The sequence below is a fragment of the Arvicola amphibius genome, chromosome 12, assembly GCF_903992535.2.
Source record: "Arvicola amphibius chromosome 12, mArvAmp1.2, whole genome shotgun sequence".
NCBI classification, from domain to species: domain Eukaryota; kingdom Metazoa; phylum Chordata; class Mammalia; order Rodentia; family Cricetidae; genus Arvicola; species Arvicola amphibius.
In genome coordinates this window covers 149221517-149798232 of record NC_052058.2, presented here as the reverse complement: position 1 = coordinate 149798232, position 576716 = coordinate 149221517, and the positions used below count along the sequence as shown (strand labels likewise).

The 576716-nt window shown below is 45.3% G+C and overlaps 1 protein-coding gene and 1 pseudogene across 1 annotated transcript; both read left to right on the top strand.

Moving 5' to 3' along the window:
* The first annotated feature begins 94392 nt into the window (after positions 1–94392).
* On the top strand, positions 94393–456673 carry Ntrk3 (neurotrophic receptor tyrosine kinase 3). Its single transcript, XM_038313662.1, is given in 20 exon segments — positions 94393–94640; positions 152325–152341; positions 152344–152384; positions 152386–152399; positions 153034–153105; positions 190879–190947; positions 206100–206257; positions 207290–207432; positions 207832–207973; positions 208516–208812; positions 215335–215358; positions 216721–216785; positions 217694–217796; positions 306353–306541; positions 391621–391751; positions 401359–401531; positions 405111–405354; positions 447072–447113; positions 452251–452409; positions 456488–456673. Coding segments are annotated over 20 exon segments (2517 nt in total).
* On the top strand, positions 413995–414143 carry LOC119803203 (annotated as a pseudogene).
* Positions 456674–576716: the final 120043 nt, after the last annotated feature.

Genomic DNA, 576716 nt, shown 5'->3' with positions numbered 1-576716 from the left:
TACTTAATTCATTGCTCTCAGCTGCATATTATCAACGGAGCCACACAAAACTTTCGTGAGGAAAGTAGGAGAGATACGGGCACTCCTGTTGTACAAATGAGAAACCCAAGGAAGAGCGGTCTTCCCTAAACAGTTTGGAAGCAGTGGTGTTCCCTCTGGACCTCAAGTGTTCTTTGATAGCACCCGATTCTACAGATCAGATTATCTGCCAGGATGGATTAACAAGGGAGAAAATGATAGTTGGATGTTTTTACAGAAGGGAGTAAGAAAGTGGCAAATTACACACACACACACACACACACACACACACACACACACACACACAGAGAGAGAGAGAGAGAGAGAGAGAGAGAGAGACACACAGACACAGACACACAGACACACACAGAGAGAGAGAGACACACACACACAGACACAGACACACAGACACACACACACACACACACACAGAGAGAGAGAGAGAGAGAGAGAGAGAGACAGACAGACACACAGACACAGACACACACACACAGAGAGAGAGAGACACACACACACAGACACAGACACACACACACACACACACACACACACACACACACACACGGGTACCTACACGTGAACGGTTTTACTTCTCTGGCTGATAACTTGACCTCTCAACTCTTTGGCCATGCCTGGTGATAACCAAATGGTTGTGATGAGTACATGGAGAATGAGGACTCAGAATGATCTGGAGTGTGAGTGCCAATAACAGCACCATCCCCGAACCTGATGGCCTAATCTAGAAAGAGCAAATGACACATATTAAGATAATTCACAGTCCTTTCTGGGAAGACACACCAAAAACTCAGAACTCCAGCTTCCTGTGATGGAAACACTTCTATGGAACCAATGCTTTGGGCATGAGAGGGGCATTAGGAGCATCTGTTCCCATGGATCCCACCACTGTCCATAGCCCAGGGAGCCAAACTCTTAGCACACCTTGCCCGTTTCCTCTCCCTCTCCAGGTCTCCTTGTTCCCAGGGACTGGGTCTCTTTCTTGCTCTCATTTTAGGGTGCAGTGGCAAATGCTTTAGAGAGTTTAATAGTTTGCAGACTGAGCCAGACTAGGACTTATCACCCTCGAGTTTCACACTTGAAGAGCCAGACTGGCAAAGGGTAAAGTTCAAGAATTCACACTAATAATCAGCAAGATTGAGTATTTTTTTTAAAAAATATTTTTAACCTTTAATGTGCTTTTTTATTTCTTATGTGTATTGGGTATTTTGCCTACATGCAAGTCTATGTGCCATGTGCATACTGTACTCTTGGAGACCAGAAAACCAATGCCCTGGGACTTGAATGACAGATGACTGTTCACTGGCATGGTGGTGTTGGGTCCTTAAAAGAACAGACAATGCTCTTAACCAGCTCCCCAGCTGTCAACAGCTGGACTATAAAACCCAGACATTTAGTATTGCTTTTAACTTTGAGTCATTTCTTGTAAATTGTTCTTAGCCTTGCCTGGGTCCTGCTCTTGAGGTTCGATAGAATTGGTTTGAGGTGTGGCTGAGGTTGCTGAACCAATGGTTGATTGCTATATGGTTGACAAAGCACCAAGCTGTAGACCACTGTTAAGCTGTGGGGTAATACGCAAAACCGTTATCTGTTTCAGGGGTTATAGGAAAGATCTAAGGATTATGGGTTGTACTCATCGCTTTCTTGTTGTTCTAACCAAATGCCTGAATAGAAGCTGGGCAGGGAAGGGTTTATTTGGCTTACAGTCTTATGGATAACAGTCCCTCATGGTTGTGGGAGTATGAGGTGGCTGATCACGCTGCATTCTCCATTGGGATTTACCCCAGATAGGGCACAAACTGAGGGAGCGCTTTTGCCCAAGTCTAACTTTGTGGGCAGATGATTTTGCTGGTATCACTGAGAAGAATATGGGTAAATCGACAACAGCATCACCAAAAAGCCTGCCCTGGCACGGGAAATGATTTGGGAAGGCTGCATCCCTGTAGTTCCCACTCTGATGTGGAGATGTCCCAGTCAGCTAGAGTCTCCTCTCTGGAGCAATCGATCGCTACTCTTAGAACTTTGATGGATAGGCATGTCAATCTTCTGTCTTCCTGGGGTTCAGAAGTTTTGTGCACTTCCTGGATGTCCTGAGCTCCTTTCTTCTCTCCAGGAGGGAACTTTCCTCCGCAGAGGAGAGAGCTGCAGGACAGCTGGCTTCTTTTTTCTTACCTCTTCCTTCAGCACTGGATTCTAACCAATGGCTGACCACACCCACTTTTGGGCTTATCTCCTGGAGTTACCTCCCTGTGAACAGACACCCAGGGGCGTGTCTCCTAGGTGATCCTAAATCCAGGCAAGTTGACAGAGCAGATTAATCACCGCAAGGGCTGCCTTCAATATCTTTATAGGAGCCACCTGGGTGGATGGACGGGGAAATCAATATTGGCTTCTTAATGCAAGCTGCGGTGGGTACAGGGGCACTGCTCTCTCTCTTTTAGCTTTTGGGCAAATTAGAAAAATGTCTTCTGTAAGACCGCTCAAGGTTGTAAGCGTCTGGGCTAGCAAGAAGATGGCCACCTAGTTGTGAATTTAAAAAGAGTCTCTCCTGCCTTGAAGAAGAGAGAGCCCCACACCGGAAGCACAGTTTAGTGAACAAAACAAAGAGTTTGTGTCTCCATTTCCCACCTGAGATGGTTTCTTATAAGCAAATAATCTGCATTAGAACAACATTGTTAGACAGGGAAGCTGGAACACCTAGCCATTCCAGGAGCTGAGCGTCTGACACTGGGCTGTCCTGCCTTACTTCCTGCTCAGTACATCTCCAGTGTGTGTGGATTATGCAGACATGGCCCCAGCACTCCACTCCCTGTCCTAATAAGGGGGCACTGGTCTGTGGAGCCTGTGGGACACTCTTGCTGAAGGAAAAGCTGACCACCATGAAGCGTGTTTCCTCAGGCATGAGAAGTTGGACTTCAGCAGGAAAGGGAAGGCAGCCCATCTACACCGTGGAACTTAGAAATAACATGATTCAAGAGAACTGGAAGTTTGTCAAAGGAGATGCTTAAAATGGTTTTTCTTTTTTTTTTTTTTTTTAAAAAAAGTTTTTTTCCCCTGTTATGAAAGCAATCTGAACTAATTGCAGGAAAGTGTAGAAAATAGAAATGAGCCCAAAGAAGAAAGAAGTCACTTGAAATTTGACAACTCAGGAATAACTACCCAGAGTTCTCTGTCCTGTCCCAAGCTTGCTACACATTTGGGCACATTTAGAACACCTGTGACTATTTGTAACCTACATTCTAGTGTAACAGTAGTCTGTTAACGTTTTCTGTGTAATTGATTACTCCTCCACGTTGGTATTTTGACAGTTGTATGGTAATTTGTTAATTTATCTAATAATACAATTATAACTTAATCTTTATTTTGGAATTTTTATATTATTTCCACTAAAATGTTATGCATGATGTTTGAAGAAGTGTGTGTGTGTGTGTGTGTGTTACAGGGAATAAAACCTAGGGCCTCATACATGTGAGGCAAGTACTCCACCATTGAGCTATATCCCTAGTGACTTTGTTTATTTTTGTGTATGTATGAAGATGGGCGCATGTAGATGCATAGCATATGAGCACACATGTGCATATGCACATACAGGTCAGAGGTTAATGTCAAGTGTCTTCTTCAGTGACTCTCTACTTTATGCTTTGAGACAGGATCTCTCAGCCGCCCCTGGAGTTTGCCAGTTCTGTTATTCTGGCTAGCCAGTTTGCTGGGGTGGTGGGATCTCCTGTCTCAGCTTCTCAAGTACTGGGATTACAAGTGGACCATCATTCCTGCCCAACAGTTATGTAGATACTGGGGACCCAAACTCCGATTCTCATGCTTGGGTGGCAAGCATTCACCCAGCACTCTCTTTGTCTTAGTCCATTTTCTATTGCTGTGAAGAGACACCATGACCAAGGCAACTCTCATAAAGGAATATATTTAATTGGGGCTGACATTTTTTCAAAGGTTTAGTCTATTATCATCATGGTGGGAAGCATGGCACCATGCAGGCAGACATGGTGCTGGAGAGCTGCTACATCCTGATCAGCAGGCAATGAGAAGAGCCTAACACTGGGTTTGGCTTGAGTGTTTGAAACCCAAAACCCACCCCTGGTGGTATGCTTCCTCCAACAAGGCCATACCTCCTAATCATGCCACTCCTCAAAGTGACCAAGCATTCAAATCTATGAGCCTATGGGGGTCATTCCTATTCAAACCATCACACTCCTTTGGTTTTTTTATATTGTGACAGAGTCTTGCTGAATTACTCAGGCTAACTTTTATCTTGTGGTCCTCCTGCTTCAAACTCCCTAGTAGCTGAGATTACAGGCGGGGGACCAACAACCGATGTACTTTTTTTTTTTTTTTCTGAATGTTGATTTGCCACATGTATTAAGATTCTCCAGAGAGACCCCGAGAGTGATGAGTGGATCACCCTGGAAAGAGGAGACAGATGAAATGTCCTGGTAAACTGGTGGCAGGGGGCAGAGTGACAGGAGTGGGGCATGGGAACATGAGGAATCAGGATGATCGAGGTTGGAGGCGGGGCCAAGGGGAGAGTAATGAAAGGGACAACGACAAAAGATTCTCCAGAGAAACAGAACCTACACGATATATGTTGCCAGAAGGCCACTTAACCCTGAAATAATCACACAGAAACTGTATTAATTAAATCACGGCTTGGCCCATTAGCTCTAGTTTCTTATTGGCTAACTCTTACATATTAATTTAACCCATTCTAGTAATCTGCGTATTGTCATGTGCTGTGGATTACCGACTAAAGTTCTGGCATCCATCTCCAATGGGGGCTCCATGGCTTCTCTCTGACTCCGCCCTTCTTTCTCCCAGCATACAGCCTAGCTTTTCCCTGCCTAGTTCTGCTCTTCCCTGCCACAAACTCAAAGCAGTTCTTTATTCATTAACTAGTAAAAACAACACGTAGGCAGAAGGACATCCCACACCAGATATAGATAATTACAGAAGAAGAGATTTATTACAGGAATTGGCACATGTGGTTATAGAGGCTGAGGATTCCTTTTGCAAGCTGAAGAACCAGGAAAGTTATTGTTACAGTTTTTTATTGTTGTTATTGTTGTTTGTTTTTCAAGCCAGGGCTTCTTCGTGTATTAGCCTTAGCTATTGTGGAACTAGCTCTGTAAACCAGTCTGGCCTTGAACTCAAAGAGATCCACCTGCCTCTGCCTTCCCAGGGCTGAGATTAAACGCGAGTGCTACTGCCCAATTGTTGGTATAGCTTGTTTCGAGTCTGAGATCTTGGGAATAGGAAAAGTGGGGGCTTCTGTTATATATTCTGGAACCTGTAAGGGCTAAGACTCAGGAGGCAGGAGCTCTAGTTTTGAAGGACCAAAGAAGTTGGATGCTCAAGTTCAAGAAGAGGTAGAGAGTCCACTCTTCCTCCGCCTCTGTTCCTTCAGGCCTTCAGTGGGTCTGATGAAGCCTGTTCAAACTACTAAGTGTGGCTCTGCTTTATTCCTTCTGGTTCAAGCCTGTAGCTTTTCTGGAAATGGCCATCTCAGAAACTGTTTCACCAGCTTTTTGAGCATTCCTTGGCTTGGTTAAGTTGACCCAGAATTAACTAGCGTATGCCTTCCTAATTAAAATCTTAGATGTGACCTTGAAGTCGAATATATTTTAAAACAGAAAGATTGTACCACTTTCAGCTTCCACCAGCAACAGATGAGAATTCAAGTTCCTGGAAGCCCCAGCACCATGGGAATGAAATGGCTCAGATATAGCAATTCTTTAGCTCTTAGTGAGACTTGAAATTTGAGACCTCGGGCAGATTGAACCTTGAAAATGGGAACCCCCGCATAAGCTGGATCTGTAAGTCTGCTACCACTTAGCAAGGGCACAATTTTTTTAATCTCCCCAGGGACTAAAGTCACCGTGGGAGTATAGCCTTCCTCTTCTCGTCACAAGAGCAGAGATGAAGATGTTCCAGGCTTGCGCACATTTCTCCGTGCATCCCTGGCTGCCTAGCAGTGCAGCGAGCTCAGTGGGAGGGAGCGATGGAGTGGGGTGGACCTGCCTTTGGAGAAGAACAAAAAGAGCTGGAGGGACAAAGCAACCCATTCCCTCCCTAGGATTGCTGGGTGGCATCCAATGCATTGCCAAACGAGGAGGATGCGGGGTTCTTTTCTTAGAAGCCTCTTTCTTCTTCTTTTTTGGTAATAAAGTTTAGTCTTTTATCGTGAAGTATTTTGCATGCTCACTAACGAAAACATGGCAAGCACAGGGGTAATGACGTCACCACCGTCCCACCTCTCGAGGATAAATGTTGGCCCTCCCTGTCTTTGCAGGGATGGTGAGGGAGCGTTTGTCCATAGCTGTCCGTTGTAGCTGTCTAAATTGTTCTCTACCCCCTTCACATTTTCCTTGCAATTGCACAGTTTCAATAATTAATTATTTTTTGATCATTTAGTTTTCAGTTGTGTGGATGACCAACACTTACTAATACTCCTTGTACTATTAATCATTATGATTTCCATCTTGCAGACGAGGAAACTGAGGTTCGTAAGAGTTACCAGATTTGCCCAACATCACAAGATAGGTAACGAATGCAACCAGCACTTCACCCAATCCATCCATTATTTAGTCATCAAACATTTATAGAACCCAGGCCTTTGGGAGGCCAGCATCTGCCTCCTGCTCATGTAATGTCTATAACTCACTGGCTAGTGTCATCTCATGGAAGCCTTTCCAGTGCTTTGGCACCACCGGAGTCCGAACAGGTCTACAGCACGGCGGAGGTAATGACGAAGCTCAGCCTTTACAGAGGAGTGGAGTTGCGTAGGGAAGTGAGGTGGTTAGAGCGGGCCTCTCAGGGAAAGGTCCAGTGGTAAGGAGACAGAAAGTGTTTTAGGAATTGGACGTGCGCATAGTTCTAGTTTGTGAGTGGTGCTGATCTCCCCAATTAGCCTCTGTTTTGGCCTTACCATAAAAGCAGTGGGTGGGCAAGATATTTACAAAACTCTTGAGGAATTTGGAAGGTGTTGGCCGAGGTTTCTGTCCCACCTGGTCCTGCAGCCATTCAATCCCAAAGAAACACACAGAGGTCTACATGAATTATAAAGTGGTTGGCCAAGCAGCTCAGGCTTCTTATTAACTCTTATATCTTACCTTAACCCTTAATTCATGTCTGTGTTAGCCATGTGGCTCGATACCTTTTATCAGTAAGGCATTCTCATCTTGCTTCTTTTGTGTCTGGGTGACAACTACAGACTGAGCCTTTCCTCTTCCCAGCATTCTTCTGTTCTGGTCACCCCACCTATACTTCCTGCCTGGCTACTGGTCAATCAGTAATTTATTAAAACAGTACAAGTGACAGATCTTTACAGGGTATAAGTCCATTGTCCCACAGAAGGAGGGAACTCTGATGGTCATGTGGAATGGACTAGAGGACTGGATCTATAGAAAGTATTTGGGTCAGAATTCTGATGAGCAAGGCTGGGGCCCTGCACTGATGACGCAGAGTAGGTGGGGTGGAACAGAAGGCATGGATCTAAGTTGTCAAGAGGTTAGACAGAAAGCAGACATGAGTCTGTGGAGTCCATACAGGTCGGGGCCTTATGATGACCACTGGGGTTGGGCATCCATGAAGATGGGAGCCATGAGTTCTGTCTTGATGGGCCCATGAGACTGAGAGGGTACTGCTCAGAAAGAGGTAAAGAGTCTAAACAGAGGCAGGGTAGGAGCCATGGGGTGGGGGTGGGGTACTGGAAGGGGTGCTCAAAGCCGGCAGGAAGATGGGTCCTAACCAGGGAGGGTGTAGAGTGGTGCTGTCCACTGTGGACAGCCGTGAACTGTTTTCATGAATCCTGAGAGACCCATAAGCAGCAATCCGGACTTGAACAAACAGAGAGACGTTTATTCAGTTTAAATAATTTAAACTTTTACGTTAAAATTTTTCTTGGGGTTTAAAAGGTGCCCTGAAGGGTCACCCCTCAGGATATGAAGGAGAAAATGAAGTTGAAAACACAGCTCTGAAGTACGTCATAGTTTTGGCGAATGTGGGGAGAGGAAATGGAAAAGGAATACTTGGAGGGGAGAAGAAGACAGAGCTGGCAAGGAAATTCTGTAATTGCATCACATGGAAGGTGGCAGACAGAGGGTTAAGAGTTCAAGGCTAGCCTGGGCTACATGACGCCCCTCTGCTTTCTCTCTAGGAAACGGAAACGGAAATGGGACGGGGAGGCCAAAAAGGCCTGGGGAAGAAACATCTGTGGTCAGTGGTGGCTGCGGAAATACGCTTAAGTTCAGGAGAGAGGTTTCCAGGGAAGGTAGCGCCCCATAGACTGAGATCAAGAACCGGGCAGTTATGGTTTCAGTTAATGAGCATGCGTTTCTTCTCCTACTCCGCTCAGAATCTCAGAGGATGGGGGAGAGCATGTATCCTTCACAAGGAACCACTCCTTGTGTCCCACATGGCCCATTTTCAGCACATTGGGTACAGACTAGGAACTTGCCAGCAGCTGCCAGGCTAAAGGTGCAGGTCAGACCCTGCTCTCAGCGGGGGATGCCACATGTGCGCATGCCCTTTGCTGGACAGCTTTCTCACCACTTCCACAGAAGGGCGAGCAGAGTCTGCCCCAGCCTCTTGACTCGGCACGAAGGCACGTGGCTGCTTTGGCTGGTGATGCAAGCTAGGCCGGCCATGCCTCATGCACTTGGTCTTGCCCTTTGGAGATTATGTCACCGCCTTGAGAAAATCCTCCTGGCTGGCTCACTGGTCCCATGAGGGATGTGTGAAGCACAGCCAGCTCAAGCTGACCTTCAGACTCACAGTGAAATAAAGCAAAGCTTGGTACTGTTTGCCGCTGAGACGTATCAGACTTTTGTTTCAGAGTGATTGGGTTGTAAAATGGTCTTTCAGTAAAGAGTCCATGGTTTCACAAACACTTTCCTCTGCCCCATTGCTCAGGGACATAGCTCAGTGTCCCACTTCCTGACTGCCAGCTCAACCATTCTTCCCTACCAGAGACTCAACTTCCAGGTCCTAACGTGGTCCTGCAAGGGGGGGGGGGCAGCTCCAGCTGCACTTTGTAGTCCAAAGTTCAAGTCCATTTGGAGGCCCACTCTGTGCAGCCCTGCACCCAGGTGTGTATCTGGTTGCTCGTATCTGTACCCAGGCCTAATCAGTGCTCCCGTCCTGTCCTAACTGCATGGATTAGATCATCCACTGCACACTCTCCCTCCGCAGCCAGGCTCTCTTTCAGAACAGCATCTGATGTATCCAAGGCTGACCTCAAACTCACTATGTAGCCATGACTCTTTGAAGATCAGATTCCCCTTTGCGCAGCCTGCACGTGCCGGGAGTACAGGTATGCACCATCACATCCACTCTACCTGGTACTGGGAGACTGCAGCCAGGACTTCAGCTCTCGTCTGCGCATCTCGTTTGTTAAACAGTATCTACCTATGGCTTGTGTAGCTGTCACCACCCCCTGGCCCCAAGGGTCATGTGTTGAAGCTTGTTCTCCAGTGTAGTGACGTTAACAGGTAGTGGGACCTGATGAGATGGGACCTAGTTCAGGGAGGTCATTAGACTATTGGAGGCCTGTCTTCAGAGGGGGCTAGAGCAGCTCCTGTGTGTGGCCCATATCTATCTCTGGAATCTTATCTTTTCTTTAATATGGGGTCTCACCATGTAGGCCTGGTTGGCCTGAAACTCACTCTGTAGACCAGACTAAACTGGCCTTGAACTTGTTGAAATGTGCCAACCTCTGAGGCTCCTGAGTCCTGGGATTAAAGGTCTGTATCACCACACACAGCACATTTTTTTTTCTTTATAAAGTTTTCAGCCTCAGGTATTCCATTATAGTAATAGAAAAAAGACTAATAGAGTTATTATATTCTAGTTCTTCAAGATCAAACTTCTCTCTTGGAAAGAAGATCATTATTTTCATACAGAAACACCCATTGCAGGGCCTGGAGTTGTTGATCTGATAATAAACAGTTGGTTATTCTAGATACTGCAGCAATGGGATCTTTGTGCATAAATCTTGGTTTCCACTTTTTTTTAAAAAAGAAATTCTTATATTTTGATTACAAAAGCAATGCATGCTTGTTTTAACAAATTAAAATACCAAATTGCATTTAAAATTTAAATTATTTGACAAGCACTCGGTTTGCCTGTCCCCTATGGAGCAGGGGTTCTGTCTTGTATCCTGTGCTTAGCCCCTGAGCATGGCTCAGGGGACACTGCAGGTGGAGTGTGGCTGGTACTCTCCAGTTCGGGGTGGCTAAGGCTCCTGCTGGGAACACTGAAATGGCCTCCTAGTGGGGCTCCCTTCCCCCAGTCTATGCACCAATGCTTGATTAATTAATTAAAGCCTGATTAATTAAAGCATCTCTGATCCCATTTCTTGGTGTTCCAAGCCCTTCAGTGGCTCCCTATTGCCTTCCCGAATCATTCTAAATTGATGTCAGGGTAGGAAGCCGTACTGCGGAAGAACTTTTCCAATGCTTTCATTTTCTCCCTTTCCATGAACCCCTGCACACAGCCAAACTGTCAGGGCCCAGCACTCCTTGCCTGGCTCCCTTCCAGGCCCAGTCCTCATTCTCCGGCCTTTCTCGTGCTTGTGTTTCTTTCCCTCTACCCCACAAGTCCTCACCAGTCTCTGTGAGCCTCACAGAGTCCCCTTCTCTGTGAACCCTACCCCAGTTTCTTCATCTAGAGCCAATTTCCTTTTCCCCCATTGCTCCTGTGCACTGTGGTGTCTCCCCCTCAGTTTTGTTGAGATTTGGGGGGAAGGGGAGTAATTCCTTACTGGGTTTAACAGTATCTCTGACTTCTATATACACTAGGGGCCCGCAGCGCCTTTCCTCTTCCCTGGAACAACAGTAAAGGTTTGCAGACGGTGTCCAAAGTCAGCTGGGAGGCAAACTCGCCCCTGGTTAAAGGACACTGGCCTAGAGTGACATTTATGCATGTGAAGCTCTGACACAGTTGAAGCTGGCATGGACCGTTGCCCTGGGCCAGGAACCCTGTAAGCATTTTGCATGCACTGGGCTACATCCTAGCACACAGTTCCTTCATTCATGCAGTCCTTCGTTTACACCCTACGCCTTCTGCTCTGTGACCATCCCTCCCACTCAGCTTGCTTCTCTCAGTTTCAGTCTTCAGGAGCTGGGTAGTACAGGTTCTTTCTGGAGCCAGCTCCAACCTGCCTCCCCTTTCCCTGAGGCAAACAGACCACTCTGCTCCTTCATTTCCTGTAGCTCTGTACCACCCTTGACTGCGGCCCTCCGCAGCCTGTGTGCCCTGAGAGAAGAAGACGGAAGCCCTTGTCACCTTTCCAGGGGTGCCCGAGCCCTGTTCCAGGATCTGGGATGGTGGTGGCTATTCTTACTTCTCACCTGACTACATCTGGAATTGACTAAAATCCCAAATTGGAGGGCACACCTGTGAGGGACTCTTCCTTAATTTGACGTAGGATGTATTGGCTGCCGGCGGTCGGAGGGGTTAGGAAATAACCAAGATAGTCCTTTTATAATAAATCAGTTTTAATAAAAGGGGAAATAAGGGAACTTACAGAACCTAGGGTCCAGCGGAGCAGCAGGTACGCAGGGGAGAGCTAAAAACGGGGCTCCTTCCGGCGCCCCGATCCTATTTAAGGGGTATGCTACTCCGCTGGGGCAGCCACGCCCCTGAACGCAGGGATTGGGCCAGCTGCCCCAACAGTAGGAAGATCCACTTCTGTCCTGGATCTTTGATGGAGGAAGACAGACCTTTAATCCAGATCTTGAACTGGAAAGGCACACCTTTAACGTGGACCACACCAACTGGACAAGGAAGAAGGAAGCTTTCGCTCCTCGCTTGCTTGCCCTCACTCGGTTAGCGAGTCCAATTTTTCACTAGCAGTAGAGCCTACTTCTTTGGGATTCAGGACATAACAAAAACCAGCTGAGACATCCAGCCTCGTAGACTGAACCACTACTGGGTTCTTGAACCTGCCAATCACAGGTAGCCATTGTAGGACTAGCTGGACCACAGTCTGTATGCTGTATGTCATTTTAATAAATCCCCTTTGTGTGTGTGTGTGTGTGTGTGTCTGTCTGTCTGTCTCTGTCTCTGTCTCTGTCTCTCTTTCTCTCTCTCTCTCTCTATATATATATATATATATATATATATATATAAAGTTTTATTCTGTGAGTCCTGTTAGTCTAGAGAACTCCAGCTAATACAGGGACCAAGTCCAGGCAGAGTGTTAGAATTGTCTAGAAATTCTGAAGCAGTGACATCCCAACGGAAACATGGGCCAGATGGGTGACTTTGTGTGCTATGTTAAGCTTCTCAGGAGCCTTTATTTTCCTTATTGTAAAATGACAAGATAACAGCATCTTTCTTACTAGACCACATCTAAGGTTTTGCGTGTTAATATATGCAAAACGCTTACAGGGTTCCTGGCACAGGGCGGCGGTCCAGGCATCTTCAAACTAAGGGAGGCGGAGTCAATGTTGAACTGGGCTTCGAGGGAGCTTAGGGCTCACAGGCTGGGGTCCTCTCTGTGGCCAGGTGCTGACCCCGGGGATGGAGGCTTTCCTGTTCCTTCTTGCTTTCTTTACCCACACTGTGTCTCCCAGCTTGACCTGCATGCTGATTGGCAAAGGGCTGGGGCTATTCGTGGAGCGGACACCGCTGGTTTGCTTCGCTGGGAGGTAGCCAGGCTGAACAGAGCAAGGACAGACATTAAAAACCTATTTTCTCACTGGGCATAAGTAATTGGCAAAAAAAGTTCTAAATCCATAGCTGTCAGATGAAGTCATTTCCAAGAGAAAAGAATGGAAGGAGATGGAGGGAGAGAGCTGGGAGTAGGGGGCCAGGTGGGAGCCAGAGGGAGGAAAAGGAATGCTAACTAAAGCCGGGGCCGACATATTCCTGCTCCTGGACCAGGTTCCAGGCTGCCCTCTTCACTTTTAACCCTCTCATTTAAAAAAAAAAATACATTTAAAAGAAAAAAAAAAAAAAGGAGGAAAGAGGTTTCTAAGGTGATGATGGCAAAGAAAACCATCCACGGAATTATTTAATGAGCCAGAATGAATTGCATTCGAAATCATTTAAATGGGATCTGGGAGCATTTAACGGCAGCCTGGGATCTTAACTAGAGTGGGGAGGATCTTCACGCTAATTGCTGGCAATGATATTCCTATGGAGAGGAAGAGGTAGCGATGAGCAATTAGCAGAGTCTGCGCTGCTTGGCCAGGAGAATAAGAACCTTGGTGAAGCTCTGGGAGATCCCAAGACCCCGCCCTGGATTGCAGAGAGAGGCAGAGGAATAGGACGGCTGGGTGCAGGGGGCCAACAGGACTGGGCTTTCAAAGGTAGAGGTGGACTCAGGCAGCAGGTCTCCGAAAGGGCAGCAGGCAGGCTATAAGGTCCCAGCCCCCAGCAGCAAGGCTGGGGATGCGGATGGTGAATGAGGCAGCGGAAGGCCCACTTTAGGCGAGACACTACCAGGGGGCAGCTGCGGGCGGCGAGTGAAGCCCAGGCGCTCCAAAGAACAGACACAGTTTCCTATCACATGCCAAACTTTATCCGCTGAGCCTTCTCGCTGGCCTGCCCAGCGTTGTTGAAGCAGGGTCTCTCACATGGCCCGGTGCTCACCTTAGGCTAGGCTGGTTAGCCGGTGAGCCCCAGGGAGCTGCCTACCTCCATCTCCGGGTGCTGGGATTACAGATGTGCACATGGGTTCTGATGATCATTCTCAGGTCCTTAGACCTGCCAAGCAGGAGCTTCCCTGACTGAGCTGTCTCTCCTGCTCTTGGTTCCATCACCACTTCAAGCCTGAAGGTGAACTTTTTTTTTTTTTTAAAAAAATCTATATTTAATTTTTATTTCCTCCACAATAAACACTAGAAAAACTTGGAGCCGAAAATAAATGCTGACTTTCTACAAACAGAAAAAAGGTTTTTCGTTTGTTCATTTGTTTTTTTTTTCCTTTTATATCCTGTATTGACCTCTTTATTTCTCAAGCAGTTTGCGTGTGTATTCTCTTTTTAAAAAACTTTTTATTATCCTTGTGACTTACATATCATGCATCTCGATCCCATTCATTTCTCCATCCAATGGTATCTGTCCTCTTCCCTTGTAACCCCCCCCCCCAATAAAATAAGATTTAAGAGAAAAGAAAAAGAAAGGGTGTGAGAGGGAGAGAAAAAAAGAAAAATATCATTGTGGAAGCTATAGTTTGACACAGTGAATCACATAGTGTTCCCTTTATCCGTACATCTTTACTTGCGATTGTTGCCTCTGGTTTTTGCTACTCCATCTGTACTGGGCTCTCGCTGGGACTCCTCTTAGAAATCCTGTTGTTGCCCTGTGTCATGGAAATCCTGCAGCTTTGGATCTGCAGGACTGGTCCCTTCACTTCCTCCATCAGATCACAAATGGAGTGGGTTTTGGGGTGGATCCATTCCTAGCCCTGGTTCTGGGCCTGGGTGGTTGCAGGATTGGTCAGCCTGCCTGCTGTCCCCCGTCCTTACCACCAGGGTGAGCTCTCGGGCATTGCCCCAGTTAATTCACCCTATGCAGCAAGGAGCAAGGGGAGGGGCTGGTTCTCCTACTTTCACACTTTTTGATGCCCACACAACCCTGGGAAGCTATTAGCCCATTTTATGGATGAGAAAACTGAAGCTTTCAATCAGGTACATAGTGGATGAGTAGTAGGAGAACCTAGAATCTCCTCCCTAAGAGTCATCGTGCAGACAACCGTGCATGACAGCATCCCTGTCTCTAGGAAGATTTCAACAATCGTAACCATAAGAGACTTAAAATGCTAACTTCCATGCAGAAGATTCAAGAGAAACCCAGACGAGAGGGATCACCTTTGAATGGATGATAGCAGAGATGTCACTTTGAAGATGGGTCAAACTGGAGCACCTAGAGAGAGGACAGAGAGGGCTGTTACTTGAGCAAAGGGAGGGAGGGAGGAAAGCAAGGGCCATGTACCTATCAGGGGCACCGGCTGGTTCTGTGTCTGGAGAAGAGGCAGAGCTGGGGAAGGGTTAGGGTTAGAGAAATGAAGGACTTTACACGCTGGATTGGTGGAGTCTAATCTTAGGTAGGTGATAGGAAGCCATGCATAGATTCCTAGCTAGGGAGACACATTGTAGATAATTCATGCTGCAGTGGGGGTCGAGGAGGGCATGCAGTAGAAAGGGGATGACTATAGAAGCCAGAAAGAAATAGCTGTCATAAGAGAGGCCAGAAGAGTTTGCTATAGGGCACAAGCCATGAGATGGAGAGAAAGGAGGACCCCTCTCTGTCCATTGCTCTGTCCTGAGCACCATCTGGCTCTCACCAGTAAGCTGTAAATCTTGTGATGGAGTCGACCTCAGGCTGGGGTTGGAATAGCAGACCACGTACCACGAGCGTATAAACATAAACATCCTGGTGTTGGAAGAGGGCTCAGTTGATGAAGGGCATGCCGTACAAATATGAAGACCTCACTTTGATCTTCAGGACCCATGTACAAAAGACGGGTGCAGCAGTGTGCTCTCGCAATGCCGGAGTGGTAGAGGATTCCAAGGGCTTGTTAATCAGCCAGTCTCCCTGCATCTGTGAACTCTGGGCTCTGTGCTAAACAACTTTCCATTGTAGAAGCTGCCCAGAAGCTTCCAGCTCCCTCCCTCTGGCTACTGGCAGAAAAGAAGTTGACGTCTAGAAATGACTATGCTTGCCCAGGAGTGGGGCAGACAGACCGGACCTCTGCAGTGAGGACAGGGATCCAGTTTTGACTTTGGAGTGGAGACAGCTGTAGAGTCTCCTGGGTGACTGGTCGGTTCCTTTTCCTCCACTGTCCCACACACCCCTGTCATTCTACCCTCAGTGCCACTTTCTCCAGGAAGTCCTCCCCCACCTCCTCAGCCCCCTGCTCCTTCTCCAAGGACCGACTTCCTGGGATAGTTGTCTCTGCACAGATCGGCCCCTGCTTTAAATCTACTCCATAGAAGACCAACAGAAGGCATGTTAGAGAGCAATGTGTTATTAATTATTTACATCTCCCTCATGTTCGGTGTGCTGTTGTTGGCTTGCTAACAGCCATTCTTTTAAAGCTACCACTCACTATGTGCTGAGTAGCTCAATATATTCTGTCTAGTAGTTCTCTCTCTCTCTCTCTCTCTCTCTCTCTCTCTCTCTCTCTCTCCTCTCTTTCTGATGGAATAGAGCTATTGAGCTGTCATGATTGTCGTCTCAAATGGTCATCTTGCAGTTGGAAGAGTAATGAGAGTGAACCGCACGGAGTGTGTTAAGTTTGGAGACTCTTCCATCTGAAGGGCCCTGAGCATGTAAGCTTGCAAGCTATGAGGAAAACTTTAATTTATTATTGTTGTTGTTGTTGTTGTTATTATTATTGTTATTATTGAGACAGAGTTTCTTTGTGTAGCCCTGGCTGGCCTGGAACTCACAAAGATCTGCCTGCCTCTGCCTCTGCCTCCCAAGGGCATATTAAAGGGATTAAAGGCGTGTGCATTAAAGGCATGTTTAAATCACCACCAGTCTGGAAAGGTTTGATAAATACTCTAGACTGCAGGTTTTGTACAGCTCACGGCATTTGGCAGAGCGCTGGGGGCTGGAGAATCTATGCTTAAGGTTTCTTTTCTTCTTTCTTTCTTTCTTTCTTTCTTTCTCTCTCTCTCTCTCTCTCTCTCTTTCTTTTTATTTTTAATTCATTTATTTATTTTTACACCACAACCATAGTACCCCCATCCTCTCCTCTCCTCCTTTTCTCCATTTCCTACTCCCCTGCTCCCCACTCCTCAGTCCCCTGCCTTCTTTCCCTCCTCTTCTGTGATCTCCATCCAGGAAAGGGCAGGAAATGAGTATCAATAAAACATAGCATATCAAGTTACAGTAAGACTAAGCACCTCCCCGTGTACTGAGGTTGGGCTAGGTGACCCAGTATGAGGAATAGGGTCCCGAAAGCCAGTGAAAGCATCAGAGCAGCCCCTGTTCCCACAGTTCAGAGACTGCTGAGCAAATGCTATTCTTCTGTGGTCTTCCAGCCCATAGGTGGAGCTGTTGGACCCCAGTAAGTCTCAGGGCTCAATTGCTAATGATGGAGGTAGTCTGGCAGGCAGGTCCCAAGTTCAGACCTGTGAATGGGAAGGCTCATGAGTATTCATACAAAGGGACCCTGGAAACAACCTAAATGACCACTAAGATGGGTCTAATTAGATAAATTATGATACACCCATATAATAGAATGTCATGCAGCCGTTAAACATTATGGCATAGATTTATGTTGCCTGATAGAGAAAGATACCTCCCCATATATTTTGTTAAAGGTATATATATATATATATATATATATATATATATATATATATGAAATTGTGAAAGAGAGTGACAGAGGTGGATAGGAATCAGATTATCACCAAAACTATTAACACTGACTCTTTAGATAGTGTGAATGTTGCTTTAACCTTAACTGTAATGTGTGAGGTTTTAAAATAACAAGTCTGTATTATCTTTACCATTGGGAAAACTCAGGTTGGCTTCCGTTGGATGATGTATAAACCAAACCATGCTGAAGGTCTCGCTGAGGTTCCGTAAAGACAGACCCTTCAGAATGTGGCTTTCTCTGAGGTCTCACATATGTGTCAGTGACCAAAGGAGTAAGGACATTTGTCAACTATGTCAGAGACATCAAAGAATCCCGAGGCCTTCGCTGTGAGAGTCCCACCCTGCACTTCTCAGCTCTGGGTGCATCCTAGGAGGTCCAGCTGAGCCTTGGCTACAGCCATCACATTCCCTCCCCCACTGCTCTCCCTCCCCATCCTCCCCCTCCTTGTGTCCCAGCTTTCATCTCCACAAATTCCATTCAGCCGCGAGTCCCTGAACTTTCTAATTGAGATCAGAGATAAATATAGTGGGGAAGGCAGGCGAGAGAGGGAGGAGGCTTCGTTTTAATTTGCCACATTTCCCATTAATAACAACTTCTAATTAAAAAGTCTCCATCTCCCAGCCCAAGTCCAAGAGAAAAGTCTCCTCAGGTCTGTCTGACTGGGACCTTTGTGCTAGGGAGTTCACAGTGTAGTTTTCTATACCAGCTGAGCCCTCATTGTCAAAAGCCATAATTAATCTGATGGGGGGGGGGTATATCACTAAAGACCGTAGTCCATTGCTATCGTCCTCCAAAAGGGACCACACACCTTTACCAGGCAGTGGTGCCTGCTGATATTTTTGCTAGAACATGTCTGGCAAGAATGAGCCACAAGGCAGATGTTCAGGGGAGTAGGGAATATTTCAATGTGGTTGAAGCTTCACGTTTAGAGGGCACAGGGTAGCAGAAGCAGATTATGGAAGAGGCATCTTGTTCTGTATTATTCTAAGATGTGGCAGTTTCATGTTCTCTTTTTCTCTTTTCTGTGTGTGTGTGTGTGTGTGTGTGTGTGCGTGTGTGTGTGTGTGTGTGTGTGTGTGTGTAAGACTGGCTGTGCTGCTGATGGAGGAGCGAAGGCTGTTAATAGTCTAAGACAGTGAGATATGCCACTTAGTATTGATCTAAACGCACGTTATTTTTTTCTTTACTCCAGAAATATTTTAATGCCTTGGTTAGTTGCTGAAGTGAAGGGAGCCCTCTAAACAAACCGCTGTGAAGGCTGAATGAACAGAAAGGTCCTTTGTCAACTTTCAGTCACTTGCACTCACCTGGCTCCTCAGCACCGCCACCTGATGGGGGGAGGGGTAGCATGGGGTCATATCTAACACCCCCAAACACAACTTACGACCCTGTCCCTCACACAACCTCTTCCATCTCCGTTTAGAAGTCTTCTTAACATGCTTCATCTTGTACGCTGGTCTTCATCTTGTACGCTGCCCGCCCCCCAGCCACAAGACATCGGGTTGGTACCACATTCAAGATCTGTCCAGAATCCAGCAGGAGTCTCCTTTCCTGCACTGCTGGGACCTTAATGAGCACGGCGCGGCCATCATCTTTCTGCCCTGGCACAGCCGGGCATGGCTGAGTGACAAGGACACAATCTGAGAGATGCATCACTGGGAGATTTTGTCATGGGTCTTCACTTAGACAATCCTAGACGGTGGGTATCAATCACTCAGGGCGGCATGTTGATGCAGTCGAGAGATGGATGAGTTTGTGGTGCAGGCCAGGACTCTTCCACAGAGTTTACTCTGTATACGTACGCATCCACGTGTATACAAAAGGACCACACTAAATGAATGATATGAAGAGTGTGAGGTAGTAAAAACAAAGCCAGTAACCATGATGTATGCTCATTGCTGTTGTGCTTTATGGACTGTGCATCACTGTATATCCATGAATGACAGTGTAGTGGGTGTGTTTCTACCAGCGTCACCACATACATGTTTCACTTTGGGCTGTGACATTAATCAGCTGCAACATCATTAGGTGGCAGAAACAATTCAGAGCCATTCTAATGCTCTAGGACACCCACAGAATATATGCGTGTTCTTGATCAGCACGATACACGGTGAACGCTGCATTTCATAGATTCATTTGCTTCCGCGTTTGTTCCTGAAAGTCCAATTTTAACCCAGCAGTGGGAGGGAGCCACGTGAAGCATAATCAGGTGGTGTTCTTCTTATGCTCAGACCCCTTCAGCAGCATCCCTTCTCAAGGGGTGAAGCCCAAGGGTTCAAGGGGTGAACCGTTCCCAGGCCCGAGGGCGAACCCTGAGGCCCAATGGGACTTCACTGCCTGCTACTCATCCTCTAGCCTGTTTCCAGCCAACTGCTCTACCTGTTATTGCTTCACTTGAGCCAGATGCATCCCTGTCTCAGGGTCCTGGTCCTTTCTCTACCTCTGTTTGGTAGACTCTTCCTCCAGTGTTTATTTCCTACAAATGACCTCCCAGTCAAGGTCACTCTGGCCACTGCACTTAACATTACAGTTCTTTTCTACCCCCACAAGCAATCCCTTCCCTGCTTTATTTTTTTCTTTTTTCTTGCCTATGGCTCTCTAACACTACTAGAGGCATGCAGCATGCAGTCAGAGATTTTTTTTTTCTTTTTCCATCTACTTTGTTTGGCACTGTGAACAAGGCCTGGGCACACGGAGATGCCACAGAAGCCCTTTGTTGAGTGGAAGAAAAGAAGTTAAGCTGAGCTGTCAAGTTGCCTCATTTCCTGGGAAGCCCAGCAAGTGAATCCTGGTACCCCGGAAGGGAACAGCTCTCCTTACAAGAACAGGGGTGGAATCAGTGGGAACAGACTCCCACTGAAATCTAGCTTTGTTGTTGATGAACCACATGACCCTGGGTATTTACGGCTCATCTAAGCTTCCACTTGCTTCATTTAGAAAATGGGGATAATGATAGTGTCTCCCTTAGAGGGCAGCAGGATGGAGACAATCGAAGCAATGGCACACAGTACTTATCAGCAGCCCGACTTAGAGAAAGCGAGCAGGGAATGTTAGCTAGAAGTCGAGGTATATGATTTTGTTGTCAACAAGAAATAGCCAGTAGGTCAGCAGAGCCTGCTGATGTTGAGGAGAGGAGTGGAATCCATCTCTGTAGATGGTGGGATCAATATTAAGAAAAGGCGAGGAGGAGATTCTGGTCCAGGTCTTTCAGTAGTGTCATGTTGGAGCTACTCTTAATAAAGGAGTGTAAGAGAGCCCCTGCATTCATCTGTCTCTGCTTCTGGACTACAGAAGCAATTTGACCAACCACCCCACACTCCCGTCGTGATGGACTATATTCCATCAAACTATGAATCGAAATTAATCTCCCCAGACCACACACACACCAGAAAAAAAGCAATGAGAACTAAGGTGATGGCACCGTGCTATTCCTCATGGTGATCATTGGTGAGAGCTGGTCAGTTAGGCATAGCTCTGAAGACGTTTGGCACAGCATGGGTTGGCAAACTTCTTGGTGCATAGTCAGATACGTAAACATTTTGGACTTTGCAGGTCTCTGCTGTAACTACTTACCTATTGTAGCATGAGTGCATCCAAGAACAAATAGGTGTGTTTGTGTTTTGATAAAAAAATTATTTATAAAACAGGTTGGAGGGCCAGATTTGTCCCCAGGGCTGTGGGTTACTGACCGCTGGTTGGAGGGATCCTTTCTAGAGATGGTTAGAGGAATAAGTAAAATATATGAAAGAGGAGAAGTGGGATAAAGGATGCAGCATCTGTATCTACATATGTTATCCTCTTTAAAGGAGATGTTTAACCAGCCAGGGCTTCTGGGTGAGCCTAGTGGAAATGAGTGCATTGGGTAGAAAGCTATGAGTCTTCACCCACAGATTTGTTTAAACAATTCGAGGGCAACTTGGCAGAAACATCAGAGGGTGTGTTCATATTCATTAAATGAGTGGTGGATTCAGTTTGAAAAGACATTTCAAATCCCTGTTTATTGGAATATTCTAAGGTATTGAGCCTATTGACATTCCGGAAAACAAAGTCATGGATTTGGCATGTTTCCAGTACTGGGTCATTGAAATTTGTACACCCGAGGACAATTTTACTTTCTAATTTCATCACTAAGCCTATAGTGTATATACAGCCACAGGTGAAAGGCAACAAGAATGCATTGTCAACTTTACTTAGGATGCAATCCATCTCTGTACTCACCTGGGTCTCTCATAGAGACCAGACACTCACTGTCGGCTGTAGCCACTGTCCCACTAATCAAATAGCACAGAGAATGTATAATTCATTTTCCATTTAGACAATAATGGCAAACATCTGGCACAGCAGCCTCTACTCCTCTCACCTGTGTGTATCTGAGACCATTGCTAATTGATCTTGACTGTCGTTCTTTCTGAACCTTGGCCTCTAATAGGTGAGGCTGCTGGTTATTTATAGTAGTTGGCGCTGGGTCAGCTGCTTAGTTAGAACAAGATTGAATGTGATATCAAAGTATGGAAGGAAGTAATTAAGAATGCCAAGACCTGAACCCTACCTCGCTTCCCAGTATCTCAATAACCTAGCATTCTTCTCAACACACATTGCTCCAGGAAACAATCAGTTTGTTGGAGTTAGTTTACTAGATGATTTAGAAAGTTCAAGGGCAATAGTGTACATTTTTATAACCTTCTAGAAGTTTACTGAAGAACCAGTAGGCAGGCTGTTGGTAGCCAGGGAATCTCTACTCTGTACCCTGCTCAGAAAGACCGAATGGAATGGGATTTCTTACCATCTTTGACATCACAACTAATGGTGTAGTTCAGTGCTAGAGCTCAGATGGTAGAGCCGAGTATCTGTGAGGCCTTGGCTTCCATCCTAGCTACCCCAAACCCACTCTGACATTGTAACAAGAAAGATACTGGAGGCAACTCAGATCATCTGGGTGTAAGCACACCCTAATCCAGGTGCTATAAAATGTGCAGTGATACGTTGATGACAGTGATTCACCACACCTTCTCCTGTTTACCTGGACCACCTGTGTTTATGGTCAAGAAAGACGGTGTGTGTGTGGGGGAGGGTCGGAATTCCAGTGAGAATGGGATAATGGCAGTATTAGCCATATGACTGCAGAACAAAGATAGGCTCTGTGGTGGGTATGTTTGTAGAGCTCAGTCGAGTGCATTGGAACATCCTTCAGAAGAGCGGGCCCCAGATATGAAGACTTGTGCAATATCATGGGAATGAATCATCAAGGTCCTTCCACAGAGAGTGCTGTATAACGCCAAATCCCAAAGGCCAAGATAACAATATGAATGGCAGAGCAGGCAGGTAGACCAGATATCTGTAGGTGTTGTTTGTATGGTGGAATTCAGGAACGGTGTGCTGATTACGGAGTATAGTTGAGGAGGAAGGCAAGAAAAAGGGAAGGTCTATGCCTGCATCTCGGTCCTTTCAAATGTGAAGACATGACTGTAGCCCGGAGTTTCTCAGCTTGCCTCATGGATGTACTAGAGCAGATAATTCTGTGTGGGGCTGCCCTGTTTGTGAGTGTTCCTGGCCGCTCTCCACTGGATGGCATGTGAACTTGCCCCCTTACCCCTTAGGTGTGATGGCTAAGAACCCCAGACATTTCCAATATCTCTGAGGGGTGAATCACCCCAAATTGGAAACCACAATATAGTCTGTTGGACCATGGTGCACAGTGCATGTCATGGGTCCAGACTGTAATAAGGGAACCTGGGACAAGCAGAAGAGGCCTGTGGCTCTAAATGGCTCAGGTCCAGATGTTATTCTCTGGTCTTTGTGCTCAGGACTCAGAGTGCTGCTGGCATGCACAAGCTGCTTGGGATGCACACATGCATGGATGAAGCAGTGGTTTCTGGACCAGTTCTTGACCTCTGGTCTAACAGATGGGTGAAAGGTATGGACCATGAATCCTTAATAAGGAAGAAGAAACTGAAAAATGATGATCTTTCTTCCAGAAAGAAACAAACCAGTCGGGGAGTAAGGTCCCTGAGTCATGGAGGCAAAAGACATTCAGGCTTGGGTCAAGGGGGCTGGGCTTGAGATAGATGCTGGAGGCCAAGTTGCCTGGACCTCCTCATCTGGAGTGTGCCCAGCCTCCCATCCTGCTCTCTTCAGCACAGACCACTTTTGCAGCTCCAGTTGTCCGAGGCCAACAGCTGGGCATACACCCACCAGTTAATGGAGCCTTTCAAGTAGGGACCCAGCACAGCTCCCTACCGAGCGAGTAGGTGATTTCAATTAAAGGGCCATTACCCTGAAACTCTATCCAACCCCCAGCTCCCATCTGCCAGCAGGGAGGCCTTCCTTTTCAGGTCGCAGGCCCTTCTCTGTGGTTACAGAACAGGCCTTTCACTGGGACCCATCGCCTCCACTAAAACACGGCAGATGCTGCTAATAAACAAACATATTGATCATACAGATATGGGATGTCAGGGACTTAATTCATGAATGAAGTGAGCTTTAAGAGTGCCCAGTGGGAGCGGGCTCCATTTAAAGGGCCAGCAGCTGCTTGAGTCTTCTTGAAGTATGTCCAGAGAATGGCCAGCGTAGGATCATTTGCTCTGCCTTTTGTCTGTCCTGGGGCAGTGAAGAGGAACCTTCTGCCCCTGGATGCCACCTAACCTGGCATGCTGCCTTTCTCCCTGGGGATTGTCTCTGCATCATGGAACCTGTTAGATGAAAGGCTGGAGTGGACAGGTCTCCATCCACTCCAGTTCGAATAAGAGCTGACTTACTGTAGTAGAAGAGAAAGGGAAAGGGGGCTTTCTCAGGCTTCCTAACTAGGCTCCTTATCCAACTGATGCTATAACAGCCCTCTATCCTAGCAACCAGTCTCCATCAGAAGTAACTAGCCACATGTGGTATTTAAATTCTAGTGAAAGAAAATGAAAGGGAATTAAAAATGTATACCCTTGGTTGCTTAGCTGCAACCACCCTGTGACTCTAGAACATTTCCAGGTCTGCAGAGTCTTGTTAGTTCCATCCCAGGGGTTGTATGAAAAGAAGGAAAGAAACCCACTTCCAGGTCTTGAGGTCCTTGCCATTCAATGAGTGACCATCAATATCACCAGGAGCATCTTAGGCACAAAGACCCTATGGCTCTAATCTAGACCGACTGAGTCTGAGTTTGCCATTGAACAAGATCCCTGAGTGATGTGTGCACTCTATAGTTTGGAAAAAGCACTACTCCAGACCTGTGTTAGGGAAGATGGAAATAATGCCGGAGAAGTAAATGACGCAGCCCATGAAAAGCGCTTGAGAGGAAAAGAGTGCCTGATAAGGTTGACTCCTTAGTCAATGTGTCTGTAGAAAGGCGGAAGGACAGAATGTGCTTTTGATGTGGGCCCAGTGTTTTCTGGGTACCCAAGGGTGGAACTTGCTGTTGGTGCTGTGGAGACAATATATGAGGTCAAGAAGGGGACCTGCCTCAGCTCTGGGCCCATGCACATCTTCAGATTTTCCTCAAAGTATGAGCATGAACCCTTAAAGCCAACGGCTCAGATGCTCGTCAACTGTTTTAAGCTCCACATGCGAACAAGGAGCTGGGAATCTGCGTTAAAACCTTGTATAGGGTCCATGGTAAAGGTATACATAAATAGATTCGTGAGAAGATAGCTTAGTTTAAGCCACTGCGGTGAGGAGAATGGAAAAATGGTGGCTAATGGTGGGAACCAAGGGGCCTCTGCCCAGGGTTGGGAGGGTGCCAGGACAAGAGCCTTTCTGGGCAAAGGTCAGGAGGCAAGATTCTGTTGTGCACAGTGGGCAGGAGCGACTTATGTAGCAAAAAAGGGGTGAAGTTATAGGATGAATTGGGCATGCAGAGAGCCATTCATTGTTTGGTTCTGCTGGGGTACAAAGGATGAGGGAGGGTTGAGTGGGAAGTGAGGATGGTTGAGGTTAGGAGTGGACAGGAGTTCAGACTCAGGATTGGGTCTGTCATGGTAAAAGAGATTCTGTTCTGAGAAAGTTACCTAAGGGTTTCAGGCAGAGGAACTGTGAGACTGTATTTGTAAACCAGAGAGAATGCAGGAGTCACTTATGGTAGAGGAGCTGGGGAAAGAGTTATGTACTAGTCCGAGAGAGAGGGTGCAAGCCTGAACCCTCCAGGGGAGCTAATGGGAGAAGCTACAGCCTTAGGAAAGGTAGCCCTGTATCAGCATGTCCCCTATGGGACCTCTTAGTTTTCAGTCTGTGGTTAGGTTTTAAGGGCCGGAGTTCAAGTTTGCTTGTGCTTAATTCTTCCTTCACGCGGTATGAAAGTCCCCCAATCCATGAGATACGATGAGAACCATGACACCTGCTTTTGAGGACATTTTGCTGACGGATGTGCCTTAAGTCAGAGCTCCCTACTTCTCAAAAGGCTCATCTGAAGGAATTGGAACAGGAACAACTGAATAAACCAACCTAAAGAAAAGTAGGAGAGTATTAATAGAGATAAAAGAAGTAGTGAATGAGATTAAAAACCAATGTACACCAGGGAGTAGAAATGAGCCCTGAAGACTGTTCTCTGGAAAGACTGGGAAGGCATACAAACCTGCTCTGAGTGTCTGATTAAGGGAAAGGAGAGATATTAATGAGAGAAACCAGAGATGGTGTGAATTAATTTCCTCGGCAAGATCATGGGGAATAAATTATAAACATAGTACTTGAGACTCGAGAGCCTCTAGTCTCCTTCCTGCCCTGGTAACAGATCTGGAGGCTCCAATCCACACTTAATCCTCCCTTCCCTCAAGCGAGAGGGGATCTTTCATTATTCTCGCTCTTCTTCCCAGACTAAAAATTAATTTTTATTTTTTATCATTATTATTGATTCATATTTAATGTTTTTCTTCTATATGCCAGACACTGCTAACTACTTTGTACAGATTTTATTTTAATCCTTCACTGAGTCAAACCAGGTGAATCTGGACCTGTTACTGTTTCACAGGTGAGAAACTTTGTCCCTGGTGTTGCCATGGCATTGTAGGGACAGCCTTGCCCCTAGATGCCAACTCAGAGAGTTACAGAAGTTCCCACCATTTGACATTTGTCTTTCAGTTACTTGCAGTTGACTGTGATCCAAAACTATGGAATGGAAAATTCCAGAAATAAATTAATCAGTTTTAACTTGTACACTATTTTAAGTAGCATAGCAAAATCTTGTTCTGTCATGTTAAACATCACATTCAGAACACGAATCATCCAGCTGACCAGTGTGTTCACACTGTATATGCTACCGGCCCGTGGGTGCCTTGGTCACTCTCTTGGTTGGGCTATTGTGGTATCTTAGCTCACGCACAAGTGACGATTAGCACAGTCACCTAATGTTATAGCCTGGTCTCCGTGTCACTCCCCTTATTCTATCTTATCACAGAGACACCGTCACAGGCAGCATGAACACAGCACAGTGTATAAGGGAGAGTACGTTCATGTGCTTTTTATTGCAATGAATCGATCTCCTTTATTATTTCTGCCATTTGTCTTTTACTTGGCTTATGTGTTAAACTTTATCATAGGATGTCTCCTGAGGAATGACACCCAAGGTTGGCCTTTAGCCTCCACACCCATATACCTGCAGACACACCTGCACATCCCCACCCGAAGACACGTGCACACACCCCTGCACATCCCCCCTGAAGACACGCGCATGCACACACACACACACACACAGAGGGAGAGAGAGACAGAGAGACAGACATAGAAACACACATACAAAAAGAGGGGAACAGACACACAGACAGAGAGGTTTAGAATCTTATGAGAGACTTCTAAACTACTTTCCAAAGTGTCCGCACCAATCTGTTTCCACTGGTAACAGAGAGGCGTATCAGCGGACCCCAGACTCTACTGGCACTGGGGTTGTCTGATTGAACCTAGAATCTTTCGCATTTGAGGCAGTACTCTTTCACGGAGCTACTTGCCCAGCTCAGTCATTTTAATTTTAGCCCTTTCAACAGGGGTGAGGCGGCATCTCCTTGTGGTTGGCTTTGTGTTTTCCTGATGACTAATGGTGGCGGGGATCTTTTCGCCTCTTTCATTGCCATCTGTCTATCTGCTTAGGTAAAGTGTGAGGGTAAATATTTTGCCAAACACAAGTCGTGTTTGGCTTCTTACTATTGAGTGTTGGCAGTCTGAAATAATATATATATATATTCTAGGTCTATTCTGGTCTATTCTGGTCTGTATCAGGTGTGTGTTTTCTAGAGACAGCCAGGCCCTCCACAGATCTGTGGATTCAACTCATCTAAGACTGAAAATGTTGGGGAAATTATATCTGTGCTAAACACATGCTGATGTTTTCACTTGTCATTCCCCCTGACAATCAGGTAGCAGATACTCCTGTAGCGTTGATGTTCTGTAGGGTGTTGTAAATAACCTAGAGATGGCTCGCAGTACACGGGAAGATATGTGTGGGTTCCACACAGACTTTACACCACTGGCATGATACACAGCCTCTCACATACTTTTGGGACATTAGAGTGGCTAAAGACAAAAGGAGAACGTTCTAGGCAGCTGTTGGATTCACTGGCACATGAATTAAAATGGAAGACATGGACACTATGTACAAGTAGGAAAGAAGAATGAATACAGTAAAACCGTGGTTCTCAGCCAGTGGATCATGACCCCTATTGGTGACAAATGACCCTTTCACGGGGGTCACATTATCAGGTATTTACATTACAATTCATAATGGTAGCAAAATCACAGTTAGGAAGTAGCACCAATAATGATTTTATGATTGGGGGTCACAACAACATGAGGAGCTGCACTAAAGGGTTACAGAATCAGGAAGACTGAAAACCACTTGCATAAAAGGAGATGGCTTAAGATTGGGCATATGGGAAACACAAGCCAGGCAGAGCAGGGTGTCCTAAGTGTTTAAGAGACAGTGGGCAAAATTGTAGGAGGAAAAAACTCCAGAAAAGCATGAAGACAGGAAAGTAAAGGAAAAATAAATGGTGGCGATGGCGGGGGAGGTGACATTTCAGGAAGGGAATGGGTAAGAGAGTCAGACGGGCTTGGGAGCTCAGGGAGATGAGGACAAGAATTTCCTTTGCAGACTTAGCAGTGCAGAAGTCACCACTGACCTTAGCAAGAGCTGGGCACACTGGAGCAGAGAGGCTAGAATCCCCACCATAAGGATGAATATAGTCACATGGGCACTACAAGATTGAAATTTGGAAGCCCTGGTTAGTAAGTAGCTGCCACAGCGAGCTCCGTGGGAGAACTCTCATTTCCTGTCCATTGCCCTCCCTCCTTAGTTTTCACACAAGGGCCTCCCAATGATCCGTTAGCCAACGACAACCTTCAGTCAGCAAAGGACTCTAGTGATCTCTCAGAACTCAGCAGTTGGTTCCCTAGTCTGTAGGCCATATTGACAACTGAGTGTCATTGCTAGAGAGGAATCCATCTTGGAGTGAGTTAAGAAAGGATTGATAAGACAATGATAAACAACAGTCCAGTATAGAGCCTGACTTCCAAGAGCAGGAAGAGAGAGCTAGGACAGAACCTGGGCACTACATCTGGGTACTTAGCCGTGTTTGTTCCTTTTGTAGCTGCGGGAGATTCTTGAGTTTGTTTAAATGCAAGCGGAAGAATCCCCATCAAGCAAGCTTGCTCTAGGTAGGAAGATCCAGGCATCTAGTTTCTGCAGGCATTGTGTTTACAAGGTCTTCAGCCAAATCAGTGAGTCCAGTTTGCACATCCATTTGAAGAACTCGATTGATGCACATTGTCTCTAAGTGGAAGATTGACTCTGAGTGTCTTAGCATCTAAGTCTCTCAGTCTGAGGACCAGATTCTAGACTCTGATGAAGCCATTGATCTATCTGCTCCTTGAGATACCCACTGACCTTCAGTTAACCCTCGCAGGCCACATTTCAACCTTCCATCCATTGGATCATCTAAGCATCCCAATTTAGGTCAAGCAAGATTACTGCACAATATCCACACCATGATAGCAAGTATGTTAATTTGGCAAGGTCTCCTCCAGGCGTGTGTCTGTGAGGTCATTCCTTGTTTAACCAAGGTTCCGGGAAGACGCGTCTTAAATGGGGGTGGCACCATCTCATGGACTGGAGTCCTGGACTGAACAAAAAAATGAGAGAGTCAACTAAGCACTAGCATTCATCTGTCTTTGCTTGCTGGTAACAGCTGTCATGTGACCAGCCAGCTCACACTCCCTATGACATGCCTTCCATACCATGCACCACGGACTGTGTTCTTAAACCGTGAGCTAAAAGAAAACTGTTTTTCTTTATGCCAATTTCATCAGGTATCTTGACATATCAATGAGAAGTTATAAGTAAGGAGCACACAGAGCAAATGACATTGGCTCCCTGCTGACCTTGGAGACGGCTGCTTCTAGGTCAGTAAGCGCCGACAGGTACAGACTCTACCGTCAAGGACTCATCCTGTAAGACAGAGACAAGACAGGGCTAAGCCAACGTGAGCAGAGAGAAAGGCAAAGTGCAGCACACACCTTCCTGAGTATGGGCAAGGCAATGGCAGCCCAGAGAAGAGGAGACAGGTTCTTCGGGGGGGGGGGGGGCGGTGACAATCACTGCTTGCAATGCAATCCGACATCCACCTCCCTCTCAGTCCATGCCCTTCTCTCACAGCATCCTGGGAAGGCACCTCTCGGCATGTCTTTTCAGCTGTCCTGCTGCTTTGGGCTGGGGTTGGGTCAGGAAAGTACGGCTCCTAGGACTTTAGAACCCAACTGTATCCTCGTTCCTTTAGACCAGGATTTCTCAGACTCTTAACACGAGACCTCTTTATGCCTGCAAAGTTCTTGTGTGACCTCAGATGTGTAGGCATGTAAAACGGGCACACAAATAGGACATTTACTGATCGTAAATCACAAATAAATTTATTTAAGGAACTCTTTGATAAACATGTATTTTTACCATTTTAAGAAATCAGGAACAAGTTGGCACATGAACGAGATGATATATTTGTTAATTTGTGCGTAAAGAATTAAGTCGTGGTTGAATCTTTTCATGGTGCTCGCTGTAGTGTTCTTTCAGCTGTTTTGGAAATGATCAATAGTTTGATTTTATAGTCACCCTATGCTGAGAACACTATGTAAATACATGTACAAAATGGTATATTTAGATCCATTTTGGAGATGGTTGAAAGTTCTATCCTATTTCCAAGCCAAAATCCATTGGATGATTTTTTTTTTTTAAAAAAATGAAACTCCAGTCAGCAGCGGTTCTTATAATTAAACATTCTAATACAATACAACCCAAAGATATACTAATTTGATACTTACATACTAAGAGATGGCGGTAGGAAAATATATAAAAGACATTGCTTTCCACAATTAAATCATTATGCTTCTCTAAGATCAGAAAATTTCTCTGTACAGTAAAAACACTGTGATTCATAGTATACAATATCTCAAAGCTGAGCCTGGGTGCTTCAGGCAGTTTTGATTGGTGCTGAGTGCCTCAGCGGCTTGTATTGTACAAAGAATGCATGTGTGTGTTCAAAACCAAGACTGCAGTGAAGTCCCAAGATGCAAAACAGGTAATGGCTACTAGAAACATCTCAGATTCATTATGTGTTCGATTTTGAATTATTATTTTCGGTTGTTGATGCTCAGAAACCTTGTACTGTTGCCAAATTCTTCACAACCCCTAAATTCAGTAATATAAATGAGGTCCTGGCCCACCCTTAAGAAGCAGGGCTTCGGTCTCTCAAGACAGAATAGGCCCATCTGTGGCCAGATTCTCCAAGGAAATTTTTTTTTTGTATTATGAGGCTCTGCATTATTGACTATGGGCTTATTTGTTATTACGGTTGTATCTGGAATGTTCCTCAAAGGCCTGTGTGCTAAAGGCTTGGTCCTCAGTGTGGCACTATCAAAAAGTGGTGGCGCCTCTAAGAGGCAGGGCTTGGCGGGAGGTTTGGGGTCATTGGAACTGTGTACTCCGAGGAGATTGCGAGAGACTGGTATCTTTTTCTTCCATTCATGTCTCAGCCACGAGGTGAGGTGGTGTTCCGCCGTCGGCTCCCAACCTTGATGCACGGCCTCACCACAAGGTTGAAAGCAATGGGGGCCAATTCCTACCATACTATGAGCCCAAATAAACTTCCTGGCCTTTTAAAGTTGACTGTCTCAAGGACTGGGTAACAGTAACAGGAAGCTGATTGACACATCTTCTATCCCAGGATTCATTTTCTAGGTTCTCTCAGGAAGTTGTTCCACTACTTTCCTCACTAGAAATGGAAACGTGTGAGCTTAATTCCCAGCAGGGCATTTTGATCCAGAAAATAAAGTTGTTCTTTGTCCCAAAGGGAGCCACAGGCACTTTTTAACTGAATTTTCCCTGGACTTCTTTGTAGCTTTCTGTTTATGTTGACTCACAAATTCTAGAGGTTTCCTTCATTTTTAGGATTTTTATCATCATGTTCCTCAGAGAGCAAAGAATTGCCGCTGTGCATCATAGACACAAAGGCATCTTCTAGCTCTGTGGACGTATGGGACTGTCCTTTGTGGTTTGTGTACAGCACGAATCATGGGCACTCAGGAACTGCCACATACATCACCCCTCCCCTGAAATAGCTGCCCATACATGATGCTGTTGGGGGGCTACCATGGTCTTAGAGTGCTCTAGATACAAGGTTACAAAACGAGTGTACTGAGGACTAATGCTTCCTCGCCATCTTTAACCTTTCTAGATAACGCTTCTGTATACAAGCCAGGGACCTTCATTTTATAATTTGCTATTCTTATTGTGCTCTTTGTGAAAAAACAAAGCAAAATGAAACAAAACAAAAATGAGATGCCAGGGAGAAAGAAGTTTTATTAATACAAAGAGTTTGGGGTAGGGTGTGGGAACAGCCCTGCCTTGCCTAAACTGCTATTGTCCTGGAGGGTAGGGTTAGCAATTGAAAACCCCAAGTGGTTGCTATGGAAGAGGAGCGCTTCTCATGCTGCAAAAATGTACCAGATACATGTGGGCAAAGCAGCTGTCTTCCATTACCCTTGTGTGCCCTGAGAGCCTCCATCCCAAGGCCAAGGAAAATGGGGAACCTCTTCCCACACAAGAGTCTTAAGTCAGAGAAGTCAGATGTTAAATCCAAGTTCAGTCGGTTACCTGGTGTCTCATATGTAGAAAAGAAGGCACAGCACCTATTGCTCAGAGGTCGGAGGACCCACGGGGACTCTACACATCAAGGTGACGTAGTTCATGGTTGTGTGGGTGCTTGTGATTGTGAAAGTTCCACATAGGCTCCACCCAGTGCATCTGGTGGAAATGTGGGGTTCTAAGGTTGCAGGGCTGGTACCCCGAGAGGACTCAATCAAATCAGGTGTGACATCTCAGTTCAGATTCCCAAGTGCTTCTTCAGGTGCCGTGGGTGACACTCTGTGGCCCTCTGTGACAGCACTTGGATTCATGAGATGTCCAGGCTTGGCTTTGAGGATTCTATGATGGGTTCTACTAAGTCACAACGGGCACACACACTACAACACATACCCCCAAACACTAGTGCTCAGCCCCCACCTCACACGGCTTTTCAAAACTCATTTCCAGAGCGGGAACTTGAGCCATCTACAGGGGAAAAGCATGAAGGTCAGGGGTCTGGGCTCACCACGCGCTACTGGCTGGTTCCTTTCCCCCAGGGATACCACTCTTCACCACATCCCCTGGTGTGAGAGACAGAGCGGCCTAAGAGACCCTCGCTGACTAAATTCTTGGTGCAGCGGTTTCTCTTTTGGCTCCTGCGGACTTCCACAGGAGTAGAGAGAGTAACTTGTTTACCTGGTCCTTGGTGATGGTCAGGAACCTCAGTTTTTTCTTACTGACCTGTGTCTCCTGCCACTTTTTATGGTCATCTTATTTGTGAGCCTTGTCTTCAGAAAACCAAAAACAGAAGAGAGGAGCAAAGGGGGAAAGCTGTGAAAATAGTGGCTGCCTCTTGTTGTCAAGAGATTACTCATGACTCAGGGCAATTTTCATTCCTATCTTCTTACAAGCTTTGCCCGTGAGCACTGGAGTGCAGCCTCTACCGGTGCTATCATTGGGTCTTACGAGGATGGTGTCCTCTGACCTGGGAGCTATGCTTGTGGATGATGTCCTCTGACCCGGGCCGTGACACTCATTACTGTTCAGGCTCCAGTCATGGTCTGCGTCACTCTGTGCCTCTGCCACGCCTGCCTGCTGCGGGGCTAAATTTTGTGCCTGGGCTAGCCTTCCATCCTCCATATGAGAATTTGCTTTTATCTTTATATAATCCTAAAACTTTAAACTCATTCGAGGAGCGTTTCATGTGTCTAAAAATGGCCCTTGTGCCCAATTTTACTTGGGTAAATATCCATGGTACCAGGTATGATAGACATTGATGGCTGCCCATAGAACAGCCATTTTTGTTTCTCAAATATTTCCTTGTTGGCCTTTTACTCTAAGTATTAAAGATGATACTTAATCATCTTCTCAGGGTCTTTTGCAGACAATAGGATCTAGCTTTTGCTGATAAGGGAATATGTGTGTGTGTGTGTGGGGGGGTGAGCAAGGTTTGCTTCTTCAATTAAAAAAGTCACACTTAAGGAGAGAATGCCTTAGGCTTAGAATGAATACAGTTTCGTGAGGATATGATACCTCAGTCATCTTGGGACCATGAAGAGATAGGCTCTAAGGAAAGGATGGTGAGGGAGGAGTAGGAGGGAGGAGGAGCCTGGTTGCTTGGTAACACTGTTGGACCACTGTGTGGGGACACGGGAACCTAATACGGTCATCCTCTTGGACTATCTTGCTGTTGCCTTGACTGAGTGTTACAAACTAGCTAATTATGAAGAGAAGGAGTTATTTGCTACGGTTATGGAGGTTCCAAAGTAGAGCGTCTACATCTTAGAGAGCCTTCTGGATGCTGGGGACTTTTAAGAATTGCAAGGTGGTGCTGGGTGTCATGTGCTGGGGCAGGTGCCCTTGTTCAGTTCAGCTCTCCTCTCTTTATATAAAGCCACGATCCCATTGGATTAGGGCTCTACCTTAATCACTGGCCAAAGGGCCCACCTTCCAGTATCATGGTTGGATTAAGCTCCCACCCTTTTAATGCCTGCTGTGATGATTACATTTCACCTTAAGTTCTGAGGAAAACATTCAAATCACACCTGTTAACGCTGTTCTTGGTCAACTTTCCTCAGCTGCTCTACTCCATGCAGATGAGAAACATCTTCGCTGCCTTGCTTAGCCTTCTATCTACCATCAAAAGCGCAGGCCCAAGTGCTGATGGGAAAGGCAAGCTACTGAGCATTCCTTTGGACTCTTGTGTCACGCTCTAGCAGTGAACTGGGGCCTGCAAAGAAAAGGCCTGGAGGATTAGCTCAGTTCTTGAAGAGAGAAGTGGAATGGGTTCAAACACCCGGGTATTAGGACCTAAAGTTATTCCGGTGTGCTGGGCATCGTGGGTGGTGGTGGTGGTGGTGGTGGTGGTGGTGGTGGTGGTGGTAGTGGGAGTGTTACAGGAGCATTTTCTTAAAAAGTGACCAGAGAATACCCCATGTTCATCTAGAAGGTAACCTTAGAGCTTTAGAACTCCTATAAAATTCCCTTGGTCTGAATCAGCTGGGTGGCTGACTGTCTTTGGCTCAGGTTCCAGCCAGGATGAAGCTGCAATTGGCAGGGTTCAGAACCCACAGCGGACCCAGCGGAAGTCTGCAGAGGCGTAGCTGAGGTGTGGCCTGACACCATTGGCTAAATTTTGATCTCTGCTTTCTGAATATTTTATGCTGTCCATGACTTCCTTCCACAACAGGCTAAGAAAAGTTGCCTGCCCTGTGCTTCCTCTACCTGGGCTCAAATCGTGGAAATATGCTTGGCCAGGACAGGTTCCCGCACTGTACCTGTGTGGAGTGGAGAGAACATCTCTTGGAATCACAGCCTGAGAACTGAAGACGTTGAGGCCAGTAGGGGTAGATGACTTCCCAAGGTCACTGCTTATCCCAAGTGTCTACTTAGAATCAATACCCGATTCAGTACAGCCTATAGGACACATAATAATCCATGGATTGATTTCACAGAGGCACTCAAATCTGTGCAAGTGTGCTCACGAAAGTAGGGGCTGAAGGTAGATACAGCTAACTTTAGCTCTTTTTTTTTTTTTTTAACCTTCCAAAATCTGGACTGACGTCATTAGGACAAAGCTTTAAAAGCTTGATGGTTTTCAGGTAGAGCTGGGAGAGATCTCCACACTTTGATGAGTTTACCTTTCTTAGGACCAGTTTTTATAAGATGCTGTTGGGCCCAGTTTGGGATATGGAAGAGTAATTAACCTCTCGTGGTTAGGAAAATTGGACCTGGAGGATGGTGTCCATCTAAAGCTGTGCCAACCGTGTGATTAATTCTGGGGTGATTTTCTTTTTCAAGAGCCAGACCACAGGGGGCGTGTGGAATCTTTACAGGCTAAAATAATTCAAGACCCACTGTTCTGTAGGTCATTCACATGAAAATGTAAGGGCCACTGAAGCAATCTGTTTGTCAGGGAAAAAGTGGGCTCCATACCATGGACCCTCTCCTTAAAGAGCCCTCAGGGGACAGGCTGAATGCCGCGTCACTGTGATAGCTTCCTCCAGTGTACTTTGCACACAGATGATCCCCACCTCCCTGGACAATGTGTGCACCTCTGCACAGTGTGTTCTACGATGGCGTGGGATTAGCCACAAACTCCTCTGGCATCAGCGTGATGGAGGGTGCATGGGCCGTGCATTTAGGCCAACTCGGACTCTGCTTGTAACTCTCAGCTGATGGTCTAGAACTAATCGCTTTCCCATCCTGGGGTTCAGTTTCCAAATCTGAGAGATGAAGATGAATATCTCAGGCCATCTAACTTTCATGAAATATTAAATGAGGTCACCGGGAGAAATAGGCAGCCTATCACAGCCCCTTCACAGACTCCCACTCCCTTTCCTTGCTTCTTTCTCCGTGTCTCCTACTAACCACTGGGGGAGATTAGGTTCCGGCTTCAAGCAGTCAGCACGTTAGAACTTCCTTAGTCAGCCTCCGGGGAAGACTCAGCACAGAAAATATGGGTAAGCTGGTGAGATAACTCAGGGGTAGAGGCTTGCCGCCAAGCCTGACGACCCAAGTTCAATTCCTGGGACCCACACTGTAGCATGAGAGAACTGCTCCTGCAAATTATTGTCTGACCCTCTCCCCTCCACACACAAATAAAATGTAATTTAAAAAATAAAAAAGATGCAGGGAGCCGGGAGCTTCCTCACCACCCTGCTTAACCCTTAAGCAGACACATCTGCTTCTCAGCAAACCACAATCATGTTGGTCTTTTCCCCCAAAGGGACCCTGCCTTCCGAGACCTTTCTAGGTACTGGGTAATGATAGTAATAGCTTCCAGGTTTACTACGTGCCAACTTGAGTTAAGCATTTTACGATCATTCTTACCACAATCCTATCTAGGAGGTGGGAGAGAGAATCCTCTTAAGACTAAGGGTCGGTCCGAGGAAGCTGGTTTAGTCCTCCACAGTTACACATTAGGAAAGCGGGAGACAGAATGGACCCTGGAAACAAAGCTCACTCTTAATCAAGGGTTTTAGTCTCGGTCCCCTTCTCCAGGGATCAAACACGTAGGCATAGATTGCAATTACTGTTAATACTGCCTTGGTGTATTGATAAGGTATGTTTTAAAATTTTATAACCCAGCACAGATTCACCCAGGAGCCTGCTAGGAATGTAAATCCTCAGGCCTTACCCTAGGCCTGAAGAATCCGACTGGTGGGCAGGCTGAAGGGAGCTCTGCTTCAAGGGGACTCAGGGCAATGGCCACAGGAGGGAAGCACTGGGGTGGCTGTTTCTTTGAGATGCTCAGCAGGCAGCCTTGTGGGGCGTTCCCCCGATTTGCTCAGCCCCTGGCAGTGGCAGGAGGTTCTGCAGCACCGAGGTCCTTACAAGGCCCCTGCTTTTGAGAACTCTTGGCAGACCTGCTATTTTGATAAAAGCTGCTGGTTGTAGAAAGAACCAGGACCTTCACATTAGCCTGGAATACTCTCCTACCCGCTTTGTGCAGCGGCAATGACAGCCAGCATAGCCACGCAGTTCTGAAAGATTTAAATACTCAATTAATCAATGGAATATTCCATTAGAGGGGTAATCAGTTGCCATTGCCCTGATCTATAGTTACATCTCAGCTGGGTCTCACAAATTGATTCCTGATGAAGTTCTAATTGACTGGACCATCTGATAAAAGGCCAGTTGGAGTTTATTGAAATGGCCAGTGAGCAGTCCCTAGGGCTGGGGCCTGCCTTAAGGAAAGGCAGGGGTGGGAAGTGGGGTAGAAGGGCATGATTTGCTCGGGGGTCTCTCTCCATCTTCTCTCTAACACCGTGTTTATGGGTCCCAGGTGAGGGACGAGCGCTCACAGCTGGAGTGTGGGGAGCAGACAGCTGCTTTGAGCCCATCCCCGCTTGGTAGCAGGTGGCCAGAACAGGATTTACCCAGAAACCTTTAAGGTTAAGAGAGTTGAATATGCCTAAGAATGAATGGCCAAAAGAACTTCTGAGAAATAAATCCAAATCTCAGATGCTGACTCCCTGAATCTAACTAAGGTAGGACCCAGAAATCTGCATTTTAATACACACCCCCGGAAGTTCTTACAGGGGCCTCCAGGCTTCACTTTAGGGAATATAACAATAGGAACTGGAGTCTTAGGCATTTCCTGAGGATGCTGGAGTGTTTAAGGCTTTGTACAGAGACAGATGTGACTGTGCCCTGTCAAGAAATCTTAGTTGCCTACAGTAGGTTTTATGTAATGTTTTCCTTCTAAACGATCGGCACTCACACACAACTAAGGATTTTGTACTCTGTAGAGTACAGCCGGCAATTAAGACGGTAGAGTAGCCCATTTCATGTTCCATGCGTTCGGTTGCTCACTCTTGTATCAGATATCTTTTTAAGACGTGCCAGGATTTGAGGATAATAACAAAAAAAGTGAGGAATAGCAGGCAAACCCATGGATCCCAGTTTTAGGGAGCTTGTGTTCCTGGGAGGAGAGAGACAGAGAAACAACGGAGGATTAGAGGTAGGTGGGGTCCAGCGGCAGGTCAGTCAGTACATCCGTTGCAGGAAATTATATGATACTCATTAGTTTTTTAAAAGAATGTTTTAGTTGAATATAGTACCTGGAATCCTTGATTTCCCTTTGTGTGTGAGTGTGTGTGTGTGTGTGTGTGTGTGTGTGTATGTGTGTATGTGTGTGTCCATAAGAAGTGTGTGTTTAACATGTTCACGAAGGGACCAGAGGTCCCTCTCAAATGATGTCATTGCTTAGGCTCTATTCTTTTTCTTAAAAATAAAAGGGGGTCTTTCACTGCCCATAGGACTCTGCAAGCAGCCTAGGCAGGCTGAGCATCAGCTTTGGCATTCTCCTGTCTCAGCATCTTCAGTGCTGGGATTACAAGTGTGTACCTCTGTGCCCTGCTCTTTTCTAGGTGGGTTATGACAGCACGCCACTGGCTGAGCTATCTCCCTATCTCTGTAGTCTGGTGCACTCTTTGGCAAACTTCCTTCTCCAGCCTACAGAATCATGTGTCGTTTGGGACTCCCAGCTAAGGATAGCCCTGGATAATCCCTGTGTAAGGAAATGGCTCTCATTAGCTTTTCTTGCAGGGCCCATAGACAGTGAGCATTCTTACAGAGACTAGATTTAGATATAAATAACCCAAAATTTAATGTGTCTGAAAAAGAGGTTGAGCGTGTTCCTATTATGAGGATAAATTCACTGTGAATGTCCCACAAGGGAGGGCCATGATCCAGTTCTAGACAGGCCATTTTCTTTCTTCTCTCTTCTCTCTCTTCATCACTTCCCACCTCTCTTCTGTCTTCTTCCTCCCCTCCTCTCTCCCCCTTTTCTTCCCTTTTACTTTAATGCACCCTGTTTTGTTTACAGTCAGCTTTAATTTCTGTTTAGACACAAATGCCCAATGTTCTGTCTTTGAAAATACATTCTGGGGTTGTGGATGACGTGGAAAATAGTTTGGAGCCTCAGAATGTCCTGCTCTGGCCCTGGAGCTATTGAATGTTTTAATTCCTTTAGACATAGTCCTGCCCTTCAGTGCCACAGCAGCATTTGGGCAGATGGAACTCTTAGTGTGGTTTAGCATCTCGGATCCACGTCCTTTGTCATGATGCTTTGCTCCTGACCAAAACCCAACTGGGTCAGAGCAGGGCTCCAGCCACGCTTTCCCCTCATTGGCCATTTATTAAGAGGCTCCTGGGTATGATATGATTCACACTAGACACTGGGTCAGCCTTCAGAGACTCTCCCATCGTCTAGAATAGTGACACCCTCCTCCACCAAGTGGCCATGGATTTCACTTGTGACGCCCAGAATAGCGAGAGGTAGGGTCTGGAACACAGTAGGAAGGATTTCCTTTGGATTCTCTTCTGGTTTTTTTTTTTTTTTATTTCCACTCTCTTTCTACGTACTACAAGCTGGCCTTAAGCTCCCTGTTGTCTCAGCCTCCCCTGTGCTAGAACCACAGGTTTGTACACCATGCCCGGTTCTCTTCTGAGTATCTTAAAGTGGGTGTGTCCACGCGGAAGTGACTCACTTTTAACACCCTCCCTCCATGGCTCATCACCCTCCCAAGCACAGGAATAATAGCAGACCCCAAGCTCAGAACCAGGCATGGGCTACTGAGTTTAGACTTACTAATATATCAAGGTTTTCACTGTATTTATCTTCTATTTATGGCAAGTGTGATGGTTAGTTTTATAATTTAGCCTGGCTAGCCATGAGGTGCCTGGACTTGTGGTCAAATAACAATCTGAGTGGGTTTTCTTTTTGTGTGTGTGTGATATTTCTGTAGAAGACTAATTTTACTTTTTTGTTGTTTATTTACTTACTCATTTGAAACAGGATCTTGCTAAGTTGCCTAGGCTAACTTTGAACTCTCTTTGTGGCCGAGGTTAGTCCCAAACTCATAATCTCCCTTCCTTGGTCTTCCAAATGCTGGAATTACAGGCACACACTATTTTGCCCGGCACTAAAACCATTGAGTGGACCCAGTAGAGCAGATGGCCCTCTCACATGTGTGGGCCTTAGTCATCTGGAGGCATGAGGAGAATGGCAGACTCCCCTCTCAGGAGCACAGGATGTCCCTCTGCAGCTGCACCCAGCTCGGGTGTGTGTCCTGCCCTCTGCTTTTAACTGAGTCTCCAGCCTTCTGGCCTTTACATCATTGGCTCTTATGGATCCCAGGCATTTATTTGAACTTGGATGAGTACTATCCTATCAGATTTCCTGCAGCTTGCTGGCACTTGTCACTCTCCACAACTGTGGAAACTGATTCCTTAGAAGAAACATTTTAAGCATTGTACGTTATTGGTTCTGTTTCGCAGAAGAACCCTGATGTTTAAAATAATATAGCATTCCATCTATTCATCACATTGAGTCACAAAAAGAGGAGCCTCCTTAAGGAAAGACAGTCAGTACATGATCATAGAGGTAGTATATGATTTGGGCAAGGTGGGCTTCGGAAATATACAGGTTCCAGGAAGTAGGTTCAGTGAGGACATCAAGAAGAAAGGCAGGGGGTCAGAGGTTCAGTTCAGCAGTAGAGTGCTTGCCTAATAGGCACAGCGCCCTAGCTTTATCTCCAGGGGAAAAAAAAGACAAACAGACCTATGACCCTTAATTCTACTATATCAAGAACTGGGGGCACAGTGGGAAAGATACAGTGGCCAGCACTATATCTCAAGCGAGACAGTTGAGTGGTCAGTGTCAGGATGTCCTAACCACTGCCATCAATGACCTCAAAAATCTCAGCAGTTTAGCACAATTAAGGGTCATTTCTTGTTCGTTCACATTTTGTTCTCTGAGGTCTGGGAGGGGCTGCCCTGCTCTACATCTGGGCTGTGGTCATTAAGCTCTGAAAACGTGGCTGGGACAACTAGCGCTGGAGTTTGTTTTCTTCTATCCTAAGTAACTTAGACTTAAGTAACTGTGGTGGCCAGTAGCTACCCGGTTATCCAGAGCTGCCCCGCAGTAGCTACCTGGTTAGACAGAGCTGCCTAGAGCCCCATTAATTCCTCATTAGTGATGAGGAAGAGGAAAGGGAAACAGAGGGATGGGCATGGGAGGGAGGAGAAGAGGGGAGGGAGGAGAAGAGGGGAGGGAGGAGAAGAGGGGAGGGAGGAGAAGAGGGGAGGGAGGAGAAGAGGGGAGGGAGGAGAAGAGGGGAGGGAAGAGGGAAGGGGGAGGAGAGTGGGAGAGTGAAGAGGAGTGAGAGGGTAGAAAAAAGAAGAGAAGAGAGGGGAGGGGAGGAAAGGGAGATGAGAGGAGGGGAGGGGAGGAGAGGGAGAAGAGAGGAGAAGACGGGGAAGGGACGGGAGTGAAGGGGAAGGGGAGGAGAGGAAAGGGGAGAGGGGAGAGGGGAGAGGAGAGGAGAAGGGGGAAGGGAGTGAAGGGGAGGGGAGGAGAGGAGAGGGGGAGAGTGGAGAGGAGGGGAGGGGAGAGGAAGGGAGGAGAGGAGAGGAGAGGGGAGGGGAGGGGAGGGGAGGGGAGAGAAGAGAAGAGGAGAGGAGAGGGGAGGGGAGGAGGGGGGGGAGGAGAAGAGGGGAAGGGAGTGAAGGGGAGAGGAAGGAGAGGAGAGGGGAGGGGAGGGAAGGGGAGGGGAGGGGTGGGGAGGGGAGGGGAGGGGAGAGTTCTTCCCAGGAGGACACAGCTTAGATGTGAAGTACAGACATTCTCCCACACTCCTTTTTTTTTTCCTGCTATCTCAGAATTCAGCCAATGGCTCTGCCATATTCCCCAGAATAAGTCTAGGTGAGTGCTAAGAGGACAGAGGTTTGGGGTTTGATGAGAGTCTGGCAGAAGAGATTGACAGCAGTCTCTAGTCATGAACCACCTAGAGGGACACAGGCCGGTGGCCTAAGACAGGTCTGGACTACCAGCAGTGGAGGCCTCCTCCTGTTGCTGAGAGAGGACTCTTTGTTCTGGGTAAAGGAAGTTGAAGTATGGAGGAGCTGAACTGGGAATCCAGAGTCCTCGGAAGCTTGGAGAAAGGCCAGGCCTGGGTTTCAGGATCAGCCAGCAGAAAGAGCCCTCAGGGAGTGGCTGCATATGGGCAGTGGCCACCACAGACAGGGCTCCTTATACTTCCCTTCCCTTTGCAGGGATCCAAGATGGAGAGGTACTTAGAGGGCAGAGGGCAGCCCAAAAGGAGATTATGGTAGGACATCACATGCATTTCCAACCCCACCACCAGCACAGTGAGCCCAGCAGCAAGGAAACCACCATGAACTGTGGAAGGGCTGGCCATTCGTTTGTCTGACCCCTGACTCAGCGAGCATTCCCAGCATTCCCAGCACCTGCAGCCACTGGGCAGGTAGAAAACAGGAGATCTGGTTGCAGTCAGTTCCCTGGTGAGACAATCCGACACCCCGAAAAGCCACGCCACTTCACTCTGGGCTATTTTTAAGCTAACAGGTGTATAAACCAAGATCACGTCATCCCATCTGCCCAGCCATCCCAGGGACAAGTCTCACCCCTCAGTGAGAATCGGGGATGGGATGGGAGTTGAAATCAGGTAGGATGTGAGATTTTTTTTTTCTGAGTTGAGGGGGACGAGTCTAATCAGTCTTGCCACCGAGGCTGTATCAACGTGGCTGCCTGAAATGTCCGCTTGTGTCCGTCATTGTGTGGGCAGTTTGTGGAGGACAGGTGGTGGCACCTAAGCTGGGCTTTGAAGGCAAGGTGAGATTTGACAGGTAGAGACAGGAGGGGAGGACAACCGGAGCAAAGGAGGCAGGATGAGTAAACTTGAAAGGAGGAGATATGTGGGGGTGTGCTCAGGGTGGTCACAGGAGACCGACTGGCATGGGGACATGTGGGCACTGCAGAAGCTTCAGCTAGACGGGCTGGTTGGGGCCCGATTAGGGAAGGTCTTGGTTGCTGAGAGGAATTTCTCTGAGACAAGATGCCCACTGAGGTGTTTCAAGCAAGGGCACTGACTACCACAGCTTGGAAGAGTGAAGGGCTGGGATATGGAGAGCTGAGGGGAAGTGAGGCATGATGGGTTGTTAATGAGTAACCTGTCAAGAGCCTGGCCAATCTGGATCAATATACTGGTCAAGGGACTAGAGAGGGCTAGTTGTGTGTATGTGCACACACACACACATATATGTGTGGTATATCTGCATGTGCTTTTGTACACTTAAGTGTATGCACGTATCTGTGTGCACCTATGTGTATGCATGTACCGACACACGTTCCTCTGTGTGTAGATGTGTGAGCAATGTCAGTTATGGGCATGTGTGCACTTGTTTGTATGCAAGGGTCTTAGTGTGTGCCTGTGTGTGCGTATGTGTGTGAACACACAGGGCATGGTGGGAAAGGCACTAGGCATAAAAAACCATAGTGCAGGATTTGATTTAATAACTCAGCAGATGTATCTTTATGCCTGCTTTGGGCCTGCTCAGACACGCCTGACTCTCAGTTTTGGATGGGTCAGGAAGGGGCAGTCTTACCACCATCTTCTTCTATCAGAAAACTCAAGGTGCCTGCTGCTGCCTTGGGGGCAGAAGGGGGATGTTATTGATTTCCTCTAAAACAGCAGCCTCCTTCCGAGAGACTGGCTGCAGCTGGATGAAGTGTATCATTCTTGGGCCAGGACGAAGGTGCGTCTTAGGTTGGTCTCCTTGGAAGCCACCTTCAGGACTGCAGAGTTGAGGAGAAGCTGGGGAGAACCCAAAGGCAGCCTCAGTGCCAGCCTGCTGAACACAGTGGGGAGCAGGGCAGGCTCCCTGCCAAGGCCTGCCTGGATGCCCCGAGCTGCAACCAGCCCCACCTGGGGTAGTTGTGCTTTTAAAGGGGTACATGGTAGTTCAACTTGAGTCCATGACTGCACCCTACTTCTTTTCCCTCTTACAAGCTGGGGCTTGGGAGGGAGATTTCTTTTCTCAGCCAAGACTTTCCATCTGGAAACAGCATAATTTCAGCACAGAGTAATAGATTCCCCACGTAGGCCTGAGGAGCTGACATTTCTCATTGTGTGTGTTTCTTTCTGTAATGGTTACAAAAATCTCTCATTCTCACCCCAGCTATGAGCCCCCAATTAGAAAGGGAGAGGAGAGAGAGAAGAGAGAGAGAGGAGAGGAGAGAGAGAGAGAGAGAGAGAGAGAGGAGATAGATGAGAGAGAGAGAGAGAGAGAGAGAGAGAGAGAGAGATATCGCCCAATTAGAGAAATTTCAATGCGGGGGGGGGTCTTCAAAGAATTTGGTTTTCAGAATCTTGATTCTTTGTGTGCGTGTGTGAGCACGCGCATGTGTGTGTGTGTGTGTGTGTGTGTGTGTGTGTGTAGGATGGCAGGAAAAGGCTGTGCTATCTCCGAAGAGTTCTTCTCCTTGCTCATTATATCATTACACACAGGGAGATGCTAACAGAGCCTCACGTGTTCCCTGTTGCATTGCATGAGGGGTTTACAAATGTAGTATTGGGCTAAAGCATCTTTCTCAGCTTGTGGGTTGTGACTCCTTTGAGGGTCTGTTATTGACCCGTTCACAGGGGTCACATGTCAATTATTCTGCATATCAGATACTTACGTTACAGTTCATAACAGCAGCAAATTTACTTGGTCGAGGGTCACTGCAACATGAAGAGCTGTATTAAAGGGTCATAGCATTAAGAAGGTTGAGACCCACTGGGCTAGAGCCACCCAGGTACCTATCCCTGGACTTTGGATGATATAGACTACTCCATGATCAGCAGGGAACACTTGGCCTCCTGCCTCAGCAGCAACCCCTCTGCCTCCAGTCATGACAATAAACCTTGATCTTCAGGCTGGTTGTCACCCAGGACTTCCAGTAGCTTGTTTTCTGCGCCTGTTTCTCACCAGGCAAATTGGGTTTTGACAGTTTACTCAAACCCCAGCTCTGCCCTGTCTCTTGGACAATCTTTCCCGGCTCCTCTCAGCTTCAGTAACTCGCCTGTTAAATGGGAGCCTATTGGCTATTCAGTTCCAAGAGTTGCTCCAAAGGGTCTCTCTCCTCTGATGTAGGTGTGTCTTCTATCTATCTGATGATTTCATTGGATAATTAATAAAGAAACTGCCTGGCCCATCTGATAGACCGGCCCTTAGGTGGGTGGAGTAGACAGAACAGGAAGAAGGAAGTGAGGTAGATGGCTCAGTCAGATGCCACGCCTCTCCTAAGTTAGTCAGACCACCGTGCCTCTCCTCAGGGAGACAGACGCAATGAAGCTCCAGCACAAGATGGACGTAAGCTAGAAACTTCCCGGTAAGACACCACTTCGTGGTGCTACACAGATTATTAGATATGGGTTAATCAAGATGTGAGTAAGAGGCTGAAAATAATGGGCCAGGCAGTATTTAAAAGAATACAGTTTGTGTGTTGTTATTTTGGGGCATAGGCTAGCCGGCAGCCGGGAGGGAGCCTGGCGGGATGAAAAGCAGACCTGCCCGCCGAGCTCAACACTACAGAATGGCGCCCAACGTGGATAACTGAATCCACAGAAAGCCTGAGAAAGCTTGGGAAAGAATAGAGTAAAGCATGTTTTCTCGGTTAGCAGCAATTTCTCGGGTTTGGCTTGCTTGCTAGAGCAAGAGCTCTCATCTAAGAGAGGCTTCCTGACTCAGCTTTAGCTGCAAAAACCTGCAGCTCTTTTAAGAGGTCCTACCTTGAAACACTTAAACAGCGTTGATGAAAAGCTGAACCTATGCTTTTCGGTTTTCAGCTGTTATCAAGTAAAAAGTTGTGTTGTTTAAAATGCCGGTTTTCTGGGCCGTCCTGCCAGGGCAAACTCTGACTTTTTCAAGCAGGCAGTCCTGACTACAGAGCTTTTGAGTGTTGTTTAACACTGTTGCAGCTTGCTCGCTGGCAGGGACCTTGAAACACCACAGAGTTGTGGTGATAAACATGGCTACAGCCGGTACCTCTGCCATGAGGCTGGAAAGCTAGGAATGGGCTGGATCTAGCCGCCAAAGTCACGGCTTTAGTCCTACTGATATTGTTTGGTAAAGTAATGACTCATGTAGTCAGAAAGAGAGATATACAGTAAAAGAAAAATTCAAAGTCTAAGAAAATGTCTAAGTGGTTTACACTGTGTTAAAATATATGCAGACTAAAGGTTAAAGTTCTTAAAAGTAAAAAAAAAAAAAGAAAAAGGAAAAGAAAAAAGGAAGTAGTTTGTTGTGGTGGTATACACCTTTAATCCCAACACTTGGGAGGGCAGAGGGTAGATTGACCTCTGCGACTTCAAGGTGTGGCAGCACACACCTTTAATCCCAATGCCTGGGAGGCAGAGACAGACAGATCTCTGGAAGTTCTAGGTGTGGTAGCATACGCCTTTAATCCCAGCACTTGGGTTTGCAAAGGCGAGTGGATCTCTGAGAGTTCAAGGACAGCCTGGTCTGGAGAGTTATTCCAGGACAAAGATATACAGAGAACTTGTCAAAAAATAAAAAAATAAAAGTAAAAATAAGCGAAATAGAGGTTAAAATAAAGCCGTACAAAGATGGAAAATACACAAAGAATCTTGATGCTGTATACTATTATGCTCTCTTTGAATTGTTTGAATGCTGAGGAAGGAGCAACAGCTGCTAAAAGATATTTGTTTACAAATGCTGCCTAAACTATTCCAGAATAGATATTTTGGAAAATACCTTGACTTTACAATTTGGATCTAAGGACATGATGCTTTGGAAAGGAGTTTCTTTTGTTTTTACAGAAAATGAGACCGTGTGGATTGCTTATATCCCAATATGGTATGATAGACCACGCCCTCCTGAAAGGTTGCAGTGAACACCTTCAGAAAATTACTTTACCCCAACTAATGACTGAGATGAACCTGACACACGTTACACCATGAAAGATCTGATTAACAGTGCCCCCATTCAGCAGGAAGCAGTTTGGAGAGAAATAACTGCGCCCATGTTCCCAAATATTGTTTATAAATGTTCTTTTACATTTAAAGGGGGGATGATATAGATATGAATAATTTGCATTGGTATAGATTTTAAGGTCAATTTTGTTATATGTATATGTATTTCTGATACTGATTAATGTATTGTGATTGTGTAGTTCATTTAAAAATGTAATGTATATAGGTTGTTAATGGATAGTTATAAATAATAGTAAACTTGTAGTTATGTTAGTTAGATTTTCTAGCTATATAGAGATATATTTAAGTTACATAGACATTCTTCATATCTTTCAAAGACTACAGAATATCGCATTTTAGATGTTTTAATAACTTAGGACTTTTCATGACAATGAGACATGTCTGCTCCTGGCAGCACCAATCTACTTCAAGAGGAAGATGGGCATCGAAGAGGCTTCTTATTGAGTTTGATAGCCATTTGGGCAAGAAACTGCTCTTGCCTGGACTGTTGCAGAAACTGGACACAAAGAACCCACAGAGAGAGGACTGCTGAACTTGCCTAAATGTGAGATGATTCTTTGGGGTTCCTGACTCATGAAAGAGTCTGTGAGACATTCTGCAGGACACAACAGATACTGACTGAACTGCCTTCGAAATTTCCTGCTTCATGGAAATGTCTGCTGGATACTTATGGGCCTGTAGGCCGAAGATGGATGCCCCAACGGTACAAAAGAACTTTGGGTGACTGTCCAGGTAGCAAGATGTCTCTGTGATTTCTAGAGTTTGGAAGTTGATTATTTCTTGTTTACTTAGATAGCATTATATCTTTCTGGAGTCTTTGATGGAGTTGAAGAGTGGATAGATAGTTATAGTTTTCCATTGTTATGATAAAAGATAAAATAGATATAAATATTGTAACTGTAATTCTTGCTTTATAACTTTTTTATATGTAGTTTTATATATATATGTAGTTTTACTATGTTAAAGTGAAAGCCTTTCTTTTTTGTTTAAACAGAAAAAGGGGAAATGATGTAGGTGTGTCTTCTATCTATCTGATGATTTCATTGGATAATTAATAAAGAAACTGCCTGGCCCATCTGATAGACCGGCCCTTAGGTGGGTGGAGTAGACAGAACAGGAAGAAGGAAGTGAGGTAGATGGCTCAGTCAGATGCCACGCCTCTCCTAAGTTAGTCAGACCACCGTGCCTCTCCTCAGGGAGACAGACGCAATGAAGCTCAGCACAAGATGGACGTAAGCTAGAAACTTCCCGGTAAGACACCACTTCGTGGTGCTACACAGATTATTAGATATGGGTTAATCAAGATGTGAGTAAGAGGCTGAAAATAATGGGCCAGGCAGTATTTAAAAGAATACAGTTTGTGTGTTGTTATTTTGGGGCATAGGCTAGCCGGCAGCCGGGAGGGAGCCTGGCGGGATGAAAAGCAGACCTGCCCGCCGAGCTCAACACTACAGAATGGCGCCCAACGTGGATAACTGAATCCACAGAAAGCCTGAGAAAGCTTGGGAAAGAATAGAGTAAAGCATGTTTTCTCGGTAGCAGCAATTTCTCGGGTTTGGCTTTGCTTGCTAGAGCAAGAGCTCTCATCTAAGAGAGGCTTCCTGACTCAGCTTTAGCTGCAAAAACCTGCAGCTCTTTTAAGAGGTCCTACCTTGAAACACTTAAACAGCGTTGATGAAAAGCTGAACCTATGCTTTTCGGTTTTCAGCTGTATCAAGTAAAAAGTTGTGTTGTTTTAAAATGCCGGTTTTCTGGGCCGTCCTGCCAGGGCAAACTCTGACTTTTTCAAGCAGGCAGTCCTGACTACAGAGCTTTTGAGTGTTGTTTAACACTGTTGCAGCTTGCTCGCTGGCAGGGACCTTGAAACACCACAGAGTTGTGGTGATAAACATGGCTACAGCCGGTACCTCTGCCATGAGGCTGGAAAGCTAGGGAATGGGCTGGATCTAGCCGCCAAAGTCACGGCTTTAGTCCTACTGATATTGTTTGGTAAAGTAATGACTCATGTAGTCAGAAAGAGAGATATACAGTAAAAGAAAAATTCAAAGTCTAAGAAAATGTCTAAGTGGTTTACACTGTGTTAAAAATATATGCAGACTAAAGGTTAAAGTTCTTAAAAGTAAAAAAAAAAAAAAGAAAAAGGAAAAGAAAAAAAGGAAGTAGTTTGTTGTGGTGGTATACACCTTTAATCCCAACACTTGGGAGGCAGAGGTAGATTGACCTCTGCGACTTCAAGGTGTGGCAGCACACACCTTTAATCCCAATGCCTGGGAGGCAGAGACAGACAGATCTCTGGAAGTTCTAGGTGTGGTAGCATACGCCTTTAATCCCAGCACTTGGGTTGCAAAGGCGAGTGGATCTCTGAGAGTTCAAGGACAGCCTGGTCTGGAGAGTTATTCCAGGACAAAGATATACAGAGAACTTGTCAAAAAATAAAAAAATAAAAGTAAAAATAAGCGAAATAGAGGTTAAAATAAAGCCGTACAAAGATGGAAAATACACAAAGAATCTTGATGCTGTATACTATTATGCTCTCTTTGAATTGTTTGAATGCTGAGGAAGGAGCAACAGCTGCTAAAAGATATTTGTTTACAAATGCTGCTAAACTATTCCAGAATAGATATTTTGAAAATACCTTGACTTTACAATTTGGATCTAAGGACATGATGCTTTGGAAAGGAGTTTCTTTTGTTTTTACAGAAAATGAGACCGTGTGGATTGCTTATATCCCAATATGGTATGATAGACCACGCCCTCCTGAAAGGTTGCAGTGAACACCTTCAGAAAATTACTTTACCCAACTAATGACTGAGATGAACCTGACACACGTTACACCATGAAAGATCTGATTAACAGTGCCCCCATTCAGCAGGAAGCAGTTTGGAGAGAAATAACTGCGCCCATGTTCCCAAATATTGTTTATAAATGTTCTTTTACATTTAAAGGGGGGATGATATAGATATGAATAATTTGCATTGGTATAGATTTTAAGGTCAATTTTGTTATATGTATATGTATTTCTGATACTGATTAATGTATTGTGATTGTGTAGTTCATTTAAAAATGTAATGTATATAGGTTGTTAATGGATAGTTATAAATAATAGTAAAACTTGTAGTTATGTTAGTTAGATTTTCTAGCTATATAGAGATATATTTAAGTTACATAGACATTCTTCATATCTTTCAAAGACTACAGAATATCGCATTTTAGATGTTTTAATAACTTAGGACTTTTCATGACAATGAGACATGTCTGCTCCTGGCAGCACCAATCTACTTCAAGAGGAAGATGGGCATCGAAGAGGCTTCTTATTGAGTTTGATAGCCATTTGGGCAAGAAACTGCTCTTGCCTGGACTGTTGCAGAAACTGGACACAAAGAACCCACAGAGAGAGGACTGCTGAACTTGCCTAAATGTGAGATGATTCTTTGGGGTTTCCTGACTCATGAAAGAGTCTGTGAGACATTCTGCAGGACACAACAGATACTGACTGAACTGCCTTCGAAATTTCCTGCTTCATGGAAATGTCTGCTGGATACTTATGGGCCTGTAGGCCGAAGATGGATGCCCCAACGGTACAAAAGAACTTTGGGTGACTGTCCAGGTAGCAAGATGTCTCTGTGATTTCTAGAGTTTGGAAGTTGATTATTTCTTGTTTACTTAGATAGCATTATATCTTTCTGGAGTCTTTGATGGAGTTGAAGAGTGGATAGATAGTTATAGTTTTCCATTGTTATGATAAAAGATAAAATAGATATAAATATTGTAACTGTAATTCTTGCTTTATAACTTTTTTATATGTAGTTTTATATATATATGTAGTTTTACTATGTTAAAGTGAAAGCCTTTCTTTTTTGTTTAAACAGAAAAAGGGGAAATGATGTAGGTGTGTCTTCTATCTATCTGATGATTTCATTGGATAATTAATAAAGAAACTGCCTGGCCCATCTGATAGACCGGCCCTTAGGTGGGTGGAGTAGACAGAACAGGAAGAAGGAAGTGAGGTAGATGGCTCAGTCAGATGCCACGCCTCTCCTAAGTTAGTCAGACCACCGTGCCTCTCCTCAGGGAGACAGACGCAATGAAGCTCCAGCACAAGATGGACGTAAGCTAGAAACTTCCCGGTAAGACACCACTTCGTGGTGCTACACAGATTATTAGATATGGGTTAATCAAGATGTGAGTAAGAGGCTGAAAATAATGGGCCAGGCAGTATTTAAAAGAATACAGTTTGTGTGTTGTTATTTTGGGGCATAGGCTAGCCGGCAGCCGGGAGGGAGCCTGGCGGGATGAAAAGCAGACCTGCCCGCCGAGCTCAACACTACACTCCTCTGGGCAAATGGCTTTGGAAGCTGTGCCTCTGTGAGGCAAGGATCCTTCTCTGGTCTGAGAGAACGCGATGGATACAGCCGGGCCGATGCCAACTGGGCTTAACACCTAGGAGTTGTGGGCCACAGAGAGGGTTATTTCGGCTGGAGGTGCTTCACTTTCTGCCTCTAAATAATGGGGGTAAGAATAGCACCTAAGGCGCAGGGTGGTGGGAGGACGGAACGAGACAGTCGATGTGCAAGAACTAACACTCTCAGGGCACTTCGTACGTGGGAGGCGGGGTTCTCCCACTTTCCATGTGGGCCAGTTGGCTAGGCAGGCGGCCAACATTTAGGGTGCACCTGTGACCAGGCAGTTGGAACCCAATGGGGAAGAGGGTGGACTTGGTCTCAGTCTGCCCAAGTACTAATGTGGAGGAGGAGGAGGTGGGATGACCAGACACCCTGTGAAGTGGGCTACACACTTGAAGGATGAGGCACACACCGGGGGAGGGCTCATTGTCTCTGGGAAGCTTCTAGGCCAGAAGGGATAAGTGGGGTGTCTTCTTTGCGGAGGCTAGAAGTAACTGTCAATCACCTGTGGGACTTAAGGCCCTGAGCAGGGAGGCTGGACAACGGGGGATGAGATGAGGCTGTCTTTGGTGTGGAATCTGAACTGAGAGGCAGGAGCATCCATTTGAGAACTGTTTCCTTGGCTACAGCTTCCAGCACAGAGGCTCTTGTAAGGAGCTGCTGACTGCCTGTGGCTTGCAGGTCCCAGGGAAGAGCAGGTGGGAGAGCTCCTCTGTCAGGGTTAATGGACTGGGCCTCTCCAGCCACCCTCAGACAGACCTTTTGCTGTGGGTATCTCCTTCCCTTAATTTTCCCCCACCCCTGAGATCTGCATTCTGGAGCAGATTGGCATATGGATAGAGTCTGCAGGAGGTGGGGGGAGAGTGAGGGGGGTGTCCAGCATGTCACAGATGCCCACGGAGAGCTGGGGAGGATTAGAACAAATCATTAATTGTCATTAATATGCCGGGGCTTGACAGCCTTGGGTTTATTTTTACTCTGAAGCCCAGACGTGCTTTGCACGTTGTCCCTAGGTTCTGGACTTGAGGGGAGAAAGATAAAACTGGGTGCAGTTAGCATCTGCCAGGCTCTCTAGGGGCTTCCAGGACTGGTGAAAACCATGACTTCTGGGGCCCCTTGGTCTCTTTGGCTTTCTGCCCCACTAGATCTTCACAGAGCTGAATCTCTATGCTGATTAACTTGTCTGCCAAGAGCCTTGGAGACGTGTGTGTGTGTGTGTGTGTGTGTGTGTGTGTATGTGTGTGCCCACACGCTCATGTGTGTGTGGTGGTGATGTAAGGGTGGGGTGGGGGTGCAGTCTGGAGAGCAAATAAATAGTGTGAGGGGGCAGGTCATTATCAGAAGGGTTAAAATGCTATCAAGAAAAGCATTGTGTCCGAAAGAACATGTTTCCGGCAGGCCTTTCATACGTGCTACTTTTTAAAGGGCCTCATGGGTCCTGATGGAGTTCTGGGTCAGCTTTTCTTCCAGAAAGGTGTTGAAAACCTGGATTGTTTTCTTGTTGCTGCGGCTTTCAGTGGATTGTTTATTTGGTGGCTCAGTCTCAAGTAGCTCAGGCTGTCCTCAAATACTCTGTATCATTGAGGATGAACTTGAACCCCCATCCTCTTGCTTCCACCTTCCCAAGGGCTGGGATGGTTGTGCACTACCAAGCCTGATTGCAGGCTTGCCGGTGAGACCCATTTTATAATTTTATAATTTTATAAAGAGGCTGACATCTCTGGCTAGAAGAGCTGTCTTCGTGTTGCCGAGCACCCATATTAGCCAAGGTTGTCCTGTAGGGTGACAGGTCCCACAAGGTTAGTGAAGTCCATGCTGCCATGAGAGCTGGGGCCCAGCTTTATTCTGTGTTGGTACCCATGAATGAACGATGGTCCCACATGGTGGGAGCCTCTAGAAGCTGCTCTATGAGTGGAGGCAGGAGGGACAGTTCTCCCAAGGGACATAGACCTTGGAGTCCCTCATTTTCAATACTCCTTTTGCCTTTAAAGCCAGCAGTATAGCATCGCAGAATACCTCTATACTCTCTTCACCACAGTGGGCTGAAAGCCACCATTTGGATGTATTCTTATTCTTCCTCCACACGCTTGGATTTGTTGGGATGCAGAGATTCCATTGGGGCAGAATTGGAAGGACATGGGCATGTCCAAGATGGGAAACCCTGTACTGGGCAGGAGGTGGGAGCTGCTGCCCTCTGATATCCCTCTAGGCTTTAAGACTCTCAGCGGATGGTGTTGTGTTATGGACCAAAGTGTCAGCCCCACTCCAAGTCTCTACCCCAGACTATTTACACTGAAGACTTAGTCTCTGGTGTGACTATATTTGGAGATAAGGTGTTGAAGGAGATAACTAACATTAAAGGGAATCCTTAAGGTAGGCTGTGATTCATTTATGGCCCTTACAAGAAGAGATTAGGATAAAATAACACACCCAAGGGGTGGAGACATGTTTCCACATTGGTTGAGAGGCCTTAGGGAAAACCAACCCTGTTGAAGTCTTGGTCTTGGACCAGGGCCACTAAAACTGTGAGAAAAATAAATTTTCATTGTTTAAGCCACTCAGTGACTGGTATTTTGTTATGGGAGTCCTGGCTGTGAAGACACAGTGACCGAGACATTGGAATAGCTTTGACGTTAATGGCCATTGCCATCTCCCCTGGCTCAGGAGCGCGCCCTCTGAGGGGAAAGCTGGTTAGTACTGTGAGACGTGGTCGCATAGATCTTCCTCCCCCTCTGATCTATATGCTTAGCTTTTCCTCCTGTCGAGGGTGATGCTGACACTCAAATGCCTCTCTCTTTGCCTGCAATCCTGGGGCGTGTCTCTTCCATACCCTGGGATGAGTTTACGGTGCCTCCTCTGAAGAATGAGCACAGACGAAGCTAAGCCCGGCAGATAGCTGGAAGTCCTGGGATGTGGTTTGTGGCAGAGAGTCACGAGACCTCTTCGAGGGTCACTGAAAGAGCTAAAGTGAAAAGACTTTATCTTGGGCCTCACTTTCCTTATCTTGAAACCAAAAGGCAGCACTGGACCCAGGGATGTCGAGGAGGTTTGTCAGTTGTAACTAATTTTTTGTGGTTGCCTGGGATCTGTCAGAGAAAATGCTACTTTGAAGGGTTCTGGAAAAGGGAGGGAGGGTATGGGTTAAGTGCTCATCCTCTTAGAATGAGATGGGTTTTTAATGCCTCCTCTGCCTTTGAGTTCCCCAGATCCCTTGCTGATCACAAGTTCCCATACACCTCGGATCCAAAGGTGCCCTGGTGCTGGATCTGGCTCCTGTTTCTCTGCTGCTGTCTTGGACCTCCCACACTCTACTCCTGAGTCTTTTATTGGCTCTTCTTCCTTGCATCTTCACCAAGGCCTGTGCACATTCCAAGCTTCCCTGATTACTGATAATCAGGTGTTTCTTCTGAGCTCTACTATTTAGCAACCCACATATCCCTGCATTCGGCAACCCCCGCTGGGATCTAGCTCTCGACATTGGCTTGCTCTGTGGCCAGTGGTCAGCAGCCAACATCAGATCGTGAATTAGAAGCTGTTTAAACCCCTTTGAAGTTCATCCTCCCTGCAGTCCAATAGAGAGGAGGAGCCTGGAGGTCGGAGTTTTTGTTTCAAAGAAAAGAATGGTGTGTTTGTGTGTGCGCGCGCATGTGTGTGTGTGTTTTCCTCTAAAGAAAGCATTTCAGACGCTCGTGAGGCAAGCGTATCTATTTTGCATGCACTATAATTGTTCTACCTAAGATGAAATATGTTATTTTTCTTAAATAAAGCTACAGGCAGTTTATTAGTAGGGCTAATTAACCCACAATCAGGCTCTGGCTCACCTCTAATCACAACCTGCCTGCATTCTTCACAGGCGATGTGCTGGTGCTACAGCACTTATATTTATAAATATGTGCAATGCAATATGAACTATATTTGTGGGGATGGCATCAATTTTTTTAGCCACAAAATCTGACCTACCTAAAACAGATGGCGAGAGGACTGGACTGCTGGGCTGGGGAATGGCGGTGGAGGCCCCTCATCTCTATCACGAGTCTTTTTTCTGCCTTCACCTATTGTTTTTAAGTTCCCAGCCTGTTAGGCAGTGTTTTCTCCTCAGAAGTATTCCTGGGTGAAAGGTTGCTTTGGACATTGTTGGGGTCTGACTGATGGGTGGCTTCTTCCAGGGCTCCCTCAGTTCCCCCCTGCAGGGGGGAAAGGAAGTAGTGGAGTTGAGGGGTGTCTTGTCCAGGGGAGATTGTTTGTGGAAAGTGGATAGCTCTTCTGGGGCTCGGGCAAGGTCAGAGCTGAGGAAGTATATGTATTCTGCCAGTACTGGCAGAAGTGGTCTCATTGGCATAGGTGGCACAGAGATGATTACGGGGCGACGGTCAGAGATCCGGGGATGCACATTGTCTTGATCTGACAGTGGTGCACCTTCGGGCTTCAACAAACTCAATGGGAATAAAGAGCCAAATGGAACGGAGAACTGCTTTGTTACTAATGGCGGCGCTTATGCTAGAGTCCGTGGTAAAGACTGACGCACGATCTGAGAGAAAATCTTCCGCGTTTACTAACTGTGGCCAGCTGAATCGAAGAGGGAGTTGACAGAGGGCAGCCAGGTCCCAGCAGGGTCCTCTGCCTAGACTGGAGGGAAGGGCGCTGAGCATACCCATCCAGGAACCCGGTGTGCCTGGCTCGGTTGTTACTCTATGTCTGGACCAGTCAGATTTGCAGTGGTGAGGGAGCAGGAAGGAAAAGGCTGGAGGAGCAGAATCCCCCATCAAACAGCTGCTTGTCTGAGGAAATGTGGGGAGGAAAGAGGAGGAGGCAGGCCAGAATCAAGGAATGCTGGGAGGAGAGATGGAGAGGAGGAAAAACAAAAAGAAGGAGGAGAAGAATGGGGCATGGGAGGAGGGAAGAGAGAAAGGAAGAAAGAGATCCAATATATGTCAGCCAATAGGTCAAACACTTTTTTCTTTTTTTTTCTTTTTGGTTTTTCGAGACAGGGTTTCTCTGTAGCTTTGGAGCCTGTCCTGGAACTAGCTCTTGTAGACCAGGCTGGCCTCGAACTCACAGAGATCCGCCTGCCTCTGCCTCCCGAGTGCTGGGATTAAAGGCGTGCGCCACTGCCGCCCGGCTAGGCCAAACACTTTTACACAGACTATTTCACTCAATTCTTCGGTTCTTTATCACAAAAAATATATATTTATTTTATGGAATTGGAACCAAAAAATCTTTTAAAAATCAGTATATGAGCTTGGTGTGGTGGGACATACCTGAAATGGTAGTCCTCAGGATGCTGAGGCAGGAGGATGATGAGGTCAAGACCACTCTGGGCTCTGTAGAAAGTTTCAAGCAAGCTGGGCACGTAACAGGAAATCGAATGTTAGGTCCAAGTCAAATCAAAACAAAACACAGCTCGGCATGCGGACCCAGGTCCATCTGACTCTCTTTCCACCTGACATTTTTTTCAGGTGTCCATTTGGGTAGGCCATGCCTGCTTGTTGAATAGTGAGGCAACTGGTTCATTTTTGGGGGACAGTGGGGCGGGGGGTGGCGGGGTTCGAGACAAGTTTTCTCTGTATAACAGCCTAGCTGTCTCGGAACTCACTCTGTAGACCAGGCTGGCCTCGAACTCACAGAGATCCACCTGCCTCTGCCTCCTGAGTGCTGGGATTAAAGGCATGCGCCACCCCTGCCTGGCAAAGTGACTGGTTCTTGATGCAGTTCTAACCCATATATTCTTGTTTTTCACACCAGTGGGGGAAAGTTGACCCATCCGTTCGTGCATGCAAGCCTGCAAGATCATGGAATTTTGCTCTCCAAGCTGAGTCCTTTATGTGAGACCCAGGGAACATGACCTAAATTAAAGAGGAATGCCAGATGTCATTGTTTATCACTTTATCACTTACTAAGCATCAACACACTCTGTTCATGACTTTAGCTTCCAGGCTAAGCCGAGCAGTGTTACTGTGGGGACAGGTGACAGGGTGTGGTGATCTCCAGCCTGTGCTAGGAAGGGCGGCATAGTCTTGGTCCATTTATATGAGATGTTTGTGTCAGGTTTTCCCTTTGTCTTTCGATAAGCTTGGATTGATCATGGTGAGAAGCAGGCATAAATACCTGTTTCCTTCCTATGATTTATTTGTTTTCAAGGTCAGGGTTGGAAACTTGGGTTAAAGCTAGACTAGGAGGGTAAGCCTGGAGAGCTAGAGGGTGAGCCTCGGATGTTGGAGAAGCTTCTGCGAAGTTCTCACTCCTGAGACAAAGGCTAGGCAGTTACACAGTCACACAGGTAAGTCGCATAGAACCTATGGACAGCTATAGCAAGAAGTACCTTGTGCGACTAGGTGATCTGGCAGTGTCTGAAATGGGAACTGGTCCCTCAGGAAGAGGCTGTGACTGTGCCCCTTGCTATACCTGCTTCGCTTTTTATTTTTATCTTTTTTGGTATGAGAGTCAGAAAAATAAGCTCATTTTAAAGGCTAATTGAATGCCAGTAAGATTCTCTTTCCAGAGCCAAAGACGAGGCAGCATAAACACAAAGGATGAAACGGTCCAAATGACCATACTCCGAACTCAGAATTTAAGAGGCAAGTGTGAACTAAGGAAAGTGAATGGCAACCATATTAACTTTGGGGTTCTTTTGGACATGTAGTGGTTTGAATGGCTTCCGTCTCATTTGGTGATGCTGTTTGGAGGGGTTTCAAAGGTGCAGCCTTGCTGGAGAAAGCACATCACTGGGGTGGGCTTTGAGTTTATAATCTCACTCTACTTCCTGCTCTCTCTTTCTCTCTCTCTCTCTCTCTCTCTCTCTCTCTCTCTCATCTCTCTCTCTCTCTCTCCTCCCTCCCTCCCTCCCTCCCTCCCTCCCTCCCTCCCCTTCCTCCCTCCGTCTCTCCCTCTCCCTCTTCCCCCCTCTCTCCCCTCTTATTTACTATCGAGGATCTGGTCTCTTAGCTTTCTACTCTTGCTGTCATGCTTACCCTTCTTGACCATGATGGACTCTTAACCCCCTGGAACTGTTAGTGCAAATAAACACTTCCTTTCCTAATTTACCTTGGTCATAGTGTTTGTCATAGCAGCAAAGAAGTAACTAATACAGACCATATATGTCTGCTTGTGGTTCTTTTTTGCTGGATAGAATTAGCATCTGATAGCTGGGTGGTGGTGGTACACACCTTTAATCCCAGCACTCGAGAGGTTCGCGGATCTCTGTGAGTTCGAGGCCAGCCTGGTCTACAGAGTTCTAGTTCTAGGACAGGCTCCAACTCCAAAGCTACAGAGAAACCCATCTCAGGGGGAGGGGGGGAAGGATTAGCATCTGATTTCTTGTTACCAGTCAGAGGATTTTTAAAGAGGAATCCTTACCAGGTGTATGAGGAATGAGTATCCCAGAAAGGTTTTTTTTTTTGTCGGTTTATTTTTTTGCAGTTTGGAGTAACTCAGGATGGCTTTTAACTCACTATGGAGCAGAGGATAACCCTGAACTTCTGATTCTCCTGCCTCTACTTCCAGAGTGCTGAGATTACAGGTGCATACCAATCAACTATGACTGACCTATGAAGTATTGAGGATTGAATTCAGGGTTCCCTGCTTGCTAGGCAAGCCCTCTATCAACTGAGCTGCCACACCCAGGCCCAGACCAGGAGAATTAATTAATTCAGGGCCGTTAGTAGGGTGCTGGGCTTATCCTGAAAAGCACAGATCTCGTCTGTCATCTTCACCCACATGCGAAATAAAGCAGACAAGCTGGCCGTCTCGGGAACAAATGAAGCACTTGAGTGAGTAGGCGCGCCCACAAAACTGCCCCGAAGGCTGGGGTGAGGAGATGAAGTTTGAAGCTGTGATGGGGGTAAAAATCCCCAATCACAAAGATACAGCTGCTCTGGCTTTGCTCAGGCTCACAGACAGCGAGACAGTGGCTGCTGGGGCTGGACAGGAGGACGGCAGTGGAATCAGTGCATGGATTGGAGTTCTAGTCTCACAAGGGAAGAACGTTCTTAGCATGGGGAGTAGAGACGGTGGACAGCAATGTGAGCACATTTAATGCCACAGAGTGCACACTTAAACACCATTAAAATCGGAACTTAAAAAAAAAAGAAGCTGTGTTGGCTAGAGTAGAGCCATGGGTCAAGAAATCCTCCTGTTGGATAGACCCTCTTCTGTGAGTGGGCACACAGAGGAATCTGTCCCAGATAAGCCTCACCATCGCTAATCGTGACTTTTAGGAAGCTGACTGAAATTCGGAAAGCGCTGGTAGAATATTTTTTTTTCTAAACCAAAAAGGAAACCCCAAACGTTCTTCCAGTTCCCCGATGCAACATAGAAAACAGAGAGATCACCACTTAAAGGGGAAATAAACTATGCAGAGTCACCGGTGGGCAAAACATGACCTCCCGTGTCTCCGCTACAGTTACAGATGTGTGTACCAAAGGGGCAGTCAACGTCAGGTGAGCCGAATACTGATGTGGGATTTCCCTCTGTATGCTGTGATTACCATTAATGAATAAACAAACTGCTTTGGACCTATAGCAGGGCAGAACTTAGCTAGGCGGGAAAAACTAAACTGAATGCTGGGAAAAAGAAGGGTGAGGTCAGAGAGAAGCCATGTAGCCAGCCAGAGACAGACGCTGGGAACTTTACCTGGTAGGCCACAGCTGCATGGAGATACACAGAGTAATGGAGATGGGTTAAATTATATGTAAGAATTAACCAATAAGAAGCTAGAGCAAATGGGCCAAGCAGTGATTTAATTAATACAGTTTCTATGTGATTATTTTGGGGCTAAGCAGCTGGGAACCAACAAGCGGCCCCTCCCTCCAACAGAACACCCAAATGCTCACAAGAGCATCCTGGGGAGAGACATCATGAGATACGTGTCTCTGTCCCTCTTGCAGAATGGGTTTCATAAGTCTATTTCTCTGGCCACCAGGAGGCAAGACTATGATGCCTGGTCTATAGGCCTCCTTGGATTCCTGAAAGAGGCTCTTGGCTCAACCCTGACCTAAGTCATTTGGGAACTTTCTGTCTGGCCACTGTCTTCTCTGCTTCCTATATAAAGAATGGGGTTGGAATGTGCCAGAAATGAGTCCCCATTTGTTGGGTAGATCTGGAGCACCTAGGTGATCAAGGTTCCAATTGGCTTTACATGACCGGAATCAAACTTGAAATGCTTCACACCCAAATAACACATACCAGCTTATATAGACTGCAACGTGAGTTTCGCTTGCTCCAGTGGCTCAAAACATGCACCTGCCCCCTTTTCTCCTCCATTCTCTTCCTTCATAATTGACTTCCCAGTCACTTGCTCTTCGTGGAAGGCCGTTTTCATATGGTGGTCCTTGGCCCCATCAGGCCACACCCTCCTTCTGCCTAGAAATCAACCCCAAGTTTCTTTTTTCTCAACAGGCTTTGTTCTCAAGCCCATTCATACGTTACCAACATGCCAGGGGTCGGGATACCATGGAAGAGCTGTCTACTTCTGAGGATGAGGGATCTACCATGGGCAGAGCATGCTGGAGGAGTTGGTACTGGGAGAGAAAGCGGGTACAGACAGGAAGTGCAGATTAGTTGCCCAATACAATGTATGAGCAGCTTATAGACAGAGGGTCCATTTTTACTCACTGTGGGAGAGTATAGTTCATCATGGCAGTAAAAGAATGAGGTACCTGGTCGCAGTGAATATGGAGTCAGGAAGCAGAGCTGAGCGCTGCTGCTTAGCTTGCTCCCTTTGTATTCAGCCTGGGACAGAGACCTTGGGATCCTGCTGCCAATATTTGAGATAGATCATCCCTCCTCAGTCAGACTTCTTTGGAAATGCCCTCACAGGCATGCTTAAAGATGTGTCTTTGAGATGGGAGAAAGGCATGAGAAACTACCCTGGCTTAGGACCCTGCTGGGGTACCTTCTCCTACGCTCAGTACCCATGGAGTCCGTGAGACCATTTCAGATTATTTAGTGTGACCTGCAACTGGCTGTCTCTGCAGACAGGACCCCCAACCTCTTTCCCTTGGAATCCACTGGTGTGCCCCAGCCCACCAGTCCCTTGGACAGAGAGGAGGGCCAACCACAGGACTGCAACAGGGATGGGTGCCCTAATTTGGAAAGCTCACCCTTTGGAGATTTCCAAATACCTCCATTTTGGAGATTTCCACTTCCTCCCCCTGCTGCCCAGACTTAAAGTCTTATAACCTTTTTATTTCCTTCCAAGTTCTTTCCTTCATTTGTCAGGTCCCTGTGGTGATGTGCGGTGCTTGTTGTTGGATGGTGTTGGTTTGTTATTTTCACCCTGTTCTGTGCCCTGACACTTCCCAGAGGTGCGGGCACATTCTAAAATAATGATCTCCCCATAGCCTAAGGAGCCTGACCCTCTGCTGTGGTGTGAGCTGCTTCGGGCTGGGGGAGGGGTTGGAACCCCCACCCCCACCCCGCTAGGGCCTAATGAAGGTGAGAAAGGTCTGAGGGAGCAAGTCAAGTAGTGGTGTCTGGACCTCAGAGGTCCTGACCTGAGGGGTAGCATCAGGTTCCACCCAGATGAGCTCGAGGTCACCGTAAGTCACTGAAGATTCCTTCTGACCCAGCACAGTGAAGAAGGGCCTGCCCCCCCTTCTCCTTGGGGCCACTATAGTAGAAGGTCATGCCCATTTCAGCCCCGTGTTTCCTCTTCACCTGTGTTATTCAGTGATTCCTACATCCAGGATTGCACTCCGGGGGTTAAAGTCTCTAAATTCCCTTCTTTAAGGAGAATAATTGAGATACTAAGGGGTGAAGGAGAAGTAGATGTCTCCAGACAATGACGATAGGCAGGAGCATGGTTCTCCTGAGATAAATTTTTTCCTGTGTGTCCCTGGAGGGGACCCGTTTGACCCTGGATCAGTAACCTCTTCCATGGTCAGGCCTCTCCCACCGACAGCCTTGGCTTTTCTCCACCAGAGCCAGAAACTTAATTTGCAATGATTTCCCCTGGCCTGAGCTCTCTCGCCTTGCATTTCTGGCTGCTGCCAAAGTGCCCCCCCTTCCCATCTCCTTTCCGATTCCTTGGATACAATTGGTTCTCTGTGAGTCTCTCTCACTGTGATACAGCTCAGAGGAACGGGGCCAGCAAACCGGCTCCCTCATCTGATGAGCTGTGTACATTAAGCCCGAAGATCTATGTGTGCATGTGTGTATGTGTGGGTGTGGTTTACATGGCCAGTGAAGGCATGAAGACAGCTCTCCTAACAGAGAAGAACTGTGATTGCCTTTAAAGACAGACAACTGCTTTCCTCCAGGATCGGCTAGTGCAGGTGACCGTGGCAGGCTGGGGACTTCTGCGCTAGCTGATCCTAGAGGAATGCATCTGTCTGTGTCTTAGCTTCTTTTCTGTTGTGTCTTGCCACCTTGTCTGCAGTTTTCTGCATTGGGCTCCCAATGGGATCCATTCCTACCTCCCTCCCATCCACCTAGCTCCTTTCCAGAACCTGGCACAGCTTGTACCTTCCTGGCTCCCCCTATCCTTCCTGCTTGGCTGGTTACTTTTCCTTCAAGGCTAAGTGCTAGTTTCTCCAGGAACTCTGTGCACTATCCTCTCCAGCAAAGTCCTTACAACTAATTTGAGTCTACCATCTCAAGTCATCGAGCTGGGTGGTAAGGACTTGGTGTATTAGCTGTTACTCATGGTGTGATCTAGAGTCGGGCCTTATTTTGTTGTTACTTTGCTTGTTAGCCTGGTTCCAATAAAAAAAAAAATCAGATGGTCAACTGCACTTTGTTAAGGTTCATGCAAACCACTAAAGATTAGCAAACGTATTTTTAGCCTCAGTATTCTCTCTCTGGAAAAAAAACCACATAAAGTAACATGCCTGAGGTCCCAGGACAGTGACAGGCATATAGCACCATCTTTGTTCCCAGATGTTTCTTTTTTGTTCCGCTCACTGAAGTCCATCATCTCCCAAATGGGACTGCAAAACTCTGGAGAGTATTGACTGCATCCAGTTATCATCTGGTCTCTGGGTCCCAGCCTAGAACTTCCTTCAGGTTAATGTTCAGAAGTGGGCTTTGCAATCTTTGATCTAGCTCCTGCTCACTTCCCCGGGGGCTTTTCTTTCTCTCACTGTTTCCCCTTCTGTTAGTAGCATCTACCCCAAATATCTGATATCCCTCTAGGGCAGTGTCTCTGTTTCTCACACTCACCACTGCTGGCATTTTGGGCTGAGTAATTCGTTCCCTTGGGGCATAGGCAGTGCTGTGTGCTGTTAGACATTTAGCGACATCTCTAGGCTCTGCCCTCTGGTTGCTAGTGGTACTTGTCTCCCCTCCCCCAGTTGAGACACTAAAGAGTCTTTAGATATTGCCAAGTGCATCCTGAGGGATGTACTCACACCTGACTGAGAGCTATTCCCCCTTTTCACCTTACTACACCCTCACCACCCATTGAAACCCAGGTCAGCCATTAGCTTCTTGGAGAAGCCTTCTCCAGCATCCATAGCCTGATCTCCACGGGCTCTCCCGATCAATCCCATCTCTTTCTGCCCATCCCGTTCTCCCATTCCTCATCAGATAGCATTGCTGTTGCCTGTTTCTGTGTTACTCTTATACAATATGACCTCTTCGAAGTCAGAACTAGAGAGTATTCTCCTCTTTATCTTCAGGACACAGTACAGAGCATGGAACATAGTAGGTGGTCCCAATGTGATGGAGAAGGAATGGCAAACTGCATGGGTAAAAGACCAGGTAGGCAAGCTGACAGGTGCATTTCTCCGTAGGCAGATGGAGAGCAGTTGCAAGGAAAGGTGAATATCAGGATGGATGAAATTTATGAATAAATTAGCACATAGAGGAATGAATAGCTGCATATTTTGACAGATGGGTGGGAGGGTAGATAGGTAAATGAGTGAATGTAGAAATGAATGGGTGGATAAATAAATGAGCAGATAGGTACACGGATGAATAACCGGATGGGTAGATGGATGGATGAATAGGTAGAAGATGTATACATGTTCTTTTGACTATATGGATATAGAGATGGGCAGGTAGAAGGATTAAATTTATGACGGAGTCAACGAATGACTAAACGGATGAACTTGTGGTCTGATGAATGGACGGGAGGATAGAAAGTGAATGAAGTGAATGGATAGATGGATGATCAGTTATATTAATAAATTAGTGGGCAGATGGATGGGTGTGTAGGCCAGTGGAGGTCTAGGTGGGTAGATTTTTGGATGAATTAATGGCCTCAAAGGGTAAAAAGAGTTTGTGCCCAGATAAATGAGCAGACAGACTAGAAATGAATAAAAGAATGTGCCAACAGCCAGTAGAGAAAAGTGTGCCTCTTTCTGAGTTTGTGTCCTCACTTGGACAACCTAGAGGGAGAAACCGAGTCAGCGTGTATGGGCATTCTGAGGGTCTGGAATTACGAGAAGTCCAAAATTCCACCCTCACCCTTATAAATGATCCGTCTGTGGGGATTGTTTATTCCTTGATATCTCTGCTATGATCTGATTGAAATGTCCCTCACAGGCCACGTGTTTGAGTGCTTGGTTCCTGGTTGGACGTGCTGTTGTGGGAAGTTGGCTGATGAGGGGTTCTTGAGGGTTTATCGTCCAGCCCTGTTTCTTGGCTGAGTGATTTGTTTCCTGGTTGGTTTCACATAACAAGCAACTGCCACATGCTTCCTCCTCCAAAGACAAGCCTTCGGCTATGCCTTCCCCACCTCGATGAACTGTAGACCTTGAATCATGCGTTCGAATTAACCTCCCTTTCCTGAAGTTACTTCCATAGGGTATTGGTGATAGCCACAAAATATAGCTAACACGATTTTTCTTACATTGAGTTAAGAGAGACTCTTGTAGATTTTTAAAATTTGGTTTCTGGTTCCATTTTAGGGATAGAAATTGAGCCATGGAGCAGATCAAAATAAATGACTATTAATATTGTACTGTACACGTTTCCCTGGGCAAAACATGTACCAATCGTTTGAAGCTAGGTTTCAAGACATCTGGCCAGGGTCTGGCCATGTCTTATGTGTAGCATCATAGACAAAGGTTTCTTACAGTAGCTATGAGCTCAGTCCTCAGGGTCAGGAGGTTTTTCTAGAATTTCTGATTCTGCAATATCTAGCTGGTGGTTCTGAGAAAAATACAGAAGCATCTGGACTTCAGTTTCCTCATCTGTGAAATGGGAATAAAACTAGTTCTTGTGGGGTTGATGCAGCAGTGAAGCAGGAGAGCACACAATACATGGACAGCGTAATGTCTGTAAGTGCCATTCACTTCCTGTCTTTCTTCTCATGGCTACTGCCATTAATGTGTTGGTCATTTGTGGTTGTGTTCATAATAACCTTTTTATATAGAGGAACTGTGTCTCCATATAGAACAATGAAATTTAAGGGACACATGAAGGAACACTTGGTTCGATCCTTCCCACAGTGGAGATAAAGGTTAGAGGATAAAACCACTCCCCAAGACTTTTCAGGTAAGGAATGAGGATCTCACTCATGTCCTGAGGACCCATATGTCCCTGTCCATGGTTCTACCCTTTCTCTGCTGAGAGTCTGTGTTGTGGTACTTTGCCTGGAAGCTGTTTCTCCCCAGGGTGAGTGTTTATTCTGGAGCTGAAGACCCTGATGTAACCTTTGCGGGTCTCTATGGCCATGCTAGGTGCGATCTTACCTTGTTTACTTCTAGATCATGCTTCTAGCCTTCTGAGTTCTCAGCACCCGGTGCTCACTATCCCCGAACTGAATGAGGTAGCAGCAAAATCTACAGGAGCCCAGGTGACCTACTGAAGCTGTCACAGTCACAATTGCCTGACCTCTAGAATGATGTCAATAGCCTGACTTGAGAGCTAAAGTCCTGGGCTCAGTTCTTGGTTCCGTCATGGAAGGGATTCAACACATGTTCGCTTCCCTTTGCTTTCTCGTGAGACAGGGCCTTGGAGCCACGGGTATTAGGCCCAGGATGGTCTCATCTTTTATCGAGAGGGGACAAAAGCACCAGTGCTCAGTGCTGATCATGAAGAGGAAGAAGAGTGACTAGGTGGATTTTTGAAAGCCTGGCAGCTCAGAATGCTGCCCAGAGCGGTATCCGGAGTTTCACTGCCAGTTCCTGGATGCTGTTGCTGCTGGAGACAGTGTACCTGAGCAGCCAGGCTCAGGGCTAGGGCTGTGCTATTAATGTGTTGGAACTAGCAATGCAAGACCCATATCCTTATGCCGTGTAAGGCTCCCAGGATCTAGGCGAGGAGGTGTTCCTAAATTAGATTCAGAATGCAAAGCTTGGGTCACACCTTGGGGAATGAAGTTAAGCAAGGGAACTGCTTTAGTTGGTGTGCAGGGTGGCTCTTAGGGTTGCCAGGAAGCTGTCACCTCTGCCTCTGTTTACAGAAAGCAGACAGGAGACCCGTGACCTGGAGGGGACCCATGATTCAGCCAGGGACCTCATGTCCCTGGGTCTTTGGAGCTTGGAGCAAAGGCCCGTTTATCTTTTGGGGGAGGGGCAGGGTGAATAAATGAGTCTGGGGAGGGAGTGACTAGGCTGGGGACAGGCAATTAAAACCTCCTGAGCTGCTGGGCTCGCTGGTGCACATCATGTCCTTGCTGCAGAGAGGTCCCTTCCTTCATTAGCTACCGAGCTACGGCAGCTCCAGCACCTCCGAGTGGCCTGGAGAGGCAGAATGCACAGGAAGCCTCACGTAGTATAGGAGCAGCTTAATAAACACATGGAGGACTGTGTCTGCTCCGACTCAGTGGCTGTTTCAGACAGCCAGGACCCCTTGGGGCCTTCTCCTGAGCATCCTGTCTCGGCCTAGGGCTCCTCTCACTGTCAAAACTGTTCCTTTATGTGCTCGTATAGCCAGAGCATGACAACCCGAGGAGGAGCTTGACATTTACAGGTTTAATTCAATCCCTAAAAATGTCTGATCAATGAGGTCCATTTGAGAGTGTGAAGGTAATTTCGACTTCTGGCTTCTAACCTTGAAGGTTATTTAGAATCCTTGCTCTTGTACCTATGCACATGCTGTGTTGTAAGTAATTGAATCCAAGCTATAGAGGCCCCTGGTTAGTGCCCTGGTGTCGTAGAAGGCTGGACCATGGAAGACAGGCAAAACACAGAGAGCTCTTGTGAGCCTGATCTCCAACCACAGGAACTATAGTTGACCAGGCGCTGGTCACTTGGAGAGGGTCAAACAAAACTTGCCCAGAATCCTACAGAGTATGGGATGTTGCAGATCTAGGATGGTTGGTCTGATATAGGGGGACACTGTGGCTGCAGCTGAGGAGAGGACTGGTGGCACTCCATGTGAACAGATCCTAAAGATGGACATGTGACCTTTCAGCTATTAAAGGAAGGCTGTGAGAGGCTGAGCAGCTTGTTCCCTCATTGGAGGTAGCGGTCTATCCACCTAAGGCTCTCCACTCTCTGGGCTATGCTGACACATAGAGAACTGGGCCTCAGAGGCCTCTGCTCAACTTTAGAGACTCGCAAGACTCACAGAGTGGGCAGAGAGCTTGAAGATGCCTGGCTTTCCTCCTCTAGTCTCTAAGTGAGGAATATGGATGCCTAGTGTGGAAACACAGGGCCATGAGCTAGTCAAACTGAATGCAGACATCTTAAGTACGATGAAGGTTTAAGGGGGTCTGGGAACCCGTGAAAACAGAGTGTGGGTTTCAATAATGGTGCATTTTCTTGGGAAGTGGTGTTGGGGCTGGGTGCACACCAGCAAGGGACTAGCTGGAGGATTCTTCATCTCACGGTGGCCCACTGGTCCGAGGTACAGCTATCCCCAGCATGAGGATGGGAATGTGAGTTCAGGATCACCATCTGCCAGAGTGGGAGAGGCAGCGCTGCAGCTGATGTGAACCCCATTTACATAGCTCTCCAACCTCCGCCCCCCCATGCAAGGCCCCAGATGAGGAGACATGTTTGCTGGTAGACCAAAGCTCTTTGGTTAAGCAAACCCAGCAGCCCTCCATTTAGCAGAAATAGCTCTGGAGCAAAGAGACGCAGGGAGTGTGTCCACAAAGCCATTTGCCGTTTAGGTGTCAGAAATAAATTTTACCACTGGAGTCTGTAGCATCTGATTAGTGAATTATTCAGTTGGGCTATTGCGTTCCCTCTGACCTCATTAGTAACCCTGAGGTGAGAGGGGTGCATTAGAGTAACCGCCAGGCTGTCACGGAGGAGCAGAGTAGAGGCATTAAAGTAGATTAAAGTGCTTTACCAAGAACTACGACACAACTCATAAAAACGGGGCATTGTTAAACCAGGGCTCAGCAAATAAACAGGCAGACGCCACTGCTGTGGGGGAGGGGGGCCATCAGGACGGCGGAGAGAGGAGCCAGAGAAGCTCAGCTTCCTAGCAAGGCGGGCAGTTCTCCCTGCCAGGTTCATGGCATCCAGAGGGTACCTGGTGTGTAGGCAGAGGTATCTTTTGTCTCCCTCCCATCACCTGATTCCCTGTCCCTTTTGTCCTCTTGTACTGGGGAGTCAAGATCTTGATGAACATCTACAATGTCTTAGTTTCCAACTAAAAAAAATTCTTAATCAGACTGCTTGCCTCTGCAGATGAGGAATAGAAACAGCTAAAGGAATGGGGGCATTGATGCTTGGTACCCACAAAGCTGCAGTTTTCCTAACAACCTCCCAAACGGTGTGACTCTCCCACCTTACTGCAACCCCTACATCTGGAAGGTGAGCCAGAAGTGTCAAGTGAAACATGGGCTTAAAGCAGGCATGGGATGATAGGTGGCTCACCCATTTCCGTTGTCGTTCCTGTTCCTTCCAATAAGTCGATGTCTCTTCTACATGACATGGAACTTTGCCTGCTCCAGTCGCTGCTCTCAGACCAAAAGGAGGCTAGCTAAATTACTCTCAGGGTAGGTGAGTGAATGAGAGAGAGAGAGAGAGAGAGAGGAGAGAGAGAGAGAGAGAGAGAGAGAGAGAGAGAGAGAGAGAGAGAGAGAGAACATTAGAGGAAAGATGGTTTTACTGCTTCTGCAAGGGAAGGGCTCTCTGCAAGCAGCCTGTCCCTTGCTGTCCTTTAGGGGAGCAGAACCTGTCGCATGGTTTGGAGGAGCAGAACCTGACGCAGAAGAACCATGTCTTCCCCCAACAAGGGCGGTTGGGCTTGATAATCAGGGTCTGATGCTGCAAGCTGCTATCTAAACAGTTGCTATCAAGATAGGAGAACTCAGAAACTCATACTCCATCACAAAGCCACCCTGGCTGGACCACAGCTCACTGAGCTGAAGATGTTAGGATCTGCTCCTTGCTGACACAAATGGAAAAAAAAAGCCTGGGGAGATGGGTAGCTGCCATGTTCCATGTCTGGAATTAGCTACAGAGACTAAGGTGGGGCTGAGGGTACCTCATCTTTCCTTTGTTTGGGGATGGGGCTCCTGGCTGGAGTTCAAGGCTGTCCCCGGAGACACAGCCCCCAGTTAGTGACTGGTGTGTTTGCAATTGTTTGTTCAGCAGCAATTGCAAATGGATGCTAAAAGGCTTTGTGGTTCATTGATGGTCATGCTCCTTTCCAGACCATCCTTCATCCACTTCTTAGTCCAGCCACAAACTCTCAGCTGGCAGCTCCCACTGCTGCTCTCACTTGCTGCTGGGTCCTAAACCCTGTCTGTTCATAGCCCTCCAACCCCAGCAAGGCTGAGAATTAGAGTCCTTGCCCTAGACACTGTTTTGGAGATCCTCTTAAGGTTCGGTGCTTACTTCAACGTAGTTCATGGTAACTGGGTAGAACATGTCTACACGGGAGCTTGTAGGGGATCAAAGAAAAATTATATTTCACACACACACACACACACTCGAGGTTAATCACAGAGGAAAAGTAGACACATACATGGAAACATGGGGAGGGTGTCACTGGGACACTGGGAGCTCCATTGTCATTTAACTCTGAATTTGTGACTCACTTATTTGGTGTCCAGTGTCTGTTCTCATCGCAAAGGTGAAACACGGGATGACTGTGTCCTTTCATAAATGAGGCCATACTTTCTGCAATTTGGGATTAAGGTGGAGGGAACCGAAAGGATTTCTTGGCTTAAGATACTCATCTGCACATACTCATTTGACACAGCATGGATAAATGTATTGGTCACCTTTGCTGTTGTTGTGACACAGTACCTGATAAAGGTGACTTGGGGCCTTTATCCAGGCCTCCAGTGTATAGATGATGTTACCTACATTCAGGGCAGGTCTTCCCTTTCTCAGTCAAAACCTCTCTGGAAACCCCCTCCCAGACATCCCCAGGGGTGTGTCTCCTAGGTGATTCCAAAGCCAGTCAAGTTGACAATGAAGATTAATCATATAATGAACCTGGGTATTTTGTTCAGTGAAAGAAGCCTGTCACCAAGGACCATGTGTTACACAATTCCATCTGTGAGAAATATCCAGATGACACAAATTCAGAGACAGAGGTAGCTGTCAGATATGGGGGCAGGGACTTAGGGATGTTCTCAAAGGCAATGACTAAGGAATGTGAAATTTCTTTTTGGAGTGATGAACATGTTCTAAATTGACCATTGACGGTGGCCCTTCTCTGTGATTATACTAAAATTCACCAAATTATACACTTTAAATCGCTGCCTTGGGTGGTGTGTGAATTATATCTCAATAAAGCTGTCAAAAATCGTCTACACATCTTTTTCTTCCCTTGCCAATTGGTAGTTTTTGCTTTTCCCATCTTTCACTGAAATGGGTACCTTTTCAATGACACGTGGTGCTCCCCAAAGAAAGAGCATCTTAATTCTGCTTTGTGTCTGTCCTATAACACCCAAGAGCAGTCAGAGGCTGAAGGAGGCAAGCTGACCAGTGACAGACTGCACTTACTTACCCCCAGAGTCTTTTGTTTCTGTGTTCTGTCACTCAGATCTCAGCTGGGGCACCTATACCTGTACTCCTTGTGTTATTTATTGGGCTTCCATAGAATATGGGACTTAGGATCAGAAAACAAGCATACCAAGACACAGGCTGGTCTCTGTGCCATTGTAGAGCCACATAATGTCCCTTCTGCCAAGGGCACAAGACTTCATCTTTTGAAGGGAGGGATTCCAAAGGCTTGTTATGAAGGATATGGAGGATGAAAGAGATTGCTGAGGCCCTCTTTGGAAAATGCAGAATACTATTGGGGCTATAGGTGGCTTTGTCTTAAGCACTGAGCAGAAGTAGTAAGCCATCAGACCTAAATGGTCCAGACAGAGTAACACTGAATGCGTTGGTAGCAATCCAAGTGGCCAGATGGCTGACAGCACCCCGCACTGTCTGTCCCTGCATCATGTCTTGACTTAACTTAAGACCCAGGATCTATGGAGAATGGCGGTCAGGAAAGCCCCCGGAAGGACTAAGTTTATATTTCTGCCAACTGGGCAGAGGGGAACTCAAGATTGGAAACGATGTAGAGCTTTATGTCTGCAAGTGTCTTGCACACTAGGACTCCGGGGCCTTTGTGCTCGTTCTGCATTCATTCATGTCTGAAAAGGGGAAGCCAGGAGATAAATACCTAAATGTGGGGGTAGGATGAAGGGCAGTCACTTTCTTCCTCTGGCATGGTGAACAGTGTGCATAGGGGGTGCACACTATGGCTCTGTGCCTGGAAAATGCTGAAGCCCGATGCACACAAGCCATCATCCTTGTTGTTGAGACCAAGTGACAAAATCCTGGGTCCAGAGCTGGAAAATGGCCCAGGCAAGTCCAAGAGAGTGGTCCTCCATGCCCAGAGTTTTCAAGGTTGTCTCGAGTTGCCGGTCTGTTCCTCGGTGCATAAAGACAATCTGTGTTCGCTTCAGTGAAATGTCATTTGGAGGAGGCATGTGGCAGAATCTGGTGACATTTTTCACGGTCACTTCAGGTAGAGGAGGAGCTAGTAGCATTTGGCAGGTAAGATCCATGGATGCTGTTGAAGTTCTTCTGATGTACAGGGCAGCTGACCACGGAGATTCATCCTGCTCCAAATGTCAATAGTGCCAAGGCTGCCATGCTCCGGGCCAGATGTTACTAACAACAGCAGACATACAGAGGTGATTCTGGAAATAAGTGTCCACTTTTACTTTCTCTGACAGAATGGTATCTGTCCCCTCCCATTGGGACAGTGGCAGTTTTTCATTATGTTCTGGCCAGATAAAGGAGTAAAGTGGGTGACAGTTTTTGCTTCCTGCAATCCTGAATGATATAATGATCTATATCATATATACATATATATGTACGTATATGGCACCATAAAAAAATCTGTGATTTATAGACTGAAAGCGTCTCTAAAAGAAAAGTGAGCCTCATGTATTGGAAGGCTATGGCTTCTTGACAGACAGAGGGATGGTGGGACTCAGCCAGGTTGCTTACCTGTCCTGATAATGACTTTGGAGAACCTGAAAAGGCAAGTTCTAGAAATGAGCCATGAATGCTGACTCAAGAACGGAGTTTTGGAAGAGGTTAAAAAGGTGAAGATTGGGCAGAAGCTGCAGTCAAGGAAACAAGATACTGGTGTGAACGGCGGGTAGCTGGTAGCCAGGGCTGTTCTCGGATTATACCCACAATGGGAGCTGGAAGAGAGGACCGGTTCCCATTAGAGCTGGAGGCCAAGAGGTGGGGAGTGAATGGCGGGTAGCTTTGTGCAGGTCAGCTTAGACCCACAGCTTGGGAGTGGACCTGGTTTTCCTGTGGATCCTGGGACCTGTGAAGAAAGACAAAAAAGTCTCAGGAAGGATGTGAGGAGAGAGGCAGAGGTAAGGCAGGTAAGAGAGAGCCATTGCAGACAGACAGGAGGAAAAATGAATTACTGATGGCTTAGGAGAACTTGCTCGTACAGAAGATTCTGGGCTTTCATTTGTTTGGGTGCAGTCTTTCACACTTATCTAGTCAAGTAGCTTTGGACCCCAGACTGGCTGGCGTTAGGGAGGTAGGTGTGCCTGTTAGGTCCCCTTAAAGACAGAACATGGAAGGAAGTACAGGCTAAGAGCAAAGTCATGAGGTCAAGACTTAGAGGCAACACGGAGAAGGGCTCCTTGCCCCCAGCAACCTGAGTCCATTAGGCAGAGTGCAAGAGCACCCCACCAAATAACCTTTCTGTGTTCAAGGTTATCGCTGCTTCCGTGTGTAACAGACACACACGACAGAGGCCCAAAGGCTACCCTTGCCTCCCTTGGAAAGAGGCCCAGAGGCCCTGTTGGTCCCCTAGCAGGACTGAGAGCCTGTGCATGGATCAGGAGGGGGCTGGAGAAAACGGGAAGGTGGCTCTCGCTCCTGCACAACGCTTGCTATTTCGGACCTACTAAAAGTCTGTTTCTCATGGATCTCGGCTCTGACGAGAGTGACAGGACTTCTCGCAGCGATCTCTTTACTTAACCCCTTTTGCTGGGCCATCTGTTCACTACTCTGATGTATGCTTCTCCTCGGAGGAGCCATCAAATTATTCAGGCTCCTTCCCTGGCGCAGACACTGCTCTCCTCCCAGCTGCCCCCGCCCCACACAACCGAAGCCAAACCACTTGCCCACATCCTGAGTGACACGGATACTTGTGGAGGGGTGGGAGGGGTGTCCGTGGGCGAGCAGATCATGGCCGAGAAAAAAAAAAAAAACACTGGAGGTTCGGTTTGGTGCTCATGCTCACTATGGATTCCAGCTTATGCTTCAACTCCAACGCCTCCCCCAAGACTGGCTTTCAAAAATACCCTCTTCTGAGAGCCATGGTGCCTCCTGTTCTGTCTCATTACCAGGGAGGACCTGAGACAACTTGCTACCTCATAGCACACCCTGGGCCTTCTGGAGCCTGGCGTGGGGTGTGGTTGTACAGAAATCTTTCCCCTCATACATTCTCAAGTTCTTATAAATTCTAAAGCTTTCTAAAGCTTTGGCTTTGACCCTCTTACCTGTCCCATCCCCTTCCTCCCCACCTGTGTCTCTCTTGATAAGGCCGGCACTCTGGGCAGACCTAGAACAGGGTTGTTGATGAAGAAGGCACTTCCATCTGAACGGTACAACGCGGTAGTCACCAAACATGGTGCCTACCGAGCTCTCCAGACCTGGTTTGTATTTCAGTTGTACTTGAAGTTTCAATTGTGGTAGACTGAAATGTAGACTGAAATGTAGACTCCAAGCATCACCACCACCATCACCACCACCACCATCACCATCACCATCACCACCACCACCACCACCACCACCACCACCACCACCACCACCACCACCATCATCATTACCATCACCACTACCACCATCACCATCATCATCACCATCATCATCACCACCAGCAGCAGCAGCCCCAATAGTAGTCACTGCTGGGAACAAGCTAGAGGGGTCAGGTCTGAGGATCCACACTAGAACGAGCCCTTGGCTGGTTTAGAGGCAGAATGAGAGCTGAGAAGTACTGATCCTGGCCCAGGTCTTGGGAAAGCCCCAGCCCCTCCTCTATGACCTGGACTTCTTCACGAGAACCAGAGTTCTTCATGGCCCAGCCTTCCCTTCAGGTCTGTACCCGTACTTGCGTCTCAGGAAGGGAACCTGCTTGATGCTTGAGTGGAATTCCTCACCCCCCCCCACCGCCCCAGTGCAGGCTCCTCACCCACCCTCCCCCAAGTGCAGGCACCAGGCTGTGGGAAGTTTTGAATAATGAATGCAGCCAAGAGGGGTGCTGGCTTTTTCCATTCACTCCGTGCTGAGCGCCTTCCCCAGTGGGTGAGGCACACAGTCATCACCCACTCCAAGAGCAATCTTCCCTGGGTGAGAACAGCCCCCCCACCCCCGCCTTTCTTCCCTCACCTACAGGAGGCTGAGAACTGGATGGGGGAGGCTGCAGAGCCATGCCTTGGAATTCCAAACAAGGAGTCACAGTGACAGCGGCTGAGGTCTTTCTTTTCGTGGTTTCTAGCCAATATTTATTGAACTCCTCTTCCAGGTGCTGTGCTGAGGGGCATATGTGCTTATTCTCCATTAATCCTAGGAGGTGATAGCGGCCCTGGGTTTTAAAGGAGAAACCCACGGCTCAGAAAATCTAAGCGACGTCTTCCAAGCCAACAGCTGATCTGTTTGATGTCAAAACCTGGACTTTTCTCAGAAACTCCATCCTCTCCCTGGTTAGCAGGAGGGATGGGTACCTTTAGGATGGTTTCAGAGGAAATAAAGAAGAATGGACCAGCAGAGCTGTCAACTTCTGCTAGTGCCCGGGAACCTGTCATTGAGTAGACATCCGTGGGCCAGTGACTCAAAACTGAAGGATGTTTAATCAAAGTTTAGTCTGCCATATGGGGAACTGGCGGGAGGCTCATTTAATACCACCTCCTGTTGAAGCCCTCACCCCCGTTCCTTCTTTCCTGGTCTCTTTCCAATCTGTCTTCATTGCCATCTTCAACAAGAAGGAGACAGCACCAAGCTAAGCACAAGGAAAGGCATTTCCTGATTCCAGCTGTGATCTCTGGGCAAATTCAAGCTCCCTGGGACCAGAGGAATGCTGGCCACTGCCCAGAAGCACCTGAACTGGAATGAAGGCAGTCTCAGCCCTTGCTCTGCATGTGACTGCTTCCTGGGACCTTGAATGCTTCTCTAGTAAGACTCGGTGCAGCCCCAGCATCCTCTCCACTGCGGTTGGTTGTGACCGGTTGTGACCTTCGTCCACTGACCTGTGCTCATTGCCTGCTCTCTCCGTCTCCCTCTCTGCTCTCTTGCTTTCTCCTGCACATAGGTTCTGGCCTGGATCTTAACGTTCTTGTTAGTTATATGTCTCTTGTTCCTACGGGGACATTCTTGTCACTTTTGGAGTTTTCCTTCTGTCTTTAGATCAGACAGAGATGAAGGTCCTGTAGCCGAAGAGTAAGTAACATCCATGCCTGACAAAAGGACCTAAGGAGTCCTAGGGAAAAGGCAGTAGCTTGGCCTCTGCTCTTCCTTCTGTGGCCGGTAGGTGGTGCTAGATGCTAGCCCAGGCCCAGCTGGGGCCTTGGAGACGCTAACTGCTATTCTGGTTTACCGGAAAATGCACTGCCAGGCATGAAGAATCTCTGACTGTATGGACTCTGTAACTGATTCGGGACACTGGAGATGCTACCAGTATGCAGTGACTTCTTGTCACCAAGCCTTGCAGCCTTTAGAGGCTGATGTCCCTTTAGGGACTGGAAACGAGGTGGAGAGTGGAACAATTGGGTAACAGACATTTGCCCCTATCCTTGCTTAGACGTTAGCCCTTCCAAGGAGAAACAAAGATCGCTTCCCTTGGGAGCTCAAAGCAAGATTTGCTTCAAACCATTTGGGCAGTTAGGAAGGATAGAAATGCAAACAGATGATTGTTTTGGGGGCTGCCCTTATTAATGTAGTGAGCAGTCATTCTACAGTGTGCTTGTGACCCCTGCGTGCCTATTGAAGGTCTGGCACATAGTGTGTGCTCGCTAAATGAAGGAATGATGGAGCAAATGAGTCCGTGTGTGGACGAATTCAGATTTTCCTCCTGGATTTACCCTCTGGATATTTAGGAAGGCAACCCGTCTCTCTGCCTAGGGATTCTAGGAGAGGCCTAATGAGAAGATGAGCCTCAGAGACCACTCGTAGCTGGATCCCTGACCTTCACTCCTGTGTGTTGAAGGTGCTTCTTTTCCCTTCACTTCCTGAGCATCTATCGAATGCCCACCATGTACTCAGAACATCTCTCTAGACCCCAAATCTCCTGTCTACAAATATACCTCCTTGGGCCACACAAAAGAGGTGTGGTGTCTGACCGTGGAGCTCTGGGATGTTGGCTTAGCTCCGCATGACTGCCGGACTTGGGGAAAAAAACGGGTGGACTTTTGGGTTTGGCCAGTGAGAAAATGGAAAAACGGTGCTGTCTGGCAGGAACAATCTGGGCTGGTGGGTCTCAGTGCATATAACCACTGTAGAATGAAGGGAATATGATCTAAGCAGGCACACGAACAAGGGTTAAAATGGCTTTGCTGGTGTTTTCGTTGGGTCAAGACTCAAACTCTGCCGAGTGTGTCATTTTACTGTGGGCTTGGAGGAGGTAGGGCAAGAATAACTGTGGCTGACCGAAGCGGGAAAGAGCCAGGTAATGCGTGTGATCCCCAAACATCTGGGGTCCAATAGAGTGGAGAGATGAATCAGCGAAGCACGGTGTAGCTGGTACTAGCGCAAAGTTCTGCGAAAAGCCAGCTGCGTGTGTGTGTGTGTGTGTGTGTGTGTGTGTGTGTGTGTGTGTGTGTAGGGGGGAGGTGACCTTCAGAGCTCGCCACGCAAAGACCCCAGGGCTTCGACGGTGAGAGCAGAGCACCACAAATACAAATGAGTGATGGGGAGCTCAGGGTAGGAGCCACGCTCTGGGCTGCTCTGCTCCCCCACTCTTGGAATGTTCTAGAGAACTTCTTTGGGATTTAGGAGTAGTAGCAACACACTGAAACCTTCACCTGCCTCCTTCTGCCTCTGTTTATCTCCAATCTCTACTGCTATCTCCCAGCTTCTGAGCTGTCCTTCAAACTACACGACGTGCTGAAATCAACACCAAGGGGGAGCAAACGGGACCAGGAGATTCATGACCAGCTCGCATGAGAAGCCGTTGAAGAGAGCGAGCTCATTATCCTGGAGAAAACCAGACCTGGAGCAACTCCACTTATGACAAGATGAGCACCGAGCAGACGCCATGTGTCTGGAGAGGCTAAGCTCCCCAGAGATCTCCAAGTCCAGGGTGGGGGCAGAGGATGGATTTGAAGTTCCCACATTTCCTTCCCAACCTCACAGACCAAGAGCAAGGGCCTCTCCATCTTCTGTGCACTGGAGCTTCCTTGGGGCCACTTAGCTGCAAACTCAAACAGCTGTTAGGGTCAGCGGCCTGATAGCCCTGCATCTCCCACTGGCCCTGTGGGGCTGTACCTAAGCTCTTCGCTGAGCTCCAACTGCTAATGAAGCTGGATTCCCTTAGGCCTCTGATTAAGAGCAAGGCCGGTGCAGAACTCCAGTGTTCAATTCACCCACAGAAGGATCCGGCTATGTTCCCTCCTAATCCTTTCCCAGGAAGGATGCAGGCTTCCTGTGTAGCTAGATTACCTTGAGCAGTCAAACAACCTCTCCAAGACTCAGTCAGCATGGATACCTGCAGACAGGTGACAGGGCGCTTCATAGGTCATTGGTGGAAATCATCCTCTCCTATTGTGGTCTGAGGCCCCAACAACCAGAGGGTACAGAGATTTGGGCTATCATTGGTCCACAACCTTCCTCTGGGTAGAGAAGCTTCCTGGATGTGGGACTTTCAATACTGAAATATGGAAAGTAATGCACAAACCAGAACAAGTTGGTTACTTTATCTAGGGTCCTATCTTTCTCTCCCCTTGCTCCTTGCAGTCCACCCTAAGATAAAGGCATCTGGAGACAGATGTTGAGGACTGACGCGCTGTGCACTATCTCAGCACTGGGTGAAATGCCCTCCCAGAGACCAATGCTAAGGGACTTCGTCATCTCTTTGGGATGAGTTTGCTCTCCCTTTCTCATCTGGCAACTGTTCATTTCCTCTGGAATTTCTTACCAATCTCTAAATTAATCTGGCATTTCCTGTCTGTTTATTCTACAGTGAAATCTATGACCCTGGACCATCCATGGCAGGACAGAGGAGGAGGAGGAAGGGGGGAGTCATCATGTGGCTGAGCCTACAGTCCCTATAAACACCCTTGTGGTCTCTAGGTACCTAGGCCATGTTCTCACAAATGATCTTTCCTCCAGGATAGATAAAGTTAACATTGAGTTTAGTACATTCCCATTGTCAATGACATCCCAAGACAAGGAGCGCTCTGCTACACAGGCCTTCACCTAAAGATTGGGTTCAAAGACCACCCTGCTTGTTTTGCAAGTTCTATCTATCTAGAAAGACTTTTCTGGGAAGGAAGTTGGGGGTGGGAAGGGAAAGAATAGGAAATGGTCTTTTCTGGTTTAATTTCCTGGTTTTATGCAATGTCTATGAGTTAGACACACTTGTCTCATGGAGACAGTGCTGGGTTCTGGGCTCTGTGGAAATGCAGTGTCAAGAACCTAGCATTTCTTGAAGGGTAAGAGGCAGAAACATACACTACAGACCCTAAGTTCTGGAAGGTCTAGACTGTAGAAAGTAGAGAGGCTGGCAAGAGAACCCGGGATGAGCAAGTACTTGCCAAGGACATGAGAGAGCCTGGGCTCTGTCAGAGGTGAGACCCTGGGAAGTGGCTGCTGTGGGACCCTAGTGCAAAGACATACGAAGGTGAGGACAGAGGGGACGTGAGAGGCTAGGCCCCAGGTGTTTTGCACAAGGCTTAGTCTATTGGCAGCGAAGGCTGTTAAAGGGAATAAATTTGGATCCTGGAAAGTTATGGCATGGGCACTAGGGCTCAGGATGGAAGTCCGAGTGGTTTAAAAGCAGGCGAGACTCAGGGATTCCAGCCACGTTTTGACAAAATGTCAGCCCCCCAGGACTTCTACCTCTTGCTGTCCATTTCTTTTCTTCTTCCCCCTCCAGAACAGCCTTGTCCTTTCCACACCTGGAGGAGGTAGTCCTGGCTTGGCCCAACAGAGGCTCTAGCCCTTGGCTCCCATCCACTTCCAGGCTGGAAGCATCTGAGCCCCAGGCCAGGGCCAAGGCTGGAGTTGGCTGTTCTGTTCTCTGTTTGGGAAAGAGTCTGCTTCTCCATAGCCATAGAGCAGAAAGTTCACTCTGGCATCTTGGCCTGGGAGGAGCATCTCCCAGATCCTCCTGAATCCTCCTCTCTGCTTGACTGGGTCTTTCTTCCTCATGCTCCTCCCTGCCTGTCTCTCCTCTCTATTCCTCGGCATCACCCATCATTCTTTCTGTTTCTCATCTCTCTTTCTCATCCTCATTGTTCCCCCCCACCCCCGACAGAATCATCCATTAGCTTGGTGCTAGGTTGACTGCCTGGACAATAAGCCCCAGCTTGTTTTTATCATGTCTAGCTTTTTTATATGGGTTCTGGGGATCAAACTTAGGACTCCATCGCACATGGCAAACACTCTGCCTTCTGGACCATCTCCCCATCCCTCTTACTTGCTCTTTAAACTTGACACCAGAGGTTCTTCTCTCCTCCCGTTGCTCCAAGGACATTTTTGAGGCGGAACTTTGAGATCAACAGACCCTTCTTGCTGTGTAACCTCAAACAAGCAGCTAAACCTCTCCAAGTATCTTGTTCTCCATCTAGGAAAGATGGGTGACAATAGAGGCCTCGCCACACAGGAACTGGAGTCTCTTAGCACTCTGCCCCCATCAGCAAGGACTGAGTTGTCCTTGTTCTGAGCTGTTCGTGCTTTTGCTCCCTCTCAGTTGTGGGTAAAAGCAGGGTCTCTGGGACTTCTGAGGAGGCCGAGAGCTTAGACTAGGAAGGGGTGGGTGGCTTAGTGGTGTGATGCTCCTCGTTGCGCCTCTTTGAATGCCGCTAGCTTTTCATATTGCTCCTGTGTCTTCCTTCCAGAACAAGACGGGCATAAATCAGGAACTGTCAGCCCTCATTTCCATCCTCTCTGGGCAGCCGTCCTGCCCCAGCCAGGCTTCACGCCTGTCTACAGAAGACAGGCTCTGTAAAGCCAAGGTGGTTGATGGATTGGACTGATGGGAGCTGCACAGCTGTGGTAGAAAGGGCCAGCATTTGCTATGGTGCCTATGTGTGGCCATCTTTGTCCTCCCTGGTCAACTTGGCCATGGGTTTGAAACAGAGACTAGCAGATAGATGGGTGGGTCTAGGGTTTCTTCCTACGAAGGTAGCCTTCCAGGTTGGACTACACACAATGGGGGCTGCTCCTTGTCTTCTTTCTGTGGGCTTACAGGAAACAAAGCTGGCAGTAAGAGAGTCAGCAGGGAAAGCAAGTCAGGAGGAAGGCAATGTAGTCCTTCATTATAGCCATGTCAAACTTGAGTATCTCAGAAGGGAGTAACCTTCAAAGTCCCCCAGCTTAATCCTGAATATTTAATTAGTTATAGACAGGTTCTTACACTTTAGCTTAGGCCAGTCCAGAGCTCACTATGTAGCCCAAGTTAGCCTCAGCTCCTTTAGTGCTCCAAGTGGTTTACTGGAATGGGCTAACACTTCCAGCTAAAGCTGGTTATGTCATAGTTAAGAAAAATGCCATCCATATGTGAGCAGGCTTAGTTACCAGGGCCTTAACCTGAGGAGGCTGGCACAGAATGGGGAGCCTAGCAGATGAAAGAATTAATGAAACAAATGAATAAATGAATGAAGAAGGCTACAACCCTCTTGGCTGTTCCCAGTGACAAAAAGTCTCTCTCTTCCACGTCAAAGGCGCTAGCCTTCTAGTCTCCCATGCTGAGTCATTAGACCCAACCAGATTTTTGAACAGGAACTCACTATGTGGTCAAGGAAGATCTTGAGGTTGACCCTCCAGCCTCTGTCACCCAAGTGCAGGGATCGCAGGGATCACAGGAAGTGCCACCACTCCTGATTTGTACAGTGCAGGTTTGAACCTAGGGTCTCGTGCATGCCTGGCAGGTACTGTACCAACCGAGGCGTATTCCTAGCCCTTTGGTCTCAATTTTGCTTGGCCCCTGTAGTTGCCTGGGCTGTTACAGGAAAGGATGCTCCCTTTCCACCCTCACTGGATCCTTCTGAGAGGGGAGGATGCTGAAACTGAAAGAACCGCCCCATCCTGCCTCAGTGCAACTCCAGAGTCAGCTGGAGGGAAACGGAAGGTTTTCCTGCCCATTGGGCCTCAGCACGCAGTCAGCAAATTGGCCATCCTTAGGAAAGGTCAGCTGAATCAGCCCCTCCCCTCCCCCCAAAAAACCGTGCTTGGTATTTTTAGAAGCCTTTCAAACTCCTGAGCTCAGCAGGGCACACTCCGAACCTTTGCCCATCCAGCCCTGCCCCACCTCAACCCAGATCAGCCTGACCCAAGCCTGGCCAGGCCCTGCCCAGTTCAGCCCAGACACACTTTCTCACAGTTCAAGCAAGCTGGTGGAGCCAGCTGTGTCAGAGGAGAAGCACAGTCAGTCCAGAGAGGCCAGGTGGGCAAAACCTGGCCTCCTTTAGACAGTACCATATGACCCAAGTTCTCATCAAGCTCACGGCTCGGCTTATCACCTGGCCCTGAGAAATCCCCACCCTCCCCCATACCATTCCCAGCTGTGCAGTGGATCAGTCATACCTGCAGGTCCATTTAGAAGAGAAGCAGGCTAAATAGAAATTCAATCAACAGTCAAAAGTGCTGTACCCTGCTGACTTCTGGGCAAATTCTTGTAAGGCTTGGGTGAGGTCGTGGTGGAGAATTTTGTGTTCCTTGGAAAGAGATACTTGGAGAGATGATGTCATAGAAATCTGTCGTGTAATGAGGCTTTTTTTCAAAAAAAAATATAAAAGATGGCTTTCCATTTGAGGAGGGAGGTTATGTGGTCTGGGAGGAGCTGGGAGGGCTGGGAACAAGAGGTTCTAAAACTCTAGCTAGGCTCTGTCACTTCTCTCTTTTATTAGGTAGGAGGCTCTTCCCTAGCTGGCCTTCAGGACATCACTTAGTCATCTTGGGCCTAATTTCTTGCCTATAAACATGACCGGGATGGAGAAGGAGAAGTTTGAACTGAACACACTCTGAAATCCGTCGGTTTCCACAGAGGAATTTGTGACGGTTCCCCAGAGTTCTTCAAAGGTGTCAGAATCCTTAACGTGGCTTACAACTTTTGGGGATCCCGCTTTGTCCTATGAAGAGGTTTCAGAGCATTACGTTAGGTCAAAACATAGGTGGTCATATTGTGCAGTGGAAGGAAACACTTCTATACACCTAAAAAAACCAAAACATGAAGCTTTAAAGATGTTCCATGCCTTCTGCAGCCCCTCCCTAACCCCTATGTCCTTTCCAACCCATGGAGGCTTCTGGTTGGAAGAGTCTGAGAACCATAGGGTTTGAATAATCTCTAAAGCCTCTGAATTGTTACTGTTGTGTAATTATGAGATCTGTAATATTATTATTCCCATTATTTTTGATATGTGTGTGGGCAGGTAGGGCTTGTAATAAACTGACCTTTTAGAAAGGTTTAATACTTTCTTGGCTCTTCTTGGGGTCTCGGGACTAGGAATACCAGCGCTATGAAGTTGAAAGTGGAGGGTGGGGATGGGGACAGGAAAAGTGGGTTCCAAGGAAGTAGGGTTGGTATTTAAATGTTCTGTTTGGTAATCCTTGTACCAGTTAATGGGTTAAAATCACGGCTTCAAATCACGGCTTCTAATTCAGTCTGGCTCAGGGAAATGATTTTTCCCTGACCCTGACAGCCTTTCCTAAGCACGTTTTTGCCCCCTTGTATTGGTTAATCTTTTTTTCTGCTGTGATAAAATGCTTGAAAAAAAGCAATCTAGAAAGGAACGGATGGTTTATTTTGGTTCATGGATTGGGCTGATATTGTCCACAATGGCGGGAAGACATGGCAGTGGGCATGAGGTGGCTGCTCACGCTGGGTCCACAATGGTGGGGAAGACATGGCCGTGGGCATGAGGTGGCTGCTCACGCTGGGTCCACAACCAAGAAGTGGAATATGATGAGCGTTCTGCTGACTTCCTCCTGTTCTGATTCTTGTTAATTCCGGACTTCCGGCCCATGGGATGGCGCTGCCCCAGTTCAGGGTGGCTCTTTCCTCCTCAGTTAATCTCTCCAGAAAAACTTCTGCAGACACGCCCAGAGGCGTGTTGTCTGGAAGATTCCCAACCCAGAGAAGCTGACAATGAAGACGATCGCACCTAGATGGTCACTGTCTTTACCCTTCACGCCTCTTGCACAACCCTCTGCCTGCATCTTCCCCCTCCCCCAAACCTGCACCTACCAATGTACACCCAGCCCCCTGTGGGCACCCCTGCCCTTGTCCACAGCCTCCTCCATACCTGTTCTCCTAAGTTCACCTGTCCTGCCCCGCTCTTCAGACCTTCCTATGACTGGAGGCTCCCAGCACCCCCAGGACATGCCCCACGGGGCCACAGGTGTTGCAGTGGCTCCCTCCCATCCCTATATTCGCCATCTCTCTGTCACTGCCCATAGCCTTCCCCCACCCCTCGCCGGGCTTCAAGCACACACTTGTTCACCTCGAGTAAGATCAAAAATAAGCTCTCTCTGGAACCTGTTCAAAGGCTAATGTGCCTCCTCTCTTCATTATTGATTTGTTTATTACAGAGGCTCGGGTAGGATATTCGATGTGGCTGCCGTGCCAGGGCCACTTCAACAATCCTTGCCCTTCGCTGAGAGCAAGCTGGACCGCTGGAATCTTGGGAAGGACTTGCTGAGGCACTAAGGAAGACCCACCCATGGAAAATCTTTGGACTGGCTAGCTTGTGTTCCTAGCTGACACCTACACTGGCTCTGGGTTCATCGAGAGATCACAGCCCCATCTCCCCATCTCCCCATCTCCCCATCTCCCCATCTCCCCTCCTGCCTTTTCTTCCCTCTAGTAAGATACTCGCTGTGGGGGTACAGGGACAGCACCCCTGAAAAGCAAGATCGTGTCCCTTTTCCTTCCTACCTCACTAGGGGGCAGTTTAATATAGGAAGTGATTCTACTGTCTAGAAAGACCAAGGCTACAGACTTCTCTGATGGCACACCAGCTGTGTGACTGTGGACCAGTGACTGGGCCTTTCTGAATCTGCTTTATTATCCATAAAGCCAAGCATCTGTGTGGATTCAGTGATGTCGTGCACATAAAGAGTGAAAGGAAACGTTGTGCACAGAAGTCTGACACTTCCTTGTGGTGACAATTGTCATCAAGTTCTTTGTCACCGTCTTCTTCATATCTGAAGCCTCAGGATCACAGGAATGACTTGCTATGGTCCAGGTCATCCCTGGATGATCCCGCTCTATACAACACAGCAGAGCAGTGAGCCCCAGGGAAACTATGAAGTCTGCATGCACGTCAGTATCTCTCTGCGGGCAGGGCTGTTTGCACACGCACCTCCCTGTTCCTCCAGCAGAGACTGGACAGGGGGAAGGTAGCTTTTGTCAAGGGAAACAGTAAAGTGTCTGTCAGAAGACACCGGAACACTGAGGAAATACTCCTGGCCCGTCTTTCTTGAGTCCTGACACTGATTCTTGTTCTTGAGTCCTGGGAGAGGGTACCCAAGAGGAGCATGCAGTATCCCCAGCTCTGGAGTGTCACCTGGCTTCCACCTGTTCGATGAACCCATGGTGCCTGTAGAGTATGTTTCTAGGCTGGGTATCTATGACCTCCTCCTCAAAGTACGCATCCACCAATGACCCTGGGAACTGACCTCAGCAGGGCCGGTTCACACCTTCTCCAATGGCCACCTTCTCTCTCTTCCCCACCCCCATCCCGGAACTCCCTGGGCTGAGCTTTTTGTTCCCTGGTTCCCAGGCAGTGCAGCTGGCACTGTAGGCTGGGGAGGGGGTGGAGGACGCAGCAGAAAGTCTGTGGGCGGGAGCTGTCTCTTAGTTCCAAAGGCAAGCATGGCTATAGAGCTGCCCCCTCCTCCCAATATGAAGCTTCCCCTAATTCCCACACTGGTGTCTCAGCAAATAAGGGTAATCACCCCCCCCCATTTGCTCATGATAACTACTTAAATGTGTGTACGCGGCTCCTAGTAATTGTCAGAGCTGAGAAAATTAGAGCAGATTCGGTATGTTCATATTTTTGAGTTCCAGATCTGTTGGCAAATATCTGGTCTCTTTCTCTCTGAGCTGGAAGAACTTGGGTGTCATCTCTACAGTCCTCAGAGTGTGTGAATTCCTTTTCTGAGGTAGAGACAGAAGCCAGGATGGTTTACAGTAGGAGAAAGGGCCTTTTGTGAATACCCTGGTTTAGAAGTCACAAAAAGTAGGAGAAAGAAGGGGCAAGAGGGCTTTGATGTATGGGATTATTGAGTCGGGCTGATTACATGCCCTTTGTCCTGCAGCTTCGACACTACATTGCAAGAAAGTATCTGTGAATGGCAGCCAGGGCCTACTCCTCAGGTGGGAAGGGGGCCAGGTCATCAGCCAGCAGGTTCAAGAGCTGGAGTCTGAACTGGATTTGCCTATGGCTGCACATAGGCTCCTCGGAAGAAAGAGGGGTGATGCTTGGTGTGAATGAAAGCCTTTTCCTTGGCTTTCCATGCTAGAGCAAGCATCTGGCAAACAAATAGATGGGAAGTGGTTAAGGAGCAACATGCTAACGGAATGGGCAGAGGTCTTAGTTGTCCATGGGCTGTAAGCTGGGATTAATGATTGTAATATGGGTAGTGCTGATTGTTCCCAGGTTATTTTCCTGTGTTAGCATATTGATCGTTCTGATCATTGGTTTCCCCCATGTTATAGAGAGGGAAGTGTCAGATCAGAGAAGCAAAGTTGCCTGCTCAGGGTGACAAGGCCCAATATGTTCTCAATGCTAAATGAGCGGATTAGTATAGAGCCGGGCCTGAAAGCTGGTGATCTATAGTCTGAGCCAAAGGCTCGGGGCCAGGTCAGGAGGAAGGTGTGATCCAGACTTCTCAGCGGGGAGCAGGTGCAGAGAAGGTCAGTTGTGGGAGGTGGTGATGGCAGAGCAGGAGCCCGGGAGCTAGGCAGCAGTGGGTAGGGTTGGCAGAGAAGCATAGCAGGGTACAGTGAGGGCCCCAGGAGCTGGGGAGGGTTCAGTTGGGTGGCATGGCTCAGAAGAAAGCTTTGGCTGCTTGCAGGGATGAGGTCACTGTGGTAGGGATGCTGCACCTGGGTTGTGACCCAGGATCAGCCAGGAAGTGACCAAGGGTACTGTTCTGGAAGCTTCTCTTGTCAGCTGCTGAGCTGTCTGATTCCCGAAATCCCTTCATTTAGCCATGGTGAAGTCCATCGTTCTAGGATGGGAAAGAGGTGAGGTCAAGGCATTCTGGTTTTTTTTTTTTTTTTTTTCAGTTCTTAACTTCTCCCGTAGACCTATCCGAGGCTCAGGAAATTAAAGTTTTCATTCCACCACCCCCTTCCCAAATGTCCTTTCTGGGGATAACATCAATGTAAGGCCCCCAGAAGACATAGGGAGCCACAGGTCTGGTCACTCCTGATACTTAATGTCTAGATGACTTAGACACAAAACCCTCACAGGTGTGTGGAGGGACGGAGAGGTGTAGAGGTGCCGAGCAATTGCCCACTTATACACACCTGCAGAATTCCCTAGCTGTCCTCGGCACTGCTTTGAGGCAGTTGGCCAATTGGTACAGAGACTTTGGCAAGATTGTGAACCCCAGCAAACTTACGTTTTCAAGTCTGGAATAGAAGGATTATTCCTTCAGGGACCAGGAGGGTATCCAGACTTTTATTTCCCCCCCCTTGCCAGTCTCGGCTCCTTCTTCTGAAGAATGAAGGTTTTATACCACTGGATGCCCTTGAATCGGATCAATGAGGGGGTCAATTGCTGGCTGCTCCTAGGAAAGCAGCCAGTCTATGGTAGAGAATGGGTGTGGGTGCACCCTGGAGGCTGGGCGTAGTCCCCTGAGCCTCTTTATCCCCACCATTTCTTTTCAGGGACTTGCCATTGCCTTTTCTGTGAATCTCACTCTTTTGGCTTTTGATTTTACTTCTTGAGAAGCAGAACACTAAGTGGGAGTGGCTTCTTTCCTGCCCCACCCACCAGCTCTGTCCACCTGTTGCTGTCTGTGTAAGCATTTCCTTTTCTGCTGGGGCGGGATCTAGCTCTACCATGATGACACCCCGGCTGGTGGCAGCTATTCTCATGGGCAGCCCCTCATCACTCTGCCGCATTGAATTCTCAGTCTCACCCAGCTGTTCCCAGCTTCTAGTGACTCAGCAAGCCATGCCATCTACAGTAGAGACCAACGCCCCCTCCCCTACTCAGATAGAGGAACGAAGAGGTGACAGCTGGCATGGGACAGGATGAAGGCATTGTTGTTCAGGGGGAGATGTGACCCTGTGGACTGTGCCTACTTCCCTAGGGACCCAGGACTTGCCAGATGCCCTCTGGTGGCATATAATTTTATGGTTTAGGAGGAGAGTTGCAGGCCATCATGGGTGTTGCCGGCATCCTACAGGATTGGCAGTGGGGGTTCACAGGCCTGTCAGGAACTTCTGTGCCCACTATAAATGAGATGAGCTTTGGGGAGGCGGTGGGTGCCACCATCAATGGGTCACAGCTACCAAAGCTTCTGGACTGGTGGAGTAAAGTCTGTAGGAACTCTCAAAGGGCCATGCCAAAGCCAGCACAGGGTGCTGTAGGGCAGGCGCTGTTCAAGGATCCTTACTGTATTATCTCATGACCACCTTGTGAGTTAAAGACTGTTACAGAAGTGGAAACTGAGGCATAGAGCCTATGGCCCAGGCACTCCTGGGAGGTAAGTTCTATTCTCACTCAGTGACATGATGCTATATTCACCCTCTATAGATTTTCACTAATTAGGTCCCCAGAGTTGGATCTCTTGAAACCTGTGGGATTTAAAGTTATGGAAGGACTTGGTTTCCTTGCCACATTCAGAGATCCAGAAAGCTGTGGGGAAGATCTAAAAAATGTGATTCTGAAGTATAGGGAAAACTGAGGCGCTCTGCTCAGATAAGAGGTAGCAGGGAGGCAGTCAGCCCTGTGTCTTGTAGAAAAGATGGTGGGTTCAGCATCAGTACCTGAACGGAAGCTATAGAGAGGCTGGCTTCATCATTTTAAAATGAAGACCATCCAAGGAACACGGTTGCTTGAAACCAAGTGGGATGTGAGATATTAGGTGATACTGAACTTCCTATCCCTGAGGATGTCCAGAGCCAAGCAGGGCTGGTCTGGGATCGGGAGGATGCTGCTGAGGAAATTCCTGTACCGAGTGGAACGGCTTAGGGTGATGTGGGAAGTCTGTTTCAGCCAAGATAGGCTGTTGGTCTGATCTTCAGGGTGGGTAGATCAGTAGTATGGGCTCACCCAGACTTCAGTAGGAGAATCATGAAATCTATTGAGGCATCTTCTGTAATGGAGAGGAACAAGAGACAAGGGCACTTCCCACCTGATTGGCAGGTAGCTCCAATCTCACAGTAGATGTCTGTCCAAGATCTTGGAACTTGAAGCAGTGTCCTGTGCTTAAATTTTCCTGCTCTGTAGGGTGACTCTGATGCTCAGTTTATCCACTTTCACGGGTTTGTCTTTAGCATCTTGGTACAATAAAATTCTTCCCTCTGCCTTTAACCTTATGGATAGCATGGCGTGTTCTTAACCTCCACCTAGGCCTCTTGCGCTGGCATCTCGAGCTGCCCTCTTCTTCTAACACAAGATGAGCTCAGTTACTTCCACACAGCTCGTTGGAACAGCAAGTTCTTCAGAGCCCCGCCTCCCACTGTCTTCTCAGGTGCTCCTCGTTTAAGGATTCTACCCAGCTAACTGCTGCCACTCAGGACCACAGCTCCTTTCCCAGCTCCCACTTAGAAACGAGGTCCTAAATCCACTCAAGCTAGAAAGTTATGCAGCAAGGCTCCTCGATGCAGACCGATGTCGTAGGAGTGAGATGTGGTGGGTGGGTCCACAGTACTTAGGGTCTGAGCTGCATCCCAGAAACACGGCTGCTGACCCAGAATTGTGGGCTCACTGGAAAGGGTGAAAGGGGTGACCAGGAGGGCATAGGTGTCTGCAGTGGGTGGAAGTCCTGGAGAGCACTGGTTGCTGGGGTCAGCATGCCATCTCTTTTGCTTCCCTGATTTCTATTCCTTTCCCAGGTTGCAGAGATTTTGAGACACTGTGCATCCCTCCTTAGCCGTCAAGCAGAAGTTTCAGGCATTCACACGTCTGAGGTAGTTTCCTCCAAGACAGAGCCATGTGTTTGATTTCTGCAGCCACACGGAAAGCAGAACCGCTGTGCCCCACTAGGTAGTCCTGTCTGGCCTGTGTGTTTGAAGGCTTCCTCGGAGCTGTTGGGAGCCCTTGGCATCTTCTTTAAGCCTTTGCATCTGTCTCAATGTAAAACTTTTCTAGAGCTTTGAATTCTGCACAGGGAAACAAACAAACAAACTTTGTTCCTTCTTGTCTCTTCTTGGTCAGCGTGGGGTGGGGGTGCACTGGTGAGCTTCCTCATTTAGGAAACTCCATCTGGCAGCAGAGAAGATGGGGACAGATTAGCCTGATTGTCTGGATGCTGAGATGAGTCATATCTCCAAGACACAGAGGCCACACACTGGGAATTCAGTCTGATATGACAAGTCATCCTTCCTTGTCAACAGGGACATTTTTAGCAAGATGATAAGATACTCCGAATGCTCTGGATACCTGTTGGCTGAGAGGCAGGGTCTATGCCAGACCTCCTATTCCCTCCCCGAACTCTGGCTTTCTTTGCCTGGTTTTCTGTGGGCTGTCGGGGCTGCAATGGCAGTGAAAGTTCAAAGGTCTCTGTGTGTACATGTTTTGGTGCATGTACAAGTGTGTACGTGCATGCGGAGTCCAGAAGTTTATGTCTCATCCTTTCCTCGATTGCTCCCTACCTTATTTTTTGAGACAGGGTCTCTCTGAACTTGCTGGCTATCATTTGCCAGTGATCCTCTTGTCTCTACCTTCCCCAGCGGTGCTAAATCCATTTTTTTTTAGAAAAAAAAAACACAGATGCTGAGTCTTCATGCTTGTGTGGTCGGCACTTTATTGATGAGAGCCATCTCGCCAGCCCCAAAGTTCTGTTTTTGCAAGCAACTGAGATACTCAGCTCATTTTATTCTGATTGGATGCTACTGTGAGCTCGCATGCAATCCCTCTTCCTTTCCAGTGCTCCTTTACCCAAGGTGCATGTAGAAGCAGAGATGATTCAAGCTGGAGGGGCTCTGAAGCTACCCCTCCCATGCCTGTCAATCACCCGGGATACTTCTTAAAATGTTTCCTTTATAGAGGGCCCAAGGAGCCGTATTGACACAAGCTTTCAGGGACCGTGGATGCCACCAGTCAGAGGAGAGCAAAGATTCGGTTCAATGTGGTTATTTCATGGATGTGAAAGCTGAGGCCCAGGGTGTAAGAACGTTTCTCCAGGGTCATAAGTAGAACCCTATTCTTCACACTTGCAGTCTATCTACATGGAAAGGATCCTTCTTCATTTTAAGCATTACTTCCTGAGCAGGCTCAAAGCTCTTGCAAGACTTAACACCCTACCTCAATCTCACCCACTGTCAAGAAGGAGAGCCCTCTTGTCCCATCCGGGTCCCTTACTTCACAGCCTGAATCTTCCATTTCTGATGAGGTTTCTAAAGCGACTTATTCTTTTCAGGAAGTGTTAAAATATCATCTCTGTCTTAAGAAAAAAAAAAGCACATCAAAAAAAACGGGCAGGGCGCACTTTAAGATACAACCATGTTTTGCTCCACACTAGAACTGTTAAACCCACTTGGCAGTTGTTACTCTTTCTCGCCTTGGGTGTTCTGAGAAATGCTCCCCGGTCTTCCTCTTCTGATATGTTCCGATAGAGGCCACGCTCCAGTGTGTTGGCTACCCCTTAGTCTCTGTGCTTCCCAGAGAACCCCAAAGTCACTCAGAATGACACTTGAAGTGTCAGGGAGATTCCCAGTGGACAAGGACACCAGGGACTGGCCTGGGGCCAGTAGGAATTGGTTTGAGAGTCTAAGGCTGTCTCCACTCTGTCCCCTCCTGCTGGCGGGAGGGCAAAATGCCATTCTGGGGACAAGGCCATCATGGCGACAGGGTGTAAAAGTCTCTTTGAGGCCAAAGGAAGGCAGAATGTAATGGGAAGTCGGGAAACTGCCTTTTATAGGCATGTTCTTTTCTTCCCCCCCTTTCATCCAAGTTTACTCCCTGCAAAAAGTGCCACGGCAAGACATCGGGTCTGTCGGCCGGGGGCACCATGGGCAGGCTGGTGGCACCGCAATACCCCTTCCCCCATCTTGCCTGCAAGTTGCATGACCCGCATCGGAATCCACAGGGGGGCGGGGGAGAATCCTTTCAGATCCTGGATGCGGTTGAATTCAATGCATTTTGCTTCCTCGCCTGCCCTCACCCAAGCTTGGGGAGGAGAGCGCCGCTTTCTTCTGAGTGTGAATGCTGTAGTGTGTCTGCCTGCTCGGACTCCCCTAACCCTTTCTTCTCCTTTCCCACAGCCAAATCTCAGACTTTCTCAGGAAACAGTTCCCGTTTGACATATTTATATTTTATTTTTATTTTTTAAAAAACCTATCAAGACTAAAAGCGGGGAATATACTTCTCTCCCGACCGGGTCTAAACTTGCCTCGAAGGCTGCACCTGTTTTGCGCCCCTACCAGGAAGGGGTGTGTGGGGGGAGGGAAAGAGGGAGGTTCTGCGCCCCCCAAATCCGGAGAAAGCAGCCCTCCCGCCCCCTCACCCGGCTGCCAGCTCAGCGCACCCGAGGGCTGAGCCTAAGAAGCCGACCTCTGACGGCGCTGGCGTGGCGCTTGCCAAAAAATGCCCTTTGCATCTCAATTTCCTGACCGTTTCTTTGGCTTGCATCGATCGCCCAGGGCCACCTCGGTTCTCCAGCGCAGTCTTGCAGGCACTCCTTTCTCCCATTCCTTCCTTCTCTGCTCCCTGCTTGCCCAAGGCGGAACCCAAAAGGCACCGCCAAGAAGGAGCAGTGGGCATGGGGGCACCCAGCGTGCCAGGTCCCGCAGTCCCCTCCCAAGCCAAGCCCAGCTCCCGGGACTCTCTCGATTACCCAAATGAGTGTCATTCAGGTCTAGGCACATCTGTGGCCGGCGTCCCTGGCTGCCTCTCTCGGGTTCCTTGCGCTCCTGTTCCCCGTCACTGTCCGCGAGCCTGCGCCCCTCACCCAGGCTGGGGAGCACCCCGGGTCACCTCGGCCGCGCTCATTTCACTTCCTCCCGCGGAGGAGATTGCAGCAAAACCGGGCAGCACAAGGGCCAAAAAGTGGAAGGGAGAACGCCTTTCGTGTCGCGCATCCAGCTTGCCAACTCTCCCTCCCCAGCGCCGACCCTCGGAATCCCAACTGCAACTTTTTCCCTTCCGTCTTGGTTTCCCCTCTGCTGCGGCGAGCGGTCGCGGGGCCGCTAGGCGTGGGGCGGGCGGGCAGCGGCGCGGCTACGGGTGGCGGTACCGGCGAGAGCCGAGAGCCGGCGAGTGGGTGGGTGGGTGGGGAAGCAGGAGGGAGAGGACGGGCGGGGAGAGAAAGGGGTGTGGGGAGGGGAGGGAGGGGGAGATTCCGCTCTCCTGCCTCTCCCAGCCCGGGCGGGGGGCGGGGGGAGGAGGCCGCGACGAGGGAGAGGAGGAGGGAGGGGAAGAGGGAGGGAGGGAGCCGAGGAAGACGCTCCGATAACCCGTGCGTTTCGTAAGGCTCGGAGCACTTGTACATTTCTGCAGGCGCGTAGCGAGCCATTCGCGGCGGCTGCTGCAGCTCTGACTGCATCTTCCTCCTCCTCCTTCCTCCAGCTCCACGCGTGTGTATGTGAGTGTGTGCGAGTGTGTTTTGCAGGTGTGCCCGTTTTAATTCTACCCAGGAGGTGGGACTTGGTGACTTTAGCACCATTTTTTCCCTTTTATTATTATTATTTTTTGCCTTCCCACCGACTGTTGTTGCAATCCTGCAAAGTCTCGGAGTCGGAGAGTGCGCCTCGTTTCCAGAGCTCCTGGACCCTGCAAGCCGGCGAGCGCCGAGCCGGCCACCATGCCCGGCAGACCGCACCACTAGGCGCTCCCCGCGGCTCCCACCCGGCGGCGGCGGCGGCCGCGATGGTTTCCGACGCTGAAGGATTTTGCATCTGATCGCTCGGCGTTTCAAAGGCAGAGGCCCCCCTCCCCCTTCCCCCTCCCTTGCCGTCTTTGTTTCCTTCCCCCCCCCTGCTCTCCCCACTCCCCCCCACCCCACCCCCCTCTCCTCTCCTCCTCCTCCTCTTTTTTAGAAGCAGCGATCGGAGATGGATGTCTCTCTTTGCCCAGCCAAGTGTAGTTTCTGGCGGATTTTCTTGCTGGGAAGCGTCTGGCTGGACTATGTGGGCTCCGTGCTGGCTTGCCCTGCAAATTGTGTCTGCAGCAAGACTGAGATCAATTGCCGGCGGCCGGACGATGGGAACCTCTTTCCCCTCCTGGAAGGGCAGGATTCAGGGAACAGCAATGGGAACGCCAGCATCAACATCACGGACATCTCAAGGAATATCACTTCCATGTAAGTCAGGCGGCCGCTGCCCAACCCGCCCCCCCCCCACTCCACGCCCCAGCTCCGCGTCTCCCTCTTGCCCGCCCGCGGCCCGGGAACCGGCCCTGCGCTCCCCAGCTCGCCTCTGCTCGCAGCCTGCCGGGCGCGCGTCAGGCTCGCCCTGGCTCGGGAGATGCTATAGGGCTGTGTGTTCCAGGTGACTCCTGCCCTAGCCAGGCGTGATCGGATGATGCTGGTGGGTACCTCTCCCTGGAGAGGACCCTTCCGGGCGGAGAGCACCCGGGGCCCAGCTCCTGCCCCTGTCTCCACCCTTTTGCCGGCTCGTTTCGAGGGTGCGAATTGTGTTCTTTGCCCCCCACTAAATAGCAACAGTTTGGCCACGCTCAAGTGGTATAAAGTAGAAGGCGGCTCGGTTTCCTGACAGGCGGTGGCGGATAGAGGCGGCAGAGGCAATGCTTAGCTGAGAAGGGAAGGTGACAGATAGGGACTGCTTGGGAACCAGTTGAGATTTTTTATTTTAACTCTTTCCTTTTGGAGACAGCAAAACGTGCCAATAAGTAAACAAGTTGGGAGCTTGCTGCTCCCGAGGAGACTTCGGACGTGTTCAGGCCGTCATGGACGCCTACCTCTTTGCTTTTCCTTTCCCTTGCCGCCCTCTCCAACCCCATTTTGGGCATTTCCGAGATATCCCCCCCTTTCCCACCCTAATCTGCATCTGAGCGCCTACAGACCCTTTCCTGGCTTGGGCTTCTTTAACTGCCCAGGATAATTCTGAGTCAGGCTGCTTGAGGGAGAAGAGAGGAGGAACCGTGTTTTGGGAAAGAGATTCCTTCTACAATTCTGCGATTCTGTTTATTTCAAAAATTGAACTCTGCTTGGCGTTTGCCTGGTTTGCCCCGTCTGAGTGGGACCTGCGGTGGCAGTGGTGGCCTGCTCTTTTCTTGTTGTTGTGTTTCTTTGGTAGGGATAGGGACCAGAGGCCTGGGAGGGAGAGAAAGGAAGAGCTCAGGCACCCTGAGCCGGCATAGCCTTTCTTTCATCCCTCAGCCAGGTGACCACCACCCATCCTACCCTGCTGCCGCCCCCCAAACCCCAAAGGGTGTGAATGCCCCTGGGATGTTCAGAGGACACCTCGTTGCTTTTTGTCCCAGGGCTTCTAAAGGATGGGTAGAAAGGTGGCCAGGCTCTGGGGGAGGCATTTAGGGTAGATCTTTTCCTTGGGGATGGACTGGAGCAAGAAGGGACTCAGTGTGCTACGGACACTACCAGCTCGGTGTCCACCTTCTCTTTGCTCCAGCCATTGCCTCAGGGCTACAAAGCCGGAAGGAATTGCAGTCCTTGCTCTCTCCAGAGCCCACCAGCCTTCTTGGTTCTTGCAGCTTACACTTTGAGGGAAATGGACAGCCCTAGGACATGTCTCTGACTCCTGGTCCAGGGGACAAGCCTGACCCATATCTTATTAGCTCTACTATTCACTCCTTACCACCTCCAGCCTGGTCGAGGGTGACCAGATAGACAACCAAGGGGAAGGGGAAAGGAGAGGAGGAAAAGGAAAAAGCCTCTTCCCCCTTATAGGCCACAGCGCCCATCCAGTAAATCTGAGGATGCCTGGGGGCAAGGTCTGGAGGGAACTTGTCAGGGAAGCTGGTACCTGGAAGTGCACCCTCTGGGGGCCCTGGGTGGAGGGATGGACTGAGCAAGCTTAGTGGCTTCTGCTGTGGAGCTGGGCTTGGAGAATTTCAGGTGATTGGCTGTGCCAAGGGTTGGAGAGTTTGGGAGTCGGTGAGCTGTGTCTGCTTGTTCTCTGCTCCAAGGCTGTGCAAATCCCTGGGAACCCTCAGGGAGGCAGGGTTGATCACAATCACATAGGCTCTTTTTGGTCACACAGAGATGTCACACCTCTAAAAAGGAGGCTGGGGGAAGCAGTTCCCGCAGGGGAGAGTAGGATTGGTCTTTCCTGGAGACATTGTTGGGAGAAGGGGACACAGGTGGCCTCTTGCTCCCCTTGGGCATTAGAGGACCCCAGGAAAGTGCCAGTGGCCATATGAGCAGGGAGTGGATCCGGAGCCCTTTGGCGTGTGCTTGACTCTCCTAAATCCGCCTGACACCACAGAGTAAGTGGTGGGGGAGGTCAGAGGTCGGGGTTAGATGACCCCTTCTCACCCCATCTTTCCCCCAGTGTCCTATTATGTGTGTGTCTGGTATTGACTAAAACTCAAGGGCCCAGACTCCCAGTCCGGAGGAAGAGAATCTCAAGATAGGAGGGGAGTCCTTCTCATCCAGGGAAGAATGTGCCCTTATTCCCAGCATACCCCTTTAGAAATGGAAGATTAAAGGAAAAGGGAGCCTTTCCCAGGCCTACAATCTGATTCTAGCATTGAACACTGGTCTGCCCAACATCCCAGGCTCCCACCCAAGGCCTACTTGAAGGGGTGGGTGCTCGAAGATGGAGAGGAACATAGGGCAAGGGAGGGCCCAACCTTTGTGTGGCCTGGGGAGGTGTCCTTCAGCTGTGTTTCTAGAGGTATAGGGTCAGGAGGGGCATGGCCTGTTAGCCTGGAGCTCTGGGTGATGGCCTGCAGCCAGACAGATTCTGCGCACGGACAGACAGTTTCTCAGGCTGTTCTAAGGTATCCTGCCTCAGATAGAGAACTCTGTGTGAAGTTTTTAGATGGACAAGGTTTGTTTCCTCCTAGTCCCAATTCTCTTGAGGACGTAGTTGTGGTGACTGTATCCATCCAGAGCTTTGAGTGGAAGAAACCCTACCCTCTTGACCACCCTGTTAATATGAGGGGGGAAATGAGCCGCGAGACTTCGGGGAAGAAGTGTGGGTCTTGCTTCCGTTCATAGTCCAGCTGTTCCAAAGGATCCCCCTCCCCACCAGATCCCTTCCTCCCTTCGGTTCCATTTCTGGCCCAAAGGGCAGCCTTTGTGCTACTGTAGCTCTTAATACACCATAGATTCATCCAGAAGGATCCATGGACAGCCACACCCTACCAAGCTCTGACGACACAAAGGCCGGAGGGTAGTGGCCAAGATGGTGGCTGGCTGAGACTGCCTCCTTAGGCCAGGCTTACGGGGTTGTGTTGGTCTGGGATAGTGTGTCCTCTGAGTGGTAGGATGAAGATGGAGGTACATACAGAGTGTGCCATCGCTGGGGCAGATGTTCTTGAGATGAGTTGCCTGGACTTCAAAGACCATGTGATGGTGGCTGGGCCCTGAGCCGCCATTTGTATATTCACCTGAACTGCCACAGGGTTCCAGGTGTTTGGCAGGTTCTTAAGTTCCGTATTTCTCTTTTCCTTGGAAAACTCTCTGTTGACTGAAGGGTCATCTGGGGCCTCTGTTCTCTAGGTTTCTCTGTTCTAAGGACTGAGGTGGGTGACAAAAGCCGGTCAGAACTGGAATCCTAGTTAAAGTATGAACTAGGCCCTAAAGGCTCCAAGTCCCCGGTAGTTAGACAAAGGGTTAAGCCTGAGAGAGATAGATGGAGTTGAAGCGGGCCTTGGAGGTGCGAGTTGAAAGGGATGAGGCTATACCCTGGATAGAGTGATCACTAGGAAGGTAGAGGGAGCCCTGGACTTCTTTGGTGGCAGAATTCCATACTGTGGTCAGGTTGTTGGTGGGCGTCAGCATCTCCCATGACCTAGAATCAAGTTCAAGTATGTCCAGGATACTAAACTCTCATAGTACCCCTGGGGCCAAGGACATCAGCTCTGAGGCTACCTGGAAGCTGAGAACATGATCGTTTGGACACACCTCGTGGAACCCTGGCTGCAGCTTTGAGAGTGAGGACTTGGATGTTGGGACCAGGAGGGCTGAGCTGAAGTCTGGGAGATTCTTTAGGGTCCTGCAGGGTTCCAGCTGCTCTCTTTGCCTTGAAACCCCAATCCTTGCCCTGGCAGACTTGCCAGCTGACCCTTCGTGTTTGGAAGGGATGATGGCTCTGCTCCAGATGTGTCTTGGGTATGTGGTATGTATCTGTGGCCCCTCCTGTGGATGGCTCTTACCAGTGTCATGACATTGCGTCTGTGATCTGGGGTTCCCCCCTCAGTGCCCCATTGAGTGGCTCTTGCAGCGATCGCGTACGTTTGGGGGGACAATGGCAGTCTAGGAATAAGGAAAGAACAGGACACAGTGAATTATAACAGCTTTTCCCTATCTGCCTTGGGATGTCCTAGAGGGCTCCAGGCACCCACAGCCTGCACATCTAACTATGAATCCAGGCCTTGGGCCAGAGTGTCCCTTCCAACTCGGACATCTGCCATCTCAGTGCCAGGAAACATCCCCCAGGAGGCTCAGCCAGGCCTCCTTTAAGGGTCCCTCTTGGGCGATTGTAGTGACTTTGCGATACCACCAGGAGGAGGGCATAGGCCAGTCCACCCTGGCTGTGAGCCACTGCCTTTTCCCCATCTGCTTTCCCACTTCTGGAAAAGTCGGGTCACCCAGAACCTTCCAGGATTTGTGACACAGGACCCTGTTTGTCATGGACTACCGAGACCAGACGCCACACTTCAGACTGTTTGAGGGTCCCTGGCCTTTCCTTAGCGGTTGAGCAACTGACTCCATGACTCGCCTTCCCATCCCTGGGCTCAGGCCTACAAAGATGTCCTTGTGAAGATGTTATCCTTGTGCTGGAGAGAGGTCTCCACTGTGTGTAGGAAAATATTAGAACATCCATCTCAAATTGTTCTTGCCGATAACGGGAGATATTTAATATTTAATGTACAGATTGGCGATATCTAAGCATATAATAACTTAATAAATATGAGGGTTTGGGGGTTGTAAGATAAATATTTTATTGCTAAATCATGCATAATCAGAACAACGTGGTGCCCTTGGTGTCAGTGGAGGACTCTGAGTTTGAGAGGGGATGGGACAGGAGAGGTGATTTGCGGGTCTTTGGCTGTTGCACGCAGTGCTTTGATGAAGTGGTTTGTTAACTGGTACAGAGAGAGGGGAAGTAAGATGGGACCTGGCTCAGTGGGCACAGGTGTATTCAGCTCTCTATCTCTGTTCCCAATGCTGGAAATACCCTTCCCAGGGCCAGGCCACTGTGCAAATGACACTCTGCAGCGGAGTCATGTCTATACAGAGTTCCGCTAGTCATTTTTATCTGAAGCCTCGGTTTGCTGTGGCTCAGCTTGTTTTGGTAAGAGCCATTTAAATTATATAACCAGGGCAGATTATTCCCATTTTACAGATTCATCAAACAACAACAAGAGCAGAACCAGAGTTTTAGGTGATTAAGCTACCATGGAGGTTCCAAGGGAAAGAACCAGAGGAGTTGGAAGTGCCCACAGCTGCTCCTCAGTGCACCCCATTGCTGGTCTAGTTCCCATGGCTCCGTTGCCCTTGGGCTGAACCGTTAGCTGGGTATCCTATGGCCTATTTCTCTAAAGGGAAATGAGGAGGATTTTCCTCCAGAAAGCTCTTTTGACCAAAGAGCAGCATTACAGAACCACGGCGCTCTGAGGGACTTGGAGAGGGTGGCTGAGGGCCATGCCTCTGGCTGATGAAGATTGTGTCACCAAGATCTGTTGGGGATCCGCTGGGATGGCCCAATCAGAGTCCAAGGTCATTCTCTGAGTCATGCCTGGCCTCTGCTTTAAAAAAAAAAAAAAACCATAACCACTTTCTGGTGGCTAGGCGTGGGCAGGTTTCTTTCTGATGGTTGTCAAGAGGAAGAACTCAAGTGATCCCCTTCAGGGAGAGTTCTCTGGAGTTCCCTCTGGGGGAGTCCCAGAGTTTCTGCTTCTCTTGAGTGTAAGGTAAGGTTCTGTCGAAGTCAGAACTGAACGGCCTAGAAGGTTGTAAACAGGCCTTCCTCATGTTCCCTGGGCCTCAGGGGCTTGAGAAGAAGGGACTCAGCTGAGTTGCCCAGAATGTTAGGGGACATCTTTTCCCAGTGGCACCCCCAGGTGCTGGTATGGTCTCTTGTACTATCTTGTGTCCTATTTGGGGAGACTCTGTCAAAGCCAGAGCCTCCTCCATGCCCGTGTCTCCCTTGGGGGCAATGTTTCCAAATTCAGGGTCCCCAGAGGCAGCAACTATGTGAAGCTGGCAGCCCCAGGGCTCCTTGCAGCCGGCAGCCCCTGCCAATTAGAAATAAACTCAACGAAGACTCTGCTGAGCTATACACACAGATGACTGGGGAAAAAGGAACTCAGAAGTTTTGGGGGGCTTTTCCCCTGGCCTCAACTTCTGTCTCTGGTGCCCTTGTCTGGCTTGTTCCACCACAAAGGGTCCAGTTTAGGGTAGTAGAAAATTCAGGATTCTAACTCCAAGCAGGCATCATCAGACACGAAGACTCGGGCAACTTCTCTATTCCATTGCTCTTCCCAGCCTGGCTTCTCTCGAGCTGTACCCAAATGCCTTTGCTCCCCTGGGCCTCAATTTCCTTATCTGCAAGATGAAGATAATAAAAACTAATATAGGATAGCACTGTTAAAGCTCAAGTATCCTGTGTCACAGCCTGATGACGAGAAAGCTGTCAATATATGGTCACTAACAAAAGCCAGTTCTTACCGAGGGCTCAGTAACCGACCACAGTGTAGAGTACCTGATAACTAGCTATAGTCACCATTTATTCAACACCTACGGTATCTCGGACACTGTTCCAATCCTGTCAATTAAATGTACATCAGTCCTGTTTATAGATGGGGAAGCCAAGTCTAAAGAAGGAATTCGGTTTCATACAGCCAGTAAATGTTGAAGTGGTCTGGCATTTAAATATTAAGTTTATTGTCTATATTATTTTGTATGCTATATATATATATATATGTATGTATGTGAGTGTATATGATTGCATCATAGACATGCAGATACACATGTGAGTGTAGTAATATATTACTATTAATAGTAAATTAATAAATATAATTGTAAAATATTACTATTGTGACAAATTAATAATAAAATAAGAGAATTGATGTGGAGGCCAAGGGGGGCCTTGAGGCTTTATTTCCTATCTTTCCAGTTCCCTGGGTGAGAAGTGCCCTGGCTGGTACTGTAGGGAAGACCAGTGGGATATTGCGAGGGATGGTGTTTGAGCAACAAAGCCCCAGACTTCGAATGGAAACTGAGGCTTTGTTTCCTCCTGGTCTGTTCCCAAAGTACTGCCCATCACCCTTCTTCCAGGCATCTTCGGCTCCCCCACATTGTCCTGACCTCTGAGGTCTCCCAAACGCCACAGTAGCCCAGGCACAAGCTGTGGCTGGCAGGGATGCAGGAAGCTGCTTGCTGGGTAGTAGTCTTCCCCTCTCTGGGTTGAAGCCTGGTCATCAGGACAATGTTCATGATGCTTGTGGCCAGAGAGAGCCTGGCTAGGGGAGGAGAGGGCTGGCTATCTTCTCTTAGTCAGAGCTTTGGGGTTACCAAAGCTGTTGGAGGCAAAGCAGAAGGTGTGTGGTGGGGAATCTGAAAGGCTGGTCAGCTAGCGTTGGAAGCTGATGTTGGGAGTGTTATTCCTGAAGGGGGAATTCAGGGTGCTTCTGGGCCTTCATCTTGCTGCTTCTCTGAGTTAGTAGTCTTCGTTCCCTCCAGCTCCCTCCTCTTGCTGGACTCTCCACCATTCTTGTTCATAGATGAGGCTTCTGTCTCCCCATAGGGATAAGCCATAATGGTGAGAGGTGAGACTACTGATGTCCCCATGGAGACAGCTGGAGAGAGGGTCCCGCAGAAACACTGCTGGGCAAACCCTGTTGCTGCCGCCTCTTGATGGCAAGGGTTTGCCATGTCCCAGAACCTCTGTGGCCTCAGTTTCTACCCTTACAGTGGGGTCATCTAACGCTCTTTCCCACAAGGTCACTGGGCACCAGTAAATGGATGGTTTGTCTGACCTCCTTCGCAGGATCTGTGGTCAGACGAGTGCCCTGTTGTTTCCATTTCTGGGTGACTGGGAGGATTTGAATTAGGGAGACGATCAAGACTTTGAACCATAAATCAGGAAAAGGAGGTGGGGAATAATTTGGGCTAAATCCAATTTTTCAGAGGAAGAACTTGGCAGACAGATGAATTGATATGCCGCAGCCCAGTGAGCTAGGAGCACCAAGCAGACGAGGATGCTGGGCCTTGCAGCCCTAGGGTTCCTACCCCCACCCGCGTTGATGTCTGCACCAGAGGCTCAGGGATTGCAGAGGCAGGAAAGATTCCCGAGTTTCCCTGGAGAGGGAGAAACGAAGGGAGCAGTTTGAGACTCAAAGTCCTAATACCTGGGCTGCCTGTAGCAGTACATTGTGCCGTGCGTGCGCATCTGGGGGCGTCTTTGTACACGCACAAGTGCCTCTTCTCTGCGTTCCCGGCGCATCACGTCTGAGGTTTCTGTAAACAAACGTTAAAGCCGCCGGCTTCCAGCTTTGCGGAGACTGTCTCTGTGTAGACTTCTGATGGCCACCAGAGGGCAGTATGATGCGCGCGTCGATCCTTGCCTCGTGGTTTCACCAGGAGAGAGCTGGAGCTGGGATAGCGGCAAGTGTATTGCCAGCTTGGATTTTTGGAGCTTGCCAGGAATCAGGGCTGAGTTTCTGGCTGGGAGGACGTCACTGTATAGCCGGCCCTATTTTCGCTGTATCTGTGTAGTCCAAAGATGTGATACCAAAATACCAGTCTGGCTATTTTGTCTTAGAAGTCACTAGCTCCGTGGGAGGAGACTGTAGGGAGCCTAGGCTAGAAGGAACAGCCTCTCCTCACCTTATTTAGTGTCAGAAGCAGCAGGAGGGAGCAGAGCTCTGGCTTGGGCAATGGAACTAGAGGGACATATGTTCCTGCTCAGGAAAATCTCAGGCTTGATAGGGACACCGAAAGCTGGCAGTGACCCTGGAGTCAGTGTCTTGGAAGAAGTGAGCCTCATACACCCCTTCCCTCAGGCTGCTTGATATGCTTGCCTGAGAGTGAGTGTAGCTTTCACCCTTCCCTGCCCTCTACCGAATTGGGCAATTACTGAAGGCCAAGTCAGTGCTCAGTAAACACGATACCCCAGCATTTTCCAGGGTGGGAGCTCAGAGTTGTCTGTTAACCCCTGGGGACCTCAAGTGTGCTTTTTCCTGGATACAGGAATGGGTATGAAAACACCCCCTTTGTTAGTGGTTGCCTGCTGTGAGTGATACCCACTGGTCCCCCTCTCTTCCAGGCAGTTCTGGATCTGAGTGGGATGCTTGATTTCCTGTGCTCAGTGGTCCATCAGTGGACCTTGCCCCCACCTCTAGCAGCTGCCTTGTCTGCTCTGTGCTGAGCTTGCATGCCCAGGGCCTGTCTCTGTCCCAAAGATCATCCCCCACTAGCTGACTGGCCCAGGCATACAGACGAGGCACTCTTTCTTGTGAGCCATCCCTGCCCACCAACATCTTCTTGACTCTTTTCAAGGCAGAGCCACTGGGAAGCAGGGATGGGGTGAACATCTATAGTGCTCTCTCCTAGCTGGGGTCCTTTGCATGAAGAGCCATGTGTGGATGGCGGTCACAAATAGAGGTTCCTGATTATGACCCTGACACTTATCAGTGGTGACCCGGACTGGCTATTCATGTTTTTTAAAATTTGACTCTTGGCTTCCTAATATGAGAATGGTGATAATAAAAGGGCCCAGAGTTGCCGTAAGATCGCTACGAGGATGTGTACGGTGCGGGTGTGGGGCGGCTCCCGATGCTGCTTTCCTCCCTCTCATTCCTCCTGCTCCCCAGCACAGCATCCCAGACCGGCATCTTCACAAGCAAGGGTATTTTCAAGCCCTTCATCTGTTCTTCCTACTTCTGGTATTTCTCGCATCCTGTTCATTTTGCGTTCCCTAACAGATTCATCTTCTCAGGGGTTCAGTTAGAAGGGTTCCCATGCCCCCAGGTTTTCAGTTGTTCTTCCCCCCCCCAACCCCCCAGAGGCAGCTTAGTGCAGCTCCAGGAGATTAGGAACTTTGGCTCATGGACCTTTCCTCCTTTGGACCCAGGCAAGTCACTCGGCAGTCTGTTTCCTTAGCTGAAAATTGGGCCTGTTGGGTTGTGAGGTGCCTTTCATAGTCTAGGGGTACAGAGGCTGACTGGTAAATGGAGAGTCGGAGGAGGTGGGGAGCAGGGACATTTTGGGGGCTCTGGGAGATATGAATGAAGGGATGTTGAGGGTAGTCAGCATCTATACATAGCTGCAGGAGGCAGCAGGAGCGCCACCACAGTGTGCAGTTCAGGAAGGGGACAAGCAGCGAAGTATGTGTTTGTCACCAGGACGGGGAGAATATGGTTCCTACTGATATGACACCTGTCTGACCTATCAAGGGTCAGAGGGCTCCAGGCAAAGTCTTTTCCCTGCCTATCTCCCCCATCTCTAGCCCCAGGGGTTTGGATGATAGAAATCTTTGACCAGGTTAAGTTAGGAGTACCTCGCCTCCCCGCAGATATAGCCCCAAGTGGCTCTGTTGCTATACTTGTTCTATATTATTTGCCATTCACTTACGGATTTCCTTTTGGTTCCTGTAATTGAACCAGCCGCAGAGGGGGCTCCAGGACTTGCCCTGGAAGGAAGAGCTTAGGTATTCAATGTGGCAGGAGCAACCCTAAATCCCTTCTGTCCAATCCTAGCCATCAAGTATATCGCTCCAGTTCCATGTTAAGCCACAAGAGGGCACTAGACCATGATTTCTGCTGTGTAGGTGCTATGTAGCCTATTGTGATTGCTCCTTTGAGAAAAGTCGGCTCTGCACCTGGTCCCTTCCCAGATGCCGGTAACTCTGAGGTCATGGCCAACCAGCTTGATTTAACCACAGGTCACTGCACTGACTGAGGTCTCAAGGGAGGTCTATTTGTGCACCACAAGAAAGGTCATTGAATTTGGTGTCAGACTAAGGGTTCCAGTTGGTGCTCTTCTTGCTTGTTTAAATGATGAGTCAGTTACTTAGTTTCTCTGTGTACCATTTTTTTAAAAAAATCCACGTGAAAGGTGAGATTTTACAGGGGGTGTGGTTGGGAGAAATTGCTGCAGGAATTAAATTGCATGATGTGTGGAAAGTCTGGAACACCGTGGATTCTCAGTGACTGGCCTTTTTCTGGAAGAAGGATGAAGCTGGGTCGTAGCCCTGTGGGACTGACAGGGTCATTTTTCCCTTTCACAAATAATCTGTGGTTCCAATTCACTAGGGGAAGCAGCACTACCAAGTGGCTGAAATGAAGAACTGCAAGTCTTGGGTAGGTGTTGGATATTGTGGTGATCCCGGGTTCAGAGACTCCGTGGTTGGTATTTGCACTGCTTTAATTTCTGGGTGCTGTGGGTGATTTGCTGAGGATGTTAGCATGGTGAGAGCTGTTAGTGGTGTTTCTTGCCTGGACCTGTAGGAGGAAGTCACAAATGGACTAACTTTATTGTCCCCGATCAATCCTGGCATCTAATGTTCAGACCTTTGTTGGTGCTTCCTAGGGCATCTTTCCCTCTTCCTCCCTCTTCCCCACCCTTGATGGTGGGTGTTTGTATTTTTGAGGAGCTTTAATATGTCTGCTTGGTCTTGGATAAGAGATTGGAGGTCCTGTGGTCTGTGTATCTATCTGGAAAACAGGGCTGGACTGGTTGGCTAGCAGGTGCTTCCGGGTTGGCTATATATCCTTTGCTTGGTGTGTGTATGGGGTGATGTGGAGGGGGGGGTTCAAGTAAAACCTGTGTACTGATAACAGCTAAACCTCAGGTTCTGCAGGTGATGCATACAGCCTGGAGAAAGCAGAAGTCCTCTCTTAGTGAAGGAATGGCCGCAGGCTAGAACCGGGGTATCTCTGTATTCTTACCCCACTTTACCTCTTCATGTATGCACCTGAGACCCAGGAGGGAACATTGGCAGGCGTGCAGGCTCAGGAAGTTATTTAATATCAGCTTTGCTCCGGATTGTGTTTCTGACTCCCTGCCACCTCTTAAGTGGCAGTCATTTTAACAAATGGGGCGAGAAGACACTGAGTGGGAAATAACATGAGGGGAGGGGGAGGGGCAAGGATATGGGGGAGAGGGAGTTACAGTCCCTTGGCAGACACATTGTCTCAAATGCACCCAGAGGGGAGTAGCGTGGAAGAGAAGTGAGGGCCCCTCATAGTCCCTAGCAGTAAACGGAGGACTACCCGGAAGAGTCTGGGTATCTTAGTTTTAGGATCTAGGGTCATCAGTTCTAGCTCTCCCTCTTTCACGGAAGATCCCTGTGCTCTATGGAAGCTTCTGGATTCTGTCTTTGGGGTAGATGTTAATGGGCAGGGATCATTTCCCCAAGGATAGCTTTCAAAGTACACAGCAGACAAAGAGCTGGTTGAGCCTGATGCTGACATTTCGGCCCACTGTGAACCCTGAGCTGGGGCTGGGTGTACACTGTGTGGTACCCAGGTGTCTGGCACTGACCTCGTTGTCTAGCGTCTCCTAGCAACTAGGCTATGGAGGAAGAAGGGACAGCTGTGCTAGCAGGGCCAGCTCTGCCCTTCCAGTGGTAGGAAACAGACAAAAGGGAGACCCCTGTGTGTCACCTCGGTCCCTGGCAGCGGTCACAGGCTTGATAGGATGCAAAGCCTTGGGGCCTAACTTTGAGAAAATAAGCATTGTTTTTCCCTCTCGCATCTTAAAATTAGACAGGTGATCTGTGGCTCTTCAGGAAGAGGATCTCATCTAATGAAAAGTTCAAAGGAAAGGTGTGTGTGTGTGTGTGTGTGTGTGTGTGTGTGTGTGTGTGTGTGTAAATATGGATTCTCTGAGATAGAGAGGGCATAATGTTCCTAAATGGAGATTTAGACATTCTCGACTTACTTGCCCCAGGTCCTTTGAATGTTGGTTATCAGTGTTGTGAGATGCCAGGCTGGGGCCTCTTGGCTGTGAAGTTGGCCTCCTGGCCCTGTTGTTACCCACAGAAGCCTCATGGCATTTTAGGAAGACAAGGAAGGGGAGTTCCATTTCTACTGTGCCACTCTGTGTATGTAAAACAAAGTTCTAGAGACAAGTGGCTTGCTTAGAAGGCAAATCCAGGATTCTAGAATGAGAGGGGGGACACGAGGACGTTGGAGACCTGTGTGTCCTGTGTGCTCTCCGGTAGACGGATGTCCCTGGTTCCTCTTTCTTCACTTGTCTGTCTGGATATTTACTCAGTGTGGCGCTATTTGAGGGCCTGTGATTGGCCAGCTGCTTCTGTGGAAGCCATGAAAAAGCGATGCAAGGGATGAACAGACATAGTCTGAGCTGTCTTTGTCATTTTAGGATGCCCAAGGTTGGGCATCAACTCGCTGGGTCTCTTGCCTTTAGCCCTGGCCCTTGTTCCTTGGGATCTACCTTAGAGGATAGGAGAGGGCCAGAGGTGGCACAGCAGATCCTCTCAGACCCCAGGGCCAAGTTCCTAAAGGAAATTCTATCCAGGGGTTGTGGAGTCAGAAAACCGGATAGGTAGAGGTGAGCCTGGGTGAGAGGGGCTTAGGGAGGAAGGGGTACAAGGATGGAGGAAGAGATGGGTCTTGTGTGCTGTTGAAGAAGAGGATTCCATCTTTCTGCCCCAGCACCCAGTCATACTCTACAGCCTGAGTGAACCCCAACAGTCCTCACCCTCCTCCAAATCTCAGCCACAGAGGAACAGATCTCCCGACCTCTGTCTAAGATGATTTGTGGACTTATCTCCCATCCTCATAGAAGTAACTGCCTAGTCTTTCCTGTTCCTTGAGCCCCATGCCAACTCCTGACCTCTGCGCAGTCTAGGCCACTCTCTCAGGCTCCCCTCTAGCATCCTGGCCTACCCAGGGGCGATCATGGGACAGATGACTCTGGTATGGCTCCTTCTGCTCTGTCCCTGTAGTGGACTTTGTGGAGTAAAGACTGATAGACTAGAGCAGGCTCACGTTGTGTCTCCAAGCTCTCCAGAAGACTTCTTGGGTTGCTGATGGTGCACGCGCGTCTCGTCGGATGTTGGGTGTGATTTCTGTCCACCCTTCCATACTTTCCACCCTTCCATGGGTCTTGAGCTCTGCTCTCCTCTTACTGGAAAGATCTTCTCTGGAAACTTGAATTCATGGATAGCGAGAGTGACCGTGTTCCATGAGCAATTTGAAGGCTAAGGGTTCTCTTAGTTCAAGTCCTTTGCATGACCCACAGAACCTCCGGAGACAGGTATTACGACAGCCATACACCCCTCCTCTGAATAGCTTAGGATCACAAATGCTTTGGATTTCAGACTGCTTTCCAATTTCGGAATATTTGCATTTATATAACAAGATACCCTGGGGCTGAGACTCAAGTCTGAACATGAAATACATTTATGTTTCATATATGCCTACTACACATAGCCCTAAGGTTATTTATATAACATTTTTTTTTAAAATAATTTTGTTCATGACCCAAAGTTTCATCTTGCAGAATTTTCCACAGCTTGTGTTGGGTTAGTGCTCAAAGAGTTTAAGATTTTATACTTTACATTTTTAGATTAGGTTTGAGTTTGTGTGTACATGCGTGTGCGGGTGCGCGTGCACACATATATCCATGCACATTCTTGTACATACACATGAAGGCTTTCTGATTCCAAACATTAGCTGCTGGCCTGAGACGTCGCAGTGTGGGAGAGAGCACAGGCTGCTGGGCCATGACCGCACCTGGAGTGTGACTGTTCACGCCTGCGGCTCTCATGCTGTATAGTCTGGAGAGGCTCAGTGGTGCCTTCCCATTTCACAGAAGACGTCTGTGAATAATTTCTCCAACCATTACCAGTCTTACTGCTTCTCTCCTCAAAGAACACCAGCCTGCTTCCCAACATGTCCTGACAGAGCTTGACATGATGCCAGGTTCCTTCTGCTTCCTTCTCTCCTTTGCACCCTAAACATTGCACCTGGCTCCGCTCCCTCTTGACCTTGGCCCACATTTGCTCATCTTTCCCCACCGGGCTGCGCTTCACCTGAACCCATTTAGACTTACAGTGTATAGCTGAGGGGTAAAAGAATAACTATTTTACACAAGGAGAAGCAAGGGATGTCACTGTGTAACTACATTTCAAAAGGCTTCATTGGCTCCAAATTGTCCCCAAGGTAAAGGCTAGAGTTTTGTCTGCATTTGGAGCTTTCTGGGTTTAAGCACATCTCTCTGGTGTTCACCTCCCATGATCCTCCCACAGGAATCCTGGAGCACTTAGCCAACCTGAACTTTCCTTCTCCATTCCCAAACAACATTTCCCACCCAGAGTCTTTAGGCCCAGATGCTTCTCTTGACTAATTGGGCCTCTGGTCTTCCTTTGGCTCATCTGGGACCTTCCAGTTACTGTCGCATTGCCTTCAAGAATCTCATTGTTCTCCAGACCCTGTTTGTGGATTATTCTTTTGCTCTGGTCCCTGTGTATAGAGTCAGCAGCCGCTGTGTGCCGCCTGCTTCCTGTGCACCCGGCGCGGGCCATATAGTAGCTCACTTAATCAACGCCGTGGTCACATGTGTGACGATTGCTCTCATTTTGCAGCTGAGGAAGTAGGGGCCAGGAGAGACACGTGCTGCTCGACGGGTACAGATGTGGGTGGTTGTGGAGGTTCAGACCCAGGCTTCACTGTAGGACCTGGGTTCCCACGTGTACTGTAGCAGCATATGTCAAAGCAAAGTGGCAGGAAATAAGCTGAGATGTCACCGTGTGACATTTCAGTCCAGAAGTGAAGTCATGTCACAGGGAAATGATGGACTTATGTGGTACAGAGAAAACTTGGCTGTCCATAGAGTAACACGGCACTGTTTCGCAAGCTGATTAAAAACCACTGCCTGCCATGTATGTGTGCCGGCTAGTTTTATGTCAGCTTGAACCAAGGTAGAGTCATTGGAGAGGAGGGGACCTCCATTGAGAAACTAGACAAGCCTGTAGGGCATTTTCTTAATTAGTGATTGAGGGGCGGGTCTAGCGCATTTGTGGGTGGGGACACCCCTGGGCTAGTGGTCCTGAATTCTTCAAGAGAGTAGTCTGAGCAAACCATGAGGAGCAAGCCAGTAAGCAGCACCCATCCGTGGCCTCTGCAGCAACTCCCGCCTCCAGGTTCCTGCTCTGTTTCAGTTCCTATCCTGACTTTCTCCAGTGATGAGCCTTGATGTGGAAGTGTCAGCCAAAGAAACACTTTTCTCCTCAACTTGCTTGTGGTCATGGTGTTTCATCCGAGCAATAGTAACCGTAACAAAGGCAATGCGTAAAATATCACGACTAATAGCTACAACGTTCTAGTGCTTATGATCACAGTTACATGGTAAGAGGACACACTAACTCGGCATAAACCAGCTTCCGAACTGCCTTGGACTCCAGGGAAAGAGAGGAAACAGGTTATATGCAGGCTTTTAGTTTCCTTTAATTTTGTAGTGCTACACAAGCACCCTACACCCTCAAGCTCACCTTTTACCTTTTATTTTGATACCAGTTGTCCCTGCTGGGCTGTAGCTCACACTGTATCCCAGGCTGGCCTTGAACCTGGAATCTTCTTGCTTAGCCTTCTAAGTAATAGAGATTATTTTTTATGTTAGAAAACCCGACTTTTCATTCTGTTTATTTTATCTTATTTTTTCCTAGCCCCGAACAAAGGTCAATATTCTAGATGATAGGTAGATAATGCTTTTGATGTATAATCCTTCCTTTTGCATATCTATTAAAATAAAACTCTAGAATCTCTAAGCAACAAAAATATTGCATCTATTATATTTGAAATTTAAAGCACAAGTAATAAAATGGAAATCAGTTAATGCTGATGTCACAAAATTCCACCGCCTGAGTAGGTTAAATGATAAAACTGTGTTTTCCCATGGTGCTGGGGGCCAGACATCCAAGACCGAGATATCAGCAGGGCCATTTCCTACCCAGGTCTCTCTCTGTCCTTGGCTTGGCTTGTAGACAGTCACTTTCATATGGTCAACCCCCCCCCCCCTCTCTCCTAGTTTCTTTGAAACAGACAAGGTTTCTTTGTATAGCCTTGGCTGTCCTGGAACTTGCTCTGCAGACCAGGCTGGCCTTGAATCATAGATCCTCCTGCTTCTGTCTCCCAAGTGCTGGGATTAAAGGTGTGTGCCTTCATGTTGGCCCAGTACATGGTTTTCTCTTGATGTATGTTTGTGGCCAGAGAAGTGGGGAATAGGCATATCATGTAAAAACCCAGTGAACTTGGGCTACTTGTAGAGTTGATGATCCAGTTGCCAACTTTGGTGGAATATACCTATAATCCAGCACTTAGGCGATAGAAGCAGGATGATTAGGCATTTAAGGCTAGCTTTGGCTACATAAGGAGTTTGGGGCTGGCCTAGGCTATATGATAGAATTTTGTTCGGGATCTGAATAATCATCTTGCCTCAGCCTCCCATATCTGGCTTCATCCTGCTGCCCTGATGTATTTCAGAGAATGGTAGATGTTAGTGAATGCTGCCTAACTATTTGAGTCTATATGTCATTTAATAGTAGTGTTGGTGGATCCCACATCCATCCAGATCAAGAACATTCCTAACCCCTCCCAAAATTCCTTCATGTCCCTTCCAAGTCTGTCTCTGCCATCAGCTCCTCATAGGTGACTACTGTTTTGAGCTTTTGAGCTCGCCAGCAATAGATTGCTGATGTGTGACCCATGGCTTCATACAGGTAGAATCATGGACTTCACATTTAGCAAGAACGATGTGGTGTTGAGATTCACCCACGTGCTGGAGAGAACAGCATTGCGTTCCTTTTTATGGCTATGTAGTATTATACTGTGTGGCCAACCTGAGCTTATCTGTTCTGTTTTTGGAAGCTGTGGGCAGCTTCTAGTTTTGGACTCGTGGCGAGAGCCGCTGTGAACATTCTTGTGTGAGCCTTTTGGCGAACATATGTTTTTTGTTTCTCTCAGGTCATTTCCCAGGAATGGGAATCTCCGGGAAGTATGATGAATGTGTTTCACTTTTGAAGACACAGCCTGGCTTGGCCCCTTTCCACAGGAGTCCTACCAGCTGACATACAGGACGGCTTGTGGTTGACCTGGGTTAGGTGAAACTGTTCATGGGACTCCCACTGGGTCTTTGCCTTGCAGATGAGCAGAGGAAGGCTTCTCTGCTCAAGTTGGCCCATCTGTAAGGTGGCAGACCTGGGATCTAGTCTGCCAGAATTCTGAAAGTGGTGGGAAGCGCCTGTGAGACTCCCAGCCCAAGGTACACTGGTGTTCTTGGAGCCCCCTGGTCCACTCTGCCACTGGGAAGCCAGGGCCAGGTCGACAGTGGGGGCTCCTTGAGAGCTGCTCCCCCTGGGGAGATGTGTTCTTGCCTGCAATGGCACACCACCACCCAGCGACCAAAGCTGCATCCCTTATGGCTCCCAGAGGGAAGCCAGACAACTCCCCTGGGCCAATGTCTCATTCTTCCAGTGATTTAGCTGAGAGTCCTGTGGGAAGGGCTGGGAAGTCTCACGGGGCTTTCTCTGTTAAACAGAAGGTAATTCCTCTTCATCCTAGGAGATAGGCTGGGGAGAGGAAGGCATGGGTGAAGGGCTATCTTAGGAAGGTCCTTCATCCAGGGGTAGGGCATATGGAAAATGTTTCTGGATAAAGAGAGCTAAACTGAACGCTGGAGAAGAGCAGACGTTAGCCACCCAGAGAGGTCGGGTGAGATGGGTATTTTTTCAGGCAGCAGGAACGACAGGAAGAAAGGGAACCATGGGGAGCATAAGGCAGTCCACCCTGGCTGGAGAAGAAGGGAGCGGACATCATGGAAAGCTTGGTGAATAGAGGCTTCTCATAGAGACGGTGTGAGAGCCAGGTTTGGTGCCACATTCTGTAACCCAACAGTTGAAGGCTAGCCTCGGCTACATAAAGGGTTTGGTACCAGCCTGAGCTATGTGAAATTTCTAAACAAAAAGCAACAGAAATGATTGGGAGACATATGGTGAGTGGGATAGGGTTTTGTTCTGTCTCTCTCTAGCCCGCTAATACTTAGGTGTGCCTGGCTAAGTAAACACTAGGTTAATCCATGAGTGACCAGAGCACCTGCTGGGAACAGGAGGCCTTAGGGTCTTTGGAAGGTCAGGGAGGCTGAGGGACATTCTGGAATCCCTAGGGGTGATGTGCTATTATCTATTTTTTTGGGGGATAGTCGGCAGTCCCTACCTGGTTTGTCAACACATGGAAGTAGTTTAGAAGACTTTACTCCCACCTGAAAGGTACCTAGGGGCATGGTGACAGGATTCCAGCTTGGGAACACTACTTGCTAAAATATATTTGTTTATTCAGAGATTTAATTAACATGTTTAAATATTAAAGAGTAAACACCGCGTGTCTAGTGGGACTCAACATTTACCAACAGGAGTTCTGGCTTATTTAATTATTTGTGTTTTCCCTGCCCTAAGTCTCAGGTTTCTGGCTTTGTTCTAGGGGGGCAGTGGAGAGTTGTGGGTCTCTCCCAGGACAGGACAGGGAAGTGGGCCTAGGGTGTGGGAAACTGTCAGGGGTTTGAGGAGGGAGAAGAAGAAGGAGAGCAAGAGATTTTCTCAAGAAGCGGAGGCGTCCAAATGGAAGAAACCAGCATCCTGTGTTCACTTGCTATAAAGAAGAGAGCCAGCTTTGTGGTCTCCAGATCTAGTGTAAGGTGCACAAATTCTAAAGAGTCAGAGACAGCTGGGCTCTCTCAGTTGGGGGATCTCTACAGCAGGAACACTGGAGGGTCTTGAGATAGTCTGATGAGATGCTAACTTGAATTTCTCTGTGTGGATTTGGGGAGGCATCTTCTGCCTGCGATCCCTAAGAGGCCTGAAGGCTGAACAGTGGCTGGCTGTACGGTGGCTGGCTGTATGGTGGCTGGCTGTACGGTGGCTGGCTGTACGGTGGCTGGCTGGCTGGGAGTAAGTAACCTTGCATCATCCTTTGCAGACACAGGGAAGGAAGGGCCCCAGCCCAAGCTGCAGGTAGAGCTCTGAAAAGGAGATGCTTTGCGACTGATCTGCATTATAATATCAGCTCAGATGAAGCCCTAGCTGCTGAGAGATTACACCCGGGGTTATTTATTGGCAATGTACTCTATGGTTTTAATTTTTTCTTTTTGCTTATTCAGGCTTTAGCTCCAGAGGAAAATAGCCTGGGGTGGCTCCGAAATAGATTCTCTCTGCCCCATTAACTTATTCAGTGAGTTTAATGGTCCTTTCTCCCCTCAGCCTTGAAGCCATCATTAAGAGGCAGAGATTTATAAAGCAAAGCCTGAGCTTTAGTCAAACTTTGATTGTGGGCCGGGGGACAGCAAGGAGCTCAGGCAGCCTGGTACCCTCTGCCCTGATGCTGTGGACATGAACCATAACTCTGGGCTTAGTAAGGGTTAATGACCTTAACTTCCCCAAACTCTCAAAGGGCAGGGTGGCCATGGATTGCTCTGAAGTGGCTCTGCAGGACTTGGAGCTGAGTGTCTTCTGGTCCTTAGCAGGAGTCCGGTCCATTTCCTAGGATGTTCCATAACTCTTCTCATAGCTCCGGGCCACCATCTGCTGATGGTCAGTGTCTAGAAAATCGACTCCTCAGAAGTCACTCATGGAGGGACTTAGCCTGTCAGCAGACAGTGCCTTTCAAATGAAGGGACCGAAGGCCAACTTCCCAACTTTCCAATGAGAAAAGGGCCAGCCGGTCAACTAACCAACCAATCAGCAAAAGACAAGCAAAACCACAATAGACTAAAGTCCCGGGTTCTGCATGGTTTGCCAATTTCCCCAGAACTTTGGTTCAAAGAATATAATTATTGAATGAAGGTCAAGTCAAACTAGCCCAACTCACAGCTGGACAATCCAGTTCAATCCAGTTCACTATGCTCAACTTCCTCTGTCTTTGGGCATCTGTAGGGTGCAAAGCGGCCTGCTGAGGATACAACGGTGGGGTGAATTAGGTCCAGGCTGACGAGACAAAGGCATTTGCAAGGAAAAAGATTGTCATAGAGTAGGATGCGGTGGGGGGTGAGGTGACAGCTTGGGAAAGTGAGGTAGGAGGCAATGTAGCCATCAACCTTGGTGCATAGGTGGGATCTGGATAGGGAGGGAGGTGAAGGAAGCTGTTTTGGGGGTACTACACAGCAAAAGTCATGGGTGGAGCAGAGGAAATGCAAGGCCCCTATTTACATGAGAGTAGGGGGCCTTGAGGAACTGAGAGCTGACAAGAAGCCCTGAGACTCACTTGAGGATGGCCCAGAACAGCAGGCTTAGCCTCTGTACCACCATGTTGGCTTCATGGTCAGAGTCATCAGAGGCCTGGCAGGTAAATCTTAAAGTTCAAGCAGTGTTTTTTTTTTTAAATTACAAGCTTTTGAATGAAAATAAAACAAAGCCAGGGGTGAAAAATAGAAAATAGGAAATCACTCATATGTACACACACACACACACACACACACACACACACACACACGTTTTCCATTAAGTTTCATAGTAAAGTGAATTCTAGAGTTAATTCACAAGACAAAAAGACAAAATGGTCTTCGAAAATCTTAATTCCTGGTTGAGCATTGCAAGTTGTGCCCACTCTGAGTGGCCCTCAGCAGCCAAGGAAGCTGGGGCAGTTACATCACAGTGAACAAGAGGCCCTCAGTAGCCGAGGGAGCTGGGGCAGTTATACCACAGGGAATGAGAGGGCTGTAGCAATAGTATTTAAAAGGTAGCCACTCTTTCCCTTCTTAGTCTTCCTGGGTGCACAGACTAAAGTAGCATAAATTAAACATGTGAACCGGACAAGACTATTGTATGTACGTTGTATAAATGTATGTGCGGTGTGTGTGTGTTTGTGTGTGCGTGTGTGTGCATATGTTTACATGCATCCAGGCAGGTACTTTTGGTTTGCATTCTATAGATAATCTGTAGCAGATCATGGACTGAGGAGGGGAGGTGTAGGTACAAGTGGGAGAAAGATGGAGACCATTGAAAACCCCAGGGCTGGGTGATGTGGGTGGCAGCAAGGGTGAACGGAGTAACAAACACACACATAAATAGGTAAACAAACAAACAAACAAACAAATTCAAAGCAATGCTGATTCTATGTTGAGTGCAATGTTAGGGAGGGCTGCAATCCATGAAGGAAAAGAGGCACCATCAGGCCCAGACCGTGTGGAAAGAACTGTTCCTTCTGCTTGGGACACTGAGTTGCTGATGCTTGTGGGAGAGGAATTGCATGAAGCCTAGGCATGGCTTGAACAAGGTGTATTGTTTCCGACTGGAGACCATAGTGAAGGGGGCCACCATGGGGGATCAGCAGGGCTGTTTGAGAAGCGGTGAAAGACTTGGCCATGTTCAGGGAGCTCCTTGGGCCATGTCCACTGGTAACTTTCTCCATGGCTGTCCAACCAGCTAGTCTTCCTTCAGGCAATGGCCTTCTCTTGTGAGAGCTGCATTAGCATCAGCAACAAACACGTTTCATCTTTATCTGTATTCACGAGCACCTTCTGCTTCTATGTCCCCTTTCTTTCCATTCTCCTTCTGGTCTGCCCTACAGACAAATCTTGCCTGTCCCTTGCTTCAGGCCTATCTCAGAACAGTTGCATTGCCAGGGTGTGTGAAGAACCAAGGTATTAGTACTGGGTACAGTGGGAAGAAGACTGGGTGACACCTTGGGTGACTCAGAACCACCCATAACTCCAGCTCCAGGGGCTCTGATGCCCTCCTATGAACTTTGGAAGCACCCGCATTATTGTGTACACACCCACGCACAGACTTAAAACATATACATAATTAAAAATAACAAAAATTGATCTCAACAAAGAAGACTAGGGGTTGCATAGTTAATAAAATTAAAAGGATAGTTATATACCTATACACACATGACTTTCAGTGTGGATTTTTATCACCTTAGGAGGAAGGCTGGCAAAATTTGGTTGGTTCATTGTATGAAGAAGGCAAGATCTGGCTGCCTATTAGTGGGTTCACAGGGTTGTTTCCAAATTAGGCAGTCTTCCATGGTCATGTTCTCTGAATCCATAATGATACATATTTTGGAGAGGTGACATACTTTGGAAGGATCAGGGTTCCATCAATAGACTTTGAGTTATCTTGGAAAATATAATGTCATCTATGGCGACCCTCCTCAGTGAGGAATGGCTGATCGTGTGTTGATGATAATGATGACTTTGATAGTGGAGAGGACAATGCTAACAGTCACAATACTTTACATGAGGTGCTATGTGCTAAAAGCTATGCTGGGCATTTTCCATTCAGTGGCCCTGTGCATGTAATAAAATCACAACTGAACACAGTATCTACGCTTGTTCCCATTTTGTAGTTTTGCATACCCAAAGCCCCACAGCCAGCATCAATAGGAGAAAGGGAGCTCAGGTGCGCTGTATCCAGAATCCACGATTCCACCTGCACACGGCACACCGCCAGTCCCAGCTCTCCCCTTCCGCCTCATCCAGTGGAGGTGGAGGAACCAGCGTGTGCTACCCAATTCTGCACCCCAGCTGCGTTATAATGTGGTTAGATTTTCTAAGCTGGAACAAATGTTCCCGATGTCAGTTCAATGAGAAATTCTGCTCCATGCTCTCTGGGCTACATTGATTTATTCACCTCGAATAGAATAACCATGTGGTGAACTAGATAAAATATTTGTACCATTGATTGCTTTATTTTGTGCAGATGGGAGATGGGAGCGAGGAAGTGCCACAAGCAGGTGTGTGGAGCCCAGCTAGGACAGGAACGCAGAGCTGCCAGGGCCACCAGGGTATTGACTGTTATTTGCAGGTCTGACCCTGACTAGCCACTGGCTGACCCCTCTGGGGTTCCTTTGGACAGCTCTGATTACGGTTTGTGTTTGCCACGGACCAGGGCGCCCTCCTTTGGCTGGAGAGTGCCCAGGGCATCTCAGTGGAGAAGGATATAGCCCTTCCAAACATTGCTGCAAGGCCACATGGGAAATGTTGCAATAAAATGTGTGCTTTCTGTTTACCAAACCACTCAGTAACATCATAATAAAATACAGGAAACATAGGAGGCGAGACCAGCTTGAGATCAGGCAGATTCTGGTGTGTGTGTGTGTGTGTGTGTGTGTGTGTTTACATGTATTCAGTCAGGTATTTTTCCCCATTGGTAGACTCTGCAATGTTGGGTAAGGCCATAATCTCACTAAACACGAGTTTCTTATCTGAAAAGCAATAGTATGTACAGACAGGCTTGTATTCGGCTGCAAGTAACTAAAAACTGACTCTGATGGTTGAAATGTGTAAGGGCTTATTATTATTATAATTTTGTGTGTGTGTGATAAAAATCAGACAATATGGGTTCAACTGATGTTGGTCTGGTAGCTCAACCACGTCAAGAGCCGTGTCAATAATTTTCTTGACTTTTCTCCCATCGTTGCAAAGTGCCTGCAGCCACTGTAGCCTGGTAACAAGCAGGCAAGAAGGGGGAGAAGCAAGGACTTGGAAGGTAACAAGCTCCTGAAGGTGACCCAAGACCATCTCCCCCCTTGATGTCTGCACGGGCCTTGGGGTCCATACTCGGTTACCTCTCACTTCCTGAAAGGCTGGCTGCATGGCCGCATGGTTGTTTTCTTTTTTGTAATATCAGTAGTGAGGCTGGAGGAGGCGAGGCGAGAGGGCTTTGTGCAGGTGCTGCCATGTGGGGATGGAAGGCTTTGTGGCTGGCATGCAGGTGCTCCTTCTGATGACTTTGTGGAAGTCATACAGAGTAAGGGTCCAGCCTAATGACTTCATTTTAGTTGATGACCATTTCCAAACGAAGTTACAAGCTGAGCTTCTGGAGTTTGGAGCCCCACACGAGAAGGCCAGCGAGAGAGAGGTTGATAGGGAAGTCGTGTGGCTTTTTGTTTGCTTGGTTTTTGTGTTGGTTGTTGAGACACATTCTCACCTCGTAGTCTAACCTGTCCTCGATCTTTCAACCCTCCTGCCTTGGCTTCTTAGGTGAGTGTCACCATCCCAATTGGAAATGCATTTTTTTTAAGTATTGGGGGAGACCTAGATGTGCTTGTGGTTGAGGGAAAAAGGCATGGAGGTGAGAGCCAGAAGGAGCAGGGAACGGCTGGATGGGGGGCAATGTGTTATAAAGGAGCTGGAAGACAGGGTGAGGCTCACACATTGAAGCTGATATTTGCTGGAAGGCTAGGCCAGGCTGTGGAGCTGGGAGGCTGTGGGTGGGTTTAGCTTGATGGTAGGTTTTGAATGAATGAAAGAGGCAGCTGTTGTCTCTGTAGAAGGGAGGAAAGTGGGGAAGTTACGTGTTCGTACTTCAGACAGGAGAGGCCTCTCACAGCCATGTGGATGGGAGATCTCCCCGGTGAGGCAGGGTAACGGTGACGCGGAGAGGAGGGTCAGCTGCTGACATGAGTGTGGTCCAGGGCAGGCCTGGGCTTCAGTGGAGGTTTGCATCGGCTGCAGGTGCGGCGCAGCCCAGAGTTGGCTCAGTGCTCTAGAGTGTGGCAGGCAGAACCAGGTAGGCACACAACAGAGAAGGGACTCTGAAGATGGATATAGCCTTTGGCCCCGGATCACTCTGTGTCCTAAGCCATGAGTGTCAGATGGCTTTCTGAGAAGTGGAGGTTGTGAGCAAGGGCCAGCCCAACTTGTGGGCTGTTCTACTGCACCTCCACCCAGCCACGACTGCTGAGCATCAGGGGGCTGCCTTGTAGCCTGCTGGTGGCCTGCTCTTGTAAAGCCACACTGTCTAGTGGAACCTCTGAGGTCCTACCTAAGTAATACCCCCTTGGTTGTGGCCCCTCTGCCCAAGTCCTGTATTTACTATGGGCTGTATGTGTGCATATGGTGTCTAGAGGTCTATGTATGTCTTCCTGGGTTGCTCTTTATCTTACTGTTTGAGACAGGTTCTTCTGCCAAACCTGGAGCTTACTTTTAGGGCTTCCTGGCAAGCCCCAGGGATCCAGCAGTCTCCAAGCCCCCACTGCTGGGATTACACTCCCCTTGCTTTTAATGTTGATGCTGGAGGATAAAACTCTGACCTTCATGCTTGCAAGGAGAGCAAGTTATCAGCGGAGCCATCTCCCAGCCAAGGTTTTGTTTTCGTTTGTGTTTTGTGTGTGTCTATACAAAGATGGTGTCTCTCAGGAAAAACCCCGACTCATATTGAAAGGCAAGGCGTGGGCTCAGAGATAGAGATTTAATAGGGTAGTAGGGTGTCTTGTTTTTGTTTTTCAAGATAGGGTTTTTCTGTAGGATGGTCCTGGCTGTCCTGGAACTTGCTTTGTGGACTAGGCTGTCCTCAAACTCACAGAGATCCGCCTGCCTCTGCCTCCCGAGTGCTGGGATTAAAGGTGTGTGCCACCTCTGCCTAGCTAGTAGGGTGTCTTGATGGAGCCCCTTTGGTTTCATCTTGAGTCATTTCTCTTGCTCACTGCTGGCATTGCCCCCTGCCCCAAGGGTATGGCCAGCTAACCATTGCCCTGGGCCAAACACTATCTTTCTTGTATCTTTTTAGTGCTCTGGCATTCAAATGACAAGAATTCCCTAACTGCTAAGGAGGAATATGACGGAGATAATTACAAGAAAATACAAAAGCAAATGCGATCAAAACAGTCAGCTTCTCAGAGCCCTTGTGCTGTTGATGCCCTGTTCCCCAGAGGATGCGTAATTCTTCAGCTCACCCTGCAGAGCCCCACTCTCTCTTTGTTCCTGAGATGGGGGCTGCATACACCGCTGCTGCCCTGCCTACCTCCATGGTGCTGGGATAATTTATGTAGCCGCCTCTTTAAAGAGACTGGGGTGCCTCAAGGTCAACAGCAAGCTGGACTTATCAGACTCTCCTTTTCAGCTCTGCGTCACTTCCGGCGGGCACCTGTGCTGGGAGCTCCTGGACAAGGGTGGTAGGCTGGACAGCAGGCTGAACGTCATGGTGGTGTTTGTGGTGGGTTCTGATTACTGGAGTCTTAGGATGCTTCAGGCTGTGCTGAGTACTGGCTGTATGGACATGATCTTCAGAAGTAATACGCATGTCAGAGTTTAGCCTCACTATTAACTCCAATAGGCTGATAAGGAAATCAAGGCTCAGAGGTTTGTTATTCTTTCAGTTGGGTGGTAAAACAGTATTTGGACCCAGCTTGTCCCGGCCCCCATAGCAGTCTGCGTGCACTGGGTGTGTTATCCTGTGTGCGAAGCAGAAACCTTCTAGATTTCTCAGTATTTGGCGTCCAGCCTCAGGGTCTGCTGGCCAACTTTCCTTCTAGGTTAAGGTCTGGGCTCTGGGATTGCAGGAATCATCCACACTTTGCAGCATGGGTCACACTCTGTACTTGGGTTCTTCTTATCTCAAGCCCAGTGCGCATACAGAGTCCTTCCCTCTGTCCCACTTTAGGTTGAGAGTCTAAGACGATGCTTTACTGTTTCTGCACCAGCTCTGCAGTAGCATCCTCGATCACCCTGGGCCAGACCAGAGCTCTCGCCACCTCAAGGTGCCGTGTGAGCCTCCTGGCTCGTGTGAGCATTGCCTGGTGGTCAGCTTTGTGTCCTGTTAAGTCTGCATCTCCAAGGAGTGGGGGGCATGTGCCACCTGGCTATGACTACTTGGTTTGCAGTTTCACATCGTGACCTCTTGCCTAGTCTCCCTCTGTGTTCTCTGTCTTTGCAGGCACTGCTTTTGTCTCTGGTCCCTACTCTGAGTCTTAACTCCTACTCTGACAATGCCAATGCCAATGCCACCTTCTGCTCAGCAAGTTAGTTGTACTAAGAGTTTTGCTTGATCAGTAGCTCATCTCCTCTTCCTATTCTATTACCCAATAAAAGCGTATTGTCTTTTCTTCTCACTATGGTCAGATTCCTAACAAGAATCAGCTTAAGGGAGGAAGGCTGATTTTAGCTCACAGTCTGAACAGAGGCAGTCCATCGCGGCCAAGAAGGTGTAGCAGGAGAGCACTCCGCGGGAGTAGAAGCGTGTGGCTGGGACTCCTTACATCTTCTCACCTTGGAGGACCAGGAGCATAGATGGGACAGGCAGCAAGACACATCTGTCCCTGTCCCTCCTGCAACTCACTTCTTGGGCTCGAGTCTATTTCTGAAGGCCACATATCGAAACATATAAGCCTGTGGGGAAGCCTGGCTCCAGTGTCCAAGACCATGGATAGAGGGTGGTGACACGGTCCCTGTCATAGGTGCTCTTATACAAGTCTACCTCAGTCCTGCCTCAAGGCACCAGGGTGTACCCATGCCCTGCTTTTGGAACACGCTGTTTCCATGGCTTTTACCATCCTGTCCCTGGTGTGGTCTTTGCCTGCCAGCTGATCCTTCAACCTCCTAACACATGGGTAGAGATGAGCTTTGGGAAGAGCAATGAGGCAGGAGGGGGCACAGCTGTGACCAGCACTCATGCTTGGCCACTCAGGCCCCTGAGCCCTCCCTGACAAGCCGGCCAAGGACGTTCAACTGGGTTGAACATGGGGAAGGTCACTGTAGGCCCTGGGCCCATGTGCTGGGGTCTGACAGCAGCTGCTGACATCTGCTTTGGGTTGAGCCCCAACCCCTCCCCACCTGCAGCTCTGGCTATGGGTGTGTGTGTGTGGGGGGGGGCGATGGATGTGGGAATTTAGGGAGGCAAGTGATTTCTCTCCGCAGCTGCCTGCCCTCCTGCCGGCCTCCACCCCCTCTCCACCTCTTCTTCCCAGCCTTGCTCCCCACTCCTCTGCACCCTGCTTGTGTCCCCCTGGATGTGAGCTCAGCAGATACCCAGTGAAAGATCCCAGCATCCTCAAAGGACCCCATGTGCCTCCCTGCAGCCCTGTGGTCTCACTCAACTGCTACCTGATGTCAGGATGCCTGCTGAGCCATGAAGCTCTTTCGTCCTCAATATGATTATCTGCTGTTATTGCTATGGCTTGAGTGTGAACCCCAGTGTTCATGGGTGGTGAAGTTGATGCCATATGCAGCAGTGTTGGAGGCGGAACCTTTAGGAGGTGGTAATGTCACCAAGGATCTGCGCTCATGAATGGATGAATAGTGTTATCAAGGAGGAAGGTTAGTTATCTTTGGAGCGGGTTCCTTACAAAAGCATGGGTTTGGTTCTTTCTGCCCTCCTATCGCTTTCCCTTTTTGCCCTTCTGCCTTCTGTCGTGGGATGATGCAGCAAGTGACACTTCCCAGGTGCTGGTACCTTGGGACTGGACTTTGCAGATTCCAGAGCAATGGGACATCAGTGCTTTTCCTAAATTACCCGACTGTGATCTTCAGTCACAGCAATGCCAAGCGATGAAGACAGCTGTCAATATCTGTACTTAGCACACAGGGCAGTCGCATAGGCATCTGGCATTCCATCCTTTGGATGTGGGACCTCTGGCCACTGCTTAGAATTACTCTTTCCAGGAGCAGTAAACTATGCCCAGGAGCCTATATGCTGCTACCTTTGGAGAGCAGTAATAGCAGCTTTACACAGTTCAGCCTGACAGCCGTTCGCCTTAAACAAGCTAAACAAGACCGGCAAGTCTTTGGGCTCTATGTGTATTGGTTTTCTTACCTATCCAAAGGACAGTTCACAGGTTACCTGGAGTCTATACCGAACAGGTCAGGGATGTGCTTTGTAGACTGAAAGTGACAGGTAAAATGGGGACATTGTTTAAAAAAGCGTTATGGTTGTCATATTGAAGATGGGTTTCAGGTTTGCGTGTACAGCCTGTGAAGTCTGCTTTCGTTTGCTTTCTCTGACTGTGACTTCCAACTCCTGTTTCCTGATCTGTAAAATGGGGACAGTGATGGTGCCCACCTTGAAGGCTTTCTGTGAGGCTTGGATACAGGTTTCATGGCAGACAAGGCCAGGAGGAACGTGTAGTGTTATCACATGCCAGAGTTGGGAGGCAGAATCTCTACTGACTCCTGGATTACAGAGTCTCTGAGTTCAGATCTGTGTTCTATTTGGATAGCAGTCAGCCCCGGGAGTTTCCCATCCTCCCAAGGGGTAAAAAGTTGACTTTCTGGAACTCCTGGAGAAAAGAGATTCACATGTAAATAAGCCGTGCAAGAAACCCTCCTTCCCAAGAGGGATGTTATCTCTTAAGTACCACATAAGCCATATTGATAAGTTAATCTCATATTGTTGGGACCAAACAGCCCTGCAATTTTTCTATTGTTCAGCTTAATTGGTCTCTACAGCTGTGTCATTAGCTTGAGTTTGTTGTAATCTAGTCAGAGCCCGGGGAGCCATGGAAGAAGATGCTCCCTGACTTCTCCATCCCCCATCACTTGTGTTGAAACTCAGTGTTCCCCATCATTAAGATCAGGAGCTTCAATGTGGTGAGCTCTTCTTTGAAAAAGCAAGCACCTCACCTGGGCCAGGTCTTTGGCGTTCATTCTTACTTTCTGTCTTTCTAACAGGTTTTCAATCTCTTATGGTTTTTTTTTTAATTCATTAAAAAAATAAAGTTCTATTGACATCAGGAAATATTTAAGATAAAATAATAAGGGAAGACAATCTAAGGTTCTAGTTGTCTACCTACCCACAACTTCTCCAGAAAGAATGAAGACCGGCATAACCCCAGTGCTTAGCCTCAGGGTGGTTAACCTGGGAAAGACAATTGCTAGTGGCTTTGATACACACACACACACACACACACACACACACACACACACACTTCCTGTAAACTTTCTGCAGTGAATCTGTCTGATTTTAAAACTGGCAAAGGTGTAATTGAAATCACCCACCTGGAGTTCACCAACTACGGCTGATAGTTTCCTTATTTGTAAAATGAAATGGCCCGCCTAACTTTCGACCTCCAACTGTTTTGATATCCAGAGCAGAGCTGGCTAAAAACACCCTAGCTCAGGGATAAGATGACATTCTTGGTCTAGACTGGATCTGGCAGCTGCCCAATGTCACGCAGATGAGTGGCGGAGCCTATATTTGACGCCTCCTCTGTGTGCACACCATGGTATTTCCTTGCCAGGTTGGTAGCCTTTGAAGTGCCCGGTGCCCTTCTAGATAGAGGGAGCCAGGTCTCCTTTGCTTCTCTACCAAGGAGTCCTCTTTGTCTCCAGTAGGACCCCCACAGAGGGTTCTCCTGAGTGCCAGCCCCAGACACTGTCCCTTTGCTGGCATAGTTCCTAGAGCTTCCCACATGTGGCCTGGAATCATGGCCCTCTCGGCCATCCTGGCAATCGGCATACGCCTTTTCCTTTCCTTTCTTTTCTCTTGGCCTTCTGATTACATCTTCCTTTAGAGCAAATCGGATTTAACTGTATTTTGATTTACTTAGGGATCTCTGCAGACATTTGAAGTGCTCCCCTTTGGGTGGTAAATATTTCTGCAGCCAGATTGGTGGGAGCAAGGCATGGGTAGAGGAAGGTCTTCCTGGGTTGGCATGTGAGTTGGACAGCAGGGGATGCATGACCTTGGGTTTGGCTTCACGGCAGCACAAGTGCAGAGACCATGTCCCAAACTGATGTGGTACACCTAATGCCTGGCTGGCTCGCAGAGGGCCTCAGGGTGTCTTCTACACCACCCGCTCTTATTCCTTTCTTTTCAGTGCTGGTTAGTAAATCTGGTGTCCTGTGCATGTTATAACGCAAGGGCTACATTTCAGTCCGTTTCTGGTCTTGTCACCTTAACTTTCCCAGAAGCCTGGGGATCGTCACCCATCCCAAGAACCTCAGTTTCCTCCCCGGGTCACACTGCACTGCCAATGCCCTCCAGAGCTGGGCCGATATGGTCTGGGTTTGGCCAGTTTTGTTCAAGGAGAATGCCAGCATCCAGAACCTGGCACAGTGGGAGGGAACCAGGTGGTCCCGTGTTCTCAGCTCCACTGTGGATGACCAGGGAAGCTAGGCCAGGGACCCCACCAGAAGTGGCAGCGTTCTAGCTGTTGCCCGAAGTTTCTCTGTTTGGCCTCTGTCTCTGAGTAGTAGAGATTGTCAGTCACTGAATATCGGCACATTGGGGGCTGCCACACAGCTGGCTGGAGAGGAGGAAGCTCAAATGGCTGTAGGTCAGAGGGATTCCAGGCCCCTTCTGTCTGATTCCACTGACAGTTTTTTGTGATGTGGAAGGAGAGGTCCAGCTCAGTTAGTGCACTTCTGTCTGCGCCTGTGCAGGTGCCAGCCCACCTAGGTGAGCGTACCCAAGCCCTTTACAGCCCTGTTTCCATTCAGGACAGCCTGTTGTTTGTAAATCTCCCATCAGTCTGTGGTAAAGAGGTTGTCTGCTATCGTTGCTAGGGCCGTTGCTATGGCATCTGTCACGCAGGCTGTGATATGAGAGAGACCAGGTGGGTGATCTCGTGTCCTTTTTGGTACAGATGGTCTTCCCCACCGGGAAGCGGGAGGCCCTCACTGGGCACATAGACTGGGTTACAAACAGGTGGGTTTAGATGCAAATGAAGAATTAGCTGACTAGGGAGGCCTGGCATTCTGCAGTCCCCGAGCACACACGAGCTAGTGGAGGGGGGCAGATATTGTAGGGGGGCAGTGGATGTGGGTTCTGGGGCTGGTGGGAATATCACTGAGCTCTTGGACACCTTGGGAGAGGTGTGTGAGGCACAGTCAGCATGGTCACCTACGTGCAACTAAGTCTAATACCTCGTAGGGGATCCTAGGCCCAGCCCCAGACTGATCCTGGGCCAGAGGCATGAGTTCCTCCTGACACACGATGGTAACAAAAACTTCTGCCTCCTCCACTTCCCTGTCACACTTACCGAGCCGCTACTCTGGCCTGGTCCTAAGCCAGCATTCTCTTTAAGCCTTGGAACAGCCCCTGTATGACAAAGGGGGAACTATAGCTTAAGAAGACCCCAGTGAGTGGCGCAGGCTCCCTAAGCTAGTATGTGGCAGATATGAGTGAAGTCCAGATTTGTCTGGCTTCACACCTTCGATCTTCTTCATGGGACCATTGCTGGGTATTTTCCCTTTGGGAGGTTTCTAGAGAAACCAGGGAGAAATGGCTTTTCCTTGAGAGCCCTCAACGTGGTACTGCCCTTTAAGCTGAAGCCAGGTGGTTCCAGGTGCTTGCAGGTCACCAGAGTGACGCTTCGAACATACACCGATGTCAAACTCTAAGCTGCCGAAGTTGTCTCCTTCTCGGGAGTCTTTGGAGTCCTCACCAGATCTATCGTTCTTCCTGCCGATGGCAGACGGTCATGCGCAGTTGGTGGTGGGGGCGGATGGACATGCGCAGTCGGTGGTGGGGCCCCGCAGCATAGGCGGTAGTGTAGTACGGGAGTGAACAGGAGTGAACGTGCGTGCGTTGCCTGCGCGCTTTGCAAGTGACTGAACAGGGAGCGGGAGATGCAGACAGGGAACAGGTGGTTGGGGCTGTGCTTGTACTGGGGCAGGACATCTCGCTTTGGTTCATTCCTGGTGCCAGCTGCTCTCTTTTCTCAACACCCAAGGGTGATACTCTGTTTGAATTTGGATTTGTCAGGGAAGCTGTGAACAAATTGGGATGTTTTCCCTCTGATGAGCTTCCATTGCCAAATCTCAGAATGACTTCCCGAGCTGTAATGCTAGACAGCATGCACACCGCTTCTTGGGTGTCGGGCAGTGTGGGACAGAAGGCGAGGTAACCCAGATACCCTGACAAGAGTGGCAGTTTCCTCTGCCCAAGAAGAGCTCTAGATGAATCTGCTGTGGGTCTGTGAGTGAGGTTCTTAATCCTGCAGGCCGGCACAGGAGTCAGGGGAGTGGGGAATCCTACCAAAGGCTACCTTGGTCCCTCCTTGCCTGTTATCCTTTTGTTTGCTTGACACTGCGCATGGGTGCCCCCTTCAGGCGCTGACTTGTCAGTGGCAGGCAGACCTGCATCCACTGCTCATGATGCCCTGGTGGCAGACTGAGTTTTCCTCCTAAGAGCTGGCTTAGTCGGGGAGTGTCTCTCACCTGGGAAAGAGAGAACGTGATCATTTGTGGGCATAGTTTTGCTCCTGTGTCCTCCTAACTTGGCTGACTCCTCTATCTTCTCCTGGAACAAAGAGTTCCTCCCAGCGGCTGTGTCCCCTGGAAGAGGCAGTATGGCCCAACAGGACTGCAGTGATCAAGTAGTGTCCTCCCACAGTGCGTGTTCATGTGGATTCTGCTATGGGACAATGCTCTGTACCCTGTCAATTATATTTTAAATTAACGCTAATTGGTCAGTAGCCAAGCAGGAAGTATAAGTGGGGCGCAGGAAGTAGAGGTGGAGCAACGAGAATTCAGGGAAGAAGGACGTCTCAGTCTGGAGTCATGACCCAGCTGCAGAGGAAGCAAGATGTGGCTGCCATGTTGAAAAAGGTACCAAGTCACGTGGCTTACTCAGTCAAGAATTATGGGCTAATGTCAGTTATTAGAATTAGTTAATAAGAAGCCTGAGCTAATGGGCCAATCAGTTTATGATTAATGGAGACCTCTGTGTGTTTCTTTGGGACTAAACAGATGACCTGGTGGGACAGAAACCTCAGTCCACAGATTTCTTGACAAATAGCATCTTTGCAGCTGTGGTAGTTAAGATGAGGTCGTATAGTACTGGAACAAGTGTCAACCCTATGACTCGAGTCCTCATGAGGCCATTTGAAGACTGAGGCATGTGCATAGGGTACTCAAGCAGACACAGTGAAGAGCTACAAGCTGAGGTACAGGAAGTATGGGCAGAAGCCATGAGGAGATGGTTAGAGGCAAGGGATGCTGCTCGGGAACAGAGGGAACAAGACCCTGGTCACCCTTCAATTCCAAAGATACGTTCTGATGACCAACTTGCGACACAACACGTAGCAACCTCAGGAGCCCATGTAGGATTCTACGGGCATGCGTGCTTGACCACACAGCCTCACTCAATCCCTATGAAGTTGAGTGACCTTAGGGGGTGCACACTATTCCTTCATGTCCAGTTTTCTTCTCTGTCAGTAAGACAGAAGACGGTCGGAGTCACCCAGTGAATACATAGCATTTATAGTACCTGGCACACAGGAAGCGCTCTGCCTATGGAATTATTATTGCCAGTCTGTTTACACACCTGCCTCTGAACCCAGAGCTCCCCTCACGCCAGCGATGCTAAGATGCCAAGTTCTGTATCTGGACTTTGCAGTCTACTGTCCCGAGAGACGGCAGGGGACTGTTCCGTGTCTAGGCTGCTAGTCCTCATTTTCTTGCATTTGTCCCTGTATCTCTTTTCATTCAGTTCAGATTACAAGGATAAGAGGCGAGAGAAGTTGGATATTTTTAAAAACAGGCCTGCTTTCTCCACCCTCCCCCCGCCACCCCACACCAGTGCAGCCCAGACTACCTTCGAGCCTTTGCATTTCTTGACCCATGCCTTTGCCCCCTGAGTGCTGGTATTACAATGTGAGCTGCCACATCTGGTTGACGTCATTCTGGGCTTCAAACCCAGCACTTCATGCATGTTAGGCAAGCATTCTACCACCTCAGCGACACCCAGGAAAGAACTGCAGGGTTTTTAGTGATTCAGACCTGAGGTAAAATAGAAATGATGATGCTAACATCAGAGGCCTGTGTGGACATGCTGTATAGTCTGATAAGACTCCAGGTAACTGACGGGTAATAATGTCTCCCCGTTCTTTATGTATCCTGGGGTTAGAAAGGGTCCAGATTGGAAAGACAGCTGTATGGAGCTGTGTTGGAAACAGAAATATTTTTACCACGGCATGAACTTAGATGCTCAGAGCCAAGCAGCACTGTTGTGATGTCAGGTGCCTTGGACAGGGTCTGCCCTCACCCTGCCTTGCTTGCTGGTGGGTGCATGTGTCATGATGGGATGCTCAAGGGGTCTCTGATTTAGCATAGGGTGAGGTTAGAGTTGCGTCTCACCCCCTGCAGGGCATCGATTTTTTTTTCCCCCTCAGATTGGTTTGCAGTGGAAGCCTCTGGAGGTTTGTTGGTGTCCTGCTTAGTCCAAGACAACTGTGGGGATGGGGTACAGCAGGACAGGCAGCCAGGGTCTGGTGCAGCAACTGAAATAACTTCTGCGAAAGTGGCATCAGCACGGGAGGTGGGATACACTGAGAGAAGGCAGGTTGGAGGCAACCAGGCATAGTGCCAGTATGATAGCGCAGGTGGCAACAAGCCCCATCCATGGGGAGGTGGCTGCTGCACCACCCCCTGCAACGATACGAGGGTGATCTTTTACCTGTCTTGTGTCTAAAGCAAAGGTTCTCAATCAGTGTGTGATGTGTTTGCACCTGTCAAAGGGGCAGGGGCCCCAGCATTCAGGGACCTGGGAAGATAGGGCCTTCTGAGACCTTTGGTGGGTCCTTCATGGCTGTTTCTTGGGGATTCTTCACTTTTGATTCATGTGTTAATTTGGGTATTTAGAAAGCAATGCATCCGGGCTGTATTTTCTTAGCTTTATTCTACAAAATTGACTTTATTGAATTACAGTTTAAGTGTGTTCATGATCCATATAGAGTTGATTAAGAAAAAAGACCGAAACCACTCATTTGGAGCACATTTCTTTCTATCACAGGAATATATATATATAAAAACATTTTCCACAATGTCACACACAATCTTCTTATAAGGATCCATGTTACTTAGATGCCCTTCTGGATTTAATGACAAAAAAAAAACATGTTTATTTCTACCAGTGACTTCATGTAACTCAATTTGTTTCTCTTTTCACTTTAGCTGCCAGGAAACACACGAGAGTATTCTTGGTGCTCGATGGCAGACTAGTTCATTATGTACTGCGGTGAATGTGGACTCATTTGTTCCATTTTAACGATCTAATTCACTTCAACACCCCCCCCCCACTTTTGCCGTTTTATGTATGTGTTATATGTTCTCTCAACCCTTTAAATATAAGCAGAGCTCCTATGTATGTACACCGAATAATTAAAAATACGTATTTAAACCACAGCTCAAGCGGAATGTTTATAGCAACCTTATTTCAAATCACAACCAAAAGGTGGGAAAACCCAAACGCTCATCATCTAATGAATGGATAAGTATGGCATATTTTTATGATGGAATTTTATTGAGCTGTGCAAGGGGAAAAAGTCTGAGTCATGCAGCAAGGCAGATGAACCACAAAAATGTCCTCTTCAGTGGCATACACCAGATGGGCAGATTCCACGTGTGTGAAACACCCAGGACAGGCAATTCTCTTAGTTCAAGGGCAGAGGAGAGGAGAGACTGAACAGTTAGTGGACTTAAAACTTACTTGAAACTAAACAGATGTGTTTGAATGGCATCGTGAATGTATTTACGTGCCACTAAAATTTTAAACACCATAAAGGCTCATTTTACATGGCATGAATGTTGCTGCAATCAAAAAGGAAAAATATCATGCCACTTTTTTTTTTTTTTTTTTAAACAAAACCAATGAGGCTGGAGATGAGATGTGGCTCATTGGGTAACAGCACCAACTGCTCATCCAGAGGACCTGTGTTCGATTTCCAGTGTCCACATCCAGTTCCCAACTGCCTATAACTCCAGTTCCAGGCAACCCAACACCCTCTTTTGGGCTTAACATGCACCAGGTATGTTCAGGCACCAGGCATACATGTGGTGCACAGACATACATGCAGGCAAAATGTTCATGCACGTTAAAATAATTTTTAAATTTCAAAAAAAATTTGCAAGTGAATGTAATATAAAAAAACCCTATAGAACATCCGTAACAAACCCCTGAAAAATCTGTGTTGGGGCCCTGGCTATCTCAGGCAGAAGGGGGAATGCCCTTCTCTCATTGCTAAGTGTCTGTCTCCCAGCTGCCCTCCGTTGAAGATGGTCACAGCTCCAGGGTCATCAGAGGCCACAGTGTGGTAATGGCTGTGCTGGGCTCCTATCTCAGGTGCCCCCATCATGGGCCTTGTGTGGATAAATGTCTGTGGGAGAGCAGGCTTCAGCTTTGCCTGTGGCTCCCACACAAGTGAACTTCCAAGAATTCCTAAGTGACTTAGCTTTTCCCAGGAGGAGCTGGCAGGGGGTCTCCGGGGGCACTGCCCAGATGAACTCCCTCTGGCTAGTCTGCTCAGTTCCTGGTCACACAGTGAAAATCAAGAAAGGACTTCAGGAGCTGCTTGAGATCAGAATACAGTACTGCAGTCTTTTCATGTTTCTTTCTTTCTTTTTTCTTTTTTTCCCCAAAACTTGAGGCTGGGGTGGTTTGGGGTTTTATTTTACCCCAGTTTCTCTCATCCTCAGGATTCTGCTTTGGAATCAACTTCTTTTGACTCTCTTCCTCCTGGCGCTCCTAGGCTGCTGGTGCAGTTACATGGTCTGCCTCACGTCGGACCTTTCTAGCCCAGAGGAGCCTCTTCCTCAGCATGGGCTCCCTTTAATTCCTACCCCCATTTTTTTTTTTTTTCATGAAGCAGTGAGCTCTGAATATTGGTACCTCCCTGTGTACAGGGGTAGCACAGGTAGGTTGAAAGGGTATTTGCTGATAAAAGTACCTGTTTGGAAGCCTTCTCAGGTTCTGAGTGGATAGCGTCTGAAGTGGTGAGCTTTGCTCTAGGCTAAGATGGTTTTAGGTCAGGGAAAGAGATGAAAGGCGTGCCCAGCAGCTTCTCCCAGAAGCCCCCAGTGAACCTGTAATTTGTCTGTGAGCCCTCAGACTCAAAGTCTGACCTGTAGAAACTACACTTCCCAGGCTTCTTTGCCCGTGGGAGGGTCTGTCCCGCGCAAAGCTCTGATGGAGAATTATGGGAAGGAGGACGGAAGAAGCCTAGTGGCCTCGCTGTGGTATCTTTGAGTATTTGAGTAATTCCTGCAGTTTTAGTTTCAGCTTGTGCCTGGCAGCCTCTGTTGTTTCTGGTTCCTGTCAGGTGGTCCACCTCGTTAGCCGGTGAGCTCCTTGTAGTTGCTATCTCTGGTTACACCTGGCTTTTCAGCACCTCTAGCGTGCCGTTACCTCCAGGAAGCAAGCTCTCTGTTTTCCTGAGAGGACTCCGATAAGGCTCACAGTTTTGCTGTGATTTCAGTCAGTGACAGAAACTGTGAACTGGGTCTGAGAAGATTGACATTGTAGATAAAGTGCAGGCCATGCAAGCAGGAGGACCTAAGTTTGAGTCCCCAAACCCGCCTTTCAATAAGTCAAGTGCAGTCGCTTGCACTTGTAATCCCAGTGCGAGGTAGCAGCGGACAGGGGGATCTCTATAGTCTGCTGGACAGCCAGCTTCAGTAAAATGGAGTATTCTGGATAAACACGGGGGCCCATGCCTCATTGAAAAAGGTGGAGCTTGATTGACAGAAACAACTAAGGTTGACCTCTGACCTCCATACACACGCAATGCACATTCACATACCTGCATCCACCCCTTAACCCACGAAAACGTGTCTGAGTCACCAAAGTTTTTTGCATATCTATCTTCCCCATTAAGCACTGGGAGTGTCGGGCAGCTTCTTAGAATTCACAATTGATAGCTCAGCACCATGTCACTGTGACCAGTCTGGGTGACCCTGTTTAGCCAGCCTAGAGAGGAAGTCATAGGGGTGTGCACTACAGTGGCAGCTATGGTGAGCCAGCTCGGGTTTCTCCAGGAAGACGCTCAATGGAGAGGTGAGTAGCCGTGACTTCAGGGGTGTCCCACCAAGTGACACTATTGCAAAGGCTCTCGTATGTTTGTCCTGTGATCCCCATAGGGGCCTTTCAGGTCAAGAGATGCAGATCCTGGATACTGTACGTTACCCAGCATCATAAAATAGGAGGCTCTGAGGGGCAGCAGTGAGGTCCACATAGCATCTATGCTAGGCAGTCCTCATGGTGTCGTTTATAAAGCTCCTAGCTGCCCAGACATTCCTGGTAGCCACTTGCAAGCTTGTTACCTAGTCCGTGTTAGACTTCCTCTTTGCCTTTGCGGGGTGGGACCGTGGCGGTTCTGGACTTTACTTTTAGGTCAACACCAGACATCTGAGTGATGGTGTTCAGGTGCTTGGAGACCTGAGTATGCCCCCCCCCCCCCCAGTATCCTCCTCTCCGGGATAACCCTGCACGCAGTCACACAGGCTGCGGTGAGGAACTTGGCTGAACCAGAGGGTGTGAGGTGGCCTTGGAAGAGTCCCTAGGTAGCAACAGGCCTCACTGTTGTGTTCGCTAAGTTGTTCTATTGCCAGTGAAACCTTGAGAGTCAGATAGTGGGGTGAAAACCTTACAGATCAAAGAAGCAGAGGATCTCGCTTTCTCTTTCTTACCAGAGACCCAGCCAGTGCCTCTTCTCTCCACTCGTCCCAGATGGAAGACAGCGTGCCAGTTCCAAGTCCCTCCCTTCTCCTTCCTGTCCATCCCCCCATCTGTATTCCTAGTTATTTTATGGCGAATTTCAGTCCTCTAGTTGCTGGCTCTGACCCCGGTTTCAAGGTTAACTTTATTAACACAGACTAGGAGTGTCACAGTGCCATTAAATAGCCTGCGACTCCTCACTGGGTGAACTCTGAAGACGAACGGGAGTGCCTCATCTCTCCCATACAGAGCTCTCCAGAGGAGAGTGCTGAGCACAGGTTGGGTAGCAGGAAATACTGACTCACTCTTTAGGTCTTTTGAGGATCCTGCTTTAGATAACGGGCACTCTCGGGGCTGCCAACAATCATTTTAGGCTCTTCCAGTTCCCCAGCTGGGAGAGGAGCCATTTTGCCAAAAGTAGGAGAGAAATGACAGCCGGGAAAGGCAGAGAGACTTAGTGAAGAGAGATGCCAATGGCAGGTGAGGTCGGAAGACTGAGCAAGGCTTCCAAGTTGCAGACTGGTGGGGAAGGATGTCTGTCCTGCCTCCTTGTTGGGGTGACAGTCATCACAGAGCACCCGGGTGGCAAGTACCCGGGGCTGGGAGGAAGGGACTGGCTGCTTGGGGGCAGCTGGGAAACCCATTGAAGTGTGCTTGGCAGTGTGGTCTGTGCAATCCTGACTCACCGTGTAAACGCAGGCATTGCTTTGCCCACTTGAAGAATCCTCCTGGAAGTGTGTTACCTCTTACAAAGGAAGGGGGCAGAATAGAGTGATGTAACGCAGCGTGTCCATCCGTGCCACGAAGCTTTGTGTGCTGTATGCCAGGGTTTATCCCAGGAGCCTAAATATGAAACCCACTGGGGACAGACCCAAAGGACTGGGCACGGATAGCACAAGGGCTGTTTCCATTAAGGTAAAACTTGACATGGTGGTGCCCCTGGCCTGGTGTCTTGAAGTGTTGGGACCTCCAAGATATCCCAAGGGGTCATGGCTAATCTCTCACAAGGTCGAGTCCAGCGAGGATCAGATCCACCATCTTACATGTGGAGCAGGATGTCAAAAGCTACCCTGAGTCTATAGGGGATGGATGAGGAGTGTGATCTCTAAGGTTCATTTATTTATGGCCATGACATCTAAAGATGCCTAAGAGCCAGCAGGTTGCTACCGCAGTCTCCACAAGGGGGAAGGTTATTATTACTGTTTTTGTTTTTACCTTCAGAGAATCCAACAAGTCCTGTGCTAGTACACTTCTTAATAATGAGTTCCATATAGTAGGATGACTACCTAGCCCCGCTGTGCCCAAACGTACCTCACAGCTCAGAAACTGGGCCCTGGGGACCCTTGGATGGTAGGTGTCTTCGCACCTACATGTATAGCTACTTGGCGCTCTGTATCCCCTGCTGGTAAGGAAGAGGAGAGAGATAGGCACAGCTGGCCTCTGCCGTTGGACATGTCCCTGGGGTAGCCACATTCTCGTGCCAAGGTGATAGACCATAGTCAGTCAGGGTATCAGAGTGTGGGCCGGATCCAGAGCTGGTCTGACTGACTGCAGGAGCCAGCATATGGGCTCTGATGCTGTTAAACTCAAAATGAATAATGTGTGATTCCAACAGCAGGTCTGTTAGCCATTAGCAAGTGGAGGTGAAGACATATATACTGAACTTATATCTATTTAATAGGAAAAGGATACTATGTGCTAACTGGGCTGCAAAGGCCCCTGCTGAGAAGCTAGGATTTGGCCTAGACTTCTTAGCTTCTCACAGCAGTGACAGTCCCCCTCCCCCCACCTCCCCACCTCCCGTTGTACCAGTGAGGTGTTAAAAGTGTGCATGGGCAGAGTGCTCTGGCTTGTGGGTAAAAGCAAGAAAAATCCCTCCAGAGGTACCAGACAGGTGACACACAGGTGTGCTTTCAAGTGACTAGATGAAGTACAGTTGACACACCGATGGTGTTTTCTGAGGGGCCAGGAGAGTTCTCAGTACTGCTGCTGAAGCCAGCCTGGCTCAACCAGCCCTTCCCAGGCTTTGGAGGTGAAATCACAGAGGAAAGATGCCCAAAGACGCTAACTGGGGCTAGGCAGGAGGGAACTAAGGGAAGGAACCTGGCCTGGAAGGACGTCACGGCCAGACCGGCTGGTTGTGGGCAGAGACTCATGGGGAGTGCTTCTACCCGTTTGTAGCCAGCCAGCCACTGTGTTGCTTCCTTTGGACATGTTAATAGGGCAGGAGAGCTGTTTGTGGTGAGGCCTGAACTTCTCAGGGATGGTCTTGTTTGAGACTCTCCCCCACCTCAATCACCCCAATTATAGGTTTTTCTTTTCCTGTACTCAGAGGGGGACACACCACTTCTGAGGGAACTGGAGTTCATTTTGGAAGCCAGTTGTGCCTATCTGCTTTGCTTCTCCCCTGGATTTCTCTCATGAACCTCTCTGTTGTAGATCTTGAGGTGAGGAGTACCTTCAAGAGTAGAAGCCAAGGCTGGCTTTCCCCAGTTTCCCAGATGCTGGAGTTGCAGGAAGTGCCACCGCCTTGACCTTGAAGTTTCTATTCTGTGGATGCAGAGGGCCAGCTCAGCCTCCAGGGCTTGAGCTGCTTCAGCAAGCTTCTGACTACAGCTGTTCATCATCCTTATCCGGTTCACTTTTCCTGAACTACTGTGGATTTCCAAGGCGCGCCTCTGCACCCTCCCCCCATTTCCCAATTTGAATGATTCCTTTAAGGATCCAGGGGTGAAGCTAGCAGCTCAGGGAAGGAGAGACAGCACAGCATCCCTGTTACATTTAGCAAGGATGTTGAGTCAGGAGCCCTGCTTGACATTGGAGATACTGAGATAAAAGACAGAGCCCCTGGTTTAAGGATTTGAAGTTCTACAGAGAAGATGGCCCTAACTGGGACAAGCACAAGAGGACATTGTGACTGTCCCACGAGACACTTGGGGATCTGTGTGGAGTTGGCATTTGGTGGCAAGCCAGTCAAGGCTGTGATGTTGTGTACACAGCAAACTGCGTTCACAGTAGTGGATAAACCCCTGCAGGTGACTGTATGCCAAACTTTGGCCATTGACTCCTCCTTGCTGCCTCCCCACCTCCCCCTCATTCTGTTCCTTGATTTAGGAACAAACCTTAGGAGGAAACCTTGGGGGCTCTGATCCAACATGTTAGGCAGTCTGTTTTACTCTGTGTTGGTGCTCTGCCAGAGAGCACCATTTCTTAAAGCATGTGTGAGTATGTGTGTGTGTGTCTGTCTTTCTGTGTCTGTTTCTGTTTCACAAAGACACAGAAATAGACACAGACACTTCGTGTATGGTATATGTGTTCATGTAGGAGGTATATATGTGTGTATGTAGGTATGTCTGCATAAATATGTGGAGGCCAGAGGTCAACCTTGAGATTCGTCCTTTAGCCTCTCTACCTCATTCTTTGAAGCAAAATCTCTTATTGAACCTAGATCTCATCAATTCGTCTAGACCAGCTGGCCAGTGAGCTCCATGAATGAGTGTGTCTCTGCCTTGCCTCTTCCTGAATTACTAGTTGCCTGGCCTTTTACGTGGGTTCTGTGGATCTGAACTCAGATTCTCATGCTTTTGTGGTAAACATTTTACACACAGAGCCAAATCTCTAGCTCCTAAAAGAACTTTCAAGCATCTAGAAATTTCATTTATTTATTTAGTTATCAATTGATTGGTCTATGTATCTATGTATGTATCTATGTATGTATGTATCATCTATCTATCTATCTATCTATCTATCTATCTATCTATCTATCTATCTATCTATCTCTATCTATCTACCTATCATCTATCTATCTATCTATCTATCTATCTATCTATCTATCTATCTATCTATCTATCTATTGGGTATGCCATGACACATGTGTTGAGGTCAGAGGACAGCTTGCATGAATCTGTTCTTTCCTTCTGTCAAATGGGTTCTGGGGATTGAACTCAGGTCATCAGACTTGGAAGGCAAGCACCTTTACCTGCCGAGCCATCTTGCCAGTCCTAATATTTTTTCTCTCTCTTTTAAAGTAGCATATATACACAGTATGACATAAAGGCTTTATTATGTCATCTTTATACCTATGTGTCACTAGAGTTTGTGCTTATTCATCTCTCTCCAGTACCGCCTTTTCCAGATAATACCTATCTTAAATATCAGCACTGTCTCTATAACAGAGGGTTTTGTGACCTGGAAAAGGGGTCCCAAGAAAGGCTATAAGGCAGGGACATCTGGGATGTGTTTTGAAGGACAAGGACCCTAGGAGTGTGCATGCCAGTCAGCCTGTTTTCTGCCGTCCTTTGTTTTGTCTTTTTCTGTCCCCTCACATTGAACTTCAGCCCATTCCCAGACCTTGGACAGCTCTTCTCAGCCTCAGGATGGAGCTCACTTCCTCTCATTTCCAGGCTAGGGCTCCCTGTGTGGTCTGAACACTAGCTGAGCTGAGCCGAGCACAGAAGTGCAGAGACAAGAGGGCACACAAAATAAATAGAATGCATCCGTCTTTGTTGTCAGGGAAATTTTTGCTCTCACAAGGGAAGCCAGGCAAATAATGCTGAGCCTCACAGGTGACAGGATCACATCCGTACATCGGCAGCCGCACAGAAATAATTCCCCAGTAATTGGAGGGTGAGGCTGGGATCACTGAGTGACTGCGTCTGGGTGGTGATGGGTGGTTTGATAAAAAAGCTTAGTGGAGAGGGGAAGATGCACATAGCAAAAGCCCAGAGGATATTCGGCTGCACAGAGATTTCCCTGAGAACCCAAGGGCTGGCGGGATGAGGAGCATAGCCCAGAGGGAGCATACACAAGGCAAATCTAGGCAGCAGGTGCTTGTTTGGCTAATGTGGAAAATGGAGGCTGGGTTACAATAGGGAAGGAATGAGAGTTGGTCGGAGTAGACAAGGAGGTGCCCATGGTACTCACATCATAACCTCAGCCACTCCACTGCAGTTACACACAGAGTCACCACAATGGTTAATCTTTACCGTCAACTTAAATGAATTTAGAATCAACTAGGAGAGGGGGAGGCACACCTCTTTCCAGAGAAGGTTAACTGAGAAGGGAGACCTGCTCTGAGTGTAGACACTGTGTGCCTAGATGGAATGAAAGGGGGGGCGGTGGGGAGAGTGAGGCCAGGTGAGTACCTGCATCCCTTTCCCTGCTTCTTGCTTACCATGAAGAAACCCTCCTGCCACAAGTTACCGCAGCAGGTGATGTTTTGCTCAAGTGTACAGACCCAGGCTCCATGGACTGAACCCTCTGAAACCGTGGTCCATAATAAGCCCTTCCCATTTCAGTTGCTTCTCTTGGTGTTGGTGCAGTGACCAGAAATAACAACTACAGCCATTCTGCCTGCCGTGGTGGCCCCAGCCGCTGACTTCAATTCGTACATAATCCATGGACCAGTTTTCTTTTTGGAAGAGAAAGCAAACGCTCTTTGTGCTCTAGCATGTTTAAGGTGACATGCCGAGGCTCTTGCGAGGGTCATTTAAATCCAGCTTTGTCTGCATGGGCTGCCACCACTGTTCCTATTACACTGAAGGGGAAGCCAAGGCCGCAGGAGAGAACCCGGCTAATCAGTGGCAAGCTGGGGAGTCAAGTCTACTGCTGGCTCTGAAGCCCATCAAATTTTCACTCTACCAAACTTCCTCAGAAGTCGAGGGAGGAGTAGGCTTCGGGCAGGCTGGTGTCTCTGTTGACATGAGCACACCTCCTGAGTGGCTTGATTCTTCTGTGGTGAAAGAATGAGATGTAGGGAGGAATGGAATGAGAGTCACAAATGCCACCACACAGGTCCCGTTAGTCACCCCACCCTGCCGCTTACTCTCAGCTTGACTCTAAGTCTGCCACAATTTAGGAATCTCCTCAGTAGGGAGGTGGGACCCAGGGAACGGGAAAAGTTGTCGCTACCCTCTAAGGCTCCATAGGTCTTTATCTACCTCCTCCTTTTTCCTTTACAGATTTTCCAACAGGCTTAAAGCTTCTTAATAGAAATTCTGGTTTAGCGAGAGCTGTTTGTTCACCCTCAGTGAGGCCTTGAGCCTGCCAGGAACATGTGTAATACCATTTTGAGAAAGTGGAGCCTAGAACAGATGAGAACATGAAGACTGGAAATTGAAGGGTCTGCTAAAATATCACTCTCTGCGTGTGAGCAGAAGAGTCTCTTGGACCCAAAGACAAGGTAAATCAGAAGTTCAAGGAAGGAGATTCTGACTGGACTTGTGTCTGAGAGAAAAGATGTCAGAGAGCCTCTTGGTTAGAGTTGCTTTATAGATGGTAACTCTCAGTGTCCCTCCATCTACTGTGACCATGGCGGACATCACTAACTGATCATAACTCCTACCATAGATTCATTGGTTCCTGAACACAGCAGTCTTGCTAACTCATGGGTCTTATGCATATATGGAGTCCTCTCACAGTTCCCACTGTTTTGTGTAAGAGGACTCAGTAGAAGGATTTGGGAGAGTCCAGAAGATTAAGAACAAGCTGTTTTGTTCATCTTTGCTTTCCGGGGTCAAGAGAAATCTTCTGTGATAGCAAGAACTACAGGACAGGGACAGGTTAGGCAGGAATGGGGTAGATTCCAAAGTAGAATTAGTCTTTAATTAAATAGTAATTGAAGTCATGTGAATGGAGAATCCGTTTCCAAAAGAGTGAGCATCTGGGGGAAAGAGCAGATGGTTTATTGCTGGAGGAAAGAAAAGCGGTTACGATGCTAGAGCTGGAGAGGAAAAAGGTCAAAGAGCCTTTCCTTCACTCGCCGAGGAATGAAGTCCATCTTACCAGTTCCCTACCTGGGAGCCCTTTTGAACCTGCAGAAGTCCCAGAACTTCTCTGATAGACTATAAAAGCGAGTGGTACTTCCTTCCCTTTGGATTATGAATGGAAATTAGTGACTTTTGGGACTGCCCTCCTCTTGCAGGCCCTGTGTACCTCTCTTTTACCCTACTCCATCCCACTCTTCATTCCACGCTATGACTTTTCTCCTCTTTGGCCTGTTCCCATTTCCACCTCGCGTGTGCAGAGCAGGGAACCAAGAGCCGTGAATGGCATCGTGTCTTTCTGATGGTTACCTTGACTAATCACTCTGACACTTCCAGGCTCTGGGATAATTATTCTTGCAAAGTCAAGGTCCCCCCTTCCTCTCAGTGACCTGGAATTGCCCTCTAACAATGAAAATGCCCTGAGCTGTAGAGCGACTTCTCCACATTAGCTCGGAGACACAGTTGCAGTGAGAAAATCTACCCTTTTAATGGGGGGAAATATCGCCCTTGTAAGTCTTTATGCAGCGCACTTGAGCTTAATGCTCACTTACCAATTTGCCTTTATAACTTCCATATTGAGTGAATTAAGTCCTCCATGCGGGTAGTTATTAAAGAAGTGATAAGTGCTTTATAATTCAGTAAAGGGTGGCCTGGCCATTTCATGTTTTTCTAAGGAAACGGAGCACCCGAAAGCCAGTGCTCTCAACCCCCGAGGCCAACTGATCTTAGGCTCAGAGCTCAGATGGTCACATCTCTTCTCAGCTAGCTGCTTGGGCCAGACTGAGACTCGACTTCTTGTCCAGGTTCTCCTCCAGGGTCAGAGTCAATATCTGTGCTCTGCCACAGGCTCCTTCCATTCCTTTTCTGTCCTGTTTCAGAGCTAGGGTGTCTAGCAGGGTTTGGAGTTTAACAACACAGTTAACTCTCATCTGCATGTAGGAGTCCATTTCTCAGGGCCACATGAATTCCAGGTTCTCATCCCCAAGCACAGACATGGTTTTCTCTATGTCTTGGTCTCTTCAGATGGCTGGAAAAGATGCTGGTTCCTATGAAGACCTTTGGTAGCCATAGCCTTTTTACGATTTGATGCAAGGTCATGTTCTGAGGAGTAGCAATCATTTATTATTTTATTTGTTTGATACCTGCCAGGATCTAGCCTGTTGTAGGTTTGATAATGAACAAGACTGATAACCATGGTGATATCTTGTTTAATCTACCCTTATATCCTATCATACAATTCAACTGCTCTCCCGGAGCTTGCTCTCCAACACAAGAGAGGCACTATACACAGGAAATCACACAAGTAAGGGATTATGACTATTGGGACAAAGGGAATATCTAGAGCAACATTGTCAAGCCTTGGTGCTCTTGGCATTTTGGGTTGGAAAACTCTTTGCTGTGGGGGGGTCTGTCCTGTACACTGTAGGCCTCTACCCACCAGATTCTAGTTCCACCTCCCCAGGAAAGGCAAAAATGTCACGGCATTGCCGTATGTCCTCAGGGGGGACACAGCCACCCTGGCTTGATGACTGTTCATCTAGTGGAAGGTTACAGAAAGTGATTGTGACTAGGCTGGTTAGGAAAGGCCACAGCGGCAGTGATAGTTTAGAAGACGCTTTAGTGGCATCTTAGCTAAAAGAAGCAGGAGATACAAAGGCCCTGCTGGAGGGAGGGAGCTTGTGGTCTTGGAAAAAGGCAGACATCACTGAGGAAAAAAAACCAAGAGAACTAAAAGGAAGCCTGTTTGAGCTGGGGTGGAAGCGGTATGAGCCACACTTCATAGCACATTGTTGGCCTCCATGAAGTCTGAATTTTATCGCGACTGCCAAGTACAGAAACTAAAATCGCTGGAGGTTTGTGTACTCGTTTGTTTATGTTCAAATCTATCATGAGTTTCAAAATGCTCATGCGGGCTTCTGTGTGGAAGACAGATTTACTCAGGCTGAGTGCAAGCAGTGGCCATGTTTCAGAGGGAATGGCCTTTGTCAGAGTTAGTGGTATATGCTCTTGACGCTGACTTGCTGGCCGTTTAGATACCGAGAGGGGAGAGGTGGTGGAGTTCTGTTTGCACAATGGAGTGGTGCTGATGCAACTTACTAAGATAAAGTTCAGGAGTAGAAAGCAAGGGCTGTTATTGGATAGGATAGGTTACAACTTGAAAACCTAAATTAGGAAGGAAGTCTGGCTAGAGGCAGCCATTGGGACCGTGGCATCATAGAGATGGGGCTTACAGCCAAACACCTGGCTGAGATCACTGTGGCCCTGAAGGGAACAAGTGAAAGGGGGAAATTCAGGGTTAGACCCAGAAGACACTGGCATTTAGGGGTGAGACAAAGTATATAGGATCAACAAAGGTGGCTAAGAAGGAATATCCAAGACTAGACAGCAACCAGGAGATTGTGCAGCCAAGGATGGCAGAAATAGAGTTTGTTTCAAGGAAAAGAGGATGGTCAACTTGGTGGAATGCTAAGAAGAGACTGGGTAGCTGTGCAATGGTAAGAGTCAGTGGAGTCACCCCCACGGGAAATACTGGCAGCCTTTCCAGTGTGCTTCCTCTAGAGCAGAAAGAGACAAACCAAGTGGAAACATTGAAGGGAAGTGAGGAAGTAGTGTCTGTGAGTGTGGATCCAATCTCTTGAAAATCGTTGCCACAGTGAGAGCTGTGGGTATGGATGGGGAGCTGGAGCAGGATAAGGGGTCAAGATTTCACTTTTAGATGGGTCGTGATAGATGACGTTTTTATGCTGAAGGAAAAGTATGCAGGGGGAGACAGAGAGAGGAAGGGGGAGAGGGAGGAGGAGGAGGAGTTGTTCTGGAGAGGTAGGAGGTGGACGGCAAGGGAGAAGATCTGGGGGGGATCTAGACAGTTAAACACTTGAGTTCTGTGGGTCTCTGTGGGATTTATTGTTTCTCGCTCACTCTCTTAGATGTCTCTCTTTGAGCACTTACTGGAAATGCGAGTTTCTGGCCACCGTCCTTGGAAAACTTATGATTTGGTAGCAGCCATAGTCACATAGAGGGGTCAACGGACTACATAGACGCAGGTGCCAAGCACCATCTCTTCTTTGATTCTTATAAGGAAGTCCCTTAAATTCTTAACATTGACCATGGGCATCAGACATGGCTCTGAGAGAGGGAGCTGTGTATAAGGGTCTTTTGAGACTTCAGGGATATCTTTTGGCTTCTAGTTCCATATTGATTACCCAGATTCCTGCCGTATCTAAGACATTCAGCCTGTAGTCTAAGACGCATCCACCTTGGGGATCATCAGGGTACTATGGGGTCAGACCCGAGCTCTGGGCTATTCAAGGGGTCAGGAATCAGGGCCATTCAGGTAACCAGCATGGAGACCATCTTGTATGGAGGTAGGGTGCCCTCCTGGAGGCTGCTCAGTTATGTACTTACCCTGAGGCTGCTGCCCCTTTTGGAGATTCTGGAAGTAAGTGGTAAACAAGACAGATCCAATTGGTGTTTCCATGCATTATGGTCCTAATTTAGATGCTGTTATGACAAAAATGTAATAAAATAATCAAATAAGACTATAGCACGTGGCTATTAAGGCCACAAGGAACATGGACAGAATTTGTGATAGAGAACTGGAGGAGAGATGGGGGGGGGCTGTGAGTCCAGAGACACAGAGGGCGGACTTCTCTGAGCATGGGAGACTTCCTTGGAGGCCTGGAGGGTTAAGGGAGGCAGGGGAGTGTTCCCTGTAGAAGGTCCAGTTGGGAATACACCCGGTTCCTAGGGACAGAAGCCAGGCTATTGTGGCTGGAGCCAACCTAACAAGGGGTGTGTGTCTAGAGGAAGGGCCTTGTTGGCAAGCCCATTATGCAGGGCCTTGCTTGCCATGGCACGATGCTTGGGATGGTTGCGATTGTAAGAGGAAGCAATGGAGACTTTGAGTCCTCTGGCGTATAGACCGATGAAAGAAAAGAATGAAAACAGGAAGAGGCTGGAGGTGGTGGTTTTTCTTGGCATTGCTGATAGTGGGCAAGCTGGGTTCAATATCCTATCACGGCCCAAATGACGGCAATGAGAATAGAGAGGCATATCGGCTGGGGTAGGGAGGCCAGTCTGGTCAGGACTTAGGACAGAAGACACTGGACTCCAGAGGGAACAGGTTGACTTGCAGGTAAAATCTCACTCTGTGGAGTCAGATCTTTCTCAGTGGGGGTGGCAGAGAGATTGCGCCCTTGATCTTTTCTTGTTAGGACGCGACATCTCAGCACCCGAAGAGCACAGGTGTGCACACATACATTCCTTATTCCTGGCACGGGCTTTGGAACTGATCAGGAAGCTTGCACAGATGCCGTCTCTCCCATCTGTTCTCCGTAAGATCCGAATGCTCTTTTCGGTGTCTGAACGTGGGTCCCAGATGTGGGGCTGGCATACATATCCTTGTAGGCTGCTCTCCTAATGTCTTGGCATGCTGGAGTTGCCATCTCAAACCACTATCCCCTTTCTACCCGTGCCCTCCACGTCTCTGGCTCTCAGGTCTGGTGTTTCAGGCAGCTAATTCTCCAATAGCAGCTGTTAAGCGAAGGAGAGTTGGTAACTCAGCTAGCATGATCCCAGGCAGCTCCTCCCCAGCCCTCCTCGGGGCCAGAACTCCATGGAGCTGTTGTTCTCAAAGATTTGTTTATAATACTAAACATATAAGATCATTGAAAGCTAATGCTGCTGTCTGGATCAATATGCATAATATGCCTAGGTAACCAATCAATTTCCTCATTGCTCTATAAGACTCTGAAGTTAAATGAATGTATGGCAAATTGTGTATGTGTAGACTGTGTACACACACACACACACACGCACACACACACACATACACATGGGTTCTAATGCTAGCTCATTAGGAAGTGGACTTGCAGGTTTGTTTCCCCAACAGCCAACTTATATTTTAGGTCAGGCCTTCCTCTTAGAACAAGACTCAGGCAGTTGGTGGGAGCCCCAGGCTTATCTGGGGATACTGAAGAGTGGAGATAAAGTATATATATATATATATATATATATATATATATATATAACCTTTGTTTTTGAAGTTATTTAGTTCTGTGTTAGAGAAGTGGGACCACACACACACGTGCACACACATGTCTCTCCAAGAAACAATTTCTACTACCTTTTGCCCGGAGGCTAAGTCAAGAGTAGATACAATGGAAATGATGATGTCACCACGTAGGTGTTACCAGATAAACAGGGATTATGACTTCACCCGAGAAATGCCATTTATGTGGTAAACTTCGATCATCTAGAAAGAGGGATGAAGCAAAGAACAAGTATTTACTGTGTGTGTGTGTGCGTGTGCTTGTATGCATGTGTGCATGTATTTACTGTGTGTGTGCTCTAAGAGGCTGCAGAGGAGGCTGGCCACAGCACACCAGAAGGAAGCAGGCTGCTCCAGCTCTGTCCCCGACCCCATTGTGATAGCAAAGAATGAACTAGAAAAGCGATGGAATGGATGTGCCCTTTAAATCAGAAGCCACGTTGGGGAGGAGCCGTCTGAGGCAGGGGAGTGAGTTCTGTGCCCCTGGAGAAGCCTCTGAAGGTGTCAGGGTGTCCGAGTCCAGCAGACATTGTTACTGTGCTGTAGGGTTATCAGGAGAGCGTGACTTGAACTCTGTTCTGGGTTTGAGGAGTCAAGGCGACATGGACTGCAATGTAAAGAGAGGAAAAGAGATGTAGCAAGGGACCTGATAATGCAAAGGTTTTATTTTAAATTTAGTTGTCTGGCAAATTTGGTTATGGAGAACAGCTCATTAATAGCTGTGTGAAGTCACACTGAAAAGAACAGCAATGTGACCGGAAGGGAGGAGAGGGAAAAGGTTGGAGAAGAGGCAGTGCCGGACCTACTGTGTCTGCAGAAAAGGTGATACCAAGTTTCATTCACCAACTTCCTGCCTTGCCAAGTACCCAAGTGACCAGGAAATTTTGGCTGGGGCACGGTACCCTGACCCTCTTGTGGGCTTCTTACACCTTAGTTTTCTCAAGTTATATGGCAGCAGATGTCTCTGTGTTCTAGAATTTTCTGGATAGAGGAATATAAACTTCAAATACTGGGGTCACAAAGGACACATGACATGTTTTTAATGAAAATATGGAGCACACAGTCTGTACCGACTGATTTTCAGATTCTTGGATGTTGCCAGGTCATTTCCATTTTGGCTCAAGTGAAACAGAAAGAGGAAGAGAAAGCTGTGGGACAAAGTATCATCTAATTTATTCTAGCACAAAAGGGCTTTGTATCCTCAATTAATACTTAATTTGTGCTTTGTCATATTCCCAAATGGGATCTGAGTCAGGAACCCTGGTCCTGGGTCTCTAGGACTCAGAGATGCTATTGTGCATTCTGAAGAGGGGCTGCGTTTCTCATGCTGTGGGGGAGACTGCCTAGGCAGTCCTTGACTATACGCCACCTCAGCCCTGTTCCGTGAGGTCCGTCTTGACTCCCCTGGAATTTCTGAGCTGCGCCTATAAGCCCGGTGTGGCCCCAGAAGTCTCTGTTGTCAGGGACCATCCCACTTTGTCACACTCTCTGGGAAAGGGGGTGTGCACAAGGTCCAGGCAGAGTGGACTCTGCAGTTTCGAGAAGGGTCCATGTGAGAGTGTGGGGGTGGGATATTGGGAGGAGCGTGGGGAAAGGCTCATGGCAGGCGGGTATCATCTGTAACCCATTCACACTCCTGGCTTGACAGAGTCCTGAGAACCGTGGCTTTGAATTTCCCTTCGAGACTCACTGGAGCAGGAGCAGAGTTTTTTGGGGTTGGGGGGGGCACAGACTCCTAGTGTTTGAGGCAAAGCAGTCATTTTCAAAAGTGATGTTTTAAGCCATGGGACTCTAGCTTCAACAACAACTTTGACAGATGCTTTATGTGATAAGGCGAAGGTCTTCAAGTCAGAGCTGGGGACCTCTGGGGCAGACACTTTGCTCCAGTCTGTCCTGTGTGTCTCTGTCCCTACCCACCAGATGTTGGCGTTGTGCTTTCCCCAGTTGTGAGGATCAAAACTGTGTGCAGATAGGGTCAACTTTCCCCCTGGAAGACAAAAATGTGGGGACAACTGATATAAGGTAAGGGAGAGAACCCAAGTTCAGCATTTGGTCTCTCTCTACCCTCTCCTCCTTGCCCTTGATTGGCACAGGTGATGCTGGGTGGATGAATGGCTGTGGGTCACTGGAAGGGACCTACTTGTCATGCATGCTGCCATCTTCCCACCATCTCTCTGAGTGCTTGCTTCCCTCCACACCCCACAGCAGGCTTTGTGAGACATCTGTGGGTAGAACCAGTCTGGTTCTTGTCACGAATCCTTTATTTAAGCCCTGACCTTCCTTCAAAGATGCATCCTTATTGAACTGGAGTACCCAGAAAAAGCACCAGACATGAAGAACCCTATGTACTGGCACCAGGTTCTGCCTTCCCTATTTGGCGTTAATGAAGCCATGCCAATTATACTCGCTTACCTCATCCTATTCATTTATTATACTTTGTAGATCCGGCCTTTTTCCACTGAAACTTGTGGCCTTCTGATAGCAGCCAGCAGAGTTACCATAAGTGACCTCCCTTGTTTGGTACCAAGCAGTGAGTCATGGAAGACTTGGCAGGCCATGGCCAATGTCATTTGCAAATGGCAAGGCTGTACCTCAGCTGGCATGCTTCTCTTCTGTCCTGTTATTACTCACCATGGTGTTTTCTCTTTTAAAGATCTATCTATCTATCTATCTATCTATCTATCTATCTATCTATCTATCTATCTATCTAATCTATGTATGTATCATCTATCTATCTATCTATCCACACACACACACATACACACACACACACACACACACATATGCATATTTGTTGCTGCTGCTGCTGTTGTTGATAGTGTTGTGTGTGTGTGCCTGTGAAGACAACCAGTCAGAGCTAGTGCCCCATTTTCATCTCGTATATTTCTAAATATTATATTCAAGTTGTTAGACCCAGTGGCAAGTGTCCTTTTCCTGGTGACTCACGAGAGCTTTCCTGAAGTTTTCTTAGAAGTCATGAATGATAGGTTTCCTGTCCTTCTACCCTTCTGCCATAATAGGGCATTAAAATCAATGATGGACCTACTCTCCTTTTTGTTTAATGAATTATGGGCCAGGAAATGATAACTTCTAGCAGAAGCATGATGCCATCTGCACTCAAAAACCAAGAAAAGACTTCTCATAAACCCCCCATAGTGTCTTCCAAGGCCTCCTCTGTATCTAATCCTACAAGGGCTCTCGGGTGGGGTTGTTATTTTTCGTATTGTGTGGTGCTGGGACTGAAGACAGGGTCTCAGGTAATCTAGGTGAGTACGGAGCTATACTCCCAGTCCCTTAAGAGATTTTTAACACACTCCTTCAATTTTCATTTCATCGTTAGGAGGCAGACATTTTATCACCCCCATTTGACAGCTGAGGAAAGGGAGGCAGGGACAGGTGAAGTGGCACAGACAGAGTGTCTTTGGTGGAGTGCTCCTGGGGCTAGGATTAGCATCCTGGCAGCCTTGCTCTAGGCGGGGGTTGGCAACCTTTTTATCTATAAAGAGCCAGAGAGTAAATCCAGGCCTTGCAGGCCATATGGTCTCTGCAGTGATGGTTCAACTTTATAACATGGAAGTAACTATAGATGGCAGTGAGCAGAGATGAGCACAGAAAAGTAGATTTTATCTAATTCTTATATGTCACAAAATAGTTTTTTTTCTTTGATTTTTTTTAAAAAAACAAAATATGAAAATGTATCTCCTTGAAGCTATATGTAAGAATACAGTGGGCTGAATTTGGCCCCAAGCCATAGTTTGCCAATGACTGTTCCAGAGCCTCGACCCCTCACCCCTCTGCAATGTGACTGCCACAATGCTGCTCCCTGTCTGAGGAGCACTCAGACACCAAAGAGGATGCTGGGGCTGTTATTTAATTTGCTGGAGGACTCCATATCGAAGCGCCACTCCTTTGCCGCTTCTTAGTGCGTGGCAAGTGTAGGAAGGATCCGTTTGTAAGCACAAATCATAAAGACTGAAATGAATGAAGTCCCAGAATGCAACGACGGTCATCTCTACAATCATCCAAGCACATTTATGGAATGCTAATAGGGGCCAAGAAAGTGATTTCATTTATTTAAACAATTTGATTGATAGCTACTTGTTGGAAACGGATCCACGGAGGAAGCTGAGCTCCCATGGACGGAGAACATGCTGGATAAACACTGTGATCTACTTGGTATTTGACATGGCTCATGGCCCGGGAATATACACTGGAGGGGCTTAGTGGCACAGGTGGTCCTATTCCTCTTGGCTTCCCTTTGCATCTGAAATGTTGTCAGTGTTCCTACCTTGGCGAGACTGGGGCATGAAAACGGCCTTGAAACCATGAGGCTTCCTGAGAGAAGGCGTCCGAGTTAGAGGCCAATGCCAACGTGGCCACCTGGTCAGTGTCCCCAACAAATGCCAGTGTCTCTGGCTGCTCCATAGGAGCTCTGGGAGAATGTGTTTCAAAATGGGCTCTTGGCATACCTTGTCACGTGTGGTTTCTGAAATGCTGCCAGAAGTCCTGGCAAGTACAGCCCTGTTGCCTTCTTGGCTCCAGTTGGGCTGGGTGGCAGATGGCAGAACCACTGGTGTGGTCAGGCAATGGAGGAGCTGTCTGGGGGAAAAGTGGTGGTCACATTTCTGGCAAGAGTGTGCCTTAGGTAACTGTATTCTTTACTGCAATGGTACTTAGACCTTTTGTCTTTTGCAACCTCTGGGTGCTGAGGAGAGAGGCAGGTTCTAGGAGGGCTGGAGTGGATCATTTCTTAGGATCTTCTGGCACTCCATGGAAGGTCATTTTTCATATAATATCAGAGTAACATAAAGGTCTTGGTAGGTGGCAGTGCAATGGTTTTCGACTTGGGCACTCCTAAAGCAGCAGTGAAGGAATGTTGGTCCTTTGTCAATGCCGAGGAACTAACAAAAACTAGACCAGTACTCATGACAAGCCTTACATCATAGCGATAGTCTTGAGTTTCTTAGCTTTGAGCTGGAGTTGATGTACTGGGTCAGTTAACACTGGCTTGTGTCTGTTGATGAAGAGCCTCAATTCACAGCAATTTTTGTCTTTGATTGATCTTAGAATACGAATTAGTTATTACTTAATAAATGTAGTCTTGCTGGACACAGCCCTCTTTAAAATCAAGATCTCTCAAGGGAAAGCTCTAGAAAGAGTCCTCGTGGTGGAGGGAGGAAGAACTGCTGTTGGTAGAATCCTTCTCCTTCACAAAGAAACAAGAGACTCACATTGGTTAAAGCACTTACCTCATCTGCAACAGAGTCTCAGAGGTGAAACTGAGCCTGCTTCCCAGGGTTTCCATGTTGCACTCTTCCTACGCTACTCTGTGGCCACCCCTGAGTCATTAGGGGGCCCCATCTCTGGAGTCACCTGTCTGTCATCCCAATCCATTGGTTTCCTGAGCTTCCCAATGGAATGAACTGTGATCGTGTAGATTGGCGTGGTCTTCGGTGCCCTAGTGGGAACACACGCCACGCGTGTCTTTCTCATCATCTTGTCCTCTCAGACAAGCCACCCCTCCTTTTTAAAACCATGTCATTTATACCGTCTTGCTGCGCAGGCATGAAGAAAATAAAAATAAAAAAAGAGTCTCCAAAGAGCCTGACCTTAGAAAAATCCTGAAGAGGAACAAGAAGGAAGTAAATAGAATCAAAATTTTGGGGGGGATGGGTTTGAAGTGTTCCGGAGCTGGGGTGGATGCTGAGCACTCCATCCTCAGGCTTCACACTGAGGAGCGTGAGTCCTTTGCTTTCTGTCGTCCAGAGGGAGAAGCTGAACTCAGAGTTAATTGGTGATTTGTCAGAAGTCAGGCTTCATGCTTCAGGCTTCAAGCTTATATCTGACTATAAAGTTGGCATCCTGCCCCTGGCCGCAGTGTCCTGACCTCTCCTTCATCCCTGCAGACACATAGAGAACTGGCGAGCCTGCACACGCTCAACGCTGTGGACATGGAAGGCTCTACACGGGATCCAGAAGCTGTGAGTTACCCTGGGGTGGCTGCGGAACAACAGCTGGGACGCTGCCCGTCATCTTTGGGGGTGCAGTAGCAAGAATGGGAAGTCTTCTGTCTCGGTGCTCCCCCCACTCAGGAATCTTCTTTGGGTATCACCCATTTAGGGGTTGTCAGGGGCCACCTTAATCTGAATAGGCCTGGGGGTTATCTGAGTTTAGCATTTCAAGGCAGCCTTGTCCCCATGCCTGCTGGGATTGCGTTCTTTCTCCAGTCCTGTGCTTGGCACAGCCTCACACCCCATCCCTACCCAGTGCTCCAATCTCAGTCACAACTGCAGTGAATGTCAGTGTTTTAGTCAGGGAGGACCAGGTGTGAGGAGGAGAAGGCACACGAGACTGAAATCTCCTTGTCTTTGGAGCACCAGGAGCCCTGATTCTCAACTGCTGCTCAGGATGGGTAGTGACTAGCCGCCATCAGTGATTGCTCATGTTCCAACCTTCACCCAGTTCTCCAAAGGAATTGGGCTTGTGTCTCTCCCTGAGCCGCTGTTGGCCATCTAGGGTGACTAGCGATAAAGAGAGCCACAGCCACTCACAGGGGAGTCTACAGCCTTCCTTCTGGCTCTGGAATTCTGTTGACCTTCTTTTCTCTCTGCTTAGGACCATCAAGAACTCTGGACTCCGGAACATTCAGCCCAGAGCCTTCGCCAAGAACCCCCACTTGCGTTATATGTGAGTAGAACTGGATTTTGGGAGGTGGGGGTGCATGCATGGAGATCATCTTGGACCGTGAAGCTGGCTTTGCTATTTGTTGACCTTGGCCAAATCCTTTACCTTTCTTAGGTCTCCAGTTTTACCTCCTTAGCATAAGCACTTGGGATTCAGTAATCTCAAAGGTTTTAAGGAGAAGTAATCCAGGGCTGAGTGGGAGAGTCTCCTGGCTTGCGAGTTTGTACCTGTTTTATAAAGAAATTTTCAGTTTTATAGGAATGTAAATGACAGGGACTTAATATGGAGTTGACTCTTCTGAGAGTGTGCGTAGGTTGTAGGGGTGTGTATGTGTTGATGTTGGGGATTACAGGAAGAAGGAAAGCAAGACCAGACCAAGTATGAGAAGAGTCTAGACTCAATACAGAAGAGCTTTGAGAAATGGAAGCATCTACATAAGATCACAGGTCTTGGTTTGGGATGGGACAGTGGACACATGATGATGGGTATCTGTGCCTAATTGTGCCACCCTCACTCTGTATCCCCTCTTTGCCATGATTGGCTAGTGGAATAGATTTCTTTAGGCAGTGACTCAGCTAGACCTCACAAGAGTGGGAATCATCCACATGTATGCTTCTTCTCCAAGTCTAGGTCTGGGTAGCAAGACTATGAGATTGGAGGGAGGACAGTTCTTTCTGTGCATCAAGGGAACATGAAAGAAAGCCTCCAGTAAGTGATCAAGGACAAGGAACAACTGACACCTCCTCAGGGGTATACCAGTGTCTGGGTCAGCTCTCTGCTCTCAAGAAGAATAGCTTGTGGATCTTCAGTGAGTATGCCCCACAGAGCAGAGAGTATGCATGAACTGGATGGTGTCGGGATCCACCGTGGAATGGAAGCAGAGGACCTACTGGCAGGTTGACTGGTCTTTCTTTGGCCACTGTAGTTGGCACTTGATAATGGAAGACAACTTGCTGGGTAGAGATCTCTTAAAAAGAAGCAGAGCTTCTAAGGGATGCTGTGAAGAAGTGGCAAGCAGGGGATGTAGGGGTCAGAAGAGATTCTGAACAATTATGATTGGGGAGTGGTTTCCTTTACAGAGGTCCCGGCTATCCTCTCAGGTCTGTGTGTTTTCCCAAGCACAGGGTGAATAGTTCTTTCTTTCTTTCAGTCACTTCTGTTTTGTGTGGAATTTTCTTTCTTCCCTCGGGAAATAGCAAGCTCCCTGGCCATTGTTTGGGGCCATTTGTATTAACAATGGGAGATTGAGACCCTCCCTTTTAACTGTCTACCTCAGCTCTTGCTCCCTTGCTATGGTTATGTCCCGTGGCACGATTCTCCTGATGTGTGTGTTCTTCACAGCTATTGGTATAGCGCTGCAACCAGAGAAGGGCCTTGGACCAGATGTTCCAGGTGTTTATTTTATTGGGGATTTGGGTTTCATTGTAAAACTTCCCAAGGGAAAGAGCTTTTGACATCTGAGAGGTCTCCTTTTTCACAACATTCAGAGGTCGTGAAACCACATGTTCCTGGTCGATCAGGTGGGGACAGTTGGGGCTGTGGAACCACATGACAGTTCCAGCTGACTACTGTTATATCAAGTGCAGCCCAATGTCACCAGACTTATTTAAGATGGGCTGAAGCACCAGCACCCACCCAGAGGGCTCTGTTAGACACGGTGGGCGCTCCAGAGGAGGCTGAGGGTTACAGATCCACAGGGCAAGGCATACAGTCTGGCACATCCATGGGTTTTATGAGTGAACTCCGGCCATTTATGAAGACACACCCCAAATCCTACGGAGTGAATTTCGGCCCAAGCTTGCTGGACATTTTCTCCTCTCTGGGCAAATGGTCCAGGTTTCGCTCCTCTCTCCACAACATCTTCTATTTCTGTCTTCTAATAGCATTTACACAAGTCTTCGGGCCCCAGCTGAGCAATCACAAGGCGATCACTTTACTCAACACTAATTGCCAAGCCCTGGCTTGGCTGCTATTTCTCCCCCACTTTTTTTTTAAAGGGAAATGTCTGAGAAGATGTTTCTTCTCCCCTCTACAGAAGAAGAAGCAGTAAGTGATATTCTTGCCCAAGTCATCTCAGTCATCTGATGGGGTAACACAACTGTCTTTCAGCTCTGAAATTGTCCCTGTGACCAGTAGAATTACTCTCCACATCAGAAAATGAGCCTGTGATGCCAAGGTTTGACAGCAAGCATCCCTAGGTCGCCTTAAGGTCTATAAGTGACCATCTCCTATTGGCTGCTTCAGCTTTCTTCTCTCTTTTGCTGGAGATGCAAAACTGAGATATTCAGAAAGACCTTTCTGGGGGACTGGATTTTTTTTTAACTCTCTTATGTAGATCAAGGAGCCTCAAGCCTAATGACTTTTCAACTTGATAATGGAAACATCAGCTTGCTAATTGAGCAAAAGGTCAGTGTCTCTTCTAGGCAAAGACTGCACAACTAATGTCCTGTATGACTTGCAGCCGAGCAAGTGGAGTTCAGAAATTATGCTTACTGGTAATGATAATGTGTTCTGCTGTTGCTGATCACAGAACCCAGTGGGAGAGACAAGATGTTCTCAGTGACCTCCCTGACATGTTTTTATCCTGGAGCAGCTGGGTTGCTGTTTCATACATTCCAGCTCCCTCATGCCTGCAGTATACCTGTTTTCAGTATCTGCCGTCTGCTTTCCTTGACTATGGATGCGTCAACCTGGATACATTTCTTTCTTCTCTCTGCTCCATCTCTCTTGCTTTAGACTCTGTGTTTAGAGCTTTCTAGGTGCTGCTCATCCCAGGTACGACCTCAGGAATGGATACGTCTGTAGCTTCCTTATTTGTAAATATCTAGAGGCCACATCCACTAACACGACTGGATATGGATTATCTGCTGAGTCTTCTGAGACCCACTTCTGTGGCTGGTTCTTTTTCCCCTTTAAGAAAGTTGTTTCTGTAGCGTGGATGACATACAGACTGTGTCTCGTTTGGGGGGGGGGGCGTACTTCATGATCAGAGTAATGGAGATGCCGTCTATGGACTGTGCCCCAGAGATGGTGTTTCCTTCATCTAAAAACACTTCCTGATTTCTGGGGAACTTGTATATACTTCATCTCACCAAGTTCTCATAGCCATCCTGGTGGCTGCTGTAGGAAGTTTGATTTCCAAGGTGCAGAGAGAGAGAGAGAGAGAGAGAGAGAGAGAGAGAGACAGAAGTAGCAGAAGTAGAAACCTGCCTAGGTTCTTACATTCTCTTTCCAGGAATCTTTCTAGTATACCTCTTAGGGAGAAGGCCAACAACAACAAAACAAATCAATCAACTCAACCTACCCTGTGGCCTTGTTGAAGTAGGTAAAAAACAAAAGAAAAACCAACCAACCAACCAACCAACCAACCAACCAACCAACCAACCAACCAGACAAAGGCCCCTAAAATTCTTACAAATTGCACTAAAACTACAAGTCTCTAGGGGAGAGATTGCTTAGCTAGTAAAGTACTTGCTGCATTTTCTCTCTAGAGTCCATCTAAAAAAAATCCAGACATGGTTTTGGAATCCCAACACCAAGGAGGCGGAGATAGGCTTCCTGGCCTACCAGTGCAGGTGGATCAGCCACCCCAGGCCCTTGAGAGAGTCCATCTCACAGAAACAACAGAACCGGCTCCCGACTCTGGACATCTGGAGTTGGCTTCTGACCTTCACATACACACAAGTATATGTACACACAAACACACGCTCATGCACACACTCCTGCATACACACACACATGTTCATGCCCATACAAACACATGCTCATGCACACATGCATATACACATATACTCATGCACACACACATGTGCACACACAATGCACATGTCTCAAAAAAGAAGAGAGAAAGGCTAATTACTACTCATTAAGAATTTACTATGAGCCAAGGAATGGACCTAGTGCCTTTGCAGATTTGGGCTCACATCACTTGGCACAGTGTCTTTCTAAGAGCTTCTTTGTCCCCATTCTGTGGATGAGCACACTGAGTCCTATAAGTCACCATTAATTTCTCTTAAGGTCATACCATAAGCTAGTGCAATAGTCAGGCTGAGGACTCAATCCCTCTGACTCTGAGGTCTGTGTACTTTCTTACATCCCCAAGTGTTTCTTTCCTTTGGTTTTCTTAGCAAGTGCTTCTGATGGGGGGCGGGGGATGAGGAACGTGGGGTCTTTAAAGTTTTATTAGAGAGCTGCAATTTCTCCCTGGAGATTTAGCACCATCCAGCCTCAAAGAGCTCGGCCGAGAAAGCCGTTTCGTTTCTTTCTCTATTCAGGTTGGATCCTGTACCAACGGTTGCATTACTAGCTGAATATCTTTATTGTGAACGATTTCTTAGTGTTAGCCCATGGCCTACTTATTTCCAAGAATATTTAACATAAGATTCCAGCAAGCCAAAGGAATTTTTTTAATCCCTTGGAGTTGGTGCTGGTGGGCTCTCGGTCATATTCAGTTGCTGTAAGCAGAAATTCGCTGGGTCTGTTCGGCTGGGAACCCCGGCTCCTGGCTGCCGGGTATGAGGGTGGGATAAGGCGGGAATGCCTCCATTTGGACATGATTGTGGCCATGATGTTAGGTTTCCAAGGAGAAAAGGTCAGCAGTGTTTAGGTGGGTAGGATAAAGGAAATGGCTGGAGGCTCCACCCGCCTGGTCACTGGCTGGACAGTATGCAATCCATTTCTCCTGAGGGAACAGGCATGAAAACATGGAGAGGCTGATTTATTATGTATTACAAACCACTAGAGGTTGAAATAGCCTGATTTTGGATTCCAGGCTGATAGGCTGATATTTTAATAATAAACGCCATGTCTGCCCCTTACCTCTGCACTGAGCCTTTTTTTTTTTTCCTGAGTCTCAGTGGGGTTGGTGACTGACATGCTTGTCCCCTTACTGCCTCCATGCAAGTGGCCTTCCTTCTCTGTCATATGTGGAGGATTCGGCCTCTGAATACTCCGTATTACTGATAGTCATGGACCAAGGTCTTCGGAGAGTCACACCTGAGATTTTTTACTCACTGCTGTTGACATTAGGGAAGCTAGGGCAATCCTGAAAGCTTGGAAGGAAGTATAAGATCCCCTCCTGCTTAGGACTGTTCGGAACCTTCAGTAAGACAGAGCATGGAAAGAGCTTAATTCAGCACATTATGAAAGGCTCAGCACCCCTTACCCACCTCACCCCCTCCCTCTTGTATCCAGTTTCAGAGATGGCAGATAGTTAACCTGGAAGAGCTGCTAGAAGTAATTCTCAAATTCAGATTCTTATCCCTGCTCCCAGCCTTGCCTCTTGGCTCTCTGTTCCATTCCCCTATGTGGGTGGCTAAATCATACAGCAAGCTTAGCTTGGCCAAAGTGGGAGTCTTCCTTTGTTTGGTTTGGTTTCGAGACAGGATCTCACCATACCCGTTCAGGCTGGCCTCAAACTCAAAAGTTCTCCAGCCTCAGCTTTCTACAAGTTGGAAGGAAGAGCCCGTCACAACCAGCCTGGTTCCACCTGTTACAGCTACAGTTCACTATCAGTAAAGCTGTAAGCATGATTTCTTTCTTTCTTTCTTTCTATTTTGAGACAAGGTGTGTTGTAGCCCAAGCTGGCCTTGCACTCACTGTGTAGCTGAGGTTGGTTTGAACTCCTGATCCCCCTAACTCCCAAGAGAAGGAATGCAAGTGTGTGCCCTCAGGCCTGGCTCAGAGTGATATTTTAAGCACATAGATTCAACAATGCCACTTCTCTGCCTAAAACCCTCCAATTACTTCTTGCTTTATTTATGTAAAAGCCCAAGCCCTCACTGTTGGCGTCAGGATTCAAGTTGTGGCTCCTGTCCCTGTCTAATTCCCTTGTGCGTTCTCCTTGCTTTCTCTGATGTAGACTCAAGCCTTCTCTCACCTCCTGGACATGCCAGGCTCATTCCCACCTTGTGAGTTTTTGTATCTGCTGATCCATCTGACCCAGAGAAATCCCCCAGCTTAGATCTGTCTAACCCTGCTCACCGCCATTTTCTCTGATGTCACTTGCTTTTCTGAGCCTTCTCTGACCACTAAAACTGAGGTGACCTTTCTTTTCTTTACAAACTTATCACTTTTTATTATATAGCATAGCTTGATCATTTCCTTGGGTATTTTATTTTTAAAAAACTACCGACGGTTAGAGGTTAGAAAAATAACCACCCAGTTATTTGTATAATATTTTATACTAGATGTCTGCTCCTGCAATGTAAACTTCTGGGATAGATACTTGGTATAATTCACTGTTCTGTACCCAGTACCTAGGACAAGGTGAGTGACTCTCATTGGCCTTGATCAACCTCTGGATGAGAAGATGTCTTGATGATGGTGAAGATCTCACTAAGATCTCCATGTGTAAGAGCAGGGGCAAGGCAAAGACTAAATTCTCCGTGTGACCTGTCTTTCACATTACCCTACCAACTTGGATCCTGTTTCGCCAGCATCCCCCAGACTTCTGTGTGTTGCAGAAACTATTGCAGTCTAATTTAAGAATAAGGATGCTTGTGAATTACTGACATTCTAAGGATGTGGGGACTGGGGGAGTAATCTAACGGTAGAGAATTGCTTACGGTGTATGAAGCCTTGAGTTTGATGCCCAGCTTTACAAATGCAACACAGCGTACTCCACCAAACCAGCAAGAGCAAGAATGAACAAAAACTAACACTACAGAGTCAGAGCCAAGAGCTGTGTCCTTACCATCCTGCCTCGCTGTGCCTCATCTTCTCATTTGGAAAATGGGGATAATGTACTTATTAGCAAGATGAAACATGTTGGTTGAGCCTTATCAAGTATTAAGGAGAATGTCTGGCCCATAATAAGAATCAGTAAAAATGAGTTGCTATTTTTTTCCTTTGAGGGTGTGGTGGTCTGTCTCCTTATGTGGGTTAATAAATAAGCAGAGCAGTGTGATTTAAGAGGTCTCCATGTCTCCTCAAAGTGCTGCATGGTGCAGACAATTGATCAATACACAGATATGCTTCCTCTTCTTAAGATTTACCAATGTCAAAACAGTGGCACCTGCTTTATTTTAACTTTTAGAGAGAGTGATTAAAGCTATAGATTTTATCCCAGTATAGGGGGGATGAGGACATAGCTTAGTCCATTTGCCCAGTTTGTAAATGACCCTGTGTTCAGTCCTTGACATTAAAATAAAATAAATATTTATCCTCATAGAAACCATTTTTGTGCACATACACTTACAGCTTTCCTGAAATCTCAGAGCTGTTCAGACTTCCTCTGTACCCGAGTTAGGAGCTCCTTTGGAGGGTGTTCCAGAGAGGTGCACAGTTGAGCCATTTAAAAAATCACATTCCTGCTGGGCGGTGGTGGCGCACGCCTTTAATCCCAGCACTCGGGAGGCAGAGGCAGGCGGATCTCTGTGAGTTCGAGACCAGCCTGGTCTACAAGAGCTAGCTCCAGGACAGGCTCTAAAAGCTGCAGAGAAACCCTGTCTCGAAAAACCAAAAAAAAAAAAAAAAAATCACATTCCTGGTAGTTGTAGTGGCACACCTCTGTAATCTCAGTACTTGGGAAGTGGAGGCAGGAGGATCAAGAGGGAAAGAATTTGTCAAGCAAGAGGAGTAGAGTTCAGCTCTTCAGAATCCGTGTGAATGCCTGGTGGGCACAATGGCTAGCCTGTAACTCCAGCCTCGGAAGGTGAAGCCAAGGGAAATCCAGAGCAAGTGAGTGAGACTTGCATTTTGTTGAGCCCTGGATGTTACTGAGAGACCCTGTCTCAAAGAATAAGGTGGAAGAGTGATTGAGGAATATTCCGACGTCAATCTCAGGCCTCCACATGCATGCACTCATATATACATACATGTATACCAACACACACATGTATGGCTGCACACATATGAACACACACACATACACACACATCTTGTGTTTCTTCTTGGCAGAAGTTTCAATAATTTTCATGAGGCCCCTTGTAAGCAGAGACCGCTTATTTGTTTCTTGGCTGCTCAGACCCAAATAATCACACAGAAACTATATTAATTACAACACTGTTTGGCCTATTAGCTCAAGTTTCTTATTAACTAATTCTTACATCTTAAATTATAACCCATTTCTATTATTTTGTATCTTACCACGAGGCTTGTGGGTTGTTACCTCTTGCTTCTTAAGCAGCTCCATGGTGTCTCCCTGGATCCGCCTACTCTCTCTTTCCTGCCTGGCTTTACTCTGCTAAGCCATTGGCCAAAACAGCTTTATTTATTAACCAATGAAAGCATCACATATTCAGAAGGACCTCCCACATCAGCCACCGTATCTCTTTTCACTCTGCCATGGAGCAGGATACAGTGGCGCTGCCGATGGACGCCGCTCCGTTAGCCTGAGTCTTGTTGGGAGGATGATGGGGCCACACCACGGCTGACCTTCCCTGGCCGTGTAGAGGGAGAGAGAAATAAACTTTTGCTGTGGTCACTAGAAGATGAAAAAGAGAACTCATACATGACAGTATCTCTACCCTGTACATGAAGCAGATGGGCCACCAGGAACCTACCACACTCTTGGTGCCTTGATTGTTACTACATTCTTTCCTTCACTGTGCAGGAAGGAGGGCTGCTCTCACGGGGCTAGTTTTGAGTCTTCTATCATTTAAATATACAAACTAGCAGATAATGAGCTGGTTGCAGTTCTGTAAATTTTGACAGGCTGCACAGGCAGCTGCCATTTTCCGTGTCTTCCCACGGGAGGTGCTGGGGCACTCTGGAAACCTCAGGGGGTTATTGGACAGAGCTAGTCTGCAGTGGAGGAGGTGACTGTGGAGTTGGGATCTGGAAGGGCTGTAGGCATGGGTTGGTGAGACCCAGATCACTGCTTAGGGCACAGTCGCTGCCGTCATGGATATGTGATGCATGATTAATAAAAACTCAGAGAGAGAAATTGGGGCTCAACCTGAAGATCAGAAAAGCAAAGCAGCCAGCCACTGGCTTTTACCTCAACCTCAGTCTGAAATGGCGATCCTGCCTCCCGGAATCTCAGAGTGAGACCGAGACTGAGAGCTGTCTCCTCTAGTTCTGGAATTGAAGTAGTACATCATCACTGGGATGTAAAGGCATGCACCACCCGCCGTTTCATTTGGCAAACTAGTATGGCTCCTGGGATTAAAGGAGTGTGTTATTGTAGCCTGGTCTGTAAGGCTGGCCAGTGTGGCTGTTTTACTCTATGAACTCCAGGCAAGCTTTATTTATTAAAATACAAATGAAGTATCACTACAGATTTGTACGACCATATCCACATAGACTTCCTCCTAGAGCTGTTTAGACACGTGTTTCTGTTTCTAGGCTGTTGTGTCTGGCCATCAGGTAAACAGAGAGAACTGCCAATGGAACAGGACTTGAAAATGGAGCCATTTGCCCATGGGATAGGATTTCCACAGATCCACTGATTTGCGAAGATTGAGCCAGGGCCATATGCAGTGGTGTATTTGAGTGGCGGCCTGGAGAGGAGCCAAGGGTGGGACGGGGCTCGTGAGGATGGCTGTCCGTGTGTGAGTGGTACTGTTTAAATATGGTGGTTCTGGGCAACCGTGCCTCTGGTTCCCTTGCTTCTCTACCGTGCAGTGATCTTGGCTAAGCTGCTTAGCCCATTAAGCCTGTTTCCACACCTCACAAAATGAGGCACTCTTTGGATGACCCAGTCTCCACCTTAGAGCAGTTTGGGAAATTCTTCCTGGAAGAAAGGTCTGAGCTAGGACACAGCTGGAACCCCAGGGCACCAAGGCCCGAGGAAAGCTCTAGTCAGTTTGTTTTGGTCCTACCCGCTGCCTTCTGGCCACCTATCTGGTCTCTCTGGAGGGCCAAGCGTTCCAATCCAATGACTTCGAGGATGTGGCTTCCGGGAACCACTGCTGTGGCATTTACCAAGCGCTCTAGATGCCGTTCTGTGCTCACAATAGTAAGTACATGCCATTACCCTCCCTGTTTTCCTCATGGCTGTTTGAAGCAGAGAGAGGTTTAGGCAGGTTGCCTAATTCCACAGCCACCAAACTAGCAAAGCCAGAAGCCAACTATAGGTAACCTGCTTCTGGGTCTCTAGTGCCCAGTCTCATAACAGCCCCATTCTGCCCTCTGCTCAGCCCTGGCTGTTGTCAGTTCTCAGGAACCAGGATAGAGAAAAGGAAGGCCATAAACTGCCTTTCCTAGAATGGGCTCTGAGGAGGGAAGGTTCACGAGAGACCACCAAATGAGCACCTGTAGCTAATACCTGGCCACGGACAGGGTGTAGGTGGGCAGGCAGTGAGTGCCCCTTAGCTTGCTAGCTGGTGTTCTGAGGGTCATTGCCAGTTATTTACACTGGGCGGACGCTCTGCAAAGACAAAGATGCTCAGTGATCAATGATGTTCTGTGCCACACGGTTATGGGAACCCTGGACTTTCAGCCACTGATTTCTCTTCCCGTTCTTTGGACCCCCGCCTCAGGCAGATCCACGTCTGCGTGTGCTCACCCCACTATAACGTGTGCAGATGACACTGTTCCAGCATCCTGTGGCTTTGAGCCTTCAGGTGCAGCTTGGGTAGCTAAGTACCCCCTGGAGATGGGTGGGGGTCCCTTCGTTCTTCCCACAGTCCAGGTCCTTTGACATTTGATGATGCAGAGCACATCTTTTCTTGTTCCTTTCACACAGATCTTCTAGAGCCCCAGATGAATTTGCGCCGCAGAATTCACCAAGCTGCGGATTCCTAACTGGACTTTCTCAGCTGCTACTCATTTATCTGCTGCCCACGAGGACAGTCAATTCCCAGTCCACTGACACCATTAGTTGACTGGGCAATCGCCTTTCCCAGGACCTCGTGTAGAAATTATTCCTTGTTCCCTAGCGAGGCAGGTGGCAAGCTTCCTCAATTGATTTTCTCTTTTTGCGTCTGTTTGTGTCTCTCCTCCAGTCTCCTGTGGCCCCGGGTACCCATGTCCTCCCTGGCAATTTCTCTTTGTTCACTGTTTTTGATGGCCAGCATTCTGACCCGCTCAGGGCAGGACCACTGTGACCTAGATAAGGAGGCCATGGGCTGCTCTTGCTGGCCCGCTGCATGCTCTCTATAGCTTTTCACACAGCCCTTTTAGTGGGAAGTCCCAAAGACACCTTATAGACGTGGTTCTTCCCAATTCCAGACATCTTGGGTCTCAGGATTCCCCGAACCAAACTATTAAGGTTTTTCTTATAACCTTGTCAACTTTTAATGTTGAATTACTCAGTCCACTGCTGGGTAAACATTTTGGCCTCTGGCCTGCGTGGTCCCAAGCCTTGGGAGTTATGCTGTGTGTTTTTATTTTCTGGTCTTGATTATTCTCGATAGATTTTCTTTTCTCCCCTAAGGCTTCATTACTTCCCATTTGTCCACATCTCTTTTGTCCATTTCTCTTGTTAAGGACAGATTTAGAAAATGAGTTTAGTGCCTTGGCTGTTTTGGAGTCATCATTAATCTGAGTTCCACTCCATCCCTTAGCAAGCTGGCGCCTCGTGTCTCCTCCCTTGTTTCTTTCTGATGAATTTGCAAAAGCTTCTCTTCCTCCCAGGTTAACCCCTCTGTCTCTGAGGGTTTGCTTTGGTTCCACGGAGCTTCTGCCTTTCCTGGCTGATCTTTTAGGTGAGTCAGCTACTGAGACTGCCCTGAGCTTGAAGGGTCCATGTCTTCGAGGGGTTCGCCTTGCACTAGCCCCAGCTGACTTCGTCTCTGGATTCTAGACGCCGTCTCCCCCAACACGCCCTGAAGCCAACATGAGAAGCCCAACCCAGACCCTGAAACCAACCTGTAGAAGGGCCTGTTTGTGCAACAGTGACAAACAAAGACTGGGTCTTCTTAAATCAAGCTTCCTCAACATTAAGAGAGTCTCTGAAAAACGAGTAAGAGTGACTGGAAATGTGAAAACGAACGAGGTTGTGAGCCGTGATTTAGCCATGCCATCTCTTTCCTGTTATCACCTCGACTGGAAAACCGTGTCCTAGGGTTTTTCCAGAAACACTAGGGATTAGTATCAGTCACAGGACACCCTCTCCTGCGGCTGCACAGAGTTGGTGCCTTCTCAGTGGTATTTCCTGTATCCAAATCTGTGTCAGAAGGTCAGTCCTTGTTCAGCTCTACAAGGACTTTGAGGCTCCTCTGGGATTCTGGCTTTGTGTGTGTGTGTGTGTGTGTGTGTGTGTGTGTGTATGTGCATGCACACGTGTGTGTGTGCAGTTAGCGGGTAAGGAAAGTAGAGAGTTATAGTGGAGAGCTGACTGGAGCCAGGTTGATGTACAAGTCTTCTGGTCATTTTCTAGCACATACATCCTTGGCAGTTCTTAAGAGGTGTTGGTGCAGTTTTTGTCATGGAGAAAGTTGTGCCAATGTGTCATTGCCATCCTGAATGAGGGACTCGAGACAGAAGAGTGGGAGATAGTGACCCAGTATTGGATGTAGAGTATGTGGTTAGTCACTAGGCATCCAGTCCTTCCCGCTTTAGTTCCTTATTCTCATACAGATTGTTTCTTCTGACTCTGGTCATCAGTGCCACCTCCAAGTTTACAACCCTGTGTATTTTGTGTGACCTTTTTCTATGATTTTTTTTCTCTTCTCAAGATAACACTCATCAGATTTTCCATCCTATGCAGGCCAAGGAGGCTGAATTCCCTGGTCTGGGATTCAGGGAACCATTTAAGGTCACCTGTGTGTTGGCAGAGGGCATCTGCCTTGCTTGTGCTGGGAACTTTACTGAGTGTTGAAGTCCGCTGGGGGAGTCACTTCTTGTGTGTCAAGAATTCCAGGGTGAGGGGGCTGGAGAGATGGCTCAGCGGTTAAGAGCATTGCCTGCTCTTCCAAAGGTCCTGAGTTCAATTCCCAGCAACCACATGGTGGCTCATAACCATCTGTAATGGGGTCTGGTGCCCTCCCTCTTCTGACCTGCAGGCATCCACACAGATGGAATATCGTATACTTAATAAATAAATTAAAAAAAAGAATTCCAGGGTGATATGGGCATTTTACAGTGGGAATTTTTACGGTGGGCCTCTTGGGAGCTGGAATCCAGAATCCAAGTTCGGAGATGGAGTCATTGGTCCTTCTGATGCCTCTCATGCCCTGGTTGATGGTTGCCATGTTGTCATGGGCAATGAAGGAGTATAGGCATGCTCTGTCAAGAGTGAACAGGTGGCTCCTCCTCTTTATACTTCATCTATAAATTGGGTCTAATTTTACAGCTGTCACTCTCCGCAGTCCCCAGGGTCATTGTGAAGATGAAGTGGACGGTGATGGCAAGGGACTTGGACAAGCACCCTGGAGCACCTTGGGGCATGCTGTAGCCTGTGTTCACTTTGGGAGAATAAGCAATGTCGAGCCAGGGAGTTGCCCATCTTCCTGAGCTTTCCCTTCTTCCTGTGAGCTCAGTGCTTATGTGTAGAGGTTATTGCTGGGTGAGACATCCCCTCCTTATCAGAGCACAGAACTGTAGGGGAACTTGACTAAAATACTTTGTCCTCTTGTACTTGGCTAAAGATGTTGATGCGTGTGTGTCACTGTCTCAGTTTGAAGTTCAAGTTTTCAAGATTTTGAAAAGAATTTTGCTGATGAAAATGACATCAACCTCATTCCCAGGGACAAACTTCTCCCCTCCCTGGAACCTGACATTTAGCACCCGGTGCTTTTGTGGTTCAGAATACTACAAAGCCCACTTTTAATAGTCCTTGGAGTCATGGGGCACTTTTTTATTGAAATATGAATGCATTAAATCCTTCCAAGGACATCTATTGATGTTCCGCTCTGCCTCAGACAAAGATGCCAGTAACTTTATGTTTAGGTCATCGACTTCATGGAGAGAGTTTGGGGTGGGAGGGGGACAGTGTAGAGACAGTTAAGTTTCAATGAGATGAGAACTGGGGTCCCCCGTGTCATTTAGCAAAGGCACATGATGTGTCTGTTGGGAAGGGAGGGGTTATGGCAGAGACAGCTCCTGGGGTGATGGCAGGTGTCTGTAAGTCCATCAGTGTCTGGGACTCGGCATCTGCCAAAGAGTTGATGCAGGGAATAAGGAGAACAGCTGTAGACAGAGGGCACCGGATGCTGTATGTCTAGAGACACAATGTGTTTGCAGGGCCACATGCCTTTGGGGATGACAACACAGCTCACAGACATTCTTCGATGTGGCCCTGTCTTCATCAGCCTGCTATTGCTGTGAAGAGACACCATGACTATGGCAACTCTTAATAAGGAAAACATCTAATTGGGGCTGGCTTCCAGTTTCAGAGGTTAGTCCATTGTCATCAGGGCAGGAGACATGGAGGCATGCAGGTAGACATGGTGCTGGAGAAGTAGCTAAGAGTTCAATATCTGAATCCTCAGGCAGCAAGAAGAGGGAGACTCTGGGCTTGGAATAGGTTTTCTGAAACCTCGAAGTCTGCCCCCACTGACACACTTGTTCCAACAGGGCCACACCCACTGATCCTTTCAAATAGTGCCACTCTCTGATGATCAACTGTTAAAAGCATGGGCCTATCGGGGGGGGGGGGCATTCTCATTTAACCACCACAGGCCCAAGGACAGTCCTGCAAAAGAATTAGAATCTTTGGGTATCAGTTACTTTTCTCATTAATGTGATAAAATACCTGAAAGCAGCAACTTAAGGCAGGGAGATTTATACCTGCTCATGATGGAGGGGCTGCGGTCTATCATCTATCATGAGGATTAAAATGCAGCAGGAAGTCTCTCCAGCTCTAATGTCAGGATTCCGTGGCTTGACTTGTTCCATCTGGAAGTACCAGGAAGCTGACACACACACACACACACACACACACACACACACACACACAGAGAGAGAGAGAGAGAGAGAGAGAGAGAGAGAGAGAGAGAGAGAGAGAGAGAGAGAGAGAGAGAGAGAGAAAGAGAGCTGGTGTCAGCTAAAACCCCAAGGCTCGACCCTCAGTGACTCACTTCCTTCAACTAGACCTTGTCTCTCAAAGGTTTCGCAACCTCCCAAAATAGCACGCCCAGCTGGGGACCAAGAGATCAAACATGGAAGCCTATAGGGGACATTTCATATTCAAACCATAACACTTTGCTTCTAAGGATCACATACTCACGTGCACCCTGTGACCTGATACCCACTCACTGGAGCAGGGAAACTGTTCACTTTTGAGCACGAAGAGGACCCAGGGCTGCAGAAGAACAGAGCCTCCTCCGTTATGGCCGCATCTGTTGCCAGCCATAGTGTAGTGCCTCTGTGCCTCCTTCCACAAGGATGTCTTGGTGTTCCCACACCAGGGACCCAGCCTCTTGCACATTCCATGGTTTAAGTGTCACAGCATCCTGGGCTGTCCCAGAGCTGTTTCTCTCTACCTCAGCCTTCAGAGCCCAAACATTCTAACATCATCCATCATCCTAAATGTGACTCTGATGTTTTTACGATATGATCCAAACCCTCTATCTCAGTCTACAGGGTGATTGCCTGGTTCATGAAGAGACCTGGGTGGGACAGCACCTTGGAAGGACACCTTAGAAGGTGCTTGGGACCACCCTGACATCTGCTCCTGCCGTCTCTGGTGCTCCAAGACTTCCCAGATTCCTCTGTACTATGCGCCTTCTTTCTCAAAAAACAGCCTTTAACTTGGGTTGTACCTCCGCTTTGGGATTTCTCAGTCAGCCCCAGCTTGCCTCAGTTAGTACTTTCTTCTTCAGGTTTCATCTCCAGGGCAACTGAGTAGGCCCAGAAAGCAAAGGATCTGAGCTGAGCTCCAGGGCAATGGAAAGTAAGCTGCTCGGTGTATCCTGGGCCCACTGAACCAGACTGAAGATGGTGTCAGTCCCTCTCAGAGCAGGTCTTCAGCAGTACCCATCCCACAGGGGAATTAAAGTGACCTCAGCCATCCCCACTCACACCAATATCTTCCCAGAGTGAAGGGGCACCTAGTTGGTTTTCTTTCCTTTCCAGTCTCTGGTGAGTCTATCTGCACTCAGGGTGGCCAGCTCATCTCTCTGGGTGGTAGTGGGACTGTCCCTGCTCCTCAAATCCCAGGTACCAAGCATCCCCCCACAACAGCTCAGAAACTCCTCCTGACACAGGAAGGGTGGTGCTTGCTAAGTGCAACTGTGTACTCCTTATTTATTGTGCAGAAAAGAAAACAAATTAAGCCCTTGTAATTATATAGTCAGGCGTGTTCTTAAATAAAGCTTAAACAGTCAGAACTCCATTTAGGATATTAATAACTGTGTTCCTAAAGTCCCAGCATCTCTCTCTCTTTTCCTGGCTCATCCCAGCCACATCTGCTCCTTCTCTCCTTGGTCTTCCTCTTTGGTGCAGACCTCTTCACAATCCCCGGCCATCTTGAGAAAACCTGGTTGTCTGGTCCAGCAGCATGCAATAGCCACTCTGGATTTGATGCATTTTAAGAATTTCATGGATGTGGGGCTGTGCTAGAATTTCCTTGTTCTCTTACCACCTCTCTCATTTCGGTTTGATGCCCTGAATACTAGAGCAGAGGAGAGCTGGCTTCTGTTTCCAGCTGACTGCTGACTAGCTGGGAGACCTTGATCAAGTCACCTAAACTCTTGAAGTTCCTGGTAATGTTGTGTCTGTCCCTTCTAGGCTTTTGTAGGGTCCAGGGAGAGGACATACATTTGAATTCCTGGTGTATAATATGCTCATTTCTTTTCCGTACCTCTGGGTGAAGCCTTGTACCAGAATTCTAGGGAAGTGTCTCATTCCCTCTGCTCAGGATTCACACTTTTCACTGGCGGGCCTCAACTATTCCAGACCCCTGTTAGATATGGTGAGGAAACTGTGAAGAATCAGTGCATCTTTGGGGGGGGGAGGGGCTCAAAAGGGCTCAGAGCAGGTATCATCACTGGTGCTGTGTGGTTCTATTCCATGTGTCGTTCTGAGGGTCTCCTTGGCACACTCTCTTCAGTGTCCAATGGTTAATTACTTGAGTAACACGCTGCATTAATCAACAGGCTGCGGTGCTCTATAAACACATGTCCCAAGGACCATCTCATTACGTATGCAGTACTAAGATGAAATAGCAATTACTACCATCCCTGTTTCATCAGGGAGGCATCTGAGTGAGTGAGTGGCTGAAAGCCACACAGCTAGAATTAGTGCAGTGTGTTTAGGGACCCGGGCCTCTGACTCTAAGTCTTGTGTCTTTTCTGTGTACTGGGCAGCTCCTTCAGCCACCACTACCACCTAGGAGGAAGGAGGACAGTCACCTGCTTTCTAGACTTGAGCATCTTGGTGTTGACTCAAGACTTACCACGGGGCAGTTGCTACCTTGCTCTTCCTCTCTGTTCTAATCCCATGGCATAGGAAACACATAACAGTTTGCAATAGTGATATTATGAGAGTTGAGCAATTTCTGGGAAGTAGTTTGAAAACACCGAAGACCAATCCAGTTTCCATCAGGCAGTTTTGTGACTAGCACAGCAATGGCAGCTACGAAAGGCAGGTGACAGGTGCTTAGGAAATGACTCCCCGTGGTAACCCCTTGGAGTGGGAGAGAGAATTGAGGACACTGATTTGGCCCAGGCAGAGTTGGGGTATTCAATTTAGTTGGGAAGATAAAATTAGCTTTCTTAAGCTAGTGACATAAACATATTACCATCTGTTGGATGGTGCTGACCGTTGCAGGCAGAGATTCTTGTATTCCGGAGATTCTGGGAAAGAATTCAGGAAGGCCTGGGCTTGTTTGTAGAATAACATTTGTAGTAATGTATAGCAAAAGGGAGAGAATGAATGTAGTTTTTGTGTGTGTGTGTGTGTGTGTGTGTGTGTGTGTGCGCACACGCGCGCGCGCACATCCACAAGCAGTCAGGGCGGGAAGCCAGGAAGTGGGGGAGAGACTGTGTCAAGCTCCAGGCTAGGCACTTTCCCAACAATAACAGTGTAACTGGCACTATCCCTGTTTTACAAAGGAACACTGGGTGGAGGCGGTGGGGGGGATGAGGGAGGACTCCTGATCTCAGAAACGTTAATTTGTCCATGGTCACATAGCTAGTAAAGATGGATTTATATCTGTTAATGTCCGCTCCAGATCTCATGTCTTTTCTGTTGTAACTGTCGAAAAGAGCAGTTGGCTTCTCTAAGCATGGCCAGGAGTTCAGCATCTTCAAGCACAAGGGTATTATGATAGTTTATTCCTTTTGACAAAAATCACTATCCTTGTGCCCACCCCCACAGATTCAGCACCATGGCCAGGGCTCAAGCCCATACCCTCCTTTACCTCCAGGGTACCAGTGCACACCTTCAAGATACAGGCATCCAGGCTCCAGTCTGATTTTTATTGACCTTTTGGCATCCTCTCAGATGCTGGTGGCTGACTTGAGTCCTTCAGTAAATACTCCCAGCGTGTATGTCCAAGAGCCATTTACATATAGTAGACAAGGGCATTGTTCTGTTTGCCAGTATCTCGGGTGGGATGCATACCTGCAGGAAGCAGAGGAAGAGCTCTTCCCATCACCTACCCAAGGATAGCCCAGGCTGGGTCAAGGCTGTGGTGTAGTATCTGGTAAGTGACTTGAACTGAGGACTATTGGATCCAGAAAGGTTGTGAGCCGCCGTGATCTTCTTTCTTTCAGGGCGAGCTCCTAGGGTGAGCCTTCTGTGTTCCTACTGTCAAGTGAGACATGAAGCAAGTGAACTTGGCATAGCTTTTCCCACAGGCAAGGGCAGAAGATGCCAAACTATGGGAGCAGCCCAGCAGAACTTATAGAGTTACATTGTCTATAGTAATAAACTTTCTTCCTTCTTGGAAGGCTTTTATCTGTGTGCTACATAGATAATGTCTGTAAATTTAGACATCTTCCAACATGTGGACATATGCACACACACACACACACACACACACACACACACCCGAATACCCACACAGCATGTTGGCGTGTACATGGTGTGTAGGGTTTGGAATTAAACACAATGGACTCAGGTCCAGTTTTAACATTACCAGCTCTGTGACCTTGAACCAGCTACCTCACCTCTAAGCCATGGATTCTTTATCTGTCAGATGAGAACCAATCATTATAATAACACGGGCCATAAAATGTTGTCAGGAAGAGTCAATGAAGAAATATGTTTAAAGCACGTGGTAGTTAGTGCCTAACTAGCCCTCAATAAATGTCGCTCATTATTTCGATTTTGCTGAAAATGATTTCTGTATCCCCATTTTCTTTAGTTTGCTCACATGATTATTGTTACTAATATAGGAAAGTCCTCATAGCAGGGAAATTATTAGCAAGTTAATTAATTGTTTTCACTCCAGTACAAAGTTCAAGGTTTTAAATGAAGTTGAGGTCAGCCACTGAGGAGCAGGAAGAAAAATTATCCCAATTTGCTGTCTTGGTCAGTGAAGATCTGACCATGCCCTAGTAGACGCTTTCCTTCAGCAGCAATCATAGTCAGCATATGGATGTCCCTCTCCTCTGTGTCAAGAATGTCATGTCAGATGTTCAGTCCACATAAATCTTGGTGTTTATGGTAATACCACAATGGCCAGCCCATGAAATCCTGCCTGTGATCCGTTCTCTTTCCTTCCTCATTCCTCTAAGTTCAATTCAAAGTGCCTTATGTCCAGAGCTGAGTGTGGTGTCAACATATCTCCAATCCCAGAACTTAAGGCACAGGCAGGAGAACCACATGTAAAAAGATTAGACTAGAGTTCCCTTTTGGACATTCTTTCAACAACAATAATAACAGTAACCAAACAACAACAACAACAACACCCCCAAAACCCAAACCAAACCAAACAACCAAAAAGCAGGGTGGAGCTGGGGATGCAGCTCAGATGATACAGTGCTTGCTTAGTCTTGGGTTCAATTCCCAGTACCACAGAAAGCTGGCGTGGCGTTGCATGCCTGTAATCTCAGCACTCCAGAGGTGGGGGTAGGAGGATCAGAAGTACCATAGTGTTGTTGGCTACATAGTAAGTTTGAAGCCAGTCTGAGATACTGTGAGACCCTTTCTAGAAGGCAAAAACAGAAATAAAAACAAAAGCTCCTCCCAAACTCGGCCTCTATTCATTTCTCAGCCTGAAGTGAAGCAGCAGCTCTTTGGTAATGTAACTAAGTGGGGTAGGTGGGTACTATGTTCAACTGTTCAGCAGGAGATGGAAGTGTGTTATCTTGTTTCTCCTTTGCAAGTCTCCCTGGAGCCCGCTTCAGGAAAAAAAAAGGACATTGCTTTTCCCAAACATTTTTGCAGAATTGGGCAACAGAGGCCAAAAGCCTATGCTTGGTATAAATTACAGAAAACAGTGGTGTAATGACATTGTTTGGTGAATAAATTAAAGCCTTGAGTCATGAGGCCACTAGCAGAGAGAGCAGAGAAAGCAGAGAAATATAATTAAAGGAGAAAAAAAAGGGGAGCTATCAGCTGATGCTAGGAGCGAGACAGGGCTGGTGGGGAGGGCAGCAGGTCCTTCCCCTCAGCTGCAGCTTAGAAGAGAGGCCATGGCTGTTCCTTACAGTCAGGGAGGCTGAAGGAGGAGGCCAGTGCTCCTCACCCTCAGGAGACAGTGAAGGGAAGGGAGCTCTAGTGAACATTAATCCGTGTGGACTTAGGAGGAAGGACCACTGTCAGGTCTCGAACTCTGCAATAGCTGGGAATAAGCTTAGATAGAGCTCTGCTAAAGGCCGATGGGAATCTGGAGTGTGGGGATGAGGCCAGGGTGGAACTGGGGTCTATGGAGTTATCCTATCCTGGGAATAGTTTCCAGGGCCTCTTGCATTTGCTGTGAACCCTTCTTAAGAATGCTCTGTGGCTTTTCTATTCTAATGATTCAAATAGAATCATTTCAGGGCGAAGATGCCAGTATATATGGGTGCTGCGGCCAGGTTGTCAAACCATAGTGCCAACAAGGTGTGGAGACCATGGAGAAAGTGGAAATTCTTGTCTGTTTTGGACAGTAATCGTCTAAAAATTGTCCCTTCTGTGGGTTGTTTTAGAAGCACGGTGAACGAACAGATTGTTGGAGGGAGCCTTGGCTCATTCACCCTGTACACTCAGTGACTGGCATTTCCTAACCTGGAACAGCCACCGAATGAGAATGTGTTGAATAGTGGAGAGAAAGCCCTTGTGTACAGAGAAAGCAGGCTGATACTGAAGCTTACTGTTCTAGAGAATCCACATTCCTTCCTTGTTCATAGATAGGAGCCGGCATTTAACAGGGTGTATGGCACAGAGTAGGCGCTCAATAAACGGGATGATCTTGCAGTGTGAAATCCAAAGTAGGACACGAGTAGCAGAAAGGAAGCGAACACAGTGGGATTCTGGGACAGCAGCTGTGAACTGAGCTGTTTGGGCAAATCAGGATATGTGGTCTGCCGTCATCAGTACTTAACTGGATACATTACTCTTGTGTCCTTGGGGCTACGTAGAGAACAATCAAGGTCTTAATCTCTATTTTTCCATTTTGAGTCTGGGTCTTGTAGTGTATTTCAGATTAGCCTGGAGCTCACTGTGTAGCCTAAGCTGACCTGGAGTTTGTGAATACCCTGCCTCTAGCTCCTGAGTTCAGGGCTTACAGGCATCCACTACTGTGCCTGGAGTTATCCCTGTTATTTATATTTATATATTTACTTTTTAAATTTTATATCACTTTTATGTATGCTTGACCCCACTCAACAGACATTTACTGAAGGAAGACCTGTGTTCCAGGTATACTGAGAGGCATTAGGTATCTATGTAAGTAGAGAAAAGACCTGCCTTTAGACTCTTAGGGTCCCCTTTCTCTAATGGAAGCTAGATACTTTCTTGTGTGACAAGTGTTAATTTACAGGGATGGATAAAGTGCTCGGGGAGGTGTAGGTGGGGAAACTAGTAATCTCAGAGGTGCTGGCCGGGAAAGACTTCCCAGAGGAAGGATGCTGCATCAGGAAGTCACAGAAGAGGATCAAGAACCTGGCAAGCATTCTGGGAGGAGCTAGAGTGTCAAGCCATGATCCCCTCCATACCGCCTCTCCAGAATACAAGGGGTAGAGTAGTGATCAGAATGGATGGGCGCCTGACCCCCAGCGCACAGAGACTGGTTGCTATTGGATGTAATATCATGTCACCCATCAGAGCTGCTATGGAAGATGACAGTGTGAGGTGAAAGTTTGGAGGAGCGGGCTCTGCTGCAAGCTTAGGGCTTTGCATTTGAGGTGTCGATTCTGGCAGAGGCACTGGAGGAGAAAGAAGTTTCCAGACACCAAGACCCCAGAGGAGGTTGGCTGTGATGCTTATGGTGTTCCTTCCACCATTCAGTGATACAGTGCCTAGTATCCTTGGCTAACCTCTCTGCCTAGGCTAACAGAAGAGCCACATGTAGGGGTAACAAGGACACAGGTCTCCAGGGTCTTCCCGGAAGTGGGAGATGGGTAATGATAGAAAGGAGAGAGGAAGCCCTAAGAGGAAGCTAGGCTTTGTTTAGATAAAACCCATCTGCCTCACTATCCCGGGCTTTCGGATGCAATATGAAAATGTTCCTCATTATTTTCCTTGGATGAGTTTGCTATCCTGATGATATTAATTATTCTTAAAGGTCAACAGCGCTCTTTCGAATCCCCTTCTGTTCTATCATGTAATCAGTTAATTAATTGGAAACCATTTAGCCGCGTCTGCTGAGTGAGTTTGCGTGGTGTGTTTTCTTGTTTGCTTGCTCCCGTGATGATGGCTCCCTCCATGTGCCTGTTTCTTCCAAGGATTTGGAAGCTAGAGCGTGGGTCCCCCCTTCTTCCCTCCCTCTCTGCTGGCTGCTTCCTATTCATTCTCAGCTGTCTTATGAGGTGTTGTCACATCAGATTTTCCCCTTTGTTCATCCTTACTGGTAATGGTGCCTTACCTAAGAGTGCCTGTCAGATGACAAGGACTATGTGGGGTGCCCGTTCGCACTACTTTATTGGATGCTCACTCACTAATATGGTAGAGATACTCCCTCCGTCCAGTTCAGAAGAGAGGCCTCAGACTTAGCATGGCCAATGGAGCTGTGCAAGCATCATAGAGCTAGAAACGGAGCAGGGATGGGGTCCACCAAGAGCCTTATTTCCATGTTTGCTACAATGCTGGTGTTTCCTCCTGAATACCAGGGGAGGAGACTTGGACAGATCTCATTTACAATCCCGGTTCTGGGCTCCGCATTTGACAAGACATGGCAGCAGGCCTTTTTCTTTATTGGGCTTTTTTTTCTTACCTGCTGTCTCCAAAATGCTATGTATACTACAGAGCTGAAGCAGATATCTGTGCTTGCTGGACAGGAACAGTGTGATCTTATCCTGGAGGTGGTGGCACCTGAGGATCATGTGAAGAGCAAAAATAGGAAGTCCAGTAGCACAGCATCTCTTCCTTCTGCTACCAGGAGGAAGCAAGACCACCACCTCTGAATCCAGACAACTGGAGTATCGTGCCCCTCTTTTGGCAGTGCTCACTGGGATCATCAGTTACGCCCATCCTTTCTTCTCCTTTACCCCTTCTCTGATGACTGGTGGCCCCTCTCATGCTCTCTAGTTTATAACCCCTGCTTTTATCTTTTAGGTTCCCAATGCATGGAGTTCACAAAAGTATTCTTTTTTAGGGGGAGCCCCCACAAGCTTTTATAAAGGTCTCCAGATTCTGGAAAACTCAGAGACTGAATTTGGAGCAACCAAAACCAAAACCAAAAAATCAAAACAAAACAAAACCTCTGTGGAAATGAATTGCCTCTTCCTGTGTGTATGTGTGTCTGTCTGTTGGTCTCTCTGTGTGTCTGTCTGCACTTGTGCACGTGCAAACAGGGAGCAAGCAGGTCCTGTCTGCAAATCCTCTGGACAGCAAGGCCTTCACTTGCTCATTTTGTTAGTTCTCAATGCAATGACAGCCCTTTCCCCAGCTGACTCGTGGCTCCATCCAATTGGGCATCCTCCTCCAACTTTCAGATGGGGCATGCCAAACCGCCTTCCCAGTTATTAATGATGGCATTTGCTCCTAGGAGCCTACGCAGGAAGTCTTTGGCTCCCAACAGGTGTCTCTTTATATTTGGACACATGTCCCAACGGGCATATTCTCCAGCAACCTAGTGTGTTTGAACTACCAGCTTTTGAGGGTGTGGATTTGATTGGAGTACTAGTCCACTCATCCTGGAAAAAAAAATCACCGGATCATTGGTTCTCTCAGTGTGCTTCTAAAATGGGGGACTTCAACAACATTCCAGGAACCTCTTAGAAATGCAAATTTCCCTCCTCCCCATCCTACCCTATTCAGGAAACTCCCTGAGGGTGCTGCAGTTTTTACTAGCCTCTGGGTGTTTCTGTTAGCCTCTGTGAGAGAAACCTTCTGGGGATGTCTCTAAACCCACCCCACCCCCATCCTGTGTTCTCCCGGGCTCCTCTTGAAGGAGAACTTGTCTTCAATGCTGGAGAATCAGACCCTAAGACAGAAGCCCCAAGCAGCTCTGTTCTCACAATTTTAATGTTTTTAAGACAGTAGTATATTTTTCTTTAAACTCAAAGGTGGTTGCTAGAGAGAGGGGAGGCAGCTTGCCCCCTTAAAGGAATAGCTTCTCCACTTGAAGTGCCGCATGATGCAGCCAGGTTGGTCCCAGGCAGTCCCTCCCAGGGCTCAGGTTTCCAAGGGCAAGTTTTCTCTTGCAGGCAGCTCCTCCCAGCCTGGGGCGTGGCCCTCAGGACCTTGACTCCCTTCATTCCCCCAACCCTCACTCCCGGAGAGTCCACTCTTTGGCTGTGTGGGGTTTCTTGATGATCAGGCTCTGCCGACTGTATTATATTGTATCTTTGTTTTGTTCTGGTCACACGACAGCTTTTGAGTTTAAAAAAAAAAAAAAAGAAAATGAAACGCACGTCATCTATCATGCAGAGCCCCTTTAGGGCCTTGGCCATTACTGCCCAGCTCATGAGCCACGTGGGTGGCCCTGGCTGAGATTCTGAGTCCAGTGCTCCCCCTGCCCTCCTGCAGTGCCTCTCTGGGGTTCTAGAGAGTCCACATGCTTTGGGTCAATTATCTTTTGGTTAATTTGAAAAGAAATTCCGAAGGAGCAAAATTCCCCAGTATAGCTTCAGGAACACTCGGTCTGGTGTGAGGTAGACAGTGTGAGGAGGGAAGACTGTATGGACCGCCCTTTCTCTGCTTTGCACAAGCAAGGGAAGCAGGCTAGGGGCATCTGGATTCTGTCCACAGGATGAGGGACCTATGGTATAGAAATGCTGCCAGGCATCTCCCGGAGAAGTGGGCAGGCTACCTGCTGCTGCCTTATCAAAGTGCTTTCTGTATTATTTTGTGAACTTATGTGTTTTATTACATTAAGTGTTGTGGGAATGCAGAGGATCAAGGCCTGGGCCGTGTTATTTGTTTATCGGCCTTGGGCCTGATGACTAGAGATGGGTCTTCTAATTAAGGGGAAAGATGGGCCATGGAAGAAAGAACATAGGATAAGCCTTGTGACAGCTGCTTTCCACTTCCTGTTTCCCATACCCCAGTCACGTCTGTCTCAGAATTCCTATGGGGACAGGCCTGCTGTTACCACCCCCATTTATGGGGGAGCAAACTGAGGTACCAAGAGATCAAGAGAGTCCATAAATTAGTCAAGGTTCCAGGGAATGGGAACTACAGAGCAAGGACTAGCGTACATGATTCCTTGTGGGGCCAAAAGACCGTGCTCGACCCACCCCTTTTCATTACACACTGAATCCAGCGGAGAGCAGAGGACTCGAGAGTGGAGGATTTTTTTTTTTTTTTTGGTTTTTCGAGACAGGGTTTCTCTGTGGCTTTGGAGCCTGTCCTGGAACTAGCTCTTGTAGACCAGGCTGGCCTCGAACTCACAGAGATCCGCCTGCCTCTGCCTCCCGAGTGCTGGGATTAAAGGCGTGCGCCACCACCGCCCGGCAAGAGTGGAGGATTCTTCCTCAACCGCCTTGATGTGGTATCAGGAGATGGGGCACTTCCTTATCCTCATTTTAGTTCCCATTTGCTGGATTACCTTGGGACATCTTCTTAACTACTGGGCTCTTCATTTCTCTCTCTTGTGTCCAGGCTTCAGCACCGGTGTGTCCAGTCATAGGGAAAAGAGATTCTCTCAGGCTGAGTCCTGCCCTTCTGAGTGTACCCTTCCACCCTGAGGCTGTGCTGACACAGGAAAGGATTCTTACCCCAAGAGAACATCCTGGCCAGTGGGCTCAGCCCTGGTCCTGCTGTGCTGTCCCCTTGATATTCTGGCCAGGCTGATGTTAGGCAAGCGAGTTGGAATGGAAGGTTGCCAGAGGCAGGGAAGAGTCAAGAGGAAGAACTCCTTCATCCTCAGATGAACCCATAGATTCTTCTATGTTTTGTGGGGGCCAGACTGAGATAGTGAGTGAGGGGGGGAGTATGCAAATCCATGTGAATTCAAACCTGCTTGTGAATGTAGCCTTGTTTGTGTTTGTGACGTGGTATATATGTGTGATATGTGAATGTGTGCAGCGTGTTTATGTGCTATACTCTGTGTGTGTGTGTGTGTGTGTGTGTGTGTGCATCAAAGGGAGGGCAAGGACTCCTTCTCGCCCTCCAGGAGAGTCTGGGCTGCTGTAAAAATTGCCAGCGGTGGAGACTGAGGTTGAGATCTTAAGACCAAGTATGTAGGTGAGAGAGGGACATGGGAAGAAGCAGGAGCCACATCTGCTGCAGCTGGGATTGCCCTTGTTCCTTGCCTATCTCCTTGCTGTGTCCTCTTTGTTCTTACACCATGGCTGCCGAGAAGGAAGATCTTCCTTCCCTCCAGTGCCCTTGGAAGTCTTGTCTTTTCAAATGAATATTGAGAGACTTCAGTTAAATTTGCTGTGCATCTATTGAAGGCTTCCTGGGTTCTGGTGCTATAAAGGGTGTACGATGAAGAGAAATGGTTCTCTGCTTCCAATGCAAACAGCGTGATGGGGGTGGCAGTATACACACAGCTGGCGTTCAAAGCTGACAGTCTGAGATGTGGGCAGTGGACAGGGCTCGTTCAGAATCCAGTCGGGGGAAAGAGGAGGAGGAGAGGATGTCGGAATGGCAAACACAAGCTGTCTTGGGGGAAGACCGTGGACACTGGCCTGGAGAATGAGGAGCAAAGGCGTGAAGGGTGCAGGAAACACAAGGTGCAGCTGTGTGCTGGAGAAGGCCAGGGTGCTGTCAGGAACAGAGAGCATGGAGGTACCGATCTGTGCGTGGTGAGTTTTCAGGGATAGATATGACATGGAGACAAGGGATGGCAGGAGATGGACCGTGAGGAGGAGCAGGAGGTTGGGGTCCTCTCATAGACACGCTTGAATTACAAGGTAGACTTTACACTTAACCAAGAAGGCCAAGCCTTCTGGAAGAGTCCAACTTTTTGTTCCCAGCTGGTCTCCTGGGTATGCAGCCAGGGTCCTACCCCACACTATTCAGCAGGTGCAAGTCCTTGTCCCCTGCTTCCTGCCTTGACCTTCTTCAGCCTGTGGGGCTGCGGGACACCACTCAGTGAGGCAGCGGTGGACAATAGGAGAGCTTTCCTTTCTATAACACAGACTTCTTGACAGCTGGATTTGGGGACAGTGCTGTCCCGGCTTGACTTTGTGAGCTTATAATTACACTTTTCCAGCTGTTGACAGCTTCTCTTCGCCGAGGACTTCAGTCAACGACTGAGTTTCACAGATGGTGTAGAGTTCTGCCTTGGACATCTGTGGCTGCTGAGCCCTTGAAGGGTGGCCAGTCCAAATTGTGGTGTGCTTTGAATGTCAAATACACACGGATTTCAAAGACTTACTACACAAACATAACAGCCTAAGAATGAAAATATATCTCAGTGGTGGTTTGCGATGCTGATTACAGGTTGAACTCATGATGTTTTCAATATATTCATAATTTTTTTTCTGCCATTTAAAATTCCATTAATAGGAAATTTCTAATGGCATATGGGTCTTGTGTTTATTTTCTGTTGAAAAGCGCCAGTCTAGATTAATGTGGTAGCATATACCTTCAATATCAGTACTTGAGAGCCTAAGAAAGGAAGACTGAGAGACTGAGAGTTCAAGGCCAGCCTGATATATATATAGGCACTTGACTCCAACCCAACCATCCAACCAAACAACCAACCAAGCAAGAACTAGAAAGATAGCTCAGTTACTTAAGTGCCTGCCTTGTAAGTAAAAGAATCTAATATCAATTCCCAGAACCCCAATAAAATCAGACAGGCCATTCACGGTTGTAATCCCAGTGCTAGGGAGGAGGCCAAGGCAGGAGGATCTCTTGGAATTTTTGGACAGGCAGCCTACCCTGCTTGTCCAGTTCCAGGCCAGAGAGACCATGTCTCAAATGGAAACGATCAATGCTAAACAGCCCGTGATAAGGAACACATGAGCCATAAGCATGTACACATATTTGCAAGTTCACCTACTCACCTATGTACACACACATGCACACACACATACATGAAAGGCAAGCAGGAAGGGAATGAAAGAAGAAGATAGCAAAGGAGGAAATTCCAGCTCAGGATAGAAGATGTTATGATTTTCCTGTGAAGGACCACCTAGCATTTTGGACTTACTGGCTTTTGTTGCATCTATTTGACTCCTCTGTGCTAAGGTGCATGTAACCTGTGTCAGTTATCCATTGCTGCTATAACAAATGAAAAGAGCTGGTGATACAAGGCAATGTAAATGGAGTGTCTTACCCTCCTGTGATTTAGAAGTCTGCAGTGGGTCTCCCTAGTCTAGAATCAATGTGTTAGTAGGGCCATGCTCCCTCCTGGACACCCTTGGGAGAATCTGTTTCTTGATGTTTGCAGTTTCTAATGGCCACATACATTCCTTGACTCACGGTGCAGCCTTCATCTTATGCTCCTGGTGCCTTGCAACTTTGGCTACATCCTCTGCTTTCTGCTTCCACTAAAATAGATATTTTTATTAATTCTTTGAGATTTTCAGACATTGTATTTTGATCACATTCACCACCTCTCCAGACTCCTCCCAGATACAACCCTCCTTCCATACCCACCCAACTTTGTCTTCTTCTTTTCAAAACTCATTCAGTCCAATAGCTCTGGGTAGATATTCTTAGGTGTGTGGCCATCCACTGAAATGCCTTCCACCCTTTAACAAAACTAATGCTCCTCTCCTAGCAGTCCCCTAGGGCTAGAACTCAGTGATTGCTTCCCGTCTCTATTCTGGAATTTGTGTGACTTGAGCTGGCCCAGGTCTTGTATATGCTTTTAAAAGGCTACCGTGGTTACATTTGAGCAACAAAGCAACGTAGGGTAATTTCCCAGTGTTACCTTCCCCACCCGCACTCCGCCCCCTTTGGAAGTGAACAGTGTGTATCCCAGATTCTGCACATGGGTATCTTTGGAAGGCTATTATCCTGCTTAGAATATGGCCATAGGCAACACAAAGGCAAGCAGGAATGGCTGCTTTCCAATAAAACTGCAAAAATAGACCACCAGCCTGCTGGCTGGGGCTTGCTGCGTCTCGGTCTAGGACTGCCATCTCTAAGTATATAAAGAGGGAGGTATTTTTTTTTTTTTGTGGGTATGCTGTAGAGAGGGGTCTGTGGTCCAATAAGTTTGAGAGACCGAGTAAGCCAGATCCTTCTCCTGGTTAAGACCCTGAGAAGTTCCATAGTAAATAAGCCATTTTGATTTTCTGTAGAGGAATGTTTTGTCAAGTAGTATTATCCCACTTTCCCATAATACTGTTGAATATGTTACAAACTTAGATTCCCAGGAACCCACCCTTGGAAACCCTGACCTAGTCCAGCAGAGGGCATTTTTGCGAAAGCTGCCTCCAGTCTCCTGATGTAAGGTCAAGACTCCAGGCACGTCACTTGAGATTTGATTAGAGAAAGCATTTTGGCTTCATTAAAGTTCATTAAATGAGCCAGCCAGTGTAATTTAGTCGAATAAAAATGGCTTAGATGACTTTAACCCCCACCCCTTTTTACAACAATTTAATTGAGGGAAAAGCAAATATATCAGCAATGGAGAAAAATGTCTCTTGGCCTTCAAGAGGAAGCTTGGGCACCAGCACCTGTTTTCTTGCTAGAGCTCTGAATTTTGAAGGGATGGATTATGGGGTCCCCTGAGTGCTGCCATTAGATCCTGGTGACGATCCCCCCATCACTCTCAGCACAGAGTCAAGACCATGGGGTGGGAACTCCTGGTTCTTGAGCAAGTGGTCAGTAGAACGTCAACCCCATCTTTCTCCCATGATTTTTTTTTTCTTCTCAGGAAACACTATATATGGTTTGATGCTGCAGTAGGGGATTCTCCTTATTTGACTTTTCCTCCTGTGCTATCAGAAATTTTAAAGGCAATCCAGTGTGGTGTGTCAGGGGAGGTGGATGCTGTGGTCTGAATATTGGTGTTCTTTGCTGAGCCCGTCTTCTCCAGCATGATGGTTTTAAGAGGGACACCTCCAGGAATGAGACGAATGCCCTCATGAAGGAAGCCTGACTGAGACTCTTCATCCTGTACAGCATGGGAGGTTAGAAGAGCCTCTGATGAAGCAGCCTCCACAGGCCGCCCCTCATCTGCTTCCCCATGGTTCCTCCATATCCCAAGAATGCACAGAACTATGACAAATAGATTTCTCTAGTTTGGAAGCCCCCCGTCTATGGTTTGTATGTGGGTATTTGTATGTATGGTTCATGTTTATATGTGTGTATGTGTGCATGCATACATGCATGTAGAAGCTAGAGGACAGTATCAGAAGCCATCCATCTTGCTTTTCTTTGAAACAGATTTTACATTGGCCTTGCTGGCCAGTGAACTCCAGGGATCCACTTGGGTCTTCTTCCCCAGTGCTAGTATTTCCAGGCCCAGCTCTTTTACATGATTCTGGGGACCGAGCTCAGGTCCCCATGCTTACCCAGCAACCACTTTATTGACTGAGCCGTCTCCTGGTCCCTAGCCTATGGTATTTTATTATAGACGCTCACATGGATTGGGCCTAAGACCAAGTAGCTCTCTTTCATGTGGTGAAAAAAAAAAACTGAGAGGAAAAGGGCGGACAGATAGTGGAGAAGGTGATAGATGGTAAGGAAGAGAGAGATGCCCCTTTCCAAAGCTGCCTCTCTGCAAGAAATAACTAAGGTTTGCCTTGTCATGTTTCCAACTGGCAAGCTGCAGCCTAGGAGCCGTGGGATTGGGAGGGGTTTCTGGGTAGCAGCGCTGAGTGCACGCACAGAAAACACGGGGGTAAATGCCCTTCGGTAGCTGCAGAGCGAATCCTCCAGGAAAATCCAGCGCCAGTGGAATTTGTCTTTGGGATGCGAGCTGAACATCGTTTCGGTTCCTCGTTTTTTTTTTCTATCTCACTAATCTTTTGCAGGGGGATTAGGCTGGGGGGGGTACCTAGGGGGTTAGCAAATGGACCTGTAGAAGATTGGATATTAGCAGCTGGAGCTTGTCTGTCTTGGAGACTGGTTCCTCAGTGTGATCATGCATATAGAGGAGGGTGCGGGATGACAGAAAACCATGGCTTGGAGTCCTTCCCAGGCTATAGTGGGACATTCAAATTGGTTGTCAGGGCCTCGGGGCAAATGACAGGGCTGAAGATAGGTGCATTCATTGTCTAGGCTACTATGACACAACATTATAGCTCAAGTGCTTCAAACAATGGACATTTATTTCTTCAGTTCTGGAGGCTCAGGGGCCAAGATTAAGGGTCTTGGCAGGTTTGATTTCTTTTGAGGCCTCTGTTTTTAGTTTCTTGGTGGCTATGTTCCTCCTGTGTCTCTACACGGTCTTGCCTCTGAGTGTGTTGGTGTCCACTTCACCTCTTCTTATAAAAGACATCAGTCAAGTTGAATTATGACCAACTCTGATGATCCCCTGTAGTCTTCTTAATCACCTCTTTACATGCCCCAATCTCTAAGAGTATTAACATCCTTAGGGTTCCAACATGGAACTGTGTGGGGAAGGCGCCATTTCGGCCCATGATCATAGAAGTCCGAATGTAAGCTAGAGGGGCTGAGGTGATGCAGGGGTGCGGCAGCCATCTAAGAGTCGGCAAGAGTCGGCACGGGAGGCAGCTGACAGAGAGGTCTGTGATGCTGATGTGAGTGTGTCAGGCTATGTGTGGTCGAGTGGCGCGTGAGTGGAGCAGGACGGTGTAATAACACAGAGAAGTCACGTGGGTTCCTCAGCTATCCTCGACACGAAGGAATACTAAGGCATACTGAATCTGCTTCCGCCAGTAGAAGCGCCGCTTCTAAAAGTTAGTCCTGCTCTTGGTGCAGGAAGTCTTCCGGCCTCTGTCTTCAGGATCTCTGTCGATGGCTCTTACTGTCTCCCTTTCAAGTCTCAGTGCCCAAGTATTGAGGGCCACAGAAGGGCTCCTCTGCCCGGATTCTTCCGGCAGCCGGGTCCGTCTTACCCTTCCATAGCGTAACCAACGTAGGCTAGAGAAGGGTAGAGGGCTCCACTCCTGCTAAACAAAGACGGGTGCTGCTCTTAGCAAGCCCATAGGCTGCTTTGCAGGGGACCTGTCTATCTAGTGGTAAGTTACCTTAGAGGATCCCTGTTTCCTGCTTAGTTAATGCAGGGAGGGCCAACTCAGCCCCGTCTCTCCACTGGGCCCGGAGTGTGGCCATATGTGTGCCTATCACTTTGCTTTCAAAGCTCCTATCATTTCTGTTTATTACCTCTGGACCCCAGAGTCTGGCTGGGAGGGAGACAGTTGTGCAGGGCAGGACAAAATGAATGGCTTTGTTTGGAAGTCTCGGATGAGAGAGAGAGAGAGAGAGAGAGAGAGAGAGAGAGAGAGAGAGAGAGAGAGAGAGAGAGAGAGATTAGAGTCAGGAAAGCGATGCCTCATCTCGTAAAAATCTCACTCACCAAACTAATTTGATGGTCAGGTGACTTGGATACTGGCCATTGACCCAAGAAAAAGTCAAAGGCAGGTGACAATGGATCTGCTAGGGAGGAGGCACCAGGAGGAGGCTGCGTGGAGCTCCGAGGCAGGGTGACTCTTAATTAAACTCTTGTCTGATGAGCAGCGTAACCGGACCATCAATAACTGCTGACAGATGGATCCAGGTGAGGGGTCAGCGGGAAGGAAAACGGGCAGCGAGTTCTGCCCATGTGGATGCTAATGCCCATCAAACCCCCAGACCTCACTTTCCCCATCTCTCCTGTTTCATGGGAATGTATAAACGCCCAACAGGACAGGACTGCCAGTGGCACACCCTGTTTGTGTTTGTGGAGTGTGTGTTTGACCTGGGTACTTCTCTGTATGGCAGTACCCCCCGGCTAGCTTTACATCCAAAATAATTACATGGATACTGTATTCATTTAAAATTGCCTGGCCCATTAGTTTTAGCCTCTTATTGGCTAATTTCCATATCTTGTTTTAACCCATATTTAGTAATCTGTGTAGCACTATGAGGTGGTCGCTTACCAGGAGAGATCTTAACCTGCATCTGTCTTGGAGAGAAGCATGGCGACTGACCATGGCGACTGCCTGAAGCGTCTGCCATCTCTCTCCCAGAATTCTGTTTTGTCTACTCCACTCACCTATGTTCTGACCTATTGGGCCAAGCACTTTCTTTATTAATTAACCAATGAAAGTCCTCCATCAGTACACTGGGTACAGTCACACAGGTTGCACACTGCACAGTCCCTGGGACTTCTGAAGCAATGTCCTTGTATCTGGAAATATATGTGCTGTGAGTGTGTGTGTGTGTGTATGTGTGTGTGTGTATTCACTCTGCCCACATACATATACATATATGTATATGTACACATATATGTATATGTAAGTATATGTATGTATGTGGGCAGAGTGAATGCGTACTGCAGTGGCCACTTCATAATGTGCTTGAGACATCTGAAGAACCTTTCTCCTCCAGGTGGGGCTCGCTGTGTGAAGGAGGGGAGGGTGGGCTGGAGATGAAGCTGCACCCCTGTGGAAGAACAAAAACTCACTCCTCCTTCCTAGGTGTCCCAGGCCCCCAGCCGCCTTTCCCTTGTAATAAGGAGGGAATAATGCTATTCCTTATTCTTTATTTGCCCAGAGTGCCTATGATTTTCTTTCTTTCAGAATCCAATTTTCTCTTGACATTTCTGCCTGATGTAGCAAAGCATGACCTTTGTAAGAGGACGTGGCTAGCAGCCTGTTTTCTGCCTGGGGCTCCCCAGAACTCCTGGAAGGCTCTCTGCCTGTTCCTTTCTCGGAAAGGAGCCAGGCTGCCCAGCGTACCTGGGCCAGTTCTGCCTCTAGGATGTCTTGTTCCTAACAGAAGCCTCTCTCACCAGAGGTGTGCTTCATCAGAGGCATGCTTCTCCAGGCTCAGTGAGTATGAGGTCCCCGCAGGCTGCCAGGGCTCAGATTTTTGAAGCATAGGTTTTGTTCAGTGGAACACTGAAGAAAACTAGGGAACTAAAGGTGCAGGCTGCCAATCTTTCCAGATGTCTGCCAGGAGTCTCTCATGAATTTGGAAATTTAAGAATTGTTGTGTGTGTGTGTGTGTGTGTGTGTGCGTGTGCGTGTGCGTGTGTGTGTGTGTGTGTACATATATATACACATATAGGTGAATGCCAGAGGTCAGTCTTGGGTCTCTTGTTTTAGGAACCATATGCACTCTCTTTGGAGGGGGGATACAATCTCTTATTGGAGTCTGGAGTTCTGTGATTAGAAGAGGCTGGCAGTCTCCAAGAATCCACCTATTTCTACCTCCCCAGTGCTTGGGTTACAAGTTTGTTCTGTCATACCTGGCTTTTTATGTGTGCTCTGGGACTCCATCTCAGGTCCCTAAGCCAAACATGGCAAGCATTTTACTGATGGAACTATCTCCTCAGCCCCCATTATTCAAGTGTTACTCCCAAGAATGCTGTTGTGCAGAGACAACGAGCAGGAAAAACAGAGACAGTAAAAAGGCTTCTCCCTGGCTGATCCAGGCACTCACATTTGCTGCAACATCACACAGCTAAGGCAGTCAAGACCCAGAGCCTAGCAGACTGGTACTAAAGCCCATGGCCTTTGATCCCAACTTCTGAGCTTCAAGGCTACTGGTTATGTTTGGGCAGTGACTGGGAATTTGCTATACCCGTTGTTCTGTTCCTCTGTGCAGGAGCATTTGCTTTGGGGAGCTTGGCCTGGGGGTTACCTGAAATGGTCTTGACACAGTTCTTGTGTAACCCCAGTTCTTCTCACAGGTGGTAGATGTTTGTAGGAATAAGTCACAGGGGCTTTGTGAAGCATAACCTGATGAATGGCTCAAGATGGCTCTTACTGAACATGGGATATTACACCAGAACTTTCAACCCCTCAGGGAGGTGTGGGAAAGGTGGGCCTATGGAGTCATCCCAGAGAGTTCTTTGTGGGTTCAAGGCCTTTGGACAGAGACAGCAATAAACACAGGGAAGAGAATAGACCAGCAGACTTATGAGATACCTGTGTGTGGTCTCTTTCCTTTCTACAGCCATCCCCTGTACCCTTAGAGATGGGTTGCTTTACCAACACTGTCATAAACTGTCTTAGAAAGTTAGCTGGTTTAAGACAGTGTAGGATCCAGCCATCTTATCACAGATAATATGCATCTAGGAGAAAATGGGATGTCCCATTTCTTCCTGTTCTTAGGTTTGAGTATCTGTTCTTGTTTCATATTGAACACATTCTCAATTCTATAGGTCTCAGTACAAACACATCTCTCCAATACACTATTTGGTTTCACTCTCTAGTTATCTAACAGGCATCTCAAGCTTAATATTCATAAGAAGTCAGGAGCTCTTCTGTTAATACATTAACTTTTATTAATAGGTAGATATTACTTGTATAAATGATGGGTTTATTGTGATGTTTTCATACTTGCGTATAACATTTTAATTTCTTATATCCATCTGCCATTACCTTCTCTTGCCTTTCCTCTGTCATCTGATCCAAGAGGATTGTTTTGGTCCCACTGTCCAAATGTGATCTATTAGTAGGCTTCTTCATCTTACTAAATGCCCTAGTAGTCAACAATATATTAGTGACTTTCTTGGTGGTGTGACAAAAGGTTTGACATAAGAACTTAGGGAAGAATATTTTGGCTGATGGTTTCAGAGAGTCCATGGTCTCTTGGTCTCATGTCCTTAAGCATCACATCATGGTGGTGTGTAGAAGGCTGTTCACGTCTTGATAGACAGGAGGCAGACAGTACTACAAGAAGGGGTCATCAGTAATACATTACTAAGGACATATCCCTGGTGATCTACCTCTAGTTTTTGTGACTTCTCAAAGTAGTGCCACCAGCCAGAGAAGAAACATTCAAAACACATATCTGTGGAGGCCATCTCAGATTTCAACCATAATACCCACCACTCAGTTCGCTCTCCTCTTTCCCCAGAGTTAGCTGCAGGTTCTGATGGCGTTACCCCAAGCACTTACCTTCAACTCATCTCTCCTCGTTATTTTTTTTAAATTTCTTCTCTTTTTCTTTTCTTTTCTTTTTTTTTTTGGCGTGGAAGCTAGGTAAGGTCTCCTAACTAGCTTGTCAACTTCCAGGCTTGGTCTTCCATTTTAAAAAGTGATGTTTAGTTTTATGGTACATCACCACTAAGTGCTCCCCCCATTGCTTTCTGTTGTCTCCTCCCAAAGTCTGCAAATATGGCAGGTGTCCCTTTCCCTTATCCCCAGTCCATCTCTGTAACTGTTTCTCAGCTCATTATCATTCTTTCTTTTCCAAGGTCTGTTGTTAACTACTCAAGCACCCAAGTGAAGTAGCCAACTCCCAATTACTCTTGTCATTTTGTTTATACTATTCTTTTTTTTTTTTTTTTTTTGGTTTTTTCGAGACAGGGTTTCCCTGTAGTTTCTAGAGCCTGTCCTGGAACTAGCTCTTGTAGACCAGGCTGGCCTCGAACTCAGAGATCCACCTGCCTCTGCCTCCCCAGTGCTGGGATTAAAGGCGTGCGCCACCACCGCCCGGCTTTATACTATTCTTTATGCTCATTCATTTGTAATTTGAAGATAAGGTTCCATCTTTTTTTTGTCAATGGTCTACCACCCAGACCTCAGCATAGCCTATATCTGACTCTTCTACTCGCTGCAGAAGTCACCTAAATAAAAGTGCACATGGAAGTGTCTATGTGTGTGTGTGTGAACAAGAGTATGTGTCTGCATTGTTACCTGTGTGTTTAATAGATTCAAATATACACATGTTTGTGTATGGATGGATAGTTATCTAAATGGAACCCGCACTGCCATCCATTCCCATCAGCAAATGAGTACATTGTTCCTGGGTTGCTACTTCATTTCTTGCAGTGCCTAACTACTGCCTTTAAGGGCTGTTATCACGTCCAAAGTTGTTTGTTGAGCCGGGCAAAGTAATAACTGTGGGCGTGTTGCTTCTTTTATTCAGAAGACTAATGGATGCTCCCTTCCCCTGTACATCCTAATGAGAACAATTAAATAGCCATTAGGAGAAGAGATGTGTGAACAAAAGTCTGATGTCTTGATCTCTGGAATGGGCATGTGTTCTTGGGGAGGGGGTGGGTGAGAAGTTTCAAGGAACCTGAAGATTCCCTGCCTGTGTGGATGTAAAGGATGCTGTGGGCGTGGTTACCGCCAGAACTATTGTTTAGAGAAGGCTGCTTCCAACAGGCTCCCTGAGGTTTTCTTAGAGGGCAGCATGAGGAGTAAGAGAGAGAAGCATATTGTTTCTTGGATGTGTGAAACCTTACCTGGAGAAAGGCTTCAGCATCCCCTTCACAGCTGCCCAACGGTCTCAACTCTTAGCAGCTTATCCTTTGCAAAATTGGGTGAAGAAAAAGAAGAGCACCAACGCCTGCCTCCAGGTGACCGAGTCCTCCACGGAGGGCATTCCTGTTGCTGGCTCTGTCCTTTAACTACCCCTTTTATTTGTCCATTTTTGCAGAAACTTGTCAAGTAACCGGCTCACCACGCTCTCCTGGCAGCTCTTCCAGACGCTGAGTCTTCGGGAATTGTAAGTTCGGAATTGGTGGCTCTGTCCAGGTGGCGGAGTGCTGGTAATGGTCGGGCGGGGAGGCGTGTCGGGCATTGGAGCTGCCTGGTGGCTGGGCTGTTTGGGTTGGGTGGCGTTGAGCATACCGCGTTCAGTGACAGTGATCCACCCCCCATCTGTGGACTTGACTTTTGATGCTTTTAATAAGCATACTCTTTCAAATGACAGAAGCTCATCTTTTATCAGCCTTTGGTTTTGTGAACTGCAAGTAATTAGCAGGAACAATTTTAATATCCATAATAAAGATATCAATAAATTTCTGATAAATAATATTTTCTATACATAACTTTGTAACTTTATCAGGTATGCCTTTGTTTATATGATAGTAAGAGTCAGGGAAGGTAGCTATAATTTTCTGCATTTTGTGGACTAAGTCCTAGGAACCGACTCAAGAATCAGCCACAGTTGCACTGCTAAGGACTTGTATGATTGATACTTGAACATGGCCTTCTAGCTTCAGACTGTATGGCCCTTACAGTGCTCATGGTCTCATATCTACTCATTTGGCTTGGTGTCTGGGCATTGTGAGCATGGAAGAGGACATATATTTATTTTCTCTGTGTGTGGACTGCTTAGCTTTGCTACATTCCAAGGTTGATCAGTGCACTCTTACCCCAGCCAGCCATTTTGTGCAAACAGATGTTGGCTGAATGAGTGCAAATTCTTGACCACTGCTGGAGACAGGAGAAAATAACTCATGTTGCTGTGTGAGTCATCAGGGTCCTCTCTGTGCATGAAGGACAGTGTATTATGTGGAGGGAATAAATCAAGGGATAAATTGAAAAGGAACTGAGGCATGGATGGAGTTAGGGAGTCTGGGTTTAAGAGAGACTGCTCATGTGTTCCTTTTTACTTGGTGACTCAGATCCAAATTCCCTGTCTGTAATCTCAGCACTTACCAGGAAGCAAAGACCTTGGACCTCTGCCTTGGCTATGGGCCTTTTACCTTCTTTTCCCACCTGTCCAGACCTATGTTCATGGATAAGTTATAACCTTGATTTTTCAGATCAGCGGATAGAAATGAGACTCATTACCCTTGACAGCTTTGCATATTATCCTTGGTCTTGTGGCCTGACTGTTCACACGATCCTTTCCTGAACTATCTCAGGGATGGAGAGAGAGAGAGAGAGAGAGATGATCATTTTGAAGGTATTGCTAACTGGAATTCCTGGTAGTCTCAGTACTTGGAAGGTAAAAGCAGAAGGATCAATAGTTGTGGTTTAGCCTGAGCTACATGAGTTACAGGCTAGTCAGTCTGGGTTGCACAGTGAGACCTAGTTCAGAAACAATGGACACTATTACTATATACTGCTTTCCCTTCTTAGAACTGTGTCCCTCCCTGCTAGGCTCTGACTCTGATATTCTGGAACGGGCAGCAGTAGACCTTGTAGCCAGAGTTCTTAGTCCCATTCGGTTGAGATCTAGATGGGCACCCATAAGCTCTTTTAATAGCTAAAGGAAGGTAAACAAATTCGTGTTTATAAAGCGTTCTCCCTAACAGACTTGGTCTCTGATCTCTAATGTCAGAGATGTCAGCCTTGTATTCTACTCATTCCTACCCTGAATTAGATGTAACTTCATGGAGAACCTCAGGGGTAAGTTGGCATGGCCACGGCAATGATCGCTATCACTGATTTCCTAACTCTTCCTCCGTGCCAGGCACTGTGACAGCAATCTATTGAATTATGTATGCTATTTAATTTAATCCTTAGGGCAATTTTGTAATGTAGACATTCTCACTACCACGCCACATTGGCGGACACCGGGTTACTTAGCAAGGGAAGAGTCTTATTTTAGGCCACCCATGAGATGAGCAGTAGTGTGTAGACTCAAAGCCTGGACCACTGTGCTTAACTGTCCTCCACTGTTTTTCAGCCAGTTAATATATCCTACAAAAGGCATGTGGCCACAGGCTTTGCTAGGTGTCTCTCTGCATCAGTTACATTTTCACTGCTGTGTCATTACATATTTTCCATTGTGCAGATAAATTATAACTTTGCTTTTCCAGGCCAGTGGGTGGAAGTGATATTGACAAGATACACAAAAGGGAAGAAGGGTCTGTGTTAGCTTATAGCTCCAGAGGATGTTGTCCGCCATGGTGAGGAAGTCATGGCAGTAGGTGTGTGGTGAGGAAGCAGAGAGAGAGAGAGATGAACGCTATGCCCCACTTAACTGTTTCCCTTTTACTCAGCCCAGGACACGAAACCCATGTAATGGTGCCGCACACATTTTTGGTAATGTCTTATCTCCTCAGTTAACCCAATCTATGAACTCCTTCATAGATAGATCCAGAAGCATGACTCTTGGGTGATTCTGAATCCAGTCAAAATAAACATGAAGATGAAGCAGGTACTAGTTAGTTTTCTGAGAAAAAACAATATGAGCCATGTAACTCATAAAAAGAAAGGTTTATCTGGGTCTTATAGCTGCTGAGGGATAGGAGTCTATCACCAAAATGGAGCAGAGCATTACAGCTGGCAGTCAGTCATGACACTAGAGGAACAACAGGAAGCCAACAGAGCACACTGGGGATGATTGTGGGTTTTGGAAACCTAACCCTACTCCAATGATATACCTCATTCTGCAAGGCCATACCTTCTAGCTCCTCCCAAACAGCCACCAATTGGGGACCAGGTTTTTAAATGCCTGAGACTTTGGGGGGCACCTCATTAAAACCATCACAAAGCGTAATGTCCTTAAACTGATTGGGGGTAGAAAGTCTGTCTTTTTGCATCTAGTTCTCCTAGAATCTCTGCCCCTCAACCTAGGGGAGGCCAGAGACAGTATCCCCACAACAGATGTCAGGGTCTGCTAGAGGCTGAATCATCGAGAAAATGTCCAGTGTTCTTTGTAAGAAATCACGGGTTGTGAAATCAGTGGTGGGCTGTCCTGCTTCATGGAGATTTGGAAACAGTTGTTCTGTGGATCTATATTTAAAGGAAACGTCACATTTCTTCCAGAGGATCATGGGTTTCTTCATTCTTCTTTGCCTGGGATCAATACACTGTTGAGCTGGATGTAACTTATGGAGGAATGAAGACATTCCTTGCAGAGAGAGGCAGTGTGTGGGTGCCACCGTACCCAAACTGCATTTTGTTTCTGTCATCGTCTTAAATCAGAAAAATAGTCATATTGGTGGATGAAGAAGTCCCTCTCTAAGGAGCAATCACGCTGGTAGGGGGTCTAGTTTTTGAGGAAGAATTGAATGTTGAGAGTGGAAAATTTATCTTTGGACTGGAGGGGGCTGTGCATTGGCTCTCAGCTGTGGCTATGATTAAAATCCAGACAATAGCTTTTCCTGGCAAATGGAAGAGGGGGTAGGATTTTCTTGTCTGACTCCTTGATTAGTCCACATGGCACCATCTGCCCAGGAGCCATCTAGACTGCCAGGGTCTGCTTAATGGAGCCTGTTGGATGGGGTTCGGGGATCTGTCCGGTGTTGTTGGGAGGAGATTTGGCCTTTCAGGAGGGGGACTCAATGTGCAGTGATAGCCAGGAGAGTCACAAGCCAGGCGAGTGGGATTTCCAGTGAGTGTCTGCAGAAACAGACAGGGTAAATGGGATAGTTAGCCATTTCTTGGCACATTTCCTTCTTCCATGAAGGCCCTTTGGAGGGTCTTTGCCAAGCTCCAACCAACCTCTCTGCTACGGCGCAATCTGTGATGTAACAGTTGACACTATGGTAGACTTAGTTGAGCCCCTCATTAGAAGGGCTAAGTATGTGTAACATTCCACCAGGGAAGGAGAAGAAAGACACTCATTGAGTAATGACTATGTACAGGATTTTGGCTCATCCTTGAAGCTACCCTACAAGGGAGTTGCTATTATAACCCGTTTTGCAAATGAGGGATTCAAGGCTGAGCCAAGTCAAATAACTAGACCAGGATCACATAGTTGGTGAATTGGTAATTTGGAGACTAATGTTATCATTTTTAGGATGACCACCACCTGAAGGCACTGTTTCCAAAATCCATTCTCTTTCAGCTCCTAACTTAGTGCCATAATCTGAATGTTTAGCATGTCCTTCCAGGAGCCAAGATGGCTGTCTCCCCTGATTGGAGCCATAGGAAAGCCAAAATCATCTCAGAGCTTTTGCAGTGTGCCAAGATTCTTCTTGTACTTTTAATTTCGTGAGATTGGAGGGAGGACTTTTGGCAAGCGCCTGACTCAGTCTCCCTCCTGCTTAAGAAGTGCCCTTCCTACTGAGTGAGCTGAGAGTATCTTCTGAGCTTTGCTATGGAGTAGCCGGCAGAAATTCAATGGTAGATTTGACAGAGTCTGGCTTGGCATTGTACTGTACTCAGGAGTTTCTGGTTAAGGCAAGATGCTACTATTTTTTCCCCCTGAAATTAGAACTGTCTGTCCTAAAATCAGCAAAATTCTGAGAGACTGTCTTAGAGATAAAGGATGAGTTAGGAAGAAAAGTTGCTTGAATTTTGAATCCCATGGTACACCTTAAGTGATGGCAAGAGGCACCAGAGGTATATCAGCCCACACCATAGAACCCTTCAGAAACACTCTGAGGATCGTGAATATACAATGAGCAGGCTTCTCTTAATATCCCGCAGGCATGGAACAGACACGATTGAAATAGATTGGAATATTTCATTTTCTTAAAGCAAAGTGATAATTACCTCTGTTATAATTTGCAGATTTAATTGACGTGGTAAATACTAACTCAGTGTTGAAGGAGGTTGGGCTGCTCCTGGCACTGTCCTTCCTCCCAGTCTTGGTTGTGATGACTTTGAAAGCTGTCAGATAAGACACCAAGCCGTTCCATTCCTAGTGTTATTGCTGCTGTGGTCATTTCTGGCTTCTTTATGACTCCCTTTCCATAAAGCATGGAGTCACGTATTAGCACTAATGTAGAGAAATGAGGCGGAACACACTCATCCCCATCTTACAGATTTTAAAGTTGAGTCTTGAGGGGAGGATTCTCTGGCAGTCTCATTTCTGATAGCAGCCTTCTTCAAATCACTGCAAACCTGGCCACTTCAAAACAACAGAAATGTTTTTTGCTCGTCGTTCTGAGATCAACGGTCTGAGTCAGGATTATCGGAGGCCCTCTACCTTCTGAGGCTCTGGGGATTAAGCCTTCTTGACATTGCTAGATGCCAGCTGTTCCTTGTGCTTTTTTGAACCTGTGGCAGCCTTCCTTGACGCCTCTGCCACCTTCCGCACGGCCAGCATCCGTGTCTCCTTTTTCTTTAGGCTCCTTCACATCCTCTCTAAAGAGCCCAGTTCTTGTGGGTGGGTTCGGGGCCTTCCCCAAATCAGAATGATCTCAACCCCTTATCTTACCTTGATTCTGTCAACAAAGAAGGTCATATTCACGATTCCTCGAGTTGGGACTTGGACATGGCTCTTTGGAAGGCACAGTTCAACCCATTGCTCAGGATAACTGAGTTAGCTCAACTTACATCTTTTATTTATGGAATATTAACACAGTCTCTTATCGTGGGGAGGCCTTGTCTGTGCCCTTTGTCTGGTAGCAGTGGTCTTGCCTCTTCTCACATGAATCTTTTCCCTCTTTGGCCCAGCCTGGACCCCAGGATTGTACCTGGCAGTGCTGATGGTACAGAGGGGAGAAGGAGAACCCCCAAATGATGACTAGAGGGCAATCAATGTTTTCTGAACACAGAGTCATGACTTTGGCTGATCCTGCAAAGTGGTGGGGTTTTTTGGGAGGGGGGAGGCTGTATCTGAATGGGGCTGAGTTAATCTGTGGGAACTCCCCAGGGCCCTGCGATTAGGCCTTGGGCCATCTTGAGGCCAGGGATGGGCAGCAGTAAACTGTGCCCTGAAGCAGTGGCTGCTGTATTATTCATGGGTCCTCTTGCATTATTGATGGGGAACAGAGCAGGACTCTAAGAGTGGCTAGTCTGCCCCTGCAGCTATGGTTGAGACTCTTCTGTTGAGCACTGATTGCACGAAAGAACTACAATGTCCAGCTCAGAACCGGAACTCTCGTGTCTCTGTGTTTTGCCAACATATTTTTGTCTGGACATAAAGGTGATTGTGGATTGAATCCATGGGAAATGCAGGATGCTGCTGTTTGGAACTTTGGAACTTCAAAGCATTTTGCTAGGCGTGTCTTCCTAAGAGGAGGAGTCCCCCCTCCCCTCCGCCCCCCGTTGCTATGCAGTTCCTAGCAGACCCTGGTGAACAGTAAGACACTAGCTCTTCAGGTACATCCCTTCTGCTGGACCAGACTGTATAAGCAAAGCCTGGGACCGAAAGGATGGAAGGATATGAGCTGTTACTGAGCCAGAGCCTGACAACATCTGTAGCACATCCCAGACAGCTCAGCTGTCTCTGCTGCTAGCCTCAGGACACTTTGGCATGATCTGCCTTTTGGGCCTCTGAGATGCTGGTTTGTGCCCACACAAAGAATCCAACAAGAGGATGGACTGTGTTATGCTCTATGTGGCTTGAGGCGACACTGCGAAAGCTCCCCACTAGTCTAGCCTTTTCAACGCAGGCAAATAATTTGTAGTTTTATATCCATTTAATAATGAATGGCTGCATCATGTCAAGCGAGCAGCTGGGGAAATCCAGGCTGACCGGCTTCAGTTTGCACATCTTGAAACATCTGGATTCTCAGTGCCATTCAATGGGGTTACCAGGCCTCTCTGCAGGTCTCTGCAAGGGGAGCACAGACCATTCCATTCCGAGGCTTCCCTTCTTTACATAGAATCAACACTGGTCTCGATTATCTGCTTTCCTAAGGATGTCATCAGATGTTCCTGCCTTCCCTGCCCTGCACCCTTGTGAAGGTCAAACAAGGTCTGTGTAGGACGCTATAACAAGAATAGTACAAATGCTATTGAACTTCATTTTCTTTATGTGTGTATGCGTGTGGATGCAAGCACACATGAATTGAATGTGAATGTGGAGCCTAGAGGTCAGGTGATTCACCTTGATTTGTGGGCTAGGGTCTCTCATTTGTCTGGGACTAATTAAGCTTCAAAGATTCTGGTTCAGCCACCCCAGTGCTAGGATTCTGAGTGCTCACCACTGTGCCTGACCTTTTCACAGGGACCTAGGGCCCAAACAGAGGTCCTCATGAGTGTGCAAGACGTCCTTCCCCAGCTGACCCGTGTTCACACACCCACACTACACTTTTATCCATTTCTCCTTTACATTGTTCTCTCCTCTGTCTCATCTCCCAGCTAGATAAGCATCTGACATAGCTCTGTATCTGGGTCTTCCAAGGCTTCCTGACTGACCCTTCCCTTTCCTTCTCCAGGACCTTGGTCTCTCCCTTCCCTGCCCTGACTTTCGTTCCTCTGGGCTCGCTTCCATCTTCCCCTGTCTACTGGTGCTTTCTCCTCTGCTTCCGGCCTAGCCTTTCCTCTGCTGGTTCTTTCCCACCTTCTGGAGACCAACAGCCCATCTTTTGTACCACCTTCCCTTCCTCTTCATGTTTCCTCTCCTCTGTCTTCTACTCTTTCCTTTCCTTCTTCTCCAGCAAACCATCAAAGCCTTGCTGCCTCTGTGTTGTCTGCAGAACGCTTGCTGTCTCTCTCCCCAGAGTTTGTCACTGTGTTCCCAGGCCGCATATGTCCATGGTGGGCCAGGAAGACCAGGGGCAGAGTCCTCAGGATCCTCTCAGGTGAAGGTAGAAGGTGAGGTAATGTCTACTTTCATAACAGCCCTCAGACATTGTCTGTCATTTCCACTCTTCTTCCCTTCTGAGGGGCAGCAGAGCCATCCAGAGACTGCATGGCTGGAAAGCAATACTGTCTTGATGACAATTAAATTAAATAGTGTACTATGGTGCGGTACAAACTCCTCAGCTTCAATTTTTTATTCATTTATTTTAGAATATTTTAAAATTAAAATATAATCACATCACTTTCCTCCTCTCCTTCCTTTTCCAGCCTGTCCGTGGTCGCTCTTCACTCCCTCTTAAATTGATGGCCTTTTATTCTCTTATTATTATTGTTACATATACCTATGTATGTACAAATATATAGATATAACCTGCCGAGTCCATTTTTGTTACATGTATATGATTTTAGGACCAACCACCCTATATTAGAGAGACAGTTAGGGAGGAGGCTCATCCCTAAAAGAGGCTAATTCGCCCTCTCTCTTAATCGTCTTTAATTGCCTCCCATTCTTGGTTTTGGGATTAGACCTGATGTGATTTCTCCCTTTTTGCTTTAGCATATGTATATATATTGTTATTGTCATTGTCCAAGTCTTGTTTAGGCAGCCATTTATAGGAGACATAACCTCACTGCACACTTCCTGGTCCTCTGGTTATTACAATAGTTCTGCCACCTCTTCTTCAATGGGCCTTAGGTGTAGGACTCATGTTGTATATGTGTCTGTTGGGTTCAGCTCTTCTTGATCCATTGACTTCTGCATTGTGCCTAGCTGTGGTTTTCTGTAATGGCCCTCGTTTACTGTAAAGAGCAACCTTCTTGATGAGGAATGAGAGCCCCACTTATCTGTTGGTATAAGGATAAGCTTTAGAATGTAGTTAGAAATTAGACTGGTCTAGTAACATAAGGGTAGTAGGTTCCCTTCTGTGACCTATGGCCTCACTAGACCCAGGGAGTTGGCTAGGTTTCTTGTACTAGGCAGGATTCCTCTGTATGGTGGGTCTTAAGTTCAATTAGACAGCTGCTGGTTACAACTAACACGAGTGCCTCTATTGCTTGCACCTTTAGGGATACCTTGCCATGCTGATCATTGTTGTGATTGATAGGCTGTATAGGATTATTGATTGATTTTCTCCTCTGGTAACTTGATTGAAACTTTTTGGTATTATGTAAGATACACTGCACAAAGAAGGCTTTCAGGTTAGACTCATGGTTCTCAACCTTCTTGATGTTGTGACCCTTTGGCACAGCTCCTCATGTTGTGGTGACCCCCAACCATAAAATTATTTCACTGTACTTCGTAACTGTAATTTTGTTGCTGTTATGAGTTGCAATGTAAATATCCGATTGCAAGATATTTGATATGCGGCCCCAAAGGGGTCATGGCCCACAGGTTGAGAGTCACAGGGCTAGATCTGTGTCTGATAATCCAAGTCCTGGGTCTCAACTGTGAGATGTCTTCCTCAGAAGGGGCTTAACTTCAACCTCTGAGGGGCAACCAAGGGCAACAGTAAGAGTCTATATTATTTTGGGATTCTCTGACCAACAATTCTAATGGAATTTCTTGTGCCTGTTACTGGGGTTTTTGCCACACGGTCTGTAGCTTTTATAGGCAGTATTGTCAGCACAGGTGACAGCACTTCACTTCATATACACACATCATTTTAGGTAGATATAAAATGATACGATTGCTTGGTTGAGTGCTCATTGTCCCTCCCATCCTTCTCCTCTGGTATTGACTCTGCTACAGATTTGCAGTTACAGCGTCCCCTCCATTTTTCCTGGTCCCTTTTCATATCCCCTCTCTGGTGTTACTCCTCCTTAAACTCTCTCCTTCCTGCTACCTGTCCTTTTTATGCTTTCCTGATTTCTTTAGTTACTCCATGTTGTATCCTCATATCTGAAGATTTGATGCAAGGAAGGTACAGACGAGGAAGACCATGTGGCCTTTGTCTTTCTGGATCTAGGTCACTTTATTCAATATCATTCTTTTGTAGATTTATCAGTTTGCTTGCTATTTTCATTTATCTTTGCAGCTGAATACTATCACGATTGTGTTTATATATTATATTTCATTATCCATCTCTCATTTGTAAGACATTAGGCTATTTCCATTTTTTAGCTATTGTTAATAGAGCAGCTTTGAACATGACTGAGCAAGTATCTGTGGAGTAAAATGTCAAATCCTTTGGGCATAAGCCAAGGACAGTATAGTTGGGTCATAGGGTGAATTATTTTTTAGCTTTCTGATGATTCTCTATACTGATTTTTTGGAGTGGTGTTACCAGCTTTCATCCCACCAACAGTGAATGAGAATTCCCTTTTCCCTACGCCCATTAGTATTTGTTGGCAATTGTTTCATTGATTTTAGCCATTCTGACCTTTTCACCACGGTGAGACACCTTCCCCTCCCCCCCAAAAAATCACATGGTCATGTCAATAGATGCAGAAAAAGCCTTTGACAAAATTTAATGTACTTTCATGATAAAAGTCCTAGAGAGAGTAGAACTGGAGAGAATGTTCCTCAGCACAATGAACGGTATACACGAGAAGTGCACAGTTAGCATTTTCCTAAATGAAGAAAAACATGGAACAGTCCCATCTAAATCAAGAATAAGAAATCTGCCCTCTCCCTGCTCCCATCCAATAGAGCACTAGCTGGAGTAATAAGGCAAGAGGAAGAAATTAAAGGGATACGAATAGTAAAAGAAGAATGAGCCCTATTTGCAGATGATATGATCTATATAATAGGTCCCCAAAATTCCACCAGGAAACTTCAATTTGCAGCAAAAATTATTTCAGCCAAGTGACAATATGAAAAATCAACTTATAAAAATCAGTAGCCTTTCTATATACCGACAAAATATATGCTGAGAAAAAGGTCATAACGCATTCAAATTTGCAATATTCTCAGACAGCAAAATGTCTTGAACTTAACCCAACCAAGGAGGTGAAATAACTCTTCAATGAAAACTTCCAGTTTCCAAAGAGATGAGAAAGATACTAGAAAATGGAAAAATACCCGGTGATCATGGCTCAGTAAAGTTATTATTATGAAAATAAGCGTCTTACCAAAAGCAGTGTACAGTCTCTGTGCAATCCCCAAGTCAATACCAATAGCATTCTTCACAAGAATAGAAAAAAACTCCAAAATTTGCATGAACTCAGAAAAGATCCTGGATAGCCAAAGCTATTCTGAACAAAAAGAACAATACTGAAGGGGTGGATATTGCAAATTACAAGGTATATTATAGAGCTATAGTAATAAAAACAACATGGTGCTACAATTAAAACAGACATGTAGATTAATAAAGGAAAATAGATGACTCAAATATGAATAATCATAGCTACATCCATCTGATATTTGACAAAGAGCCCCAAAACATACATTGGAGAAAAGACAGCATCTTTAACAAATGGTACTGGGAAAACATCCAGTCCACATGCAATGAAATGAATTTATACCCATATCTACTACCCTGCAGAAATATCATCTCCAAGAGGATCAGAGATATGAGATTTGAAACCTGAAATGTTAAAGCTGCTAGAAAAAAATTAGGCAGAACCCTACAAGATATAGATTTCCTTCCTTCCTTCCTTCCTTCCTTCCTTCCTTCCTTCCTTCCCTCCCTCCCTCCCTCCCTCCCTCCCTCCTTCCTTCCTTCCCCCTCTCTCTCTCTCTCTCTCTTTATTTCTCTCTTCCTTTTTTTTGAACTCCATTAGATAGTCTTGGAATTAAGGCCAACAATTAACAATAGGCTCTCATAACACCCCTCCCAAACCTTCTGTGTAGACAAAGAAAGAATCAGTCAAGCAAAGAAGGAACCCATAGAGTGGGAGATAATCTTTTCTAGCTATATATCTGTCTATATATCTGTCAGAGGATTTGTATCTACCATATACAAAGAACACAATTTCAAAACAACACAGTCAAGAAGATAAATAACCCAATTAAAGATGGGCTGTGAATCTGAACTGAGTTTTCAACAGAAGAAAATAATGGCTAATAAATATCTCAATAGGTGTTTTTCATCCTTAGCAATCAGGGAAATAAAAATTAAAACGACATTGAGATTTCATCTCACCTGTCAAAATGGCTGTTTCAATTTCTAATATCGTAAGTAATGAGAGATAAAGCCCACATGCCCAAATGCTATCGGAGACATGCAGGAAAAGTTTAAGTGTGTTCTGTCAGAAGAACAGAAGATCAGGAATACAGGCCTTACCAGCCAGCCTAGCTGATACTCGTGTTCGTGAGTTAGAGAAGATAGTCCCTCAGCAATAGCGTAGCCCCACTCCAGAGCACTGGGTCTGAATTCTAGCATTGCGCTCACTGGATTCTTTGAGAAATGCACAAACCGCACAGCTGTATGTGGTGACTCCATGTTTATAAAACATTGTTTACTGGTGGTCTAGTGGTTTCTTCATCTCTCTGTGGACAAACTCCAAACTCCCCAAGGGGCTGGTAAAGCTCCTCTACCACTGACTTCTATTTCCACCTCAGGTGCTTCCTGAACATGACCTCTGTGCTCTGCTGACCTTTGCTTTCCTTGATCGCTTCCCTCTACCTCTCCTCTTAGTCTTCTTGGCAAGAGCCCCGGAAGTCAGGGAAGTCCCGTGGGTGGGCCCTTGGGCTCTGCAGCATTGGCCCAGGGAGGAGACGATAGGAAGTATACAGACAGGTTTGTGTGACGGCTGGAGCATGGAGTGTATATCCTAACTGCTCTTGTTAGTTATTTTTCCCATTGATGTGGTCAAATAACCGACAAGAGCACCGTAAGGAGGAGTTTATACCGGTTCATGGTGGTTTGAGGGTAAATTCCATCATGGTGGGGCGTTACCGTGATAGGAGCACAAGGTGGCCGGTCACGTTGCGTCCACAGTTAGAAAACTAGACAAGTGCTGGAGCTCAGCTTGCGTTCCCATTTTAACTAAGTTCGCGTCCTTTCAGTCCACCACGTTCAGGGCAGGTGTCCCCTTCTCGTTTCTGCTCCTCTACATCCAGTGTCTCCGTGGTGTTTATAAATCCTGTCATCAAGTTGACAGAGAGGATTCGCCATTCCATCCTTCAGTCCACATTATTGGATGGACTTTCTTGTTTGCGTGGGGACGGTACTGTCTGCCTCTTAAGACTGCTGTGAGAAGCCAATTCCCTGTAAGGGCTGGGCCTTTTCCCTTTTCTTTTTCAAAAGACCCTGAAGAATGAGAAGTCATGGATGCTCACAGGCTAAGAGGATGATAAGCTGTGTGGTTGTACATTCTACCTGTGCTGTCCTCGTCACCAGGAACTGAATTCCTCTCTCTGCCCCCTCCACCCGCCACCCTTTTCCTGCGAGCTGACAAATGCTGACGCGTGCTTAACTATTTTAGAATTTGCCAGTTGTCAAAAATACCCCGTGCTTAAAAAAAAAAAAAAATTCAGTGACCCAAGTGCCTTTCCTCCAGGTGCCAATGGATCGATCCCCTCAGTAGCCCAGAGAGAGAATCATGTTCCCCTAATGGCCCCGGCATTCAGATTCAGCCTGCGCACTTTGAGAGTTTGGGGGATTGATTAGCACTGTCCGTCACTCTGCTAATAACCCTATAGAGGAGGCACCTGCCTTGTTCTAAGGCGCAAGGAGACTCTGTGGAGAACAAGGGCTCGGGACTTGACTTCTTTCCCTATCAGCCATTTTTCTTCCCTGGGCTGAATGCTCCCAGAGGACAAGGTCTACCTTATTCATCTCTCTATTAACAGCATTCAACCACGGCCAGATACAGAACAGGTGCTCATTAAGGAATCATTGAATTCATGAAGGGATAAAGCTGGTCTCAAGATGGCCTCGGGATGTGTCTTGGAAATAGCTAACTACCTACTCCCCCAGTGAAAATGTGTCTGGGGATCCGTCTTAGGTACTGTGATTGCAGCGGCGCACAAAATGGGTTATATCTCCGGCCTCAGTGGAGCTTAATTTTTTTTTTATCTGGGAAGACAGAGAAACAAACTAATATGAATATTTAAAGTGCTATGAAATAGTAATAAATCGCAGACAGGTAAATGCAGCTGGTGAGGGGCTGGATGTTATTAGGACAGGGCTGTGGTATCTTTGATATAATGGTGGTCAGGGAACGCCCTACAGTTTCTTAATGAAGTGAGGGGAACCAGTCTTGCAGATATGTTGGGAGAGAGCTTGGCTGGCAGATAAGACAGCAAGGGCAGAAGCTCCGAAGCAGGACCAAACTGGTCACATCAGTGAGCTTGTACAGCGTAGCTGGACAGGGACAGGTGTCAGGCAGGAGGTGGCATGGCTGGATAGGGGTGGGGATGAGGCAGAGGCGACCTCCCAGGATGATGGAGAGGTATAGGTAGAGTGTGGCTTTGCTGATCATGAGGAGCAGATGACATCAGGAAGGTGACAGAGAAACCCAGGTTTCGAAGGGCTTTGAATTTCAATGAAATGGAAAGCCATGGGGAGGCTTTAAGAGGACGAGCATCTCAGCTTAACACATGTAAAAGGGTCTCTGTGTCCAGTGATTTACGTGGGGTAAAAAATTGTATTCTCTGTAAAATTATTACTTTTGAAACTAAGTGAATGGACTTAATGCTGTTTATTCATTATTTGTTGTTTTTATTGCATCTTTTGCGACCTCACTTAACCTCCTTTCCTTTACTGTTATTATTTTTATTTTATTTTATTTGTGTGTGTGTGTGAGGGGGGGGCATCATGAGTATGTGTATGCATGTGGGCATCAGCGTGTGTGAGGAAGTGTGGGCACCCGCATGTGGAGTACAGAGGCTGCTATTGTCTGTTTTCCTTGGTTGAATCTGGAGCTCACCAATGCCAGCTCTGCTGACTAGGGAGTTTGTTCCAGGAATCCGGTGTCTCTACCTCCCGAGTGCTGGAACTGCAGTTTGGCTACCATGCCCTCTTGGCATTTACAGCATTTTTATAGGTGCTGGGGGTCACAAATTCCATCCTCATGCTTGAATGTCAAGCACTTTATCAGCTAAGCCACCTCCCCAGCCCCTTCCTTTATTACTTTTTAAATTATTTTATTGGTATATATTCGTTGTACATAGTGATGGGTTCCATTAAGATAATTTATTTCTAGTGTAACACGTGAGTGGCCATATTTATTCCCAGATGCCCTTCTCTTTCTCCTTGTTCCCCCAGCTAGTTTCTTACTCCCCTCCTTCTCCCTCTCCCTTCCTTCCCTCCCTTCCCTTCTTCTCTTCCTTTCCCTTCCCTTCCCTCCCTTTCCTCCCTCCTTCCTTCTTTCCCTCCCTCCATTTCCTCTTCTACTTTCAAGCCTATCTCTGTCTTGTCTCTGTCTGTCTCTCTCATGGTTTTATGCATCTAAATGCAGTCTATGATCAATGGATGAGAGGAAACATGGTATTTTCTATCTGAGTCTGGCTCATTTCGTGGAGGAGCAGCCGGGACCCGCTGGCCTCAGCCTTGGGAGGGAGCTGGGTCATCCACCGTTCAGGGATTCCTTCCCCTCTCTTCTTATCCACAGGAGACTGGAGCAGAACTTCTTCAACTGCAGCTGCGACATCCGCTGGATGCAGCTGTGGCAGGAGCAGGGGGAGGCCAGGCTGGACAGCCAGAGTCTTTACTGCATCAGTGCCGATGGCTCCCAACTCCCTCTCTTCCGCATGAACATCAGTCAGTGCGGTGAGTGAGCTGCAGCCCTGCCTCATCTGGCCAGCATCCCGCACACCCCAGAGAAAGGGCTGGGCCTGTCAGGGTCTCCTTTCCAGCCATCTCCAGTCTTGTCCTCAGCAGTGGGTGCAGATCGGACTGACCTTTCCCCTTTTTGGTCATCCTGTCTTGAGCCAGCCGTGGGAAGGCTAGTCTTGGGGTAGGAATGCCAAAGGGAGTTGTGTGCCATTTGCAGCAGATAAGATTCCCTTTCTGTCTGGGTCGCCTGTCAATCAAACATGAAGGACCATGTCTTAGAGTACAGCCGCTATCAGTCCTGTACCAGGAGCTTCCCGGCTGTTTTCTAGAGGATCAGCTTCTATGGCCAGCCAGACGCTAAAGGATGGAATCTCTAGTGCCCATGGGAACCTGACACACACCAGCTGCTGAGACTTAGTACCCCAAACATTGAAGCTGTAGGCTTGGTTGCTAGAACGGCATTCCTTGAACGGGTGCGCCACTCACACCCGCGATGTAGGAGCATCCCACTGTGTGTGTCTCAGTTCTGAGGTCTGCAGAGGAGGGGCTGCGAATCAGCTGGGGCTTACAGTCATTACTTTTCACGTCGATCCAGCGAAAGCAATTTAAAGAGGGAGGAGTTTATTTTGGCCCACAGCTCCAGGATACAGCCCACCACAATGAGGAAGACATGGCTCCGTGAGGGGAATTTGAGGCAGTTGGCCACTTCGTGCCCATAGTCGGGAAGCAGAGAGAGAGATGAATGGTGGCGCTCAGCTCACCTTTGCCTTTTTATTCAGTTAAGCCACAGCCTATAGTGTGGCGTCTTCCCACCTCAGTTAACCAAACCTAGATATTCCCTCAGGCATGCTCAGCAGCGTCTCTAGGTGATCTTCGAGCTTGTCAGATTGGTAGTAGCCGCCACAAAGTTACAACCATCACATGAGTTGAAGCAAGTTGTACTAGAGTTGCCACGGGGCAAGGCCAGAAGTGCCTTTCTGTACCATTCTCTGGCTTCTTACCTCCCTCTCCTCCCTGTCCTCCCAGATCTCCCTGAGATCAGCGTGAGCCATGTCAACCTGACCGTCCGAGAAGGAGACAATGCTGTGATCACTTGCAATGGCTCTGGTTCCCCCTTGCCTGATGTGGACTGGATAGTCACTGGGCTGCAGTCCATCAACACCCACCAGGTAGGTATCCTCTGGCCAGGCACGTTAAGAGTTAGGGACCGAGTATCCCTTAGTTACAAAGAAGAAGGGGGAATTGGGATCCTGTCCTCCTGGGAAGAAACACGCAGGCTCAGATTCTATCTAGATGGCATGATTCCTTGTCATTTCGATTGTTGCTGTGGCGCTCAACTCTCTATGCTTTGGTTTCTTCTTTTTCAAAAAAGACCCAACTTTGCCATTTACCACCCAGTATTCATATGAGGATCAACTGAATTACAAAGATCCGGAGCATGGTCTGTGTGATTTCACTAGCTAGACTTCATTCACCTTTTCCTTGGTTTCCGGAGGTATTAGGGGTGAGGAAAGGAAGCCATCTTTGTATAAATGGTTTGACGGTTATCTTCTGATTGGGATTTTCAGACCAATCTGAACTGGACTAATGTACACGCCATCAACTTGACCCTGGTGAACGTGACGAGCGAGGACAACGGCTTCACCCTGACGTGCATTGCGGAGAACGTGGTGGGCATGAGCAATGCCAGCGTTGCTCTCACTGTCTACTGTAAGTGTATGCCATCATGGACGCCAGAGACGTACCAGGAGGAGGCTGGGAAAGGGGCAGATCCATGGCTAGAGCTGATCTAGAGGCTCCGACACTGGCCTTTCAACAAGGGCAGAAAGGCCGTCCTAAGGCAAAACTGAAAAATAAGCTCTTGGGGAAAAAAAAAAACCACAACAAAACAAAAAACCAAAAAAACAAAACCAAACCAAAACAAAACAAAAAAACCCCAAGAACGAATTTCCTTGTCCCTCAGTGGATGGTATACCTCTGCAATTTAGTCCCATTTCCCAGAATCTCTTAAGTTGGTCCATTCAACTTTGACATCCCTGAAAGGACTCAGAAGGGAAGCTCCAGCTAAGATAGATCCCAGGAGCTTAGCTAAAGACACGTGGCTCTTCCCTTCTATTGGCTGGTGGTAGGAGCTCTGCTTCACCCAACCATCTCAGGGCAGGGGGAGAAGTGGGATCCCCATCCTGCTTCCTAGGTTTCTTCGGTCCGTAGGAGACTCCGTGTCCTCGAGATCAGCTTGCTTTTCCCCACAGACCCTCCACGCGTGGTGAGCCTGGTGGAGCCCGAGGTACGCCTGGAGCATTGCATTGAGTTTGTGGTGCGTGGCAACCCAACCCCCACGCTGCACTGGCTGTACAATGGGCAGCCCCTGAGGGAGTCCAAGATCATTCACATGGACTACTACCAGGAGGGTGAGGTCTCCGAGGGCTGCCTGCTCTTCAACAAGCCCACCCACTACAACAATGGCAACTACACCCTCATTGCTAAGAATGCCCTGGGCACCGCCAACCAGACCATCAATGGCCACTTCCTGAAGGAGCCCTTTCCAGGTGAGGCCTGTGCACATTTCTTCTGGGAGCTGGGGGGGGTGTGTAGTTTGAAAGAAGAGATAGCACTGATAATCACAGTCACCTGCATAACTGAGCTCACATTGGGACAGGGACGGCCAGCATCTGTACCTTGTACTAACCAGGATAGCCTCCATTTTCCATGGCTACCACAGCAGCCTCCAGTCTTCCCTTCAAAAAAAAAAAAACCCTGCTATTCAGATAAAGATGTCCTGTATTATAGTTGCTAAATCAGGGATACATTAGAGATGGGATGATGCGGTATAGAATCCTGACCTGGGATTTTACTTACCTGAGCACGGTATGCTGGACTCTCCGCTGTGCTTCTACGAAGCCTCAACTTCCTCACCTGTGAAACAGACACAAGTGCCAGCACATTGCTCCGCTGGGAGTTTCATGATTTCTGAATGAGCTAAGATGTAAGCCTGGTATATGATAATAACTCAGTGACTCTCCGCCGCAGTGCACTTCAGAGTTGGTCCAAGTCAACCTCACATTTAACAGACTGCTGTCTCTAACCTCAGCTGGCTATTCAGCAGTAAGGTTTGCCTTACTCCAGGCCTGGGTTCTTTTCTGCTCTTGTTCCATGGTAACTTGGTGGGGAGGTAGATGATGCTATCAGACGCTGACGGTGCAAATGTCACACTGGCTAGAGCTAAGAGTTGTAGTAATGAAGAGCTCTGAACTTGGGGCAATGATTCTGCCCCTTTCAGCCTGTCCAAACTCTTTCCTGAAGTTGGAGAGCAAGAGAAGTCCGAAAGGGCTTAAAGGAAGTGGCTGGTTGTAACATTTCTTGGTAGGTTATACAGCTGATAACATTTCTGCCCATGTGACTGTGTTCTTTGCTGACTTTTGCAATGTATGCTGGGTCAGGCTAGGTGACTTCCTGATCTTCAGTTCTCAGAAATGAGAGGTTCTAAAGGGACAAAGAGTAGTATAGGGGCTGATATCACACACTTTCAAAATGGGGAGGCACTAAATCTAGCACCATGAAGCATCTGTCTGGAGGAATGCAAATTCATAGCTACATAAAACTACAGGGCAGTGGCCTGGGAAGATTATTTGTCTCAATGTAAGGAAAGGAGAGCTGGGGCCCCACAAGTGACACTGGAGACATGGGGCTATGTGTTGTCCTAAATGTTTGTCACTGAGATCTAGGGAATGATGGAGGCATTTCTCAGAAAAGGTTGAGAATCTGCGGATAGTTGAGACCCTAGCAGTACCTAGGCTCTGATCTTCCCAACACCACCCAAGTGTGCTCACAAAAGCCTCAAGATGTTTCCCATCATGGACCACAGTGGGCTCTCCTTTGGTTAGAAGAAGAGTCCTGGCCTGCAATGTGGCATCAGTGGCTTTTGACTATGGAGACAATTTGCTCTCATGGCCCACACAGTTGTTGACATAAAGAGCTAGTCTGGCCCCCCAGAACTCATCTGCATCCTTTCTCCATGACGGATTGAGTGCAGCAGCGATTCTGTTTCCAAAGGGAAGCTCTTGGGACATGGAGAGAGCTCTGGAATATTAAAAAGAGAGGTGAGCCACTCCGAGCTCCTTCCCCCAGGGATTATTCTAAATGTTAGAGGGCAGCAGGGACAACCAGTGATGTTGTGGGTGTAGCCTTCCTTTTACCCTCTCTTCTTTCAGGAGAAAACAGTATCTCAGTATCCTCCAGCCATGTAGACATGGCCTCTGTACTTACAGGTATATACACCATGGTTGGCTGCCGATGCGCCTCGGGCTTGGTTTTCAAGGTTCCTAGACAAGCCGAGTCAGTATCACCTGGGACTGAGTTAAAATTCAAATTCTCAAGCTCCTTTAGTTCTCTTGAATCAGAAGCTCTGGGGTGAGCTCTGGAGAGATGGCTTTTCACTTCCTCAGGTGACTTTGACTATCCCTCCTTTGTAATCAGTTACCGTTAGCAACTGTTGGCAACTCAGCCCAGGAGGAGAGAAGGAGCGGGGATGGAACCCCCCTTCCCCGAGAAGCTGCAAAAAGAAAGCAGCACACCTGAGACCCTTCCTCTGACTTGTGCGTGTTTCAGGATGGGCCACCCTGTGGGGAAGTTTGTTTGTTTTATGAACCTTTGTGCTAAAGGAAGTGAAGGAGTCATGAAAGGGCGGGGGTGGAAACAATGAGCCAGCCATGTCAAGCGACAAGATATCAATGCTCAGAGGAGTAAATCATCTGGAGGAGCAGGCAGGGATAACCTACAAGCCCCTCTGCTCAACCTTGCGCCGGCTGCGTGCTGGCTGCCAAGGCAGTCTGTGCATCCCACTCTTCTCTGTTGGCCCGAGAACGCTAAGGCGTCTTATTTATCACAATCGGATGGATGTCATCTCCCTCACTCCCAAGCAGCCAAGTGCTGCAGTTAAGAGCCAGATCTCTGAAGCTGGATAGATTTAGGTACGAGCTCCATCTGCGATTCTTCCAGTTAGGTAGCCCAGGATGCTAGGCCGGGGCTTAGCACACGGACAGCACTCCGGGCTTTGTGAAAAGTGGTAACTGCTCTATGTCTTCACTTCTTTGCCCGTGAATGGAAATGATCAACTTGCCCTGGGTTGCAACTGACGAGCAAATGAAGTTCGTTCTGTCCACCAAGTGCTTAGCCGTGCACTTGAACGTGGAAAACACTTCATTGCTGTTGGCAACTTGTTCTGGTTCTCGGGGTGCAGAGATGATAAGAATTCAGGAGTTCCAGACCAGTAGCCATTCTTGGTCCAGGTAGGAAATTCTGGTAGGCAGGCTAGGGTTGTGACCGTGGACCAGAGACACCAGAGTTCAAGGGCTGACACAATTGACTGTAAGCTGTGACCTCAGACAAACTGCTTAACTTGCTTCTCCCTCAAAAGTTTGTGATGGGGGTCTCTGGGGAGGACTTGGTGATTCAGGTCTCTTGCTGCTCTCTCAGAGGACCTGGCCAGTGCCCAGCTCTCACATCACATGTCTCAAAGCCACCTGGGCGGAATCTGATGACCTTTCAGAGCCTCCATGACCACCTAGGTACCCATAAATAAGCCTGATAAAAATAGATCTTTTTTTTTTTTTTTAAAAAAAATGTTTTGGCGAGGGACTAGAGAAATTGCTCTGCAGGTAACAGCTCTTGCTCTACAAGCGCAAGGGCCTGTGCTTGAATCCTAGAACTCTGTGCATGGCTGTAACCCTAGCACCACGGGGCTGGGGACATGACAGACTGATCCTGATCCGTGAGCTACCTAGCTCTTCCACATACACACACAAAGCTGTGCACATAGACAAATCATATACACATGCACATGTATTCTCTCTCTCTCTCTCTCTCTCTCTCTCTCTCTCTCTCTCTCTCACACACACACACACACACACACTTGTGACAAGTTCTTAGAGAGTTACTTTCTGGGGCTGTAGGAAGCATATGTACCCATCTATTGCCCAGGCCTGATCCTGCTGGTTCTATCCTTGTCCTCCCCTGTGGTAGGAGTCAGAAGAAGGACAATTCCTAGTATTGTTTTGTTTGTTTGTTTGTCCCCCCCCCCAAATAAACGTGTGAATTCCTGCTAAGGGTGGAGAACAGGCAACCTGTCTTCCTCTTCTGGAGCTCACACGCTGCCTGCATGTATGTATGTATGTGGCCTGGCTCCAGCAAAGAACTTGGTGATTTATGCTCAAAATCATAGACTGATTTTGAGATTACAGGGTTCAGACACTTGGCCAAAATATTTGGCTGCTGGAAAAATATTTTTTTAATAAATGGGAGCCTTCTGAGAAATATAAAATAAATGGATACTGTTGATTAATCTGGCTCGTCTCTCTTTTCATGCTCCAAAGCCTATGCTAAAGCCCCGTTTCCTCCATTATCCCCCAAGCCAGAGCTTCCCCACAATTACACAGAACAGGAAACAAAAATCCAGCCAGGCAACAGTTATTGAAAATGGACTTTACAGAAGCCACCCCATTCCCTGCAAACAGTCAATCATATTCTACTGGTTCATACTTAGTGTTCTGCTGGCTACAGTTCCTAAGAGGACTTGACCAAGGTCTGGTAAGTGGAGGACCACAGTGATGAATGAATGATGAGCCAGCTAGTGAAGGATTTGTTCTTACATTTCAGGGCCTGGCAGGCTTGTGACAGGGGCTTGGTGTTGTGGGGCATGGCTTCCAGAGGCATTACCAGCATCCTTATCGCCTGAGAAGTCAGGCAAATTCTCAGAGCTGAGGACCATTGTTCAGTGGTAGAGCACCTGTTTAGAATGCATCAGCATAAAGCTGGAGGTGTGGCTCAGTGGTGGAGGGTTTGCCTGGAATGCACCAGGGCCTGGTGACATGGTTTGGTGTTGGAGCACTTGCCTGTGTGGGGCCCTGGATTCCATCTTCAGCAACACAGACATTCTCTTAGGATGCAGGAAGACCTTATGAACCAGAAACGCTGGGTTGAGGACTACCAGTCCTGATTTGATTTCACTCCACTTTGAAATAACTTGGGCTCTAAAAAAGGTCAAAATCATAAAACATTGCAAAAAACTTTCACCTTTCACTGGGCCTCCACAGATGCCATGGGGTATTTCTCTACCCTTTGTGCTCCCTCCTGTTGAAGAATGCAGGATGTTAACACGGCTTATCAGAGGTGAGGCCAACTTTAGCATTTGGTCAAGACGCTGTTCTCCGGAGTCCCCCACTGCACAGTGACTTATTTCACCCTTAGTTAATCGGAATAAGGATCTGAAAGGACACAGATAGCTTGTTTCTCACCATCTTCCCATGAAGAAGGACGCTTAAAAGAAATCCCACACTAGCTCAGAATTGAGAATAATAGAGGGTTATTTATTTAGGGGTAGACTCACGAATCACCATCCTCTGCTGGAACAGAGAATGGCAACCTAATCCTGCAGCTGGAAAAGAGGCCTGACGCGCTTTACATGGGCATAAATAGTATAAGAGGCCATGCCCAAGTGGGCGGGTAACTTAAAGGCTACTGGCAGTGGGAATTCCTATAGCATTTCCATACAGCACTTTCAACATTCATTGATGATTCTTGCCTGAGCAGTTATCACTATAGCATTTACCAAATGAGGATGGTTTCTGTTTCCATCCTTTCCTTTATTAGCTGGAATTCTACAGTGAAGGAGGGCCTCTCCCCCTCCTTTGCTCAGCTATACAGTTGTGTATATAAAGGACTTGTGGGTGTTTTTTTTTTTTTAATTCATGTATTTGTTGTCTAGGTTTGTCATGATAAAGTGGTGTAGACTAGGTATCTTAAGTAGTGAAAATCCATTTTATCACAGCGCTGGAGGTTGGGAATCTGAGACCAACTGTTGTCAGGCTAGCTTTCTTCCAAGGCCTCTCTCCTTGGCTTGTAGGTGCTGTCCTTGCTGCGTCTTTACTTGGCCTCGCCTCTGAGTACTTCAGTGTTCTAATCTCTTCTTATCTGGTCCCCAATGGCTCCATTTTCACTTATGCCCCTTATCTCCAAATATAGTGACATTCTGAAGTACTGGGGTTTCACCTTAGTCCTATGGATTGTGAAGCAACACAGTACAATCTAGAACACTCCATGACTCTTACTATTTTTTTGCTCGGATTATCAAACATTTCAGCTGGGCATCACTGCCTGCTTTCTCTTTCCAGGACCATATATATTTAAGCACTTTCTTGTTTTCTGGTGCCGCAGGCACATTTTTAATTTTTCTGTCCCAGACATGAAACAGTCCATTCTTTGAAGAAGTTCTCATTTCTTTCGGTGGAGGATGGTGCCACTCACCTTCCGATGATTTGTTCTATCATGTGCTCAAGTTTGAGCAGCACTGGAGAGTGGTGAAGAGCCCAGTCTTAGATTTGAATCAACTCCAATTGCTTTCTAGATGAATGGTATTCAATTAGTTCATCTCTATAACTCTGCTATTCATCTTCTAGGAGATTATAAAGGTCTGAAGGACATAGTACCTGAAGCACTGAGCACAGCTCCTGGCTCATAATTAAGGCCCATTTAAGGATTTTCTTTCATTATTGGGAGAACCATTTCCATAGGTCAGCGTTCAGGTAACACATGTCCATATGGATGTTAAGAAGATCCTGGGGGGCGGGACATCTTCCAGACTTCTCAGTGACTTATCAGACTTACCCATACATACTGAGGAAAAGAAGTCCATCCTAGGGTCATGGCTGGAGCTGCTCTGAAGCACTAGCTCCAGTGTTCTTGTGCCTGAAAGAGGGACAGCTGTGGACAGGATGGGACTAGGGCCTCAGTCTTCTGCCTCGCAGTGAAATTAGCTTGGTTGTTAGCTCGGAGGTGGGCTTCCTTCTCTGAGACCAGGAGCCTCCATTGCAGGGAATATCCCCAGGAGAGGTCATGCACTGGCTGGAGAGCATGACTTAGGAAGGATTCCTAGGTGTCCCTTGCTGTGGGAATGGGGACTGTGGTAAGAGGAAGAGGTCCCAGCTAGTAGGTTGCTGTCCTATACAACCCCCCCCCCCGATCTTTGGTTATTATTATATTTGTTAATTGCATCTTTGTTCTTTTCTTCCCACCAGAGAGCACAGATTTCTTTGACTTTGGTAAGTGTGCTTGGCTTTGGGTTTGAAACACTTGTGTCCTGATAGTTTGGTGACTGTCAAATACAGACTGCCCTCTTGCCTAGTCCATGTTCCCGGTCCCTTGGCAGTTGAGGGTGTCAGTACATTACGAAAGGGAAGAAATCCTAGGCCCACGTGGACAGTTGCCCTGGACCACAGTTTCTCCTAGCAACTACCAACCGCCTTGTTCTATAATGGGATTAAATACAGGGTTAGGTAGTATTCTGCAACTGAGCAACTTGGCCCCACTCGGTGTTTTCCGAGGTATGGCCATATTGCAAACCTCTCTACCTGACTGAAAAGAGTCTGCAGCAGGTGAAGAACAGCTTTCAGGACCCTCACTGATCGTCTCTGTTGTTCTTAGAGAGAAAACGTGGAGCCTGGAAACTTGCCAGTGTTTCTCACCTGCCTTTGGCCAGAACCTACCTTGAGTAGAGCTGTGGTTTCTCAGGGGCTCACACATCCTTGAATCACATCACTGAAGCTCAGTTCCTAACAGAGTTGATGGCAGGGATGGACAGTCCTTGAAGGAGTTGGGGTTTCGCTTTCTTTTTGATTACTCCCCCATGGTGGGAGCAGCAGCAAGCATTGCCATTTCTGCCCAGTTTCAGGTCAGAGATAGTAGAACAACCCTACTTAGGAATATTCCGGCCCTTTGGCACAAGTGTAAGTTCCAACTGTGACTCCTTCACTTGTTCTTGGTCATAAAAAAATCTTTTATAATCCCACAGGTGTCCCTTAAGAGAATTCAGAGCTGGGATTGTTTCTTGCAAGGAAGTGATTGTAGACAGAGGATGCCCCTCGGTGGTGTTTCCTGATACATTGAATGTTGTTCCAACTGCCACTGTATTCTGAAATCAGTCTTAGGGGCATGGCTAGAGGGCTATTCATTAAGATGTGAGCCTGGATTTCACTGAGGCCTTTGAGTGAAAGCGGGAAGGAATGAGACAGGAAGGGAGAGTGAAAGAGGCTCCCTTAGCAAGGGATAGCAATGTTAGTGATAGCTGCTGCCACTGTTAAAATCTCCCTACTCCCCGGGCCATCCTGGATTCTAAACCTTTTTCATTGTTCCTGTCCTGTGCTTCAGGGTGCATATTGCCCAGATTGTGGTGTGTTATCTGGGCTAGGCCAGGAGGTGGGATAGAGGTCTGCATTCTTTTGAGTGTTTTTTTTTCCACTGAAGCGTGGGACAGGTAGCTCTGCTGGGGCTTACTCAGTCCCTGGGGGTTTCTGCTCAGCTAGGAGGGTGACTCTAGGGACCTGCTTCCCAAGGACAAAGCAGGCATGAGCCGGGACTCCTGGCTAGTAAGCTAACTGCCATCCTCTCCCCTGTCATCTTTTCAGAGTCTGATGTGAGCCCCACACCCCCTGTCACTGTGACCCACAAACCAGAGGAAGACACTTTTGGGGTGAGTTATTTCCTAAATCTAGATGAAAATACTGAAGGGTAGAGTCATTTTTGGACTTCATTTGAGGCGCTAACTTCCCCACATAGTCTCTTACTTGGAGCAGTACCAATGGTAGAAAAAAAAAGAAGCAGTGGGAGAGCTTCCCTTTGAGATGGTTTAAACCGTCCATGTTTGATGAGAGTGCCTCATTGTTTGAAGAAGCCTTTGAGAGTCAGCTCCAAGACCCAGGGCTAGGAAGAGAACAGTTTGAAATTCCCAGTCTGCTACGAGCCAGGCCCAGCAGGCGTGCAAGGCCTGCTGACTGGACAAACCTACTAAAAAGCCCCAAATTACTCAGAGCCTCTCCTTGGATAGGTTTTCCCAGGCCTGCCTCAGAGTCTGAGGCTTTCCTGGGGAGACGTAGAAAGGAGTCTGTTGATGCAGAACTCTTAGGCTTCTCTGAGTAGGACTGCTGTATAAAGATTTTGGTGGAAAGACAAAGAATTTACTTGCTAGTCGAAACACTAGACAGACGTTTCTCTCAGCTTGCTATTGCAATTCTAGAATGGCTTCTAGATAAGAGGGCTCAGTGTATTGAATCTGGGAACGTCCCCTTAATCAAGCTTATTAATTTATATTCTTTTAAATAAAAATTTAAAAGTTCTTTTAGGGTCTCACAAACCACTGTTAAAGACTTAACTCCAGGGTTGCCCAATAGTTTGACATCGTGACATGGCATTGCCACATGCAGAGGTGTCACGGCTGTACTGGGCATGTAGGTTTCAGGTTACACCCAGCTCAATAGCAGAGGTGTTAGAGGGTCCTGTTCTGTCGAAACTTGTTTGTTCTCAGTGGGCACACACATTACTTCTGAGGCTCAGAGGCTTCCTGTCACAGCTCCGACCATCTCTCTGTTTGGCTCCTACTAGGTATCCATAGCGGTTGGACTTGCTGCCTTTGCCTGCGTCCTTCTGGTGGTTCTCTTCATCATGATCAACAAGTATGGTCGCCGGTCCAAATTTGGAATGAAGGGTAAGGTGGCACTGTTTTGTTTCCAAGAGTTCCATAACGGAAGCCTAGCTCCTTGTCATCAAAAGATACTGGTTTCACTTCTATGTACTCTCTGAAGAAGCCTCTGCTCATTGGATCTCCATAGCCCCGGTGGAGACCCCTGTCTGTATCCTGTTCTGGGTAACTATGGACCAAAGACTGTGTTGGGATCTATGGGAACCAAATATGGATGCTGGAAATGAAAAACTACAGGTTACTCAGATGGACTCGTGTGATGAGGTTTGAGCAGAAAGTTGGGTATGAGGCAAATGTTGATTCTTTTCATTAGTGGTGGTCTACGGGATGCCACATGTGAGTGATTCTTTTTTTCTCTTGTCTGTACTTGTCTTTGAAATCTCGTTCTGACTTAGCCCAGTGAGATGGAGGGTGGTGAATTTTGGTATTGAAAAGCTGTCTGTGCTGCTGTAACTTAGCACGTAGCTCTACACAGAGTCCTGGAATGGATGCCAAGAGCAACACGGTTTCTAAATCTGCTGGCCAACTTCCACATCAGAGTACTCGGCCCCATTAGGGCCGAAGAGGACTGCTGGGATGTGGTGTTCTGCCCAAGCTCCTGTGAGGCATCTGGCATGAAAAGGGTTAACATGTTGAATTAGCATTTACCTGCCTGGTCTCAGAGATGGATATGGACCAAAGATGTGAAAGAAACTGGGTGCTAACAGTTCTAGAATTGAAACCTGATTTTCAAGATGTCTTCTCAGCTGGGGTTGCTATGCATGGCTGATGTTGGCAGAAGTGGGTGGGGAGGGAGAGTTAAAGGTTACTTAAGCAACATCCATGCTGATGTTTGCTGGTGACATCATGAAACCCAGAAGGATGAACTTCTAAGGCTTTGATAAGAGAAGCTGGTTTTTGTGGTGGGAGTCCTGACCTTGGGGCTCAGGGATTACAACAGAAAACATGAATGACATTCACAGGAGCAGCAGTCCATAGATTCATATGCAAAAATGAATGTTTGAATGGCTACATGGTCAAGGGTCAGGTATTTGCATGTAAAAGGAGCCAGATTTGGTTATATTCTCAAGATTCTGGGCCTCCCTTAAAAATTAAGAGTACTAGCATATAGAACTACTCAGAGATGACTAAAGGGTTGAAATGTGGGGCCAGCTAGACTGGTCTTCTGGAGTCTTCTGCTTCTGAAATCTTGGCTTTTGATGAATTTGATGAATGGATCGAGGCAAGCCAAGTTTCCTTTTTCTTCTAGGTCTTCCTCTCTTCATCCTTCCCTTTTTCCCACCTCACACCCCATTTCCTTCTTCTCCTCCTCCTCTTCCTTCTTTTCTTTCTTCCTCCCCCAGCTTTGTGGGAGTCAGGGTTGAGCCTAGGGACCTCACGCATGGTAGCTAATTGTTCTACCTTTGAGTTCTATCTCCAGTGTTTGTGGATAATTTGAAATAGTTTGACCAACAGAAATATATATGCTGGTAATTTCCAAGGAGGAAATAGGTTTTTAATGGCTCAAACAGGTCCAGACTACTCTTAGGCACTTTGATTGAAGACGATTTTTCTGCCAGCTCTTACCATTTGTCAAGCAGAGTGCCACAGGTTTAGATGGGATGGCGACTGAGCATCTCAAAGCCTTCTGTCTTGGGTGATCCTTGGATCTTTGGCTATGTGCATTGATACTTCATATGTGTGTGTGTGTGTGTGTGTGTGTGTGTGTGTGTGTGTATGCGATCTTTTCCTTATTCTCCACAAGGAAACATCAGGATGTAGACAAAAAGGAAGAATGGGGCATTGTTGTTCTTCCCACCAGCAGCTGAGACCCTGAAACATGCTTGGCAGTGATGTGAGAGCAGATTTTTCCTATTAATTGTCATCCTGTTTCTGGAACAGTGTGTCCCATGTCGGTTGGATTAGGCAGCATCCAGGGCGGTGCCTCGTCCTCGGCATCTCCTGTCCCCTGATCTCTGTTTCCAGGCTGAGCTGCCTTATTTAGTCCTGGCGTGTCAAGGAGGATGTGTCCCCATAGGTAGAAGTAAAACATCTTCTTTTCTAAAGTCAGGAAACTTGAAGCTAGGGGGCAAATGGAGAGAGATGGTGTGCACAAGATTGACTATTAGAATTAATCTTGCATCTCTCTGATCTTGATCATATTCCATTTTATTTAGGTTTCATCTCATTTTAGAATCAATAAACTGATGCCATTTGCCACAATACTTTTGATCTTTGGTTGTCAATGAACATATTAGCTACTGTTAATTTTAATTGCTATGACCAGATCACTAACAAGATTTTTTTTGTTATTCATGTTTTGAAGTTCATCATGGTTGGAAGTCCTGATAGAGTTCATGGTGGCGGGAACATGTGGCTGGGGGTACTTACCTCTTGGCTCACCATGATGGAGAGATCAGTTTCCTCTTTCAAACCTTCAGTCCCTGGGATGAGGCCACTCATATTCTAAGTGGGTTATTCTTCCTCATTCTCTCTGAAACATATTTACTGACACTTCAAAGGTGTGCCTCAATCTCCTGAGTTGATTCTAAAGCCACTCAGGTTAACACACTGCGTGTCCAAATTTGGGGGGGGGTGAGGGAAGTAGCAGCATGTGTACCGGAAGGCTCCCAATTCTGCCTTAGGTGAACCCCATCTCTTTACATACACTCTTTCCAGCCTGAAATTTCAGGTCTGAGTGAGAATCCACATTTTACTCTTTGGATTCTGTACACTTACTTACTTCCTCAGAGCCTGTATTTCCTTAAATTAGGAACACTACTACTTAGCTATGGGGTGGCTGCGTGCTGTAATGTATAGGTAATTGGCTGTGTTAGTTAGCATCCCATCGCTGAAGCAAAATCCTTAAGGAAATCAGCATATCGGAGGGAAGGTTGTTTTTGGATCATGGTTTTGGGGAATCTGAGTTCATTGACACTCAGTCTGTCACTGTGGTTGTGCATGGAGGAGGGGGCCTACTCACCTCATAGTGGCATAGAAGCCAGGAGAAAGACAGGATGAGGCTGAGATCCCAATATCTACTTCAAGTCATATTGTTAATGACCTAACTTCCTTGACTCGACCCAGTCAATGCTCCATAACTTCCCATTAGTGCCCCAGGCTGGTGTCCGAGCCTATAGCACACTGTCTTTAAGGACATTGGGATCTGTATCCTAACACTGGCATGAAAAGGGTTTCCATGTCTTTCATTTCCCTCTTAATTCTTTTCTTGATGCATTAGTCTTTCTAGACCCCTTTTAATGTCCTTTTGTGAAATTATAGCTCCCCCAAGACTCCATCATGAACCTCTTTGTTTCAGACAGTGTGCAGTAGTAAAAATGTCCTTATTACACACTGCCCACAGTGCGTGCTTATGTTTTCCCCCTCACATATCATCTGTCCACCCTCCCAGGCTGGGAGCAACTTACAGCAGAACCCATCCATCACTCAGCCCAGCATGCTGGAAGCTTCGCGCTGCGTTGGACGGATGCTTGAACTCAGAAATGAACAGCATCCACTTTATGCATTTCATTTGCTTCCTTTTTGAAGGGCTTGTTGTGTAGCCCAGGCTGGACTCTAATTTGTTATGTATCCAAGATGGTCTTTGAATTCATAATCTTCTTTGCCTTAGCCTTCCAAGTTCTGTGCTCTAACGGGCCTTGTTTATATTAGTTTTAATCAAGAAAAACCGAGTTTATTAATCTGTTAAAGGTTAGTCTGGGCTAATTTGGGAATCTGAGGTCTTTTGGAGTTGGGGAGGATTGGAAGATGCTCACAACAATTCTTACTGTCTAGCCCTATGGGCAGCAGGCCGTAAAGCACATGGCTGTGGAGATGCAATTGAAATGATCTCCACTACCTCCTGAGAAATAAGATGTACAGACGAATACCAAAGCTGACTGAATAGACGAACACTCACGTTCCTACTCTTTAAACTATTAGCATTTTATTTTATATTCTCATTGAATGCTTTATTCTTAGGGCAGATTAAACACGGCAGATACAATGAAAACCCTGTAACTAGCACCTCCGACCCTGTTCTCGCAGGTAGCTATTGGCCTTGGCCCAGCGTGCACTGGCCAGTTCTCCTGTCTTAGTCTTCCTCTGTATTTTTTCTTTTTCATGTCTCTGTTGTTTCTGAATAACAGCCCTTCCCCAACAAATTCATATCCCATATATGGCTTAATTGACAGCTTCCTCCCCTAAATGATAACTCTGTGTTATAGACATCTCTATAAATACCCACATGCACATTTAAACATGCTGTATGTATATTTGAGTACATTCACAAAATGCACACTACTCTGCGTGTTAGTGTTTTAGTTTAAATGCATGTTTTCTCTCTAGCTCACCTGCCTTTTGCCTACTGACTCTCCAGGTGTCTCAGAACTGCCCATGGATTTGGGTGGACACCCACTCTATGGAAGATGAGCATCTTAGCCAGATCTCGTAGACATGAACTGAAAGTGTCATGTCTCAGGACCCTCTTTAGCAACTTCCAACTAACCTATCCATCAAAGTCTTGGCCTGGGAATGTGAGCTCATCTTCTTTTGGAATCTTAAAGGTTTTTAAATGATGCCCAGCATACGGCAGGGGTTTCTCTCTGCTACTGATGAAGCATAGTGCCTCAGCCTGGCAGGGCTGATCTGTGAAGTATCTGTATGGCCTGGGATGGGACCAATCAGACAGACCTCCTGCTGGAGCATGGCCCTGCAGGAACTTTCTCCCCACTGTGCAAGGCCTTCACTCTTTGATTGCCAAATCCCGGGGTGGCCTGGCTGGGTGAGGGTTGAGTACTGTGAGGCTCATGCCTGGGGCTGTTTATTGGAAGCACAGAAATGTCCAAAATTATTTTGGAGTTTTAACAGTAATTATGTTCTGCTAGGTCCTCACTGGCCTGGGAGAGAGAGTTCAAAATTTATGGCAAGCTCATCCTCATGAAATAATTTAAAATTAGATCTTAGAAGACTGGGCCTATGATCTGGCCTGGGTTCCCACATCTGAAGAAACTGCAGCTCAGGAAAGGGACTGACTTGTTCTGGTTGTTGGGTGAGAGCAAGCTAGGCTGAGAAGACCCTACCTACAGCCTCCCCACCTCTCAAGGCAAGACAAATGACCTAACTCCTTTGTGTCAGCTGCCCCAAGTGAGCATTCTCAGTACACCTGGCATCTACATGTCACATCCTCCTTAGAACGAAAGTCAGATGAGGTACTAACATCTCTGAGAAGTAATAAAACAGCCCTCAAATTTTCACATGGGGTGACATCATTTTGAAGAGGAGGAACTGTGTGGTCTTTGGCGCCTTTGCTTCACGACCACTTGAAGATCAGAGATGATTAGGGGTGTCAACTCCATACTTCTTGGCTTCCTGATATTCCCTCAGAGAGAGCTGTTGAATGGTTTCACAGAACCGGAAGCCGATTTTGGGCTTGTTAGGGTGATGATCCCATTGTGCAGATGAGGAAACAGAGACAGGAGTCATGCAGTAAGAGCCCAGAGCCCAGAGCTGCCTAGAGTACCTGGTTCTACTTCCTGATGGTGGAGGCACGTGCAAAGGAGCTAGGGAAATCTGGGGAATGCAACCAGATGGTGAGCAGATCAGCCTGCTTCTTTTGGTGCCTCAGCTAGTTGGCAATGAATGCCATTTCCCTTGAATATGGCTTTCAAAACCACCTGCTGGTAACTCTGGTCAACTTGGGACACACCTGGCTTTGGGGACAGGTAGGAATGGAAAGAGTCTCATTTTTGCTCCCCAGATTGGAAGCTGTCCCTTCATTCCCTTCTAGACACATTGAAGCCTATGGGACTGAAGGAAGCTAGGAGGGAGGGCAGAGGGGAGTCAAGAAAAGCAGCTTGGACTTCCAATAATTCCTTAAGTGCTCCATCAGCCGCTTGCTCTTCATCCTAGCAGTGAGATGTGTGCTTGGGCCCCTGATGGGTCCGTGGGTGAACGAGAGCTGTACAGGGCTGTTCGATTGTCAATTAGGGTTGGTTAATAGGTACTTATGGTAAAGTGGTTGCCTATTTGATTATGATTGGGAAGCATTAACATTTCCCCCATAAGCAGATGGTAGCTATCTTCTGAGCGGATGGCAGGATCATGCCAGAGTCTTGATTTGGAAGGACTCACCACTGCCAGAAGTCTTAGGAAAGAGTTGTTGTTACACAGAGTGTTGCTGCCATTCCTCCAATTTAACCACTCAGTCAAGGAGGAATTAGACTCGGGAGGAGTCATTTCTGATTTTTCTCCTGGCCTCGAGGTATTGGACTGAGAAGTATTTTCTCCAGGTGGATGGAAGTGGGGATCAGGCAGGGGTAGTCTTAGAATATTAAGCTTGATTCACTCTTGGTGTTATTCCTCATGGGATACCATGGCCATGTGTCTACTGTCGTTCACACAGAACAGGGGAATAAGAAGTAAGGAGAGAGTGTGGGGACTTACTGTACACAGGAGGCACTGAAGGCTTTTAGAGGGGGCCTGGACCCTGAGTGCACATGTCACTGATGGCCTGGATTCACAGTTGCTTCCTTTGCCACAAGACATAAATTGCTGTGAAGTCTGTTTAACAGGGGATCAGAAACTAAGAGCTGCACATAGCAGAAATGAAAGCAAAGAAAGAGTTGGCTTTCCTGACTTGCTGTGATGTGACATGCCCAGTCCTTTCTAATGTGTTTTTTTTTTTTTTTTTTTTGTCTTCTTGGACTGTATCCTCTTCCAAATTGACATGCGGAGGAAGATGATCTTGGCCCCTGCAAGAATCTTGTACATAGGGTTCTGGGCCTGAGCTTCCTTTCATTAGGGACTCTTTGGACACGAGTTAGAGTGAGTGCCTGTCTGCTTTCCTTCCTGCTTAAGTTGTCTTCTTACGGCCCCTACATTGTCCCGAGGAGTACCTGCATTCTCTTTTCTTGTTTTCTGATACTTTTGGAGACTCTCTCAATGACTCATGGCATGTGGACCTGCCTTAGTTAAATAGGTTAGGTCTGTAGCAAGTCCCTTCCCTTCTCCTGCCTGGACATCACTGAGAAGATTGCAGGCAAAAACCTTACTCTGCTTGAGGACTAAGATCCAGAAAGTGATGTTTTGGATCTTCAAGACGGTTGGGAGGGTGGCATGTGTTGTTTTCTGGCATGCCTTTGCTGACCTGACCTTTGTGGGGACTTTTCAGGTGTGCAGTGAATCATCCCAGAGGTTCCTTTCTCGTCATCCCTGGTGGTACTGAAGCCTAGCTGCTCCCCTCCTCCCTCGCCTAACTCTCTGGGACTTGGGAGCCAAGTGTTCTCCGGTACTGCATTTTGTGCATGAAGAGAAATCCTTGGATGTGGAGTGTGTGATACAAAATGTTTTCCTCCGGGGATACCTGCTGGCTGCTCTGCTCTTGGCAGGCCACTATATCCTGTTTGGCTGTGCCAAGGATAGCCAGTATGCTTGGCTCTACACTCAGAAGTTATTGCCTCTCAGATTCATTTACTGTTGGCATCACAGTGCAGTGCGTACTAATCCGTGGCATCATCACTGGCTCCCATAGGGTTAACAGGCTTTTTGCTAGCTTAGTTTAGAAGTTCTCAACCTTTTGTCTCCAGCAAGCCCTGTAGCAGATGATGGTCACATGTCTTCAGTCTGTGGGTGTAACCTGGCTCTCCTAGAAGTCTTGGGCTCACAATAATTTTACACCCAAGAAAAATACATCAGAAGATGTGTTAACAAGTGGGATTTTTAGAACTAGGAATGAAAGCAACCTCATGTTAATTTTTACTTTTAAAATATCCACAAAATTTTGTATTTTGTTAGCTATCAAATTCATGAGTGATATACTCATCATACTAGTCCACCCTACTAATGTATTGGGCCATGGTACCAAAATGGCAAGCCAAAAAGGTTGGGGGCTGCCAATTTTGACTTTCTTATGGTGTTCTTTACCCAAGATGGCCTTTGGCCCTGTACAGTCACGTGACAGAAACTGCTCCAGGAGAGCCCCACCTCTGTTCTCATCACATTCTTTCTCTGTGTGCATCTACTCTCGTGGACCTTGGGAGTTTAGTTTGCCCAGAGGAAGTGTTTGGCTTTGGCTAATGAAAAACTGTCATATGGCTGCATTGTCCAAATTTGTGCTTATGCAGCCTGGTCTCCTGTGATCTCAGCGTCAGGACGTCCAAAGACACCACAGGCAGCAAAACCAGGGCCGGTTGGAAAGCACAATTTGGAATTAAGTAATTAAGAAAACAACAACAACAACAAACCCACATGCTAATTAAACCTACCTCAAAACCAAGTACTGCAAATGCTCCCTCAAGCTCCTTCTGGTCCCCAGCCCTCATGCTGCACACCCATCATGGTGATGAGCAAGATGGGGAGGTGGAGCAATGCAAAGAGGAGGGATCTCCTTCATCCGGCTCTACCTCCACCATCCAAGTGTGTCTGCCACCTGTTCCAGGCCCAGATCTTCCAAAGGACATAAGCGAGGGCCCAAGTTGATATGTTCTGGTGCCTCTTGCTCTCAGAAGGCTTAATGACACCCTCTCCATCCCTCACTACCCAGCATGCTTAGTGAGCAACTGATCTGAGTTTCCATTGTGCCTACCACTTTATTCTGTTCCGTAGATAAATGGTGCACCCACAAACCAGAGAGGGATTCATTCAATGGCTTCCTCCCCCAAAGCACCAATTACCTAATTTGTGGGGCACAATGGGAAATGTTCAAAAAGTATTAAAATTCTAAGCAGCTGTAGCAGAATATTAAACCCAAGTGCAGGGTTTTTTGAGTGTGGAGACCGCGTGTGAGGCCAAAGGTGCTCCTCTAAATACAAATTCCAGCACGGCTCGGGTCCAGACTTCTTTATTCTTTCCTGAATCGTTATGAAGGAAATTTTATTTCCATGCTTCTTTTTAAAGGCAGAAGTAGGAACATCAGCTGAATTTTCACTTCTAATTATAGTAGGATATGGGGGGGGGGGCATTGAGCATTTGTTAATGACCTATGTGGTGGATGTCAAATGTATCTTTAACTGTGTGATTATGTGTGTGCATGTGCACTTGTGTGTGTGTGTGTGTGTGTGTGTGTGTGTAGCCCAGAGGCTAACCTCAGATGTTCTTGAGGGCCTGTTCTCTTAACTTCATGAGACAGACTTTCAATTGGGCTAGGCTGGCTGGCCAGCAAGCCCCAGAGATTTACTTGTCTCAGCTTTCCGGATGATCAGCACACACCACCTTGCTCAGCCTTTTCACGTGGGTCTGATGAGCCAACACAGGTTTTCCTCCTTGCATAGCTGGAACTGAGTTGTCTCCCCAGCCAACTATATCTTATAATAATGGATCCTTATAGTTGACTATGATTTCCATCTCAAATTCGAGCAAGCTGCTTAGAGAGGCTCTTACGCTCAACTGGATACCTGATAAGTTTCAGAGCAAGGATTTAAGCGAACCCAGTCTCGCTCATTAGTTCTCGGGCTTGGCAACACATTTGCACAACCTTGGTGAAACTGTGTAAATACTAGAACCTAAGTCAATCCCCAGGTTATTTAAATTAGGCACAAGCATTCTGTTTTAAATACAATTGAGAATTTTATCATCCGGTGCAGATCAGGATGAGGAGCAATAGTTTAAATCAAGACACATCTGCATCTGTCCGTACTTCTCCAGGTCAGCTAGGTGGCCCACACGCCAGCTGGTCTGACCAGCTTGGAGCTTTTTAATGTGCCGATGATGCTTAGGATCCACCCCACAAGAAGCCCATCCGTGCCGAGGAAAGCAAGGGAGCAGCCTTTTCCTATTGAGATCCTGGTGTTTGCCAGGGCTTGGGAGTCAGCATCCTCTCTCTGTACGGAGACGTTGGATGATAACATGGCCAGTTCCTATCAACCTTTAATGTGGGTATGGATCTCAGGGAATTCTGTGCATCTCGTTGTGAAGCAGGTTCTGGCTTAACAGGTGCGGGGATGGGATGAGAATCAGGCTTCTGCAAGTTTCTAGAAGACTCTTCTATGGACCATACATAGTCACAGGGGCCGAAACAGTGGTGAATGAATGCACGAGGCCTGGGACCTGGGAATTAAGGTTCCTTTTTCCGCTTTACATTTTTCTTCCTGTGTGTCATTTTTTAAAACTGCCTCAAAGGTTTACTGACTGTGGGAGTATAAAAAAAGTCACTTCTACAGCCCCCACGTTCTTAGTAAATATACTTCAGTCATTGTCTAAATCAATGCCTACAGTGGCTTTCTAGGCTCAAAACTTCCTCCTCCACTCCTGTAAGAATGCATCTGTTGATCTCCGTGACCACTGTGAAGTCAGTCAGTCAACACTGACATTCTCCCCTGAAGAGGGAGCTGGGAGCAGAACCTTAAGGAGGCCAGCGGGCAGGTGACAGTTTGGCATTCCTACCACAGGGTCCCTGGTTCTGGTGGTCAATCATTGCTCTTCTGGGAAGTTTTCTGTTCTGTCTGTTTTCTTAACTGCAACTGATCGTGAAGGCAATGTTGGGGCGTGTTCGTTATTTTCCTCATCGCTGTGGCAGAATCTCCCAGGAAAGCAGCTTAAGGGAGGGAGGGTTTGGTTTAGTTCCCAGGTTGAAGGGGCAGTGTGTTAGGGCAGGGAGTGCAGAGTGGTGGAAGCGGTTTATGTTGATCGACTAGGGAAGGAGGGACACAGAGACAGAGAGAGAGATAGAGACGGAAAGAGAGAGAGAGGGAGACTTAGATAAGTCAGGCATAGAGAGACTTAGAGAGATGAGACAGAGAGACATATATACATATGGGTCCATATGGGGAAGAGAGAGAGAGAGAGAGAGAGAGAGAGAGAGAGAGATATACCAAGCTCTAAGACCTTTTCCTCCCCCAGTGACCCAGCCTTTCAAAGCAACCTCACCATCTGGGGACCAGGTGTCCAAACACAAGAACCTGTAGGGGGACATTTAACCCTCAAACCCTAACAGGAGGCAACTGGGAACTGAAGCATGGCCCAAAGAGGATCAAGGCAGGGCTTTACAGGCAGAGGAGGCCCCATGGTGGACTTCCCAGGCATCCTGCCAGCTTCAGAGATGCTGCCCTTGGTAATGGCAGGGATCTCACTCTTCTTGGTTCTCCTGCTCCAGTGGAAGGTATTTGTGCTGGAAGCCTGCCTGCCCTCTAATGTACTGTGTAAGAAGAGCTGCATAGCTGGCCAAAGGATGGAATTGTTTCCTTATCAATCCCGCATGCCAAACCTCTCTACCTGACAGGCATCTTGAGTTCAAAGGGGCCTCTGTGCATTGTGGCTGGCTGTGCAAACCTGTTCCCAGGCAGGGAGAGAATGTCAAAGTCTGTCTACCTGCCAGCCGGTCTTGACATGCAGCCCCGAGGAGGGTTCCTGGGAGGTTCCAGAAACTGCCTTTTAAAGTGAATCTTTCCAAATAAATCTAGTTTGGCGAGGTAGCTTTGGATTACTGGAGGTTTAGATGGAGGGGTGCCCTGGCATTGACCTGGCCTCTAGGCGATGTGGGAAGGGTTTGAACGCTATGATTAGCCAGGATGTGTGGAATCGGCTCCAACAGTACCTGTCTTGCATCCATGTTTGCTACGCAGGAGGAAATGTTTGCCTCGCTGGGATGTGCACCTGGCTGCCAGAAAGCAGGGGCCATTCAAGGGACGCTTAACTTGCTCTTGCTGAGTGTGTGACTGGGAATGTTTCTTGAAGGGGACTTGGCAATTTTTTTGAAAAACATCATGGAAGCCAAGTTCTGGGGTTGGACTTCTGAGAATACATTCTAAGGTAATGTTTACAAACAGGTGACCATATTCATGTGCACAGAGGTTTACCGCTCTGTGAATAATGGTGCAACCTTGCTAACAGTTCTTTAGATAGCTAATGAGAAATGAATGCCTTAGTATATTACTGTTTACACAAATAATACAATGTAGTCATATATGTGTGTGTGCCAGAAATCAAGAGTTAGTGGTATCTTCCTCTATGACTTGCCTTTCACTAATTAATTAACTAATTAATTATTTTTGAGACAGGTCTCTCACTGAGGCTGTAGTATGTCAATTTGGCTAGGCTGTTTTACCAGTGGGCCTCAGGGATCCTTGTGTCCTTGCTTACTAAAGTTGGGGTTACAGGCACATACATGCAGCTGTGCCTGGTGTGTGTGTGTGTATGTGTGTGTGTGTGAGAGAGAGAGAGGGAGAGAGAGAGAGAGAGAGAGAGAGAGAGAGAGAGAGAGAGAGAGAGACTGTGCTCAATCACCAAGCTTAAATAGAGAGCACTTTACACACTGAAGCCTCTCCCAGCCTCCAGATATCAGATGTTTTTATATACTGCTTTAAATTTATTTTTTGGGAACTTTACGTGGTTATACGTTTTATTTTATATTCATTATCATTACTGCTACAGACCCCACCACAAAACTTGTGCAACATATATTCCTCTCCACTTCATGGCAACTTCCTTACTTTAAGAATAATTCACTGAGCTGGGCAGTGGTGGCACATGCCTTTAATCCCAGCACTCAGGAGGCAGAGGCAGGTGGATCTCTGTGAGTTCGAGGCCAGCCTGGTCTACAAGAGCTAGTTCCAGGACAGGCTCCAAAGCTACAGAGAAACCCTGTCTCGAAAAACAAAACAAAATAAAACCAAAACATAACAAAAACGAAGAATAATTCACAGAATTGAATTAGTGCTGCCTCTATGCACATGGATGTGAGGTCATCACTTAGAGCATGGGTGAACCGCCAATGACCACTCTGAAGAGAAGGAGTGCTCCTTCCTCTAGCGGCCATCTGCTGCCAATAACGCTTCAGCTAAAGCTGGGACCTCATGGGTCCCGCCCCTCTCCATGGTGGAACTTCGACTGTTGTGATCTTGTGCAGGTCTTGCACACGCACACACTGCTGCCGTCAGGTCATGAGTGCAACAGCCATGTCATGTTCGGAAGACGGTGTCTCACCGTGTCCCTATCTGTCTTCTGGCTCCTGAAGTCTTCCCACTCCATCTCCTTGTGATATCCCTGAGCCTAGGGTGTGAGAATAGATGTCTCACTTAGGCATGAGCATTGCAGTTACTTACTCTGAGCAGTTCAATCAGTTAGGAATCCCTGTATTAGCCACTGCCCACAGAAAAAGACGCTTCTCTGTCCAAGGCAGAGAACAACATAAATATATGGGTAAAAGTATAAATATTAAGAGGAAAGTTTGATGCCATGGCTGTTAGAACACAATAAGAGGTTTTCCTATGACTCTTAAAAAAAAAAGCCATGAACTTTAAGGATATTTTTCAGTACCAAGCAAAATTCTGTAGATGAGTTCTTGGATCTACTCAGAAAATGGCTGCTCCCATAACGGCTATGCCACTGTTACACAAATAACTTCATGCCTTAAAGATTAGTGTTATAGCAAGCAGTCAAGTGCTGGGTACAACCATTGATATCATTTCTCTTCTGGCACCCTTCATTATGCCTCTGGCACTACGGGCACAAGCCAGTAGGGAGAAAGTTGTATCTTGCGACCAAAGTGTATGATGTCTCCAGCAATAGAGTCCTATCATCTAGTTGTGATAGAAAGCCAACCGCTTTCTATTTAGGGACCTCTGGGCCTCCTTGACCAATTATTTATAGAGCAGTCTCCTGTGCTTGAGACATCAATTTTTAAAGTGATTTTTTTTGGTTCTTTTTCTGAAATAGTACACATGTATGTAGCAAGAAATTCTTCCTTAGTGTAAAAGGAAATGGAACAGAAAGTAGCTCAAGTTTCTTCCTAACTTCTTGCCGTGGAGGTCTTCACTATTGTGAGGATTTTTTTTTAGAGGTGATCAGTGCAGACACAAGTGATTCCCCACTGCTTTACACAAATTCAAGCTTGTGTTCACGTTGCTCTGTGTCACATTATCTTTGCTAACAATCTGTTTGTGAGACGATTTCACGTCAGCGTGCCGAGATCCTCCGCCTTCTATTTTTGAAGCTGCTTGCCAGGAATGATACTGTTGAGTAATATTTATTGACATGTGAAAATGTTTACAGTGCATTTCCCTGTTAGGAAAGACTGCATGCTGTCTCTTGTATCCCGTTTCGTCATTGGAATCATAAAATAAAGAGGAAGTATTTTTGTATGTACACCTTAGAAAAATACAGGAAATGTCTGGGGTTATAGCTCAGAGTGTAAACAATACTTACCTTTAGGTAGCATCATTGTGAATATATGTTTTTAAAATGTCATTTGCTTTTTTCCTTCCAAGTTTTCTATACTGAGCCTTAAAAAAAAAAACAACATCAAATAAACAAACAAACAGCAGCAGTAACAAAAACAGATCTGCTTCCCACGAGGACATCACAGTCCTCGATGGCAGTTGTGCTTCCTGATTGGTTCAGAGCACTGACCCACCTCTCATCCAGAGCACCCTGCTCCTTTATGGGGTATCACTGAGGCTCATGGAAACCGATACGGGCATCTCATCCTGTGTCCCCAGTCACCAGTGGTAGTGGAAGAATGATTCAAATACGGGTTCCTAGGCCGCCGTGTCTGGAACCTGAGACTCCCATGTAGGCTCTGTGAATGTGCTGTCTTCAGAAATATCCAGGGTGGTTTGATGCTCACTGATGTTAGAGAAACTTTGATGTAGATCACGGACTGACATGCTTTGCCATGAAGAGCCAGATGGTTTAGACATTGCTGACCCTCTGGTTTTAGCTACATCCATTCGGTGCCCTGGCTATCATAGAAAGAGTCGTAGACAACATACAAATGAATAACCGTCCCAATAAAACTTTATTTAAAAAAACAGGTGCCAGGTATCAGCCTAAATACCACTCCTACAGGCCCTGTTATAGATTGAGCTAACTCTATTTCAAGTTATCCATCAGGTAGAGGAACCATCAAAAGCTCCTATATTTGACAAGGAGGGCCTGCTATAAATAACTGCCATTAACTAATTGTTCCATATATCTGGTACTTTTTAGACACAGTTTAAACTATAGAGAAATTCTGCACAGTAACTAATATTGATCTATTCCTGTGAGGTGAATAAGCCAAATCATGTGTTTATCTTGAGTTTGTAAATTGTTAATGTTTGTATACCAACACTTGTGATCAGTTGCTATAACTGGTGATAGTTGTTGGCTTGCATGGTCAGTAACAGTGATCGGTGTACGTGGCCAGTACTGGTGGTTGGCTTACATGGTCAGTGATGGGGATTGGCTTGTATGACCAATAATAACAGTTAGCTTGCATGGTCGGTAATGGTTGGTTATATTGTATTTACTGATGGCAGCTTTGCATGGCCAGTAACAGTGGCTGGCTTGCATGGTTGGTAACGTTGACCAGCGTTTATGGCCATTAGCGGTTGTGTTTCTACGGTCAGTAACTGTGGCGAGCTTGCATAATCAGCAATGGCGTAGCAGTTGGTTTTCATGAAGACTTAGGGAGGGAAGTTGTACTATTTCAGTCCCATTTGCCACTGGTCTTTAGGAAAAGATGATTTTAAAATCTGTTCCCAGGCCATTAGGCATCCACAAGTCCCTCCAATCCCTCAAGCTAAAGAAGAACACATGTTTGTGGGATTGGTGGTGGCACATGTCCTGGGATAGTCAGGCTGAGCTGATGGGTTCTGGGAAGTCCTGGGGTCTGCCAGATGCTGTAGGCAGTGGACTCGCAGAGGGGACTTAATTCTTTCTCTTGAAGGGCACTTTCCTTCTTCAAGGAAGTACTGTTGCCCCAGAAAAGGCTCTGATGATCTACTGGACAGTTCTGAGTGAGTCCTTCTGCTTGGGGTCTTGAGGCATGCACTATCATGCTAGTCTCTAAAATCTGTTTCCAACAGAAGACTTTGTATATTGGCTAGGCCAGTTTCCACATGACCTGCGCTAAACATTAATCTGCTCAGAACCCATGGAGATAGGATGATAGCTAAGCTGTATTCAGACGATGCTGGAACGGAGTGATTGACAGTGGCAGGCAGCAGGCAGCCTTTAGTTGCCTGGGTCCTCACCTTGCTTTTTCCATCACTTCTTTTTCCATCTTATCCTGCTTAATCCTCTGTCATGTCAGGAGCCAAGGAGAAGGCATGGTGATATCCCTTCAGCTGGATTCACCCTTTGAGGCAGATGACTCTCCTCGATGGGTGGCCAGGCTCCCCTCTAAGATTATCCTATAAAAACAGAAAGCCTGGTATGCCCTAAGATACTGATTTATTTCACAAAATCTTAAAGACTTGGATTGACTACGACGATGGTTATAAAACAGAATCTGGAACCTAGGACCTAGGTCATTATGGCCGCTCAACTGTGTCATGGCTAATTATATAATGATTACCTTTAGTGGAACAACCAGGTATCGCCACACTGAGCCTCTAAGGTCAGTATCTTCGTCCTGCCTTTCACAAGTAAGACACACTGAAAGAAAGGTCAGCTGATCTCTCTGGCTCCCAAGCCATGTGCTCTTAGCTGCTTGTCATGTATTATGCATTTTAAAGACAGACTGTAAGAAGGCCAAGGGCTCTTGGGATCCTTGGCCGGTCCCCATTCAGGGACCCTTAGAAATTCCCTGGCAGATTGTTCTTTATTCCCCTCTATCAGCTGAACACCCCTGCCTGCTGGCAAGCAGACTCCCCAAGCTGACAGCTGCCTGATTTCCTCTTATCAGTTAATAAGCTGCTTAGCCAGCCTCCGGCGGACACTTCATGGCAAGTTAATGGAGACTTCTGTGGTCTTGGCCCTGGCCCTTTAATCCATGCCTCACCCCATCCTCCTCTCCTGCAGCACACAATCAGTTCTAGAGCTTCAGGAATGACAGAGACCACCCCTGCCGGGGCCCCATTTCCATCTTAGAGCAGAGGCTGTGACTCCAGCCGTCTGCCTTGGGAGGCCTTGACCATTGCAAAGGGCAGCTGAAGCAGGTGTGAAGCAGCCACTTGGAGAGATACCCTGGCTAAAGTGTTCCAAAGGATGCCTGTGAGACCCCCACCTACCTTCTGCACGTTAGCGTGTGTCCAGTAAGCCAGAGGTTTAGGGATCATTCTGATGCCTCTTTCTCTCCAAATCCCCTGCTGGGACCCTTGCTCTTCTACATCACCTATAGCGTGATGGCCCTCCTGCATGTAACCTCCTAAACTTGTTCTCTTCTTGGGACATCTCCGCTTCTGCATTCTCCCAAGAACCCTGCCCCTCCCGGCAGTTTTCCAGCTAATTCCTCTCGTCCGGGCTGCATATGTGTGTTCTCTACTTTTCAGGCTTAGGACCTAGCATGATTTTGTAAGTGGAGTCAGGCATGGCTGTGGTGTTGCTCTCCTGTGCAATCCCAGCACTTGGCTGGCAGTAGCAGGAGAGGCTGCAAATTTGAGTCCTGTTTAGTCCACATAGTGACTACCAGGCAATAAGGCAAAATGAGAACCTTCCTCAAATGCAGCAAAAAGAAGGAAGGAAAGAAAGAGAAAGAAAGGAAGGAAAGAAGAAAGGAAGGAGAAGAAAGATAAATTGGTTATGTTTTAGCCACCCCAGTCCTGCCTCTGCTCTTAGGAGGAAAGATGACCCCCTGACCTAGCCATCCAGGCCTGGGGTGATCTGACCCTGATGCATTCCTACCCTAACTGTGCCCTGGATGTCGTCTTCTTCAGTACTTCTTGCTCTCCTCCTGAGGTCGACACACACAGCTTTATCCATAGTGCTCTGATTAACCAGCCAGTGGCCCCACTGTATGGTCAGACCATCCAGTGAACACCCAAGACACAGTGCACACCCCTCGGGATACGGCTGTCTTTATACCCCAAGTCCTGAAATCTGGATTTCTTTGTTGAACCAGGTTTTCTTACTGCCGCAAGGGTGTGGGATCTGGTATCTTGCCTTGTTGGTATCTGTGAATGCTTCCATTAGGAAGCAGGGCTCTTATCCAGCACTCTTCATGGCTTTCCTTTTGTACATGGTGAGGTGCCTCATGGACAGGAAGGCACCAAGACAGCCTTGCCTTCCTCTGAGACCCTGCCATGTTTATCCCGTCTTCACCCAATGTCCCTTTCGTTACCCAGCACTCTGTAGGATCTGGGCAGTCCTGCGGCTTCCATGCCACACCATTGAGGTTAAGGTTCCTTTCTCGGCATGCTGCTGGTGTCATGACAGCCTGGCCTCCAATGTCCCTAAGGTTCCGATCACAGTTGTGTTTCTTGAGAGCTGTGGGATTTGTGGTGACAGATTAGCCCTCTGAGCCTCCGTTCCCTCAGCAGACAAATGAGGGAGATCGTCCTTAACACATCGAGCTTTGAGAATTCAGTGAAATCGCCCATAGAAATCAATAAATTGTGTCTCCAGTCATGTAGTAATTACTCAGTTAACGTGGTTGGGGGGCGCGATGTGGCTTTTTGTTAGAGTCACAAAAACTATGAGTAATTCACACATTCCATTCTGGCCACCGTCCACAACATTGGCCATGAATAACTAGGAAATAATTTAAAAATTACAATGAATGGGTCAAGCTTCCAGCCAGCTAAATCAGGATATCAATAGGCAGGAGGCAAAGCATCCGCAGCTCTGGAGTTGTGGAAGGGGCTTAGACAGACACACAAGGTTGCCACCCTTCACTGTGGTCTCTGCTGCCTCTTTTGTGGCAGAGTCCAAACCTCTTGGGACTTCAAAAAGGCGGGAAGGAAGGAGTGATGGGAACAGGGTGGAGAAAGCTCTCCCTGTGTCCGGCATTTCCTGCACATCCGTGTTCTTGTTTGATTTTCACTGTGAACTTGGTGCTCAGAGTTACTTCTTTATTCCTAACATCAGGTAGCAGGTGGTTAACCACGAAGGGCCAAGTGGTGAAGTTGGATCAGGGGCCTCTTTCCCTCCATCATGGTGGCTTCTCTGTCTCTGGCTGCACGTCCCTTGGTGAGGTGACCGCGCACACCCACCCCAGCTATCACACCTGAGTGAGGGCTGGCTGCCACTCCTGTCCACCTGCGGTGTTTAATGACCCAGCCCACTTGCTGCTCATGGGGTCCTTGCCAGCCATCTGCCACCTGTTCCTGCGCTCTTGATTGCGCTGTTTGCTTAACGGAGACACTTTAGTACTGTGCAAAGGCTCCCTGTGGCCGAGGGACCAGCATTTCCTGCGGAGAGAGAAGGCCGCTGTTATTACCATCAATTTCTAGGTGTTTTGTAGGGGCGGGAAGAAGTACAGCATGGGGGCACAGGAAAGGGAACATTAATTGCGCCTGACAATAGGAGGAGGCAGGGATTAGTGTGAGCAATGTATAGCAGAGAGCTTTGCCAACTTCCCTGTGGTTACGCAACCGCAAAAGATCTTGTTAACAGGACAAGCCTAAGGTCATAGGTCTGGGAATAGGACCTGCCTGGAATTCAGCACTCCTTACCAGCCCCCAGATGTGACCGATGCTGTCTGTCTTCCAGTCTTGGCTTAGCAAGGCTGTAGTGGTTAAGGCCCTGGGATAAGCCGGGCAGTGGTGGCACACACTTTTTATCCCAGTACTCTGGTGGCAGAGGCAGGTGGATCTCTGCAAGTTTGAGGCCAGCCTGGTCTACAAGAGAGAGTTCCAGGACAGTCTCCAAAACTACAGAGAAATCTTGTCTTGAAAACAGAAAAACAAACAAACAAAAAGACCTAGGGATAGTGTTACAGGTGTGGTGTAACATGGTTTTCCCAGTTCACACTTAGATGTCTTTTGAACTTCACCTTACTTTTCCATAAGTGGAAGGGTTTTGAGTAAGTGGCTACCAAGGTCAGCTCTAGGATTTCTAGTTGGAAAGTCCAGATTGGAGACAGCACACTGAGTAGGATGGAAATGGTGGGCTGCGGAAGACATCAGAGCATGGGTTCTCAACCTGCGTGTCACGACCTCTGGGGGAAACCTCTATCTCTAAAAAGGTTTACGTGATGAGTCACAACAGTAGCAAAATTACAGTTATAAGGTAGCAACAAAAATCACTGTATGGTTGGGGGGAGGAACACCACAACACGAGAAACTGTATTCAGGGTGGCAGCATCTGGAAGGTTGAGAACCACTGTGTTAGAATATCCTTTGCATAAACTCCAGGAGCACCAGGCCTTGGTCTTGAGGCAAGTAAGGCGTGAATTTCTTCTTTGGGTAGACTACAAACTCCTGACAGGTAAAGGAGGTGGCTCTGACTCAAACCCTGGCCTTTCTGATGGCAGCAGTGCATTTGGGAACTGGAGATTTCTTCAGGCTCCCCGGAGGATCTTCCTTGCAGGGCACAGAGCCCTGGGAAACTCAGACACGTAAATTACAGCTTTGTCCTTGTAACACAGATTTTAAAAGCTGGTGTCTGCCTCCTCCTTTTAGATTGGAGTCTCTCTGCATGCCACGGTGTGTCTGGCAATGTGGGTCTCTGTCTATGGGTTGCTAATTATGATCTCCTGATGCTGTGATGGTCAGTCCCTTGGTCATGGGTCTGCTTATCCACTTGACACTGCTCTCTGTCTTGGGGTCTTACATTTTTCTTCTGGGGAGTTCCTCAGTTGCTTGCCCCTCTCCACATCATGCTCTTTTGGATTTCCAATTCTGGCCATTTCCTGTCTAGCCTTGCCTTTCCTATAGCTAAGTGGAAGATGGTGATGATGCCGCCAAACCGTATTTGGTGAGTGTAGGTCTGAGATTGTGAAGTATTTTGATTTCACCATCCCTGTGGATGTTACTCTATGTAGGCAGGCTTTCTCCACCCTCCCTGGTGAGAAACCTCTGTCTATGAGTGACTAGGCACTGTACTCCTGTCTGTGACTATTCTTGGTAGAATATAAAAGGACCATGATTTGAACAGAGATGACAGGGGTGTGGCTTTCAGTGCTGGATGTTTCTCTGCCTGGCTTTCTCTTAAGAGCCTCAGTCCTGGTGTGCGTGTGCGTGTGCGTGTGTGTGTGTGTGTTTGAGTGTGTGTGTACATATGTGTGCATGTATGTGTGTGTATATGTGAATGTGTATGCATGTGTGTATGTGAATGCATGTATGTGTGAGTGTGTGTATCTGTGCATGTGTGCAAGTATGTGTATGTGTGAGTGTGTACATATCTGTGAGTATATGTATATGTGTGAGTGTGTATATGTGTGTGCGTGTGTGTATGTGTGAGTGTGTGCAAGTGTATGTATAGGTGTGTATATGTATATGTGAATGCATGTGTATATGTGTGAGTTTGTATATATGTGAGTGTGTGTATAAGTGTATGTGTGTCTGTGTGAGTGTATGTATATGAGTATGTATGTGAGTGTATGCATGTGGATATCTGTGTGAGTGTGTGTGTGCATGTGTGTATCTGTGTGTGTGCACGTGTTACCTCTTCAACACTTCCAAGGCAACAGAGGTTTTTAATATTCCAGGTCAGATGGTAGTCCCAGGAGGGCTCATGGCTTTAGTTTTTATTTTGTGTTTTGTAGATCTAAATTCCATAAACTTCATTATAGAAATATCTGGAAAATAGAAAAGAAAGCATCAATAGTAATCTAATTTTCAAAGATTACCACTGGGTAGAATACTGTGCTTGAGTATATGTAGGCAAATATTTCTATACGTTCTCGTGCCTATACAACTATGGCTCTGTAGCTAAGTATCTCTATTCACGTACATACTTTATATGACCATTTAAATGAAAATGGCTTTGAAACACATACAGCTTTCTGACCCATTTTTTTTATTTAATATTTCTTAAACATCTTTCTCTGCTATTCATAGCCCATCTCTTTAGCTTTTTCATTGCTTTGTAAAGGCCCATTTTTCTTGCATGCTTGCTTCCTTCTTTTCATGCTGCTTGTACATTGTACCATTTCATCTGGTTAATTCAGAAAGGAATCCATTCTCCCCGAGGCTCCGTGGCAAAGGGGCAAAGCACACATTTACAAAATGAGAACGAGCATAAGAAAGACATAGGCCATGCCTGCTCAACTCCCTCTGAGAGTATTTTAGCTTGGCTTTGTCCAGAGAGCATGACGTGGGAGAGTCTTGGCAGAAATGAAGTCAACCTTGCTCTGTTGTCAGCAGTGGTAACCGCTATAGCAATCATCTACCATGGATCACTTTCTTGGGAGGATTTCAGAAGTCATGAGGGGCATTGCACCACCACGAGCAGGTACCACTGGAGAAGTTGGATAGTCCTGATGAAAATGCGTAGTCTTGACAACAGAGTCCTTGAACACATGTATCTACTTAACCAGGAAGATCCATCAGAGAAAGGTGGATGCATTGAAATCAGGGTTGTCGACTCCAAACCTGTGACTGGATCTCTAGAGTGGAGGTTTTTTTTTTTTTTGTGATTAGATTAATATGTTAATTGGCTTTCTGTTACTGTAACAGATGCTGAAGGTAGTCAGCTTTTAATAAAGGGTTTATTTATATTCATGATTTTAGAAGTTCTGGAAAGTCCTTGATTGATTGGCTCTTTTGGTTTGAGCCTATGGCAGTATGTCATGCTGGGGGAGTTGGCCAGAGCAAACTGATCACTTGGCCAGGAAGTGAGAAAGAGAAAGAGGAGTGGACTGGGATCTCTCAGTTCTCTTTGGGGGCGTGGCTATAATGGCTAAAAGATCTCCCACCAGGCTCCACCTCTTAAAGGTTCCCTACCATGTCCTAATGACACCACACTGGGGACCAACTCTTTTCCATGTGAACTTTTGGGGGCTCTGAGAATCCAAGCTATAGTAATGAAGACAGTTCTCTGATCTGTTGCCTCATCTAGAAATGTGCCTGTAACCCATTGGATAGGACATGGAGGGAATTAAGTGGGGTCAGGAAGCATTTAGCACAGTGACTCCCACATTTTCCATGCTTAAATGTGGCTATCACTAGCATACTTTTAAGGACCTTGTATATGAGAGAAACATAAAACTCTGTGCATGTGCATGCATGCATGCATGCATGCATTCGTGTGTGTGTGTGTGTGTGTGTGTGTGTGTGCGCCCTTCTTTTACCAGTGATTTATAGTCACGAGGTTTCTTTCTTTTAATAAATTAAAAATATCTGATGGAACTGAAAAGAACTATAAAAATAAATTAAAATGCCTTATGGAATGTCTTGGCCTGCTGTCTGTGTGAAGTACATGGGAAAAGACACGTCCCTGCTCAAAAAGGCAGATTCCCAAGATAAGCATGTGCCAGGGACTGGGTGAAGGAGTATCCAGCTGGTAGCAGGGAGATGTAGTTCATCTTCCGCATCTGAGATGAAAGCTTGTGACTGGCTCAGTCATTTGTCTTCTATGAGTCCTGTGACTGAGAATAAATAGCTTTTGCCATACCTCACTGTCAGAGTCTCTTCCATGCCTCTAGGACAATAGCAGTTGGCTCAGTGGTCCCTTTGCTCGGGGAAGATATTTCTGGGATGTCAGATGCTCACAGCTGGGCTAACATTCATGGTCTTCAGGAGAGGCAGCAGTGCCCTGGACATGACATTGTTGAGAACCGACTGGAGGATCCAGGGTGACGGGCATGTCAGTGGCCTCTCTAGAATGAGCTTTCTCTCTAGAAGTGTCTCTAAGAGTGTTATGATATCACTATTTATGATGATCCTTTGCCGTTATTTGGGAAAGTAAATGGAGTCTTAGTAATAGCAGCTTGTGCATCCTTCTCCCAGTGAAAGTCTCTTGAGATGTCAGTTTGCTGAGAGTACCAAGACTTGAGATTTCAGGACTGGCCACCAAGTAAGAGACAGCAGAGTCCCATCAGGCTAACTGGCAGCTAGTTGGCTTAGAGGAGCAGAGTGCAGGTGCTCAATCTTCTAAACGCAGAAGGACTGGTGAGAGTTGACCTCTTGATATGGTCTCTTAGCCCTTACAGGGAGATGGTTTGGCCCCGCTGCTCTCCTTCCTGTCTCTCTGCCGTGCTGGGGAGACAGGGATTACCTTCTCTGCTTGTTCCTGTGTTCAAATTCCTTGAGCTTTGCTGTGTAGAACTGGCCAGGGAAGGGGGAGATGGCATGGTAATACTGCTGCTCAGACTGCAGAAAGCACTGGGAGAGCAAAGACATTCAAAAAATGGACGGACACACACACACACACACACACACAATGTGAATAGTTGGAGGGTGGTACCAGCATGAGGCTTTCAAGGGCAACCCACTGCAAGTCAAAATACTGAGCAGATGACAAAGTGAGAAGCCAGCAGCTGTGATCGTCATTCTTGTGAAAGACTGTGAAAGCAGCCCACACAGCGAGGAGTCAGTGGCCAAACACGAAGCCATTATCTTGGACTGCGATTGGAAAGACCATGTTTGCTCTAATGTAAGGGATACCTTCGTTAAAAACAGCAGAATGGTTGAGAAATACCTTTTATGTTAAAATCTCAACCTCACCAGGTCTGAGCTGGCAGAATATCATGCTTCAGATTTTCAGGACACATCAACATGTAACAACACGTTGACATCTTTCCATGTTAAACGTCGGTGTATGCCTGCCCCTGATCTTATTATAGTGAAGCCGGCAATCTTAAGTAATGTTTGTAGTTAAGACTTTCTGTCAATTGGTACTCTGCCTGCCTCAGGATCAGATCAGCTGTGAGAGGGCAACAGCTGTGCCTCTCCATCTGTGTGGCTAACTGGGTGAGGATGGGTCCCATGACAGAAGGAATGTTAGACTCAAGTCAGAAACATGGCAAACCTGAGGCGTGATCAAGCACACGTGGAAGATTATCCCTGTGCTGAATTGTCCACTGATGTCTTGTGGAGTTCAGACTGCCCCCAACAGTACCTCTGAATTATGTCCAGAGCATCCTTTTATATTTTGGCTAGCGGAGGCCACTCGTACACCATGTTAGCGTGTTTTTAACTGGCTTGAGTACCTACTGTCTCAGGTAGGTAGCCACAGTGGCTTTGAGTTCACACGGGAAACAACCATGTCATTTCCCAAAGTGAACATTTCACAGCTCTTGTCTCCAGCCTCTGGCTCTTACTTCTTTCCACCCCCTCTTCCAAAATGTCACCTAAGCCTTAGATCGTGTGGTTTATATAGATATTCCTTCTTTGGTTGAGCATTCATTGTAGTTTATTCTCTGGCACTTGAATGTTTATGCATCTATGCATCAACTACCACCTCCAAAGCCAAAAGATCCACTAATCAAGGTTGATGGCAACACAAATCTATGGATACAATGACATATTGAAGGGAGCTTGACAGCAGGAGCATTAACAAATAGGTTTTGTCTTACAATCTATGACTTCCCTAGGCTTTGAGCATGTTTACAGAGTCAGAAATGAATTCCCTTCAGGGACGTTGGCTTCAGATTCAATCAAGAGACTAGTTGATCACCCACATAAACAGTCTTGTCCCTGTTGTACACTTTGTCTGGCAAGTCAAGTACACAGTGTCCAGCACTGGGTAAGACCACTGATATATTTTTTTCTCCAGCAGTATACATAGCACTTCCCAGCACTATGAAAGCTAGCCATAAGAGAGAGTTTCTTAGTCAGTTCAAGGTTGGCTTGTCTATGTCCTGCAATGGAAGTCTTTCTATCTCCAGTGATAGGATCTAGTTATGGTAGACAACCAAGAGCAGTGAAAATAACCCGTGGTTTCTGGGTTCTCTCTGACCAATAACTGGTAGTCAACCTATTCCTGCCACTGAGGTTTTCAGTTAATAACCCATTAACCCATGCCTTCAACCAGATAGAATACCTATCCTTCCTTCAAATTCATATATACACATATTCTTTAAAATGAGTGGGGTTTCATAAGGCTTCTTATGCACCCCTAATTTTGGTTAAATCACTCTTATCCTTCCTTCCCTCCACCTGCTTCTTTCCATTTTGTTTAAATTTTAGGATCCCCCATATGTTCTACTATTTTTCTTTTATTATAATTTTTACTTAGGTCACAAGATCAATAGTTCCCATGTAGCTTCTTTATACACATTTCAGCTTGAATAACCATTGACCTTTCTGCCTCTTTAACCTATGGACAGAAAAAAAAGTTGAGTGGCCTCATCTTTTTTCTAATCTTTAGAATCAGAAAGCTCATGTTTTACTTATTCTGCCTGTATCAGGAGGATAGATACCATATGTCTGTCCTTCCTTTCTTCCATCACTCACCCATGGCCATCTGTCTGTCTGTATGATTTGAGGAACTGGGTCATGGAATGGTGATGACAGGCAAGGGTGCAGTCTTCAGACAGATCCATAGTTGGGAACACAATTAGGAGTTGGTGCTGTGGTCTTGAGGCTCTGAGCACCTTCACTTTGTTAGATTTGTCCCTAGTTCATTGCCAAAGTCAACTTAAAGTCAAATGAATGTAGGTAGTAGTTACATTTAAAATGTTTTTTTTTCCAATACTCAGGACAGGGACTGGTTAAATAAGTAGATACAACTTGAATACAAGCAAAGTTGACACATGGCACTAACCATCCTATTGTTGCACCTCTTCAAGCTTCCATGTCTTCTGTCTGCAAAACAAAACTGTGGTATCTGTTAACAGGGAGTTATTGTGAAGGTTGAATGTATTAACATCCTTGTAGCTTTTAGTCTGTGCCTCGTGTGTACTTACTAATAGGTAGTGTTGGCTTTTGTCTAACTGGCAAAGGCTATTGAAACACTCTATCAGCCACAATTAGAGGGTGGTTATACTTTTTTGGCAACAAGCTTTTGTGTTTTGAAAGGCTATGGGATTCCAAAAGGCAATCCTCTGTGTAGAGTTGGGCCATCTACCAGCTAACTGATTGAATCAATTGAAATCTAACTGCTGTAGAATATTCTTGGGGAGTTGTCTGGGAACAGTGAGTGACCTTCTCTGCCTTCTGCTTCCCTGCATCTTGAGAAGGATGTGTATGTATATAGGTATTATCTATCTATCTATCTATCTATCTATCTATCTATCTATCTATCTATCTATCTACCTACCTACCTACCTATCTATCTATCTATCTATCTATCTATCTATCTATCTATCTATCTATCTATCTATCTATCTCTATCATCTATCTAATCTATCTATCTATCTATCTATCTATCTATCTATCTATCATCTATCTATCTACCTTACTATCTAATCGAATCTATTATATACCTATCATCTATCTAATCTAACTAATCTCTGTTTATATATGTACTTAAGAAAAATGGTGATGCATTTTCTTTAGTTGTATGTGTCTGGGTGTTTTGCCTGCATGCATGTGTGCATCCATGTGTGCAGTGCCTGCTGAGTACCTCTGATCCCGTGGAGCTGGAGTTATAGGTAGTTCTTAGTAAGCATGTGGGTGCTTGAAACCTAACCTTGGTCCTCTGGAAGAGCAGTCAATGCTCCTAATCCCTGAGCCTTCTCTCCATCCCTTGGTGACATGTTCTTAATAGAAACTGCAGGGCAGGTTTTTTTTTTTTTTGCCGTTATTGATGTTCTCCAAGTTTCTTTTTCTTTGTTCTTTCCAGGCGTTCTATGTTCATGAAGGTGGGGCTGGGTCTAAATAAGGTCTAAATAAGGAAGCATCTTCAGGTGGCTCATAAGGAATTAGAAGCGCTCTCCTGAATACTTCTTATGATGGTGCCATACCCAAGAGCTGCTTCTTGAGTCCCCTGTCAGCATCTTCTTTCTATTGTGTCACTAATGCTATTTATTGTGTAAAACCAAGGGAGATGCTGCCCTGCACAGAAAAGAGGTCCGTATGGTTCTGGGTAGGGTCTTGTTGTTTGATGGATGAAGATCTTATCTCCTTTCCCCTTTCATCCTCATCTTTCTTTGTGATGAAGTTTTAAGCTGTTTGGATAGAGCTGCACGCATGTTCTCTTGGGTTCATGGGTGTTAATGTCAGTATCCATGCAGTGTGTTTTTTTCCCCATGTTCTTTCTTTTCTGAAATAGTCTAGACGGTATTTCTCTCTGTTTTACTTCCTTTAAGCCTTCTGTCAGGTGGGTAGGTTAGCTGAGTCAGCAGCGGTGGAGGTTTGAAAGAAAATGGCCCCCAAAGGAAGTGGCACTATTAGGAGGTGTGGCCTTGTTGGAGGAAGTGTGTCATTCTTGGGGGCGGGCATTGAGGTCTCTTGCTGAAACTTCACTCAGTGTGGCACGGAGACCATTTCCTGTTGCCTGCAAGATGTAGGATTCTCAGCTACTTAGTCTGTCTGCATGCTCCCTGCCATGATGATAATGGATTGAACCTCTATAACTGTAAGGGAGCCACCCCAATTAAATGTTTTTCTTTATGACAGTTGCCATGGTCACGGTGTCTCTGCAGCCAATCAGACAGTCCTGGTCGTTCCTTATCACTGGTCTTGTGTGCCTCGGGATCCAGACGGGAACACCGTAGAAAGCAATGGTGGTGGTAGATCAGTTCTTTCTAGAAGAAGCCCTTGAAGTTCTTTGGACCAGAACTTGATTATTCTTTTGATACTAGGTACCCTGTCTCTGCCTTATCTAATAGAATCTGGAAGAGCTCATATGAGCTAGCACCTGGTCTAGGGGTAAGAATTTGAAAAATACAGACTTGAGGAGTGAGCCCAAGTCATCCACCCTCCTAACTAGAGGAGTCTACACCATCTGTAGTTTCAAGTTTAACCTGCCTTGTGCTGCCTCTCATGCCAGAGGCCTTGACAAGTTCTGGGCCATCCTTTCCTACTCTTATTTTTTTCCATCAATCCTCGAGGCTCTGTAGTAAAGTCAACAGAACCTTTTTATTTCTTTTGATTTGACTGGACTGACTGGGACTAAGATCTCGTCTGTACCTCCATGGCTCTGGGGTTACATGTGTATGCCCCATGTAGCTGGATTTTTAAGTAGGTGCTAGGGATTGGAACCCAGGTCCTCATACTTAAAGGGTACCTTATGAACCTAGCCATCTCCCTGGCTCAGTGAACATGACAGTATTATCTCCTTTAACCCTCGGCTTTTTATCCCCACTTAGATTTTATACCTAAATTCTTATCGTTCCTAATTCCATCTCTTCCCACATTTATTCCTTTCTGTTTTTATTTCCTTTGCCTTTGTTTTGTCATTCCTTTAGATGCTGGTCCTTCCAGATTTACCCTCCAGGGATTAATGTTCACTTTACATGTTCTACATTATCAATAACGATATTAACATGCTCTAGTCTTCCCTCCAACATTGCCATACATAGCATGGCCGCTAGTGTAGGCCTCTGCTCAGGAAAACAGACTGTGTTTCATTCTGACTTTTGTCATTCAGCAGAGCTTCCCACCCAGGTTTCTGTCATCCTTCATGGCTCTCCTGTGAGGCTTGTGGCAGGCGCATGAATGACTTGAAAAGATAAGACCCCGTAAATAAAGCCTGTGATCTCGTGCATGCTGAGGGCTGGCAGCCTGCGGAGTCTAGCCAATTTGGATTAACTTTTCCAGGGAGATTTTGGAAGGTGCCACATCATCCGCCTGTCTGAAGTCTCACTCTCTCATCTCGCCTCCAGTCCCCTCAGCCACTTGCTTCTTGTAGTCCATCAGGAAGAGAAGTCCCTTCTGTGGTTGGGTGTCATTTGCTCCTTCTATACCCCCGTTGCTATTCTGTGCCTAGAATCCCCAGCTCACCTTTAAGCCATGCTTCTCACATTGCCCCATTTTAGAAGCAGCTTGAACTAGATTTACCTTTGGTTCATTTTTATCATGGGGAAGGAGAATTTGGTGGAATGGAGAGACAGGGTAGACTGAGGCATTTCTCCAAACAAGTGCAGCCTTGTAGCAGCTCACATCTTAAAGAGGATGGCCATTTGCTTTGTCCTTTCTTATCAGAGTGACAGACTGCTCAGAAACAGAACTTGGGAAGTGGAGACAACCGGGAAATTATCCTGGACCTAGAGCCCAAGTCACCCTGGTTCACATCTTGAAGTATTTCCTGACAGTACATATTTACATCTTTGCTTTTCCATGTAATTGTGTCATTGTCTCTGTATCATTGCATAATCACAATAATCACAATTTTAAATGATTGCGTGGCATCCAGTCCAAGTAGTTTAATCATTATGATTTTATTAGTCCTTTTAATGACAAATACACTTATAAATAACCATGAGGTAAATGTCTTTGCACATACCATTTTCTTTAGGCAACCTAAAGAAAATAACTTTTGATTTGTGTATCTGGCTAATTTTTGCAGTGCTCAGGATTAAAGCCTGCCCTTGGCTTACCGCTGAGTCACATCTTCAGCCTGTAGACAGTTGCCTTAGATTCCAGGTGGTGGGGTTAGTACTTTAAGGGTACACAGATGAAGATATGGCTAAAATGATTTATAGGGATTGATCGAGTAACAAAACGACTCTTGGCCTATGAATGTGCCTCTTCCTCCCACTTGCATTGGGGTAAAATAACTCTCCACTCAGTTCCTGTTCGCCTGTCAGTAGCTCAGACAGACCTAGAAGTGATCACAGGTGCTCTACATAGTCTCCTTTGCTCGCTGTATCAACAGTAGTGGCAATAACATATTGCTATCAGACACATTCCTGTGACCAGCACTGTATAATAGAAATATGTTTACTTTGCATATGTGTAATGTTACATTTTCTAGTACATGTATTAATATAGATAAAAGAAGTAGGTGAAATTAAGGTGTTTAACTAAATGTATCTAAGTTATTAGTATTTCACTTTGTGGCCTTGCCACGTCTTGGGTGCCTAGTAGCCTGGGTCATTGGTAACTGTGGGGTTGAATAACATGGATTATGAGCAGTGGGCTAAAGCACTGTCAGATTCTTTAATCTCTCTGTTAATTACATTGTCAATATACTTAACTAATTCTTTCTGTCTCCATGTTGGCTTATCCAAAAGCAATATCTGTGATAGGGCCTTGATTGTGCAGGTAATTGGTTGGAAGGAGATCTCAGAAGGGAACGAGGAAAGGGTATAACAAAGAACAGCTTTCTCCCGGGGAGAATGGGAATCTAACCTTGTTGGGGCCAACTGAGACACCAAGGGAGACTGATCTCAAATTGCTCCCTGTGAAAGTGCATGAACTGGAAGTCTGTGTTGTTCCTTCTCCTCTGTTAATTATGGGCTGTTCCCGCAATATCAACTTCCTCACACTTCTGGGTTGCACTGATTAGGAGCTAAGCACTCTTCGGGTGATGGAGATATCTACTGAGCAAAGGAGAAAGATGCAGGTCTATTAGGTGTCGCAGGGCAGGGAGCTGGGGGCTACCTACATAATCCCTTGTAAACTCAGGAGGGCCAGAGAGGGTTTGTCTTGTGGTAGAGTGGGAGTGGCGTCATCTTGAATGGCCACTGTCCCAACCCAGGCCATTCTCAATCCATCACAGGTGATTCTCTCTGTGACTGTAATTTTAGCAACAGAAACTGATTCTCGCTATCTTGAGTGACAAGTAACTGAAAATTGTGTTGAAGATTTTTAAGATATAAACCTGCTGGTTAGGCTTGGGAGCAGGGGCAAGCAGTTTTGTTCCATGACTTGGTAAGCTGTAACATCATGTTGTAGAACACCATTTACGAATGGTCTAAGGTCCTCTGTTCTGGGGCAGAGAGTGGGAAGCGGTCCACATGGCTCCCCTTTGGAAGGTCACCGCTTAAATTATAGTCCCGTTTCTTCTTCACAAGGGAGGAAAGATGATTTCGTGGTAAGAAAGCAGATTTCTATTAAGGAATAATGCTGGGCAGCTGAGAAAGGACAGATAACCACTCTAGAAGGAGATGTATGTAAGGCGGTGCTGGGTGGTGGTCTGATTTTGATAATGAAATCATTATCCACCATGGAAGAAAGCAGGGTGATGAATGTGTGGGCGAGACCTCTCTGTGTTATTTTTACAATTTCTCGTGGGGTCTATAATAATTTCTATACCATTTCAGTAAAAAGGCTAAGAAAAGGAGGAAAGAATCAGGAACGGGGCTTGGTAATGCATATTCATTTGGAATTGAATTTGGAGAAATTGGGAATATTTAAAATTTCCCATTATATTTACTTTGGGTATGAGCCTCAAAGGTCCTGGTCACCAAGTCTTAATCTTCAGATATACCCAACCAACCACAAAACTGAGACTGTGAAACAACCATTTATTTGTGTTTTTGCTCTGACTGATTGGTTTTATTGTTTGGAGCTTATATGAAAAGGTATGGTCTGTTTATATGAAGAGGTCTGTTAAAAGTGAGTCGGACAGAAAACAAGTCTGAGAGTTTCAAACCCTGCTCTTCTCTAACCGACTTCAGATGTATTTCACTACTGTGAACACCAGAGGGTCGGCAGTGGTTTGCTGGCATGAGCTCCCAGCCAGAGGTGATCCATTCCTCAGGCTCAAGGGGGGCACCCAGCTTCATTGATGGCAAGCTGTGGCCCAGCCCTCCAATCCCTAAAGTGTACTCAGCCAGTGCAGCTGCTGGTAGGGAGGAGGTGAGCCCGACCTCATTTCCTGAGACTTTCCCCGCGAAGAGCCACTGTTTCTTTGTGTGGTTTTCCAACCAAAGCCTAAGTTCTCCAGTGTAACTGCTGTCAGGAAAGCCAGCGAAGGCCCTAGGGACTATGAGATGCTCTCATTACTTTCTACAGCAGCTGAGTAGCAGCCACTGAGTGCCATCGCTTTGTATACAGCCACCGCTTCCAGGTAATGGCTACTGGGGAGCCACCACTTGTGTAAACAAGATCTATAAAGCATCCACCCCCATTTAGCCGTGTTTCTATGCATTGTTCTGGAATGAACACTTGTCCAATCAGATGGCAGTAGCCATTCTCCATCCATCCTCTAAGCACTAACCACTCAGTGTTGGGGAACATCAAGCTGTAGTCTCCCCATACCTATGCTTTGCTCTAGGAGTAAGCTCACATCAATGGAGTGCTGGGACCTTATTTGGTACCTCAGTTCCCTAGGGCCCTGCCTGTAAACCTGGGCCCGGCCCAGACATGCGGAATCCGGGTTCACAATGGACACATGCTGCTATCGCAAAGAACGCAGAACACTTTATTAGCACCATCTCGTTCTTCTTCTGCTACTCACTGAAGGTTGGGAGACAGTTATCCGCAGATACCGTTAGATGTTTCTTCTCTGTCTCGTGACATCTGGCGGTGCCCATTTTTGTTCAAAGTTTGTGAGAAGAGGAGCCCACTTGAGGCTGGAGAAAGAGCGCAGTTTCTGAATTTGATCTCTCAGAGCCCACAGGTGTATAGTGGTACATGCCTCTGATCCCAGTGGTGGGTAGACAGGAAGATCTTCAGGGCTTCCTGGCTAGCCAGCACAGCTGAATCAGCGAACCCTGGATTTAGTGGGAGACTCTTTCTCCAAAAGCAAGTTTGAGAGTAATAGAAGAAATTGAGCATTGGCCAGTAGCTTTCATATTCAAACCTGTATACATGCACAATTGAACATGAAAGCACACACACAGAGACACACACACACATACACACACACACACACATACACACACACACACACACACACACCACTAGCGTTTCTGAGGGCTTTCCAAAGAACTACAGTGTCCTTGAGGAGGACCATGGCATATGGAGGCAGGGGACATTCAAATGAAAGTCTCATTTGTTTACAGAGACCCACTGACACTATTCACCCTCCGGAGCTTCAGTCCCACCGTGGACTGTGCACTTTCAATAAGCAACAGTGCTGTAAGTACAAGATGAATGGAGAAACATTAATTTCATAGCAAACCCACAAAGGTCCGTAGTGAGCGTTGAAGGGATCCACGCTGGGTTAGGAGTGAGACTCCTGCCTTCTAGTTCTAGTCAGGGATGCCCGGAGGGATTATTCCCACACTTTTGTAAACCCTGGGATTAGATGTCACCTTTGCCATTACTGCAACCAGGCCATCGCCCAAGAGGTGTTCTAGGGCAGCTTCGTACAACTTTTAGATTTAGGGGTAATTTCAATGGTGACTTTTATCTGTGAGTTGTGTGATCTGGGGAAGCCTTCTGCCTTTGTAGCAAGTTGGGTTTCCTTATCTCTTTGGTGGAGAAAAGCACAGGTACCCATAGAGACGGGAGGAAGGAGTTTAGCAGGCTGCCTGACACACAGTAGGCCTTCTTCGAACATCCCACCAGTGCTTTCTTTCCCTGCTCTCCTGGCGTGCTGCGCACACTGATGCTTAGACGGGGACTTAAACTTGGAACTGGTGGTGATGTGAGAACCTACCCCCTATGGCCTTCCTTTTCTTCTATTCCCTCCTCGCCCTTGCTGAAGAACTCATTTTTTTTTCTACAAGAAAAATATATTTGACTTCGTGATACAAACTGAGTTTCCTCCATGCCACAGAATTCTTCTCCTTCTGTTGGAAATTCCTTATGAGGGAAAGAATGTTCCCACAGAGGTAAAAACATATTTTCTGGAGTAGCCAGAACAATGCGTTAAAACAAATCACAAAAAAAGCAGTCTAATCCAAATTCCAGGAAGCTATCATCACTCCCGCCCAAGGAAAAGAGTCTTTGCAGTTATGATTGAATTTAGGCTCTTGCAATGGGAGATTATCTCGGATTATCTGTGTGGAGCCCTAGTGCAATCATGCATTCCCTTGTCAGGGAGGCAGTGGGTGGTGAGTTGACCATGCGCAGAGGAGGCGGCATGTGAGGGCAGAGATTAGACAGAGCTGGCTTCGAGGGATGGAGTGATAACTAGCATGACAGACCAAGGACGCCAAGCCACTAGAAAGCTGAGAGACAAGTTCCGGGTTCCTTACAGCCTCTCCAGTGGGAGTGCAGACCTGCCTGTGCTTTCTGGTTTCCAGTCCTCTGGCACCGTGGAAAAGGAAAGTCCTGCCGCAGTGGTGGGGCGACGCTATGGCAACCACGGAAAGGGGACTTGCCTTTCTCTTGTTCTGTTCAAGTTTTGATCACTCATGCTCTGCACCCCCTTCCCTTCAGTAGGTTATACCTGGTCATATGTGAACCCCGGAAACAGACGAAAATTGAACCCCCACCCCCACCAATGGCAGTTTAGCCAAGGTCCCACGCACTTAATAACTAAGACTTGATGCTAGTGCAAGTGTTGCTGGGACATTTTATAGTTGATGACAAAGAAAACTGCTTTGATTCAGCTTCTGAACTTTGTGTCTGTGAAGCCAGTGCCTTGGTGGCATTATGAACTCAGTGGCTATGGTAACTGGAGTCCTGGACCAACCCTCAAAGAAAGACACTAGGGTGCAGGGTTAGTACTTCAGCTGACACGCCCACTTTGATGGCTTGGAGAAGTGGTGGTTGGTTGGTTAGTATGAATGGTCACTGACGCTGGATCTAGGCCATGGGTAGAGCAGAGCCTGGTGGCCTGGGCTGCTAAACTTGGGTATTGCAGGGCACTTGGGTATGGAATGGAGAGGGGAGCTTTTGAGCCCTGATTCTCATTTGCCTTGTCTTGATGGAAGATCCGTTATGAGACAGGATGAAAGTAATTTGTTGTCAATATTCAGTGCCAACTTTTGCAGATTTCCCACTAATAAATTAGTGTGGATGCAAAATGTTTTCACTAACTTGCGTTCTGATGTGTGTTGGTGAGTAGGACAGGGATGGGCTGAGTTTTACTTAGCACACTGAGAACTGATTCTAATTTGGGAATACTTGTTTGGCGTGTGGTGCGACAATAAAGAGTCCAAGCTGGGTGTGGTGGTACAGGTTTGTCAACCCAGCTTCTTAGGAGGCCTGCCTGGGCTATACACTGATTTTAAGGTAGTGTGCATAACTTACGGAAACCTTATTTCAAAGTAAGAAAAGTGAGAAAAGAGCCAGAAATGTAGCTCAGTGTTAAACACTTGTTCCATTTATGGAAGGTCCTGTATTCAATCACTAGTTCAGCAAAGAAAAAAGAAAAAATGAATCTGGGAACCATGACCAAGGATCACCTATACCACCCTTGAGGCAAAGATATAGAAAAAATGCTCACAAAGTTCCTCACGCTTGTGTCCATGCAGGCATTACTAATCGATCACAGCATCGTTAACCTTGGGAGGCAATGTCCTCTCAATGATTTAGTTATCCAACACCAATATATCAAGACTTATGATGTGCCCTTTCTGCTAATTCTTTTCTCAACCATGATGGCCCAAATCTGTGTTAATTCTCAGCTCGTATGTTGGTCTTTCCAAAGTCTCAACTGAGGCTTTCAGATAACAAGTGCTCTCACTGTACCTGTTCTTTCTTGGGAAAGATAAGCTGTGGGTAGCAGAACTAGCTCCGAATTTGCTATGGTTCCCATTCCCAACTGCAGAACCGTGACCAACATCCAAGGAGAAGTCTGATTCTTCACACCTCTGGCCTCTGATTTTTCTCTGGGTCACAGGTCTCTCAGAGGAGACACAGGGATTAAGTTGTGAAATCAGCAGCTCTTCTGAGACAGATGCTGACTGCTTGTTTCTAAAGGTGTGAATCTCACTGAAAGACCTTGGACGTGCATCTCAGTGCAGTGCAGCAGGCTTCCTGACCCAAGGTGCAGGAAGAGGACTCGGGTTACTCCTGTTCCAAAAACCATACACTTTACACCGTTTATGGTTGTCCTTGTAAGCTTGTGGAGGAGAGTGCTTCTGGCAGGATGAGCACAGGGTGCAGAAGCCTAAGGTGGATCCAGCCAGTAAGTCAGAAGATGAAGGACCTGGAGGCCCATGTTAGGTAGCTCTGGTGACCAGACACGTCCTGGTTTTTGGAGGGGTACAAGCTCAGGTCTGGCATGGGAAAACAGAGTTGTTGGGCTGAAGAAACTGGAGGCTGCACATGGAATTGTCTTTTGTTTTTTCCTAACTGATGGGTAGATATTGCTATTCTTTTGTGACCCCTAAAGTGACTGTAAAGTGCTTTGTTTGATGCAGGAAGGTGGCCAATGAGCACCACCATCTAATCAGGTCTGTTGTTTTGTTATGACTACAGAGCGCTCCTACTCATGGTGCTTTTGATATTGGAGACCAAAGAGATATATTGACATTTCAGGAAATATTGAAAATCACAAGAAGAAATAATAGTCACTCACTCTCTTCTCTGCCAAGGATTACTTTATGCAAGTGTAACCGGCTTCTACTATGCCAACCCTGTTTTTTTAAATAGAATTTTATTGAGCATCTATGTTGTACCAGCAATGATTTTCCACACGGAGGGGACACAGCAGTGAACCAAACAAAGAAGTTTGCCTTCAGGGAGGGCTGACATCAAGGCAGGAAGAAATGGTAAACCCAACAACTAAACAAAATGCATCAGATGTTATGTGGTGAGTATGCTAAAGGAGAAATAGAATTGGGGCAGGTGGACTGCCATGGTCCAATACAAATCCTAATGGAAAAAATATCATCTGAGGAAATTTCGAGAAAGGTGAGACAAGGGAATCATGTAAATATCTGGGAAAAGCATCCCTAGGGATGGGGCCTGCTGGTGCAAAGGCCCTGCGGTTGGGTTTACAGAGAACAGTGAGGACATACAGTTGGGATGAAGAACATGAGAGAATTCTAGAAGATGAAACAGAAAGTTTATATGGGGTCAGGTCACATAGGACCTCCGAAGCCATAGTAACATCTGGAAGCTGTTGATTTTGGAGAAATCTGGGCCCGTGAAGAGCATAACCCAGGGGAAGGGGGGCTGACTTGTTCTAGAAAGGGCAACGCTGGCCTCTGCAAGAGGTGTCAACCACAAAGGGTCAGGACAGCACAGGGGGGCCTGCATGGTCCAGGGATGCAGGCCATTGTCTGTTTCAAGTCAGTGGAATCAAGAAACTGTTTCCACCAGAGGAGTGCATCTTTCTCAAATGAAAGCCATCCCAGTGCCCTCAGGCTCCTGGTGACCCAGCTGGTTTTGTAAACCATTCTTTTCTTCTTAGTAATATGTCATGAACATCCCCTCAAGTCTTTAAAGAGTTTCTGACAATGGGCTTTTTAAATGTTTGGACAGTATTACATCATCTGGATGCGCTGTAATGTGATTAATTTCCTGTTAGACATTTCAGTGATGCCCTGTTTAGAAAATGTGCCGGCGGACGCCACTGCATATAAATCTCCACACACATCTCACACGATGTCCTTGGGCTCGGTTACTAGAAATGGCATGGCTGGGTTGAATAGCATGTATTTTTATGACTCTTGGCTATTAAATTATCCTGTAGGTCAGAGTATGGGGGCTCAGGAAGGGAGCATGATTGCCCACTCCCCAAGAGTGCAGCCAGGAAGTGGATGGTGAGATATGGAACAGAAACATTGGTCTTCAGCCCCATCTTCTCCCTGTCACCCCACAATAGGGACAGCCTAATTTATATAATTTATAGTTTATCCACAGTAACCTGGGAACACTGAAAACTTAGGATCCGAGGTTTTGACCTTATAGATACTTATGATGCCAGGTCTATAATCACGATGGAGAACATCCCCTACCTTTCTGAGTGAGGTGACTGACTGTGCCCTCCAGAGAGACTCTGATGGTCAGTGCATGGTGCTTCCAGCTCTCACTCACGGTCCTATTATGCCCCAGGTAGCCTCTGTATAGCCTGGCATTTTACACGCCGTGTTTCTGCTCCCACTGGGGTCCTTTGGACCTCACTTGGAAGGGCATGCATTCTATGGCCAATGTAATAATTTCCGAAGCCAAATGTCAACCTCATCTTATACCTTGATGGTTCCTGGAGCCAGAGGGACTCAGTGCGGGTGACATGGAAGGAGGCTGAAGCCTAGATGGAGCCCTTCTTGGATCGCTGCTGTGCCCTCAGCAGTCTTTCCAAGGGCAGTGAGGGGGAAGATCTAGTTGAGTGGCTGAGCCTTGGCTCCTCCCTGCTTTCAGCTTCAGAACCCTCTTTACTCAGTGAAAGGGACTCGACTCTCATGTCGCACATGCATTTCCTAACTCCTTGGAGTGACCACCTGGTCTCTGAACTGCTTGCTGTGTACTACTAATTATTACAGGTATTCTCCTATCATGTAAACTCATATGCATGTTGTGTGTGTGTTCTATATTGTGTGAAACCCTCTGAGGCCTAACACAGGGATGTCTGCTTCCATTCAGGTCCCTTTAAACAAATATGAAGATGCTCAATGACACATGTAGAATGTTGGAACTGTTTGGGAGGACAGAACCTGAAAGGAGGCCATGGCCTCTGCAAAAGCTGCTCTCCTGATGCACCAGGCAGTGAGAGGCATGGGGATCTTAGATGAGGGCCGAGTTTGGCAAGGAGAATATGGTTTGTTGTCTGACTTCTCCCCACAGGAGAGAGTAGGGCAATGGGAGGCTAGCCTGCATGTCCCCAGTACCTTTGTGTTTTCTCCTCTGGTCCAAGGTGACCAAACGGCAGTCTGGCTCCCCTGACTGTGAAGAGGCTGTGCTTCTGCTAGCCTTGCCAGAGCAAGGGTGTGAGCATCTCTATTGCACATGGAAGCCACATAGGGAGCTCTAGAGGAATACTGATATGTGGACCCTACTCTTGGAGATGCTGGCTTCACTGTTCTTCAGAGTGTATACCAGGATTTAGAACCTTTACAGAAGCTCCAGAACATTCTCACATGAAGGGCAGAGAGCACAGTGCAGTTCTGTCTGATAGGATTGTAATCACAATCACATATGCACGGTCAACCGTTACAGTAGCTGTATATTAAAAAAAACAAAAGAAACAGCAGAAATGAATGGTAATTGTGAGATTTGTTTAACTCAGTGAGTCAAAAGTATTACCACTTCATGTTATCGAATTTAAAAATCTTAAAAACTCACTGTGATTATTTAAGTCCCCTCCCCCCCTCCACACACACCGTTTGTGGAATCCAGTGTGCTTTTACAATGACAGTTCAAAGTAGTTTGGACTGACGGCCTCTGAGGTACTCAATGGTCACACATAACTTACAGCTGGAAAAACTGAAGAGCCAAAGGCTGGCATATAGCAGGTGCTCACTAAAAGGGTTTGTACCTGTGAATGATGCTGAACAAGGACCACATGTGTTTAGAGCAGTATGCTTCGCCAGCAATTCACTGCACATAGCAGCCTTGCTTAAGACTCAGGTGTCTGCAACCAGCTCCATCCCTGAAGTCTTCGCGGCCCAGCTGTCCCTCTTCTGTATTTTCTCTGCTCTTGTTAGCAGTCTTCTTTATGCCCTAGGCTCATTCTGCCATTGTCACCATCGTTGTGACAACTGACTACCATTCTGTTTACCCATCTGTCTCCCCTGTAACCCGCACACATCTTTAGGCTGCAATCACATCCCCATTAATCTCTGTATCCCTCTGTATCTACTAGACGGCTCGTGGTAAGACGAGTCCAAGACTCTGCTGCTTAGAGACTGGTTTGTGGGAGCAAAAGAGCCAGGGCAGGTTTTGAGTAGAAGGAGAGCTGGCCTAACTGAATTTTATGGTCCACTTATTAGCATGTCTTAGTCAGCTACTGCTACAAAATGCTTGGTAACAACAATCTTCCATGATTCATTTGCTTCTGAGAAGCATTTGTTCCTTTTTCTGAGGGCTGTTTGTTGATCTGCCAGGCGTGGATCACAGCAGCCAGGTTCTGCTGAGTTTGGCTCAGATAATTCTCTGCAAAATTTTTTTGTTAGTCTTTGGTCCCAGCTGAAGGGGCCTGCTTTTCTTGTGGCAGATGATGCTGGTGCGAGAGGATGCGTGGGAGCCTGCTGTCCCTCCCCTGACTGCTTTCACTGGTAGCTTTCTCTGTCATCTCTCTCATGTCTCATTGCCTGATGTCAGTCAATGTAGCTCAGCACAGAGTGAGGCTGGGAGCGAGCAAGATGGGTATGGGCACTCACTGAGTTATTTACTTACCCATTGCGGCGCAATGTGCTTCTCCAGCCATGAGCGATGATATTCCTATCTCTGAAAACCCACCCCTCGCCTTTCCAAACCCATGGCAAGCGGTGCTGGATCTCAAGTCTGTCTCTAGGTAGGAAGAGAACTGCTGCATTTGACCGTGGCTGTTTTGTTTGACCCCCTTTTGAATTGTTTAGGCCAAATCAATTCCCGTTCAACTATTCTTGCTCTCTAGGGGGATAATCAGGAATCCTAAGCCTCTGACATATAAGGACATTGTCTAGACTCACATATAACTATGCCTAGGTAATGGATCTATGCTTTCTTATCTCGGAGAGGATTTGGCTTTGGCAGCCCCTGTTGTGTTCATCGCATATTCTCTTTAGCTGTGCACCTGTTGTTGGGTTGTCTACATGGAAGGCTGTTTGAGCATAGATACCCGTTCATCTGTGGTCTCAGTTCACCTGGGCCAGAGGTCAGAGGGTAGAAGGACATTTTGGTATACTGCAGCTGCAGAGCAGGCTCAGCGAGGTGCAGGCGGCGGGTGAGTTGGGGATCAAATCGAATCTGCAGAGAGCGACCCCTCCCACTCATCTGCGCCGTCCTGGTTCCTTGCTGTTCCAGAGACCTTGCCAGGCCCTGCTATGGAGCTCAGACTCGGGGCCCCGGGTCATTTCCAGAGGAACCTGCCTGGAGCCATTCTGTTTGAGGAAAAGATGTGGCTTCTACTGGAGCAGAACAGAACTCCTGGCCTGGTTCCCTTCTCTCCTCTAGCCTGCCGCCCTCTGTGGGCCCTGGCTGCGAATAGCTGAGTTTTGCCTTGAAACAGCCCAATTCTATACTTCCTCCAGGCCTTGGCTGGTCAGCTTTGGCTACTTGTAGGACCTTGATCCCCCAGCCTGGTGTAAAGCGGTCAGGGGCACGGGACTTCTTTCACATTGGTTGGGGTCTTTTGGGAAGAGGAGGCTTGAACCTAGTTTGAACCTCTGAGGGCTCAAGTTCCTTTTCTTTTGGCACAGTATCATTTCCTGTTTCGAAGAAAAAACTCGTGGTTTTAAGAGCTTTAAAAAAGGCACTTGGACACGAAACAGCTCTTACAAAACAACATGTTGATGAGTTAAGTATAAATGAATCAGAGACATATGGATTAAATTTCCCTTGCAGTCCACAGGGGCTTCAGAATGAAGGGGAAGAGAGTTTGTCAGAACGTGTCTATCTCTGCCAGGGTCCAGAATGGAATCAGAGGCTGTGGCGAGGCCAAGGAAGCCTTGCCCACTTCCCATCCCCCTCCCAGAGGTAAGGCATAGAGCCAAGGATGGAATTTCAGGTCCCAGGATTGATGTCTACCCCTCTAGCCGCCCATCCTTCTGTTCTTAGTTTGAATTGTTCCCCTCAGATATCTCCTGTGGCTTCCAAAGGGGACATAGCTTAAAGTCTGACTCCTACTAAAGTCTTGAACCTGCTGGAAGTGGTAGAGTTTATATGAGCGCCATTAATTAACATGGGGGCTATTGCTGTCCATTCCCTGGCTGTGAATTCCATCTCCACATGTCTTAATCCTCTAACCAACAGATATGTGGGCTCTTCTAATGGGGCCTTGAGAAATACAACCTGCTGTTAAGCCTGGAGGGTAGGGCTGTGGGGGTGGCATGGAAATTCAGCCACCTCCCTCTTGGATCTCCCGGAAAGCGTTCTACTGTTAGGAGTGGGGCAGAGCTAGAAGGGCTCCCGGGCTCACCATTTGCAGGAGGAGGATTCACTTTTCCCTCTGTGAATTCTCCAGAGAGCCCAAAGCATATTTGCCTTGGTGGTTTTATCCTTTCTTCTCAATTTTTGACCAACGAACAGAGAAGAAGTATGGCTAGAGAGACCCCGTGGATCTTCTAGAACTATGCTGTTGTGGTTTTGTCTTACAATACCTCGGCAGGAGACATTTGCAGATAATCCCCTGCATAAAACAGACCAGAAATCTTCATCAGATGAAGCAGGGGATGGATGGATGGCTCTTCACCTAAAAGAATCCTTTCCCAGTTCACACCTTACCTAAGGGCACCACAGCTCTTTTGGGAACGTATTTTAAAGCGCAAACAGTACTCCAGAGTGGGGCTCACTAAATTCCTAGGTGTTTCTGTCAACAGAAAACTTAATCAGTGTCTTGTGGATGTTATGTTGACAGAAAGAAGCCAGATTCATGAGATGGGCCTCCATCTCAGTGATGTTCAAAACTGAGTAGACACAATAAATGTTGATGGATGTTGAGTAGCAGGCACGGGGCAATGACTGGGGAAGGGGCATGGGAGAGTTTTCCTGAGCACCTGGAACGTCATATTGTAGCCAGGCCGCAGTGACAACAGACAAGCGCTTTGCACATGCTGTCTCATTTTAGCCAGGTGAAGGGACAGAAGCGTTCATTTTCCACATGCAATTTCTTTTGAGATGTGTACTCAAGATCACAACTCTTGGTTTCCTTGTAATTATTTTCATTGAAAAGCCAAAAAATCTTCAGCCCCCCCCCCCAAATCCCACTCTCCCCACAGTCTAGGATACCACTGTTGGACAGGTGCCTGGGCAGTGACAGAGAGGCAGGGGGTCGGGTTGAAATTGTTGCTGACAGGGTGAGATTAGTTAATTGCGAATATGGCAAGGGCCCGGGAAAGGCCACTCTTGGAAAGTGCGCTTCATCAAAGCCACGCCTTGGTGATGTGATGGACGTGGGAAAGCTGGGTGGGTTGGGACTGAACAGGTTCCTTCTCATTGGGAGCATATACATACTGCAGAGTAGGGTGGAGGGGTAATGCGAGCCTGCCTTGCCTGAGGGACTTCTTGCCATTTTATCACAGAGCCTCTGCTACCACAGCTCCTATGTCCACCGTTTCTATAAAAGGGGAGGAGAGAGGAATTGGACCTCCCTCACCTCCCCACCCTTTTCAGTTCAGAGGGACTTGGCGTGCTGGAGACATACATGGGGTCAAGCGCCTATGACCAGCTTCCAGGTTTCCAGAAAAATGTTGAGTGTATAAGGAGCAGCAGCAGATAGCTCAATGATTTAGAATTGGCCCCGCTGCGGTTGGGAAACACAATGAGTGGGATTAAGGTGTGTGGCCCTGGACAATGCATAACAGTTCCCATTGTCCCATGACACTGAGGGGTAGAAGAATCAGTGCTGGGCTGCTCATCTGGCGAGTGTGCAACCCTTTCACCCTGTCCTTCCTTTCTCCGCCTACTCCTGAGCCTGGGCACTAGCGTTGGACCTAAGATGCTGTCTCCTTTCTAGGGTCCACAGGTGGAGACGGGTTCTCAGTCAGGTCAGGCACACCTGTGCAGAGGTAACAGTTCAGCAATCTTTTGGAAAGTAGCTTCCCGAACAAACCCCAGCAGCTTCCCATTGCCAATCAGGGCCAGCGGTGAGTTCTGTGCGGCCCCGCCTTTCAAATCCCGTTCTGGCTGATCCATCCCATCATCCCTTGTAGTAGTATTCTGGCAATGGATCAAATCAAGGTGACAGTCCGAGACCTCAGGTGCCACATGCTCCCCTTCTGTTCCAGAGAGAAAGAAGTCCTTTTTATTTTTGGACTTGATTGTCTGCACAAACACTCCCAGTTGCTTACGCCCACTTTCCTTCTTTATTCAAAGGAGAAGTCCAAGTTCTGCCACATTGAGACCACCAGTGTCATGCTTGCCACCACCATTCATTGCCGATGAGAACTGGTCTGGGGCCTGCCTTCCATCGTTCTGGGCTTTGACCTCAGCTGCTCCCCTCCCAAGTTTGGTCTCCCCAGGCCCTGTGCTTGGAAGAGCAAAGCTACTGTGGGGTTTAGCCAACTCCTGTGGTGGCTCTTGAAGTAAATTTTTCTGGTAAATTGCCTTTGGGGTCAAATAAATCCTCAAAAAGTTAGCGTGACAAAGATAAACGAAAAGGCAGGAACACACACAATTCCCAGTATTCAAACAAAAGCAAAAAGGGTAAAATGGCTAGTAAGCATATGGAAATTTGTTCAGCTTAAGTAGGGATCAAAGAAACAACAATCAAATTAGTTACAAGATTCTGTTCCCCATATTGAATTGGAAAAAATAATAATGAGCGATGGTTTTGAGGTAGGGAAACCTCAGTCCCCGTAAGATGGGAAAATATTGGTCCAACTTCTCCAGAGGACCACCTGACAGTATTTCCCAAACCCTTTCAAACAGATACCCTCTTTGACTCAACTGCGGCATTTCTTCTACCTTACGGAAATCATCAGAGACCCTCATAAGTTCACATACAGGGTCGTGTGGTGTAATGATGGAAAATTGGAAGTGATTGAAATACCCAGCAGTAAGAATCTGTTATATAAATCATGATTCATTCACGTAATGAAACACCATGAAATCATTACAACATGCCAAAGAACAATATTTAATGGCATGTAAAATATTTACAATATTTGATACATAGAAAAAGTCCGTCTGTAAGTCAGTATATTCAATATGATCCCATTTTACATCCATGTAAAGACATTCATGTGGGTGCTTGGGAAAAACCACTGGAAAGAGCATGCTAGCTATTTAATATGGTGATTTCTAGGTATGGGAGTTGAGGGTGGCTTTTATTTCCTTCATTTTGCCATTTGCAAACTTAACTGCTTGAACTTTAGATTGTTTCCAGGCTGCTGTGTGTGTGTGTGTGTGTGTGTACATGTGTATGTGTGCTAGAAGTCAATGTTGGGTGTCTTCAAACTATTACTTCTCTTCTTTAACTTGAGGGAGGGTCTCTCACTGAACCTGGAGTTTACTGGTTTGGGTTGGCTGGGTGGCCAGCAATCTCTAGGGAGCCTCTTGTCTCCTCTTCCGTGATACGATTACTAATGAATGTCACCTGTGCCCGACTTTTTACGTGCGTTCTGGAGATTTGACTTCATGTCCCCATACTTAGGCTGCAGACACCTTATTAACTCAGATATCTCCCCAGTACACCCCACCGTTGCCTTTTGAGACAGGTCTCACTGTGTAACCCATACTGACCTAGGGCTTCCTTTGTGTCCTAGACTGAGCTCAAACTTGTGGCGGTTCTCCTACCCCAGTCGAGTGAGTGCAGGGTTTTATAGGCGTTAGCCACTGAGACCAGCTGTTCCCAGCTATTCACTATTGACAATGCCCTGATGAGTATCTTTTGCCAGTTTTCTAAAAGACGTTCTGTTTTTATTGATATGTGTGCAACGTCAGGGTCAAATGGCTTATTTGATAAATAAATGTGTTTCCTCTTTAATTAAAAACAACATGGAGTCATCTGCGGACTTCACTACAGTTCTTTTTCCCCTGAATCAATCCCATCAGTTGGTCTGATAGCTGAGAGAGCATGACAGTTGCTGGCTTAGAGACAGGGTTTGTGCGTGACGTAAGAGGTGAACTTTGTATCCCTGGAGAGTAGGAGGCATCCTGGGAGCCTCATTTTGTTTCAGCACTGGCAGCTGGTGACTGGTGGAGGGAGGGTCGTGAGAAAGGCTCAGCTGCACACAGAGGACCTGCTAGCCGTGGGCTGACCGTGATGGCGAAGGCCTTCTTTGCCCTTGATATCCCAAACTTGCTTTATCAGCTGAGCCCCTGCTGTGACCCACCAGAGAGGATACGTGTTTACTTTTTCCAACTAAAGTCCTCTGACTACTACAGGGCCTTTCTGTGTTAGTATGCCATCTTCCTGAGAACATATAATAAAATATAAGTATTCCTGTACTTCTGTGTCGAGAACCTGGATGCGGAAGGATGGAGATTTTGCTCAGCTGAACAGAATCTGTGTATTCTCAGGAGCATAGCTCCAGGCTGGGTACCTGTTGTTACTATGTTTCGCAAAGCAATGGGAATATGTTTGGGTCCCTGGAACCCTGCAGGCCCTGGGTGCCCCGTTAGGTTACCGTTAAGATTCTTCAAGAGGGAGGGTCTCTCACTGAACCAGGTTTTAATGGTTTGGGTTGGCTGGGTGGCCAGCAATCTCTAGGGAGCCTCTTGTCTCCTCTTCCGTGATACGATTATTAATGAATGTCACCTGTGCCCGACTTTTTACGTGCGTTCTGGAGAATGCCACTCACTGTGTCTGTGCTGTGAACTTTCCCGTGTGCTCATTAGAGCCAGCGTTTCTCAGTGCTGTATGTTTGTGATGCAGATCTACCAAGAGGAAAGCTTCTTGACCTAGTGACTGTCCAGTGAGGGCGTTGATTCCAGGGATGCGGGGAGAACATGCTGGAAACAGGGCTGGGTCCCCAGCTTTGCTCTTTGTACAGGAAGAGGGTTTTGTCTTCTTGTTTGCTGCCTCCTCTCCACCACCACGTGAGAGCTGTTGAGTGCCCCTACTGTGTTCAGCACACCGAGGACACAAGCCAGAAACGTTGCAGTCTGATGGAGCCAGAAAAACGACCCAGGCCTGAACCACCTTCCCGAGAGGAGATGCTCACCTCTCCAAGGCCTCAGCTTTCTCGGGTTTAGAGTTGCACGTGGCTTTCCATTTTTAAACTCCTCTTGGTAGGCGTGGAGACAACTTGGTGGTGAGGGTGAGGGTGTGGGAAGCCTAGGGCTGGGCGGTGTGGCAGAGGATGTTGGCTAAGAAAGGGCTTTGGAGGGGAGATGGCGTTACGGGAGGCAGCTCCAAGCGCGTGGTTCGTGACTCCAGATCTTGATGTTGCTGTGGAGCCAAGACAATGCTGAGAAGCAGAAATTAGGAGGCAAAGGCCCAATGAATAGAGGCAAGTACAGGATAAATGGGCCAAAGCCAAGGCCAAGTTTAGCAATTGGGGGGTATTGCAGAAATATTTGTATGTACTCAACTCCATGAATTTAAATAACCATCAGTAAGTATCCAGTCTTAGATGGAGTCTTTGCTAGATTTTAGAAAATGGTTTCAGGTGTGCTCACTGGAGGCTCAAAGTCTATGGGAAAAGATGTAATGTGTGCATGTGTGTGTGTGGGCATGTGTGTGTCTCTGTGTGTGCGCATGTGTGTGTACATTTGTATGATCAGGTGTACATGACTTTGCATGTGTATCTGAAGGTCAGAGTGTCCTCCTCTTCAGGCTGGCAATCCCACTCTTTGCCTCCCCATCCCCAGCACTGGACTTACAGACCACCCATGACCATGCCTGGCTTTTCTTATGTGGATGCTAAAGATCCCAAGTCAGGTTCTCATTCTTTTGCAGGAAGCTCCCTCACCCACTGAAACATGTGCTCAGGTTCTCATCACCAGTTTGAATGCTTGTATGATAATTTGATAACTATTCAGCACCCCTCCCTCTGTTGTCTGGAGGTGGAGCCCTGTCTGATTTCTTTGTGCATTCCCCAGCCCAGCCGCAGGGCAGTTGCTGGCATGTGATAGGCATTCAACAAACAAATGTCAGTTAAATCAATTAGGCCACAAATAAAGAGGCCACATAGAATGCTTTAGAGCAATAAACAGCATAGCGTAGAGTCAGGAGAACCAGCAGAGCTGCTCTCCAAGGGCCTAAATAAGAGCAACGGTCAACAACCAACTGAACTCTGTCACACCCTGGAAGATGAGCCTGCGCCTGTCTGAGCTTAATGTTTTACTCATTGCTTTGTAATAAAGTACGAAAGGAATTCTTACCTGAAGTGAGGAATCTAGGACCCAAGGAAGCGGGGCATTTGGGACAGCAGCTGGCAGCATCGGAGCTTGGCTGGCGCCTAAAGACTGTGCCTAGCGTTTCACTTCATCATCGGCAATAATTGCCACAGTTTTTGAAAATCGATGAGACATTCCGGCCGAATAGAGGAAATTGAGGGAGGTCTACAGAATGTTCTCTAAGATAGGAGATTCCCCTTCGGGGTGGTAATCAGGAGGACATGTGGAACGGTTAGTGTGAAGTGGCTCTGGTGGGTTCCTCCCTGGGGACAGAGCAGGGCTCCGGAGTCTCCCGGGGCTCCTCCAGGGCACTTTCTATTAGGACCATTATGCTGCTAATGGAAATGACAGGGCTTGACATTTGGGTAATTAAAACATCCACTGACTGAATAATAACTTTTTATTGACAATCGTACTGGTGAAGGCAAAATTAATTTGATTTTAGACATCCTAGCCACGGAGTCACTTGGACAGGGGCCAGAACTGTATGAATAGAGTTGTTGATACCATGGATGGCAGCACAAACTCTCAGGTAGCCTCATTTAGGCCAAGCATGAAGCCGGGACTGGCAGAACCATTGCCAGGACACTCGGGTAACTTAGGTGAGGGATGTGGACAGCAGGAGTCTTGTGACTGCTGTGGGTGACTGTGCTGTTTGCTTGTAGATTTTGGACATGAGTTCTAGGAAAAGTTTGGGGGGGGATGCTGTTCAAAGAAGAATGAGGTGCTTCCTAAGCAATGGGGAGTTAGAAGATGACCCTGAAAGGTGAGGAAGATTTTTATCTTAAAGGAATCGTGCAGGGGAGCCCAAATGAGAAGTAAAGGTGTTAGGAGATGGTGGAGATGCCTTCATCAGCTCATTTAACTCCAGTAAACCACTCCAGGTAGCTTTTTTTTTTCATTTTAAATGCAATTTAAAATGGGTGCTAAGAACTAAGGATCTTGCCTACGATCATACAACTCTTTTGAAAAGGCATGTTTTCTAGACGGATGTGGCACGCTCTTATCATCATCACAGCTTAAGTCGGAGGGCTGTGAGTTCAAGATCAGCCTTGACTACCCAGTGAGTTCCAGGCCACCATGGAGTTAATGAGATTCTGTCTCTAAATACCTATTTTCTTTAAAGGAGGGTTTACTTCCAATCTCCATGTACAGGTTCTTCTAACCCTGGGAATCATTATTACCAAGATTCATTTCTTTAATTTGATGGCTGAATGGGGTGACCAGGTAAATCAGAGATTTCCTTTGGTCAAGCCCCAGGGGAGCCATTGATGCCATCCTGTACTAGCGAGGAATGCCGGTAAGGATGACCCAGGAAATGGGTGTTCACTGCTGTCTTCTGTGGCCAGGGCTTGGGCTCAGAGTCTCTCTCACATCTCTTGTAGCTTGAGTCATCTAGAGAACAGCGGTCACCTTGAAAATGGAGACAGAGACACAGCCCTAGTTTCAACATCTGTTTCCCCGTAAAGGGGCCATCAGTCCTGTGTGGTTCCTTAACTTGATTTACATCAACTAGAACTTAAAACCCAGCTTCTCAGTCATACTACCCACGTTTCAAGGGCTTCATCACTGTGTATATCTGGTAGCTGACATATCGGACAGCACCAAACCCTTCCTTCATCACAGATATGGTAATGGGAGCTGAATCAGAGGTCATTTGGCTCTTTCCAGCAGAAAGACAGAGTGGGGACAATGTTTGCTTCCAAGCTGTGTCACTTGGTGTGAGATTCAGTCAGCCCTCCATTGGTTTCTGTGTCTCTGATGTCCAATACTTGTGGACAGAAAATAATAGATTTTTAAAGATACTCTCTCTCTCTCTTTCTCTCTCTCTCTCATCTATCTGTCTGTCTGTCTGTCTGTCTGTCAGCTTTTTCTTGATCATTATTTCCCTAACAATATACTATACAAAGTATTTACATATACATCATATTTATATTGTGTTAGGCGGTATAAGTTATCTGCAGATGATTTAATATAAACAGGAGGATTATACAGGTTATGTAAGATACTCCACAATTTATAGATGAGATCTGACCATCAATGGATTTGGTATCCTCATGTCCTGGAATCGATATTCTCTGACACAGGAGACAATAATAGTCTCTTTGAGCCTCTGCCTCCTCTTCTGTAGAATGGCATTCTGGGTCTGTTTGGGGTCCTTGCTCCATGGTCGTGCTTGGTTCATATTTTGTTTCTTGTCCTCTAAACATGAGCTGCCCTGACTGTGCCACAGGGAGGTTGCCAGGAAACAGCATGCATTTGCCTTTCTATAGCTTCCCGCTGCCCCCTTAGACAGGCTGTGCATCTCCTATTCTCCATCCTTTCAGCCTGGAAGTCCTTGCCCTTCCCCTAAAGCCAACAAATCTCCTGGATTTCTAGGGCTTTTACCTTCTCACTTCTCATTGTCCCCAGCTCCCCAAATTAGTTATGTGTTGACTGTGCTGCAGTTAACCCGGAGATTTTGACAACTTTTCCTAAATACGACTAAAACCAGTTTAAAAGAAAAGAGAGACAATAACAATAGAATATGAATAAAATGGCAGCTGGGACTGGTCTGGTGAAAGACTTGGGAATGTTGATCTCCTACCTTCCTCAACAGGAAATTGGTCCTGTTAATTGTGTTTTTAAAAGGATTTATTTGGTGTATATATGTATGTGTGTGTGTGTGTTCATACGTGTGTGTGTGTGTGTGTGTGTGTGTGTGTGTTTATAGGCATCTGCTTGTAGAAATCATAGGACAACTTATGGGAGCCGGTTCTCTGTATGACTACCAGGTACTGAGGTCATCAGCTTGGTAGCAAGCATCTTTACCAGCTGAGCCATCTCACTTACGTGTAAATAATGCAGAGAAATCTACATTCATTGCAGGGCTTAGCTCTTCTAGATGCCTTTGTTCTATTCCAGAAGTTAGGGGTGAATGGGTGAGAAGGCCTGAATTGTCCAGGGCCTCTAAGGAAGCTTTCCAGGACTCTTCAGGGATGGAGCTGCTCTGTCAGGGTAGGGTAGTGAAGAGCCAGGCTACTAGAAGCAGGACTCTGAAGCTAAATGGAGTGATCGGGATGAATGAAGAGAGTGATCTGCCTATTCCTCCTTGGAGCACAGAGATACCGCTCTGTGCAGTCAGTCAATCTCATGATCGTCAACCCTTTCTGGACTATGTGGCTCGTGGTCTTTAGGACCTCCCAACTTCGTATTTCCTATTCTCATAATTGTCAAATGAGGGTAGGAGCACCTAGCTTCATAGGTGTGCCGTTCGAATTAAGTAAGATTGCATTCATGAGATTAGCCAGCCCAGAGCCCGTCACGGGTGCACTGTCATTACGTTGCCTTTTCATCTCTGCTGATCAGGAGCATCGATGCAGATGTTCTGAGATAGACGTGATGCTCTTAGGGAAATTGCTGTGCACCAGCCCGAACACTTACTTCTCTGACCTTCCGACCTTGGCCATCCTGGGCAGACTCAATGGAAGGGAATCACGAACAGAAGGGACAGGTTGAAATCCTTTAAGCAGTAGGCCACAAGAATCCTCGGTTTCTGCCTATATCCTGTGCGCAAGCAGGAAGGGAGCTAGACAGAGAAGACTGTGCTGCTGAGCTGTTAGCGGGGAGGAAAGAGGCACCTGTCCCTGGCTCCGGGTAGGCCTCGTGTGAGGCCCCAGGACCTTAGGTGCAGGGAGGGATCTGCAATTTCTGCTCATCTAGACTGTGACTTCATCAGTGTCACATGTTGCAAGACTGTCGTCTGTCTTCTGGAGGCTCCTGGGGACCAGGGAAGATGAGTTAGGACCTCAAAGAACACAGTGGGATCACACCCTAGTCAGATTGCTCTTGTGGCAAGAAGGAATAATTATACTACCTTGAAACTGATGTCTTTTTGCATCTTTTATCTATTTCTTGACTGTAATACATACATACATACATATATATATATATATATATATATGTTTAGGAATCTTTCTTGGCTTCCTTGCTATCTGGTTATGCATTTTCCTCTTAGGTGCTAATTAAAAGTGGTACCTAGGTTAAAAGAAGTGTTATTTACTGACTTTCTGTTCAGGGCAAGAAGAGACATTTCGCTGTGACCTTAGCCAAGGCGTTTGCTCTGAGCAGCCCTTCTGTGAGTGAGTCGGCTTGTATGTCACTGGGTTTAGGGAAGAGGTGGGGATGGGAGAGAGACTGTCAGTGGTCAAGAAAGGAAGGATAGAAGAGTGGAGTTATGATAGCTAGAGCAGACAGTCGCGGCGAGAATGGATTAGCGCTGATTTGGGGCAATCAAGAAGCCTCTAGACTGGAGATTCTCCAGTAGAGGGGTGCGAAGGTCATGCAACACCTCTGTGTTCCTTGTCCCTTGTCTCTGCCTGTCTCATCACTGCTGGCTCTAAATTAATCCCACAATGTCTCTTGATGACCAGACACTATCCACAGCTGCTGCAGTCCCTTTCTGGGCTTCCTATCCCTGTTTGCATACCCTTTGGCTCAAACTGGGGGCTCAAATGGATAGGAGGTAGCCCTTACTGTGTTTGTTCCTCAGCTGATCCCAAGGAAGAGGGCAAGGTTGTCAGACCCCAGGGCACCTGGCACTCCACAGGTCTGCTTCTGACACTTCTACTTGTTCGTGGAACATCACTGCCCATCCAGGTCCGTTTTCCATTGAGTCTGTCAAGAGCATCTCATGTGCCTGTTGATGGCCCATGCTACAGAACAGCAGCAAAACATGACTGGAGGAAAGAAGAAGAACACAGGCAGAGGAGGCTGCAAACTGGGCTGGCGGCAGCCAAGGCTGTGACATATTCTCTGGTCTGGTTAGTGAATACAGTTTTTCCGTGGCATGCTGGTTTCTTAAGCTTCCAAATTGTGACCTGTGAATCCTGACTTCCTGGGTACAGAGCGTGCCAACGAGCAGCACCATGGATTTGTGTGCTGCTTGAGAGGCAAGATCCCTGGCCTTTGCACCAAGCCAGCCTCCTTCTGTGAGGTCAGCAGCAGCATTTGGATGCATCCCATGCACATGGTGGAGCGCCGAAGGAGAGGAGGAGAAGAGGCAGATGGAAAGCTACAGCAGGCATCTGGCAGCTTGGAAGCAAAACCCTGCCTGTCCTATGCCAACTTCCTTCATGTTGTGGCCCCATCTGTCTCTAGTCCTGTTAGCATAGGCCTGGCCATCCTTCCATCTTGATTGGCACCACCCTGCCTCTTGCTCCTTCTCATCTGTACCATCGCACTTCTTCAGAGTGTCCCACACATCCCTCAGTCCCCCCAAGACCAATGTATTATCCGTGAAATCCACAGGATTTGCATGCACTCCTGTTCTCTGCTGAGGCCAGTTAGCTTGGTTAGAATCTTTAAAGGTTTTTCCCTCCGGGGAAGCTTGTAGCTGGCTGAATATAACTCTGAAAAGTTGAGGTAACACTGAGACTTGGAGGAATAATCCCAAGTCTTCAGAGTTCCCCATCCTGAGCTCAGATAGTCTCCTTGCTGATACTCTTGCATTCTGATGCCGTCTGGGTTTGAAATGGCCAGCAGAACTTGCCCGGAGGTTATTGTGGTAGATCTCTTTCTACATGGTCATATTAGAGTGTGTCATGAATCTGCCCCAAACCTTGACAACTGGCCTGAAGTCCTGACATGTGAGACAGTGCTGATGACCCTGGGAAATCCTCATCTCCCTTAGCTACTGACCTTTTCTTTCTTTACTGGCCATATTCATGTCCCCTCATTTTAGCCACATAATAGCCATGTCTTGACTGGTCCAGTGGCTTTGGTTTCCTCTATGAACCAGATTTTTCTACTTCTCTCTTTTATTCTGTCCTGCTGTTACCTTTGGTACCCTTTCTTGACTTTCAGTCTCTTGGTTCCTGCTGCTTTTTCCATTTCCTCCACCCAGTGATCATCTCTTTAGAGGTCTCTTACTAGAGCCCTAGACCTGCTGTTATTGCTCTGCCTGCTTTGATAGCCTCTGACCTGCTAATCTGCCGTAATGAGTTCTTTTTCCTTTTCAGTCCTAAGCTACTGAGTAAGAACAACCCCGAACCCCATATTCAGGTTCAGTGTCCCCTTTGCGGATTCAACACTTAGACTCCCAGAATTCCTGCTGGTTTGTAGAAACTCTTTGATTCAGCTCCTGTTAACAGCTCAGTAGCTTTTCCGATTTCCCTTAAGCCCTAAACCTCAGTATTTTAACTCCTACTTAAATACCTTTTATTTTTATCTTTGAGGCTGGGCCTCAAACTTGGGACATCAATACATGCTCTGTATATATCGATATATACATCAATACATCAATACATGCTTCTCCACTCTCCCTACTTAAATACTTTGCATACGTGCTTAAGGCTGATCTACGAAATTCTGGTACTCTCAGTGTTCTTCCTTCTGACCCTGCAAACAGCATCATTGTTCTGTGTCCTCATCTCTCATCTCCTGCATCACTTAAGAGTATAGAAAGGGTTCTTTGTGAGTTAAACACATGCACTATTTATTCTACTTTGGAGTTAGAAACGTGCATATCGGGAAGTGTTTATGTTAAGATAGCTACAGCTGACAGGCTATGACTGTAAAGACAACCTGTATCAGGTGTAGAACAGCAGGGACGGCAGCACATACTCCGTGACGAGTCCTGCACCAAGCTCTCTTCATGTAATCGTGGGCGCACAGGGACTGACAACATTTTTTTTTTTTTTTTATATCTTATGGGGAAGCAAAGTGAGTAAGACAACTTCAGTAAGAGAGATACGGGGCTTGAATCCCCAGTGTGCCCTAGAGTCCTCCCACTGTGTCTTCTTCTTTCATGCAATATCCCTCACTGCTCGGCTCGCCCAGGGAGGGCCTCTTGAGCCAACACCCCCCTCCTGTATCCTCTCTGCCCTAGCACTTTTTCGAGCCTGTGCTTTTCTGCTGAACAAGCATGGCTGGGCTGACCCTTCACGCATTGAGTTGCTGAGCACGTGTAGAATCATGCCGTCTTTTAACTGCAGGCAAAACCCATCCCCCCTCCCCCCGGGAACTGTCCCAGTTTTAAGGGTATATATAAAAAAAGAGGCAATCGTGTTAAAATAGAGATAAATACCATAGACACAGAGAGATATGCAAATAGATCCTGGAGGGATAGTAGGGACCCTATCTAAATAGGGAGCAGAGATAAATACATGGAAACCATAGATAATTATTGTAGGGAGGTATGCTCCATGGGAGGTTCTTGGGATAAATATATCCCAATAGAATAACACGGACGGTGTGAGGAAAACGATGCGTGGGAGGCTCTGTTACTTCGAGGGGCCGTGCTGAATGGGACTGAGCCCTTTAGTGATGTTCATTCAATGGAGATGATCCAAGTGAAGGTCTGAAAGACATAGGCAGACTGCAAACTCACAGGAGGCACCGAGATGCTCACTGGGAGGGACGTGTGAGGAGGATAAATGAGGCTTAAGAATTAAGCTGAGGGTGAGGCAGAAGCCGTGAAGACTGACCTGGGAGATGTGGCAGGGCTGAGTCCTGTACACTGACATGCATATGGAAGGATGAGTGGAAATCAGGAAGAGAGAAGTTCACTGAGAAGGGGAGCAAGGATCTGGATTCTCTTTACCAAAGAAGGTCAAGGCTCCAGTTGTGTAAGCACTCACTCAGAGACATGCGCACCATGATCACCAACCTAGCCGGTGAACCAACTGAGCAGGCTGTCTGCACTACCGTGGGGACATATGTTGGGTGATGGCAGTTCCATAGGACACAGAGAAGAGTCATCCCAAGGTGCTGCTGTTCTCATCATTGATTTTACCGTGGTGACCTATTGTGATAGAGGATTAACCGGTTAACTCTGCCTCTATAGCCCTGGAGGGAGAACTCAGGAGAGGCAGTTGCTTACTTGTGCTTCTCTTCTCTGTGGGTTGCCCTTACTTTCCCTGTATAGCTAGGAAGTCACTTGAAGGACTCTGTAGCTTGGCCAATCATATCTTCCTGATGGTGCTGTATGGTGTAGAACAGGAATTCTCAACCTGTGGGTTGTAACCCTTCTGAGGGATGAACCACCCTTTCTTAGGAGTTGCATATCAGATATCCTTCCATATGAATATTTACACTATGATTCAAACACAGTGGCAAAATTATGGTTATGGAGTAGCAACAAAAATAATCTTACGGTTGGGGGTCACCACATCAGGAACTATATGAAAGGATCCCAGCGTTAGAAAGATCGAGAACCACTGCTATAGAATTATCCTTCAAGGGCACTCAAAATGGTTAGAAGCGGGCTGGGAGTGAGTGTAACAGAGCTGTGTCCATCTGTTTGGGTACCTTCAGTTGCTTTTTGAAGCGACAGATGAGGGTGGGGTTTGACATCTTTGGCCTTTTATCCCCAACAGTAATTTATCAAGCTTGGTGGATAGGGTGTCTGCCACCCCAGAGGTGGGGCCTCTTGTCTATGGTGATGATTGCTTATCATTCTCTTACCTGTCTGAGGCTCCCACTGATTGTCCTGACTTGCCCTGGGTTAGGCTAGAGATGGCGGAGTGTAAGAGCAATCTAGTGTTTCTCTTCTGTGACTTTGATCTTAGAATTGTTTCTGCTAAAAGGCCAAGCTGCAGTTCTTTCTCCCCAGGGAGCAAAAGCCCAGGTAGCAGTTGCTTTTACGCTGCTAGCTTTTGCCTTCTACACATGATTTAGTTGCTGTGGTCTTATCCAAATGTCACAAGGCCCAGATGTGCGTTCCAGGGCTTATTTAGCCTTGACGGTAGGTTCTCTTGGCAGAGTTGGCTTCCCTCTGTAAATCAGGGTCTCTCTTTCTCTCTTTGACAAATATGATGGTGATGTGATTCATGAGGCATGAGAGGGACCAGGCAAGGGGTACACTGGAGAAGCTCACCAATCTGAAGCTACCCATTAGAAGATTTCAAGTGGGATCCAACAGAGAGCTAGTGGCACAGGTCCCCTCGTGAGTTAAAATTACTGACCTGTTTGTAGGCAAGAAAGATTTCCATAAATAAATGGGAGACAGTTCCAAGAACACTTCCAATAGGAATTTGGCTAATCAAATCTTTAGCTGGACTTGTCCCCAGAGGATTCACGGGAATAAAAGTCAAGGGGACAGGAGTCCAGATGGCATCTGGTAGGAGTATAGGCTCTGCTGCAGTGATATTCTGGGGTGTCTGCCCAGTCCTGGCCGTCTGGAACTCCAGGCATGAGGGAGGGTGGCCCAGTGAACAGGCAGCCGCAAGCCACCATCTGGTTACCAGGCAGAGCCTCAAACCACCTGATTCGGGGACAGGGGCCATATGGTCTTCTGAAGCTTCCACCTTGCTTACTCTGGACTTTAATTTTAAAGTTCCCTGAACTGGAAACAGGACTGAAAAGAAAGTTTTCAGCTAGAGAGCCAGCGGCTATGATTAGTGGGATTTACTTTCCTCCCTGGTGACGGATGGTCACACTGATGCACAGGGCACTGATCCACTGGGCACAGGGCAGCTTCCAAACTGGGAAGCACCGGCTGCAGGTCAAGCTTGTCTATTTACGAGTGGTGAGAAGCTAGTATGATTTCTTCCTTTGCCATCATAGAGGAATATGGTTGTGCAGCTTGAGTCGAGCCTGTCAAAGGGACACTGTTGACCCCTAGCAAGGCGGACATAGACACTTGGTTTTCATAACTCCCTGATTCAGTCCAGAAGCCTGATACAAAGAGCATCCCATGAAATTGAGAGTGTGTCGAAAGGCAAGATGACGTCCCTATGTTTAAAGAGATTAATAAAATGATCACTGCCATTTATTGTTCTTACCTCTAAACTCTTGGGAAGTAAGGAAGCAACGGTCAGTGTAGCCCATGCATGTACACATAATGAAGGGACACTGAGTGCCAAATGGAGCAATGACACAGATCAGGAATGAGATACTGGCCTTCATAGCTGAGATCCCAAAGCTCATTTAGAACTGTGTTTAGGGTCTTTACGGCTCGTGGGTTCTGTCATCTCCAGCCTTTCGATTTGGACATAGAACTCTGCTGGGGTCTGTGACAACCTATGGAGCTATCGGCACAGAAGCTGGATGAAGTTTCAACTGTGGATCATGGAAAATGTTACTCAGCCTCCGTAAGCCTCGGTGTCCTCATCTGTAAAATGGAGATAACTCTACGGGCACTGTCAGGGCGTTGAAATGGAGCAATGAATGTGCTTTTCTGGCATTTGGAAGAAAATAATCAAGAGCAGAGGGTTTAGAGATGATAGATGTAAAGTTGAGCGCAGGAGGAAGGGGATCCATGGCCTCAGAGACCTGTCTAGAATACCACTTGGTCTGTCTCAGGTGTCTCAAGGTGACTGCACTCACTGCATTGGGTTTCCAGGGAAACCACACATCTTGGGTTTTTCATAACACATCACTACAACCTGGTGGCTCACAACAATACTCTCAAAGATATGGGGTCCAGGATTCCAAAGCAAATGACATCAGGGCTCCACTTTCTCCAAACAGCTCTTGGTTAAAGTCTTCCCTGATCTCTTCCGGTTTCCTGCTTGCTTGTGGCCCCATGCGTTCATGGGCTGTAGCTACTGAAGTCCAAACTCTGTCTTCACATGCCCTTCTTCTCTGTGTCTGCATCCTTTTATTCTCTTATATGGATGCCTCTTCTTGGATTTAAATCTCAACTTAATCCAGTAGGATATCATTCTGATCCTTATTATAACTACAAAGTTACCATTTCTAACCAAGGCCAAATTCCAAAGTTTCAGATGGATATATCCTTTGGGGGTCAGCGACATTATTCTATCAAGACAGAAGCAAGGGAGCTGTTTTTCTTCTTAACAAATGCATTTGTTTCTTCTGGTCTGCAAGTTATTTGGACTTTCATGACAACGAGCAGCTCATCCATCCACCCACCCAGCCAGCGTGGACTTGTTAAGCAGAGCCACATGTGAGACCAAGGCTGTGCCAGGCGCAGGGCTGTGAGAGAAAATAGGAGTGTCCTGCCAAAGTTAGGGGCTTTAGCGGTCATGCTTGCTGTGCTGAGAGGACCCCCCCTTTCTGGAGTAAAGGTGGATGGCCGATGAGGTGAGGACTCAAAATACCTCCCATAGTTTCCAGTCAGCCATCTAGGAGCCTAGTGGAGAGACTCTCTATGAGATGGAGCTGTCTGTCAGGCCTCCTGAGAGAAATGGTACCTGGGCTGAGTCTTCAGGGACATACAGAGTCAATTAGTTAGAGAAACTCTTTCCAGACCTTGGGAAGCTCTGAAAGCAGGAGGCTTGTGGAAACAGACTACTTAAGAGAGCCAGCAGTTCTGTCTGGCCATGGTGTGTGTGTGAGTGGGTGGCAAGCCGACCAGGACGAGACCGCACAAGCAGGTCTGCCTGCCCTTCATCCTTGTCTTCACTGCCATCACTGCCGCTGAAGTATGGAGTACCTGCTGAGCACAGCACAGAACGCCATGCATTGCTTTTGCAGTTTAACTGCTCTGTTATTCCTAGGCTTCACAGCCCTTCCAAGAGAGGATTCCAGAACATAGCCTTGAGGTTTTGGATCCAGCCCAACCTTTCTGATGTCCGCTCTGGCTAGGTTTCACCTCCCTGCCGGGCACCAGATGAAGAAATAGGAAATGTGAAGGACTGGCTCGGTGAGCCCTGACCCTGTGGGAGAGAGGAAAGAGAGAGTTCCTTGGCCTGTCTCCTCCAACTAGGCCTTTGTCAGGATGAATTTGGACTTTGGTTCTGGCCCTGGGGCTTCTCTTTATCACCAGATGGTGGCACTGTTTTGAGCAGCTGTATTTGCTGTGCTCTGAGCCCTGCAGGCTGGTCCCTCAATGCCTGGCGGGTAAAGCGGTGATCTGGGTCTCTTTTCATTTACAGGGATCAAGCCCTTCAGCAGTGGGAAGGAAACAGGCCTGGCAGGAACTCAATAAGACAGTCCAGTGTTCAAACTTGACCACAGTCTCCTTATTTCTAGTAAAAGTTAAATTTATCATTAGTTAATCTTTATTAAAAGCATCTCTAATGACTTATTGATTTTTTTTTTTTATTAGAGGAGGAAAGAAAAAGGCTCTCTTTCTTGGCAAGCAAGGGGATTACCTGATGCCAGACTGAAAAGCTGCTCAGGAAGGGGGTTGGTTTTTGAAATATTAAAATAAATATATTAATGCAAAAATAAATAAAGGTACACAAATAATGGAAATGGATAAGCAAATTAAAAAAATCTTTTTATTCTTATTTAATGATCACCACTTTAAAGTTAAAAGTAAAGCAATTTTACAAAGAACATGAAAGAGGTACATTGTGACTTTTTGTCTGATATCACTGCACCAATCACCTACTCTGGTGATTTGGTGATGTGGATAATACATTTGGAGAGCATACCAATAGACAGAAGTAAATATTCTTGAGCAAAATGTTCTTCTTGGGTATGCCTTTTTGCTTGTTGTTCAAACTAGCTTTTGAATGGAGTGTTTTGCTTCTGATTCTCCTCAGCCTGCCTTCCATTCTGCACACAGCCTTGCCTCGCTCTCCCCACCCTCGCCCCGGAACACCCATCGGGGAGGACGGGGACTGTTACCACCAGATCTCTCGCTGGCTCTTATGTTCCCAACAACAATGCCCGGTGTGCTGCATTCTGCTGACTGGCTCATCCTCACTTATCGTCTCCTCTAGACTCAGGTATAGCCCCGGAAGATCACAGCCAGGCCTGGTGTGTGTGTCCTCACTCTGAGTGCTGGCCTCTGGATGCCAAGTTGAGCTAACATACACCATGGTAGACAGAGAATTGTAAGCATCAGCAGGAATCTTTGATGATACAGAGTAGCTTCTACACTGCCCTCCCTTGAGGAAAGCTCTCATGACATAGCCCAGGCTAGCTTGGTGCTTGCTATATAGTCCAGGCTAGCTTCAAATGTAGTTTTCCCATTTCCTGACTGCTGAGTTATATGCATATACCACCACTCTCCAATCTATAAACCTCTTAAATAGCCATCATGGCACCATTCCAGCTAAGCCAGGAGGGCTCCTGCAGGTGGGTGTGGTGTCGCTTGTGCAGAAGCTGTCTTGCCTTCCCTGGTACGTGCTGAGCCTCCTTTATGGGACTATACAACATGCGGCAGAGCAACTCCCTCCTGGCTTAGTGCGTTCATGTGCTAAGGCTGCCAAGATAGATACCACAGACAGGGCGGCCAAACAACAAAGAGGTACTTCCCTAGAGGTCTAAGAGTCACAGCTCTGAGGTCAAGGTTGGCAGGATTGGTCTCTACTGATGCCTCTCTCCTTGGCATAGCTAGCCACCTTTTCCTTTGATGTGTGTCTGCGTTCTAATATCCTTCTATAAGGATGCTAGTCACATTGGTTAGTTTCTACCCAGATGACCTCACTTTAGCTTAATGATTGCTTTAATGACTCATCTCTTTCAGGCTTACTGGAATCCGGTGTTGACTATGAATTTATGCAGTTTAGCCTGGTAGACCTGGTGTTTCCCTTCTCCATCCCCGACAGCTCAGAGTAGGGCACATTTCTTGCAAATACAGTGATGCTTTGGGAAATTAGACCAGCTCCTGCTGGCATGCCCTTCTGTCAATGTTAGTTGAGGTAGCTTGGGGTCCTTTCCTGGAAATATGTACATGTGTGGAAGTTGTACACAGAACGGAATGTGTGAGGCAAGTGCAGAGTCGAGTGTGCAGGAGGAAAGCCTATATTTCTCCAGGACAGTGTGTGCTGACCCAGGCTTGTGTCTGTAATGGGGTTTGTAGATGACAGAAAAGAACGGCCATGAATGAACATGCAAGATGGGTGTGAAGCTTGCCAAGTGACATTCCCAGCTCGGGAGGTGAAATCATTTTGCATGCTGGACTTCTGTCTCCCAGCAGAGCCACCCCTAATCTCTCCAAATGGCAGAGTAACTAGCACCGAAGGGATGAAAAATCCATTTGAATGAATAGCTTTCTAATTTATTAGAGGTCCTGCTTATTCTGTCAATATCCGGTGTTCATCAAACTCTTGGAGGAGTGTGAGCCTCCTTTTCTGCTCTCTGACCCAACGGCTGCTAGAATGTGCTCTCTTTTTCAGCATCTGAATAAAAGGCCTGAATTGGAGGGCCGTGTGTGTGTGTGTGTGTGTATGCATATGTGTGTGTTTGTAATAGAGGCCATACCCATCCTGTGGGCTGCAGGGTCTTGTAGCTTAGCAATTAGCTTACTGCTCATAATTCATGTCCATATCATGGGAGGCAACCAGAGTCCTCCATCTCTCTCTGTAGGCGCAGAGGAAAGTGATGGGGGATCTTCTCAGACAACTGGATGTATACTCTCCACACGGTCATCCCCATCACTCCATGCACAGTGGTCTTGGGATTTCTGGCAGCAGACGTATCTCTTAGCTTGCCCTCTCAAACAGGACCCTGCCTTGATCTTTTCCCGCTCTGTGACTTTCGGTCACGTTGGGAGGAGGATGGAGGAGCTGGAGATGGCCGATGGCCATGTCCGCCAATGCAGGAAAGGTGCTGGGTCAGCAGGGGAGCTCTGTTCTCAGCAGTGAACCCGGCAAGGGGTTGGGGGGCGAGGCAGGATGGAGATTGAGCTCCTTTGGGCCAGCACTTTGGAAAGAGCAGTGGCAGTGTTGGGAGTCTGTTGGGAAAGGAGAGAGGCTCAAAGTCACAGCTATGGCGGCTTCACCTAAGTTCTGTACTGTCCTTTCATGTTTGGAGGGGCGCCATTCAGTACCTCCGGTGCTAATAACCTAATAAATGCCCAACACTTGCCAAATATTCATTCATTTAACCCTCACAGTGACTTTCCCAGTTTGGCCATCATCGGCTTACCATTTGATAGATAAAGGAAGTGGGAAATTTAAGCACGCCCTCCTATCTCCTTACACACCAAAGGCCACTAGGCCAGCAAAGGGAGAAACTGATTGGGGTGCAATCGTCATCTTCTGTGAGCTCTTGTGTTTCCCCACTGTGCCATGCAGAAAACTCTCTCCTCTCTCTGGCCCTCGCAGCCTCGGTCCCTGGAACTCTCTCCAGACCTCATCAAAGTCCACAGCCCCTGGCCATGCTTCCTGCCGTCTGCTGTCACCTTGCAATTGCCAGGCGGTGGAGGGGGCTTGGAGAGACTGTGAGATTGTACACAGGATGAGTGAGCTTTGCCACCCTAGGGCTTCTGAGGTCTGGGCATCTGATTGATGGCCTGTCTCTGTCCCTTCTTTTCCCTGGTCAGTGATTGGCAGTATCAACAGTGGCCAGTCCCCTGCAGTGGCAGAGGTATCTATGTTCACTGTTTCAGAGGCCAAGGAAGAATAAGCCAGAAGAGGCCAATCTCCTCCCCTAGAGGGATGTGGAGACATTCTGATGTGCCTTGAGGATGTAAGGAGGTCACCCAGCAGTTGCTGTGTGAGCAGGTCTGGTACAGCTTTGACCACCTGGAGCTGGAAGTTAGTTGCAGTTTTAAGTGTAAAGTGAAGTATTGGAATGGACAGGCCTAATACCTAAGATGCTCCTCGAAGCTGAACTTGTGAACCCAAACACCCACCTTTCCCTGACAGTCAGCAGGACAGTCGTCTCCCTTCCTTCTGAGATACTGAGAAGCCCTCCTTCCCCAAGGCATCCCATTTCGGTCATGTTTCTTTCTGCCTCGGAAGCCATGTGACACAAGTCATTACTTCTTCGGGGGTGACATCATAAGGGGCTTTCCAGCTACCCTATGCTAGTGAGGAAGGGATTTCCCTACCCTGTGTGGAGTCACCACAACAGGGAAACAGCAGCTACGGGAGGGGAGGGCTTTTCCCACGGTCTCTTTCAATATGGAGATTTTCAAATCACGCACAGATGTGATGAGGTCTGGGGGACGGAGAGAACGCATGTGTGACTTGTGGCTGGAAACACAGAGTCTCTGTCCTTTTTGAAATTTGTGGGAGACAATTTGAGTTCATGCAGTAATTGAGTTCTTCCCGGCTCCAAATTATGATCAGTGTCAAGCTGAGGCAGTGTATTGGTTTTGAAGTAGAATGAAGGCTCCCGGGCAGATAAGAAAACAAAAAACAAAACTATGTATGAGTTGCCAACTATAGGTAGAGTATTTACTGTTTTAATTCCCCAAATTTGGTCCCGGAGCAAAAAAAAAAAAAAATACAGAATTTTTATCATCTCCCTTCATCTCCAGCCCTATGCCCTAAAAATTTACTTATTATTAATATTTAAAACCCATCACTCTGTATGAATCATTGGCTATAAAAAGACATAAATTTTTTGCTCTTTCCATCTCAGACATACATTTCTTCCACTCTCTGCTATGCAATCAGGTTGCACATTAACAATACATACATTTATATATATATGTCAGGAGTCTGTGCTTGCAGTTTCTCCTGGCCCCTGTCATAACTCATTTGTTCAGTTGCCGTACAACCCAGGGGCTGTCACTCTTATTTTTGTTGTTGTTGGTTTTTTTTTTTTCTCTACTGGCAGCCTTTTCTCCAGCTTGACTACGAATTATGTCTTACTTAACCTATATTCAACCATCATTCTGCTGCCAGGGCACATTTGCCAACTGTAGCTTTCCCGAACTTTGATTGGCTCATTTTAGCTGCGCTGGGTTAGATAGGACTAGTCCCTTTTTACCCCATGCTCCACGCTTTATCAAGGCAACCTGAATCCTAAGCCTGTCCCACCTGTCAGGGAGGGGAAAGTATTGGCTTTGGACTCAGCAGTCCTTGTGACTGCCCTGTTTCAGTGCCTCCCCCTCCTGACCTGGGTTTTCACAGCCCTGGAGAATTAGAATCAAGCATGCCTCAGCACTGGATGGCTGCTCAGAGATTCCGAAGTCTGATCTTGGCTGATTGGATAGTCCTGAGAAATTCCACCAGCTCTTGGTTTCATCACCGGGCAGAGGTATGGTAGGGTCTTGATGATGTCGGAGAGGAGCTGGAAAGAGAGAGGAGAATGCAGGGACAAACGTCAATGTCCTGAGAATTGCTAAATGCTGGGCAAATATAAGCAGGCCCTGGGAAGGTGATGACGGGTAATTTTTTCAAGGTCATTAGATTTATTCTCTTTCCTATTTCCAGGAAGCCTGTTATTAAGTTGTCCTCACCAAATTGTTATTAGAATTTGAACTTAAGCCCAGTTTTGAGAATTAGGAATTGCTTTTTCTTCTTGATAGAGCTGCCGCTGATTCACCAGTGGCACTGGTTGGATGTGGTCATGAAGACGCCACATGTCCCCATCTGTCTACTCCACCCCCTTTAATGTTTTTAAGCGGCAAAAATCTCCTCTAATCTCTTCCCCATGGAGAGATGGGAGGGATGCAGAAGGATTGTTGGCAAATGGCTTTGTGCTCCTCCATAGACGGCCAAGTCCTGGGTCTCTACCACGGGGTCTGGGATTTGCACTCAAAACCACCTCTAAGCTCAATGATGTTCCCCACTCTTGAACAGAACACCTTCCCAGGTGCTTCTTCCAGTTCAATGCTTTGCAAAGCACTGGGCTCTGAGGTTAGACAGAGAGGGACCGAAAGCTCAGCTCTGTTAAGTTTTCCATTCTTGGCAAAGGGGTGTAACTCTCCAACCCTCAGCTTCTCTTTCTCTAAAGTTGTACGGTCAAAAGTACCCACTTCATAGAATTCTAAAAGTCAAATGCACCAGAGTCCGTGCAAAGAGAACAATACCTGAGATGTAGCAGGCGCCTCCTAAATGTTTGCTGCTGTAATTCTTTCCATTCATATATTCCAAAGGTGAGAGTAGTTCTGTATATCCAATGCCTCTGGAGAAAATTGATTCCCGGAAACCCTGGGGCCTGAATCCATGCGTGTGGTTGGGGGTGGGTGGGGATTTGCCACCGTGACGTCAGCTACCATAATACTGTACCAAAGCTCCTGACCTGGCATATGAGGTATCATCCACTTCACTGTTTCTAGTCATTTCATTTGTTCCCATCCCATTGGATGCCTCTGATGTCCTGCTCTTTTTGCCTGATATGCCCCTTCTCTCAAGGGGTGCCAGCTTATTGGTCACCTAAGTTCATGACCAGTTGCAAGACATGGTCGTCTGTGTACCTGCTGTGACGTGGTTTGGAGCCAAGGAAGAGGAGGCGCTTCTGACTGGGCCCCAGGTTGGGTGAAGGCAGTGTGCCAGAGTTCATAGAGGAAGTCGTTTTGAGCAGGGTCAGTAGATAAGCAGAATACCCCATTCCAGCTTGTATTAAGTTCCCACAAATGGTAGCTCGTAATGTTCTTATTTAATGCTTTGCAGACGACAGGGATTCAATATATTATTATTTGGATTGGCCGACTGCCTAACTGGCAGGATAAACAAATGAGGAGTGTTTTATTATTACCATTTTGTTTTACCCTGTAGGGCACCATACTGGTGCTGAACAGGGCTCAGCGCCCTGTCTGTCATGGAGACAGGGTAGTACCCACTACATGTGAATTATCAGCCTATTTCCTTCCTGACACGCGGCACAGCACAGAAGAGAGCAAGCCTGCTTCCCACCAGCTTCCTGTAGGGAAGGAGACTTTTCATAAAGAAACCATGGTTGTAGGGAAGAGAGCTCATGGCCAGTTTATAAAGGCTAGGAAATGGAATTCTTATCAGTTGAAGGAATCATAATATCTCACCTTGATTAACTATCCATATACATATTCAGTAACTCCATGAATGGCTGGGGTTTTTAGGTTCTACTGTGTTCCAGGCATTGTACTGAGTATGTTAAATCTCACACATACAGAAACCTAAGAATCTCACCAAGTAGGTTCTGTAACACCCCTTTCCCCATTATTCAGTTAGAGAAACAAGATACATAGGGGAAATAGTCTGATCATTTGAGGTTACAAAGAACCTTGGATTTGAACTTGGTGAGTCTGTGCTATAGTCTTATTCTTAAGCAATGTACCTTCTGGCCTTACTACATGTTATAAATTGGGTCCATGGCAGCTTTGCTTGTCTAAGTCAGGGTGTGTTGTAGGCATCACAGGTCACAGATGTCAAGGTCTGTTCCTGATGGTAATTTTTCCTGAGGTCTAGCTATCAGTCCTAGGAATACGCTGGTACCCCATGCAGCTCTATGCTTCTCTTTAGTAGGTACCAGGCCTCCTGCCTGTCTCTTAAGTGTGGTACCATATGCTGACTGTGGGCTATACATTTTGCTCTTAGGAGCCATCCCACATGAAATCAGCCCCCATCGCTTTCTATCCCCTCATACTACGCTGCCATTCTTTGTGCTGTTACTCCCTGACATCAATTTATCAATTCAGTTATCCATCATCTGTTGCCTCTCTTGTCTCACAAGACGGGAGGGCTCTGTTTGTGTCCGCAGTCTCCCCAGTTCCTCAAGCCATCCCTAATACACAGCGGGCTCCGAACGAATGTTTGCAGGCTCAGGCAAGTGGACATTTGGGCAATTGTGATACTTTAAGGGGCAGGCTTATCGTCCCAGCTTTATAGATAAGGAAGCTAAGGCATCGAAAAGTCGAGCAACTTCACTTCAAGTTATTCAACTAGCAAGGCTCCTGCACTTAGGATAGACACCCTCTCAGGTCCCAGAATTCTTTTCATTTGCAGCTCCTTGTTCCTAAAATACTCGGGAGCCTGACAAGCAGTCGGATGGGTGAGTGTTTTCCTTGCTGTGACTCCATGGCCTGTCATGTCTTCCGGCAAATGTCTGCACACATAGTTTTCCTACCCAAACCTTGGTCTCATTACCCAAAGTTTTTTTTTTTTTTTTTTAACTTTTTTTGTCTTATTCCTCATTGATTTATTAGCATAAGCCATTTTTAGCTCACTATTATAATAAATCTATTAATTCCTAGTGATTACAATCAGCATTAATCACATTTAACCTTACAGTATCACACAATACAAGGCTCGCAGAGGAGATCACTTGGGCTGTGGCAGCCCCCCTCCCCACCGACCGCTCTGGCAGCGGAAGTCTGAATGCCTCTTCAAAGGATACACTTGGGCTTTCCTCTGTTGGGGTTACAGCGGTGGTGTACTTGCCCATTGACTAGAAAACTGACTCTTAAGAGGAGAGTTTTGATGCATCGTTCTTCTTTATAGCTTTGTATGGTCAGACAAGTCACCTGTTCTCCCCTGAGCCATAGTGTCCTGTTTTCCCTGATTTTATGGAAAGACCAAGTGACGCAGCTCCAGACAGTCTCGTCCCCTTGCCTCTCTCCAGGATATGGTAGGAAGTGAGGGGACCCTTGTTCAGACACTCTACTTGTATCATGCTTGGTACTTCCTGTCCCTGCTTTCTACTTCCTGCCCTATTCTCTACTTCCTGTACAGGTCTGTACTTCCTGTCCCGTTTTTGGAGGTGGAAATATGTTGTATAATTTATTGGGCAGTTATCCTTTGAGCAAGGAAATTAGGAAACTAGGTTCATTAGCCGAGTCAGACACTGTCCTTTAAAATCCATGGGTCGGTGGGGGACTGTGTAGAAGTCCGTGGCAGCTATGAAGAACTGACCAACGTTCCAGGGAAGACTCCTGCTTAGAGCTGGGATGGAGCTTGTTTCTCCTTTGCATTACCGAATTCTCTGTCTTTCATCAGAGATGGGACACGCTGCCTAGTTCTTGTGCCCTAGCATGGAACGAAAGACGTTAGGACACACAAGTGCCATCATTAGTGACTGTCGACACAGTAAGAAAGAAGCTGGCCCTTAGATCAGGGATTTGTGTGTGGGTTAAAGGGCCAGTGGCAAAAGCCTTGAATTATCCAATTGCTGTTTCCTTTTTATTAGAATTATTATTAGTTCACATTTATTGAACACTTACACCATGCCAAGTGCTTTCCATAAATATTTTATTTAACCCCAAACATAGCCCCATGAAGCAGTTACTATTATCCAGCCTATTTATAGATGAGGAAAGGGGTATTTAAAGGGGTTAAGTGACTTGGCCAAGATCATTGTCATTAATAGAGCAGTGGAAAGGCGCTGTGACTTCACTTTCCCCCGTGGTTAGCACAGCTGATGTTTCTTGGTTAAGAGGGAGAAAAGAACCCAAACAGGCTCGTCTTGTAACTCTTCTTCGCGACTCACGGAGGATGAGAATTGAGAGAACGATACAATAAAGGTGACAAGAGATGCGTGGTCTTCGAAAGCGCTAGAAGACGGTGAGTGGGGCTGTGGGAGGAGGCTTGAGGGGGTTGCAGTGAGGGGGAATTACACCTGCTCCCAAGGAATGTCCACTTGAGGGACGCACTATAACAGTTGGTGTAAGGATCAGACGACCGTCCAGCTGAGGCAGAGACAACCCTGTGCACCACGTTTTGGCAGATAACAAACAGGTCCTTTCACTCCATCAATAGTGGGGGATGTGATTGATTAGTCAGTTTGATGCTGGTGCCTTCGTATTCAACTAATGGCAGTTTTATATGCTGAGAAAATATAAGAAGGCATACCCAATGTCCAGGGAATAGAGGGTTTTCCAGAAAGAAAATCCAGTTTATTTGTGTGCAAACATACGTTGTGTCATCGATATGTTGTGTCATTGATCATTTGATCTATTTCACTAGACTTTGAAAAGATGCATGTTTCATACCTAAACTGGAAAAGTCTTCCTTGTACAGCCTATGAACTCAGAATACGATGGAAATAGCTTTCCAAACGCCAGCCTTGTTTTACGATATGACAGTTCTTAACTCAAGTGTTGCAGTGTGCTGACTTTTGGAAATGTTATCTTAGTGACCCAGTGGTTCTTCCACTTGTCAAGGTGGCAGGGACTTGGGGCAGCTAGTCACATCACTTCCACAGTTGAGGGACAGAGAGAGGGGGGGGGATTGCATTTCATTGCTTAGACTGCTCTTTCACATTTTGTATTGATTATTTGTGTTTTACATCATGCATCCCTTATCCCCTCCATCTTGCCATCCCTTCATATCTGCCCTCTGCTCTTGCAACCCTCCCATAATACAAAATTCAATAGAAAGCACCCAAACAAACTCACCTACAAAAAATAGTCTTGTCATGGAAGCTGTAGTGTGGCCCAGTTAGTCACACAGTTTACCCTTTAGTCCATACATCTTTACTTGTAAGTGTTCATTGCCATGAGTCACTGGTCTGGTTGGAGGCCTCTGACTTCTGGTACAGTACTGATACTGGGCCCTCACTGGGGCTCCTTTTGGATATCTTGTTGTTGCCTTGTGTCGTGGAGATCCTGCAGCTTTGCATCTGAAAGTCTAGTCCCCTCACACGCTCCAGCAGTTCATAGATGACAAGGATGTTGGGGCAGGCCAACTTATAGCCCTGGTTCTTTGGTTTTATGGGCCTGGGTGATAGCTGGGTTGGTCAGCCTCCCAGCTTTTCCTCATTGACACCACCAAAACAAACTTTCCTGCTTCGCTCCAGTGAACTAACTCACCCACTGAGGCACGCATCAAGGAGTGGGGCCAGTTCTCCTGTTCTTGTGCCCTAGGGGCCAGCTCACCTGCACCCGCACCACCAGGGCCAGCTCTGCTGTTTTGCCCAGGTAAGGTGAGGAGGAGGAGGGAAATCTTTCCTTCGTGCATGCCGTCACCTGATAGACCAGTCTAGGGGCAGGGCCAGCTCTCCTACTCTCATACCTTCAGGGCCTACTCCCCTGGGCCCCGCTGACAGGGCCAACTCTGCTGTGTTGTTCGGTACAGGCTCCATTCTCCTGAGCTCTCTACCTTTACACGTGTAAGAATGCCTTTGGTAGCTCACGGTCCTGACGACAGAGGGTGGAGCTAGGCACCTCAGTCATCCCAAGAGAATTCCTAACATGCGTGCCCACAGGCTTACCTCGTCTACACATCTCATTGAGGTTCTCTTCCCACGTGATTCTAGGTTGCGTCAAGTTGACAAAAATCTCCACCACCAAAAAGTGTCCACCAAACTTTGTTTACTCTCCATTGCTTTTGGTGGCATTCTCCAGTAGTTCTAAACATGTTTAGTCATGGATTTTGGCTCTTCTGCCAGGAGTGGAAACTTTCACTGCTTCTAGTTTCTTTGCCCCCAACTGCTCTTTCAGATGGTTAGCCACCTTAGCATCCCCTGTGCTGTACTGTATTGTTTTTGTAGGGCTGCTATTTAAAGGCATCTTGGGAGGAATCCCCTGATTCACACATTTGCATATTAGGCCAGTATTCTGAGTGTGTTTGGGGAGTCAGCAGTTCCAAATAATCCTGAAAACAGCCTCTTCACCACAGTTGACATTATCCAGCTAAGGCTTGCTATTTCCCGATATTTTTCCATATATCATTTTTGCTTAGCTCAACTGCTTAGGTCAAAGTCAAGATTAACCAGTTAATATTGGAGTTATCTGGCCCTATAAATATACTCGTGTATTCTGCAGAAGATCCTTGAAAATCGCAGGAATTTTCAACTCTGTTGAAACATGGTGGGGGTTTTAAATAGAGCACCAACAAGCGATATTGTTAAGCAATTAAAAAATAATAAAGCAAACTTGCTTAACTGGCTATGACCTCACAGGCTCAAAATTGTGTCTGCTGCCCTGGGAACATAAGTGCCTGAGAAGTAGAGAAGATAAATTGTGAGTCTCAGGGTTTTAAACATATCAGGTATGCAACAGCTAGCATGCCCTTTGCATGAAGTTCATATAAGTAGAAGACAGAACTTTCTTTGTTTGCTCTTCAGCCATGCTATGCCCTGAATTGCCAGCTCTGAATCTGTTTGTGTGCTTCTTCTACCAAACACAGAAATAAAAGCAATTTCCACCTTACCAGGTCTCATAAAACATCCTCTGCCAATCCCTCTGTTGCTCCTGACACCAGTGACATTTCATTTCCTCGGTGCTGTAGGTTAGTACAAGGTTGTGGTTGACCTTACAGGAGGCATTTAAAGCCCCAGGCAGATAAAAGTGACTGGATCCCGAGTGCATGTTGTTGTACTTAGAGCGATGCTAGAGTAAGGTCCTGGATTAGAACTTGGGACCCTTGTGGCTTCCATCTGTTGCTTTTGCTTTCCATAATAAATCTTTGTTCCTGCTAGGGTGGTTTGACTTTTACAAGATCTTGATTTCCATTTTAATAATCTCAAGCCTTCCCTTGACTCTACAAAGGAATTAAATTTAAATACGTAGTCTACATTTTATCTTGGCATTTTCTTTAGAAGGCAAGAACAAGAAGAGGGGAAAGGGGGAGGTAGATATTCAGTTTTTTTTTTTTTTCATCATGAGGGCAAACTCCTGTTCTGTGGAAGTTTTTATTCAGATCCTCTTGGGACATGTGCAGGACCAAGGGCTGATTTTGCAAGCCTCCAGAATCTCTAGTTACCCATAGAGACACTAGGAAAAGCTGCATCCCGTATCCCAAATCTCTGAGAAGATCATACCTGTGTCAGCATTAAGCCATGTGGCTTGGAGATACTCTTGTCAGTCTAATTGATCTTGAGCCATTGCCTCTGCTGTCAGAGCTGTCTGTCTCCTTACCCATAATTCTCATCACTTTGATAGCCCGTTAGGAATATGGGACTTGGCCCAGTCTTACCTTCATCCAATAACATTATGAAATTGATACTGACACTTCCATTGGCACTAATTTCTCTAAGAGATTGGAGCCAGAGGACAAGTGGTTTCAGCTTCATGGCAGTTAAGCCTTCCAAGTAGATCAAGATAGCCTAAGATTGATTGACCTGTACCCCCGAGGAAGGATGGAGGGAGAAGAGAACATAGGAAAAAGAGGGAATGGGAAAATCAATGCCTGCTTCATTATCATCAAGTGACGTTCATTGGCAGCTCGAGAAGGACAATGTCCTATATACTATCCTGGAGATGCATGCCTGGCTTCCCCATGGTCAGTTTTCCAAAGAGTATTAGAAGATTAGGACGGGAGTATGTTACCTAGAGAGGCCCACTGGGTTACTGCAGATGCTGCTCTCTTGTGTCTGGATCTAAAATACAATAGCAGTTGAGTTAATCCCTGACAATCTTCTCTCGCTTTCGGCTTTGATGATGATGATGGTGTCATCAAACCAAAAGGAGCCCCATGAACAAGTAGGCTGAAGTAGCAAGTGCCGAGCAAGTTGGGGTGCAGGGCCACCCTCTTCTCAGTAGAACGGGGCTTATCCGGACTGGATGAGCAATTCCTTTTCGGCCGGGTTACTTTCTCACCTGGATGCCCTTTAGCTCAGTGGATGTGTGAGGAAAGAGGCTTTTGATGAGGTGATACCATCAGGGTGAGAGATTTTTATGGATTGGCTGATTTAATACCGTTACCTGATCTGGAAGTCGGTGTAAGAATAATGCTATAAAAATGATTGCAGGAAGCCAGGAAATTGAAGAATATGAGTTTTGATATTAGATGGTTGGATCTTTGAAGTTTTACCTATTACAGAATCTCCCTCAGACACCTCGGCCTTCCCCACCCAGGTATAGTAGTTCTCCCGTATCTAATCTAGGACCCTCCTTTTTGTGGTTTTAACTTTCAGTTGGAAAACCTCTATGCAGAAATTCTAGGAATGAGCAATTTGTGGATTTTACTTTTTATTTAGTTTTTCTTTTTTTGGTCAACTTCTTATTATGTAGCCCACACTGACCTCTAACCTCCACCTGTTGATTGCTGGGAATCACAGACATACACCGCCATTCCGGGATATTCACAGATGTCAAATTGCCTGTTCTTTCTCAGAGCTGGGATGGAATAACACTCTCCCATTTTCTCTTGCCTAGGACATGAAGCATCTCGTTGTTCAGCGTATCTGTACTTTATACACTACCCACACATTGGTTACCAGTAACCACCTCTGCGAGCAGATGGACTATGGTTTAATACTATCTGCAGTCTGACATGCCCACTGAGGTCTTGATATGCACCTCCCATTATAAGGAGGACAAGTTTCCAACATCCTTGAATATACCACACTGCAAAATACACAGTCCCTAGGGAAGGGTGTTTTTTTTTTTTTTTGAAGCAATGATGAGATCATAAGGAAGCACAAGCCATATGTACACACCTGATTAAAGAGCTGGTGTTTGTTCGTGCATGAATTTGTATAGTTTCTTGCTCAATAACACATATGTGTGAGCATACATACCTGGATTTCTAGTTTGCCTATGAGAGTTTGATGGTGGACATGCATGTGGCATCATTGTCTTACCCTGTATGACTAAAGAGGCTTCCTGGGGCTCGATGCAGTGGCCATATTGGCTTGACAGTGGAGCCCCTGCGGGGAGGGAACTGAGTCAACTATGTAAACAGGAGCGGGTATTTCATTCAGTATATAAAGTATGCCTTATAAGGGACGGGATTCCAGAACTGATAGGGTGTTATTTCGATTGATTTCCGCATTGTGTTTATCCCTTCACACACTGGCGATCAATGGCCTTCTGTACCTCCACCACTCCTGCTGCAGTGCTGTTTGAATGGAATGAGTATATCATTTTTATGGCGTGTCTATGAAAGGGATGAGCAAGCCAAGGGATTAATAGAGGCTGCATAGGCTCTTTCCCAAGTGCTGTCCACATGTGTGAGAGAGGGGATGGCAACCAAGGTTCAAGGTGCTTTGAAAGGGATGGCCGCTCAAGAGGGGGAGATGGGATCTGTGTGTCAAGGCGAGGGAGGGGCCCTGGAACGGGGCTCTGCTGGAGGAGGAAGGTGTGGGCAGATGAACTTAAAGGCTAGAGCGTAACTGGACTTTGGATCAATCCCCAAGCTGTTTGCCCGTGTTTCCTTCCCATCTGTGTACCTCATTGCATCTGGAACATTTGTAACATGAACACTATCACGTATATTTTTTCTCTTTCTTTGTGTGTGGCCTGCATCTTGACTAAGATCTTTCCCGGAGCTGAATCTGGCTCTTCTGACTCAATTCCTTTAGGCTCTAGTTCAGGGTTTAGCATAGGCATAGCAGTTACTGAACATAAGAACAGGAAGTGTTTATGTACAAGACTGGCATGTATGTTCGACCATACATGTTGGGGGTCACTTTCTAGCATACGATATGGAAGCACTATAATCTCTGGGAAGTTGTCACTGGGAGCTGAATGGCCAGAGATTGAATTCCCAATTTACTCCAGAGCCTGAGACTCCTCCTCCTTTAGGGCCCTTCCTGTAATCTTATACCTATGTTTGTCACTGCCACTTAGATCAAGGTGCTTAGAGACATGTAGACACAGTTAGACTGTGTCCTGTAAAAAGATAGGTTGAGGTCTTAACCTCTGGTTCCTTATTTGGAAATAATCTCTGCAGATGGAATTAAGATGTAGATTGAGATAAAGTGGTAGTGGAGAAGACTGGACCCTTAATCTCTGTTGATTGCTGGCCTTCTAAAAATGGAATAGACAGAGACAGACACATTGGAAAATTCCATGTAATGAGCATAGAAAGCCATGTGATTCCACAAAGTGGAGTATAGCACCTTCAAGCTATATGCTTGCCGAGGTTTACTAACCAGAAGAAGGCAAAGGAGGATTCTGGCCTGTGTCCCAAGGAGCATGGCTCCATCAACACCCCTATTTCAGATGCTCACTCTCTAAGAATGTGAGAAAACAAATTTGTGTTGTTTCAAAGCTACCTATTTTGTGGCGTTTGCTAACAGCAACCGTTGGGAAAGAACACACTTAAAGAGACAGCGCTTATCAATGTTGGGCATAGGGCTTGGGTAAGGTGTATTTTCAAATTCCCTACTCTCTTAAAAGGGTCTGACTAGGAGCTTTTACAACAGTTTAAGGATATACAGGATAAAATCCATGGTGTATATGATTTATGATCTAGAGATTTCTAAAACTTAGTGAGGGGCTTGAAATGGGATGGGCAAAGAGAGCTGGAACTGCTGATCCCAGGATCTCATAGGATGAGTTCAAATGCAGATTTTCTTCCTTGTTTTCTTTCAGTGGAGTGCTTCTGGTGAAAATCATAGCACTGGCTAATGGAATAGCTTCTTAAAGTGAAAGGTCATGGAATTGTTCTTAGGCATGTCCACAGGAACATCCTGGCCATGATTACAGGGTGGAGAATTGCAACCTGAGCCTTGAGACAGGCATGCACAGGGTGGTTGGGGGCAACACTAAGCCTTGTTAGGTAGCTAGGCCTGGGCCATATGTGGATTGACATGAACAGATTCCAGTGCTGCTCCAGGCAGCCACAGGTAAGAGGACACTGTATAACCAGGACCTTTGCAAGGGCAGAGCTGGGCTGTGTATGAGAGAGTATACACTTCAGGGCACCCACAGCCTCAGCAGAAGGGCCATGGGCGCCTTGAACTCTGTGGGAATCTAGAGAGAACTTGTTACTTCCAAGCTCAGGAACTGAGAAACTCTATCCTAGGAGTCCAGGATTTGTGGTATAGTTTCCTTGAGAAAAAAATCACAGGATTGACTTTGGCCTTGCCTAGTTTCTAAGAGGCATAGTGATTCTATATCTGCATCTATTTTCCTTTTCTTATTTTGTGTGTGTGTGTGTGTGTGTGTGTGTGTGTGTGTGTGTGTGTGTACTCTTCTGTTGATAAATCATCCCCAAGACTCTAATCCTAGCAAGGAGATGCAAAACATCCTCACATCCTCCTGATGACCAATTCTATGAAGACCCATTGGGTGGGGAGTGTCTGTACTTTTGGGCATTGAGATGCATGGCCACCCTTTTATTTTCTTCTAAAGGAGACCTGATGTGAACTCTGAGCAATGAACAGGGAGCCAGAATACTGACTTTGCCTTGACTGTATGGTGGTTCATCTTAACAATTAGCCCTAAGTTTCCTCACCTGTGGAACGGGCTGTCTGCCATGCCTATTTTGAGTATGTCTTAGAGATGTGGTAGCCCTTGAGTCCATAGATAGAAAAAAGGGCTTATGAGAAGATAGTGTTTCTATAGATGAATGTTTCTCCTGATGGAGAGAATATGTTTGCTATTGGTGGTAAGAGTCTGAGCTGGCTGTTTCCAGGTTCTTTGTATCTTACTCCAGGCATTGAAGTAAGTAAATACAGATCGCAAAGTAGGAGTAAACTTTATTCAAAAGAAACATGAGAGTACAGATCACAAATGTGTTGTCAAGAGTGACAGTAGGCCACTGAGTGAGAAAGTCCTTAAGGACACTGATTGTTGTTTGGGTCTTTCTCTTAGGGTGTTCATGGGAAAGAGGCATTTGTTGCTGAGGGTGTTCTGATGGACAGGCTTGGATTATGTAAGCATTTGCTCACTGTGCATTTATCTTCCCATGCTACTGCTCATTTGAATCATATGCACACTCTATTATACATAGGCCAATCATGGGTTCTTCCTAAAAGTTCACCCAGAAGTCATAGTTGTCCCTTGCATACATACCCTCAAACCAGTTTAGGCCAGATCAGCACATCTCCCTTGGTTTTGAGACATGTTCTGGGACATATTTGGAATGGGGTCATATCAAGGAGTTGCTAAAGGGAGTAACTTATTTCCATTTTCCAAAGCAGGTATATACAAAGTCAGATGCATATGGGGATCCCAGGTTGTTGATAGCTTCTAGATACATTGTCAGTGTGTCTACCCAATATATGCAGGGAAGGGTCCTAGGTTGCCAAAATGCATGGTTAGAACAGGTGTGTGCATAACTCAAACCAAGTGGAGTTTCAAGTTGCTAGGCTCTTCTCTATGCTTACCTACTTCAGATTAAATGTGCCAAATCAAAGGATTTTCTGTTTTAAATGGCTTGTGATGTTGAACTTTTAGCGCCCGGCCCACACTTGAGATTCCTAAGGACTCGTGTACATCTGCCTAGTGCGAATGTGTTTTCTCCTAGGGGAAGATGTCATTTTGTCTGACATGAGGTGATATGGCCTGTGTACCACACAAGCTGACTGGGAATGCTTAGGATCCTAAGGGTTTAGAAGTGAGCTTACCATCTCCGAATAGACCGCAGAAAGCCGTGGGCTTTCATGATTTCCCTCCAGCAATAAATCCAGCCTTGTTTTCAAGTATCTTAGATTTAGAGGCCATGCTATTTGGGAATGTTTTCATCCTGGACCTCACACTGAGGGTGTGCGAGAGCGTACCTTGAGGCAGGTAGAGGAGAGATGAAGAAAATAGACCGTGGAGTCTTCTGGTTCTGATCTGAAGCACGAAACGGCCACTTACTAGGTGTATGACCTTGGGCAGTTAACTTAATGCCTCGGATTCTGTTTACAGGGCTTACATTACTGAGTCACTGTGAACACTGCATGAGAGCGTATACACAGAAAGCCCAGCGTCGCGCCTAGAGTCACTAAGTGTTCAGCAAGCACTTACTATTGTTACTTTGATTTGTGACAAGAGTTTCTGAAGGCCATCACTCTGGGGAAAGAAATTGGATTTTCTATGGTGGCCGTATGTCAGGGCATCGCTCCACATGTGTTCGGAAATACTGCGAGAGAGAGCTGCCTGGATACGCTTTTGACGGCGTGCAATGACCCGCATAGCAGCCAAACCTACAAGGCTCCGGGTTTCTCCTGAAAAGGGTTTTCTTCTTCTCCGCGTCTCTTCTTTCTCACTCATCAGATCTCGCTCTAACTTAAAAGAAGTTCCTGCTGAAACCATCCAGGGTCAACCCGCAGGGTTCTGCACTATTAGCACTTCCACTTGTGAATGAGGAAAATCAGAGACATCTGGGCTCAGCTTGCGGGCACTGAGGTTCTCGTTCTCTTTGATGATGGCGTACAGTTTAGTTAGCGCTTAAAGCAGCCTGGGAGAGTGGGTAAGGGGCATGGAGACAATGGTGATTCAGCCCTGGCTGTGCCCTCTGCCCTGTTAACTCAGATGATGTTTGCTACCACTCCCCAAAGTCCCCTGCTTGCAGGGGCAGGGGAGCTATGAACAAATCCTTATGGGAAATAAGTACTCCATTTTGGTATAATATTGGTTTGCTGAATGTTTTTTTGCATATATATGTGTGTGGTGTGCATGTGTGTTTGCATAGGTATTTGGGTTCCCATGGAGGCCCAAAGCTGCTGTTGAGAGCCTTCCTTAATTGCTCTCTACTTAATTACAGGGTCTCCCAATTGGATCCAGAGCTTGCCTATATGACTAGTCCAGCTAACCAAATTGTCCTGAGAATTCCCATCTCTGCCTTCTGAGTGCTGGGATTTAAAGTGGCTGCCACGCCCAATCAGCGTTTATGAGAGTCATAGGGATCCAAACTCCATGCCTTGCAGATCAAGCACTTTAATGGCTGAGCCGTCTCCGAAGCTTCCTTGCTGAATTGTGCTTTGTGGCTACAGAGCAGTGGGTAGCGCTGAATTAAGAAAGGTTCAGGTTTGATCTAGAAACTCTTTATGGGGGCCTTGGACAAAGAACGCCAGCACTTTGAACTCTCATCATCTTACATATGCAATTGTATGGTAATTATTTTCTTCCCGTTGGTGCAGCATCTGCACAGTAAGTGTTTGGAGGAGGCTGGCTTTGCCTTTCCTAGAGGCTGAAAGCCTCTCTCCACTCTCTGGACCCCTGCTGCTGGCCATTCTCCTGCCTTTGAATTTCCTATTGCTTCCAGTGGCTACAACTCCCTGTCACAATTTCTGGTCTAAAGTTGCCTGGGTGGAATGTAAGATTCTTTCCTGCACAAGGCTAGTTCCCTTATGGATGAGTCTGACCTGAGGGAAGACTGGAGCTGGAAGCTGAAGATACGGTTCGGTGGCAGTCACTCATCTAGCATGCGCAAGGCTTCACCTCATCTCCAGCATCACACACACACACACACACACACACACACACACACACACACACACACACACAGAAACAAACACACACACTCCATAACTGCCCCACTGTCATAAGTAGATGCTGGGGGTTGGACCAGCATAGTGGGATAAGCTCAGACTTGGATAGCAGATACACATGGCTGTATCTGAGTGACCTTGGGCAAATTATCAAACCTTGAGCTTCAATTTCTCAGGGGTGTCACAGTGGATAAGAGGCTAAACCCCCAGGGCTGGTTGTGATGACTGAGCAAGATAAGGGAACCAAAACGTCTAGAACGCTGGGTCTCCTTTCCCTTCCCTTAAGCGCGTTCGCAGACTGCATCATTTTCATCAGAGGCATCATTTTCAAACACCAGGATGTCTCCAGGCTCCAAACGCCGTGAAGCGTGAGCAACGAATGCCTTTGGTTCTTGTAAGAGCTAGGAGGGAGTTGGAGCCAGAGAATAAAGCTTATCTTTTGGGAAATGCTTCTGGGAGAGGAGCCGAGGAGTGACGAGGGCATACCTTGTTGGGCAGCCAGCAAAAACCCCTGTGCCCTAGAGGTCACTCTGGGCAATGTCTGCCCAGATACTGGAGGAAGCCGAGGGGAGGGCCCAGTAGATCTGGCCAGGAATTGAAGGTGGTGACTTGTCCCCAAGAATGCTCTTGGGCACAGCCTCTGTTCACTTGGCCTCTGTCCCACATCTGCCAATAAAAATTAAGAAATTGATTTTCTTTTGTTTGCCTCTGAGGACCAGGCTCCTTTTTATGAGATCGTAAATGGAATCCCTCTCTGAGCATGGCTGGATTTTTAATTGGGTTTGCTATGTTTTCACTTACCCCGCTTTATGAGTTCCCTCTCCCAGATTTGTTGATGTGGAACTCTCGCGCACCGGGGACATGTCACTGTTTGATTTTTATCAGTAGGAAAAGGGTTGAGTTTTTTTTTTAAATAAAAAACTCATTTTCTTAATCCAAAGATTGGCTCGTGCGCTTCATTCTGGCATGCCGAAAAAGCCTGAGATCTATCCAGGCCTCTTTCACATCTCACATCCTGTCTAGGTGGGTACCATCTCACTCCAGCTATGGCTGGAGATAAAAGCTCACCTTTGGGGTAAACAGTGGAGAGGAGGCATTGAAAGATGAACTGCATCATTGAGAACAGCTTACTTAGCATTTGAATGAAGGGTTACTTTTGTAGTGGTTTAGTGGTTGGTGTGTGTGTGTGTAGGCTAGAATTTGACCTTAGGTGTCTCTGTTATCTTTTTTTTTTCGACAGGGTTTCTCTGTAGCTTTGGAGTCTGTCCTGGAACTAGGTCTTGTAGACCAGGCTGGCCTCGAACTCATGGAGATCCGCCTGCCTCTGCCTCCCGCGTGCTGGAATTAAAGATGTGCTCCACCACTGCCTGGCTCTGCTATCATTTTTTAGCTTCTTCATTTTGAGGCAAGGTCATCCCCTGAATTGGGAGTTCACAGTAGACTGGCTGTGTGGCAAGCCCCCCCAGGACCCTCCTCTTTCCATTTCCCAGAGCTGTGATCACAGACAGGCACACATGGGGTCTTTTTATGTAGGTGCTGGGGATCCAAATTTAGACCTCATGCCTGCACAGCGAGCTAATCTTTACACCACTGAACCATCTCCCCGGCCCTTATAGCTGTTCCTTCAATTGGAGTGGGAGCATGCAGGTGGTCTAAATGAAAAGACTCAAAGAGCACGCTAATTGTGGAGAATGGGGAGAGCCGCCCCCCCCCCCCCCGACCCCGCAAGAGCTCAACAGCCTAAAACGACAAATTCATAGCTCCCGGATCCATGCTTTGCACTGACTCCACTCAGGGACTCCATGAGATGGGAGCTCGGCCTCTGCTTTCCTGACTGCCCACAGTGGAAGAAGGGAATGTGTTCTCACTATCGCTCACTGCCTTCTAAAGAAGCATTGGAGGAGTTGCATGCCTTCCAGGCGTGCAGAAAACTGCGGTTCCTCCGGTGTCTGGAAATACTGGGCAAACGGCTCTCACCATGACTGCAAACTCCCAAGAGAGCTTTCAGAGTCGGGAGATGAAGTCTGCGTCCCTTCCCTTTCTGGAAAGAAGTTTAAGGATAAAGGAAAGAGCATAGAAATAAGTGGATTATGGGCCTTCTACTTTGTGGTTCAGCTCTAAACTTGACGGATCAGAGCTGTCTTTCACAGGTGGGCCCAAGCTTGTAGATACTTAGCTTAGCTGCCTTGGGTCAGGTGTCTGACACTCTCTGTGTGGGCTCATACATTCACACCATGCTCTATCTCTGTGTCAAACCACTCCAGAGACTGTGAAGGTACCAATTTGATTTTCTTTCTCTATTGCGTGTGAACCATTCTATCCGCCTTTCTTTTTTTTTTTTTTATTTATTTTTTTTTTTTTTATTTTTTATTTTTTTTTTTATTTTTTTTTTTCCGCCTTTCTTTCTTTACGCCATTGACCCTGAAGAGTTTCTCTGGAGACTTCTGTGGAAGAGCCTTGCACCTGTAGGTCCTCCTGGTGACCAGAAGTTCTGGATCTTTCCTCTGTGACTGGGATTCTGTCTGCCTGGATAGGACTATGATGCAATATAATGCCCTTCCCAGGGGTTATATCTCTGAGAATTGAGATCTCACTGTGGAATCAGAGTCTCTCTCTCTCTCTCTCTCTCTCTCTCTCTCTCTCTCTCTCTCTCTCTCTCTCTCTCTCTCTCTCACACACACACACACACACACACTGTGCCCTCCCAGGAGACCAGGGATTACATCTCTGAGAACCAAGATCTCACTGTGGAATCAGCCATATGTGTATACACACACACACACACACACACACACACACACACACATCTAATTCATCGCCACACAGCGCTGCACCATAATTATTTATGTTGCAGAGATGACATGGGAGAGGAAGAGACGAGCTCTGGCAAGACAGTTTGGAATAGCCTGTTGGGCGGGATACCTGTGACCTTCCAGGTTTTCCAAGCAATCTAATAGTCCTGCTATCCAAGGAATAAGACCCACCAAAGCTCTGAAAGCAGGGGGTGGCAGCAGCATGGGAGCAGAAGTTGGGTATGAGTGTCTGAGCAGACAGGTATTCCTCAGGTTAAACCCACCAGATCGGCTCTGAGGCTGTTTCTCTTCCACATTTCATATCGGGGCTGTGCTGTGCAGTCAGGAAGGATTAGTGGCAATAGCTAGCGTCTCTGTTAATAGCTCACAGCTATACCCGCTTTGCATGTGCAATGTGCGTACATATGTGAGTTTGCAGCATGCTTAGAAGGAGTCAGTTTGGCTCCTTTCCCTTACCTACTTTAGATGCATGCCGCTTCAAGAAAACAGTGGCAAGTTCCCCACAAAGCAAGACGTTCTTCCCCTCTTCTTCTTATTGATCCACTTTAGGACACCTTAACAAATTCTTTACTTCAGATATTAAGGTGAGAAGAAATGCTTGCCGCCCAGATGGCCCACAAGTCTGTAGGTTTTCCCCGAATGGCATGAGAGCTTCCGGGGTTGGAATAGAAATTGGCTTCTAGGGTGAAATACTGGTGCCTCCACCCGTGAGTCCTAGCCTATTACCAGAAGAGCGATTATAAATACGTTTGCATGGGGTAGGGAGACCCTAGTTTTTGTGGTGCTAGGGATTGAAGAGTTTCATATTGGGGGCAAGTGCTCTATCATTGAGCTATAACCCTGACCACTTCAAACTTTGTTTTGAGACATGGTCTCATTACATAGCCTGGAACTCTCAGTTCTGCGTTTGCCTCTCCTGTGCTGGGATTACAAGAACGCACCATGGTGCCAGGTTGAGAGACACTTGGTTTTGTTTGCAGTGCTGAAGACCAAACCCAGGGGCTTGCACATGGGAGGCAAGTGTGCTACACTGAACTACATACATTCAGAATAAATATTGACTTAAAAAATTTAGTTTTTTTTAAGCATATCTCCTCGCCTCATTCTTTAGAATAGCTTTGGGTACACAATATTGAATGGAAGGCACACAGGCTTCCTGTTAGCCCCGTCCTCATACATGCATTCTATCTTCATGATGAACACAACCAACAGTTATACCACGATAAACCTGAGACTCTCATTCAGACCAGGGGTGCTGTGGACTTGTAACAATCATCTCCAAGTAGGCCCTATGCGGCTCCCATGAGAGATTACTGGTCTCAGGCACAGGCAGGTAGGGTTGGCGAGAGTCTTCTTTCACGTCTTTAGCAGTGATGGGTATATGCCCAGTTCATTGGCCTTTACTTTACAGTGAGGTTGGCTAAGAGGACTTTGGGTAGTGGACAATGGTCCTGATGCTGCCATGTTCTATTCTGATTGTGGACATAGTTTAGGAAGACTATTTCAGTGCTGGTAAGAAGATGAATTATCTGTAATCTCCCTGGGTGAGTCTAATGAGGTGATTTACTGCTCCCCAATTCTCAGGGTTAAGAACAATACCTTTCATAAGTGTCTCAGGCTCTTGCCAACAAAGGCAGCTGCTCATAGGGAGGATTGTGAGCCAGAATTCAGCATGTATCCCTTTGAGCAAGTACATCCCCACAATCTTCTCTTGCAGGGGCCAGCACCAGGTGATGATTCTAAGTGTTGGCCTTGGGGCCAAGCTATGAGTGTGAATTCTCTCACTGCTTCTTTGTGGGGTTTATGCCTTGGAACAGGTCATTACCTTCACACCTTCATCTTTAAAGTGGGGACAATAATGCCAGCAACCTCACAGAGGTGTTCCAAGATTAAAGGAGCTACAATGGTATAACTTGATATTTAGGAAGAACTAGATAAAAGCCACAGAAACTTCTCCAGCTCTCCAGAACTTTGGCACTTTCCTCTGTCAATCTGTGAAACTCATCTCTGGAAGGCCAACATCCTTATTTTCAAATGCCAGTTTTCGGTCTACATTTTTATCTTTTTAATTGCTGTATTTTATTTTATATGCATGGGTGTTTTGCCCTCATGTCTGTCTGTACTGTGTATGTGACTGGTGCGCTCAGAGGCCAGAAGAGGATACTGGATCCTCTGCAACTGGAGTTACAGATTATGAGCCAACATGTGGGTGCTGGGATTTGAACCTGGGTCCTCTGGAAGAATAGCTGGTGCTCTTAACCACTAAGCCATCTCCCCTTTCATTCTTTATCCTATTTGACCTCAGGGTAGATTCTCTTGCACTCCTAGATGGTCCTTTTTGGCTTCTAAGACCATGTCTTTTTCTATTTCTTTTCTACTTTCTGACCATATTTTTTTGCTCCTTCCCCTGCTTCCTTTACAAGGCCCACGTTCAAGTGTCTGGGTCTTTCATGGTTCTATAGACTGGTTTATTGTTTATTTATATGAAGCTTTCTTAGATGAACTCTTCCTTCCCATTCATTGGGAGTCTTCCCTCCCACTACTATTACTTCAGCCCTTTCAAAATCAACAGCAATGCAAAGGAAACATAGGTTTTAACTGTTTTAGGTCACAGATTCTTGGCAAGAAAATTTTATTGACTGTGCATTCCCCAGGAACTTTTAAGAGACAGGTTGAAGAAAAAGCTTTTCACAAAGGTTGAAGTCTTCATGTTACATCTTCCCCCAATACCACTTATTCTCCTATGTCAGCATAATAACCCATATCCCATAATAATCAAAAAGAAAGAGATGGGGAGGAGACTCTGGGTGCTGAGCTTCTTCTTGGGGTCCGTGTTTGGTAATTATGGTAAAGGGAGTGGTGTCTTGTTGTAATTAAGCCATGAGCTCTGGATTGAGTAGGGCTGTTGGCTGTAAACCGGGCATCCTCTGTCTGTGCCTTCATCCCACGTTCTTGTGGTATGAGATGACTGCTCTGCTTTTTTTCCTTACCTACTCCCTGGATTGATGAGTCCTTCCTTCTGACTGTTCTGGAAAAGGGAACTGTGAGGTCAGTTTTTACATATCGGCATAATCCCCCCTCCCCGTGTGTTTGTGTGTGTGGAGGGCAAAGCAGGAAGGTACACTTGTGTATGTATTAATTATACTAGGGTCTCAGTAGGTAACTGGGGAGATTGTAGAGAACATTTCCATACATTTTTTCATTTATTCTCTCCCGTTCATTCCTGGAGCTTCTCTTAATCTGTTGTTTCATCTTGGTATGGAAATTCATTCTTTTTTGCTTAGTTTTTAACTCCTTCCTTTCAGTTTGATTTTTGGAAGATTTTCTTGACTTCTCGAACGCTTCACCTTAAAATGTTGATGACTGATGTTCTCAGAGACCCTTTCTTACCTTTGAATTGTTCACCTTTTATGTTCTGCCCTTTTAATATTTTCATGTCATATTTATCTCTCTGAGACTATTGGGTTTTATATTGGTTTTCCGAGTCTTTGTCATACATTGCTCCCTATTTCCTGCAGGCGCTGAGTGCTTGTTGCTTTCTTTGGTGCAGATTCTCCTCGGAGATGTCTGGTGGTCTTGCACACAGCACTGTCTCTTTATATTTAGGAACTGAGCTCTGGGAAGCTGAAAGGATCCCACACTGTGTGCAGGAGGTTGTCATGCACACTGTCAGCTTCCCTGTGAACTGATTCCAGGGTGGCTTCTCAGCAAGAAGAGCAAAAATGTCAACATCTGGAAGCCTACTTTCTGGCTTTCTCTTTGGAAGCATCTTTTCACATCCGGTAGTCCTGGGGTAAACGGCTCTTGGGAAATGGTGGGCAGGTTGTGCACAAATGTGATGGTCCTAGAAACGGGAAGAAAGGGCTCAGCTTTGTGCTTCATCCAAACCTTCTCCTGTGTCTTTTGGTTTTTTTTTTTTTTTTTTGAGACAGGATTTCCCTGTAGTTTCTAGAGCCTGTCCTGGAACTAGCTCTTGTAGACCAGGCTGGCCTTGAACTCAGAGATTCGCCTGCCTCTGCCTCCCGAGTGCTGGGATTAAAGGCATGCGCCACCACCACCTGGCTCTCCTGTGTCTTTTGAGTCAACTTCTGTAGGAATAAGTTGCTCTTCTTGTAGGGTAGGGACAAGGCGGTGGACCCAGGTGTCTTGTTGAGGCATGGGTCACCCTGCCATCTTCCTGTGCACCGTATCTGTCATACCATGAGTTCCTCCTGACACCCTATGCTTGGTATGCATGGTCCCAACAGGTCACGTGCCACTGGGGCTCTTTGGTTTTGCTCGGAGTCACTAATCTCCTTTGGCGTGTTTTTCAACTTCCTAGATGTTGAAAGGTCTTGTTTATTCTCTTCTCTTTCTCTTAGTGCACTAATATTTCTTCAATTCTTTTGTATTTTGGTGAGGGTTTGGGTGGTGGCTAATACCAGGGTTTAGTCTTTCTCATTTCACCGCAAGTACCTACGGAAGTTTTCCCAATGAGTTTCCGAGGAAAGCGTTTTCAGGACCGCGCTCCTTTTCGCAAGACAGGTGATTACTCTGGGCATTTGGGCCACCACTTATTGCCACTTTTGCACACAGTCTCTAGACACCGTCAGCCATTTGTCACGGGCTGGAATAAGCCTGCCCGTGCTGACAGAGTGGAATCCAGGGTCCGCCGTTTGCATTTACCAGTCTTCCATTTAGTTCTGCCTCATTGGTGCTTCACCTCACTGTTTGATGGGAAATATTCTCTCCATAAACTCCAGTAAGTTGTAATGGATTTCTGCAGTGGAAATATTGTTCAAGCTGCAAAACCAAATCACAGCAGGCACTTTGTCTGGGGACCCTGTGTCTAGCAAAGCAGCCATTTAAAACACCAGTCGTAGGAAGCCACAGACAGTCACAGCTAATAATTCCCTTTACAGGAGTTTTATTTGTATGCATGGGAGAAATATACCACTAAACACAATCATTGTTCTGCAAAGACGGCAGCATTAATTATCGCTGTCATTTGTGCCTTTGAGTCACCTTACTCACTGGGTTTTGTCTGAGGATTAGAAAATGGGGAGAATGGAATTGGCGAAGATGTCATTGCTATGCTTTGTAGACGTTGGGACAATGTGGATATTTCAAGAGTAGGACAGCTAGTCCTGCTACCACCAGGGATCTAGTCTAATTACTGTCTCTTGTAGAACATGGCTCAGGGCGACACTGTGAGTGATGAAGGCTACGGCAGAGTCCAGCGGAAGCCATGTCACACCCCTCTGGAAATTTGGTGGCAATGCTAAAGGTCATGGGACCTCCATTTTCACAATCATAGGTTCTGGGCCATGGCTGTATACCAAAACACATGGAGAATATTGATAATGCCCAGGTGTACCCCAGACTATATATATATGCATTTGTGTGCATATCTGTGTGTGTATGTGCATGTGTATGTAGGTGAGAGGTTGACCTCGGGCTCTTCCTCAATTACTTTCTACCTTATTTTCTTTAAACACGGTTGCTCTACAGACAGCCAATAAATGCTAAGCATCTTCTTTGTTCTGCCTACCCGGTCCTGGGACCACAAGTGTGTGCCACCATACCCGGTGTTTTAGGTGGCAATTGGGGACATAACTCAGATCCTCATGCTTGAGAGGCAAGGACTTTGCCAGCTGAGGCTCTCCCCGCCTCTTCAACAGCAGCGATTTTAGTGCCCCAAATAGAGGCGGGGAGAAGGGAAACAACCGCTTCTAGGTTCTGCTTTTAAGTCTTGTTACTGCTGCATAAACAAAGAAACACGAGATTTATTATTTTCAGCTAATTTGGGCTTGGGGAGAAATCAAAAATGATTTATGTAGTAGTTATTTCTATTCTTTTTTTTTTTTATTGTTTTGAAACTATTCCTATGGTTGAGAGTCAGCTATTTTCAAGGAAGAGAATTTGGCTGGAGTTGTCTAAGGTCAGAGGTCAAGGGATTTGGGCAGTACCGATAGAATGGACTGGATCCTTCTGAAGGAGATGGGGAAGCAGTGAACGTTGTGTGGGCAGGGCTGGTTTTGAGTGGATGCAACCTCACCAGGTCCTTTGTCTCTCATGGTTTGTGCAGGTCCCGTGGCTGTCATCAGTGGTGAGGAGGACTCAGCCAGCCCACTGCACCACATCAACCATGGCATCACCACGCCTTCCTCGCTAGACGCCGGGCCGGACACAGTGGTCATTGGCATGACCCGCATCCCAGTCATTGAGAACCCCCAGTACTTCCGTCAGGGACACAATTGCCACAAGCCAGATACATGTAAGTAGTAGGAGTGGATGCTGTCCCTTATTTTGTAGGGGGTGGTATGGAAGCAAACCAGGTTGCTGGGGTTCTGGAACCTTCTAGGGTAACCTCCCACTTTCTAGGAGACCCTCCCTCTTTGTCTCTAAGCATAGAGAACAGCCTGGACAAGGAGATGCCAGTGGACAGAGTCCCCGAGGAAGGGAGGGCCACATGTCTAAGTCTCATTCCCTCTTTTACTCACCTAGCTCAGATAGCCCTGAGTAGGAAGAGGTGCTCCTGTAAGGTGGGGCTCACACAAGAGGTTAGTCTCCTCTGCAGACCCTGCCTAGCTGCTAGAACACAGGACTTGGCTCTGTCTGCACAACCGCTTCTGAGGTCATCAGAAGCTCCACCTAGGAGGGGAAGGGAATGAAAGGCAGTGAGTATATTTGAATAGGAATGTCTCTCTGGCTTCCCAGCCCAGCTCCAAAGTGTACACTCCCTGGAAACATTCCAGCTCTAGCACCTCCCTGCTTCCTTCCAGATAGGGCACCTATTTCCTCCCCCATCTCTCACCTCCTGTTGATTGCAGACACTCTCTTTGTATTTCTCCTGAGCCCTGCTAGGTTCCCTCTCGGCTCCTGAAATCTGGGGTGGCTTGTCCCTCCAGCCAACGGTGTTCCCTTTCCCGCACCCCCAGGCTCAATGGGTCCAAAGATATAAATGCACAGCGTCACCTTCACACTGCTGATGCCTTCTAGGGAATGATCTGCTTCTCAGAAGAGTGCGGAGATGCCCATAGGGAGCAGGGACAAAGCAAGGAGTCAGAGTAACCTGTTAGGGAAAGGCCTCACCATCCAGACAGAATCCCAAAGGCTGTGAGAGCTCCATTCTAGTCCATAGGATTCCCAGCAGTGGGTTCTTTTCATGGCTCAATCAATCTGGGAGAGGCCTAGGAAAAGGTGTGTTTTGATCTTGCTCATCCCCTGGTCTGAGCACTCTATACTTGGGTCACACTCTTCAAAGTTCCTAACTCTTGCCACTCCTGCTGGGGCTTCCAGCAGCAGAGTAGGTCTTGGGTCATCCGGTCAGCCTTTGCTTCCATTTCTCTGTCTCTGGGATTTTTTTTTCAGTAAGCGTTACCACAGCGGTAAGGGTTGGGTTAGTACCAGCTCAGGCCATCATTTGCCTCTGTATGTAGAATGCGCACCAGTGGTTTTCAGAGGCTTCCTATGAGTGTCATCCAAGGAATACCTGGGTTCTACATCAAGGTTGGCCATAGGGGAAAGATAAGGTTTCAGATCTACAGCGTGAAACCTGTATAAAGAACAGCCCAACTGCTAAGTGTTTGTGGTCAGACTAAGTGTTTGTGTCACCTGGCCGGGGTAGCCAGTAAAGACACTCTTCTGCAGTGTTCTTTGGCCATTGCTGTTTTGAACATATATGTTTTTCTTGTTGTTTGAGGTATAGTTCTTTCCCATAAAGTCCCCATGGATGGTAAGTTAGAAAACCCCAAAGCCTTGCTCCTAGAGAAAATATAGTGGTAGGTTTCTGTGAGCCTCTGCTTGCAATCAATATTTTAGCAACTAACCGGTACATAACCTTTCATGTGGTATGTGTGATTCTGTTAAAACACCTTAGTTAACATGTATGACTGACTCATTCACACATGACTCAACTAACAACTGATCAACACCCATCTTGTACACATCCTTCTCTATAAGACTTATGATCACTTTCTTGTGTTTGGGATCATGGGATGGTATTTCAGAGCTATGACTGGAAGTCATTTTAGATCAAAATTATCTACAAAAAGCACCAAATTAAAAAAAATAAGGTGGTCAGGAATAGACCACTCGAAAGAGTATACTTGTTTATGATATGGAAATTGGAACAATAATTTTAAAATATGTTGCATTAATAACTCTAAGCAATTTCATATGCCAATTAAAAGTGGACATACACATCTATGTATAGACACACAAATATTGCCTTCTTCAGCCTCTACTGGAAATGTTTGTGTAGAGGCACTGGTTTCCAAAGTGCAAACAAGCTTTAATGACCAGGCAAACTCTCAAGTACAACATCTAAACAGACGCACACCACTGCATGCTCTTAGCGGATGCTCTGGACTCTTGGAACAGAGTCTCTGATCCCAGGGTCATATGTGTCCTTTGGAACTTTGGGTGCCATGCCATCTGCACACTACAAGCCAAAGGTGAATATGTCATGTGGAAGAAAGGCAGGTTTCTTTTGAGACATCAGGATCTTAGTCCCATGGGAACTCACGAGCCATGGAGAACGTTCTGGGACTAGATGCATGGATTCGGATGTCAGGAAAAATCTCGCAGCCAAGGAACCCCCGCACCAGGGAATCTGGAGCACGCAGAGCCTTCCTTCTGGAGGTCATTCTGGTGTGGGAGCCAACACAGCCATCTAGGGGGTCATGCTGCCTCTTTGTAAGCAAGCAGAGGTTAGTGGGGATTCTGGGTTTATTGGCAAAGTCTTGAAGTTGGAGGGGTCAGACAAAGCCTTATCACAGGCAAGTCACAGGTTGACTCCAGTGGTCTAAGCCCTTTGCCAGTAGGAAAAACATCTTTCTCCTGCAGCAGTTCATTTTGACCTATCAATAGACAGTGGGCAGCTAGTTAGTTTCGGGAAAACACGTGTGTAGGAGCATTGTAACTGTATTTGGCCAATTCTCCTGGGGCTCACACAAGCAGGGACAGGATGGCTGAGAGATAGTAGGATCTCTCATTCCCAAGGTTTCAAGGGAACTAACTCTATGACACAACCCTACGTACAGTGAGATGTTACCGTAACAGTTAAAGCCACATGTGCTTTGACACATCCATAGACAGGAACATCTGTAGTGCTGTAGGTAAGATTGGGGTCACACCTTTTGAAGGTGGGAGGCAGGGAATTAAGAGAGCAAATTATTCACATGGAGGATCCCCGGGCTTCCTCCACCAATTCCCTCCCTTGTCCCATTTTAGCACATGTCACTTGGGAAGAGGCTGTAGGGACTTAAGCGCTTCCTAAAGTTGCAGGTATTACTCCCCAGCCTCCCCAGCAATGGGTTAAGTGTGGAGTGCTTTTCCCCCTGTATTCTTGTGTTTACCGTGAGACTTGGGACCTTTTCTGACCGGAATGATTAGGATGCTGGTTGGCTCCTTGCTTCTTACTTCCTATCTGTCTCTAATCTGGTCCACAGCATTTTTCATCACATGTCAGCCTGCAAGGATATTTAAAGATCACCTGGTACCCACCTCTTATCAGATGCTTGCATCCCCTTGCTTCTGTTCCCGCAAATGCTCTGCATTTGACATTGTCTTCATTCTGAATTGATTCGGCCTTTCAGGGATTTTGAAAGACCTGAATAAAGATGCACCTACTCAGTCCTGTGTACCCAGCCTGAGCCTAATAAGCTCTCTGTTATTTGTGTAAACATTCCCTGATTCTCAAAAGCACTAGAAAATGGATATAGCCCTCCTTGTCACACAGCTGAGGGTCTTGGGCTATATCTTACAGACTGTGAAAGAATCGATTCTGTCCAAATGGATCACCAGGGAGATGGTGACTTGTGCATAGCAACACTGGGCTCTGGGTAACCTTTGTGACCCTTGTGGGCTGTAGTAAACTCATTCCTTGGAAGATCTGGACTTGCTGTCATCTTCAGAGTCAGCCTTCTGATCTGTCCCAGAGGCTGGAGAGAAGACATTCTGGTTGTCTCTGAAGGCTTAGGCTCTCTGTTCATCCCTTTTCTTAGAACCTGATCTCTGTTGAGGAAATAGGCTCTTTGGGGAGAAAATCTGCTTTCATCTTCTTCATCCCTTTGGTCATCAGGTGTCTGTGTCTACCCTTGTTCCCGAGTAGTGTTCCCACTTTCCCAGGGTCAGCACCTCACATCCAGCAAACAGGAATGTATTTTCATGCCCGGAGTCTCCTTCCACTTCCTCCTCCAAGACTGTGTTTGTCTGTTTCTTCTTCTTACCATGACCTCTTGTTGGGCCGTGACGGAGCTGCGTGTCCACTTCTTAAGCTGCATCCTCAGGATATTCCCCCCTTTCCTTCTTTGATCTTTTTCCATGGCTTGACCAGGCTCCAGTGCCACTCTTCTTAGCATCTGTATACCACACTGGGAAGATTTTAGCTTCTCCGTCACACACACATGTAGGAAGGGTTTGTGCCAGGCATTCTTCTAGACTCATGAAAATTGGAGGGAGAAGACATTTATTGCTGTTACCCTCTCAGACTGACTGCCAACCATAGCAAATTCCTAAGACCCCCTGCTTCCCAGAGCCCCTCCCTGCTCTGTGCCTTGTACATTCTGCCTTGCTGTTGCTTTCGAGCCGTTATCCTTTCTTTCCAGACTGGCAATCATTGTCTCCTAACTGCTACCATCGTGTCATTCCTGTTTGGAAATAACGTACCCCCCTCTCTGTGCAACATTTCCCCATGTCATTTTCTTCCTTAATATACAATGCTATAATGGCACTTCAATTCCAGCCTCTTGTGAATTCCTCCAAGACTCACGCTGTCCTAAATTGACTCTTCCTTGCTTGCTTCTTTCTAACCCATGGCTTTCAGGCAACACCATGTACCAGTCTTGAAAGACTTTAAATCAGTTTCCAAATTACCCTCTTACCTCTCAAAAAATGTACTGTTTCCCAACCATGGATTTACATTCTTCCCAGTGGGAGCACTCCTAATTGTCCCACCCCGTGTCTGTGCTCATACATACACATGTGTTTATGTGCATGCATGTATGTAGGGGAAAACATTAGGAATCACTCCTCAGACTCCACTCATGTTTATTGATGCAGGGTTTCTTTGTGACCTGACATGGGCCAAGTACAGCTAAGTTGACTGTCCATTAGGTCTTGGGTACCGACTTAGCTCCATCTCCTCAGCGCTGCATTTAATTCTTTAGTTTCTAGCAAACACACAACATAACACTAAGGTCAAAGAAGACACTAGATAACATTTGTCAGATGATGATATAGTTTGGATCCTGAATGTTCCCCAAGGCTCATGTGTTGGAGACTTGGTGCTCAGGGAGGTACTCTTGGGAGGTGGGAGAAACATTAAGAATCAGAGTCTAGTGGAACATCTAGGATATTGGGGATATGCCCTCAAAAAGTATTGCGTAGCAGTCTTCCCTTACTTTCTTTTTCTCCCTGGGCTGCTGTCACCCAAAGCCTTCCAAGAACCCTAAAATTCAATAGGTTCAACTTGTCCCAAACTAGGTTCTCTTCTTTACAGAAGTTGATGATCTTAGGTGTTTCTTGTAGTCATGGGAAATTGATTAACATGGAAAGCTCATGATCTAAGCACTTTAGCAAGGTTGCTGATCTGTAACCTCAGCATTTTTGGATCAAGCACTGAGCTGGTGTTTGTTGAGTGTTATCTGAAGTGATCAGTAACTAGCTTTCCAAGGAAAGCCTGGTATCCCATTTTACAGATAAAGCAAGTGACACTATAGGCTTTGATGGTTTGCTCTAGATCACACACAGTCTGAGATAATGCAACCAACAACTACAATAGACAATAACCATGGAGCTCATCATTTAGCTTTCTCCTTGAAATTGATAGCTAGGATTCTAGGTACCCTCCAGTACCCATTCCTCTTGAACTTAGGGAGATAGCTTATTGAGGAATAAGGTCAGTTTCTGTGTGGGTGTTCAAGGTTGACCAAGGTCCGTGTTGTCACAAGGCTGTGCCTGCATCTGTCTGACACTTATAACCTCAAGATCCCAAGGTATCATGGTTGCCTTCAGGTAAGGTAGTAGCTACTCCTGGCTTTAAACTATTTTGTTCTTCATAGAATAGGTTTAGGTTTACATAAAACTTGAGCTGAAAGTAGAGTGCCTACAGCACCCCATTTGCTCCCCATCCTCACTGCAGTGTGCTTTATTATTAAAGTTGACACAAATGTGGTTCATTTGTGGTCAGCAATAGCACTGTGGTAATATTGAGGGATTATTGTTAGCTAAAGTCCACAGTTTTCAGGAGGGTTGTCTCTCGGTGTTTGGCAGTTCTGTGTTCTGCTCTAAAATCCTCTATCGTTCACACTCCTATCCTGAGCAGCCACTGATTTTTTTATTGTTCCCTTTGTTTGTGGCATTGCCTTTTCTGCTTGCCCTATAGTTGGAGTCACAGTGAAGCTAGTCTTCCAGCTCGGCTTCATTCACTTAGCAGTGAGCCCTGAAAGTTCTACCATGCCCTTCAATGGCATGATAGCTTACTTCTTTCATTGTCGAGGAACTTTGCATCTTCTGGTTGTGTTAGATTTTGTCACTCACTCATCGACTGAAGGGACACTGTATTGTTTTGTTAGAGCTCGGTAGCAAAGCACCCCAGGCAAGTTCACTTCATACAGCGTGAGTGTATTGCCACAGTCTGAAATCAAGATGCAGGTAGGGCGTTGCTTTTTCTGAAACCTGTGGTGATCCTTTGGGGCCTCTCAGTATCCGGTGGGACAGCCAGCTCCTTGACTGTTTCTCAGATTGCAGGTGAATCAAGCCATTTATCTTCATGTGACCTCTAACAAGGACAGCAGGCATATTAAATTAGGAGCCCACTCTACCCCAGTGTGATCATTTTAAATAATTATATCTGCATCCCTATTTCCAAATGAGTTCACACTCTAAGGTACCAGGAATTAAGGCTTCAGGATAATTTTTTTTGAGGTGAGAAATAGACAGCTTCATTGTTTGTGGCTTCCTATTTGGGACATATAATAAAGCCATATAAACATTCAGGTACAGGTTTATGTGTGGGCATAGGTTTTGAACTTATGTGTATAAATAACTAGGAGTAATTTCTGGATCATATGCTAAGGACATATAGCCTCCTAAAATGTTGTCGAACTGTTTTACAAAGTAGAGGCAGCTAGGTATGTAGTTTCAGTTTCCCATTAGATTGGCCTCTGCTGACCATCTCCTGTCCCAGATCCTCTGTGGGCATGCACACCTCTCCTTTGCCTGCTTTCCGAAGTGTGCTCTACTCTGAATTATCCCAGCAGTAGATGCTAACATAGTTCTTGTGGATGTTTACACAGACTAACGCATGACGCTTCCATCTGGTCATTGGTCAGTGGCCGGTTGGGTGGGCTCATGTCAGAACCGGCCCCTTCCTTTCCCAGTGTGCTCATGCTTTCAGTGAATGTCAACAGAGTTTTGTGGGTCCTTCCTCGTGGGCCACTAGCCCTTCTCTTTCAGGTGCCCACTTTCTTTCCTCCTTTGCTTCTGCCGTCTTGTCAATGTCTTCATTTTCTCTGTGTGTCACTTTCAAACTGGCCCCCCATCCCAACTCCAGTTTTCCTTGTGAGTCTCCCTGTGCTGAAGGACAGGCACGCAGTTAACCGTGAGCCCCTCCTGGTTGACCGTTCTTATGTTCCTTCCCTGTATCCATCACAGACAACCTGCAAGCTCTCGACCTGAGGTCTTCATAGCCCCACCCTTTCATGAGATTGACAAAGTCCTTTTTCCTTTCGTTTCCCTCCTCAGTCTCCAGACTGGTCTCATGTTAAGTGCAGAAGTTGGTGCTACAATCCAAACCCTACCCTTCTTCCTTTCTCTTCTTCTAATATATATTTACCTGTTTGAGGGGCTAAGCCCTCCCCATTATCCCCAGGTCAACTTCAATACACACTCTCACCTATGGACTTTCCACACAAGCCAATAGGGCCAAAGAGGCTCAGCCTGCAGCCTTTATGGGGGTGAGTAAGTGGCTTGTCTTCTCCTTTGCTTCTGGGATGATTAGTCACAGAGCTTGCCTTTTCTGGAAGAGGAACTGCCGGGGCTGGTTTCCCAGCTGCAGAGAGCAGCTCAGAGCCTGTGTGTGCAATGCAGTATTAATAGTGCATCTGCATGATATAGATTTCTGTCAACCTCTGTACTAACAAACATCGCTTAGCCCAGGGTAATGATGGGTGTTTATTCCCCAGCCACTTAGCTCAGCATCATGGCCTTGCACATGAAATATGGAAAATGGGCTTCTTTTTTTTTTTCTGGGAGGAGCAGGCCCCTCTTAAAGCCAGCCTCAGAGGCCGCAGCAGCAGCTGCTGCTCCCTAGGCAGAACATACCTTTCTAACCTTTTCTCTAAAGCAGAATCTCATGTTGGCCTTATTAATGGCAAGGAGAGGATCTAGTTACAGGGCTGATCTGGGAGCTCCCTGAAGTACGCAGTGAGAAAGGAAGGTTACCATCCAGGAGGTGCTGCCTGTGGTTGATGGGGGAGGCGACATTGGCAAGAGGTGACATGGCAGAGGGAGAGACAGATGTGGAGGTGTGGGGTTCTGATGTTCTCCTCCTCTCTTATGCTGGTTGATCTTGACAGCCACCCTTAGGGGAACCATGGGTTGGATCTCGATGAAGGCAACAGTGACATTTAGCTGTTAGATTCTGTCATTGGTTGGACATTTCTAAGCTCAGATTTCCAGGCAGTGGTTCATGGAACATTTAAAATGAACATAAGCTATAGGACTGTTCACCTCTGATTTTCCTTTTATCATATTTTCATGTACAATGAAGACACTTAGCAGATCTCTGTGAATCCTATGATGCTAGGTTTGGTAAATCCAGTTTCTTTCCTTTTTTTTGTGTGTGGAAGATCTAGAAAGTGCTAGGAAGGGTCATCTTGGGAGTCAGGGGCGTTAAATCCTGTGTCCACAAACTCACATTCAAATACATTCACACATTTGTCCTGAGGCTCTCAAACCCTAGGAAAAAACTGTAGCTGGACACAAGCTCCTTCATCTCCCAGGGATGGTATAGCTCAACCGTGCTATTTTATTATAACCCCCAGCCCCAAGATATGAAATTAAATAACTTCACTTTCCCCAAATGATTTGAAAACCCTAAATATACCTGAGCATGCCCTTCAAAATTTTAACCATCTGGCACAAAGAGACTGACTCACGCTCATCTCCTTGGGTCAAGGCAACCTGCCTTCCTCTTGATAACCATGACCTCGTCTGTCCTGTACTTCACGGTCATAATCACATACTTAAAGTTAGAAACGGCATTCAGTCACGCTAATTAAGTAATTATATACAATTATCCTCACTGTAAATACACAGTAAATGGATAAAAAATATACTTGGGGGATGAGGGTGTACTTCAGAATTGCAGATGAAAAATGGTAAGGTCTTTAGCCATCCTGGAGGGATGCCATCTCATGGTGCAACGTGAGCCTTCAGGGAGCTGTCCCCAGCAGGGGCAAGTGAGTTGGCTGTGAAGTGGGTATTCTGTTTCCTTTCTAGATGCCTAGCTGCAGAAGGACTACCCGTCTTCCTAGTGTCTTGTCTAGGTCTTCCTAGGCCTTGTCTTCAGGGAGAGGGAAGTTAACTTCCCTCCTCCTTCCTCCCTCCAGCTCAGAGTTTCTCAGTGATAAGTTTACTTTTCTTCTGAACTAATGTCAGATACAGAGTCTTGTATTGGGATGTTTATTATTATTATTATTATTATTATTATTATTATATAATTAATTACTCTTGTATGCAAATACGCATGTAGACGTCAGAGGTGGTTATTGACCTTTTTCCTCTCTCGTGCTTCACCTTGTCTTCAGGGTCAGGGGCTCTCACTGACCCCAGCATCAGCTAGGCTGGATGGTTACAGGTGACTAGAGATCCAGCTGTGTCCCCAGCTTTACTCCAGGGTCCCAGATGGGAATGGCCATGCCTGGCACTTCATGGGGGGCTGATGCTCCCAACTTGGATCCTTGTGCTTATGCAGCTGGCGTTTTACTGACGGAGCCATCTCTTCAGCCCCTGATTTGGAACACTACAGGGTGAGACAAGCAGACAGCAAAACGGCAGCATTCCAAAGATGGGCCTTATCACTGAGCTGAAGATGCTTGTTCGGACTTCCAGCCAACATGGGCTTTTTGAGGCCTCTCCCAAGCCTTGAACTTGGGATACGCAGACAGGTATTGAGGCTGCTGAGCCCTCACCCAGTTGTAGTCAGGGCCAGAGACTGCTTTATTTTTTGCAATTCAGAATCCAGAAATTGCTCAGGAAGACCTCACACGCAGGGAGTTCTTTATGAATCTTGCATAGACAAGAAATGTGATGATCTCTGCCTTGTCCCCAAGAAACATCTTTTGCCTTTCCCAGTTGGTACCATAGATACGCAGGGAAGGAGTTACCTCCATTGTCTCTAAAAAGGCAGAAACACTCATTTCAGGAGCAGAATTTGAAAACCAAGAAAAAGTGTCTATGGGACTGGGGAAGAGATCCCTCTAGATAAGAATGCTTGCTTGCTGTGTAAGCATAAGGACCTGAGTTCAAATCCCTAGCCAGACTTGACCTTGTATGCCTGTGGCCCCAACCTTATGGGTGGAGACAGGAGGATCCTGGGTACATGCTGAGATTTCATTTCAATGAGAGACAGTGTCTTAAATGAATAGGGCATAGAGCAGTGGAGTAAGAGACATGTGTATCCTCTGGCCTCTGCCTGTGTGCACACACGTGTATGCATACTCCCTCCCAAACACAAGAGGAAAAAAAGATGAAATATTTTTAAAAGCAATGAAAATAATTTAAAAGCAAAGTTAATCTATTCTTTAAAAGAGCAGGAAGCATCTCTTTTTGCTTTCCTGGCTTCTGGAGTTGTTACAGGATAAATACTTGCACCTAAATGTTTGGAACTAGGAGTCTCAAACAAGAGAGATGTTGATGTTTGTGTTTATGGGTCTGGGATACAATGATCAGTATGATTGTTTCTGGCTCCATCTATTTACCTGCAAATTTTATGATTTCATCCTGGATGAGTTAGGAAGTCTGAACTCCTAGTTATGATGAGCAGTAATGATGTTCATGGTGTTCAGCTTTATTATAGCTGTCATCAAAATGCCCGTCTCACATGGCCAGATTATGTAGAGGAGGAAACATGTGCTCAAGTGTGTTCATCAGTTTTTATTTTTAAAGAAATATTTTTACTTTTAAAAAGCTGGAAAAGCAAAAGAAGTTGCACTCAACCTCGAGGGGAGCAGGACCTCTATCTTTAATTGTGGTCATTATCAGGATTCTCTTTTCATAAGACCTATGGAAAATTATTATCATTTCCACTATTTCTACTACCTGTGAGAGAACACACATCATCTAAATTGGAGGATGGGAAATGGGCCAGGCAGGCCAGGATGCTCTCGTTCACCTCACCCTCTAGTCCTGGTGGCCAGTTCCATATGAGATAAACTGCTCAGAACTTGAAAATCCTCTGTCAACTTCATATTGTTACCACATATGTGATTATCCTTGCTTACAACCAACACTGCAGGTTTTGCTAGCAAAGTCTTCTTTGATGCTCCCCCAAATGTTATGGCTTCAGAGTTTATAGTTATTTTCAAAAAGCTAAGAATCCTTGTTTGCCCTCCCTTCCATCCACTTTCAGCAAATCTAAGAAACAGTGTTCTGCTACCCAGATCCATAGCCACGGAGAGAAGACTCAGGAGTCAGGTCTAAAAGACATCAGTCTTTGTGGCTAAAAGACGTCAGTCTTCGGGGCATGATTGATATAGGTGAGCGTATAGCTCTGGCCAGTTGGTCTGCAGGTTAATTGGAACCGGAAAGCTGTGGGCTCCACTGGAGAGCACAGAGAGTTTCAGGAAGGATTCTTCTGTTCTCGTAAGTCTTCATTTTATTCTCCCCTTTGGTGTTACTTCCTGGAAGCTCACCTCTCCCATACGCATGTGTGATGCTGCCTCTGTGCACTGAACTGAGGTCTCCTGGGCCTGTGCCAACACAGGAGCTTCCAGATCAGGGTTTAATGCCCATGACTCTATGTTCAGATGTATGTAGCCCAAGTTTTGTTCATATTGTGCACATGCCTCATGTTCTGAATGTCAGATTATATTGGTTAAGATCTTTATATCTAAGTAATATACAATTCTTCACCACTGGGCATAGATATAAAGATTCTGATAATTATTTAGATCAATTAAATAATTAAGAAATAGTCCAAGTTGGACTCTAGCTCTGCTTTAATGGGATTCTTTTTCCTGTACCTCTGTTTGTTTTGATGCCAATGCCCCTCGTGGTTTGACACTGAGGTATTTTTTTCTTTCCTGTCTTTGGGATGAATTATGTCACATATTTATTCTAAAGCCAATCATTCCTAAGCAGAGTGGAATTACCACAAGCACTTTAGGCTCCTTCGGAGTCTCTCTGAGTCTGGGAGTAGAAGTCATTTCCCCTTAGGTGTGTGCCCCTGTGAAGGGGAGTGAACACCTCCACAAAATCAAGACTCTGCCAAGAGAAAATGAAAGTAACCATTAGAGAAGACTGTAGGTCTTCTCAATGTGTGCCCTCAATGTGTGCTTGCCCACATGCAAACCACAAGCAGGAACCCTCTGAGGGACAGGTGGCAGAAAGATGGGAACACTGACCCTATGTAAACCTTATTCTGTATAGTTGTCCGTTTAGGGAGCTCAGACTGCTCAGTTGTAGTTGCTGTTGTCACTGTGTGGGACTGGTGGGCTGTGTTCATTTTAGGGCATGCTTATGTACCCAGGCAAGGAAGATGTCTATACTTGAGTTTAATCAGACCAGTTTGTGATTTTTTTTTTCTGGGAGCAATTTTGGGTCCAGTTTCTGAACAGTAGGTGGGAGTGAGGGGACAGGACAGAGTGGGACAGAAAGGAAGCGATGAAGAGGAGAGAAGTAAATTCAGTAGACTGAAATCCAACTGAGGGACTGGCTCCGAAATTGGAAGTTCCTTGCCTCCATTAGTATGGTCTACCACAGACAGTGCCTCCTGTTGGCTGGGGAAATGACAATCTAATGTAATGAAGTAGCCACAGTCTAATCCTTAGAAAATGTTATGAGGTAAGTACTCTGACTGTTCCCATTTCCTGGATGAGGTAACTGAGGCACAGGAAGTGACTTGCTGTAGTCTCACAGGTAGAACACGGCAGAACTGTGGCATGCACCCTCTTTGTCTCCGTCTTGCCTTCTGCATTAAATTAGTCAGTAATGAAACACTGTGACCCCTACCTTGACAGGGAGGGAGGGATTCTCTAGAAACTCAAGAGTGTTGAGGGACTTGTTCAAGGACACTCAGTGGTCAGATCCAAGGCTGGCGCTAGGGGTGTTGAAGCCTACCTCTTCTAACTCAGGCCTAATGGCTGACCTCCAGTTCACCTGTACCTCATCTTTGGGAGACCAAGTATGTTCTTAGAGAAGTACAGACCACTGCTGTTTTGGGTAATGTTGTGCCCACTTGCAAGCAGCAGAAGTGAGTTCCCTGTTACTGTTCCTGGCCTCCTATGGGGCCCAACCACTGCCTTCACTGCCAACAACAGTCCAGGTTTCAGATGCCTGTGAGGGAGGCATCTGAAACCAATTCCAGATTACAGATGGACGGTCAGGAGGCCGGAGAAGTACTCAAGAGTTCCCAGAGACACATTCTCTTCTTTCCTGCCCAAGTATCTCGGATCTGTCTCCGGTGGCTGTGTAGGTTAATTTGTTACCTAGACTGTGACCAAGCCTCTCCCTAGGCACGGCTTCTGTCCCCAGACCTGGAAATGCTGGTGTTACAGTAACTCTTCCTATGGGATTCTGCTGAGTCGGGAGGCCCCAATGAAGAAGTGTTGGGACTGAACTCCTAATGGCTCATTGATTGGTTGAATTATGCTCAGTGTAATTCTGAAAATAGATTTTAAATATGTGCTTGGGGATTTGTGGGGATTTGTTACCAAGGAGGTTTAACTGAGTCGTGACTGATTTGACAAAGACATCAACACGGAGTGAGAGCTTGTTCTTGGACCACAATGTTTATCCCACTGAGTCCCTTCCCCAAAGCCACTACAGGGGTCAGAAGTGGGCATGTGGGGCCCAGTGTAGAATGGTTCCCTCCCCTTGTGTACACCTCTTGACAATGATATTGAGAAGTTTCACATTGCTAACCACCCAAACCGTGTGTGTGTGTGTGTGTGTGTGTGTGTGTTGTTAGTGTATGTATGGTGTGCATGTGAGTGTGGAAGCCAGAAGGCCTCACACATTGGTCTATACCTTGTTTGAGACAAGGTCTTTCTTATTCACTTCTCTGTACACCCAGCTAGCTGCCCGGGAGCTTCCGGCAATTCTGTCTGACTCTGATTACCAAGTAGGGCTGCAGAGGGGCTATAGAAAGTCGTGCTGCTGTGTCCAGTGTTTATGTGGCTCTAGAGATCCGAAAATCCTGGTTGCTAATCCGGGTTGAGCAGCAAGCCTTCTACCCACTGAGCCATCTCCCTGGCCCCTCCCTGTTACCGTTTTTTAAGGTGGAAATGAAAACATTGTACGTACTGGAATTTCCCTTTCATTCCTTCCCAAGTTAAGGACAGCAGAGGTGGCCCTTTTCCGGGTCCCAAGCTCTCACCTGTCTGAAGCTGCCAATCACTGGGAGAAATATAGGGAGGGCTTCTGGGAAGCTTAGCCTGTTACCCTCTGGAATAGTCAAACAGCACCCCACTTAGCAGAGTCCCTTGATCCAGGCTGCCTATTAGGGGAAGCACACCTCAAGAACTCCACTCAGCAGCTGGACTTTGCTCTCCTAGTTTTTTTTTTTTTTTTTTTTTGGCAATGCCAGGGTCATTTGGAGGTGACTGAAAAGTGGCTAGAAGCCCTTTTGTGAGGGGGCAACCATTAGTGTGCCACACCCCGAGACCTCTGTTTCTGCCCTCTGTGTCTAAATGGAGCTTACACGCCTTCCCCTTCGGGTCCAGGGTAGTTCCGAAACAAATGGGGTCTGTCACACATAAGCCTTATGAGGAAAAGTGGAAGTTAGCGTGATTGTGAATTTCTAAGGGGAGCTTACACTTTTTCTGAGAGACTACAGCACCCTCCCCTAGGGTAATTTATACTCAGCCAGCCCTTAGAAAAAGCAGCATTGTTAGGGAAGTGAGGGAGTAAAAGCAAAACCTGGAAGGAAAGAAAAACAAACAGACAAACAAAAATAGAAAACCAAAAAAAAAAAAAAAAGAAATAAAATCTGAAAACCAGCCCTCTGCTTTAATAAAGAAATTACTGACGTTCTGCATTATGAAATGTATTAATTCTTAATGGCTGAGAAAGGAGTTGATTTATAATGCATCCTTCCCAGCTACAGAGCCTGCCCCCAGCTAATAAATAAATGACAGATCTCTTGTATTAAAAGTATCCCTCATTTTACATTGTTGGAATGTAAATGATGAGAGGCAGTGCAGGAGAGACCCAAGGGAGGGGGCGTGCTCTGCTGCACCCAGCTGGAGAAGGCTCTGCCATGCTGCTTGATCTCCACAACTAAGGGGAATGCATTCTCTCCTCTTGTTTGCAGCAGAGTGACCCAGATATACCTCCTTCCTTGTGTGGTCCAGGAGAAAGTTTGCACAATGGGGTGATGAACCATTTAGCAGTTTCACTGTGCAAGTGTGAATTCCCCCATGTTAAACAAAACTGTCTATGGCCTGTTCTCACATAACCCGACCAAGAGGCCATAGAGGTTCCTCATCAGGTTCCTTAAATGTGGCTGGGAAGACTTCTTTAGCAATTTATCCATAGTTGACAGTAATCTGTAACCCCCAACCGTGCTTTTCCTCTCTGGGAGTTCTCGAGAAAACAAATAATCAAACAACACTCAAAGTTTGTGTTTGGTTTTGAAAGGCTATATACTCATTGTAAATATTGGAAGGGCATCAAATAAATAAAAGGAAGAAAATGTGAGTTACACCAGACGTTGCATCCAGGGATGAATGGTGTGCTGTGTTCCGGCCTTGTTTTCTTCACACATACACACATGTAAGCAAATAGCACAAGTCAGACATGAACCATGTTTCGTATGCAAAGATGAAACCCTCTTCTGCATATGTTTTCAAAGTCTAAATCTGTCATTTAACAGCACTTCACAGACTTTTATTTCCAGTCATTGAAAGCAAGGCAGCTGGGCTGGGGAGGTCGTTGCTAAAGCGCTTGCTTGCCTTGTACAAGAGAGTACCTGGTGCTTAATGTTTATAAACCCAGACCAGGGAGGTAGAGACAGGTATATCCCTGGGGCTCCCTGGACAGCCAGTCTACCTTACTTGGTGAGTTCTAGGCCGGTGAGAAATTGTGACTTCCCCAACTCCCCCCGCCTGTAAGAAAAAAAGAGAAGGAGAAAAAGACCTCAAAACCAAACAGTGTTGGACAGTACCTAAGGAGCAACTCTCAAGCTTATCCCCTGGCTTCCACATGTATACACATGTCGGTGTGTGTAAACATTTGTGTACACCCCCACACATGTACATACACACATACACAAACACACAAACGATGTGGCCATTTTCAACGGCTATCTGCAGGTGACGGGGCAGGATCCACATTGGAGTCATTGTGGGGCTGGCGGCAAGCCAATGAAGACACGCCCTTTTGTTCTCTGTGACAATGCCAGCTAAAACATAGAACATGTGCCAGCTAAAACATAGCACATGTGAAAAGTGAGGACAAAGGATGATTTCTGTGCAGAGCATCTAATTATGGAGCAGCTACTACGCTGCCGTGGAGTCAGTGCGGGAGGCGGAGAGATAAACAGAGTTGGCTCTGCCCCAAGTGATGGAGTCCACACTCCAGCTGGGGAGACCATGAATAGTTCCTGAAGCCACACGCGTAATGCAATGTGTGTCACAGAGACCCACAACTGAAGGGCTGAGTGTGCTTACAGAGCAAGAGCTTGTTTAAGTTGGAGGGACAGAGGTGTGGGTGAAGGCTTCGTGGGGGAGGAGGGATCGGAGTTAGAAGACTATGGGAGATTTGAACAGGCTGCAAAGGAGGCACCTGGCAGGCAATGCCATCAGTTGCTGGAGGCAGAGCAGTGGGTGGTGTCAGCACTTTGGAGATGGAGGCTGGGAGGTCAGGGTGACTCCAGAGCATCCTCTGGTATAGATGGAGTCTAGAGATGTATGGAATCATATTATTAAATAATTAGGCGTACTTAGAGAGCTCAGACCTGTGTCTACTGCAGTGCCTGTTAGTGATCTCTTAAAAGTAGGTTATGACCTGAGAAGAAAAAAAAAAAAAGGAGCACTTCTTAAGACAGATACAGAACAGCACCCAGAAGGCTGAGGCAGATGAGTTGTGAGTTCAAGACTATCCTGGGCCCATATCAAGAACCTATCTCAGAAAGGAAAAATTAAAAAAAATACAAAGATCAAACTAAGTAGGTTATTCAGAGGCTTTGAAGCAGAGAAGGAAGACCCCAGCTCCAAGGAGGAATGAGATGAAATCCCCTCTGGATATACCTTTCATCACAGAGACAGTACTTAGAAAATGAGACTTAGCAATCTCTGCTAGCAGGTCCGACTCCTGATTTATTTATATTGCCTTCAGAGCCTTATAAAAATGGAAGTTTGCCTAGATTTTGAAACTAGCATTTCTGTCTGTTCACACAGAAATTTATTCCTTCATTTGTTGTGCACGGCTCTAAACACAGATAGATCAGGGCATTGGGCTTTTGAAAAACAGAAAATAAAAAACCCCTGAGCTGGAAAGGCAAAGGCTCAAGGACCTCGCTGCAGCACAAAGCAGAAAGCAAGGCGGAGTTCCAGAAGCTGCTACTCTTCCAGCTCTTGAGGAGTCTGTACTGCCCTGGTGTTGAGAAGTCACTGTGAAAGATCAGATCCTATCTGGTCTCAGTATTCTAACCAGTCACTTATATCGAAAATATGATCCTCACTTGTATTTTTTTCTTTCAAACCTTGAACCAAAAATTCTTCTAGCAATAGGATTTAGCTAAGAGACGTTTTCATTCCTGCTTTTCCATGCCATGCTCTTCCACTGAAGTTCCTTGTATAACACAGAAGTTTTTCTTAGACCTGGAAAAAAACACACGAGATATCCATCGACGAGGAAACAGAGGAGCAGGCACATAGCTTAATGACATTAACCCACACACATGTTTGGAGGAAGAGACAAATGTAGGCTTGGAGGCTCTTGTCTCTCGACATTTTTCATGTCTCCTGAACCTGCAAGTGGAAATGCAATCTTTTCATCCCCCCACCCACCCCCTGTAAAGAAGCTGATTTTTGTCTGGGCCATTTAGTAGGCAATGTCTGACAAAAGTGAACTGTCTGGCTCAGGTGAAGTAATTGCTGCAAAAATTGGTTTTAGAGTCTTTGGGGAATTCTGCAGTTGAATCTGACCAAGTACAGTTTGTTCCAACACTTCGACAAATGTTAAGGTCCTCAAATAATTCTTTCTGTTTGGAGCTCTTCTTGGTTGTTTTAGTAAGTTTGAAGGGACACTGCTTCTCACAAAGGGGATTCATTTCTACCCCTCCACTTCTAAATGACGTCACAGGATTTATAGTTGATGGACAGCACTCAGGGACACTTCCTGCATTGCATTGTTTTGTGAAAAATTGATTGACAGTGTATAACCAAGAATATGGCTTCTAATCATGGCTTATTAATCAACTCTCCTGGGTGGGTAGTTCATTCCATGCAGGTCCCTGTGCTGGGAAAGGTTTTCATTCCACACCTTGGCTGTCTAATCAGGCCTGACACTGTCAGTGACTATCCACTATGGAATTGTGAAGACTCCGAAACAATGCTTCTAGAAGTCTGGTCTTGTTTGGATCTTGTTAGGAATGCAGGGTCTCAGAATTTGCTTCTGACTTATGAATCTAAACCCCTGGACAGTGGGCTGCACAATGTTTTTTTTTTTTTTTTTTTTTTTTTTTTTGGTTTTTCGAGACAGGGTTTCTCTGTGGCTTTGGAGCCTGTCCTGGAACTAGCTCTTGTAGACCAGGCTGGTTTCGAACTCACAGAGATCTGCCTGCCTCTGCCTCCCGAGTGCTGGGATTAAAGGCGTGCGCCACCACCGCCCGGCTGCACAATGTGTTTTAATGAGCCACCCCACCTTGGGATTTGTGTGTGTCAATGGGTGAGAGGCTCTTTCTAAACTATGTGTGCTATTTTAGGACATTCCCTTGGTCTAAAATAGTTAATGAAGTCAAGGTGTTTGAGTTCAGTTGTTGATAGTATACTTTAAAAATTATTTGTCTTGTAGATGTTTACTGAAGATTTAAGTTCCAGATTATATTACTTGTGCTGGGAACACAAGCATGCAATGGTCATCTTGATGTAGCTGCTTTGATATAAATAGGGATTTTGTTGTTGTTGTTGTTGTTATAGTCATAGAAGCGAGAACCCTAACTCTATTTCTCCCTCTTGTCTTCGTTCAACCTGTGACTTCTGTGTGGTTGCTGGGTCCCTCTATATGGAGAGGTTTCTCAGGCTTGGGATCAGAGTCCTGTAAAGGGGAGAAATGGTATTGAAGTAGTGTAGGGTTGTACATCAGAGCTTTGAACAGCTACTAAGTCATCTCTTTGAGTCTCCTAGGATTAATGAAAGTCCTGTATCTTTGAATCTTTGAGTGTATTAAATGAAGGACCAGTGAGAGATGCTTGGAACATCTGTCTGCCCCGAGGAAGCTGCCCATCACTTCTAGCTATGAGTGCGGTGGGATGGTCCTCTGCCTTACAGATCATCCCAGTGGGTGCTTGACATCTGTGATGACGTCATCAGTAAATCACTCTTTCCTCTCCATGGAGCAGTGCATAGTAGGAAATGCCTCCTTGTGTCACACTGATTTGACTTCATGCCTGCCTGACTGTGTTGCAGCATCTGGGCATGTGAACCTTTAATTATGACTTCTATGGCGTAAGCACCAACTAAGAGTCAGCCCTGAAATTTCACTCCACAGTCAAGGTCAAGGAGGTGATTTTTGTCAGAAAATACCAGATTAGTAAGATCATGATTCCCAAATGTTCTGAAAGTACATGCACACAGCAAATTTTCCTTAATATATTGAATTTAGATACATCTAACCTCTTTCTGTTCAAAATGAAATATGCATATTTTGTAATTCCTTCATAGACTTATGAATAGAGGCACATTTTAATAGTTTCCCTGCTGAACTGTTTCAATTCTTCTCTGTTTTGAGTTTTGTAAAGCAAGCTGGAGGCTGAGCTATCTTTTGGTGAATGCTTCTTAATGAATAGGAATTAAAGGTGACAAGGGAAGAGGCAGCACAGGTGGAGCCGAGGGGTCAGGGTAAGCAAAGATGTGAAGGTGCATTGGGGGGAGACTCTGTAGTTCTGGGTGAGTGGGTAGTGAGGTAAAGTAGGTGGGCATGAGGCAGTAGAATGGGCTGCTTGTTGTGTTTAGAGATTCTCAGCCATTTTCAGTCAAAAATCAAAGAATAGGAATGTGCCCTTCAAATAAGCTGCAGATTAGGAAAGAGCAGAAATCAGAACATTTGGCAAACAATAGGGAGTGTTTTTCCCTTCGCAAGCAATGTGGGGGCCACCATGCGTATGATGGTAAGAACTGTGAGCTAAAAAGCAGGAGACAGATTCAGGTAGCTGCCATTAACCCACCACGTCTGATCAAGGCAAGCTGTCCATAAACACTGCCATGTGTCTTCTCCGTAGAGTGCAATTAGACCCGCTGGCTTCCCAGGATATTTCTAGGATGGAAGTTCTTTGATATTGTGTGTGTGCACGCGTGTGTGTGCATGTGTGTGTAGGGTAGGTGTAAGTTTCATAGCATAGGCAGTAAAATATATATTTTGTTTCTTACAATTTTTAGTTCTGCTATGGGACCTTAGGCGGACAAAAATAATGTGTGTTTTTAGAAATAAAACATTTGCCACATTGTTTATTATATGCTGTATAGGAACAAAACCTGTGAGTAATATGAGAATAGCTTCAGTATATTTTTCATTGTGTGCAAAAAGCAGGCATGGTTTTATTCGTCTCATCATTTTTTTTCTGCCAGGAAAAAAAAAAAGTACTACAACACCTTAGAGAAAGAACTGTCAGCTTAATTGCTCCTCTCTCTCTCTTTTCTCCAGAGTATTTGTATCTCAAATCTTTGCTACTGTTGTTGTTTTAAGATAGCCTCTCTTTATGAAGTCCAGGGTGGCCTTGAACTCACAACCTTCTTGTCTCCTGTGCTGTCATTGTGGGCATGCCCCACCATACCTGGCTTGAAAGCATTACTGAGATGGCGAATGAGTTTTCAAAACATGGAGTAAGAAAGCGTAGAGACAGTAGAAGTTTTCAACTAGGACCCTGGGTTGGGGCTTGGTATTAAGAGGAGAAGAAAAGGTAGATGGAAGAGCTGCTGGGAAAAGCTGGAACACATCCAAAGGTAGATACATTGCAAAAGGAGAGACATAGATGCTGGAGGCAGGAGCACTAGACAGAGACTGGGCAGCAGGTTTAATGAAGAGTTCTGCCCTTAAAGTCTGCACCAGGTAAGTAAAGATGATTTCAAACTGACAGGATTGAGAGGGGCCTGGTCCAGGGAACCAGACCATGGATAAGAAAAAGCAGACAAGAAGGCCACACTATCTTTGGCTCCTATATCTGAAGGAAGAGTTTGGGGGCCAAGTTCTATGCCTGGTCGTTTGGAAGACTTCTTTCTAAACCATGGGCCCATGACATAGAAGTGCCTCATATAACTCTAGAACCATGGACCTCCATGTGGACTTGAGTTTTAAACCCAGTTCTAACACTTGAGCTGTGAGGTCTTAAGGGATTGATTTAGCGTCTCATGTTCAAATCCATCTTGCTGGTACTGGAAGAAAAACGTCATAGGCCAAGGAGGGTGTTCTTTGAGTAATACAGAGCATGCCATTCTTAGAAAAAGTGATATTTGGGCATGTTCCCATTAAGCCTTTGCATTTCGTTTCCCTTAAATCAGAAGGACCTGGCAACACTGGATTGTACTCCTTCACAACATCACTTCAAACCTCCCCCTGACAGAGTTGCTTTCTGCCCTTTGCTGAAGCCCCTTTCTTTCCTCACTGTGTTACACCTGATCTCTCTTATTCACTCACACCACTTGCCTAGCCCAACCTTGCCACTGTTAATTAGCTCTTTTCAATTGAATCCAGGAGGAGGGTGAAGTTTTCAAATCCAGATATCCCTCCATTGGCTGAATGCCAGCTGATGTCAGCACTGTCATGAGCATCATCCAGTGTAGTCTCAAATTTTTAACCAAGTATAGAATTAAAGTACTTGAATATGTTGCTGATGCTGTGGTTTCTCCCAGACCTCTTTAGCTGGTGGTTTTAATAATAAGTGGGCAATGGGCAATTTATTCTCACTCAAAAGAACCTCTTCTGTCTCAAGAGAAGCAGACAGAAAACAAAACTAAAAGTCTGTTCTTCAGCTGAGAGTTGACAACCTTTGGACCCAGGAGGGGGCTAATCTTTGGAGTCTGGGACATCTGAGATGCTACTAATGGAAAAAGAACCTTCCAGCAGGGAAAAGGATGGGGGTAATGCCCATGGAGGTGGATCGTCTCATCCCATTTCCCGGTAGTGGTCAAGATACTATTTCAGTAACTGATATGACTTTATGAATAATGGAGCAAGGATCAAAGGGATCATAGCATCTGTTTAATATGAAGATGTTCTAGGGGCAAGTCCTGGCTACTTGTCACTGTAACTCTACGGCCACCTAGAATTTTGGCTTCCAAGATTGGAATGAACAATGGAAAAAAAAAAGCTGTGCTGGAGTCCTAGAATTTACAATACGAAGCACTGACCATTCACCTGAAGTCATGCTGAATTCTGAAGTCCGCAGGTTGGAGACTGTCATGGGTTGTCATTGTTCGAAACCATGTGTGTCCTTGTGTCCAGCTGTTCTTTGTTCTCTGTGTGTGTCTAAGTCTGTGCTCACTTATGTTTTCCTGTAAGTCTCGATGCTAAGGTTATAGACGCGAAATCAGCTGTCATTCTCGGGGATGAGGCTATTACTTTGGACAAAGCTTCTTCATTCAGCCCCCTTATTCTCACCTGAAACAGTATATATGTGTTGTGCGTTCACAGAGGGCTGCTGTCCCCAGATAGGACAGCCTCTCTGCTGGAGTCGCCACCAGACACCAGCAATCCCCCTTTCATATGACCTATGGGTATGTGTGACGATCTCTCTCATTCCCCTCTCCACGGGCTCCTGGTAGGGCATAGCATTGCAGCAGGTGCTTCAGCAGGAAAGCTGCCTCCATCACTAATCTGAAAAGCACTTTGCCTAGAAAGACACCTGAGACATGTAAGATATTAATAGCTTGTGAAGTTCGTCCCTGTGCAATTTAAATCCCTTCCCTGAGTTTTATTTTACGGAGGGGGCGAGAGAGAAGGAGAGAAAGAGCCTAGGATAATTATGAGAGGTTGTGGAAAAATATTTTTTGGCTGACTGAAATATTCCTGGTTTACCACCCACCCTAGTGCCTACTAGATTTGGTAATGAGGATTTTTATTTTCTTCCTTAAAGTCAGAGGCTATTTTGGCAGCTTTGGAGGCTGTAAATTAGGTGCATTCTGAAGATTACTGGTCCTGTGAAAAGCCCATATAAAAAGGGTCCCCTGTACATAAGTTGGGGAGAAAATGGTCATAGTTTCTGCCTCCTAGTGAGCCCTCTTGCTTATCAGCATGTTATAGGATGGGAATGTTTCTATAGAAACCGGCTGTGCTCTTTTTAACCTTGACTGACTCTATTTAATTGAGGATAGGTCCTTTCATTTATTTCCCCATCTGGTGGATTACTAATAATGTTTCGGGGTGGGGACTCTGAGCTGAAGGGAAATGGGGCGTCATGGAGAGAGAGGTCCTGATGGTGGCTGTGGTCGAGAATGGGGGTCCCAGCCTCAAGTCACCAAGCAGGGGAATGTGTCCTCCTAGCAACATCCTCTGGGACTCTGTTGGGTCATTAGGTTTTTGGATAATGAGACACCAGGCTTCCTAGAATTTGGAGAATACGAAAGAGTTCATCTCGGAGTTGAACCATTGTCTAGAGCTAGGTTTGAGGTAACCTGTTCTACTTTTGGATTCTAAACTTTCTTGCAGATAAAGGGGATTATCACATAGTTGGGCTATGATATAAAATAATAAGATAGACAGACTTTAGATTTTAGGGACACTGTCATTGTCATACCTACTACTAAATGGAGTCACTGGTGACTGTTGGGAGCAACCATCAAGAAATCCTGCCCCTAGAAAGCTTGTGTCTTAGGAGAGGCATCCAAAGTGGTAGTCTCTATGGGATGATCAGAAACGTTTAATAACCTAAGAGCAAACTGGTAAAATGCCTGGCTCTTTGATGGAGAAACATACTAAGTTATATGAAGACTTCTCCAGTAGCACCAGGATGCCTGGAACACCAACAGAAAAATAGCAGCGTGACCACCAAAGAGGCTGAGTCTTAGTGTTCTAGGAACCTCAGACCAATGGAGGGAAAATGGGTCAGGTGGAAACCTCTGCAGCTACCCAAATATAACTTCACATTCCAAACATGCATCTATTTGTGCACAGATTATTTAGGGTCTTTTAGGGTGTGTTTGTCCCAGCTCTAAGAGGATAATAAGTGCTACCTTGCTACAGTTGGGAGGATTGAAGGTTTTGCTTGTGGGAAAGAAAGATGTAACGTGGTGATGAATCTTGTGCTTGACCACCACTGCTGGCTCAGATCTGCAGGCACCGAGTGGTTGTGAGACTATCATTGCATGGGTCAACCCCACCCCTAGTTCTACCACCTTCGCCCTGCTTATGATAGTCACCTTGTTTCGTAAAGTGAATTCTTACCCAGCTCTAATGTCTGTTCTCTCACCTGATCCTCACACTTGTTAAGTTCTTCTAATTCTTTTCTCTTCCCTCAGCCATCTCTAGATCTTTCCCTTTCTTTTGTGCTCTGGAAGGTAATAGTGTAAACACTTGCTCAGTCACAAATGAGCCTTGAATTTGAAAAAAGGCCACATGTTTGGTTTTTCGAGACAGGGTTTCTCTGTAGCTTTGGAGCCTGTCCTGGAACTAGCTCTTGTAGACCAGGCTGGCCTCGAACTCACAGAGATCCGCCTGCCTCTGCCTCCCGAGTGCTGGGATTAAAGGCGTGCGCCACCGCCGCCCGGCAAGGCCACATGTTCTTTTCTCAGCAGTTTGGCAGTGCGCTTGGATACGGCTGGCAAAGTGTTTGTATTTTGAGCCGGAGTGTCCCATACTGAGACCATATCCTTAGTGAGTCCTTTCCAGGATGTCCCAAGGCTCCTTTCTAGATACATGGCTTGGATTTTTCATGGATGAAATGTGATTTTCTTTTCTTGATTAAGGCTTGCTCAGTTCATTTTCCTAGCCATTCTTCTGTTCAAAACACCTGAATAATTTTTTTTTTTAAAAAAAAAACTTTGTTCTTCCTGTACTTTATGCCTTTTGTGTTTATATTCTATTGCCCGTGCGAGCTTAAGATCAAAAACTAATGCTATTCTGTTACTGCCCTTCTGGGAGGTCAAGGCCACCAGGAAGTATGTTGGAAAATGAATGTATCAGGGCATCTTTAAGGGTAAGGTGTAAGAGTAAGACTGTGACCAGGCCAGGAGTGACTAACACCAATGTTGGGAGACAAGGTGACAAAATAGGACTTAGAACCCCCTCTCTTTTCTTTAGAGATGCAGGCCCCAAAGCAAGAGATGCTCCTCTTGATTGAGAGAGAACTTTGACTATGCTTCTGCCGGTGACGCTATGTCTTCTCAATTACCATAGAGACTTCCATATTAAAAATAGCCACTGGGCAGAACACTAGTGAAAAATCCAAATATATCATGGCAGCAGTTGGCTGCCCACACCTTTGAGCCTATTTGCTCCTCGAGGATTTTCATCAGAACGTGTTTATTCCTCCATATGTCACACTAGCTCAGCAAAGAATGAGTTCCTGGTTGAAAGTCGGTACACCATCCTCTAGTTTCTCAGAGAAGCAGGGTTTCATGGTAGTTAGGAATGTGCATGGGTTCAAATCTCTGTTTTGTTTATTAGCCACTGTGGAGCACCAGGGAAGTTACTCAGCCTCTTTGTCTCATGCCTTCTCCCTGGAGAAATTAGGCAACTATGCTTTTATGGTTTAAGGAAAATAGATACAACCAAAACTCAGAATAGTGCCCCTTGTATGGCTAGCTCTCAGCCAGACCCAGTTTGGATGATTTTCTTCTTGGTTTTCCAAAGCATGTGGATATAGTTTACCTTTGGGGCTTAGGCTCGGCGTGTGGACTCTTTAGTTAACAAGTTCAGAGTATTGCCTCTCAATTTGCCTGTGTCTAGTTCTAAGTTAGGTCAGGAACATTCTGTGTGTGCTCGCCCGTATCTTCTTCAAAAGCTAGTCAGTAGTTAGTATGGAACTGACTCAGTGGAGAATTAGTTAAATAATACAAGATTTTTTTTGTCTTTTCCCCCTCTCCCTTTGTAGCTCTTGTTAATGTTAGGTAGAATCCAGGAATCAGGTGCTGCCTTTCAAGTCTCTGGTCTTTGAAGGTTTTGCTGAATGCTGCATGAGAGGTTGGGGTTCACTGAAGGTCTTTTTGAGCTTATTTGCCAAGCTCTGCTTTTCCTTCCCCTGGCGCAGAGCCTGCCTTTTGCTTTTCTTTGTTAGTTCACCCCAGTTCTGGCTTAGCTGGGGTTTCATATAGTTTGACTACACTAACTCATTTGCTATTGGATTTTAAGAACCAAGATGTTATGATTTGTAGGAAGTCAGCAAGATTCAAAGGGATCTGAATTATCTAGGTTTTTGAAATCCAGCTTGCCAGGTTTGGGAATTGAGCTCATCTTTACAATGATGTCTTTTGTGTTTTGAGATGGACAATGAAACTTGGCTCCCATTTGTCCTATTCTTTGCTTTCCTTCTCTGGGATCAAAAGTCTCCATGAAGCATGAATGCAGAGACCTCAAAGGCCTCCAAAATGGCATGTCCTGGTGTGGGGCAGTTGGGGATGTTGCTTGGAGTGAGGCTTACAGTTTTCTGTGTCCTTCCTGACCCCTCAGTCATTGGGAGTGAGAGTGGGGTGCAGAAACGTGATTGTAGAGTCACTGTTTCCTAAAGAGTCAGTCTGCCTGGGTCCTGTCTTGAACAAGATCTTCTGTTATTCATCCTCAAATGAACTTAAGACTGTCCTTTGACATTTTAAAGTGGTAAACATTTTCCATGTGATCCCATGCTCTTCATAGCCCAAGGAATAGAAAAAGCTCCAAAATGCCTAACTTCAAGATTTTGATTTTATGGGAGCACAGTCTTTTATAGAGAAGGATTCCCTCTATACTACCATCTCCATGGACACTTCCAACAATGGATTCACAACCTCTGCTGGTTCATTATTACATCAGTTTATGAATGTTTATGCTTTTATTTTTATCAAAAAGTATTTTCATTTAACAAGGGGTGTGTATGTATATGGACAAGAACTTAGTATTGTTAAGATGGCAACACTCCAAAAATTGATCTAAGATTTAACACAGTCTCTATGAAAATGTGTCCTGCCTTTTTAAAAACAGAGATCTACACACCAGCTCTGGAATTTGTATGGAAATTGAAAAAACTCAATAGTCTTACAATCTTCATAATTGAGGAAGATAATGGAGGGTTTAACTCCTCAATTTTAAAACTTATCACAAAGCTATGGTAACTGAGCCAATGCAGTATTGCATAAGGATAGGCATGGGGATCAATGGAACAGAATTGAACGTCTAGAAATAGAAAATGTATACATTTGTGGTCTACTGATTTACAATAAAGGCCCCAAGACAACCTAATAGAAATCGAATAGTCTTTTCAGAAAGAGTTGCTGGGACAACCAGATAGTCACATATAAAGGAAGTTACATTCCCTGTCACACACAATGTACAAAAATTAACTTGCTATTGACTCAAGATCTAAATATAAAAATTCAAATGATTGGAAGGAAATTGTGTAGCCCATCTCTGTAGATTTTGAATAGGCGATGGCTTCTAAGAAGTCACAGTGAAAACACCAACAAGAGAAAAATGTCTTCACTGAAAACTTCTTTTTCTGTACTAGTACGAAGATATGAATTTAGATCTTTAAAACCCATGCCAGAAGCTAGGCATGGCAGCGAGCACCTGTAATCTCAGTGCTGGGAAAGCAGAGGCTAAAGGATTTCTTAGGACTCATTGGTTACCCGGTTCAGCCAGTTGGTGAGCTCTAGGTTCAATGAGAGGACCCTGTCTCAGAACACTAAGATGGAGAACAATTGCTGAAGATAATTCATATCAACCTCTTTCCTACATGCACACACATGCACATATATGCACACATGCATGAATTTGCACGTGAAAATAAATAAAAAGTAAAAATAAATTTTAGAAGGGGAAGCTTTTGTATTTCAAAGAACATCACATACGAAAAAGGAAGAGCATCCTATAAGTGGGAAAAATTTCCATATACCACATATACGATAAGGGAACAGAATCCAGGGTACCTAAGGAACACTCAAAACTAGGCAAAATGATATCTAGTGGGAAAATATAGGCAACTAATTTCCATAGACATTTCTCTGAAGAGCTACGAATAGGAAATACGCCTGTGATCTAAAGAACAGCATAGCTAGTTACGGAGAGTACAAATCAACCTTGGTCTATCAGTTCACGCTAGCATGGCTTAAGCAGGGGGAGATAATAAAAGTGTTGACAAGGAGGTAAGACAATTGAAGCCTTCACTACTGCTTATAGTAAATAGTCTGGCATTTCTTCAAAACACTGAGCATTGCCGGACGGCGGTGGCGCACGCCTTTAATCCCAGCACTCGGGAGGCAGAGGCAGGCGGATCTCTGTGAGTTCGAGACCAGCCTGGTCTACAAGAGCTAGTTCCAGGACAGGCTCCAAAGCTACAGAGAAACCCTGTCTCGAAAAACCAAAAAAAAAAAAAACCAAAACAAAACAAAAAAAACACTGAGCATTAACTTTTAATCAACCAAGTCTGTTTTGAAAGAATTGAAAACAAGGCTTTATGAAAAGTCCTGTATGTGAATGTGCATGGCAGTTATTAAGAAGAGCTTAGAAGTGGAATCAATGTAAGTATGTATCAACTGAAACACATTTTACAGATCATGTGTGTGTATATATATATGTATATATATATACATATATATATATACATATATATATGTACACACATAGTGGGGTATTTCTGAGCTATAAAGAGGACTAAAGTTTGATTGTCTTGAAAACATGATAAGAGATAGAAACTAGATGTAATAAAAGCCGTGAATCTTGGGATTCCGTTCTTAGGATTTGTCAAGAATAAGTGTGTTCATAATGCAAGAAAGTAGAAAAGTTCTTATTATCAGAGACTGAAGGAGAGGATGGAGGAGGATAAATGTTAGTGGGTCTGGTTTACTTGTGAGTGAGTATATGTGTGTGTGAAAGAGAAAGAGACACAGAGAGGGAGACAGAAATAGGCAGGAAGAGACAGGAGAGAGACTAGATGAAAACATTAGGGATTTACATGACAGTTTTGGTTGAATGGCCGTGAATATACTAAAACCCACGAATTGTTCAGTTTTAAAGAGTGAAATTTATAAAATGTAAATTGCACCACCAGGACAAGACCTCTCCTAGTTACTGGTCACTTTGGAGAGATGCCTACAAGTAAGCTTGCATGAATCCTCTTGCTCACTTGTGAGCATTCTCAGATGACAAGTGAGGGGCTTGATAACAATGCAGGGCTCAGTATACATGGCATTGGGTATTTTCTAAGCTGTGAACACATGTTGACGTGTGTGTGTGTGTATGTGTGTGTGTGTGTGTGTGTGTATACCATTTGTGCCTAAGTGCACGTAAATTTGGAGGCCAGACGTCTATGTTGAGTATCTTCTTCAGTTACTTTTCCTCCTTATTTTTTGAGGCAGGAGCTCTCACTTGCCCTGGAGCTTGCCTATTTCACCAGAGTCATGTTCCAACAAGCCCAAGAGTCTTACTGTCTGTGCCTAGGATTAATTACAGATGTGCATGTGTTGGGGATCTGAACTCAGACCCATATCTTATCATTAGCCATCTTCATACCCCCTAAATGTCCACACTTGAACAATGAGTATGAATTTATCAGTCTTTGTCCACTGGCTATTATCTGCCATCTTTTTCTTCTGAATCCAGTGACTTTAGTTCTATTCCTGCAGCACCCCACTGGGAACAAGCAGAAGCATAAGTAGACACCCCACACTTTGCCATTTAACACCAAGAAGACTGAATACAATAAGTATCTGTACAACTCCATACAAAGACATTTTTTCAATGGGAAAAAAGTGACCTAAATCTTTGGGATAGGAGCTAATTGTTAAATCAGAATTTCAATTAATATTCTTGGGTGGGGGTCTCAAAGAAAATAGTGTCAAACTTCATGTAATGTGTCAAGCTCTATGAAATCATTAAATGCACTGTTCAAAATTTTCATCTCTCTTTTTTTATGACAAGGGACATTTTTATTACCTATCAAGTCTCTTTATCTTTCAATCTGAGTTTGGAATTCCATGAATGCAGTCTTGGTAGATTACAGGTCCCAAGTGAAGTGTACTCTCCAGTCATAGCTCCTCCAAATCAGCATTGTGTGATAAGGCTTGCATAGTCTTCCTTGATAAATGCCTACATTGTTCAACACATGGGAAGTAGACTATAAGAGAAAAGAAAAAAACTCTCTGTATCATTTATTGCATGATGCACTGTCTCTGCGAAAAACATTTTGAGGGGTTTTGCAAGAGCAAACATGGTAGTGCAGCAAGGTGAATGTAACTCTTTGAAAATATGGGGAAAATAACAAAATAATAACAGGAAATACAACTGGTGGCAAGGCTAGACTGTAGAGTACCAGTAGCAAGAGAAGGCCTACAGATCTGACTGTGCATGGTGACAGACAAGCGCAGTGGTGAGCATCCTAAGTTACAGGCTTGATGGTAAAGCAAGACTATCTTTCTAGGTGTCCAAAAAGTAACTCTGTCCCCATAACAAAAGGTCAGGGTGAGAATGCTGTAGCTCGCCAGCACCCTAATAATAATTTATCAGAACATCATTTGAAGGGTGTTCACTAAAACATTCTTGGATGCAAGTCAACAGCTTTATGACCAAACTCATTTTGTGAAACGGTAGGTTGAGGATGGAGGAGAAATGCTGTCAAGGGTGTTGGACATACACTGTCTGGACGTAGAGAACCTTGGGGGAGTTTTGAGGGTAGTAGAAATAGCCTTCCTCTACTGTAGTGTGCCACGTCTGAGGCTCTGTGGCTCGGCGTCTGAGGCCAGTGTTGCTCTCCCTCCTCCCTAGCAAGGCTTTTCTTCCCAGACTTATTGGAACCTGATTATGTGAGGCAGTAAATCATTGAAGTCCAGAACAAATCTCGTTTGACATTTTTATCTTGACTCTTCTGGGGGCCTTTAATTAGCATGATTGCTGTGCCAGCGATTGCTCCAATGGACTCTGTGTTGCTCAGAGTTGGCATAATGGCTATTGAAGTTTCTCTAGTTACTATTTCTGGTCATCTAGGAAAGTCTCTGATTAAAAGTAATTAAACTCTTTAATGGGGTATAATAAGGGACTGTGAGTAGTGAGTTTACATGAATTTAAAAACTGCATTAGAATATGCATTCATATGGTTCTAAAAAAAATCTCACTCCTAAAAGTATTATGGAGGTTGTTTTCCAACATGGCCCCCACAGCCTTGGCACACAAAACCATGGCACACGGAGTCTCTGTATGGGCACCCACAGCTGACGTAGTCAGTGCCCCACAGCCCAAGTAAGCCAACGTGCCCATGGCCATGTTACTCACAGTTTTGTTCTCCAAGTCACAGGAGACAGATGTGAAAGTCCCGGCTGTTCTTTATGGTCAGTGGGCTTTGAATAGAATTAAAATATGCTATGGTCAAAAATACAAGAGTGGGTATCACCCACGTTCCTACATCAGCTCCCAACGTACAAGTGTTGGTGAAGTGCGGGTTGCAGTGTAAGGCTCCCCTTACACATGTTATAGCAATAATGCCTAACGGGGGTGATTCTGCATCAGGGGACATGTGACAATGTCTAGGGGCATTATTCACGGTTTCAGTGGGGTGCGGGAAACTATTACTGCCCAGTGAACAGAAGCTAGATCAATTGTCAAACATCCTGCAAGACACAGATCACCCTCCAGTGGCCACTAATTACCCAGTCCGTGATGTCAATCGTGCTGGCATTGAGAAATTCTTCTTGGTCAAAGATGACTTTTGTATTTTGGGGACATAAAATGCATAGCATGTTTCTGAGAGAGAAGACAGGAAGGTTATATTTGTATTTTGCCAAATTGAAAAACTATAGAACTTTGAGATGTGGTAATGGGGCTACATCACCTGACTGATGGTTTCTTAATGTACCATTATCTGTACACATCACATTACAGTAGGATGTGAGCTTGGGGGCCTCTACAGGTGCCCTAGAAGGCCGCAAGTCTTATCCAATGCCCGTGCCATAGCTTTTCCAGACTTCGTAACTAGGAAAGGTAGTGCAGTTAATTATGTATCTTCCTCCTAGGAACCAAAAAAACACCCCCAAAGTGCCACGGTAAGGCTTGTTCATGTTTAATATTTGGAAAAACGTAAGGCCTTTACCGTGGGCAAGAATGTGACTGCCTTTATAGTCTGAAACTAGCTCAAACCTTCAAATTCTTTGGGGCCGTGGTATTTACACAATGTGTGACATGTGTTTTGTGTGTAAAATAGGAAGGGGATATGGGATTTGGAATGAAAACACATGATCAGCCAGTCAACATTCCTATTACAAGCAATCATCCTGCCCTTCAATATCCAAGTGTGCCGTTTGCGCAGGTATTCAAGGCATGTACTTTCCACGACCTCTCGGTGCAGTGGGACGCCAAGTCAGAGAGGGCCACACAGAGCCATTAATTCCTTGTTCCTGCGTTCACATCGCCATTGCCTGGGAACTTGGAAGGAGCCGTCGACTAGATGGGAGAGAGTCTGCGGAGCTCAACGCACTGTTTTCTTGTCTTCTCATTCCTTAGTCTCTTCCCTCAGATCATGCATGATCATGTGGTCGCGCCCTGCCGACAGGTCACCTCTAGATTCTGTTGAGTACGGTTTGTGTTGAGCGTGGCCAGGAACTGACATACACTTCCTGACCCCCCTAGACCCTGAAGAGCAAGTGACGGCACAAAGCCCTTGATACTCTAAAACTGATGTGCCCATGTTACACATCTCTGCAGCTTCTCCGGCCTCCAGGGGAAGTATAACCACCCCTGTAATGTAGATAGGAAGGCTGAGTTTGCTACCGTGTGAGTTGTGTGTGACCACCACCTGCAAGTGTTACCGAGAGTTTGCCCCTTTATCTGTTGCCACATCAATCACAGGAATGACATTTTGCTCTAAGCTCCTCAGTCAAGATAGCTGTTTGCATCCCCATTCACAGAAGAGGAGATGGGTCACTGAGCATTGAACATGTTGGACTGTCTTTATCGTCTGCTGCTCGAAGTAGCAGGCATGATAAGGATGTTAGACAATACAAAGAATTCCTACAAAACGTCAAAGTTCCTAGCATAAACCAGGACTGGCCTTGGTTCTTCCACTGGGTGTTATCAAGTCGAGAGAGCAGGCTCTGGGCTATAGTGTTCCAAATTGGGAGCTGCCAGGGTCTTAAAGCCCTGGTTTAAGGTTCCCAGCACCTATGCGAAACACTGATATACTTAGGGTCCCAGGCCTGTACTCTGCAGTCCGTGCTGACTTACGACTGGCTGCTATGTGAGTCCTGCAATGTTATTAATGATCCTACTGCTATTCACACTGGAGAATTTTGGAAAAGAGTCCCAGACCCTATTTCCTCTTCCCCCTTCTACATTTAATCAATTGTCGGGTTTTAGATTTGCATAAATTCTGCCTTTGGCTTGCTCTCCTATCCTCTCTCTGGGCTCTCCTGTAATCTCCTCACTGCTTTATTGCTTGTCTGTTCTGGTACAGCCACCTTTAAAACCAAGTGTCAGCAGCTGCAGTGCCCGGGTCCAATAGTGCCTACTGTCTGTTTTTATATAGCTCTCAAGCTAAGCTAAGAATGGTCTTTACATTTTTAAATGGTTGGACAGATTCAAAAGAAGAATCGTCTTTTTTAACATGTGAAAATTACATGCAATTCAAATTTCAGTGTCCATAAATAAAGTCAACTGGAATACAGCCACTCTCATTCACTCCCCGTCGCCTGAAGATTTGCTTTCACACTGCCATGGCAGAGCTGAGCAGTTGCAATGGAGACCGTATGGCTCAGCAAAGCCTAAGATATTTATGATCTGGTGGCTTGCCCCCACTCGCTGCAGCCCAGCCCAGCCTAGGCTCTGCTAATCTTTCCCTTTTCCCCCTTCCATTCGACCCATGCTCTCAAGCCACACTGTCTCCTAAATCCTTCAGGATTCATCTACTGCCCAGACTCTTGAGTGTCTTCATTGTCTGCTCCCAAGTTAATCAGTTCTGTAGTCTCTCGTCCTGTGCATGGCGTTCCCTTGAAGGAGGCTGGTTCGCTACTGCACTTAGCTCCCAGGGATGTTCCACCACTCATTCTGCACTATATTTAGAACGCAAGCCCTTTTCCGTGGTTTTCTGGCCGTTTCCACCTCCCCTGTAGCAGGATGGAGGTGCATGGTGTGTGAGGGCAGTTGGTAAATTTGCCTCCGCCGCATCATCTTGGGTCGCTCTGTGTATGGTGTGAGAATTTATGGGACTTTTGTTCACACAAACTTCCACAGCATGGTTTGTTTTTAAAAGCAGGTAACATATCTCAGCAGCTGGGAATCGTTTTAGCACGTGCAGCAGACAAACCGTTGCCATCAGCTGAAGATGCGTTATTCCATCCGCATCTGTCACGGGCATGTCTCTATCTGTTGACCTATCGTGTATCTGTCTTCATTTTTCTACCGACCTCTCAGTCTGTCAGTCTTCCTCCCTCTCTGTTTATTGATTTGTACCACTTCCTGCTTCTTTTTTTTTTTTCTTTTTTCTTTTTTTGGTTTTTCGAGACAGGGTTTCTCTGCAGCTTTTTTAGAGCCTGTCCTGGAACTAGCTCTTGTAGACCAGGCTGGCCTCGAACTCACAGAGATCCGCCTGCCTCTGCCTCCCGAGTGCCACTTCCTGCTTCTAACATCTCTGCACAGTGTAGCTGCAGCGTAGTCCCGTGGCTGGTGATGCCCCATTTCCAGGAGGGGACTCACAGCCCTACACAGTGGTCCTGCTTTCACCACTAGGCCTCTTCCTACTTCTCGCTCAATGCCTGCTTTATGTTCCAGGGAAATTATACACCTTGCTTTTCTGGGAATGCAGTCCCTCTTTTGGTTTTCTAGAAATGCCGTAGCGAAGCACCATATTTTAGAGCAGAACTAATTTCACATCTCATAGTTCCAGGGAGGAGAAGCAAACTCAGTGTGGGTAGCAGAGTCACGTTTCCATTCAAGGTTGGAATAGCAAATCCATGCCAGCTATCCCCAGCTTATGATGCTTTACTGGCAGTCTTGGGCATCTCTCAACTCGAAAATGTCTCACCTAGATCTCTGTCTTCATGCTTATATAATATTCTTCCTATGTCTCTGTTTCTGTCTGTGCCTCTCTGTGCCTGTGTCTGTCTGTTTCTCTCTCTCTCTCTCTCTCTCTCTCTCTCTCTCTCTCTCTCTCTCTCTCTCTCTCTCTCTCTCTCTCTCTCTCTCTGCGGGTATGTGTATATACACATGTCCAAATCTCCCCTGGCTTATTATGTTTTAACAAGGAAGCAGTCTATATTGAATTCTATTCAATACTGATTATTTCCACCTTGTTTCAAAATAAGTCCCATTCCGAGGTCTTGGGGTCATTGCAGTCGTAATACTCACAACTCTCGTCTTGCTTTGCTTTTCCATGCTATACCCCTGCCTTGCTTTGGGATTGTACCCCCATACCTTTCCATATTTCTCACCTCATCTTTCTCCCATTTGTTATCATGTGATTGTTGTTTCCTCTTACTAAATTCCCTTAACAGTGGGTGGGTACCTTTCTAGATGCCACATGCCGATTTCTCCAATCATAATTATTTGTCATTGAGCCCAAGTGAGCTATTAAGTTTTTTTCTTTTCTTTCCCCTGGCTCCGGGAAGGCTGATACTCAGTTGTTTGTGGATGTTTCTCCAGGGAGCTTAGAGAGGGGCTGCTCTCACACTCTTGGCCCTGGATTTTAGAGGATTATTTTGCTAACAAGTTTTTCCTCCTTGTTTGATTATTCTGTCTCCCTTTCCCCAACTACATGTTTATGGGCATCGGAGGCTCCCAGCATGTGTCAGTTATGTGGAGGTTTGGGGCACGGTGAAATCAGGGCTTTGGGGGCCTGCGTAGTCTGTTTCAAGTTCTGTAGGGACCACAGATACTCAGGCTCTGTGCCCCTCAAGCATGGGTCACACAGGTCCTCTACAAGTGGATAGGCATACTGAAGTGACCATTTATAATTACTTTTATTTTATGTTGCTGATGATCAAACTTGGACATGCTGGGAAAAATGATCCACCACTTAACTGCAAGCCTAGCCCTGATATTTCAAGTTTAATCTAGGTCTTTGCACCCCCCAAATGGATATTGTTTCTGTCTATGTGTGCTCTCATTTTTTTTTAAATGAAGGTCAAAAGAGAACCTCCCAATAGATGTTGTTCCTGACTTGTATCTGTAGCTCTCTCTTCCCCTCTCTTCCCCTTCTTGGTCATCTTCATTAATTTCATTGTTCCCTCTAATCAAGGGACTCTGGAACCAGTAAAGCAATGTGTAGGTTTATGCTATTTAATTTTTAGGACTGTCAATTTGGAATGTGCCAGCACTCTGATTCTATTATCCCAGGCCCTGTTCTAAGATAATCTGCTTAAAATTGATACCGGCTAGGATTTGGACTTTATTGATTACATTTCCTGCTGGACTCTGGCCTTGGCCTCTTGCTGACCACATTCTGAACACTATGGCCATGACCTCAGGAAAAGTCAGGTATCCTGGGGTCCCAGGCAGGACTTGAAGATTTTGGTTCTAGGGTCATACAATCAAGTTGGGTATAGAAAGTGTTGATAGTAAGATAACATTTTTTACATACTTCACAAGGTTATTTTGAGGCTAGCATAGTAATCATTTATGATCCCTAAAATTGTTTTCAAATGTCAAGATAGTAAAGTAGGATTTGAGAATAATGTGTTATATTGTTACCTAGGTTCACATAGAGACAGAAATCAAATCACATAGTTCTACAAAGCAAGTCTATTCTTTAAAAATATGGCTTATCTTATAGGAAATAGAGAGGTTTAATTTTTCTTCTGTATAATATGCAGAGGGTTTAAGAGCAGAGAAACTAAGATGAGAAAGGCTGGCCTCAAATCCTGGTTCTGCATTTTATTAAAGGGAGATTTGTCTTGAACTATTGAGTCCTTCTAACTTTTCTTCCCCCATCTACAAACTGGGTGCCATAACCAGTCCCATAACATAAGGATGCTAGAGAAAGTGTATGAGGAATTCAGTGGATGACAATGAACTTGTTGCCTGGGCAGGTGTAAACGATTATAGATATTGATCGTAAAGTTTTATTTATTAAAAAAACTGATTGAGAAGTGAGAAGGAAACATATGAAAAGTTTCATTGTCGTGTATATATTTAAAATGGTTTCAGACAATGGAGCAAATAATATAGACATTCAAATGTCACTGCCGGATGATCTAAAGAAAGTGACCCCAGATGGTTTAAAAGTTGAGTAGGAACTGGATAAGAAGAATAAGCTTGAAACTAAGTAGCTAGGATGTTGGCATTCCATAGGAGTGAGCACAGAAGTGGAAGCGTGCAGGGCGTGGTCGGTTAACGTTTACCTGGACCAGAGGGTGTGAATGGGGGAAGAGAAGAGAAGGCTGGGGGGTGGGGTTGCTGAAAACAGGGTACGGGGAGAGTGTGGTGGCAGCCTGGTCTTGTGTGTGTTGGGGCGGGGGGAGATACAGGGCACTTTCTCACAGACAGCTTCTGAACGGGGTGATGGATGTTACATGTGCTGTCTTCCTGATCCAATTAGATAACGATATATGAGATGAATTCATGTGGTGAATGGAATCTGGGAAACGTGTTAAGAAGAGCCCAAATAGTGACCTTAGAGTAAGAGCGGGCGGTGAGAAAGCATGCGACGACACTTGGTACAATGTGCCGTGTCCCAGCTGCAGATGTGAGTGCTTGTGCTTTTGTTTCTTTTTATAGGCGCATCTATGGCATAGATGATAATATCCTCATGTAACAGAAGGGAGATTAAGGCTCACAGAAGTTAAATAATTTACTCAGGACTTTGCCATCACACATAGTCGATAGGCAGTGGAGAACAGGGATTTGAAAGCCAGGTCAGTCCGTCTCCAGATCTTTGTGGTTTTTTTTTTTTTTTACAAAGTGGGGATTGGAATGTGTACACGAAATATTACGAAATAAACATGGGAAACCTAACATTTAATTAAATATAGGAGATAAGGAAGACATTGGCAAGAAAAGAGGATGGTCCCAAGTGTTTGTGTCTGGGTAATTGTAAGGGTGGTGGTGACTTTAAGTATGAGACTCTTCAGACCCATATGGAGATTGGTTTTGATGGGTAGAGCCCGAGATTCGGCACTTCCTGGACTCTCCTAGTTCTGCTGCTCTCAATGCTGCTGGTAGTGGGGGTATTGGTGATTGCTCAACAAAACTTTGAGTCTCCAAGGGTAAGAGGATCCTTGAGAAGCCACCACAGAGAATGGGTGAAGTAGAAAAGCCAATAGAAAGAAGGACAGAAATTGGTTGAAGCTGCACAGTGTTAGGCATTAATGGCCGGAGGCGGGGGCAGGGGCGCAGAAAGCCACACTGACACTGTGTTGAAGAGGAGTGGAGAAATTTGGTCATGGGTCAACATTGGTAATCTTTAAAGTTTTTTGTGTCTTTTCTATGAACAACTAGAGTTTGCATTATGTAAGAGAAAATTTGACTATCCAGTCATAGTTGATATTAGGGGTGGAAGTAAAATGTGAGAGATCTTGGTCCTTAAATGAACTAAGGAAGTAGGATGGCACGGAATGGAATAGTGACAGGTAGGACATTGCCTTATTTCTCATTAGGTTAGAAACTTGTTGCATGGACACGCCAAAAGGTAGGGATGACCATAAGTAGATTTCCAAAAAGAAGACACAGCATAGGAATGAGATAAAATGCTGGAGATACAGATAACTAAGGAAAGGGGATGGAGTCTAGGGAACATGTTTATATGTCCCCAAGCAGTGACCCTAAAGGAAAAGTCGGTGGTGAGAAAACATAAGCTTGGTGAAATGCGCCAAGTCTCAGCTGTTGGCCTGAGAGCAGTTTTAACGGGAAAGGGGATTGGAATGGAAAGTATCGGTGAAAACAGTTAATTTTGTTACCAAGGAAATACATTTTTCCTTGAATGCAGAAAGAAAACAAAGTGACTGGGCTTTGATCCAGACGGTACAGTAAGTTCATGCTTAGTGTACCTCCTCTGTACCAAATATACAGCAATAACAGAAAACAGGAGACATGGCTGGCCAGCAAAACAAGTCAATAACCTTGCGACCAGAAATGGTATGGAAAACCGAAGATGATGAACAGAGGACCATTTGTTCTTGTGATGTGGCCAAAGTCTAGAAGCAAACATAATGACAAATATGTGTATTTAGCTCTGGAAAGATCTTCAGAAATGCACATGCTTCAGATTGCCCAGAGATCAGAATGGGAGCCTCTTCTCAAAACCGTGCGCTGGAGACACAGACTATTATATGGAATAACGGTGCCCCACCCTCGCAGCTTCCCCCCCCAGAGAATAATGTTCTCCTCTCTGGAAGCACAGAGATTCTGCCTGTTTGGTAAGGCACTCTTGTTCAAGGTGTTGTGCTGTATTCCCAGTATCATCCTGTAGGGGCGCCAAGCTAATAAGGGATTTTCTTTATAAGCTCCAAAAGGCTACCTGGAAACATTAGCAACAAATTAGAAAATGCAGGAGATTGGTAAGGGAGAAAATGTAGAAGAAAATCAGAAAATTTTTCCCATTCTCAAGGTAAACTGTAATATAAAATTATAAACTACATAAAATATCCAATGATAAGGATGGTTACTGACTTGACTTTCATACAAAAATAATCTATAAATCTTAGGTAATACAGTATGACAAAAAAAGAAGCCTTGGAAAGAGAGAGCTGATAGTCCTCACTGTGAATACTGTATGTTCAACCTATATAGAATATCAATAAAGGGTTATTTGTAAATGGACTGTTTCAACTTACTAAGGTGTTCTACAAAATTGATAAAACACAATAGATGAACGAACATAAGTACATTTCTACCTATACACTTCAGTAACGCCAACAGCCAGGAGTGCGAAAGCAAAGGGCTGCAAGTTCAAAGCCATCCTGTGCTTCATACTAAATTCCAAGTCAGCCTGGGTCACAGAGTAAGACTCTATCTAAAAATCAAAACAGTGGCCAGTGAGATGACACAATAGGTTAAGGCGTTGGTGGCAAGTTTGGTGACCTGAGTTCAATCCCAGGAACCCACTTGGTAGAAGGGGAGTATTTAGTTTCATAGGCTACCTTCTGTCCTCCACGTAAGTCCCATGGCACATGCCCTTTCCCCCACAAAACAAACAGATGTTTTAAGAACAGCAAAAAGCATATTGCCTAAACACAATCAGAAAAATTTAACTTACAAGAAATAACATCTGGCAAAATGAAATAAAATAAAACATATACATTAAAAGGTATAAACGGAACAAGAGATGTGCCAACTCCAATATTATTATGGGATAAATATAAGACAGTAATGAGTATAAAAGGAGTATGTAGGGCATTCTGAAAATACAGGCATGTCCATATAATGTGTATATAGGCTGTAGGTTTCATTCCCAGCATTAAATGAGACAGCAAACAGAATAAAGTTAACGAATGAAAACTACAGTCAGCAACATAAGACAGTATCCTGTTTTGCTGAACGTAGGGGTACACACTTGTAAGCCCAGCACTTGAGAAGTTAATGCAAGAGGCTCGGGAATTCAAGATCATGTAGCTTACTACATAGCTACAGTAACTGGATAGTTGGATGCCCAGCAGAGAGGTATGGAAATCTGGATTTTTGTGTATGCCATTGTAAATTAGCATGCAAGAGAGAAACAATTCAAAAACGAATATAACTCATCTCATGTCAGCCACAAAATAACAAATAACATGAGGTTTAAAAGAAAAACGTTTGTTTTCAGCACACTTCTTATTTTAAAGTAGTTTTCATTAGTCAGAAAAGTTTCAATAGTCAATAAATTGTCTTGTGTTCTTCCATCATTCAGCCTTTCCCATTGGAGTCGTTCTCTATTATCAGTACACACTCACGAGCCCCAGGAAGCCAGTGTTGGTCCAGTCCCATTAAGCAAAGGCAATGCTGTTCTGATTTCTTGATCCCCTGCCCCAGTGCCTTTTTTTCTGACCAAACTGTATTTAGTGACCAAGTCTCTTTAACCTCTCTGGTCAGGTTTAATAAAGAATGTCTAACACCTCTAACATCGTAGGCTTATCAACAGGGGTGCTGGCATTGAGGGAGAAGTAACATAGAGAGGCAATATTATTCTTATCATAACATGTCAAAATATATACTTACAACATTTGAGTGACCATGGGGATGCTAGCCCTGATCTGCTAGGATGGGTGTTAGGTTTTTTTTACTGGAAAGTGGCACAACTCGCCTTTTCCCTCACACTTGAAATATTCACCAAGAAGAGCGTGTTCTGCATCCTTGAAGGAAGAGCCCCCGCATAAAGTCTTTAGAATTCTTTTGTATGGAGTACAGGCATTTAATAAGAGAAAATGATTTGACTTTGAGAAGGGAAATAGTCCTTGAAATAGATTATAACTAACACAAGATGAAAGATTAATACATTTGAGCACATGATTATTTTTTGTAGCCCAGTCTTGTCTGCAGCTCGTTGCAGTGCCTCTGCCTCAGACGCTAGAGTGCTGGTATTACAAGCATGTACCAACACCCCCAGCATCTGGCTACATTAGTTTACCTCCTTCAAACCGGTGACCTTTATACAAAGTTAAAAGACAAACGCTAGACCAAGAGAACACATTCCAGTGAGTGCGGCCAATGGAGAATTTGCATACAGAATAAATAAGAATTCTCAGCAACGAGAAAAGGATAACACTTGTGTTTTTATCTCAGAAATTTATGTTGCGATTACAAAGTAATGGCTACTACTCTTCAGTTAGGAAGGACAACTGTACAATAATATCAGGTTTGGAATTTCAGGGCAAGATGTTCATCCACTTAGTGATCCCGGGAATGTGAGTTTTATGAACTTGGAGAAAAATACTCCGGCCGTAGAGTGGAGCTCAGGATTTATATACTCCAAAGGAACATTCTGGAAAGATGTGCTTCTCCAATGTTCCCATGCGCGGGGATCACACGAAGAGCTTGTTAAAACGCAGATGTTGAGTCAGTGATCTGGAAGCACCTTTGCTTCTACCAAACTCCCAGCTGTTGCGAAAGCTGCTGGTTCAGGTTCCCCTGCTGGATCTGAGCAACGAGGCTCTAGAGCAGAGGGAGTAAACCCCTGCCAGCCTGACCCCTGCCTGCTTTTGCAAATGAAGTTTCTTGAAAGAAGGGGGGGTCGGGGAGGTGTTTAGGGGGAGTGTGGGGAGGACGTGTGTTCTGTTTACTTGTTGTCTGTAGCTGCTTTCGGGCCACAGTGGCAGAATTTGGTAGATGCAAAAAGAACTATACAAGTTCCATAGCCTAAAATATTTTCTATTTGGCCCTTAGCAGGAATAGTGCTAGCTGTGGATTTTTGTCATGACGATTATTCTGATGTTTTTAAATAATAGGAAAATGAAACAACTAATAGTTGATAGAACTAGAACATAATTTGCAACCTTAACACAAGGAATGCCATCAGCTCAAAAATCAATAAATTATCGTGGCAAATAAATAAATATATAAATAAATGGGGATATAGCTCAGTGGTTGAATTCTTGCCTACCACACAGATAGCCCTTGGTTCCATTCCTGAAGCCATAGGAAAATAAAGTAACAATAAAACAAATAACTAAATAAAGTTAATAGATGAAAACTCATGCACCAGTACCGGAAAGCATCCTGTTTTGCTGGGCTTGGTGCAAGAAGCCTATAATCTCAGCATTTGAGCAGGCGAACAAAGATCAGGACTGCAGGTTGCTAACTTTATATTGCAAAGGAAGAATATCCAACAGAAAGCAATTGAAGGGAGAAAAGAATCTCTCTCTGCTTAAAGTTCCAGAGGGCAAGAGTCCATCATATGGCAAATGCATGGCAACAATTAGGGAGAGCACTACAGCCAGAGCAGGCAGCTGCTGATCTCATGATCCTTACTTTTGTCCAGGAAGGAGCGAGTGAGAGGATGGGGAATAGGACAGGGAATGAGACTATATAATAAAAGCCCCTTCCAGTGCTGCAATTTCTCCAGCAAGACTCCAGCTCCTAAAAGTCCCTTTGCCTTCCCAAAAAGTGCCACCAACTAGGGACAAATTATTCAAATACATGAGTCAGTGGGGACATTTCTCATCCAAACTGCTATGATCGTCAGTGATATAGTAGCAAGTTCGAGGCTGGCTTGACTTCATGAGACCTTGTCTCACAGAGCAAAAATCAGTCTCATTTTAAAGTTTAAAGACTATGCAAAGCAATACTATCATCTGGCTGCAGTCAGCCCATCGGAAGGAGTGCCTGTATCAGTTGTCCACTTCAGAGTAGTGGCTAGCTCTGGTGGGGAGAAGCAGGGTGTTAGATACACAGGTGAGTTCTTGGTCATAATATAGTTATAATATAATGACATGGTTATAATAGACTGTCTTCAAAAGAGCTGAAAAGAAGGCACCGAAAGATTTTAAAAAAAAAAATGCTAATACTAGGCACTAAGCACAGAGTTGTGATATTCTCTACACTTTATTGATATTTTAAACATTTGAAAAGAGTCCAAAGAATCAAGAAACAGGAAAATGCATACTTAACGTAAAAGATATTTTGAAGTGAAGGAAAGAAATGCAGATGGTCTATTAATACCTGGGGGTTTCTTCCCTACCAATTGATCAAGAAAAAGTGATAGATGCCCAACGACTTCTTGCTATCTTTCATAGAGTAATGTTTGAGGATCGTAGTGTTGTTTTATGATATCATTCTACAGAGCATGGGGTTCTTTGGCACTGAATGGTGACTTCATTCATGCTATTGGTTAGAAGGGATTTTACCTTGGGGGGGGGGGCTAACAGTTCACTCGTGTAAGCCAAGATCAGGCTACTGTTGGGCAAGTCTTAAGTATGCCAAGGACACTACTCCTCAACATCCTTTTCCCTTTAGTGTGAGACTCTTCTAGTACTCCTTGGAATGAGTCGAGAGCTCCAAGATTCTGCCAGGATGTCTGCTTAAATCTGAGAATCCCAGTGTTCTGTGTATACTTCCTCTCACCCAGACTTGGTTGCTTTCCTGTCTGACTTCCACAGGCATGACTGTATAAGGGATACCTTAGCCTCAGCCCCTTCCTTAGGAGCCAGATCCATACAGCTAGAACCAGATTTGGCCTTGCAAATCCCTGGGCATCTCATTCCATACTTTCTCAGCAGTACTGCGATACTTTACAGAGAGGGTACCCTATATTGAAGCCAGAGGACTGTGCTCAGTATTCAGCCATGAAGCATAAGGTAGGAATCTTACACCCTCAAGTACATATCTGTGTCCTACAGAAAACTTTGCAGCATGTTTATTATGATACTGTCTATGCCCCAGGAAATATAACAGCTGTATTTAAAAGCCAAAGGACTGTTTCCACACACCTTGTTCATATTGGGCCCTGTGGAGGATACTATTGCCACATTCACTTCTAGAGTGGGGTTTTGGTGGCCCCCAATATGTTTTCTTTTATCTAAGAATTAGTTACATTTATTTAAGGTGTGTGTGTGTGTGTGTGTGTGTGTGTGTGTGTGTGTGTGTGTGTTTGCCAGGGCACATATATAGATTAAGAGGCCAAATTGTATGAATTATTGTTCTCCTTCTGTTATCATGGTTCCAAGGCTTGGAAGCAGGCACACTTACCTGCTGAGTCTTCTTACCAGCCTAAATATATTTTCTTATTGAGAACCTCATTTCTCAACCCAGTACCCCTCTTATGCATACAACTGTCTTTGTGAGTGGTCTCTCATCTTTGAGATGACATGCTTGATCTTCTACTATAGAAGGACTTCCTTTGTAAATGGTCAGTCGTGACCAGAGAAAGGAATGGTTTTGTGTTATTAAAGGAGCACTCAGTGAGTGCTGAATGCCATTCCCACCATGACATTCTTTAACATAGAGGCATGGCTTAATGTTAATGACTGCTAAGTCTCAGACTCAGTGGGAAGACTGTTCATATGTGATAGTGTAGAGGAGCCCCAAGAGTGGTGGGACATGGTGAATGGGGAACCATACAGCTAGGCCACAGTGCACTGCTACATCTGCCTCAGTGACTATTGATTATTTTGTAGAAATATTGGCTGAGCCTTGCCAGACCCTTAGGTTTGTAAGACAAGCTACAAATAAGGATATTTTAAGTGTGAAGTCTAAATTTTAAATTCTGGAAAGTAGAATTTTGAAAGGCCATTGTGGTGATCCTTTCCCCATGAATTTGGAGGAGACATCACCTAGGCAGAAAATAAAGTGAAGAGACCTCTATATAGGATGGAACTTTTCTTCAACACTGTGAACTCTGTTCACACAGTGGCTAGGCCAGGGCACTGAGCGGATCTTATGTTGGCTTTCCTATGCTTTCTGTAATCATGATTGCTCCTCTCTCCAGACTCCTCCTGCCTCTTCCTCCTAGGCTAGTTTTTACCTATCCTAGCCTGAACTCCAGGAAGTGATACCAAGTATGGTTAACGTCGAGATGGAGTTTGGGGCTCCTTACTTGAGGGCCCTAATCCAAGCAACATGTTCCTCCCAGAGTGATGGAGATCGAGGGAAGAGTTGGTCTGTGACATGTTCCATGGAAGAAGTGGCATGCATGGTACTATGTGGCTCTCTATAGAAGCAATTTGTGAGGAAAGAAACCAGTTCTCTGCCCAGGGATTGTTGGAGGGGAGAGGTTCCTCTCATTGGAGAAAATCCTAGCTTGGCTTTTTCTCTAACACCTAGTATTAAAAACTGGTTTTCGGTAAGGAGCCTTTTTTTTTTCCAAGTAGGTCATTTCGAGTATTTTAGAAATATCTGGATTCAAGTTCAAATAAAATAACATTAGAAATTTCTGAAAATCTGATTGAGTTAATGCTATACAATTTTTAGGATATTAGAGGATCACCAAGTAACTGTACCCAATGGCTGTTATGATAATGATTCTTTGGATTCCTTGGTGATCAGTGGTATGTCTGTTGACAGAGGCTTTGCCCCAGGGTCTGTCTTTATCCTAGGTCTGCTGGAATCCTGATTCAGTAACAGTTACTGCTTTTCACCACTGGAGAAAGGAGGGGAGACTGCCACAAGAATAACGTGCTGACTAGGGTAGGGTAGGCCTCCTTCCAGACTCGCCTTGGCTTCTGTGTCCCTTTTAATAAGCTACCCAGGACCTTAACACCAGAACCCTATGTATTTCAGTTCATTCTTGTGATATAACAACTCTGGGGTGACAAATACATTCGAGGAGAGAGGATAGGAATGTTATCCAGCGGTGCCTAAAATAAGCACTTTATGAGTAGGCTAGATAACAAAGGGGAACAGAAGGAGGGGCCCTTGAGCTTCCAGAGTTAGAAGAAGAAAGTGTAGGCAGGAGACTCAGGAAGATGCTCATCACTACAGACGCTAGCGAGCAGGTAGCTGTTTGTCCGTCTGCAGGAAGAGATGCTTGGGGTTCAGACAAGTGCTGGGAAAAGAGAGGTTGGAGATTCTGGGCTTTATTTTGCATTTTACACAGCTAGAGTAGTGAACTAGCCTTGCCTTACTGCAGAGGATACGGAGGACTTGGCCATGCAGATTTAATTGGTTCTTGGTTCATTGGGGGTGGGTTCCCAAACCCCTTGCTCAATCCTTCGGGTACTTCACTTCCCTTTCCTCCTCCCCACATCCTTACAACTCCCTTTTCCTCTCCTGGAGCAATCCTGGAATGTCTGGCTGGCTTCTCAGACTTTGACAATCCCTGATGTCCAGCCTCTGTTCTGAATTACAGAAGGCCCACGGTTCCTTCGTGCCAGATGACTCTGGGGAGAGCTGCTGACAGATAGAAGGTTTTTTGTTGGGCCACCTGTGGACAAGGCCTTCTCAGGGCATGTGTTTGTCTCTCTCTAGCCCTCTCTTTGCCCATTTAGCATTTTGCTTACATCTCCTGGACTTCCAGGAGATGGTCCAGGACTTCCCTGCCCTCCTCTGAGCTTATGTCTGCCCTTCTTTTTCTGGGTTGTTCTGAGGAGTGTGGTGGGGGGCGCAGGGGTTTGGAATGGTGCCTCTCCTGCTTCAGCTTTTAGAATCTTGGAAAGGCTCCACCCGGGACAGAGTTCCAGAGAAAACAAACTCCAGATCCTGGCTCATATGTGAAAATGTTCGTGTTTACAGAGGCAGATAGCTTGAGGGTCCTTGGCCGGGACTGGGGCAGATTTGGCCTTGGTCTATATAGGGTCTGACATGGAGCCTTCCTGAGCCCATGGACGTTGCATGGTCTCAAGAGGAGAGATGTCTCAGGAACGGCAGTGCTATCACCTTTTGTTGAAGCCTGTTGCCTTAGAGTCTCCATGGAAACTGTCACTTCTGCTGTTCCAAAGGTTTCTGCCCTGACAAGGACAAGAGAGACCATAAGGAGCCAGCCCCTCTAACTCATCCCCACTCCTAGCGCATCGCCTCCCTCTTGGGCTTTTCTTCTGTGGGATACAAAGCCAGAAAGGGGATCTTGGATCCAGTAGCATCATCTCCCAAGTCATAAACTCTTCCCCTCCAGCTCAGAAGTGGCACCCAGGATATTTACAGTGGGAATATTTAGGGGGTGGGTGTTAAACCTAATAAAGGGAGTGAGTGATGGGCCAACGGGTTAGGAAAACGATTGGACAAAATTTATGGTGATGGCAAATCTTTCTTCCCTGACTCCAATTTGATGAATTTGACAAATTTGATAGTGCCTCTATGTGATACTCAGGAAAATGATTAGATTTTATACATAAAATGAATCAGGCAAAGCAGTGTGGATACAGGCGCTGGGAGCCGTTGATTTCTGTTTCTGGCATTGTGCATTTAAGAAGACTTCCCCAGGGTTTTGCACTTGGGGTTTAATACTGACCATTAACCCCTGTATCTGCCTCTTCTGCCAGGGGTCTTTTCAAACATAGACAATCATGGGATATTAAACTTGAAGGACAATAGAGATCATCTAGTCCCATCAACTCACTATATATATGAGGAGCCTGAGGTGCAGAGTGGGGATGTGTCCTACCCAAGGTCACATGGTGAGTTGCCTCCTTTGACATCTTTGTATGAAGTGAAGACCCTCCCTGACCAGTTTTGACTCTTAAGACCCAAAGACCCATAAACCTCCACGTTTCTCTGAAGACTAGGCTATTGCTAGGTGTCCAGGTTGGGATTGGTACTCAAGTCCCTTAAGTGAGAAGAAACTCTTTCAGAGGAGGATGCTTCTTTAGGCTAAGGAAAAGGATGTAGGAAAGCAAGAGAGGGACCCTGATCGAGATGGTGCCATGAATCATCTCAGAAGCCTGCTCAGACCTCTGGACATCTTGTCCTACCCTGTCACATGTGAGATCCCCTGCTTGGGGTTCAACACAGAACAGCTTTCACAGCTCATGAAAAACTGACATTCCTCTTAACATTATATCATGAACAAGGAGGAACATCCTCTATTTTTAAAAACTCATCTCACTCCCTGCAGACAGAGGTAACAAAACAGCCAAAATGACTCATCCCTGCTTTGAGCATACTGTGTCCTGTGCAGGGAGGGTTGGGGAAGTCTCAATATGATGGAACTCTGTTTTAGTCTTTCCTCCATCATGTATGCCCAATACTCAGGGGACTATGTGCCCTCTCCATTCCTGTGTATGGCTTTCACAGAAAGGTGGGGTTTCTCTGTTCCCCACACCCATATATATATATATATATATATATAGGCAATTTTACAATTTGAAATTGATTGAGTAACCCTTTTCTGGAGTTTGATTAGGAATATCCATGTCTCTGGACATCCTATTCTTCCCTGGATATATGGCCAGAAAAGAACCGAGTTGTCAAGGAAGTTTTCTCTTCTTGAGGCAGCTCATGACCTTGTGGTCAACTGTGTCACATAGTCTTTCAAAGTGTCGCTAGCCCCTGTAAGACATGGAATTATGGGAAGGTTGAGCTGCCATTTTCTAAGCGTTTCATAGCCCTGGCAATAGAAGGTGAGAAGCCAAGGAGAAAGCAGGCACAGATTTGGGAGTATAGCATTTCCTACTCCTTGTGTAGTTGAGAGTGGTAAGAAATTTAGTTCCTTGAACTAGAACCCTAAGGATGTTGAGTTCTGCTAAAGTGAAGCCTTCTTCCCCACCTCCTCTGGGAATACTAGTGTGCACACACACCCCTTTTCCTGCCTCCCCAGTAGCTCATTGCCAGGGGTCCTTCCTCCCAGAATCATGTCTATAGACCAAGACTCCCTTAGTCTCTACCTCTTCCATGACAGTCCTAGGCCAAACTCCCAATGTAATGTAAACTCTCACTTCCCTTTCTCGGCTCAGTGAAGGTCCCAGCAAAATGGTGTGTTTCTCTGAGCACACTTGTTTTAAGTTACCTGCAAACCCCATCCTTGCCTTTTGCTGGCAATTCATTTTGTCTATTCCCAGTATATATCTATAGCTATAGCTCTAGATTTCCCCCTTTCAAGTTCCCTCTCTGTTTCCCCTCTTAGTTTTGATCTTCTTTGGGGGTTTTGGTTTTTACTTTATTTTGCTTTTTTCTGTTTTTCTGTTTTTTTTCTTTTTGTTTTTTTATAGGTTTCAGAGAAATTATGTTGAATCCAATAAGCCTTTCCGGACATTCCAAGCCTCTTAACCATGGCATCTATGTTGAGGATGTCAATGTTTATTTCAGCAAAGGACGTCATGGCTTTTAAAAACTCCTTTTAAACCTCCTTGTTCTGATGTCACCTTGGTAGGATGGGCCCTCTGAGAGGTTGGAAGCTCTAGGCATTGTTCTTTTTGGATCCAGGGATGCTAAGTAGAAACTGCACGAGCCACCAGTGCTCCAGCACCCTTTGCCACCAATGAGATGGGTGTGGCTCCCGTGGACCACTGGCAGGTTGCCCCTCCCCTCCAGTCATCACTGTGCTCCTTTTCTCCGGGCCTCCGAGGCAGCTCCTGCCAACATCTCTAGAGCCAATAAAGAGAATACAAACCCAAGCACCAGGAGCTACCTTTTAAACACACTAGCCACTCTCTTGACCCAACCATCACAAGAAAGCCTGATGAAGTCCAGCCGCATTCCGGTCTCACTTTCCTGCTTGGAAGCGTGGGATCTCCATGCTGTCCTCTCAGTGACCTCGTCGCCCTGAGCAACCTCCAGTGGGAAAGAGTCACAGAGGGCTCTTAAGCAGAGGTGGAGACGGCGTGGTAAGAGGAAGGGGAGCCAGGCCCAAGTATTGGCGACAGATTAGGTCTCGGAGGGAAGAATGGAAGACAGTCATTTTGTTGGTTTATTTTTATTTTTTGTGTGTATGTGTGTGTGTGGAGAAAAAAAATCATACTTTTTTGTGGACACACTTGGCCCCTCCTTCTTCTCTTTGAGATGGCTCACACTGAGTGCAATGTTAGAAAGTTCTTTTGGGAAGAGTTTTTGCTGGCTCTACCTGGGTCCCTAGAGCTGCAGTTCCGACAAGCATTGGCTACAGGAGGTCTTGCCTGTGAATTGGCCATCCTACTAGGACCACAAGAACCAAGGGAATCAGGGACCAAGACCTTTCCTCCTAGCCCGTGATCTCGGGATTGGCTCTCTCCCCCTGCTTCCACTTATTCTTGACTCTGAGAACTTTTGGAACCCAGTGGAGTCATCATGCCAAGGTCAAGATGAACTGAAGGGGAAGAGAAGTAAAAACCTGGCCTCCTCCAGCCCCTCTCATGGCACCGATGGGCTGTCATCCTGGTCTCTGGTCGATATGTGTGTTTACTTTGCTTGCTTTCTCTCATATCTTACTCCATAGCCATCATCATCCTCTCCCAAAGAGGGGTTGCTCCCCCATTTTCACTTTGACCCTCTGGGGAGAGGGAAGGGGTTGATAGTCCTTTACGTAATAGGAAAGACAAATTTGCAGAGCCTATAAAGCTTTTCCAGGTTGGCTGAGTGACTTTTGGCTTCGCCCAGCTCTCCCAGTTCCATGGGTGTCCCTGTTATGGGAAAGAGTATGGAGTGTCCCCAGCTCAGTTCTGGAGACAACGTGGTGTTTAGTAAAAACCCAGTATGTTCTGGTGCAGTGTTTTAGCACCGTTGGAAGTCAGCGCACATGCATTTGGGAAATTTAGCAAGTTTACCTGAGTGCAAAGATCTTAAGTAAGGGTTACGTTCTCTAGGGCCTGCCGGTGATGGTTTATCGTGTCAGGCTCCCAGACTAATGCTATAGATACCTCTATGGGGTACATAAGCACGAAGCTTTCTAAGTTCTTTCCCAGGACCTGGAGTGGCTTCCCAGTGTCACTTTAGGTTCACGGTTGCTCAAGGGCCCCCGGGTATGTAGTTGTTGAATCCCTTCCAGCCCCGATCCCCCAGCTCCCCACAGTTCCATGTCGGACTCTTCCCCGTCACGCTCAGATGATCCCTTGGGTTCAGATCTCCTCCTGAGTGTGGCTTTAAGGAGTAAGTCTGAGGATGATGTTTTTACTTGTTGTAAACCATGACCTCATTTCCAGCCTCCCAGGCTCCATCCATCACAGCATCTTTTATTCTGCCATCGCTTCACTTTGTGCTATGACAGTGGGGCGCTGTGTTTCCACAGAGACTTATAGGAGTGTTCAGTGTATAGTTTCTTAATAAACACTTTATTTTCTAATGAAATGACTGCATCAGACCTCTTATTTGGAAGCTTCGCAGAGAACATTCAAGAGGTAGCCATTCCAGAGCTGCCCACGCTTTGTTTCCCACCTTGATACCGCTTTCCTATGGAAGTTTCTCGTACACTTCTGCTAGCAAGAGGGTTTTACAATGTGTCCCATCGGTTGGGTTCATGGAGACTCCTCCAGGTACTTCAGATTTCTACAAAGAAGTGCTTCTTCATCTTATTAGGTACTCGGGGAGGTTCAGTGGTTCATCCAGGATCACACAACATGATAGGCAGAAGCAAGATTCAAACTCGACTCCTGCAGTCACTCCTAGGGCTACTGATATCTTTGGAACCTGGGGAGTTTTCTGCTGTTGGAGAAGCTAAGACTTGTAGAGGTATTTTCTTCAGAGCTGATGTGCAAAGGGATCTGGGAGCGGGAATGGGGGGGGGCTTTCTGTTTGATGTAAAAGCAAGCCTGTGGGGTTTTCCCTAGGAGAGAGTAGTTTTATATCTTTTCTGTGAACTTACTTAGAAAAAGATGAATCTCCGAGGTTCTAGGCCAATCTCTTATCACTGAGAGACATTTGACACACACATATATACAGTCATGCACACATGCACAACCACATCCACCTTGATTCAGCTGTCTTGGCTGGGCTCACATGGGCTTCCAGAAGGTGGAGGAAAAGCAGTCTCTGGATCCTACTGAAAGTCAAAAAGCCAAGGTGAGCTGGCATTTCTCACTGACCAAGCTTGGATCCTGGTCGCCACCACAAGTCCAAAGGTCAAAATGTCTTCTGAACTTTATATTTGCTTCCTTTAAGAGGAAAGCAAGCAATATGTAAGAGACACAGAGAGCAAGGGCCGGAGAAAGAAAACTAGGTAGATTGTGGACCCTTCTCTGGGCCTCATCAGGGCTTGTTGGAGCTCCATCTCATAGAAAGCAAAGGATAAGCAAGCCAAGGTAGGTGGGATGTGCGACAGGGTTGTTGAGATGAGACTGGTGCCTTTCAATACAACCTCGCTCACTATATTTCCTACACAAGTCTGCTTGAATTCTTCCTGCCCTCAGTGTAAGTCTTTGTCTGTAGGAGTGGCCTAGTGTACAATAGAGGTTACAGTAACTCCTCACTTTTGTATATTCCCAGTGGATATCATGTATAGTTTATTTATTCTAGAATACAAGGGGTAGGGCAAGGTTGTCTGGTGCTTGGGACTATCCTTGTGACCAAGGAAGAGGGTGCAAATTCAAGCAAGAACTTCGGTTTTTCATGAGAGATGTTTAAGATCTTTGTTATCCCATGCACAGGGCCTGCCAGTACACAGCATAGGTAGGCGGTGGGGATTAAACCCCGGGAAAGTTGGAAGAGACAGGGGTTTGTTAGTGTTAACCAGTGGAGTGAGAGCACTTCTTACGTATTAGGAGGCAAGAGGAAAGGATAGAGCTATGGTATTGTGCAGGGGTTCAGGGGCAAGGAAATAAGGGAGTCTTTGTGGGGCAGCTTCTAATGTGCCTGTGAAGTATGAGGTCTGAACCACAATGAGACAATGCAGTAAGAGTTGAGATGATGCGCAGTGTGAATGTCAGGGACATGCAGGAAACTAACTGGGCAGAGGAAGGACCTGACTGGGTTTGGAAAAGGGTATCTGGTCTCGAGGCCTGTCATTTCTTTGGTTTCCTGCTAGGTATTAAAGTGCCATGAAATTCTCCCTATTAGACCTTGGGGTAAGGCAGAGCTTCCACAGGGTACCCCCAGAGCAGAGCTCAGTCCAGAAAGGTTGCCAGATTGGGGACCTAAGGAGTATCACCAGCCGCAGCTGCCATTTCCCAACTTTTGGGGTTCAGAGTTCACTGGCAGGTGTTCATAGCGGCTTTCTTGGTCTTCAGCATCTGATCTGGGCCTATGAGAGTTTGCCATAGACCTTCATACCTGGATTACCAGTGAGTCCAGCATGCTTGCCAGTTACTTTCCGATCTTTGTTCTGAAGGGATATTTGAGAGGTGACAATTGTGTGTATTAGAGGCTCTGGAACTGAACTATATCTTTCCTCCACTGGGTACCATTAAGTGGCACAGCGTATAGAGGTTGTGCATCATGAGATTGTAAGGCCAGGTCATGGGACTGAGGGCTACACACCCCAAATTAGGCTCACACTCATCACTTTGTTTATCATAGGAAACACCTACGCAGAACCAGAACTTTCTGTCCACAAGAAACTGTGGTTCAGAATACTTCAGCAACTACTTGGGGTTGCCATCGTTTATGACCAGTGACACCTCAGGGTATGTCTGAGCTCAGAGTAGCTTTTGGCCACTCTTTTGTCCCCCAAAGCAGCTTCTTTTCTGCTCCTGGAGGCTTCACCATGATAGCTTCCTACCATCTACTTCAAGCTATGGTCCTTCAGACAGCAGCCCTAGCTCCCTTCTGGAACCACATTCAGAGGTCTCCTGAGAAGTCACAGCTCTGCCATGTGCTTCTCATCCAAGCAAAGAATAGATGCTAGGTAGCTTCAGTTGGGAAGCTAAGAAGCTGGCCTCGGGGCTTCCTCTCTTGTACGGGATTTCCTCCCTGCGGCCAAGTTCCCCACACCTCCATCCTCACCTCCAGCTCACTCTACCTCCAGGTGCGACAGCTGCCGCAGAGCACTAAGGTGTGACACCTCTCATTTTAATCCGTCCCAGTTCCTTCAGGCCAATGCCAGAATGGAGCAAAAACTCAAGGGTTTCGGTTACAAGCTGAAGGCAGCCAGGGAAGGCTTGGTCCCCCAGAGCAAGCGCAGAAGAGGGCCGACCCACACAGAATGAGTTCATTGGTGCGTAGCTTTCCAAGCTAAAGTAGTCGTGGGTTAGGCAGAGTGGAGCCTCCCTTCTTCCGTGCTTGCTGACCCCTGCCCTGGAGCCAGACTTGCACACAAGTTGTTTCATGTGACTCTGATGCCAAATGTGAAATGAAGGTGGCTGGATGGAAAAATAAAGAAGAAATGAGACAGTGGAGAGCAGGCTTATCTCCCCCGAGGCTTCCCTGGAAGACCAGGAGAAAATTCTTGAGCTTGACAGGGGAGGGAGAGAAGCAGACTAGAAACTGCCGAAGCTTGGCGTTGCATTTGCAATGTCTAGTGCTGGTCCTGGACTCCACTGCTGCCCTCTGCCTGTTATACCCGCCCACTCCACCCCTGCTCTTTAATCCTGGTTGATGTGGGTGATGCTACTTGCAGCCTCAGGTTTCCTTGGAAAGCTCTGGTTCTGCGGGGTTTTTTTTTTGCCTCTAGCAATCCAGCGGTTACCGCCCCCTCTGCTTCCCACTTCCCGGGGGGAACCTCAGCCTGGCTCTGACAATGTATTTTAGGAGCTAAATCAGATTCCTCCTTCAACCCTACTTGAACTCACAAGTGACTTGAAGGAGATGCGTTAGCAATGGGCATGCTTCTGAAATGACATCAGGATTCAGAAGCCTGCTTGGGTGGGATTTGGGGGTCCCGTTTCTTTGTCCACAATTAGTGAAGCCTCTGCAGAGTGACCTGGCCTCATTTTCTTCTTAAAGCACAACCCGACCAGGAAAGCTATTTCTGCATGGGTGGTGGAAAACCTGTGACCTCTCTGCCTTGTGATCCCACTCCATCTGGAGAATAGCTCCCCCTAACATAGAAGGTATTTGAGTGTGCTTGCTGGAACTCGGTCCTCCTTCTCCACTCCCTTCTCCCTGTAGGGGGATATGAATTTTTGAAGCTTTGCTCACGTTTACTGCATGCTCCAGACTGTAGGAAACAGAGGGTGGGAATAAGGAGGGTCATCTTAGGGTTACGTCATTGATGGGGACAGGCTTGGCTCCTCTGATGAATAAAAGTGAGATGTAGAGGGTGGGCTCTGTGGAGCATAGACCCTGCCAGACCGTAAAGGATGCTGACGGCACCTGTGTGGAAAACCTCCCGCCCAGGCCCAGGGTGGACTAGGGGCTTCTTGGAGCAAAGGCAAAAGGCAGGATTATAAACCCACAGAAAGCAGCCAGAACTGCAGAAAAAGCCATAACTGGCCGCTCTGGTGGGACTTCTGGGCCTACAGTATTAGGAGACACATGAATTTACAACACATGATCAGAGCCTCCCCTGGGCTTTGCACAATCACCGTGTTAACTCATGACCCTGTGCAAATCACAGTCCCTCAAAGCCTTTTCAGTGCGAATGAGCTCAACTTTGATGAGGTCAAGGATATAAAGATGGGTGTGTGGCGTAGTCAACAACAACGGACCCTGGACAGTCTGAGATTCCAAACCACTGAGCTCTAACTTCGCCCCTTGACTAAAAGAAAAGCCAAATGACACCCGTGGGTTCAGAGGAAGGGGTGGTGAAGATTCCCCACTCGGTCATGGAGAGAGTTTGAGGAGCAAGGAATGAGGCTGCCAACAGGTACGCATTCCAGAACAAGACTGACTTCAAGAGGGTCATAGCAGCTCAGCACACACCACCAAGCCAGACTTTGGTAAGTAACACCAGAGAAGGCCTTGGTGGGGACCTACAGGGCCAGCTTGCCTTACAGGTCTTTCCCTCTGTTTCTGCCAGTTTTATGCTGTTACCATGGCAGCAAAATGAAGCTTGGTTCTGCCTTTGGGAACTGCGTTGGAGCAAGTGGCCTATTTCCCTTAAAGAGACACTTTCTTCCATCTCTTGATTGCACAGTTCATTCTCCAGTGAGAAGGACAAGGATCTAGGGTAGTAGTGCAGAAAGTGACTTCAGTGCTGTCAGATATGGCCTGGGAAGCTTCCTTTTGCAGACTGCTGAAGTGCCACCAACCTTCGTACTCTGAGCACATGTTAGCTTTGCTCCATGTGTGTCCTTGTGATGTGTTTCGTGTTTCTTCCTCTGCAAGGCTTGCAATAGCAGCTGATGAAAACTCATGATTCCTCGTTCCCCCTCCCAAATGGATGTCTCAAAGAAAGAGAAAGTGGATGGCGGGAGAGAGGGGCCGTGTGTATGTATGACTTAGTCTCACACACTCAGGTACTTAAAATGCCCTTGAGTTTGATGATCACAGGGTTTAGCCTCTACAAGAGGCGGCCTCTGCTCACAGTAGCTTCCTCATTGGCAGTCTTTCTTGGAGGAGCAGTCTCCAAGATCTGCCCACCTGTTCTCAAGATCAAGGAGTGACCTGAAGTCTTTGTCCCATAGGCCAACTAAAGTATCTCTTTCAGGGTTCTTTCCCAAATAATCCTTGGAAGCTGGAGATATCCCATAACCCAGTCTAGATGCTAACTGAATCCAGCCTGTGCACTGTGTGCACATCAGTATCGTCACCTTCCTGCTGCTAAGGGGGAAGGATTAGATCTACAACAACTCTTGGGAGTGTTAGTCTCTGAAAGATCAGACTGGCTAAGACGGCACAGCCAAGACCTGCGACACTCTCTGGATGTCCCCACCAGAGGGCCACAGCTTTGCTCAAGTCCTTTACTTGAGAAGAGGCTGAGACAGTTGACCAGGGAGCCCTGGAGTCTGGTCTTGCCTAGTCAGTGGGCGCCACGGAAAGCATCATCACTATAGATGGTAGTTTGGAATGTCATGGCTAAAAGACTTTAAATTCCGAATCTGTGTCTAAATGATCTACGGGTTGGCTCAATCTTGATGGCAGTCAATTTGGCATTCCTTGTGACCCTCTCGGGCATTTGCTGCTTAACACCCCTGATGTCAAATGGCCAACTTGGTTATGAAGAAGACCAAAATGGCCACCTTAACCATTTTACCAGGTCAGCTGCTTGACAAACTGTTACTCCACATGAATAGGTCAGTTTACTGGGCAAGGCTTCAGCAACTGCCGTATGGGTCTCCCTTAATTTGGAATTCCCAGCTTGCCGAAAAATAATTTTCTCATTTCGGTTATTAGATAAATGATTTGAAGGTCATGTGCCCTCTCATCGCTGGTGTCAGCAATGCTCCCCTTAAGTCTGTCAGATGCTAAAGATTTCATCAGATAACTTCAGAGATCATTACATGGCTTCTCAGGCTCTTACGGGTTCATGGTGTACATTAGAACATTAAAGGCTCTGAGAGCCCCTGGTGTAAATAAACCTTTCCATTCTGCAAGTTTTCCAACATAATTGAACATGGAGCATTCTTTCATTAACACCTTTTAGTACATCCCACACACATATTTTAGGGAACACTGGTTATTATGTGGTCAGTAGTTTTTAAAAGAGAACCAAGCGGGATGCTTCATCAGCCACCCATTGATGTCAAAGGTATCGACGAAGAACCGCATCTCCCATCTCAACCCCCAGGAGGCTCAGTCCTCCCTATGGTAAGACCCTTCACATAGGAGCCTGCGACTTCTGCTCCAATGTGAGCCACTCTCACAGACGGATGTCACCTAGTGGTAGCACACAGAAATGAAGACGGGCATCCCAGTCTCAACAGTGTCACTAAGCAAGTGACTTGGGGTAAGTAAGTTAATTTTCCTTGTTTGTTCTGTATTTGTCTCAGTAGTTGACAAAAGACTGACACGTAGAAAAAAAAAACCTATTCAACAGGTGCGCTGAATGGCATGTCCCAGTGAGCCACTGCTGACTGCTAACAGGGGACATCTTTTGATTCTTGGGTGCCTTCTGGTGAACGCACTGGTAGATGAGGCGGGGGGAGTTGTATTTGTGGGTAGGAATCAACCTGTTTCTCAGGGTGAGGAAAGAGGCCAGTGTTTGGGTTTTAACAGACCCTTCCTGTCACCTTTTGGACAGGGCCAAGCGGGACTTCTCAGCAAGATTTTCCAACTTTGATTTCAAGAGGCAGAGCTGCCTAACAAACAGTCTGAAATGTCAAAGAATAAATGTTAAAGCTTGAGAGGTCGTTCTCCAGGGAGTTGCCTGGGCTGGTGAGGGAGGGGAAGGGAGGCAGGGAGAGAAGGACACCACAGAATCCTCCACATAAAGATTCCAACTTGGTTTTGTGATATTTAAGAGAAAAGAAAACTGAATTATTTATAACATGGAAGATGGAAACAGGCTATAGCGGAATGACTGGGCTGGGGATGGGAGTTCACATGCCAGTATTTGCCTGATAAAGCTTCTTTTGTCTGTGACACTTATTGGCCATTTCTTGAGCTGCCTACTGGAATTATTACTCGGTAGAACACCCACATCACCTAATATAGGAGTTGGAGGAGGCAGTTTCTGGAAATAAGGATTTCAAAAAGCATGGGTGTCTTTCCTTCCAAGAGTTGAAGCACTTGGTTGGGTAACCCCTTCTCTTCTCCCAGCTTTCAGCCTGTGCCTCTCATGGCAGAGATTCAGAAGCAAGCGCCCTGCTCCAGGGTGAGCTGGAACCATCTTGGTCTTGGCCTGGGTACCAGTAGTCAGTGTAGATGAAGGAAGATGAATTTCACCTTTCAATTATTTCATCTGCAAGATATTGGAGACCGTTATCCAATGCTCCTTCTGGGACTATCAAAGATGCCATGTGTTCAAAATATCTCTGGATGTTGTGGCAAGGACAGGCACATAGGTTCATCTCTATATTGTGTGAGGTGAAGATGATGTGAAGAAAATTTAAAAGGAGAACTCTTAAGGTGATAGAGGGGTTGCTGGTAAATCGAAAAGACCGAGGTCTCTGTTTGTTTTGGTTAGTGATGCAAAGAGATGATTCTTGGTGAAAACTGTACCTTGATTCTATAACATGGATCACTTAATCCATCGGAGAGTTCAGTTAAAGTAAAAATGGCAAGCTTCAGAAGCACACTCTCCACTTTTCACCAGCGTGTCCTTTGCCACTCTCCTAATAACTCTTTCTGTGAGGCCTTGGCATTCAGAGATAGACACAGATTCAAAGTTTGGACACTTTGGGGTTGGTGAAGTGGAGCTGCTCGAGTACAGATCAGATCATCAGTGGGCCTCCAAACAAGCAACACCGTGTCTAGGATGCTTGGCTTTTGTTGAAAATAGCAATGCTTCTACTTTTTCCCCCTTAGGTTTGTTTTGAATCCACCTTGATGAACCCAGAGAAAATTTTTCAGTTAAAATGTCACAATAACACTTCTGTCAGAAACCGAATTGCACTTACTTTTACATCCAGTAACTTACTGGAGTCTCCAGAAAGGTCTTTCAAATAATTTTCCTCCACTCTGTACTTTCTGTGACATGGAAATTTAACCCAGCATCCCTTGGCATAGTGCCTTTTATGCTCTTAAAAATGGTTGAAGTCTAAATATAACTTTGTTTATGTGTGATCAGTCCATTTTTGCTCACTGTATCTGAAATTAGAGCTGAGGGAAGTGTTCATAGCCAAGAACAGACGCAAAGCTTTCAGGGTGATGATGTCACCACCAGAAACGTGGGAATGTACAAGAAAGATTTCAAGTAATACTGAGAAAACCTAGCAACACTGTCAGCTTGCAAAATCACAATGGTGAGCGCAGGGACAACGAAACGATGGAGGGGAAGAGAGAGAAGCCATTGTTATTGTAGGTGTTCATTACAAATCACGTTTGGATTTGCTTAAGGAACATGAAAATCGGCACTGTTCTAGCCAGCCCCTGGACAAGCAAGTGTCAGTTTAAGGATGCTAACCATCTCTGATTTCTCTAGCCTGGGTGGATTCACTAGAGAGGCTGGACTATAACACAGGTTAACTCTGTTTAGCATCCAGAACACCTCTTTGCGGATACTGGTCTCATCATGGTTTGTGATGGGTGACAGTGCCCCTTCCTCCTATAATACAGCACTTTCATTCTGGAGGTGAGAACTACGTTGAGATGCTTGTGATAAAGTCTTCGTTGCTACTATTTCACAGATTCACTGGGGGAATAGAGTCTCTAAGAAGGACTTTGGGAGCTCAGTGATACAATACTTACCTGGCATGTGCGAGGTACTGACTTCTGTCCCTAACAACAGAATTTTAAAAATCATTTTTTGGGGGGGGGGTCTCAGATAGACAGTGGTTGACTGATTCATCCTTTAACGATTTGGGGGCATCTTCTCTAAGCTGTACACTGTTACTAAGTGAAGAAGTGCATAGTCTGCTATAGTGATTGTCAAGCAAGGGATGTGTGCAGGAAAATGTGTGCAGAGACATTTTTTTGGTTGTTATAACTAAGGATGGGTGGTATGCTCCATCCTCTAGTACACGAAGAATTATCCAACCCAAAGTATCAACAGTGCCAAGACTGGGAAGCTTAAATCTAATAAGAATGTGGATGAGTATTTCTTAGTCTTGAACAAGAGAGACTTCTGTAGTATTGGGGACCCTCTCTAGCTGCCAGAGTCCAGGAGCCACAGAAGTGACCACTTGGGTGACCACTTGGCGCACCTTTCATCGATAGCACTCTAGCTGCCTTTCCGGCCTCATCAAATCTCTTCTTGGTGTCCTTCCAGGATCCCCTCAGACTCTTCCCTGAGGCATTGTCCGATGAGAATGCTCTACTTCAGATAGGCATGCTAGGGTTAGCAGAGGGTCCACTGTCTGTTGGGTAGTGGGATGTGGGGGTGGTATGACCAAGGAAAAGTGCAGATACAGACCGAATGTGAACACGCATGCATATGAGGCCTGTTTTGATGCAGGCTGGAGATGGAGCCTTTGGAGATGGGTTCAAAACTCCAGCAGCATGTGTCTCATGGTGCCAGAAAACCAGAGTCCTTTGAATATAACTTTAAATTCCACTGAAGATATGTTTAACAGAAGTATGTCTTATTTAAGAGTGTCTATGCCTTCCTAATCTTTGAACACCTGAGATATTTGCTTCTAATTGCTAAGGGGTGGATCTTAGGTGAAGAAATGGGCAATTGTGAAGCAGTATGCTGAAGCTGTGTGATATGTAAGCGCCAGTGAAGAATAACTAGCTCTCAAAGGACATTTAAAAATTTTTAAATTATTTTTAATTGTGTGTATTTATTTATTTATTTGTGTGTGTGCGCGCGCGCGCATGTGTGGGCACACCGCGCTACTATTGTATGTGTGTGGAGATTAGAAGACAACTTGTGTGTAGGGCCTGGAATTAAAGCTCCTATTACCAGGCTTGGTAGCATGTACCTTTACTCCCTGAGCCACCTCGCTGGCCTCTACATGATGTTCTTAAAAATACTTAATCATGACATCTATTTGCAGCTGTATGCGTAGAAATTGCAGTTCACAGGCTCCCACAATCAAATAATCAGCTAAGATTTTAATGTTTCGTCACTTAAAGAGCCATTGGTCTCCTCAAACCTTGGGAAGCCTGACCCCGTTGCCGTGCCGCTAACCGCCGTGGTCCTTTGGTAACCCCGGACTGTCTGAGGCGGCCCTTCTGCCATCTTCATGTTCTGATAATGCTCGTACAGAGCCATGCCCTTGTCGGGTTGCTATGGAGACTGATCTCAGGGTCTGTACAATTGATTGATATTTGGGGGGAACTCTGTGGTTTTCAGTATGCCGTGACCAACATCACAGAGGCTGGGGGTGTCCATGCACTGTTGGCTCCTTTTGCACACTATTGTGAGGGAATCTGTCTGTAACACAGTGGCAAAGACACCGGAGAAATTGGATGGGAAAGATTTTTTTTAATATATACTCTTAATAACAGTGTGCTTTTTCTGATTACAAAAGTAATTTATATTCAGAGTGGAAAATTCAGTGAAATACAGAAAAGCACACAAACACATAAATTATCCACCGTCTCATCACCCAGAGACAACACTGCTAACATTTTAGCTTTCTGCCTTCTAATCTTTTTTTATGTACTTATTTAATTATTTAACGGAATAGAATCATTCTGTGCGAGCATGCACACACGTAGCTTCTGACTTTTTTTTTCTTTTCAAGGACTGCTTGCATGGGCTGTGCTATTTATCTTTTGCAACATTAAAAGCCTGTGTGTAGGTAATATATTTACCTGTGGCTCAAAAACAGTTCACCTGCCAAAGACAGGTGATGCATGAACGTTCATAGCATCACCTTTTTAACCAGCAAGAAGTAGAATGCCTATGAGCTAATAAGTTGATCAAAATACGGCATATCCCTATTGTGGGATATACCACTAACAACAAAAGACACCAAAGTATTGATACATGCTGCAGGGTAAATGAACCTAAACAAAAAGGCCGGGTTATTAAAAAAAAAAGAAGATATGTATCACATGTCAGGTAGACTCAGAGGTACAGAGACAGGCAGACATTAGTTTAGCAGTAACCAAGACCTAGGGTAGGGACAGAGATGAAATGCCAATGGACCAAAAGACCTCACAAGTTTGATGAAATGCTCTACGACTGGATTATACTGATGATTATTCCATTTAGGAAATTTACTAAAAGTCATTGAATTGTACATTAAAATGGACTCATTTTATGGTCCGTACATAATGCCTCAATAAAGTTTATATAATATATATGTAAAATAAAGGATATATATGAACTTAATAAAGTTTATGTATATGACACATGCTATAAAGCTTCTGTCAAGCATATATAAGCTTTATTAAGATACTGTATTTGCCTCTATTTTCTTTTATGCAGTATTTTTTATGTATAAACTGTAAGCACTGTCCCTTCTATGCTTGTTCCTCACCTACATGTCCCTTTCTATTGCCTCCAGTCCCAACTAATATTCTGGTGTGTCCCTAGGAATTAAATATAGGCAAGTTAAATCTAGACAAGGAAGAATACGTGTCCTTAATTCCCTGTAATCGGCACAAAAGCAGTTCTGTCACTCACACCGCTGTTTACTTTTTAGCACATCCTTCCCTTCATTTCTTTTTTTGTTTGTTTGTTTGTTTTGTTTTGTTTTTCGAGACAGGGTTTCCCTGTAGTTTCTAGAGCCTGTCCTGGAACTAGCTCTTGTAGACCAGGCTGGCCTCGAACTCAGAGATCCGCCTGCCTCTGCCTCCCGAGTGCTGGGATTAAAGGCGTGCGCCACCGCCGCCCGGCTCTTCCCTTCATTTCTTGCACTTCCTATTTTACTTTTTAAAGTAAAGTTCTTCCTCTGTATCCTAGGCTTCTCTTGGGCTCGTGATCCCCAGTCTCTTCCTCAGGGTCCCAAGTCCCAGAACTACAGACGTGTGCCATGACACGGTATTTACTTCTTCATGTTTGTCACATGTATTTAATCCATCATCTTGAGGTTTTAGAATCTAATTTCTCTGGAATCTTATTGATCTTCAATAAGTATGATTACACCTGAATATGCTAGCCAAACAGATCCACTAGCACCCCAGAATTTATTGGTATATCTATTTTATACACCTAACTCATATAATGACTACCCCTGTGAGTACAGTAATTGATTCTCTAACAGCAAAGTATGAGGATGCCATCTCCCACGTCTCAGTCCGTGGGAATTCCTTGTCCTTCTTCCCCATACCCCCTTCCTTTCTTCCCTCTTTCTTGTGTCTTTCTATGTAGACCCAGCTGACCTCAAATTCCCGATCCCTTTGCCTAAGCCTCCTCAGTGCTGGGATTACAAATCTGTAGCGCTGGGTCTGCTTCCGTGCCCAACTAGATAATGCCCCTCTGTATGAACCCTATCTATCACACTAGTCCCCTGGGTCTGGCAAGTTAGGCTTTTGTTTTGTTTAAATGGTCAATTTTCTTAGTAACAGGTGTTTGAATGCTAAGCAGAATGAGGGTGGGGACTTGGTGGCAGCTCCACGAGAGGCAATGCATGTCGTTGCATGACTGCATTGCAGATAGCTCTGCGTGTTTATGCTCCTCAGGTGGGCAGGTATCCAGTGGATCTGCTTATTCTTTATGGTGGCAGTCCTTAAAAGGGAACCTAGGGCCTGGCACATGCTAGGAGTGTTCCTCACCACTCAGCTACTTGCCCACCTAGTTTTACTTCTTTTATCGCAGGCTCCCACTAAGTTACCTGGTCTGGTCTTGGAATTGGGTTCTCCTGCCTCTGTTTCCCAAGCAGCCGGGATGACAAGTCTCTGCAGGAGAACTCACTTGTTCTTTTCATGGACACTTAGCTAGGTTTTTAACAGAAAGCTGCCCAACCTTCTGAAGCCTAGAGGCTTTGAGACCTAGGAGGCAGCATTGGTGAATTCAGCTGTCATTTCCCTTTCTCTGGTGGCTTTAATGTGTTACCAACAATCACATAATGTGAGTGATATTGTCCTCCAGTGGCTCCGAGGGCCAGAGACTTAACCACATTTCAGGGCTGAAAGTTCTGAGCTCCACCATCCAGAAATGTTAATGAGATCCTGAGTGGAGTCTCTAATCTCATATGCTTGCAGAGGGCTGGCTAAGTGTGATGCTTTGACTTTTTCAAGGTCAGAATGATGTTAAGAGTCAATCTGCCTGAATTCTGACCTCCTGGCCTGGCCTTTAAGCAGTTGGCCTCCTGGAAACACATTGGGAGGGGCGTGGCAGTAGAGATTGAAAGAAGCTATGGAAAGAGGATAGAGAGATTCAGCGCTTCCAGCCAACCCTCTGATCTGGGATGGAGGCAGGGGAGGGTTCAACCTGGAAAGAAGTCAACCAGCAGGAGAGAATTCAGGAAAATAACAGGAGAGTTCTTTTGGTCAAGATATCAATCAGGAGATTATCTACAGGCCTTTGAGGTCAAATGATAGTCATGTTTTGTCTCTAGCAGCTTCGTGGTGACAACAGCATTGGTCTGTGTTCCTAATGTGCCACCCCCTTCTTCTAACAAGGTTCTTATGTCTCCATGTCTGACATGGAGAAAACAGAAGGTGACCAAGAGAAATGTAGGCTTCCTTTTTCTGACTCTTGGACTCTTGGCAACTGGAGATGCAGTGCTGGGAAGAGGAAAAGTCCCTGGACATCAAAGCAGGTGATACAGAAAGATTCTAAACAGGCAGGAACACAGACAGGCATAAGGAAGTGGCTTCAAGATCAAGATCTGGTAGCAACAGAGAAAAGTAAGAACAGCTGGGCTTAGGGGAAACATTGAAGTTAAAATCAACACTTGCAATAAAGTCACACAGTAGGCTGTAGTAGGTACTTGTGGGTTCTAGGATGCCTGGAATTTCAGAATTTTGGCAATAACTACATCTCTTAAGACAAAAACATCTCTGATTATGCACAAGTTGTTGATGGTGGGATTGGCCAGGCTAGCTTTGTGAAGCACTTGAAAGAAACTTGTGTTGAATGAAGTCTAAGGGAAATCAATCCAGGCTGAGCATCAGGAGTAACTAGTTAGGTGTAGTAATGCAGACCTGTGATCTCAGCTCTCATGAGGCAGAGGTAGGTTGTCACAAGTCTGAGATTATTCTTGGCTACAGAGTTAATTTGGGGCTATGTATGACCATACAGAGAGACCCTTTCTTTCCCCCCGCCGCTCCAGTTTCTACCTTTAGTGTCAGATGGACAACGGTTTCAATGGAATGAATCCATGAAGATGTGGTATAAAGGCTGAGGACTGAGTGGGGACAGAAGACAGTCAGGTCTATGGAGTATGCATAATGAGTGGAGACAAACAGGACCATGGTGCGATTTCAAGGGGACATTGGGCTTAAAGGATGCAGTAGTTTTTATCCCACAGGTGAGAAACTAGTATGAAAGAAGAAACTACAGTTTTGAAGACTTGTGTGTACTGGGTCAGTCAGGTAGCGAGATAAAATTGGAGACAAAAGTTTAGAAAACATTTTAACCTTGGGTATTATAAGAATGGAGGAGAAACACTATTGCTTGATCTCAGAAAAGCCGAGACAATGAAGATGACATACAGTACAGAAAAGTGAGATAATGGGGCTCACTAAGTGTGACTCAGCTCACTAAGTGTGAGCCTGACTGTCTGGGAGAGTTTTGCTGTGGTCCCCTTGGAAGGGGATCCTGAATTCGTCTCATTTAAGGAAGAGAACCAAACAATTCGATGAACAGGCATTCTTTCCTAAAGAGACAAAGCATCCATTTTCTGCCATCATGAAGCTTGACTGAACTCACCTGCTGGCTACATTTAATTCTGGCTGATTTTACAGTCAAGGTTTGAGTCTACTTTTTTGTATAAGGCACATTTGGGGAAACGTAAAAGGCAGTGTTCTGCACCCCAAGTTTCTTATCCTGGAGAGCAGTGGTTTTCAACCTTCCTAGTGCTGTAACGCTTTAACACAATTCTTCATGTTGTTGTGACCCCCCCCATCATAAAATATTTTCATTGCTACTTCATAACTGTAATTTTGCTACTGTTATGAATCATAATATAATTATCTGCACGTTTTTACGGTTTGGGGGGGTCACAACTCACAGGCTAAGATCCCTTGTGGTTTTGGAAGAATACGCTGGTCCCATACAAGAATACTCACTGTGTGAAGCTGAGTATGCCTCCATGCCTGGTCCCTCCTAGCTGTTAGCTGGGAGGAGTCATTACCTGTAATTACAACATGCTTGGAGACCTTTGAGCTGATGCAGTGAATCTTTATTTGCTGGCGCTGATACTTTAACTGCAAAGTGTGCTCAAGATTGAGCTCAAGGATGGAGCCTTGACATAAAGGAACCGGCAGAGGGAGAGCCTTGGGTTCTGCTTCCCAGTGTCTTTAGCGACATTTCTGTGTTTGTGCATCGACTCTGTGCTTTGAAGACTTTGGTCTTAAGTTCAGTGTTAACTCAGGGTTGTGATTGCTCTCCTGCTGGGCGTTGCCCTGATTTACTAACTAGCACATCTGCTTTAGTTTCAGAATTTAGATCTGCTGAAGATGCCACCATCTGGGCTGGTGCTGGGTCTCCAGCCCTCACGTCACGTTTCCCAGCCGGTGTGTAATGATAACAAGGCCACGAAGCCGTCACTCGTTTCTTCCGCTGGTTCAGTATGGGTAACTGTTGTGTCCCAAGTGCTGGTGGAGGTGCTCGGATGTGGCACCCATGGAGACCACAAAGAGACCAAGCATTCGTGGACGTGGTCCACTGAGAGAACTTTATGACAGATGACAGACAAGTAGATAAATAAGCCAGCAAGACAGCTGTCTGAGAGCAGTAGGCCTAACATTGATGATCGACACTGCTCTGAGTTAGAAGTGACTTCTTTTGAGTGGTTAATTGGACAGTGAGTATTAGGGACAGCAAGTGGCTGCTGTCTGGCTCTGTAGTGGCACTAAGGTTGGAGTATTTGAGTAGAGAAGAAAGAATAGGGGCATAGAATGGAGGGGTGGTGGGTAGGGAGTATAACTCAGTGATAAGGTGATTCTGCAGCATTGCAAAGCTCTAGAATCTACCCCCAACACTGAAAGATAGAACATGAAGGAGGGAGGGAAGAGGGAAGAAGAAATGGAGACAGAGACAAGGAAGAGACACACAAAAGACAGAGCGAGGTAGGCAGTGAGGTTGCAGGGCCAGCTCTCTTCAAACTCAGTAAGCAGTGTTTTTAATGGTGTTAGTTTTTTATTCTAAACTCAGAAGAAGGAATTAAGTTCTTACCTTAAGTTTTCTTTTTAAAAAAAATATTGGTTTGCTGACCATGATCCAAGATGGGAGATGAAGAGTGGGAGAAAGGACATTCAGCTTGGAGACCGTGGGCCAGGAGGGAAACCCTCACACCTTGGGTTGGGAAGGAAGTAACATGATAGGGACAGCTGATCCATAGCAGGGTCAGGACAGCCTGAAGGTCTGTCTGAGATGAAACTTGATGGGTTTGTTACTGAGAGTGGGAGTCCTGTGGGAGGAGCCATCAAGCAAGCCTCGTGGACTTAATGTTACTGTTGGAATAGGCTGCCATCTGCCACCTGCCATACAGGGAAGGTCAGGCTCATGGGTAAAGACCATGAGTCCTTTGGCCTAGGTTACACAGGAAATTCCACTAGATACTAAATTGGTCTGGTAGGGAATGGGATAATGATGACTGCATAATGGCCGCTGAGAGCCCGAGAGCTCTTCCCTGTATAGACATTGCTCACAGCCTTGTAAGGATGCTCAAGGCTGGGGAGACTGAGGCAGACCTGCTGCTCATGACATAGCTGCAGAGATTGCCTTCATTAAGGGGTGTCAGTGTGCAGATAATCTCAACACCTATGCACACTCCTGGTTTTGTGAGTTTTCATCCCACTACTTGAACTTGCCTTTTGTGATCTCTTCCGTGCTGAAAATGCCACTCATCTGTGGCGCAGGCTTCTTCTCTAGCATGATGCCGTATGGATGATTTCTGTTGCAGCCGCGTATACTAACCCAATGGTGAATTGTAGCTGTTCCTCTTCAGAGTTCTCCAGCTACCTCAGCGACAGACCTTCCGTGTTACCTTGTTCCCCTTTTCTCTTCCAAGTCTCCCGCGTTTCCTTCACTCATTTCTCCCCCGGGAAATCCGGTTACCACACTTCAGTGCCCAGAGCAGCTCAGTACTTTCCTTACCCAGCCTTGTGCCTGCTTTTGCATTTACACAGACTAATTAATGTGCTCTGCTACCCAGTGGAGCCTGCAGGAGCTCTCAGACCCAGTAGGAACTTACTGGGAAGATTTTCTTTTCTATTAAAAGGTGCTGACAAGGCTAGGGGTATAGCTTGGTCATAGGAGGCCCTAGTTTCTATCCCCTGTACTTTAAAAACAAACAGAAAAAAAGAGGCCAAAGAATAGCACAGCAGCATAAATAACAATGAACATTTGAGAAGTTTCTTGGTCATTTATTTTTGAGACGGTATCTCCTGTATTCCATGCTGGCCTCAAACTTTCTATGTAGGCAAACATGACCTTGAACTTCTGATACTCTTTTCTACGTTTCCCCAGTGCTTGGATTACAGATGTATACCCTCATATCTAGTTTATGGGGTGCTGGGTCTCATGCATGTTAAGCAAAAATTCTACCAATTGAGGCACATTCCCAGCCAGACAGTTTTTATTGCTGCTTTGGAAGGATGGCAAAACCAGGAACTTTTCATCTGACTGTTTCACGTAAAATCATTTCACAAAGACTTTTTCTGACCTTTACACATAAAGCATTTGGGGCTTAAGAAAGGCGGATAAGGTACCAGACAGGTGCCCTGAGGGTGTTGATCATGGAACTTGTCACATGGTATTTGAATTTCTGGGTGTCAAAGATACCCTAGGCTTAGGTCTTTGACCACTTGGTTCCTGATGCTGGCTGTCTTAGGGGGCTATGGAGGCTTTAGGAGGAAGGGTCTCACTGGGAGAGTTAGGACACTGGCTGGCACTATGGATTATAGCTTAATCCTGGCTCTGGCCACAGTTCGTCAGCTTCACCATCTTCTGTATCACAAGCAGCTTCCACTGTCATGTCCTTTGATGCACCCTGTCCACCCAAACAGACTGTATCCCTTCAAACCATGAATCACAACAAACCACCTTAAGTTATTCCTCGCCAGGTATTTGACTGAAGCAACGGGAAACGCACCAAATGTTCCCGGTGACTGGTCTGTTTTCTCTAGACCCACAGGAAGACCAGATGAGGAGAGTTGAATTCCCTGTGCCCCCACACAATGGCCAGTTTCTGGCACACACTTAATCATGGATTAATGAGCATGCAGTCCCTTGGCCACATGACAGAGCCCAGATTGACACTCTCATGTCCTTTGGTATCAAAAATGACAACTATTTTGAGCTGGTTTTCTTTTGTCTAGTTTGGCCACTGTGGGGACTTGGCTGGAGTCATTGGCTGTGCTTATCAGACATGCTTAGAACAGGGGTCTCTTACAGACTTTGCGTGCATGGACATGTTCCAGCATTCTATCTGCCTTTCTTAACTGGGTCTCAGACATGGAGCCTCGCATTTGCCATCATGCTATTTGGCCATGCCTGTGACTCTGTATACCTATGTAAAGGCATTCACCAAGCTCACCCAATGTGGCTTCCACTTGCTGGAAGCATATCATCTATTGCATGTTTCCTGCCAGCCTCTTCAAGCCTTCCTCATCCCCAGAAACTCAGACCCTCTGGGGTGTGTAGCCGATAACACACATCCAAACAAAGGGCTCTCTTTGGCAGTAGGGGCCTGGGCAATCCTAATTATTTACTGCTGGAAGTGGCTTACTGGTTCAGTTGGGCTTGTGGTGCAGATGTGTTCTTGGAGGAGCTACGATCTTCGGACCTGTGCTGTGTCTGTGCCCAGGTACAAAGGTGAGCGGGCATTGTAGTCTAAGCATTCATATAGTGCCTGCACGGTGCTAAGTAAGACAGTTATTGACTAATAACAAATCACTTCCCTACAAATATCAGCGGTACTTTGCACTTCTCAAACATTTCACTTCTCAGAGAAGCAAAATCCGCCGACTCATGCAGGTAATGAGTGGAAGACCTGTGTGTGTTAAGGCCAGAGCTGGGGCCTTTGCCATTCATGATATAAGCAGTGTTTCTCCAGCTCCAGCCATTGCTGTAACATAGAAAGCCACACTGGTCTGGCAATTCATGATTCTCCCTGCCACACTCTAGCCAAAGAATGGTAAGTGATAAATGAAAAAAGAAGGAAAAAAATCAAATCCCATAAGCTCACTATGGTCTGCAGAGATTGCTCGTTTACTTCCAGATAGCATTATTATATTGGCCCACATGTTCCTACCAGTCGTTAAGCTGAAGTGCTGCCCACAGCACAGCAAAGGAGAACGTGACACGGCCTTTCATACATCTTAAGTTAGTAACAACAGGAATGGCACAAGCTCTGTTTCGCAAACACTGGCCTGATCAGCTCTTTCTTTTAGGCAGTAAGGAAGACCACCTCATTTTGGCACATCTGTCAAGTGACTTTTGCTCTCTTGCAGCTACTTTGTTTTTTTAAAACAAAACAAAACAGGTCTTCAATCCAAATATTTAAATCCTTCCTTATTTTATTCATTGTGTTTCCTAAACCCTTTTGCTTAAGTCAGGACCTGGAGTAAACTCAGACATGGAACAGTTAATCCATTGGAGTTAACATGTGATATATTTGCAGGGGTGACCAGATATGCCAGCTGCTATGTTCTCTGTGCTGAAAATGGGGAAATGGGTAAGGGTTGTCCTGTAGAGTAACAAGCTGGTGTAAGAGGTGACTTATCTGACATGTCCTTTCATTATGGTTAGTGGGACTGAGAGGGCTGTGCAAAGGATGGTGTGACTGAGGGTTGGTCCCTTAATGTGTTGGCATGAGAAGATCAGATCAACAGTTCAGGTCTTGGATCCTGCCTGAATCCTGGTATAAGTTTAAGAAACTCTTCAAATCTTTCCTCTAATGGCAATAAAGATTGATACTAGAGGGAAAACAGTATAAACACACACACACACAAACACACACACACACACACACACACACACACACACACACACACGCAGTCTCACTGGAACAAAGCAGTCAACAAAGCCATTCATGGACTAATAACCCACATGGAAGTGGGCAAGGATGCAAGAAGAGCTTGTTCTTTGGCAGAGTAGAGAAAGTGAACCGGTCTACAGTTGAATGTAGCCACAGTGCATCTGAGGAGCGAGAGCAGGAAAGCTCCCACTGCTAGTTTGAAGGGGCATGGGGGCCACCTGCAGAGTCTGAGAGCAGGGATTTGTTAGAGTTGGTGAGGTTGGTGTCTCAGCGATGCATTCTTTGGGATCTTAATTCTTTGGAGATTGGTAAGCGTGCCTGGAACTACCAGTGAGAGATAGCCATCTGCTAGCAGCTCATGTCCAGGGTGTCCAATGGATGCTTCTCCCCATTCCACTGACTGCCAGTCCCAGTAGCCTCTTAACCTTCAATTTCTAGAACTTTCTAAAGAACTTTAAAAATATACGCTATAGACATTTTTCAGAGCATAAATTTCTATATGTCACTCAATTTCTTTTGGTACCAAGAAAGCTATAAAAGAATGTTTTCCGGTCCAAGGCATTATTCATATAAAAGTGTTTGCTAGTGACCTCAGCCAGTGCCACAGAAGTTGCAAGCTGAGAGCTTGGTGAACTTGAATAGATTTAACATAAGAGTAGAGAGAAAGATTTCATAGATCAGGTGGGAGTGCCCGAATGTCATACATTCCTTTGGTGGTGGTGGTGTGTGTGTTTGGTAAAATTATGGGAGGTGGGGTGGGATGTTCAGGAGATAGTGCAGAAACTCACTGACCAGCGTGTTTAACATCTGGTGTGGGGGAGCTTTTGGAAATCAGCTCAGAGGCTGTGGTGGGAAAACACCTGGCAAAGTAAGTGGGCTTCAACAGGGAGAAGCAGGGTTCCAGGATGGGGAGGCCGTGCGGAACGAATCTGCTGGCTGCTCCAAGTTCAGGCTGCCTACACCCAGGGTCTGTGCAGGGAGGCCCGCAGGCTCTGTTCTCTGCCCTTGTTCCTGTCATACGTCCAGATGAAGAGGATGAAGGCTCAATAAGGAAATTAATAGAGGGTAGTGGCGGGAGTAAGAAGGTAAGAGGAGCTTAGCTGGAGCCCCAGTGTAGGATGGTGGTGTGGGGTAGGGAATGAAAGCAGTATCTTCTTTGGAACAGCCCCAGCGTAGACTCCCTGGGCTCCCTCACAGCCTGTACAGTCTGGATCTTGGCCTTGGGGCTTCCAACAGAGCCTGATAGAAGGGATGGCCAAGCCTTGAAGTTATTTGAAGGAGTCCTGGCTGGAAATGAAGGGGTGTATGCAGAGGCAAAGAGCACTTTGTTCTGATGGGCTAAAGGAGACTCTGCTGGGGCTGAGCCGAGCTGGAATGAGAGGTAGCTGTCAGTCTCTGGGGCAGAGAGAGGATGTGGGGATTAGCAGGTGAGACACATGATCACTACCCCTTCATGCACTTGGGGGAAGACAGGAAGCTCAGGTCTGGATGCCTCATACTACCAGACTATAGCTCTGTTCACCCAGAGGGCAAGAACTCTTTCTAGCCAACATGCCTCTGCCCTAAGTTGAGGTGACAGCTGCCTGCAGACTTTTAAACCCTGCTCCAAGGAGAGTAAAGATGGTTCTTTGTTCAAGAAAGACTCTGAGCATTAGGGATTCCCAGGTAGACATACTAATTTGTATGGAAATCCTCTTTCCCCCGTTTGTCCCTTTCCCCTTTACAGTGGCCTCAGAGCTCCCCTCTTGTGAACAGAACCAGTATAAAATCTTCCTGAGGAAAAGCCACCAAAGTCTCTTAGTTGGGGTCCCCTGGTCCTCACTGGGTGACCTGTTTCGCTTCCTAGTGCTGTGTAAAAAGCGGTCCCTGTCATTAAGTTCATAGCTTAGGGGAAGAACAAAAGTGGGTGGAGATTTTTTCTTTTCAATTTTATCTTTAATTACGTGTATGGGTATGTACACATGAGTGCAGTTGCTCACAGCATGTTGAATACTCTTGGATCTGGAGTTAAAAGCTGTTGTGAACTTCCAGACATGGGAACTGAATTTGGAACCTTGGCAAGAGCTGTCTGTATCCTTTACCACTGAGCTATCGCTCCAGCCCCTGTGGGTGGATTTCTTTACCCTTGAAGTTTTCTTCTGGAAAGGGGTAAATGGATTAAGTTATAAAGACCAGGCCTGTGCCCATAAGTGGCCCGGATTCCTATCCCTCCCAAAGAACCCAGTGGAATCACATCAGAATTGAGGTTCGTCTTGGCTGAGGTCATCACTTCTCTAGTTCCACAGCAAGGGTATTTGGAGCTCCTTTCTCCAGCTGCCCTGATCTGATCTTACATAAGGGAAGGCAATCTAACTAGACATGGGTCTATGTAACCTCATTTTGTGTTAGAGATAGACATTCTGGAGATGGCAGAAGGATCTCTTTGAGAACAAAGAAAATCAAGAGAATGTGTCAGGAGGAAAATGTCACCCTAGGGGAATGGGTGGATGATTGCTCCTGGAAGTGGGGGTGGGCTCCCCAGATGGAGAAGTGTGTGGGCCACCAGTCACTAGGCATGACTAGTGCTGGTATCTGTGGGCCTATTCCAGCATTGTGTAGGGAGCTATAAGGAAACAGCCTAAGGATTCCGGTCCACATTATCAGAGTTTTGAAATTGGGTATTAAAAATTATGTTGTTTTGGGCCATGGCATCGATCACCTGTCATCGTAGAGCTCAGAAAATGGAAACAGGAGGAGCTTTGCTTCCATGGCAGCCTGAATTACAAAGGGGAATGTATCCCAAAAAGCCAAAATAATCTTAAATTTTAAATTAAAAACAAATATTAGCTCAAAGTGGTTGATGCTGTAGACTAAGATCTGTCGGCTGCCTTTGCTTCCACAGTGTGAGTCTTTTTCTTCTCTCATTTAAAGATACCACGACTTTGTGTAGTGGAAGCATTAGTGTTGTTATTATTACTTCTGTCTTCTAGGGGAGGAAACTGAGACTGAGACAGGGCATCATCCCATCATCAGGGAAGACCATTGAAACTAAGTGGGGTGGAAGAGGGAAGAATAAACTGGTCCATTTGTTCACTCAATTCATTTCAGATGCATCACCGCGCACACATAATCTCATTGACTTCTCATGGGATATTCCTTGAGATGAGTACTTGTTTAATGTCACCCATGACAATCCAGGCTAAGACTGCACTATACAGTGGTTGCCCTGTTTGGCGCAGTTCTACCCAATGCTGCCTCTTCCCGAAGACATGTCCTTTGCCACTTCCCTTCCTCTAACATGATGTTCATTCCTGTCTCTTCTTCGTTTTTGTGTGTAGTATTCTGTATTGGGATACATCACTGCATATTTAGATAAGTCTCCTAACACTGTTTTCTCTCCTTCCCGTGAAGGGACTCCATTTGCTCCCAGATCCGAGGAAGTGAATAACTATAAAAAAAAGGCAATGGTGTATCCCACAAATGGATTCTTGTCGTCCTCTAGTCTGCCTTTGTCAGTTTGTCCTGAGCCAAAGACTTCTTATTTGATAATCAAGGTTCCAGGTGCCCAGAAGTCTAGACCTTGGCCCAAAACTCTAGAGCAGGAAGAAATGAGTATGAAATAACTTTGGCCCATGATTGATTGTGAGAACAAGACTTCACAAAAAAGACTTTTAGGGTAGAGATTGCTCCCTTAAAGGGCAGTGTGTAGGACTGAGGTAGCATCTGTGGGCAGCTGCCGGAGCACAGGAGTCTCTGGGGAGGTGGCATTGTAGCACACAGCCCTTGAATGAGGGTTTATCATCATCTCATTGGGAAGAAGCTAGCCAGGCTAGGAGAGGGAGGATATAAGGAGCTGGGCAAATTGTCGGAGGGACAGATTCCTAGCTAGAGTCTGAGATTCATCTTTCAGCACCTAGCTTCCCAATTCCAGATGGCTTTCCTTGGGGACTTCCTTTGCTCTCTGCTCTTGGCTCCAGCAGCCAGGGCTTAATGAGAGCCAGAGGCATTCTTGCCCCCAAGAAGGGCCAACATATCAAGCAGACAATGGTGTGGGTATGAGAGGGCAGGTGTGGTGTGGTTAGGGAGGTGATGGCAGGAGCCACAGTGTTCATGGATGTCTGTAGTCACACAAGTGGAGTTCAGAGGCTAGCACCTGGGAACAGGGGCACATCTGAACTTCAGCTCCCCTTGCTGAAGTTGTGTCAGGAGACGTGAGCTGGAAATGGCCCCAGAACAGACAGTCCTCCTCTGCTCCTCTCTCTTCGCTGAGTCCAGAAACAGCAGGGTGTCTTATGTATTTATTCATCTTGGTGGGAACGCATTGTCTTTGTGTCCTATATTCCTGCCGCTGGTTTCAGGGGATGCTCGTGCCCCTGGGACATGACCTATGCTCCCTGTTCCCCAGCAGAGCAGACCATAGAAACTCATTGTTTGGAAGTCTGAGGTGTCAGAGATGAAGGGTTCAGAAGGGATTCTCACACCTGTCCTGGTACTACAGAATCTTTAGTCTTCAGGCAAGCCTTGGCCTCAGGATGTAAATAATTCTGCTCTTTGGGATTTGTTGGATCCCTTCCCATCCTCATTCATTCCTTTTAACTACTCCTCCAACTTCCCTTCTTCGTTTCTCTTTGTAGTGTTCTCCCTGCTTACAGCCATGCTTCACATGGGACTTTAATTTATTCATTTACTCATCAAATATTTAGTGAGTTCCTTGTGTATATTGGGCGCTGTGCTAGGCTTAACTGATGGTCTCCAGTAACACATGACAGTGGCCTTTGGACTTGCATGCTTTAGGGATGCTTTGAAGCTGTGAAGAAAGCCCAGGACTCTGGAGAGGAGAGGCTAAGATGGGCTGGAGAGTGACGGCAATTCGAGTTCTTAGATCAACAGTCCTGAATCCACGTTACCTTGGGGGCAGCAATAGCAATGGACAGTGCTGGTGTTCAGGGACCCCATCTCCATTCCCATAGAACTGTCAGCTCATTTGCATGGTCATTTTAAAGATTCTACCGAGTTCTCCTCTTAGCTTTCCAACCTTAGAAGTATGTTCTACAGAGGTTCTTGCCATTCCTTCAAGAGATCTTACTGAGAGTGGAAACCATCCAGGGACTACTGCTTGTAAAAATTGTTATCTGAACAGTTCTACCATGATATGCCCTCATGTCTGTCCATGAGGAGGTAGCTGGGGTACCTGCAGACCATATCATAAAGTCTGCCATTAGCCAGGGAGATGCTTATATATAAGACCACAAGGAATGTCTGCAAACCCCCGGAGAGACACAGCAAGAGGACTGGAAGAAAGGTGGGGGCAGGCCTGGGCTGGTAACAGAAGTGCTTGCCATGGTAAAGGCAGGGGTCCTGCCCTCCTGGCAGAGGGCTGCCCCTCTATGATTTGGAGCTGGCCCTCTTTCTTCTGCCACTCCTACAACCTACAGTTGAAGCTCTGTGAATGTTATTCTTTCCCGCTTAAAGGCTTTCCATTTCATGTGTAATTAAATGTGTGGTATTGAATTCGTATTTTCTTTGGGGCCTTTTCAGCAGCCTAAGGCCCTAGGTTGTCTGCTTAGTTCAAAGAAAGCACACACTTCTCAGAGATTCTCCCTTCCTATCCCTGGTCCCTTGTCCACTCTGTGCAGTCAAGAATCTCCCCAGTCCTTCAAGCACACAGCAATCCTACGGTCTGGCCATCCTCTGCTCCTCAGTGGGGGCCTAAATTCTGGACCTTTTAGTGCAGTTCTCTTGAGACATGTGCTCAGGTAGTGGGCACCGAGCTGGCAGAGACATGGCATCTGTCTTTATGGATGCCATCGTTCTTTTCCGTGTAGTGATTCCAACTCGGAGCACAGGGAGTTTCTCTGTAGAGGCGAAGGGGCCTGATGTGGCTGAAGAATGGCCCCTGTCTGCTCACTCGTTCTCCCCCTTTTCCCACAACTTTGTTACCAATGGTTTCAGGTACACATGGTCAACGGCAGTCTAAAAGGATTAATATTTGTCTTGACTATCACCTATGTTAGTATAATTATATATCATGCATATCATATATTGTTAAATATATACTCTACATATTCTAGATTAGACTTTCCCGTTGCTGTGCATGTCCAGGAAAAAGCTAGTTTCACATTTCCACAGGGACTCCTGCAATTTATCCTTTGTGGATAGGGGGCATCACTGTACCAGACTTTGCAGTCTGACAGACCACCTCTGTAGCTGAGGGGTCTTGGGCAAGCCTCAGCTCCCTCTTCTGGAGTACCAGAAGAGCAACAGGCTTTATTTTCACTTTAGAGCCCTGTAAAGATGGATGGGAGGTACATACATGCAAGTGCTTACTCAGTCTTGCATGGATAGGTGCTCAACTGATGGAAGCTATGCTTATTGTCAGTAAGGGAATAAGGGGTACCACCAAGTTAAAAAGCAGCAAGCGCAGTGTAGAATAGGGTCCATGAGAGAAAGAGCCAAGAGGCCTTGGCAATGATGCCAGGAACCAGTTGAGAACTGAGAGTTGCAAGGGACCAACCCTTGGGGCTTCGCTGGGGCTGGAGACTGTTTCTGAGCCCCTTCTGCTTCCGGTTTCAGGGATGGATCATGTGAATAATAATGAGCTGAAGGTATTCTGTGTGTAAATTAAGGGCCATGCTTATTTTAGGGCTCTGAGTTTACAGCGTCACATGCAGCATTCAGGATCGCCGTAATTTGGAGTCATGGATCCTGGGGATCTGGTATATCTCCACTGATCAATGCCCCGCTTGAGGAGGCAGCTGCCTCTGCCTCTTGATGTCTTTATTCCATTGTCTGGCCAACCTCCTCCCGCAAACTATTTTTGACTCTGATGGAGAGGAGGCTAATGTTGTGGTGGCAGGCTGGGGCAGACTGGCGGGGACCCTGAGTCAGTGCCTGCCACCTCTGAGCCATCTCAAGCCATTTGTTTCCCAGAGGATGATAATTATCATCCTTCCTTCAATTTCTTTCCAAGTCTCTGCTTGATTTGCACATAAGCTAAGCTTTTAGAAGATGTAGGTCTTACAGATAGAGATAGAACCACGCACATGTTAAATGGCATATATATATATATATACATATATATACACATATATATATACACACATATATATTAGTGTATATTTTCTACTAACTCTATTATTGAAAGAAACTTTATAAATGTGTATGTATGTGGAGGCTGGAGGTCAACATTGGGCATCACTCCCAGGTGCCAGCCACCTTCTGAGACAGGGTTTCTCATTGGCCTGGAGCTTCCTGGTCAGGCTAGGTTGCCTAGATAGTAAGCCCCATAGATCCTCTTGCCTCAGCCTCCCCAACACTGGGAGCACACATGTGTCCCGCCATAGCCAGCTTTTCCAAGTAGGTTCTGGTGCTTGTGACATAAGCACTTTCACGACTGAGCAATGTCCCCAGGCAAATTTTCTGAGAGTTTAAGTCGGTTTTCTTAATTGTTCTGTGAAGTTACCATGCATGTGGCCGATCTACAGACCAGCAACTGGAGGCTTGGAGAGAGAACACAACTAGGAAATCGCAGTGCCAGGATTCCATAGAGAATCTGTCCTCCCCCCCCTCTCCCACCCCAACATCCCCCCTCCACAAAAACAACTTCATTCATGGAGTAGTGTGATAATTTTAGCAGGATCCGATCTTTGTTCATCCCTGGGCTGTGAGGCTGGGCCATTCATTTCTGGCTCCCCTTTCTGTGCGAACAGGGATGTGACATTGTCACTTATCAGTCTTTGTGGATCGACCACACCAGCTCATCCACAGTCAGTAGCTGCGCAGGGGTTTCAGAAAAGTCTTTCTCAATATTGTCAGCCCCCAGTCTCAGGTGAGGCAGCCCAGGCAAACAGACAATCCACAAAGACAGCCTACCCACTGGCCTCTCAGGGACCTGAGTGCTTGTGGCCAAGTTTGCAGTAGCTCTAGAAGGCTCCCCCTGAGGTGAGTTCTCACCCATGGGAGGGTGACTCAGGTCCTTCCTGCAGAGGGAGGATTCTGGAAGCAACAACCGAAATGCGTGCTCCACGGTGGCATCAGATAAATCACTCGCTGTGTGGGATTCAGAGAACTCTTCTGGTGGGATCCCATCAGGGGATCTCTGGTGAAGAGGAGTTCAAGATGAGCCTTGGCAGAAGGTCCTAGTCATCTTTTACAGTTCCTGAGAGCCCTCTCCATTATAGACCAGCCCCTTCTCTCTCACCGGCCCTTTTCTTAATGGAAATAAGACTTTCCCTCCACATACCATCTCTGCATTTCCCCCTTTCCCCTGCACCCCTTCCAGCATCCCAAAGCCCGAACTTTATGACCTGGATGCTGCCAGTCCAGACAGCCAGACAGCCAGGCAGTAAGGAGACTGATTGATACCTTCTTTTCTTAGGAAAAGGTGTCCCCTTTTGACATGTGGGTCAGATGGCATCATCAGCCAAAGCATGATGGGGACTAAAGACAAACAGAGAACGGGCCCAATCATGTGGATGTGAAAGATGAAACCGTTCACTCCAATCCTGTCCTCAGTGCCCCTCAATCCCACCCTCTCCCTCATCCCTACACTTCCCAGAACTTGGTGGGTTCTGAATGGCATCCACCAGGAGGCTCCTGATCCTGTCACTGGGACACTGTTGTAAAAGAGTCCCAGGATGAGCCACGTGGGATACTAAGGTGGATAATTGAGGGTTAACCTTTGGACAGAACCATTTCGATGACTATAGACTGAGGACCAAGTACGGATGGAGAGGAAAGAACAGAAGCTCTTGGCCGTGATTTATCTCTGAATTCTGGAGGATATTGCGAACCTTCATTTTATCTGTGAAAGAAGCACAGTGACTCTCAGGTCCTTATGAGAATGAACGCTGCACACCTTGTAGGACCGGCCACGTGCACATTCCCTTTGCTTTATCCTTCTTCGCTTGTGATTTCTGGGAAAGAATGGCTGAGACTGCATTTTTGGAGTCCAGCCTCCTTGGTACATGGCAGCATCCGCATGGAAGGGATTGATGCCGTGCATTTGGCTTTTCGTCAGTGTTTCTCTGCCAAAGTTTCCCATTCACCTTGTGGGGCTTCTTGTCCCCACAGCCAGAAATTCATTCTTTATTGGAAAAGGATTTGGGGTAGGATGAAATCTACTTTCATTTCTGGCTCTTTCTCCCCATCCTAGCTTCTTACCACTTGACCAGGGATAAACACATGTATTGATCTTAAACTCGCTTTACTGTGAAGACAAGAGAATGAAACAAGGAGCCTTTATTCTGAGCCACTGGGCATATCCCTGTCCCTAAAACAATTCATTTGCATGTTGGAGCAAAATACTTTGGCTCATGGTAGGCTCTAGCCTGCCCTGTTCATGTTCCTGTGGAGAGTAGGAGGGTGGGTTTCTCACAACATGCTCACCTGCCCACTGCCTGGCTCAAAGCCCACAGCTGCCATGCTCACACCACCAGCAGCAGAAAGTCTGCAAAAGATGCCAGGCTCCCAACCCGACAGGTCTCAGGAAAGCCATTCCTGTATGACACTCCCACATGGAGCCTCTGAGTCTTTCAAAACCCTGGACTCTTACTGCCTAGGGAGGGAGAGGGGAAATAAGGGCTTTCAGACATGACCCAGGCATAGCAGCTGAAGGGGCAGTCTGGCTCTATCCAAAGCTCCCCAGTTCTCATTTTGTTCCCAGTATTGCTGAGAGTGGGAAGCTCCGAGCAACCCAGCTCAGAGCTGAACTTAGGGACCAGTGACATTTTATAATGTTGCCCTGCCTTTGTGGAGGGGTTTCTGAAGACAAGAAAGCCAGAGAGGCTTCTTCTCCAGAGCACAGTCATAGGCAGCTCAGTCTCTTCAGACAGGTGACTCAACCTAAGCCATAGAGCTTGCAAGGGCTAGAGGGGCTTGGAAGTAAATCCGAGCCCCATGACCTTCTTGTGGTCTTCTGGAGATGAAGTGTGATGTACCTGTCGGGAGGCATGGTGCAGGCTGCGCAGGTGTGGCTCTTTCAATTAGTTAACCCCTCACTGCCCCAAATCCATCAAATTCCAGTGGCCCTCAAAGGGTGATTCCTGGATCAGCAGTGTTAGCATCATCTGGGAACTTAGGGATGCCTGTCCTCAAGCCTCAAGATGGATGCCCTGGGTGGTAATCTCTGGGATAGAAGCCTGGTGCTCTGGTCTTAAAACACTCTCTAGATGATTCTGAGGGGACTGCCCATTGGTAAGCGAGGAGGAGGTTAGAAGGGGATCTGACTGCAAACTCGGCTTTTCCTCAAGTGATTGTCTACTCTGACACATCTTTGCATTCTGGATGTCACACTGATCTCAGTAGCTGGGGGAGACTTGGCTAGGCTTTCATTTCACCTTCTTTTCAAATAAAATACCATCCATGATGAAAATGATATTTACCATATTTACAATTCAGAATACATTGATAGTATATTTTTTCTAGGGACAGAGGGACCAGCAAACATCTGTTCACCTAAGGTAGGATACTGGGAACAGACTGAGGCCAGCTTGGCAAGCAAATGTTTATTAGAGTCACAGGATTGTGAATGACCAAAAATAGCTATATCACCAAAACCTCCTGCCTCAGCATGAGTCCATAACTGTATCAGTGGAGTCCTCTCTTAGCCTACTTCATACTATACATGTTAGCACCTTCCAAGACAACATGTAGCTGGAAGGATTCCATGTGGCTTAGAATGGGAACAGGGAGGAGAGAATGGCTGACATCTCAGTTGAGAGTCTGAAGATGTTCCCAGACCCTCTATAAGGGCATAATAATAAGACTGCTCTCTATTTGTCCCTCCTTCCCTCCCTTCCTCCCTCCCTCCCTCCCTCCCTCCCTCCCTCCCTTCCCCCCTCACTCCCTTCCCCTCCCTCCCTCCCTCCTCCCCCCCCCTGTGTGTGTGTGTGTGCACATATACATGTGCACATATTATGAGTGTGTATGTGGAACGCATGCTCAGGCCATGGTGTGTGTAGAGGTCAACCTTTGTTTTGGTCCCTGACTTCTTTGCTTGAGAATAGGCCTCCTGTTTTGCTACTGTGTGTACCATGATGATTTGCCCACAGGCTTGCAGGTATATTCTCCCTGTCTCCGGTCTCATCATGGGATCTTAAGATTACACACACAGCTACTGCAACTGGTCTGGCCTGAGGATCCGAACACAGGTCCTCGCCCTTACACAGCACATGCTTTATGCACCGAGACGTCTCCCTAGCCCCATAGGCTGGTGGTGTGAGCCAGAGTCACTGTGATTTCAAGATCACAGTGGTCATGAGGCCCAAGGAGGACAGAATCCCACAATACAAATATCAATAGACTTATCAATATACCCAAGTGCAGGAATATACCCATTTTATAGATGAGGAATGTGAGACCTGGTCCCGGGATGGAGAGCTGTCTTGCCAGGCCACATCTTCACTCCCTGGCCTTGCCAGGTCACTCAGCCTGCGTGGCTCCATGTGTCATCACTAGCCACCTGGGAATAACTAGGCCATGGCGAGAAGATGACTTCCCAACAGAAACTCATTTTTTCCCAGTCATGCTTTTTAGCTTTACCCCTGCCAGGCCAAAAATATACCGCTTTCCAAAGGCTACGAGATAGAGATAGGGATGCAGAGCAGGGAGCCATTTCTCCAGCCAAGGAGACTGTTGTCATCTACCTGTTGCTGAAGACTACCTGTAAGGAAGAAGGAAACAGGGTAGGTCACACTAGACCCTGTGGGATTTGAACTCGGAGAGGAAAAAGCAGTACCCAAGCCTCCCAAGCCAGTAGGCCCAGCCTCTGAGTCATGCACCTCTGTCGCTGTCACCACGTTGGTCCTCACTGTGGAAACAGTCTGCCACGGCTCTTCCACCTTCAGCTTTCAGTGTTCAGCGAGGTCATTTGAGAGGATCTTCTTTGCCGGCTTGGCAACATGCTTCATAATGTCGATACAGGCGTTTAATGGGCTTTTGCCTATTGAGCAATTCATGTAAAGGTCGGTGAGTAATCCCCCCTCACTCCCTTTCATCGCCAGCCCCCTGCTTCAGCAATTCCTTGGTAGCATTCTTTCCAAAGAGGTGGGAGGGCTGAGGTCGCAGCTCTGCTCCCTCCTGGCCGACACACTTTAATTAGGTTGCTAAATTAGCAGAGGCATTGGTAACTCTTTGCACAGACCTCAGTTCTACGGCTTGTCTTTGAACTTGCCATTTGTGATCTCATTGGTTTGCTTTCTCTCGGAGGAGCTGTACTGGCCAGCTAGAGACTTTCCTGAAATAATTTTAGCTACCTGTGAATGTTTTCTATCTTGAACAAGGTGCTGTTGGGCTGTGTGTGTGTGTGTGTGTGTGTGTGTGTGTGTGTAGGTATGTATTGTGCATGTGCGTGTGTACATGGTTTGTGTATGTGTATGTGCATGTGTGTACTTATGTGCATGTGTATATATGTATATGTGTGTGCATATGCACATGTACCTGTATGTATATGTGGCTGTGTGTATGTGCATGAGTTTATATGTGTGGGTGTGCTTGTATTTGTGTGTTTGTGTGTGTGTGTGTGTGTGTGTGTGTGTGCTGAACACATGCTTCTAAGTTTCTTACAGGCACTAAGTCAGCCTTGCTGTTAACAGCATTTTACAAATGAGGAAATTGAGGCTCTATGATTAAATAACTTGAGAGAGAGAGAGAGAGAGAGAGAGAGAGAGAGAGAGAGAGAGAGAGAGAGAGAGAGAGAGAGAACAGAGAGAACAGGAGGGACATAGAGTCAGGATTCAAGCCTGATTCTCACCCCCATCCTGGCAACCTTGGAGTTTAAAGAGCTGCCAACAGCTCATTGATATCCCTTGGGGACTTGCTAGGGATGCAGATTCTCAGGCCCCCTGAATCAGAATCTGCATCTTGCCAAGGTTCCCCAGTTCATGTGCAGTATCACGGGAGACGGAAGCAGCCTACATTCAGTAACATCACTGATTCCTGGTCTGTCCGGATTGCAAACTGCCATCAGCTCTGGTCTTCATCTCAGAAAGCTGAGGTGTAGAGTACTTGGCAGCCAGTCTGGCACAGACGTCACCCATAATGAAATGACAATCTCTGTGCCCAAACTGGGATGTGGACATTTGGCTTTTCCCACTGTGAGCTCAGAAGCGCCCTGGATTCATGCTGTTCTGATGGATGACAGAACCTGACTGTCCCCTTTGTCATGCTCCTACAGATGTCCAGCACATCAAGAGGAGAGACATCGTGTTGAAGAGAGAACTGGGTGAGGGAGCCTTTGGAAAGGTCTTCCTGGCTGAGTGTTACAATTTAAGCCCCACCAAAGACAAGATGCTCGTGGCAGTGAAGGTAAATTTTGGGGTGCACGGGCAACCAGGGCAGGGCTGGTGGTGGTCCTGTGAGGTGGAGGACCATTGAGAAGGTGGTGTTAAACTGGTCTCAGACTCTATTAGGGACCCTTGGTCCAGAAGTCAGCGAAGTTTCCAATAGATTAAACATGACTTTGGTTTTAGAAGTCAAGAACAGCAATATGTAAGGGGGCTGGGCCTGGGGACGTCTGTCTGAAAGAGAGGCTCTGACTGAATGGGGAGCTTTAGGTCACTCAGTTCAGTGAATGCTGTTTGCCTAAAAAGGCATTTGGCCATGTCTTAGGAGAAGAACTGAATGAAGAGGGCTGTCCGATGAGTCAGGGAAGTCCCATGTCAAAGGTACTAGACATCACATGAGGAACAGAGGAGACAAGGTTAGGATGGTCACAGAATTAGCACCTGGAACTGGTGGCTGAGGTTGGGAGACATTCTAAAATTCTCGCTGTGACATCTGAGCTTAGACTCCCAAGAATACAAACAGATGGTAACTGCAGTTGCAGAAGGATGTTTAACCACAGGACTGTGTGTGCCTGAGACTCCAGGCAGGTTTACAACTGGAGATGGATTGCTGGGAAGTACAGAAAGAGCTTTGCTCCTACCAATTACCCTCCTCCATCCCGAATCAACAGGATGCCTTCTCACTCCATATTAGTGCTGGACAGATCTTGACATGTTCACCAGTCAAGTGTCACGTGGACTCACTGGCCTGGAACCACACTATAGAGTCAGGAGAACGGAGGGGCCTCTTTTCATGCACCCAGCATGTTCCGAGGTCATTGTGGAGTTTGCATGGTATTCCAGAATGACAGATGACCATATAGATGGAAATGAGGGACATGAGCACAGGGGAGGACACTCATTAGGACCTCAGAACAACCCCATCTTTAGTACCAAATAGCCTGATGGAAACACTATCGTGAAGGCAATTTATGTTTATTTGACTTTGGGGGTTTTGTATCTCCAGTCAATCTATCTGTAGGTTGTCTCTGCCCACAGAGGGTGAACCATCTGATAGATACAGACAGGGAAGTGCATGGGTGTCAGAGGAGAGCCTGGATACAAATCCCCAGTCCTTCACTGATCACCTCCATGACCTTGGTCGGAACTTAAGGTGGGCTTTAGTCTGAAGGAGAGGAGTAATAATATTTCTTACACGCAATGTTGATGACTAAGTAAATGCTCAACAATGAACAACAATTATTTTTAATAACTGTATTTATTCCTGATGCTGACAACACTGATATATTTAGCCACATCATGCATGACCCATTGAGCTTTTATTTACTTGCAATTTTTTTCTTTAAGGGGCCAGAGACTAAATATTTAGGTGCTGAAGGCTGTGCACTGCTGTGTCTCTCAACCCTGCATGTCCAATGGGAAAGCAGCACAGATACCACATGCACTGCACAAATGGTTTCCCAAGACAGAGATTTTACAAAAACAGGCACAGACAGCTGATCTCTGTTTTGAAAATAAGTGCTTAGAATATTGCCCCACAAAGGGCTAATGATTCTTGGTACTGTACATTCTTGAAATGAACTTGAGTGTCTTGGGCAAGGCTGACAGAAATGTTTCTAATTTTGTCCTTAACCTTCGTGTCTGCCCTGCTGTGTTATGTTTAATGAGTAGGAGGACACTCATCTACTGGCTGGCCCAGTGTCTGTCTGGGAAGTGGCAACGGAGCCAGATTGAGAGCTTTCAACAGGAGATAAAAGAGTGACTGAGAAGTTTGGGTCTTGGTCAGGTCTGTGGAGAGTCTGGCACAGAGAGGCTCTTGCCAGAATGTGTGATGCAGAAACACACTGTGTCTCTGGTTGCATCCTTTCCAACGGGTCTCCTCCCTATGGGTCTGGGAAATTCATGAGTGCTCTGGAATTTGACACCATTTGTCAAGCAATGGAGATAGCTGTCTAGCCCAGCCTGTGGCCCTCAGAAGAGTCTCATGTGCTCCAAGACCACCCAAGGATATGAGTTCTCTGCTCTCTGTCCTGTCTGGATTCTCATCCTTTTGCAAGCCTTTCTCTTGACTCTGCTCTCATGTTGATGGAGGGCAATTCTGTACCGCTGGAGGACACTGGCAAACACAGAGCAAGATTAGGTTTCCTCAAAATTGGGTGTGGGTTTACAATCTGTTGGTGAATGGGTTTTTTTTTGTTTGTTTGTTTGTTTTTGTTTTTTTTTTTTTTTTTTTTTTGCCCAGCGGTTAATATATATAACAAGGATGTGGAAAACACAGCCTGTTTTTAAGGTGCTTGCAGCCTGCTGGGGAGCCAAGACAAACACCTGTAAAACAAATGGAAGGCCGGATAAGACAGAGCATAGTTTGTGTGAGAGCAAGACATTAAACTCCAGATGTTCCTAGGCACACAGGGCACAACTTCTCAATACCCATCCTGAATTGCAAATATCTTAAGACAGGGCCGTTTGTGGTAGCACTGACCTGGAATTTCAGTACTTAAGAGGCCGATGGAGAAGGATCAGTTTGAGTCTAGCCTGGGCTACATAGCTACATAGTGAGATTCTGCCTGGAAACAAACAAACAAACAAGCAAATGTTTGCTCATCATTCCTAGCAATGCTATATGTTAAAGAGCCATGTCTGTCTTCTTGGTTATTCCATAGTTGACAGGGAGCTATAGCTCACTGTGGTCACCCTCCATCTTAATAGAGAATCACACTCAGCAGCCTAGGGAAAGACCAAAATTCTAAGCTCAAATTCAGCTTTCGACTGAATGTGTTTTCTTCTAACCATCAGTTGTCAGGGATTATATGAAATACTATTCCTAGTTTCAAATTGATAACATCACTTTCAATTAGTCATTTAATATCCAGTTCACTTACACAGCATTGGCACCCAGGCAAACTTCTTGCACGGCACATGGGAGATATTTTCTTATTTTGTACATAATAAATGTCCATGTATACACGCATATAAGTATGCGTGTATACATATATGTGCATACATACAAGTGTGTGTGTGTGTATATATATATATATATATATATATATATATATATATATATGTTTCCCTCTCTCTGTCATTCTGTGTTTTGTCCCAAGTGATCCTCAATGTTCTTCAAGTACACAATGCATTCTTGTACTTTACTCTGAATTTTTCTGTCTGTGGAATATTTTTTTTCAAACTTTAACCGATCACATGGTTTATTTCCAAGACATCTAATTGGTGTCTAATTTTTGTTCTTTTCACTTCCTGTCTTATCTTTGTTTTTATTGTCTGTCTTGGTGGTTTTCTTTCTTTTTTTTTTTCCATTTTTGAGATGGGATCCTACTATGTAGCCCTGGCTGACCTGGAATCTTCTGTGTAGCCTCTCTTAATCTCAGGCTTGTGGTGATCCTCCTGCCTCTGCTTCCTGAGTGCTAGGCTTATAGGCACTCATTGCCATGCCTGCCATACATGTATACTGATCATACACATTGTTTATTTGCATGTCTTTGTGCCATATGTGTATGCACAGTACCTGAATGTGTGGAAGTCCAAAGAAAACTTTCAGGAATTGATTCTCTTCTTCTACCACATGAGTACAGGGGACTCCACCCATATCTTCAGGCTTGGTGACAGGTGCCTTTTCTCTCTGAGCTATCCTGTTGGCTTGTATATTGTTGTTTTCATAAGAAGCAATTATTTCTTCATTTTCTTGGAGAATGTCCTTATTTCGAAGTAAATATGGGCCTGGTCTGCAGGAATCCAAGTTTTTGTTGTGACAGTTTTCGCAACTTGGATTTAGCATATTTCTTTGAATACATCTGAGCCTCAGCATTTGGATTTTCTCTGGGATTGGAGGGTTGTTTTGATCTGGGTGGCATGCTCATGACTTCCAGTTATAGTGATTTAAATTGGAGCCAGAACTGTAAGCATTTGTGAAACATTCTTAGGACAGAATCTCGGGGGTTTTTTGGACGGGGGGGGGGGGTGTTAATGTATTTTTATTTGTCATTTACGAAGTTTAACACAGGATGTCTCAACTTCAGGACTATTGGCAGAGTGGGGTAATTCAGTGTTGGTAAGAGCTCTCGACTTCCTTGTATAGTGTTTAGCAGAGTATTTTGTTCTCTGTCCAGTAGGTGCCAGCTCTCATTGTAACAGACAAAAATGCCCCTGACATTGCCCAGTAGAGCATGGAGATCACGCTTTGCTTTAGTCAACATGCTGTCAGCAAAGAGTAGCCATCTCGTAGAATTACAGGCTACAAGGAAAGATGGGTCGGGAGAGGTCTTCCTCAGAGAAGAGTATGTCCCTTGGTCATCTAGTGCCGAAGGGCCAGCCCTAAACTCATACAGACAAGTAACATTGCTCAACAGGTTATATTTGAGAATATGGGTATACACAAGAACACACACATATGCATACACACACACGCACACACACACACACACACACACACACACACACACACAGAGACACACCCTTGCAATAACAGTTGATGAAAAAGAGGCCAGGATTTGAAGGAGAGTAGGGAGGGGTATATGATATAATCTTAAACATAAAGAAGAGAGGCTGGGTGGTGGTGGTGCATGCCTATAATCCCAGCACTGGGGAGGCAAAAGCAGGAAGATCTCTGTGAGTTCTAGGCCATTGTGGGCTACAAAGCAAGTTCTAGTACAGCCAGGGCTCTTACACAGAAAAATCCTGTCTCAAAAAACCAAATAAACAGATAGATAGATAGATGATAGATAGATAGATAGATAGATAGATAGATAGATAGATAGATAAATAGATAGATGATAGATAGATAGATAGATAGATAGATAGATAGTAGAAATAAGTAGAGGGAAAAAAAACACACAAAGCCTACTAAAAACAGCGATCTTAAAATCTGTAGCAGTGTTTGCAAAACACTACACTAATATTTAACTATTTTGTTTAGAATTGACTTGCATTTCATTTTAGATAATACATGCAAGAGTCTTGGTTTTACCAGGTAGCCACAGGACACGTAGTAAATTATTGGGAAGCTAGATCTTAATTCCTTATGGTCTTCCTTTCATACTGGATTTTTAAAATCTCAGCTTTTTACTGTTTTCTCAATTTTCCAGATGATCTTTCTTCCACCGCTAGGTGTTTTCAATCATTTACCTTTAACACATCTTTGCAAAGTATTCATCCTGGGGTCTATGGAAACTGCCGGCTTCCCACTCATATTTAATTGTTTCTTATGATGCCTCATTACATGGAGTGATCATATGATCAAGTTTAACTCTCAAGAATAAATTTGTGGATAATCACAGTCAATTCCCAGAGTAAACTTCTCTTGGAGACATCAGTGTGTCTGTGGGTGACAAGAGTTGTGGAGGGCTTTGGGCCCCATGGCTCCAGTCAGTATGCTCTGCAGAGCTGAAGGGCAGTGCTGTAGGAAGTCTTACAGCCAGTAGTTACCGCCCACTGGGGCGTGGCCTCTTATACTATTTATGCGAGGAGAGCATGTGTCCAGTCTGTTTTCTGGCTGCGAGATTTGGTTTCTGATCTCCATTCCAGCAGAGGATTCGGATTTGTGAGTCTACCCTTACATAAATAACTGTCTGTTTCTCAATTCTGAGCTAGTGTGGGATTTCTTTTAAGCATCCTTCTTCGGGGCAGTGCCAAGTCAACTGTCCAGTTATATTTCTCCAGCTCTGCTGGAAGTCTTTATGACCAAGAGAACATCAAGTAAAAAGGTCCTGAGGCAGATAAAGGCTCACAGGTACAGAAAGACCAGAATGAGATTGAATTTAATATGAGATTGAATCATAATAAATGAGGGGAACATGAAGTTGGGGAGTCGAAGTGGAAGGAGATGGATGGGTCTAGTTGATCTCTTCAGTCTAGGACTGTTAAGAAGTTGGGGTTTCATGCTGCAGACCATGGGGATTGATAACATATGAGAAACGGGCATCTGTTCATGAGGTAACCACCCCCTCTTTGTCCCCTGTCACTCTGTGAATCTCAACAAGGCGAAGTGACAACAGGTTCTGAGGGACAGAAATAAAATGATTTGCACAACTGAACAGGTTGGTTGTGTGCACACACGTGCGTACTTGCTTGAACACCCAGGACTGTGCATATTCCCAGATGCGTGATAAAATGAGTTTCAGGGTATTAATGAAATCTCAAAGATTACAGTCCTTGAAGTATCTTCTCCCCACCACGGAAAAGGCAAATGCAAGGCAGCTGTTGACCAACATGAAGATGTCAGCTGTCTGGGAAGGATTAGGGTTGCTGAGCACATCTGTTCCTGCCTCCCCCGTCCTAATGAACAGTCCAGCTGAAATCCTTGCTCAGGGCTGGAGATCTCAGGAGCTGGCGCATGTGGAGGACAGAACCAGAAGGGACATGTCCCCTACATTTTGAAGGGAAAAGAAGACAAGGTATTAGTTTCCACTTCTCATTGCCTGTGCTCGCTAGACAAAGCAGCCGGCCAGGAATGTCCCCAACTTCAGGCTCCATGGCAAGACCGTGCCAACAGTTGGTGGCTATGATAAGCATCAACTCTGTCCCATGCCACTTCGTGGTGACCCATTTTGCAGTTGCCCAGCAACCAAGGAAGTATTGGATATAGAATCCCACGAGCGGGGCCAGAGAGCTTGTGGCCCAGTTTCCCTCCCCATTATTCTCCTGTCATCTCCGTCCCAGTTACATTAATCCCCGGGTACTGTGGTCACTGACAGCTCTGGCCCCCACTTGCTACACTCCTCATTTTGACAGTTGCAGAAGGACTTCAGGTTTGACCCACCAGCTGGAAACCCCCGTGTGAAGGGAGAGGGGAAGGGTGTGGAAGCCCTGGAGACGGCGCCCGCCTTGGGCTCCATCTCTCAGGAGGAACTCTGTCCGCCTTGCAGTCCAGGGTGCCAGCCTGGGGGACAGACCCTGGCGGCTACTGCCCCAAGGGTTGAGAGCAGAAATATCCCATGGCTGCCCCTGATGTCGAGGCTGTGGGAGAGAATGATTTAAAGAGATGGAGAGAGGCCATTTGGCTGCCCCCGTATCTGATCTACTTTTCTCTCCCATAAATCCAGCGTTCACATAAATCCTCGCCCTCTCCCACCCCACCCATGTTCAGTTCCTCTGGTTTCCCCCCCCCACCTCTTCCTCATGAAAATAAATGAGTCACACTCGGTCATCTTGTGCCCTGTTTTATGCCTTGTAGCTCAGGGCTATGGCAGGGAGGTGGCTCACCAGAAAAGGTTATTTTCCCCGTGGCACTTTGGCTGGCAATTCTTTGTTCCGGTATCAAGTGGCTGTTACAGATATTTCTTTATTCATAGGTATCCACCAGAGCTGAAACAATCATTACGTCAAATTACAGGTTTTGGGAGCAGGGGCTGTGGCTCAGTGGGCAGGATTCTTGCCTGGTATCCACAACGCCTTGGGTTCAGTCCTCAAGCAGTACATATAAGACCAAGCATGATAGAGCATGGTGTAATCTTAAGACTTCTGAGGGCGAAGCAGGAATTCACGATCGTTTTCAGCTATATAGCATATAACTTGGTCAAAAAAATAAGAATTAGGTATGGTAAATTATAATTAGGTCTGGTAAAAGTAACTTTCAGTATTTTTGTTAGTAGGCCATTTGAACTTTTTTTTTTTTTTTTTTGCTGGTGAAATCTTGTAAATTTTCTAAAGAAGAAAAGGTGATGCTGATTGAAGTTAGGGTGGGGTTTGAGATGAGGAAGCCACGCTTGTTTTGCTGGCCCTGGAGACAAGCCTGCCAAACTCTGATGTACTCCTCTGAGTCTCAATAAAGGGTTTCTCAGGTCCACAATGCTTCCCATCACTGAGACTGTGTGAACATGCACTGTTTCTCAAATAGGTTCGGCCTCAGTTTCTCCAGCTACAGAAATGTGCAATGGGGAACCAAAGCGGTGGATAGCCTTTTTGTGCTCAGCAGCCAGCACCCCTGATGTGTAATGGTAACTGAGAAGCTGGAGAGGTATACTTGATGCATTCTTTGCAGGTTCATGCCACTGCAGTATGAGAATCCAAACCAATTGGCAGATTTCAGCACTCGAGGCTGCAGTGGATGGAGAACCATCTCTGGTTAGGGAGGATTTTTGTAGCACTTGCATGGCAGGCCATTTTGTCTGAATCACCACAAAAGGCCAGCTATCCAGCAAAGAGAGTGTAAACCAGTCTCTAGTCACTTTAGATTCGTAATGACCTAAGATCAGCTGGCTGGTTTTATCCTTATTTCTTGAATAAGGAGTGGACATGACTTGGTGCATTTGTCTGATGACTTTGAGACAGTTATAGGAGGCTTGGAAAGTGTGGGCTACCTGCATGGGCTTCTCCTTTAGCATAGGGCCTTCATCTTGGACAGCATGGCCCATCCTCAGGATGGCTGTTCTGGATTGTTTCTTTTTGTGTGTGGCTGTGATACTAAGTGCCATGACCAGAAGCTGTGTATAGAGGAAAGGCTTTAATTAATCTTACCCATGCCAGTTAATTATGGAAGTCAGAGCAAGAGCTCAACGTCAAGACAGGAGCTTGAAGCAGAGACCATGGAGGATGCTGCTCACTGGCTTGCTCCTAGCCCCACATGCAACTATTTTCCTTACAAGACCGGCTGCCCAGGGATGGCACCACCCACAGTGGGCTGGACCCTCTGACATCAATCGATAATTAAGAAAATGTCACACAGACACACCCACAGGCCAATCTGATGGAAGCGACTCTTCAGTTGAGGTCACCTTCTTCCTGGGTGTGTCAAGTGGACAATCAAGATGAGCTATCATAGTAGTGCTTGTTCATTGTCTCTTGTACACACCGGGTACGTTTAGTTCTGGTATCATACTCCCCTTCTGATGCGGAAAGCCCCACCTTGGTGGTGTATGCTCTTTGTGCTGTGTTCATCTTCATAGAATAAGAAATAATCAGATCTGTACTTCTCTCTTGGTTACACTTGGGCTTGCAATTCCTATAGGGAAGATCATAGCATCTTGGTAGAGTGGCCCTCATTGGATAACCACCTCCTTCTGCACTGAGACTCAGTAGCTGTCTACCCTGTCTTGCATGCATATAAGGCATCCATCTGCCAACTTCAACCCTACTTTTTCCCCCTAGAACTCCTGCTAGACCTTTGGTTGGAGAACACAGTGACTAGCCAAGCACTCACTCTCCTCTATCAACACAGCTTCTTTCACCATTGAGACACAAGGACTCCCAAGGATGGCATCATGACATCGCCTGACTTCTGGAATGTCTAGTAATTTGCAGAGATAGAGCAATTTGTGTGGTGCTGTTCAGTTTACTGTGTCAGAGAGACTTGTTCTGTAAGGGGAGTTTTATAATCAGGGATCTTCCAGGCCTTCTGTCTCATAGCTTTGTTCCCTGTCACTCATGCTGAAAGAAGCTTCTGGATGGACAATAAACGTAGGTTGAAGTGACTGGCAGGAGCCTGGGATGTGGGGCTTTTCTTTGACAGGAATCAAAATGCTGAATGGAAAAGGGCTTCAGCAGTGTGCTTTGCCTTCATGTTTTAAAATAGATCATATTCACCATTAGTCCAGAAGGATGTGGTAACAACTTCACCAGCTGGAGAAGACAGCTCTTTGTCCTCTGGTTGCTAAGCACTGATGATGTTGTGTGGTTCTCAGGCCCTGAAGGATCCTACCTTGGCTGCCAGGAAGGATTTCCAGAGGGAGGCTGAGCTGCTCACGAACCTGCAGCATGAACATATTGTCAAGTTCTATGGGGTGTGTGGTGATGGGGACCCACTCATCATGGTCTTTGAATACATGAAGCATGGAGACCTTAACAAGTTCCTCAGGTAAGCAAGAATGGACAACGTGCCCCATTCTGTCCCAGTGAGCCTTTGGGGTTTTCTCTGTGACCACAATTCATACTTGCCACTATGAACTCAAGTCTGAGGTTGACAAATCAAAAGCACTGCCCTTATTTTCCTTCTTCCCTCTATTCTATCTCTATTTGTCTATCTGTCTGTCTGTCTGTCTGCCTGCCTGCCTGCCTATCGTATCTATCTATCTATCTATCTATCTATCTATCTATCTATCTATCTATCTATCTACATCTTCCTATCAATCTATCAATCAATAAATCAATCTATCTATTATATCTATTTATAACATCTCTCTCTATATATCTTCATCTATCATCTATCTCTATCTATCTATCTATCATCTATCAATCATCTATCTATCTATCTATCTATCTATCTATCTATCTATCTATTATCTATCTTTCTCTATCTTCATCTATTATTTATCTATCTATCTGTCTATCTACCTATCTATCATCTATCATATCTATCTATCTTTATCTATCATCTATCTCTATCTATCATCTATCTACCTTATCTATCTATCTATCTATCTATCTATGTATCTATCTCTATCTCTTATGTTCTGTGATTTCAAGTGTGTACTCCTGTGACTGGTTTATGTGGTTCTGAGGATGGAACTGAGGGTTTTATGTATGCTAGGCAAGCACTTTACTATATCTCCAGACCTAACCCTTTAATTCTTATGCATTGCCTCCTTTTGAGCTAGACTTAGAATTTTGTATTCACAGTGAGACACCTGTACTTTTCTTCTTGGTTCTCAGGTGGACTGTGAAGAAGAGTAAGGCCTGAGGTATATCCTGTGAGGATCTCAGGTGGAGACTCCCAACCCTGGTTTTAGGGCTGTCTGCTCTCTTGCCCTAATGTGGGAAATGTCTTAAGTGTCTCATTTGTCAAATGAGATTAGTATGTTATATTTTTAACCTGCTCCCCCTCCCCTAACCAGAGACTTTTTGATGATGAATGTGAAGGTATCAAATTATAAACTCAACAGAAAGCATAGGTAATTGATAAAGAAAGGGCATTTTGTATTCAGGTAAATTCTACTTGTTAGAATTCAGACTTTGAGAAAGAAAACGGTAGAGTCAGACTTGGAAAGAGTCTTCAGATCTCTCCTTATGAGTCAGGGTTGCAAATAACCGTCCTGGAGATACTGAGAAAACCCACTAGATTCTCTATATCTCTGGAACTTGAATTCAGAATGAAATTGATTCCTGGAGAACTCAGTCCTTAGTGTAAGAGGGATGGAGGCTTATCTTAATTATAAATGGATCAAATTATGCTTCATGGAGTTGTTGCTAGAAGCATTGGGTGGCAATGTGTGTATAATGCCTGGATGCATTTTGTATGCAGCAAGGTACTGAACGAATGGTGGCTATTGTAAAAGTTACTTCTATTATAATTACATTATAAGAACTATGAGTCGAGAGCTTCCAGATGATTCCCTGTCTTTGTATGCATAATCGCCCTCATCCTGTACTTCTGCTTCTCTGCCCTATTGTACATCACAACACATTCACCAGAGATACGGCTGATTCTCCAGCCCCAAGTACAACCAGAAGGGCTCAGAACTCCCAGCTCCTGTGTATTTCTTTATTCCAAGGAAAGATGAGGAATACAAAACAGAGCAGAGAGGAAGGGAGAGAAGCAAGAGTAAAGACCAGGGTAGGAGAAACACAAAGTTTAAGGGAAAAAAAACACAAGGCCAAAGAAATAATGTCTTACCATTGTGACCAACTATTTGACAAGAGGCCCCTTAAGGGCAGGAGGGAATTGATTTAGACTCACAGTCTGAAGGGATGCAGTTCATCACAGCAGAAGACATGGTGCTGGCACATGGGGTCGTATCCTATCTAAAATCCGGAGTAAGAGAGTTTGGACCAAGAAGAGTTTGGGGTATAAGCTGAATGACACCCTCATGCCAGTGACCTACTTCCTCTACCAAGGGTTTGCTTCTCAAGGGTCCCTCCCCTCCTAAAAATGTTCCCTCATTAGAGACCAAATATTCTGACCGTCTCTTGAAAGCATTTTACATTTGAGCTGTAGCAGGCACATGTGGCAAGAAGTTGTGTCTGCAAAGAATTCCTCACCCCTTCGTTCTCCAAAGCAGGAACGTAAGAAGAACATAGTGGTACTTCTGTGTCTGTCTTTGAAGTCTCTTCCTGAAGATAGCAAGGGGAACAATTCAAATTAAGGCCAGCAGTCACTCCAGGTATTCTGTGGCAACTGCTGCGCAGAATTCCAGGGGTGGTCCAGATTCTCACCTGTCTTTCTAGGCTCTGTTAGTCAAGGCCAAGCTTCTCCAAAGCTCTAGACTGAAAGCCTGGATCACATCAACCCTTACTAGGAGTGGGCTTACAGTCTTCTTTCCAAAGTGCCCGCTGCTTGACCCCCGGGGTCAGTTCTACCTGCTAACGTCTCCGGGTTAGTGGAGTTTGGAGCCGGCAGGAGTGTATCCTGGTATACTGGGGTGAGAAATGGCCTCCTGCCCACATCCCTGTCTAGCTGATTCAGTTGCTTTCTTAAGGAGGGAGGGGGGCAAAGCCCACCAAAGACAATAAACCGAGTGCGTTCCTAGTTAATAACACTTCTCAGTGGAAATTGGAGAAGCAGTAAAGCAGGCAGGGGCTTTGTTGTGCGCCAGGGCTCGTTGGTCCTCCGCTTCGTAAATAAGGGCCCCGGTGTGGTTATGGCTCATTGGACTTTCTGCAGGAAAGAGTGAACGCTGAAAGTGACCGACCTGACAGGGCAGGGTATTATCATAACACAGACAGGCTTGATTTACGCGTGGGAGGGAGTGTTGGGCTCCCAAGGAGGTAGAGAGTTTCTTCACCCTGCCTTGCTTTTGGTATTGTGGAGTGGTTAGAAGTGCGGAGCCTCACTTACAGCCGGGGCTTGTGGATTGCCTATCAGCAGTATCAGCACCCGGAGCTTGTCAGAAATGCAAATGAAGGAGCACTGCATAGCCAATCAAAATTCCAATGGGCAGGGCCTTAAGATCTCTTTAAAATCCTTCCTAGACCCCTTATGGCAGCTTTTACAGGTAAAAGCTTATTTATAGTCATAGATAAAATTCACAGTATGTCTCTTGGCTACCATATAACTATTCTGAAATATCTAGGACTTTGGTTGAGCTTTCTAATCATTTTGTGCCTCAACTTAAAAAAAAAAAACAGGGTATGAAGATTAAATATGAAGATTGAATGGATGTATTTAAAACTATCGGAATAGCATTTGACATATACATGCAGTAAGGGTTAGTGGTTACCTTATTAATTATTCTAGAATAAGCACCTAGCATCTGAGAAGAATTAGGAGGTAGTTAGTGAAAGAGGTTTGTTCCCTCCTCCAGCTGAGTACATCTGTGTTATCTTAGTGGGGATCTTATAGTTTCACCCATAGCCACACTCACTAGAAATAGGCTCCGGTAGCTTGGAAAGGAGATTTCCTTCATTTCTGCAGGACATTCAAGAGCACTGAAAACCACCAAGTCTTTGCCTTTGATCTCTCAAGTTCTCTCTGCTACATCTCTCTTCCCTCTCCTTGCAGGGCCCATGGACCAGATGCGATGATCCTTGTGGATGGGCAGCCACGCCAGACCAAGGGGGAGCTTGGGCTCTCACAGATGCTCCACATCGCCAGTCAGATCGCCTCGGGCATGGTGTACCTGGCCTCGCAGCACTTTGTGCACCGGGACCTGGCCACTAGGAATTGCCTGGTTGGAGCCAACCTACTGGTGAAGATTGGTGATTTCGGCATGTCCAGGGATGTTTACAGTACTGATTACTACAGGGTAAGGAGACCTTCCCAGCTGCAGGCCTCTGTTTCTAAGCTAGTGCCTTGCTTACGTGTCTGTCATTGTCCATTAACCCTGTCACTATGGTGCACGTATATGCACACGCATGCTCACATATGCACTCAACAGTTATCTTTTCAGCCACTCCTGCATCTCGGCATATCATGGCAGGCCATTTCTCCTTCCTCTTTGACATTAGGCTGAACTCTGTCTAGACATTGCAATAACCTGCACATTATGATCGTATTGAATCTATGCAAACAGAGCTGGATACCTATAACCTACAGCTCTATGTTCAAGCGGACACCCAGACAGTCTAACTTGGTGCTTTGTCAGTATTCCAACCCATCCCCTGTCCTAGCCCCACTCACAACATGTTTTATTCTTTGAAATTACCTCATGATTATGTGAGGGTGATCTCGTTTCCAGAGGCCGATCTTTCTGGACAATGAAACCCAAAGTAAACTAGAAGGGGTCAGTGCATTGCTAAACATAATCCTTCTGGCCTTGGGGAAAAAAAGAAATTAAACCATCTTGTCAGTTTCTGGCTCTGAAGAAAGGGTGGCCCTGGAGAAAGGCTGACTGTAAGGAAGTTTCATTTGCATACAGTTATCTATCTCCCACTGCAAGATCTTTACTTTCATTGATGGGGAATCTCCTTATCACACAACATTGAGGTTTTGTATGTTATTATGGCTGGGCTAAAGGTGAATGGCCATGAATGGCATTTGTCCCAGAAAGAAAAACATGGGTACAACTTGATGCCTACAGATGGGTCATGTCCGCAAACTGATGGGGAGACACCTCCTTCTGCCATAAGGAAGATGGATGTTGCCTATAGTGGCACTTACCTGTAATCTCTATTCTTGAAAGGTTGAAGTAGGTGGATCTAGAGATTAAAGTCAGTTGATAGAGAGACACCTTGTCTCAGAAAAATTAAGAAGGATAAAAAAGTTAAAATAGGGAAGACTTACTTTGGGAACTTTGACAAAGGGGGGAGTTTAGACTTGTGGTATAGGAGACAGAAGGACAATATTGTGCAGCAGAGGATGTCCTCATCGGTGACACATGAACAAAATTACCACAAACCATGGACCTTATGATGATACAAGAATACTTCTCAAAGTTCCAGAGGCTCAGGCAGCTTTCATGTCTGTTAAAGGCTGGCTCTGTGGTTCATAAATGGTCTTTTTGTTGTGTTCTCCTATGGTAGAAAAGGCAAAGGGTCTCCTTAAGGTTCCTCTGTGAGGTCGCTAAATCTAATGAAGGCTAATGATCTAATGACTTTTTAAAAAGTTCTATTTCCAGTCCTTCTCCTAATATCATTACCTGCTGTTCTTCTGCTACGAACCAAATGTTTGTTTCAGCTTGGGGACTAAGGAAACATAACAATCAGTTCATAGCAGGAGAATGGAAGCCAATTGTCTAGTCATGGTATGAAACAAATTAGCATATTGTGAAGTATGATCCTGTTGCTTGATCTTAGTAAACGAGGAGACTAGAATTTGGGGCTAGCAAGTACATACATTCTTGTTAGATTTATTGGGTGTTCCTGGTAACATTGTGACATGTGATTGATCGCTCAGGTATGGATATTGATTACTCAAGAAGCTTCAGTTTAGTAACAGTGCAGAAGAAAATGGGATGTTTTAGAAATGCCCTTTATGGTGACTTCAGAGTGTCTTGTTCATGGTTCAACCAAAGGATGGCAAACCATGTGCTGTCATGAACACACAGGAGGCAAAGTAAACCAAAGCTGGAAAAAGCAGCCTGTCCCCAGAAAACTGGCTGGCTTTAGTCACCCATCCTACCAAGTATCCCCAGATATAGCAAAGGGAGCATGGTGTGGCACACCCACAGGTTGAGGGTCAGAGAAGACCTATCGGGATTTACAGAAGCATAGTCTTTAGCATCTAGACCCTTCTCCCTACCAGGCATATTCAAAGCCTGAGTATGGTTACTAAGGACATTCATGGGTCATAAAGCCTAGCTAAAGTCATTTAATTGTCTTCCGTTCTATAGAGTGGGGTTTCCTGTCTTGCCTGGCTCAATTCAGATCTATAGTGGTGCTGATGATAGTAGGGGATGGCTTGCTGGGATTTTTTGGTCTCTTTCTGTTCAGGGAAGATGTTTAATTATAATTTCTTGGTCTCTATGGACTCTACCAGGTGTTAGGGGACCATATCAGACCAGAATATACAAGCTGAGCTTTGAAACTGGCTTCTTGGGTTGCATTCAATATTTCTCCTTTGGCCTAAAGGTTAAAAAAGCCATAAAAAGAACACTATTCAAATGGTACACCTTCACCATTGCTTTAACAACCATGAGCTGTACTCTAACTCATGGCAAAGCATCAAGGAGTAAACCTACCTCATTTCTTTGGGTGTCAGGACATAACTTAAGGATGTGAGGTCAAGGGGAATTGTCCACAGTCCAGGTATCTTGAATTCTCTCTTCATAAGCTCTTATGAAGGTCAAGCTGTTAGCTGAGGCTAGATGACTTGAGAATGTATGTCTTTGTTTCCAAAGAAGAATGAAAGGAAGGAGGTTATTTGAGTGAAAGCGGCCACTCTCAAAGATCAGATTGGATCATCTCTCTCTCTACTTGTTTACTTACAATGCCTTGATGTATGCTTACACCCCTCCTCCTACCCCAAACCTTTTGAAAAATGAAAGACAGGAGTACATATACCTGAGGTCACAAAAATGTCCCTAAAGTCTTATTCCCTTTGGAAGACATTGGTGTTACTAAAGAATTCTTGGATTTGGAGCTCATGCCAGCTATGTTTACTCTCTAATGTTCAGCTGCCATCAGCACCATGTGCACACTGCCTCTGTTCAATTTTCTTATTTTGAAAATTAGGAGAAAAATATTTACCCAGCAGAGGTATGTTTATGTTAAGCAAGTTAGTTTGTGCAAAGAGCCTGAAATGCAATACTTACTAGACAAACTATTGCTTTTACTGCCTCCTCAGCGCTCCTCACACCCAATACAAGAACACTGGAGATATAGTCTCATTCCCAGATGGGATTCTTGGATCAGAGAGTGGAACTCCTGACCACTGGAAAATAAACTAGGCTCATAGAGCTGCCCCAAAGGAGTGGGGTTAACATGATCACCTCAAGGAAAATTCCTTCCCGAGGTTTCAACTTCCATAGAAATAGTGAGGGGGTCATCAGTATTGCCCTTCTTCTGGCTGGGATTTATATGTTGTTGCTTCTAAATCATGGAGCTCTGCCTGTGTTCGAGAGATTTCTGTAAGACGTTCTTGTTCAGTATACACTGGCTAAGGCCCCAAGGAATGTGGTGATTTATCAGATAGACAGAACACTATAAGGATGTTCTCTGTAACCTGGGTCTAATTTCCGCCACTCTACTATGCTTGATTACTAGAACTGAGAACTTGCTGACTACTCAACTTGCTAACTAATGTAGATAAACACAGAATATTTGTGTGTGTGTGTGTTTGTGTGTATGTGTGTGTGCACATCTGCATCCATGAGCATGCCTGTGTGAATGTATGCGTTGTCAGCTTGGGTTTGCTCACTCTCTGAAGTCTCTAGAGTGTACACAGAAGGAGGTCAGGAGGAGAGGCAAAGATAAGGTCCTTCTTATAGGTTTCCCTTTTCATTTTTAATTTCTTAAGACAAAGAGGCGCCATCTGGCTCATACATAAATGGTGTATGCAAATGATTTACAAAGGTGAACTGCCAAATTTCCTGTTACACATTTAGATCGAGAAAACAAACATGCCCGCATCGAGTCAGTGGAGCAATTTCTTCTCGTCTTACAACAGGTTGGATGGCAGCCACCTTTTCCTCCTGTGGCTCACTGATGCTTCCAAGAGGGCCTGTAAACGGGCTTTGACGAAGGTTCATTTGCAGATACCACACTTCCCTTCTTAGACCTTCAGAGAACTCGGAGACATTGGTGATCAGATGTCAAGTTAGATAAAATTGCAGGCATCCTGAAAAGGAGCAGGTTGAGACTCCAGAGCAGACCTACTTTCAGGTGTGTTTATTGAAGAAGCGGATAGTCAGTGGAGATCTGGAAGGGACAGGAGTGGAGGGGGGAATAGACACTATGATTCAGAGAGCCCAAAGTGGGATCACTCTGCTGCCCCTGCACTTAAGCTTCATGCCTGGCCTCTGTAGAGTTAATGGAATTAATCGGTGAAGGAAAACATGTATGTTCAAGGTTAATCTGGATCAGACCAGAGAGGAGCCCACGGGCAGTCAGACACCCAGCACTGTGATGCTATCTTTTGGTGATCCAGATCAAGCCTTTTCTAAACAAGTGGACACAGCATCTAGGAAGAATGCCCTGAGGTGGCAGGCAAGGAGTGACCTGGATTGTCTGAGTACGGGGTGTGTTTGGGTTAGAAGTGGGGTTCTAACCATAAAGTAGACCGCTCTGATAGCTGCTAATATGACACAAGGTTCCAAGCTGAGAGTTCTGGGACCTACTTCTCCACAACTCTTAGACATGCTAAGAATAGTAATCTGCAGAACATGGGAATAATTGATGGCAAGATGATCTGAAGGTAAAATATAAATTTATTTATTTATTTTAGAAAGAACAAACTATCTTCTTAAATTTTACATACCAATCCCAGTTCCCATCCCTTCCCCTCCTCCCATCCCCTCTTCCTAACCTCCCTACCCCACCCTCCATCCACTCCTCAGAGAGGGTAACACACATTGCTTTGGAGAAAGTCCAAGACTCTCCCTACTATATTTAGGCTGAGCAAGGTATTCATACAAAGAAAATAGGTTCCAAAAAAGCCAGTTCAAGCAGTAGGGATAAATCCTGGTGCCACTGCCAGTGGTCCCCGCAGTCTGCCCCAGCCAAATAACTGTCACCCACATTCAGAAAGACTAGTTTGGATCTATACTGTTTTCTTCCCTGTCTGGCAAGAATTGGTGAGCTCCCATTAGCTCAGGTAAACTGTTTCAGTGGGTGAACCCCTCATGGTCTTGATCTCTTTGTTCACATTCTCACCTCTCCCACTCTTCAACTGGATTTTTGGGAGCTCAGTCAAGTTGTTTCAATGCAGGTCTCTGCTTCTGTTTCCATCACTCACTAGATGAAGGTTCTATGGTGATATTTAAGATATTCATCAGTCTCACTCTAGGGCAAGGCCAGTTTGGGCACCCTTTCCTCTATTGCTTAGGGTCTTAGATTGGGTCATCATTGTGGATTCCTGGGAATTTCTATAGTGCCAGGTTTCTTGCTAGCCCTATAATGGCTCCCTAAATCAAAATAGCTTTCCTTGCTCTCATCTCTGTCCTTCCTCCATCTCAACCATCCTGTTCCCTTAAGTTCTCTGCCCCTTTCCCCTTCTCCCCTTGTCTTACCTTCCACCCTTCCTACTCCCCCTATTCCCATGCTCCCAATTTTGTCAGGTGATCTTGTCTATTTCTCACCAGGAGGATCTATGTATGTTCACCTTGTTACTTATCTTCTCTAGGATCATGAACTATAGGCTTAATGTCCTTTGATTTAACTAGTATCCACTTATGAGTGAGTACATACCATGTTCATTTCTATGGGTCTGGGTTACCTCACTCAGGATAGTTTTATCTAGTTTCATCCATTTGCATGCAAATTTCAAGATGTCATTGCTTTTTACCACTGAGTAGTACTCTGTGTAAATGTCCCATATTTTCTTTAACCATTCTTTGGTTGAGGGACATCTAGGTTGTTTCCAGGTTATGGCTACTACAAATAATGCTGCTATGAACATAGTTGAACAAAGCCAAGAGTTGTATTGCTGGGTCCTGAAATAGGTTGATTCCCAATTTTGTGAGAAACCGCCGTACTGATTTCAAAAGTGGTTGTGCAAGTCTGCATTCCTACCAGCAATGAAGGAATGTTCCTCTTACCCCACATCCTCTCCAAAATAAGCTATCATTGGTGTTTTTGATCTTAGCCATTCTGACTGGTGTAAGATGGTGTCTCAGAGTTGTTTGATTTGCATTTTCATTATGGCTAAGGATGTTGAACATTTCCTTAAGTGTCTTTTGACAATTTGAGATTTTTCTGTTGAGAATTCTCTGTTTAGTTCTATATTTTATATTTAACATATATTTTATATATTTTTAAATTGGGTTATTGGAATTTTGATGTCTTATTTCTTGAGTTCTTTATATTGGAGATCAGTCCTCTTTCTGATGTGGGGTTGGTGAAGATCGTTTCCCATTTAGTAGACTGCCTTTTGTCTTATTGACTGTGTCATTTGCATTACAGAAGCTTGCCAGTTTCAGGAGGTCCCATTTATTTACTGTTGTTCTCAATATCTGTGCTACTGGTGTTATATTTAGGAAGTGTTCTCCTGTGCCCATGCATTGAAGGCTACTTCCCACTTTCTCTTTTATCAGGTTCAGTGTGGTCAAATATATATTGAGGACTTTAATCCATTTGGACTTGAGTTTTGTACATAGGGATAGATACGGATCTATTTTCATTCTTTTACATGTTGACACACATTTCTGCCAGCACCATTTGTTGAACATGCTTTCTTTGTTCCATTGTTTAATTTTAGTTTCTTGGTCAAAAATCAGGTTTCATAGGTGTGTGAATTAATATCTGGGTCTTCTATTCAATTCCATTGGTCAACCTCTCTGTTTTTAAGCCAGTACCAAGCTTTGTACAAGGCTGGTGATGCCTCTAGAAGTTCCTTTATTGTGGATTGTTTTGGCTATCCAGAGTTTTTGTTTTTCCATATGAAGTTGAGTATTGTTTTTTTCAAGGTCTGTGAAGAATTCTGTTGGGATTTTGATGGGGATTGCATTGAATCTATAGATTGCATTTGGTAGGATTGTCATATTTATTATAATGATCTTATCTACCTAGAATATTTCATCCTATGGGAGTCATAGTCTTCTTACAATGATGAAAATAATGGGCTCTTTGGTTTGAGTCTCTGCTCTTAAAATTCCTATCTTTGACCTTGGGTAAGTTATTCATCCTTTTTGTGTCTCTATAAAATGGGGCAATGGTTCCTAACACCTGCATTTGCTATAGAGATTACATGTTAATACATATAAAGGTCTTAGGATGATAACACAGCTAAATAAGCATTAATTACGATTACTATTATTAGAACTAAAATATCAGCGCCTTCTTTCTTCTGAACAAAGAATTTGCAAAGGTCTTGGCTAACACAGACTGATCACTGTAGCAAGCAGGTGGGAAACACACAACAGTCTAACGCAAAGAGAAGCTCATTTTCAGGTCACAGAGTAGTATTAACAGGTGAATTTTCTGGAGGCATAGCACTCCACCACACTGTCTGTCATGCAGGCCAATGGTGATCTGCACTTTGCCTTAGATACTCCAACACTTGTGCCCTTTGTAGCCAGCTGGAACAGAAGAGGGACATAGAGTAATGGGCTTCTTCATGTGGATTCTCAGATTAGGGATTTCAGCTCCACTCAGCTACCCAGGAAGACTGAGGACTGCCCACCAGAAGCAGACATTTTGCTTCCCTGTTTGCCGTCTGACAGGAGCTGGTCCTCATCAGAATAAGCAGACACCACGCTCAGTCTTAACCAAGTTGTTCCTGTTGGGGTAGAAATAAGGCTGGGAGCCGCTGGAATTGGACCACTACTCAATCTATGCCACTTTAGCTGGGAACTTATCATAGAATGAGGGAATCACTCTTCCTCGCCTGGCGTATCGAGTGGGAGTAAGGACACCTGACGTCTAGACAGCAGGGAAAATATTAGCAGCTGGGCTGACAAGTGCTGGAGGGATACTGGACTCATTTGATGGGACCTGTCACTGTGGTTTCAGACATTGGGTTTCCTGAGTAGACCCAGAAAACCAAGGAAAGCAAAAGAGCCTTCCCATCCATGAGTTATTCTAGTGATCAGCTCCTGTTGCTGAGCCAGGTTGTTCCTTGACCGCTTTGAGTTCCTTCTGTTCCTATGTATATAGAATAAAACGATGAGGACTTGTGTCCCATTCTGCACCATCTTATTAGGAGTAATTTTAGACCCAGAGAAAAGTCACAGAGGTGGTAGCGTTCTCATTTGCCCTTCGTCCAGTTTCCCCAGTGTTGATGAGCTGCAGGGCCATGGCACCTTTGCCAAAATAAGAATGAACAGGGACGGACATTGTTAATTAAACTTCTGACTGAGCTTTCTCTGTTTTCGACTACTATTATTATTATAGTCTCAGGGGTCTGAGATACCACATTTCGTGCCACTGGGGCATATTTAACAGCAGTGGTACTGTTGATGTGCCTTTATGGGAGCTGAGGGTTTATAAAATGGGTTATGAGATGCTCTTTTGTAACACCAAGGTGCAGAGTTGCTGAGAAACTGTATGTTGCGAGTAACTATGTTGTGACTCCAGGTTCAGAAAGCTGTCCTTTGGAACTGTTCCTTCCTGGCCATCCCAGAGGCTACATGTGTACAAGGCCAGAGTTAATTTTCTCTGGCAAGGTTTGGAAGAGAAGGCTAGAGGAAGGCGGGGGAATCTCGGTAGACTCCCAGTGCCTGGTTTATCCTATCCCAGCATCTGTTCATTTCTTCAGCTCTTGTATCGGGTGTATGGTGCTCATTAGAAGACAAGGCAAAACACCAAGAAGCCAAAAGAAAGAAAGACTGGGCTTCACCAAGATGAAAAGCATCCTAACCTGGCAGGGGATGCACCAGATTCGCAAAGGGGTTTTCTAACGGTGAAGCTGGGAGACACTGACCCTGTGATTTCCCCAACTATGAGAAGCACGATGGTACAATTAGTGGCAGTGGGGGGACTGCGTTTGTGCTCTCCCCTGAGTAGAAAGGAAAAGCAGAAAGGAAGGAAAGGAAATCTTCCCTTTACAGGTCTCTGACAAGAAGCAATGACCAGCTACGGGGAAAGACTGGTCACAAACCGTATACCTGACCAAGAACACCTCCCTGGGTAATAGGGAGGCAAATTCCATTTCAATAGCAAGTACAAAAAAAAAAAAGAAGAAGAAGAAAAGGCAATGAGTGGACATCTCTGCAGACAGGTGCCATAATATACTTACTTCGAGTGAATTTAGAGAAGCAACTGAAACGTTAATGCCTATTAATCTGCACAATGCTGCCAAGAGAAAGGAACACAAAGGAAGGATCGGTAGCTAATTATAGTAGGTAGTACAACCTTACTCCCTTGATTAAAGCCAGGGTATCTGCACACTCATTATCTACAAAATAACAGACATTTTGGGATATAGACATCTACTGAGGGCTAGGAGTGTTATTTAGGACACTTTGATATTGATGCCTGTGGTGTGTCTATTGAGATAGCTCATCTATCTGTGAAATCTGGAGTTCTCTTTGGGTTTCTATACTTCCTTTTGGTCTTTTGTCTTCTGTGGGAATAAATTCTTCATATATCAGTAAGAGAGAGGAAGCTGAGTTTCTTTTCATTTTGAGGGAGGCACAGCCAAAAGGAGAAGAAAAAGCCAGTTACTTCATTCTCTGCTATTGCCTTGACCCCAGGTCTGACACGTTCACTTTCTCAGCATCTTTCCCTCTTCCTGATGAAACCAGTAAACTACTTAGTTTTGGAAACAGACCTGTTTACATAACTGTAACTACCAAGATGTGGTTTAGTGCCTGAGGTTAAATTTTTAGTGTGATCTGATCTTTGGGATACCTAAGAGAGTCAGCTAATAGGCTAAAGGACTGGCTACGTGAGAAGGATTCCTTACAGTTTCCAGGAACTTTGAGTACCTGAATCTTCCTTGTATCTGTATGTCCTCACACCATCTTCCTTCCTAGACAATTCAGTACTTCGTTTCAATCCTGTGGCAATAGCAGGGATATCTGTTGCAGCCCAACCTGTCTACAAAAAGCAGAAGTGAACACAGGGAAGGCTTTGGCTCTGTATGCCTTGTGGTATGAAGACCAGAAAGGTGAACTAAAAACAACTGGACTTCTAAATGTGAGAAAGCTGGGACGCTTGCTTCTCAGTAGCCTAAAGAATACTGTTCTAGGGAGAACCCTTCCATCTCTGATTATAGGCATGATGTATACTACAGTGATGGCCAGAAGCCCAAGTTTAGTCATTGTGTTGACTAACTGACACAGAACAAATCTCCTTCTTGCCTACGTTCAAAGGTCATCTGTTGTAAAGTAGAAGTTTCTTATTTCTCGTCATCACCTTGACTTTCTTATCTCAGAAATATAATCCATACAAATACAAATAGGAAAAAAATTGTCTGCATTGCATGCATACTTGGTTCAGGCTTCGTGGGTTTATGGAAGGATTTGCCACCAATGCATCAGAGGCTTCGTCACTTCTCCTGGAGCAGGAATTAAGGACTAGGACCCAGCTTAGTCATTAAGTCACTTTGGTGACATCCTGTTTTTCCATCGGCATCCTGGACTGTCTGCTCATAGGGTTGAAGTCAGTGCTTTGTTTTGCAATACTTTTTCATAGCAGCAAAACTCCTCCTCTAAACAGAACCTAGATATGCAGACAGAAAAACACACAGGACATTAGGAATCCATCTTCTTTGACTTGAGTAGTTGACAGACAGTCCTAGGTAGCCATATTTAGTTAGGACATACTGGTCCAGACAAGGGACCATGAGACTCTGTGAACCATGAGAACAGAAGAGGATAGAAGGTGCCACCAGAACATCACTGGGACTCGGAAAGGTGCCAGATACAGCTTCGAAGTTTACAGCTGAGGGCTCAAAGCCATTGCCATGTTGTACGATAACCTTGTAAATGAGCAACTGTAGCTGTCAGTTAGGATAACGTTTTTAAAAGTGCAGGTTTTAGGCCACCCAGTCCCTTCTGTGCCCCAAGAATGTTCAAAACAAATGAGAAAATGTCAGCTCCTTCGGCTTTTAAGAAACAAACAGAGGGAGCCTTAAATGTCATCTCTCTCACCCTGATGGCCCCAGGCAGACAGACATCAGCATCCTTCCAGGAAGATGGCCTGCTGGTCTCGGGGCTCCTGGGATTCCTTCCTCAGGTTTCCTCCTTTACCCTTTCCAGCTGTGGCAAACTGATGTGACAATCAGTGAGCAATCTGCTTTTCTAATTCTTAGCACTCTTTAGAAGTGTGGTAGTCTCGGTCATCTCTACCCAGAACCCTACACGTTTCGAGGTAAGTCTATCCTCTGTCCTCAGTGGAGAACACTGATTTATAGTATAAAATGACATTATGACTACTCAGAAAAAAAAAAAAAACTAAGAAGATTGAGGTGATCAAAATGGCCCTGCACTTTTTATAGGTAACTGGTTAGGTTTTGTTTACCTTGATTGACAAGAGAACCAGAGAGGTGAAAACTCTGCCCCTGCTTGCCCTGAAGAAATGACATTCTAGAGCAGTTTTCCATTGATCTGACACAGTCTTGTCTCTCTGAAAGGTTGAAATCGGGCTGTTCTCTCCCATCAAGGAAGGTGGTACGTGAGTGGGATGGACATTATTAGTGCTTGCCTGTCTCCATAGGGACAAGGCAGGGAAGATGCTCCAGCAGAAAATTTCAAGGACAGAAAGCATGTTTTATTGAAACCTATTCTGATGAGGGGAAGCAGGCTGAGGGAGACCGCGGAGGGTGGTACAGAACCTCTGGTTTCTCTCCCCATGTCTGTTGAGGGTGGTGACGGATGCAATTTAAGAGCCACCATTTTCCTTCTGAAGTGCAAAAGGCCTGTTGTTTACCGAGACAAACTGAATATATAACATATACAAAAACACATAAATTTCCATACAAATATCTTCCCTACCAGTTGTAATTAAGATATTTGCATGGGGAAAAAACATTGTATTCCCTTGACTTCTTCTTGCTAGGGGATTTTGTTTCTCTCATAACCCCACATAGCTCAAGAATATGTGAGTTGTCTGGCAAAGAAGGAAGAGGAGGAGGAGCAAGGGGAGGAGAGCAGGTAATCTGGTCAACATAGCAACTTTGGCCTGCCTGCCCGCTCCCCGACACTCCCAGACTTAACCTATCACCCAAGTCAGAGCTGGAGGCAGGGAGATTTGAAGGGTAAGGTGAGCAGAACACCCACGAAATCCTAAGTCAGGCTGTGAGGCTGCGTTCATTTGAATCTTCAAGCTTCTGCTTGGAGCTACGCGACCTCAGAAAATGTACTTAAATTCTCCAAGCCTCGGATCCCTCATCCGAAGAAGCAAGATAAAAGGAGAGTGAGGGAGAACAACTTCTTCCTTTGTGTGGATTAAATAAGATAATGTATGCAAATTGCCTGGTACCTATTAGGCACTCAATAGATGGTTATTATCGTTCCATGTAAGTGAATAAGGGAGAAATTATATATAAGAAATTTTAAATAAGTTACATGCCAAAGTATTGCCTATGATAAGTCTTTGGTGCTGGATCCTGAAATTAAAGGGGAGAAGAATCCACTGGAGAGAACTCAGAGAGACAGCAAACAAATCCTCTCAGCACTCTAGGTTTTTGATATTTAAGTTAGTCTGTTGGGAGGAGAGAGAGAGAGATAGAGAGAGATAGAGAGAGAGAGAGAGAGAGAGAGAGAGAGAGAGAGAGAAGAGGAACAGTATCAGGTAGTGAGGGGCTTCCTTATGGTGAAATTGCTGGCTTCCACCAAGAACTGACTTTTATAAGTTGAACCACCCAACTTGTCAGATACAGAATGCCATTCTCCAGGCTGCTTGTGCTGTCTGTCTCTTTCTTGAATATTTCAAGGTTGTGTGCTCTGGGGCCTTGGGAAAAGAACCAAGGCCAACTGAGATCTCACCTTCCTTTTCCCTTACCATTTGTAGTTTGGCGATCCGTTCATTTTCATGCACAGCTTGGCGTCATATTTATACAAGTTCTTTGTGCTCTGCTGTTTGGGTGCAGCTGGTTGTTCTGCTTTGGTGGCTCTTCAGTGCTGATACGCTGATAAACAGTGGCACGGGATTAGTGGCTGAGTTGAGCTGGAATGAGCAGGACTCGGTTTCTTTCACTCTGTCAATCACCTTGACACCTGTGCCTGAATCTTCCCCCCTGATTCGCACGCTTCAGCCTCTACATAAGGTGGATGTCGGTGCTTTGCACTTGGTCATTTTCTTTTTGCTGGTTTAGTCCTCAGTTTTCTGATCTTTATATATTTATTTTCATATTCTTGAGTCATTCTATTGTATATATCTCTCTGGGAACTAACTTCCTTTGAAGACAAGGGAATTTATACCATTCTTAGCAGAGATTTTCACAAAAGTGCTTAATATAATGCTTAATTTTAATAATATATAATACCACATGAGATGTCATAATGGACAAGCAATAATGTTTCTACTGCCTTAAGTATTATTAAATCAGTCTTCATGGGCTTCTGCTTGACAGAAGAATATGCCAATGATTGGTATATATGGAATCTCTGGGAAGGTGTATTGGAAAGGTACACTGGTGAATTCATGAAAACCAGCTGTTTCTTATTCCCCACCAGTGGCTCAAACATTTACTAATGAATGCAGAAGCTGAATGAATATATCACAATGATTAAAATGTGCAGGAGACTAGATTTAGCTAAAGGGGTAATTCGTTTGTTATTACTGTATGACCAGCTGTCAAAGGCTCTATGACCAAAGCACTCACATTTAGTAAGGCAGTCTACATGAGAAGTCAGATTATAATGAGATAGAGAACTTAGAGCAAGGGAGACAGATGAATCAAATATTTTCATCTATGCTAACTTAAAGAGACCAACTGGATTTTATTTAGTTTCTAGTAATTGGGAATTGTTTTATGTAAACACTCTCTGATGTTTTCTGTGTCAATGAGCAACCTTCGTGTTTCAAATATATGAACCTCTCGGTTGCTTGTAAATTTAATTCTACAAGACCAAGTAGTATATGCCCACAGCATGGGCAAGTCTAAATCAGGTAACAGCTCTCAGTGACTGGTGGTGATTGTCCTACATAGAGTGATGGGCTATATCTAGGGTGGGAAAAAAGCATGTATTGATATCCCGCATGTGTTTGGGATAGCAATTGATTGCATCTGTGTCCTGTTGTTCTCAGGCTTGGCATTCATTATTCCAGTCTGGGTTTTGAATTTAAAGATTATTCTCGACTCTGTAAGGCATTCTCTGGTCATGGCTTCTCACAAGTGCAGCAACTCCACTACAGCATGGGTGTGAACTTATTGAATGCCCCTTCACTGAAGGAACATGTACAGAGCATGGGGGGGTCACCAGATCAACTTGCACAACTGGGGGCATCAATTTATCTGTCCAGATCTATCGATGGAACTAATATCCTAGGGTCCCAAATTATCTTCAGTTAAGCAGTTGTTTATAGTTTAGGACATATGTACAGCAAAAGTAGCTTGCTTCAGGGTAGATTTGATACCACGTTCCATGTCATTCTGCCAAGGCTTTCAGTAGTCACGTCACTTGTCTTTCTGCCAGCTTAGTGACACCGATTCTGTGCCAGTCTATATCAGTGTACCAGCCCTGTCTTAGGCATATTTTTACTTGTTCTTTCTTCTTCCATTTGTTTTAGAGGTCCAAGACTTGGGTTTTGTCCTAGGATTTTCCTCCCAGGCAGATAGATTTGCCAATACTGTTGGGGATTGTTGTTGCATTGCCACATTACCTATTCAGCTGAGCTGGGTTCCTGCAAAATGAACCACTTTTCACCTGACCATTTTATAAGAACCTTTGAGAAATCCTTGCCGAAATCACCACAAGTGATCTGCTGTGACAAACTCGTGGCATCCTGACATAGAATTAAGCTAGAAGTCACCTTGCTAAACTTATTTGGCAGATGAGTTGACAGACCAGGACACTGGAGGAGAGAAAGGAGAAGGGGAGGGACCAGAAGATGCGGGAGGAATTGTTAGCTGCTTGCATGTCCTTCTTAGTAGTAGACTAGTCACAAAAACATTGGTCTTCTTTCTGAAGAGCTGATAGTCATGTTCATCTCAGATTACCACTGTGATGTGCTATGTTCACTGGTTGGTATGAGTGTTCCACTTTACAGACATGTAAACTGAGGTTCAGATGTCAGTCGGCAATCTTCAGGTTGCACAATAAATGGAGAGTGGCGTTAGGTTGGTTGTTCTGTTTCATAATGAAAGTATGCTTTAAAGAGATGAGAGGTTAGCTATAAACACAACTTTTAAAGAACATACCAGTACAATGTGATCACCATGAGATGAGTTGGAATTCTAAGGTGGAAGTGTGAATCTATATAAACCCAATCCCATGTGCTTTTTCTCTAAAGGAGTTTTATGGCAAAGCTATTTTGAATAAAGGAGATGAATAATTGGGGTGACAGCACTGGCTATAGTAGCAAACAAGGAGACCTTAATTTAGGGAGCTTGGGCTCTCCAGTGTACTAATTGAATAAGCAATAGCAAGAGAATTGATCCAAGTGGGGTCCCCGAATGGTAACACAGATAGAATCATACTCAGTGGCAAGCAAAAGATACTAAAAGTAAGGTAGGTGGTGGGCATATACAAGCAATGTTGTCTTAATATCAATAAATGGTTTGTAGGAGGTGCTTAGTTTTGTGTATGTTTATTGCAAAAATACATACTCAAGAGTGTCTGATAACATGTTTGTTTGAGGTGTCTTCAACAGCAATGGCATATTTCATCAAATTTATACTCATTAATACCAATATTATATATTATATAAAATAGAACATATATGTGTGTGTATATTGTTATATATTAGCATATTTATTAGTATCTGCTAGGCATTTTATAAATGTTATTTTTAATAAAATATAGCAGGAGATAGATATACTTCTTAGCGCATGATCTCCATGACACTCTGTGGCTTTGGTGCTGGAGATAATAAATGAGCCAAGGCCAGACTCGAGTAAAGAGATGCTCTGAGGGGGTGGTCCCCTCTTATTTTGGTGTGATGAATGCTTTCTGCCTCATTTTTCTTAACCAGCAACATTGATAGGATTAGCAAACTCCAGTGATATTTGAGCCTTGAGGGGGTTGAAGCTCTGGTCTGTAGGCCTTATGTGAAAATAAACAATTCTGGGTTGCAGGGAAATCCTGGTAGTGTTTCTAGAAAATCCACACACCTGCATTTTAGATGTGTGACAAGGGGCCCCAGGCATTGGATGTGAGGTTGCAGTTGGTGACTGCAGAGTTTTGCCTTCTTCTGAGTCTGAGATGCCAAGCACCACTCTATAATAGGGATTGCTGAGGTGTGACGCTGTCATTTAAGGACTCATTATGCATGAGCAAAGAGCTGTCAAGTGTGTATTTCTGTGATGCTGAGAAATATTAGAGAAAAATCTACCCTATCCATATCTTCACAGTCATGGCCTTCTTTCCCACACCATCTATCCCTCGACCTATATCTAGCTCAACCCTCTCTGGAACTATGCCTCGTCTGTTCCAAACCTTTGTCTCTCAGTCTACCCTAAGAATTTACTAACTCTGTTAGTAGATTAGAAAAGTCTTTATTTAACCTTTCTGTCCTTTCCAATTTCCATTTGTGTCCTCTAGTACAGAAATAGAGAATTTTTGCCTCTAGTTTCCGTTGGGGAGCTTCTGATCTTACCACATCATTCAATATGACTTTTGGGGGTCAATACTTATCTTATTGTGCCCATATGTAAGCGTCTTTCCTCAAGGTTGATCCTTTCTGAACTATTGGACGCCATTTCTTGCCCCTTACCTACCTCCCCCATCAATGCAGCATCATAGTCCCATACACTGGTCAATGTTTCCTCCTTTCTGGTCACCCTTTGCCTCCTTCATGGATTTACGTGTTTCTTTTTCTTTAAAGTTCTGAGGTATTTAGTTGAGAGCCCACAGGTTTTCATGGGTAGAATCCCATGTTGCTTTTATGTCTCCATGTCTTTTCTCTATGACTACTGCTTATATAAGCTTCCTCTGGAGGGATCACTGGCGATGGAAACTTTGCTAATTGGAAATGAATTCACAACAGCCACTACCACCACTTTCTATAGTACTGTAGAATAGCCTGTTAGCATGCATGAACACTCTCCTGGCAAGTTCTCGAAGCAGAATCCTATGTGAACATATGTGTGCCACCTTCTTGCTATGTCTAACCTCACAGCATCTTAGTGTCCCTTGATCTTGGCAGGAGGCAGAAATCACCCGGGTTAGTTCAACAATTGGATCCACACATACTCCTTCAAAGTCAAAACCTTTTGCTTCCCCCCCCTTCTTCAACCCACCCCTTCCTCACGTAGGATCCTCGAGGGAATCCCCGTTTCTCTTTTCCAAAATCGCAGTCTGTGCTCTGTGCTTTTCTTCCTGACCCTGCCACAGAAGCCCCGTAGTTCCACGCAGCCCTGCAAGTCCGACTCCTGGCTCACACGACAGCACCCTCCTTTCCACAGATGCCCAGTGTCCTCTGTAGTTGCCGGTGAAGCCTACACTAACCGAGCACCGTAACTCAGAGGGCTTCAACAGCCACACTCATTTTCTCCCAGGCTGGGGGCTAGAATTCCGAGTCTAATCACACACAGCTTTGACTCTTTCTCAGGCCCGTCTCCTTTGTCCTCACAAGATCTTCACCCTGTAAGTGTCCAGATTTCCTCTCCCTGTAAAGGCGCCAGTCACATGAGGTTAGTGTCCAACATAATGCCCTGTAAATCCCTTCTATCCTCTATGAACAAATGCTAGGATGCTGGCAGTTAGAATTCCAACATATTAAATTGGTGTGGGAAACATAATTCAGTCCACAATACTGTCCCCGCCCAACGGTCCAACAGCCCCTCTGTCCATTCATCTTTTTTCCTCTTCACCCTCCATGACACTACTTCTTGTCTATCCCTCAGGTCCATCAACAGCCACCAAGCTCAGCTCATTGTCTCCCCAGAGCGGATTTCTCAGCCTCACCCTCTGGGTTTGCACACACGGACTTGTGCCTTCGTAAATACCCTTCACCAACCGGCCTCATCCTTAGGGGTTCCCTTTGCCTCTGGCTCCACAGAGAGTCCGGCTGTGTGCATCTCTTGCCCTTTGCACACAGCGCTTGGCCCCAGAGGTGCTTAAGAAATGTCAGGGCTACCTTATAACGAATCCTTCCTCAGAGATAGCTTAGCCTAGCTCCATCCCCTAACTTTTTGAGAGGGCTATCAAGGGAAGGGGAGTTTGCCAGGTGCCAGTGGAGTAGGCAAACACCGACTCTGTTGCCAGCTGGGGGAGGAGGGTGCCGATGCCGATGCCCATGCAAACGACACCAAGGCAAATGCTCTACGGCTACCGCATCTACTTTCCAAACAGGAAAAGAAGAAAGGGGGATTTACCCTAGGAATAGTAGTGAATTCATAAATTTTCTGCTAATACAAAAAGAGCAACTATTCCTTTTCTTTGACCTAGTGGGTTGAAGATACTAGATAAAATGCACTTCCTTCCAGAGTGGTAGCGGCTGGGTGCTAATCCTGTGGAAAGGAGAACCCAACCCACTGGAGGAAATCCTGTTGAGTTTTGGTGGCCCTCGGAGGCAGACAGTTGAGTGGTATGGGCTAGTAGAGTGATGGTGGTCCTTTGGGCTGGGCGTGAGTCCTTCCTGAGTGTACTCCTGATGATACCTTGTAGATCGTCAGCTTTTCTGTCTAGGAGTGTTGGAGAGGGCTTCGGAGGCTGTTCTCAGCAGAGACATCCATTCCATTAAAGACAGGCCTGCTTCCCTTCTCTCCCCCCCTTACCTCCTCCCTCCATCTTTTCTTTCTTTCCTCCTTCTTCCTTCATCCATTTTCTTCTCTCTCCCTCCCAACTCTCTCCCTTATTCACTGTCAGGAAGGGCCATACCAGAAGGGCCCATTCAGCGTGTCGTGGCAGCAGCAGAGACTAGCAGCGCCAGCAGCTTCCACAGTGAGTCCGGAGTTTGTTTGAGGATGGAGGGGGGTCAGGGGCTGAACAGGGCTGTCCATACAACAGACAGCTTGCAGGCTTTGGAGAGGAACTTCCATGTGTGGGAGGCTGCTGCCAACTTCGTTTTGACCGCCTCCTCTCATGGGGGCATCGGTTAACGTCCATGGAGGTTCCCTGCCAAAGCCGTTGGTCTGCTTGTGATGTCTCACGGGGACACGGCATGGTGGGGGTGTGGGGCCATGATCTGCTAAAATCAGGTGCACATCCTGATCTAGGTGGCTGCCAGCAATTCTGTCTAGGCCTGTATGTTGGTGGAGGCTAGAGGCTCTGCATGGATGGCAGTTTGGCTGCTTTCTTGCGCTGCAGGAGGTGTGGCCTTGAGTCTTGCATATACTGTGGTTGTCTAATGCTCCCTAAGAGGTTCCCTTGAGGGATCTGAGAATACCCTAAACAAGTAGGCTGATGGGTTGTCCAGCAGGGGGTGTGCACTTGGTCTCACCTGAATTGTCTTCCAAAAAGATACTGATGCTCATGACAGTCATTAAAAGACCACAGTTACTAAGTCATCTGTGTGTATTTGGGGTAGATTTCTATCTCCTCATTTTAATGCCTTTGGTATTTTTTGGGAGGAGATGGGCACATTTCAGTTCCAGTAGAAAGTTCACCCGTCCTGACTTGGTTATTGGACCATATCAAACATCTCCTATTTCTTCTGCTTTCTTTCCCATTCTGTTTCTAGAACAATTCACAGAATCACAAAATGTATCAACCCTTAGAAATAAAGCAGAAGCCTTAGGTGTAACCCTGAGAAACCGTCTCTCCAGTCCAGATGCTGTGTTTAAACACCGACTGAGTGCGCTGTTGGACGGGGGAGTTTCCAGTTCTAATGTATGATATTCTGCCGGTGCCGCTGCTCTCATGGGCAGGTGCACGGGGGCACTCTGACGATTTCATTCATTTCCCGCCTGATTTGGTTAGTGAGGTAAATTAAGCATAGCCTCCCAGGTTCTCCCAGGGCCTCAGTTGCGCAGGTTTCTCATTGACACTGCTACTTAGAGAGGAATTAAGGTTCAGGATGTTTTTTCTTTCTTTCCAGCCTTGTGTGACACTTGCAGACAGAATGGCTACAAGAACTCAGGCTCTTCTCTTTTTAAAAAAAAAAAAAAAGTCATGTGTTTTCAGGTACATTAGGGTCAAGCTATTGGTTTCAGGAGTTGACAAGGTTTGCTAGAGTGCCGTATTGGTCACACGTATCAGCTCATTTGAGGAGTTTTTATTATAAATCAATCGTGTGTACTTGATTATCTCAACTTGCTCACTGCTAGTGTAAAAAGAGAAGCTCTTAATAATTAAGCAGGAAAGAGCAGCAATACATCTCAACCTTCTCAAGTATGTCAGGACAGTCCTGGAGAGGGTAGGGAAAAATCTCTGCCTTTAATTCGGGAAATCAAAGATCACGTGTAAGGTACAGAGAAAATTAAGGAGTGGCCGGTCCTTAGGAGAAAAAAAAGGAAGAGAAGAGACAGAGAAGTGTGATCGGATGGTGATAGTGATGGTGATAGTGATACTGGTGTGCACATGTTTACACAGGCACATGCACATATGCACACACGTGTGCATGTATGTGCAGATTTAGGCAGGCGGTCAAAGCAATTGAGGTGCTTAAAAATGACAGCGCATGTCTTATTTAAGTTCTCACGACTTGATTAAATGTTCTGAAATAAGTCAGAGCTGAAAAGTCTGATTCAGATGAGGACATACACTTGAGTTAACAGGAAACACATACTTGGTGGCCATGCATTGGCAAAGCAGACTTTGCTTGGTGGTTAGCACAGCTTTCATGTGCTAGATCATCACTAACAAGGACATCAGAAAGGGAATAAGCTGATTCATTTGTTTTAGAAGCATCTTTGTAGAAAGTCCCTTAATTTGTGATTTACACTGGTAATTTAGGATGTCCCCAGGCCTCTCTTTCTTCGTTCTGGTGGCAGTGGGAAAGGTAACTTGCATTTGAAGAGCATCTGCTGTGGGTTGGCACTTCGCTACAGACTTTGAATTAACTTACTTACTTAGTTTGCACTGTTCCCACAAAGAAGTTATCCCAGTCCCACTTTAAGGAAGAGCACACAGACATTTAAATACAAAAATAGAGAAGAGTGGAGCCAGCATTAAAATCCAGGTTAACTGAAGTCTAAAACCTCTATCTTTATCAGGTGATCTCAGTAGCCATCCTTAGGTACCAGATAGCATGCAGTAGGGAAGGGGAAGAACAGCTGGACCCCCTAGGCTAGCCTGTGGTCCTGGGTATGTTCTAATTTGCATGGCTGGGTCAGGAGCTATTAGTAGATGTGTTGGGGTGATGTTCATGTTGTGGCTGGTTGCACATGAAGGCAGAACATTATCTTCTGTTTCTCCATGTCAGGTTCTTAGGAATGGGAATGGGCGTGGGAAATTTCTTTTGGAAGGATGCGAGCAAGTCTTCCTGTGTGATGTCCATATTAAGTAGAGATTAAAAAAGGAACCTTGGTGCAACAGGGGTCCTGGTTCTCATGTGTGTTCAAAGGAGGGCAAGTGCATGGTGCTTTGGTGTAGTTAATGCAGAGGGAGGATGCATGCAGAGTTCTGAAACTACTCAAGGGTGATGTGATGGGGGTTGGGTGGAGAGCTGAGTCAAAGCTAGTTTCGGATTCCATACTGCCTTTCTGAATGGAATCCATAGACTCATCTCATCTGATTTGGGGATGCTACCTGTGAGAATCAGGTGTATCTGAACCACACCTCAGATGTTCAGTACCAACTGTGCACCTTTGGATCTGTTTGCAACGGACTTTCATATATTTTCAAGAAAATATGCCTTGCTTTATGCATAAGATGGACTCTCGAGGTTCCATGGGTTCTCCCCAAAAGTCACTATTTACATACATACAACAGACTTGAAATAATAAAGAAAATATGTATTTTAGGATGTCACTATCCTTAAAGAAAACTCAGTTTTCTTAAAGGTTGCTGTACTTTACCTATAATGATATTGTTACCTGGACTTCTAAAAGCTATTCATCCCAGGATAAGGGTTCTGTCCATTCAATGGTAATTAATATTTGAACTCTTTAGTGTTTTTCAGTGTGATGTCCTGAATGGGGGGTCTCAGTGTATGACAAAGCATGTCTCGTAAGTTTCACAGGAAGTTCCTTTTGGGTAGAGAGACACTATTTCTTACCTTTCCATTCCTTTTTCTTACTGCCCCAATGGCAGCACCACAAGAGTGCACTCCGGGCTCTTGAACCCTGCTTACCGTTCTCATCTAATTATTAGACTAGGATGTCCCAATCACACCATGGTGCTTCACAGCTTATGGGATGCTACATGATTTGGTTCTTCACCCAAAAGCTAAGGAGAAAAGCTTTTTTCAGTCTCCTTCCTAGGATACTTCTCTCTGGATAGGTGGTCACCCCTTCAAATGGCAATTAACCTTTGAACTCCTGGTTCCCTTAGAATTTTGCACTGTGATGATGTGTATAGAGTATCTCAGAGCCAAACAAGTCCATAGAACAGGATGTTAAGAGGTCCCTGGGATAGGTGGGGCTCAGGCATTCAGCCAAAAGATGTGTAGGAGCCCCTCAGAAAATGGCAGGACACTTTTTGGCTATACCATCCAAAACTTCTTACAAGGGGAGTTGCCCTCGTCCTTGTCTCTCTTTCTTTGGTTGGACCTAAAAAAAAAAAAAAGCTGGGCGAGTGCATCTGCTCCTCTGATTGTTTCTAGAGACAAATGGGTCTGAAGAATCCATATGTCCGGAAGAACTGGGGCAGAAGTGGGTAGACACTGGTGGGGAGTTCCGCTGTCTCTAGGCTGGTGCCTGTCTCTTACCGTCGGTAGTTAATTCTGCTCATAATTATCGCTGCCTTCTTCCCCCCAGCCACTTGTGGTTAACCCTGATGGAAAATAGAAATCCTTCAAGACCTCCAGCCGAATGCATTAACATGCACCTGGCTGAGGAAGTTGTCGCCCTGCTGGAGTTTTCAGATGCTAGCATCATGGTCACACGTCATAAACCTATCACACGATGATGGCTTATGGATGGTAAAGTACCCGGTGTATGGCTCTTGCCATGCAGGGCACAACGTGGGTGAGATCAGGTCATTGCTGTTCTGCTTTCATTGGGGAAGGCAGTTTCTATGTGGCCCTCCAGCTCCTACCTCAATCTCTCTTCTTGGGTTCATTTCTAAGAATGAGACCTTTGATCCCAGAAATAAAGACAAACTTGAGCTGAATTTTCCAGTGTTTTCCTGGGATTCTTTTAGCTATAATTCTCAGCGCTAGACCAGGACCCTCGTAATGGCGCCAGATCCATCACATACTGTTTTCTCCGTCCCCTTCCCTCACACCCATAGGTGGGCTTCCCCCCCCCCCCATTCCTCGGTTTGTTTTCCTCTGACACTGATATTACAGAAAGAGATGGTGATGGGAAATGGATATCCAGACAATCAAAGGTAACGTGGTTTGAAACGTGCGATGATAGATGTTGCTGTGGTCGAGCAGGTTACTGGAGACCAAGTTGTGCAGTAAGGAAGCCGTGCCTTTCCCAGCAATGGCTTGGTATAGGAACTCAGCTGAGACATCATCAGTCTTGTCTCTGCAGCTAAGCTGAGCATTATGCAGAGAAAAGTCACCATGGGCAGACGACGGAGGCAGAACCCGTACCCGAAGGCCGTTTCCAGCCTATCTATGGGAAATATAGGTTGCAGTCTGGTGTCATCTTTATGAGTGTTGCCTGGGATGATGGGAGCTGTCATATGACTTTATCAATGCATCTGCCAATATAGATAGTTCAGAATGAAAGCCGCTCTTCAACTTTTATGGGGGTGTTTATAGAAATCAAATTGTAAGCTATCTAACACATTTTCCTAAATTCACTACTCCAGTCATCAGTATGCAGGCTTTATAGCATCTTTACCGAAAACAAACAGCAATAACCAAAAAGTTTTTTACTGGTCAGTCTTCCTTCAACTTGTAAATGCACAAGAATTTCAACTTGGTAGTGCATGCAAAGATGTTGATTATTGGAGTCTGAATATTTTAAGCTTAAGTCTTCTCTCTCTCTCTCTCTCTCTCTCTCTCTCTCTTTCTTCTTCTTCTTCTTCTTCTTCTTCTTCTTCTTCTTCTTCTTCTTCTTCTTCTTCTTCTTCTTCTTCTTCTTCTTCACTACCTAATTCCTTTCCCCCCTTTCTTCCTACCTCTCTCCTTTCCTCCACGCAAAGTGGTTGGTAATAATTATTTTGAGAAACCAGTATGTCTCAGAAGGGTGAATGAAGCCATACATCTTAATTCACTTACCATGTATCATAACGCTGTATGATGGCTCCCGACGATGCTGTTCTATGGCCCTGTTCATTGAGACAAGGGCGCTACCTCTGGCTTCAAAGTTGAAAGTATCTTTTTCACCTCTGTTATGGTGGAGGGGGGGTCAGAAGTTTAGATAACTCGAGTGATCAAACTCCTCCTGGAGACAGTCCACCCACTCCAGCACTTAGCCTGGCTCGTGTTGAGGGTAACCCACTAGGTGACCTAGGGAAAGACTTCAGTTTCAGTAGGCTGGGAAGCTTTTGGAAACAGAAACATATATGAAAGAGGAGCCTTGTGTTTGGGAGAGGGGAGAGCTAAAAACCATCCAACTGTGATTACTGGCTCAGTGTTTAAGACTTTCTCCAGTGTTGATCCTGTGAGAGCCCCGGCCCCACCCCACCTGGCCTTCTGACCTTGAAGTAGAAGCCAAGAGGCAGAACTTGTTTACAAAGGGAAAAGGTGTGACCCGCAGCTGCAGGCCTCCCTGAGGCCTGGAAATCCACAAGCTGCCTTCCTCAGAGCCTTCCTCCCTTTCATCTGAGTCGGCCTCCTGCACCCTCCCTTCTATGCAGAGAGGGCTCCTGGGATCCTGATGCAAAACAGGAGACAGGGCCCCAGGACTCTGAGCTTCTCCCAAGACAGGGGGAGCATTCTGAGGTTATTCACTCTCTGCTTCACAGGAACTTTATGTGTTGAAACAGATGGTACCTAGAAGTCCTTGGGTGAAGTCTACCAGTCTTACAAATAGGGGCACAGGAGCCTGTGGAGGAGGTAGGCAGTATGATGTAATAATGTTGGAGAGGAGGGCCTCTTGAAGTCTGGCTCTTGCTTTCACTGGTCTGTCCACATATACACGTGTGTGCAAATACACATACACACACACACACACACACACACACACATCTCTACAGAATCAGGCTGCCAAGGCGGCAAGTACTGTAAAGGATCTTTGTTCAATATTCTTCGCATACTGATTCGGATAAATAATTATGCTTTGGGCAAATTCATGTAGTTTCTGAACAGAGAAGCATTTTCACAAGCTATCAGTCTAATCCATCATTATTACAGATGTGAACGCCGAATCTGAAAGGAACCCTAGGCTTCCAGAGACCTGGGGTCACACCTCCTCAGGACTGTGACATGATCTTGGGTTTTTGAGTCCTAAACCCAGCGCCTTTCAGTTGGATTCCAGGTCGCTGCTGATGCTAGGTCCCTGTTCTGCCTTCATCTAGAATGCTGGAGATGTCGCCGGCCTCTGTTAGGGTAATGCGGCTGGGTCAATCAATACCCCTCTCCTAGAATTTTTCAGGGGATGCCTAACTAGGAGCTTGTGCTGAATAAAATCGTCATGTAGCAGCTTGTGTTGATGAATCGTTCTGCAGTTCACAGAGCACTCTGACTGCCATTATCAGCCATCCCCAGGCTTCCCAGAGAATGTCTTCTGTGATCTCCCCCCCCCCCGACCCCCGCGGCTAAGTTGAATTCTCTCCTTTCCATGAAGATGAAGAACCGGTGTCTACTGCTTTGTGTGTGTGGTCCTGCAAGTGAACTCTTTCCTCTTGGGCTGTGAGTATCTGTCTTCTAGGATGAAAGGGTTTTGTTTTATGACTCAAAGAAGCATCCCATTTTCCACTGGGCAAACAGGTGCATCTAGTTCCCAAGAAAGCTCTGGGGTGTCCAAAGCCCCATGTCCTGACTCTCATCTGAGCTGCTCCCACAGACATCAGTGAGGCTAGATGGGGCAGCCAGGAGTTTGCCAAGGCTTTGCTTGCTACTCATGTGTCTCCCGTGATGTGCTTCCAACTTTCCTTAGCCCGGGGATACAGCCATGGATGACAGGTCTCTTTGGTGATGAGTATTGTTTACTGAAGTAATTAAAATATGCAAAGTGCTTCCTGCCCACCCCCCCTCCTTTGCACTTCCCTAGCTTCTTCTGGCATTTTCAGATGGCAGTTAATAAAACAAAAGGGGGCACAAAGGCTCTGGCCTCCCTCCAGCTAAAATGACTCATTTGGAGAGATCTGGAAGCCAAAGTTGTTACCCCTGCCTACGAAAGTGCCTTTCTGGTTGATCTGCTGAAGCTGTACCACATGACCTTACTGGTAAGGGAAAGTCAGTGTCCAGAGGAAAAGGGGAAGCAAATGCCTGGCTTGCTTTTGGCAGCAAGACAAAACCAGAAAGGGCGTCTCATCTTTCCTCAGGGTGGTTTTATGTTGAAAGTGCAGCAGCCTAGGGCACTGGGAAGTAATTCCCTAATTCATCCTAATCTCTACCATCCCTGGCCACCAAACATCCCCTTCTACTGACACAGAGAAAATCACACCCCCCCTCTTTTAAATTTTCTAAATGACGGCTCAGAGGTTCTTTTATGCAAATGTGTGCACACAGTGGGGCAATATACTGACATTCTCACGTCTGTCACCACCACTGCGACTGTTCCTTGCATGGAGAGTTACCAAGCTCCAGGCACCCTGCCCAAATTTCCAGGGATTGTTCTCACTGAATCCTCATGGCAAATCTCATTAATATTTAACCTGTGGGCAAGGTGAGATTTCTCGAGGCGACCTGAAGTGAGGCGTCTGTAGCATGACAGTACGCCCGCCCTTCCTGCCTTGAGGGCCGCTTAGGAACGCGACAGCCCTTTCATCCATCCTCAGGTCCTGTTTCTGCATCCGTCGATTCTTCTAACGGGAGACCTTAGGAGACCTTACCCCTCTCCAGGGGCGCTGAATAAAGTATGTAGGGTTCTGAGGTTTCCCAAAGTGTCAGGCCTGGCCTCGGTTTCTTTTCTCTGGGTCCAAACACATGCGTTGGTTACTTGTCTCTCCTCAGCCCAGGCAGCTTTCAGGAGTTCCTGGTCCCGAGAAGTAGATATCTATACACCGTATCCAGAGAGTCTTCACAGGGGATGAAGGAAGAACACAGTGACCAGAGCATCCTTGTAGATGGTTTCCAAGCAGCCAGCAATGTTGCAGGTGTCATGCTGCTGGAGGAGATGCCATTGTTCTAGGAAACACTGTTCCTTAGCTCTTGTCAGGGTCGCTGCTGGCGGCTGTCCTTAGGACTCTTCCTTAATTAGTCCTCAAGCCCCAAGATGACTGGGATTGGGAATCAAGCAGAAGCTGTTTGATGCTGTCTGCTTCTAAGGCATCAACACTGGGCCCAACAGTAGATGTGCAGGCCTCCCCTAACATCCAGACCTCACAAATGGTGAGTCAGGAGGGCTAGAATTGGGGCCCTGCAGTTAGGAAAGAACATCAGTTAGGAAGGTCACCTGGCCTGGGTGTCTCAGGCAAAACTGAGGAGGCAGGCAGCCTCTCATCCCGAGTCTTCCTGGAAATGGAGTCTCTCTGGGTCATGAGGAATGATATTCCATGGGTTGAAAAATAGTCCCCTTCCCTCATGGTACCTGTGCTGTTTGTCTCTTGTAATGTCAGATTTCTCTACAGTCAAATCAGTACTCAGTCAGCATCGTGTACAGAGTTGTCCTCTCAGCATTTGGGATGCAGAGGCAGGAGGATTGTACCTATGCTATAAAGTGAGGTCAAGGCCAGTTTGGGCAATTTGGTATGACCCTGTCTTAAAATAAAAACAAGTGAGCAATCAGAAACAAACACCAGAGATCTGGGGTTCTAACTCAGGACAGAACATGTGTATAGTGTGGGCAAGACCCTGGGTTCATACCCTTGGGTAATAGAAATCAGACTTCAAATATCTGATTCAAGAATCTAGTTCCTTTGTTTGAAGGAAGGTGTGGTAGCCAATAATAGGAGTTATTGTTATTGTTACTTTTATTAATGTTGTTGAGAAAACAAGAAATGGAGCCAATTCTTGAATTAGTTTGCCTTTTGAATAAAAGACTTTCATAGCTTAGTTCCTTTTTCTTTTTAAAGTTTTAGTAACTATTACTTTATATGTATGAATATTTTGCCTGCATGGATGTATTTGCAGTACATGCATGCCTGGTCCCCATGGGGGCCAGAAGAGGGCACTGGACCCACTAGAATGTAAACTTGGATGGTTTTAAGCCACCATGTGAATGCAGAGAACAGAATCCTGGTCTTCTGCAGAATTATGCAGCAAGCGCTCTTAACTGCTGAGCCATCTCTACAGTTCCTCCTAGGCCACTTCTATTGCATTTCTTTTATCTCCTACAATAGAGCCTCCCACTCAGAGCCCAGTGTCCCAGGGCCCAGCCTAAAGGGCAATGTTGTGTATTCTAGCTAGCGCCAGTCTTGCCTTCTCTGGGATTCCCTTTAGCTGCCCTTCCTGAGCACCATAGCTGTGCATTTTGTTTGTTTGTTTGTTTGTTTGTTTTCAGACAGCACAGATGCAGGGATCAAGACTGGCAGTCATGCAGTTGCTGGCTGCCCCTCTAAACTGTGCCTCATGCTTCTTGGTGGCACTGTCTTGAACACACTTGGTGGTACTTACTGTCTTACACAGAGGGAAGGGCTTGCATATGGGGGTGCAGTTCTTCTAGCTGATGTTTCTTCCGGTGACTGACTGATTGACGTTCCATCCCCGATCTGGTTTCTCACCCACTGTGGTCGCCTTGCTGTTCTAAGCGCTCACGAAGCAGAATGTCTAAGTCTCTGGAAACTTGGGGAGATGCTTGCAAGGAAGATTTTAGATTCAAATTCCTTGCATGTATATCTCTTCTTTCATTTGCTACCTTATTTCATTTTGGTCCCTGTTATGAGTAGGTGCATTATTATCCCCATTCCACACTCAAGGAAGCGCGTCTTCTAGAGGATAAACCTGCTAAGGCGACGCAGCTGGTACCCAGCCCCTGCTCGGTTACATATTATTCCCCTGGTTGCTTTGGATCATCTGCTTCCTCAATTTATCACACATGTTTTCAGTCTTGCTTATTGTAACACACAAAGGGCAGCAAACTATTTAGCCAAGTAAAAGTTTGTTTCAAAGAGGTGATTTCTAATTTGGCCTAAATCAGTGTGAATGTAAACTGGAACCTAACTGCTGGTACTTGAGAGTTATAGGGTAATTTAAAAAAATCTAGGATCAGTCCATGGAATGATTTGCTTTCCTTTATTTATAGTGTTTCTGTGCACATTTGAGGTCTGGGTGGCTTCTTTGGACTTCAGTTTGATCTTTGAATTTGAGCTGAGTTGAGACCTCCAGTTTTGTTCTGTGAACTGCGTTCTTTTAACAGCTTAAAGTTTGTTTCCATGAGAAGATTTCAGGGCAGCCAAGGGGCTGGAGTTAAGGCATCTGGAAAGGAAAATCAGGGCCAAGCCATTTTTTTTCATTGCAAAGTTTGCTCTCTCTAATATATAAATACACATATTGTTTGGGCGTACTAAGGACAGGGAGGACTTTGAGTGAGTGCCAGCATTTAGTCCCGGTTTGTGGGGGGGGGCGGATAAGGTGCTATAAAAAGTGTGTATCCCTGGACCACGTATGTAAGAACTTTGCTCCTGGTGCATTCAGCTTTAGGTAAGAGAGTTGGGAAGCCTCACAATGGACTTATTTATCACAATCGGCTCATATTGCTAAACAGCTTGGCTCTTAACTTCTTGTAGTTTTGCAAGACTCTGAGGATTTTGTCCTAATCCAGGGTCTAGAGGCTCAGAAGCAGGCAGCCTTTCCGCCGACCGCATAAACGGTCACAGAGCCCTGCTTTTTGGGAAACCCGCTCTAATGTCTTTGTAAATTTTCTCTCAGAAAAATTCCAAGTACCTACTATACTTGGGGCCGAGATCTTCAATTTATCAACAAAAATGTGAGGTGATAGCTTGCAGCATGCTCTTGGGAAGAGGGGGAGAGGCCAAAGCAATTCTGACTTTATAATTCTCAGGTCTGGTGTCACTGTAGAGAAGGCTCTCTCTCTAGTGCTGAGTCTCCCCGGCATGGGAGCCAGTGAGTTTTTGTATTCAGTGTGAATTCACAGAAAGACGTGGAATTTTTAAGTGTACATTTATGTATCATGGTTTTAAAATCAAAATACCATTCAGACTAATATATCTTAATCCACACAAACTGAAGAAATGGTTTTGCTTAGGGACTTGAAGTTCAGTTATAAAGCAACAGAAAAAAAAAATAAGTAAATGCATGGATTAGCTACCTTTCTTGTCGTGGTGTTGTGGTGGTTTGAACCAATTGGCTCCCGTAGGCCCACAGGGAGTGGCACTATTAAGAGGTATGGCCTTGTTGGAGGAAGTGTGTTCCTAGAGATGGGCTTTCATGTTGCAGAAGCTCAAGCCAGACCCAGTGTCATTCTTTCTTCCAACTGTTTGCTGATCCAGATGTAGAACTCTAAGCTGTCTCTCCAGCGCCCTGTCTACCTGCACGCCACCATGCTTCCCACCTTGATGGGAATGGACCAACACCCTGAACTGTAAGCCAGCATCAATTAAATGTTTTTCTTTATAAGAGTTGCCACGGTCATGGTGTTTCTTCACAGCAACAGAATCCCTAAGAAAGGCTACAAAAATCCATGATGAAAGCGACGGATGGAAGGAAGGAAGGAAAGAAGGAAGGAAGGAAGGAAGGAAGGAAGGAAGGAAGGAAGGGCTTATTTTTGCTGACAGTCTGAGAGGATGCCATCCAAGATGGCTGAAGTCATGGCTGCTGGAGTGTGAGGTGACTTGTCACTTTGTGTCCACAGCTGGGAAGCAGAGCGAGGTGAGTTCTGCTTCTCTGCTGGCTTCCTCCTCTCAGCCCGCGGACTGCCACATCCATATTCAGGTGGTCTTCCCTTAGTTCAAACGTTTTCACATCTAGAAGTGTGTCTTCTACATGATTCTAAACCCAGCCAAGTTGAAAGTGAAGACCCACCACCATGCTATAGGGCCAAACATTAATATTCATATGACTGAAAGCAAGGACTTTTCAGTGATATACATATATATACATATATATATATATATATATATATATATGCATATATATATATGTTGTAGTTAAACAATATAGTTACATAGCAACTAGAATAAGATTATCACTGCTTTCTTCTGGGCAAGATTTCCACGTCTGAAGATATGTAGAGGAATTTCTTTGGATTTCTCTATCCTTATCTGGAGATGTGTAAGGAGATTTCTGAAGATTTTTCCCATCTATGTGTGCTCGGGAATTATAGCTCCAGTGTAATTTCTTTCAAACCTTAGATTCCGAGGCCCTTAAATTTGGGAGGCAGGACAGGATTGATACTCCAAATGGCACCTGGAGAGAGTGTAGGCTTGTTAAGGTGAGGGTGGTTATCCAGGGTATTGCCCAACTCAGTGGGACAAAGAACTGGACATCATGGAAAGAAGACCCACTCAGACTCAAACAGGAAAAGGAAATGACGGCTGGAGAAAGAGAGGAGTCGCTGATGAGAGCCTGGCAGTGAGAAACCTGAGGTGTGGAACTTGAAAGCAAGGGCTCCAACCAAGAGCAAAGAATGCCAAGATCCTGAGGTCTGCATAAAAATAACAGTTATAGATCCTGAGGGCTCCCACAGAGGGGGAAATGAGTTACAGATGAACTCTGAACTAGAGAAGCTCCACAGAGAATGAAAGACCAAAAATGACCACCACCTTTGGCCATGCCCCGGTATTCCTCCATTGCATAGACACTCCATTTTTTGTAGCCGTTGCAATCTCTTGGAAGGGATGCAGTTGTGAGAGCAAGGATTAGCTCTTTGTAAAGGGACCATCCCTGTATTCCAGATCACTCCGTGTCCCACTATCCTATGCCACTTCAGGCTCATGCCAGTGAATGAATTAACGAATTAGTGAGTGAGCAGATGAATGAATGGACTTGCAAGAAAGCCAAATAGCTGGTTAAAAGCACCACAACCCTTGGGTAGACGCCTGAGATGAGAGAGGGGCAGATGAAGGAGAAAAGGCAGGAGCCAGGACAGTTTCAGAATGGGCAAACTAAGATTACACAGGCTCTGAAAAGCTCCCGGGTTCAAAGGAGGAAACTGCAAAGGAGCCCAACAGCTGAAATAAGTAACATTCCCAGCAATGAGTGGCATTCTTTCCTGAATAGGATTCTAGTGCTCTGAAAAGTTTGGAAGCTATCAACAAAGCTAATGAAATGGCTTAGAACAAAAGCATTTCTTTCTGTTGTCTTGAGGGAGAAAAAAAAAAACGGAAGAAAACATTGGATCTTTTTTTTTTTTTTTTTTAACATGTTGAGTCATTTATTTCAAGACATGCCCAGGGGAATATTCCTCAACCTTACATGACCAGAGCATGTCCAAAAGGCCTGTGTCTGTGCCAGTATCTGCTACTACCCTCACAAGGCACACACCCTGTTCCATATATGCATTTGCCTAGACATCCCTCCTCCTGAGATGTTAGTATGTGTGTGTGTGCACATGGTATTTATTCTTTGTGTAACCAAAACTAGTGTGCATACTCTATGCTTGAAACCCACAGACTTCCAGAGCAAGGATGAACTAATTTTAATGACTGTAGTGGTGGTGACTAGGAGCATAGCTAGTGTCGTGTTCTATGTGATAGCCGCCCCTCACTGATATACCTCTGGGACACGGCAGAGCAGGATGCAAGAGGCAAAACCCCACTGGGGCATGCATTAAGTGTTAAGCAGCCTTCTCAGGTGATGAAGAATATGTAGGTTGAAGTTTTAGTTGTTTCTTCAGTGAGCATGGGTATTTTTCTCTGTGCTAAGATGTGCAATTAAGAAACAGTAAAATTGAATTTAAAAAAAATTGGCACCTGCCGTGATTGGCAGTCTCTACATGATTAGATCATTTTGTCATAAACATTCACTACAAAGTTGTAACTATTCTTTGTAGCTGATTCCTCAAAGAAGATAGGTTGCCTTATTATCTCCTTCCAAAAGTCTGGCTTGGCCCATATTCCTTCCAAATGGAGGAAGTTTGAGTTGTTTCCAGAAACTCTCTGCCCTGTGGGTATGCACTTAGGTAGACATAGTCTTCTTTGCTGGGTCTTCGTCTGAGTATTTAGAACATGGGTAACAACATCTCCTTCTATCTAATGTAGTCCGAGTTGTGTGAGATGTTTTCAATGTCTGGGTGAGAAGGTATTCACATACATGGTGCCCCCATTGTCACTGTAATAAGCAGAGAGGCACGGGGAACCTTCTAAAGCCTAGCTGAGTTTCTCTTTGACCTAGAACAATGGGTTCCCTCGGATTATAGCTGATTCCCTTCAGTGGAAAGGCTCAGACACAAATCCCCTGTCCAAGATGACAGGGGAAAGCTGCAGGTCTTTAGGAGGTCTGAGAATTCCCTGTGACACATCTACACAAATCCCCTGTCCAAGATGACAGGGGAAAGCTCCTAAGTCTTTAGGAGGTCTGAGAATTCCCTGCGATGCATCTACACCCAGCAAGACCTGGAACTGGGTCACCTGCAGCCACTCCACACCCGGCACCTTCAGCACTATGCACTTCAGGCTTTCAAAGATGCAGATGGGACGAAGAACTAAGGGCTAGGATGAAGGCAGGATGCTCGGGTCCTAACCAAGCAGACACCTACACTGGTCAGCAGGCTGCTCTTCCCCCCAGCCCCTGTCTCGTCTCCTATTGCCTCCCTTTGGGAGTGGGTGAGACAGAGACCTGAGGAAAGACAAGAGAGACACAGGGCCTCTCCCTTCTGCATGGAAAGGAAAGGTTTCAGGCCTGAGCACTCCGAATTTTTATGATCCCTTAGTAATTTTGGAAAACTCTGCATGCCCCTTACCCATGTAAAGTCGTCACTGGGAAAACTTCTATATGGTTGGCTGCAACCTTTTAAACAGTTGCAAGTGTGGCCATCATTCCCAGAATATTGTAAACATTGACATTAAAAAATACATCATTCCCTTAGTGCATCTAATGAAGTTTAAATACCAGAGCAATTTGGTACATCATCTATTTAACACATGAACAAGTTCTTAAACAGCCATTTTTACATGGCTCCTTTTTCTTCCTGAATTTATATTTTCATTCCAGTTACCACACTGAATTTTATCTTTATATAATTTATTTTTATGCTTGAAAGCCCTTTATTGGCCACTCTATCATAGTTTCCTGTGACAAAAGTGTGTATGGAGATTTAAATTTAATTTTTAATGTCCAGTGACCATAAGTTTCTAAATGTTAAGAGATTTTTTTTTTGGAATGAGTATCTCTGCAATTATTAACAATTGAAGAAATAGGCAGTAGATCAAAATAATATCTCTTTTTTACCAGCTTTTGATGGCTATAGAAGAGAAAAGTAAACTATGAATGGAAATTTATCTCCTCTATTTACCAATTACCACATGTATTATCAATGATTTTATTTATTGTTAATACAGAAGGTGATTCAGGATAAATTCCATCCTTTTTTTTTGATCCAAGAGCCAGAATCAAAGCAATATATGTGAAGGAAAAGGATTTTTTTCTATTGGCATATGACTCAAGTTTTTTTTAACTATTTGCCTAGGCTGTGTATTAGTCTTCTATCAAGGATTAATTTCCTTTTGTCCTCACACGATAGCCTTTTAGGTTTGTTTCCCCTCCCAGTTTGCTTATTTATGTATTTATTTATATATGCTTTGGAATTGGAGGCTCAGAGTACAAGAATTGTGTTCTATTTACCCGAGGCATTGCTAGACTACTGGCAATTCTAAATTTAAGTTTAGAAAATATGACTATAAGGTTTGAGGATCTGCAAAATACCTGAAAACTATGCACACTAAGGACATGCTCTGAGGTTTTCATGCATCTCCAAGCTCTGCAGGCGCAGGAGTGCAGTCACTTCGGAAGGCAGGGTTTATTGTGTCTTTTCTATGGGAAGAAGTCTGTCTTTCCGTGGGAAAGCTCATCCATTAGTGGGGTTGACTGGATAGACTTACCAATTGGCATACACAGTGGAGCCCTGTACAGCTATACAAGAGTGAACTTCTGTTAAGAAATCAAAGCACAGAACAGAGAAATTAATTTGAATAGATCTGTGCCCGGGTTAAACAAAAAAAAAAAGGAGGGGGGAGGCAGAGAATAAACTAAAACAAACCAGAATTGTGCTATATATTGAGAGACCCTCACCCCCTATTTTCAAAGCTATAAGCACAGGATTGCGCCCCCTTGGGACCAAAAAGGAGAGGGGAAGTAAAGACCCTCACCCCTTATTTTCAACGGGATAAGAATTTCCTAGCAAAATGTTTTAAGATTAGAAACACAGATTAGCAGCGCTTTCCTCTCCCCCTCCCACCGGGGAGATTCCAAGCACAAGGTCACTTAGCCAGCCAGCCACCTGGTGAGAACAATTAAAACAAGGAGAAAGCTGACTTATCAGGATAGGAGAGGGCAGAAGGCCTTGCACCCGTGCCAAAAGCCACTTCAAGAAGCCTCTTTGTAGCCTGCACCTTTTAAAAACTAACCCCGCAAAGAAAATTTTAACTTCTCTCTCTACCTTTTCGTTTCGGGGTAATGAAGAGGAAGCTCCTGGCCAATAATTGCCTGTACTCGCGTGTACTTGCAATGAAAGAGTTAACCTTGCATTTTGCAGTCCAGTCCACTCTGCTTTCTGGTGGTGTGGGGGGCTGCTCTGGGCACCTCATATATGAGGTTGAGACTAGGGCTTCCTAGTGGCAAGGGCAATAGTGGAATTAGGCTAGGACTGTAATTTCCGTAAAAGGATCTTGCTTTGTGCTCTTGAGATTGACACTATGTTTCCTTTTTTTTTTTTTTTTTAGCAGTTTTGCAAGATCAACAAGTGACATTAAATAAGTTAGAAAATGAAAAGCCAAAAAGTTTTCAAAAACTCAAAAAGGAATAAAATAGGAAGTCTATTGGTCTAGTAACTTTGAAGGGTCTAAGATAAAGCCAGACCTTCTGTTCTTCTCTAGCCAATGTGTATTTTATGGACAGAAAGAATTGAAAGCAGTGTAGGCGGCTTGATGTTGAAACTATGCACACCTTTTTTTTAAGCATAATTAAGGAGTGAAATTAATATGTTAAAAAATTAAATAACTTATTAAGTTCTAGAAATCAAAAATTTTAGCCTAAGAAGGAAATTAAAATACAACGTCAAAGGAAGTCAAGCCATCCTAAATTTGAGTGTGGATAAAGCAAAATCGTGAGGTCTTTTCTTTTTCAACAAAATGATTTCCTAGCTCTTAATTTCCCACTATAAAGACTCAGAAGTGATGACCACCCTAGTAGCACTGAGCGCTCAGGAGGATCCATACTATGGTCCCAAAATTCCATTGTGCATCAAAAAGATGCAGAAATCCTTGGAGAAAGAGCTTCAAAGGCTCTGACATGAAATGTACAAGAGAAGCCTAGAATATTCTTTCATGTCAGAAAGTAAAAGTGCAATCAAAGACTGCTGGGGTTATATGAGAAGAGAGAGACACAGCTTTCAGAGGTTTCCATTGGCCAAAGATGGAAGGAAATGAGGCATCAAAAATAGTCCCTGCCGCAGACCGAAGCACTTCAAGAGTGTGTTTTAAAAAGGAGCGAGTCCTGGAAACGTTTTTCAGAAGCAAAACAAAGCTCTCACACCTGACCCTTGGAGAACGCTGGGTCTGCTTTTCTTATTGCTATGACCAATAACCGGCAAGCAGCGACTTAAGAGAGGAAGTGCTTATTTGACTCAGAGTTTGAGGGAGTAGAGCCCACCATGGAGGGGAAGGCACGGTGGTGGCAGGAGAGTGTGGGGCAGCTGATCGCATTTGGTTGGCAATCAGGAAGCAGAGCATGTATGGGAAGTAAGAGATGGGGATAAAACATCAAGACCCACCTCCAGGGATCTACTTCCTTCAGCAAAGCTTCTTTTTAACCTTCCAGAAGCGTACCCTAAGCTGGGGACCAAGCGTTCAAATACACAAGCCTCTGCGTTCAAACCGCCTTCAAACTATAATGCTAGGGGGATGGATTCACTGTTCTGAAAGCTAGCAGATAAAGGGAAACAAGCAGCCATCTTGCCTAACTCATATAAGCTGTAATCGGTAGTCACGTGGCAGATGAAAGGAAGTTTTTATTTATAGATTTCCTGCTCATATAAGTAGAAGGAATAGTATAACTAGGATGTCATCCTTTTGAACCACTAATAAAATAATGGATTGGGGCAATGATCATCAATGGCTGCTGACATCACTAGGTAAAAGGGGACTTTATAGTGAATGATCAGACATAATCCGCTGATCATATAAAAGAGAGATATACTTCATCTCACATTGTGTTTCAGAGGAAGCACATGGCAGCATTTATGACCTTGGCTCTGATCCTGACTGTAAATACTTGGTCAGGTACAATTGGGTGTTAGGAATATAGAAAAATCTAAGGAATATAATGAACTTCTCCAGAATGTGAGAAGTGCGGTGGCTCAAATGGCCCAAGAAGATGAGAGCAAAGGCTGAAACCCCAAGAAACACTGCTAAAGTGATCCAACTTTACAAGAGCACCTTCTCTTGCACACATGCATGCGTGCACACATGCACGAGCACACGTATGCCCCTACACACACACACACACACACACGCACGCACGCACGCACGCACGCACGCACGCACACACAAATCACGGAGTGGTATTTGATGCTAAGGCATTAATGGGAGTTTGGTAATGCTTCACCATATTAGAAAAGAGCTATCATTTCGTCTCTGTTATTAGATCAACTGTAGCTTCCACTATGCCTAGCCCTATGAGTCTAATTCAGCGCATCTCAGAGTTTATCTGTAAACGACAACATAGAAAATATTTTAGGTTTTACAAATAGCAACTCTGTCACAACACTGAAGTGGTTTATTTTGCAGCGATTCAACTCTTGGCCCCAGCAGTATGGAAGCAGCTACAGACCATATGGAAAGAGGAATGCCAGGGATACAGCCCACTAGTGTGTGCTTATATGATGATATAAATGATGATATAACAATGTATGGACATCATGTGTGTCATGTCTTTACTGACTGTTATAGGGAAAAAGACATAGTTCAATCAGCCTTGTTTAATTCACTGCATTTGGGGGAAATCCCAGGTTTCTGCATTTTAACAAGTCTGGCAGACACTCATGAGAGGTGATTGGAGTCGGGAGGCCTGTTTTTTAATAAGAAGATTGAAGCTCAGGTTAAGACAAATGGTTTGCCCAAGGATCTGTAGGTAGAAGAGAGAAGAGCTCTGTTCATGGAGGAAAGCCACAGCTACCATGTCTTTCTGGTCTGGGCCGCACTCACTGCCAGCGAGAAAACAGGTAGAACGTACCGGAAAAGCATTGGAGGACAGAGCAGGAGCTTTGTGGGACATGGGACAGTGAACTCATCTTTATCCTTTAGAGTAAGAGTGAGACCAGACAAGAGGAGGAGGAAAAGCAAAGGGGGCTTTGGGATACAGTTGCTATTCCCACATGGGTCTGGAGCCTAGAGTTGCCCGCTATTGAAAACAAAACACAAGATACCTTGTTGGAGAGGAACTTCAGACAAAGCCCACGTTCTTAGTTACGCGTGTGTCCTGTGTAGTATCCATGGATATAACTTCGTTGTTTTCAATTGAAATTTATCTGGGTGTCTTGTAGTTTTATCCAAAGCCTTACCGATATGGGAGTCATATGGTGAGAGCCTTGTAGCACTGTTTTAGTGGGTAGTGAGTCAAGTGCTCTCCACTGCAGAGGAACAGGGTCACCAGGAAGCTGCTTGGACAGAAGGTCCAGAGGAGGTTTTCCTGCTTCGTGTAGGTTTGGGAAGAGTTGATGACTTTTCTTATAGCTCCGTAGCTAACAAATGGCTTTGGAATGAGTATCTGAAACTGGAGTTGGTCACCTACCTGGTATCCTTACTAGGGGTCTGGAATCGTTCAAAATCTTCATGGTCTCTGGGTTTAAGGAGAATTTTATGGAGATAGTGTGACTCATGCTGTTTCATGTTGATACTCATTTATCTGGAATGATGGTTTTCATGGGAAGCGGACTTAATAATTAAAGAAGTTTCATAGTCTTAACTTGACATACATGATGGTCTAAGACACAAAGACCATGGTGAATCCTGCACAGGTTCAGTGGCAGAAACAAAAGAAGAACAGGTCTTGGGATTCCATGGCCACCTAATGTCTATAGGCTGGCATCTGAACCCAATGAACAAAGCCTCTCCTAAGCAATCCCTCCTTCTAGGTTTCCTAATTCCCACCTCTGTTGGTCATGAGAGTGTTTAAGAGAGGACAGAGGAAGGCAGTGATGGGCAGTGGAAGGTGTCCCAAAGCAGACAGGGGATTCTTCCCAGGAACAATCGATTCCAAGTTTCATTTCCTGGAACTTAATAGTTTATGTTGCCCCTTTTCAAGATTAGCCTCAGGATCTTTCAAGCTACCCCTTAGAGAGCTCTGATTACAAGCTGACTTTACTCATGCAAAGCGTGGGCAAGTCATCCTATTTTCTTTCTTTCTTTTTTTTTTTTTTTTTTTTTTTTTTGATTTTTTTGAGACAGGGTTTCTCTGTGGCTTTGGAGCCTGTCCTGGAACTAGCTCTTGTAGACCAGGCTGGCCTCGAACTCACAGAGATCCGCCTGCCTCTGCCTCCCGAGTGCTGGGATTAAAGGCGTGCACCACCACCGCCCGGCCAGACATCCTATTTTCATCTGAGAAGTGGGCACAATAGAGGTACCTGTTGCCCAGGAATAGGGACAGGATGAAACAAGAGAATATATGACATCATTATGCATTAATTAGTACTGTTCTTATCTCTGAGACTATGGCTTCCTGACAGCTTTGGTCTGGGTCGGTTTCAGGGTGGAGATATTTGTCATGAGTGTTTTATCATTGTGAATTATTAGACCACTACCTTTCTCAGACTTAATCTTCTAGTTACGCTGAAAGGAAATCAATATGGGTTCTTATGGACAGTAAAGGAAGTTAGATTTGCTGTGCTGTCCAGGAGTATGTGAAGATGTAGACAGTGAGACGTGTGTGCACATCTCTGCACTAGTGATACCCAGGAGGTTTTTGTATCCCTGATTCTGAGGCAGCCTTGTTGCTTAGTTCATATTTTGAAGTTGAAGAAACTTAAGTTCCTAAAGGTTAAGTACCCATCAAAGATCATACTAAAATTTATGACTGGTTTGGTCATGACAGGGACCTTACTCCTTGAAGAACGGAGCATAAATTTCACCCACATTGGTGGTGCTACTCAAGAGTCTTCTAAAGGGGGCCCCTGTGACCAGCTAGTGTTCTTCTGACACTTGTCTGCTCAAACACTTAGATCCATCACAGTTCGCACCCCACACTCTTGAACACAGAGACTTCAATTTAAAATGCTCTCTGTATTGTATATATAAAAAACCACCAACTGAGACACATACTAGCATCAAGTGAAGAATTCCATTATTTAAAATTATACACCCAGGGTGATGTGTTGGTACATCACAGATTTCTGTTCCTTTTCAGTCAAAAAATCAGATGAGACAACCATTCTCGCATATTATATCACAAGCATACTTCTTTTACAAAACTGATATTTTTATGTGTACTTATACCTGCTGGTTTCTGTCTGTATATTCAAATGTTTGTGTTTGATTTTATCTTGGAATCTTAAAATGCGTTTTGTGATCATTGTAAAATTTCAAACACTGTAGAAATACATATAACAAAAACTGGAACTTTCTTACTTGCATCTCTAGAGAAAATTACGGCTTAGTATCTTTCCGGACTCCTTCATATCGTCCACAACATCACACACGATTACTGTGTATTTTATTATCTTTATGTATTTCCATTTTTACATGAACGAGAATGACAAAGTGTATTTATCAATAAATTACGTTTTCGTCTACCACAGTTATTGTCTTGGACATAATTAGATATCAGTACAAGTAGCATTTTTGCATTCTGTTTTAACTCTCATATATACCTTTGAAAATGAAAATATCCATGCTTTTAGAAACAACAAAGAACCAAATAATTTTGCCTACACACAAGGAAATAGTTTTCTACTATTTCGGCAGTGAAGCCAATGGATTTCAAGACTCTTGCAATATCAGTGTGGTCAGATAAAACAAAAACTGTACCTTCAGAAGCCGATTCCAGTCTCACCACTGGCATCAGAATATCAGGTGTCACACCTTCTCCAGCATCAGATTGCAACCTTTCTTTTCCCTTTTTATCAAGTGTCTTTAAAATACATGTCTGTGCTCTTTTACTTGGCATCTCTTCATCTGTTTGTGGCCATTTGTAGCTATTTTGTGGTTTGTCTGCTCAGTCTCTACTCATCTGTCTGTTGGTTTGCTTGTCTAACTAATGGAAAGGGCTGCCGTGAATCACATGGATTTTAATTCCTTGTCTGTCCCAGCACTGGGGAGGCAGAGGCAGAAGGACTTCCTCCAGCTTGAGGCAAGCCTGGTTTACACAGAAACTTCCAGGCCAGCCGGGGGCTACATAGCAAGACTATTTTACAAAAAGTATTATTATTAGTAATGATTATAATAATTTGTATGTTATATATGTTGCAAATATTTCTGTCATTTGTCTTTTGATTATGAATTTTGTCTTTGCTATTTAATTTTACAAAATTGTGTCTATAAATTATATCCTTTATGATTTTTTAAGTGTATGTCATGTAGGAAGGTCTTCTACTCCTGAGGTTATACAAATACCTTTATAAGTTTTCTTCTAATATTCTTATTGTTTTGTTTTTTATGTTTAGCTCTTTAATCCATCTGGAAATGATTTTTGTATATGGTGTGAGGTAGGTATCTAAGTGTATTTTTTAAATGAATAGTTCATTGTCCCCACACTTTAATTACTAACCCATCATTTCATATGTTAAACGCTAGTATTTATACATGGTTCTGCTTCCAGGCTTTCTATTTTGTTACACTAATATATTGTTTATCCTTATGCTAAACTCAGAGTGTTCATTACATAGTGCAATAAAGTATTTTACTTATCTGATGAAACAAATCCCCGTCATTGTTCTAGTTCAACAAGTCTTTAATTAAGCAATCAGTACTCTGGATAAAGTTTGGATTCCTTTTGTCAGTTCCCATAACGCATTCCATTGGGGCTTTTTAAATTTATATTGCACTGAAGTTTGAAGTTATATTTGAAGAATGAATGAGAGGCTTATCCCACCAAACCTTCTTATTGAAGAAAATGATATAACTGTGTCTAAGTGTATCTTCTTTTGTGTTCTTTTTCCTGAACAGACCTATACATCTAAAGCCGAGTTATGTCTCAGAGTTTTAAGCACTTTCTTGATACTATGCAGTTTTATTTTTCAATTCCATTTTGAGTTACTATGGTATTGTTAGGTGCAGTTTGCCTATTGTGTTTCTATATGGGTATCTTAATGAATTATAATAGTTTCAATTTCTTTTTTGTTAGTTGTTTTGAACAATATGCTATTTCCAGACAGCAATTTTGAGTCTTCTGTTTCAACATTTTATTATATATTTATTTTTAAACATAAATATTATATTAATTCTTTGAGAACTCTTCATACCATCTGTTATGATCATATTTATGCCCGACTCCTCTCTGTAACTCCTTCCGGATATATCCTAGCTCCACAATCCACAAACTTTGTGACCTCCTTTTTAAAATGTAGTAACTCATAGATTTGACTTTGTTGTGGTTGTGTGTCCATCCACTGAGGTATGGTTGACCTATCCTAGGAGAAGATTGTCCCTCCCCCAGAAACCGTAAAATCTCCCTAACACCTCAGTCAGGGGTTGGGTCTCATGGCCTCCTCTCCCCTCCATGCTAGGATGCTGATACTTGCGCAGCTACCGCAGTGTCTGTGAGTTCAGGACCGCATCGTTCCTGTGATGTCCAGAAGACACTGTTTTTGCTCTGGTCCTCTCTGACCTCTGGCTTTTACAGTCTCTCCTCACCCTCTTCTTTGCGGTCCCTGAGCCTTGAGGAAGGGATGTGATACAGATGTCCCATTTGTGGCTGGACTTTCACAAGCACTTATTCTCTGCAGGTTGACCAGTTGTTAGTTTCTGTGTTAAGCACAATTGGCTGCATAAGGAGACTTTCCTGATGAGGTCTGAGAGTTGCACTAATCTAGGCATAGAAAGATATGTTTTTAGAAGTCAGTTTGTATACTGTGTCCATTTCACAAAATAATTACTTTGTTACATTGCCTAGGATTTCCTGGACAGATTTGCAAAATCGAGGAAAGAATATCCTTTCTGTTCTAAGGTTTTTCAGGCATTGTGATAGTTAACCTGTTAATTAAAAGTTTTCTTCCTTACTCACAGATTAGGGATTTCAATCAGGAAACAATAACTTTAGTATCTTTTGAAAGAATGATTTTTCTTTATTTACTTTGTAGTTTGGCAAATGGAATAGTAGATTTCATAAGTTGTTTCTCTTGTGGTATATTTTGAATATAATACAATAAGTTTTTCAAATTTGGCATTTATATTTAGGACAAAGATAGCTCTATCAGTACATATAGATACAATCTCATTATCTGTATTTATATATTTGAGGTTCTATGTTGTTAGATCATTTCTGCCTTTAGAGAAATTTAAACCACAGAGAATGGTTTGAGAAAGTGTCTATGCTTTTTACACTGGAAAAATACAGGTCAGGAAACCTAGTAGAACTCACAGACAAGACCATCTTTGCGTTTTCTTCAAATGTGAATTTTATTTTCTGTAAATTTAATATTTTGTCCTCAAATTTTCTACATTTTCAGATTTTCACTAATATTTTCTGGTAAATCAGTCACTGAACTTGTATTTTAAAAATTACTGATGGTTTAATTTTAGCATTTTACAGTTTTCTCTTCTACATTGTTTATTAATATGGCCAGTGATTTTTATGACTTTGGAAGGCAAGCAATTCATTTTGTAGATCGAGTGAGAGTTTTGTCTTTTTCATCTCTGTTTGTTTGGGCGCTGTTTTGATTTATACCAAATCAGTTTCATTTTCAAATTTTGTTTTTGTTTATTTATTTTTATTCTCTTTCTATATTTTTATAGGGCCTACTTCCCTTTAAAACTGAATCTTTTCTTAGTGTAGTTATATAAAACTACTCAAATTCTACATATTTTTCTAAGGATTACCCCAATTTTTTCATAGGGTTCAATGGTAAGACTCTAGTTTATGCTCTAAAAATAGTTTTAAATATTGCTTTCACCAAATAGCATTTTAGATGCTCCCAGTGAACCTTTTAATAGATTAATCCTTTGTTGTTATTTCCGGTTTGCTTTATTTGGTAAGGGAGATGTTGCTTGTTCTTATAATGGACTTATTTTTCCTTTGAAATTTCAGATGTGTTTGAGGTTAAATATGTGGTTGGAGTTTGTAATTAAAAATAATTTTAGTGTGTATTAGTTTTCCATTGTGGCTTCATCGGTTTTTAAGTCTTCTAATGTTTTGTTCTTTACAAATGTAAAGATCTCTGTGTATTTCATGTAATACTATTGTCATACCTGAGAACACAAGTTCAAGATTATCATAATGTTGGATTTTTTCAACTTTATATATAATAGTGGATTGAAATAAACATGACATAAGCCTTTTTAATATCAAATTGCTGACATTCAGGCCTTTTCAACTTCATATGAGAATGAATACAAAATGTCTAAAAAGAAATTGATAAAGGAAATTTAATTGGCCATACACATCTGCATATTCATCTATATGAAATGCATGCTTGTGTGTGTGTGCCTGTGCACATATATGGCTGATTATATTTCACTTTGATCGCCTGTGCTCTCATTGTTTTATTTTCAGTATTTTGTAATTTTGTTTTAAGTACAGCTTTTTTAAATAAGGTAAACCTTGATTTTTAATCTAAAATTTTCCTCCCGAGTTAGAGCAGTAATAACCCGCTTACGCTATCTACAGAGTTTTAGACTTCTCTTTCATTTTGTAATCTTTGTTCATTATTGCAGCTCTTCCTGATTGTGGTGTCTTTTTTTTTTTTTTTTTTTTTGGTTTTTCGAGACAGGGTTTCTCTGTAGCTTTGGAGCCTGTCCTGGAACTAGCTCTTGTAGACCAGGCTGGCCTCGAACTCACAGAGATCTGTCTGCCTCTGCCTCCCGAGTGCTGGGATTAAAGGCGTGTGCCACCACCGCCTGGCTTGTGGTGTCTTTTGTAAGATGGAAGATTTTGATGCTGCTGCCTGAAACAGGCTGGGAAGCTGTATGTAGTATTTTTTATTCTTCTGGAAGCTGCTTTACGTTTTTCACAAGCACAGTTAAGTGTAAATTGTTATGATCAATAATTGATTGGTATCTATAAGTGTTCTTTCTCCTCTCTTAATGATAAAGTCTTTATCGGGCTTTTAATTATTTCTGTATCTACTCTTCTCTGCACTTACAGTTAAAATCATGTGGAAATTTCATGCCCCATAATTAGCTGAGCAGCAGCAGCAGTGGTACTGTTAACATTATTGGTGATATTACTTACTCCATGTTTCTATTTTATAGGAAGCCCTTATTAGTTACTGTATCACCTTTAGTCACCAATTTAGCAAGCATTCTTCAGATTTACATTTCATTGTTGTGGTCCGTTTGCCCTGTTGTTGTGGACCGTTTGCCCTGTTGTTGTGGAATTCAAGTCATTGTATTTCACGCATACCTTTTCTTCTGTTCTTCTAAAACCATCCTTCATCAATTCCTGGTGATTTCGTTTGTGCTTCGTTTTCTTTGAAGGCCTGTGTGTAGTGAAGGGTCCTGGCCTTTGTTTCTCAGGCGGGAGTATCTTGCCTTGTCTTTACAGTCAATGTGAGAGTAGACTGATTTCAGAAATCCCAGGTGACAGGTGACTCTTCTACAAATCCTGATGATCAGTTCCTCCTGAGACGTTTCCAGTGGATAAGACGCGCACTGTCTGTCCTTTTAGATAGGAGGTTTTCACCTCCTTAGTCATCCACTTCCCAGTGCTCATCGTTGACGTTCATCCAACCGATCCATCAGGGAAAGATGTTCTTGTTAGCAGTTTACTGGGCCACACAACACAGAACTCCTTCCTTTTCAAACCAACAGCAAGCACTTTCATAACAAATTTTATCTATTAATCCAACTTCTGACATTCTGCTTGGTAACAATGCAGTTCATGCCTGAGTCTTGAAACATGTTGTGAACATTCTTTCATATGGGCTAGTATCTCTAACCCACTGGGTAGTGAATATTTATGCAGTTTCCCCCCTCAGTCATAACCCAAATGTCTGACCCTCTCAGTCACTTTCTCTTACCCTTGACTCTCATGGGGAAAGACTAATAGTGTCTCTTGAGGCTGATTTTAAAGATCATACCCTCCGTGATGTATCTTACCAAGCATTTTGAAGACTCTTCTTTGTCTCCACCCAATCTCTTAGTAACACATGGGCTCGGGTCATCTTGAAGTCTCTATCCTGTTCACATGAAGAATAGATCCTACATTGTGATGAAAAATTTAAGTGAGAGCAGAAATTAATAATCTACAGATTGGCTGTTTGTAGTGTATATTTGTGCTTTGATTACCTTTGTCAAGGGGTCTAACTCAATGCCTATGGCCACTCTGATGCCTGGAGGCTCACACCATGATTCTCTTGGCTTCCTCCTGGAGTTGTCTTTAAGGGAGATTTTAAGATTCTATTCTAACACCAGGCTCTTAGGTCTCTCTCACTTCAGATCACCTTTTAGTTCTCATGCTCAGAGTTAAGAAGTCTGCCTTCTTCCCTCAGGTCTGACCTATAGGTGTTTTAAGTATGCTGTTCACTGATGCGAGCATCTCCACTCATCTATGAGTTCAGGTTACCTAAAGCATGACCACGTTAGGATACAATGCATGGAGGGTGCATTTATATAAGAAAGGTAGAGGCTTCTGGTTGATTTGGTCTATTTGATAACTCTATGTGCCTCTGTCTTTACCCTTTTTAGGTGGGAGGACACACCATGCTCCCCATCCGCTGGATGCCTCCTGAAAGCATCATGTACCGGAAGTTCACCACAGAGAGTGATGTGTGGAGCTTTGGGGTTATCCTGTGGGAGATCTTTACCTATGGGAAGCAACCATGGTTCCAGCTCTCCAACACAGAGGTAACAAAGGGACAGGTCAGGATCTGGTCTGGGAGAAGGCTGATGATAGCTATTGCAGAAGAGAGATTGCATACAGTGTACAGACAGTGGGCTATTGCGGGAGCAGAGTGGATGCAGGCAAAATCAGGGGGGAAATCTTAGTGGAGGAAAGTTTGTAACTACAGAAAATGAAGAGGACTGCCATTGGCGCTTCAAGTCAGAAGTCTACACTGAGGCATGAGTCAGGCTTCTGTCTGTTCTAATACACATAGCAACAACCACCACAAAATTAAAACATTTCACCAAGAGAGAAAATCAAAACAAAGAGCAGCTGTGAGTTTTCTATTGTGCCATCTTGTAGAAACACCTATTACTTAGCATGTCTACAGAAGGTGGTCCCCAAAGTTCTGAGCGACCCTAGGCGCAGGGAGGCATGGGTCCCAATGTATCTGAAAGGGCGATGTTCACATGATTAACAGAGTTGTGTGCAGGTGTCCCCCTATAGCACAATAATATATATTAACATATTTTCATAATTTCAGTTTATAATGAGTTATGCTAGTAGATGATCCATTTTGACAGTAAATAACAATTGTCAACGGGTACTTCTCTATGCATCTCTGGTGTAGTAACTTGAGAATCTTCACAAAATCACCTCTTGAGCTTTGGGTCAAAGAAAGGGGGTTACTTAGCATCTTGGAAGAAGCTGTCTGTCAGAAAGTACTAGACAAGGAGATGGCTTGGCTTGCGCTTTTAGGAGTTTCCTATTTTTAAATGACACATCTTAGCTATGTGCAGAACAGAGCCACGTGGACCCAGGAATTCAACACAGTCCACAAACAGTATGGGTAGGACTCCTGTAGCAGCAGACTTACAGAACATGTCAGCATTTGGTACACTTTGTTTTTTGAAATCATCACCACTAAGGCCTTTTTTGTATTAAAATATCATTTTGATATTCAAGAAAGAATTTTTTTTTCTTAAAAGCTATGTTCATTTCCAGTCTTCAGTGTCCTGACCATTTGAGCACATTTCAAAGACCAGAACGTAAGGCTGGGGGTGTGGCTCAGTTGGTAGACCATTCGCCTGACATGCGGGAAGCCCTTGATCTTCTGTGCTGCATATTCAGGCATGGCGATCCCTGTCTGCAATCCCCGCACACAGGAGATGTAGGTGGTAAGATCAGCAGTCAAACGTCATCCTTTGCTTCATGTAATTTAAGGACGGCCTAGATCTCATGAGACCTTGCCTGAAAACAAAACAAAGCATGTCTTTATATATCTGTGGTATCTTACTATACCACAGGTACCCAATGGGACCTGACCTCAATTTCCAAAGTATAACAGACATTTTAGTGGTCTTATAGAATAAGTAAAGAGTGTATATAGAAGCTATTTGTTGTGGATTTTTATTTAAAGTGGTACTCTTTTTCCCGGGGGATGGTACACACATGCATTTGCACATATAGATACATGAATGTGAAGTTATATGCTTGCAAATACACACAGGCATGCACCTGGGCTCAACCTCCATGGTATGGGGGTGATGTTGGTGTTAGCAGAACCTTGTCATGGATCCCTAAGATGGGTAGAGTGGTTAATGGGGTGCTTATGACCTCTTTGAAGATGGTGTAGTGGGGCCCTACCCTTGAAGCCAGGCTTTCTTCCCTCAACTCCTCCCCTTGCTCCGTCTACAGCAGCAGCTGGGTATAGGCAGTCACTGGTGATAGACTACATAGTGAAAGTTTATAACTTGGCTGGTTCTGCTTTAGAGAAGATGCCACTGGGTGCCTTCGGTCTAAGCCTAAGCAGCAGCTATTGCAGCTTGACGTAGATCCTTCTTCATAAAGGTGCAGAGGTGAAATCTGGGAGAAATCTGATGCCATGGTAAACAGCACCTGGGGACTTACTAGGCTGTCAAAGAAATGATCCCAAAGTGTCATCCCAGACTCCATGGCGAGTGTGAATAGTAGGAGCTGGCACAGTGAAGGTCACTCCTGGTCAACAGTTATGTAAGATACCCAGAAACCCAGGAGAAGGCCCTGTTCTGCGGGATGCAGAGATAGATTGGGGAGGGAGAAAAGGAGGACTAGCAGAAGAGAGGAACAGAGGAAGAATGGGAGAGAGGGAGGTTCTTACCCAATAAAATATATGCTAATGGGGAAGAGAAGGCAGGCGTTTGCTCAGATACCAGAGTTCAGAAAGTGTTTTGTGCCCTTTTTGAAAGATGCAGATATTTTACTTTCAGTAAAGAAATGTCTGACCTCCCAGAAGAGCCGAAGGGGATGCCATGAGTTGATACAATGCAGTGTTCCCAATGGAATCCTGGAATAGCAAAAGGAAAAGAGGTTAAAAACTGAGGCAATGTGGGTAAACAATGGCATTTGGCTAATAATGGATTAGCGAAATGCAGTGTGTAATATGCTAGTAGCAGGCAGATGGCAGATCATAATAGGAATCATATATACTTTTCGCGACTTTTTTTAAACATGACATTTTAAAAACAGAGTTTATTTTCTTGCTATTGTGAATAATGCAACCGTAAACATAAGCGTGTGAGTGTTTGTGGTAGGATGTAAGTTCTTTAGGTATATATTCCCGGGAGCAGAGCGGCTGGGTCATATGATAGGACTGCTTCTAATTTTTTGAGAAACGCGCATGCTGAGATTTCTAGCCGGGCTTCCAATGTTTGTAGGCATGTGTACACGTAAGAGTGAGCATGGGATTAGGTTATGCAACCAGAGGTAGGCAATGGCAAGAGAAGAGGCCCTGGGGGACACCTACCGGAGGGACAATAGAACACATGAGATGTGAGAGCAGAAAGGATGCTATGGAGGTAGAGGAAGTATCAAAAATAGTATCAAGGGGCTGGAGAGATGGCTCAGAGGTTAAGAGCATTGCCTGCTCTTCCAAAGGTCCTGAGTTCAATTCCCAGCAACCACAGGGTGGCTCACAACCATCTGTAATGGGGTCTGGTGCCCTCTTCTGGCCTGCAGACATACACACAGACAGAATATTGTATGCATAATAAATAAATAAATATTTAAAAAAAATAGTATCAAGGGGAGGGACAGAAAACAACAGGAGGAGAATAAACGCAACCAAATAAAACCAAAACGCCAGAATGAAGATTAAATACTGCGTTTTCTAATTAGAAAAGTAAAGTCTGGTGTTAAAATTAAGGAAAAGATGGGGAGAAATAGGGTCTTAGAGTGGGAATACACTCCAGAGTACAAGATACTTGTGTTAAAATGTCCTTATGTAACGCAGTACTGTGCAGAATGGATACAAACCAATGGGAAAGTAAATAATTCTTTTAAAATGTACCTGGACTGAGAGTGTTGATAAGTAGTACAAAAATTGCCTGTTCCTGAGGCCCTGGGTTCAATTCCCAGCATTTAAAAGAAAATGCCTTTGAGTAATTGGAATTGAACCGTAAAGAACATACCTGGGTCTCCTATATCTCGAAGCCGCCCCTTCGGTACAGCACAGTTTTTCTTGTTGCATTTGCTCCTGCTGGAAATCCAGACCCCAGTCTTCCAGACAAGTGTGATGAGGTCCCTGGAGGTTAACTGACTTGAACTGGCTGGCCCACCCAAGGAGTGGTGACTCTGGTAGCTCACAAAGAGCTGTAGGCAGCTGAGGAAAGCTGGGAGCAGGGAAGAGCACCGACTGGTTGCCAGATGGTCAGCATTCAAGTGATGGTATTTGGACTGAGAAGGTTATATTTAAGAATAAATATGCATATATGTATACATTTGTATTATATGTATATAATAAAAATAAAAGAAGAGACAATGAGTTTTAATGAGATTGGGAAGAGGTATATGGGAGTTTTGGAGGGAGGAAAGGGAAGGAATAGATGCTACAATTATTGTAGAATCTCAAAAATAATTTTTAAAATACATATCAATGAAATACTTTACAAAACATCTGCACAGGCTTAGAAAAAAAACAGTCCTGCCTCCTACCTAGACATCAACCTGTGCATATGGCCATGATGAGTTGAGTTTGTGTCTGTTGCTAGGTAGGAGTCCCAGGACCAAGGGTGAGCTTTGCATGAATTTCTGGATATAACCTCTCTATTCTTGCTTTCTCAGGTCATTGAGTGCATCACCCAAGGCCGCGTCTTGGAGAGACCCCGAGTCTGCCCAAAAGAGGTATATGACGTCATGCTGGGGTGCTGGCAGAGGGAGCCTCAACAGCGGCTGAATATTAAGGATATCTTCAAAATCCTCCAGGCTTTGGGGAAGGCCACCCCAATCTACCTGGACATCCTCGGCTAGTAGGACTGGTGGCCAAGCATTTATACTCTGTTGCCTCCTCTCTCCCTGCCTCATACCTACTTTCTCCTCATCTCAACTCCTTTTTTCCATCTTTGACTGAAATGAACATCTTCATATAAATTCAAGTGCCTGCTACACATACAACACTGAATTTAAAAAAAACAAAACAAAAGAAAGAAACCCTGTAAGGCAGTTTGACATATATATTTATATATATATATACATAACTATCTATCTATCTATATCTACAGAGAATTACCTTCTCTAATACATAGAGACGCTGCTGATACAGAAAACCATAAGACATTAACAACCGAGAAACATTTTAAATATTATTATTAACACAAATGAAATTCCCTTGACGTAAGCTGTGGCCATGCTTCTTCAGCTCTGACTTTCCGGAGCTCTTCGTCTTGACCGCCAGAGACGGAGGATGGGAGGAAGGCATGGTGACGCACAATCATCCATGCGCATGCGTGACCCATTGGCGGTGCTTGGCAAGGAAACAATTCTGGAAGTCCAGGCCCTTTGGAAACATCTCTGGCCTGCCTTGACCTTCGCCTCCACTCTCCTCCTCTTTTCTTCCTCTTTGGGGGCAGTTTTCTAATTTTTTTCCATTCTACAAATATATAGCCCTGATGATTTTGGGAATCAGTGATGACACCTACGAGTAAATACTGAACAAAAGCCAACACCAGATCCCATAAGAGCAAAAGCCATCCACGGCCCGGTTAAACACCGAGCAAGTCAGGGCAGGGGGACTCTGGAAAGAGCAAACCCCAGCCTTCTGGATGTAAATCACGCTCAAGTTCCTTACTGGGTTTGAAGAGCTTCGATCCTTTGAACCTGAAGAACTGGACTTGGTGGATTTAAAGACTCGAACCGAGGAAGTAAAAACAGCTGAGAATCCTATCAAGGCACTACCACTCACTGGGAAGACTCTTTAGCCTGTCCTTGCCTTTTCAGGCCCTTGGGAGGTTTAGAGTCCACATTCTCTGGGGTCATCTCTTAATGTGGACACAGAGGCTTCGGGGCTCTGGGATTTGCTTACTTGCTTGTAGATCATAATTAGGCGTCCCCTTGAGTCTTATTTTCTTATCCCGCTTTCCCCACATCCTGAGGTTCTCTCGAGTTCTGGGTAAACCCCATTGCCAGGGAAGGAATACAGCCGAGAGCCTGAGGCATGTGTGTTTCGAAGAGCCAGACAGTGGCATTGGCAAAAGTCAGCAGAGAATCTACTTGGCACCTGCGTTTGGCCCTTGGCATTCTCCTCACGTTTTAAGCCCTTGGAAGGATTGATGCATCTGCCTTTGAGCTGTTGTGAGAAAAGGCAGGGACTGAGAAATCACTCTGTGGGCTGGGTGCGTGTGGGGGGCAGGGCGGTCACTGAAGCTTCTCTGGAAGCTGTCCAATGAATGAGTGACCAGTGCTGCAATTTTGCCATCCTAATGAGGACCAAGTGCTGACCAGGGAGTGAGAATGAAGCATCTGGTCTGGGGCCCGTCCCCTAAGCCCCCAGCTCCAGGGAGAATCGCTGCCTTCCCAACTGTGTTGCTGAGGATGGCAAAAGAGGCGATCTTTGGACAGCTCTCACACACAACAATGAAACGCCCCCAGGAGTCTAAAGCCGCACCGAGCCATCTTGCTGGGGAGGAGGGGATGTGCCCTTCCTAGGGTACCCGTCTCTCCACCTCATCCCAAGCACAGAACTACCTAACAAACATTTTCTTACCAGAAGCTCCCAGGAACCGCCGATATACCGTTCCTTGCCAGCTGAAAAACTGTCTGTAGCCTAGATATCCCCACCAGTCAAAGGCAGCTGAAGTATGGGCAACTCCGTGGCGGGTTTAGGACTGGATTACGTGTTTGTGATATTACTTTTCTTTTTTTAATACCAACAAATGTTTTTATTCAACTAGAAAGGAGCTGTGCTCAGATTGTAGCCATGGTTGGGATTCAGGGATGAGCAAGCCTGCTCAGCTGGACTGGGGAGAGAGCTGGGTCAACTAGGAATTCAGTGTGGAACTTCTTACTCCACTAGGTGCCCAGCCCCTGAAATTGTCAGGGAGAGGCTCTTTGGATTGATCCCTTCAAAAAAAGAACCCTTTGCTGTCCTGTGGCAATTACGTCTCTTATTACACCTTGAATCAGCCCACCTGAGGCTTTGGTCTCTGCTGGGGATGTGAATGCTGGGTGGTAGTTTCCATCCCAGTTTTTATCCTATAGCCAAGGGGGAGACATTCCCAGGCAAGGGGGGACTGGGGGTGGGAGCTGAGGAGAAAGGGATTCCTATTTAGAGGTGATTCTTTGAGGTGGGCGGGGGCGCTGGAAGAAGTGGAGGTCTGGCATTTAGAGCCTGTGTGGGAGAGCTGGGAGAAATGACAAGGCTGAACTTGCTCAAGGGTCCTTGGGCTACTTCCATGAGCTTCCACACTGGCAGCCAGGGTACCTCCTCTCTACATCCTCCACTATCAGCCGCCTGTGCATCAGTAAGCGAGAGAGGGGGCAGTGGAGTTAGGAGGGGTGCAGAACGGGGCCAACCTCCTTCCTATCCCGGCAACCTCCCTGCGTCCAGGAGATTTTCCATGTGAACCTTGGAAGGTGGAGAAAGGGCTTGCGGCTGCTTCCGAGGGTAAGGACACGCAGAACAGGCTTTGGATAGTGACGGCTCCGGGGTGGGCAGAGCGCTCGTCTTGCTCCTCTGGGCCGGCACAGGACGCATACGACTCACTTCACTGTGCCATGTTTTCCTTATGTGCAGAGTGAGGGGGGGGGGGCTGGTTATGCCCCATCCTATTCTAGCTCTCAATCTTTAGCTCCTAACAGCACGGAATCACTGTGCCATGTTTTCTCTTAGCATCGCTCTGAATTGACTAGAAAATCCTCCTCTGGCCTAGTGCGAGCAGCAGGTGGTTGTCTCTGAGGACGCACTGTACTTGGGCTGGGGTTGGTTCCAGCAAGTCAGTCCGATCCTCCTCTTCCTCCCTTGTCAAAACATGCATGAGTCTAAAGTGTCTGAGACTACTTTAGCTTGGGGTCGAGGGGACATTCTCTCTCATTCCCTACCCCAGCCTTCCCCTATACCAGAAAATTGTTATTGGTGGTTTATTTATTTATTTATTTATTATTTTTATTTATTTTTAAAGAGTCTAATGTCGTCCGATGAGCCTAGAATCGACATCCCATAAGCCCATGTAGCTGCTGCCACCTGCTCCATCCTGCTTCCTACATAAATGCGTCTACCCCATGCCAAATTGATTTAGTACGTAGCTTGAAGTCAACTGCACTGTGAATGCTCATGAATGGTCCGGGAACCCATGCTTATCTCTGTGCCCTGTCACTGCCACCTGGACCCCTCCTGAACTGACAAAGAGTGACGTGGCTGTCCATTATAGAGCTGGGAGTCGTGGCCAAGGGTCCTTTTAGTTATGTGCCCTGGCCATGAACCTGATGCTCCTTTCTGATTTCATCTCTGAACTAGGAGTGGTTGTCAAGGGGCACTCAGCCTTCACTAGCCAATAGACAAAGGACTTGGGCCCTTCCGCCACTCAGCAGATCGTGCGCATGTTATTCCCAGAGACAACTTTTCGCCGGAGGCGAAGATCTTCCATTTTCCCAGGCTTGAGGTGAACAGTGTTGTTCACCTCTGGTGATGCTTACCTTGTGGAACACACTAGTGCAAGTACTTCTGGTGCTAAACACTATGGAAATCAGTACCAACAGAAGAGCTTTACAGGAGAAGTGAGGATGAGTGAGCCCTGCCGGAAGAGCACTCAGACAGCGGAGAGACCACTGGGAACCCTGCCTTCATGCTTGGCTAACCCCTGTGATGTGGCTAAGTCAACATTTCTTTAATTATCAGTCTCTCCCCATCCCCCGGATATACGGAGTTAGAACAGATGGACTCTTAGAGTCTACCTCAGTTTGAAAGGCTATTTTGAGTCCCATCTACGCCTTATTCTAAGGTTGTTGGCTAGGAGAGATTAAATGAAAGGCGAGGAGGGAAAGGAAGAAAAGTTGCTGTTGACAAAAGCTGACTGCAAAAGGAAAGTAGAGAATATTTTGGGCCTGCTGTGTTTGAGGGACACTGGTTCAGGATCTAGGCACACAAGTCAGGAAGTTGAAGTTTGTGTTCTTCAGGAGAAGCTGAGCTTCTCTTCCAGCCTTCTTCTTGACTTCATGTGCCCACACTGGCAGAATCAAATCTGAAATATGGAGACAGTCCCATCCGCCTCCCATGAAAAGCAAGTAGTAATCTGGACTCTGGGTCAGAAACCAAGAGATTTTTTTTTTTGCATGTACATACTTTCTTCCCATTCTTTTATATCCAAGAATAAGGCTGGTGGGATACTTGTTCCTCTTTTCTGAACCAAAAGCAGCAGTAAAATCTTTACACTTACCTGAGAGTTTTTGCAGTCTTTGAAATTCTTTGCTTAGAGGAGAGCATAGAAATATTTGTGGATGATGAGTCAGTGAAATCAGATTCCAGCAGTCCCAGGAGCCACCCCCAAACATCTCCACAGTGTCTAATGTCTGCTTTGGTTGGGCACCAACCAGCTAAAGTGCACAAGGTGTTTACCAAAAAAAAAGTCATCTTGAGCTGAGATTTTGTGAGCTGTAGTCACTCAATATGATTTTATTTCTTTAAGATCCACATTATTTGGTACCAAGTAATGTTTCAACTAGTACTTACCAGGGCTGGAAGGGGAATTCCAAGTTTGGGCACCATTATTAAAACATCAGTGTGGACTTCAGAACTTGTCACAGGTTGGGATTCTCTTTTGCACTGTATGTTTCTTCTGGAAGGGACCTGCGGAGATATTCAGAAAGGTCCCAAAGGGAAGTTGGTTATCCCCAAGTTTGATCATCTGCTGCTCCCCACACTAAATTATGTTAACAATAACATCTGAGCATCTCCAATATCATCCCTCCTGGTTTTCTGATAGTTCACCATGCCTAAACCCTTTTCACTTATGTGTTGTTTGGGATTTAGTATTGGAGATGCCAGCAAGGCAGATGAAGCCTCTCCCAGGAGGGTCAGACAAGAGAGAACCTGAGAGGATGGCAGTCTGTCATGCTCTCTGATAGGCCCGGGTGATGGTGGCGGAGGTAGTGACTGCATCAGTGCACAGGGACTTCCATCTTGACTTCTGAACAGGACTTCTGTTTGGTGCATTCTCTCCAAACACTGTGTGTGCGTGCACATGCACGTGCGCAGTCCATGCAACAAGTTTCTGATGTGCCAACTGGGGCCCCTTTCTGTGAGATCTGCAGAGATATGGGCTCCACCTGAGAGAACTTGGAATTCCCTTTTTCTTTTCTTTTCTTTTCTTTTCTTTTCTTTTCTTTTCTTCTTTTCTTTTCTTTCCTTTCCTTTTCTTTCCTTTCCTTTTCTTTTCCTTCTTGTTAGCAGTATTGAATTGCATTAAATTGTTTCCTTATGATACTTTCAATATGTGAGTACCTGGATTCCTCTCCATAGACAGAGAATTCAGATTGCCCTTCCTGTGGGCAGCTAGGTTCCAACTTTTAAACCAGATCTGATTTGATATTTGCCATAAGAAATGTCTTAAACCAACAAGCTAAGTTCCCTCTTTGGTAAGAGCATAAATTCTATTAACAATTTTTCCCTAAATCACCCAGGAATTTATTGGATCTCCAAGCACAGAGTTCTCAAGAGAAATTTATAGTTCTCAAAGTAGATGTTTCTTATAGAAGGTGGATTGTGATAACACAGAAGACAAGGAGCCTATGGAACTCCTACTTCTGAGGAGCTCCCAGGCATTTAGGTATTGCTTTCGTTTAGTATCTATGAGAGGATTCAGTTTCTTCTCATTTTAGGCAGTCAGGGATTCAGACCTCTTTCCTGCAAGAGTAAAGGCAGTGTGGGCACCCAGCTCCACACTGTATAGTCTAGCATTCCTTTGGATCCACTCAAACGAGTGAGAAATCACACGCTCAAATCCAAATCTGGTATCTATCATTTCATTTAAGAAGCATTTATGGGAGTGTACCTTTAAAAAGAAACTAAGTTTTTTTTTTTTTCTATCTGGAGTAGTAGGACCTACTCAGTTTCTCCCCTTGGAGATTAGCCCATGTTCTGTCTCTATTTCAAAGCTGCCTGATGCTTACCTGGTACCCTTGAAGCTACTTCTGGACAGGAAGAAAAAGCCTGATCCAGGTAGCTTGATTTCTGCACCCCACAGGAGAGGAATACATTTCAGTCAAGATTTTCTTCTTTCTGCTTTTTCATTTCCCCCTTTTCTCTTGGTTCACATTCTCTGGCTTCCATGGGACAGAGGATCTGGCATCTGAAACTCTGTGAAAGTCTTAATAAGAGGTGAATCCCAGGACCACAAACAGTTTGGGCTTCAAACAGTGAGAAAATTGGTGCTGAATGATTCGGCACACAAAGCAGAAAACTTTCATTTCCTGCAGGCAGGATGGAATTGACTGTTATATTAAGACTTCTGAAGGAGCCCTGCCCTGGAGTAATTTCAGTGCTGTCAGACAATGTTGACATCTAGATTAACCTCTGTGCAGTGGATTTGACTGCATAGCTCATTGAGATGCATGTGGCGTGTCCCTGTAAATCCCATCTGAAACCCTCCGTGGCCCACCCACAGCAACCCCCTTTCCTGTCTCCGCCTACTGATCTCACAGTCCATGAACTTTTAGCTTATGGGAGCAAAGACACTGATGCTGGGGTCTGACCCTCAGAGAGGGAGTTTTGACCTTTCTGAGTCATGTTTGCTGCTTGGTCAGAATGACAGTGCTTGCCACTGTATTGGCTTTTCCCCAGAGGAGACTGCAAATCAAGGCATGAAAGCCATTCCACTGATGATGAACAGTTTTATGGCCAGTCTCAAAGTGAAATGGTCTGCAGAGGAGTCAAGGGCCCAGAGTTGGTCCCTAACTATGCCTCCAGTCTTTCAGCTTTTAAGAAAACAGCAAACGAAACAAGGTCATGACTGCAGATGAGGTCGGTGGGATCTGATGGCTGGAAGGGCTTGTCCTCTATACAGGTGTTTCCTCTGGACCTTTGAATAAAGGCAGCCCAGGCTTCTACTCACTCGGCTGGGACAGTGCTTTGTTAGAAAGCTCTGAGCTTTTCTAGCCCATGGTATGATGTCACACCGAGATCCCATAGTCAGATGAAACCTTTCGTGTAAGATGGCCCATACCAAAAGCACATACATGCATCTCATGCATCAAAAATTCTGAAAAGGGACCTTCAGCTTGGCCCCAGCTACCTCCAGATTTTGCAGAGCAACTCAACATATTCCCAGGCATTTCTGAAAACACAGATCAGGATTTTCAAATACCCTGCCCAAATCTCTCTGCAGAGTTGTTGAATCTGACTCTCCTTCAAATTATTTTTTCTTCTTTGCTTCTTTAGGAGTGGGAGTCTCTTTGTATATTCTTAGATATTTCTTTAGGAGAACTGAAAGTTTTTAGTCAAGGACATTGTGTGTATTGACTAAGAAAATAGATTTCTGGACTGAGTAATGCAACAGCAACACGGAAGGAATCTTGATGACTTTATTTAAAAGCAATGATCAGAGTCGTGGGTTTTTCTGCCTTCTCAAACTGATAGAGAACAAATCATATTCATCTTTATGTTATTTATGATGTTTATTCACTTCCACATATGAGCAAGTGCATGCATGCAAATGCCTGCATAATTCTATTGCATACAGACCCCATGTGTGTTGCTTTCATTGATCTCAGCATGTGTGCACAAATGAATGCAGCACACGGGTGCTTTTCCTCACTGTAGCTCCTCGTTGTTTGTATTAGCAGACAAAGCCTATGATTTTCCATATGATGAGGTTTTTTTTTTTTTTCAAACTTGAGGATTCTTTGATGGCAAAAGAAAACACCCAAGTTCTCAAATTTTTCATATATAAAGGTAGGCCGCCTCCCTAACATTTTTTCAAGATTAAAAAAAAACAACCAGACTGAGCTTTGATTCTGATTTTCTGTAATTAATTTTCTGGGGAAACGGGTATCAGATTCATCATAAATATTATGTGTAAAGGTTAATGTGAAATAGTTTAAGCAATTACTGGCCCAACCACTGGATATAAAACTCATGTGTTCTAATTGAACCAGGTGGCATGAAGTCCTTGGGACACAGAAGAGAGCTGAGTTAGAAGCTAGATTGTAGGGCGCTTGGCTTGGCGGCTGAGTGAATATCAGCTCTTGACGAGCAGTAGGCAAACAGGCTGCAGGTTGTGCTCTCTCTCAAACAGCAGTGATGGGGAAAGCTACTCTGTTCTAATCTGTTGCTCAGATTGGTTCCCGATGGAGTATGTCATAGCAGGTATTCCCCGGGAGCATGTTTGCAGACACCCCACTCCAAAGGGCCAGAGCCGTTTGCACCATATGCTCAGTTTCTCATTCCCACCTTTCTCTGAATTCCAGATCTTATCTATCCCCAGTTCCCTACCTCACTGACCTCTTCCAGACTTTAAGAGCTCTAGGCATCTGAGGAAATTCTAGGTGTCTCATCTTCTTAGCCCGAACATGTGATTTAGTCTGGGTTTCTGCGGAAAGAAGCAAACTGCTCTCCCATCCATCCATCAGCCTCTTTCCAGCTCCGTGGACCAAATGATTAGTGCTCATTAGCGCCTCATCAGTTGCCTTTGCACAGGAGACTCCAGTACAACAGGCCTATTATAAGGCCCCAGTCGGTCTTTTTGAAGTCATCTCATCCTTCTGGGTTGGTTAAGAAAGGCAGGCCTTCCTACAAACATGTTTTCCTTCTCATTTCTCTCTTGTTTCCTGGCTGCTGAACATCCTGGTAAACGGCAATGTACAGTTCTCTCTCTCTCTCTCTCTCTCTCTCTCTCTCTCTCTCTCTCTCTCTCTTCTACTGTGCATGGGAGGGCATGCCTCTCCATGGTCCAGAGCTCCATGTGTCAGTCAAGGTTTATTCGTCCTTGGGACATTTAAAAGAGTGACTCCCAGATTTGGTGGAAGTGACCTTTGTTGTGATGGCTCTAAACAGGGTTGTACCTTAAACAAACTGAATCCACAAACCATGGGATGGTGATCGAGAGGAGGTCAGCTGAGGGTCTGAGAGGCCAGCCCTTCTCTTCCAAAGTCATTTGACATCAGCAGATGCTATGACTGTACCAGCATCTGTTCTAACAGTCACAAAGAGCCACGTTCTCTAGTCACAATAAAGCCGCCGTGTCTGACACAACCACTTATTATTTATTTATTTATTTTTTCATGAGCTGGAGAGATTCTAAGAGTACTGACTACAGTTCCGGATGAGCTGGAGTTGATTCCCAGCGCCCACATAGACGCTCACCACCATCTGTAAATCGGGTTTCAGGGGATCTGACACCCTCTTCTGGCCTCCACAGGCACACAAACAGGCAAAACACTCACACACATTAAAATCAAACATTTTCCTCTCATAACTCTAGGTAGTTTAAACATGCCTTTTCTTGGTTTCTACTAATGTCTTCATTGTGATTCCCAGGTTTTTAATTGTTTTATCTGCATTTCCTTAGGAAAGAGTTGGTCTCTTTTGAGTTCTCTCTATGAAGAAATGTCAAGACAGATGGAAAGGGGGGGGGAGCAATGGAACTGAAAGGTAGAGGTCTTGAGATTCTTTCTTTCTGATCAGCCTCTTACTCTGTAAAAGTTCTGCTCACAGCCTCCTGCCATTCACCGATGATTACCATGAAGAATAGTCAGCCCTCAGTGGTGTTCCCAAGGCCCCATGCCTGGGAAAGCCAACTCTTTGGACAGCAGGTACTGCTCATGGTGTTGAAACATTTGACTTGTACTGTGTTTGAGGTTCCCTCCTGAGGTTGGTTTCTAGAGAGTTAGTAATTTACCTTTTTCCGACTTTGAATCACGAGTGCATACACAGTAACGGAAAATATCTCGTAATTCTACCAGAAGAAAGGGATTTTTTTAAACCCACTTAGCAGGGATGAGTTGTAGATTTCATTTTCTGGCATGGAACCCATGCCAGAAAATCTTGAAGCCAAAATAGCATCTCCTCTGCTCTAACTCCTTACCAACTCCTTGCTGATTTGAAGAGGTGATGTGGATTCAGAATAATGCCTGAGAAAGTAAGGTTGCTTGATTTAAACTGAATACGAAAACTGATCTTGCAGGGAGATTAAAGTGCTAATGATTTTGAACCTTGCTAGGGACCGTGGTCCCCACAAGGGAAAGGCAGGGATAATCAGAAGATGGAGAAAGCGATCCTGGTGAAGACCAAATTCCAGGCCTCATTTTCAATGCCCCAGAGCACAACAGAGATGTTCCAGAGGGACTCCTGCTGAGGGACGTGTCTGGCTGAAAATGAAACCCCAGACAACAAATCACGGGGCCAGATTGCCAAGGTTACAGCAGTGAAGTCATTTACAGTCTCTAAAAAAAACTGCCCCAGGTGTCTGTGATGCCAAGCGCTATTTTAAGTCCCTTGCCACAAAGACTACTTGGAAAGTGAGATCTTTCAAATGTTATTTCCCTTCAATTTCCAAGCAGCCATCAGGTGTGATATGTCTGACAAAATGTTGTCTGTGTGTTGTGAAAGGATGCTGACCACTCATGAGCAAAAGCAGAATGAAGCTGAGTACCAAGCATCCTGAGAAACTCGTAAGTGTTTCACGGAAGCTCAGATGATCACGGCTTCTCTTTTCTTTTGACCTTGGGCTCAGTGTTTGCTTTTCTGGATGCAGGAAAGCAGCACCTCTCCTCTAGACTTCTGTCTGAGTGATTTTTTTTTTTAACCCGCCATTGTCTGTCTGGAAGAAAGCTTTCCAACCTTCTTTGAAATGAGAATCCAAAATTGGGATATGCTTGTAAATTGTGGTGTGAAATTGAAGGAGGCCCACTGATTCGTAGTGATGTTTCTTAACTCTCTTGGATAATCTCGAGGACACGGGCTCTTCTGAGCTTAACTTGGGCCTGCTTGGAACAAGTAGTTTCACAGTGTTGATTTCCTGTAGACACGACTGATAAATTAAAGATCTCAGAGGTATCACGAGAGAAGTAAATTGATCAACATGGAAAGTCTGAGCTATATATTAACAGGAACAGGAACTTACTTTAATGATGGTTTTCATTCCCTTCTCCTGAAAGTTTAGTCTTTTGGGGGGCCACTGGGATATTTCTTTTCCAAGGCTAGCGAAGATTGATTATAGTTCATGCCTAAAAGCAAGGCTCTCTTGAGCCCGTTGGGGTTGGAGGTAACCCCAAATGGCCCATGTTATTTTTCTATACCAGCACCACGGCAACGGGAGTCTTCTTGATTATGCATTTGGACCCTGGTGGTTTGGCACAAGAGATTTGTCAAATTAAAAAGAAAAGAAAGTGAGTTTGGGCAAGAAAATTCTGACTAAATGTGAAAGACAAAAAAAAAGTCAGTGTTGTTCTGCCAACAGACATTCCTGTACTATTTATTCAGTGAAAAAAATACATTCTCTTTTCAAGATGAGTTTTGCATTTTAGGAGTGTGTGTGTGTGTGTGTGTGTGTGTGTGTGTGTGTGTGGTTATGGAGGTGGGAAACAGGTGGGAAGCTGTTGTTTACACATTTAGATGTTCTCTCGAGCACAGTAAAAGTTCTGTTCAGTTTCTTGAAACAAGACAGTAAAATTAGGGTTACAGAGGAAATAAAGGTCCATGTGTCTGAACAATGTGAAATAGCCTCTAAATATTCCTTTCTGAAACCTTCGGTCATAGCAAATCAAGTCAACCCCATATTTGTTTTGATATCAGGGCAAAGCAAGCAATGCACCTCAGTGCTCTGCCTGTCTGTGCTCCTCCTTCTGAAGGCATGGAATCCCTTATGCATGCCTGGAACTTGGCCAACAGGACTAAAACAATTTAGAGTAAGCCACCCCATGTAGATTTTTGGCAAGGCATTAATTCTTTTTTCACCGGTATTGAAGTTGTTTCAGAGCTATTTTTGAATTCAAATGATATTTAAAGAAGAGGTTTTTGGAATAACATTTGAGACCGTTCACCTAATATCAGTGTCTGTGAAAGGACAATTTTGTTTCACAGGCAGTTTTTGACTTTGCCCATCTCAGAAGTGTAAATTCTGCTCTGACCAGGATATCTGTTTTCAGCACCAGGGACAGCAACCATTTCCTTCATCTGAGCTCTACTCTGGTGATTGGATTTCCAGACAGGAAGGGACAGATTTTTTCGATCACTCTCTACCCATTGAACTTGGAAGGTTTTAGTCTTAAGTTTTGGTGCTTATATATTTATTTTTTTTTGCAATTCAGGCATTACTTCTCTTGTTGGAGGTGTGAACCTGGGAGAGAGGAACCGAGAAATGAGACAGACTGACGTCTCATGCAATAGCCAACTTTATTCAGAGCATCAGACAGTTTATATTCTGAGGGTTATACCAGCCATAAAGAGAGTTCACATGGGTTTAGCCTGTATTCAGCCACAAGGACAAATGGTGCCTGGAAACGTCTCTGAATAACAAAAATGAGGAGTAATGTGCAGTCAATCTGGAGCAAATCTCCTCCTATTTCATACGCCTGGAAAGGGCACAAAAGCACATTCCAGGAACAATCCTTGTCATGGAGAAACACAGCTTACAAGACTTTTGTCATGTTTCCCTGGGGCTATCTCACAAACTCTCAAAATCCTCCTCAGACAGCATCATTCATGGACCATGTTCCAACATCAACATCCAGGGATAGCTTTTATTTGTCCCTGAACCTGAGATAGCTGTTTCTGTCATGTTCCTGACGTGCTAACAAAGTATAGACTGTCACAGCCAGGTTTCTCAGCACAGAGATGGGAAAGACTGAGGCATCGGTGGTGATGGGAATGCTTTGAGGCATATATCCCTTCCTTATAAGGCACCCCAGGCTTGCAAACTTCTACAAGAAATGCCACTCATTGACAACCTCTTTTTAAAAACATGAGCATAGTGCTTACAATATACAAGGCCGTGGTTGATTGGTGTGCACCCGGAAGCAGTAATTCACAATGGTGGAGCCGAAGTTATGGCCTCTGAGGACAAAGAAGGGTCTAGCAATACTGCCATCAGGCATTTTAGGAACTTGTGGAAAGATGCTACTTTGAATCTTGGCATCTAGTTTGTGACCTTGTGGGCTGTTCCACAGCTGTTTTTGCCTTAATCGTGGTAAGGTTGAAAGTAGCTCCTCGTGGCTTTCCCCAAGCCTGTCCAAAGGGGACACTGGGGGCGTTGAGAGTAACAGAAGCACATGTTGTCACTATGCGTTGTGATTGCCCAGTTTTCCTATAGCACAAAACATGCTTAGGTGTCACCACAGAAGCAGTGCGGTCTTCTGTTGTTTACTTCCTTGGGGCCCCTCCACGATGGTAACTGAATCTCAGCTGCTTCCTCCTCCTCCTTCCTCCCGCCTCCTCCTTCCTTCTCCTTCAAAAGTGTTATACAAAACCCATTTTAGCTGCCTCAGAATTATCTAAGGCCAGGCCAAGCTATCATTCTTTCTAGCCCCCCTTTCTCCTCTCTGTCTCTTATACACACTTCTTTTCCTTTCATTGTTACTTGTAACAATTCATGGCATTTAATGATGAGAGACCATGCAGATTCCTTTTAAGGACAGAGAAATAGTAGAAGCAGGCAAGAGTCAGGCCTCAGAGGAACAAGTTCAAGTGAACTCTGATGATTTTAACCTTGGGATAGGTCTGGGGAGGAACACATTCCTCCTCATTCCTTGCCTTCTTAAACAGGCCCATTCATGCCCACACTTGTCACACGAAGGAGACCATAGTATGCCTTTCTTTGAGTGGCTTTCATGAAGACAGAGTGGGCAGTCAATTATTAAAATCTGTTTAAACAGGAGAGCTTTGTTTTCTATATTAATCAAGGAATGATCATTGTGCAGAAACAACCAGCTATAGGAAGGCTTCATAAGAGAGCATTTTCTATAAAACGACAAAAGAGCTACAAACTCATCATTCATGGCATCCCCTGACTCTCTGGCAGGCAGAAAGGTGGTCTGAGATGCGCTAACGAACAGGCATCTTTGACGCCTCAGGAGGAACAGGCCAGAACTAAACCCCAGCAAGGTTCTTGTACTTTTTCTGGAAAAAAAAATTCTTAAAAATGTCAAGGGCACATCTAGTTCTGCCTCTTCAGAGGCCTGCTCAGTGCTACTTCTGGGTTCTTAAGGCAAGTGCCCTGTAAACACCAAAGTCTTGTATTTTCCACTCTCCGCCAGCCCTGGCTGTCCCGGGTGGAATGTTTTTCCCTTCCTTCCGTGAAAGGGACCCTGTTTTCAGGAGAAGTGTCCTTTATAATCATCCAGCTAAAACTGGAGGTAATTTTTTGCATGAATGGCTTTTTACAGCTAGGTCTAAAGCAGAACAAAACTTGTATTAAACTAAGTGCTACTTTACATATCTTATTTCAAGGGAAATGAAGGATTTATTGTCGTGTAAATGATAGGCACTGATTTCTTTCCTACTGGACATTACATGTCCCTTTACCTTTAGGCTGAAGTTGTGCAGCAAACTTTCAGTATCTGGAAAATCAGCTGGCTCCTCCCACTTCAGCACACTAGCAGGACATTGTGTTCCCAGCGAAGAATTTTGCAGATGAAGTTGGGGTGCTGATGCAACTGATTTTCATCCCCCTTCCCTAGGCTTCCTGTACTAAATATCTGTAAAGTGATTATATCTTGTCCGACCCCACGTGTTTGTGTGTATTCCCCACTGTTTGTCAGACTATAGTGGCTATCTGAAGGGTTATTTGTCTTTGTGGAAACTGCTGAACAATGGACGTGACATAGGGACACATGTGACGTATGTACACAACAGTTTGGGGGCCAAGCAAATGTACTCACCGAGTTTGGGAAGTGGGGTGAGCAGCATGGCTTGACTTGGGGGATGTTCAGCAATGGGTAGAGTATTGGCAAGTTATCGTTAATTGCTGAAGACCTCGATGAAGCAAAGTTAAGATGTGCTCACCCAGGTCTTAGGTTGTTCATGTAAACCCCCACTGACCAGTCTTCAGCTTTTATTTTTAGCAGAACTATTCTTTCATAATGCTCACTCTCTTATTCCACAGGCTCTTGGGAAGTGCTGCTTACGCTTGCTTCCCATGACTGGATTCCCAAGCTGTTAATATAGCAGACTGTCGTGTTAAATGCTAGGATAAAGTCATAGTACCCCTTCCTTGAGAAGTCATTCCTTCCATTATTTTCCTTTCCCCCAGATTAATTCCATTGTCTATGCTAACGTTATTTAGATGTGTGTAAGTATTGGAGAATCGATCCAGTTACAATGATGGCTGTGTTTGCCACTGGAGAACAGGTTCACAGTCTTGAGTGAAACTCTGCCAGGAATTTACCTTTTGTGAAACAGAGCAAAATCAAAACAGAACAAAACCAAGAATAAATCGATAAGATGGCAAGATGCCCCCAGGGTAGAAAGTGGTGTTCTCAGTTGACACAAAGAGTTGTGTTGGAAAGGCAAGTACTCATCCTTCTAGCCCCACCCTGCCTCCCTTCCTCCTCAACCTCAGAAGAAAACAGAAACTTATTTTTTTAAACTGTATTAATAATTTATGTTTAATACAAAAGGATGATTTAATGGTATCACCAAAGGTCATTTCTCTCATTGTGCATGTCCTTCACTCTCAATCCCATACACTCATCCCATTCTTCACCCTCACTTCCATCCCAAGGCAAGCGTGTGTCTTCATCAAAACCTATGGGTGTTGGAGTTACATATGGGGTTAGAGAATTTAATACCTGACACTAACAAAAACCAACCATTCTTCACTTCCAAGTGACCATTGTTACAACAAGGAAAACTCTTTTCCTGGTTTTTGTTCAAAATCATTTTATACATATATATGTATATATGTGTGTGTATGTATGGACATATGTATGTATATGCACATGTACATGTATATATGTATATATCCATCTCAATATAAATATATCATATGTGAGAGTTGTAAATACTCCCTGGTCATGCATCTGTCCTCCTCATAGTATCATATCTTCAATGTTATGTTAACGACTCCACTTATCGATTGATGAGATCATGTGTAGACATGTATCCTCCTGACATAGTTTATGTAGGGTCTCTTCTCAAATAAAGTATAAAAACAAAGATGCCCTTGGTTTATTTGGATTTATTGTGTTGAGTTTAAAGGTGAGTTGAAATGCGGGTAGACCTGAAGATGAGCAAACACTACAGGCACAAGCATCGCTGTGAAAGCTACCGCCCTCTTTTGCTGATCTAGTATGGACAATGGGTTGAGATGACTTTGTCCAAACCTCATACATGTGCTTACGAGTTGAGGCGGGGCCTCAGGAAAGGCCTGACTCCCAGCAGCTCTAAGTCACGATGATGAGGTCACAAACGTGAGATAAACTGTGTTCTCTTCGCCCTCCTTTACCCCAGAGATTTTCCAGCTATTTTACACAATGACTTGGTGGTCTCTCATGACCCATTTTCAGTAACTTCTCTAGAAGGCATCGATGGGTTGTGGGAAAAGGGTGTGAGGGAGAGACACTGAGCACACAGAATTCTACTGACCAGAGTTCATTGAGATGAAGAAAATTGCAAGGAAATATCCCTCCTCATTGATACTGCTCACATTTGGAGTAGTGATAATTTTGTTTCTGTGGAGGGCTCTCCTGTTCATCATATAATATTGTCACAAATGCATTTTTATCAGAAGCATTAGTAGCCTTCCTTTTCCTTGCTAAGGGTGTGCTGATGAAAAGTACCTCCAAACATGTCCAAAGTTCCCTGGGGATAGGGATTGACCCAACTGAGAGTCGCTGGTTTAACTGTTAGATCTTTACTATTCGTTAGTTATTTAATAATCAAGGAATAAAACCAGGGAATATATGGGCCCTGTTAAGCCCTTCTGGATCATAGTTTGGCCATACCTCTGGGTAGACTTGTTTCTTTCCTTTAAATAAAAACCCCTTCAAAGATCATCACCAAGAATGCAGTTGTCCCCCATATTTTCGCTTTGGCAAGCAATAAAATTGTCTTCCTCATCTCCATGTATCAAATGTACTTAATCCTAGATTATCTGTCCATGCCACTTAAAAATGTAATTAGTATATGGTGAATACCCTAGGGCTAGCACAAGAAGACAGGCAAACCCCTTTTCAAGCATGCATCTCAGGGAAGGATGCCGTCACACCAAAGGGATAGAATGTATTGTTTTTAACTGTTCTTTCCAGTTTCACCTGGCTCTTGACACATCACACATAAATTGTAGGGTCATAAATAGACCCCTTTGTTTAGGACATACTTTGCAGGTAAATAAGTTCCTTTCAGTGAGTAACTGAAACTTGGAATCAATTTGTTCAGGAAAAGACTAATTTGGCCATACAACAATGGGAGCATAGTGTGCATTTAAGTTACATGTATTGATCTGAATTGGATTCCACATTCTACATTGTCTGGCTTCCATTTAAAGGGTTACTGTTAAGTTGCCCTTGAACATTATTCATGGAAATACTCAGTGTACACAATCCTGAACAATCTGATGGCTTGGGAATTGTGAGGGCAACGCGTATTATCCTGGAAGGTGACTGAGGTGCTGTTAGAGATGGTTATTTCCAACCCCACAACTCCTTACCGGGTCCTTCTTCTGCATGAACGCCTCCATGACCTCTACTTTGGAATCACAATCCAAGGGCCTGATAAAGTCAAAGAAGTCTAGATTTTCTATGTCTGGAAGGGCCTTGATAGATAGTATTCAATTACTTTCCCATTGGTAGAATTCTCAAGGAAGCAAAGTCAGAGCCCACTGAATGAAAACATTTTCCAATGCCACAGAACTTGCCCGATAAAGCCATTTCATTAAGACAACATAGTCCTAAAGCATCAGTGTCCCAGTAACAACACAGAGATATAATAGTCTAACAAAGATTAACTTCAGAAATAGCAAAGCTCACCTGGGCCCTGTGAGAATGAGGACAGCAGATTGGCCTGGAAGGGGCACACGAGCCACACAAGAGCTGATATCCAAACTGAGGTTTGCGAGATCTTTGTAATTAATCAATTATTTGATTTTACAATCCTTCTACTGTTTCCCCTCTTTCCTCTCTTCCCCATCCCTCCTCCCGTATCCCCTCTGCCCCTGACTTTATCCACTCCTCTTCTGTTTCTCCTCAGAGGAGGGCAGGCCTCCCATGAATATCAACCAGATATGGCATATCTGTTATGAGACCCACAAGAAGACCAAGCTACACAACTGTTAAATATATGCCGAAAGCCTAGCTGAGTCCTATGCAGGCTCCCTGGTTGTTGGTTCAGTGAGGCCCTGTGAGCCCGGTTAGCTGACTCTAGGGATTTTCTTGTGGCACCCTTGTCTCCTTTGGCTCCTACAATCCTTCCTCCTCCCCTTCTTCCAGATTCCCTGAGATCTACCCGGTGTTTGGATGTAGTTGTGGTTGAGTGGTGAAGGCGATGGAGTAACTGAGATCTTGAAACGATGCGAGTATGAATACTTAGGACAGTTCTTTCGTATTTCACCAAGCAGTATTGGCTCTTTACCCAGGGCCCTGTGATGTCCTTTGATCCTGTTGGGATACTCAAGGTTATCTAGCTATTAACCAGGTAGATGTCCTAATTTAGCCTCTTCCCCTCCACCACCAGTGTTCTGAATTATTCACATCACCAGCACGGGGCTCAGCAGAGGGTCTAATTACTGCCCTGCTTGCGGCTTGCTGCGGATCTGCAAGAACCATGGAATGATTTTCAAAAGAGCTTAGTGGGGAAAAGACAGCATCTCTGTCAAGTTGTATAGGAGTCTCAGCCTCATTAGGGAAAGTCAGATGTTGTAGCTGTTGAGTGGGCCTTTGCAGGATGAGACCATCTTCTGACTTTATACCATGGGAAGATACTGGGATTCGGGAGAAAGCAGTCCTTGGATGAGTCCAGCTCTTTTGTATGACTGCCTTAGCCGTAGCCACCTTCTCCTGAAAAGTTTGAAAGCACTCACATCTTCCTTTGCACATTCATGTTCGAACAGTCTTTGTGGGCTACGAAGGCATAATAGACGGACGGTGCAGACAAAGCAAGATGCCCGGACATAATAAAGGATTGCTCATATTTAAGTTAAATGTCAGTATTTACCAAGCTCTCCACTAAGTGTTCCGTGTGAGTTAATCCTTCTAATGGGGCCAGATGTAAAACAACGTTTTCATTATATGAATGTAGTAATCAGGGATTTCGATAACATGTCCCAACACTCAGCTAAAGCTGATTCAGAGTTTGAAGCCAGCACTTGGGTTTAACACACGTGTTCTTAATCAGCACTCCATACCTCCTGTCCAAAACCACAATGGAGAATTCAGCCTGGAAGAAAAGCAAAATGATGAAAAGAACTTGCAGTGGGGAATATGTACCTCTTTTAAAATATCCACCCATCCACCCATCCACCCACCCATCCACCCACCCATCCATCCATCCATCCATCCATCCATCCATCCATCCATCCATCCAATTCATGTAATTGATTTAGAGATGAATGCAGAGGGGTGTGCTAGCACTGAAGATAGAAAAGGCTCTAAGAGCCTTCATCTACATCCTATCTGCCATCCCTGAACCCCACAGTGTTTCCTTCAGTTAACAGAAGACAACATGAGTTGCTAAGAGCAAGGTCATCTGATGTGCAGAGAGGGTAAAGGAAAACAGGGTTTCTGTCCACAAGGTGAATGGCGAGCGAAAAGTGTTTGATAAGGAGGTTCCCCTAGGCTTGTCCTGGGAGAGAGCCACCTTCCCACTCATTATGTCCTTGAAATGCACACAATAAGTACTAGTGTTTTGGAATACACCTTATGAAAATTCACTGGAAGCCTTGGCTTCCTCTTGAATTTTATTCCAGGAGAGAAGCCAGAACCCTTCTCTTCAGCCTTCATGCACACATTGACCTAGAGAGAAAGGTATTCCTCAATCCAGGCCTGACGGCCTCCAGTCACCACCACAGGGACACACTGGAACTGCTCATTTCCTACCCCTGTAACACGCAGCCAACCACAGTCTCCTGCAACATAATGGAAAACCCCAGTGGTGGTTATGTGCAATGGGGCCGATCATAAACATGATTGATGAAGTTAGTTCATTTACTGCCTCCGATGCTAGCCCCAGCTGCCAAGAGTTTGACTGACAATTTCTGTTTATTTATTTCTCACTATATAATATCTGACTTCACATTATAAATTCTTCTGATTGGAATTTCATGGCACCTGCTCTGGTATGTATTGATGGCCTGTTCATCGGGGACTCTGCCATTTTGGAGAATGAGCTGGGCTCTGAGCCCTTGGTTGTGTCTGTAATGGTGAGGGTCAGGTCCTGACATCCCCATGGTGAAGGGATGTTGCTGTTACCTCTCATGCCCCATGATGGAGGCATCTCTGTTTTATAAATATGGTAACTTATGGTTGACAGTTTCCATGATTTAACTCACAAAAATAGCTGAATTTGACCCCCAGAAACTCTACAAAAAAGCCAGATATGGTGGGACATACTCATATTCCAGTGTTGAGGAGGCAGAGCCAGGCAAAGCCCTGGAGCTCAGGCCAGAACACCTAACCTAAAGTACTCCCTAGCCCACAGAGACAGCCTATCTCAAAACAGAAGGTAGAAAGTTCTGGAATTATGTCACCTGAGGTTGTCTCTGTCCTCCTCAGGCATTTGGTACACATATGCAAACACCTGGGTGCCCTCACTCAAGCATGTACATGCATGCACACACATGCACACAAAAAACATTGAAAAACACAAACAAAAGAATTGAAATAAATTATTGTTCGAGCACTGGAAACTGATCTGGGAATGTTACAGGCTGACATGGCAGCTCCAACTGGATCGTGACAGCCAGGTCTCCACCATTCTTCCTTCTTTTTCGGTCTTTACCCAATCTCTAGTCTTCTTCCCTTAAGGTAGCTTTTGCAGGGAGAAGAGAGTTGCCGCAGTCTTCTTCAGGTGAGACCACTGCTATGTTTAACTTTCCCTCATTCAACCACAAACAGAGGAGCGGGCGTGAAAAAGCAACTCGAATGTCCCAGAGTCTCTTTCACATTAAGTCAAGAGAGGTCAAGGGTCGGGGAACAGACTCTGGGAAAGGCAGCGTGCTGTTTTCCCTTATCTTATAACTGTAATCCTCCACTTAGACATGTCTGCTCAGAAAAAAAAATATTCTGAAAGAAATGGCAATGTTTTTCATGGCTCAGTGTCTCTCCCATCATTTCTCATTTTCCTCAGAGCCATGAGGCTGCTTCCCCTCACACTGTGGTTTCTAGCGCCTTCTGTCACTGCTCAGGCCCTGCCCAGGTGCACTCCTGAGCAGCCATTGCTTGATCGGACCAGTGTAGTTCACGTGTGGCAAAGTCAAAGAAGACCCATTTAAGCCCTTCAACCCTGTCCCTAAGAATAAAACTATCTTTCCTGGTCCAGTTTGGCGCATTAGTCAGGCACCTCAGTAGACCCTCATTGTGTCATTATAACCCCTTTGACCCCTTGTTGGGAGATCTGCCTCCTTGTCCTTGCCTTTCTATGCCAGGAGGTTGATGCTTTGCTGGGTTTGGCCTCATTAATTTCTCTTTCAGAGGACACAAAACAATTTGAGGTGTGTGTGCGTGGGGGGGGGGGGGAATGCAAGCATACACCAGCCTAATGCCAGAGCAAGTTTTATTTTCACTTCGTATTCCTGTGAGAGTTTTTTCTTTTAAAAAAAAATAGATTACTTCATAGTGCCCTGTTCCCGAAACAGGAAAAAAAATAATTCTCATTTTTTCCATGTCTTCCTTATCCATTAACCAAGGGGGGAGGGTCTTAGAGAAGTTCTTTAACTCCTCCGCATCTCAGTTTTTCTTGCATGGGAAAAGTGCTTAGTCATAGCTATTGTTAGGAATATTGTAGATGGAATGGCGAGCCGTGTCCAGCCATCCGGCTAGCTTTACCCAAAATAATTACACGGAAACTGTATTCTTTTAAACACTGCCTGGCCCATTAGTTTCAGCCTCTTACTCACATCTTGACTAACCCATATCGAATAATCTGCGTAACACCACAAAGTGGTGTCTTACCGGGAAAGATTCAGCATGTCTGACCTGGTGGCTGGCTTCATGGCATCTGTCTCCCTGAGGAGAGGCATGACGATTGCCCAAGGCATCTACCTCACTTCCTTCTTCCTGTTCTGTCTACTCCACCCACCTAAATCCTGCCCTATCAAAAAGCCAAGGCAGTTTTCTTTATTAATTAACCAATGAAATCAACAGATAGATAGAAGACACACCTACATCAGAATATAGGGTGATGATCTGACCAAAATGTCTAGTGCAAGGTCTTACACTGAAGGCCTGCAAGGTCTTACACTGAATGGTAAGACTCAATTATTATCCTTGGTTGTTATCCGTATCATTATCATTATCTCCATCACTTTCATAAAATCAGCATCAGCATCAGCATCATCACCATCATCATCATCATCATCTCTAAAGTGGTCTTGATGACCTGCTCTTCTGATAGGAATATGTTCTGTGTCTGGGCTCGGCTTTTCTGGGAGGTTTTCTGTGTAGAGACAGACACTCAGGACAATGACAGTACTGACATTGTATTACTGATTTGTGCCTCATGAGACCAAGTCCTTTTGAGATTCATTAAGTAGAACACAAAAGAAAACACACACACACACACACACACACACACACAAAACCCCCTACCTTCCATACTTTTGCAAGCATTGGTCAGATTATATCTCCTTCAGTTTCCCCCAGCCTGGTCACTGCTATTTATCTCTGACTAGCACACAAGGAAAAGGTCACCAGCAGTCACTTATAATGACCCATGCCAGAACTTTCAAAGTAGGATGAGTTTTATAATAGTAAAATGTTGTCGTGCTGCCAGAATCTGAGCAGTTGAAAGAGACGCAGAAAAGGTAGATGCTACCATTTTAGGTTCATTTGCTGGTGTTTAGGCGAACTGTCTTCCTCCTGTGTTACAAATGAGAATATTGAATCTCAGGGAGGTTAATTAGCTTGCCAAATGGCACCCAAGTGGTAAACAGCAGAGGTGAAAAATGAACCTAGGTTCATCTGCCTCTGAAGCCCACTCTGTTCCCAGGTTGTTTTGCTGCATTTATAAACTGACAAAGACTTAGAAGCACACATCTTTACCACGATCAAATATGCAGTGCAGTTTGCTGGGGGATATCCTGGACAGAGAGGTATGGGCTGGTTAGACAGATTTTCACAGTGGGAGACTCCAGAGCATCACTGGGGAAGAAATGTCTCATTAATTTTCTTTGCAATTGTTTCATCCTTCTGGATGCTGTCAGAAATCCTTAGTCAGAGCTACAGCTTCCTGCCCATGTGGTGTCTTTATGGGCTTTTAGTTGTGAGCTGTGGTATCACTGTGAAACACTGAGAACAAACACAAGAGTCTAGAAAGTAGGGTTTGACTTGGTAGCAGGTCATCTTATCCCATGAACTTCTGTAGTACGAAGCTGCAGGCCGCTTCCCACCACCAGACTCTCAGCCACCTGGCTAGTTTATGCCCTGAAATAACAACACATAAACTGTATTCATTTAAACACTGCCTGGCCCATTAGTTTCAGCCTCTTACTCACATCTTGACTAACCCATATCAAATAATCTGTGTAACACCACGAGTGGTGTCTTACCAGGAAAGACTCAGTATGTCTGACCTGGTGGCTGGCTTCATGGCATCTGTCTCACTGAGGCATGATGATTGCCCAAGGCATCTACCTCACTTCCTTCTTCCTGTTCTGTCTACTCCACCCACCTAAGGGCTGGCCTATTAAATGGGCCAAGGCAGTTTCTTTATTAACGAATGAAATCAACACAAACAGAAGACTCTCCCACATCAATGAACAAGTGTCTTGTGCCAACAAGCTTGCTGATCTAAGGTTGGGAGCATGGCAACAGGTTAGCCTATCCTACTGCACTGAAAGGAGAGCAGATAGGCAACAATTAGACACCTGAACAGTGGTTGCTCTCTACTAATTAGGCAAGGGAAATATCTTTTTTACTCTTCTCTCTCTCATCTCCCCCCTCTCTCTTTCTCTTATTTTATTTTTTATTTTTATTCATTCATTTATTTTTTGCATCAAGACAAGAATCATCACTAGGGGGCCTCTGATCTAAAAGCCTGGGTCCAATCCTCTGACAGCCATGATGAAAACTGATTTCTCTCTCACTTTTATCCAGGTATTGAGTTAGGAGAATGTCCCTCCTATGGGGCATTTATATTAAAAGGGGCAAGTAAAATGCATACTTTCAGTCCAGAGAAAACAAAGCAAAATAAGGGAATATTCCCATAAAGGATCTAGGAGCCCTTAAAATAAAAGAACAAGCAAAACAAAGTAAAGAGAAGCGTGCAAGGTAAGCAAGGTAGAGCAACAAGCAGCGAGCAAAAACAAATGAATCCACAGAAGCCAGCAAAAGTGCTGCCCCTAAATTGAATTTAATTTTGGCTGCAGTAGCAATATGGTGAGAGTAGCTGAAATAATTGCTTATATACACAGCCATTCAAAAAACTTATAATTTCACTAGTAATAACAATGTTGATGATGATAATGAAAGCTATGATTTTATAACATATTAACACTATTGTTATTAATATTAGTATATATACACATTAACGAAATGTAATTTAACATTTTTTGTTATTAATGTTCTCCTGTGTGGTGTCTGTCTTTGACAGGTATTAGGGTGCTCAATTTGAAGATAAATTGTTAAGCTTGGAAAGTTCGGGATTTTATTTGTTTTAAATTGCCAGAACCAGTTACTAAGGCAGAAATTCCAAACCTTTGCACTGTTGGTACCGTGGAAAATATAACTCTTTGTCATGGGAGTTGTCCTGTGGGCACGTGATCTGGTACTAGAGTGTGCCCTTATAAGATGCACAAAGATTTTTGGCTTTAACACACCAGGTGTGGGCAATGTTCCCTGGTTAGGATGTTAAAAGATGCCCTTGGAGACTGTCAGCACCTGTCCCTATCGAGAATTGCTGTGGTGAAGGATGGAGCTGGATTTTCCACCCAGGTTTCCAGGCATTAGAAGTCCAAGGGCACCATGCTGCTTCAAAGAGTCATAAATCAAGAGGTGGTTTCTGTGCAGGATAGTAAGATTAAGCTGAAGCACAACATTTCCCCAAAAGGGGAAAGACTATGAAAAGAATTTGCTACAGAGAAACAAACAGGCATCTGGAGAATTACCCTATGCTAGGGACTCCAAAGAGTGCTTGTTATTAACTATGAAGCCTGGGGAGTTGCTGTGGATTTTAGTCTTTTTCTCTGTGTAATCAACTGATGTTAGCAAAACTGTCAGTTGAGGAAAATGCTGGGCTCTGCAGATGAGTGACTTGGGGGATCACCACAAAGCTGAGACCCTGCTCGTTAGTGGAGTTCTCAAAGGCAGGAAAGCTCACGTGGCTTTGTCGGTCTCAAGGCTCCTTTCTGGCTGGGGATGGATACGAACACACTTCAAACACGTCTAGTTCATGGCTAGGATATTGGCCAAATAGTCCATCAGAGGATGTTTGCACCCAGCCAAACCCTCTGGAATTCCAGTCCTCACTGGGCAGTCTTTTTTTGCTTCCTCTTTTTCTCAGATGACAGAAAAATTGATGGCATGAAAACTCAACGGATGTGGGATTCCCCTCTGTATCCTGTGAATATCATTTTTTTTAGTAAAGGTAGTGCTTTGGGCCTATAGTAGAGCTATAGGGGAACAGAGCTTGGTGGGGAAAACTAAACAATACTGGGAGAAAGAAGGTGGAGTCAAGGAGAAGCCATGGAGCTCCCACATGAGACAGGCATGCTGAAACTTTGCTGGTAGGCCACAACCTCGTGGTGATGCACAGAGTAATGGAGATGTGTTAAATTAATATGTAAGAGCTAGTAAATAAGAAGCTAGAGCTAATGGGCCAAGCAGTGACTTAAATAATATAGTTTCTATGTGATTATTTCAGGTCTAAACTTCTGGGCGGCCGGGAAACAAACAAGCAGCCTCCTACAACACTCAACCAACAAATTTCTGCTGAGAAAAAAAAGTTTCAGATAATCTTGAAAAAGCATCAGAGCAGTCAGTCATTTACTCTGCATGGGAACATAGCAAAGATCCTGATTTAATTGTTAATGTCAAGAATGAGCTCGTGAAACAATGCAAAGATGAATATACATCTTAATTTATTTACAGTTGCCATAGCTGAATAGTGCAGACTGGATAATTTATAAAGAGTAAACGTTTGTTCTTCTCATAGTTCTTTAGGTTGTTATTCAGGATCAGGAATAAGATAAGATCTTTTGTCTTGGTGGAAACTCTCTGAAGAGTTTCAGGGACCTCACAAAGTGGTACAGAGAAAACTTACCAATGTGTGTATCTATTGCATACATTAATACAAATCCATTAATGCAACCATGAGTCCTCCATCAATAATAGTATGTAAAAGAATGATAAATACAATATGTTATTATATATGAAATATATATTATATTATGAAAAAGCCAAAAGGATATGTTGGGTATATAGATAAATAAAAGGAAGAAATACCCTAGTTATGTCACATTCAGAGAACCAAATCTAGAAGACAGAGCAGAAATTTCCTTGGATATGAATGAATTCACAGAACAGAGTGATAGTAGAATTTAATAGAATAGTAATATAGTAGACTGAAGGAAAAAACTCTTATATCTAGGAGGTAAGGATACAAAGAACAGAGCCGTGTCCCTTCAGGAATAGTAAGTTAATGATAATAAGGGACATAAGGAGCATAATGAACACTTAAATTACTGATATCAAAGAAGTTCTCAAGGAAACTATTGTATATAAGGAACCATTATGTATATATGTAACTAGGCACAAGATAGGGATCAAAAGTAATTTGTTTTGGGTGAATTAATGACTCCTAAGAAAAGAGAGCAACAATGTAGTAGAAATATTTGAAGATGCGATAAAAGAAATTTTTTCTTATATTTAGGAAGATATTAATTTATATGGTGAAAGGTTAAACTATTTTTTAAGAAACAGGATGACTTTTTCTGTCTCAGACATTCCATAACATTTAGAAATAAGGAAGGTGGAGCAATCAGAAACAAGAAAGCATCCATCTATCCATTCATACACACATCACTCCAGTCCTCTGAACATCTCATTGCACTCTGACTTGGAAAGGTAATAGGATAGAGTTAAAAGTGTGGGATGTGTATAGGCTTTGGTGCTTTACAAACTTGGGAATGCATTACGCCTTCCCCTTAACTGGAGGTTCATTAGACAAGTTCCCTAAAGTTAATATGTGCTTTCCTGATATAGAAAAGAGATCAAACCTATCAGCAGGTTGACTTGATATCACTGAAATAGTACCTAATGTTGGACAGCATCAACCTATTCTAGACCCCTTTACTATATTACTACTGATTATCTTTGCCTGCCCATCTATGCACCCATCCACCCATCCATCCATCCATCCATCCATCCATCCACCCATCCATTCATCCACCCATCCATTCATCCATCCATCCACCCACCCATACATCCATTCATCCACCCATCCATCCATTTATCTATCCCTCATTCCATTCACTCCTTATTCCATCCATCCATTCATTCACCCATCTATCCATCCATCCAGCCATCCATCCATCCATCCCTCCCTCCATCCATCCATCCATCCATCCCTCCATCCCTCATTCCATTCACTCCTCATTCCATCCATCCATCCATCCATCCATCCATCCCTCCATCCCTCATTCCATCCACTCCTCATTCCATCCATCCATCCATCCATCCATCCATCCATCCATCCAATCATCCATCTATCCATCCATCCAGTAGAATCCATATACCCACACACCTAACCATCAGTCCATTTATCCAAGATGTTTTTACTGGACAAGTGTTTCCTAACTGCTAGTAACATGTTAGTATAAAAAGATAAATACCCCCACTTGGTAGATGTAGCAAACCAAGACGGATGGGAAAGGGAGGCAATAAAGTTTCAGGACACGTGATGCAGAGATTTCTGCATAGAAGCCCACACAACCATTTATGAGCTGCTCATTTTAGAGGAAATTCTTGCTTGCTGCCTGACTCCTCAGTTCTTGGTTGGCCTGTCAGTGTGACAGGATTTCTCTGAGATCTTAGGAATCAGCAGAAGAATGTGGAATACTAATTCCCTCCTCTCCTGCCTCTGTTCTGACTCCCACCCTTAAGTGCTCCAGCTCTTTATCATGGCTTTGAAATCAAGAGAGACACGTTGGAATTCAATTAACCACACAGTTGCCACAGCAACGAAAACATATAAACTTGAACGATTTATACACACAGAAGGCACTCCAGAAAAGAATAAATTTAAAGCCACAGCTGGGGATGAAATAGTTTGTCCAATAAGGACATGGCATCCTTTTCAAACAGATGACAGGTCCCCAGGCCTTCACGTGAGGTGGGGGAGTGTTGAGGTGGAGAGAGGAAGGCAACTCCTGAACCTCTTACTCTCACTCTCCCATCAGAGGTCAAGGTTCATGCTGAGAGTATGCAGATCACTCAGTTCTTCTCAGCAATTACCCGTGCCCAGAGGCCCAGCAACCCCAGGTATAATACTTAGCATTATTCTATGAATTATAAGAATGCCCTCCCGGTAAGGTGCATGCCTCTCTTCCTTATGCTATACATTGGGTTACAATGGTTCATGTGCATCCCTAGCTACAAATCTGAGATTGCTTTCACATCAAAGGGAGGAAAGGGGGATTTAGATATGCTTAAAAATCAAGAGAGGGGGTTCTAGAGAGGGGGGAAGGAGGAGGGAGGAAGAGAAAGAGAGGGAGCAAAGCTTTCAGATGAGGAATTATATATATATAATTTCTACTTTACTTTTATACTCTCCCAAAGCCCAATAAAACCCACTGCATTGTATGCCCTGACATTTCAAACGTGGCTCAGTAGCTTCTTGGACTGTGTTAAGAGTTACAGCTCTTTATTTCGGCTATATGAGGATGCTCAGTCTTTACTGGAGATGTGTATAAAAAAAGTAAAGCAGAAAGAACCTTGAAATAATTACCTGTGACTTTTCCACATTTTACTGCAGACTTTCTTCACAACCACCAAGAACAGGAGTTTCTTGCACACTGGGTTGAACAGATACACGTGTATTTGCTTACAACACACTACCACTACTAGAGATCTCTATTCAAGGCTGATGAAAAGAAATCTGTATATTTATTCTGGAAAAAGACATATTGATATTTTGGTGCCTTCGCGACTCAAATGAGTTCTCTTGCATCCCACATGGGGACTTGAGTTGGAAGGCTCTTCATTGTTTATGAGTTGGGATGATATAAGTGGGAATCAGAGAGCGGAGTGGGTTTATTTAACTTCTAGCACAAGATTCTGAGTGTCAAAATGGGAGGCTAGGGTGGGGTTAGGTGTAATGTGTTCTGTAATAAGAGGCTGGAAAGGAAGAGAGGAAACATCAGGTAGAAAGAAGTCCATTACCAAAAGCATCGAGGTAATGCTATCCCTAGTGTTCTCCCCCAACCTCTCCATGAACTTGGGAGGAAAGGACACACATGCACACACACACACACACACACACACACACACACACACACACATGCACACACACAAATATGGTTTCATTAATTCAAGTGAATAATATGCAAACTACACATTTCTCTGTCTATATTAGCTTTTATTTAGTTAGTTTGTAACGCTAAGAATCCAACACAGGACCCGGTGCTTGCTAGCCAAGTGTTCTACCACCAAGCTACATTCCTAGCCTCTGTACAAGCAGAGGTGTTTGGGTTTTCAGAGATAGACATCTTTTAACACTGTCTTCTAATTGGGATTGAGTTATTCTAGGCTTGGAGGAGGATTTTGAGGAAGGCTTGCAGGAACCTTAACAGAGAAGATGCAGTGTGGATGTCTGGAACAGCCAACTCCATCTCCTTACAATAGAGTGAGCCTCATGAACAAGCAATAATTACAATATTTATTTTTGTAGTTTTTATGATTATATATATACATATATATGTATATATACTATTGTAACTATTTTCAAGTGTAAATTTGGTAATTTGGAGACATTAAACACATCCACAATGTTATGAAAATATCACCACTATCCATTTCCAGAACTTTCTTATCACCCCAGACAGAAACCCTATACTCATTTTCATTCATTTCCACTTCCTGATTTCGCCATTCTGGACATTTTCCCATAAGTGAAATTAGGAAAAATGTAGTCTTTTGTGAGGCTTAATTAACACAGTGTTTTCAATGTTTGCTGGTTTTGTGATATGAGCCTCCACTTCTTTTTTGTTATGTCTTATAACACTGGAAGAACTTCTGTGTATCATGTGTTTAGTTTCCAGTCTCATCAGCACCCACAGGGACCACAATATGGTGTAGACACTGAATCAGACATCTCAGCTCAGTCACAGTGTCTCAGATGCCTACCAGTCCTGAGCGTCTGGTCAAGTCTCTTCAAATCTTTGACATGTGTAAACACACACACACACACACACACACACACACACACACACGAAGGAAATGGCTAAGGCAATCATGCTGGTCCCAGGTCCATTTCCCAATCTCCACAAGCTGCTTCGTCATTCCTAAATCGCGCTTGTCCCTTCTGTATACTGATAACTGCATCTTCCCGAATCCCTCACCAGATAGTGTCATGTGGGATGCTGTCTAGCTTGGGACTGGCAATGCCAGCTTAGGCTCCAGTGTAAGGCCAGGCCACATCTTCGTTCTACAGGGGTCAGGCTACAATCCTTGCTTTGTTCTACATCAGGTATCTGGAGAGCGCAGCCAGGTGTTAATTGTAATTGTATTTCAGCAGGAAGCAGTTTGGAGAGAAATAACTGCGCCCATATTCCCAAATATTGTTTATAAATGTTCTTTTACATTTAAAGGGGGATATGATATAGATATGAATAATTTGCATTGATATGGATTTTGCTTTAGTGATACAATTTTGTTATATGTATATGTATTTCTGATACTGATTAAGTTATTGTGATTATGTAGTTCATTTAAAAAATGTAATGTATAGAGGTTGTTAATGGATAGTCATCAATAATAGTAAAACTTGTAGTTATGTTAGTTAGATTTTCTAGATATATAGAGATATATTTAAGTTAAATAGGCATTCTTCATATCTTTCAAAGACTACAGAATATCGCATTTTAGATGTTTTAATAACTTAGGGCTTTTCATGACAATGAGACATGTCTGCTCCTGGCAGCACCAATCTACTTCAAGAAGATGATGGGCATCGAAGAGGATCTTATGGAGTTTGATAGCCATTTGGGCAAGAAACTGCTCTTGCCTGGACTATTGCATAAACTGGACACAGAGAACCCTTAGAGAGAGGACTGCTGAACTTGCCTAAATGTGAGATGATCTTTCGGGGTTCCTGATTCAAGAAAGAGTCTGCGAGACATTCTACAGGACACAGCAGATAGTGACTGAACTGTCGTTGAAATTTCCTGCTTCATGGGAAAGTCTATTGGATACTGTGGGCCTATAGGCCGAAGACAGATGCCCCAACAATACAAAAGAACTTTGGGTGACTGTCCAGGCAGCGAGATGTCTCTATCATTTCTAGAGTTTGGAAATTGCATATTTCTTATTTATTTAGTTAATATTGTGTCCTTCTGGAGTCTTTGATGGAGCTGAAGAATAGATAGATAGTTATAGTTGTTTTCCTTTGTTATGATAAAAGATAAAGTAGATATAAATATTGTAGCTGTAATTTTTGCATGATAACTGTTTTGTTATATGTAATTTTACTATGTTAAAGTTAAAGCCTTTCTTTTTTGTTTAAACAGAAAAAGGGGAAATGATGGAGGACTCCCATTGGCTAATAAAGATATATTTAAGTTAAATAGGCATTCTTCATATCTTCATAGGCACACAAGAGGGTCAGTGAGCATTTTCTGGAATTAAACAGCGTGTTTAGTTCAAATCCCTTTCATCACAATCTCACTCTGATCTGCTTTAATCCAATTTCCAACCAGCATTTTCATATATACAATGTATGCATATATATAATATGTAATATAATAAAATATAATATGTAATATTTTATAACACCTATGTTTACATATATGTCATATTATGTTTATATGTTATTTATTTGTAGTATAATATACATATATATTCTGGTCCTAACTTCCTCATAGAGCCAAGAAGAATTATAAGAAATATAAATGTGGAAAATTTTATTTATTGAATTTTAGATTGTATTTTAAAATTACATTTATTTAAGATACTCAATGATACAATGTTTTGACAGAGAAATGGTTACTACGATCATCCTGACTCAGCCTCCATTTTACAAGGTTATCTTTTCTCCTTTTGTCTCCTTTTGGTAAGAACACCGAAAATCTACCTTCAAAGTAAATTCCCAATATGTGATAAGATGTTGTGAGCTGCAGTCCCTATGTGGGATGTGGAGGCTTTTTCAGTAACCTCTGTTCTCTGTCTGTCTTTCAGATGCTGCATATAAGTGAGGCCAGACAGTATTTTCATTTTTATATCTGGCTTTTGGAAATCACCGTGTCCTCTGAGGTCAGCTATGTTGTTTCAAAGGGCAGGGGTTCTTTGCTGAAGCCTAAAGAATATTTTGCCGTGTTTGCGCCTTGATGGGTTTACGGATCCATCTGCTGATAGAGCCTCCCGTTGTTCTTGCATCTTGGCTACTGTTAGTTATGATGTGATAAACACAGGGGGAAGATGTGTTTAAGGCGTGAGTTTTCAATTTCTTTGAGTACATCTCAGAAGCGGAAGAGCTGAGCCATACAGCCGTTCTACTTCTTCAGATCTTTTCGGAGCCTCCATACTGTTTGGCCTGGCTGTCATGTTGACTTGCTCCCTTTCCACCAATAGCGTACAAGGATTGCTTTCTCTCTATTCTCCCCAACCCTGGGTAGCCTTCCCAACATCTATGAGATGTTTCCTTGCAGTCTCTTTCATTTAAGAGCTACATGAGCAGTTTGCCTACACATTCACAGACGTAGTATTGAAGAACTTCTATTTTTCTGGTCAGTTTTGGGGATCAAGCTTACGCATGCCAGGGAAATGTACCACTGAGATACATTGCACCCTATTTTTAAGAAAAGGAGTTTTTAATGTTTTCTTTGTATTGCCTGAATTCCCTGAATATTTTTGACACCAACTCCTCGTTAGATATACAACTTGCAAGCCTTTCCCTCAATCGTTGGCTTCTTTTTTCCCCATTTGTTTTCCTTTGTTGTTGCTTGTGCCTTGGTTACATCGTCAACAGCCATGGCCGGGACCTTTGCCAGAGCTTGTTAATTTCGGAGTGTCATGATCCAGATCTTAGTTGCAGGCGATCAGAAATGGAAGGCAATACTGCAACAATATTACTGTGGCAGGGGGGCCTTCTGGGTTTAAGATTGCATATCCAGTCCTACAGATTCTCAGTGCTTGAAGGGGAGAAAGTCCATTGACTTTGTCTCCCCTTTGAGATCATCTGAGTCCATGGAGCTTCTCTGAATGTCGAGTTGCCACTGATGCTATTTGTCAGCCAGTGTCTAGCAAGTCACCAGGAAGTGGCATTGCTTCCTCTCCCCACCTTCAGAAGCACAGTTCTGCCTTACATGCCAGGGCTCTCTAAACTGTCTAGACCAAGGCTTTATGAGTAGAAGCATACACCAACTTTAAGTGAATTGAGGGTAAATTCAAAGAACTCACTGAGAAGCACCCCTCAGAGGGTGACTCCAGGATCTCAAGTGTCTTCCCTTGAGGTCCAGAACCCTAGAAACAGTCAGGCAGGGGCTACATGCCCTAGGGACCTTCGCCTTAGGAGGTGCAGGCTCCTGAGTAATCCTAGTAGTAACTGTCTTGAAGGACAGGGCCGGTGAAGCAGCTCCAGGAGGGCCCAGGTTCGGCAGGAGTTAACCTAATGAGGTCCTTTGGCACCAGGCCAGCGGTCAGCTGCCTTTGGGGCCTGGATCTGCTGAGTCTTGTGAAAGGAATCAATGCTTTTTAAGAAGGCCAAGGTGGGTGAGTCCATACCAACAGGCAGCCTGTTAAAGGTGGCTCCAGGTCTCTAGGATACTGTCCCAATACTGTGGGGCCAGCAGGGGAGTTGGGCACACTCCAAGGCCCCACAGGGGCTGCTTCCTGTGTGGGCATCACCTCACTGCACAAATACCACTGGAGCTTCCTTGTCTGGGTTTGAAAGAAAGCCACAGACAGTGATTTTTGATAGTTTCCTGGCACGCAGAACATGCTCTCCCTGCCTTATCTGCACTTCCAAAATCCATCAAGCTCTGAGAATGGAAACTTCTTGCTTAAGTTAATTGGGAGCAAAGCCTGACCCGATGTGAACTTATTTGGCTGCAAAACTTGACCTTATCTGGTGCAAGGTTACCTAGGTAAATGGGAATATTCATGTGTTTTGCTGCAGGGATGCTTACCTGTTGGATTATAGGTACTGCTGAGTCCTGGCCAGGGTGTGTGTGTTGGGGGGAGGGTAGAGGGGTGGGGGAGGTTTAGTTATATGCATACATTTTCTTCCCGGATCTGCAAAGCTCTGCCTTCTGCAACACTGCTGGACCCAGGGATTTTATAGACTAGGACTTTAGAGCAGGAAGTGACCCTACAGTTCTTCCCTTAGCCAGTAGCCTGCTTTAGCTGCTGGTTTCCTGCAATAAGGAACAGAAGATGCTCAATCAACTTCAGAAAAGGAGCTCTGATGTCAAAGTAGATGCTCCTGAGGACTGGATAAAGAAATCACAAACGGACGGAGCTTTATTTTGTTTTCTTTCTTTTTCCCTCCTATGGGGCAGCTCTCTGCCCCTCCCCTTCCCTTCCCTCCTCCCTTCCCTCTCAGTCCTTTTCTCTCTCTCTTTCTTCCCTCTCCAGTTCCTTTCTTCTGATGGGCTTCTCTGCTTTGGATTTGGCTCATGAACATATAATCATAGACCCTTTCTTGATTTCAGCATGGTTTTTTTTTTTCTGCCATGCACACCATCTCTCTGTGTGGTCCAAGTGAACAAATTGAGACAACTTGTTGTAGCCTGTTGTTTCAAGCTGAGTCTGAGGAAGAGCCAACGGCATTAGCTCCTCGGCCTGAAACCAATCAGCTGTGTCAGATGACGGATCACATGAGGAAAATCAAGGCTGCCTGTGTTTGAACCTTGAGCAAGCTCCGTTGTTTTTCTCAGAAGCAGCTATGACTGGGCAGGTTCCAATCATCTACCAGAGTCACTGCAAAGGGATGCCAAAGGGGATCAGAAATCGGAAGCACTTTAGAAAGCAGCAGTCCATCTGTTTGCATACATTTAATTTGTCAAACTTTTGCAGATGCATAAAACTCTAGACCTTCCAGCTGCCTGAGATCTTCAGTGGGAGCCAGAGCCTCCAAGACTCACTACAGATGCTCTCTGGGTATACTTGTCAGTTCCTATTTCAACCAACTGTCCCCATGTCTCCCAGTATGAAAAAAACTGTGACCATGCTGTGGGAAAAGGGTCCTGTATCCTGTAAATATTTGTCACTTGTATTGGTTTAATAAAATGCTGATTGGCCAGTAGCCAAGCAGGAAGTATGGGAGGGGCAACCAGAACAGGAGAATTCTGGGAAGAGGAAAGACTCAGTCTGCAGTCATCACCCAGGCACACAGAAAGCAAGATGAGAACGCCTCACTGATAAAAGGTACCAAGCCACATAGCTAACACAAATAAGAATTATGGGTTAATGTAAGATATAAGAGTTAACAAGAATTCTGAGCTAATAGGCCAATCAATTTATAATTAATGTAACCTCTGTGTTTTTTTTTTGGGGGGGGGGGACTGAACGGCTGTGGGACCAGGTGGGCCAGAAACCTTTCTCAATAAGACCACAGCAAATCTAAACTTGTTTCTTCTAGACTACAGGTGTTCACACATATTTGTTGAAGACATTTAAAGTTTTTTGTGTAAATTTTGTGTAAATACATCAAAGAAAGTCCAAGAGTCAATGGATAACACTACTTCCACCAGAAAGTGTTTCCACATTCCTACAAATGGGGTCACTTCAAGAGATGGGCCTGTGTGGCTAGAGAAATGGCTTAGTGGTTACGAGCACTTATTTTTATTATAGAAGATTCTGGTTAAGCTTCCAGCAACCACATGGTGGCTCACAACTGTCTCTAACTAGTTCCACAGGATTCAACCCTTTCTTCTGATCTCTTTGGGGACAGGCACATATGTATGCACGCATATAACTCATATATTCATAAACAAATGAGAGAGAGAAAGAGAGGTGTGTGTGTGTGTGTGTGTGTGTGTGTTATATGCACATATGCAGGCACATGTGGAGGCCCAAGGTTAATGTTAGTGTCTTTCTTTGATCAATATCTACATTTTTTGCTGTTTTTTTTGAGACAAGATACATCAAAGCTCATCTATTCTTCCAGGCTTGCTGGAGAATGAGCTGAGCTTCAGGGATCACCTGTCTCTGTAAGACCCACCCCCCAACTCCAAAGTTGGGGTTATAAGCAGAGATCTAAACTCATATTGTCATCCTTGATCTCTGGCACTTTAGGGACTGAGCCATCTCTGCTGATAGTTTTTTAGGAGCACATGAAGGAGGAGGAGGAGCAGGAGGAGGAGGAGGAGCAGGCAGCCCCTCAGCATGAACAGGCAAAATGCAAGGCCAAAGCCAAGACGGAAAGGAGAGTTGCCAGATCCCATGTAATCTGGTTCTAAGAGATCCTCTGCCCACCTTCTCAGGATAGAACAGACCCAGGAAACCCTGGGGCAGCCAGGGCTTAAGCCAGTCTAGGTCCCTTCTACTTGTGCCATAGATAGAGAACAGAAGAATCTTTAGTGGAAGGAAGGAGCCTTGCTGTGTCAGCAAAAGCTGTTTAAATAGATTTCGGTGCGAACGCTGGGGAGGGAGACAGGAAGGGCTCTTGGAGAAAAAGATCCGATTTGAGCCAGCCTTCAAAGGGGTTGAGTTAGGACCTTCAGAAGGGAGCCTCTCCCCCTGCCCTAAGTCAGCCTCTTTTGAGACAGCTGACAGAGGCAGCATGGAGGTGCAGAGAAGACACCCTCTTATTCTATCTCAGGAATTTAAAAATAACACCCCTCCTTATTCTTTAGAAGCCAAAGTGGAAACTATTATGTTCTGGACCATCTGAGTCGTTGCCTCGTTCCTTATCCTTTCCCTCCCCCCCCCCCAACCCCGAATATCACACTGGTGGATTTGGGGCCTTTTTTTTTTTTCACCGAGGCTCCATGTTTTCTGGGATCTCATTCCTTTTTTGCTAGGGAAACTGGCAAAGGCATGCATTTCACAGCCCTTCCCAACTGAATTGCAATTGTTTTAAAATTATCTCTAAATTTCTCTCCTAGAAGACTAGCTTGACACCTTTGTTTATGTCTCTTCATTTTAAAGAGAGAAAGAGTTGACATCTATTAGATCAAACTATATGAAAGTTTCGGTTTTGTAGGCCAGAAACGATTTTTATATGGGCAGTGTCACATAGTTCAAAGCAATACATCTGTCTGGAGCTGGGCATTAGGCTGGATGTTCTCAGGATGGAGCGTGACGCACAGGCGAGAAGGATGGCAAGGCTGTGAGGACACACACAGGGAGTAGAACTGGACTTCGGATAATTAACCAGGATGATGATATAGAACTGGTACCCCGTGTACTAGCAGTAACGCTTACCAAATTCCCGCTGTATCCCATCGTACATTTGCTTGTGATTTTTGCAAGCTATACTTTCTATGGCAACCCCAGGAGGTATTCATTGTCTAAATGGGAACCTCATGGTGTGGGGGAATTAAAGACAAGCCCAAGATTATCTGTGGGAACGCTAGAATTTGACTCAGATAGTTTGTCCCGGTGGCTGCACTGCCTCTTGTATTTTTGCATAGAGGAGGAACTCTAGGAGGCTTGTTCTTGAGTCTTCTCTCTTCTCCCTGTCTCTTTCCCATCTGGGCTAGTATAAAAGTCCACTCTGCCTAGAATAGCTGCTTCCAGGTAGACTTGGGTTTAGATACCAGTCTTGCCTTTGACTGTGTGACCTAAGGAAATGCAATCAACCCACACTAGTGGTTTGCCCATTTTTCAAAAGCAAATGAAGAACATAAATTTTAAAATATGGGGCTACACAGATATGCCTAAGGAGGATGTTGAGACAAGCCCTATGTTAGGTACTCCCTTAGAAGAATTGAACTTATTTATGTGCCCATGGTCTTTGTTATGACCCTATTATGGGGGCTGGAGAGATGGCTAAGATTGCTTGCTGTTCTTCCAGAGAATCCAAGTTCGATTCCCAGTACCCATGTTGGGCAGTTTACAACCGTCTGCAGCTTCAACTCCAAGGGCCTGATGCCTTCTTCTGAGCCCCATGGGCATCTTCAGACAAGCGGTGTATATTCACCCAGACATGTAAATTTAAAAATATAAAAGAAAAAGGAATCTTAGAGAAAAATCCCCTGTTATATATTTGTGCTCCATAAATGTGTGCTGAAAGACATGAGTCGTCAGTAGAATGGGGAAAGCAGGGTGGCATGGGGAACTTGGAAGGTGGTGTCCTCACTAAAGAGTTTGGAAAATTGGGGAATAGATGTTAAAAAGGTAGGGATGGGGGAGGGGTAAAAGATGTGGCTAACAACCCATTAATTCAGGGAACCTGTTGGCCATTACCTGGTACTCATTGCTGGAGGACCCCAGACATATCCTTTTTCTTGTTTGAGTTCTCAGGGCTGCACTAACAAATGAGAGGAAATTAGGTGGCTTAAAGGGGCTGGAGAGATGGCTCAGAGGTTAAGAGCATTGCCTGCTCTTCCAAAGGTCCTGAGTTCAATTCCCAGCAACCATATGGTGGCTTACAACCATCTGTAATGGGGTATGGTGCCCTCTTCTGGCCTGCAGGCATACACACATATTCAGAATATTGTATACATAATAAATAAATAAATAAATATTTTTTTAAAAAAAAGAACAGGATTTTCTAGTGATAGTTACGGAGGCTAAACATCTGATCTCAAGGTGTCAGCAGGCCCTGCTTCCTCTGCAGTCCCTAGGGTAGAATCCTCTGTGCTCTCTGCTTCCTTTTGGTGGTAGCCAGTAATTCTTGTGTTCCTTGGCTTATAGTAGCTTAATTGAAATCTCTGTCCTGGTGTTTCACTTGGCCTCATTCTTCCATGTAAGTCTCTGTTCGAATTCGTCTCTTCTTCTTTTGCCCAGTTTGCTTATTAGTATACATTAATTAAATATGCAGACAAGTTTCATTGTCTTCTACCTTTGTATGTGCCTGTAACATAATTTGGGCATATCTGTCTCCATTACTCTCTCTTGTTCTCTCCAGCTGCTGCTAATTCCTTTCCTCTTCCCAACTAGTCTTCCTTCTACTTCCATGTCTTTGATTGGTTACCTGAATTTAATTAAATCACAGTGTTGTTTCCAGGAGCATCGGCAACTTGCCAGTTTCTCCACTGATGAAAACTTGACTTCAGTCCCCAGCAGCATAAATCACCTCTAGATCCTTCGGGAAGAGTGGGCCTTGTGAGCCAACCAGCACTCCATGGTGGTTTCCTTCTAATTCTAATAGAGTGCTCATTGGAGCTGGGAATACCTCGATCCCTTTGATCTCATTTTAATTTAGCCATCCTTTTAAAGGTTTTCTGTAAATGGTTAATCAAGTAATCCTATATTACCAAATTTTGATTACTAAAATATATATGTATACACACATCTCTATCTATCTATCTATCTATCTATCTATCTATCTATCTATCTATCTATCTATCTATCTATCTAGTTGTTAGTATTTGACATCCCTTCCTTCCAGAAAACCTGATGGTAGAAGGAAAGAATCCCCAGTACCACACAGACCAATTAAAAGGCAATTATTATTTTTTTAATAACATAATCACCAGCCTTTGGCTTAACCAGAGATCTGCACAGCACTGAGTTTAAATAACTGTCATCTAGTAACAGCCTCCACTACAACAGCCTCCTTTCTTGGCTATTTAAATGTGCTTTGATAGATCACAGTTGCTTATTTTAGGGGAAAAAGAGTAAATCCATAAAGCCAAAGCATTAAAAGCTACCATCAATTAAGGACTAGTGAGAAGTAAAAGAATATTAATGTTTCAGGGGATTATAGCAGAAGTAAATAAAAATATGTGATTTTAATAAAAAGAAGGAAAACAAAACCTTGTCTGTGCCATCGACTTTTCTTCCTCCAAAGATGCTGCCATAGTTACCCCTCGGAGAAAAGTTGCTCGTGGAGATCTGAGCAGGAGGCTTACACCATATACAGTGACATATGCTGTTATCAGAAACTCACCATTGGGGTAAGTGAGGTGGAATGTCAAAAGAATCGTGAAGAACAACACTGGCATCTCTAGAGTCTTGACTCTGGTCTATGTGTGCCTAAAGGTCTTGGCTGGAATTGATGACATATTAGAGCTACTTTCAGAACAGTTAAGGTCCCGAAAACCCCAAACATCATTTGATCGCCTCTGGATACCTAATTACCCCTCAAGGAGTCTGCAGGTCCTATGTATGGCATTCCCAGAAAAGATTATTCCAGAGTAAGGATGGATCCTAACTTCCAGTGTGGGGTGGAGTGTGTGGAAACTATTCAAATGTGAATCAGAAGGAAAACCCATGAGTTCGAGTCTTCACCTTGCTCTCTGGATGGCATTGGGCAAGTAACTATCTGCCACCTTTAAGTCAGTAGATTGAATGTAATATTTCCTTTGTCTACTTCCAACTAGGAGGTTGTCTGATCTACGACCAGACACATGTGAGGTCAGAGGTCTTCATGCATGTGGAATCCCTTTGCTGTGGCTGAAGCTTGGCCCACGTGAGCTATGCTTACCTATGACTGATGTTGAGGTTGCTGGCTAGAATGGGGACATGGGCACCATGACTTTTTCCAACCTTAATACTTGGAAAGCAACAGCTAAATGTCAGATAGAAAAAGATGTCTCAGGGGAAATGTTATAGACAAAGGGAGAAACAAACATGTGAAACTGAAAACTCTAAGGCAAGGACCACGAGGCCTTAAAATGAAGCCACAGCTGGCTTTGCTGAATTTGAACCAAAGAAGGAAACAGGTTTTTCGCCTGAAGTGAGATGGGGTTTCCATCTAACCTCCTGGCCTCTCCATCTACAGCTCTCTCTCTCTCTCTCTCTCTCTCTCTCTCTCTCTCCATTCTCCGTACACACATACACACACACACACACAGAGAGAGAGAGAGAGAGAGAGAGAGAGAGAGAGAGAGAGAGAGAGCGAGAGAACTCAGAGTCTTACTTAGGAGTTTTCAAATCTAAGTTCCTGTATTATGTAAAGGACGATTTTTAGTGTTGGCAGTACTGGGAACTGTCCGTCCTTTCCGGTGATGTTTCACGGCACATGGGTAACAGGAGATCTACTTTGAATTTACTAATTCCACCATCAGGAAGAGCTAAGCTCCTTTTCTAGATGCAGCTGGTGGGATACTGAGAAAGTTAAAGGACCTCCCCTCCCAGTGCTGGGGACAGTGACAGTAATTTGGATATCAACATGCCTCACTTGTGAAGTCTCTCTTCTTACCACTTTGTGCCGGGAAAGTTCCTTGGTGGAGCACATGTGTTGATGGGAGTGCCAGGTGCTGGGTCTAAACTTCTCAATACTGCGAGAGTTTCTTTAGGAGAAAAGGATCCCTTTGTTGCTGTTGTTTTGTTTTGGGTTCTTTGAGGGTTTTCTTTTCTGGGGGTGGTGGCCATGAAATATAGGTTTAACTAAATTAGAGTAGGCTGAGTCTAAGACAGTTGCCACTCTACATGATAAAGTAACAGGGATAGGAGCCTGGCATGAAGCATTGGGTCCATCACAGAGGGAAGATAGGGAAGAGTTGGGAAGACCTTGTGATGTCTGGCCCTGCTGTTCTTAGTGCCACTGTCTTCTTCCTGAATGTTGCTTCTACTCCAGTGGCTTTCAAGGGGAAGTGGTGATGTATTTTGTCCTGCATAGGTCATATTCTAACCGTGTCTGGAGATATCTATGGCTGTCATAACCAGGAGGGGTGCTACTGAGTCTCTGGGTAGAGCTCAGAGCAAGTGTGATGAAGTCATATGTTGTACAGAACAGCTTCCACAGAAAAGAAATATTAGGTTCCTAATGCCAGCAATGCAATGCTTGCACAATCATTTTCCAACATCATAATAAACCTTAGGGAGGCTGAATATCTATAAATCACAACAATGGTCAGCATGGAATGATAACCCTAAGGGTACAGTAGTGGTACACATACCTTGGCAGTAGCCAACAGCTCTCTGGATTTAAGACTTAATCAACAAGAGGGAAGTCATACCAGGTACTGGAAACATAGTCAGCTACCAAAGACTAATAAAATCCCGGATCTTGGAGGAGACTCTGCCACCATCACTTTACCTAACAGCATAATTCCTAACTAGATTCTGAATATTTGTTACTATCCCCACAGATAACTGTACTCCTCAACCCTCATCAAGGGAATTTCTCTCTGCAGAACATGGAGACCATTATAGAAAACCAGAACCAATCAAAACCCAGAGTTGCGGAGTTCCATCCCAGTGGATACATCCACAAAACAGCTCCCACATCTGAGGATCAGGGGCACTGTAAGAGAGGGGCGAGCCAAGGTTGTAGGATCCATCAGGAAATTCGATGTGAGGCTGTGTCTTTTAGTAATGTCTTAAGCTATACCCATAATGTCACACCAACATGGCTGCTTTAACATAAGCTGAACAAAGACCATGATAGATAAGCCAAGGTGAGTAGAAGAAACCCCACAAAGCTTTACCCCTACACAAAACTATAGACAGCTGCAAAATGCTGAAAGTGGGAGAAATAGTCTTCCCCAGAGAAGAACACACCAAGTGGTTATCTAATCCTAAATGGTCAGCCCTGAAAACATGACCAAAAATAACATTATAAGTCCCAGTAGATTATATATAGGAAATAAATATACTTAGTAAATATATATACAAATATATATACATGTATATATATGAAACATGTATGTATGTGTGTAACAATAATTAATGAATTTGAAAAAGAGCAAGGAAAGGTATATGAGAAGCTTTGGAGTAAGGAAAGGGGAGGAAGACCAGATGTAATTATATTATAATCTCAAAAAGAAAAGAAAAAGGGAGGAAGACAGGGCAACCTCATGACAAGGTAGAGACATGAAGGGAGGAGAATAGCCACAGTTTGAGCTATGGCTGTCTACACAGCAAAAGGACAGAGAAGGCAGCAATGTAGATATAGTATAAGAGGACACTCTGAAACTTAGGTGGTCTCTTTGGCTCCTAGAATGTTCAGGGTCATGAAATTGCACTATATTTTCCCTTCCCTGTGTGGTGGATAGGCTTTGTGTGTGGTATAAAAATAGAGGCTTTTGAATGTTGAACAACTTGAAGACACTGTTCTATCTTTATAAATGTCTTCTGACTAGTTCTACTAGCCCCATTTTACAAGGGTACCCTGTTGCAGGAAAACTGCTTGTTTTGTTCCCGGGCTGTCAGCCCCAAAATAATCACACAAAAACTATATTATTTAAAACACTGCTTGGCCTATTGGCTCTAGCTTCTTATTAACTAACTCTTACATATTAATTTAACCCATTTCTAGTAATCTGTGTATTGTCACATGGCTGTGGCTTACCAGGTAAAGTTCCATCAGGCGTATGTCTCTGGTGGGTCTACATGGCTTCTCTCTGACTCTGCCATCTTCCTCCCAGCATTCAGTTTAGTTTTCTCCACCTAGCTAAGTTCTGCCCTGCTATAGCTTTAAAGAAGTTTATTTATTCATTAATCGTAATCACAGTATTCAGAGAGGGAATCCCACATCAATAATGCCCTGAGGTTTACAGAATTTCCGAGGGTTAGACATTACAGAGAAAGTTGAGTCGGAGCTGGGATTTTTCTCTGGCCTCGCCAACTGTATGCTGGAGTTGCCCACTACTCCACAAGGTTCTTCAGGTACCGGGGAAGCATTTCTGTGCCCACAAATGGGGCTCCAGGCAGACATTAATTATGAGCAATCATCTGGATGCCAGCTTAAACATGGTGGTGAATTTCCAAACCATTTACATGGTTGGCAGGCTGTTAGGACTTCAGAAGCACTTTAAATGAGGTTATTAAGTTGCAGGTGTTTATGGAAAAATCACATTAATCTTACTATGAAGTTTAGGTGAAAGAATTATTTCTATGTCCAGTTACCTTCTTTTCTTCATTCTGTTGATTAAATTCTCAGCTTCATACAGTTAGGAGGCAAAGGTGTTTAATTTCTATGAAATGACAGCCTCTGCCAAGAAACAGATAGGAGAGTTATTTTTCCTATGGGGTGGTGGAGAGAAATTGTGTGGGTTGGTAGAAGTCAGTGGTTGAGCCTAGTCGTCTGGGCCTGCATGTAGGATTCTTATTGAGAATCTGGAAGGAGCACCATTGAGAATGCCAGACCCATGCATGATGCCAGAGTCTAAGTTGATTGTGGAAACAAACAGAAGAATTGCCCAAACAACTGAAGCCAACTTTGTGCTTTCTCTCATGGTACTGATATAACTAACAGTTTTTTGAGGCTGATAATGTCTTCTATATAGGGTTGTGTGAAATCTCTAGGTTCTGTTCTGGTTATGTATATCTACAAAACACTCTTAGGTCAGTAATACTCGATCTCCTTATTCTACAATAGTTCAATTCTTTAATTTGTTGATTATAAAGGTTAAAAACATGCCAATGCTTTCTGTGGTGTTGTAAGGTACAATTTTCTTTTATACATCACAATACCAACAAAAACATTGGCAAGACCGTGGCACACATCCCTGAACACTGAAGATCCCTGTTAGTGAGTTCTGTTGGATCACCCTTCTGTCCTCGTTCACGCTGGGACTGCAGGTTGAGAATACCTTCACAGACTCTTATACATGTCAGCTTGCAAATTTTAGCTCTCCTCTCTTTCGTAAGCTGAATTCGGGTTGTAGGATCTACAAGTCAAAAGACTTATGTGTGTTGCAGATAATCACATAACCAATGCTATATGACTTCTCTCAAACTTTGAGTCTTCTGAATTTGGGTAAGAAAAGAGTGCGTCATTCAGGCTACAGCAATCTGATGTACCTCCACCTCCTCCACCTCCTCCTCTCATCTTCCATCTTTCTGTACTGTACTTCAAGATTCTGACCTTTGACACTGTTGATATATTTTTTTGTGTTTGTTGTAGATTCCTTGCACTGTGGGATGTTTGCAGCATGCTTGCTATAAACTCCCTATATAGTTATAGCATCTTCCCCGTTACCAAAATTTTTTCAATGCATGCCCAAACATCCTCTGAAAAACAAATAGACTTTAAGAAATGGCCCCCTGCCATCATTATATTGTGCTGAATTTAAGTCATGAGACCTAAATGCTTTAAATAAAAGCTTCAGATTTCTAGAGTTCTTAGGTCTAAATTGAAGCATCATGGTCTGTTGGAAAGCATCCGGCACTTGGAGTGAAACCGGGGCTTGATTTGAACTCCATGTATTAATTAGGTAAGTTAAATTTTCTGGGTTCCAACTACCCTCACTGTGCAGTGTAATAATATTGGCTTTGTGGGTCTGCTGTGAAGCTTAAAGAAAATTATACAGGTTAAGATCAGTCCCTGTGCCTGATGTGGGGAGAGAGAGAGAGAAAGAGAGAGAGAGAGAGAGAGAGAGAGAGAGAGAGAGAGAGAGAGAGAGAGAGAGCGCTGCATTAGAAGTGGATTCATTTGATTGGATGAGTTGCCTGCTATCTTTGTCTCCAAGATCCAAGACTGAGCTAGATGAAGCTCCTGTGAAGAGCATGTGACTTTGAAAGAATTAGCTAAAGCAGTCGATTTGAATTAGTCTTATAAAACCATGTTTTAAAATGGAATTGAAAATTGTAGCATCATGGAGTCTTAATGAAGGAGAGAAAGTCGGGGAATTCTTTTGGCTGCATCAGATTGGATGGTATGATGTATGGGACACCTCAGGTTGAACAAATGGTGGTCTGACCCCAATGCAAGATTCAGCCCTAATAAGTGTTCATGCCTTGACCTTGCTACACATTTAAATAATTAACTATAGGTGAGGGTGATTTTCATCACGAGGGCGGAGGGAAATGATTTGGAATATGTCCATGCAACCCAAGAAGCTCCTGGGCCAGCAATTTCTCAGATCTTCATGGGGGAAAATGCAGCTTACATTGTCTAAGGATAGACAGGGAAGCTCTGTTTTGCATATATAAGCAACACTGCTTTGGGCTAGAATTCTGGGAATGATCCTGGTCTATTTAAGCACTGAGGTGGACGTTCATGCTCTAACTGTGAAGGAATTGTCAGGTGGTATTAGTTTAAGCAGTTTACACAGTGAGACTAAGTCCTACGAATTCACCTTGGTGGACAAGAGTTACCAGGGGAAGCAGACTACTAGAGAGTGCATGAAGAGGAGGAAGAAAAAGAACACAGGACTTAGGAGACAGGCGGATGCAATGAAAGTATTAGACCCGTTACTCACCAGGTGGGTAAGGTGAGTCATTAATCCTTTGAACAATAGCTTTCTGGTTTGTGATGTTGCCACTTGTGTGGTGTTTTGAGGCTTAGGTATATTGCAGACATAGTAAGTGTGTTAGTCAGGGTTGTTAGAAGAACTGAACCAAATAGCACGTACATAAAGATGTATGTAACATGTGCGTATATACATAACTAATCACATAAATAAAGGATTTCATTACCCTGGCTTATACAACTGGAGGCTGGATCACCAACAATGATTCTCTGCGTATTAGAGAGGGAGAGGACTCAGTAGCTGTTCAATCCATGAGCTGGATTACAGAAGAGCATAAGAAGGACCGATGACGCAGCCTCAGTCCAAGGCAGTAGCAATAGTCACATTTACTCAAGAGGGATCAGGTTTATGCAAATTACTTGTGCTCTCCCTCCCAGTCTCTTCCATCTGAGCCTGCCACAGTCAAGGTAGGTCTTACACTTCACCTGCCAACTATCTCTGGAAATGTTCTCACAGATCCACCCAGCGGCGGTGAGCTTCACTAATCTCTGAGGTGTCTCTAAATCCAGTCAAGACTAGCCCTGGCAGCAGGCAACAGTGTGTGCTGTGTAGTAGGGACTTTATAAATAGAAATCCCTCATGCCATTGTTATGACTTCATGGATTGTTTTTTTGAACAAGGAAAATGATAGGGTTTGCTCAAAATACTGTTTCATTCGGAGCTGTTAATTTATTAATATGAAATTTAGAGGAACACTAGTTTAATTGTCCACTTAGCAGGCTGCTTTCTATCAAATGACCCGTGCGCCTGACCCTGGGCACTGATCAGGGAAATCTGGGACACGTGGGCTCAAAGCAATAGCAATAAAAGATTGTGATGGAGAAGCTTTGAAGTCAGCCTTGCAGTGACCTAAATCTCATTGGCTCTCAACACCTCACTCAGTTCAGTCTTCCTCTAACTCCCGCTTCTACCTGCAGCCCCCCTGTCAGCATCTCTGGATCCTAAATTGTGGAGACTCTCTTTCACAAAGACTTTTATCTCCCAGAAGCGGATTGCTCAGCTGGGAAGCGCTAACAGATGGACTGGAGGTAAACCCTGGCTCTCCATGTGCAGCTGATTTTTTTCAAACTGACTACAGTTTATTACTTCTGAGAACTATAATTGACTGGTTCTGTCAAAGCATAAAGTATCCCAGGCTCTACCTCTCCTTTTGTTGTTGATGGAAAGAAATTTCTCAAGTTCCAAATATGTCTGATTCTTGGTTTTCCTCTATCAATTTTCTTGAAAATTTAGAGGTATCAACTAATGCTTAAACACATAACAAACAAGTATATTCTGATTCACTTTACAAAGGCAAAGGACACGGAAGGGAAGAGACCAGTGTGTTTGAATTTATTATGTTTTGGAAGCCAGCAGGAATCTATGCCCTCATTTGTAGAGAAGGTTCTAGCTGGGACTAGCTAATGCAGCTGGGACTCTACAAGATTCAAACAGGGAGTTCGTGGATCCGGGTATTTTCTTTTTCATAGCATTTTATTAGGAAAGGTTTCAATCATGTAGCAATGTTGATTAAATTTCAGTTTTGAAAGAACACCCTTATACACTGCATTAAATTTATTCCATTAACAATTGATATTTACACTATCAAATTTCTACTTATCCGTGCCTCTATCCATCTATGAACCCGTTTCATTTGTGGTTCATTGCGAAGTCAAGTGCAATATTAGTTATACACGCTCATAAATATTTCAGCATTTATGTCATGATCTCTAGTTCAATATTTGTTTACAGTATTTTTCTCCTCTGAAATCAAATTTGCCTACAATGAAATGCACCAATATTGAGGCTACATGGATTTTGACAAGGGCCAGCCTTTCTGAAGCAAGGCTTCCTGTAAAGATACTGAACTTGGCTGTCACTTAGAAAACTCTCATGCCAGGCTGTCACTGTCCTACCTTCTACAGGTGGCAATTTTACTGGCTTTTCTATGGAGGTGGCTTTAGGTATTTTCACACTGTGGATTAATTTCGTTCATTCTTAGACTGAAAGCAAATGATACCTCATCCTAAGGACATTTGAATAAGATTTTTTTTTTTATCATTTAGCATTAACGCCTCTGAGTTTCACTCACGAGGCTATGGAGTTCCTTTTCATTTCAGAGTATTGCTCCACTGTGTGGATATATCTCCATGGGTTCATCCACTTTTGTGTTGCTAGGACCCCTAGGCTACTTCTACTTGGGAGTTCTAATAAAGGCACTTGTCTATTACTATACAAGTTTGTTATGTACAAATATTTCCATAAGTCTTAGGTCAATACCTAGCAATAGGATACACTGAGTCATATATGCTCATGAGACACTGTCAGACATCGCTAAAGCAGAATCACTTTTTCTTCTCACAAAGATGGTAGCGACATCCAATTCTGCTGCAATCTTGCTGGATTTGCCACCCTGTTTGGCCATCCCTCATTTTAATTGCGATTCTTTTTTTTTTTTTTTTTTTTTTTTTTTTTTTTTTTTTTTTTTTTAGTTTATATAAATCGAATCGTAGTTTTAATTTGCATTTTCTCTAATGGCCAATGATTTTTCAACCTGATTTTTGGCTCATACATACATCACATCTCGTAAAGCATCTATTCAAATCCATTTCCCATGGTCTAATAAGTTATTTATCTCATTCTTTATTGCAAAGCCCCTTGTTTTCAGAACAACAGGATATGAACTCATATGTGATTTAGGAATATTTTCTCAAAAGCTGTAGCTTGTCTAGAAAATTCCAAAATGACATCTTAGGGCAGGAAAAAGTTTTGATTTTGATAAAATTCTACTCATTTGTCATGAATGACAATTGCTTTCTGCTAAGAAACCTTACCTACTGTATGTCTTTTCCTTTAGAGTTTCCTTCAAAAGTGTAATAATTTTATCTTTCCACTTGTGCCTTTGATGAGTCTTGAATGAATGTTTGTATTTGGTGTGGGTCAAGAATTGTGGTTCAGTGTTCTTCACAGAACAGATCTAGTTGTTCTGGCATCATTTATTAAAAGATACTCTCTTTCATTAAATTATTTTGATAGCTTTGTCAACTATCAAGCAACCGCTGAGCAAAATCGTAATCGATTCTGTGTTTTTTATTCTATTCTGTTTGCAAAGTATATGAAGGTTCATTCATTTTTTTCATATACATGCATAGACACTCTAGCACTTTTTATTAAAATGATTTTTTAGCAGTGAGTTACTTCAGTGTATATGTCAAAAACCAATTAACCATGCATGTATGATACAATTTGTGTACTTTATATTTTGATCCTTGGGCTGTAGAGGCATTGATTACTTGTTCCACACAGCACAGTTCTGGAAATTTTATGATAAGTTTTTAAATCAGGTAGAAATAAACATTTCTGTCTTTGTGTCCGGATTGTTTTGAGTATTCCACTTCTTTAAGGTTTTTTTCTTTTAGGTTTTAGAAACAGCTTGCTCATTTCTTCAGAAGTTGTCTGTGAAGTATCTGAATGAGAATTACATTTACAGTTCAATTTGAGGAGAAATGGCATCTTAATAATTTTGATCTTAGGATAAATAAGCTCTCTCAACATCCTCCAGATTTCTTTAATAATATTCAGCTTCTTTATGATTATTAAAATTTATTATTAAGATAAACCTTGTAATATTTATAACTAGGATTCCATATTCTGTCGTCTATTTGTACTCAGAATATAAAAGACAACAGACTTTTGCATATATCTTTTATTATATGATGGTAATAAGCACAATTTGACTACACGCTTTGTAGATTCCTTTGGATTCTCAACGTAAACAATCATACAATCTGTCTTTAGCTCATATTTGTTCTTTTTTTTCTCTTTTTGTTCTAGTGCAATGACTATATCCAACATAATGTACTTATGATTTTAGAGAAGAATATTCATTATTTCATTAATAAACATGATGCTGTTGGTTGATTTGTAGAAAACCTTTAGAAAACCATGGAATTTCTTTTCTATTTTTCTATGGGGCATGATGTGAGTGAAGGGTGAATATTCCTTGTACCAAGTTTGGGGGCTATTTCTTTCTTATACTCTTTTTTTCTAGGACTTTCTCTCTGACAGTCCAAACTCTTCCCTCCATGGTATCATCAGTGAATGAAAAGAAATACAAGTAACAGAGAAAGTAATTTAATTCGATTAAACCCAAAACTCTGTCAACATACTACCAATAAAGTAAACAAATTCTTGGCAGGTTTACTTAATGAGAGATAGATGTGGCATAAACCGTCAGTTGAGTTAAAAGGAGATCACAGCTGGGATGAAACTGGAAACTTGCTAATGAGCACAACTTGTAGATGTCGCTACACTATATGTGACTGTTAAAGAAAATACACATCACCTCAATTGTCTTATGAAATAGGAAACACAAATAGTGCAGTAACGATAGAGAGAAGATGAAAGACAAAGACTCATCGATAACAATGTAGGGTATAAACATCATGCAGATATTATATTGAAATCATTAAAGGAAAGGTAATTTCTGTATAAATTCTCCTGGAGTCATCAGAAGATGTAGAAAGACAGACAGCTCATTTAAGAACGTGTTTCATTTTAATACCCAAACATCATAAGGATAGCCATAAAAAACAGGGCCAAAAAAATTCAGAGAAGAAGGCAGTCCGGTATCACTTGTGAAAAGGACACACACATATTCAACAATATATTACCAAATATATGCCAGCCTTTAATAAGGGATAGTCTACATTTACCAACAGGGAATGAAAATGTAAAGACATTATCTATTGAAATCACTACAGAGATAGACAAAAAGAAAAGGTATTTGCTAACCCCAATTCAAACCAATTCTACTACTTACTCTATTCCTCATTCATTCCAAGCAAATAAAAATCCTTCTAATCCACAGAACCCTCTTAGATAACCAGGCGGGAACACAGAGCTATTCCCTTATGAGATGATGGTACCAGCTGGAAACACCAACACTCTGATTTAGGATGGTGAAAATAAAGGGTGGGTTCAATGCATGAAAAGCAGAGACAGAAATATCCTTTCCATTGCAGACCATATGATTTACCTAGACTATTGACAGTCATTCAAACTAAATAAGAACAGTTAGTAAAATGATTCAATATCAACAGCCGCAAGCAGGTAACTGAGTAAAGAAGAAATCCGTTGTGAGAAGTGCAGGGTGTTACTGAAGGTTCTAAAGGAAGCTCAGCTTTTCATACATGACAAACTCAGTCTCAAGGACATAGACAAGGGGAAACACAGCCACTTTATAAAATCTGATGTCAAGGAAAAGTGTGGGCTATGAGCAGATTCGGATCTCATATGAGGCCAATGAAGTCTGAATCTTGGGACTTTATTCCCCAGACTCCGAGTTGACTCTACAGAAATGGCTATATCGTTTTGTGAAAATGGCCTAACTACACATTCCAAACTGCTTGTTCCTTATTGTTCTAACATTGACTTTTGTTCTGGGTTGGGAGAGAGATCACAGAGAATCTCAGAGTGGGAGAGAGGGTTCAATGTTTAATGTTCGGGACCGACTGACCCTGTAATCTTATAAAGAAATGTTTGTGAGCCCATTCATCTTGTTCACTGCTTTTTAGCTAGAACACAAAGGAACAGTGTTGAAGTTTTAAACTATAGTTCTGCTGATATTTCCAAGATATGTACTTTCTCTCCCCTGTCTTTCCCTCTCCCTCTCTCTTGTGCTGTGTGTAGTAGAGATAATTGTTAGTGTGCATGTGTACATGGATGTGAGATATGTGTGCACCTTTGTGCACCTGCCTGTGTACAGATGCCAAAGGTTGATTTTGGTTGTCTTTTCTTGGCGGCTTTCCAACTGTATTTTTTTTTTTTTTGTTTTGTTTTTTCGAGACAGGGTTTCTCTGCAGCTTTTTAGAGCCTGTCCTGGAGCTAGCTCTTGTAGACCAGGCTGGTCTTGAACTCACAGAGATTCGCCTACCTCTGCCTCCCGAGTGCTGGGATTAAAGGCGTGTGCCACCACCGCCCGGCCCAACTGTATTATTTTTTAAAGTCTCTCATTGAACCTGGAGCTCATCCATTTGAAATTCAGAATATCCTTCTCACCCTACCCAGTCCATATGATGTTGGTATTACAGACACGTATTCCTCACCCTGGTATTTGCTTTTGGATGTGAGGTTTGGATGGAAGAGATGAGAACTCAGGTCTCACATTTGAGTGAATGAGTAGCAGACACCTCACTCTCTGAGCCTACTTCGTAATCTCAGTTCAACTTAGAATCACTTAAGTTAATGAGATGCAAAATTCATTTGTTAAGTTGATAAAACTTGAAGCCATTTTTAAAGCCACAATTTGGAAAAATCTTGGGGATCATTTAATAAAAGTTAGCTATAGGCTCTTCATCTGGATGGCTCCAAAAGATGTTTTGTTTTATCAACTTTGAATATTCTATCTGTCTGTCTATCTATCTATCTATCTATCTATCTATCTATCTATCTATCTATCTATCTATCTATCATCTATCTATCTATCATCTATCTATCTATCTATCTATCATCTATCTATCTATCATCTATCTATCTATCTATCTATCTATCATCTATCTATGTATCATCTATCTAATCTATCATCTACTCTGTCTATCAATCTCTATATATCTATATCTCTATATATCTATATATCTCTCTATATATACATATATAGATATAGAGATATATATAATTGCTCTATCTTAATTTTTTGAGACAATCCAGATTGTCCTTGTACTCATGATGTAGCCAAAGTTGTTCTTGAACTTGTTAGGATCCTTCTGCCTCTGACTATCAAATACTGTGATTTATTTAGTTGTTTTATTTATTAAAAGATATTTATTAAAATACATGGCAGGAATTAATAGGGGAAAATATATGAAAACAATATAATAAAGGACTATAAATTGATTCACTCTATGTAGTCCTTGAAAAGAAAATGAAAAACAAAATTTAAAATTAGTTATAAAAATTATTAAACTTTTGTTTCCAACCGCAGACTCACACTGACTACATCAGGGATATCTGTCTGATGAAAATCTATTCTCATGTATCTGATATAATGATTCTAAGAATAATCTGTGCCACATGAAAAGACAAAGCATGCTGTTAAGCAATTTTTTTCTGTATAAAGGTTGAGCCTCATGCCTAGTAAAGATGCATCAGATGCAAAAAAAAATTATTAAACTTTTAAAGATCAAGTATATTATCAAAGAGAAGTGATATATTTTAAACAGAAGTTATGAATAAGTTCATAAGAGATTGATAATCCAAATGATGAAGGTCAGAAATTCAAAGAAACATGCTAGAAAATATTAATAACTATTAATATTTGATACTACACAGATATCATCAAAAAGACAACCCCCAAATCTGTCAATACAATGAGAATATTGATATGAACTGATTGACAGGTTCTGTCAGTTCAAAAGGTCACAGAGTCACAATGGCATGAGAAAACATAAAATGTTCTGCAACCTCACTGCTCAGGGATGAGTGAACTTGGTGGGAGGATTTTCCAGATCTCAGACCTTTGCTTGACATTTCCAGTAATGAGGTACGGCACTGGTGAAAGATACTTGGTAAAGCTATCAATAAGAAAAATCTAAATTTTAATTATCTGTGCTGCAGGAAAGTCTGAACAACTTTTTATTCTCCCTGAAGAAAATATTACTAATGTGCTGTCAAGTGAAGACAGCAATAAGTGTGTGTATGATACCGAGGTGGAGGCAAAAATCCATGGAGGTGTGCCAGTTAATTTATATGGATGGGTTTTCTTTTCTCTGGATTTTTGTGATGCTTATAGTATTAGCAAACTCTTTCAAATGTGTAATTTGTTGTGCTATTTCCTTATCCACAGTAAAGCTCCACTTTGATACATATTCTATTATTTTCTAGCCCCCCCCCCTTTTTTAAAAAGAGGACTTTGGGAGAGATGGAGAAAGATCTTAAGGGAGTAAGGGTAGTAGAAATGGGTTTTCATGGGTTACATGAAATGTGAAAGGGAAATGATGGGGTGGAAGGTTTAAGTAGGGAAGGGAATGAAAGAATAGGGCAGAGGATGGGCCAGAGTTTAATGACCTTAATTGGAGTTACTCTACAAAGAGGATTATGCTCATTCCACAAGCTATGTTTGCCAAATCTAAAGCCAAGGGTCAGGTAGGGGATAGCATTATTTTAGTTGTAGATCAGGTGTATCCCAGGGATCCTATAAACAATATAGGCTATTGACATGATTCTTGGTTGCCCACCAGAATTTGAATGTAAGAATATGTGTAGAAAGGCAGCTTGTTTGTTCCCGGTTGCTCAGCCCCAAAATAACCACACAGAAACTGTATTAATTAAATCACTGTTTGGCCCATTCGCTCTAGCTTCTTATTGGCTAACTGTTACCTCTTAATTTAACCCAGTTTTATTAATCTGTGTATTGCCACATGACTGTGGCTTACTGGCAAGGTTCTGGCATGTCTGTCCCCAGCAGTGACTGCATGGTGTTTCTTGACTCCACCTTCCTTCTCCCAGCATTCAGTTTAGTTTTCCCCACCTACCTCTTTTCTGCCTTGCTCAGGACAGAGACAGTTCTTTTATTAACCAATGGTATTCACAACATACAGAGAAGAATCCTACATCACTTCCCCTTTTCTGTTTAAATCAAAGGAAGGTTTTAACTTTAACATAGTAATTACATATAACAAAACAGTTATCAAGTAAGAATTACAGTTACAATATTTATATTTACTTTATCTTTTATCATAACTAAGGAAAACTATAACTATATAACAATGGTATTCACAGCATACAGGGGGAAATCCCATATCAAGAATCTGTTGCTGAAGATACCATATACTTTTATCATAGACCATGGGAAGATCAATCAGGTATAGAACTGGAAAATTCCTCTATGTTAGCTAGCTTTCATGATATTAGAAGGTGTCATATAAATCACTGGGAGAAGAGGTCATCTACAGTACTGTGTAGTTATGAAGCCTGTAAACTACATTAATAATAATGTACACAATAATGGCAAAAATGCTATGGGGGTAACCAACTTCTTTGTCAGTGGGGGTTTCAGGCCTGATTTGCAGGATAAAATACATACCTAGCACAGTCAATCTAACCAAGAATTAATGGCTAGAAAACTTCATAGGCCCCATAAGTGAACCAACTACTATTAATTTGCTAAATGGGCACACTGTTAAACTGACCTCTGAATATGTATTTCTCTACCTAATAGATAGCATAGTTCTTAGTCCTCATCAGAGAAGCTTCTTTTTCAGCAGATGGTGGTTAATGAAGAAACTCACAACCGGCCAAAGTGCAGAGAATAAGTATCTATGGAGTGCTCAGCCACAAATGGTGCACCTATATTAGATCACTTCTCCAAATGGATCAAAGACCTCAACATAAAGCCAGCCACACTGATCCTTGTAGATCCCTTCTCTACAAGTCTCAAGGACCATTGCAGAAGACAGGGAAGACAAATGAACAGAGTCAGAAGTCAAAGAGGACCCGATCATAACAGTGTCTTCTGGACAAGAAAAGACCACGGGACCTGATGACACTTATGAGCTGACAGCAACTGTGGTTGACTACATAAGACCTGCATAAGATTAAGCCAGTCCAGATTTTAGTATGGAGTGGGGAGCGGCTCACAAGCTTTCGGTGCAGTATGAAGGTGCTACTGATAGCTGATGGCTTGTAGGAAAGGGAGAGTTAGTTTTCTTTGAGGATTAGGTCCCTGGGAGGTTATTCATGCTCCAGTGGAAGGCTGTGTGTGTGTGTGTGTGTGTGTGTGTGTGTGTGTGTGTGTGTGAATGGAACAAATTGGACTCAGTATCATATATTCAGAAGATAGGAGGTTATGGTCTCAGGTGATGGTGAAGATTGGGACACAGTTCTGGGGTAGCTGAGAGAGGATTGAAGCTAACTAAATATAATAAAAACATATTGTAGGCATGTATGAAATTTTCAAAGGATTAAGAAGTATATTTAAAAAAATGCCTTCCCATTTATATCAGGTTTAGCTCTCACAAAGCTATAATCTTCCCTACTTAGTAGGTATCAGAAAATTTACAAAACCAGATTGCTGTGAGCGCTACTGTGTTGGTTTGGGAATAGAAAAGGAATAGCACTTTTGTTTTCTGAAAAGACAGCAAATATTTTCAGCTTTGTGGGTCATCTGGTTTCTGTTTCATCTATTCCATTCTGCCAGAGGAAAGCTGTCATACATAATCCACAACCAAGGAAGGTGCCTGTGTTCCAGGAAACTTTATTTATAAATACACAACGTTTAATTTCAGATATTTTTATGTATCAGAAAATAAGTTTCTTTTGGTTTTTAAAGAAAAAAATAATAAATCTTACCCTATGGGCTATTCCAAAACAGGTGTTGGGGCAGATTCGCATAGTAGCTATAATTTACCTGTCATTATAATAGATACGTTTATATCAAAAGATGAAGTTAGTAAGAGCCACAAAGGACTATATAGATTGTTTTAGTGATAGGTTTAGAAGTTTTAGATCAGTAGGAAAAGGGCAAATTCTTGAACAGGACAGAGATGATGTGTTATTTTTGTAGACTAACTAACTCTCCATACTCCCCATAAAGGTAAATTTCAGAGTGGTGTAAATTAAAGCACAATCAAAGCATTAGAAGGAAATGTAGCTAACAACATTTTCTGTTGTATAATTTCTCTTTCCTTGATTTATCTTTAACAACCTTAGGGAGAAACTTGTTTTGACAGCACAAAAAGAGCTCTTATAAATGCAATTAGAATCAACAACATCAGCAAGGAGAAAATTCGAAGTTGAAAGGCAAAAGTAAGAGTTAGCATGTCAGGGAAAGCTGGCATGTGCAAACTTTTGCTGCAGATACATGAATTTTTTTTGTTCAAAAGCATCATGATCATATTCAGGATTTAAACCACAGTCATCTGGTAGTTTTGAGGGGTAAGATTAGAAAGGACCAGGGTCTGGAAGCGGAGAGGACCTGTTAGTTCACGACATGACTTGGTGTAGGTGAGGAACAGAAAATGGAGAACTGAAGGAGGCATCCTATCACCAGGAATTGTGAGCCTGGCCTGTTGGATTCAAAAGGATGGAAGAGTTCCACATCAGTGTTTCCAAACTGCTCAGATTGTCTATTGTTGGACATTCCCGTTTCAGCCCACTATTCTGAGCTCATGAATAAGCATTGAGGGATTTCTGATTGGGTGAACAGGCAGTGAGAGAAACCCTTCCATGTAGGATGGATCTAATCGGGAATGAGGAAAAGAAAGCAAAGCAGTCTTCCAGAGACTTCAAACCTTCCTGGGGTAATAACTGAGACCCTGTTTGCAAAGCAGCCCCCAGGACAAGAGAACCCATATTGTTAAGTGGTGGGGGTGGGTTGAGGAATTGTGGAAATCTACAGTGTAACAGACTGAGAGAGATTCTGGCTTCAAACAGAAAAGGGAGGTCGTGGTGTTTCCCTCTTTGTATGCATACCTTCACAGACCCACATAGTCTCAAGTTTCCGGTCAGATTATATTCTATAAAGTACCAAGGAACCCCATGTTGTCTTTCTGGAGACCAGTTGGAAGGGGGAATCTCCTATTTATTGACTGCAAATTCCCATAAGGTAGGTGCCTGTATTCCATGTGTATCTCTGTTCACTCTTGCTGTGGGCTACTATCTAGGTCAGAAATCCTTCCTTTCTTCTGGCCAGTACTTACCCAGGAACCTATGTTTCCTGATCTTTGGCCCAGAAAAGCCACCCATTTTTTGCAACCAGGTTCTTGAAGCTACCAGAGTCTGTTACACCAAGCTGTTCTGTTTCAGTTGAACTTCATTTAACCCTCTATTTGTTTAGAATCTATAAAATCTCTTTCTTTTGTATTGGTGCCCACAAGAAGAATATGGAAGACTGTTTAGCCCTTCATTATCTACCTGAATATCCTAATTAGTCCTTCATCCAATCTATACCCATACCTCTGTCCATGAAAATGCAACACACAGCACACACACACACACACACACACACACACACACACACACACACACTTAGATCCTGTCTACCCTACTTGCCCCACAATCCACATACACTTGTTCATCAAGACATTCACATTTACCCAGAAACAAATGGATATAAGCCTGGTGTGGTAGTGGTTTTTAGGAACCCACCATTTCTCCTCCTCAGAACTCTTATTTCTTATTTCACACTCCCTCTGAATTCCTTTAAAGGTTCTGTGAACTGGAATGTGTTTGTCTACACAGATGCCTGAGATGCCTGGCTTTCCCACACAAAAGATTCATAAACGCCAGAGAAAAGGAATTATTGCTGTTGACAACTCCATTTATGCATCCTCCTAACATGAGGTCAAAATGGCAATGTGAAGGGGATTTGTGGGTTAAGCCCACGGATTCCAAATGCTTTACTGCCAAGGACTAGACCTGGATTCCTAGTGCATTTCCTGCCAAGGGCTCCCTTTATTATTAACTTTCTCCATAGAGACCTCATGCCTTAACATGTGTTATCTAAGGAGTAACCAGCATGTAAAACTAATCGTATTTTGGCCCGTTCTTCATCAAAGGTACTTGTGGCCCTCCAACTCCCTCTTACAGGAACACACGATAACAAAGCTACACGATGAGCCGATAGGACACAGCTAAAAAGACAAGCAACTTGACACTCTAGCTAGCCTATGAGCCTTATCTCAGAGAACATGCAATTTCTGTCAAGCTTTTGGCAAGAGTGAAAATAGCTCAAAGTCCTCTGTGATTCATTCCATGGATCCCGACAGCACTGGAGCCCCCAGGTTGGGGAACTGCTGAACTACACCTTTGACCGTCTTCCCAGTGTCAGCAGCGATGTCAAACAGGAATAGAAATAAGGGAGAATAAAAAGACAGGATTAATTTTAGATTGTATTCGACTTCTGGGAGGTAATTGAGACAGCTGAGAAATCTGTACTGGATTTTTCCTATAAAGTTTAAAATTCTTGCAGTTAATTGGAATTTATCTACCAAGGTCCACTAGGTTGCTATGTCTGTGTATATTGTCCTGTTTTAATTATAATTTTTCATATATCCCGTGAGCATAGTAAAATGGTTAGAGACTTGGCTATCTCTGCTACCGAGGAAGAAACTGGGGGTTAAGCTTGGAGCCCTGGAAATTGCACACAAACTGAACGGAAGTGATGATAGTAATTTGCTTCAAGTTATAGATGGTAAATCCAGAAATCCAAAGGCAAAGCAGGTAGTACTTTAAGATCTGGATCTGGACTTTCTTTAGAGATGGAATAGTCTAGCCAGGCTACTCAGCACGCATCTTGCACCAGAATTAGATATGATCAGTTCCTGTGAGTTTCTGACTGCAAGAATCATCAGGAAACAAAAAGAGAATTCTTTTCATTGTGTGTCTGTGTGTATTACATCTTTATTAATCTGTCAATGGATATTTGGGTCATTTCCATGTTTTCACTTGATATTTTTTATTGTTTGACGATTTCATATATTCATATAATGAATTTTAGTCCTTTTTGGGTCCCATTCCCCTTGCCGGCCCTCTTCTCACTGGCACCCTTCCTCTCAGCAAGTCTCTTTCTTATTTTCATGAATTCTTTTTGTGCTGTGTCCCACTGAGTTTAATTACAGTTGCTTGCATGGGTGGGAGATTATTTACTGGAGCAAAGACAACTTACCAGTGGCCACACCACTGAAGAAAATGATTCCCTCTCCTCCAGGAAATATTAACAGCCAAGATTCCCTTGGAGAAGGTGGGGCTTCAAGGGCTCTGTGAGAAGTTATTAATCACATGCTGTTGGCAATGGTGTTCACCTCTCCAAACAAAGGTAAGGTTCCCCAAAAGAAAGGATGAAAAATACTTTTGCATTCTCTTGCACCCATCATTTATGCCCTCTCTCCTGCATCAGGATAGACTGAGAATGCAAATATTGCTTGAGAAGGATAAGAAAAGAAAGTGGGTGATTTATCACCAATTTATCCGGCTAGCAGTATTTACAGTGTGATAGGGCCATGATTTCCATTTTACCGATAGGGAAAATCAGACTTAGAGGTAGTTGAGAAGCTATTATTAATGGTTTTGTGTTAGATGGGGAGAGAGGGTAGGGAGAGAGAAGTTATGAGGGGGTTTCAAATAATTATGAATTCAGAAAAGTCACACTCTCTAGAGTCTCAAGAAAGCCGCTGCCATTCAACCTAACTCAACCACTTTAGAATCAGAACAGCTAACAGTGCAAAATGCAGTCTGAGGGCTGGAGAAGACAGGATGGGATGTCTCATCTGAATCAGAGAGGCAAGGGTGACTGAGACTCCTTCCATCTTTTCCGTTGTTCTATTCAGGCCCTCAGTAGACTGAATGATACCCATCTGTACCGAAGAGAGAAACCTGCTTGGCTGCCTCCACTGACTCAGTGATTCAAAACTCAGCTACAAACGCCCAATGGAAATATTAGGGACTCCCTTGACCCTCTGAGTTTGGCTTATAATCTATCCCAGTTCCCCAGGGACCTTGGGGACTTAGAAGAGTAAAACCCTTCTCTGTGTAGTCATGGTGCTCTGAAACCGCTCGGTCAATCTCTCAGAGACTCGGGAGATCATGGTTCTTTTACATGATAGACTGGCTTTGTGATGTCTTTGCTTCATTTGTTCTTTCTGGCATGGACCAACTACCTTTTACTCTTAGAATCTTGGGCTCGTAAGACTTTGCATGTTTTTGAGAGATAAAAACACTGAATTGTTTACATTGTTGGTCTGTGTAAAGGGAAGGGTGTTGCAAGGTAAGAGTCCGCTTTTTGTCCCGGCTACTCGGCTAGCTTACATCCAAAATAACCACACAGAAACTGTTTAATTAAAACACTGCTTGGTCCATTAGCTCTAGTTTCTTATTGGATAATTCTTACATCTTAATTTAACCCATTTCTATTAATCTGTGTATTGCCATGTGACTGTGGTTTACTGGCAAGATTCTAACCAGCATCTGTCTCAGGCAGAAGATCCATAGCATCTCTGACTCTGCTTTCTTCCTCCCAGAGTCCAGTTCTGTCTTCTTTACTTACCTAAGTTCTGCCCCTATCAGCTAGGCCAAAGCAGTTTCTTTATTCATTAACCAATGAAAGCAACACATGAACAGAAGAACCTCCTACAGAAGGAGAATATGATTAACTTCTGTTTGTAGATCCCTGGATCATTAAGTTTATTATAAGAAGTATGTTTTGAACTAGAGGGAATTTTTTCCTCCTAAGAGATTCTTATTCTGCTCTCATGGTAAGCAGGGTACTCCTGCCTGCTATTTAATCTCTCTGGATCTCAATTTTTTCTCTCTTTCCTCTCTTTTTTAAAGATGAGAGGAGTAATACCCACCTCTCTCTGTTCAGTGGATGTGGTGAAGATCAAATACGAATCCTAGACATTATAGACGCATAAATCAAATATCCCTGTTATTGAAAACAAAAAAGGTAGAATTGTAAGGAATATGGCTGTATTGCTTCGGCTTCTTTTTCCTAGTCCCTTTAATCATCTGTGGCCCCCTTTTTCCTAACCAGAGGACCATTTTCATTGATTTCACAAAGATTTATATTCTTTGTCTGGAAGACTCTATGGAAGATCAGAATGGCCAGAACTCACCCTCACCTCTACCCCACCCCCCCGCCAGCTCTCATTCTGCTGGGGGAAGCCAGAGAAAAGACAACAATTGCAGGCAACATGGATATTGCAACAAGGGAGCTATCATACAGACAGACTCCAACAGAAGTGTCCCCAGTGATCCACGGTGTTCATCAACCTTTTCCTGGAGAACTGAAACGGTCACGCCTATTGGGATAAACAAGATTTAGATGGCACGGGGGGGGGGGCGGGGGGAATGACTTGGAACACAAAGATGGAGAATTAACCCAGGTAACTTTTGACGATGGATTTTGACTAAATGTTCCACCAGCCTAAAAACAGAAAGAAGTATAAACAGATAATGAAGTTACTAGATTTGTTTACACAGACCTCACAATTCCAGAAATTACTCTAACACGTGCCTGGGGACCTTAGAAATATGTAAAATGTACTGATCACAATGAGCTCTCAGCGTGGGAGAAGTAAGTTAGAAGTAAGTTACCTATATGCAAACAAAGAAGGCTAGAATGCACTCTGACCTCCTAGATTATATAGAATGCCATAGCTTCTATCTTATGTAGGTACACACTGAGATAGATAATAGACAAATGATAGGCAGGCAGTTTAGTGGAGTTTAGTACATATATCAACAGAGATTTTATATATATATATATATATATATATATATATATATATATAATATTATATATTTCTTAGTTTTGTCTAGGCCAATAGTGTATCCGTGAAAAAAATAAAGCACCTAAATTTAGCTTCTAAGCAATATTCTTCAATCAAGTATGACTTGATAGTGTAGTTCAAGCCTTTCATCCCAGAACGTGGAAGCAAGAGGATCCACACTTCAATTTCAAGGCCATCTTGGCCCACAAGTTGGGACTCTGCCTCAAAAGGAAGAAAGAAAGGAAAACAAGCAAGCAAGCAACCAAAAACTGTCAGCCAGAGATTCACAGGAAATGTCTTTTTCGGGAGAGGCCAAAGGACACAGGAGTAGAAGCCAAATTCAGGACGTTTCTTACTAGGTACATTTTATAAAATTGGAAAGGTGAAACATTTTGTGAAACAGATTATAATCCATAGGATAAAAGAATTCATAAATTCATGCTCATTGCTAGAGGAAAAATAATGGTTCTCTACAATGTCATAGTTTTTAGCATCTGTGACTAGGTTACCAAAACAAAGGGGCCTTGCCAAAGTGGTTAAGCCGAGTTTCGGTGGAAAACTTTTCTGGGTTAGTTTGCATGGGCACAGTCTTATCACAGGCCTCTTATAAGTGAAAAGGGGAACAGAGAGATGAATAAAGAGAGCCAGAGAAAGCACAGGCTGGAACAACGAATCAGCCAACGCATATTGATAGCATCTGAGAGTTAAAAATACCAGGACTGGGCCAGGCAAAGGTGGCGCACGCCTCTAATCCCAGCACTTGGGAGGCAGAGAGAGGTGGATCTCTGTGAGTTCGAGGGCAGCCTGGTCTACAGAGCGAGTTCCAGGACAGGCTTCAAAGCTGCAGAGAAACCTTGTCTCGGGAGAACAACAACAACCCCCCCACAAAAAACCAAAAACCCCCCCAAATTACAAGGAATGGTTTCTGTCCTCATTATCCCCAGAAGGAACAACAAACAATGTGTTGACTTCTGATCTAAGTTCTCTAAGACATGTTACATCCTTCTGACCTTCAGAACTTTCAGATCACATACAAATATTCTGGTAAGTCACCAAATTTATAGTAATTTGTTATAAAAAGTGATAGAAAATCCATGCAGGTGAATATAAATACATATACATGCACTCACAATCCCATCCAATTCAGACACGCACACTACAAAGAATTGTCCTCTTTTCTTACGCTAGGGTTTTCTGCTTAAAGAGATAAAGATTAAAATAGAAAATTATTATTTGGCAACTACCGCAGTCTTATTTTTTGGCATTAATGGATGCTAAATTTAATGAGGGAAACTTTGATGAGAAACAGGATACCACATCGTCACAGAGTGCCTCTTCAGAAAGCAATTATAAATTACAGAACTCACAAAGTACTTATAAATTCCAAAAAAAAATCATACCTTCATAGCAGCGAAAGCCAACAGACGCTGGTTTTAGCTGAATAATTCAAATTAGTTTCACAGATTGAGAATAAACAGAAATAAACAGTTTTCAGTCGGGTCCAGATACAGTCGGCTGAGAACAGAGTGTGACATCTGAGTTATTCCCCCGGAAATGCAGGGCTTCAATGGAAGTGCAAGGAAAGGTTAGTTAAAGGAAAGTATCTTGAGGGATAATTTCAGATCAAAGCAGATTTAAAAGGGGCACATAACAAAGAAAGCATTATGGAGGACGAGACTCTAAAGAGCATTAGATTCTCCGTTTTTTTTCTTTTAGCTTCCAAAGGTGGAAGTGGAACTATGGTTAAGTTCTTACTCTAGCCTGTAGCTTAGATAATAACACGCCATTAATGCTCATTTGCTATTTTGAGGATCACACTAAAGTTATAGATGAAAATGCCCTTGCTTTTATGACACACACACACGGGGAAGTATGTAGACACACCTTAGTTTCTCAAATTAAATTGCTTTAGAATATGTGTGGGTATACATAGATAGAGATTACAATAGATATAATACAAATTAAAATTTGGAGATTTCACGTCAAGCCTTGTACATAAATTATCTATATTAATTTTGGAGGAAAATGTTTGTTATTCTAAAGAAAAATATTTTAAAGGACATGGGGCAAGGCAAGCAGCATGGTGCTGAGGCCAGAGAGTGAGTGCTGGTCACGGTTTGGCGTTGTAGAAACAGCTAGGGACAACTGTACTTGTCACTACTGGAGCTTGAGGACCCAGTACATAACTGAATCTAGGGTGGAAGAGAGGACACTAGGGACCTGTATGTTGGGCAGAGATCACTCTTTTTGTCTGTATATACACAGAATATGCCCATCTCTATCTTCACATTTATTTCTTAAGCCTCACAAGCACGGACTATGTCCTCCTTCATGGGTTGTCCATTGAGATCTTGGTCAGATGTGTGGCCATCTCCTGAATATTTGTACCCTGTCCTATGACACTGGAGTGACTTTGAAGCTTGGGACTTTGGGACTTTGAAGACTGCTGTCTAGAGAATCCTGATCACGCGGCAGTGACAGACACCAGCGCCACTTACTCAAAGCGCCACACAGCAAAACTCTCGTGGAGTCCTCAAGGGAGAACGCTGGAAATCTCGCGTCTTCAGATTTCATGAAGCAAGGGCAAAAGATCAACAAACAATGAGAGGCAAGGGCTGTGGCGATCAAGAGTAGCCTAGATTTGCTTACTCAGGATACAGCCTGAAATAGAAGGACTGAATTTCAGGTCAAGTATTCATCAATTCAATTATTGATTGACTGAGGGAGTGTAGCAGCCAGTCAGCAATCTTTGAGTGAGGACCCACAGCAGACAGAAGGGTCCTGTTGTTCACTGAAGATCTACCTCAGGCCCAAACTGAGAAGGGCGAAATGTATGCCCAGCTGCCCCATGCAAACCTTTTCCACCATCATTTTCTTCTCTTTACCCCTCTCTCTGGTTTATTTTTCAATTCATTGAAAACAACCTTCCAAGGTTTTTGCGCTAATATCATCATATCCTTGACACTGATTGGTTCTCACAATTAATTGGTTCTCTCAATCTTGCCATTTAGACACTCTGAGACTTGGACATATAACCGAGGTAGGCATGATAGTGCCTATCTCTAATCCCAGCCCTCAGGAAGCTGAGGTAAAGGGATCATGTACCCAGGGCCAGTCTAGTTACATAGTGGGAACATGTGTCATTCACGTATATGTATGTGTGTGTATGTGTGTGTTTAAACTGAGCGTTCAGGGAAAGAGTCACATGTGGGGGGCTGGGGGACAGGAGAGGATCTGGAGTTTGGATAGTAAGGGGACAAGAATTAAAGTGGAAGAACTCGGTGACAGTGACAGGTGCAATGACACCGGGGTAGAGGTCTTGCTTTCATGTGGCTCCGTCTGTCTCGTGTCACCTTCAGAGAGACATGCTTCACCAAGCAGGAAGTATCTCTGTGTAATAGTGAGGACACCTGTGTTTCTGGAAGGCGAATCAACTTAGTGTTTGGTGACGAATTTTCCCAGCTTTAGGGGAACAACAAGGTTTCTCAGTGTTGGGACTTCGGTGGTGAAAATCAGGAAAGGTAGGACAAGGTGATCATCCTACTAAGAGGTCTGGGATCTGTTGCAGCTGGAAGGACAGAGGATAAGGCCAGCTGGTGAACGACAGTGACCTGACTGATGCCTGGTGATCTGTAGCACTAGAGATGAGGTGTGTTTCTACAGTGCTGTGCAGACCCCACGACAGGGCTGCAACCTTGAAGCCAGCAGAGAGTTTTGAAGGGCACCTTTGATACTGGCACAACACAGCAGTTCCCTGCATCCTGTTTATGTTGGATAAACACATCGCTAATGGCATTGTATAGCAACAGAGCAAACAAACGTCAATCAAAGCTATGAAGTAAGTGCTTGACGTCGTTCCCATTCTTTAGATACACAGTTCAAGAATTCTCTCCTGATCCAGTGGAAGAGGAAAAGGGATACAACCATTCAATAGGCAGCCAGCCAGCTCCTCTCCCTGACCCTGTCCGATGTGAGTTACAAGTTGGCACAACCATTCTGTTCAGCACAACAGTATTTAATATCTAGGGTTGACTTTCAACTCTGCCACTTCCACAAGGCATGGAACCATGAGGAAGTTATTTAATCTCTCTGATCCTTCGTATCCTCATTAAGTGGGATTGCCTCATAGGGCCATGATGTGGAAAAAAGTAACTTAACGTTTGGAAACCACTTACGATATTGCCTGACACGTTATAAGCCTTATAGAATGGTTTGTTTATGATTTCTAAATCTAAATTGATTTGCAAAAGGAAAGCACCATTTTTTGCAAGGGTTAGGAAGCAAGCACACTCACGTGGAGGAAATCTTAGCAAAGCAGTTCGATTTGTGATTAGAAGGCTGTTAGTGACCTTACTGACTGCAAGCACTAAACTGTAATGCATTAAGGACAGACTCGTGAGTGATTAGAGGCCCCTTTCACACATTCTTCATGAAGAGTGGGTGGGGGAAGGACTCACTGGGCGGGGAGGGGGAGATGATGTAAATTGCCAAGAAGACCAAAAGGCCCCTGTGGAGAGTCTCCCTCAGGAACCAAAAATCTCTTCTCACTGCTAGGTTTCGTCTCTGTTTTCCCAACCTGCCAAATAAACAAGATCCCAGCTGGACTACCCCTGCTGTAAGGCCAGGCCAGTGCAGAGTCCAGTCAAGGTCTGGAGGATCCTGTTTGTTGACAGTAGCTTGAAGAGGAAATTACCCCAGCACCTCCCAGGTGATTCACAACCATCCCACTTTCTCGAGGTCAGATTCAAGAGTATCCTCTTGCTTTACATTTTCACTGACCACAAATGCTCCTAGAGAGATGGGCTCTTACAGTTCAGGGCCCACACGAAGGTGACCGAGCTTTGAGGATCCAGGAGGAAATCAAGGGAACAGCTGTGTGGTATGAGTCAAAAGGTCTTGGATACATACTGCCGCCAGATGTTGAGCATGCGTTACATGTGGGTTTTGCACAGATATGAAGTATATACACATTACGTAATAATTGTCATACATAAGAAGACCGGTTTTATGCAGGAGCCAACAAGTCTAAGAGAGGCTACATAACTTTCCAGAAACGCAGTGAGATGCTCGAGCCGGATTTGAACATTTTTTATGGGTGCACGTGTGTATGTATGAGCATGCGTGTATATTTCTGAACATGTATATATGTATGTTCATGTGTATTAAGGAACTTATTTATGGAACAGGGACCATGTGAATATGTTGGCCCATATGTTTAGGGGCCCAGAAGGCAACTTCAGGTGTGGTAACCCAAGCACTAGTCACCTTAGTTTCTGGGATTGCTTCTCTCACTGGCTTGAGACTCAGCAGCTAAGCTGTAGCCGTAGAGCCCTAGGCTAGAGCCATTGAGCCCCAAGGAACTACCTACCTCTTACTAATCAGAGCTGGGATTGTAAGCACCTGCCACTGTGCCTGGTTTTTAGATGTGGATTCTGAGGACCAAACCCAGGTACCCAAGCTTGCAAATCCAATATGTTACCAACTATCTTTCCCAGCCTTGGGATATTTTTAAAAAACAACAATTATTATTTTCTGGCTCATCTATCTCAAACTCCAGTTTCCAGAAGATTGTCTGTTATCCAGTGTTGACTTGGCCAGTGATGTTTCTACTAGAATCAAGTTAAATAGTAACTCAGGTTCTATGGATTATGATTATTATGTTGGAGCACAACAAGAATCTGTCTTATTATCTAAGCAAAAACAAAAAATTTCTTGAGATAATTCAACTGTATGGATGGTTGGGGAAGCCCTATAGAGTGTCATGTGCACAGTCCCCAAACTAATTTTGTTCTTTCCAATTTGGGGGGGGGGGGAGGAGAATGCAACAATTATAGCCCTTATCTATTATCCATCTGTTCTCTACCTTAAGAAAGTGAAAGAAAAAAAAAAACCAAACAGAGGGAATAGAGAAAGCTGTTCAGAAGCAGTGAGAGGAGGGGAGTAGGGAGAGTTAAAATCCCATACTTTTTTAAATGCACCTGTTGGTTAAAAACAAACACATCCTGGTCTGTGGGCGGCTACACTACGAAAAGGGAGACACAGGGTTAGCATGAGATGGAAGTTGAGTTTTCTATTTCCCCAGGGGCCTGGAGCTCTTGGCTCTGCTTGATACTCTAGTGGCTAAACCCTTGGACAACCATTCACTCGGTCTCCGTTGCCACCACTGTAGAGAGAAAGAGCTACGTTGGAAGACTTGACCCCTTTACTACTGACATTCTGTGCGTGTGTTACTGGCTGATCCCACACTGCTCAGCCAGCTAAGAGGTTTGTGTCTCTCAGACTCTGGGGAGATTTAAAAAAAAAATTAGAGGGGTAGGTAGAGGAGGAAAGAAAACAGCTCCTGCTCTAGACGCTGAGACCTGCCTGGTGTGGACGGATCGATGCCTACAGGGTGGGAGGTGGGGCAGGCCTGCAATGAAGAGGGATCAACTACGTGATATTTCTCTGGCGACAGAACTCTTCAGGGCTGAAGCAAAGTAATTGAACTTAATGTCCAAACACAAATCCAGTCCATAAATCCAGGTGCTGTCTATTGGAAATTTCAGAAGGGCTCTGCCTTCTTTAATCTTATCTCTGCCAGACAGTTTCTGTGTTCCTGATGTAATTAGAGCGATAAAACAACGTGGGACAACTGCTGGCTTCTATCATGGCGTCACTGCTGTTGACTTAAATGACAAGGTAATAATTTTATAAGAGGCCCTTTATTTTTATTTCTCCCTCCATTGTGGATGGGTGTTTTCCAAACGGAGCACCATCTCTCCCTAGATAAGCTCACCAGACACCAGATACACAGGGGCTGCTTCGTTCATTGCCATTTAGTCAAGTATCTACATCTCCCAAGGGGCAGTTGAGATTGTTTTTAGTAGTTAAAATAATAGGACCAGCTAGGAATTTTTAGAACCATAGCACATTTCCTGCAGAGCTGAGTGATTTACGCATCCTTCAAAATTAACCCTGGAGGGAGCAAACTGTCCCTTTTCACCCGAGGAAATGCACTGTTGTTTCCCACCCACTTGATGAGAAAGACTTGGTTTGTGTATCGCCTGTGCCCATGAGGGCACAGTCCAAGCAGATCTGCCAAAAGACAGACATTCCTGACCTTTGGAAGGTCAGACCAAAATGATCTAGAAAACAGTGTTAGATGAGAGGAATAGACGTTGAAGACCTAAAATAAGTTTAGCTTGAAACCAAAAAGCCATTTGGAGTCCAAGGACAAACTCAAACCATCTTTGGAAACGCAAAGAGCCCGAGACTCATGTCTGGCTCTAATTTGCACTTCTCTGGGAAGGCACTTTGGTGGGATCCCACATTCCAGCCAGACAGTCACAGTCTCACAGTGACAAAGCCCCAGAGCTGACACTTCAGCACTGGAGATTCCAACACTTTCTTGTCAAGAAGAAAATTTGGTGCAAAAATGCAATGTCTAATTATTTGCAGATATGGCTGAGCAAGATTCAAAAGCTGGTGGCTGCTCTGGGTATCCATGAGAGACTTTCTCCTGTATCCTCTAACCCTAGTGGCTAGAGCAGCAGGGTGAAGCTGCGTGGCTTCCAGACCAGAGCAGGCACAGTCCTTCCTTTAGTCCCCTGCCCCCCTTTATTTCAACCCTGGGTTATTTTTGAGCATCATTACGCAGGGTTGGCTTGCTACTCTTCCATGAGAGAGCTGGCAAGAAGGAATCTAACGTGCCAGACATATATAAAAATGTATAAATGCATGTGTAGAGGGCCAGAGACAACTGGTGATTCAAGTTGGAGGACCCAAGAGGCACATTCCTACCTTTTCATCCTGCTCTTCTGGATCTGCTCCCCAATGGCCTTTTTCTATGTATCAATGAAGAAGGTGACTTGATGAATGACAGTCAGAGAGGTTGCATGCCTTTTCTCCCCCAGAATTAAAGTGGCTCTTGGTATAGGAATGGGGCCACTGGTTAGCTACCGCCTTTGGTAAGAGGTCCATATTCACACCAGCTTTAGAAGACTTTAGTGCCTTATTTCTTCCCCTACTTTGTTTTCTAATGTAAGTTAGCTGGAAAGCAACAACAGCAACAAAAAGAACCCTTAGAGCAGAAGAGATCCTTAGTCTTGTCGTTGGAGTAAGGGAAATGTTGAGCGAGACTCTAGGATACTTTATACTTCAATGTCAAAATTCTCAGGTCAGGGTGAAGAGTTCCAGAAGTGGGGATTCACTGTGGCCCCAGAGAGGAGAGAAGAGACCAAGGCCCCTGTACACAGGGCAAGCATTTGCCGACTTAGCTATCACCTCAGACTCTAAGATCTGAAATTTCTTAAAAAGTTTTTTAAGAATATGTGAATTATATAGACACATTTCTAAACATAACCTCTTCAATTTATAGAATGTTGTTTATATATTTTCAGGGCTGGCCCTTTGGCACTGTTCAACCAGTTGGTGTGCTTAAAAAATGATTTAAAAAAAGAGGTCATATATTTGAAGGAGAGCAGGGAAGGGCATGGGGGTGATTGGAGGGAGGAAAAGGAAAGGAGAAATGCCATAGTTAAATTATTATCTCAAAAAATAAAGAAAAAAGTTCCTTTTCATCATGGCATGTGCTTACTGTGCAAGGTAAGAACCGGGATTCTAGCACCAGAAGTAAAAGTCAGACAATGGGCATTTGTGTCTGGTCTCAGTAGAGACAGGGGAATCCTGATGTACAGTGACTGTCCAGCAGCCTACCAGCGAGCCCCAGCAGACTGCTAGCGAGCCCCAAGACACAGTGAAAGGCATTTCTCAAAAAACCTAACAAAAACAAACAACCCCCACAAATCTAAGAAGGCCAGCTCTTGAGGAAGAGCAATGGCTGAGGTTGATGTCATTCTCCCACATATGGTATACACATAACCATGCATATCTGTAGACCCAAAATATACTCATAGCTTATACTCCTATATCACAAACTCATACACACACACACACACACACACACACACACACAGAGAGAGAGAGAGAGAGAGAGAGAGAGAGAGAGAGAGAGGTGAGAGAGAATTTTAGATGTATTAGTGTCTAAAATATAGAAAGCCGAGAAAGGAGATTTTTAACACTGCAGGGGTTATTTTAATTGAAACCTAAACTATTTTTGATATTGAAGCTTTTGGAGCTTATAAATGAGCTGATGAACCTGAGAGACATGTCCAGAAGACCATTCCTTATTGGTAGTATATCATGTATACTGAGGGCTCAGTTAATACCAAAAGATGGCTATCACGACTAGGAAAAAGTAATATTTTATTATTTGCAGATGTATGAATGCTTATTCATAAAAATATTAGAATACAGTGAAAGTTATGATGGGTATTTAACTGAAGCTATGAGACCAATAGACAATAAATGGTTCTATGTCAATAAGATGATGTATCTCAAAATAGCTACCACAATTGTAAAGTAATAAGGAATAAAATAAATTTAATAAACACACACAAGGAGGTACAAAGAAAATTATAAACCATTATTAAAGGGCTTTATAAACCCACATAAGCTCTGAGGTATACCATGGTCATGAACAGGAAGACACATGTTCCTAGAGACATGAATTCTTCAGATTACAGTCCATGAATTCTGCTAAATCCTAAACAAGATTCACATGGGAATGTACACAGAAACAACTAACATTGATTTGGAGTTCATTTTGAACCACATTAAATCTGACATTTGCCAGTCCAATCATGACAAATAAAAAGCAGCAGCAGTTTTTAAGGGGATTTTGGTTTGACAGTCCGCATACTTACGAGGCCACGATAAATTTTCTAAGTGAACTGTAGGACCAGAGTTGACTGCAGTGACCAATACTATAGCCTACCTCAAGAGAATTTCCTCTGGTGATGGGAATGTTCTGTCTTAAGCCTTTTAGCATGGAAACAACTGGCCATGTGTGGACTCTGAACACTTGGCATGCTGCTTTGTTGACGATCTTAATTTAGGCCAGTGTTTTACCACTGAGCTGCCTCCCCAGCCTGACTTTAATCAATTTAAGTTCAAGTCATCACTTATGATTCATGGCTACCATATTTGGTGACACAGATGGGTCCTAGTGGCCTAATACACAGACAGAACAAATATAGTATTACTGGATCACAGCCAGGCGCTATGCTACGTCAGCGGGCAATAGAAGTTGTCTGTACATAGGAAAATATATTTATTTACACTAATTAAAATCCTTGCTGTTCCACACACACACAAATAAATTCCAGATGAATTAGAGACATACATCATAAAATCAAGTTTTGTACAACTTTTAGGGAAAAATATCACCTAACTTTAGGTGATCTTGTCTTACAAAAAAAAGTTTCTTAAGCAGAATTCCCCCCAGATCAAGATACAAATCATCAGCAAATTTACCAATAAATCCAATAGTATTAAAATTTAGAACATCTGTACAACAGAGATAGTAAAAAAATGCATGTAACACATCAGGATATATTTTTCATGTATAAAACTGAAAAGAGATAATTATCCAGAATATACAAATATAAATCAATGGGAAATAGCAAACGACTCTGTGAAAAATATGGACAAAATGAATGATCAATGTGTTCCATAAGAGAAAACCCAGATGAGCAATGTAAATATAAGAAAGATTTTTTGACTTTCATAGTAATAAGGAAATATAAATCTGCTCAGCAGCAATATCTTTTCCATATTCGGTATAGTGTTTATTTGTTGGATGTTTATCGATCTTGTTCATCTATCTATCTATCTATCTATCTATCTATCTATCTATCTATCTATCATCTATCTATCTATCATCTATCTATCTATCTATCTATCATCTATCTATCTATCTATCTATCTATCTATCTATCTATCTATCTATCTATCTATCTATCTCCCTTATCTATTTTCTATGATGAAGGAATTACCCATCTCTGAGGTATAGTCCTAGACTCCTCTAAGAATCAAATGTGTGTGGGAAGATGACACTTGCACACAAGCATGAAGACCCGAGTTCAAATCCCCATAACCTATATAAAGCCAGGTTCAGTTCACATGCATCTATAATCTCAGTGCTCCAAAGCTGAGATGGGAGGTAAAGATAGGAGAATCCCCAGAAATTGATGGTTTAGCTATCCTGGCATGCTCAGTGGTGAACTACCAAAGAAACCCTCTATATTAGCAAGGATAGAAGGTGGGGCACAACACCTAAGGCTGTCCTCTGGCTTCCACACATTCACCATTGGATACACACACATGCAAACACAGACAAATACATACATAAATGAATATAAAATTAAGAATAATAAGTACTCCCAAATCCCAGGTGATTCCTCTCTGAGGTTATTTTATTGCTATATCATGTATATAGGACCTGGAATCTACCAATCAGATCCTGTTCAAACTAACTCTTTCGAGGGGTAGCAACAAAAGTGAGAACACACCCATGGTAGCAAAGTCATGACAATGCATGCAGTGTTAGAAGTGCTAGTTGGTATAGACACAGTCTGCAGTACTTGGTGTTGATGATACCTAGCAATGGTATTCTCTGAAGACTGGAGTTTGGATGCTGTATTTAATAAGCCAACACTGAATCCAGTTTCTCAGTTCTCATGGTGGGGGGTTCTGTAAGTCATCCAAATTTCTCTGTATGGTTTCTCATAGTTGGATCAATTAGAAGCTTCCTTTTTTAAAAATTAAAACAGTTGTACATGTGCAAGCATGCATGTATACATATGCATGCATGTGCATGCGTGTGTATATGTGTATGTGTGGATGCATGCATGTGTATATGCATGCATGTGTGCATGTGTGCATGCGTGTGCATGAGTGCATGTATGAAATTTGGAAATCATATTACTTGTCAGGCATTTTACCTACTGAACCATCTTCCCAGCCCTAGGGATGCTTTTGTTCACTATGATGTCTAATAACCCCAAACGTTGCAAAGCATATAAGAAAATGGCACCTGTCTGGAGAGGTAGGTTAGGAACTTGTTAGACATGTCAATGGAGCCTGTCAATGTATGTGGGAGGAAGATTCCTATACTCAAAGACTCTGGGAACATACTGGAAAGACATCCTCTCTCAATTGTGCAGGCAGATATGTATCAAGATCTCTACTGCGATGTCATTCCCATGGCATTCCCTGGCATTTCCAGTACACTGGATTCTCCACTGCAACCAAGGATGCCCCTTCAACAACAGCCTCTCCTGATCTCTCATAGTGCCAAGTCTCAGCTCTCTCTATGGTCCCTTCAGTCCTGTGGTCTTCACTCTATCAGGATCAATATCACATGAGAGACTGCTGCATATGACTGAGTTTGATGGTCAACTTGAGATGCATATTTGGCCCTCTCTGGGCAACAGTTCCAATGTGCTGACCGTGACGAAATACTTCCCCGGACATTTCACCTTGGTGGTGCTTGTCTATTCCTACAGCTGATTCTTCAGGCACAGGTAACCAGCATCAACGGCCCCAGTCTCATCAATGGTCCCAGGAAAGCAGAGTTTCTTTCAATGAGATCACAGTTGATGCTTCAGTTTCTACTGATCAGAACGCACACGTTCTTAATTCAAATGTAGGGCATGGGCGGTCATAGATTTCCTGGCTAGCCTTTGCGTCCCTCTGAAACTTTACAAGCCAGAGCTTTCCAGTACAGGTCTGTACATCTCCCAATGCTCTTGTCTTCCAGGCTCCCACAAAACAGTCCCTTAGGCCTGAGCATTGAAAGCATTTTCCAGTCCAGAGTTCCATAATCCTCCCCCAAACACCACATCCAGGTCTGTCAGAGAAATACTACACCCCCTGGTCACAATTTCCAGCTTATTTGATGCTTCTGTAAGAAACGTCATGACCAAAAGCATCTTGGAGAATAAAGAATTGCTTTCATCTTAAAGACCATCACCAATTGAAGCCAGGGCAAGAATTCAAGGCAAGATCCTGGAGGCAGCAACTGAAGCAGAGACCATGGAGCAAGGCCGTTTACTAACTTGCTCTCCATGGCTTTCTTGTTCTCCTTTCTCCTATGGCTCAGGACAATCTCCTTTTAGATGTTGTCCCTCATGTACTAGTCACAATTTTTCTTTTCTTTTCTCTTCTTTTCTTTTCTTTTCTTTTCTCTTTTTTTTTTTGAGAATGGTCACTTAATGACTTGAAAATTGACATGTAGGCCAAGTGACAAACCCATGAGCCTCAGAGATTATTGTCTCAGCCTCTCTAGTGCCAGACTGTATGCTAGTCAGCACTTCCTGCTTTCTTTACACGGTTTCTGGGGATTGGACACAGACCTCGTATTGCAAGCGAATCACATTACTACGTGAGCTATCTCTCCATCCCTAATGTCCCTTTTGTTAATTAGTATACAAGTAATTGGTTCCATTATAAGATGCTCATAGACATTTCTGCTCTCCCAGTACCCAGGGGCCTGTGAATGCATGTCCTTAGCAGGTACAGCTGGTTCCAGCTCAGCGTGAGCAGCTTACTGCCTCTGTGTGCCAACTGGGCTTCTTCAGAGGAAAAAAAAATCCCACCGGGGCTTATTTCTGCTTTATTTATCTTTTCCTCTTATTTTTCTATTGGTTTTTATAATCTCCACTTCATTCTTCCCACTCTCATCTATGTAATGTCTAATCAACCACCTTTTCTGGAGCTCCATTTATGACCATTTAATTTTTCTTGGCTACATGATGCAATGATCATATATATGCCAGCTGTTTGATATGAGTCTGGCATTATGTTAATTTTTTGTCTCTATGATTTCACTTAAAACCTCTCTCCAACCCTATTGTAGGCACCAGTAGCTCTTTTGAACCACGTTGGGGTTTTTTTTGCAAAAGACTGGTCTCAGAACTTCATTTCTGAGTGACTTAGTGTTGCTGGGCTCTGGCAGAGTTTTATACTCTCCTGGGGTTTTTTAGCATGAGCCAGGTTTAAGATCTCTTGGACTAGTTTATACGTGTGTTTTCCAAGCTCCATCTGATGTTAAGAATAACCAGGGCAGCCGGGCGGTGGTGGCGCACGCCTTTAATCCCAGCACTCGGGAGGCAGAGGCAGGCGGATCTCTGAGTTCGAGGCCAGCCTGGTCTACAAGAGCTAGTTCCAGGACAGGCTCTAGAAACTACAGGGAAACCCTGTCTCGAAAAAACAAAAAAAAAAAACAAAAAAAAAAGAATAACCAGGGCAGTTATAAACATATGTCCTTGGATCCAAAGTCTCTAAGAATCTAGGCGAGAAGCTTTTTAATCAAGTAATTAGATGGTCCATGTGCTTGGACAGCCAGAAACAGGGCTTGTTCTCCTGGAAGAGTCAACCAGCACATCCTTCCCCAAGCCCACACACCTTTCCTGTGAGTTGTTTCAGGCATCCAAAGTAGAATGGAAAGAACTATTAAAGTTAGATTTCTCCAAAGATGGTCAGTCAAATGAAGATCCCTTCAAAGTACATATCAGCTGGGGTTATAAACATGAAGACTACCATGTTGCTTCCTCCTCTCACTGATCTGATGCCTCTTCTGCATGGAATCACTAATTTCTCTGCAGAGGGGCTTATGCCTATATTAATTCTGGCCTAGTTTCTTGTTCCAGTATGCTCCAAGGTTTCAGGCCTTTGGATTCATGGGTGGAAACAGAAACTATGGAATTCAGTCCTTGAGGTAAAAAGTAGATGGTGTTTCCACCTAGAAATAAACCTCAGGGATGCAGCCTGTGGTCCAGGATAGTACTTCAGGGAGTGGGAGTAATAAAGAAGCCAGGTATCCTTTCTCCTTACTGGTGTGTGTGTGTGTGTGTGTGTGTGTGTGTACACGTGTGTATATGTGTGTGCATGTGTGGAAACACACTGAACTTCTTGGGTGGTGTCAAGAAGGAGGAGGGGAAGAAAGTCAGGCATCATAATTATTGCTTTCAATTCAAGCCCCTTTCTGTCTTCTGATGATTCAACATGAAAGTGTATTCAGAAGAACGTGCATCTGCTGGGTGAAGGGCTGTTATGGAGCCACTGCAACTCTCCTAGCCTAAAGATGCACCATGCTCTTTATTATGAATCCCCCGCCCCAAATCCCCAAGATGACTGTAGTCACCAGGCATCCTGCAGTATGACTGATATGCTTCAAGGATGGATTCCATCTTTGTCGTAGGAACATCCTAAAACTTTGCAACTGCGTGTTCCCAGAACACGTTTTGGGAAACAACATCACCCCTAGGCAGAGACTTCTCATGGATCTTGTTCTCCGAAGTCAGGGCAGACTTGAGAGGGTTACTTTAGCACGTCTCTACCTCAGCCCCATCTCAGGCAAGTGTGAACAGACAGCTGTGTATTTAGGGAATCTCTTAAAGCGAATCTGTTGGGCAGTTGTTTAGAATCATTGGTTTGGAAAAGAAACTGAACTTGGTCCTTGGCCATGACCAACCATGCCTGCACAGCCCCGGGCTGTTTCCCTTCTCGTGTCTCCCCACTTGGCTCCGTCAAGCAGCATTAATGCTCAGTTTTCTTTTTGTTACTGAACCTTTGTGGACTGTTTGTCTCACTCTTTGCCATTTTTCTGAATGGAGCTATTATTTCCAAATTGATTTCCCTTCTTTGTGAGAAATCCCATGGTTTGTCCGGTCTCATAACACATGTTCTATTCTGAATGCACTGTGGTATCTTCTTCCCCAATTACCTTCCTTTTTGTGTCTCTATATTCCTCCTCTTAATGGAGAGAGTGCAGTATCTGTTTCTGTGCCCAGGCTTTGGACTGCAACACCTCAGAGTTTGATCTCAAATAATTATATCTCTCCTCCCCTTTCTTTCTTTTTCTGGAGTGCTGGGAAATTGCATGCAGGGCCTTCCACCCACACAAAGCGAGGCAAGTCCTCCCTCGCTGAGTTATGTGCTCTGCCCAGCTCCTAGTTTTTCTTATTTTTTTACCTTTTTCATCTGAGAAAGTAATCTAAACACACACCTTGAGTGGATTCTGTAAGAGTATGTGAAATAATTCAAATGTCTGGCAAGGCCTCACTTGGAGGTGGTAGCAGTCAGTGATATCTATTCTTGTCATCATTAGATTGAAGTTTCTTAATGAGAAGGATCTTTATTAATTTCATCATTTGAAATATTTGCTCTTTAAGTAGTGCCCTGTACTATCTATGTACTCCATCATTATTCAATAGAGGAATGGGTATTGTAGCCAACGGAGGTCAAGTTCTATGTCTGTTACTTTGGACCTTTGAGTAGTTCCTCATAAGGTTAATGACATTGGATTTCCTGGGTTGACACCTTCTGGCCAGGTTGCTGTCTGCCTGCAGAACCTCAGTTGTTCCGTATCTTCATCATATCCACTGTCTTTGAAAATTTTGTATCATTATTACTCTCTGTGTGTGTGTGTGTGTATGTGTGTGTGAGAGAGAGAGAGGGAGGAGAGAGAGAGAGAGAGAGAGAGAGAGAGAGAGAGAGAGAGAGAGAGAGAGAGATTAACGATAATCTGCATGTACCAAGTAAAATGTTCAGTCAGGCCACAAATTGCTATTTGACCTATATATTAGTTACTTTTCTCATTGCCGAGACAAAACGCCCAACAAAGGCAACTCAAGGAAGCCAGGGATGGCTCACTGTGACTCCTGGATGGAGGATACAGTCCATGTGGCAGGGAAGGCGTAGTTACGATGATGGCTCTCTTGGGAGAAGAGTTTGAGGTAACTGGTCACACTGCATCTATAATCAAGAAACAAAGGGAAATGAATGTTGGTGCTCAGCTAAATTGTTCCACCCCTTTTTCATTCAGTATAAACCCAGACCCAAGGGGGTGCTGCCCATATTCAGGGTAGGACTTCTTTCTCCTGTTACTCCTCTCTGGAAGTATGTCTCCTAGGTGATTCCAAAACTCCAAGTTACCAGTAACACAAACTCTTGAGACTATGCTGACACACAAAACTTCAGTTCTGGGGTTTGGGAATGCATGAGCTATCAAAACTTTCCCTTCATTTTTGCTTTGCGAAATGGATAGCAATGATATTGTCAGTTTTAAGTGTCAGGGGCACTATATATGGTTAGCTTACTGAGTACAAACAACAGAGGAGAAAAGGGACTTGGGAATAGGGACAGTTAGTAGCAATGTGCTCATGATGTATGCTAAGTTCCTGGATCCAGCTGGGCTGAAGCTAACCATGCCCTGACTCCTTTTATGACAATGCTAGTTCAAAAATCCCCCAGTGAGACCAGTCTGTGGTGTCTACCACCCGTCATCAAAGTACTTCCTAATTTGGGTTTCTCATTTTGTTGTCCCCACAGTAGGAACATGGACACTTTCATGGACATTTGTCACTGACTTTATAGGTGTGACAGATCACAGAGCACTAAGCTACACCATTAAGAGGACAGATGCATGGTGCAGCATTCTGCTCTGGGCTTCTTGTTCCAAGAGGCAGCTAATCTCATCCCTCTCTCCTTGCAGATCATCTCTCATCCTTCTTCCCTCAGTCTTGGGCTCCTAGATGATTTGGGGATAAGGGTAGAATGGCATTCAGGCTATCAGCCCTTCCAACTTCCGTCTAATAAAGCTGGGTAGCAAAAACAGATCTACGGCAGCGTCCATCTCGATTTCTTTCCACAGATCTTGCAGAAGGACTAGCTTCCATTTTCTGATTAGGGAGGCCTTTTCTGTACTGTAAAATAGGTTTTACAGTATTCAGATGCTCTTTGTTTTTGAATAGGTTATTCTTCCTGTGATGTGTGCGTGTCCATACACACATCTTGACTTGTGTGCATAGGAGGTGTGGTAAGAAAGGGTTATATTACATTACATAAACCCGCATTCCACCTTCCTTGCCGGTCCTCACTGATCACTCTAAGCTTATTGTAACTAATCATTTTACTATATGACAAGTATTTCTAGCAAGCAGGAAAAATGGGGTCTTTCCTGGATCTGCTTCTTCATGCTTACCTGGGGTCCACCAGGGGAGATAGGTGCCTGCCATCAGCACTGTGATCCATTTCTCGTCATTCATGGAGATGGTGGCTCACAGGCAAGAAACAAAGAAGGAAGAATCTGGCAGAAGTTAAGGTATTTATGGGACTCTTTCATGGTGTGTCTCCTGGGACTAGACTGTTTCATTTGCTCTTTATTCTAAGGCTCATATCTCTAGACCCCTTGCCATTATCAGATCAAATGCCTTTTCCAGTTCTGATTGGTAGGAGCAATGTTTGAAGAGTCCTTAACCTCTTGTTGCCACTGCCCACTGAAGGCGAAAATCACAAAACAATCCCACACCAGTTTGGAATTATGATTAACACTGTGAACCAAGTCGGGGTAAAATTCACTTCTTTGCTGTGCTCTTGTTTGGTTTTCTTATATTTCACACATTCTTGATTTTGAAGTGGCTTCTCTTCTGTCACCAGCCACTTCTTACTTCATTCTACCTCTTTGAATGATTTGTCTTCCATTTTATTATTCTTTGTGCTTTCCTGAGCAGCAGGCCCCCTAGTCCTCAGGCCCACCAACACTGGCTTGTTCTGTTTTGTTTTGCTAACCACAGTTGGCTCTCAGGATGCATGAGGGGAGTTGGTTGGGCCAGACTGCCTTTACCAAAGCCTACCTCTCACGCTTGTCTGCAGGACTCTTGGAAAGCCCTGGCATTTAGGGATCGGCCCCTCATGGCTGTACTTATGCTCTGTGACTGTGTTTCATGCTACGGCTGATTGTTCTAATGGGGACAATCAGATTATCTTCTCTCTTGGGACCACAAGACTTGGAAGGGGGAGTGGAGAGTGGAGCTGGGTAGCCCCTGCTGACAGCACTGGACAGAGAAGGTTCATCATTAACTCTTGTTACTGTAGCAGCTGCTCCAGCTGTGTGCTCCTGTGCCTGCCAGGCTAGGCTGGCACAGAGAATGGCATTCCTGCCACGCTGCCCACTTTGACGCCGTCTCAGAATGGATTGTGTCGCATTCACCTCAGAGGCCAAAGGCAGTGAAAGTTTATTGTTTGTTTAGCCAGTGTATGATAATTGCGTAGCACTGCACAACTGAGTACAACTGACCTTCTTTCAAATATGACTCAAAGGTTCTGGGGCTTCCATCAGGTGGCCATGACGTCTGGAATGTGTGCCAGGCAAAGCTGATGTTGCAGGGAGATGTGAGGAGCACACAGAAGAGTCCCACGTGTCCCATGTCATTTGGGCACCAGGAACACAAGAAATGCGTGACGATATGGTGAGTGTTACCTCTCTTCGCTGTGTGTTATTCCTTAGGAGGTGAGGAAAAAGAAACGAGAAACTGCTGTAAGAGCTAGAGTTCTCATGTGATGAGAGGGGCTCTCAACATAAATATTTTAAGGCCTACTGAATTTCCAGAGTAAAGCAAGATGCAAGATGAAAAGACATTATCTTGTTTGAACTCATAGGTAGCAACTGATGCACCATACCTCACCTTTTGGCTGCCCCAAGGACAGATAAACTTCAATCCCTTATAGCTTCCAAACCAACAAAGCTGAGGTTGGCATGCTGCAAGAGATAGGGGCTCTTTTTCTAATGAAATTTTCTGTCTGCCTTCCCCGGCCCCAAACGATGTGTCTAGAGTCACCAGACAAAAACTTCAAGTCAGAGAGGAGGTGGGAACAATGAGGCAGGCAGGGACCCTGGGCAGATTGCTCTGGGGAGGCGGAGACTGCAGAAACCATGGCTTTGCAGTAGGGGAGCTCCATGGTTTGCAGTCTAAGACAGACAATCTTGCTGAGGACTCAGAACACGTGGTACTCCTAGGAGAATATTCCCCAGATGGAGACCAAGAACAGAAAGGCATTTGGTAGAAGCTTAAAGAACCATGCTTAGATTCTTAAGTGCCGTAACTTCTTTTAGCATCTCCTCATCTCAAACATGGTTTAGACTTGCAGGTTATCCCGAGATCAGGGATCAGCCTCTCTGACTTCCCTATACAGTACCACAGGGATGCAGAGGTAAAGGGCAGTTTCGTTTTCTGAAGATTTTGTTTGTTTGTTTTGGTTTTGGTTTAAGAATATACTTTATTTATTTTTACAACTTGACTGCTGTTTCTCCTTCTTCCTGTTCTCCCAGTCCTCTCCCTATTTCTCCTCTGCCCCTCCACATCCATTCTTCCTCCATTTCTACTTAGAGGAGGGCGAGCCTCCCATGGGTATCAACCAGCAATGGCATATCAAGTTGAAGGCTGACAAGGCAACTCAGTATGAGAATATAAGGGTTCCAAAAGCTGGGAAAAAGAGTTCAAGTTCACAGCTGTTCCCAATGCCTTCACTGAGGTTTTATGAGCACCTTATTTTCTGATTTCTGTCACAGGAAATAATACTGAAAGATAATGTCCTCTTTTCGTTTCCTGTTTCTGTACTGAACATTATGACTCAAAGCATAATGAAAGGGAGGAAAGAATCTATTTTAGTTTACAGGTTATAGACTATCATCAAGGGAAACCAAGGCAGGAACCTGGATGCAGGAACCTGGAAGCAGGAACTGAAGTAGAAACCAAGAGGAATGAACTGTCTTGCTGTCAATGATTTTACTCGACATTTTTATTCAGCCCAGGACCACTTGAGGAAGGGTGACATCACCTACAGTGGGTAGGGCTTTCCCACATAATCATTCATCAAGAAAATGTGTTATACACCTGCTCACAGGCCGATCTGATGGGAGCTTCTTCTCAGTTATGGTTTAGTCTTCCCCAAATGACTCCAGTTTGTGCCAAGCCTACAGACAAAAAGCCAACTAGCACAAATAATAAGGCACCTCCCTTTAATTCCAGTGAATTAAATTCCAGTGAACTGCAAACCGGGGGGAAAGATTTAGCCCAGCAGCTAATTTTGTTGCTGAATATTTTCAAAATGCAAATGAAGAATCTCTCTTATTGATTTAGTCTTCCTCTGCGCTCTAAGGAAGAAATGGGCTCATGCCCTGCAGCATCTGCGTATGTGTATGAATGGAGAAACATCGTCATTTCTCCCTTTAACGCTCAGACACCATCCTTCTTAAGGCTTGTCCTGGTTCATGGTTCCCTCGCTTCATGCTGGATTTCTATCCTGTGGTTCCTGCCTCAGCTGTTGGAAGGCTTAGTAGGCAACTTGGCCTTATAGGAGGAATACCGACACCAGCCACTTGTCCCTCAATGTGAGTCCTGTTCTGCCCCACAGTGAACTTAGTGTGAAAGAGTTTGGGACATGCGTCGTCCCACTGGGAGCTCACATCTATCTACCTAGGACCCATTTCCAAGCACTTTTAAAACTGACATATATATATATATATATATATATATATATATATATATATATGCTAAGAGGACAAACTATGTTAAGTTCTTCCTCCATTTTTCAGTCAAATTGGAATTAAAGAGATGTCCTTCATTATTTATCCTAGTTAGCTCTTGTCAACTTCACACAAATTTAGAGTCGCTTAGAAGTTTGGATGCTCACCTTCCTGGACCTGGGGGAAGTTGGGAGGACCTTGGACTTCCCATAGTGTAGGGAACCCTGACTGCTCTTTGGCTTGGAGAGGGAGGGAGTGGGGGTATGGGTGGAGGGGAGGGGAGGGAAGTGGGAAGAGGGGAGGAGATGGAAATTTTTAATAAAAAAAAAAGATATGCAAGGGAAAAAAAAGAGCAAATGTGAATGGCGAAGATGGCTCTGTGATCTTGGCCTGTGGGCCCAGCCTGTGAAACATCCCCCTCTGTCTGCATTTCTCACAGTGTCACTTTGGGTAATGCGATAACTATGAACAACATTTAGCGTGCTGTTGGCAGCACAGTAGGAACAAAATGAACAGAAACTAATGTCGCCATTATTTCAAAAGTGGAGATGGGGCAAAAAAAGAGGTCTGAAAGTCACAAACTTTCTGGAATGCTAGTTCTGAATCTTCTCTGGGTCACAGATGAGACTGGGTGTCTAGTGAGTGTTCAGATGCCTTTCCCTCGAAAAAGACAATCTGCAAAAGTTGCAACGTTCTTCGCTGTTATTGCTTGCTTATCATATCTCAGTGGTTCTCAAACTGTTGGACTAGGAATGTCCATGTAGAGAGACTGCCTCTAGCTCTTCCTAACTTCACAGGAGTGGTATTTTTTATCTTGTTGATTGAGAAGATCCCTAGTGACTCTCTGGATTCCCTACAGCTTTGTGGTTGCTTTGCATTTTGTTAATCTTGCAATAGCACCTATGTGAACTTAGAAGGAGCTATCGTTAATATATCTGCTGGCCACCCACTGTGTGATTGACTCTAACTCTATTCATGAGCCCATGAGAGTTCCTCCATTGTAAGGAACCTCCCTAAGTCACATGCCATGAAATCAAAGCCGGCAAGAAAGTCAAGACTATACAATAGGACTTCCCTATTTTGTATAACACTGAAGTCAAAAGGGGGACACCAGCTTGTCCAGAACCACACAGCCAGATGTTGTCTGAAGGGAGGCTAGAATTTGGGGTCCCCAAAGCCTAGCTACCCTTCTGCTCTATCGTACTTCCATTACTATCAGACAGTGGTTGGTGATCTTGGGGGAATGATGGGATAAGAATCTTACAGTCTCAAAGCTAAAGTTAATCTTGAACTTCACCATATTTGAGAGTCCATGTTCCTTAGGGGCATCACACACAGCTGTGGGTCTCAAGAGGTGAAGGTACTGATTGATGGGGTTGGAAAGACTGGCAGTCCTGAACTTATATTTAAGGAACAAATGGTGTTGGGGTTTGAATGGGAAAGGCAGCCCCAGTAAACTCACACATTTGATGATGCCTCCAGCTGGTGGAGCAGTTTGAGAAGATGAAGGAACCATCACGGGATGGAGCCTGGCTGGAAGAGATGGTTCCCTAGAGGGAAGCCCTGAGGTTTTACATGGCTGCCCTGTTTGTTCTTTCTCTCCTTTCTGACTGCTCATGCAAGGTGGCCAGGCAGCCTCTTGCTCCCACAGCTGTTCCTTCCCTGCGTGTTTCCATAGCTTCCCTGGCATGATGGAATTATCGCCTCAAACTGTACAACTAAACTGTTCCTCCTTCAAATAGGCTCTTTTCAGCTGTTTGGTCACAGTAGCAAGAAAAGGAACTAATCTAGATGGGGTGTGGTTCGTGGGGATAGAGGAGTAGATACCAGTTGGGGCTTTAGCTTAGAAAAGGGTCCTGGCTATGTCATTATTTGAATTGCCCATGTCATAACCAAGAGAGAGAGAGAGGAAGAGAGTTCGGACTTGAGATAAGGGCTGTCAACCCGGGCACTGGTCAATTAGGACTCTTAACTATTTAAATCCCCCCAGGAGGGCACCCCAGTGCTCCATTGGGTGCCCAGACCCATGGGCACTTTCGATTCTCTTCCTCATCTTTCTAGCTTACCTATCTCATGTGCTAAAGCTATTCAGACTGAGCTTCATAGCAAGCAGAAGTGACTGAGATGGATCTAACATTTTAAACTTTGCAGTGAGAATTATGGGACTCTAACTCATGTTCCAGTGACCCAAATTTGCTGCAAAAACCGAGACACCAAAGGGGCCATATGGTCATAATTTGCATGAGGCTTTCACAGAAAATAAAAGGGACACAGTCAGCCCAGACCCGAGGCTTAGCTTTCTTTGAGAAATATAGCAAATGACTTATTTAACTTTTTTTAATGTGTGTGTAAATTTTCTTAAAGGTTGACCTAAAGGAGTTCTTACCAAGATCTGATAGCTCAGGACAATGGAATAATCCTTTTTAATAGGATTGCAGGCTGTGCTAAAGGGAACCGGCAGCTTTTCGGCTCTGCATCATAATGTATGCTCAAAGAAAACACAGGGAGGGGAAGACAGAAAACGGATTTCCTGTGTTCTTTTACACTTCCTAAGCCACTAACATTTCTAGTTTACAGTGTCTTTGGCTGTACAAACTGTGTTCATTGTATGTTTCACCTCTCAAGACAAGGTAAGCAAACTTGAATGTACGGACCCAAGCAATAGTGAATGAGAAATAGTCTGTTGTACATAAAACCAAATGTACATTTAGAGATATGTATACATGCATACACACATATGAGAGAGCAAGAGCAGGTGTGCGTGTGGGCGGTGGGGGGGGTTGAGGAGTTTCACTTTGTAGCCTACCCTGGCCTCAAACTCAGTAGCCCAGGTTGGCTTTGAATTCATGGCAATCTTCTTGCTTTAGCATCCCAGATCTTGAGATTACTAGCACAAGCCACCATTCCTGGCTATACAATGTGTATATGCGTAGCTCTAAATTAGCAGATTATATCTTGCCAGATACATAAAGATTTTGATTGAAGATCAAAACAAGTTTGGTTTCTTATCAAAGTTATACAGAACATTCAAACTGAAAATAGCCTCTTTGTCTCTCTAATTGAATGAATTTCTAGCAAGCTCCTGTTTTGTGATGACTCAGTGAGTATGTGTTCAAATACTTTGTATCATCTCTGAAGAGATGACTTTAGGCTTCTGGCTCAGTGTGTGTGGTCCTCCATCAGTGCGCATTCTCAATAGAAGGTTTGGTTTTAGTGAGGGAGAGGTCTCACCTGCCCCTGTGAGGGTGGGCCTTGTTGCTGCTGTGTTCATGTTTGATTTTTGCCACTTACAGAGCATGCCATTCCTGAAGACCTCGTTTCAAGATCTGAATCAGTTTCCACGTGTGTCGGTTAGAACACCTTCTTTGAATACAGAGCAGGATTGAGGCTGTTAGTAGGTGCCTTGCTCCAGAGATGCTCTTTAGGCACCCTGAGGCTTGGCAGCAGCACCTCATGCCCAGCCTAATTAGACCCACATACCAAGCCACTCTCCAGCAGACAGACCTTCCTCCAGACTAGGACTATAGTATCTTCCTCCAGTCACCCATGTAGCTGATCACCCATGTAGCTGATCACCCATGTAGCTGATCACCCATGTAGCTGAGCACTCATGTAGCTGAGCACCCATGTAGCTGAGCACCCATGTAGCTGAGCACATGAAATGATGAAGATAGGAAACCTCCAAGAAATCATGACCCACAGAAATCAAACCTTACTACTGCTTATGTCTTTGGGGGAATCACTTTCCCCCCTTCTTTGCGTGGAGCTAACAACCAAACTCACGGCGACATAGACGTAATGCCAGAAAAGCATCTCAGATGTCGGCTCAGAGATAAAGGGATTGTAGCAGGGTTTCTTTGGACGGCCAGCCCCCAAATCATGACATGGAAGCTTGTTATTAGTAATGAATGTTCTTAGTTTATGTTTGTCCAACTAGCTCTTATAACTTAATTTAACCTGTTTCTCTTCATCTATGTTTTGCCTTAGGGACTTTTACCTTTTTTCCCCATTCTGTATGTCCTATTTTTATTGCTTCTCCCATGTCTGGTTGGCTGGGCCAAGGTGTCTCCTTTTCTTTCTCTCTTGTTCTCCTCTCTGGAGCCTAGATTCCTCCTCAGCCCTGCCTGTACCTCTACAGCTTAGTTATTGGCCATTCTGCTTTTTATTAGACCAATCAGGTACCTTAAGCAGGTAAAGCTATGCACGTTTATGTCATTTAAACAAACGCAGCATGAACAAATTAAAACTAGCAAATATTTATTGGACATCATGGGCAGAAACACAGTCCTTAAAAATTAAAAGACTTCCTGGAGACCTATTTGTCATTGGGACCTGTTCTGATGGCACTCTCTGATCACTGTTGATATAAAACTAATGCAGACTTGTTATGCTTTTATACCCAGCCTTCCTGACCTAGGGAGGATATTTGGTTACCTGCTGTTCCAGTTTGAAATGTACCTTGTTTCTGCTTCCAAGTGGATGGCATTGCTTGGCGTCTGTGATGCCATGTTTGGCTGTATGTTTAGACAGTGAGGGTCTAACTATAGAACGTATCTACGGCCTCAACCTGGACAAAAATGAGTGACATGTGGTACTGATATGGATGGAAACCACCACATTTACGTATGTTTAATTACATAGGCTTCCTGTCTTGGTGGCTGATCAGTTCTTCTATATATATCTTCTGTATATATGGCTTTTGGGTTTCTTTTTGGATTATGAAGCGAGTTTCTCCTCTCTTGATTTCCATTTGGGAGAGCCACACTTTGACCTTCTGGTCCCTCTTTATTCATTGGGCTTCAGTTCCTGGACCTAGACCAGGGCTTCAGCCTCCATCTCTGTTCCTTAAGAAGAAGCATGTTTGACAAGAGCCAAACAAGGAAAACTTGCTGGTAAATATCCCTTCGTGGTGTTCAAAAGCCAGTGGGGATTAGGAATTCTTTTAGCCAGCTCTCCCTTCATCTCCCTTCAAGCAAGTTCATTCTGCCCTTGAATTTTTTTTTTTTTTTTTTTTTTTTTTTTTTTTTTTTTTTTTTTTTGCTTGGGTCATCAAGAAAGGGAGCTTGGCACATTTTAAATCTCTAAGAGAAGCATACAGAAATATTGCCAGCATCCTCAGTAATGATTTATGCATGTTGAGTGGGAACGCATGCTGATTTCATTTCTTTGCATCTCAGTGATGACCTGGGGGAGAACGTTGCACCTGTACTTGTTCTGTCCTCTCTCTGTCTCTTTCTCTCTCTAAATCTGTGTATTTATCTCAGTGTTTGCAGAGGGATTTCATGGCTTGAATTGAGCAATTGAGGAGCGTGCTCTCTGTTACACCAGCTTCTAGGATTTACACTAGCCCTGGTGGATTCCTATTTGCAATGCAAAGACCCAAAGATGTGCTGTCCCTTTCGAGAAATAGATATGTAAATAATTGTCAATCCCTTCAAGCAAAATAAAAGTACAGTTCTGGGCAAAGGTGATGTAGAAGCTCAAGTCATTCAGGGTAGCAAGCTCTGGGAAAGGCATCCCTACCTGAAGGGTCCTGAGCACGGTGCTCTGCTATTCACAGGTTTGGATTCTTCAACAGAAAAATAAGCTTTGGGTCAGATGATCTCTGAGGGAGAGCAAATTCCTCTGATGCAAACGTTTTGATTTCTAATTGCCATCATTTGATGAACAGATTTTACTCCAAATATGGTTTTGTAGATTTTTCTCTTAAAATTGAAGTTGAACATAGACAAACAGAATATCTGTCCTTTTCTTTTATTGAAAATAGATTTTTTAAAAATGTATTCTGATACAGTTTCCTCTCCCCCTACTTTTCTCAATTCCACCAACATTTCCTCTCATTCATTTCTACCTCCTTTCTGTCTCTCTTTAGAAAATAAACAGTCATCTAATGGATGATGATAATAAAATGAAATAAAATATAATAAGAGAAAACAAAACAAACAAACAGAAGGAAAAGAACGAAAGGAAAGTGATAAGAAATTGATATAGGTACAGAGATCCAGTTGTTAGCACATTCAGGTATCCCATAAAAATACAAAACCACAAGTCATAATATATACACAAAGCTTGTAGGGTAAAAACTTAAATAAAATAAAAATTGAAGATTAAAAACTAAAAAATATTTTTAAATAAACTCCTAATATGGCATTATAAGACAAGGAACCTCCAGAAATGTCTTTGAGTTTGTTTTCTGATGGCCATCTACTGTTGGGGATGTGGCTACCCTTAAGCGAAGTTTGGTAATATAAATCTCCAAATCTTCAAATAATGGGGAGACAGCTTCAGTTGGACAAATCTCATCACCAAATGAAGCTTCAGTACTGGGAATGGTTTACATATAATTAGATTGTTGGTCAAAGGGATCCCATCCCATGAGAATCCCCCCAAAACAGACTGTTGCAAAGACTATCAGTTTCTCCCCACATATTGACACAAGACCCTATTTCTGAAAATAGCACCCCACATCACCAAAGATGGTAGGGTTGAGCTTGTGCTTACCTAGAGACCTCACCCCTCTCGGCTAGTGTTCTTGGTACCAGAAGGTATTCTGCAAGCTACCAAAGGAGAAACACAAACACCAATCCAGCTACAAACCATTTTGTCTCCAGTGGTGTGCTGCCGGCAAGAAACACAAGTGCAATGGTGGTACAAAGGTTGGAAGTAACCAACCAACATCGGATTTTTTTAAGGTCCACACCTCAAGGTGGAACCCATACCTGACAGTGCTTGGGTGACCTGAGACTAGATAGCCCAAGGACCTAGGGTCACACCAAATATTACTAATCTACAAAAGGAAGGTTGCAGAAACAAAAAGAGGAAGCAGAAACAAACAAATTGAAATAGGACAAAACAAGCCATTTCCTATTCTGTAGGCTGCTTGCTGTCTGAATGATGGTGTCCTTTGTCATTGAAAGGCTTCTCAGTTTCATGATGTCCGTTTATTAACTGTGATCTTAGTGCTTGCACTAACAGTATTCTGTTCTGAAAGGCTTTTCCTGTGCCCATGAGTTCTTCTTCACTATCTTTTCCACCAGATTTAGTGTATCTGGTCCTGTGTCTTGGATCTATTTGAATTCTTTTACATACAGCCATATTTGCACACAGTTTGATTGGCACCATTTGTTGAAGATGCTAATTCCCCTGCTCCAGGGTGTGTTTCTGGCTTCTCTATCAAAAATCAGGTATCTATAGATGTGTGGCTTTATGTCTGGGTCTCTAATTTTATTTCATTGATTATCATTTTGTTTTCATGCCATTGCCAAGTGGTTTTTATTACTATAGGTCTGTAGTACAATGTCAGGTTGAGGATGATGCTATATTAGGCCATTTTGGGTTGTTTTTGTTTATCTATTGTTTTTTGTTCGTTCGTTTGTTCTTGTTTCGTTTTACGTGAATGCATGTGTGTGTTTCCATATGTATCTTTAAACTGTTGAAGATAAGCAAATGATTGGGTTGACATTTTAATGATGACTGCAATGGATCTGTAGATTCCTTTTGGTAGGATGAAATTTTTTGCTCTATTAATGCTACTGATCTCTGACCACTGAAGAGCTGTCCTTCTCCTCATATCTCCTTCAGTTTCTTTCTTCAATGCCTTAAAGTTTGTATCATACAAGTCTTTCACTTGCTTGGTTAGAGTTACTCCAAGTATATTTTATATTATTTGAGGCTATTGTGAAAGGTTTTGTTTTCCTGATTTCTTTCCTAGTCTGTCATGTGTATCTAAGCAGGTCCCTGAGTTTTGTGAGTTGCATCTGATGAATGGATCATGTTTTCCCATCCAGTCTTTTACTCTGTGTCTTTTTACTGGATAATTGAGTCCAGTGATGTTGAGAAATGTCAATAACCAATAACTGTTGAATCATATTACTTTGTTGTTGTTGTTGGTGGTGGTGGTGGTGATGGTGATGGTGGTAGTGTGTGTGTGTGTGTGTGTGTGTTTCCCTTCTTTTGGCTTTGCTGGACTCAGATTGTTTATTTCCTGTTTTCTTGGATGTAGTTAATTTCTTTAGGGTAGAGTTTACCTTCTAGTACCTTCTAAAGGACATGATTTGTAGATAAATATTATTTAAATTTGGTTTTATTATGGAACATCTTCTTTTCTCCATCTATGATAAATAAAAGTTTTTCTGGATATAGTAATCTGGGTTACATTTGTGGTCTATTAGAGTCTGTAGCAATCTGTCCAGGCCTTGAGTCATCATTCCCCTTATTCTATTTACTCAGGATCTTCTTTAAACTTTGTGTCTTCTTGAGGGATGGACTTAGCTCCATTATACTTCCTGGTGCTCCTCTTCTCCTCAAACTGTACATTTTGTATTTTTCATTGCACAGCGTACTCCCTTTCATTGCAGATCTGCATATGAGTGACCAATAATAACTACACAGCAAAGTCAGTACTAGGTTGTCTTAAAATTTCTGCTAATATCATAAATCCAAACTCTTCAATTTAGCTCAGACAGATGTTTAACCAAGGACAGAAAGCAACCTCTTTTTTTTTCTTTTTTCTTTTTCTTTTTCTTTCTTTCTTTCTTTTCTTTCTTCTTTTTGCAATTTTAAGTTCAACATCTTTATTGTTTCTTTGGGAGTATCACATCACACATCCCAATTCCGCTCATCTCCTGGTCCTCCCATGTTCTCCTCTTACCCCAGCAGCACTCCCTTTAGTCCTACCAGTTTTGCTAACAAAGGTTCATTGCAACGAGTCAAGGCCTCTGGTTCAAGGCCTCTGGTTTCTGGTACACAAAGCACCACTGGATCATCACGGGAACTCCTCTATTATATCCTGTGGCTGCTCAGGTCTCAGCAATCCTGCAGGTGCTCTTCCACAGGACCAGTGCCTTCAGGAGCTCCAGCAGGGCCTAGATAGTGTTGATGTTAGGGTGGGCCAACCCAAGGCCCTGCCACACGCCAGGCTGATAGCTAAGCTGCTTAGTCCATGCCCTTGGGATTAGTACACCCTTGCCTGTGGTGAGGGCTGGGATTGTCTCTCCTGAGGGCAAAAATCTACTCTCCTGTGAGGGTCAGGGCCCATTCTCTTGTGCTCTATGAGAGGCAAGGAAAGCTTCCCTCAGGGCCAGCAAAGGGCAGGGCAAGCTCAGCAAGACCCTCTGATTTCATCTTGCACAAGGTTCCTAGGGGCCCCTGTGGTGACACTGGCCACAGACATCAACACAGACTCCAGCTGCAGCCGGAGTGCGGACCACTGGAGTCATTCTAGCTCTCGATGGCAACAGGAGCCACGGACATCAACACAGACAAACACAGGTCCTTCAAAGCAGCCCAGTTTGGACATCACCTTGGCCCTGGGTGGCAAGCAGACCTCTCCCATCAGTCTATACCTCACTGCCGTCACCATGGTTCCAGGCAAACAGGCCTCCAGTATCAACCTTCTCCTCACCATCTTCATTTCTTCCTCTCTGCCTCTTTCCACGGAGCACAAACCATGCTGCTGCTCTTTCTCCCCCTCCTTCCCAACACAGATTCGCTCATCATAATGAGGCCCACCTGCCCGATGCTTCAAGGCACCGGGTGGGACCACAGATGTCTTCCTGGCAGTCAGGGCCTTGAAGACTTGGGAGCTGCCACTTTTTCTGCCGAAATACTACAAAAACAATCTCTAGGCCACTTACTAATAGTTTCCTCCTTCTCTGAAACCTCTTCAGCCAGGCCATTAGAGCGTGCATTGATCTGAGCAGGAGCGTCTTCCAGGATCCTGCCAGTGTGGCCTATTAAGTCCCACTTGAAGCGTTCAACTGCTTTTCTAGTCCAGAGACCCAAAGTTCACATTCTGCCATCATGGCCAGGCCTGCCATAGCAGTTTCCTGATAACAACTTCTGCCTTTGTCATGTGTTTTATTGCTATGAAGAGACACCATGACCACAGCAAGTCTTATAAAAGAAAACATTTAACTGGGGCTTGCTTAGAGGTTCTGAGGTTTGGTCCATTATCCTCATGACTGGGAGCCTGGTAGCATACAGACACGGCGCTGAAGAAGTAGCTGAGAGTTCTACATTTGGATTTGCAGGCAATGGAAAGAGAGACTAGGCCTGACTTGAGCACCTGAAACTTCAAAGCCTCACATCACCATCAGTGACACCCTTTGTCCAACAAGGCCACACTTCCTACTTCTTCTCAAGTGGTGCCACTCCCTGGTGACTAAGCATTCAAAGATATGAGCAAGCCTATGAGGGCCAGTTTTCTTCAAAACACGCCTACCAAGAGTAGTTACTTTCATGATTCTAGAAAGGACTTACTTCTGGTTCAAGAGTCACCCAGGAAAAAGAGGCACGGGGATCCGAAAAAGGACTAGCTCACCCTCCGAAAGCAGCCTAGGGCTTTCAGAGGTGTCTGCGTGTGGTTATGGTAAAGGCTTATTATGTTTGGGGTACAAGATTTTTCCCTAAGTGACCTTCATATCTTTGGTAGATGATCCTTTCATATACCTTAATTAGGGATTAATGAAAGGCAGTGAGATTCCCATAGGGCAGGTGGAGAGAGCAGGAGACAGAAAGAGGTCTGAATGTAAATTGCATGTGGAGGCAGGTGGGACTGTGGTTAGTCACCCCAAGGCTCCCATTTGGGAGACTGGGAACACTGAGGCCCTAAAAAGCAGAGGCGTCTTTCCTAACTCCTCGTGACTGCTGCAAGGGTCAGTGCTGAGTGAGAAGCCTGTGCTCCATGTGTCATGGAAGGAGGAACTGCTTATTAGGCTTTCCTGCCTATAGTCCGCTCAGAGCAATGGTGGAAGCTCCCGTCTGACCTAGCAGCAGCAGCAGGTGCAGCAACACCAGGATCTGGATGATTCATCACTCTCCACAACATTGTCACCTGGGACAAGTTTTTTATTTACCAAGAGAATTGGAGCACAAAAGACACCTCCCGCCAAAACACCAGGCTTGCTGGCAGAACATGCCAGGATTCCCGCGGCTGCTACTGCTGGTGCTGCTGTTCTGATGTACTAGTGAAAGCTGGACACTGGCCAGAGAGACTAGGCAAAGAGGTCACCCTACTGACATTTCCAACGTGTCAGCTTCCTGCTTTGATGGGGGAGAAGGGAGAAGGAAAAATGAAGAAGGAGAAGGAAAGGGAAGAGAAAGGAAATGTTATGAATCAGAAAAAACAGGGAGGTTGAAGAAAGGATGGCAGATGCCAGTAATATATAAAGTAATAATATAAATAATATAAAGTAATAATAAAGCCAGACTCAACCTCCTTCCAAAATATGCATGTAACAAAGAACATGACGATTATTACAACTTGAGATTGGAGTATGAGAGAAAGCGTTATTAGCCACACACCTGCTATTTTTCTTCCTAGAATGAGTAAACACCATAGCAGGATAACTAGATTCCCATGAACAGTTGATCATCCTGTTGACATCCCAAGGATGGGCATAGAGGAAGCATGGGACAGCAAAAACAGTGAGATTCTGGCCTGCTTTTGCTGATTGCGCACACAGAAGGTGGCACACAGGAGCGGGTCTGGGAGAATGTGGTACACAGGGGCAGGTCTGGGAGAATGTGGTACACAGGGGCAGGTCTGGGAGAATGTGGTACACAGGGGCAGGTCTGGGAAAATGCAGGGCACATGGCTAGGTCAGGAAGAATGCCGAAGACATGTCTGTTTCCCTGAAGATGATATGTGCACATGAAACAGAAGAATCTTGGAAACAAATTTTGAGATCTGGGAGTGGGCCGGGATCCAGCACTAACTCCGTGAGCATTTGGGAGGTTCCACTGAGTCCTGATTTGTTCGTCTACACGGTAAAGATAACTGAATGTTTCATTCTCTATTGTAAGGGTTAAATGACATAGGATGTGAAAAATGTTTCTGAGATGGCACTTATAGGTATAAAACATATAAACTGTGTTATTAAGTTTCTTTCTACCAATTGAATGTAATTCCGTTGGGTGAGTTTCAACATTAATTACAGATCCATTATAGAAATTCCTGAACTATCTTCTGTGGAACTTGTCTATTAAAGAGGTTCCCTTAACAGGCTTAATATTGAAGGAGGAGGGGCCTCAGAGCTTCAAGCTAATACCACACTGAGCAGGTTGGGCCCATAGAACAAGTGTCCAGAGACTAGAGAAGGCACAGTACGCCCACTGCAGAGAGGAGAAATGTCATGTGGACAGGATTTTACCTGAATTGGCTTTGGCAGCTCCGGGACAGTGCTGGCCTTGAGGCTGGCAAGAATTCCTGATAGCAGGAAGGGTAAGAGAGAAGGAGATCAGGTGTGAGAGAGTGCATCTGGAACCAGGATTCTGATCGTGGTGTTCTCCTGGCTTCTGGGCTGGGGGAGCATCACTTCGGTAGCTCTCCCTTTCCCAACTGGTGACTTCTCCCCAGCCTTCTCAACCTGGAGAGATCTAGGGGGCCAAGTGGACGACCTGCAAATGAAATTCTTGCCGACTCCCCGAGATCTGCCAGTGCGTGTGTTCTGTTTCTGCCTCTTAAATGTTTGGTGTCTCTTGAATCTGTTTCCCTTCCCGTCACATGGAGATCGTAACATTTGCTAGAAGGAATCAGGAGAACAAAGCAGGGCCACACACACTTACAATTTTGTGCATACTGGTCCGCTCACTTTCGCAGGCTCTTATATTCTTTAATGGTGTCCTGGGAGGAAATGAAAACAATAGGATTTTGTGATTTCATTGAGATCAAACAGGAGACTGAGGAATGGGCATAGACCGCACTGCTCCAGGGGCAAAGCTGGGCCCTGCTACATCAGCAAGGCAGCAGGAGCGATCACCGTTGCTCTCGATCTTTGAGTTCTCGTCACTGCATGCTGGAGGGTGTGCCTCTTGGTTTAGTGGAAACCCTTTTTAAGTTGCCATTCTTTGCAAAATTAATTCTGGGCTGATGAACTTGCCAAGGACAATAGGAATGTAAGATAGCCTGCTTCCTCCTCCTCCTTCTCCTCCTTCTCTTCCTCTCCCTCCTCCTCCTTTTCTCTTGTGATGTTTTTGGGTCAATTTTTAATGGTGAACTACTAGGTGGCAGGAAGAAATACTACAGATCCCTCGCTCTACACTGCCACCCACACCTTGTGAAATCGCCTAACGGGAGAGAGGATACCAAGCAGGATCCTGGTACCCATCCAACATCTTTCAAGTATTTGTTGGGATGTGCTATGGAGCAGGGTGTTTTCTTCCCTCGTGACTTGGAAGAAGGACATTATGAACCATATGACTACATTCTAACCCGAAACTTGCCCTTCCCTTGGCATGGCCTGGGGGATGCTATGATCTCTCCTGGCTGGAAAGACCTCCAGCTGGACTGGAGGAGACTTTTCATTTATTTAGTTAGCACAGCCAGGGCAGCTGGTTTCCGCACTAGTTTCGGTCTCTGTGAGGTGTGGATTCAGGCCATCTGCCGCATCTGTTGCATCCGCTGCTAGGTGTGCTCTTGAGCAGAACAAATCAGAGTCTTGCAAATCAACAGCCCCATTCTTTCTTTTGTCAGTGCAGGCTTGCCTGCCTGGAACACAGGCTGGCACTCAGAACCCCAGTGTAGGTGCCGACAGAGCACATGTCCAGATGTAACCATTGTGATTTCTCAAGTCAGATACCACCTGGGCTGGAGAGAGAGGGAGAGAGAGAGAGAGAGAGAGAGAGAGAGAGAGAGAGAGAGAGAGAGAGAGAGAGAGAGAGAGAGAGAGAGAGAGAGAGGGAGGCAGAAATTGGTTGAAGAACAGCTCAGCCCTCAGCAGGGCTCTCACACCAGAGAGTTGACTACAATGTATTCTTAAAATAACCACATCAGTTGGATGCAGACTGTTTTTTTATGTTTGGTTTTGTTTACATTTGTATTTTTTTTTCAAGTAGTGCTTTCAAAAGCTAATTTATGTCTGTCAGCACATCCTTAACAAAACTGGCTAATCACCCAATTAAAACAAACATTTCAAAAATAGATAAAGTGAAAAATAGGTTGTTTTCATTACACCATTGCAGACTGTTTCATGAATAATGTGACCTTCTTAAGAGAAACGTCGTATTCCTCAGAAGCAGAGGAAGGCAAGCTGGGCTCCACCTGTGTCTGGTGGATGGACGTTTATCAACAGCAAGTGGCCTTTGTTTCTCAGGAGACTGTTTCCATGACCTGGCTCTTAAGTTTTTAATAGCTTCATAAGCAAGTGATACTTTGAGAAGCAAGTTCTCAGTTGACGGAGCCTCTTTTTTTTTTTTTTTTTCTTTTTTCTCTTTTTGGTTTTTCGAGACAGGGTTTCTCTGTAGCTTTTTTAGAGCCTGTCCTGGAACTAGCTCTTGTAGACCAGGCTGGCCTCGAACTCACAGAGATCCGCCTGCCTCTGCCTCCCAAGTGCTGGGATTAAAGGCATGCGCCACTACCGCCCAGCCGGAGCCTCTGTTTTAACTTGTTTCTATCCCTTATTTATCTTCTCCAATATCACTCAATTCAATGAAAAAAACCACTTAAGCAGGGGCCAGTGGTGAAGGTCTATAATCCCAACTACTTGGAAGACTGAGGCAATAGGATCACAAGTTTAGGGCCTTCCTGGACTACAGCGACTTCAAAGCCAGCCTAGGCAACTCAATGAGATCCTATCACAAATTTACATGTAAAAAGGAGGACTGAGAACGTAATCCAGTGTTGAAAAGCTTGGGTAGCATGAGGTCAATCCCTAGTTGCACCCTTCTCTACCCCCACAAAAGACTATCCATTTATGTACGTGCATGCTTACACGTGTGTGTATGTGTTTGTATGTATGCATGCATGCCTGTGTGTGTGTGTGCCGCAAGCATTGTGTTACATGCATATATGTTATACATAAGTATGCAGACATGTTTTTTCTTCCTGTGAGTATGAGGTTGATATTATGTGTCTTTCTTCAGCACTCTCCAACTTACTTTTTGAGACAGGTTCGTTCACACAATCTGGTTTTCACTCAATTGCCTAGACTGACTGACCTCTGAGTCCTGGAGAGTCTCCTGTCAGCCTGCCCCGGTACTGAGTTTATGGATGCATGCTGCCATGCCTGCCTTTTATATGGACGCTGCAAACCTAAACTTAGGTCTCCAAGTTTGCTCAACAAACTCTTTACCCACTGAGCCATCTTCCAGCCCTGTTCAGACTTTCTAATGGGCATTCATTCATTTTGTGCATAGGGGGAACCATGTGACAGAGCACACACAGTGGTCACAGGACAAGCTGTGTGAGTCCGTTTTCTCCTTTTACCCTGTGGATGAAACACAGGGTGTCAGGCTCAGCAGGAGCCTTTCTCTGCTTAGCCCTCTTGCTGACCCTGTCGCGTGTGATCATCTGCATGCGTTTTGAACCTTACCTTTCATTTTATGTAGCGCTATTATTGTATGGGTGTAGGGGATACTTCCATGAAAAAAATGCTTTTAAGTCTTACCTCTTATGAAAAATGTTAAATTCAGTTTCAATAATAGACACCATCAAACTTATTTGGGACCAATTTGCATCCCCATCAGGAGGGTTTGAGGACCAGTTTCCATGTACCTGAGACAGAGCTAGTTACTGGGACTACATCACTTTATAAACTAAGAACTTAAAAAGGAACCACTTTGTTTTTTAATTTGCTTCTTATTTGTGTCTCTAGCGAAACTCAGCAATTCTATATTTGCCATAATAATTTCTCTGAAAAGGTTTTAAATTTTGTAATTAAATTATTTTATTATATATATATGAGCATATTGATAAGATATGGTGCTTTTACTGCTGCTTTTGTTTTTGAAATGAGGTCTCACTGTGTGTAGCCTAGGCTGGCAGACATGGAACTTGTGATCTTCCTGCCTCAGACTCCTCCGTGTTGTATTACAGGCCTGTACTTCCATCCTTGGCGCACATGGGCTATGTGTCATGGCAGTTTGACTAATAATGGTCCCCATAGGCTCATAGGAAGTGGCACTATTAGGAGGTGTGGCCTTGGTGGAGTTGGTGTGGTCTTTGTGAAGGAAGCATGTCACTGGGGGTGGACTTTGAAGTTTCAAATGCTCAAGCCAGGCCCAGCCTGTCTGTCTCTTCTTGCTGCCTGCTTGTCCAGATGTAAAATTCTCAGCTTTTCCTCCAGCGCCATGTCTGCCTGTCTGATGCCATACTTCCTGTCAAGATATTAATGGACTGAACCACTGAACTATAAGGAGGCCCCAATGTTTTCCTTTTAAAGAGTTACCATGGTTACGGTCTCTCTTAGAGCGAAAAGAAACCCTAACTAAAACAGAAACTTGTACCTGGACAAGAGTATTGCTGTGATAGGCCTGCCCATGCTTTTGTTTTGAGGGATGTAGACTTTGGGACTTTGAATTAGGAAAGCAGCTGAATGCTTTAAATGGGGCTTAATGGGCCATACTAGGAGGAGCATGGACGACAGCAGTGCTGAGGGTGACTTGAACTGTGGGAACCTGGCTCAACATGTTTAGAGAAGAAAAATATTAATATGTGACCTAAATATCATGCTTTTGATATTTTGGTGAAGAATGTAGCTGCTCTCTGTCCTTGTTCAAAAAAAATCTGCCTAAGGCTAAATTCAAGAGCTCTGTATTAACAGCTTTGGCAGAGAAGATTTCCAGAGAGCCTAGTGTTGACTCTCTTGCTTGGTTATTAGTGGTCACATTTGTGCAGATCTATAATGAAAATAGGCAAGTTGGGCAAGGAAAAATGCAAAACGTACAGTTTAAAGAGAAAAGGGGCACCAGGGAGTGTAAAGGAGCTGAGTCTTATGTTCAGGGAAATAAGCAGATTAAAGGGAATCCTGGTGCTAAGTAGAATAAAGAATGTGGTGACCTCAGAGCAAGACCCCACCCAGTTAAGGTTCCAACTCAGGACAAGGAATTAAATTAAAGCCTAGGATCTGATTTGGTGTGCATATTTTTAATTGGAGTGCTCAGAAGGCAGAGGCTGGCTGTTCTCTGAGTTTGACGCCAGCATGTTCTACAGAGCAAGTTCCAGAATAGCCAGTCTTAGGCAATAAAGGAAAGCATTGAAAGTAGAAAGTTGGTGAAAATGTGTTTGAATGAGGAGACCATGTTCTAGCCTCAGAAAGCAGTGGAACTTGGCAACTTCAGTTATGTGGCTCTGTCTTTAGAGTCAAGGATATAAGAAAGGGATTGTGGAATCTTCTTCCATAGCTAAGGTAAGTCGCTGGGGCCAGGCATGTGTCAGGGCTGTTCCTGAATGGAGTTCTAAAGAAGCCATTACTTGAAGCTGTGAAGGTGAAACCCGGATTGCCGTGAGACCCCAAGATGTTGGAGATGCCAGAATACTTGCTGAGGAGAGCTGATAACAGGGAGTGGGACCAGGCCGAGAGAGAGAAGTGTGTCAGTAAAACCATAAGGATTTGGAGCTCTGAAAGATAATTTGACATTAGACATGGAGATGCAGAGTTTGGAGTTTACCCAGCTAGTTTTTAGTCTGTTTTATTTATTTTTTTTATCTTTGGTCCATCATTTCTTTACTATCTTCCTTTCCTTTCTTTTAGGATGATAATGTATATCCTGTGCCATTTTATGTTGGAGGTATGTGATCTGCTTTTAGATTTAGATTTTAAGAGATTGCCATGAAGCTCAGAAGAGACTTTGAATTTGGGGTGCTGAGATTCTGATAGACTATGGGAATTTTTGAGGTTGGACCAAATGCAATTTTTGGCATTATGTTATAACTACAGGCCTATGGGGGCCAAGAAGTAGAACGTGGTGGTTTGAATGAAAATAACCCTCATAAGCTTATAGGGAGTGGCACTAGTAGGAGGTGTGGCCTTTTTGAAGGAAGTGTGTCACCGGGTTTGAGGTTTCAAATGCACAAGTCAGGTCCAATCCCTTTCTCCCTGGTACCTGCTGATCCAGATGTAGAGCTCTCAGCTTCTCCTCCAGCACCATGCCTGCCTGCGTGCGCCATGCTTTCTGTCATTACAATAATGCATTAAACCTCTGAACTGTAAGCAAGCCCCAGTCAGTGCTTTCCTTTATAACCGTGGCCATGATTGTAGTATCATATCACAACAATAGAAACCCTAAGAAGCACATATCTATCACATAATGTTGGTCATATATATATATATATATATATATGCTGCTTATATACACATATGTATATATATATATGTATATACACATGTATGTGTATACACACACATTTTTCATTTTGTTATAACATAACAATAAACATCCTTTTCTCTGATGTTGTTGTTGCCTGCACAGTTGCGCTATTGCTTTCTGTATTCAGTCTACAGTCCCTACCCCAGAGATTCTTACTTCTACAGAAGTGTAGCTTAGCATTTTTTGTTCAACATTCCCCAGCCTCCACTCGCTTCAGCTTTTGGCCACCACTTCTGCACAGCAAGCTTCTGTCAGCCCAGCCTTTGAAAGATGCAGCCATGCCTGTGATCATGTGGTCCTTGTCTCTCCATGACTGGCTTATTTCAGTGAACACAGTGATCTCTAGTTACCTCTGTGTTATTGCAACTTTCTCAGCTGCGTAGTATTTTGTGGTGTGTATATACCACCTTTTCTTCACCTAGTTCTTACTGGATGGATTCTGATTATCATATTCTGGGAAGAGCAGGCCTCTCTTTCATAGATAAATTTTATCCTCTCTGGGTGGTGCTTGCTGGGTTATATGGTAGTTTGTATATTTTTAAAATTATTTTTTTTGAAATTTTAATATTTATTTTAACAGTTCCATACTGTCTTTGTGTGGGAGAATTATCTGTATTCTGTCAATCATGTTTTAAATAAACACTGATTGGCCAGGCAGGAAGTATAGGCGGGTCAACCAGACAGGAAGTAGAAGCGGGGCGATGAGAACAGAAGAATTCAAGGAAGGGGGAAGCTCATTCCTCCCAGTCCTGCCCAGATCACATCCTGACGGGTTTTGCCTCTCTGTGTCGGGATGCTATTCGCATATGGTTGGCCTCTTGGTCCTTGTTTTGCATGTGTGTATGTTCATGCGTGCAGGTGCACCTGTGTGTGAGGGTGAATGCCAGAGAACAACTTCAGACATCTTTCCCCAGAGGCCACTTTGGTTACTTGAGACGGGGTCCTTCATGGACAGGGGATCTGCAAAGTGGAGCAGCCTGGCTGATCGCTAAGCCTCAGAGATCTTCTGCTCCGAGGATTAGGATCACAAGTGCCTGTCTCCAACATGCACATCTTTAAAAACATATTCAATTAGTTTATTTCTATTGTTCTTTTTTTTGAGATTCTAACATAATTGCATCCTTTAGCCTTTCCCATTCTTCCCTCCAACTTACATATACCTTGCTCTCTTTCAAATTCATGGACTCTTTTTGTCCCTAAATTGTCACTACTTGCAATTTTTTTGATCACATGGATCCTGAAGTTTGAACACAGGCCCTCATGCTCACGGGGCGATCATTTACTGGCTGAACGCTCACCATGGCTCATTATTTCAATGTATCATCTAATAACTTCTGAGGCAAAGCCAGCAAGTTTTTCTTGCCTAGCAACTATCTTCTGTGTATCAGGTGATTGTACTATTTAAGAAGTATGGGGTGGGGGCGATGTTTTAAGCATGGGGTTCAGTCGAAGGGCATGACTCATTTGGCATCTCCGTGTGGATTTGACTTGCCCTCTTTTCTCCTTCCTGACCAACAACTGGAATCTAAATTGTTATCTCAGGACCATGAAATAACCCGGAAGATTGGATTCCTGCTCTGAAGATGATGGGACAGGAAAATAAAAGCCTAGAATCCTGTCTGCAGGAAACATCTCCATGGTCCTGTTTTATTTTTTCACATTTCGTGAATATTTTTCCAGCCCCTTCTTCCCAAAAAGCCTTGTGTTCTCCTTGGAAGTTAATGGTTTGTTATATTTTTAATTTTCCTACATACAACTTTCTACCAAGGCCGAGTCTATGCTCACTGAGAGCAGCTGCATGTCTACACCTCCGTCTTACCTCTTGGTGTCTCTATTAAGTAACATTATAGTTTTGAATGTCGACTAATTTAATTTGATAGACTCTTTTTGTTTCTTGTATTACTGGTGAGAAGACCTAAGTGTTACACAAAGCAACTTTTTTTTTTTTATATTTCCCTTTGCTCCCTTCTCCCCATCCTCCTCCTCCTTTTCCTTCTCCTTCTCTTTCTGCTCCTCTTAAATGCAGGGGATTGAACCATTCCCTCTCACGTGCTAGGCAAGTGCTCTACCACTGAGCTATATCTCCAGTCCTCTTTGAACCTTATGTTTTGAGATAGGATTTTAGTAACTTGTAGGAGTGCTCTTGCATTTACTCCAAGCTATCCGGGAATTGTAATCCTCCAGCCTCCACCTCCTGAGTCACTGTGATTGCAGGACTGTACCACTAGACCCAGTTCTTTGAATCTGCAGAGACTTTGCACCATTTGGCCGTCTCTCTGGAGCCCCTGGTTACCATATTTGACTCTGCTTCAAAGGCTCCCATACAGGAGTGCATCTTTTATGTTTCTTCTTTTGTGACGTTTTCTGTGTTTTGCTTATGATTTTTAAATTTTCCTCATCCTCAATACTTTTACGCAGTTCAAAAAGTTGCTCATGTACCAAATATCATCAGACCTCAGTAGATATTTGTTCCCAGTTTTCCACATGCATATTTATTTTGCTTGTTATTTTTGGTATAGGAAAGATTACATTTTAATATAGCTATCATTATTCATTTTCTTTATAGTGTCCTTTATATTGCTTGTTTTTTTTTTCCTACTATATCTTCCCAGTGAGGTGATTTTAAGATATTTTCTTCTCATTGATTTTTATATTTAAATCTTTAATACAAAGAGCATTTACCTGGATGTCCACATACTGAGACTATCCGTCATTTTGCATGTGGTTTGGATATTTTATAGCATTTTCCACTGGCTGACAGCCCCTCCCGTCACTGCCTTACAGTGTTTTCTAGAACAACCAGTTACATGGTGTTTGTTTCTGGATGATCCCATAGTGTGTGTGTGTGTGGGGGCGGGGGGGCTATTGGTTCTTTGGTCTCTTTTGTGCTTATCAAATTATCACAGTTTTCTAAGAGAATTTTTATATGACAAGGTTCATTCACACTAACTAATATTTTCTCCAAATAAAGGCACCTCTGGTGTGCTTATTTCTAGAAGACATTTGGAATCATCATTGATAATGATTCAAAATATCTAAGCAGATTTCAATTTTGTATTGTGTTACTATTGTGCCCTGGCCATATGAAGTTCCCACCTGTCAGGAAACTTCGGGCTTCTAACCCAGAACCATCATTTGCTTTGAACCTCTATCTGTTTCTGACTGCATAGTTTCTTTCATAAAGACCTTTGCCTATCTTTTAGGGTCATTATTGTAGCTTTCCCCACCCCCCTTCTTTGTACTTTTGTAAATGTAATTTTGTTCCCATTATGTCTTTTAAATGATTCTTTCTGGCATATAGGAAATCTGATTTTTTTCCATATTTTTCCACATTTTTACATTACATATGGCCACTCAGTAAACGCTAAGAAATTATAATAGCTTTTAAATGGATTCACTGGTGTTTTTCTGGGACATAATTAGATTTCAAACCTGGCTTTCATTGAGCTTGCTGAATTTTATTAATTGCTCCTGACTCTGTGCATGCATCTCTTCCACGCACCATGATGCAAGGTGGGGCCGAGGCTGAGGGAAGGTCATCTGTGAAGTCCTTGTTCATGAGGAGGCTAGAAATATACCTAAAGAGAGGTTAAAATGTCACACTGGGCAGCCCCAGTCCATTGCTGTGTACGTGTGTGTGGGGGTGGGGTGGGGGTAGGGAGGAGAACATTCAATGACATAAGTGGCACCTGTGTGGGGACTGTAAGAAGTTGATAAGTAGAGCCTGTGTAAGTCTCAGGTGAAGCCCACAGTGTGTCCCCTGCAGCATCTTGTGACACGTCTGAGTGGCAGCCATGCTTTTTTGCTATTCCCACCTTCTCCGCTGCTCAACCCAGTGCTGCAAACTTCGCTTCCTCTTCCAGTCACTGGCAGAAGAGTTTTCCAGGCCCCCGATGCCGACAAAGAAATAAATAGTCATAGCATTTTCAAGAATAAATATAACATGTTTGCCTCCCTTTCTCGCCAGGGCACAAAAATCTCCTCTTATCTTTCCATCTTGCGCCAGCCAGCCAGCATCTGACACATAAAAGGCAGACTTTAATTGAATTGGAGCTTTTACATTTATGAAAGATTTTTCTCATTGTATATGTTATGCTCAGACCCATTTCTCGCCACCAGTCTGCTCACCCCAGTTGAAACCTATCATTTTGTACTCTTTTTTTTTCCCCCAGCATTGTCAATGACTTTCCAGAGGTTGGCTTCTGAACTATGTATTCCAGTCTCACAAAGAAAAAGAAGTAAGAAATATTTTTATCAGTTTTTATAAACAGGAGGGAGGGAAAGTCAGAGGAGAATCAAGAAAATGCCCATCACTGTCAGTGTGACCAATTCTGTGGAGGGAATGCCTATGACGGCTGGGGAGAGGTGTTTCACTGATGATGGCTTTAGTAAGAAAGTTTAATGAAGGAGACTTCTCCTGATTCAGTCCCTGTAAAGACTGCATTTTGCCTGCTCAGGCTCAGGTGCAAATAGAGAAACTGAAAAGCTTAAGAATCCACCCTCCCTTGCTCTCTTTAAAGATGTTCATTTCATTATTGGTAGATATAAACAAGCTGATGTAGATTGCTTTGGAATATATAAAGCTGGATTGTAGTCGTATCAAAGCGGTCCACAATAGCCCAGAATGGAGTATAACAAAGGTTTGTTTATTTGAGGATAAACTCACAGTGAGGGTAGCTATCCACGGTCCTCTGCATGTGCTGGGAACTGGGAAATGAATCCAGCAGAGAAAGGGGCCATGCACACTTTTTGTCTGTACTTATAGTACATGAGACCACGGCCAACGTGGGCTGGTATCTTCAAAGGTTGTTGGCTGAAGCAGTTCCCACAACACTGCATATTCAGCATGTGTCTTGACAAATAACCCTTAAGCTGGATATTGGCTGGACCATGGCATCTGTGAATTCTATCTCAGGAACTAGGTTCACCCCAAACATTCAACTGTTTTTCTGTCTGGAATTTAAGGAAGGCTGAAACAGTTACCAGCTGGCTCAGGGGATGGATGACCATGGAATTCGGGTAACTGAGAATAATTTGGACACCCAAACAGAGATGGGACCAGACAAAGGCTGAAGGCAGAGTCACACTATGGAGACTAGCTAAGTCAGTGAATCCCATCTGCCGTGGGACCCGGCCAGAATCAGGTCAGAGATGCAGTAGGGCAGGGAATCTAGTACAGGTGAGTTACAGGACTTCTGCTGAGGCTGGGGCCCCAGGTCCTGATCACCTGGTGTTGACGTTAGGGATCAGAGGTCAAGGTGGGACACTGATTATGGGATAGTCCTTGGAGCCTGACAATATGGATGGAGATGTTCTCCACTTTCAACACAGCCTGAGGAAGATAGTCCATCACATGGGCTTCTCAGACGACTCCATGGGGCTCTGCGTTAGTTGACCAGATGACAAGGTCTTCAGTCACTGTACTTCAGGAGAATGTTTACTTAGCAGCCTAGCAGTAAATTAAGTGGGAAAAATCAAAAGAAATACAAAAATGGAAAGAGTCTTGCCGATTGCACTCAATTCTCTAGAGCATGGCATTTCAATTCTGGGACCCAGGTCTCGTTATTCACCACAAGTTTAAAGAGGGACAATAAGCTGTCACGTAATTGCAATAAAGCATGCATGGCTCCCCTGGCAGTCGAGAGTGCCTGCACAGCACCCCGGGGACAAAGAGCAGAAAGAGCTGGAGACTTCAAAAGCCACCAGGGCTTTCCTCTGTGACTTCACGTGCACTTTGCCAATGACAAGGGGGATGCTGTTGTTTGCTTCGCTGAGTTGCTGCCATGAATTCATTTAAATAACTTGCACATATAAGCTTCGTAATCCTCAGTCTGCTCTACAGATAGAGAAACTGAGGTATGGGGAGATGAAGGAACTAGTTGAAGGTTACAGATACAGTAAACAGGACTGAACTTAGGACCTGTGCTAAAAATCACTGTCTGTCTGTCTGTCTGTCAGTCGGTTGGTCAGTCGGTCTGTTCATCCATCCATCCATGCACCCATCTGTCTGTCTATTGCCTTCTTTGGAGATGAGTTCTTGCAAGGCAGCTGGATTTGAACTAACAATCCTCCTGCCTCTTCTCCCTGAAAAACTCCGTTTTTAAATTTAAATATTTTACACTAAATATAATATTATCAACCTGATTTATAGCTGCAGAAATCAAGTCTCTGCGGAGTGATGACAATCCCCTAAGGTCGTGGTAAACAGGATGGTAAAGCCAAGAGTCTATTCTGCTTCTGGGTCATCTGATGTGTCTTACTGAGAAAGACGGCAGTGACTTCCTGAGTATTCTGGTACAAACAATGTCACCTGAACCAGACATGCTGGAGGATGCCCAACAAAATGATTAGAATGGAATTTTTGAAAGAATAGATGTTATAGATGACTAAGAGCTGGGAGCTCTTGGGATTAAAAGAGACAGATGAGGTGAGTCAGCCAGCTGCATGTTAATAATGCGCTGAGCTTAGCTTAAGAGAATTCATATAAGGACAGCATTGGGACAACCAGGGAGACTTGGATCCTAACAATTTATGAGACAACAATATTGTTAGTGTTGTATTTTCCAGCACAGTATTTTACTGTGTTTCTGTAAGAATAGTCTCATTCCTTGGAGAAACCTGTTCAGGTCTTTAGTAGTTTAGTGCCCTGGTGCCTATAATGACTTCTCAATATCTTAGCATTAAGTAGGTATATGTATACAAACATATATGTTATGTGTATGCATACACATGAATAATCACATACATATGGATCTGTGTATGTGTCTATGTGCCTCTAGTTCTGCTTATACATGTATATAGATTTCCATGGAGCTAGGAAGAGGTCGTTTTACCAGTTGGCAAATTTAGGTTAAAGATATATAAGTTTTCATTATGCTGTTCTTGCAACTTTTCTGCCAGTTTGGTTTTTTTCCAATATAATTTAAAAGAAAATGCGTGATATCATGTCTCCCCTTCTTAGCTTCCACTCTAAGGCATTCCTAAAGTCCAGATTCATGACCTGAGCTACCAAGAAAAAGATGGGTTATTACTCTTTCTGACTATAGTGAGCAGTAATTAATATTTACTATGTATTAAATCAGCCCACCACTTTAAGGAAATATACTGTGTATTAGACTCTCCTCTGTGCCCCAAAGATTAGATGATCATAAAACATAGTATCTGATTTTTCAAAGATGGAGAAATGAGTTTAGGAGAAAGAAAACAGTTATATGAGTCAACATTTAACTTCAGCCAGAGCTCAAATAGGACCTAGGTCCCTAAGGGACGATTTAGGTAAGTGATGTCATGGAAGGACTTTCTGGCGAGGTTACCATGGCACTAAAAATCTAATGAGACATGGGACCAAGATGGAGGACTGGGTATTAGTTATTTATTCGTTACTGTGACAAAATGTCTAACAGAGTCAGCTGAAAAGAAGAGATGTTTATTCTGGCTTATGGTTTGAGGACATACTCCATCACGGGGGAAGGCACAGCAGCTGGAGCAGCAATATGATGCTGCTGGTTCACACCACGGCAGAGCAAGAAGCAGAGGAAGAGGGATGCTGGTACCCAACTGGCTTTTTTTTCTATTTGCCTTCGTATTCAGTCCCAGTCCCTAGCTCACCAGATGAGGGCGAGGCTTCCTTCCTCAGTCACACCTGCTGGTATTGCTAACTGCCACCTGGTTGACAAGGATAATTCACTGCCAACACCTAGAAGAAGTGTTTCCCACTCATCACAAGGTCAAATACTAAGGCCTCGGAAGAAGCTGTCCCAAACACTTTTAATTTTTACCACTTTTAATTTTTGTAATTGCTTCCTTCCCAATTGGTATTGTTTTGTTTTTGTTTATTTGTCAAAAATATGCCGTGTCCTCTTAGCAGATGCCTTTAGAAAGAAAATAAGATGTTGCATTTCCTGGAGGTACAAACTGTGAGGAAAGAAACAGATGTATGGGGTAAGATGTGCCGGGCACAGCACTGTCATGCTTCTTGATAGTGCAGAGGTTCTTCCTTTCTATTCCAGTTTGAAGAACACCATGGGTTCATTCAGTCACTGCTTCCAGGGTCCCCTTGTCTGCTGGGTTCTCTAAGAGCATGAGGGAATGGGATCAATGCACAGGCCACTGCAGAAAGTGACTATATCTACGTTATTTGCCCAAACACTCGAGATTTGCCCCTGTCTTTTCTGTATTAATATGGAGGAGGGATTTTTACACTAGGCTGGCAGACAGAGGTTGCGTGTTTGTGAGATATCCAATCTAACGTTGAGATTACAGAAACATGTCACCACACCTAGCTTTTAGGATTTCATGCTCACACAGCCAGCGCTTCTCCACTTCCCGCTGGCCTCATCAACTAATCTTGTGGATAGCTCACATGCTTTCCATGAAGATGAAGAGAAACTGGAAACATTGAAAAATTATTACCACCATTCTGAGATGCTTAATATTATTCATTTTGATTTGTGTTCTTTTAATCCCTTTTCCATGTTTTTATGTCTATGAAATCATGACATTGTTTTATGTGCTAACTGGTAATCTCTTGTTTTTACCCCATCCACTAATACATGATGGCAGGGTTTTGTGTCTCTGGATGTGATTTCATTTATATTTCGGGGAACTTTTACTTAATAACTCAGAATGGCTTGTGATTTTTATGTGCTCAGAGTACAATTCTCACTAATGTGTTAAAAGTACACAGAATTAAAATCATATATACTGGAATTTTGCATAATGAGAATTCACAGTAGGAAAGGGAATATTTTATTAATGGAAATTAGTAGACACTAAGTAGATAGAAAGGCATTAGGTCTGAGCACTTCCTATTGAGAAAATTATGCATGGTTTCACTGTGCACCAATGAAACCTATGCAAGAATGGGTAGGCATGTATGTGTTGATAAATAAACCATCTTTTACAACCATGCCTCCAGTTCCAGCTTGCTTCTCTATAAAAGAAAATGGGGGAAATGGGCAAAACCAGACAAGTTAGGAAAAACAAAAGAAATGTCTTACTATGAAAATAAAAAACCATTTTCTAAAATCAAAAGAAGACAGAGATGAGATTCAGAAATCCCTAAAGGGTTTGTATTTCCTGCAAATATAAGTAAAGTAGCCCATTTTATAAGCTGTAGTCTGAGCCTTTGAATCATGCTAGCCTGTAGCATCTAAGAGCTCTCACTGGAGAGTCTAAATCTTAGAATTTATAAGTAATAATACTCTTCATATTTTAGAGCTTTGAATATGTGTGTGTCAAGAATAGGCTAGACAGAACGTGGAATTCCTCTCGGATATGAAACTTCCGTGTTTACTTTATGAACTGGGGAAATTTGAGAACATTTGAATATAAATATAAAGGAATTTTCAGCGGTATGCACATTTTCCTTGCATTGAAACCTATAGTGCTTGGTGATCTGGGCCACTGAGTCATGAGAATGAGAGCATTAAGCACAAATGCTGAGGGGCTGTGTAGCTCCCAGGGCCGTTCTGCCTTAGCTTACTTCAGTCACTGGTTCCCCCATTGACCTAACCTCAGCTTGGTGGTCCTGGGGAGGTGGCTAATAGGCCCAGGGAAAGCATAAACGACTGCAACCTTCAGGAAGATTCTGGATATGACTCACCCCTAGGAAGTCCCCAGAGGGAAAGCTCCCTGTGAGGGAGGCTCTTCAGTCACAGTCACAGAGCCCTGTTCAGGTCACTCAAAGAAGCCATTTCTGAAGAAACGGATCTATCTCCCTTTAAGAGGAAGGTGGTGAGTGAGTGATAGGAGAGTCAGGATTGTTACTCGTTCAACACTTTCCGAACAAGGCGTATTATTTCCAGAATAATTTCCAGAATGAAACAGAAAACCAGCAAGGGCTGCTGAGAAATGCCTGTTCAGTCTCCCTAGATTCTTCATGAGCTTTGAGGATGCCTTACCAGACGCCCATGCAAGAGCTGTCGGTGCTGCTAAAATATCAGGACCTTGACCTCTCTGCAGAGGAAAGGTTTAGGAGGGGACAGGTGTCTCCTGTTTCATCAGAGTTCAGACAGCTCCCCGCCATAGCACAAGAAACACTGACTTTTCCAGTGCAGAGACATTTGACTTTTTGACATCTCTAGGAGCTTTGATGATAAATTCAGCATATTTTTTCCAAATATGTACTCACTCATAAGTGGCTTTTAGACATAAATTAAAGAAAAACCAGCCTACAATTCACAACCCTAGAGAACCTAGACAACAATGAGGACCCTGCGAGAGACATACATGGATCTAATCTCCATGGGAAGTAGAAAAAGACAAGATCTCCTGAGTAAATTAGGAGCACGGGGATCTTGGGAGAGGGCTGAAGGGGAGGGGCAGGAAGGAAGGAGAGCAGAGAAAAATGTATAGCTCAATAAAAACAATAAAAAAATCAAATCCAACTTATAAAAAAGTTCAACTTCACTTTAATGGGGAGAGTGTACAGACACAAACAGTGGGGTAAGAGGGATAATAAACACAGGTTAAGGAAGCCACGCAGATCACAGCAGAATTTCTGGTAGAGATCAGCACGCACAGGCAAGACAGTTGAAGGGATTTCTTTTAGACACCCTCTCTATATTGTTTATACTAAAAAAGGTGACAGCAATAGGAAAACAGTTGGATTTATTGTAACACCAAGAAATTTCTAAGCAGGATATTTGTGAGCTGGACATGAGGCATGAGGAGATTTTGCAGGCCTGAAGTCCAGGTCAAAGGCACAATGTGCAACTCGAAATGAACTCTAAAATGTAAAATGTAAAAAGTTCACCTGGTCTGATACTTTCCTGAGTTCAATCCCTTCACCCCTTCCACATGAGGCCAGGAACAAATCAGTGCTTGCCCAAGAAGTCAAGGACCACACCCTAATTCTTTAGTCACGCCCCAAATGGCCTTAGGCATTTTTCTATCACAGAATGATGTCAGGGTATTCTCTACCAATGCAAGTTAAAAGTGGTTCTTCAGTTCAAGACTGAATCAGTGTGGTGGCTCCTCCAATCTTTCTACATACTATCGTTTAGGTCTGTAAATTCCCATTTTTACAGCATTATTCAATTTATATCTGATGGAGGAGAGTTATCTGTCTATGTTACTTTCATTGGTTAATTAATAAAGAAAACTGCCTTGGCCCTTTAAGAGACAGAAAATTAGGTAGGTGGAGTAGACAGAACAGAATTCTGGGAAAGAGAGGGGAGACGCTTCAGGCAGTCACCATGTTTCTCCTCTCCGAGATGGATGCAGGTTAAGATCTCTCCTGGTAAGCGATCCACCTCGTGGTGCTACACAGATTACTAAATATGGGTTAAAGCAAGATATGAGAATCAACCAATAAGAAGCTACAGATAACGGGCCAGGCAGTATTTAAAAGAATACAGTTTCCGTGTAATTATTTTGGGTAAAGCTAGCCGGGTGGCGGGACACAGCCCGCCACTTCTTCTACATATATCTTTTCTTATAATGTCTTATTAGTGTCAGGTAACGCCTTCAGTGTATTCAGGGGAGCTGGCTCCTGAGGTCTAGCTCCAGAGCTCTGTTGGAGAGACCAAGGGTGCCTGACTTCCTTCCTTGGCCTCTGCTTTCCCTGGTGATCCTATTCATGACTTTGATCCTTCATTAATGTGGCTCTCTTAGGGTCCCAAGCCTTTAACCCTGGTTATGTGTTTATTGAGATTCTGAGAGGCAGGCTATGGCACTCTCCAGCAGAAACCAAATAACCCCCTGCACCTTCCAACTAACAGGGAAAAATGAGAAATGTGGGGAGAACTCTTGAAGTTTGAAGGACTCACATTTTCTCTTAAAACTTTGGACCCCTTTACTTTCTATTTAAACTAGGAGCTAGTATAAAAATGTAATACATTAATTCACCTTCCAACTGTCTATTGGGTTATTGCAGGTTTAATGTATTAGTGTTTAAAAACGGTTCACAAAGTGCATCAGGGTACTTTGCAGTGGAATGAGTTTCAGAGTCATTTGCTTGAATTGCTTGCTTTTAGAAAGCAAAGGTCATGCTTGAATGAGCTTTGAACCGGACTGAGCATAGCAACTCTTCACAGCATTCCTCTCCTCCAGAGCGAGGGTCCCCTCAGCCTGGCAGCCATTTTGGATTAGAACTAAGGTTGAGAGGACAAGGTGCTCTTGTGTTAAGGAAGCTGAAATGTCAGGTTCCATTCTGCAGAATGACTTCTGTGGTTACAGAGGACAGGGCAGCCAGCAAGTAAGGCTTATTGCCAGACTTTACTAGACTGTAGGTGTCTATAGAAGAGTCATTTCTAGGGTCAATAGAGTTTAGACACCAGCACACTTGGAATGTACCAGTTGTCTATCTACTACAAAACAACGTAAGGGAGTAAATATTTATTTTGGGATCATGGTTTTACAGGATATGGTCCTGAAAGAGAAGGTATGGTAGCAGAACTCATTGGCTTGCCCAGAAGCTCTTGCTGGCTCTGAGAGAATCATACTCTGCTCACATGACCTCAGAATTATGGGCTCCCTCTCCACATGGGAGATACTGTTCAGGTCTCTAGTCTGTTTTTGTCTCCAGAACCAACCCAGAGTTAACCCTTTGTGTGCCCTCTCTAGGTTGGCATTACTGACAGAAAACAGTACTAACATATTCCCCCAAAGAGCTACGTTGTGTGCAGGGCGAAAATTAAGGCAGGTAAGAAGGAAGCAGGGGTGTAGCAGTCAAGTTAGCCATCTAGACACGTGGTGCTTAGCCACTGTAGCTTGTTTCGGTTCATGCTTGAGACGTTGCAGATACTAAATGAGTTAGCACCTAGGACTCCCTGGAAGCCTCAGGCTGTCATGAATTCTTAGCTCCTTCAATGGCCAAGGACCTCCCTCTCGAGTACTCAGCTTTGACCTGTAGCATGTGTCATTTCAAGAGGCCTTTAACATTCTGGAGGTCAATGGCCAATTTCCTTTCCCTGATGAAGATTTGACTTTCTCATCGTAGTCCAAGGCAGTGCTGGCTGGAATGTCTGTAAAATACTTGAGCATCTCCTGAGTCGAGAAGCACAGAAAATATCCAGAGCACCCAATCCCTACATTAGATTATTTCACCAAAGTCTATCTTCAGAGCATAGAAGACCATACCTTTCCGCATCAAATACATGATCCCCTGTCCTTCTCACTGCATGGGACATAGACGCTTTGAAGGACAACTCATCCACCCTGCCTGCCTGAGGTACTCAAGGCAAACACTGATCATCTTCTGCACTCTCTTCTGTGAGATGGTAGCAGTGGCTCCTCATTGTCAGGCCTTGAATGTTCTAGGCTTGGTGATTTGTAATATTTTGTATAATTCTCATTACAGGCCTATGAAGAATTTCTGTTTTCTGAATGAAGAGGATGGGCTACAGAGCGATGGGTGTGAGTACTTACCTAAGACCCCTGAGATTAACTGCAGCAGAGATGTAATTCGAGCCTTGGATTTCTGAGCCAGTCCTTGCAACTACCATTGGGAGCCTGCTCTGTCTTCCAGGTTATTCTTGGTTTGGCTTTCTAGGGAAGATGGCCTTTCCTAGGGTAAACTTGGCTTTGAATGAGTGATGTTGTTAAATGTATAGCAAACAAAGTAAAAGAATTAATAGCAATTCACTGACAGAGACGCCGTCAAAAGACAGCAAAACAACCTCTTACCAGGCTTTTGCAAAAGTCCAACAGAAAACAACTGGGAAAGATGAGGCTATCAGCTGTAGCTCCATATTGAAAGAGTCTTTCGTGAGAGGCCTTTTCCATTCATAATCTCTCCATGGCTATATTTCCTACTTCCTGTTTCAACTTCATGCATTTTTAAATCATGAGATAAACCATTATAACATCTGTTTACCTTCTAGCTGCTTTCAAGGATACAGTGAGTTTGCTCTTGGACTGATTCCCCTGTTCTTTTTTCTCCCGAACACACAGTTAAGAGAACCAGCCCATCCACAGAAAGTGGGTATTGAAGGACACTTGAAACAGATATGCTGAAGTCTGGGACATGAGAGTTCACCTGTACAATGTGTGTTTCAAAAGGGAACCTAAAGCAATTGAAACATCCTTCTCTCCCTCTCAAGATTTTTGTTTTAAATTGTAAGATTTCATTGCATTCTTTTGAGTGCCCAGTTTTCTGTGTCTGATTGTAGCCTCGTCCCAAATGAGTAATTCACAGCAGATTGACTGGGTGGCCGTGTGCAGAGCCACCGATTTTGGGTATAATAGGGAGGGTTCTTGAGTTGGGATCATCTACAGATTGAAAGTATCCATTGTCTCATTGAACATAAATAGAAGGAAGGGGCAGATACTCCTTTCTTTATACAAGCTCTTCATCCTGGTACCCAGTGTGTGTTGTTGACAATGTATTGTGTTGGCACATTTCTAGGCCTGTGAGCTGTGCTTCATAAGGAAAAAGCTCTGTGATTCAAGCACTTCCTTTTGGCATCTGAAAAACCTGGGAATGTTTGTATTTAATAGACTCTGGGTGATTCGTGGAGCAGGCAGAATTGTATCTCACGCTGAGATAAAGGTAAACCAACCTGAATTCGATAGGCACAGTCAGCCATTGCTCACGTGAGATGGAATCCTTGGCTTTCTGGTTTCCCTGGAACTTTGAAGCGCTGCTGTTGTCAAGATGGTGGTTTTTTCACTCACACTCCTCAGATCGGACTGCTTTTCTCCTCCTCGGCTTGAAGAACTCTGCATCACTGACGTTCTCACGAGAGAGTCCATCGTAGAAAGGCAGGGCTATGTTTTCATTGCAGGATGTGATGCACAGGGCAGGGAAGGCAGATGAAGGTCACTGCTGCTCTGTACCACTGATGGACACAGAGACACCCAGATGAGTCCTGACACACACCTGGAGCCCTGCATCCGCAGACACAGAGCGGTGGAAATGACCTCTGAGGCTCAGCAGGCATGAGCGTGCACTGCGCCCACCATCAATCTGATGCGTGCAATTCTTCAGGGCGCAGTTGCACCACCAACATCATCGTATGCTCCAGTAGTTGTAAGATTGACATCTCATTGTAACTACAGGACAGTGACTTAAAAACAGTCTTCTTCCAGGGGGACCAGGAAGATGGCTGCTTGTCACTTTGTGGTGTGTGCTACTGTTCTTGTTTCAGAGAGGGAGATGACGTTCCTCGGTTTCATTTGTCCCCAGCATAGGGATGAACACATACCCAGGGTCAGTCTTTCTTCCCTTAGATCAGGAAAGAATGCTTTGATCAGGACCCTTAGCAAGCAGGAGCTCACCTTATTGCCTAGTGCTATCCTGTCTGAAGGAACAACCTGGACCTGCAGCCTTTCCTCTTTCAAGCAGCCCCCAAATCTCAAAGACCTGCCACCATTAAGTGTATGTGGGATCAGTTTCCCTCAGGAGAGGTGGAGCCAAAGCACCGATGTCCTCATAACTGCTGTGAGGCCAGGCCTGGGGACCGCAGTCCTCGGGTCCTGGGACAGACTGGCCAATGTTTTCACAGCTGCAGGCAGGGAGGGCTGCTCCCTAACTGCACTGCACACAGTTGGCCTGTGCCCCAGCAGCTGTGCACATCCACACGTGACTCCCATCCCTGCAGGGAATGGGGATCCCTGGCCAGTGTGTGGGACTAGAATTGAGCTTCCAGGGTGTCCCATTTTGCCCTTCCTTCTGACCCACTTGGTGAATGTGGCACTTAAGTGGTTTTCACATGGCTTCCCTGGCCTTCTATTAACTCCCCAGGCAGAGGCGACAGCCTTATTAACTGCAAATGGCTTCTTGTGGCAGTGTTCCACTTCTAATATTAATAATCAGCGTTTAATGAAAACAAAGAAGGGAAAAATACAGGCAGAGAAAACAGACTGCTTTTTCCCTTTCTCATTTATCACCCCGCAGGAGGCCACAGGTCAAACCAGCAGTGACAGCACACCTGTCAGCCTCTTGCCAGAGACACATATACATGTGAACACACACATGCCCACATACGGTCACATGCATACACATATACATAGAATCATCCACATGCACAGTAGACTCACATACTCTCATGTACACACATAGTGCACACATTCACCCATGTGTATATACTCACACAATATGAATACACATAGATGTGTATACATCGATATGCCCACAAACACTCACATGCATAATGCAGTCACATAGTCACATGGAGACATAGTACACAGGCTCATATTTGCATGCATATGGTGTGTATGTACATATATGAATGTACACATCCACATGCTTACATACATCCACACACAATGCATCCACATATGTACACACAAATACATATGCAAATGCACACGTATACACACATGTATACATTTATGTACGCGTAGATACATAAACACAAACTTTCATATGTGTGTACATAATAACACGAGTAGACATAAACTCACACTAATAATCACATACTTGCCTCTTCCTGGATCTGGATGTCATTCATTAGCTGGCTTGGATTTCTTTCTCCCACACTCTCTGGGTCACCAATCTGGTATCCACCTACAGTGGTTTCCATGGTCCATAATGGTACCCTTAACTGATGCTCTGGATGAAGGAAGGAGAGAAGGGTCGTCATCTTTCTCTTCCCTTCACCACCACATGAGTCAGGCTAGTCGTCTACAAGACAAATGACTCTTTCCTGCCAAAGTCAAGGAGGCTGTAGTTAAAAATGAAGTTAATTAAATTTGCTCAAAAGATCAAAGCCCTGGATTAGGGGCTGGTTCTATTGCCACTAAAAATAAATAGGGCTGGGGAGACAGGATGGTGGGTGGAACAAAGGGAGACTTGAGGCTTTGCATCCTTGGGTGCTGGGCTGATATTTCAGGGTCTTTTCTGTTACAAAAGATTTCCAATAATGTTTGTCATCTTGTGAGAGGGTGGGGAGGCTTGTATGATAACAAATACTCATCGGTTTGAAAGATCGGTTTCTCTGTGTGTGGAGGTGGAGGGTGTATATGCAAAAGCTTGTTGGAGGAGTTCTTTGTTCATGAAGGAATATAGGTCTTCACCCCACTCCCCCCAGAGCAATTTAGTATCCCCATTCTCTTCTTCTACCTAAGAGGAATATAAATTACAACCCAATGTTTCCTGCCTAGGGCTAATGGTGGGTAGGTGACCGGTCTAGAGGGTCATGTTTTTTTTTTTGTTGTTGTTGTTGTTTTGTTTTGTTTTCTCGAGGCATGGTTTCTCTGCAGCTTTGGAGCCTGTCCTGGAACTAGCTCTTGTAGGCCAGGTTGGCCTCAAACTCACAAAGATCTGCTTGCCTCTGCTTCCAGAGAGCTAGGATTAAAGGTATGTGCCACCGTTGCCTGACTCTAGAAGGTCATATTCTATTAGCCACATTTCCCCCCATATATCCTGAGACTACCAGTGCATGCTCTCCCTGATTCTGGTCGGCCAGAAAGCACATACTGGGCACCTTTGTAAACATATTCACAGAGATGAAATCTGGAGCTATAGGATGAGCCTAGAGTGCCAGCTGCCTTGTGGGTTACTTGTTTGCTGGCTGTTTTCCACCACATGGCTTTACACAGGCACCTATTCCTCTTTTACAAATGTCTGAACAGTGTCCTTCCCTGATCCTTGCTGTTTACAGTTAATCAGTCCGGTCTTCCTGAACCTTCTTGGTCACCTTCTTTCCAAGGTCTCTGTAATCTGTCAGAGGCCCTGGTACCTCCCTCTTCAGCCTGCTGTTTTCAGCGCCTCCATTCATTCTCCCAGGAAGAGCACAAATGCTGGGCTCGGGGAAGAGCAGCCAAGAGATGGTGACTGCAGGACGAGAGAAACTGTGGAAAATGGAGTTTGCGTGCTTGTTCAGCCATGGGTGGGTCTGAAGTCAGGAAACCTGTGAGTTCATCAAAATGTCAGTAACTATTGACAAAGGACTTCCTGGCCTGAAAAATGGCTGTCACTTTCCTTCGCTAAGCTTTACCTTGGAAACGTCCAGAGAATAGAGTTAGCGTGTTGCAGATTAATTTAGTCATCAAAATGTCATTCT